This window comes from Schistocerca serialis, chromosome 1 (genome assembly GCF_023864345.2).
Source record: "Schistocerca serialis cubense isolate TAMUIC-IGC-003099 chromosome 1, iqSchSeri2.2, whole genome shotgun sequence".
Lineage (NCBI taxonomy): Eukaryota > Metazoa > Arthropoda > Insecta > Orthoptera > Acrididae > Schistocerca > Schistocerca serialis.
Window position 1 is genome coordinate 866,532,042 of NC_064638.1, and position 563,855 is coordinate 867,095,896.

At 41.9% G+C, this 563,855-nt stretch overlaps 2 protein-coding genes and 1 pseudogene across 3 annotated transcripts; 1 reads left to right on the forward strand and 2 right to left on the reverse strand.

Moving 5' to 3' along the window:
* Positions 1-234,332: 234,332 nt before the first annotated feature.
* LOC126485690 (argininosuccinate lyase) lies at positions 234,333-374,721 on the reverse strand. 2 transcript variants are annotated; one of them, XM_050108894.1, is made up of 13 exons: positions 374,668-374,721; positions 310,268-310,405; positions 308,816-308,929; positions 294,320-294,406; positions 285,379-285,462; positions 275,624-275,755; positions 272,479-272,579; positions 249,735-249,928; positions 243,155-243,354; positions 241,057-241,200; positions 235,467-235,547; positions 235,249-235,355; positions 234,333-234,695 (listed from the first exon to the last, which is right to left on the reverse strand). In XM_050108894.1, exons 1-13 carry the CDS (start codon positions 374,668-374,670, stop codon positions 234,515-234,517), a joined length of 1,566 nt encoding a protein of 521 aa, XP_049964851.1. In that variant the 5' UTR covers positions 374,671-374,721; the 3' UTR covers positions 234,333-234,514. The 2 variants fall into 2 exon arrangements, with proteins under 2 accessions (XP_049964851.1, XP_049964850.1); XM_050108893.1 differs by lacking the exon at positions 374,668-374,721 and adding an exon at positions 311,047-311,083.
* A 4,495-nt stretch (positions 374,722-379,216) lies between these two features.
* On the forward strand, positions 379,217-487,272 carry LOC126485716 (formimidoyltransferase-cyclodeaminase-like). The gene is made up of 10 exons (XM_050108895.1): positions 379,217-379,323; positions 411,003-411,186; positions 411,978-412,195; positions 435,685-435,821; positions 445,834-446,080; positions 449,797-449,909; positions 469,760-469,904; positions 481,818-481,979; positions 482,889-483,071; positions 486,952-487,272. Exons 1-10 carry the CDS (start codon positions 379,270-379,272, stop codon positions 487,138-487,140), a joined length of 1,632 nt encoding a protein of 543 aa, XP_049964852.1. The 5' UTR covers positions 379,217-379,269; the 3' UTR covers positions 487,141-487,272.
* A 10,842-nt stretch (positions 487,273-498,114) lies between these two features.
* Positions 498,115-498,232, reverse strand: LOC126426082 (5S ribosomal RNA; annotated as a pseudogene).
* Between the last annotated feature and the right edge of the window lie 65,623 nt (positions 498,233-563,855).

A 563,855-nucleotide genomic window follows, 5' to 3' on the forward strand; every position in this document is an offset into this window, starting at 1 on the left:
TAGGATCCTACGCAGTGCCGTAGGGGACCGCACCGCCACTTCCCAGCAAATTAGGGACACTGTTGCTCCTGGGGTATCGGCGAGGACCATTCGCAACCGTCTCCATGAAGCTGGGCTACGGTCCCGCACACCGTTAGGCCGTCTTCCGCTCACGCCCCAACATCGTGCAGCCCGCCTCCAGTGGTGTCGCGACAGGCGTGAATGGAGGGACGAATGAAGACGTGTCGTCTTCAGCGATGAGAGTCGCTTCTGCCTTGGTGCCAATGATGGTCGTATGCGTGTTTGGCGCCGTGCAGGCGAGCGCCACAATCAGGACTGCATACGACCGAGGCACACAGGGCCAACACCCGGCATCATGGTGTGGGGAGCGATCTCCTACACTGGCCGTACACCACAGGTGATCGTCGAGGGGACACTGAATAGTGCACGGTACATCCAAACCGTCATCGAACCCATCGTTCTACCATTCCTAGACCGGCAAGGGAACTTGCTGTTCCAACAGGACAATGCACGTCCGCATGTATCCCGTGCCACCCAACGTGCTCTAGAAGGTGTAAGTCAACTACCCTGGCCAGCAAGATCTCCGGACCTGTCGCCCATTGAGCATGTTTGGGACTGGATGAAGCGTCGTCTCACGCGGTCTGCACGTCCAGCACGAACGCTGGTCCAACTGAGGCGCCAGGTGGAAATGGCATGGCAAGCCGTTCCACAGGACTACATCCAGCATCTCTACGATCGTCTCCATGGGAGAATAGCAGCCTGCATTGCTGCGAAAGGTGGATATACACTGTACTAGTGCCGACATTGTGCTTGCTCTGTTGCCTGTGTCTATGTGCCTGTGGTTCTGTCAGTGTGATCATGTGATGTATCTGACCCCAGGAATGTGTCAATAAAGTTTCCCCTTCCTGGGACAATGAATTCACGGTGTTCTTATTTCAATTTCCAGGAGTGTAGTTAGGGAATTCAATCTCCCTAGATCCATAGTGGCAAGAGTGTGCCGAGAATACCAAATTTCAGGCATTAACTCTCACCATGAACAATGTCGTGGCCGACAGCCTTCACTTAACGACCGAATACAGAAGCGTTTGTATAGAGCTGTCAATGCTAACAGACGAGCACTACTGAGTGAAATAACCGCAGATTTCAAAGTGAACGTACAACAAATGCATCCATTAAGACAGTGCGACGAAATTTGGCGTTAATGCAATATGGCAGCAGACGACTGATGAGAGTGCCCTTGCTAACAGCACGACATCGCCTGCAGCGCCCCTCCTGGGCTCATGACCATATCGGTTGGACCCTAGAGGACTGACTAGTAAACCACGGCCTGGTCAGATGAGTCCCGATTTCGGTTGGTAAGAGGTGATGGTAGGGCATGATTGTGTTGCACACCCCACGAAACCATGGTCCCAAGTTGTCAACAAGGCATTGTGCAAGCTGGTGGTGGCTACGTAATGGTGTGGTCCGTATTCACAAGGAATGGACTATGTCCTCTGGTCAAAATGAACCGTTCATTGACTGGAAATGGTTATGTTCGGCTGCTTGCAGACCATTTTCAGCTGTTCATGGACGTCATGTTCTCAAACAACGATAGAATATTTATGGATGACAACGTGCCATTTCATTGGGCCCCTGTTGTTCAAGGTTTGCTTGCAGAACGTTCTGGAGAATTCGAACGAATGATTTGACCACCCAGACAGGACGACATGAATCCCATCGAACATTTATGGGACATAATCGAGAGGTGAGTTCGTAGACAAAGCCGCGAGGAGTGGCCGCTCGGTTTGAGGCACCACGTCACGGACTGCGCGGCCCCTCCCTCCAGAGATTCGAGTCCTCCCTCGGGAATGGATGCGTGTGTTGTTCTTAGCATAAGTTAGTTTAAGTAGTGTGTAAGTGTAGGGACAGATGACCTCAGCAGTTTGGTCCCTTAGGAATTCCCACATATTTGAACATTCGTACACAAACTCCTGCACCGGCAACATTTCCGCAATTATGAACACCTATACAGGCATACATAGCTCAGTATTTCTGAGGGGGCTTGTAACGACTCGTTGAGTCCATACCACTCTGGGCAGGAGGAGGTCCGACACGATAGTAAGGTGTATCTCATGACTTTTGTCCCTCAGTGTATGATACGATATGATATTGCGATATTAGTTATTTAACTTGTGAAAAAATGCTATTGATTCTGTGCCAAGTAATGATCGACCATACTAAAAGCCACCGGACCGTCACCAGCCCTTCGTTACAGCCGCAGTTCCAACCGCATTATCGTAATCAATGACTGCATCATCGTAATTTTCAGACCCTACACTGTGTGATTACAGTTTGTGACGTCATTAATCGATACCGTGTGACCACATGTTATATTCACAAGGTAGCCAACATCGGTGTTTATTTTTGACGTCGTACTGTCATTGAATTCCTTGTTGAAGAGAAAACGTCTGTTCCTGAAACACATGTCAGACTTCAACATTCACATGACGATATGTCTACAGGCGCCTCCAGCAGTATTAGGAAATAAGTGAAATACATCAAAGAGGGGAACATAAGCATCCACCAGAAGTCCCAAAGCGGTCGCCTTCGACCTGCAGCCACAGTACGGACCAAGGAAAGAGCTTAAGGGTTCATTATGTGAGGCAGACGCGTAACTCTGAATGAAATCGTAATAAAACTTGCAATATAACATAGTATACTGCAGGAAATGATTCAGAGTTTGTGGTTTGGAAAAGTTTGAACCCATTGGTTACACGACTATTGATGGATGACCATGAAGATAAAGAAAAACTGTCAACCAGCACCATCTTACTAGTTTTCAAAATGAAGGAGATATTTATCTTTTAAAAACAAGAATAGCGCGATCTTTTGAGCTACATCCACAGGTTTCTGAAGAACCCTCATGCACTGTGCGATAAACTCCCTGGGAAGAACATAGTGTAGCACGATAACATACAATCTCACACTGTTCGTATCACTATAGACAATATTAGGAAGTTTGGTTGGGAAAATCTTCTACACTCTTTCCGACTTGGCACTACCTGACTTCCATCTTTTCTATCCCGTGTAAGATCTGCACCGAGATACACTATGGGAAACTAGAGGACTTAATAAGGGGTGCTTCCAGGTGTTTAGCAGAGTTGTTCTTTCCTTTTTATGTACAGTAAAATGGTTCAAATGGCTCTGAGCACTATGGGACTTAACATCTATGGTCATCAGTTCCCTAGAACTTAGAACTACTTAAACCTAACTAACCTAAGGACATCACACAACACCCAGCCATCACGAGGCAGAGAAAATCCCTGACCCCGCCGGGAATCGAACCCGGGAACCCGGGCGGGGGAAGCGAGAACGCTACCGCACGACCACGAGATGCGGGCTATGTACAGTACTTGGACGACCGACCTAGAGTGTGATCTGTGTACTCGCTGACCGAGCGATGTGGTCAGTGGTTAGAACACTGCACTTGTTCTCGGGAGGACGACGGTTCGAATACCAGTTCAGCAATTAAGACTTACTTCTTCCGTGATATCCCTTCATCGCTTAGGGCAAATTCTGGGATGTTCCTTTGAGAGTGCACGGCCAGTTTGTTCCCCATCATTCTCTAACCCGACCTTGCCCTCCGACTCTAATGACCTAGCTGTCGACAGGACGTTAAACCAAAATTTTCCTTCCTTCTAATCGCTGTCTGGACTCCTTCAAGGTTGCGTGTGCACACAACTCGCAGCACCGAAGAGTAGGCCTGAAAGCCATAAGATTGCGGGATGGAATCCCGGTTATAATGTGAAATTTTCCGTTATGCGGTTACCCAAGCCTTCACCTCTCAGTGATGTAAAGATACGCCTCCAACGACACATGGTTCGGATTCTACGTTAAACTGTAGGTTCAACAATAGGATTTTGTGGTAGATTAGAGGCACCCTAGTCACCGAATTGGAGTCTAATTGGAAGACTTGCACCAGGCGGCAGAACATTCCTCCCAGCCAGCCACGCTATACGACTATTGGCACCTGAAGAAGATGTCTAGGGAGGTGCTCGAAACAGTGAGCTTAAAAGGTAAACAATAACTCGGCTAAACACGAGGAAGCACACCATTAATCAATCACGACGTGAAAATCTGAGAGATCACCGGAGGACATCCAGAAAGTGGCGTGTCAGTATTTCCAAGCACCCACGACGCGCTTCTTCCGCAAGGGAATTATCTGACTTAGTGATCGATGAAAAAATATGTAGAATGAAGTCGATAGTGTAATGGAAACAGACAGAAAGTCTCTACATTTGGACGATGTACACGGTTTGTCCAAATAATAACAATAGGTTGCTCGTGACTTTCAGAGTTATCCTTGTACATGTTACATCCCAGGTTTTACTCAGAGAGTGTTACAGTAAAGTCATTGCGTGAAGTTACACTGATGAGCCAAAACATTACGACCACTGCCCATCGCAAGGTTGAATGCCTCCTAGTGGTGTTGCGGAAACGTGACGTAGTAAGGAAAGAATGTAGGAGGAAGAGAGACGAATAATCAGTCATTATAGCGAAGATAAGGGCCACAATCACGGAAATCCACTGATGTAAGCTGTTTTGACAAAACACACTTTGTTGTGCCGCTGCGGCAGGAAACGAGAATCTCTGAAACGGCGAAGCTGGTTGCCTGTTGGCGTACTACTGTCGTGAGCACCTACGGAAGGTGACGGAAGGATGGTGAAATAACGAGTAAGTCGTATGATATTGGACGACCACGTCTCATCGCAAAACGTAGAGGTCGGAAGATGCCCCACTGTGTAATCCAGGATAGGCAGCGATCTGTGGCAAGTCTGACGACAGAGTACAATGCTGGTGCAGGCACAAGTGTTTCGGAGCACACCGTCCAAAGACCATTGTTGAAAATGGAGCTCAACATTACACGACCCCTACGTGTCCCTGTGTTGATCGAACGACATGGTAAGTTATGATTGCAGCGGGCACAGCATAACTGAGATTTCACCATGAAGCGATAGAAATGTTTCGCCTGTCGAATTAATCGCATTTCTTGTTACACCACGTCGTTGGTTGGCTCCTTCAACGTCGTCATCCAGGCGAAGGGCTGCACGAAACATGCATCGCGCCCAAAATGGAGGCCGGTGTGAGCAGAATTATACTATGGGGGTACACTGAGTTGTTGGGCTTCCATGGGATCTGTGGTAGTAATCGTAGGCATCATGACTGCAGTGCATTACGTGAACATTACTGCGGACCACCTGCACCGCTACATGCTTGAAATCTCCCCCTGAAGCAAAGACATCTTCCAGCGGGATAACTGTCCGTTTTGCAAGGTGAGAATCGTGCTACAATGGTTTGAGAGGCATTACACTGAACTCACATTGCCTGATCTGTAACACTGAAATACAGCTGCGTGCCCGTGAACACCATCTCGTAACTTGAGGGAACTGCTGGACCTGGGGGGGGGGGGGGACATTTGGTGCCACATACTTCTGGAATCCTGCCAAGGACTCGTAGAATCCTTGCCAAGCAGATTCTCTGTGGTACTGTGTCCGAAAAATGGAACAACACGCTATTAAACATGTCGTCATATTGTTTTGTCTTTTCGGCGTATGTTGTGAGTGTCGGACGACTAAGACCTGTGCCGTGAAACTGAAGCACTTACATAGTAGACAAAAAAGTCTGTACTTGTGAGGAGTGAATCTATGAGAGCGCGCGCGCGTGTGTGTGTATGTGTGCGGAAAGGGGGCTGGGAACGGGGGGGGGGGGGGGGGCAGCGCCGAGGGGGGATGGGAAGGCGGAATATTAATAGCTGGGTTGGGAGTTTGGTGGGATCGAGAAAGTAAGTCAGTAATATCAGCAGTGGAAACGACATTGAATGAAGATGTAAGTATAACCGAAAAGTACCAGAGGTTTCCAAGCCATATGTTAACTGAAAAGTTCGGACCACACACAGCAAATGAGTCGTAAACAAGAACCCGAACGAGCAGGACAAATGGCGCCGCTGAGATCATGCAGATATGAAACACGGTGGTTCGTTTTGAAAGAAAAATACGGTTGTACGTGTCATTATGTTAGAGTGTTCCAAGCTTGTCTTATCAAGGTGTGCACGAAGCAGCAGCAAGACGCTGCCCGCTTGCATGCAATTGTCCAGTAAACATCATATTTATCTTCGTCGCTGCTGTGATCCGCTATGCTCACTACGTGCCTGCTCTTTGTAAATTCAAACCTGCGCCGCCACGCCAGTGGAACGGCCTGGAAGACATAAGTTCAGGAATGCACCTGCCTCCGAAAATAAAGTAGACACGGAAAGGCTGGAAATTTTAAAAGTACGACTGTGGTCTAATGTGCGAATCAGGAACACTGAGAGTTTTAAATCATCAATATGTTGTACATCTTCTGTTGCACTCCTAAGAGGAGTTCGTTGGAAGAATTTCCTGATGTCTTAAAGCATAAACTTTAAATGACTTACCAGCCCTTTTACCGGTTACGAACTCAACTCAGATATTTTTCATCATCATCGATTTTTTCTTCTCCCTGTCCTATTTCTTCCTCTTACTTCTTCTTCTGCTTCTTTTTTTTTACATAAGGAATCAACACTTCTCCGGAAATATGTTATTACTTTTGTTTCAAAGGTGGCGTGAAAAATAAATGTGGTTGGATTAAGTAGTTTATCTATTGACACAAAATGATTACAAAAGTCCTAGGAAAAACGACGATTGGCTGAGAAGGCCGCACTGCTTGGTTTCGTGGACGCGTGTAACATACCACGACGCACACATAATTAGGCGGATTTCGAAAGGGACGTAAGGAATTTCTTCTTATGCGAATTTATTATATTCTCTGCTGAGCACACTTTTATGTGGGCTAGAAATGTCACGTCAGCGGCGTGCATTTTGTACGACTTACGTCAAGGAACGGAAATCATATAAATATGGTGCTGACGACAGAAGCCGGCCGGTGTGGCCGTGCGGTTTCGACGCTTGTCTGGAACCGCGTGACCGCTACGGTCGCAGGTTCGAATCCTGCCTCGGGCATGGATGTGTGTGATGTCCTTAGGTTAGTTAGATTTAATTAGTTCTAAGTTCTAGGCGACTGATGACCTCAGCAGTTAAGTCGCATAGTGCTCAGAACCATTTGAACCATTTTGATTTGACGACAGAAACTGCAGCTGGACAAGGTTACATGACTAAGTGCTGGGAGGAATGGATCATCTGATTGAAGGTTTTTTCACTTCTTGAACTACTTCAGCCAATTAAGATCAAATTCATGTTTCGACCTTCCATTTTAGGAGCATTTGCACAAAGCCCTTTGGATCCATTTAAAGGTGGACGGAATTCTCTTTCTTATAAACTTAAAACAATTGTGGGTTCCAGAACCTACAACTGCTATGGATCCACGAAATAAATGCGCCGGATAATTCTGCAGGAAAATGTGTGTTATTCGATTCTTGATATTGTCCTTCGCTGCAGAATTGCGCGGCAGTGTGTGGTTCTGGCGAACTGACAGAGTAAAACTACGCAGTTCTATGTTAATGGCTGCGGAAAGGCATTTACTGGCACATCCAGTGTGCAGCATGTCTGCCGAACGTGAGGCCGGTAGCAAGTGATGCTCGTGAGTGTTGCAGACATTTTGCTGCGACGATATGGGCAAACAGCAATAAGTATTTGCTGTTATCAGTCCCAGGTTACGATGTTAATTTCACATTGCAATATTAGTTGCTTCATGCAAATACAATGACGGAAAGAATCGCAATACCAAAAGATAATTAACGTAGAGCAGTGAAAGATCTGGAATACATTTATCTAGATAATATATTTAAGCGATTAACATTGCATGACCACTCACAGCGTAATGTAAGTGGGAAATAAGCCACTGGAAATGTGAAATTAATAACCGATTGAACCACCAGGATGTTGAATGCAATGACTCAGCCGGTCGCGGTGGCCGAGCGGTTCTAGGCTCTTCAGTCTGGAACCGCGCGACCGCTACGGTCGCAGGTTCGAATCCTGCCTCGGGTATGGATGTGTGTGATGTCCTTAGGTTAGTTAGGTTTAAGTACACTCCTGGAAATTGAAATAAGAACACCGTGAATTCATTGTCCCAGGAAGGGGAAACTTTATTGACACATTCCTGGGGTCAGATACATCACATGATCACACTGACAGAACCACAGGCACATAGACACAGGCAACAGAGCATGCACAATGTCGGCACTAGTACAGTGTATATCCACCTTTCGCAGCAATGCAGGCCGCTATTCTCCCATGGAGACGATCGTAGAGATGCTGGATGTAGTCCTGTGGAACGGCTTGCCACGCCATTTCCCCCTGGCGCCTCAGTTGGACCAGCGTTCGTGCTGGACGAGCAGACCGCGTGAGACGACGCTTCATCCAGCCCCAAACTTGCTCAATGGGGGACAGATCCGGAGATCTTGCTGGCCAGGGTAGTTGACTTACACCTTCTAGAGCACGTTGGGTGGCACGGGATACATGCGGACGTGCATTGTCCTGTTGGAACAGCAAGTTCCCTTGCCGGTCTAGGAATGGTAGAACGATGGGTTCGATGACGGTTTGGATGTACCGTGCACTATTCAGTGTCCCCTCGACGATCACCAGTGGTGTACGGCCAGTGTAGGAGATCGCTCCCCACACCATGATGCCGGGTATTGGCCCTGTGTGCCTCGGTCGTATGCAGTCCTGATTGTGGCGCTCACCTGCACGGCGCCAAACACGCATACGACCATCATTGGCACCAAGGCAGAAGCGACTCTCATCGCTGAAGACGACAAGTGTTCATTCGTCCCTCCATTCACGCCTGTCGCGACACCACTGGAGGCGGGCTGCACGATGTTGGGGCGTGAGCGTAAGACGGCCTAACGGTGTGCGGGACCGTAGCCCAGCTTCATGGAGACGGTTGGGAATGGTCCTCGCCGATACCCCAGGAGCAACAGTGTCCCTAATTTGCTGGGAAGTGGCGGTGCGGTCCCCTACGGCACTGCGTAGGATCCTACGGTCTTGGCGTGCATCCGTGCGTCGCTGCGGTCCGGTCCCAGGTCGACGGGCACGTGCACCTTCCGCCGACCACTGGCGACAACATCGATGTACTGTGGAGACCTCACGCCCCACGTGTTGAGCAATTCGGCGGTACGTCCACCCGGCCTCCCGCATGCCCACTATACGCCCTCGCTCAAAGTCCGTCAACTGCACATACGGTTCACGTCCACGCTGTCGCGGCATGCTACCAGTGTTAAAGACTGCGATGGAGCTCCGTATGCCACGGCAAACTGGCTGACAGTGACGGTGGAGGTGCACAAATGCTGCGCAGCTAGCGTCATTCGACGGCCAACACCGCGGTTCCTGGTGTGCCCGCTGTGCCGTGCGTGTGATCATTGCTTGTACAGCCCTCTCGCAGTGTCCGGAGCAAGTATGGAGGGTCTGACACACCGGTGTCAATGTGTTCTTTTTTCCATTTCCAGGAGTGTAGTTCTAAGTTCTAGGGGACTGATGACCTCAGATGTTAAGTCCCATAGTGCTCAGAGCCATTTGAACTTTTTTGCAAGGACTCAAACATGCATGCAATGTGTTGTTCCGGTGCCGGAAGCCAATTTCAGGGATGGAGTTCCACGTCTGTTCCACTTGGTCGGTCGGTACAGGGACGGTTAATGCTGTTTGTGGATGACTCTGGAGTTGTCGTCCGATGATGTCCCATACGTGATCGATTGAAGACAGATCTAGTGGTCGAGCAGGCCAAGGCAACATGTTGACACTAAGCAAAGCATGTTGGGTTACAATAGCGGTATGTGAGCGAGCTGTTGAATACGCTCCTTAGAGAGCTGTTCGTGAATGGCAGCGCAAAAGGTTGTAAGTAGGCTGTTTAGGTTTTTATAAATTTTGCGATCAGGGTGCGTGGGATAACCCCGAGAGTGTTCTTGCTGTCATACGATGTTGCAGCCCTGACCATAACTCCAGGTGTAGGTCCATCGTGTCTAGCACATGGGCAAGTTGTTTGCAGACTCTCAACTACCCTCCTTCTAACCAACACCCTGCCATCACTGGCACCGAAGCAGAACCAGCTTTTATAAGAAATCACAACAGAACTCCTCCGCGCCCTCCAATGAGCTCTAACTTGGTTCAAATGGTTCAAATGGCTCTGAGCACTATGGGACTTAACATCTATGGTCATCAGTCCCCTAGAACTTAGAACTACTTAAACCTAACTAACCTAAGGACATCACACAACACCCAGCCATCACGAGGCAGAGAAAATCCCTGACCCCGCCGGGAATCGAACCCGGGAACCCGGGCGTGGGAAGCGAGAACGCTACCGCACGACCACGAGATGCGGGCAGCTCTAACTTGACACCACTGAAGTCGAAAATGGCGATGGTCTGGGGTCAGTGGAATGTACGCTACAGGGCGCCTGTCTCGGAGCTGTACTTGAAATAACCGATTTTAAGCAGTTCGTTATGCCACTGCGGTGCCTGCTCCTGCTCAAATTGCTGCTGCAGATGCTGTCTGATGAACGAGAGCCATAGCCGAACACGACGGTCTTCCCTCTCAGTAGTGCCATGCGGCACAACGGGAGCCCGGTCTTTTGCGACTGTACATTCTTTTGAGCACTGCTGTCAGCAATCACATACAATGGCTACATTCCTGCCAAGCCTTACTGCAGTACTGCAGAAAGAACATCCAGCTTCTCGTGGCCTGTTACACGTCCTCGTTCAAACTCAGTTTCATCAGCATGTCACTGAGTTTCAACGAGGACGTGTAATGGCGTCTTTGTTGCCTTAAAGGGATTCTTGGCTAAAATCTACTCGTCTCTAAGGTAACTATTGCTCACAAACGTCACAGCGTGTATTTAAAGGAAACCTGATTTCCGTCCTCAAATTGGTGCTTCTAGCGCCACTCTAATGCGACTGGCGCCCAATTTCAACAGACATCGTCTTCCAGATATAGAAACACACCTACCGACTTTATTTTGTGCTGCACAACTCCTTCTTGGTGTTACGATTTTCTTCCGTCAGTTTATATCGGTGATAATCGTAGTTGTTAAATGGTTACCATAGAATTGTAACTGACGTAAGCCGGGACGAACGTGAGACGAAATATAGTCATCTCACTAAAACTGGTTCAAAATATTCTCGCGGTTTATTCCCAGAATATGTCTATCCTCAGAGGTTCAGTTGACACCCATAGCACTGCTCACAGCATGTCACAAATTAATACTTTTCAGTGCATAACGACGAAAAACGTTCACAGATAATAAAATTTTGTCTGTATACGATATTAGTTTCAAAGTACTAAACATGAGCGCTATAGCAGTAAAATGACATAGAGCTGATACGGCTTTGGTGTTAATATTACGTTTGGAGATTACCACCCAGTGACTAATGTTGAGTTCGTGCTGTTGCGTTTGAACAGTGATTACAGCATCTGGTTGCTTAAAATGACTTTTGAATCTAAAATTAACATTTGTAAGCGTAGGTGTCCTTTGTGTTGATTCTCTGAGTGTATGGCAGGCTCATGAATAGCGAACTGGCTTATATTGATGTCTGGTGATGTCTCATAGTGAATTACTTATAGCAATCATAACTTTCAACACCATGTGTTTTTACTCTTCTAAGACATAGGTAGTATGCCATAAACTTCTTCCACCAGCTATCTGTATCACACGACGTTAATACATTCATTCTCATAACAAAAGGTGCAGTGCAGCTTAAAAAACGTTTATATTTAACCTGCTCTACACAGCTCTTAACTACAGTACAAATCAAATCAGCTAGCTTGAAGACTAAACCTTTTAGTCTTATAGGAAGTGGGATTCTACAGCTGTAGTGTCACCGATAGAGACGACACATCGTGATCACGAGAATCCCACCGGATGAGGCATGAAGGACAGGAGTTAAAAAATTATATATATTGTCCATCAAAAATTTTTTATTTACAGAATAAACAGAATAATACTCAAATGTTATTGCTATTTTACAAAATCAAACTTGAAAATATCTCCCAAGTGACGGCCGTTTTGAGCGATGTACATACATCAAAAAAGTTTTGCATCACTTCTGTTCCGAGAGTTCCGGAACTTGTTCAGAAGATTGGAATAGAGATCAACATAAACATCATTTCCGACCTTCTTACTGCTCATGAAAACCACACATTGCATGTTGTACCACCATACAGCAGAACCTTCAGAGGTAGTGGTCCAGATTGGTGTACACACCGATACCTCTAATACACAGTAGCACGTCCTCTTGCGTTGATGCATGCCTGTATTCGTCGTGGTATACTATCCACAAGTTCATCAACGGACTGTTGGACCAGATTGTCCCATTCCTCAACGGCGATTCGGTGTAGATCCCTCAGAGTGGTTGGTGAGTGACGTCGACCATAGACAGCCCTTTTCAGTCTATCCCAGGCATGTTCGATAGGGATCATGGCTGGAGAACATGCTGGCCACTCTTGTCGAGCGATGTCGTTATCCAGAAAGAATTCATTCACAAGACGTGCACGACAGGGCGCGAATTGTCCATGAAGACGGATGCCCCGCCAATATGCTGCCTATATGTTTGCACTATCGGTCGGAGGATGACATTCACGTATCGTACAGCCGTTACGGCGCCTTCCATGACCACCAGCGGCGTACGTCGGTCCCGCATAATGCTACCCCAAGACAGCAGAGAACCTTCACCTTGCTGTACTCGTTGAACAGTGTGTCTAAGGCTTTCAGCCATACTGGGTCGACTGCAGACACATCTCCGACGATTGTCTGGTTGAAGGCATGTGCGACACTCATCGGCGAAGAGAAAATGTTGCTGTTAGCTAAGGCTCTCACGTCGGTCGTCTGCTGCCATAGCCCACTAACGCCACCATCGCAGCACTGTCCTAACGGATGCGTTCGTCGTAGTCTCTCATTGATATACACTACTGGCCATTAAAATTGCTACACCCAGAAGAAATGCAGATGATAAACTGGTATTCATTGGACAAATATATTATGCTAGAACTGACATGTAATTACATTTTCACGCAATTTGGGTGCATAGATCCTGAGAAATCAGTACCCAGAACAACCACGACTGGCCGTAATAACGGCCTTGGTACGCCTGGGCATTGAGTCAAACAGAGCTTGGATGGCGTGTACATGTACAGCTGCCCATGCAGCTTCAACTCGATACCCCTGTTCATCAAGAGTAGTGACTGGCGTATTGTGACAAGCCAGTTGCTCGGCCACCACTGACCAGACGTATTCAATTGGTGACAGATTTGGAGAATGTGCTCGTCAGGGCAGCAGTCGAACATTTTTTGTATCCAGAAAGGCCCGTAAAGGACCTGCAACATGCGGTCGTGCATTATCCTGCTGAAATGTAGGGATTCGCAGGGATCGAATGAAGAGTAGAGCCACGGATCGTAACACATCTGAAATGTAACGTCCACTGTTCAAAGTGCCGTCAGTGCGAACAAGAGGTGACCGAGACGTGTAACCAATGGCACCCCATACCATCGCGCCGGGTGACACGCCAGTATGGCGATGACGAATACACGCTTCCAATGTGCGTTCACCTCGATGTCGCCAAACACAGATGCGACCATCATGATGCTGTAAACAGAACCTGGATTCATCCGAAAAAATGACGTTTTTCCATTGGTGCACCCAGGTTCGTCGTTGAGTACACCATCGCAGGGGCTCCTGTCTGTGATGCAGCGTCAAGGGTAACCGCAGCCATTGTCTCCGAGCTCATAGTTCATGCTGCTGCAAACGTCGTCGAACTGTTCGTGGAGATGGTTGTTGTCTTGCAAATTTCCCCATCTGTTGACTCAGGGATCGAGACGTGGCTGCACGATCCGTTACAGCCATGCGGATAAGATGCCTGTCATCTCGACTGCTAGTGATACGAGGCCGTTGAGATCCAACACGCCGTTCCGTACTACCCTCCTGAACCGACCGATTTCATATTCTGCTAACAGTCATTGGATCTCGACCAACGCGAGCAGCAATGTCGCGATACGATAAACCGCAATAGCGATAGGCTACAATCCGACCTTTATCAAAGTCGGAAACGTGATGGTACGTATTTCTCTTCCTTACACGAGGCATCACAACAACGTTTCACAAGGCAACGCCGGTCAACTGCTGTTTGTGTATGAGAAATCGGTTGCAAACTTTCCTCATGTCAGCACGTTGTAGGTGTCACCACCTTCTGTGAATGCTCTCAAAAGCTAATCATTTGCATATCACAGCATCTTCTTCCCGTCGGTTAAATTTCGCGTCTGTAGCACGTCATCTTTGTGGTGTAGCAATTTTAGTGGCCAGTAGTGTATGTGGTTATTTCACGTAGTGTTGCGTGTCAGTCAGCACTGTCAACTCACGGTAAACGCCGCTGCTCTCGGTCGTTATGTGAAGGTCGTCGGCCATTGCGTTGTCCGTGGTGAGAGGTTGTTGTTGTTGTGGTCTTCAGTCCTGAGACTGGTTTGGTGCAGCTCTCCATGCTACTCTATCCTGTGCAAGCCTCTTCATCTCCCAGTACCTACTGCAACCTACATCCTTCTGAATCTGCTTAGTGTATTCATCTCTTGGTCTCCCCCTATGATTTTTACCCTCCACGCTGCCCTCCAATGCTAAATTGGTGATCCCTTGATGCCTCAGAACATGTCCTACCAACCGATCCCTTCTTCTGGTCAAGTTGTGCCACAAACTTCTCTTCTCCGCAATCCTGTTCAATACTTCATCATTAGTTATGTGATCTACCCATCTAATCTTCAACATTCTTCTGTAGCACCACATTTCAAAAGCTTCTATTCTCTTCTTGTCCAAACTATTTACCGTCCATGTTTCACTTCCATACATGGCTACACTCCATACAAATACTTTCAGAAAGAACTTCCTGACACTTAAATCTATACTCGATGTTAACAAATTTCTCTTCTTCAGAAACGCTTTCCTTGCCATTGCCAGTCTACATTTTATATCCTCTCTACTTCGTCCATCATCAGTTATTTTGCTCCCCAAATAGCAAAACTCCTTTACTACTTTAAGTGTCTCATTTCCCAATCTAGGTAGTGCCTGAAATTTGATATTCTCGGCCCGCTCTTGACTCTGTGGATTTCGGGAAATTGAATTCCCTAACGATTTCCGAAATGGAATGTACTTGCGTCTAGCTCCGGCTACCGATCCGTAATTAAACACCAATACAGATAAAAAGTTGCTAATATCATCGCCAAAAACGCTTAGTTGGGGCTCCCTCGATACACTGATAATTTATATATATTTGCATCACTAGTCACAACACACGAGATCTTTTTCTGAAATAAAAATATCGTTTCTTGTGCACAAAACTGTCGTGGAGGTACTTAGTTTCATCTCAAACATCACTGCGAACTTAGTTTCGCCATTTACTTCCCCTGAAGAACAACTGTTCCTATTTTACAGGAGCAGCTGACAAAGATGACCTGGAATCAAAGAAGCGCCGGAGCAACATGGTTCTCGTGAATTGCGAAGGGAAGTGAGATAGAAATACGAAAGAGCTGAAGAATTATTTCTATTTATTTTTAATTTGTAAGTTTTGTCAAAAACAAGCTTGAACACAAACAGTTATGTTACCAACTTCAGGTGCTAACGATTCACTCGAAACTGTGCATACAAGCATAATAGTAGAGCACAATTTTTAAATAATGTGCGTTCATATACATATAACAGAGCTATAGTATTTTATATCTTATTTATTTGTAAGGCGGAAATGATTCATGACAAATTCATTTGACTAATATGATTATTAAACTATTCTGCTACACGTTTACGAACATCTGTAGCAATATGCAGTGTCTTATCTCTGACAGGAAGCACGCTACTAATGGCTAGATAAGACAGATGACTTATTTAACCGTATCATCTACAACATATTGGTTATTATTTCCGTATTACAAATGATCGGTCCTCTCAGTTCTTTCGCTTATGCCTATTTTATTAAAATCCTGACACTGACACTAGAAGGGAAGGATAAGTGTGTAAGACCAAGGAAGTGCAACACAGTCATATTTCCTCGGCCATGGATACAAGTCACATAACAGAGAGATGATAGGAACAGGAAATAGGGAAAATTAGTGTAAATAACTTACATCTACATCTACGTGGATACTCTGCAAATCACATTTAAGTGCCTGGTAGAGCTTAAAACATGCCACAAAGATGAGACAGCAATAGCAATGCCATACTGTCCTACAGGATGAGAAATATGGTTTCATACAAAAAGATCGATGGTGTGATTAGATAGTTGGTCAATCAGTTCAAGAATTTTTTGCAAAGATCTCAGTTCTATATACGTCCAGACAGGCAAATGCTGATCAGTTTTGTGTGATCCTGTTTCCGTTGAGAAGAAATGTTGGAATTATATAACGACTGTGTTGATGGCATTTCACACAAAGCTCTGAAGCAAATTCAGAACCTTACCTGCAGAACTGCTTCAGACTAAATTGAATATTAAATGCAACAATCTCAATTTCCTAAATACATTGTATCCAATTACAGTAACGTAGTGTAGGTAACATACTATCTGCTCCAGCAGAATAAGTATCACTAAAAAAACTCTGAAACAAAAGTCACAAATCAGTACTACCATATAAAACGGGTCAGTTCTGTTTGATTATTAGAGTTTTATTACGTTTTATATCTTTTGATGGCGCCTGTCTTGGCTAATAAGTCTTTTATATACACAGTATGCTAACGATGACCTCACACTACAAGTCAACTGTGTCTCTTTGTCACTGTTTTATTGTGTTTTTTCGCAACATTGGTTGGTGCCTATCTTGACTACAAGTTTTTGATGTTGTGTGAAATATACAACGACAGAAATATTTGATTATAGTCGTATAGGTCGAAACCGGTCATAAAATAAATAAAAAAAGATTGTGATCAAAAACTGTTTTATATTCTACAAGTTTTATATTGCGGGTTGCTGTGCTTTCGCTGTTATGTCACATTTTATCAAAATTTTCAAGTTATTAATTATTTTTCTACTTTTTATGCACAGTATACAGAGATTTCAAGTTCCAATTTTGCATTAATATGCTCGCAATTGGTCGATGTTTCTACATTTTCAATACCGATTAACTAATCACGGTAAAAATTAATTATATTCAGTATTCAGCAGAATCCGTGTAGATTATGTAGTTGTTGAGTTTGCCTTACAGTTTTTAAATTGTAATGTGTTGTAAATAATAGGACTTAATGATGTGGTGTGGCTTTTGACTATTTTATCAAATACTTCAGCCACTATCCACATCTGCGTTATGCTTTCACAGAACTCAAGCTTTCATATAAAGTGTTCAAAAAAATCTTTTCGTTTTATTTTGAAAGATGTTCAAAAAAATCTTTTCGTTTTATTTTGAAAGGTGGAGTGATAACTTTTGAAGAGCCTTACTCCCTAAAAGATTCTCTTCCAGTAGAAAATTATTAGTCCATTGCAAATTCCAAAAACAATGATCAGTTTTAATAATGGAAATGTGTGATACTATTAGCTATATTACTGCTAATTTTCAGGGTAACTAGTATTTATATAGCAGCCATCTTCTTTTCATATTGTGATATGTTACGCAGATAAAACGTATTAATCTTCCATCAAGAATCACATATATTCGTACATCGAGTTGTGATGTCTTAATACAATGTGATGTCTTAGCTTCGCTTTAAAAATCTTGCGCAAAGTGAAAAGTGATTGAAAACAGTGTTCAAAGCCGCAACATAAACGAGGAATGATGCTTGATCGCGTCAGCAGTCGGTAGACTTACTTGTAGTAAGCCACCAGCTTAGTGTGCCATAAATATTTACATAATAGCACGTCTCTTATCACGAAATATATCATGTATGTTTAGCTCTGGACCTAATGAGAACCATGGCATCTCAGGTAGTTGGTGATAATACAGTTAACAGTATTAGTGGCATAAATGATGTTTAAGTGATATGTATGTCTCGATTCTTGGTAAGGAGCACTAGTGGCTCGAAACGCGTCGTTAATGTATTAATGTCATAACCTTAATAATCTTGAATATTGCGACCGTTTGAGCTACAGACATATATACTTTACTACAATACATCCGTCTGTCGACAAGGCTAATGATTATCATGTTCAGTTTTGATGAATAAAGTATAGCTGCAGACGTGTGGTGTCTGTGAATAAGATGCAACTGAAGACAAAAAATACGAGATACCGCCATCAGTGCGGCAATAATTCTTCTCAGCACTGCTGAGTTCCGACATAGTCCTTCGTGTCGCTTCAGGCTAGGCAGGGTGTAGCAGCAGATACTGCTGGCAACAGTCTTACATAGGCCAGGCAGACGCCGTGGTATCAGACCTCGCGGTCGTAGAGTATCGGCGGAATGACGATACGATGACGACAGCGCAGTGCATCAGAAGGAGGCGCCAGCAGGCAGAGGCACGCCGTCAGGTAGTTGCGTAGTAGAGATGCGAAAGCGTGGTTAAATAGCAGGCAGCAACGTGCAAGGAGAATGGTGGCCCCGTGGCTGCGCTAGACACACTCAAGCGCGGCGGGGCTAACGGTTCAGGGCAGCCCGGCGGTAGAAATAGAGGCGCAGCGTCATGTAGTACACCAGCTCCACCAGACTCAGGATGCTGCAGCCCATGAAGAAGCTCGCCGCGCCACCGAACGACACTGAAAACAAAAATCAGTTACACTTCGGTAGACTCTAAAACAAGGCAAACTTACATATTTGGTGTTATTGTTGTTTTGACCATCAGTCCGAATGGGTTTGATGCAGCACTCCACTATAGCCTATCCTATTCAACCCTCTTCATCTCTAAATTCTGCATTCTGCATCCATCTGAAACTGCACACTGCAGTCAAAAGTTGGTCACTCTTGTAAGTAGCCTGTTTATATGTTTGTATGTTGGCAGCGCTATAGACTGTATTAATATCGCTGACAGCGCTCTGCGTCCTCGCTAAGAGACTCTCTGGTTGGGCAGACTAGCAGTTAGCATTTAGCGAGAGGACGGCTTGGACACGTGTCCTTCGTGGAGACTCAATGCTGGTAGGACATGCACTGTAAAATGAGGATGAATGTAGTTGGTAATGTTTGGGTAGTGGAATTATTGACAACTACGAGGGTAATCCCAAAAGTAAGGTCTCCTATTTTTTTTTTTTTTTTTAAGGACAGAACTCGGTTTGTGTGGCAGTTGGTCACACTGTGTGTAAACATGCGCACGCCGAGCTGAGGCGCTCAGTCTTGGCTTGGCAGCCATTGAGAATGGAGCTCCCGTTGGATGTTACCGCCAAATGCGAATTGCGCGCAGCTATTCGGTTTTCGAACGCAAAGGGCACTGCGCCGATTGAAATCCATCGCCAAGTGACGGAAGTGTATGGTGAGTCGTGCATGGATGTCAAAAATGTTCGTAAGTGGTGTAGAGAGTTTGCAGCTGGTCGGACCGAAATTCACGACGAACAAAGGGGCGGGAGACCGTCAATTTCTGAGGAGACAGCGTTGAAGGTTGAGCAAAGCATGCTTGAAGATTGGCGGGTCACCCTGGATGATCTCTGCACGTTGGTTCCTGAGGTTTCCCGAAGCACCGCTCACAGAATTTTAACGGAAACATTGAACTACCGGAACATGTGCGCAAGATGAGTGCTACGCATGCTGACTGAGGACAAGATGCGGCAACAAGTTTATGCTTCCGGCGCATTTCTTCACCGCCTTGCTGCTTTCTGGACTCAACTGTCACGGGTGACGAAACCTGGGCATACCACTTTACACCTGAGACCAAGCAACAATCACGCCAGTGGCGGCATTCTTCTTCGCCAAAGCCGCGGAAATTCAAACAAACACAGTCTGCCGGTAAAATCATGACAACCGTTTTTTGGGATCGCAAAGGGGTATTGTTGGTCGACTTTATGCCCACTGCGACCACAATTAACGCTGACAGGTACTGTGAGACTCTGAAAAAACTCAAACGGGCAATTCAGAACCAGAGAAGAGGAATGTTGAGCACGGGCGTACACATTATCCATGACAACGGTCGTCCACACATCGCTCGGCAAACCGTTGCTGTCCTGCAACAGTTTCAGTGGAACTTAATCACCCACTCTATAGTCCTGACTTAGCACACAGTGACTATCACCTGTTCCCTAGCCGGCCGCGGTGGTCTCGCGGTTCTAGGCGCTCAGTCCGGAACCGCGCGACTGCTACAGTCGCAGGTTCGAATCCTGCCTCGGGCATGGATGTGTGTGATGTCCTTAGGTTAGTTAGGTTTAAGTAGTTCTAAGTTCTAGGGGACTGATGACCTAAGATGTTAAGTCCCATAGTGCTCAGAGCCATTTGAACCTGTTCCCTAGGTTAAAGCCGGCCGAAGTGGTCGTGCGGTTAAAGGCGCTGCAGTCTGGAACCGGAAGACCGCTACGGTCGCAGGTTCGAATCCTGCCTCGGGCATGGATGTTTGTGATGTCCTTAGGTTAGTTAGGTTTAACTAGTTCTAAGTTCTAGGGGACTAATGACCTCAGCAGTTGAGTCCCATAGTGCTCAGAGCCATTTGAGCCATTTGAACCCTAGGTTAAAAGAACATGTGGGCGGAAAGCGATTCAGCTCCGACGAGGTGGAAGAAGAGGTTCATAACTTTCTGAACAGCATGGTGGCGAGCTGGTATGACATGGGCATACAAAAACTGCCATAGCGTCTACAAAAATGCATCGACAGAAATGGTGAGTATGTCGAAAAATAGCTAAATGTTCAACTGTAAACTGATGTAAACCATTGTAGAAATAAACAGGTCTATGTACTTATAAAAAATAGGAGACCTTACTTTTTGGATGACCCTCGTACATAATTTTTGGAACTGGATGTCACATGAACAAGTTAAAATCTGCTAAATACATTGTTTGCTGTTCAACAAAATCTTTCTTTTGCTAACCATATGCTTCCTAGTAGCTAGAGCCTATACTAGTTAGAATCCCTTTATTTAGCTGGCTGTAGTTGATGCTTGCTGTATTTCGTGTTATGATGATTTTCTGTGAAGTCCGTGACTTATGAAAAGTATGGGTATTGTTAGGATTTCTTCCAGTTCAGGGCCATGCTTTTATGTTCATTATTTGAAGCAATGTTGTTATTGTGTAGTAGTCATTTTGCGTTGGGCTTGTATATTGTGAGTAATAAATGAATAGGTTAAGTTTGAGTTGTCTTTGTCAGGGAAAATTCTGTAGGTCAGTTTTTGAAATGATAAAAACAAATAAACACTAAGAAGTTTCACCCTCTACAATTCTTACCCCGTATACTTCCTTCCAATACCAAACTGACAATTCCTTGATGCCTCGTTGTGTGTTCTATAAACTGATTGTTTCTTCTAGTAGAGTAATGCCACAAATTTCTTTCTCCTCCATTCGACTCACTACCTCCGCATTAGTTGTCTGATATACCCATCTAATTTCAGGCACTCTCCTTCATTAATGCTGTCTTGAGCACGACTCGACCTCTTCGAGGAGATGACGTTACAGTTCGATAACTCTCAGCTTTGCTCGAGCTTTTGAAAGCCGCACAATCTAGAGACTTCTGTTGGTACTATCTCTGCGGCGTGTACACATATACGTACATATCGATGATCACGGACCTTGAATATCATGCGTCGATCTTAGAATGTTCCTCGACAGATAGCAATGTTGTGCACTTCGGATCCAGTTCTCATGGACACCCAACTGCTGAAGATCCTTCTGTTGTTCCTTGGTGTTCCAATTGGACGAGTTCTACCAGGTTTTTCCATAAGTACAGATTTGGCGCGGCAAGTTTTTGCTCTCCTAGCAACGTATCCTGCCGGGTTCATTCTCCGTGGTTTCATTTTCCGCACGATATTCGGTTGTTTCATTAGGTCGTATTGTCCCTTGTTCTTTCTAGATCTCCATGTGTTCTCTTCGCGGATTGGTCCAAAGATCTTTCTCATGATTTTCCGCTCAAAGATCATCAAGTTCTCTTCATTTTTTTGTGGTGCTTAATGTTCTGGCCCATATAAAAACACCGCTTTAGGCTTTAAATATGGTCTTAACTGACAGATTTTTTAATGTCATTATCTGTTTCAGACTGAAATAAGTTTAACACCCATTGGCAATACGTAGATTAATTTATTTTTTTAAGGTTATTATGCCTGTTAGGGCAGGTGTCAAGGTATTTAAAATTTTCCACTCTAGTTATATTCTATACAGCGTTGTTAGGGACTTCTCTGGATATTTCTATCGCTTAAGTCTGCTCCATATTAATCCTTTGTCCAACCTTACTGGAATTCTTTACTAAGTCCTCTACGGTGTATGCCCTTCCTTCTTCTGACTCCGCTACGGATGCAATGTCGTCTGCATATCCCAGTACCTATTTTCTTCCATTTAGCTTCATCCCTTAGCCTTCTCTTTTCATTTCCCGATTTACTTTCTACAGGAACAAATCAAAAAGCAATGGTGAAATGACATCGCTTTGTCTCTCACCTGTTACGGTGTTCGTTCCTTGGATATCTCCCAACCAAGCGAAGTGGCGCAGTGTTTAGCACATTGGACTCGCCTTCGGGAGGACGACGGTTCAAACCCTCGTGCGGCCACCCAGATTTAGATTTTCGTTGATGTCCTAAAAATCTCCAGGCAAATGGCGGGATGATTAGTTTGAAAGGGCACGGCCGATTTCCTTCCCCATCCTTGACACAAACCGAGCTTGTGCTACGTCTCTAATGGCCTCGATGTCGACGGGACGTTAGACCCGATCTCCCTTCATTCCTTCCTTCCTTTGGACAGCGGCCCCGGGTATTTCAGTTTAGCTTTTCTCTCTGCTATACACACCTTGACCAAGTTAATTAACTTCCTTGGTATACCAGTCTCCCTCAGTATGTTTTATACACTTAATCTGTATGTACTATCATACGCCTCTGAGAAATGTACAGAGGTTGACAGAAATCGATTGCTGAATTCCCAGCACTTCTCCCAGATTTTTCTCATGGTGAATATTTGATCCATGCTTAGTCTTCCTTCCCGAAAACCTGGTTGGTACTCTCCGACAACATCTTCAGCAAAAGGCAGCATTTTTCAAGAATTATTAATGGTAACACTTTGCATGGTACACTTAGCAGAGAAATACCTCTATAATTACCACAGTTCTTTTATCGCTCTTTCTGTGCACCGCGATAATGCCGTCTGACTTACACTCTTTTAGTACTCCTTTTTTCTCCATACATCACTTGTGATACTGTACATCTCCTTCTGATATGTTTCATCTGCTGCCTACAACATCAATACCGTTATCCTATCTTCTCCTGATGGTTTATTATTTTTCAGTTTCTTGATTGCTCTACGTACATCTCGTTAATTTACACTCCTGGAAATGGAAAAAAGAACACATTGACACCGGTGTGTCAGACCCACCATACTTGCTCCGGACACTGCGAGAGGGCTGTACAAGCAATGATCACACGCACGGCACAGCGGACACACCAGCAACCGCGGTGTTGGCCGTCGAATGGCGCTAGCTGCGCAGCATTTGTGCACCGCCGCCGTCAGTGTCAGCCAGTTTGCCGTGGCATACGGAGCTCCAACGCAGTCTTTAACACTGGTAGCATGCCGCGACAGCGTGGACGTGAACCGTATGTGCAGTTGACGGACTTTGAGCGAGGGCGTATAGTGGGCATGCGGGAGGCCGGGTGGACGAACCGCCGAATTGCTCAACACGTGGGGCGTCAAGTCTCCACAGTACATCGATGTTGTCGCCAGTGGTCGGCGGCAGGTGCACGTGCCCGTCGACCTGGGACCGGACCGCAGCCACGCACGGATGCACGCCAAGACCGTAGGATCCTACGCAGTGCCGTAGGGGACCGCACCGCCGCTTCCCAGCAAATTAGGGACACTGTTGCTCCCGGGGTATCGGCGAGGACCATTCGCAACCGTCTCCATGAAGCTGGGCTACGGTCCCGCATACCGTTAGGCCGTCTTCCGCTCACGCCCCAACATCGTGCAGCCCGCCTCCAGTGGTGTCGCGACAGGCGTGAATGGAGGGACGAATGGAGACGTGTCGTCTTCAGCGATGAGAGTCGCTTCTGCCTTGGTGCCAATGATGGTCGTATGCGTGTTTGGCGCCGTGCAGGTGAGCGCCACAATCAGGACTGCATACGACCGAGGCACACAGGGCCAACACCCGGCATCATGGTGTGGGGAGCGATCTCCTACACTGGCCGTACACCACTGGTGATCGTCGAGGGGACACTGAATAGTGCACGGTACATCCAAACCGTCATCGAACCCATCGTTCTACCATTCCTAGACCGGCAAGGGAACGTGCTGTTCCAACAGGACAATGCACGTCCGCATGTATCCCGTGCCACCCAACGTGCTCTGGAAGGTGTAAGTCAACTACCCTGGCCAGCAAGATCTCCGGATCTGTCCCCCATTGAGCATGTTTGGGACTGGATGAAGCGTCGTCTCACGCGGTCTGCACGTCCAGCACGAACGCTGGTCCAACTGAGGCGCCAGGTGGAAATGGCATGGCAAGCCATTCCACAGGACTACATCCAGCATCTCTACGATCGTCTCCATGGGAGAATAGCAGCCTGCATTGCTGCGAAAGGTGGATATACACTATACTAGTGCCGACATTGTGCATGCTCTGTTGCCTGTGTCTATGTGCCTGTGGTTCTGTCAGTGTGATTATGTGATGTATCTGACCCCAGGAATGTGTCAATAAAGTTTCCCCTTCCTGGGACAATGAATTCACGGTGTTCTTATTTCAATTTCCAGGAGTGTACTTCAAGTCTTTCTTTTTCTACATCACCTGCAAGTCTGCCTTCAGGATCTGCCAAAATAATCCCTCAATCTGTCCAGAATTTTCTGCTTGCCTTTTAGCATATTTTCAGCCTTATCATTAATAACTAACCCCTCATTTCTTTGACCATTCTTCACGTGTGTCAACATTTGAAATATTTTTCCACTGTCAGATATTGTATTCTCCCTCTATGTTTCATTAATCATGTTGGTCATTATTTTTTTCTCTATTCTCAGAATATTGCTTGTTTATCTTTTTACGTTCTTGACTGCATCGTACTCTTCTGCACAATTCCTATCCAGCATAAGTATTTCCCTAGCTCTCTTCCTTGCATTCACTGCTTGTTAACATTTATCATCGAACCATTTTTTCTTGTTAGTTGGCTTTTATTCTCCCAGAATTTCCTTTGCTGCTTAAGTTAGAGTTGTCTTTGTATCTTCCCATTAATCACTGTAACTTGGTGCCAGGAGTTCAGTTTTGTTATACACTCTGATATTAGACAAGTGGCATAATTCTGGATCCTAAAGCTTCTCAACTTCAAACTATCTCTTGACCACGTTGTTGTTCTTTCTTTTATAACACAGCCGTAGTTGTTGTTTGTTGATGATATTTCCATCTGCGAAAGTCCAGGTCCCTTTGTGCATGGGTTTGTGGAGGTAGATCGTCAAGCTCTCCACAAGGTTCTGGCTCAGCGTGAAGCTGATGAGACGCAGTCTATTGTCATTTGCTTTGGCATGTATACTCTCCTTCCTAACTGTTGTCTTCCTGTCTCACTATGGCACTGAAATCTCACAAAATGATCTCAATATTTCTGGCAACAGTTCTTTCCACAGTTCTTTCCTCCTCTTCGTCATTTACGTTTGTTGGTGTGTATGTATTAACAGTACTTAATATACTTGCGCATTGTAATGAGACATGATATCCTCACCCTGTTTGCACTGAAACTCTTGACTTGCCTTAAGAAACGGTCACTCACCAAAAATCCTGTTCCATTTTCGTACCTTCTATTCTCTTCTCAGCCTTCATAAAAGTTTACTGATTCATTCTCATGTAAAATCCCTTTTCCACACCACTTAGTTTCTTGTAATGCAGTGACACTAACTTCATATTTATCCAACTCTGAGATTACAATTTTGGCAACTCCTGGTCTAAGAGGTGCGACAATAAAGTAATGAGACTGATTTTCTTTGCAAGATGTGGCAACCCTGCAGGCTCGCGTACGCACAATTTGTTTGACCTTGGTCTATAAACTGCTTCTAGTCCAAGTGGCACATCGATGCAACTGCTCAGTCGTGAGTTGTGCTGTAATAAGTTAACATGTGTTTGTGTCTCTCGTCACGGAAATGAAACCACATAATACTGCGCAACTGTATGCCATTTCTTTTTGCGTTAAATTGGGTGAAAACTTACAGTAAGCTTCAGAAGTCTTTTGGAGAGAAGGTTATGTCAAGAGCTCAAGTTTTTTGTTGGCATAAGATGTTTAGGGAAGGCAGAACGAGTGTTGAAGACCGCAGTGGACGACCATCAACCTCACGGACGGATGTCAACTTGGCCAGGGTGCGTGAACTCGTACGATCTGATCGAAGATTACCCGTGAAAATGATTGCATAAGAACTGAACATCAATCGAGAAACGGTTCGTCTTATAATAAATGAAAATCTTGGTATGAGAAAGATTTGTGCAAAAATGGTTCCCCAAAATCTCACACCACAACAAGCAGAAACACGAGAAAATGTGACAGCTGATCTGTTGGAGCAAGCGAAATTCAATCCAGAATTGTTGAGCCGTGTTATCACTGTGATGAAAGTTGGTTTTATCAGTACGATCCAGAGACAAAACACCAAAGTTCACAATGGTGCTCAAAGGCATCACCCAGACCAAAAAAGGCTCGCCTGTCGAAGTCAAAAGTGAAATGCATGCTTGTGTACCTTCTTTGATTCCAAGGGAATTGTTCATTAAGAGTGGGTGCCTCCTGGACAAACAGTTAACCAATATTACTACAAATAAATTTTAGAAAGACTTCGTAAAAGAGTTCTTCGTGTCCGTGCCAACATTGCTTATAATTGGATTCTGCATCACGATAATTCGCCATCCCATACTGCTCTGTCAGTACAGCATTTTTAACCTCAAAGCGGTGGCCGTGCGGTTCTAGGCGCTACAGTCCGGAACCGCGGGACTGCTACGGTCGCAGGTTCGAATCCTGCCTCGGGCATGGATGTGTGTGATGTCCTTAGGTTAGTTAGGTTTAAGTAGTTCTAAGTTCTAGGGGACTGATGACCTAAGATGTTAAGTCCCATAGTGTTCAGAGCCATTTGAACCATTTTTAACCTCAAAACAAATTTCAGTGCTACCACAGCCACCTTATTCACCAGATATCACTCCATGCGACTTTTTTTATTTCCAAGTGTCAAAACGGCGGTCAAGGGACACTATTTTCAAACAACACAAGATGTCCAAAAAGCTGTGAGGAGGGTCTTGGAGGATATTACAGAAGATGAGTTCCAGAAATGTTACCATCAATGGCAGAAGCGCTAGAAAAAGTGTGTGTAATCAGAAGGGAACTACTTTTTTTTGAAGAGACAACACTAAACTTGACTAAAACGGCAAGCAACATTTTTTTTTTCATATGAGTCTCATTACTTTATTGTCGCACCTCGTATATAGACTTCTAACACTCCATGTGCCGACTCGTAAACCTGTCTATCTAGCCTATTTCATCTTATGGGGTTCCATCCTTTTCGAGGCACACTTGTAAGGTTTTTGGTAACGATAAATGTGCCATGGCCACGTTATAGGCGTTGCACAGGATTCACCGAGTTATGGGGCTGCCTCTTTCCTGTTCCTGAGCTAGCAGGGTTTGTCCGTAGGGTTTTCTCCCCTAGGCGAATAGGTTTCACTTCACCACAAGAGCTCCCCCAGCACTACGGAACATACACATACCGGACATGTAAGGAATAGAAAAACGGGCAAGATGGATCTTTGTGAGGCTCAAACCTTTCCGGCTAGGTTGGACCTCCTGTAGCTATGCTACCAGCGACATTGCTCTCCGCTTCCTCGGAGCGCACAAACTCTCCCGTCCGCACGGACAGTACAGTAATAAAGTGGAGCTGCCTGAGTCCGGTGACGTGTCAGAGCATTAATAATATATTACGGTTTTAAACACAAAAATAGAGAGCAGGTCACTTTTTAAGCAGAGCTACTAATACAGAAATAAATGATCACAATCACGATGGAATCTAATGCTCGAGCTTTAGCTCAACCTGCGATCTATTGACGTCTGTTTGTACTATCTGTACAACTGGTCTTGCCACTGTTATTTATTCTCGTGATCGTAATTTCAGTCTATTTAATTTATTCTATTGGGAATTAAATCACCGATTAATTTTCTTTTTTGTTTCATCTGAGTATCACCATTTTGTTTTAAGGCTGATTACCATTTTTACACGTTATTATAGTATCTGAACAGGAATCGAAATGTTCATTGGAGACTCCTCAGACGTTAGAGATAGAAAAGGAAAAATGGAACACACCTCCAAGACCTAGGTACCTAATACCTTTGGGGTCCGAAAAAATAGCAGTTGCCCAAGGGATGTCGATAGGAAGGAAAACAGAAGAAGCCCCACACAAGTAGGTGGAAGTAACGTCAAACTTAGCTAAGGACCCATGCGGCTGCCACTCACATACTCCCAAGAAGGGAGCCCCCTAGGTTGACTGCTCATTGTCTGGTTATAACCACCCACTACACTTCCGGTTAATTACTACTTAAATAGACCGTGTGCCCAAAGTTCCCTGTTGCGCTGGAAAGGCATCGTCTCGACGAACGTAGGTGCAGTTATAACTGAATTCAGACAAATTTTATATTCATTTAACCTTAACAGAGTTCTGCAGTTAGTTAAATTTGGAAAATGTTAGAATTTTAGTTAATGATTTAAAGAAAATTAACGGTCGCCAGGTCAGTACGTGAGTAATATTACTGTCATTATAACGATTGTCTGTTAACGGTGAAAAACTTATGTAAGAATGCTTGGTTTTGTTGCAAGGCGAAAACTGGTAATAATGATAGCTCTAGCGTGATTTCAAATGGATATGTCACACTGAACCAACATCTTTCAGTTAAGTAGCAGCTCATTGAAAACAATTGGTAATAATCAAATAACAACAAAATCTCATCACTGGCAAACAGTTATGCAAATGAAAAATTGCTTATTATCTTTAATTTCACTCAAAAAGCTATTTATGTTTACTCACTACTAAATGCTGTCATTTAGGTTAAAATTTATCGTAATGACATAGCATTCTTCAATAATCACTTCCCTGTGAGTTACAGATAAGTAATTTGCAAAGTCAAAATTTGGGTTGCAAAAGAATGGCAAAGCTCGTGGTATGATTTTACTGACATTGGTTTCTGCTAACTTCAGTTTTTATTACTATTCATTAACAATTGCTGCTAATAACTTTGTGCATTTATTACTATTGTTGGGTCAAAACATGAACACTCATTTCTGACTGTTTGCAGTTGCACTAAATTAAAACTTATTTATCCATGAAAATATACACAAAAAATATTTTTTACTGAATTTTACTGTCTTAAGCACTGTCTCTGAAACTACTGATAATTAGATTTGAGGATTTTTGTTAGTTGTAGTCTTAGAAGACTTTTAATTGCTGTTATTACTTTCATAAAACACTGAAATAGTTTTTCAGTCATTACGGCTTCTCGGATCATCGATAATGAATAGGTTCCTACTTATGTATTCTCCATTAGGTAAAACCGTTAGTCAGTGCTTGGAAATAATTGGTATTACTCAAACTCGATAAGAACTACGACGCTGCCAAGCTGTATACAAGTCTGACCAAGTAACTAGTTGACTCTTGCTTCAGGTTGAGATGTCAGTACAATGTAAGGCATTGTTCGTTGGCAATATCCGTCACAGGCTCTTCTTCTTGTAGTTCCGTAACAAATTGAGCCCACTGTACTCTTCGTGTCAATTAGCACCCTCTTACAGTAGTTACACTGTGCCCACGTAATGCTCTGTATTTCGACGGACCACGCCAGATGCTCGCTGAGCCATTATGTACTTTAGCACCAAAACTTCGCAACAAAAGAGCCGCTGTGCGACTCGACTCGACTGTCTGCACCAACACCCTACTGCGTTCTTCTCTACACTGTACTCAGCTGTTAGCGCGCTTACGCGCGCAGCGATAATGCAGCTATCAGTTCACAATACTTTCCGACGATATCGCATATCCTGACTAACGTGCCTACTTACAACTAGATTGCAAATAACAATAACAACAAACTAGCAGATAATATCATTTATCGTGGTAATGGAAACCCGCTAAGTAAAAGGTGGAATAGTGTTTTATCATATATGAGGAAACAACGACATCCGGATCGGCCGGCTATGAATAATCATTTGTAACGATATATCGTTTTCAACAGCATTCAGCACCGGAGGCGCTGCAACTCTTTTTGCGCCAGGGGGCAAAAGGAATGATTGAGCGCGTGCGCACTGTATCTAGCGCATCCGCTGTTGTACTTCCGATGCATACCTGTATAAAGGTGCAGTCATTTGCGAGTGGAATCCCTCCCTACGTGGCCCTCTTCGGCACGCCCCTGCCCATCTCCCCCCCCCCCCCTCCCCCCTCTCTGCCCCACCGACCCTTCTAACTTTCTCCCTCATCTCCTCGCTCCTGGCAGGTCCTCCGTTTTGATCATCGTCAGTGTGCCACGTCAGTGTTGTGTTTAGTGCTGTTCTCCTGTGCGTCGAGAGGTGTGATTTTAATTGTGTGCTGGACTTGTACTTCGTGTTTTTGTCAGTGATTGATATGTGCTAGGCCATCCGTTGATACTTTATTCTCCGGTCATAGTTCGCCTTGTGTTCTTTCAATTGTCCCAGTGTGTGGTTTCTTTGTGTGCGCTACTGTTTTACGGTTTTTATCTCCATTTTACAGCCGCCCCTTTTTTGTCTATTGTCTTCCATGATGTTCCTCCTTTTTATATCTATGTACACCATGTTTTCTCCGTTATGTTATTTTTAAATATCTTCTATTGTCTGTTCTATGTCTTTCGGCTGAAGAGCAGCGCATATGCTGCTGCCAGCCTGCCCCGATGGGGAATTGAAGAACAATAAAGGAAAAAAAAGCGAGTGGAATCAGTTATCAGCGAGAGTAGCGTGGCCTTTCTCACCCGATAATGGCGGCCAGGTGGACCGTTGAAATATTGTGTTCAGATGACAGTCTGATCCGGCTGGAAACCCGACAAGGATTTGAAACATTTGTTTAACTTTACAATGTGAAAATATTTCTTGTCATCAAATAAACATTAATACACTTACTTACAAACTTTGGTTCATAGAAAAATACGTCGAGAAGAAAAACAGCAAGGAAAGTTTTGGAAGGCCACAGAGTTGTTGCATTAGATCGCCTCTAACCTACTGACCACTCGAGCGTGGGTGACCCTTCCGAGACCATAGCTCCCACCAGCAAAGCTCAGGGTATCTTTGAGACATGCAAACGTGAACGGATAAATTTCTTTTTGAAACCCAAGGAAACTAACTCGCTCGTTGGTAGCGAACCAGCGTGTGCATCGAACCTTCAAGGAGGCTATAACCCACTGGAGATGTCTTCCGTAGATGTAGACGAAACTTTGGATTGCAACAAGAAATACATCCGAGCACGCCATAATAGCCCAGAATATTTTAATAAGTGGGACATTTCTGACCCTAGAAGTTTGCGTTTTACGAATGATCGTTAGTTATTTTTCGCTACAATTCACTTCTGTGTAAAGGAGGCTTAATGGAAATAACGCACAACATGTGAAAGTAATTCTGCAATGATGAACAAACTCAGATGCAAGAGAGGATAAGGATATATATCTCTACATATCTCTGAAAGGTTTGAAGCCATAGTAGGTAATAAAGGGCTTACATGCATAAAAAACGACCGATATTAGTGTCAAACCCCCAATTTTCTAGGCTTCCACGGCGGTTGCAATATTTCTGAGCTCAGTCGAATAGAACGTTCTGAAAGTATTTAGAACGTTATATAAGGAACAGAAACGGAAGACGTTTTCTAACCATTATGTTCTGATACAACATTCATCTTCTTATTCACCTATAAAAATATTAACTGGAAACCATTTCCACAGAATTACTCGTATATTATCTTCAACTTGCCTAGGAACACCTCAGGAATTAATCTTCAGTTTGTCAAGTGAGAGCGATTACAAAAAATTAGCAGCATTTAACTGACAGTGTACCTCACAATTTTGACGGTGAAGTTGGTGTGATCGCTTTGGAGCTGGGGTGCCAAGTGGTTGGCGGATGTGCAGAACGAGTGCATAAGTACTACCTGGCTGGCAGCCTATACTGTCCGTGCCCACCCGCGGGCGAACTGACCTGTGGCTGACTGCAGACGTGCTTCATGGACCAGCATTGCAACAGCATACTCTACGCCATCTCTTTCACAAAGATAAGAAGGTTGAAGATACACACAGCGCACAGTATTCTCAATCAGGGTTAGTGTCTCTTTGAGAATTGATTTTTCTCATTAACAAGTTGGTGACTTACCTAAAAGGTCAACGAAAGTGAAGAGGACGTCTTTCCTCAGGTTGACCCGTGGGAACTGTTTGACACTCCAACGATAGAGGGCGGCACCGCCACCATTGTCGCTGTAACAAGCAAACCTCTGTACCAACTTCTTCGAAATAATGCCATTTGCGTTATTTGCAAAACCCAGCTAATCCACCCACCTTGCAAGCCCTTACAGTTGCTAGCTCCGTTACATATAATAGGAAGAGTTTGTAGCAGCATTTACAACGAAGTCTTGCCCTTTGCATTTAGTGCATTTGCGATCTCCTCTTAGAACAGTTTAGGAGCAGATCAGAGCGAGTGTTATACCACTATTCTCTTCCCTTCATCTCCTTTGACTACCAATAAAACAGAATATACTATCTTTTTAAGAAACAGTTGTTGCTGTCCCTCGCTAATTATTAGGTTGGTGCATAAGTTCTTAACGTTTTTGTTTTTCATGTTGATATCCTGGTTGTTATAGGTTTATTCATCGATTTCAATTTTTTATTCGTATTTCGCTCTTGCTATTTGAGCTTACGTATCGTCGTTTTCTCATAGTGAGTGATCCTGTGCACGCTAGAAAATGGCGTGCGGCTTGGAGAAATCGGAACATTTCCGACATCTTCTTCTGTTTCAATCCAATAGAGGGGTGACAGCAGCGAAGACGGCCAGAACCAATTGCGCCGTGTATGTGTATAATGTTATTGGACAGGACACGACATCGAAATGGTTTTCCAGTTTTAACATTAGTGATTGTACACCTTCAACAAGACCTTCGGGGTTTGATGAAGATCGTTTACATGCATTAATCCACAAAGATCCACGTCAGTGTACTCTAGAACAGAAAAAAGTGTTGAACTTTTGTCATTCCACCATAGTGCGACATTTGCACGTAAGGGGGATAGTTCAAAAATTGGGTATTTGGGCACTGCATGTTGTGAACGAAAAATCGCAAAATTCAGCGGATGGCCACATGTGTGTCTCTTCCTGCTCATCATCGGCTGGCTCGTGAACAACACCGACCACGCCTATCCTGCATCGTTATTGCTGACGAGAAATGGTGTCTTTATGCTGACAGAAGCCGACCTCGGGGAAGATCAGTTTGGATTCTGTAGAAATGTTGGAACACGCGAGGCAATACTGACCCTACTATTTATCTTAGAAGAAAGATTAAGAAAAGTCAAACCTACGTTTCTAGCATTTGTAGACTTAGAGAAAGCTTATGACAATGTTGATTGGAATACTCTCTTTCAAATTCTGAAGGTGGCAGGGGTAAACTACAGTGAGCGAAAGGCTATTTACAAATTTGTACAGAAAGCAGATGGCAGTTATAAGAGTGGAGCGGTATGAAAGGGAAGCAGTGGTTGGGAAGGAAGTGAGACAGGGTTGTAGCCTCTCCCTGATGTTATTCAGTCTGTATATTGAGTAAGCAATAAAGAAAACAAAAGAAAAGTTCGGAGTAGGTATTAAAATCCATGGAGAAGAAATAAAAACTTTGAGGTTCGCCGATGACATTGTAATTCTGTCAGAGACAGCAAAGGATTTGGAAGAGCAGCTGAACGGAATGGACAGTGTCTTGAAAGGAGGATATAAGATGAACATTAACAAAAGCAAAACGAGTATAATGGAATGTAGTCGAATTAAGTCGGGTGATGCTGAGGGAATTAGATTGTACGGTAGCGTTCTCGCTTCCCGCGCCCGGGTTCCCGGGTTCGATTGCCGGTGGGGTCAGGGATTTTCTCTGCCTCGTGATGACTGGGTGTTGTGTGATGTCCTTAGGTTAGTTAGGTTTACGTAGTTCTAAGTTCTAGGGGACTGATGACCATAGATGTTAAGTCCCATAGTGCTCAGAGCCATTTGAACCATTTCATTTTTGGAATTAGATTAGGAAATGAGACACTTAAAGTAGTAAAGGAGTTTTGCTATTTGGGGAGCAAAATAACTGATGATGGTCGAAGTAGAAAGGATATAAAATGTGGACTGGCAATGGCAAGGAAAGCGTTTCTGAAGAAGAAAAATTTGTTAACATCGAGTATGGATTTAAGTGTCAGGAAGTCGTTTCTGAAAGTATTAGTATGGATGTAGCCATGTATGGAAGTGAAACGTGGACGATAAATATTATAGACAAGAAGAGAATAGAAGCTTTCGAAATGTGGTGCTACAGAAGAATGCTGAAGATTAGATGGGTATATCACATAACTAATGAAGAGGTATTGAATAGAATTGGGGAGAAGAGGAGCTTGTGGCACAACTTGACTAAAAGAAGGGATCGTTTGGTATGACATGTTCTGAGACATCGAGGGATCACCAATTTAGTATTGGAGGGCACGTGGAGGGTAAAAATCGTAGAGGGAGACCAAGAGATGAATACACTAAGCAGATTCTGAAGGATGTAGGCTGCAGTAGGTACTTGGAGATGAAGAAGCTTGCACAGGGTGGAGAAGCATGGAGAGCTGCATCAAACCAGTCTCAGAACTGAAGACCACAACAACAACAACAACAACAACAACATGCTAACATAAGAAAATGAAAGGAATGGCTGAGCCCAAACAAAGCAGCAACTCCCCTTACAAAGACCTGCGCGCATCCACAAAAGACGTTCAGAATCTGGTGGAACAGCGACGGTGTGGTCTACTATGAATTATTTCCCTGAGGTGTGAACATCACTGCTGACACTTATTGTCAACAACTGAGACAACTTTCAGACGCAATCGAAGAACAACGACCAAGCAAACTGCGTAAAGTGATGCTAATCCACGTATCGACCCCCCCCCCCACCCCCACCCCCACCCCTCCCTCCCCCATTCTGCTAGACTGTCAAAACAATCTATACAGGAGTTGTTGCGTGGGGAAGTAATTCCGCACTCATCTTATTCATTTAATTGTGCGCCCTCAGAGTTTCATCCTTTTCCGCCCTCATCGAACTCTCTTTGTGAATGAATATCCGCTCCGAACATAGTTAGTCGAGTTGTTCGCCTCGAAACCACGTGATTTATACAGTCGTCGAATCGAAAAGCTACTGCTGCGCTGCCAGACTGTTCTAAATAGTGAAGAATAATATATTATTGATGACTGAACCCGCCCTAACGTGTATGTGTTGTGTTTCTTAAAACTTACGGAAAACGCTACGAACTTAAGCACCAACTCAGTATTATCAAGAACGTTGAAAAGCGAAGACACAGCAATTGGAGAAATGAAAAATGGAGAACAACTTTAAATTTGATGGATATTACACGGTTACGAGCATTCACTGTATTGTAAAACATTGGCCACTTTGTATCTTATGTCTCTTTGAAAACCGTCTTTGGTACTTCCTGAGAATATTTTGTGTTAACACATCAGATGATAGTCCTATATTTAAGTCAGTTCCGCTTTTATTTCCAAATCGACCAGGAAATTTTTACTGTCAAGTAATTTATAGCCGTATAATACAGAGAACTGTAAACAAAAATGAAGAGGATCAGACAGATATGATAAAGTGTAGGCTAGATCTCTATGGGCATGTTAAAAGAATGGAGACAATCAGATTAACCAGACAGGTTGCGGAAATCTGTGAAACTTGCAATAATGCTAAACATGTGCTGTAAATATCAAAACGGAAACCACACCAGGGATGGTCACGGTGAGCCTTCTAGACAGCACTGCTGTTGATCCGAATCCTGTACTAAATCTTTGAAATCTTTGAAAATGGCAGGCACTTGCACAGGCGAAACGCCAGGTAAAGTGTTAAATATCTATTGGGCTATCGTTCAGGTCAGCAGGCAGAGCATCAGGAAAGACTACCAAACCATCAAAGATCTTATTCAAAAATTACAAAGCTGACTATGCCACTATTAAGAGTACATGCTAAGGCGGTGAAGCGATTGCAAAGCACCAAGAGCAGTCACGAACAGACATCTGGTAGCGGTGCGGTAACTTATTTGTATGCAGCGTGTATTCGCAGTGACTTACTTGTCTAACAGTTTGTAATCCAGCGGGTAGTAATGCCTCTCGGAGCAGCGTGGCAGGCAGTCGCAGTCAGCCAGCCCTTCTGGTAACGTCACCATTTCCTCTGCAACAAGTAAGGCATTAGGTGTTCTTTTCTGTCTCTCACATGGCTGCCAGCTGTCTAGGCAGCAAAAGCAATGGAGCCGGCATATTTGTCACAGGTATCTGAAATGGGTTAAGCACCAACCAATGAAATTTTTATACAGGGTGATTCTTATTAACATTTAAAAACCTCCGAAGCGACATACACACATCAAAAAAAGTTTTGCATCACCCTGGTTCCCAGAATTCCTGAAGATTGCCGTTGACTGTGGATATTGTATCACAGACACTGTCCATTCGATTGTTCAGAGATGTCACTCAACCGGCCCAAAGATGTAAACAACCATGCATGAGCAGCGCCTATTAGACGGAGGAGGTCCGACAGCTGATCAGTTCAAGTCATTCCACCAGGAAGGAGATAGTTCAACCATGCCTAGACGGTCAATACCGCGGTTCGATCGCATCCGCATTGTTACTTTGTGCTAGGAAGGGCTCTCAACAGGGGAAGTATCCAGGCGTCTCGGACTGAACCAAAGCGATGTTGTTCGGACATGGAGGAGACACACAGAGACAGAAACCGTCGATGACATGCCTCGCTCAGGCCGCCCAAGGGCCACTACTGCAGTGGATGACCGCTACCTACGGATTATGGCTGGGAGGAACCCTGACAGCAACGACACCATGTTGAATAACGCTTTTCGTGCAGCCACAGGACGTCTCGTTACGACTCAAACTGTGCGCAATACGCTCCATGACGCGCAACAGCACTCCAGACGTCCATGGCGAGGTCCATCTTTGCAACCACGATACCATGTAGCGTGGTACAGATGGGCCCAACAACATGCCCAATGGACCGCTCAGGATTGGCATCACGTTCTCTTCTTCGATGAGTGTCGCATTTGCCTCCAACCAGACAAACGTCGGAGACGTGTTTGGAGGTAACCCGGGCAGGCTGAACGCCTCAGACACACTGTCCAGTGAGTGCAGCAAGGTGGAGGTTCCCTGCTACTTTGGGGTAGTCATGGAAGGCGCCGTAACAGTTGTACGAAACGTGAATGCCATCCTCCGACCGATAGTGCAACCATATCGGCAGCATACTAGCGAGTCATTCGTCTCCATGGACGACAATTCGTGCCCCCATCGTGCACATCTTGTGAATGATTTCCTTCAGGATAACGACATCGCTCTACAAGAGTGGCCAGCACGTTCTCCAGACGTGAACCCTATCGAACACGCCTGGGGTAGATTGAAAAGGGCTGTTTATGGAGGACGTGACCCAACAACCACTCTCAGGGATCTACGCCAAATCACCATCGAGGAGTGGGACAGTCTGGACCAACAGCGCCTTGTGACCTTCTGGATAGTATTCCACCACGAATACAGGCATGCATCAATGCAAGAGGACGTGCTACTCGATACTAGAAGTACCGGTGTGTACAGCAATCTGGACCACCACTTCTGACGGTCTCGCTTTATGGTGGTACAACACGTAATGTATGGTATTCATGAGCAATAAAAAGGGCGGAAATGATGTTTATGTTGATCTCTATTCCAATTTTCCGTACAGATCCCGGAACTCTCGGAACCGAGGTGATGCAAAACTTTTTTTGATGTGTGTAGATGAGGCCGAGACAAGTAATTTAATATAAGACACATGGGACCGCAAACGTCGGGAAATACCGTAAAAGTGGATGACAAATGTTGAAGACGTGACGTCATAATATGACATACCTGCAGCGTTGAGTCTATTAGTCTGTCGCAATTGATAATCCTAACCCAAGTCATGTATTCATACCGGTGTGGTTCCGGGCCCATGTGCGCGACTTCAGTGCGTGGGGCTTAGGGTTCGAGTCTTGCGTCTGTCAGGCAGCACTTTTTTTCATTCAGGTAGACAGTTATGTATTTACTTTGAGGTATAATTTATTATCCTGTTTATCTCCCTCGCGGTCTCCATTGGTTTAGAGCAAAGTACTCTACAACAGAAACATAGCACATTGCGTCACAAGTAGAGGAGTATAAGCTTAAGTCTCGCATCGTTTCTAGTAAATGACCTACGTTTTCTTTACTAAAAAATGGCTGTAAACAAAAACAGGAGGGACAAAAGGAAAGAAACACAAAATAAGATCAGATTTTATTTGGTAACGCGAGGACATTAATTTTGTAACTTCAGCGTTTACAATAGATCACATTTACAAATGGCGTTCGAAATTTGCACCGTTTGCTCGAATGCAAGTATTGCATCGCTCAATCATCCCTCCAGTCCCAAGTCCGGACGCTGCACGTGCGGCGAGGTACAGGTGACGTCATATGTTCAACATTTCTCATCTACTTTTGTGGTATTTCCTGACATTTGCGGCGCCATCTGTCTTGTTATTACTTCTCTCAGCGTCACCTACGTCGCTTCGGGGGTTTTAAACGTTAATAAGAGTCACCTTGCGTGTTGCCACGTGCCATCCCTAAAAAGGCAACAGTAAATTAAAAAACAATGACGATTAAGTTCTACATGTTGGTGAATGGATGAACAAAAGTTTTGTGTACCGTACTTATATTGTGCGAAAATGTTGTGCTGAATAAATCTGTATTATTTGCTAAGAGAGACACGAAATAGTTATTTCTGTTTTTAAAAAAAGTAGGGGAAGTGCGTAAGAAAACTCATGACTGTATCAAGTCCTTACATGCTGGGAAACGAGACACTTAGTGCAAAAGACACTAAGTACAGTATTTCTCTCGACAGAGCAGTATATTACGACTTTTCAGCGGCATTATCAGCACTTCTATATACTATATGTGAACTATTTTCGCTACAAAATACTTGTACGTGGTGGCAGGAATTGGATCTCGGAAATAATGTTGCGAATGCTTGTCTACTGCTTGTAGAATAAACATAACAAGGATACAAACCACCTCTTCGAATGTCTCACTTCACAAGAGGAAGTAACATCCATCATAGAAATTGCAGTATCAAAATATTCTAAAGGTTGTGATAAAAGTCTGCTCTAGTTAATTAAAGAGTCTCCCTGGCAGTTTAGTAACAGATAATTTAAGTAACCAGTCATTTATCCCTGAATCTTTGCCCAGTTGTGTGAATATGCTGAAGTTAAGCCTATGTACAGGTAAGTGTATAAGAAACAATATGAAGCTTCTGAGCAATTTTTATTTTTGGCAGCATTTTCCAAAATTTTACAGGATGTTTTATATAAATGGCTTCTTCACCCTTCGCCAAAAATAATGTATTCCCCTACTTTCAGTTGGTCTTTGTAACGGATTCAATGCTTAGAAAGCTTACATAAAACGATAATATACTCATTTCATTAGAGAATAACTTACAAGCTACTGGTATTTTCTGTGATGTGTCAAGACTGATGACCTCAGTAGTTAAGTCCCATAGTGCTCAGAGCCATTTTGTGATGTGTCAAAGATAGCTGACTTCGTGAATCGTATAATCGTTTTCAAGTGATTAAAACGTTATGTCTTTGCAGACAGTGTCCCAACACGGAAATCCTATGGATAAGCTATGAGACGTTGTCCATTTAATAAATAATTACTTGTGATGGAGCTCATGTTCCTGTCTTATGGTCACTGCTTTTTCTTGTGTGCATTAATAACCTTCCATTAGTTACAATGCGACTTACTAAGTCTGTTTTGTTTTCAGGTGATATAAATATTACAATAAATTGCGTATCTTTAGAAGGTGGAAATTAACAATTGCTTGTAACCAATTCATTGTCATTTAATTCAGAACCGACTTACAACAAGCAGTTTAGACCCTGCAAGAGATTTATATCTAGAATATGGACTAAATATAAGTTTGTGGAGACAGAAGAAGCTCACGTCCTTAAGTGTTGACCCTTTTAAAAAAAAATCAGTATCTGTAATGCAGGTGTTTTCAGTTTTAGGTGGCATAAAAACAACAGGTTGACATACTTTCCTTACTTTAATATTAATTTCCATGCTACTTTGTTAATGAAGATGTTTTTAAATTTGTTTACTTGTTTCTCATCTATGAGTATCATTTCAGTAATTACAACTGAATTGAGCATTATATTTGAGCATTTATCGTTATTCTCGGTTTTATCCAGCTTTCCAAACTATCTGACCTGCTCATGCCTCTTCATTTTTGTATAACTACTGCGATATATTTTCAGCTGGAGGTTCTTTCTGTAGTCACGCCTTGTTTCACCTCTACAATTTTTTACTCCTCTCACTTCCCTCCATTACCAAATTGACAAATCCTTGATATCGCAGGACGTGTCCTATAAACAAATACCCATCTGATCTTTAGTATCAGCCTCTTCTGCAGCAACACATTTAAAGAGCTTCTATTTGCTCCTTGCTGTACTGTTTATTCTGCACGTTTCACTTCGTACCAGACTACACTCCACGCAGAAACTTTCAGAAACATTTCCTAACACTTACCTTTATGTTAAAATACATCTCTTTTGCAGAATCACTTTTCTTATATTCCAGTCCGCAATTTATACACTCTATTTTTAAGGTGTCGTGAGTTATTTTGCTGCCCAAACAGCGGAACTTATTCACTACTTGTAGTACCTCATTTCCTCATCTAATTCCCTCGCAGTCGCCTAATTTAATTCAACTACACGCCATTTCGTTTGCTTTACTTTTGCTGATGTTCAGCTTATAATGGCAAACCTCTTTTCAAGGCAATTTCCACATTTCCAAGGTATTTGCTGTCTCTGACAAAATTTCGGTATCATCATCAAACCTTAAAGTTTTTATTTACGCTCCTAAAACTTTAACTAGCTTTCCAAATTTGTCTTTAGTTTCCTTTACTTCTTGATCAATGTACAGATAGAATAACACGGAGAAAAAACTGCCGACCAGTTTCACTTCTTTCTCAACTACTGCTCCTTTTCATGACATTCAAATCTTGTAACTTCGATCTGGTTTTCGTACAAGTTGCAGACAGCCGTTCGCTCCCTGTGTTTTATTTCTCCTACGTTAATAATTGCAAAGAGTATGTTCACTCATTATTATGAGAAGCTTAATTTTCCTGTAACATATGAATCCTGTTGTAATATTACTTTTTAGTTATTTGACATCTACTGGGATTTCCTCACTTTAAATGTGTGGGATAAACTGCATACATAATCTATCGTGAAAATTAAGTCAATAAAAGATAATTTCCTCGCATTATGATCACATTGTATGTCGTAATTGAGTACAAGACAAATGAATCGACTGAGAAAACATACCTACAATTTTCATAACTTCATTTTTATAACTCAATTTTCGCCTTTTACAAAACAACAGAAAGTACTTTATAAATATTGGAAACCAAAATCAAACACAAAATTTTTTAAACAGTCCTGTATGTGTCACATGAAGGTGACGAGCAATTGGCTCCTGGTATCTGAAACAACAATGAGTACAGAAATTTGCAAAGACGACTGAGAACAATTCATAGCCTCAGATCAAACAGAAGCTGATCGTAATGTTGAATGAGCTGGCTATCAATGCGAGACATGCAGCAGATTCCTCTAATAAGTTGATAATTATCGGTCAGAATCGCAGCTTTTAGTACTGACGTTCTTCTACATACTCTAAATACCAGGCACTCTGCAAAGATATATTTTGTACTGAGCAATCGATCTATGAAAGCATGACTGACAAATTCAGTAGGAGATTACGAGGAAGGACTTTAGAGAGCTATTGCGGTGGGTAAACGAGACGTGAACGAACTTGGTTTACTGGGAGTTCTAGTTGGACGCTGGCGCTGGCGCTACGCTGAGATGCTGCTTTGATTGAGTAAGAGTACTGAAATCTGTTTCTATTGTTCATTCACAAATTGTGTTACATGCTTGCCTATTTTCCGGCTCGCATTACAAGGCTTGGTGTAGTGTTATTTACAGCATTCCACAACCTTAGAGAGCACTTACTATATGCGCAAACCAAGTTGACACTGCACAGTGGCTGATAAGAGCGACTGTAAATAGGACATGACTTTGCTGTTGTTTCCAGCAGCCGCCGCTTAGTTTGAGCGTATAGTACCCACACTAATCAGCCTGAACATCGTGACCACCGACCCACTCTCGATATAAACCCGTTCATGCGATAGCGGCGTTACATGGCGAGGAATGACTGTCAGTCAGACAGACGCGCGGTACATGTTGTATCAGCGAGCGTGCTGTCCGTTTGTATAATGGGGAAGGCGCGTTATCTGTCTGAGATTGACCGAGGGCAGACTGTGATGACCCGGAGGCTCGGCACGAGCATTTCGGAAACTGCACGACTTGTCGGGCGTTCGAGGAGTGCTGTGGTTAGTGCCTTCAACACGTGTGAAACCAAGGTGAAACCACGTCCATATGCCGTAGGTTTGAGGGGTGATCCCTCATTACAGGTGTCGGACGTCGTAGGCTGAGCAGCCTAGTAAAACAGAACAGGTGGCGAACTGCGGTGGAACTAACGTCAGCCTCCGAGTATGTTGATACATTAGCTCCGTACTTAACAATCATATACACCCGTTCGCTCGACGAAAGATCCGTACCCAAAGACTGGAAAGTTGCACAGGTCACACCAATATTCAAGAAAGGTAGTAGGAGTAATCCACTAAATTACAGGACCATATCGTTAACGTCGATATGCAGCAGGATTTTGGAACATATATTGTGTTCGAACATTATGAATTACCTCGAAGAAAACTGTCTATTGACCCACAGTCAACATGGGTCTAGAAAACATCGTTCCTGTGAGACACAACTAGCTCTTTATTCATACGAAGTGTTGAGTGCTATTGACAAGGGATTTCAGATAGAGTCCGTATTTCTGAATTTCCGGAAGGCTTTTGACACTGTACCACACAAGCGGCTCGTAGTGAAATTGCGTGCTTATGGAATATCGTCTCAGTTATGTGACTGGATTTGTGACTTCCTGCCAGATAGGTGACAGTTTGTAGTAACTGCCGGAAAGTCATCGAGTAAAACAGAATTGATTTCTGGCGTTCCCCAAGGTAGTGTTATAGGCCCCTACTGTTCCGTATCTATATAAACGATTTGGGAGACAATCTGAGCAGCCGTCTTCGGTTGTTTGCAGTTGACGCTGTCGTTTATCGACTAATAAAGTCATCAGAAGACAAAAAAAACTACAAAACGATTTAGAAAAAATATCTGAATGGAGCGAAAAGTGGCAGTTGACGCTACATAACGAAAAGTGTGAGGTCATCCACATGAGTGCTAAAAGGAACTCGTTAAACTTCGGTTACACGATAAATCAGTCTAATCTATTCTCCTAAATACGTAGGTATTACAAGTACGAGCAACTTAAATTGGAAGGAACACATAGAAAATGTTGTGGGGAAGGCTAACCAAAGACTGCGTTTTATTAGCAGGACACTTGCAAGGGAACCTCCCCATCGTACCCCCCTCAGATTTAGTTATAAGTTGGCATAGTGGATAGGCCTTGAAAAACTGAACACACATCAATCGAGAAAACAGGAAGAAGTTGTGTGGAACTATGAAAAAATAAACAAAATATACAAACTGAGTAGTCCATGTGCAAGATAGGCAACATCAAGAGAGAGGGGAGTCAGGAGCGCCCTGGTCCGGTGTTTAGCGTGAGCAGCTGCGGAACGAGAGGTCCTCCGTTCAAGACTTGTGAAAACTGTAATTTTTTATTTTCAGTCTGTGACAAACTCTTACGTTTTCATCGCTTTTTGGGAGTGATTGCCACATCCACAAGAAAATCTAAATCGGCCAAGTTAGAAGAATTTTTTTACCCATTGGCCAAGTGTACAAGTTAGGTGGGTCGACAACATATTCCTGTCATGTGACGCACATGCTGTCACCAGTGTCGTATAGAATATATCAGACGTGTTTTCCTGTGGAGGAATCGGTTGACTTATGACCTAGCGATCAAATGTTTCCGGTTCCCATTGGAGAGGCACGTCCTTTCGTCTACTAATCGCACGGTTTTGCGGTGCGGTCGCAAAACACACTAACCTTATTGCAATGAACAGAGACGTCAATCAACGAACAGACAGATCATAACTTTGCGAAAATAGAGAAATTAAAATTTCCACACGAGGGAGGACTTGAACCAAGGACCTCTTGTTCCACTGCTGCTGACGCTAACCACCGGACCAGGGCGCTCCTGACTCCCTGCTCTCTTGATGTTGCCTATCTTGCGCATGGACTACTCAGTTTGTATATTTTGTTTATTTTTTCATAGTTCCACACAACTTCTTCCTGTTTTCTCGACTGATCTGTGTTCAGTTTTTCAAGGCCTATCCACTGTGCCAACTTATAACTAAATCTGAGGGGGGTGCGATGGGGAGGTTCCCTTGTGAGAAAAAGTAACGGACGTACTAAGGAGACTGCCTACGCTACGCTTGTCGGTCCTCTTTTAGAATACTGCTGCGCAGTGTGGGCTCCTTACCAGATAGGACTGGCGGAGTACATCGAAAAAGTTCAAAGAAAGGCAGCACGCTTTGTGTTATCGCGAAATATGGGAGAGAGTGTCACAGAAATGATACAGGATTTGGGCTGGAAATCAATAAAAGAAAGGCGTTTTTCGTTGCGATGGAATCTTCTCACGAAATTCCAATCACCAACTTTCTCCTCCGAATGAGAAAATATTTTGTTGACACCGACCTACATAGGAAGGAACGATCACAACGATAAAATAATGGAAATAAGAGCTCGTACGGAAAGATACAAGTGTTCATTCTTTCGCGTGCTATACGAGATTGGAATAATAGAGAATTGTGAAGGTGGTTCGATGAACCCTCTGCCAGCCACTTAAATTTGATTTGCAGAGTATCCATGTAGATGTAGATGTAAAACTCTCGGCAGAGTACAAGTGTGTCTGAACTCACAGCGTACTGAACACGCCTAAGGATGGGCCTCCGCAGCCGACAACTCATGCATGTGCCAATGTTAACACCACAAGATTGGCAGCTACGAGTGAAACGGGCACGTGACCATCGGCACTTGACGTTGGCCCAGTGGCAGAGCGTTGCATTGTCTGATGGCTACCGCTACCTTCTTCATCATGCCGATGGGAGGGTGCGAATCCGTCGTCTTCCAGGGGAACAGCCACTTGACACCTCTACTGCGGAACAGCGACAGACTGGTGGCAGCTCCATAATGCTCTGAACATTCACGTGGGATCCATGGGTCCAGCGGAGCTCGTGCAAGCACTATGATGGGCAAGGAGTATCGTACTCTGGTTGCAGGCAACGTTCACCTCTTCGAGACGATCATGTTTCCTGATGGAAGTGGCATTTTTCAGCAAGACAAAGCGCCATGTCACAAGGCCAGGAGTGTGATGGAGTGGTTCGAGGAACACAGTGGCCAGTTCCAATTGGTGAGTTGGCCCCCCACTTCGCCAGATCTGAAGCCGATAGAACACGTCTGATTGAACATGGCGTCAGAACTCATAGACCGTTCCCCGAAACGTAGGTGATTTAGGTGACCTGTATGTAGGTGTAGTGGCAGCTCCTCCCAGCGACCTGCCAAGACAGCATTGCTTCCATGCCACGCTGCGTCGTCGCTGTCATCCGTGTCAAATGTGGTCTGCCGACTATTACGTGTGTGGTCATAATGTTCTGGCTGATCATATTGAAACGATACATTATTTGTTTGGTGACATGCGTAATTGTCGAAGCACAGCACAGAAGCGGACTTACATTAGTTCATCCGAATATTAGGACAGCTTAATTGATCAAATCCTTGTTTAATGAGCTTTTTCAAAAATGGCTCTGAGCACTATGGGACTTAACATCTGAGGTCATCAGTTCCCTAGAACTTAGAACTACTTAAATCTAACTAACCTAAGGACATCACACACATCCATGCCCGAGGCAAGATTCGAACCTGCGACCGTAGCAGTCGCACGGTTCCAGACTGAAGCGCCTAGAACCGCTCGGCCACATCGGCCGGCTGAGCTTTTTCGTTACGTTCTTATGCACATACAATTGATTTTATTTAAATATTTCACTAATTTTGTTTAATACACTACATGTTCCACGCAGAGATGTATGCCATAATTGTGCTCTAAGGTCAATTACATACTTTCTTAATCAAAGACTCTGCAGTTTATTCGTGGAAAAATGGAAATGAGCGTTTGGCGTCATTGGCCGGGAGGCCCCTCACGGGGCAGGTCCGGCCGCCTTGGTGCAGGTCTTATTTTATTACATTCGACGCCACATTGGGCGACCTGCACGCCGGCTGGGGATGAAATAATGATGAAGACAACACAACACCCAGTCCCTGAGCGGAGAAAATCCCCCACCCAGCTGGAATCGAACCGGGGCCCCTTCGGACGGCAGTCCGTCATGCTGACCGTTTTTTCCCCTCATTTTGTTCGATATAGTTCGTTGCGTTTGGGCTGGGCGGACGTCACAAGACATTCGTTCAAGTTGATCGTTGATTCCTTGACTCAGTTTTTTTATTACAGAGAGCACGCAGCCCTCTGACCGATCACGCTGAGCTACCGTGCCGGCCACCATTCAGCTATCGGGGCGGACAGTTTATTGAGGAATCAGGAATCAGTTTATTCATGATTCCTTGCCAACGCTACGAAATTATAAAAACCTTATGGCTGAAAGCAAACACTGCCATCGGCATCAGGCTATCTCATATAATGTTGCAGACTTTCTGCCTTCAGTAGAGATACCAATTTTTCTGAACCATTATTACAACCCATACATTTCTCAGTACTGCAGGCAGTAATATGCTTTGTCTATTTTACTTGTATGTTTACCGGTGAACAGTTTGAGTCACAGAGAGAGCTGGCAGTTCATCACTTTGTATACGACATGATTCCCTTGTGCCTCTGTATTTCAGATACCTAAGCGAAAAAACTAGGTTAATAGATTGGGTCAAACATGCTCACTGCATGTAACTTGGCTACAAGCTGGGAATTTTCGCATTACTGTTAGACCATGTGCTTATCTAAAATTTGTACGTTCGTAGAATTTAGCCAAGCGCACGTTTTTGCTCATTATTGTTACATTGCACAAAGTGAGCTACTCCTTTTGATCTCTTGTTTTATTCCTTTAAAAAGTTTTAGTGAGGCCGCGTTGTCATAACGTTACATGGGAATAAACTTTGTATAGGAAAGAGCTTTATTCAGGGCATGTTTCAGGTTACATATTTGCATGTAATCCGAATTTGGCCGGCCTGTGTGGCCGAGCGGTTCTAGGCGCTTCAGTCTGGAATCGTGCGACCGCTAAATCGCAGGTTCGAGTCCTGCCTCGGGCATGGATATGTGAGTGATGTCCTTAGGTTAGTTAGGTTTAAGTAGTTCAAAGTTCTAGGGAACTGATGATCTCAGAAGTAAAGTCCCATAGTGCTCAGAGCCATTTTTAATCCGAATTTGGACGAGAACAGGTTGCTTATATCCGTCGATTTCCTGCCAGGACATGAATTTCGGTTTTTCTGATGACTCGATGGCTAGTGAAACTCTCATCAAATCCTATCAAATTTCTGAATTCTGGCGGCACTGATACTGCCTGTGTTAGAACATTATTCAATGAAACTCGGGTTCTGCAATCGTTACACGTTTATCACGTTCAGGTGACTAGTGTATCAGGAATTCTTGGTTGTGAATCTTCGCTTAACTGCAGTTTGTGTTCTTTCATATTTTTCAGGTCAGTGTAGGAAACATAATTACATATGTGTGCGAACACTATAGAGTTACTTCAGGGACAGTGACTATTTTACTCCTTGTCTTGCTATCTGCTTGCGTCGCATTTGCTGACTGTATATTGAAACAAATTCTGTTTATTTTGTTTGTGGCTGATTGCAAGCATAATAATATTCTGTTTTAGACATCTGTTATATTTCTTACTGATTAATGTGTGAACTATTCAGTCTAAGCAAAGATCTGAAATCGTTTCATCTTTTCAGTTAGTAATGAAAGAGCTACATTCTTGCTCATCAGCGTTTTAAAAGATGATCGGAAGCAAATGTTAGTTTTTACTTATGCGAGGAAAAAGTGATGAATTTGAGGGACTTACATTACATGTGCCAAATACGTAATACTCTTTTCTGTGGTATATTAGTTGGAGATTGGAGCTGTTTCCATGAGCTGCCATTACTGTTGTTTGAATCACATTTTTGAGTTGGTCTGTATTAACAACACATAATTTATATACTTTGAAACTATACTCCATTGAGCAAATATTTCATTTATTTGTCTTAGTTCTGTCTTTACACAATATCTGATATGAATGATCGTTTCTTGGCTTTGGTATTCAATAATTCCTGCCGACACATTTCTTGATACACATATCTGTCTTACTTATAGTATTTGCGAGCGCACATATTATATTGCTGATTATTCGTTGATGTCCTTTCAGAGAAGCACTGACACTTCATATGAAGAGGAAGCACTGTTTCTGAGTGCTTCCACGTTAGTATGTTGGAGTGATTCCAAGAAACTGGGGTTGTGGATAGCAATATTGTAGTGGTAAAAGTGTACTGAAATATGGTCTTGTTTTCGTCTAGTGTTCATTTGGGACTGATAGATTTCATGTTTATAACCGTAAAGGGAAACCAATGTTGTAGTGAGTAGTAAGGAGTGGGTTGCAGATTCTGTGATTCATGTTTTAACGAGAACTAAAATACTTATGACTGTTTGATAGGAGAGTAAAACCTTGGAATAGTGGACAGTTCGAAGGATTTGTCAGCGTTTGCCACGATAATTATATGTGAACATGTGTGCTGAGGAATGATGAGCCTGTAGTGGAGATTTTCCTTCTGGGTGATCCTGCTGACATTTAGCCACATTTTCATGTGGAATGAACCAGCTCAGTGCACAGTGAAACAGCACCTTTTTTTTAATTTTATAACTGAGAGGAGAATTTAATATTGGGACGTACAGTATGGTAAATCACAAAGAAGTTCCGAATGCTTATTTTTTGTCTATGTGTATGAAATACGTTATGTTGATTAGATGTCCCTAACAGTGTGGCGCTCAGGCTTAAAGGTTTCATTGCCTGTTGGTTGGAGTTGTGCCTGTACAGTTCAGTACTCATCTCGTTTTGCTGTTTATCTATTGACAGTTAGTAGTACTGGAGTCTTTAATGAAGATTCATTAGTGTGGATCCTGTGCCCTGTTACAAAAGGTAGTTTAATTAGAGTGGGATAATAGTACTAAACTAGTTTGTCAGTTCTAGACATTTCTTAAAATTAGTACTGGTGGGAATTTGTGACCTGCCAGAGTGGAGGGTGGACCCACCGCCCTTTCCTTCGACCCTCTCTCCCCTATGCTCATCTTAACTGTGATTTGGGTACAATTGAGTGTTTAAACTTTTCACATACCTTAAGGGCGCTACATATATTGCACTATATTATTTTGATGTCCTTAATAAATTTATTTACTCAGGGGAAGTGTATACTGGACTCTAACAAATTTTGTTACATGAACACATGAGAGGTATTGTTGAGCATTGATTATTGAGATTTTGTGTTTAATCCTACTAGTATTAATTGTCTCATACTTGTGTTTAATGTCAAGACCTTGATGGTTGACTGTTTTGTTCTTTATATGAGTCTGAGGAGGACTTCCTTTTTTGTAGGCCTGTCTTAATTTATTTTTCGTTCTTGGGAACAATGCTGAATTCTGTTGCTTTATGTTTTTAATCTTGTGGTACTATACAGAGATTTTGGTGGAACAGTGGAAGATTATTTCTTTATTGTCAGCTGTTTCAGTTGTACTTATTGCACTTGCGTGTGGTTCAGCGTGACATTCGTAGGGAACAGTGTCTGAATTCTTACTACACTCATTAGAAAATGGAGAGAAGTATTGGATATCTGACAAGGTACCTTGGGTTAGGAAGTAGCATGGATAGGAATGAAAACTCTAGGTAGATGCTGCAGTCCGGTTCTAATGATATGCTGCTCCCTTTTGCTGTTCCGCCGACCGGTGTGGCCGAGCGGTTCTAGACGCTACAGTATGGAACAGCGCGACCGCTACGGTCGCAGGTTCGAATCCTGCCTCGGGCATGGATGTGTGTGATGTCCTTAGGTTAGTTAGGTTTAAGTAGTTCTAAGTTCTAGGGGACTGATGACCACAGCAGTTAAGCCTCATAGTGCTCAGAGCCATTTGAACCAATTTTTTTGCTGCTCCGTATGATGAACATGTATTATCTGCTGATTAATATTGCTTTCTGTGCAATTATTTTGCTTTTTTTCCCTTCCTGTCCGTATTTTGCAAATTCTTGTTGTACATATTAATCCACATATTTTTATTATTACTGTCTGTCTTTATTTTACTGAATTTTCTCTGTATCTTATTCTTTGTATGTATTTAACTGCTGTGCATATGTTGTTAATACCCCACCATACTAAACAGCTTCATGCCCCAGATATATGAAACAAATAAATAAATGGATGAAACTTTTGATGAAGTAATGTTTGTGTTATGGAAAACGTTGTGACATTAGGTATAGCTAGTCAACTACCAGTTGCGTGTGTGCTGAATATATGGTTGGGTAGTTTGTGGTCTATAAGTTATGTTGAGGTAGTTGGGCTACATAAGTCAGCCTTGGTTCTGGCCAGCGTCACCAGGTGGTCACAGAAAGCTGTGAGTGGCCAGATGGGAGCACTGTCCAGCAGAAATCGGCGAGCATGGAAATACCAAGAGGAAGGAGTAGCGAGGATGCAGCAGTGTGCTTATCGAAGCGAGCTAAAATGGCCCTCGTGACTTAGAATCTAGAGTAAAAGCTGGAAAAATCACTGAAAATACTTAAAAGGCCTTACAGACGTAGGCCTACTGCAAAAAACTAAATATAGCTTATGATTCATGGTGATGAGATAAGCTCATTAGGAACTAAACAATGCTTGTAAATTTATTATTTACAGACTTAATTAATAACTTTCATAATTATTATGGTTGAAAAAATTCATAAAAACTTAAGCAGATGCACAAAGTATATATATGAGATGCTGTTTATGAGCTCATGAGACCAGCAATGAAGGTAATGTGTCAGAAATTTATTAATAGCTATAAATAATTTATTGAATACGGGGCTAAAAAATCTAAACTATAATTTCCCTAAATGAACACACTTAATCAATACCTGCAGAAGAATCCAGTTTAAGATCCCACTGATTCCTGTGTTTGTTTGACGATACGCAATGTGTTAATGTATGTGAAGCTGTTGTGAATAGCGCAAGGCTGCAGCGCCAATATGTTAAAGTTGACGTTTTGAATAGTTATAATGTAGCGCCAGATGTAGCGAATAAATCACATGAAATTAGTTATTAACGAACATTTGTATGTCGTAATATGAAGACACAAGTTGAGCGAGAATATTTACTGTGCGTTATTCGATGTAGAAATGTTAAGTTTTTGTGTAATATTCACAAATAGTGGTCACGCTGTAAGAAAGTCATTGAATAGCATAATATTCATGAAACCAAGTTTTGTAAACAGGCAAGTAGAACATAGCTCAGTGTCTTTTGTTTATTGTGCTAAACTTTGGTAATGACAGTGAAATATTGTACAACTAGACTGCCCGTTGAGCTTTGGACTGTGCTAATGGGACTTAAAATATTTCAGTGGTAGAGATTAGAAAATGTAGATAATCTTCAGGATTCTGAAATCTGTTGGGATTTAAAATTTTCAGGTCGCTTTCGGTGATCGATTATTTTATAACCATGATATCTTTGCTGCTGTTTAACTGTCTGTGACAGCTGTGAACTATGGTGATTCAACTGCATTGTGTAATTTCAGTTTCGTAATGAACTTGTGCTTTTTAGTCATGATAACAATGATAATGAACTTTATATTTTCTACTAAATGTTAGCGAGACTCTGCAGTGTCAAACACTCTACTTGGCTACACGTTTTCGTGTTCCCGAGTCACCTCTGACCGCATTAAGCCACCAACAGGATCTGCGTTTCAGCAGCGCCATTCCTTCCACACCAAAACTCCTTCCTATACAGCCCAGCTACTCATAGACGACGCAACTGCAATGACAATAACTCCCTTTCCCAATATACTGAAGGTCTTACGAAGGCCTTCACAGACAGGCGCTACCTCCCAGACCTAGTCTGCATGCTGATCTCCCATGTCATCTTCTCACACACCGCCAATCCCCTCACCAAGAATCAGCTACAAAGGAGCATCCACCTCAGCACACAATATCACCTGGGAGTGGAACAGCTCAACCATATCCCTTGTCAAGGCTTTGATTATTGTTCATCATGCCCTTAAATGAGGGACACCCTACCAAAGAACCTTCCCACACACTTACACTGGTGTTCCATCACCCACTCAACCTCCACAACATACTACTCCATCCTTATGCCACTTTCACTCCCAAACACACGCCACAGGGATGACTAAGGTGCAGTGGTGCAGTGGTATTCACAGCATTTTCAGTAGTTTAGCGATTACTTATCTATGTTGAAACAATAAATTGTTTGTTAATGAGGTAGGTAATTCTTTGAGCATGGTACAGAATCGGTTTAAGTTACCCCATCTGAATATCAGGGCAGCTGAACTCTTCACACCTTTGCTTAGTGAGTTTTTTAAATATTTTATTAAGCACATCGAACTCCTTTTTTTAAATCTTTCACTGACAGTGATTTATTGTACTACATGTTCCACACACAGATGTTGTATGCGTCAAGTGGCCTAAATTATGCTTTAAATGCTGTGTTTCCTTAATAAAAGACTCTGCGGTTCATTTGTGATTTTTTATGAACTATAATAACTTTATTGTTCAATCTGTACTTTGCGTCGGTATCAAATTACTTCATATAATGCTGTAGAGTCACTTGCCTCAGCAGAGATACCAAGTCTTTTGAACCTTTATCACAAGCAGCCTATATATTTCGGAAAACTACACTCAGTAGCGCATGTGAAGTCACAGCTGCAAAATATGAACAAGTGTCCTTTACAGAAGAATGGAAAAACTGGTATAAGGTGACTTCTGGAATGATCAGTTTAGATTCCAGGGAAATGTAGGAACACACAAGGCAATACTGACCATACGACTCCTCATAGAAGATAGGTTAAGGAAAGACAAACCTACGTTTAGAGCATTTGTAGACTTAGAGAAAACTTTTGACATTGTTGACTGGAATACTCTCTTTCAAATTCTAAAGGTGTCAGGAGTAACATACAGGGAGTGAAAGGCTATTTACAATTTGTACATAAACCACATGGGAGTTGTAAAGTCGAGGAGCACGAAAGGGAAGCGGTGGTTGAGAAGAAAGTGAGACAGGGTTGTAGCCTATCCGCGATGTTATTCAATTTGCATGTTGAGCAAGCAGTAAAGGAAACAAAACAAAAATAGAGTAGGAATTAAAGTCCACTGCAGAAGAAATAAAAACTTTGAGATTTGTCGATGAAGTTGTGATTCTGTCAGAGGTAACAAAGGACTTGGAAAAGCAGCTGAACGGAATGGACAGTGTTTTGAAAGGAGGATATAAGATGAAAACCAGCAAAAGCAAAACGAGGATAGTAGTAGTCGAATTAGATCAGGTGATGTTGATGGAATTAGATTAGGGACTGAGACACTTAAAGTAGTAGATGAGTCTTGCTATTTGGGAAGCAAAATAACTGATGATGGTCGAAGTAGAGAGGATATATGTAGACTGGCAATCGCAAGAAAAGCGGTTCTGAAGAAGGGAAATTTGTTAACATCGAGTATAGATTTAAGTGTCCGGAAGTCATTTCTGAAAGTATTTGTATCTAGTATAGCCACATATGGAAGTGAATTATGGACGACAAACAGCTAGGACAAGAATAGAATAAAAGCTTTTGAAATGTGTGCTATAGAAGAATGCTGAAGATTAAATGGTTAGTTCACGTAACTAATGTGGAGGTACTGAATAGAACTGGGCAGAAGAGAAATCTGTGGCACAACCAGATTAAGAAAGGGGATCCGTTGGTAGAACACATCCTGGGGCATCAAGGGATGACCAATTTAATACAGGAGGGAAGCGTGAGGGGGGGGGGGGGTAAAAATCATAGAGGGAGCCAAGGAATGAATACTTCGAGCAGATTCAGAAGGATGTAGGTTGCAGTGATTACTCGGAGATGAAGAAACTTCCACAGGATAGAGTAGCATGGAGAGTTACATCAAACTAGTCTTTGGACTGAAGACCACAACAACAACAACACTCAGTAGTATACTTCATCTATTTTCTCTGCGTATTTTTACAGGCCAGAAGGTAAGTTGGCAGTTGAATTTGCAGGGAGAGCTGGCAGTTCATTGCTTTACATATGATCTGGTTGCTTTATGAATTTCAGGTTTCTAAATTGAAACGCTAGGTTAACAAATTGAGTCACGCATGCCCACTGTACATAACTTGGGTAAAATCTCTTTCATGTTATTAATGTCAGGCCATGTACTTGTCTCAACTCGTAAGCTCATAAATTCAGTCAAGTACCTATATAGACACGTTATTATTACGTTTCACAACGTAAGCTACTCCTCTTCTTCTCTTCTTCTATGCCTTTAAAAAACTTTAGTCTGATGGTGTTATTATATCACTTTGTGCGTCTAAATTCTGTGTAGAAAAAGTAATTTATTTAGAGTGTGTTTCAGGATATATATTTGCCTGTAACCTAAATTTAATCGAGGCTTACAAAGTCATCTCTGACAGAGAGAAGACATCAATACTGCCATGTTCTAGCAGTTGGGAGTAGTTATTCTGAAATTTCCCAAGTGTCTAGACCCGCAGAAAATCTCAATTACTGATGATGTGAAAGGAAAATGCTCGCAGAGAAAGATACAGGAAAATGCAGCAAATTCATAAAGCTGTTCCAATGCTTACGTACAGCAGGAGAAGTAACACTTATTCCTATTAGGACTTTTTTAATAATTGAACTTCAAATAGCAACTCCTATCCGCTGAGAGTGACACAATCTTCCCGGCAATGTGACATTCAGAAAGCTTAATAACAACACAAAGATCTAATTTCTTCTCACACTTAGAACGCAGTTGCATCAATGAATTTTACTCTGTGAACCTGGCAACAATAAATAGCGTGATTTCATGAAGCACCGTGAGTATTGTATCCCTGTGGTTGATAGAGTTGAACCTTATTTTATGAACCCTTGTTCGCTATTTGTCTGCATGTGAACAGATTCCATGTACCTTCAATGAGGCAAAAATTATTTGATATTAAATCAATGGTCGCATCACACTATATGTACATATAAATTGAGGAAGATGCGTAAAAGGGAGTGGAAAGTTGTGAAGTTCAGTCTGATTCTGCATCTCAGAACTATAGACAATATTATTCGAGTGCCATGATGAACATTTATATATACTGAGAAAAATACACGTTTTGTTGTTGCACTAAGATATTGGTTGTATTCAACAGTATGATTTGACATCCCTTTAAATTGATTGAAAATTCGCAGCTGGTTATCATATACTCGACAAGCTTATTTTAAATATGCAGTGGAAATAAACTATTAGATCAGCTGCTGAATTATGCAATTAGATGAATATCTCTGTAAATGTGTGCACATACCTAGGATACTGCTAAAGAATTATTCTCACCTTCATGGTCATGAAGACACAGCATTCCCTTTATGTCGCATTCTTTCTGTCCCGCTAACATGAGAATCAATAAAACAAGGCATCAGTGGACTGCTTGCAATAAACCTACTATATAAATACACAAAATGTGAATTATTGTTTATGGAAATAGTAACAGTAATAATAAGTGGATTTAGAAGTAGAAACCTCTTAGTGGTTGTATAGTCATTGACTTGCAGTCAGATGAGAGCATTAATGAACAATACAACTTACAATTTTCACCTGGTGTCACAAATGTGGGACATATGTAATATTGTACTAGTGAATAATATTTTGAAGAAAATCAGTTATTTCTAAAAGACTGAATTTATTTGGTCTATGTTTGATTTACCTTTTGACTTAAGAAAAACAAAAGTTCAGTGTATATGAAATCAAACAAGAATAAAACTTAAACTAACAGCAATATAAGTTTTTAGTAACAACAGCTTTAAGACCTGGAGAAACCAAAGACACTGCACCCGAAAAAAAGTAATTGAGCTTTTTATATTAGAACTGAATTTATATTTGTGGCAAGCAACAAAATTTATTTGGTTTTCCATAGAGCAAACACAGTTATAAGTAAAAGTAGCTATTTTCTCTCTGTTGCTTCATCATAATTAACAAGAAGTGAAATATGAGTATTCAGGCATTTCATTTTTACTAAAAAAACAGATGTCCTGCAAAAGTATCAAAAATGAATATTAGAAGTTTTCTAATTAGAATGAGCCTTAAAACAAGTATTACCAATCACTATTAGATTTTTGCAGTGTAGTATAAATTCAACACTAAATTTTCGCAAGTAGAATTTTCCAGAATTTGAAGTCACATTCTGATTCTGATATAAACAAATCCTGGTGATACAATTGTCAGATACAGCATCAACACATTGCAAATAAAAACCAATTTACACATAAATACCAAAGGTAGCTGAAGGCTATTGTTACACCTAATGAAGTGCAACTACAGAAAATGACATTGTAATGAGTTAAATGTAGCAATTAATGTCTTTCAAATATTTGTTACAGAAATGAATCATATAATGTATTTATTTATTTATATATTTTTGTCCCCTTTCAAGATTAGGGTTTTCCAGCTCTTACCTACCTCTAACCAGACTTCTGCAGTGAGCCAACATTACAATTTGTGTAGAAAATGAGTAATTCATGATACTAATAGTGACAACAACAACAATAATAATAACAGCAATAATAATAATAATAATGTTAATAGTAATATGTATAGTAATGAATATTTAGAAGTCAAGAAGTGCCTGTCTTATTAACATTATATCAAGCAATTTCCTTAATATGTTTTTGTGTAGAATATGAAAAAGGCATCTGATAAAAACGTGTGGTGTGCCAAGTGTGCTAAAGGAATCGATGTAGAGAAGAAGTTAACTGGTCAGACGGAGAGGGTGAAATAATATGGTCAGATTAGGAGGTGAAATGGAAGAAAGAAACCAGAGGTAGCGAGGGATGACGAAAGGGAAAGTACCCAAATGATAAAAGATGAAGCTTTAATCTCATCTTGAATGCAGAGTGGTTTTGGATGAGAAGCGGGTTACAGCGTAATTTTTTCCGCGGTCCTGTGGCTGATATTCAAATCAAACTTAATATTCTTCTTCTGTAAGATGAAGATCTTCTAGGTCCACAAAATAGTATGAGGTATGCAGATAAAGTGCGTCCTAAAAGGTACCCCAAAAATATTATGATACATGACAAAATTATATAGATGCAGATTACTCCCAAAAATAAGCCAGGAGACGAGCCTGGTACTTGTTGTCTGTGTTACCTCTCACACTAGCGGCATATGTAGCGCAGCACAATGTTTTGCCTTTGCAGAGCAATTCAGAAGGCGAAACACCTCCTCTTTCTGTGGATTGAGTCATCTAGCGTTGCTACTGGTAATGCATCCCATTGCTGAACAAGATCCCTCCAGGGACCTACAACGGTCCATGAAGGCAGAATTAGGACAGCAGTCATTAGCCCTACAGTGCCCAGTGTATATTGGATGGGATCTAATTTTTGGGAATGAGCTAACCTCTCAAGATGCACGAAGTCTTCATAAGCAGATACTCATCGCCCAGGTCATCCCTATGCTGTCAAGCATTATCAATAATAACATGAGCCATGAGAAACGTACCAATATGTTTAAGGATGTTGATACTACCGGTCACAGACGTCACAGTACTGCTGGGAAACATCTGTAATGCCGTAAGTGCCCCTAAGACAAAATTACCTGAGCAGATAACACTAAAGCCACCAATTTAATCCCTAATTACAACACTGATAGGCTTGTAATGGGTTTTAGAGCGCATGAATGCCAGATTAACAGACTGCGAGAATTCCGATTCATCCATTCATTGTTCTGCCGTACTGTTCTTGGAACCACTCACTGCATCCGCCAAGTCACACGATGCTATTGTGAAAGGGAAAAGGGGGAAGAGGTGTTGCTGAGCATAAAGATCATTCTCTCCAAGCGGTTAATAAACAGTCCGATGGGAGGTGTTGTGATGCAGAAGATGTAGCTACGTATCTAGTGTGGAGAGGTGGGGAGAGGATATGCTGTACTAGATGGACTCTTCGGTCATTTGAAGCAAGATGCCGTTCCTGGTATTATACTGTAGCATTTTCCGTTCCTTCCACTGGATTGTAGCATAAAGTCGGCTTCCCCAACACTATCAATGAGTGTTTACCACCTCCTGGAATGATACCCACTACAGTGACCACGCCATTGGCGACACTGAAGTCTCAGTATACCTTGAGTTGACTATTTCAAGTTTCTAAAAATCTACCAGTCATCTGGCCTCAAGGAATACCTGTGTGACGTGCTTGCTGTGTCACACGCTTCCCTCGGATTCGAAAAGTATATGCTAAACAAACGTACACTGTTAAACCGAAACATTATGAACCCTACCAACCATGAAACTCAATGTTGCCTGATGGCGTTGTGGGCACATTACGCACTAACGAAAGGCAGTCACCTATACCACTTACAGATCAGAAGCAACAACCCTCTCTGTTGGGGTTGGTATACATAAATGCCTCATCCTGCAGGAAGGCAGCAATTCCTCCATTACTCACAGTCAGCGGGAAAAAAACAGATTGGTACGGCAACTGTGATGTTAGCTCCAGAGGTACTCAGGACGAGTTTAATAGTTGCAGTCCTGTGATGTACAAATCACATTATTTTTCCGTGGTACATACGGTTCTTTACTGTAAACGTCACTTTGGTCTCCTGGGTAAAATATTTTGGAAGTAAATAGTCTTCCACTCGGATTTGTGTGCACTGTCTACACGAAATAAACTATTACACAAAATGATAATGCAATAGAGTGTACTAGAGTCCAACTAGTTAGGATGGGGAGTGACCAAGCCTATTCGGTGATTCATTATACAACATTATTTACGAGACAAATTTCATAAACAGAACTTCAACAAATTTAAAAACTCAAATAATTTAACAACTGCTTCCTAAAAACCAGTAAATCAAACATCAACTACGTAGAAAACATGAGCCTCAATAATAACAACCAAATTTTAAGGTTAGCAGTACCTGTGGTGCCCATAAATGTAACTTGTGCTATAAAAGATCTTGTAGGAACATCACAAAACAAGACATAAAATGTGGGTCAAAGTCAATTATAAAAACATTGTGCGAATGACAGGTAGCATCAGCCAATCTACAGAACCGCAGTAGTACCTGACAAGCAAGAGGCGAAATACACTGGCCCAGGAACGACCCGCATGCACTCCACGTTCCTGTCCACATCTAGGTCCACTGCATGCACCAGCCATCTACTGTGTCGCTGTTGCTTACTCAGACCAGACCATGAGGGACGCCCACTACCAAGTTGCTCTTGCCACTGCCAGAAAGATACAGCTCCTCTCGCCAGCTCGCCACTGTCCACTCCTCAAGAGATAGGCAGCGCCCACTCCGCAGCTTACAGGTGCCGCCTTACTAGACGATGTGTAAAGGTAGATTTGATGTGCCGATGTCTGCACCCTTACATCCCCTTAATAAATGATTCCAACACGCACAAGAATTCAGGATTTTTGGAAACAAAAGAAAAGTCCCCTAATTTAATGAAAAAAGAAGGAGAAGAAAAACAAAGTTGCCCGAATGTAATGGAAATATCCTAGAAATAGAATTATAATCACGGATTGCATTGGCTCCCTCGTTTTCACATTAATCATCTGAATGTCAATACCTTAAAAGAGCACACACATCGCAATGACTTAAACCTTTTTATATTTTCAGGATTTTCACAGACATGTCGCCTTCCACTTAGGCACTCTTCAAGCAACACTGCATTTGGATGCTTCAATTCTATGATTTTGTACAATCCTTTATATACATGATGGAACTTCTTTATCTGAATGTTCATCCTTTTTAGATTGAACAAGTGTTAACATCAACATCTGGTCACTAACCCCATATACTATCATACAGTTTGCTGTGTACCTTGGCCTTTCTAATAAGGGTTTGTAAGTGATCCTCACACTTCTCACTAAATATCAAAATGTCTTCCAGTTACATCAAAATCTTCTTTAGTAATTCTTCCCCTAAAAGTCGGTTTAGCATCGTAATGAAGACCAACACAGACACATTTAAGCCAAAAGGCAACATCCCATATTAATAACATCTTCCATCACACAAAAAGGCGGTTTATCGTCTTGATTTTGGGTTTGGTGGCATCCTGATGTTAAACCGAGACTTGAAAAGATTCCCGCTCCTCTAAACTTTTGTATGCCTTTTTCCATATTTTCTGGGTGATCGGTTTCAGATTCAAATACCTTGTTAGCTTTTCACACACACACACACACACACACACACACACATATATATATATATATATATATATATATATATATATATATATATATATACATATATATATATATATAACGTTTTTCTTGAATAACTCGAATATTGTGGCCTCCAACAAAAACGTATCCCAGTAAAAATTTTAACTACATTAAATTTCCTGCAAAAAGGTCTTGTTCATCTTTTCTGTAGGATTAATAGCTCACCCAGCCATGTGAGAACTCTCAAAGGCTAACACTGTTAAGGTGTATAGGATGTAAGCGTCTGGAAAACTCATTACAGCTGTCCGGTGTGCAAATAACACTGTTAAAGATCAGTTACAGCTTAAACAAGTGCACCTATAAATGCGTCAGTGTGGGAATAATGGCAGATCGTGAGTTTTATCCAGTAACAGTATTCGAAAATCCACAGTATAATGACTACAGAGTAATATTATCGTTAGATGACTGGAATCGTCTGAATTTCTCAACGCAGATTTTTGCTTTATTCCTTGGAACCACTCACTTCCTCTCAGTGATACCAGATGATCACACTATCACAGTAGGAGACCGCCAACAGAAAAGTTAAAGTACTTAATGAGGGAGAGTGCACTCACCTACAGCAGCACTTCTTAAAAACAAAATGTATTCCAGTCACAGAATCCAGTATACTCCTGACTGTCAACAAAACTGTCAACCATATATTTATTGATTCTGTGAGAGAATGTGGAGCTAACTGTTGCACATGGCGTGCAAAACTCCTCGCTCATCAGAAGAAACCATCGCTCAACTCTACAACTAATGTTGTGCATGAATAAAAGGAGAAGAAGAAATATGTGAGCCATAGATCTATGACCTTATTTCAGTAGCTACATACACCCTGATACACATTTATGACTTTGTAAACAAACAAGTGTAATGTTTCTTCTGTCTATATAAGCCACCTGCATGCTGATGTAATCATATAGTCATCACTATGATACAGTGGACCCCTATCACAAGACCGAGTGAGGTGGTGCAGTGATTAGCACACTGGACTTGCATTCGGGAGGACAGCAGTTCAATCCCGTGTACGGCCATCCTGATTTAGGTTTTCCGTGCTTTCCCTACATCATCTCAGGCAAATGCTGGGATGGTTTCTTTGAAAGGGTATGGCCGACTTCCTTCCCCATCCTTCCCTATCTGATGAGATCGATGACCTCACAGTTTGATCTCCTCCCCCCAAATCAATCCAACCCCCCAACCCCTATCACAAGAGTCCTGTAGTAACTGACAGGACCTGTGGTGATACCAGAAACTGGGAGAAGAAGATAAAGAATGGTTCACTACTCCCAATATATACTATGACTGTGGGACCATCAGAATTGTTCTGTCATTGTTAACACATCTTGAGGGGAGTCGCTTTGAGCATGTATATACACTTTCAAACCCTATTGCAGCCCAAATAAAAAGGTGTTATCAGAGATTTTGCACAGCATTCATGGAATAACTTACTAGATATTTAATGAAAGCAATGATATTCCACCACCTGAAGAAAGTAAAGCCAGACAGTTTACTCATATTTGATGACCTTGTAGTGGAAAACCAGGATCACATATGCAAATATTTTACTGTAGGCTGCCATAATCACATGAAAGCTGGTGTTATCTATTTGCGGCAGACATATTTCAGGACTCCAAAGCACTTGGTAAGGGATAGTGTAAAACCTATTATCACATTCAAACAGGACAATAAGAACTTAAAACATATTTGCCAAGCACAAGTAGGAACCGACATTAGGTTTAATGAATTTGTGACCCTATCACGAGATTACTGGAATCACATGCAGTATGGCTTCTGGTCATTGGTAGAATAAGTTAATCGAATTATGGTCGATATAGACGAATCCTCCAGGCCAGGAGTTTTTGCCTAAAAGGTAGTGTATCAATATGCAACAGTATCATTATACTGTAGGCAAATTTACACATGTGTCACACACTCGGTCCGAGGATGCAAAGCACAGACCAAACATATATCTATATGTCGATAGAAAAATCGAAACAATCAATACAAAATTTCCGGAACTATAAATTCTTATCAATCCAGTGGCTAGGAAAGGTGGGATGTTGAGTAATAAAACTGAAGAAGTCAACAGAAGACTAATAGGTATGTCCAGCTTTATCAAGGCAATAGGTATGGAAGTTTCATACCATAACCACCAGTAGTCTCAGAGCATGCTATCTCAAAAATGGTTTAATATACGACAGCATGTCTACAAAACATTAAGTTATCGAGGCACAAAAGTGTATCCGCTAGAAATTACGATTGCTAAAATTAGGACAGCTGGAACGAGGACAGCCTCTCTAAGAAATGTTTAAACCAGTAACTGAAAGTCTGAAAAAGCTCTCACAAACTACCAAAGAAGGCAAAACAGCAGAATAAGAAGAAGAAGTAGAGGAGGATAAAGACAGAGCAGAAGAAGCCACCGAGTCCATTAACCACCATAGTGATAGCGAGTTAGACAGAACGTATGGATTCGGCATGGGTCAACAATATAGGCTGGGTAAATACCCTATAAATTTTACGGAGGATGCGATACAGGTTGGCAGTAAGGAATTTGCAAGATCGTCTGGTTCATTGGGTCTAATATTCTTAAAAACTTCGAACTCTACCAAGTATTTACCGAAAGAGATACAAACGTATGCCAAAACGTTATGTATGGCTAATGTGCATAGGTGAAACAACACCCAAAATGAGCGAGCCCAAAAAGTAATAAATACAAGAATAGCATTGAACCCACTTTAGCTGGCGAAAACAGCATGGGCAAAGGCACTGACATTCAGCACAGAAGACTGAGCACGCTACCTCGGAGTATATTTAAAAAGAAACAATGATCTGAACGAAATCATAGAACAACTAGAACTACTCACAGCGTTGGCCACAGCATTGAATACAGTTCATATGAATGAAATTATATCAACCATTTCAGACCTTTGAGAAATACGTATTATTTAGTAATTACGGATGCAGTCGTTCATGTGCTTTACAAACCAGCACACAAAACATTCCTGTACAGATGTCTCATAATATGAAGTTTATATTATGTACGGCAGGCTGATCTCATATATATGAGATTCACATGCCAATTGTCCTTTAAAAATGAAGGTTCCCAGGTTTGTACGTTGCACTTTGGAAACTGTGAATACCTCCATTGACCACTTCTCTAGATAAAACATCTAAAATGCGGTATTGTATTTCGAAACGCGTACGAAATCACCTACATTAAAATCTGCTTGTCGGATCCACCATCTTGATACCATATTTAGAAGTCCATCACTATGTACATCAATAGATTCCATTTTAATTGTATGATGTCTAGTTTGATTATACTCCTCAATTATTTGTGTAAGAATGTCTAACCATTTGTATGACCCTCAAAGATTAAATTTCGTGTACATACAGTTGTTTATCGTCCTGTTGAATAACTCTACAATACCTCAATTCATGTGAGAAAAGATCGATTAGTGGTTTACCCTGTGTTGTTACTTTCAGTGATGAACCACCATGTCTAAAGTGGTTCATCAAAGAACGAAACATGTCAAGCTAACGTAAACAGATATGCTATTCTACGTGTTACTGTATATTATGTTTTTAAGAGTTAACAAAACATCTGTGAACGCGACATATGTAGACATGGCGACGTGCACAAGATGCTTTTTGATACCAGACATTTTATTTCTGACAAACCTTTACATAATGCATTACATTTTACCCGCTAATATGACAAGGTGTGAGTTTCCAACTCGCAATGAACACAGAAAATGACAGCAAAGCCAGTCGAAACGAGTTGTCAATAATGAATAAGTATTTATGAACATTGATCCATAGATAGAATTTTACCAAGTGAAACAGGACACTCCTCATTTTTCAACATGAGAAATTTCAATCACAACGCTGAAGAAATTTCTGGAAGTTTTGCAGAGAGGAACTAAAGGTGTTTCTCTTAGAGCTTGTTATAAGACGTCAAGCGAACAGGGCTTTAATTAAGTGGCTTGGCATCCCATGGTATATAAATATGGCAAATAAACGTCAAACCACACGGTAGCATGAAATGAGTGCTGGAAGCACATCAGAGGGGGTAGTGGTATTCTCGATAAGTTACCAGTGAAATTGCATATCCCTGGATACAACTTCTGTGGACTTGTAACGAAGCTGAGTAAAGGTCTAGCTCATGAGGTTAAGGGAATTAATATGTTAGATGACACCTAATGTCACTGAGACAAACAATAAAATACACCTACAAAATGGTAAATTTGTGGAAATATCTCCTCGTTCATACGAAATTGTCAATTTGAATGTGTATTTAAAACGTTTTGTATAAGGCTTTGAGTTACGTGTAAACGTTAATACCTTTAAATCAGAGATAAAAACAACAAAAGAGACAATAGATTTCAGTCACAAAGGTTCTTAGGATCCCTAATAGTTTTTCCAAGCAGCCAAGTGTTAAAGAATTATAGTGTTAAAATTTATGAGTCGATTCTACAAGTGGATATTCTACTGTTATTACGGTCTGTGTTGAGCGTAAAAGAGCAACAAATTCATAGTATAAACACGCTACACACAGCCATCAGAACACCAACTTGCAGATGAACAAGAACCCAATAACATGTGAAAATTATGAGGTTCTAGAATCGGTGGGACTGAAACCTTACAATGACGTCAATCAGTATGACAACTCCAGTTTAGTATAACGATCGGACGATACATCAGGAATATTTCTCCAATTTGTTTCGATGATCTTTAATAATAATGATAAGAATTCTCATGCAACACCAACATGAGTTAACACTTCCATGCAACAGTTCCCTGTATTTGGAAATACAACAACGTCATCATTGCTTACACATAATGCATTCCCCTTTCTGTTTCAAAAAATAAGATACGAACTTAATGGTATCCAGCTCAAGCACAAAAGAAATGTTGGAATCACATCAACCTTCAAAACGTACGTCTCTGCATGAACGTCTGACTGAACGCACTACAAAATACAGAATGATTCATAGACAGATTGATAGGGGAATCTGGAAAAAGATTTGAGTGTATTTGATAACTGTAAACTAATCAGTGCTAGAGTGTATATAAATTCCGAGTATTTTCCATACGACAGCTTACAGTGTGACAGGGACAATAAAAATATAAGTCTATTGTATGCATGCTCTGTCCTCAGAAGTTCAAAGAATTATCACCCATAGCGGTGACAGACAGCTGGAAGCATAACGAGGCCATCAAAACTGTAATTGTAGATATAAATATCGAATTTTAATCATGACAAAACTTCACCCCAGGCACCGCAGCTACATGATCGCCTCGTAAGTTGTTCCCCTCTTACACGAATCATACAGTGTGCAGTGTAAATGTAGAGGCATTGTGCCACATGCAATATATTTCACAATGATGTCTCAGAGAGAGTAAACATCGTTATGAATACACAGGGGTCTTAAGACGAGTGTGGAAAGTTGTGTTTACAACTTACATACATGCAGACAGATTGCAGTTGCTGTCATTTTGTGATGGATTAAAAATTTACTCGAAATAGTGGCAACCGTCGAAAACTGCTCAATTTTTAAATGGGTATTATTTTCATTATGGGAGGCATACTGATGCAGTGAAAACTGATTTTTAGAATATAAGTTCCGTGTGGATATAAACGCTATATTTTATCTTGTTTACTGGTAATGGTCTCAGAGAGGTTGGGAACCACTGCTCTAGTGTTTATGAACTGTCACTGAGCTGTCCTTTAAATCGTTCCTCTTCCACAGGATCTTTCATTCCTCACCACAATATCACATTACTTTCTTCTGATTATTTCTGATGCTGCCTTTCAGTTGTGGTTTTGAGTAAAAGTTGGTTCCTTCATTACTGCATGCGCTTAACTGTTTTTATACCAGTCACTCAATCATTTCCTCTGGTCAATCTGGTTGTCTGGCGTCCAGTGGTAGCTGTCAAACCAAAAATAACACAGATCTTATTTTATATTTTCACGAATTTGACCATGTTCGTTATTACCTCTCATTATCTCTTCTCACTAGGAACGTACCGTTTTTCTAGTGGCACAGTTTTCTAGTCTTTGGTTCGCGACAGAATTGTGAAGACAAGAAAGTCTATAACACACTAAGGATTTGTACAAATATTTTTTCCCGTGTGACTGCCATTGAGGTAACCAGGCGTTAATAAATTTAGCACATTACTGAAACACCGTCAGTCTTCACGTTTTCACGGCGTAGTGCTTGTTCAACAAAATTACAGGAACGCTTCTGTATCCAGTTGGTCTCCTCTGCTGATATTTCCGCTGGAAACAGGCCAGCCGTCTTCTGAGCCTGCAGACTGTCGGTGCGGCCCTTCAACCCACCTACTCAACATGTCGCTCACGCCATTACACATCTGGACACAGACGACTGCAGCCACAGTAATTTCAGTCAGGCGACAAAGAGGCACATTACTCGCACGCTATCTAAAATGGACATAGTATCACATATAAACGATAAGCATTACCGGCAGTGGTACTATACCATTATCTCTGAGAACTGACTGTTTCGAGAGCCAGATTCTTCAGTTTATCGAAGACAGAACTGCTATCTGTATTAAGTAAAACTTTTGTCAGTCTGATTTAGATGGTTTCCTTAATTACCGAAATCCATAAGCGGTGAACAATGAAATGAGTGCATAAATGTTTGCAGCTTAATTACTTTTTGCTGAGTATAGTTACACTACTGGCCATTAAAATTGCTGCACGACGAAGATGACGTGCTACAGACGCGAAATTTAACCGACAGGAAGAAGATACTGTGATACGCAAATGATTAACTTTTCAGAGCATTCACACAAGGTTGGCGCCGGTGGCGACACCTACAAGACAACAACCACCTGCACGAACAGTTCGACAACGTTTGCAGCAGCATGGACTATCAGCTTGGAGACCATGGCTGCGGTTACCCTTGATGCTGCATCACAGACAGGAGCGCCTGCGATGGTGTACTCAACGACCAACATGGTTGCACGAATGGCAAAACGTCATTTTTTCGGATGAATCCAGGTTCTGTTTACAGCATCATGATGGTCGTATCCGTGTTTGGCGACATCGCGGTGAACGCACATTGGAAACGCGTATTCGTCATCGCCATACTGGCGTATCACCCGGCGTAATGGTATGGGGTGCCATTGGTTACACGTCTCGGTCACCTCTTGTCCGCATTGACGGCACTTTGAACAGTGGACGTTACATTTCAGATGTGTTACGACCCATGGCTCTACCCTTCATTGGATCCCTGCGAAACCCTACATTTCAGCAGGATAATGCACGACCGCATGTTGCAGGTCCTGTACGGGCCTTTCTGGATACAGAAAATGTTCGACTGGTGCCCTGGCCAGCACATTCTCCAGATCTCTCACCAAGTGAAAACGTCTGGTCAATGGTGGCCGAGCAACTGGCTCGTCACAACACGCCAGTCACTACTCTTGATGAACTGTGGTATCGTGTTGAAGCTGCATGGGCAGCTGTACCTGTACACGCCACCCAAGCTCTGTTCGACTCAATGCCCAGGCGTATCAAAGCCGTTATTACGGCCAGAGGTGGTTGTTCTGGGTGCTGATTTCTCAGGCTCTATGCAACAAATTGCGTGAAAATATAATCACATGTCAGTCCTAGTATAATATATTTGTCCAATGAATACCCGTTTATCATCTGCATTTCTACTTGGTGGAGCAATTGTAAAGTCCAGTAGTGCATAAAGCCTAATAAGCTATTGGTTTTTGTCTATGTAGTTACTTTCTTATTCGTCTGTGCTTACCTTGTCGTGGATAGAAGTAGGGCACGCAACCGCACAGCTTGGTAGCGAGGTCTATGCGGCACTGGAGGCGACATAAGCCGTAGGTGTAATAGTCGGGACTGATGCCGAGTGGAGACTCGTGCGCTTGCCGGCAGCGGCGCTGCTCCACTCTCAGAGAAAGAAGTGCTTCCGTGGCGGACATGGGCAGTACCCCAACGAACATTTCCAGTTGTGATAGCTGCATCGCGGAATGGCCAGCTGACATCATGTTCGGTATCTCGTCTGGTGACGACACGAACAGCTGCAATGTTGCGTGCTCTCTTAGCCACTGATTGTACAATCCAAAGAGATTAACTTCATGTTCCAGCTACTGTGTAACTTCATGTTCCAGCTACTGTGACTCTCCAGCTCTGCTATTGTGCAAAAGTAAGAGACCAGACAATTTACGAGGCAGTATCTAATAGTTCACATACTGCTGGAAATTTGCACACAAATGTTTACGAATACAATGAAATACCGACAGAATCCTCCCCAGACACCCTTCTTGTATCAGTAAGCAAGTGGCCGCGAACTGTAGTGTTTGGTAAGTTTCTGGTGAACATATTTCGGCCGGCCGCTGTGGGCGAGCTGTTCTAGCCTCTTTAGTCCGGAATCGCGCTCCTGCTACGGTCGCAGGTTCGAATCCTGCCTCGGGCATGGATGTGTGTGATGTCCTTAGGTTAGTTAGGTTTAAGTAAGGGACTGTTGACCTCAGCTGTTAAGTCCCATAGTGCTTAGAGCCATTTTTTGAACATATTTCGATTGTTGTGTTTCCATGAGCTTAAGGTTTGCAACAGCCGGTCTGAAAGAGAAGCGTTTTATGTAAAACGCATCGATTATTGAAGTACGGTTTCTGAGATAACATTTCAGGTGAGACACAGACTTACGGCTTTTGTAATCATTTCTCAAAGGGACAAGCATCTGTTGATGATAAATGCTCTGATCGTTGCTCAACTGGCCTCATACCAGACAATCTTCAGAATATGAGAGATCTTATTCTGCAAGATCATAGGCAGACCATCCAAGACCCTTGCAAGACCTTGGGAAACGTTATAGGATGTGTGAAGGTATTCTGAAGATGAATTAATAATGGCATTGATTATCGAAGTTGGCACCACTACTGCTTCGAAACCATCAGAAGCAGTATCGCAAGGAAGTCTGCAGAGAAGTTAAACTGCTTTAAAATGATCCAAACTCTCTTTCAGAAATCGTCACTAGTGGTAAAAGTGAGTTTGTGACTATGATCCTAAATCTAAGCAGCTGTCGTTGCAATATGAGAGAAATTTACCTCGACCAAAGAAAAAAAAAGTCGACAAGTCAAAAGCAATGGAACAAGCCTAGATAAGAGCGTTCGGTGCAATGAAATGGACATTTGCTGCAGTATTATGGAGTAGTATTGCACCATAGAACCTGCAAGATGCCGCCGCCCATTTGCCAATGAGTGCCTGGCTAGTAACCAAAACCAGGAACACTTTGGCATGGACATACATGACGTTTGCGGCAGCAACAACACAACAAACCAGCTTTAGCGTGCACTAATACTGTCCATCTTGGCAGAAAGGCGAGTCATCAAGTCCACATCCATCACAGTGTCGGCTCACACCACAAGGTCACTATCATTCCACTCTCATCCTTACATAGCTTGGCCACTGGCCAAGAACGTTAATCATGCAGATCAAGTGAAGATATTTTTACTTTTACTGGTAATTTACTGGCAGCTGCTAAATTTGGGAGAGGGTAGAAGGATAAAATGACAAGCACTTACTATATATGACTTGGTTGAAGTTGACGTGGGATGCTATGGTATAAATAATGTTCCACAAAAAATTTTATAACGCTCAGTTTTTTCAAGAGCTGCAGGAGGGGCTTGGTGGAATAGTATAGATGGAAAAACGAGGTTTTTACCACGAATAAAAATACTTTTGACCTAAAGAATGACGTCGATGCCAACAGGGTCATTCTGCACGAAGCAGACCAGAATGTGCTTGTTGGGTCTACCGGCTGAAATTTCACACAAAGAACTAGTGTTGGTGGAAATAGATGCAATGACGAGGATCAGTGAGAAGGATATCATCTTTAATTTAGAAATCGTTTGCTATCTTTGTGGCCAGCCTGGTAAAAGGTGACAGAGTTTTAGGAAACCTTAGAGTGGGAGGTGCAAGAAACCTGGACACTCTGAATGGGATTAGCCCTGCAGGTTTCCACAAGCACAGGGAAGGTGCTCAATGGTTAGACCTCACACCCCAGCTTTAAAAGAAAAAGGGTATGATGCAGCCACTGTGCAGCATTCCTAGCGAATGTGAGCACAGGATTCTGTATGCTGGATCATTGGTAGACCACGGTTTAACCAGCTGGTAGGATGAAGGGTACATAAATTTGTACCAGGTACAGATCATGGATATCCATAGTAAGTCAAAGTATACTTGCCTGAACGAGCTGAACATGCCTCATTGTACATTAAATGTAATAGGTGAGTATATTATTCGTTTTATCATTTTGTCATGAATGAACTTCCAAGTAATGGAGAAAGACTTCTAGGCTAGTGTGGAGGTACTTCCTCAGGTTGGCAAAAGCTACAGTGACGTACTTGGACTGGATTTCGCACACCAAAGTCAATCTGGAATGACATATAGTAGAGCTGGATGGGACATCGTTCCATTTAGGTTTTACTCCCATAAAAGCCATAACGCCACAAGGTACACACCAGATGACAGAGAAGTCAACTAAACTGAATGCACTGTACCTTTGACTTGTCTCACAGGATAAGATTCCCAAAAGGTGTCAGGAAACTATTCGGTGGATGCAGGAGTCGTTTGGCAGTTAACACATTACATATAGTTGAATCTTTGACGGGCAACGAGGAATTGCACGCAGCACAGAGATTTTGACGCCATAATTTTTTCGTATGTGGAAGAGATTGATTGAAGCTGCAAAGGGTCTGTCAGCATAAAGAATTCTCGATCAATGAAATTGGATCTATCATAAGTAGCACTGATATCCCCTTAAAGTAGTAGATGAAGAAATAGTGGACGGAGGCAACCATGTTGTTGTTGTTGTTGTGATCTTCAGTCCTGAGACTGGTTTGATGCAGCTCTCCATGCTACTCTATCCTGTGCAAGCTTCTTCATCTCCCAGTACCTACTGCAGCCTACATCCTTCTGAATCTGCTTAGTGTATTCATCTATTGGTCTCCCTCTACGATTTTTACCCTCCACGCTGCCCTCCAATGCTAAATTTGTGATCCCTTGATGCCTCAGAACATGTCCTACCAACCGATACACCCATGTTAAGTGTTGTGAAATACAAGGAATTATTCAGTTCGCCCATACCATTGCCAGCTACACCAATAAAGCAATTTGAGATTCCCACTAGGAACTGCTGGTGTATAGCAGCCCGTTAAAACCAACTCTTTGACAGATTAAGGGAAGAAAGTATCAACTGTGGGGTGCCCGTAGTTATGGTACCAAAAGCTGCTCAGATTGTGTTGTGGCTATTGATATTGGAGTTACTATACAATCACAGATGCATACCTTATGCCAGGCATTACAGAACCTTGTATGACCTGGGGCAATGTTGTTATTTTGAGGCTATGGCTTTGTGAATAGTACATCACGAGCTGGAGTTAGCGCTGGAGGAGATACCTAAGACCTCATTTACAGCTCCATCTGTCGATCTGGTCATTACCAGTTATAGCGAGTGCCATTTAGAAAGAACAACAAGCAACATTCCAACATTTATTAGACATGTTATTACAAGTCCAAAATAAACAAAAACAATGTATCGTGTGCTTATATAATATTATAACATTCTCTAAGGACATCTAGCAACATGAGGTACATTTACAAGATAGCTTTAGTAGATTGTGAGTGACACAACTAATACTTAGGTTACAGAAGTGTCATTTTGTATTGAAAGAGTTTCGCTATTTTGCCATGTTATCAGCCAGGATAGTGTGTCAAAAGACATTTGGCTTATACAAGCCATGCTGTTATTCTTTACCACTGTTACAAAAAAAGAGCTTCAGTTCTTTTTAGATTTGGCTAATTACTATTGGAAGCTTATACCAAATTTAGGAGGAGTGCGAAGGCCATTTAGCACAACTGTCAAAAAAGGGAGTAAAGTTTCAGTGGACTGCAGACTATGAACAACACTTTGAGCAGTTGAAGAACCTATGGATCTTTGATCCTGTCCTCGCTTATCCATATTGTCAAAAAGTTTATACTACTTTGTGATGCTAGTAATCAAGCCTTAGGGTGCATTTACTGCCTAAACATGCACCAGTAAATAGATGGGAAAGTGCACTCAATAGCCTCTGTTTTATAAAGGGAAAAATAATTACCTATGCGATGCTCACCCTGATTTATAGTATCACATATTTCCACTGGTACCTGTATGGTAGGCTTTCCAAAGTCATAAAAGTTCATGCAACACCCAAATACAGGTGTATGTATGTGTGCGCAATTCAGTATCAATTTTATGTAACTAACAAATATCTTTGGTCTTCACATCATTTTAATATTACACCAGAGGTATGTAAGTGTACATAATTTTACTTACACCATTTTTGTGGATCATCTTAATATTTCACCAGAGATATGTAAAACATCTTTTGGAATTAATGAAACTTGACACCATATTTATGCCAGAGGTAAATATCTTGTGGAAATAATGAAACTTCATACCATTTTTATATCAGAACAAAGCATGTGTAGAGAAATAATGTAACTTGACGCAATTTTTACATCACAGATAGGTATGTGTACACTAATATTTTTGACTTTCACAGAAATAATGCATATTTATGACTTTCAAGTGGATGTTATGTAATTTTTACTGGATTTCTAGCACAGTTTTATCGCCTCATTTTAATACTACACTCTGATTGGTCCGAAAGAAGACGGGAGGGGGTGTGAGGTACAAAACACTATTGAAGTATTTCCAACAGTTTCAATTTTTGATTAGCGGGAGACAAGGGAGAGGATAACAGCGCCACTTTTACATATCATTTTCAGACTTTACTGTGATTGGTTGAAAAGTAGAAGAGAGGTAGGGCAACTTTAAATTTCACACTAGAACAATTGAGTTACTCCTGCACAGTTTGGAATCTTTGACTAGTTATTTAATTTTCAGCACTTCAGTGTGACTGAAGATAAGGAGAGGAGAGGAAGGGAGGAGTTAAAGGAGGTGGGAGAGAGTGAGGATGGCGCAGGGAGGGGAAAGGGTTGTGGCTTCACGATGTCACTGTTAAGAAGGCCAAGCCTTCATGAAATCATGCATTCTACATCTACATCTACATGGATACTCTGCAAATCACATTTAAGTGCCTGGCAGAGGGTTCATCGAACCAACTCACAGTTTTCTGTTACTCCAATATCGTAAAGCGCGCGGAAAGAACGAAAAACTGTATCTTTCCGTACGAGCTCTGATTTCCCTTATTTTATCATGGAGATCGTTTCTTCCTATGTAGATCGGCGTTAACAAAATATTTTCGCATCCGGAAGAGAAGGTTGGTGACTGGAATTTCCTGAGAAGATTCCTTCGCAACGAAAAACGCCTTTGTTTTAATGACGTCCACCCCAAACCCTTCATTTCAGTGACACTCTCTCCCCTATTTCGCGATAATACAGAACGTGCTGCCCTTCTTTAAACTTTTTCGATGTACTCCGTCAATCTGAAACGTCCCCCTAGAAAAATTGTACAAGACTGTGCTTAAACTGACACACAATATTTTTGGCGCAACACAATCTGACTTTCAGTAATCCCTACAAAAGAATGGCCCTGACTAACATTAACCTATACGTTTCACAAATCACTTACCTCACAAAAATCTTCGTTACTCGAACTACTGCAAAAAAGCAGATTATCTCTCAATAAACGGTTTTACGTGTGAAATGTGGTACAATCCTTTACTCTTCCTAGAACACAGAGTTTCAACTTCAACGCAATTATCATGTTGTATACGTCGATAAGAAATGCTAAAATTTTTCTCAAGGTTAGCATCTATGTTATTTTTCGCTGAGCCAGCCGGCGCACGTCTCTGCCTGCAGTGCGAGTCATTGTCTGTCTTTTTGTTGGCGCGCCCGTCGTTATTGGGATTTGGAGATCTAACTTCTAGAAATTCACCTTGTCGAGAGGGCCCTGCCCTGTTTGAATCCCGCCAGTTCTGATGAAATTCAGGTCTCTCGTTTTGTCGGTAGTTAACATAGTTTCTTTTTTGCCGGTCACGTGGTGGAGAATTTCTCCCTGAATAGTAACTGCGCGCTGAACTGTTGCGCCTGAAGTTATTCTGTCTCCCTTGATAATAAATGTTTTGGTTCCCATATCGTTTGTTTCTATGGTTATCTCTGTCATATTCATTACTACGGAAATGCGATCTTACTCCGTAACTATTATTCTGCCAACAGTTGTCATACGGGTGGTGTCTGTTTTGGTCACGATTTGTGTTGTGAGAATAGCCTTGTGTCCAATTACTATTTCTTTCATCGCGGAATTGCGACGGATGTGACCTGTAATTGTTGTGTTCCTGTTTTCGCGTTCCGCGATTGTCAGTGTCAATTTCTAATTCTTGTAAGAGTCCCTGAAAAGCTTCAATGACGTCTTTGCAACGTCCTGCCAAAATAATATGTCGTAAATGTTCAGGTAATTTGATTAAGCAAATGCGGATGAGTTCTGTATGGGTTTGACAGGTACTGATTCTTGTGCAACATGTCTTCAAAATATTTCACAAGACTGGAAAATTCAGATTGTTCAAAATGTTTCATCATTATGATGCTATGTTTTACTCAGTCTTGCGTAGCTTGAGACCAATATGCTGAGAGGAAGGCATGGTAAAATTCCCCTTCACTGTGGTAATCGTGAATGACCGATCGCATTCTTATGGCTGGTATATTCTCTAAATAGCCACACATAAATTCTAATCTGTGCTCTAATGACCAGTTGGGGGGGGGGGGGGTGGGGGGGAAACAATGAGAGAATTGTTGAAGCCACGCTTGTGGATGAATGTCGTTGCCAGAATTCTTAAATGTTTTGAATTTGCGTGTAGTAATGAACAGCTTATAGTCAAAATCATCGTGTCGGCGAGTCGCATGTCGGTCACTGTTACGTCGTTTCGGCGGTTCCATTTCAAAATTCGGTGCACCTTGCCAATTTCTTTCATAATTTCCGAAATGCGCTGTGTTATTATTTAGTGGCTGTTCCGTATTTCTATGTCCCTCTTCCCGTATTGGAGCGCGAGTGTCCTCTAAAATATGTAATTCTTGTATTACCTGTGTCAACTGATCTTGTACTTCCCGGATTTCTCTTTGGTGTTACGTATTAATTTGATTCTGATTTTGTTTGAACTTCCTAATTTGTTCGCACTCTTCTGTGTCATTAAAGACTACCGGTTTTGTGTCATTTAGATTATCATCTACCATCGTAGATAAATTATTTAGCTGATCCGAAAGTTCAACTACTTTCTCTGATAATGAACTAATTTCCTCCATGTGTCTTTCTGAACCAATTTTTAGAGTATCTACTGTGTCCTTTCAATTTTCCTGAGTTTTTGCAAGTTGCGTAACCGAATCGGTAGATGCAACTGAGTCAATTTTAGCTTGCAAGGTGTCGTGATTTTCATGAACAATAGTTTGCAGTTCCTTTATGGCTGCTTCGTGATTCTGTAATAGATTTTCATGATGCGAAAAAATAGGTTGGAAATGCTCACAAATTTGTGTTTTTACGTCATTACAGACTTTTTGACATTTCGCTTCGATTTTATGTAACTCAGTAATTAAATCTTCACGTGTTTGTTCAAGCGTGGTGTCTAACTTCCGAAGATTTTGTTCCATTGTGTCTAACTTTTGAAGTTTTTGCTGTGTTTGTCTCTGATTTTGTTTCATTGTGTGTAACTTTTGAAGCTTTTGTTGTGTTTGTCTCTGATTTTGTTCCATTGTGTCTGACTTTTGAAGATTTTGTTCCATTGTGTCTAACTGTTGCTGTGTTTGTCTCTGATTTTGTTTCATTTGCTGCATCAATTGCAATAATAATGTATTAGTGTCTGGAATCTGTTCCTCTATGCTTTTCGGCAGTGCATTTGCACCGGCAACATTCACATTTTGATGAGCAGAAAATGTGTCTTGACTTATCTGAGAAAACGGTGAGGACCCAAAACCTGAGTCTACAGTATTTGCAATATTGTGTTCTGTCATTTCGGATTCCTGAGGCGAGCTGTTGCCGACCGATCGATCGATAATGCTTCCCTGTTCACTACTTGTTTCACTGTCTACACCATTATTTGCCGCCCGCTCCATTTCCCTATGCACAATTACCAAATTACTAGTTTGAACATTAGTTAATTCATTACACGGTGGCGCTAAAACACTGCTTTCGCCTTCACTGTCATTTCTCAGTTTACTTTGGAGCCTAGTATTACGTTTTTCACACGCCATTATTGCCACAATACTTCACACGACAACACATAAAAGCACAATTTGAAGAGCAAAATAAGAAAACACATTAACATAGCATTGAAAATAATATCTCGTTAATTGCAAGCGCAGCTGCGCAATACTTGGTGCAAATCTACATGCATGCCACAAGTGTTTTACTGTACAACAATGAAAAACTAAAACTACAAAGGAAATTCTCTCTATAATTACGCGCTAGCAATAAACAATAGCTACACTAATTACACAAACTACAAGAAAAAATCAGAAGATTCCAGTGAGGTATCCTCGGTTAAGGGTCGACATACGAAACGTCCCCTTAGAAAAATTGTACAAGACTGTGCTTAAACTGACACACAATATTTTTGGCGCAACGCAATCTGACTTTCAGTAATCCCTACAAAAGAATGGCCCCGACTAACATTAACCTATACGTTTCACAAATCACTTACCTCACAAAAATCTTCGTTACTCGAACTACTGCAATACAGCGAGCGCCACTACTGCCAGCTAAATAAAAGATTCAAACTACTGAAGGCACTAACTACTGATAGGCATAGTTAGTAAACGAAAGATTTTGATAGAGAACAAACAATGTATTTACCTCAATAGTGTTCAGAAATGATAATATATATACAGCAGTTCATGACATCCATTCTTATAAATTTACTGTTTCTGATGGACACACGTCCAGATCATCCGCACTCAAAAATGCGCCATCTCACTTCCCCACATCCACCACTGCTGGCGGCTCACCTCCAACTGCGCAACGCTACGCGCTGTTAACAGCCAACAGCCCAACACTACAATAGCCAACAACAATGCAAACCAGCCACAGACTGCACACACCACAGCCAGTGATTTTCATACAGAGCGCTACGTGGCGTTACCAATATAAAAATCTAAACAGCCTACTTACAAATCCTATCTGGTAAGAATCCCACACCGTGTAGTGGTATTCTACAGGGTGTTTCAAAAATGACCGGTATATTTGAAACGGCAATAAAAACTAAACGAGCAGCGATAGAAATACACCGTTTGTTGCAATATGCTTGGGACAACAGTACATTTTCAGGCAGACAAACTTTCGAAATTACAGTAGTTACAATTTTCAACAACAGATGGCGGTGCAGTCTGGGAAACTCTATAGTACGATATTTTCCATATATCCACCATGCGTAGCAATAATATGGCGTAGTCTCTGAATGAAATTACCCGAAACCTTTGACAACGTGTCTGGCGGAATGGCTTCACATGCAGATGAGATGTACTGCTTCAGCTGTTCAATTGTTTCTGGATTCTGGCGGTACACCTGGTCTTTCAAGTGTCCCCACAGAAAGAAGTCACAGGGGTTCATGTCTGGCGAATAGGGAGGCCAATCCACGCCGCCTCCTGTATGTTTCGGATAGCCCAAAGCAATCACACGATCATCGAAATATTCATTCAGGAAGTTAAAGGCGTCGACCGTGCGATGTGGCCGGGCACCATCTTGCATAAACCGCGAGGTGTTCGCAGTGTCGTCTAAGGCAGTTTGTACCGCCACAAATTCACGAAGAATGTCCAGATAGCGTGATGCAGTAATCGTTTCGGATCTGAAAAATGGGCCAATGATTCCTTTGGAAGAAATGGCGGCCCAGACCAATACTTTTTGAGGATGCAGGGACGATGGGACTGCAACATGGGGCTTTTCGGTTCCCCATGTGCGCCAGTTCTGTTTATTGACGAAGCCGTCCAGGTAAAAATAAGCTTCGTCAGTAAACCAAATGCTGCCCACATGCATATCGCCGTCATCAATCCTGTGCACTATATCGTTAGCGAATGTCTCTCGTGCAGCAATGGTAGCAGCGCTGAGGGGTTGAATTTTGTATGGATAGAGGTGTAAACTCTGGCGCATGAGACGATACGTGGACGTTGGCGTCATTTAGGCCACAGCTGCAACACAGCGAACGGAAACCCGAGGCTGCTGTTGGATTACCTGCTGCACTAGCTGCGCGTTGCCCTCTGTGGTTGCCGTACGCGGTCGCCCTACCTTTCCAGCACGTTCATCCGTCACGTTCCCAGTCCGTTGAAATTTTTCAAACAGATCCTTTATTGCATCGCTTTTCGGTCTTTTGGTTACATTAAACCTCCGTTGAAAACTTCGTCTTGTTGCAACAACACTGTGTTCTAGGCGGTGGAATTCCAACACCAGAAAAATCCTCTGTTCTAAGGAATAAACCATGTTGTCTACAGCACACTTGCACGTTGTGAACAGCACACGCTTACAGCAGAAAGACGACGTACAGAATGGCGCACCCACAGACTGCGTTGTCTTCTATATCTTTCACATCACTTGCAGCGCCATCTGTTGTTGAAAATTGTAACTACTGTAATTTCGAAAGTTTGTCCGCCTGAAAATGTACTGTTGTCCCAAGCATATTGCAACAAACGGTGTATTTCTATCGCTGCTCGTTTAGTTTTTATTGCCGTTTCAAATATACCGGTCATTTTCGAAACACCCCGTAAAAGAGAACGGACAAGCGTAGTGTAGGCAGCATCCTTAGCAGATCTGTTACTTTTCCTAAGGGTCCTCCCAATAAAACGCAGTCTTTGGTTAGTCTTTCCCACAACATTTTCTATGTGTTCCTTCCAATTTAAGTTATTCATTATTGTTACTCCTAGGTATTTAGCTGAATATACGGCCTTTAGATTTGACGGATTTATCGTGTAAGCGAAGTTTAACGGGTTCCTTTTAGCACTCGTGTGGATGACCTCACACTTTTCGTTATTCGGCGTCAATTGCCAATTTTCGCACCATACATACATCTTTTTCAAACCATTTTGCAATTTGTTTTGATCTTCTGATGTCTTTATTAGTTGATAAACGATTGCGTCATCTGCAAACAACCTAAGATGGCTGCTCAGATTGTCTCGCAGATCGTTTATATAGATAAGGAACAGCAAAGGGCCTATAACACTGCCTTGGCGAATGCCAGAAATCACTTCTGTTTTACTCGATGACTTTCCATTAATTACTACGAACTGTGACCTCTCTGACAGGCAAAAACGAATCCAGTCACATAACAGAGACGATATTCCATAGGCACGCAATTTCACTACAAGCCACTTGTGTGGTACAGTGTCAAAAGCCTTCCGGAAATCTAGAAATACGGAATCGTTTTGAAATGCCTTGTCGATAGCACTCAGCACTTCGTGCGAGTAAAGAGCTTGTGTTTCACAAGAACGATGTCTTCTGAATCCGTGTTGACTGTGTGTCTATAGACCGTTTCCTTCGAGGTAATTCATAATGTTCGAACACAATATATGTTCCAAAATCCTGCTGCATACGAAGTTAATGATATCGGCCGGTAATTTAGTGGATCACTTCTACTACCTTTCTTGAATATTGTCTTTGGGTACGGATGTTTCGTAGAGTGAACGGCTGTATATGATTGTTAAGTATGGCGCTATTGCATCAGCATACTCTGAAAGGAACCTATTTGGTACACAGTCTGGACCAGAGGATTTCCTTTTATTGGGTGATTTAAGTTGCTTCACTACTCCGAGGATCTCTACTTCAATGTTATTCGGTTGGCAGGTGTTCACGATTCGAATTCTGGAACATTTACTTCGTTTTCTTTTGTGAAGGCATTTCGGAAGGCTGTGTTTAGCAACTCTGCCTTGGCAGCACTGTCTTTGATAGTATCTTTATTGCTATCGCGCAGAGAAGGCATTGATTGTGTCTTGTCGCTAGCATACTTCATATACGACCAGAATCTCTTTGGATTTTCTGCCAGGTTTAGTGACAAAATTTCGTTGTGGAAACTATTGGAGGCATTTCGCATTGAATTCCGCGCTAAATTTTGAGCTTCTGTAAAGGATCTCCAATCTTGGAGATTTTGCGTCTGTTTAAATCTGGCATGTTTTTTTCGTTGTTTCTGCAACAGTGTTCTGACTCGTTTTGTGCACCAAGGAGGATCAGCTACGTCCTTTGTTAATTTATTTGGAATAAATCTCTCAATTGCTGTCGATCCTATTTCTTTGAATTCCAGCCACATCTGGTCTACACTTATATTATTAATTTGGAATGAGTGGAGATTGTCTCTCAGGAAGGCGTCAAGTGAATTTTTATCTGGTTTTTTGAATAGGTATATTTTTTGTTTATTTTTGGAGGATTTGGGATTTACAATATTCATTTTCGCTACGACAACCCTGTACTCACTAATCCCTGCATCTGTTTCGATGCTCGTTATTAACTCAGGATTATTTGCTGCTAAGAGGTCAAGTGTGTTTTCTCAACCGCTTACTATTCGCGTGGGCTCATGAACTAACTGCTCGAAATAATTTGCAGAGATTGCGTTTAGCATAATTTCGAATGATGTTTTATGCGTGCCTTCGGAATGGTTCAAATGGCTCTGAGCACTATGGGACTCAACTGCTGCGGTCATTAGTCCCCTAGAACTTAGAACTAGTTAAACCTAACTAACCTAAGGACATCACAAACATCCATGCCCGAGGCAGGATTCGAACCTGCGACCGTAGCGGTCTTGCGGTTCCAGACTGCAGCGCCTTTAACCGCACGGCCCTTCGGAATGAAACATGTATTTTCGCTAAGATATCGAGGATGAATTAAAGTCACCACCAACTATAATTGTACGTATCGGATATGTGTTTGAAATCAAACTCAAGTTTTCTTTGTGCCTTTCAGCAATTGTATCAACTCAGCTGGGAGGTCGGTAAAAATATCCAATTATTATCTTATTCCGGTTGCCAACAATGACATCTGGCCATGCTAACTCACAGGAGCTATCTACTGCAATTTCGCGACAATATAAGTTACTTCCAAGAGCAACAAACAGGCCACCGCCAACTGTGTTTAGTCTATCGAGGTACATGCTCCTGCATGTAAGCAAACTTGCACTTACTAAGTTATTTAACTGTAGAGTGTTCTGCAATGGCTATAGATACATGAGGACATGCTGAAAAGTAAGACATCCTAATTTTTTTGTGAAAATTCTTAACGCTTTTGAAGTCAAACCAACTTATTTAACATTCTACAGCACATCTTTCTTCTCGGTGTCTACATATTTCTTTCGCAGCGTGGTCACTCAAGGGATGAACACATTTCTCCCATCAAAAGACCAGTTGGCTGATGCTGTCACTATAGAGCGTTTGACTTAGTTGACAAAGCCACATCCTCACCTCCGCTTGCATCGCTACATCACTATCAAAGTGAAATCCTTACAGATGTTCTTTAAGTTTTGGAAACAGATGGGGCCAAGTCAGGACTGTGTGGACGATGATCGATGACAGTGAACCCTAGTCATCGTATTGTTGTATGTGTGGACGAACTCTTCAAATTCGTGCTTTCAGTTTCATGAGGGTCCCACAGTGCCATTCAGAATTTGTGGTGGTGCCTTTAGGCATGAATTCCTAATACACCACATCTTGAACATCTCAGAACACTGTGAGCAGGACTATTCCTGCTAGCGGCACTGTCTTGAACGTTTTTGGCATTGGTGATCCTTTGCGTCGAAACTCCATTGACGCTCTCTTGTTTCCAGGGTCAAAATTGTGAACCTATCTTTCATCACCTACCACAATGTTTTTAAGGAACCCATCACCATCATTCTCAAAACGCAAAAGAAATTGTTGACAGATGTCCAATATATGCTGTTTAATTTCAGGAGTGAGCATTTGAGGTATACACTGACTGTATCACAGTTCTGCGATGATGGTCTGTACACGCTCTCGTGATATACCATATTTATCTGAGAGCTGTACCTGTGTTATTCGACGATTTGCACTGGCAAGTTCATCAACCTAGTTCCTGTGAGTTTCGGTTGTCGAACATGGTATCTCTTCTGAGCTCACTGAGGTTACCACCACCGTTTCCTTCATTCCAAGCATGAACAATCCAACGTCGGGCATTACTGATGTCGATACAGTCATTACCGTGCACAGGTTTCACCATTCCATGTATTTGAACTGGAGACATGTTTTCTTTGATTAGAAACTCTCTTACAGCAAATTGTTTCTCACACACTGACGTAGAAACTGTACAAATCGGCATGTTACACATTACAGTTCGAATCTCTCTGGCGGCAGAGAGCTGAAAATTGTGCCAGTGAAGTGAGAGAAAGTAGACTGAGTAATACCTCGACGGCTATTGAGAACCGAATAAAAAAATTCGCGGGCATTACTTTTCAACACGCGTTCGTACTAATAATATAGCCCCATAGTATGTTCTTTTCAGCTTGTCAGTCCTTTATCTCACTGTAATTACATTCAGTTCTCGCCATCATGAGTGCATAAATATTTTTCGCACAGAGTTGCTGCAGACACTCGCGGTTGGTGTACGCTTAGCTGCAATACAAAATGTATTGGGGGATATGTCTGTACACCAGTGGGATCCCAGCAGTGTTGATTGCGCTGTCGAACTACTCGATGGCAGAGCTTCAATGAAACGCTGGATAAGGCAATAAAAAGTTTTAAGAGTGGCATTAAAATTCAGTGTGTAAGGTTAGGAATGATCAGATTCGCTGTTGACATTGCTATCCTCAGTGAAAGTGGAAAAGAACTGCAGGATTCTCTAAATGGAAGGAACGGCCTATTGAGTGCAGAATATGGACTGAGAATAAATCTGAAAAAGACAAAAGTAGTGAGAAGTAGCAGAAATATGAACAGCGTGAAACTTAATAGCGAAGTTGGTGATGATGAAGTGGACGAAGTTAAGGAATTCTGCTACCCTGAAAGAAAAATAACCCATAACGGACGAAGCGAGGAGGACGTAAAAAGCAGATTAGCAGAGACGAAGAGTGCATTCCTGGGCAAGAAAAGGGCAAGAAAAGGCTACTCGTGTCAAAGATAGGCCTTAATTTGAGGAATAAATTTCTGAAAATGTAGTTTTGGAGCACATCATTGTTTGGTAGTGAATAATGGTTTGTAGGAAAACAGAAACAGAAGATAATCGAAGCTTTTGAGATGTGGTGACACAGAAGAATGTCGAAAATTAGGTGGACTGATGACATGAGGAATTAGAAGGTTCTCCGCAGAATCAGTGAAGAAAGCATGTATGGAAAACACCGACAGTAAGGATAGGACGATTGGACATGTGTTAAGGCATCAGGGAATAACCTCCATGATACTAGAGAGAGCTGTAGAGGGTAAAAACTGTAGAGGAAGACAGATGCTGGAATAATTGAGGACGTAGTGTGCAGGTGCTGCCCTGAGATGAAGAGGTTATTGCAGGACATGAATTCGAGGTGGGCTACAGCATCAAACCAGTCGGACGAAAGATGACTAAAAAAGAAAAAAGTTAGCAGTGGACTTATATCTGGGATCCCTTATGCATATGTTTGATAAGAAGACCATACAGATGTTTCACAGCAGGAAAGTCCCCGACATATAGGTTGTAGAGTGAGTGTTTTAAAATCGGACCTTGAAGATGTGTCCACGAAGAACGAACCAGCTGAGTGCCCTGTGAATGCTTGTTACTATGAGTTCAGGTATTGGTAGGACTTGAGCCAGGCATTGCACCTTACCAATGAATGAAATTTATGTAACTTGAACCTTTTATAGTAGGTTCATAGCTCTGGCTTTAAGTATTTGCAGTGTGGCTCGAGTCCAGTACTGCAAGTCTCCCCAGTGCTTAGTAATCATGCGGAGGGGATTAGCATCCCATCATACAACAAGAGAGCGATGTAATTGTCCAGTCCTTCACAAACTCCTGTGGGACGTATCTTCTATGCCTATTCCAACATGAAGTAGTGTCATTCTCTTCTTGTTCATTTGGGATACTGGTAGCAGTGATATATTCCTTTAGCTCGCCCTCTAGCTTTCTGAGATAATACATATTTGATACAGTAAAACACAGGTCATCGGCACATACCATGGTTCATAGTCTGGCAATTTCCGTCGTTATACCTGTAATCAATTGTTCAATTATAAGCGGGCAATAGCGTTTTAGGCCATTGATAACGGGCAACCCTGTCGTATTGATTGATGAATGTCAAGAGATTTCGTAAGATGACCATTTAGTAACATCCTGAACGATTCATCCGTTATAATGTTGTCGAGGATGTTAATAAAACGCTCTCCAAAGACCATCTGGCGTAGCGTTTGCAGCAGATATTCGTGGCCTACCCTATAGAAGGCCTATGAAAAATCAGTAAGAAGAAGCGTCCTGGTTGTGTCATTGGCTGTAGACTAGGAATTAAGGTCCCTTGGGTAACATGCGGCAGATATCATGCTGCGATGGGAGCGGGGCAACGTCGGTAGGTCTCCAGAAATTTTCCGTAGCGATTTCTGTTGCTCCTGCTACTACCTTAAAGGTATCTATTATCTCTAACACCCTACCAAGATCTTGACGCTAAGTGACTGCAATTGTTATATCGTCGGTGCAGGCGTTAACAGTGGATCTTTGAGCACCCACATGTATTCGAGTGCTTTCGTTGGTCACTGAGCGGATCATTGCCTTGAAGGAAATTATAAAAAATATCATGGATAAAGGACATCCCTGCTGAGATGAATGTTGAATTGAAAATTTGTAAATTCTCTCGTGAAGTGACAGTTTTTTTGTGTTTTTGAGACCAATGTATTCGGTCTGTTAGTAGTAGATCTGTTGTGGCATGTTGGAATTTATAGCATTCCAACACCATGCTGAGATATTGGTGACAGTCTTTGTCACAGGCATTTTCTAGGTCAATGTTTAATAATCATATCGTTCCGTTTTAGTATATCCATGAGAGGAAAGTCATATAGCTCAGTGAGCAAAATCCATTTACGGTCTTCCTGTTGGGAACACTGCACATTTGTCCAGGATCAGTGACATCTGGAAGAGTCTCTCTTAGTCTTGCTGCTATTATGCGAGCCACTATTTTTGAGCCTGCACAGAATCAAGTTACTGCCCTGTAGTCAGTTATTATTTTTTAATTCGATGTTGTGAGAACAAGGACTAAAATTCCTGCTTCTTTTCCTGAATAAATTTAACCGAACCAAACAGCTTCTGAATTCTGTTTTTATAATCAACTGGGAGAATTTGTAAAAACATATTGTATGTTGTCAATACACACCCCTTATTTATTAGTAAGCACTGTCTAATATCATCAGTTTATTTTTCTGTCATGTGGTGTACCAACGTACGAACATTTTCGCTAGTGAGGTAACCATACAATATTGTTGCAAGCTTTTTGTGTTGCCAGAATCTCCTATCTCGTCGTCCTTGGATTTTCTTTACACTTCTTTGCTTGTTTCTCTATGTGTCACATTTAGATTATGTTCGACTTTCACAACACGTCGACGTTGCTGGTTGCTGACATTTCCATCCGTTACACTTACATTGTGCTTCGCTGATTGTGTGGTGATAGTGAAAGGTTTTTCCTACGAGCTCCCACTTCACTTCACTGTTTGCAGGTTTCAGTAACAGTTGTAGTTTCACTCAGCTGTTCCTGTGTTGTTCCCTAGGATCGTTCTTCCATTATGGGTTGATGTTTACATTTCTATTGTGAACGGCTCAGAGAGATCGCTACGTCCGGTTTTCGTAATTGGGGAACAACTATTTCTCCGTGATTTTCTCTTTCCTGCTCTGATGCAAAATAAGGAAGGAAGAAATATTAGGGTTTAACGATCTGCCGATATCGATGTCATGAGAGAAGGAGCAAAAACACTGATTGTGTCGAAGATGAGGAAGTAGATCGGCCGTGCCCTTACGAAGGAACCATCTCGGGGTTTGCTTAGAGCACCCTAAACCAGGATGGCCGTACTCGTATTAGCTCAGGTCCAAACTGTAGCATTGTAACGTTCTCGGTTTTCTGTTTCTTTGGAATGGCTCTGAGCACTATGGGTCTGTTTCTTTGGAATCTGGGCCGATTTCTCTGCTGCGTCTTCTTCGGAGCTTGCACTTCCTTTTCCCAGCCACCGTTTCTTGTTCTTTTTTCGAGCATTGCCTAATTACTCCCGTAGTTCCCGTGGTTCCCTCATTCAAAGATAGGAATTTGTCTTCAAATAAAATAAGATATTATACAGTGGATTCAGTGGATAGGAGTGTTATCGGTGTTTCCTGCTGCATTAGTGTGTGGGCCAATTTTTTTCTATTTTTTTTGCCACTAGTCTTGTCCGTTGACGTAGTTTATTTCGTGGTATGAACGACCACCGCGGGCACTTTTTTCGAAGGTGGCCTGGCACATTGCACACGTGACATGAGTAGGGGGGCAACCTATGTGCCAGTGCACGTTGCATTGTTGCCAAATTTATTGAAGACGGCGGCGAAGACGTCAACCAATATGGCGGCATGTAAACTTGGCAACAGTGCATAACGTCATCCAAGATGGAGGCTTTTGGCGGGAAAATAGTCCAATTGTGCTACGTCCACCAACATAAGCCTCCAGAAGAAAAAAAATGATGTGAAGTTTGAATTCCAACAGGATAATGCATGCAAAACCGTACTTCTCTTTATTATTATTATTCATTATTATTGATTATGATTTATTAACATTCATTATCATTTATTATTATTTATTATCAATTATTATTATTTATTATCATTTATTATTATTGACCTGCCTCCACTAGCAAATTCCCTCCAAATTCAAATTCCAACATGATAATGGCTGCAAAACCTTACTTTTGTTTATTATTATTGATTATCATTTATTAACATTCATTATCATTCATTGTCATTTATTATCATTCATTATCATTTATTATCATTCTTTACCATTTATTATTATAGGCCTACCTCCACTAGAAAATTGCGTCGAATTCAAATTCCAACACGATATTCTGTCGAAAACTGTACTTCTATGTATTATTATCATTTATTATTTATTCAAGATGTCCAATTTACAGGGAGAAAGCCATTCTCCGTACAGCGCTCCAACTGAATTAGTTCAAATCCTCGCCACCCCCTGGCCAGCGCGCAGAGACACTGGCTACGCCCGACACGTGAGGCGGCTGGCCACTAGCGCGGGGGGCGAGCCCAGCGATCGCTCCCATGTCGTACACATGTTTTCGCTGAACACGGTGGAACTTGTCGAGTTTGACGTCACAGCGGCCCCTTGTCCGCTCACCACGTGTATTCGTCGCCTCCACACTTTCCCCGCCAAAATTGTCGCCCTCGGAGCTGAATCGCACAACGGTCGGCCGTTTCCCTGCAACACTTTTGGCGCCGCGTTCAAACCTGTCGATGCCGACCTCACACAGCCGTTCGCCACGTGTCCCTGTGCGAGCGAGAACGCAGTGCTACAGTTTTGGCGGCAAAGTTTGCTCAACAGTGGAATCCGCCATGACTATATAACAGCACCTTAAGACTGCACTAGTCTCTCTCGCGCGCGTTTAACTGTACAATGGCTGTGCTGTACTCTTTATTTCAGACATTACGGTCATGCAGGTGTGTCCCAACTGTCTTCTCCATGCTCACACAGCAAAATTCCAGAGCGCAGCTGACGTACACGCGGCAGGCTGAGCCCGCTCCCTGGCCCACTGACGTCAAGCACGCCCCCACGGCCAGCGCGCCAGGTAGGCGCCTGAGGGTCCCGCCACAAACGGTCGGCCGCGCCCGCGAGCACTTAACGCCGGACACGATGGAACCTGTCGACCGCGTGCCAGAGTCTGACCGACAGTGGAATCCACCATGACCGTATAACAGCGCGTTTGCTCGTCGCGAGAACACTCGCTATTTCACTCTCACCATCCCGCTATATTAAATTATTTCATATACATATTCGAATGTGTTCAACTCCCTAATTTCAACTACTTTTCGAGGACCAGACCGCCACCTCCTTCTCCTCCTAGGAACCAGCGCCAAGTCTGAAATCTGCCAGTAAACAAAGCTCACTTGCGCTTCCGCCACCAACCTAAGAAAATTGTTTCAAACTAAGCCACGAGCACTCACCTCTCCCTACACGTTTCTGGCAAAACGAACTCACCCTGCACTACGTCCATGGATGGAGGAACTAATTTACTTTATTTAGGTATGGAGTATATGTATCACACCGACATGTCCCACATCATACAGACCTGCAAAACACTCCTACATAACTCATTTATAATGTTCTAGACACACGTTTGCTAATTGTAAACAGTTAAAAATAACTCATAGCACAGCCTACAGGCATGGGAACCACTCGTAAACAATGCAAAACATTTACCTCCAAATAGCCAAACAACTGCTAATTTTCGGAAATAATTTCAGTGTATAGGCTGATGGAAGGAGGAACGAGTGTACTTAATTTATTTGCGATGTATCTTTTTGAAACTTTTACTTCTCATAGGTTTCGATATGTAACGCTCACATAAGGCAGTTTCTGAACTCCAGTAGTGCACTACACTCGGCAACACAACCACACCCATCAAGATATTCATTCCAATCCAGACCTGTAACTCCTCTACAGATAAATTTGTCCAGTTATTTGTCTACTGACTCACATTCTGAGGCCCGCATCTCGTGGTCGTGCGGTAGCGTTCTCGCTTCCCACGCCCGGGTTCCCGGGTTCGATTCCCGGCGGGGTCAGGGATTTTCTCTGCCTCGTGATGGCTGGGTGTTGTGTGCTGTCCTTAGGTTAGTTAGGTTTAGGTAGTTCTAAGTTCTAGGGGCCTGATGACCATGGATGTTAAGTCCCATAGTGCTCAGAGCCATGTGAACCATTTTTTTCACATTCTGACCAGATTGCCGTTATTGCGCAAAAACAGCTCAGACGGGGCTGTGCTGCTCGGGGAAGCAAGGAAGGGCTGCACTCTATTTATTTGGAGCCCCTTTTATTTAGTATTTGGAGTATATTTGTCACAATATCAGCAGGCGAGCTCTGTACTCTTAAACTCTCCAAACAAAGCACCGCACAGTACACAGACATGCTCGCAAAATAGTGTAACAGACGTGCCCAAACACCCTCAGCTGCCAAACCGACCAAAAGTCTCTGCTCGGCATACCCCAAACATGACCTCAACACAGCCTCATTCGCACCTAACACCGGAGAAATTGATATCGCCTATGCGCCTTAGATTACACTCCAAGGCAGGTAGCGAGCGCGTGCGGTCGGCGGGGAAGGGAGTTCCAGAGTCTCCAGCCAAGTTCAGCTTCCGAGCGCTCGTGACAGCCGACACGTGTGAAAGCTGCATTCATGTATACCGCCGGCGTCTCAGGTCTGGACCTGCCTTCACGTCTATTGTCAGAATAGCTCATGGCTCGTTGACACACACGATTAACGCGGCCGGGAAAACATTTACTACTCGCATGCAACCGAGATGGTGACGGGAAAACCAATCACTCTGATCAGCGCTGCAGGCGCGTGTAATCATCGAGAACACTGTATTTATTTTTTCGAACAATTTATTTAACCATACAGTGTATCTACCATGCTATCACAAAACGCCAATCCCAGATGTGCCCTGGGCCATGTCGCACAGCCCACAGACACGCACCCAATCATAATTTCAGTACACACTATAGCAAACTACTACTAAATAATACGCTCAGTACTCGTAAACTATCCTAATAACGCATAGCAGAGCCTGCAGATCCGCTCGCAAAATGACTCAGCAGACGTGTGCAGGTAACCCCACTCTGCGCCCTGCCCACAGGATCGTGAAGTCACCCATCCGTCTGATTTCAGACTTCGCACATCCCCTGCTCGGGTTCCGCAAGCGTGAGTTGGCGCGGTCAACGCACTCGTCAGCGGTCAAAGCACACTCATACGTCCATCCAGGACCGCAGTCCATCACAACCCCGAGCCGCTACCACCGAACGTGGGTGAAAGTCAACTTTGTATTAACGTAGCATAATTATCAAAGCGCAGCCTCCATACGCTAGATACATCATAGCAGCACATGTCTTTACCTCCTATGACCCTGTAGCACACTGCGCATTGCTCCTCACACGACATAACACGACCCTTTAATTAAACATAACTACACATCACTGCTCTCGTCTCGTAGCGTGACCAGCCATCTAAAACCTTCTCAATATTATTCTTACTTTACAACATTTTTTTTTTAAAAAAAAGATCTAATTTACACCTCCCACCGCACCTAACCTCACACCCGTCCCACAATCAACATACGCAAACGTCCTCAACCCTATCTTGACACTCATATATCACCCCACAGACCATGTCCATCAATCAATTTACCATTCTCATCCCCTCTTTTCGAATTACAAACGTAGCCTCTATCTAAACACCAATCAACTCATCTTTCTCGCACTTTCAACAGTAAAATTAATTTTGCACACACCCAGAAATACCAAACGCAATTAAAGAGTCAAACTTTTACACAGAGCATCAAGCACATACGACACTCACACCAATATTCAAAGCCTAGTCCATATTTACCACCTCCACCTTCAATTAAATGTTATTACCTTTGCCGCAACGTTCTGCCAGCGCTCGATTTGTACCTATTTTTTCCGCTCTTAACTGTTGTCACTAGCGGTCGAATATCACTATCTATACATTACATAAATTTCTAGAAAAAAACAAATCTCGCCCCGCCGTTTAGAGAATCCTATATCCGAACACATAGAATCATTCAACTATAACTTGCTCTTAACTAATAACTCATTCATCAGGTCTGGGGACAAGGTCACCCCTTTCTTTCTTTCTTTCTTCCTTTCTTTCAGTCTTTCTTTCTTTCTTTCAGCAGCAGACATCTATTTTTTTTTTTTTTACAGTGGTAGTTAGATCAACTTAACTTCACCATTCGCGAAACATATCTTCAAATATGTAAACACACTTACTCAATTACACAGCACTCTCACTGAGGACATGACCTTCAGCATTACAGTTCTTAATCCAATAACCACCGAAACAAGTACTAAATGCTCAAACTAATCCCATAGCGCCTTACAAAGCGAGTGTCCGAGCGCCGGCGGCGGCATGTCAAAGCCACATACCTGTCCATCTAAACAGCCGTCCACTCAGCCCCAGGACCAGAATGCTGAAGTGGGCTCTCCCTATACCTGCTCTCCAGCTATTGTCTAACGACATACAGTGCACAAATGGATTCCTGAATAGCGCAGATCTCTACCTCCCCCTTGCATCTCCAACAGGACATGTAAACAGTGTCTCCCCCAGCCAGCGAACCCGACGTCATTCACCTTTCGCTGACAATTTCCACTCACAAATCTTTAACATTCTCACATATAAAACCATATTCACTCCTGCCAAAACTCACTTAATAATGAAAAAGGATTCTCCCTTTCTAAGCATAGATGAGTATGCATTTATCTTCATCCATCTGATCTCTGCAATTTAAGTCGGAGAAAGACATATCTATTACCTCCTGCAACCTGTCTATAAACAGAACGATCTCAGTTAATAGAACAGGACATTGTTTTGACCATTCGCCGGAAATGCGCGCAGTGTTGTACGTCTCAAACTAGGTACAAGTACAACAGATCCTCAACACCCTATCATCTTTATCCTCTACCATCAAACAGCGAAAAAGTCACGAAGGCACCAATGCGATCCACCTCCAGCGCAGACAAACGGAATTCACAATACTCCCTCGAATAACTCAGAGTGCGACCATCCAAGAATTCCTAACAGCTCGACAAGTCCGACACCTCAAACTACAGATGCCTATATGAACAAGATCATATTAAATATACACACGCTGCAGAGACCCCTTTAAAGTTTGATCACCCATACTCTAAGCGAATGAGAAGCTGCCTCTCGCCCTTGTTCAAACAGTGTTTTCTAACACGCTTTTGCACACTGCCGAGCATTTCGTCTTTCTGCCGCGACTTAGAAGCCATTGTCTGATTCTAAACAGACATTAACACGGACTGATGCACGGCCTCTCACAGGAAACTATACCTTGCACATTGTAAATCATAGTCTTACAGTCGATAGCATAACGATGTAGCGACTTCCCTCGAGAGTGATTGACCACCTCTACATTTAAACTCATATGTCGCAGTGACCGAATAGTTTATAACTCTGCGTTCCATTTCTAGTGATTGGTCATTTTTGCACACAAGTACGGGATCACCGTTTTCGGTGCTAGCAACCCTGGAAGTTGCGGTCCATCAACCAAAATTTCTCCCCCAACTCAAGAAAGCATTGTCAGTCAATCATTATGTGACACCCAATGCACAAATGCGATGGATAAGACACCACCGATCTACTGTAATATTATCCATCACAGCTGATATCGTGAAAAGTTTTACAGTAAGTCCAACACTGGCCAATCATGTGACCGCTTGTTTTCTTAATTTCAGTAACATAGCTAAACCATACTTCCACTACTTTGCAAGTATCATTGCGAACATTCATAGATGACTGCTCAGCACGTCCATTCACACTTAATGCTCGAACACATAAAGACGATCAAACTATACCAGACAGCGCTATACATATTTCTAAGACCTCGCGCATAGTACTCGATCAATCTCTATGCGTATAGCGGTCAAAGAGCTATCTAGTCCTCTTACGTTAAAAGATCATCCTCACCTCTGCATTGACCAACCTACTCCGCAACATCGCCACCTAATAAATCCTCAACCGAACAGACGAATACAGCTACACTCCACCTCTCTTGACTGAATAGAGCTTTCCTAGTCCTAACCCCTGCACCACATTTCTCGAAATGTAACCAAGTCTTGGAGCTTAGCACACCATATCGATCTATAGTAACAGATCTCAAAGTGCCTTAATTTAATAGCATACAGTTAAGAAGAACAAGACCGGAGCGATATTTATACACAACGTAGTTCGATACATTTGTAAGTAAATCATCCAATGTATCATGTGTAAAGTATTGTTCTAGAGTCCACGATCGGTGCATCGAAGGTTCCGGTAGGAGAGAGAGAGAGAGAGAACATAAACACACACACTTATACACTCCTAAGACTATAACGTTCAGCACTTAAAAACGGCCAATAACCTTAGATCGCTTACTTTTCCGTCCTGTCTGACATACATCATTCTCCCCGGTCACCCTACGCTGAACTATCTCTACCCCAATCGTAAAACTTTTCCTTTCTATGATACGAGCCCAATATAGCCCTGCGGACACGTCTAGTGCCCAATGATCACACCAGATCACGAGTCAGAAATAATACTATTACTCCATCAGGTCTATATGAAAATGATAGTTATTAGCAGCCGGTACATCCTACAAGCAAACAGATACGCATAACAGCAGCTTCCAACATGTGAAAATTACAAATCATCCCGTCACCAACTCTGTAAACACCCGTCTGTCGGGTAAGTGTGTACACAATGATTATAGCCCCTCACAAATACGCACAGCTAACTTAGTTATGACGCTGAAGTCTTGATTTTACACCAAGCATGCGACAGGGTGGGGATCGCGTAAATCAAAGTGCGTTTGGAGGAATGTGTCAACTTTCATCACACATGAGATGGAAGTCCTCTGATGACCGACGTGTTCACCGTTAACGATCGCAAGTAGACAGCGGTTTAATCCACATACCGAACACCTAGCCGCATACGACGAGAACGCCGGCTATATCACGTGACTAAAGCATCGAAATAGAATACTGGAAAAAAATCTACCTTAGCAACTTGTCCTTCTCTAGAATAAATGAGTCAACGTTTGAATCGTACCTAGTTGCAGCTCTATCTCAATCGATCATCCCGTACACCCTCTGTTATCATTTAACACAGATGTAAGTTTAGACGTGAATGATTCTCTGTCCTCCTGAAAAGCATAAAATACAGTATTCAACTCGCGTGTATCACTGCTACCTCAGTAGACATACACTATAATACGAACTCAGCGAGACAAAATCGACTGCCTTCCTTATTCAACTCGCTTCGATGTCATGGTTTTCCTGCATTCCTCTTGTTGCCGCAAACTTGACTCCATGTACAAATGCCCCCCTGCGAACCAGAAGATAAGCAAGTACGTTCTCATTTTCACCGCATTTCAGTTTATATTAGGTTAGTTTATATCTATGCGCTAATCAGTTTTCGTATTTCTTTCGATTTTATATCAGATCCATCCATGCGACCGCGACATAAGTTATCGTTCTGTGTTCTAAAATTGCCTCTAAATGTAACCAAGGCGTATCCAGTTACCTCGACATTCGGAGAGCGCTTGCTCTGTTTTCTGTATCTCTAAGTACATGCACGCCTCGCGGAAGGCTCCCAGGACCGGCGGTAGGGTAGGGTTAACTGCTTAGCCATTTTGCACTTCCTAACGATCTCATTTTTGAGACGTTTGCATTCCTTTTTGCCTGCTTCATTTACTGTATTTTTATATTTTCTCCTTTCATCAATTAAATTCAATATTTCTTCTGTTACCCAAGGATTTCTACTAGCCCTCGTCTTTTTACCTACTTGATCCTCTGCTGCCTTCGCTACTTCGTCCCTCAAAGCTACCCATTCTTCTTCTACTGTATTTCTTTCCCCCATTCCTGTCAATTGTTCCCTTATGCTCTCCCTGAAACCCTGTACAACCTCTGGTTCTTTCAGTTTATCCAGGTCCCATCTCCTTAAATGCCCACCTTTTTGCAGTTTCTTCAGTTTTAATCTACAGGTCATAACCAATAGATTGTGGTCAGAGTCAACATCTGCCCCTGCAAATGTCTTACAATTTAAAACCTAGTTCCTAAATCTCTGTCTTACCATTATACAATCTATCTGACGCCTTTTAGTATCTCCAGGGTTCTTCCATGTATACTCCTTTCGTGATTCTTAAATCAAGTGTTAGCTAAAATTAAGTTGTGCTCTGTGCAAAATTCTACCAGGCGGCTTCCTCTTTCATTTCTTAGCCCCAATCCATATTCACCTACTACGTTTCCTTCTCTCCCTTTTCCTACACTCGAATTCCAGTCACCCATGACTATTAAATTTTCGTCTCCCTTCACTATCTGAATAATTTCTTTCATTTCATCATACATTTCTTCAATTTCTTCGTCATCTGCAGAGCTAGTTGGCATATCAACTTGTACTACTGTAGTAGGTGTGGGTTTCTTATCTATCTTGGCCACAATAATGCGTTCACTATGTTGTTTGTAGTAGCTTACCCGCATTCCTATTTTCCTATTCATTATTAAACCTACTCCTGCATTACCCCTATTTGACTTTGTGTTTATAACCCTGTAGTCACCTGACCAGAAGTCTTGTTCCTCCTGCCACCGAACTTCACTAATTCCCACTATATCTAACTTTAACCTATCCATTTCCCTTTTTAAATTTTCTAACCTACCTGCCCGATTAAGGGATCTGACATTCCACGCTCCGATCCGTAGAACGCCAGTTTTCTTTCTCCTGATAACGACATCCTCTTGAGAAGTCCCCGCCCGGAGATCCGAATGGGGGACTATTTTACCTCCAGAATATTTTACCCAAGAGGACGCCATCATCATTTAATCATACAGTAAAGCTGCATGCCCTCGGGAAAAATTACGGTCGTAGTTTCCCCTTGCTTTCAGCCGTTCGCAGTACCAGCACAGCAAGGCCGTTTTGGTTATTGTTACAAGGCCAGATCAGTCAATCATCCAGACTGTTGCCCTTGCAACTACTGAAAAGGCTGCTGCCCCTCTTCTAGAACCACATGTTTGTCTGGCCTCTCAACAGATACCCCTCCGTTGTGGTTGTACCTACTGTACGGCTATCTGTATCGCTGAGGCACGCAAGCCTCCCCACCAACGGCAGGTTCCATGGTTCATGGAGGGGGGTTATTGGATTAAGAACTGTAATATTGAAGGTCATGTCCTCAGCGAGACCGCTGTGTAATTGAGTAAGTGTGTTTATGTATTTGCAGATATGTTTCGCGAATGGTGATGTTAAGTTGATGGCGCAATTTAGCTACCACTGTAAAAAAAAAAAAAAAAAAAAAAAAAAAAAAAAAAAATAGATGTCTGCTGCTGAAATATATCAGCAGACGAGCTCTGTACTATTAAACTCTCCAAATAAAGCACCGCACAGTACTGCATTATTTAAGAGCTGTTTGCTATTGTGTGGTGAAATTAGGAGTTGTTTACGTGTTTGTGGCCTGTGTCAGATGACCACAGTCGGATCAGTGCGAGTGTTTTGTGACAAATATGCTCCAAATACTTAATAAAAGGGGCTCCAAATAAATAGAGTGCAGCCCTTCCTTACTTCCCCGAGCAGCACAGCGACGTCTGAGCTGTTTTTGCGCAATAACGGCAATCTGGTCAGAATGTGAGTGAGTAGACAAATAACTGGACAAATTTATCTGTAGAGGAGTTACAGGTCTGGATTGGAATGAATATCTTGATGGGTGTGGTTGTGTTGCCGAGTGTAGTGCACTACTGGAGTTCAGAAATTGCCTTATGTGAGCGTTACATATCGAAACCTATGAGAAGTAAAAGTTTCAAAAAGATACATCGCAAATAAATAAAGTACACTAGTTACTCCTTCCATCAGCCTATGCACTGAAATTATTTACGAAAATTAGCAGCTGTTTGGCTATTTGGAGGTAAATGTTTTGAATTACTTACGAGAGGTTCGCATGTTTGTAGGCTGTGCTGTGAGTTATTTTTAACTGTTTACAATTAGCAAGCGTGTGTCTAGAACATTATAAATGAGTTATGTAGGAGTGTTTTGCAGGTCTGTATGATGTGGGACATGTCGGTGTGATACATATACTCCATACCTAAATGAAGTAAATTAGTTCCTCCAGCCATGGACGTAGTGCAGGGTGAGTCCGTTTTACCAGAAACGTGTAGGGAGAGGTTGAGTGCTGGTGGCTTAGTTTGAAACAATTTTCTTAGGTTGGTGGCGGAAGCGCAAGTGAGCTTTGTTTACTGGCAGATTTCAGACTTGGCGCTGGTTCCTAGGAGGAGGAGGAGGTGGCGGTCTGGTCCTCGAAAAGTAGTTGAAATTAGGGAGTTGAACACATTCGAATATGTATATGAAATAATTTAATATAGCGGGATGGTGAGAGTGAATTAGCGAGTGTTCTCGCGACGAGCAAACGCGCTGTTATACGGTCATGGTGGATTCCACTGTCAGTCAAACTCTGGCACGCGGTCGACAGGTTCCATCGTGTCCGGCGTTAAGTGCTCGCGGGCGCGGCCGACCGTTTGTGGCGGGACCCTCAGGCGCCTACCTGGCGCGCTGGCCGTGGGGGCGTGCTTGACGTCAGTGGGCCAGGGAGCGGGCTCAGCCTGCCGCGTGTACGTCAGCTGCGCTCTGGAATTTCGCTGTGTGAGCATGAGAAGTCAGTTGGGACACACCTGCATGGCCGTAATGTCTGAAATAAAGAGTACAGCACAGCCATTGTACAGTTAAACGCGCGCGAGAGAGACTAGTGCAGTCTTAAGGTGCTGTTATATAGTCATGGCGGATTCCACTGTTGAGCAAACTTTGCCGCCAAAACTGTAGCACTGCATTCTCGCTCGCACAGGGACACATGGCGAACGGCTGTGTGAGGTCGGCATCGACAGGTTTGAACGCGGCGCCGTAAGTGTTGCAGGGAAACGGCCGACCGTTGTACGATTCAGCTCCGAGGAAGACAATTTTGGCGGGGAAAGTGGGGAGGCGACGAATACACGTGGTGAGCGGAGAAGGGGCCGCTGTCACGTCAAACTCGACAAGTTCCAGCGTGTCCAGCGAAAACATGTTTACGACCTGGGAGCGATCGCTGGGCTCGCCCCCCGCGCTAGTGGCTGGCCGCCTCACATGACAGGCGTAGGCAGTGTCTCTGCGCGCTGGCCAGAGGGTGGCGAGGATTTGAACTAATTCGGTTGGAGCGCAGACGTCGTGGTGACTGCTCTGTGATATCAAAGATGTGTGTGCTGACTGTGTTGGAGAACACCGTACTGCTTGAAATAAAGTCTACAGTCCCTTCCCCCTTGCAAAATCAAAGGACGTGAATTACGTTACTATAAGTGCAGTTTATTATTTGACGCGTTTATGATAGGCTACCAGTGAAAAAAGATAAGTGACGGAGAAAGCTCGTACATGTGATCAATTATGGTGTTGGGGATTTGAACTTGTGATAGATTTTTGTTATGGCTGTAAGGAGAATGGCTTTCTCACTGTGAAAATCGGACATCTTGAATATATAATAAATGATAATAATACATAGAAGTACAGTTTTCGAGAGAATATCGTGTTGGAGTTGAATTTGGCGCAATTTTCTAGTGGAGGTAGGCCTATAATTGATAATGAATGATAATAAATGATAATGAATGATAATAAATGACAATGAATGATAATGAATGTTAATAAATGATGATCAATAATAATAAAGGAAAGTAAGGTTTTGCATCCATTATCGTGTAGGAATTTGAATTTGGAGGGAATTTTTTAGTGGGGGCAGGTCAATAATAATAAATGATAATAATTAATAATAAATGATAATAAAAGATAATGAATGATAATGAATGAAAATAAATGACAATGAATGATAATGAATGTTAGTAAATGATAATGAATTATAATGAATAATAAACAAAAGTAAGGTTTTGCAGCCATTATCATGTTGGAATTTGAATTTGGAAGGAATTTTCTAGTGGAGGCAGGTCAATAATAATAAATAATAATAAATGATAATAAATAATAATAAATGATAATAAATAATAATAAATGATAATGAATGTTAATAAATGATAATCAATAATAATAATAAAAAGAAGTACAGTTTTGCATGCATTATCCTTTTGGAATTCAAACTTCACGCCATTTTTGTTCTTCTGGAGGCTTAGGTTAGTTGACGTAGCACAATTGGACTATTTTCCCGCCAAAATTCAAACTTCCCGCCACTTTTTCTTGAGGATAGGTTAGTGGACATAGCACAATTGACCTATTTTCCCGCCAAAAGCCACCATCTTGGATGTTGTCATGCGCTGTTGCCAAGTCTACATGCTGCCATCTTGGATGACGTATCACCGCCATCTTGAATAAATTTGGCAACAATGCAACGTGCGCTGGCACATAGGTTGACCCCCTACTGACGTGGGGGTCAGCGCACGTAATTATGTTACGCGTTCCTTGCAGTTGCCTACTAGAAAGTGGGATAGGATATCGGATGAAACAAACATTCATACAGATCTAAATCCTTTGTAGCCCTGAATTTTGTATGTGTTAGGCCACTTACGAATTCGATATTTCTTATCTATCCATTTTTTGAAAGCATCTGTATTAGGTCCTGTCTAACTCTGGAGGAATATTTAGCACCCTGGCAGTTCTAAGTTCGCTATTGGCGTTACTAATAACAACGGTACTGAAAGACTCACCCTGGGTTTTCAGTAATATTCTTTCTAACATAACACAACATGCAATTTAGCAAAAACACAGTGTTTCTTATTATACGTACATTTGAATAAACTCAGCTTTGTCAAAAGGAATACCGAAAATTATCATGCAGCCAGTCACAAAATTTGAACGCTGTACTTTGCACATGCCTTGTATTCTCGTCAAAACTGAACCTCAGAGTACTTTTTTCCTGATCGAATCCAAGGACATGCCATACGCATACGGAGTGAAACCTTCGCCTCTCAAACGAATCATAGTAGGGGATGAACAAGAAGAGTTAATTACTTACAGGTCAGTTGGCTTCACAAGGAACACGATATACACTAATGAGATATATACACTTGTGATTACTGCCCACCGCGAGGTTGTATGCTGCCTGGTGGCGCTGAGGGCACGTGACGTGGTAAGAGAAGTGATCATGATGGGTTCCCATACTCCGAGGAGAAGGGAACGATGTGGGAGACCCGCACCACCGTAAGGTCCTAGCGGAGGTTGTTTGCCATCGCCTTCCTCTGACCGCAATGAGGATGAATGATGATGATGAAGACAACACAACAACACCCAGTCATCTCTGACTCCGCCGGGAATCGAACACGGGACCCCTTGCGCGGGAAGCGAGAATGCTACCGCAAGACCACCACCTGCGGACCGTAAGAGAAGTACAGGATGATTATAATTAAAGTTAAACTTTCAAAACGCTGTAGAAACAACACCACTGCTCAGAGTGACGACAAACTGCAGCGGAATGTTATCGGAGAAGGGGGAAACGTACAGCAGAAGAAAAAAATAGTGTGACAATTGATCAACAGAAGACGCGGTATGTGTCAGAATACGTAAATGAAAACACCTGTCATGCGCAAGACCCATTGAAGTTGGTATAAACACGCCGGGTACACGGCTTTTACTCCTTTCACATCTGCGACGTTCGCCGTGACTGTCTCAATGCAGGATCGCGCTCTGCTTGTAAAGCTGTATTACAAGAATGATGATTGTGCACCCGTCGCTCTACAAAAGTTCCGCACACTGAAGGGTTTGAAAAAAGGCCTTTGGACAGATGACTGCCTTGGGTTTGGAGAAAATTATTCGTAAATTCGAAAAGACGGGTTCTTTTGGTGTGCAACCTGGTAGAGGGAGGAAACGAATTGATTCGACATCAGTGGACGCAGTGACCACAGTAATGCAGGAGGAGACGAGTGGTGGTCTGGAAACGTGTAATGCATGGAGAATTGCCCAAACATTGGACATACCCGTGAGCTCGGTGCGTAATCTCCTACGAAACATCCTTCTTTGCTATCCATTCTAAATTATCCATGTGCACTAGTTGTTTCCTGTTGACCTGCCAGCAAGAGCGACATTGCTTTAGAACTTCTTGCTCTCATTGAAGTGGGCAATGATTGGTCGTGGAAGATTTTGTGGACAGACGAAGCCCACGTCCATCTGACAGGATATGTCAGTACACAGAATTGTCGAATATGGGCAACGGAAAACCCACACGCAAATCAACTAGTACCACTTTATCTGAAAGATGTTGTGTTCAGTGTTCCGATAGCAAACATAGCTGAATTGAAGGCACGCACTGCGCAACACATTCTGATCGTGACTCAGGAAACACTTTGATCAGTTGTGGAACATGCTGTTTCTGAACAGTTGTGGAACATGCTGTTTCTCAGTTTCAATTTGTCGCAGAAAACTCTCGTGAGCGTCTGTGGAAATTGGTTGAAGAACGCCGAAACCACGAGTGGGCGACAAGAAGTTGGCCGTCCGTACGTCGTCACAGAACACAGGGATCGGAGGCTTGCCCATTCTGTAAAGCAAAATAGGCGGCGATCTCTGGCAGATCTGACGGCAGAGGGCAGTCCTGGCCTAGGCTCTAGCGCTTTGGTGCGCACTGTCGGAGCTGAGTGTTGAACACGGTATTCCGCAGCAGAGGACCCAACAACATCGTTAGCTATGATTACAGTGGGCACGGGATCATCGAGACTGGATCACGTATCAATGGGGTCGTGTCGCCTGGTAGGATGGATCCCGTTTATTCTTGAACCAGGTCGATGACCGTGTCTAGATACGGTGTCATCCAAGCAAATGGCTGCTCGAAACATGCTACACGCCACAGACGCAGGCCGATGGGAGCAGTATTATGTTATTGGGGGACATTCACCTGGGCTTCCGAGGTACCTGCAGTAGTAGTCGAAGGCACCATGACGGCTGTGGACTACGTCAATATTATTGGGGACCACCTGTAACCCCCCTTAAGCTTGATGTCTTCCCCATCTTCCAGCAGGACAACTGTGCGCATCACAAGGTCAGAATCGTGCTGCAGTGGTTTGAGGAGCATGACAGCGAACTCACGTTGATTTCTTGGCCATCAATTTCGGATTGTCTGAATGCGATGAAACCGAACTGGGCCGCTATCGGGCGCCAGCTCCGCGCCCGCACACCAACCGCCCGTAAATTACGGAAAGTGTAGGCATCAGGTGCCACAAACCTGAGGAAACCCGTCAGGTACTTGTCGAACCCATGGCACGCAGAATCACTGCTGATTTGCGTTCGCTCATCAGCGTACATGTTCAATAATACTTGTAGATGTTAGCAAGCAGTACATCACAGAGAGCCGCACACCACGTTCTCACAGGCTGAGTGCTCGGTCGTGACTATGAAACTGACAACGCAGTTAAAAGTCGCCACCAGCAATCACAGCCGCCCGGGTTCGATTCCCAGCCGCGTCGGAGATTTTCTCCCCTTGGAGAGTGGATGCCCTCAGCCCATACGTTCGCACCGTCATAGTTGAGATTCCACTATTGACATGGCTGTATAGGCACGTCCCGAATGCCAATAAATTAAAGAAAATCGCAGTGTCCGAATTACACTCCTGGAAATGGAAAAAAGAACACATTGACACCGGTGTGTCAGACCCACCATACTTGCTCCGGACACTGCGAGAGGGCTGTACAAGCAATGATCACACGCACGGCACAGCGGACACACCAGGAACCGCGGTGTTGGCCGTCGAATGGCGCTAGCTGCGCAGCATTTGTGCACCGCCGCCGTCAGTGTCAGCCAGTTTGCCGTGGCATACGGAGCTCCATCGCAGTCTTTAACACTGGTAGCATGCCGCGACAGCGTGGACGTGAACCGTATATGCAGTTGACGGACTTTGAGCGAGGGCGTATAGTGGGCATGAGGGAGGCCGGGGGGACGTACCGCCGAGTTGCTCAACACGTGGGGCGTGAGGTCTCCACAGTACATCGATGTCGCCAGTGGTCGGCGGAAGGTGCACGTGCCCGTCGACCTGGGACCGGACCGCAGCGACGCACGGATGCACGCCAAGACCGTAGGATCCTACGCAGTGCCGTAGGGGACCGCACCGCCACTTCCCAGCAAATTAGGGACACTGTTGCTCCTGGGGTATCGGCGAGGACCATTCGCAACCGTCTCCATGAAGCTGGGCTACGGTCCCGCACACCATTAGGCCGTCTTCCGCTCACGCCCCAACATCGTGCAGCCCGCCTCCAGTGGTGTGGCGACAGGCGTGAATGGAGGGACGAATGGAGACGTGTCGTCTTCAGCGATGAGAGTCGCTTCTGCCTTGGTGCCAATGATGGTCGTATGCGTGTTTGGCGCCGTGCAGGTGAGCGCCAAACCGTCATCGAACCCATCGTTGTACCATTCCTAGACCGGCAAGGGAACTTGCTGTTCCAACAGGACAATGCACGTCCGCATGTATCCCGTGCCACCCAACGTGCTCTAGAAGGTGTAAGTCAACTACCCTGGCCAGCAAGATCTCCGGATCTGTCCCCCATTGAGCATGTTTGGGACTGGATGAAGCGTCGTCTCACGCGGTCTGCACATCCAGCACGAACGCTGGTCCAACTGAGGCGCCAGGTGGAAATGGCATGGCAAGCCGTTCCACAGGACTACATCCAGCATCTCTACGATCGTCTCCATGGGAGAATAGCAGCCTGCATTGCTGCGAAAGGTGGATATACACTGTACTAGTGCCGACATTGTGCATGCTCTGTTGCCTGTGTCTATGTGCCTGTGGTTCTGTCAGTGCGATCATGTGATGTATCTGACCCCAGGAATGTGTCAATAAAGTTTCCCCTTCCTGGGACAATGAATTCACGGTGTTCTTATTTCAATTTCCAGGAGTGTATTTCTAGTGATCACGGGAATTTCGTTCTTGAAGATGAGAGATCGTTGTCGTCTCTCGGTGCAACCAAAGGGGACATATAGTTTATTATTTGAGCATTATTGGCTCTGCAAGAGATGGTTCTCCCATTGAGTGTGCGTTAGGCACTGGTGAGCGGTACGCTCAGCGTAGTGCAGCAATTGGAAGTAGCATGGATGCAGCATGGCGCTGCAATTCCCCTGCAGAAATACTGAGCCACGCTGCCTCTACAGCCACTCACAATTACGAAAGTATTGCGGGTACAGGCTGTCGTGCACGAACTCACCTCTCGATTATGTCCCATAAATTTTCAATGGGATTTAAGTCGGGTGATCTGCGTGGCCAAATCATCCGCTCGAACTGTCCAGTATGTTTTTCAAACCAGTCGCAAACAGTTGTGGGCCACTGACATGGTGCATTGCCATTCATAGACATTCGTAAACATTCCATAAACATGAAATCCACGAATGGCTGCAAACGGTCTCCATGTAGCCGAACATAAGCATTTGCAGTTAATGATCAGTTTAGTTTGACCAGAGGACTCGGCCCATTCCATGTTAACACAGCCCGCACTATTATGGAGCCACCACCATCTCACAAATTGCCTTGTTGACAACTAAGGTTCATGGCTTCGTAGGATTGCGCCACATTCGAACCCTAGCATCAGCTCTTGGCAACTGAAATCTGGACTCATCTGACCAAGCCACGGTTTTCGAGACGTCTAGGGTCCAATCGCACGGTAATAGGCGCAGGAGATGTGGTGCAGGCGATGTCATGCTGTTAGCAAAGGCACTCGCGTCGGTCGCCTGCTGCCATAAGCCTTTAACGCCAAATTTCGCAGCATTGTCCTAACGGATACATTCGATGTATATTCCACACTGATTTTTGTCTATTTTTCACGCAGTGTTGCTTGTCTGTTAGTACTGACAACTCTAGCAAACGCCGCTCCTTTCGGTCATTAAGCGAAGGCCTGAAATTTTGTATTCTCGGCACACTCTTGACACGGTGGATCTCGGATTATTGAATTCCCTAACGATTTCCGGAATTAAATATTCAATGAGTCTAGCTCCAACTACGATTCCGCGTTCACAGTCTGTTAATTCCCGTCGCGGGGTCATAATAACGTCGGAAACCTTTACACATGAATCACCTGAATACAAATGACAGCTCCGTCAATGCACTTTCCTTTTACACCATCTGAACGTGATAATACTGCCATCTGTATATGTGAATTTCGTTAGCATTATTCGTTTAAATATGCCCAGGAGGGTAATGAAAGATAAACGACTTTTCTAGAAGTTAAGCTAAACCTCTATAAACACAGAAGTCAGAAGGCCTGAAGAATACAGCGATGTAATTGTTTATTTTCTATATTAAAATTCATAAGACTGTTAGATAAAGTTTACAAAAAAGTCAATTTTTACAATTTGTAAGTGCTCGACTAAGCCGTTGGCGTAATAAGGCCACTCGAGAAGACTAAAAAAGTTCGAATGTGGGAAATAATTCGTGCAGTCGTAAATTTTTGTACAGTTGTAGGAGAGAGTGCCATGAACAACATACTAGAAATCCTGACCTGAGGGGGAGGGGTGTGGGAATGGGGTGCGTCTGAAGATCACTTTTGTACGTTTTTGTTGCATAACTCGAAAACTACGGCCTCTAACGAAAACGGACACAATACAAAATTTAAATATATTAAAATTCCTACGTAAAGCCCCTGCCAATTTTTTTCTGTAGAACTAATATTTCGCGAATAGTGAGCGAGAGAGTAAGAAAATCTCGTGCTTGGTTTGTGAAAGCCAGATATAACATTGCAGGTTGCATAAAACGACATCGGTAGGAGCAGCTGAGTCACCCTGTATATTCCATAATGGCATTTGTTGTTGACAAAGAAACTAAGAGTCAGTCAATGAACACTAGACCGAAAAAAGATATACACTTGGATAACACTTCGCCGGCCGTTGTGGCCGAGCGATTCTAGGCGCTTCAGTCTGGAACCGCGCGGCCGCTACGGTCGCAGGTTCGAATCCTGCCTCGGGCATGGATGTGTGTGATGTCCTTAGGTTAGTTAGGTTCAAGTAGTTCTAAGTTCTAGGGGGCTGATGACCTCAGATGTTAAGTCCCATAGTACTCAGAACCATTTGAACCATTTGGATAACACTTCCTTAAGCATCATACAGAAATGTCTGCACCAGTGATTGTCACACAGTTTTGCTCAAGAGCCAATACTGACACTGAGTGGTGCCAGATAGGGCCGCATATGTACCGATCTTATTATGTTATGAGCCTCCAACAGACTAGCTGTAGTAAGGGCACGATAAGCTGACACCCGGCCCCAAGTACTGATCGTCAAAACTCAGCAAAATTCGGAACACTGTTCTCCGTTTCAGTGTGCCGCCACATTCAGCGACACCAAAGTTGCGACACTGTAATTGGTAACTGCCTGGCGAAGTATTTTGTTGCCTGTGTATGGATGCTTAATTTATTAATAACAGTAATTGTTCCTATACTTAAATGCATTATCCAAAATGAGAGACGATCACAAATGTTTACTAAATGTTTTAATGTCATTTTTCTTCTATTTATTGTGTAGTATTACAACATTCTTAATTTAATTTCATATTCTTTGCTATAAATAAGAACCGCATTTCAAGTTGTCTATCTCTACAACGTGCACTCACAAATCCATTTTATTTCTATTTGAAATTTATACCATAGCCGCTAACTGGAAAGAGACACACAGGCCCAAAACTCATATACACGATCTAGCCACATTAATGTGAGCGCCGCTTATGTTCGACGTCAACGTGCGACAACCGTTCAGAGACGGCAGCACTGTAAAGGCCGGTTCCCACTAGGGCTGCCGCGCGTCAAAACGGCGCGTCAGCGGCGTGGTTGCCATGGAAATGGCGTCAGCGGCAAGGCGCGGCGGGCTCTGCGTCGCGGTTTGACCGTGTCGAACCGCTTCCGCTGCCGCGTGCCGCGCTCCAGGTGCGCGCCGCCAATCACAGAACGCGCTGAGCGTGACGTCAGGTACGGACTCCCGGGCCACACGAACTTTCGCCGAACCGCTGGCGCGGACGCGGCGGCAGCTATGAAATACTTATCATCCGATTCCAAGGAAACTATTCGGTAGAAAAATTTGATTCTTGGGCATGTTACAGCCTGATATCTTCTCTCGATAAAGGACCGAATTTCTTTTCGTTATTCGTCGTGGTTACTTGCTGTATCGCATTTACGTAAACCTTTACACGAAATTTTAATGAGTGTGCAGAGGTAAAAACGCATTGCGTGGACTTTGCGTACAGTTCATTTTAGGTAATACATTATTGCGTATGAAATTTAGTCAACATATCGAAATTGTTTTTAAAGCTGAGAGCAGATCGATAGCTATCACCGTTCTCGAGATATTGTCTGATATGTCGGCGGACGGGCTATGCCGTGACCGCGCGCGGGTTGCTCGGCGACGCGACCGGTACTTCGTCCTGCTCGTCGTAAACCATGTGGTTGTATCAACCGCAAATTTCGTAAACGGTTCAAGAAATCGAAATGGTTTTTTTTTTTTTTTTTGCAAACGATAACTTGTGAAAAGTCATGTATTTCGTCGCATGATAAATATCCTAAATCTGTTTATCTACCAAGATATGAAAGTAACTACAGTTTTTCAGAAGGGATAGATGAATTTTTTTAAATGGCATTAATAGCATGTCGAATGAGAAGTTAAACCGAAACTAATTTGCTGGTATGTCATAAGATGTAATTTACTGAATATGTAGAGCTATTGATTATTTCCTTTCTTTTTTCTTTATCCAGTGTACTTTACTGATTCAAGACGCGTTTCGCCTTTTACTTTAAGGCATCTTCGGTGGAATCTAGAATGACTCAGTTTTGTTTTGATCTGTGATACTTGGAGATTATAAAACAGTTCACATCTTTTTTTATGTGAATGACAGATTACTTACAGTGAATTGAGTTTTTGGCGGACATATACGTTTCCCCTCACCTGCTCACATGCTGGAGGTTGAACTAAAACTTAGATTATGGAACATAAGCACATTTTCATGTTCGCTCTTTTTTCTTCTGTCACTAGCAGTAGACGTTTTACCGAAAACTCTGATTTAAAGTCGTAACTACAGTGTGTTTACCTCATGTCCCTTCCTGTCTGGTTTGTTTATGTACATGTTGCCAACCTGCAGAATTATATGCTGAAAACTAATGTTTGTTTATTTTTGTTCTCCTTATATCTGTATGTGTGTGTGGCTAGCCAGTGATAGTTATAGAAAGTTGAAAGTGAATCCAGTAGTTGTCAGACAGTGGTTGAAAGATTTGGTGTTCAGCTGATTTCAGTTTTGGTTTAAATGTTTTAAGGAGTGCATGGAAGAGTAAATTCACTGCTTACATTAATAGATAAAATAGTAGAATAGTATTTCAACAGATGATTATTATCAGAATACTATCACCCAACCCCTTTGTCCTCACTCTTTGACGCCCCACAATACGCCCTGTCAACTAACCCCTATTGTCGTCAAAGTTGTACCGTAATTTCCTCTTCCTCCTCTATTTAATTCCGTACCTCTTCTTTAGTCACACGATCCTCGTATCTAAAGTTCAGCATTCTTATGAATCACCACGTTTTGAAAGCGTCCATTGTCTTCTTGACAGAAGTGTTCATCGTCCACGTTTCACTTACATACGAGGCTGCACTCCACACAAATACCTTTGTAAAATAGTATCCAACCATTAGCATTTATATTCGGTGTGAACAAGGTGCTGGCGATGATTACATTATGCTCTGTGGGAAATTCTATCAGGTGGCTTCCACTTTCATCCCTTCCACCTAGCCTTTGTGTTCTTACTGTTTTCGTGTACCTGCTACCGTATCACATTTTAAATTTTTGTCTCGCTTAACTATCTGAATAATCTCTTTTGTCGTACATTGTTTCAATGTGTTAGGAGATAATGAACAATCGTGAACGGTAGTCATGAAATCTGTTTATGGTGAAATGAGAAAACATGAATAATGAAATATGTGAAAGAGTACATTGTACAGAAAATGAAAAATTGGTATGTCTTCACCCAACTTCGTCTTTCCTTCATGTAGGTGTAAGATATAGCTAATCAAACGCACCGCGCGTTTCAGTGGGTCCTGCCCCGTACCTCAGTGGCTGTCCGTCATTGGCTACCGCTAGCGTCTGCCGCTTCCAGATGGGAACGCCAATTCCGCGAGCCGCCGCGTCAAAGCGGAAAACGCTTGCCGCTGCCGCTGCCGCACGACGCGCTGCCGCGCTCTAGTGGGAACCGGCCTTGAGTGGTGGAGCGTTTAGAAAGTGTGCCGGAGGGGGGGGGGGGGGAACGGAAAACTTGTTGTCGTAATGCAGAAATGGAGCGATTTATTTGACGTCCAAAAGGGTATGATCATTGACTTTCGGGCCTAGAGTGGAAGCATTCCAGAAACGGCTAAGTTTGTAAAATATTCGCGTGTGCCGTGGTTAAAGTATACCGTGCATGGCAAAATGACGCTAACAAAAACCGCCGTGGTGAAACACCGGCCACAGATGACAGGGGTGAATGACGGCTGCGGAGATGTGTACCGGTGAACAGACGTGCAACTGTTGAGCAACTGACCGCCCAGATGAACTAAGGGGCTACCAACAGCGCCCTCTCAACGACCGTTCAACGAACGCTGCTGCATATGGGTCTCCGCAGCAGGTGCCTGGTTCATGCACGCATGTTGACTGCTGTTCATCGGCGACGAAAGGTGCAACGTGCACACCAATGGCACAATGCCGCAACTGCACGTCCACTGAGTGGCGATAGGTGGTCTTTTCAGAGGAATCATGTTTTATACTCCATCGGACAAATGGCCATTGTCGTGTACGGTGTGAAATGCCTGAAAGCAAACATCCTGCAGCGAGGACAGAGCGTTATGGTCTGGGGAATGTTTTCGTGGCGTTCCCTTAGTGATCTTGTCTTTCTCGAAGACACAATGGACCAATACAAGTATGCATCTACTCTTGGGGACCATGACCATCGCCACATGCAGTATGTTTTTCCGTGGCACGACGGCATCCAGCAGCAGGGTTCAAATGGTTCAAATGGCTCTGAGCACTATGCGACTTAACTTCTGAGGTCATCAGTCGCCTAGAACTGAGAACTAATTAAACCTAACTAACCTAAGGACATCACACACATACATGCCCGAGGCAGGATTCGAACCTGCGACCGTAGCGGTCGCTCGGTTCCAGACTGTAGCGCTTAGAACCGCACGGCCACTCCGGCCGGCTCTAGCAGCAGGGCAATGCACCGTGTCACACAGGTCCGAGCGTACTTGCATGGTTCGAAGAGCACCTAGATGAATTTGCCGTTCTCTCCTAGCCACCAAATTCCCCGGATTTAAACCCAGTCCAGAATCTGTGGGACCACCTCGATCGAACTCTTCGCGCCAGGGCCGGCCGGAGTGGCCGAGCGGTTCTGGGCGCTGCAGTCTGGAACCGCGCGACCGCTATGGTCACAGGATCGAATCCTGCCTCGGGCATGGATGTGTGTGATGTCCTTAGGTTAGTTATGTTTAAGTAGTTCTAAGTTCTAGGGGACTGATGACCTGAGAAGTTAAGCCCCATAGTGCTCAGAGCCATTTTTTTATCTTCGCGCCAGGGATCCTCAACCGAGAGACCTAGTGCAGGTGGCCACAGCACTTGAGTCGGCATCGCCCCACGTCCCTGTCTGTACTTCCCAGAATGTCACTGACTCTCCTCCTGCGCGTCTCGCGATGCAAAAGGTGGTTATTCAGGCTTTTGACATACGGTCACATTAATTTGACTGGACTATGCATGAAAGAGACCGCGTGTACAACACAAGTGTGACCTCTTCTTGAGTACTGCTGTAGTCTTTGGGACCCCCACCAGACTGGTTTAAAGCAAGACATCAAAGCAATTCAGAAGCGTGCTGCTGGAATTGTTGCTTCGATCAACATGCAAGTATTACGGAAATGCTTCGCAACTCAAATGTGAATCCCTAAAGGGAAGACCACTATCTTTTTGCAAAACACTATTGAGAAAATTTAGAGAACCGGCGTTTAAAGCTGAATGCCTCTAACATACATTTCACGTAAAGAAAGGATAAGAGATGGAATAGGGAAGGAAAAGGCTAGTAGTTGTATAAAGAACTCTCCGCAATGCACCGTATTCTGGCTTGCGGAATATCAATGTACAGTGGTGTGCAAAACTTACGGACGGATGTAACTATCTTATGATGTGTCATTGTCGATTAAAATAGCTAGATGAAGCTTGGGCCAAACATACATAGAACTGCTACGATATAGCACAGTAGGCCAGTGACGAAAAAACGTAATGAGACAAACAGAAATGCCACTTTTATTCAAAAACATTAATTACAACACTACTTATGACGCCCCAGGACATTACAGAGGGCGACGTGGTTCTTAATAGGGTGTGTGATCACCAGGCACGGCAATGTATGCTCTGCGACCTGATTCCATTTGACCACAAGGTTTGTAAGGAGTTCTTGTGGCAGAGCGTTCCATTTCTTCAACAGCGGGTTGTTGGTGCCTGAGGGCGTGCTGCGATACGTCTTCCCAACGCATCCCACACGTGCTCGATGAGGTTTAAGTCGGGAGGGAAAGGTAGGCCAATCCAATCGTCAAATATCCTCTCTTTCCAAGAGGTCCTCCACCTGTGCAGTTCAAACGGTTGCGCTTGTCATCCATAAAAATGAACTCAGGGCCGAATGCACCCCTGAAAAGAAGAGCATGAGGAAGCGGTACAGTGTCGGAATAACGTTGACCGGTAAGTATAGTGTGTTCAAAGATTTGGAGGTCAGAACGCCCATGCAGCTTACGCCTTCCCACACCACACCTGGACTGCAAAAACAATCGCGTTCAACAGTGTGGGACTTACCCTTATGTGGCGAGGGGTGGTGCACGTAATGCACCAGGAACCGTGCCAAAATTACTGTGCAGTTGCTCCCAGTGATCACGCACGCTTATGGTATTGATATCCTCGAATAAAGAGAAGAAGGATTTTAAATTGCCACACACCAGATTGACAATAATTAGATTTTCAGGAACGCATCCACGGGAGTCGAGTGCTGCCACACGCCATTTTGACAACAATTAGACTTTTATTGTGTCAAGGGAGTTGAGAGTTGGTGGTGACTGGAAGAGTCATTGTGAAAGCAACGGCCAACGACTGGATTTACCACAGACAGAATTTCGCAAAATTACCACCATCATGTTTACGATTGTAGAAACTAACATTGAGTACTGATGAATAATTTTCAGTAAATTAAAGGAAAGAACGCAGCGAGCCTGTGAAATAGAGTCTACTGCAGCTCATCCCCGAGAAATTAAAAGTTCACCTGTCGTGCATTGGTTTATAATGTCTAATGTCAGTCAGCACATGCATTGTATCCATGTTATAGAGGTTGCAATGACCATCACTATTCTGAAGTATGCAAGAGGAGATTTCTTTGGGGCTCCTCAACGCACTCATCAAAAAAAAGTTTTGCATCACCTCGGTTCCGAGAGTTACGGAACCTGCACGGAAAATTGGAATACAGATAAACACAAACATCATTTCCGCCCTTTTTAGTGCTCATAAAAACCACACATTGCGTGTTGTAACATCATACAGCGAGACCTTCAGAGGTGGTTTTCCAGATTGCTATACACACCGGTACTTCCAATACCCAGCACCACGCCCTCTTGCCTTGATGCGTCCTGTATTCGTCGTGGCACACCATCCAAATGTTCATCAAGGCACTGTTGGTCCAGATTGTCCCACTCCTCAACGGCGATTCGGCGTAGATCCCTCAGAGTGGTTGGTCGGTCACTTCATCCATAAACAACCCTTTTCAATCTATCCCAGGCATGTTCGTTAGAGTTCATATCTAGAGAACACGCTGGCCACTCTAGTCGAGCTTTATCGTTATCCTGAGGGAAGTCATTCACAAGATGTGCACGATGGGGGCGCGCGGTCGGAGGATGGCATTCACGTATCGTACAGCTGTTACGGCGCCTTCCATGACCACCAGTGGCGTATGTCGGCCCCACACAATGCCACCCCAAAATATGAGGGAACCTCCACCTTGCTGCACTCGCTGGACAGTGTGTCTGAGGCGTTCAGCCTGACCGGTTGCCTCCAAACATGCCTCCGACGATTGCCTGGTTGAAGGCATATGCGACACTCATCTGTGAACAGAACGTGATGCCAATCCTAAGAGGTCCATTCGGCATGTTGTTGGGCCCAACTGTACCGCACTGCATGGTGTCGTGGTTGCAAAGGTGGACCTCGCCATGGACGTTGGGAGTGACGTTACGCATCAAGCAGCCTGTTGCGCACAGTTTGAGTCGTATTACGACGTCCTATGGCTGCACGAAAAGCATTATTCAACACGGTGGCGTTGCTGCCAGGGTTCCTCCGAGCCATAATCCGTAGGTAGCGGTCGTGCACTGCAGTAGTAGCCCTTGGGCGGCCTGAGCGAGGCATGTCATCGACAGTTCCTGTCTCTCTGTATCTCCTCCATGTCCGAACAACATCGCTTTGGTTCACTCCGAGACGCCTGGACACTTCTCTTGTTGGGTCCACTTCCTGGCACAAAGTAACAATGCGGACGCGATCATACCGCGGTACTGACCGTCTAGGCATGGTTGAACTATAGACAACACGAGTCCTATACCTCCTTCCTGGTGGAATGACTGGAACTGATCTGCTGTCGGACCCCCTCCGTCTCATATGCGCTTCTCATGCATGGTTGTTTACATCTTTGGGCGGGTTTAGTGACATCTCTGAAGAGTCAAAGAGACTTTGTCTGTGATCCACGGTCAACGTCTAACTTCAGGAGTTCTGGGAACCGCGCTGATGCAAAACTTTTTTTGATGTTCGTATTTTCGACGAGTTTGATAATTATCGACTGCGCCTTTAGATGCATGCAAGCTCTCGATAACATACAGCAAAGTTAATGTCTTCAGTCTGTACCTTCTCAACTGCATATTGATTTCCCGAGGGCCCTGCTTGGAATCGAGCGTTTGCGAAATGTAGCGGACAAGCCGGCTAGTGTGACGTCACAAGATCGTTTGCAAGACCGTATATCTCGTGGGCACCGAGTTCCGCGCAGTGACATCACCAGTTCTTCGTCCGCGACACACGAGATGGACGGACCCGGAAAGAAGCTTGTGACGTCAGACTAGTGGGCTTCCCCGCCACACTTTGCGAACGCTCGGCTCCATGCAGGACCCACGGGACATCAATATGCAATTGAAAAGGTACTCACTAAAGCCCTTAACTTTGCCGTGTGCTACCGAGAGCTTGCATGCATCTAGACGCTCAGTCAAAAATTATCAAACTTATTTAAAATAGGTACTCGCTCCTCATGGAGTGGGCAGCTGGCACATGTAAGGTCTGCAGCGTGAGGAGCCGCCGACTGTCGTTCTCGTGGGCCTCGCTCTACGTCCAAGTGCGTTTCACGTACCGTTAGAGGATGACGACTTAGGAGAAGTCATGTTACTTCCGTGTCAAAATTTATACTATAGCAGGTGATTGGTACAAGTCACACTCGCCGATGAGTTTTCACTACTGGAAGGCAGTCAATAAGACTCCACCTCACATCCTCCAACCCTGCAGTGGATGTGCTACTTATTCTCTGCCACTGAGGTAAGCGGTCACATTCACTTAGTTCACAGTCGAATTCAACAACGTCTGCTAAAATTAAGCACATCTTATAATACTGCCTCTGTAGCCATTTTTGTTTATTCCTGAACAGGAAAACTACACTCTTGGGTATTTGTTAACTGTAGTTGAGATTTTTGGTTGGTTGGTTGGTTTGGGGGATTAAAGGGACCAGACTGCTACGGTCATCGGTCCTGAGATTTTTGGATACAGCTGTTAGGTCCCAGATGCACATTATTATAACTATGGCTGAGAACCGTGTGCCGCACTAAGACTTACTCCACTCCACATTCGGCCCGACGTCTCACAGTTTGACGAGTACTGATGTATACTATTCAGCAGATATCATTTTCAATAGGATTCCAGCAGAACTGAAAAAACTGAATGACAAGTATTCAAACCCTAGTTGAAAGCTTACCTTGTCGCATACTCCCATTCTATGCTGGAGATCCTCACAGAAGTACAGAACTCTTCTTTGTAATGTGTTATTTATTAGTATACTCTCTGTTTCTTATGTTTTATTAATACATTAATTTCTTGTTTATGTATTTTCTAATCAGCATTCCGTATAAAATATATGAACTCATTCCCTGACCGAGTAGCTTTGCTCACGTTGTGCCATGGAAGCTAATGTATAAATAAATGAACAAAATAACTGCTGTGTGACTTACCCTGTACCCTGTGTTCATGTAAGACAGCGAGCCAGTTATGTCTACGTGGTCGACTGATGTGACGTATTTACTCGCCGTGACTCCAGACTCTTCTTCCCTGCACACAGACCACAACACACAGAATGTCGTCAAAATTTATGTAAGTTGTCTTTAAAGTACCACAATTATAGAAGATAATATTTTTGCTAATGATTTCTAGTGACTTTTAAGATGGTGGAACATAGCCTGAATAAGCAACGTTCTCATGTACTGCAAAGACAGACATCGGCTGAAATAAAATGAATTAGACAAGTTGTTTCATTTACAAAGCTGACTTACTGCCAGCAGGGGCAATACTATTTACTTGTTATTTCCACTGCCACTACAATATACACACACATAAAAAAAAAATTGCATCACCCCGGTTCCCAGAACTCCTGAAGATGGATGTTGACTGTGGATATTGTATCACAGACACAGTCCCTTTGACTCTTCAGAAATGTCACTAAACCCGCCCGAAGATGTAAACAACCATGCATGAGAAGCACATATTAGACGGAGGGGGTCCGACAGCCGACCAATTCCAGTCATTCCACCAGGAAGGAGGTATACGACTCGTCTGTAGTTCAACCATCCCTAGACGGTCAATACCGCGGTCCGATCGCGTCCACATCGTTACCTTGTGCCAGGAAGGGCTCTCAACAAGGGAAGTGTCCAGGCGTCTCGGAGTGAACCAAAGCGATGTTGTTCGGATATGGAGGAGATACAGAAAGACAGGAACTGTCGAAGACATGCCTCGCTTATGCCGCCCAAGGGCTACCACTGCAGTGGATGACCGCTACCTGCGGATTATGGCTCGGAGGAACCCTGGCAGCTGGTCCTGGCGGAGGTTCGAGTCCTCCCTCGGGCATGGGTGTGTGTGTTTGTCCTTAGGATAATTTAGGTTAAGTAATGTGTAAGTCCCATAAGATTTCACACACATTTTGAACCCTGGCAGCAACCCACGATACCATGCAGCGCGGTACAGATGGGCCCAACAACATTGGCATCACGTTCTCTTCACCGATGAGTGTCCCATATGCTTTTAACCAAACAATCGTCGGAGACGTGTTTGGAGGCAAACCGATCAGGATGAATGCCTCCGACACACTGCCCTCAAGTGCAGCAAGGTTGAGGTTCCCTACTGTTTTGGGGTGGCATTATGTGGGTCCCACGTACGCCGCTGGTGGTCATGGAAGGCGCCGTAATGGCTGTACGATACGTAAATGCCATCCTCCGACCGATAGTGAAACCATATCGGCAGCATATTGGCGAGGCATTCGTCTTCATGAACGAAAATTCGCGCCCCTGTCGTGCACATCTTGTGAACGACTTCCCTCAGGATAAAGACATCGCTCGACTATAGTGGCCAGCATGTTCTCCAGACACGAACCCTATCGGACATGCCTTTGATTGAGTGAAAAGGGCTGTTTATGCACTATGTGATCCACCAACCACTCTGAGGGCCTTACGCCGTATCGCGGTTGAGGATTGGGACAATCTGGACCAACAGTGCGTTGATTAACTTGTGATAGTATGTCACGACGACGAGTACAGACTTGCGTCAATGCAAGAGGACGTGCTACTAGGTATTAGAGGTACCTGTGTGTACAGCAATCTGGACCACCACCTCTGAAGGTCTCGCTGTTTGGTGGTACAATGTAACATGCAATGTGTGGTTTTCATGAACAGTAAAAAGGGCGGAAATGATGTTTGTGTTGATCTCTATTCCAATTTTACTGCGCAGGTTCCTGAACTCACGGAACCGACGTGACGCGAAACTTTTTTTGATATGTGTATCATTGTAAGACTTATCTAATTAGAACATCCATCATTGTATTATAATATTTGAGTATTTTTATGAACCATTTTATTCTTCTAAGGCTGGCCTGTGAAAGTGAGGAAGCATTATAGGATGTATTGAACAGAATGAACAGTCTACTGAATACACAGTACTGACTAAGACTAGACAGAAGAAAGATGCAGGTAATGAAGAATAGCAGAAATAACCTTAGTAGTAAACTTAACAACAAAATTGGGGACTATGAAATAGGCGAAGTCACGCACAGCTAAGAACTGTTGTCTCCTCAGGAAGATGGGGAATTGGGGGAAACTGCGAACTCACTGCATTATCCAGGGTGATTCCGCGATGATTTTGCAAACTTTCAGGGATAATGGAGGATGGTAAATGTATCAATTGTATAGGTACACAAGGAGAAGCCCCGACACGCTACGATAAAAGTTATTACCCTTGACTATAAACACTAGCGCGGCCACTGTAAGCGTCGGCAAAGAGATAATTTGCTCCGCCGGAAGGCGAAAGACAAATGATGGAAACTTTTTCCATTTTTTTTACAACTATTAGAGAGACTCTGTCTTTAGTTCACGTGGCGAGAAGGCGTATTTCTTGTGATACAGTATGTTGTCTGAATAACAGTTTTATGAAAATATGGAGTCTGAGAGTTCGTTTTTGTGCAAAACCAAGAAAGTTTTCTTTTCTTCCGCGTATTACCTCAATGTTATGTCACTGTAGCTGCCTGCATCAGAAGAAGAAGTCCGATTAAGAATCAATATTGTACACACGGTCAAGAGTGGGAACTAATTATGCGGAAGTAGAACCATTTAACCAACTTGTGTAAATCTTAACAGCATAACGAATACAGGAATCGAGGTAAGTTAAAAGTGGAGGACACTGCATTCCCTTAAAAATCTATAAGAAATCAAAATGATAAAAGTGCGAAAAAATCAATTTGTTCAATTAATTATATTATTTTTTATGTATAAATTTGCACACAACTTGAGATAAGGGACCGTGATCCGGAGACGACAGAGTTGTAAGTTGTAAGCGAAAATCGTTCTGATACAGTGGGATAGATTTACTGGTACTGTTGTAGCTAATATTGTAGGGAAAACGACTTTCAGAGGTGGTGGTGGACCAAAACAAGAAAATGCTTCTGGTCAACATGAGCTCTAAAACGCATAGCTTGAGAACCATAGCTCTTTAGGTGAGCATTTTAGAGCCCATATTTATCGGTCATCGTATGTCTTTTTAGTGCAATTTCAGCTTTAACACTGGTTCAAAGTTATCGTGTCATCCGGGTTAACTTAACAGCAGATTTAAAAACAGTATTTTTCCTATGTCTACTGCTCTCGGTTACTTACCACCAGTGAATAGGAAATTAGGTGTTAATAAGAAGTAAAACCAAACTGTTAATTCAGTAATGAAGATTTACTTTGAAATAACAAGTTATTTGTATCGACCTGGCATTGTTCAATTTCAGCCAAAATCGTCAGATGCCCCACCACAGCCAACACATTTAAAGAATAATTACAAGCATAAAAGCTTGTGGGATGGTGGAAAGACAACTAAAATGCAAAAAAAAAAAAAAAAAAAAAATCACAGAGATAATAAAACTGTTACTCTTAGTACAAAATAATGCAAGTGGGTAGAATTCCACCGATTTGAAACAAAAGTGATAAGCGGTGCAAAGATACCCTGACTGGAAAAACGTTACCCTGACGGACTTACTCTTTATTTATTTATTTGTTATTTTCTTTTAGTCTGCTGCTATATAAAAGAACAGACCGAAGCTTGCACGTGAATTGGGGTGAATAAAGTATAAAGATGATTTCAAATATATTAGTAATAATTTATTTATTTATTTATGCATTTATTTTATCTGGCAAGATTAGGGCCTTCAGGCCCTCTCTTACACCTAACCAGGCATACTCAGGTTTCTACAGAACATTAAGGACATATAACGTGTTGTACAGTATTAATGTTAAAGAAGAAAATAGAGATTATAACAGTAGTACAACGATAATTATAACAATCAAAAAATAATTATAACAATCAAGAATAATAATAATAATAATAATAATAATAACCCTATGCCCGCCCACAATGGTAACGACACTGCTAGCCAACTGGAAAATGATTTAAATCCAAATAGAGGTGTTTTGCAGGATATGCTTCCTGCAACCACCGTAGAAGGAAAACAAAGACAGAGGATGAGATGGTCAGATGAAGCTAATCGACACCTCATGTTCTGTTATTACCAAGCAACAAACCTAGGAACCAACACAACTGGATACAGATCACAAGTATACACAACATTTATTACCAGATACCCGGAATTAAAATTTTTAACAGAACAACGACTAGCTGATCACATCCGTGTAATAATAAAAAATAACAGGATACCCCAGTCAGAATTAGAAAACATCAAACAACAAGTACAACAAATACTGGAACAAAATAATGTGGAATCAGAAGAAGAAGAAAATACAGTAATCGACTCAAACATCCCAGAGCAAACAAACAAAGACCAACACGCATCAATTAAACAATCAGAGGAAAACGAAATCTCAAGACAGCCACCAGAACAAGCACAAATAGAACACGAAGAGACACACGTGTTAGATATAGAAGAGAAATTTCAGTTGACATATATAGAATACAAAGACACAAATACAGACATCAGACCATTCTTGCATAGACCGCCAAATATTCCACAAGTCGAAACAACAATAAAAACTATCAACACAATCATACACAACAAAATAAATGAAAATACAACTATGGAAGAGTTACACCTACTGGTTTATATAGGAGCACTCACTACACTAAATATACACACTAGGCAGAGATCAGAACCAACCAACACACAGAAGAAACCCACAAAACCAGCATGGCAACACAGGCTACAGATAAGAATAGAAAAACTGAGAAAGGACATCGGACAGCTAACACAATTTATAAGAAATGAAATATCAGACAAAAACAAGAAGCAATAGAGCAATTAGATGAAAAGAAGCAGAAATTACAAGCATTGGCCAAATGACTTAGAAGATACAAAAAAAGTGAAAATAGAAGGAAACAAAACCAAACATTCAACACAAACCAAAAGAGATTTTACCAAACAATAGATAACACACACATTAAAATAAACAATCCACCAAACATAACAGACATGGAACACTTCTGGAGCAACATATGGTCAAACCCGGTACAACATAACAGGCATGTACGGTGGATACAAGCAGAAACAGACACATACAAGATGATACCACAAATGCCTGAAGTGATAATTTTGCAACATGAAGTCACCCGAGCAATTAATTCTGCACACAATTGGAAAGCCCCTGGAAATGATAAAATAGCAAATTACTGGCTAAAGAAGTTCACCTCAACACACTCACATCTAACTAAATTATTTAACAGTTACATTGCAGACCCATACACATTCCCTGATACACCTGCACATGGAATAACCTATCTGAAACCTAAAGATCAAGCAGACACAGCAAACCCAGCTAAATATCGCCCCATAACATGCCTACCAACAATCTACAAAATATTAACTTCAGTCATTACACAGAAATTAATGACACATACAACACAGAACAAAATTATAAATGAAGAACAAAAAGGCTGCTGCAAAGGAGCACGAGGATGTAAAGAGCAACTGATAATAGATACAGAGGTGACATATCAAGCTAAAACTAAACAAAGGTCGCTACACTACGCATACATTGATTACCAAAAAGCCTTTGACAGTGTACCCCACTCATGGTTACTACAGATATTGGAAATATACAAAGTAGATCCTAAACTGATACAGTTTCTAAACATAGTAATGAAAAACTGGAAAACCACACTTAATATCCAAACAAATTCAGATAACATCACATCACAGCCAATACAGATTAAGCGTGGAATATACCAAGGAGACTCATTAAGTCCTTTCTGGTTCTGTCTTGCTCTGAACCCACTATCCAACATGCTAAATAATACAAATTATGGATATAATATTACTGGGACATACCCACACAAAATCACACATTTGCTATACATGGATGATCTAAAACTACTGGCAGCAACCAATCAACAACTCAACCAATTACTAAAGATAACAGAAGTATTCAGCAATGATATAAATATGGCTTTTGGAACAGACAAATGTAAGAAAAATAGCATAGTCAAGGGAAAACACACTAAACAAGAAGATTACATATTGAATAACCACAGTGACTCCATAGAAGCGATGGAAAAAACAGATGCCTATAAATATCTAGGATACAGACAAAAAATAGGAATAGATAATGCAAATATTAAAGAAGAACTAAAAGAAAAATATAGACAAAGGCTAACAAAAATACTGAAAACAGAATTGACAGCAAGTAACAAGACAAAAGCTATAAATACTTATGCTATACCAATATTGACCTACTCATTTGGAGTAGTGAAATGGAGTAACACAGACCTAGAAGCACTCAATACACTTACACGTTCACAATGCCACAAATATAGAATACATCACATACATTCAGCAACAGAAAGATTCACATTAAGCAGAAAGGAAGGAGGAAGGGGATTCATCGACATAAAAAACCTACATTATGGACAGGTAGACAATTTAAGAAAATTCTTTATAGAACGAGCAGAAACTAGCAAAATACACAAAGCAATCACTCATATAAATACATCGGCTACATCACTGCAATTTCATAACCACCTCTACAACCCTTTAGATCATGTAACATCAACAGATACGAAGAAAGTAAATTGGAAAAAGAAAACACTACATGGCAAGCACCCGTATCATCTAACACAGCCACACATCGATCAAGACGCATCCAACACATGGCTAAGAAAAGGCAATATATACAGTGAGACGGAAGGATTCATGATTGCAATACAGGATCAAACAATAAACACCAGATATTACAGCAAGCATATTATTAAACATCCCAATACCACAACAGATAAATGCAGACTTTGCAAACAACAAATAGAATCAGTAGATCATATCACAAGTGGATGTACAATACTAGCAAATACAGAATACCCCAGAAGACATGACAATGCAGCAAAAATAATACATCAACAGCTTGCCTTACAACATAAACTTATAAAACAACACGTTCCCACATACAAGTATGCACCACAAAATGTACTGGAGAATGACGAATACAAATTATACTGGAACAGAACCATTATAACAGATAAAACAACACCACATAACAAACCTGACATCATACTCACCAATAAAAAGAGGAAATTAGCACAACTAATCGAAATATCCATACCCAATACAACAAATATACAAAAGAAAACAGGAGAAAAAGTTGAAAAATACATCCAACTGGCTGAGGAAGTCAAGGACATGTGGCATCAGGATAAAGTTGACATTATACCAATTATACTATCAACTACAGGAGTCATACCATACAATATCCACCAGTACATCAATACAATACAGCTACACCCAAACTTATATATACAATTACAGAAATCCGTAATTATTGATACATGTTCAATTACCCGAAAGTTCCTAAATGCAATATAACATATACCGTACAGTTAAAAGGAAGTGACGCTTGATCAAGGTCCGCGTCACTTCCCATTTTTAACCAGACTTAACGTCTGAGAAAGTAAAGAAATAATAATAATAATAATAATAATAATAGTAATGACTATGTATATGTAAACATATTTTTCTTTTATGAATGTCAGTCCTATTGCTAGTTGGGAATTTTCTCGTTCTTGCAGCTTGTGAGTTATTCTCATCGAGCAGAGACATAAGACGATAGAATGGGGTGAAAGAGATATAGAAGAGGTAGAAGGTTAGAGGAAAAGAAATAGAACGGTAGAACTCGAAGATATGATGGAGAAGAGAAAGAAAGAGATGAGAGGGGCATAACAATGGTGACTATACCGTCCCTAATATATAAGTTCTGAGTTCCCTCTTGAATGTTAAGTGGTTCGGGATAAGACGCAGATCACAGGGGAGCGCGTTCCATAGACGTATGGCTGAGATGGAGAATGACACGGAGAAAGATTTTGTGTTATGTAAAGGTACAGCCAAGATGCTAGACGTATCCGATCTGGTATTGCGGTTGTGGAATGATGATAGGTGTTTCATGTGAGAAGATAAGTATTGGGGGCACCAGTGGCTAAGAAATCGATGAAGTAAGCACATCGTGTGGAGATCGCGTGCCTTATGCTATTTAATGGGGGCGGGGGGAATCTACACAAAGTAACTACATTAAAACAAGTTAATAGTAATAAAAATAATAATAATAAGAAGTAAAAAAGCCTGAATACTACAATTTGGTCATCTGGTGCACAGATATCTGCTCATCTGGAATCTAGAAGACACACACTACTGGCTTGTTTCACTATGCAGCATTAGTATAGCACAAATTTTGTAATTTATAATTTCAGTATGAGTTTGAAGAGAGCCACAACGACAAGGGTGGGAAAATCGTCGGCATCTGGTTAGTGGCAGAGAGTGCACCGCTGAAGACTAGTGGATGACAGCAGGAGAGCGTACTTACGGCAGAGGCGACGCGAGGAGCGCTACCCGGGCGTTGGAGTAGTAGCATACGCCTTCCTCCAGCAGCGTCATCCGTAAGGGCGGCACATTTGCCGCCCTGTGTGAGAAGTTGAACTTCACCTGCAAATAATAATAATGCTGTCCTATTAATATTACCACTACGTTGCACGTGATAGCATTCAACAAAGTCATATAAGTAGAGCTCAGGAGCAAGCTGAAAACAAACATTTATCGACACAAAAGGGTGTGGTACCGCGTCATAATGTATATAACTACTGCTGGAGGGAAACCAACGTTTCGTCCACGGTTGCAGCGGTCTTCTTCTGTGTCTACTGGTGCGTCCAGGCTGTGCAGTATCCCTTATATTTTGTTGTTACTGTTCACTGCGCATGACATTACGTCACAATTTAAAAGATAGTTCGTTTCATTGGTCACTTAAGGAAGAAGGAGAGGGAACTTTATTTTAATAGGCCGAGACGAAAGGGCAGCTATGAAGGAACTGAAGACGAAATTGTGATATTAACAGTAGACAAAGGCAATGCAACTGTCATCTTAACCGTTTCGTGAGCCGTGGGAAACATGCTTCCCACTACAATGAACTCGCTCCTAGTCCCGTGGGATTCATAGTTCCCACCTCTGTATGGTGCTACCATCTAGTGAACAGTATAGGGTACTGCTTCCAATCGGAAGTTCCCGCCGTTTTTGCTGTACCTTCGCGCAGAGGCATTGTATAGCTGAGTGTTGCTCTGTAGAGGAGCTTTTCAGTGCTGTTCGCGTGACATTTTGTGATTTTTTCCCTCAAAGCTATGGTATAAGGTAAATACTTTTGATTTACCAAAATTTTTGAAGGAAAATGTAAACCTGGAACGAGGAGAATTCCAGTTTGAAACAATAGAAGCCACATCTGTCCTCAATTCATGAGCCATGAGAAACAGCCACAGTGAAAAGGAAAAACAAGGGTGGTACTAGTACAGAGATTTCTTGTCCTGAAGTTGTGGCAGAATACAACAAAATAATGGGTGGTGTCGATAAGTTTGATCAATTACGAGAAAGGTATGCTATTGGCAGACGTTCTGTAAAATGGTGGCACAGAATATTTTATTTCCTGGTCGACGTTGCTGCAGTGAACAGCTTTATCCTGTGGAAAATAAGTAAAAGAGAAAGTGGACAGCATGATCAGCTTATATACAGGATCCATCTAGCCATACAATTGATCGCTGGCTTCTCATCCCAAAAAAGGCGTGGACAAAAACCTGTCTTTCTGGCAAAAAGGGGTAAAGTACCTGAAGATTTTCGTCATGTGGCTGTAGGGGAGCATCAACCCAGTTTAGAAGAAACCTACTGGACATGCCGTCATTGTAGTACCAAAGCTGCGGAAAAGAGCACTCTCTGTGTTTGTATATATTGCCAAATACCACTTTGCATAGACCCATGTTTCAGAAAATTTCATGGCAAGTATTTGTGAACAATAATTGTAACAAGAGAAGTAAATTTATCAAATAAATATGGCATATATTGAAAAAGTTGTTTTTGTCATTTAACTCCAAGGAAGGGCAGTGGGAAGAATACTTCCCACCTTGTTGTGTGACCTCACTTTCACAGTTGGAGCAAATTTCATATTCTGTATGATAAATATACCTATCTGTTAACTACTATCTGCTCTCCATTCATTGCAAAAAACTGCTCACTAATTTTGCCCACGAAAGGATTAAAACACCGTGCAGTGTAAAGACAAAATGAAAGAATTATTAAATGGTTCCATCTACAAAGAACTGAGGGCGGACCCTACAGCGAAGACAATTCGAAAGACGCAGTCCTCGATTAAGGACTCGAGAATTGACAGTGACACAGCCAAGGGTCTTATTCTCAGAATACCAGTCTCTCCTAGAATTTACGGTGTTTCAAAGATACACAAGGAAAGTTATCCTTTGAGGCCAATAGTGAATGGGATCAGTTCGCCTACCTACAATCTGTCAGAGTATCTAGGCTGCAAATTAAGACGTCTATTTGGCAAGACGGACTCTTATGTTAAGAACTGGACGCACTTTATAGAACGGCTTAAGGGAGAAACAATTTTACCTACGGACATCATGGTCAGCTTTGACGTGAAGTCACGATTTACGAACGTGCCAGTGGATGAAACTATCCGCATCCTTCAGGAGCATGTTCCGCCAGTCACATGCGACCTGGTTGAGTTGTGCCTCATTTCAACGTACTTCAAATGGCAACGAAAATACTACGAGGAGACAGACGGCGTAGCAATGGGGTCTCCCCTATCTCCGCTGGCAGCTGACATATTCATGGAAGCCTTTGAAGCAACGTCCCTCGGTTCAGCTCCTTTACGCCCACGTTGCTGGTTCAGATACGTGGACGACACGTTCGTATATGGCCTCATGGTGAAACGGAGCTACACCAGTTTCACGAATATTTGAACAACATGCACGGGAAGATACAGTTCACGCTCGAAGTAGAGAAGAATGGAGCAATTCCATTTCTAGACGTCGAAGTATACAGGACAACGGAGGGCACACTGGTGCACAGAGTATATCGGAAGCCTACACATGCAGACAGGTATCTGCACGTCCAATCCTACCACCACCCAGCGCAGAAGAACTCTGTCATCCGCTCTTTGGCAATCCGTGGACAGCGCCTAAGTGATGTTCAAATCCTAATAACTGAGCTTAAAAGTCTACGCACAACGTTTCTAGCCGATGGCTACAGCCATTAGTCGATCCACACAGCCTTGTCGACGGACACAAGAAAGAAAGATATGCAAGAAATACACAAACTGCAGCCAACAGTGCGCTTACCCTATGCGAAAAATTGTTACTGAACGAACAGGCAAACACCTTCGCCGGATTGGGGTGCAGCCTGTCTTCTATAGTGGTCGTAGGATTTAGGACGCGCTCGGCTCCACTAAGAACAAGGTGGGTGCATTACACACTGCAGGCGTGTACAAAGTGGAATGCGAATGTGGAGAGGCATACATCGGCGAGACTGGCAGGCCAATAGCAACGCGCGTCCGGGAACACGAGCGCTATATTCGTCTAGGGCAACACAACAAATCTGCAGTGGCAGAACATCAGCAAGAATGCGGAAAAGAAATCAGCGAAGCCTGTGTGCTGGCCAAGCAGCCACTTTTGACGAAACGCAAAATCAGAGAGGCCATCGAAGTACTTAAACACCCTAATAACATGAATAGGAAAGATGGAGTCAGGCTTGCCCCATCTTGGTTGCCAGCAGTCAGAGCCCAACAGGCCGCACAGTCAACACGAGGCACGAGCACTACCGGCGAGTAACTGCCAAAAAAAAAATGGTTCAAATGGCTCTGAGCACTATGGAACTTAACATCTGAGGTCATCAGTCCCTCAGACTTAGAGCTACTTAAACCTAACTAACCTAAGGACATTACACACATCCATGCCCGAGGCAAGATTCGAACCTGCGACAGTACCAGGCGCATGGTTCCGGACTGAAGCGCCTAGAACCTCTCGGCCACAACGTCCAGCTTCTTACGATCTATGCAGAGGTGATGCCATTTTGTTTACGTGTTGTTTCTTATTTGTGATCGGGTTTAGCAAATTGTTAACTCATTCACCAAACGTTTTTGCGTTTATGTGTTCTTTTTTTCCGATACATTTCATGCAGCATGTAAGAGGTCCATGATTAAGGAACTTGTTGTTAGCGCACTTGAGCAGATGTAATTTCGATGTATTGCTCACGCGCTGCCTGCGATATGTTAAGGTATAAGAGAATCTCAGACCAAAGAGTGGTGTTGAGTGCAGTAGGAACTGTGTGTTAGTAGCAGTAAGTAGTTGCTAGCGAGCAGTCTGGTGTATCGTGTTGGCTGGGCCGGTCGTGTGCAGCGATGGCGGAGCCTCAGCATTGTTGTGTAAGGTAAAAGCAGCCTCGCGCATATGTAGTATTGTTATCTCAAGTCCCATAAATGCTTTAAAAAAATCTCTTAATAATAATCTTTCTCATAAAAAGTAACTTTTGACGAGCATTCATTTCAATTTAAAGAATTTACTAATTTCTCCAATCCTTGGTCACCCCGATTATTGAAAAGAAAAATCAGTTGTTTCCTTTTATAAATGACAAATCTATCGGCCAGCATTGCACAGGGCTGTGCCAGAATAATTTCTTGCAGGAGCAGATATATATGCGTTATCCGGCGACCTAATTAAGGTAAGATTTTTCAATTTATTCAGAATGAGTTTTCAGGGCCATGACGCAGCACTGCTGACGTCCAAAATTTACCAGTTTAAATTCACAGTCAGTTATTGAAAGGTTATAAGTGAGCCACAATTTTTTATTGAGAGAATAGTCACATTTTATTATTGATAGGTTACGCAACTTTCCTGTTGGTAGATTATACTGAATGTGAACGACATAATTATATTTTTTACTGTTGGGAGGCTTCGGAACTTTTCTGTTGGGAGGTTACACTTGTCGACAACCGGCCAGGGTCATATTTTTGTGAATTTCTGAGAAGTAGTCATATATCTGCTGTTATTTACACTATTGTTAAAGGTAGTTTGCATCTGGCGCAACGCCTTTACTATTTTGTCACTCCTTTATTCACAGATCATCAGCAATTTATTGCTCTTTGTTGTAATTGTATTTGTTCCATTTTTGCTTTATCTTTGTTTCATTTTTGTGCTTAACTTTGGTTTGTGAAAATGCCGCGAAAAACTGCTAACAGTACATCGCGATGTGCAATGAGTGAAAAAGCCGACTCGAATAATTTGACCGATAATACTAGCGACACTCAGTGTAATAGCGATAATCCTCTAATTACTGATAATCAGTGCGTGCCGATCACTAGTAATGATTTTGATCCTAATGATGAACAAACAAATTCAATTATGTCCACAGTAAATGTAACAATTGATGACGCGGCACGTTCCGTTACAATGAACGCTGTCCAGTTTGAAACGCCCGATTTGCAAAATTTACGTAGCGAACAGATAATTATTTCTAACGAAGGTGAACAATGTACACAAAACACGTCAAGTTTATTTGATTCCGATGTAGTGACCAACAGTGCACATCCGATTGGCAAACCTTTTTGTGAATCAGACAATGACCAAATGGTTACCGGTACACAAAACGTGACAAATGCAGATACATCATCACACAGCACAGAGAATACGGCAGCTAATTTTGGCATTATTGGTACGACTTAATGAAAAACGAGATAACCGTAATGAATCGAACAAACAACTTAATGAAAATGTCAAACAGTCAAATGATAAACAAGACAACAATTTCAAACAACTTAGTGAACAGATTGCAGCCGTTGCCGTGCAATGTCATGATACTAAAGAACAATTACTCGAGGAAATTAAGGCTTGTGCTAGGAATAATAGTGAAGAAATTAGATCTGTTGCACAAGAATTAAGTAATACACATGCAGCCACAACGAAATTACTTAGAGATGAAATTAGTGCAGTCGCTAAACAATGTTCTGAAAACGCAACACAGTTACGCGACGAGTTTAAATTAATGTCATCAGAACTTTCACGCACACTGGATGCGAAAGTAGAGACGAAATTTGAACAATAAAACAGCCAAATTGACGAACGTTTTAATCACCACCTACAAAACAGTGAAACGGGTCACCGTAAATTTATACAGGAACAGACCAAAGTAAAGAAACAAGTCATGGAAACAATTACTGCACAGAGACAGGAAGATAAGCGTAAATTGTTTACGAAAGCAAAAACATACGTAGACAACAACATTGCTACAGTATCAGACGAAATTAATACTATCAAACAGTTGAACACTGAATTGCATGATGAAATCTCTACTCTTAAAACAAAAGCAGACACTCACATAGTAGACTTTCAGACAATGACCAGCAGACTTGAACAGTTGGAATTAATACAGGATCCCGATGCTATTAAAGCAGACGTTAAGAAATTGAACAAAACCACCCGTAAAATCAAAAAACAAATTAATGCTTGTGACACTAAAAATGTTGATCAGGTTAAAGCATTGACTGAAAAATTTGATGAATTGGCCAGTCGTACTGAGGTTATCGAAAATAACAACGACACTAAATCAGACGATACGTCACCAATTTCGTTCAATCAAACACCCGAATTCCAAAACTTACAGCAGACAATTAGTGAGATAGGTTCGTCCAATAATACATTACGTAGAAAATTGTCATCTTTACAGCAAGAAGTGACAGAGATGAAAAATGTTTCAGCCTTTAACACGGCACAGCATACGCCACATTCCGAACATTTCTCACACTCACACAGCCAGTATAATTTAGGTAATTTACAGAGAGTACGTGACTCAGATTCCGAACAGTCACAGACAAACAGATTATCATTCAATCCTGAACGTGTTCAGACATACAGAGACGATAATTTTGATTATAAGCACTTTCTATCCATTAGGAAATTTAAGGTATTTAAAAATGACAGAACACAGACTCACCCTTTGGATTGGATACAACAATTTAGCTTTGCTTTTCCACCAACTTGGCCCGTAACACACAAACTTGAATTTATTTGCAGTTTTTTGGAAGGCGAACCGGCAACTCGTATGAGACCGATCGCGAGACAATGCTACTCGGTAGAAGAATTTCAGAATGCTTTTCTGTCAGCGTATTGGTCGAAGACGACACAGCGCGGAATCAAGGATCAACTAATTAGTTTACCGAATTATGAGAACTCAAATTTTCCCACTGTCACGCAATTTTTTGAACACATGGTCCAACAAAACCAGTATTTAAGTGAGCCATACAGTGAATCTGCACTTATCCAATTGTGTATTTCTAAATTACCACGATCGTTAAGAGTATCACTTTTAACAGGTCAGCAGAAAGAAAATATTTCGACATTCAGAGATCTGTTACAGCTTTTGGAAGTTCAGCAATCAGACTATTCCTTCATTAACAAAAATTTTTCACATCATAACCAAGGCAAACAAGCATACGGAAATTACGATCAGCCACGCTATTTTAATAGCAAAGGTGATAGACGGTCCAGGAATAACAACCACCAGAATTTTAATAACAGACAAAATTTTAATTATCAGTATCCTCATACTTATCAGCAACAGCAAAGACAATGTGGCAACAATAGAGGCTTTTCCCCACAACAGCAACAAAACCAGTCGGTTAGCATACCTAACCAACAATGAAGTCTTCAAGGTCAACCAAGCTTTAATGTTTCGCCGCCTACACGTATAGCGTCGGCTCCACCAAATAGTAATGCACAGCAACAAGGAAATCACTACGTACAGAAAACACACCATTACAACTCATATCGCAATGCGCCGTATAGCAACGATTATTACGACAGACGTAAAAGTAAAGAGCACAATTTGCAGCGTAACAGTCGGTCTTACCAGCAGCAGAATCATCCACAACAGATTATTATGAATGAACCAGACAGTCGGTGTCATCCCGAACCTAATACATCAGGAAGAAATAACAGAACAGTACAAATAGTCGAGATGCCACAGCATTCTCCCGCAAATAACAGCACGTCAGAAAGAATTCGACTAGATACAGTACAGGTTGCAGCTTCCAGCAACGCAAGCAATACTTTTGACACAGAGAATCTTGTTCACGAAAATGTTATTACTTTTGACGACATCCGAGACACTCTTTTGCAGGAAAAACCAGTTATTCAAAAAACCATTTCCCACCCTGTCATTGAACTAAAGATTGGATCATCCAAATTTTCAGCAGTAATCGATTCTGGATCACCTATGTCAGTTATAAATGAAGAAACCTTCAACGAATGTAACAAAGAGAATATTTATTCTACGTTACCATTAGGCAGAACTAAAGTAAAAGGAGCAGTATCTGGTAAAGAAGTAGATGTAAAATTACAGACACTCTTATCGTTTTGTATTGCAGGTCATACGTTCAACTCAAATTTTTGGATTGTTCCCTTATTGACAACAGACGTTATTTTAGGTACGAATTTTCTGGTACAACACGACGCAATTATTGACTTTCAACATTCCTATTTAAGGTTAAAGGATGAAAATGTACAACTGGCATTAGAATTTCAGCACTCTTTATCTGCAGAAGAACAAACAATTAAGCGGACAGAGGTCATTTCTGCATCACGTAACATAAACTGTCATTCCACATTGTTCACAGATACGTATATTCACAACTACAATACACCAGACGAAGCCGACTATGACGTTATGCAAATGATTTCTGATAAAGTTAAACAGAGCAGTGCAAATACAGACGACGAACGTACGCAACTACGCAAAATTCTTTTACAGCAAGCTCCAGTTTTTGACAACGTCCCTGGTAGTATGTTCGGTTTTATGTATGAATTTCAAGTTAAACAGCACGACACATTTGAAGCTAAACATTATCCCATTCCTTATATCCACAGAGAACAAGTTAAGAAAGAATTACAAGCTATGCTAGACCAAGGAATTATTGAACCGGCAGTTAGTCCGTACATAAAACCGCTCCATATTGTTAAGAAAAAGGATGGATCACTTCGCCTCGTACTTGATTCGCGTCACATCAATGACATAATTATTAATGAAACAGATCGGCCACAGACACTAGAAGAACTTCTACAGAAATTTCATGGTACTGCTGTTTATTCCACGTTAGATTTGAAATCGGGATTTTGGCAAATTCAGCTCCATCCGAACTGCAGAAAGTACACAGCATTTCTCTGTTTTGGTGACTGTTATCAATTTTGTAAATTACCGATCGGTTTAACAATTTCTTCAGCAGCGTTTATTCGCGGTTTGAATACTATACTTCCGACAGAATTAAAAGACAGAATCACAACGTATGTAGACGACATTCTTATTGCAGAAGCTAACTGGTCTGAACATAATCTGATTCTGGAACAACTGTTGCAAACTTTTCGTGCACAAGGACTCACAGTTAATCTTAGCAAATCACACTTTGGCAAAACTTCCATAAAATTTCTTGGACATGTAATTTCAGCAGTAGGCATTGCGCCTGACCAGGAAAAACTTCAAGCTTTACGTGACATTACTGTTCCAACAACGAAGAAACAACTACGCAGCTTTTTGGGATTAATTAACTTTTTCCGTAAATTTATTCATTACTCTGCTTTAGACACCCCTAGATTATGCCAATTGAGGGGAAAAAACGCTATTTGGTCCTGGGATAGCCAAGCACAGTCTGAGTTTGTTAATTTGAAACATGCCTTGTTGAATGCACCACTTTTATCACACCCAGATCCTACCAGAAATTTTTCCATTGCCACCAACAGTTCTAACACCGCTTTAGGCGTACACATTTTTCAGGAAATTGAAGAAGATGGTACTACAGTAATTAAAAACATCGCCTTTACAAGTCGCATTCTATCACCTGCTGAACGTAATTATTCTGTCACAGAACTAGAAACATTATGTGTTGTATGGGCATTTATGAGATTTAGGCATTTTCTTTAAGGAAGACATACTACCGTTTACACAGACCATAGAGCTATACAGTTTTTACTTTCCGCTAAATTTACACATGACAGGTTAAGCAGATGGAAACTTAATTTACAGGAATTCAATTTTACAGTTGTTCACATTCCCGGTACACAAAATGTTGTAGCAGACGCACTGTCCCGTTCTCTCAGCAACAATCAGCAAGACATCGCAACCAACTTCTGCCAAGCAAATTTTAGCGTCATGTATATTCAACAAGTTGCATTCGAAAATTTTATTTCGTCATCATTACGAGACATAGCACAAGAACAGAACAAAGACAACGTGTGGAAAGAAATTAAACACCTTTGGCAAGATAGGAATAATGTTACCATTAGAAACCATTACACTGTACGCAATAACATTCTGTCTCGCCGCTCTCACCCTGACAGCAACAATTGGTTATTATGTATTCCTGACGAGCTTGTTAACAAATTAATTTGGTATACTCATTTAAGTTACGCACATTATGGAGCCAGAAAATGTTTTCTTATACTGAGACAGAACTGTTATTTTGCTAACATGGAGAAACGTATTCGACGAGTTTTAGCGTCATGTAAAATCTGCCAGAAAGCTAAATCAGACACGACTTCACATATTCCTCCGTTACATCCTATTGTACCCGTTAAATTGAGACACATGGCCGCTGTAGACATTTTTGGTCCAATTCCCAGAACTAATAGAGGTTTTTGCTACATCTTTGTCGCTGTTGAACTCACTTCGAAATTTGTTACCTTCACTCCGTTACGCAAAGCTACTGCTAAAACTATTTCGAATGCATTTGTAAAAGATTTTTTATTTTATGTAGGGCATGTATTGAAAGTAATTTCCGACAATGGACCACAATTTCGATCTGCAATATGGACCCGTATGTTACGAGCTAGAAACATTTCTCCGATATATATTTCCAAGTATCACGCTTCTTCGAACCCTTGTGAACGACTAATGAAAGAAATTGGTAAACTATGTAGAATATACTGCCATAAAAGACATATTGATTGGGATACACACATACTCTCATTCCAGGATGTAATTAACTCCATACCAAATGAATCTACTATGCTACCTCCAACTGTTATATTGAAAAATGTTGAACCACCTAACAAAATTAAAGAATTACTATCTTTTCCTACATCTCGTCGACTACGCCACCATGAAATAATTGACATTGCGCTGAACAACATCAAACGTGCCGCAGAGCGCCGGAGAAGACAGCAAAAACAGGTTTGTACACGCCGTGACTTTCACATTGGACAGAAGATGTTAGTACGTACACACTATTTATCGAACAGAGGAAAGAGTAGATGCAGTAAATTTGAGCTTCTATACGCAGGTCCATACAGAATTCGCAGCATTCCTCACCCCAATGTAGTACACGTCGAAACTTTGAGAACCAGAAAAAGCAAAGGCAATCACCATGTCTCCAATATTAAACCCTTTATTGAGTGAACATACTTTACGATTTATCAGACTGTAATGACATTTCCTGATATATATATGACCACTTATGCAATTATATTTATGTGAATTCTTACTGATAATGATCGTATTTTTTCTTGGCAAGTGCCCAGCAAGGTAAGGTTAGCAGGTCGCTTTTCTTGTCGTTAGACATCAGACTGTGCACATTTTCCATTTTTGCGTATGTATGATTGTTTTCCTATCGAAAGTAGAATTTTTGTCTGTATGCACTATGTAATCTTTAAGATATAACAAACACCAGTTGACTTTGACATTTTGCCTTATGATATCTCAACAACGTGACTATTTTACATTCTTTGCTACTACATTATGATACTGTGTGTACATTTTTTCACTTGAAAACTGTCTATGTTTTTGACCTAATACGTTTTCTGTCATGCTATGTTGTATGCTTAGTTATATCACTAGAAACAAGTTTTCATTTAATGAGTATGTGATTTAAATGCAAGATATTAATTCTTATTCGTCATTTTCAGAAAGCAATAATGTGTATAAGAAATAAATTAAAAAACCACAGTGGTTTACTGTGAAATGGAAATTTTACCATCGGAATGAACGAAAGAAAATGCAATACCTTGTCATGAAGAGTAAATGGATCAGAATTAACAAGCATTAACCAGAATATACTATACACATCGTACGATAGCAGTCTTGACTAATTATTTTTCTTTCAGAATACGAGGCGATTGATGCAGGCTGTCAGACAGAACTACAGATGTTAATTTTAGTGATGATATATGCTAGAAGTAAGAAACTCTATACTATGTGAAGTAATGAATGATAATGAATAGTTGTATGAAGTAAATGGTAATATGAATATGCATAATTAAGTGTCTATTTTTTGCAGATGATAATAAATAATGATGAATAGTTGTATGAAGAATATGGTAATATGAATAATGAAGTTTTTCTTTGCAGGTGAGAATAATGATGAAGTTTATATATTTACTATTAGTTAACAGATGCTATGTAGTTATTTAAGTATTTGTTGCAGTTCCTTTTGACAGCATGTCTTATGTCGCATAGTATAATGACTGAATGTTTTGGGAAAGACAGCTAGAGTACATACATATTGAGTACACGTTTCATTACCTGTTAATTCGAAGTTCACTACTTTTCAGCATAACATGCGTTTTTTCTTTCAGCTCAATAATCCACTTTGTATTTCTTCCAGGAGAAGCTTTTCATGATACTAATATGCTATAAGCGCTTAATTATTAAATCTGTTCTAGTACTTGCATTTTTTTACCCAGTTGTGTCTATCATTTATGAATGTGATCACATATACTACTTGTTTCATAACCTTGCTACAGCTGGCTCATGACGAATGACGTTATTAATCCTTATTTCCAGCAATAAGTCAAAAGCATATATTTTCATGCCCCAGCAATTATCGATCCCAACGCAATGCATTGCTAGCACAAAAAAAACTTATTACCAGTCCCAACTATTACCAGTATACAACCAAATAATGCTACCAGTTTAAGATATATTTCTAGTCCTAAATATAATGCAAATTTCTCAGATGTATTGAATCCATTATATATATGTATTATTGGACCACAGACCTTGAGTAATAGTGACAGTGTGTTACATTTTAAATATGTCCTATGTCACTTGAATGATGAGTTCTGAGTAATACTGAATGATGTTTTGTAATAATGCATAAATGCTATGCCAATAATTTCTGTAAATAATGTTTTGTTATACTCTATAAACGCTATGCCATTAATTAACTCTTGTTGTGAATGATGACTTGTGAATAAGACTGAATAATGTTTTGTAAAACTATATGAATACTTTGTAACTGGCCAATGAGTGCCAATAATTACTGCAATCAGATGAGTTATGAATAGTGTTTTGTAATGCTCAATACTTGCTACATGTTTAGTAACTGGCCAATGAATGCCACTGTTTACTGTAATATGATGACTTATGCATAAATGCTATGCCATTAATTAACTCTTGCTTTGAATGATGACTTCTGAATAATGCATAAAAATGGTTTGTAACTGGCCAGTGAGTGCCAATAATTACTGTAATTAGATGACTTATGAATAATGTTCTGTAATAATTACTGTAATAAGATGACTTATGAATACTGTTCTGTAATACGCCATACATAGTACAGAAATGTTTAGTAACTAACCAATGAGTGCCAATAATTATTCAAATCGGTTGATACACTAATGTAATTCTGAATGATGACTAGCATAAGACTTAATGTCCTTCACCTTCTGACCTATTTACCAGCAGTTACTGCAATATCCATATGTCCTGTCCATCCTCATGATCATGGAGCACTATATTTGGTTTATGCACTAATTCTCTGTTGATGTGAGAGTATGGATTCTACAAGAATGTGGTGTTGACATATCAAGCTGTCCACCATCTTGAACGATGGAGATGTTATTATGGTCCTACTGTTTGGTGTACCTAATGTACTACCAAAATGATAACATTGAATATTAATACAACATTTCAGTGTCTTGGGTATACTGATAAATACTTCTGGGAAGAGAAGTTCAGATTGTCTCACTTGGTGTTGTGCTTCTGTAGAAAGATATGGACTTTCGGTGCAGCTACGTGCAACCTACTGTGCTACAACCATGATGGAATCCTTCCCATTCCTTTCCTAGTTCTTGTAAAATGGTAAAGACTTATGCAGTGCGTTTAAATTCTTGTAAAATGATAAAGACATATACATTGCGTGTGCACTTCATTTCATTTGTTAATAAGATCAGTTGTCCTAAATATGCTAAAGACTTCTACAGTGCGTGTGCACTTTATTTCACTCCTTGATATGTTTAATTGTTGTAAAAATGCTAAAGAGTTTTACAGTGTGTGTGCACTTTATGTCATTTGTTAATATATTTTGTACTCAGTGCGTGTGCACTTTATTTCACCCCTTCATATGTATAATTCATGTAAAAATGCTACAGACTTTTACAGTGCGTGTACACTTTATTTATTTAGTTCTTGTAAAAAAATGCTAATGACTTATACAGTGCGTGTGCACTTTATTTCATTTGTTAATATGATTAGTTGTCCCAAATATGCCAAAGACTTTTATAATGTGTGTGCACTTTATGTAATTTGTTAATATATTTTGTATTCATTGCGTATACATTTTGTAATTTCTTGATATGTTCTGTACTCAGTGCGTGTGCACTATATTTCATTTCTTAATGTGTTCTGCACTTATATATATGTAAATACTCTGTGACTGTAGACTTAGTAAACTAAATAGATTATAGAAAAATATGTTGCTCATGGCAAGTCCAATTGACTCACCATAGCTGCCAAATTTTTGCCCCCCCCCCCCCCCCCCAGTGGAGGGTTATGTAAGAGGTCCATGAATAAGGAATTTGTTGTTAGCGCACTCGAGCAGATGTAATTTCGATGTATTGCTCACGCGCTGTCTGCGATATGTAAGGTATAAGAGAATCTCAGACCAAAGAGCGGTGTTGATTGCAGTAGGAAATGTGTGTTAGTAGCAGTAAGTAGTTGCTAGCGAGCAGTCTGGTGTATCGTGTTGGCTGGGCTGGTCGTGTGCAGCGATGGCGGAGCCTCAGCGTTGTAGTATAAGGTAAAAGCAGCCTCGCGCATATATAGTATTGTTATCTCAAGTCCCATGTAAATGTTTTAAAAAGAAATCTCTTCATAATAATCTTTCTCATAAAAAGTAACTTTGGACGAGCATTCATTTCAATTTAAAGAATTTACTAAATTCTCCAATCCTTGGTCACCCAGATTATTGAAAAGAAAAATCAGTTGTTGCCTTTTATAAATGACAAATCTATCGGCCAGCATTGCATAGGGCTGTGCCAGAATAATTTCTTATAGGAGTAGATATATATGCGTTATCCGGCGACCTAATTAAGGTAAGATCTTTCAATTTATTCAGAATGAGTTTTCAGGACCATGACACAGCACTGCTGACGTCCAAAATTTACCAGTTTAAATTCACAGTCAGTTATTGAAAGGTATTAAGTGAGCCACAATTTTTTATTGAGAGAATAGTCACATTTTATTATTGATAGGTTACGCAATTTTCCTGTTGGTAGATTATCGAGCGAGGTGGCGCAGTGGTAGCACACTGGACTCGCATTCGGGAGGACGACGGTTCAATCCCGCGTCCGGCCATCCTGATTTAGGTTTTCCGTGATTTCCTACATCGGTCCAGGCAAATGCCGGGATGGTTCCTTTGAAAGGGCACGGCCGACTTCCTTCCCCATCCTTCCCTTATCCGATGAGACCGATGACCTCGCTGTTTGGTCTCTTCCCCCAAACAACCCAGCCCTGTTGGTAGATTATACTGAATGTGAACGACATAATTATATTTTTAATGTTGGGAGGTTTCGGAACTTTTCTGTTGGGAGGTTACAAGTAGGTCGTTTTACAATTGAGTTGAGAGCACAACGTAAAACACGCATCATTAATCAGATTCTTCTGTGTAGAATCCTCGTGTTTTTTGGGAGCAAATAATAACCCTGAAGTTAAAAGAAAATTCCATGTCTCTATTTCGCTCCGTAAACCAAATTAATGAAGAACTGTTAAATTATTTTTGCTAGACTGTGGCACTGAATAGTCACAAGTCATGCACTGCTGCCTTGTGCAGAGGTAATTACAGAACTACTGTTGTGTTTTAATTCGATCGATTGTTCTATTGGTACTACTTCTGCTCTGAACAATTTATTCAAATATCAAGCAAGCATTTCTTCGCATTAGTAAATTATTTTCAGATGATGGACGGTAAGTTTGCCTCGAGAGTTTCTGGGCAGCAACTGTTTCGTCACCTCGTTAATGTGCTATGCATCAACGTTACATTACTAGATCCCTATAATCAATAGTACAGTAGATCATTTCGGACGCCAAGAGAATTTTCGTTCCGTTGCGTGTGTGAGTCTCTGATTAATTGTTCCCGAGGATGGTTTGATCGTAATAAAATTATTTCTTCTGAGCCTTGTTCACTTGTAAGTCCGCCTCCGTAGCTGGGTGGTTAGCGTTAAATGGCTGCCATTCGGAGAACGCGGGTTCGATTCTCGGTACTGCTGAAATTTTTCCTTGGTGCGAGGACTGGTACGGAGTGCACTCAGCCTCGTGATGCCAATTGAGGAGGAGCTACTTGACCGAGTAGTCCACGGTCTGGAAAGTCCGCAAAACGACCGGAAGAGCGCTGTGCTGAACACTTGCCCCTCCATGGCGCATCGGCAGAGGATGACACGGCAGCCGGTAGGCATCCCGCAGGACTTTACAGCTTGCAGGAGGATCTCTTTCTTTTATTCACTTGTAAAAAAGGGCATCTTTAACCAGGATAGTTTCAACTGGAACTTTAATGTCCACTGCTACTAGCGAACTCATAGCCAATTGAACAACAGCATACTAAATTTACATTCGATGTTACCAAATTGCTCTTTTTCGGAAGTGATTTTCTCGCTGTAACCAGCGATAATATAGAGGGTGTTCTGAAATTCCCGTACAAACTTCTGTGACTTGTAGAGGGGTGTGGGTACATAATATTTTGAATAGGAAATCGTGTCCTGAAACGTACCGTTTCCGTGCTACAGCCGTTTGAAAATATGTTTGTCATGTGAGTTTGTAACAGGGTAGTCGTGATGGGTACTTATATCGCACTGGCTGATTCATTTGTCGTCAATCCTACCTCTCTGACATGGTTCATGTGTCTTTGAGTGTTAGAGGAAAATAGTTGGGTACACATTTACAGAATACACCGACATACTTCTACAGGGTGGAGCTCACAGTAATGAAAGAGCTGCTCGTCGCCTTTATCAAAATCATCACGCACAACGCCCGACTCCATCGCATATCTTTTTCGCCACAATTACCTAACGGCTTCGAGAAAGGGTACCTTCACCGTCAGCAGGCGTGACTATGGTGCTCCAAAGGACACGCCACACTCCCGAATTGTAAAACGTGGAATGCATGATGTTGAACAGAACCCGTCAACATTGCCGAGCGGTCTAAGGCGCTGCAGTCATGGACTGTGCGGCTGGTCCCGGCGGAGGTTCGAGTCCTCCCTCGGGCATGGGTGTGTGTGTTTGTCCTTAGGATAATTTAGGTTAAGTAGTGTGTAAGCTTATGGACTGATGACCTTAGCATCATAATCCCATAAGATTAAAAAAAAAAAAGAAGTCAACAAGCACACAAGCAATTGCGCATGCAACAGATGTTGCTTCCAGGATCTTCTGGTATGTTATGTATGAGCAACAACTACATCCATATTACCTCCAACACTCCATACGTCCTCCTCACAGACACGTGAATGAGGCTCGAAGTAGGTGAGGGAGGTAGGATAAACGTCAAACGACATCAGTCAATCCGACGTAGGCACCCCCACCACGTCTATCCTGTTGCGAACCTACCTAGCAAACATGTTTTCAAACGGCTGTAGCACGGAAACAGTACGTTTCTGCACGTGGGTTCCTGCTCGAAATATTACGTACTCGTTCCCCTCTACAAGGCCTAGAAGTTTGGTACGGGTATTTCCAAACACCCTCTATATCATTTCTGCTTCGGTAATCGTCTCTTTCTCTGCTGTGCAAATAACAAAACTCATCTACCCCTTTTAGTGTCTAATTTACTAATCTTATTCCTTTAGCAACGTCTGATTTCATTCGACTGCATTTCATTACCCTTGTTTTACTTTTGTTGATATTCATCTTTGAACCTATTTGCAACACACCACCCGTTTCGTTCAGTCGGTCTTCCGAGTCCTTCGCCGTCTCTGACAATTAGTATGTCATGGCAAACCTCAAAGCTCTGCATTCTTTGTGCACGAGTTGTGAATGACCTTTCACACCAAGCACTTCATCCCTGCTACCTTCATAATTTCAAAGAGAACATTCCAGTCAACATTATCATTCCCTTTATTCAAGCTGTCTTCTAAGATAAGTCGTAGGGTCAGTATTGTCTTGCGTGTTCCTACTTTTTTTCCATTCCTCTGTAAATAATTCACGTGTGTTTTGCAACCATGGATTATGAAATTGTTGGTTCAGTAATAGTCATCTCTGCTGACATCTGACTTTTTTGTAAGAGAAGTATTTACGTCCTTCTTGTTGCATGAGAATATTTCGCCTCTGTCATGTACCTTGTATACGAGCTTGAAGTACACATATGATAAGTAAAACAGTATATACGACTGCCATTGCACTTGTGGAGCAACCAGTCTGTTTCACGTGACACCTCTACAACGCTTACATCGGACGATGATACCATCCCGGCGCCAACAAGACCAACCGCACCAACGGAGTTAGCTCAGCGCGCTATACTGTACGTGTTCCCAAGCCTCGAAAACATCCGCCCTCTGGTGGAATACTCGCCAAAAGAAAAAAACTTTTGGTAGTAAGCTCCTATGGGACCAAACTGCCGAGGCTATCGATCCCTAGGCTAACACACTACTTAATCTAACGACACTAACTTACGCTAAGGACAACGCACACACCCATGCCCGAGGGAGGACTCGAACCTCCATCGGGGGCAGCCGCGCGAATCGGGGCATGGCACCTAAGGCATGTGCGGTCATTCCGCACGGCACTGACAAAAGAGGCACGCTCCTGCTGCACGACCGTACAACTAGTCTTCGAGGCGTGAACTGACAAATTCTCTCCTATTCTAATTTTAAGCTTCTATGTTCTTCGATTTCGTCTTTGTAGCTGTTGTGTTTTAAACATGCTAATGTGCATGCCGCGACACCCTCGTAAGTCCTGCCATTGTATTCAACATATCTGCGTTAATGACTTAGGAACGCTGCTTATAGCACATGAAGATGATTGTTTGCTCTGCAACATTTATTCATCATGTACACTCCTGGAAATGGAAAAAAGAAAACATTGACACTGGTGTGTCAGACCCACCATACTAGCTCCGGACACTGCGAGAGGGCTGTACAAGCAATGATCACACGCACGGCACAGCGGACACACCAGGAACCGCGGTGTTGGCCGTCGAATGGCGCTAGCTGCGCAGCATTTGTGCACCGCCGCCGTCAGTGTCAGCCAGTTTGCGGTGGCATACGGAGTTCCATCGCAGTCTTTAACACTGGTAGCATGCCGCGACAGCGTGGACGTGAACCGTATGTGCAGTTGACGGACTTTGAGCGAGGGCGTATAGTGGGCATGCGGGAGGCCGGGTGGACGCACCGCCGAATTGCTCAACACGTGGGGCGTGAGATCTCCACAGTACATCGATGTTGTCGCCAGTGGTCGGCGGAAGGTGCACGTGCCCGTCGACCTGGGACCGGACCGCAGCGACGCACGGATGCACGCCAAGACCGTAGGATCCTACACAGTGCCGTAGGGGACCGCACCGCCACTTCCCAGCAAATTAGGGACACTGTTGCTCCTGGGGTATCGGCGAGGACCATTCGCAACCGTCTCCATGAAGCTGGGCTACGGTCCCGCACACCGTTAGGCCGTCTTCCGCTCACGCCTCAACATCGTGCAGCCCGCCTCCAGTGGTGTCGCGACAGGCGTGAATGGAGGGACGAATGGAGACGTGTCGTCTTCAGCGATGAGAGTCGCTTCTGCCTTGGTGCCAATGATGGTCGTATGCGTGTTTGGCGCCGTGCAGGTGAGCGCCACAATCAGGACTGCATACGACCGAGGCACACAGGGCCAACACCCGGCATCATGGTGTGGGGAGCGATCTCCTACACTGGCCGTACACCACTGGTGATCGTCGAGAGGACACTGAATAGTGCACGGTACATCCAAACCGTCATCGAACCCATCGTTCTACCATTCCTAGACCGGCAAGGGAACTTGCTGTTCCAACAGGACAATGCACGTCCGCATGTATCCCGTGCCACCCAACGTGCTCTGGAAGGTGTAAGTCAACTACCCTGGCCAGCAAGATCTCCGGATCTGTCCCCCATTGAGCATGTTTGGGACTGGATGAAGCGTCGTCTCACGCGGTCTGCACGTCCAGCACGAACGCTGGTCCAACTGAGGCGCCAGGTGGAAATGGCATGGCAAGCCGTTCCACAGGACTACATCCAGCATCTCTACGATCGTCTCCATGGGAGAATAGCAGCCTGCATTGCTGCGAAAGGTGGATATACACTGTACTAGTGGCGACATTGTGCATGCTCTGTTGCCTGTGTCCATGTGCCTGTGGTTCTGTCAGTGTGATCATGTGATGTATCTGACCCCAGGAATGTGTCAATAAAGTTTCCCCTGCCTGGGACAATGAATACACGGTGTTCTTATTTCAATTTCCAGGAGTGTATGTTTTACATTATTGAAAGAGAACCTAACTTAGCATGTCTTTTCTTTGTTTCAACAGATCTGAAAATGGTCAGATAATAACGAAACTGGTGATCAATACAAAAATTTGTGCGACAGTAAACTGCATTATAAGACGATTTCATGACGTATCATTGCACTCAGAACCTTGACCAGCAAGATACACATTTCTATGTGTGATAGCTAGAATTCACAAAGTACCAATATGCTGAGTTGAACGATTTAATTATTCGGCTCAATCCCATTTATTTCTGACGAAATATATTTGTGGCGGATAACTAATAGTTCTAAAAACAAACAATCACGGTTGTCCCCTGTAGAGAGAAACGTCGCTTTTTCTGCTAAGTAGTCACCCTGTCTGACTTGTTCGTACTTCATATCCTTTTGAAGGTTCACTCCAATATATTTTCGCTTTTCTTCTAGCAATAGTTTATCGTCGATAGCTAGAACAATGAAACCGTCCAAGCGTTTGGAGAAAGGCGTAGGTTAAGATGAGTTGTCGGACAGAAGCGCTGACGTCAATCTGTTGTAGACTTCTGGAAAACGTTTGATGCTCGTGTCTTATGACTTCTACCGAGACCAAAATTGGTTCTGCAAACTGTGACCTTACGAAACTAAGAGCGCTCTGATCATCCGTGGATCGAGTAGCAAGTTAGTACTGGCTGGTACAGCGCCATCCCATATACTATCAGGTAATACTGCTATTCCTACACATTGCTTAATCCTTGCCATGTGGGAGCCAGAGTATAACCATTATATTGCGTCCCAGTCTCATTTGAGAACAAATTACCAAATTTTTACTATTCTTTTACCTTTCATCACAGTCTGAATGAAGCACGACATATTATTACGATGTATTAGCAGTCTCTATGTGATTAGAAACTACCTTTACTTAAAATCATCAGATGAGCCACTCAAGTAATAATACATTTATTTACTGTTGGTTTGCATATAAGTCTGCTGTCTATAGACTGGACCAAACTGTAACTTTTAGCTGTGTACAATAACTATTTCTCATAATTTTACTAGGTAACTCCTTGAAAGAGATAACACTTTTCAGCTAATTCATTAATTAATAAGACAACACTATCTGCTAAATAAATTTGTTAACATATTTATAGCCCTAAAGCAATGTCATTTGCCATCTGCATGAGATAAATAACTGTTGCGTACCGTCAACTGGTAACCTCTGCTGTGTTCCTAAGGACATCACATACATCCATGCCCGAGGCAGGATTCGAACCTGCGACCGTAACGGTCGCGCGGTTCCAGACTGAAGCGCCTAGAACCGCTCGGGCACAACGGCCGGCCAAGTGCTGTGTTCATCTATCGCCTACACAAGAACAAATGGACACACAAAAAGGATAGGAAATATAAAAAACCGCTGATGATACCTAATGTGAATAGGTGAAACATGTTTGGTTAAATCAAAATAAACACTTATTTGAAAAATTTGGATTTTGCTTGTGCTTATCTGCATATAAACATAAGCACTTACTTATTAAGAGCTCAGTTCTCGTAACTGCCCTTATTTCAAAAATTGATACCACTAGGTTTACGGCCGAGAGCGCTAGCGTAATGTTGATGGAATCCGATAGTTCACGACCAGACCATATGGTTCAGATCATGTAACTTCCGCAGTTCCTTAAAATTTACACTGATGCGTGTGCCATTTGGTGCCACTACTCCCACCGTACGTCCTCTGGCTACGAAGCTGCTTCCGTGACTCCAGTGAGGACATGTGCTACAACAACGGAGGCTGTCCAGTCTTCTAGTCTCCTCTGGACTACTGCCTCGAGGTCTATACAAGTAACTCCTGGTTACGCTTATCTCCCCTCTATATGCAGCTCAATACACGTCTACCTCACGATCGTCTCGTACAATTATTCATTTGTGGTGAATGAGTCTTATCCCTGTCTTATCTTAAAAGATGACTCTGCAACTCTCTTCTATGACGAAGTGTTGACTGTAATGTGTATGCCAAACTCAAATCAAAATGGTTGGTTCAAATGGAGCTGAGCACTATGGGACTCAACAGCTGGGGTCATCAGTCCCCTAGAACTTAGAACTACTTAAACCTAACTAACCTAAGGACATCACACACATCCATGCCAGAGGCAGGATGCGAACCTGCAACCGTAGCAGTCGCGCGGTTTCGGACTGAAGCGCCTAGAACCGCTCGGCCACTCCGACCGGCTCAAATCAAAATAAAACTGCCGGATGCATGAGCTCTTAGTGTGCTGCACGTAGCCGGTACAGCAACCGCCTGCCATTGGCAACTGTCAACAACAAATTAAGTTAACCAACCTAAAAAACACTCTGCGTGACAGTCAATGACAGGTACGAGATCGGCGTTTGCTATGCGTCTCTCATGTGCCGGCCGCTGTCTACGGCCTGTTAAAACGTTCTGACTTGCTTCGTAGTGCCTTTGACATGTTATTTACGTGTTCATATGCACTATGGTAGGCACATTAGGTCTCTTATCCCATGCCACACGAAGCTTCTCCATAAAACGCTGTTACTGTTAGCATGAATTGTACCTTGCTTTTCGGTGATGACATTGTAGAGGTCGGGTTTTGTACGACTGCTACCGAAGGGGTGGAAAGTATTCTTCTGTTGGCGAGGATGTGCCATGTCCTGCTTGTGCTGTCTGGCTTCTGCGTCTAGATGGCGAGGCGTTTCTCTGCGTCGCGGGGCTACGCCGCAGTGCCTAACACGGTCGGCAGCGCTGGATTGGTGCTGCCAGCGACTCACACAGCTCCACCACAGAGTAGGAATATCTCGGGAGTGTGCTCTGCGATCTGCGCATGTTGTCAACATTAAACTGCGACGCTGCTTGCTTCTGTTTGCGACAGAGCTCAAAACATATAATATTACACATACTCTTTACATTTTCACCGTTTGTTTATTTGTAACAGCAATGGACAATTGCTGTAGTTGCTACAAGTGCATATAAAAATACATGAAAGGTGAAAAAGTTGGTGCTCTATGAACACTTTGACGTACCCATACCGTACTGCGGTGTTTTGGGTGCACTTTGAATAAATGTTTTAAATGTATTATTATGTGTGCAAAATATGTATGAGCAAAGTCTTTGGTCATCTGAAGCAGTCATTTCTTGGTATTCCTACACATAAGAGATGAGAAATCCACAGCTCGAAAAATTGCCTTCACTTTGGGCGCTGATGAATCTCAAAAAAAGATGTGTAACAGTTAGGCCTTTTTTTCCTTTTTATACTTTTCTGATAGCTCACACCTGCGTAATTTATGGTCATTTTTTTAAACTGAAATATGCTTCCCATATGGTACTATGTAAAATGAAGGAACAGTTTCGTGTATTATCCAAAATCAAAATCTTCGTGGAACAGTCCGCTCTTTGTTGGATTAGATGTTTAGCAGCATAGTGTGTGTGTGTGTGTGTGTGTGTGTGTGTGTGTGTGTGTGTGTGTATGTGTTTGTGTGTGTGCGTGTGAGTGAGTTAGTGACAGAGAGAGAGAGAGAGAGAATGAGAGAGAACTGAAAGTGAACAGGAAGTCAAATACACACTAATAGAAGTGTGAAATGGAGATCTGTGAAATACATGAAAGCTGGAAAATATGACATGCTGTTACTTGATCTGCACCTCAACAGATTACACAGAGGATCTGAAATAAATGTTATGGAGGCAACAGTACTGTAAGCTCATGCAGTCGTCAGTGTGTTGAGGAGGAGTGATATGCGTCATATGAATTTTTTAATATTTGGGATACAATGGCTTTGTAGTGCATTTAACCAGCAATCGCATTTTTTTTTTTCAGTTCTACTCAGTCTGTAAGGGAGTGGGAGTGTGTACCTTAAATACGCTAAATAAATACGTCAGAGTGTTACCAGTAAGCAAAACTATGCTGTAGCCTGAGGAAAATGAATACACAAAAACTGGAGAAAAAACGACGAATAAGCAGGTAGAATAACCGCTAATCCGCGCAAATTCATTACTTTTTGGAGCAGTTTCAAAGGCGCTGGTTTGCTATTAAGCCATTTTGCAACGCTATGACGGCAAAAATTTAACACAACAGACTCGGCAATACGATAAAGACCCGTATAAAACCCAAAGAAAGTTGTGGGTGTCCCCGATACCAAAAAAATGAGTGCATCTGGGTAGTGACACTTGTCACCAAGAAGGAAAAATGTCTCTTCATTTTTCTCTTCAAATATAAAGAGCCCGATTTATTCCACGTATCAAATGCAAATTGTTATGATGTTTACAAAGCGTCTGTATCAAATTAAACGGCGCCATTTTTTGTACTAGCGATGTAATGACATTTTAAATGTGCAAGGCGTTTTACGGACAAACCTACGGCGTCTCGAGATCAAGTGACGGTGTTAGTTGACAACACAAAATCGGATCTGTGCATCAGAATGCTCACTCCAGAGATGTTTCTACTCTATGAGCTATACCACAGGCGCCAGCTGCTCTGACTCGACATCAGCTGTTCGTTAGGCCTCGTTGCTTGTGGCGGCAAGGCAGTGCTGCCTGCGACCGGTCAGTTGGTGCGGCTAGGGCGGCTCCCAAAACTTTGGTCCTCGCCGTACGAATGGCGGTTGACGATCAAACCGTGGCAGACCAGCCGATGCTGAATGGATGGATGATCCTGCAGCACAGGGGCCGGACGGCTCGACCGAACGATGCTTGCCTCGGTTGCTGGATGGGCACGTATAAATAACGCCTTGGTGACTGCTGTGCTGCTGCTGGCAGCGCCGCTAGTCACCGGCTGTTGCTGCAATCCGGATTCAGCGTCCTGCACTATGTGATCAAAAGTATCCGAACACCTGGCTGAAAATGACTTACAAGTTCGTGGCGACCTACATCGGTAATGCTGGAATTCAGTATGGTATTGGCTCACCCTTAGCCTTGATGACAGCTTCCACTCTCCCAGGCATACGTTCGGTCCGGTGCAGGAAGGTTTCTTGGGGAATGGCAGCCCATTCTTCACAGATTGCTGCACTGAGGAGAGGTATCGATGTCAATGGATGAGGCCTGGCACGAAGTCGGCGTTCCAAAACATCCCAAAGGTGTTATATAGGATTGAGTCAGTACTGTGTATTGGCCAGACCATTACAGGGATGTTATTGTGTGTAACCACTCCGCCACAGGCTGTGCGTTATGAACAGGTCCTCGATCTTGTTGAAAGACACAGTCGCCATCCCCGAATACCTCTTCAACACTGGGAAGCAAGAAGGTGCTTAAAACATCATTGTTGGCCTGTGCTGTGATAGTGTCACGCAAAATAACAAGGGGTGCAAGGCCCCTACATTAAAAACACGACCACACCATAACAACACCGCCTCCGAATTCTACTGTTGGCACTACACACGCTGGCAGATGAAGTTCACCGGGCATTCGCTATACCCACACCCTGCCATAGGATCGCCATATTATGTACCGTGATTCGTCACTCCATACAACGTTTTTCCACTGTTCAATCGTCGAATGTTTATGCTCCTTACACCAAGGGAGGCGTCGTTTGGCATCTACCGGAGTGATGTGTGGCTTATAAGCAGCCGCTCGACCATGAAATCCAAGTTTCCTCACCTCCCACCTAACTGTCATAGTTCTTGCAGTGGATCCTGATGCAGTCTGAAATTCCTGTGTGATGGTCTGGACAGATGTCTACCTATTACACATTACGACCCTCTTCAACTGATGGCGGTCTCTGTCGGTCAACAGACGAGGTCGGCCTGTATTCTTTTGTGCTGTAGTGTCCCTTCACGTTTCCATTTCGCTATCACATCGGAAACACTGGGCCTAGAAGTGTTCAGGAGTGTGGAAATCTCGCGTACGGACGTAAGACACAATTGACACCCAACACCTGACACCTGACTGAGGTCTCTGATATAGAGTATCTGGCAATAGGTGGCAGCTCAATACACCTAATATGAAAAAGTGTGTTTTTGGGTGTGTCCGGATATTTTTGATCACATAGTGTATGTGTCCAATTGCTGCTGTGCCATCGTAATGCGGACTGCAGTCTGTGCTCCGGTGATGTCGTCAGCTGTGAGGGAACTTCAGTAACATGCTCGAAAAGCACACTATTTCATCAAAAGTGTCAGGACATACCTACATGATGTGAATTTGACCACAAGATGTCACAAGAGCCAGACCTCCCGCCACAAAAGGAGGAGGGAAGTGTTGTCCTGTCGGTAGAGAAGCAGTAACAGCAAAATGGTTCGTTCAGGAGAGCTTGGTGGCTTTCATCGCGGACTAGTCATCGAATGTCACCTGAGTAGCGCATCCATCAGGGCCATTCAACCATGATAAGGCTATTCAATTCACCTGTTTGTGATGTGACTGTGAAGTGGAAAGGAAACGCGAAGGGACAACTACAACAGGCAGACCTCATGTACTGATGAGAAAGGTGGTTGTAAAAATCGCATGAAATCAGCAGAAGGAATCACTCGTGAGTTCCAAAGTGCTACTAACGGTCTAGCTAGCACAACTACGAAGGTGGTCCCATAAATACCCGACCCAACAAGGAAAATGCAAAAATTTTGAAAAAAATGTACTTATTTTTCAGTATAATCTCCTTTCAGCTCTATACACTTCTCCCAGCGATGTTCAATAAGTTCGATACCCTTTTTAAAATGAGAACTGTCTAACTCTTCAAAACAGCCATTAACTGCCGACACTACGTCTTCATTTGTTGAAAATCTTCGATCACCGAATCATTTTTTCAAGTCTGGGAACAGAAAATAATCTGGCGAAGGTGCATGAGGTAGCAATTCAAACTTTAATTCATTAATTTTGGCCATTGCAATAACGGACGTGTGAGCTGGTGCATTGTCCTGAAGAAACAACACCTTCTTCTTGGACAAATGCGGCCGTTCGTGCTTGATTTCTTCGCCCAAATGTTGCAATAAGTTCGCACAATACTCGCGGTTGATAGTTCTTCCTTTTTGAATGTAGTCAATGAAAATTATCCCATGCACATCCCAAAAAACCGTCGCCATGACCTTGCCTGCAGACGAAACGGTCGTCGCCTTCTTTGGAGTCGGTTCTCCAACTTGTGTCCTTGTTTTGATCTTATGTCTCGGGAGTGAATTGGTGGACCCATGTTTCATCCATGGTTATGAAACGACGCAAAAAATCAACTTTATTGCTACGAAACGTCGCTAAACACTCAATTGAAACATCTTAACGACACTGCTTTTGCTCGAGTGTGAGCAAACGCGGCACAAACCTTGCACACAGTTGTCTCATGTCCAAATTTTCAGATAATATGCGATGTACCGCACTTTTTGAAATACGTACTATGTCTGCTAGCTCGCACACTTTCAGTCGACGATCATCCAGTACCGTTTTGTGGATTTCCTTCACCACTTCTGGAGTCGTCACCTCATTTGGTCGACCACTGCGTGCCCGTCTTGGCAGCTCGTGCGGCCTCGTTTAAACTCAGATACTCAATATTTTACTGTTGTCAACGAAGGAGCAGACTCTCCCAAAGTACAATGTAGCTCAGCTTTAATATTGGTTGTTCTGAGGACTTTCAAAAAAAGTATTTTATCACATAACGATGACAAATTTACTCCATTTTCACAAGTTCACTAACAACGTTCATTATTGATGGCTGCCTAACAAATACAATGTGGCGTCTTCAAACTTGAAACATGTACTTCACACATCACATACTTTCTAATCCAGAGATATTTTTCAACAAAGACTGCCATCTCTCGGTTAGGTCGGGTACTTGTTCTGAGTTAATATTGGCGTACAATGTTCGAGCAGCTCATCATAAGGCCCGCGTTTCTGTAGTCAATGTTAAGCGACGCTTCAAGTGGTGGACAGTGGGTGACTGAAAATGAGTGATTCGGGGTGATGAATCACGCTAGACCCTATGGCAATCATATGGAATGTTTCTGGTTTAGTGAATGCCTGCAGAGTGTTACCTGCCATCACGTGTAGTGACAATAGTGAAGCACGGGGGAGATGGTGTTACGGTATGGGGATTTATTTCGTGATTACTGTCCGGCCCCTTAATTGCACTTAAGAAAACGCTAAATGTGGAAGAATGTGAATAAAGTTTACAGCAGGAACAGTTCGAAGACGACGACTGTTTGTATTAGCATGACCCCCTGTCATAAAGCGGCATCTGTGCAGCAGTATTTTGTGGACAACAACATTCTTGAAATGGACTGGTCTTCCCGGAGTCCGGACCTGAACACCTTTGAGGTGAATTTTAATGTCGTCTTCGCTCCAAATCCAAGTGTCCAAAATAACTTCCTTCTATGGTTTCTGCTGTTGAGGAAGAATCCGGTGACATTCCTCCACAAACATTCAGACACCTTATTGAAAGTGTCCCCAGCAGAGTTCAGGGCGTCATAAAGGCGAACGGTGGACACAACACACATTCTGTCATCGGCGCGTACTAATTCATCCTGCGATGACTTACTTCGAGAAAGTCATATGCTAGGTTGCTCTCCACCGGCGTCAAATTTACTCGAGGATTTACAGAAAATAAATGCGTGGTGTAATGACTCTCAATATTAGTAAGTGTAGCCTACTGCGTATAACAAGGCGAAAATTCCCATTAATGTACGAGTTCAAAATAAATGCCCAGTCTTTGGAAGCGGTAAAATCCATCAAGTATCTGGGCGTGACTATTCGAAATGATCTCAAATGGAAGATCAGATTACACAAGTAACGGGTAAGGCAAACTATAGATTGCGGTTTATTGGCAGAATCCTCAAGCGATGCAGTCCTTCAACAAAGGAAATAGCTCACAATACGTTAGTTCGTCCAGTCTTCGAGTATTGTTCGTCCATATGGGACCCTTACCAGTTGGGTCTGATTCAAGAGACTGAGAAGGTCCAAAGAAGAACGGCAAGATTCGTGACTGGTACATTTAGCCATCGCGAGAGCGTTACAAATCTCATAGAAAGTTTGAAGTGGGACACACTTGCAGATAGACGGCGCGCTAAACGGAAGGGGCTGCTCACTAAATTCCGAGGATGTAGAGCATATGTTATCACCACCAGGTTTCAAATCGCGCAATGATCACCATACAGAGATAAGGGAAATCAAGAGCTCGTACTGAGGCGTTCAGAAAGTCGTTTTTCCCTCGCGCGATCCGCAAGTGGAACATAAGGGGCGGGGGGGGGGGGGGGGGGGATATGACTTTGGCGCGAATTGTGCCATCCGCCACACACCGCTTGTGGCTATCGGAGTATATAAGCAAATGTAGAGGCCAATGGACCATACCGTAAATTTTCCAGTTGGCTCATTCCTCTTGAAATGAGTACCATCTTACAGGTTCTGTGCCGAACTGTGATATCAAGTCGTGATTTTACCCACTGCGGGTACATATATAATACAGGGTGTTACAAAAAGGTACGGCCAGACTTTCAGGAAACATTCCTCACACACAAATAAAGAAAAGATGTTATGTGTACATGTGTGCAGAAACGCTTAATTTCCATGTTAGAGCTCATTTTAGTTTCGTCAGTATGTACTGTACTTCCTCGATTCACCTCCATGACTTCATACGGGATACTCTACCTGTGCTGCTAGAACATGTGCCTTTACGGCACAACATGTGGTTCATGCACGATGGAGCTCCTGCACATTTCACTCGAAGTGTTCGTACGCTTCTCAACAACAGATTCGGTAACCGATGGATTGGTAGAAGCGGACCAATTCCATGGCCTCCACGCTCTCCTGACCTCAACCCTCTTGACTTTCATTTATTGGGGTATTTGAAAGCTCTTGTCTACGCAACCCCGGTACCAAACGTGGAGACTCTTCGTGCTCGTATTGTGGACGGCTGTGATAGAATACGCCATTCTCCAGGGCTGCATCAGCACATCAGGGATTCCATGCGACGGAGGGTGGATGCATGTATCCTCGCTAGCGGAGGACATTTTGAACATTTCCTGTAACAAAGTGTTTGAAGTCACGCTGGTACGTTCTATTGCTGTGTGTTTCCATTCCATGATTAACGTGATTTGAAGAGAAGTAATATCCGGACACATGTCCACATAACATATTTTCTTTCTTTGTGTGTGAGGAATGTTTCCTGAAAGTTTGGCCGTACCTTTTTGTAACACCCTGTATACCTTCCGCGAAAGGTCTGCTTGAATTTCTCATTTGTATTAAATACCTGCTTTTCGCATTGTTGAAGCGTCTGTGTATGTGTGTATGTGTGTGTGTAGATTCAGGGTGCTCAGCTGGTGCAGCGTTGAAGCATAAGTGGCTGCTGCTTCGCACTGTTTACGCAGAGGTGCCTTAGTGCAACCAGTTGTTATACAGCGTATCTTTTCTTGGTGTCCCATACAGGGAGAGTATATTCATTTGTTGTTTTGTGAACTGGAGCATTTGTATCCATTTTGCTGCACACCAGTTTTCTAAGGATATTATTTCTTGCTGCTAACTTTGTTAGTTGTTGCTAAGTTTGTTAGTAGCAGACTCACAATGGTTCTTGAAGCCATCGTCCTGACAACCACTACATCCTAGTATCTAGGTGCAACGCATGCTTTAGCGGCTGGCCTTTGCATCACACTTCATCCCAACGTTTTTTCCGTGATGTACAAAACAAAATCCTCCGTCAACATTATTACAGCATCGAAAAAGAAGTTACAGCAGGCAGGCCCTTTCTTTGTCTCATACTTCCAAATACTGATTGCTGAATGCTAATCCTTTCATCACCTGAAAAACAATAGATGACTTGGCCGTTGCCAGTGCGGTGAGTTCTTACTGGCTGTACAATAACTGTAAGACCCCACTGTCACTGTCATTCCTTCGCCTTGCAATTTATAACCAGCTGGTAAAATCAGATCCTATAATGTTAGCTTCAGTATATTCTGTACCGTCTGCAAGCTGAACCGTAAAGTGTTGTACATAAGGTCGACCATTCACTTAGATCTGATTTGGCATTTTCTGTTTTTCGTTTTATTTTAATTTTTATACGATTGTATAAATGAGAGAAAGTCGAAAAGAATCTGCGCAATATGGGTTTTCCAATAGCCTCAGAAAAAAGTAAGTTTCTGTTTATCATCAAGCGACGTATGTATCATTTCCTTCATTGCTTCATCGGAATCGACGGCCCGTGAAACCATCTCTAAATGGACGAAATAAATGGGAATCCGACGGAAGATATCATCGCTGTGAACAGGACAGTCTAACAATTCTAAACGCAAGTATTTAAGTCTGAGTCGTGTGAGCATCGACATGTGTACGCGCGTCGACATGGAAAAGAAGAAGGCCGTTTGACAATAGACTTCTGTGTTTGTTTCGAATTACAAGCTTCAGGTCACCGCACACTCACTGTATTGATGACTGTTTACCCCTTCTCCAGATTATGCTCCAGAATTGGGCCATGTGTGTCCCAAAAAAGTGTATCACTTTTCCTGTAGAAGGTTGACCTTCAATTTCGTTTTGGCTGGATATTATGGGTGGTTCGTTTCCATGCTCTGGCGTTTGCTCTCTGCTTAAGTAATGAATTCGCGTTTCATCTCCTGTGATGATTCGTTTCGAAAACATGTTCATCTTCGTGAGAATGACGGTCCGGTAGCTGCTACAGATTCTCTCAGGATCGGGCGTGTACTCTTCGTTAAGTTATTTTGGGAATCATCTTCAGACTTCACAAATGTTGAGCCATGTGTGGACGACTACAAACGAACGAACATTTGCATTTTTGGTTTTTCACTGCAACAACAGATACTCGTCTGTTATTCAAAATCAGGTCACTTACTTCTTCGATCCAGCATCATTAGTTGATGTGACTGGGCACCCTACTCTTTCCTTGCCCTCATGTTTGATTTGCCTGCGCCGGCCACTGTGGCCGAACTGTTATAGGCGCTTCAGTCTGGAACCGCGCTGCTGCTACGTCGCAGGTTCGAATCCTGCCTCGGGCATGGATGTGTGTGATGTCCTTAGGTTGGTTAGGTTTAAGTAGTTGTAAGTCTAGGGAACTGATGACTTCAGATGTTAAGTCCCATAATGCTTAGAGCCATTTGAACCATTTGATTTGCCAGTTTTGAACTGTTCGGTACCCTTATAAAAACTTCGCCACGGTTAAACATTGCCCCTCGTACTGTACGGAAAGTCGTCTACGGACGTTTTCAAACAACAATAAACGAGTTACAGAACATCGTTCTTCATTGGCGCAAACGGAGAGTGGAACAGCCATATTAGTTCGCATGATATGATAACGCTGAAACCGAGGCCCACGAGAAAGACAGGCCGTGGCGCGTACGTCACGAAGGTAGGCCATAGCTCGCTCGCTCAACTCAGCAGAGAAAATGCGTAAACAGACCTGTTAACTCGCAACTGGGTGTGTACGTACTAACCAGAACTGCATCTTCTTCTGGAATCTACTATTATGAAGTCCTACAACAATATTTAAGGCCAACTCTCAACATAAATGGTATAACGGCTTGATTATAGCATTTGCTCTCTTCTGCGTAACAGTGCTGCCTTATGCAACAGATAATCATTTTGGTATGAGTTTAATTTTATTTTACCCAAGCACTGCCGCAACAAATTATTAATAGGCCTTCCTATCTTTGTAGGACTAATAACAGTAAGACTCCATAATAGTGGATTCCAGTAGAAGATGAAATGCTCGTATGTTCATGCACACGCAGTTACGAGTTAACAGGCGCAGAAATGCTGTTTGTCCGTTGAATTGAGCGAGCTCGGCCTACCTTCGTGACGTACGCGCCGAGGCCTGTCTTTCTCGTAGGCCTCGGCTGAAACTCGCCCCAGGTGAAGCAAACGGTGCCGCCTAACGACTGACGAGCGCGCTAAGCCCTACTGCCACCTACAGGCGATTAGAACTGGTATGCAGGTTATTAAGAGGGTCGTTCAAAAAGTAATGGCCCACATTTTTTAAAAAGTCATTAATATACATAGACAAACATCCTTGTTGATGCTTCACATTTGTTCTGTGCGCCGGCGAATTTCCGAATCGTTCTGGGAGATGGCAGAGCCGTAGTACAGCGTCAAATGGCGTCTACATACGGCTCACATTGCAAGCAAGGTGCTGTTAATGAATTCTTCAGTGCAGAAATAGAAACCGTGGTGAATATCCATAAACATTTGTGTGCAGTGTATGCCGATGCTGTAGTTGATAGGAGTACAGTTGGGCGATGGGGAAAGAAAGTTACAGCCTCAGGAAATGCAGATGGGCGATGGGGAAAGAAAGTTACAGCCTCAGGAAATGCAGAAACAGAGCTTCATGATCAGCCACACTCGGGACTTCCTGTCACAGCCACTGCTCCAGAGATGCTGAATCGTGCCGACATTATTCATGCCGACCGGCGCATCACAACTCGACAATTGGCTGTAGAGTTGTCGGTCAGCATTGGAAGTGCGTCTGCAGTGATCAAGACTCGCGGATATTCAAAGAGGTGCTCACGATGGGTTCCACGAATGCTCACAGCGGACCACAAAATTCAAAGAAAGGCCATTTCATCTGAATTGTTGGAACGTTTTCAGACAAACGGAGAGGCGCTTCTGTAACGGATCGTTACGGAAGGCGAAAACTTGGTGCACCACTTTTCCCCGGAAACAAAAAGGCAGTCCATGGAGTGGCATCATCCTCATTCACCACAAAAGAAGAAATTCAAGTCAACCCCATCTGCCGGATTCCGGGATTGTGATGGTGTTATTCTCGTGGATGTGATGCCAAGAGGGTCAATTATCAATTCAGAGGCATACGTGAGGACTCTGAATAAACTCAATAACCGTTCCCGATGTGTTCGATCGGACAAAAATCCAGCAGAAATCTTGCTCCAACACGATAATGAACGTCCATACTCAAGTCTGAGAGCACGGGAACACATCGCCAAATTGGGTTGGACATCATTGCCCCAGACCTGTCACCCTCGGACTTCATCTCTTTGGGCCGCTTTAAGATTCTCTACGGGGTACACACTTTGAAGATGACGAGAGTGGTGTCAGTCATGCAGTGAAAACGTCTGCAGGACAAGAGCTTTTACCAGCAGGAAATACAAGCTCTTCTACAACGTTGGCGTACGGTCATAGAACGTGAGGGAGACTACGTAGAAAAATAATACATGGACAAGACATGCTGATGTATATTGTCATCAAATACTGACTCTTAACAATAAATATGTTCCGAGAAAAAGATGTGGGGCGTTACTTCTAGAACGACCCTCGTAGCTTATCGTCGTACGGATCGATACTAATAGATATATGGTTACGTACATGTATAAGTACCAAGTTTTAATCACTATGATATTGTTATTTGTTTCATTTTGTAGACACTGAGCCGTAGAGGATGATTCTTATTAACCACCCGAAGTGAAGAAACTGACGCTGAGACGGGTAATTTAATATAAGAAACATGAGGTTGCAAATGCAGGGAAATTCCACAAAAATGGGTCAGAAATGTTGAACATGTGACGTCACCAGATGACGCACCTCGCCACCCGTGCAAAGGTTGGGTGTGAACATGGGCGTGAAGGGTTGATGGAGCGATCCAATACTTGCATTCGAGGAAAAGGTGCAAATTTCGAACACCTTTTGTAAATGTGATCTGTCGTAAAATCAGAAGCTACCAAATTATTGTCCTCGCTGTAACCAAGTAAAATCTGTTCTTCTTTTGTGTTCCTTTTCTTTTTTTCCTTTCCTTTTTGTTTACAAATATTCTTTAGTAAAGAAAACGTGGGCCATTTACTGGTGACGACTCATTTCGGAAACTTAATTCATATAATTGTGGCGCAATACGGAAGGTTTTTGTTGTACTGTACTTTGCTGTAAATCAGTGGACACCTCGAAACCGGTAAATAAAATAATGGATCTTTCCTCAATGTAAACACGTGATTGTCTAAAGCAATGAAATAAATACTGCCTACCAGACATAAGACTCGAACACTAAAGTCGAGCACCTGGATCCAAATCCACCCCGACGTGAAAACTTGGCTGGGATGGTCAGGTGGGACAGAGACCAGTAGGTTCAACCAGTGCACGTGCGGAGCGGTACGTCTTCTGTTGACGTCTAATGTTCAACAATCGTCATCCACTTTTGGAATATATCTCGACATTTGCGATCCCATGTGTCTTATATTAAACGTCTTGTCTCGGCGTCATCTATGTCGCTTCGGAGGTTTTTTAAACGTAAATAATCATGTTGGTTCAGACTTGGTATGTACATACACTACTGGCCATTAAAATTGCTACACCACGAAGATGACGTGTTACAGACGCGAAATTTAACCGACAGGAAAAAGATGCTGTGATATGCAAATGATTAGCTTTTCAGAACATTCACACAAGGTTGGCGCCGGTGGCGGCACCTACAACGTGTTGACATGAGGAAAGTTTCCAACCGATTTCTGATACACAAACAGCAGTTGACCGGCGTTGCCTGGTGAAACGTTGTTGTGATGCCTCGTGTAAGGAGGAGAAATGCATACCATCACGTTTCCGACTTTGATACAGGTCGGATTGTAGCCTATCGCGATTGCTGTTTATCGTATCGCGACGTTGGTGCTCGCATTGGTCGAGATCCAATCACTGTTAGCAGAATATGGAATCAGTGGGTTCAGGAGGGTAATACGGAACGCCGTCTGGATCCCAACGGCCTCATATCACTAGCAGTCGAGATGACAGGCATCTTATCTGCATGACTGTAACGGATCGTGCAGCCACGTATCGATCCCTGAGTCAACAGACGGGGACTTTGCAAGACAACAACCACCTGCACGAACAGTTCGACGACGTTTGCAGCAGCATGGACTATCAGCTCGGAGACCATGGCTGCGGTTACCCTTGACGTTGCATCACAGACAGGAGCGCCGGCGATGATGTACTCAACGACGAACCTGGCTGCAGGAATGGCAAAATGTCATTTTTTCGGATAAATCCAGGTTCTGTTTACAGCATCATGATGGTCGCATCCGTGTTTGGCGACATCGCGGTGAACGCACATTGGAAGCGTGTATTCGTCGTCACCGGAGTGATGGGATGGGGTGCCATTGGTTGCACGTCTCGGTCACCTCTTGTTCGCATTGACGGCACTTTGAACAGTGGACGTTACGTTTCACATGTGTTACGACCTGTGGCTCTACCCTTCATTCGATCCCTGCGAATCCCTACATTTCAGCAGGATAATGCACGACCGCATGTTGCAGGTCCTGTACGGGCCTTTCTGGATACGGAAAATGTTCGACTGCTGCCCCGGCCACCACATTCTCCAGATCTCTCACCAATTGAAAACGTCTGGTCAATGGTGGCCGAGCAACTGGCTCGTCACAATACGCCAGTCACTACTCTTGATGAACTGTGGTATCGTGTTGAAGCTGCATAGGCAGCTGTACCTGTACACGCCATCCAAGCTCTGTTTGACTCAATGCCCAGGCGTATCAAGCCCGTTATTACGGCCAGAGGTGGTTGTTCTGGGTACTGATTTCTCAGGATCTATGCACCCAAATTGCGTGAAAATGCAAACACATGTTAGTTCCAGTATAATATATTTGTCCAATGAATACCCGTTTATCATCTGCATTTGTTCTTGGTGTAGCAATTTTAATGGCCAGTAGTGTATTTCTTCTTTTCCGTATGCCAACATATGTCTCTTATTTTTACTAGGGCACTGGATAATGACTATTTGATCAAAAGCGGCCGATAGAAAATACTGGCCAAATGTCATAACCTCAGTGGAACCATGTCGCCTTTTGACCAATGTCTGAGGACTGCGGAAAGGAAAACTACAAGAGCGTTTGCAGGCGTGAAAGACGTGGAGTTTCTGCAAGACGGCAAGACGTTGAGCACGCTCACCTCGAGCACGAGCTGCAGCAGGTCGGACTGGGGCAGGCTGCGGTCGCCCGCGAAGCGGCGCAGGGCCCCCAGGCGGCGCAGCGAGGCGTTCGCCACCGCCCGCAGGTAGTCGCCCATCCGCTGCTGCCTCTCCTCGGACGCGTTCTCCCCGGCCAGCCTGTGCACGTCACACCGACGACACTGACAACGTACATCGAACAAAACCTGTTATTCCCTATATATCAACATGGACCATCTTCTGCGTATTTATTTAGAATTAGCAACATTTGAGGAAAAGTTAGCAGATGTTGCGTTTAAACTTCTATAAGACTGTTATTCTACCAGCACTATTATATGGAACTGAAATGTGGGTGATAAACAGGAAGTAAGAAAAGCATATCCAGTGTGAGGAGGTGAAATGAAGCTAGCGTACAGCATTGATAGCCGGGAATCCCCGCCTGGGAAGTTCGGCCGCCGAGTGGCAAGTTCTTTCAGGTGACGCCACAGTGGGCATGGTATATGTCGATGATGATGATGAAATGATGATGAGGACAACACTCAGTTCCAGAGCGCAGAAAATCTCCGACCCGGCTAGGAATCGAAGCCACGCCCGCTGCATGGTAGTCAGACGTATTGACCACTCAGGTAAGGGGGCAGACAACGTAAGGAGGTGAGTTTTCTAAGAAGTGTCGGACACGGTCGATTTAACGTCGTGTGCGTCCTTTAGCACTGTTCAACTGCGGGGTCCATGTGCATCAATATACACTCATATATTTTAAAGGCACTGTTTTATTCCCATGTGAGATATGAGAATAACGTCAAATAAAATTTTATTTCGTCATGTTATGCCATGAGAAGTACTCACAATATGCAGTAGCTTGGGAACAATGATCCTTTCTATAACGTACATGAATAAAATGTTTGTACCACTACATACTAAATTACGTACACACTGGCCCTGAGCAGCTGATCTGCGTGGTGTAACTCATGTTTTCAGCAGACAGAAGAGAGTAAGGTCACCACTGTGCAAGGGCTACAGAATTGCTCCATGTACCGGAAAGCAGCATTGACAGTTTACCACCACTGCAGGAGCTGGCTTAAACAGGCTGATTTGCTCAAATGAATTTCGGTTATCTGGCTGTTTTGCTAAGCGACCTAAGTCATTTTATATATGGAGATGGTATCTGTTCTTTCGGACATGTCCGATAGAATCGATACAATTGGTGACCATGCAGCGCTCTAGAAGGAAATGATAATTAAATCAAGGCCCTACGCTGTTAACAGGCGATGATATACATCAACGGGAACAGTTCAAAATGTGTACCCCCACCGGAACTCGAACCTGGGATCTCCTGCATATATGGTAGACGCACTAGCCCTCTGAGCCACCGAGGGCACAGAGGATAGTGCGACTGCAGGGTTTTATCCCTTGCACGCTCCCCGTGACACCCACATTCCCAACATAATGTTCACACACTACATTCGTAGTGCCCCTGCCCATTACACTCATTACTCGTGGCAGACCATCTGACAAAGTCCGAAATATCAGATACCATCTCCATATATATAGTTAAGGCTAACCGGCCATTGACCTCCTTCTTCTGTGCGGGTGCACACGCATTGCCCGAGCTCTTACGGAACTCAGTCATTTTGTCTGCACGAGCAATGAGTGTAGTGGGCAGGGGCACTATGAATTTAGCGTGTGGACATTAAGTTGGGAATGTGGGTCTCATGGGGAGCCTGCAAGGGATAAATCCCTGCAGTCGCACTATCCTCTGTGCCCTCGCTGGCTCAGAGGGCTAGAGCGTCTACCATATAAGCAGGAGATCCCAGGTTCGAGTCCCGGTCGGGGCACACATTTTCTACTGTTCCCGTTGATGTATATCAACGCCTGTCAGCAGCGTAGGGTCTTGACTTAATTATCATTTCTTTAAGTCATTTTATGCGAGGGTGTGTCAACAAATGATTTTTAGGCTACTTTTGTTAACAATGTAAAACAGACAGTCTCAAACAAAAATACTGTGACCCTAGTTTAACGTACAGCAGATACCGATGGAAATGAAGATGTAAGTAAAATATTTTAGCCGATTTGTGATACATAAAATATGGTTTAATAAATTTATAGCAACTGTATTCTCAAGAGATTCATAAACATACACAGTTAGATGCCTGACGAAAAAATTGGAGCATGCAGAATACATCGCCAGATGTCAATGTAAGACTATCAGCGGGTACGTAAACGATTACAGCTGCAAGTCTCTGTGGCAGGTAGAATGGCCGCGAGAGTACGTTAGTGCTCCTCGTCTTTTGGCGTTGTTACTAGGCCTGGAAGGGTATATGTTCAAATCTGTGTTAAATCTTATGGGACTTAACTGCTAAGGTCACCAGTCCCTAAGCTTACACACTACTTAAATTATCCTAAGGACAAACACACACACCCATGCCCGAGGGAGGACCAGCCGCACAGTCCATGACTGCAGCGCCCTAGACCGCGCGGCTGGAAGGGTATATAAGGAGCTTGAACGAACATTGATGTCAAAAGTTGAGTCATCACTTTGAAGGATGCGGAGATGCCGCCTAAGAAGTCTCTAAAAAATAGTCTCCATTTCTCCAGCTCGTCGAATGGTGCAGTATCCAGGTTTGTGTGGTATTCCGATGTGGCAGTTGCCCAATGTGTCACGGCGTGAAGTCAAGCGCCGGAACGCCAATTGGAAACGACAGCGCAGAGAGGGCTGAGAAGAAGACGTCAGCCCTTTCCTAACTACACTCAACAATCTTCGCATCCAGTTTTTCCGGAACCTTCCTAATAATCTTGAAGATTCGCAAATGGCCACCACATGGGGACGAATGCAGGAAATGAAATACAGTGGGGACCAGTTCGCGGGGAAGCCAAATTTTGAGTTCTCCATCACATTTTGTGCGATAGCATACTATCCCTTTATTTAAAAAACAACCTGAAACGTCCAGCTCCTGACTCAAATGTTGAATATCAGCAGTCCTGGCATCCTGATCCTGTTTCTTCCCGATATTGTGGAACAGAGCAGATATCTCAATCAACAAAGCACTTAAAAACTCAGGGTCCCATTCTGCCTGTAATGTGTCTTCTTCTGCTTTAAAACCCGGTTTAATGCGTCTGCTAACTGGTTCTCTCTTCTCCGTAGGTCCAGTTTAGACAGGACGAGCTAACACCCAACTTAGGTCTTGACTATCCTTCTAATTGAAAGCTACTGTGTTCCATCTACAATAAAACAGCCAAGGTCTCGACTTCATATAGAGAGAGAATTTCAACTCGTCAGCAGACAGAACTCTAGAAACATAAGCAAGTGGCCTACTGTTTCATCGATCGTCTTGTTTCAGAACTGGAAACGTCACTCTGTAAAATGTACGCTGAAAATCGGCAATTTCGGGCGCAGGAGCATTACTTAGAGTTCTTTTTAGGGCATCATAGACGACTTGTTGACTATATTCCCAAACAAAGGTTTCCCCTTTACGACTGAGTTGATTAAAGGGTGCCACACTCTGGGCAAAGCCGGAAGTAAATTTTCTAAAGACACTTACGACTCCAGTGAATCTTGGTACACCTTTCTCATTAATGGGACAAGGAAAATCATGAATAGCTTTAGTCCACTCACGATCAATCTTAATCCCTCCTGCTCAAACAAGCTGATCTGAGAAGGATGTTTCCGCCAATTCCAGATTGACCGTACTAGGTTTAACAGTAAGTCTTGCCTTCCTAAGACAAACCAATACCTAACGAAGATGTTACAGATGCTGGGTAAGAGATTCATTGTAAATCACTACATCGTCTAAATAGTTATACACACATTTATACTTGAGTATCAGAACATTGTCCAGTAAACGAGACAAAATGGTAGCACCAATTGACAGTTTGAAGGGGCCACATTATATTCGAACAAATTGCACTGAAGCGCCGAAGAAAGTGGTATTCAAGTACAGAGATGTGTAAACAGTCAGAATATGGCGCTGCGGTCGGCAACGTCTATATCAGACAACAAGTGTCTGGCGCAGTTGTTAGATAGGCTACTGATGCTACAATGGCATGTTATCAAGATTTAAGTGAGTTTGAACGTGGTGTTGTAGTCGGCGCACGAGCGATGGGGCACAGCATCGAGGTGGCAATGAAGGGGGATTTTCCCCTACGACCTTTCCACGAGTGTACTGTTGATATCAAGAATCTGGTAAAACATCAAATCTCCGACATCGTTGCGGCCGGATAAAGATCCTGCCAAAGCGGTAGCGTTCTCGCTTCCCACGCCCGGGTTCCCGGGTTCGATTCCCGGCGGGGTCAGGGATTTTCTCTACCTTGTGATGGCTGGGTGTTGTGTGATGTCCTTAGGTTCGTTAGGTTTAAGTAGTTCTAAGTTCTAGGGGACTGATGACCATAGATGTTAAGTCCCATAGTGCTCAGAGCCATTTGAACCATTAGATCCTGCCAAAACGGGACCAACGACGACTGAAGAGAATCATTCAACGTCATAGAAATGCAATCCTTCGGCAAATTGCTGCAGATTTCATTGCTGGGCCATCAACAAGTGTCAGCGTGCGAACCACTCAACGAACGTCATCGATATGGACTTTCGGAGCCGAAGTCCCACTCGTGTACCCGTGGTGACTGCACGACACAGAGCTTTACACCTCGCCTGGGCCCGTCAACACCGACGTTGGACTGTTGATTACTGGAAACATGTTGCCTGTATGAGTCTCGTTTCAACTTGCATCGATCGGATGGGCGTATGGAGACAACCTCATGAATCCATGCACCTGCATGTCAGCAGAGGACTGTTCAAGTTTGTAGAGGTTCTGTAAGGGTATGGAGCGTATGCAGTTGGACTGTTGGAGTGATATGGGACCCCTGATACGTCTAGATACGACTCTGGCAAGTGACACGCACGTAAGCATCCTGTCTGATCACCTGCATCCACTCATGTACACTGTGAATTCCGACGGACTTGGGAAATTCCACCAGGACAATGCGACACCCCACACGTCCAGAATTGCTACAGAGTGGCTCCAGGAAAACTCTTCTGAGTTTAAACACTTCCGCTGGCCGAAAGACTCCCCAGACATGAACATTATTGAGTATATCTGTGATGCCTCGTACTTTTAAGGATTTATGGACAGCCCTGCAGGATTCATGGTGTCAATTCCCTCCAGCACTACTTCAGACTTTAGTCGAGTCCATGCCACGTCGTGTTGCGGCACTTCTGCGTGCTTGCGGCGGTCCTCCACGATATTAGGCAAGTGTACCAGTTTCTTTGGCTCTTCAGTGTATAATCTGTACAGAAGGTAATCAGGTATTTAGATTTTCTGCTAAAGCTATATGATGGTATGCCTGATATCATCTTCACTACATGATATATCGACAGTCCATCTGATCGCCATCTCCAGGTGGGATCGCTGAGTACACAATCATGATGGAACTGCAAGAAAATCGATTTTTTTTTTTTGATGGACTTGTAGTCCGGGGTGATATGTTACAATACAGTATCACCGGTCTATTGCGGTCTTACTGTGTTGGTGAGGCAGTAAATTTCCACAGGGCAGTGACTGCGTCACTGCAAATCACTTTGGAGGTGTGGCGGTGGGACTTGTAGGCCCATACCACCCTCTGACGGTGATAGTACTACATGAGTCAGGCAGAAAAATTTTGCCTAACATGGGCAAGAAAAACGGCAGACCCTTTATATCCCGGGTCCAGGCCACTGCGCCTGCGCGAGAATCGGAAGAGATGCCCCATGTGAAGCGAAAAATTGCAGCGCCGCCGAGGTAAATGTTCCACGTGAAATGGGGACTCACTCACTATTCAATTACTAACTTGAAGTTTAATAGACGTACTTCAACAACATCAGCAGCGACAATAAATTACCTAAAGCAGATACAGCGCAAAAATGGTAATAATAATAATTTTTTTGAAAATACCTGTTAATACCTGCTTAAATGAGTTTTCATGAAATGCAAAACAGCTGATTTCAGGACTAATTTATCACAGTAGGTACTGCTAAGTAAAACAGCTAAATCGCTCAATATGACATAGCAACAAAATGCCAATAACAGATTTCTAATAATTTTTTAACTTCATTAAATATAAACCATTAAATCCATACCAATGACCTTACTGTGTACAGCTACATATGGGCAAATGTTGACTAGATAATGCCATAGCTGCTTGGTATAAGAATTAAAAAGAACCAATACATAAATACAGACCAATAGCCCCTTACTGGTTTACGTACATTCATTACATCTGCAGAAGGCGACCTCCATGGAGTCTTAATCAGCACACCTCAAAACAAGTGCAGTCCTAAGTCGTTTAACACCGGGCCTCACTGATTCTGTATGGGCAACGAAGGTCTGCCAATTCAAATTAGCTTAGGATCATTCCTCGCTGAAGTACAGATCCCTTCCATTTCAGCGGCAGGTACTCCATTCCATATGCACACGCCATGCGGCCCTTGCTTCCACGTTCACGCCGCACCGCCAGTTCGAGGAAAAAGGCCCAACTCACTGTAGTGCTCTCGTCATACCTCTCTCGCGGCGGCGATCCACCTTCAAAAACACTGCTAGCCTTGCCCCCTTTCGGCAGACCAGAGAAATTCCCTATATCTATGGGCAAATATAACCGAGCGTTAACAGATCGAGATACAGATACGCACGGCTCCGTAATGACAAATGCAAACTGGTGCTACCACTGACTGTCTGGGTCTGTTGAGCGCTGTTGGCAAGCGGGGTGCACTCACAAGGGGAGGCCACAACGTTTGGATCGCGGATTTACTTCAAACTTCGTACAGTCGTAGTACTGCACGAAGTCTACAAAATGTGTAAGCAGTAGCGCGTACTTCTCAAGCGTTATTGAGAAAATCGCAAGATAATTTCGGTCGTCAAATATATACCAGTGCTTGACCATTTGTACCATGAAGCAGCAACAGCCGAGTGGTTAGCGTCCAAGCCCCGTAATCACTGGATGGAGTCCCCTTCGTCTGTTTTTTCTTTTTTATTTTCAACACAGTTATTTTCTTTACTATTTATATTACAATTAATATAATGGGAAAAATGCGTGTAATCGGATAAACTTTTATTAAATTTACAATGTTATTTGTCGGTTTACTAATTTTTACTATCGCAAATAATATAATATTCATAACTATCGACTAGTAAACGACCAAACGCATAAAGTGATACTGCAAATGTATGCTTGTCCGTGATTTGAGAAATGCCTTATACCTGGAAGGAGCGCGAAACGACTTGTTACCTCCAAGTTTTGACCAGCACAGACGGCTTTCGAAAGATGTACAATTAATCGTCGCTTTCGACATTACGAGTACAAGTTGCAGGATGGTATTTTGCGGAAAAACATGGAAAACATAAAGTTAAACGGCAATAGCTGCATTGAATAAATGCTATGTTTGCGCATACGCAAGGTCTTTTGAGGTTTTCCATGGAATTACAAAACTCGTTAACATTTTCAAAAACCTCTCTTTCAGACGATAATTTGGAAGCGAACCATGCATAACGCAGTATTTCCTTAAAAATCGGTGCTGATAATTGGTTATGCAGTATCGAGTGTATTTTAATAGCGTCTTCCGAGAAGCAATTTCTCGTTCTCTTTCGATTAAATACGAACAGTTTTGAAGACAGGAACAAGCATACATTTTCAGTATCACTTTATGCGTTTCGTCGTTTACTAGTCGATAGTTATGAATATTATGTTATTTGTGATAATAAAAATTAGTAGACTGCCAAATAACATTGTAAATTTAATAAAAGTTCATTCGATTACACGTATTTTTCCCATTATATCAATTGTAATTCAAATAGTAAAGAAAATGACTGTGTTGAAAATAAAAATAAAACTGACGAAGGGAACTCAATCCAGTGATTAGGGGGCTTAAACGCCAACCCCTTTTTTTTAATTTCATTTTGTTCTATATTGTTCTTGAATTTGTTCATGGCGGACGTCCGGTGACACCCGTCACATTGTTCATTGATCCGTTCGCTCAGTTTTTTTATTACAAAAGGTAGCTCACGCTCTGACCGAAGACGCTGAGCTACCGTCCCGGCACCACTCGGTTGCTGCCGCTTCATAGTAAAAATGGCCATGCACAGATATATATTTGACGACCGAAATTATCTTGCGATTCTCTCAGTAACGCTTGAGAAGTACGCGCTACTGCTTACACATTTTGTTGTCCTCATGCAATACTACGAGTGTACGAAGTTTGAAGTAAATCTGCGTGCCAAACGTTGTGGCCTCCCCTTGTCAGTCCTTGTGAGACGAATTGAGGAGCTACCTGACTTAGTAGCTGCTCCAGTCTCATAAACTGACAGCTGGGAGTGCAACGTGCTGACCACATGCCCCTCCATATCCGCATCCAGCGACACTATGGGCTGAGGATGACATCGCCATCGATTGGTACTACTGGGCCCCTCAAGGCCTCTTCGGATGGAGTTTCCCTTTTAGAATTCCTATGGCTGAGTAGTAGCGTGCTAACCGGCAATAAAAACAGAGATTTCAACTTTTTTTAAAATTATTTATCTTGCTGTTACATGCCCCCTACTGAGGGAGGGCTGCAAGCTGCTATTTGCTCTTCAGCAACTGAAATATAAAAAAATTACAATTATTAAACAAAAAAATTCGAAAGGTGACATAGGTAATGATGACTGTCTATATTTCCTTTTTATGTGCATGGGGACTTACGGTAACAATTGGTAGGCATTAGGATGTGGGTGCTGTCGGGGATTATATTATGCTGAAAATGGTGTCGAATGTTTATGTGTGAAAGAACTGATATGTGAGAGTTGAGAGTTAGGATATGAATGGGGTGCAAGCTGGCCAAGGAGAAGGTGAGTTGTGGCCTTCATTCGGAATGGGGTAGTTGATAGGTTATCGTTGGAAGGCAAGATCGATCTCAGGCATGAATCCAGAGTCTGGGAGGGCAAGGCTATTGAAATTACACTGGGAAAGGAAGTGGAAGGTGAAAGTGAAGGGAAGGAGGGGCCTGTTGATGGAGGCGTGGCGGGCGGCCAAGGTTCTCAAGGACCAGTGCGGCTCTCGCAGCCGAGCGCAGCAGAAGTGCAGTGTGTGGTCTCCGCCGTCAGCGAGGGCCCGCGCGCCTTGTTTACTTTCTTCGGCCGACACTAACATGGCGCCGTAGCGCTACAAGACCATGGCAAACCAATACAGAAGATCAATCTTGAAATTCACATTTCGGAACGACTTTACCCGACCAAAGGCGCTCGAAGTCGAACGCTTTTTAAAAGAGGAAGCCAAGATCCCTGCTGCCGAGATTGTCGGCATTCACTTTTCGATCGTCAGTAGCACGGTCCATGTAAAGCTCATAAACGAAACTACATGCGACAAGGTGCTTCGTGAGATGAATCAAGAACTCCGCTTCTGCCACGCAGATGGAAATGTTGGCAACGTCGAGGTCGGCCATGCCGCAATGGGACTGCGAACTATACGCATATTCGAACTTCCATTTGAACTCCCGGCGGCAGAAGTTGTAGTGGCGCTCCGTCCCTACGGCACGGTACACGAACACGGGGCTGAAACATGGACCCTGTTTAAGACGTATCCAGTACTCAATGGAGTACGCCAAGTGCGCATTGATCTCCAACGACACGTGCCATCCTATCTACAGATAGGAGGATGCCGGGCCATAGTTATTTATGACGGCCAGCCGAAGACGTGTTCCGGATGCGGCAAGGAAGGTCACCTTCGTTCCGAGTGCCTCCAGCGTCGGATCACACAACTCCCACCGAAGGACTTTGCACCACCAGCGACGCAGACTATTCTACCCATGACTTACACGGCGGCGCTCACGAAGTTCTCCACACAACAGACACAGCCGATCGCTTCAGCGGTACAGGAATCACTTTCCACGGACAAAAACCTGGACGATCCGCCGACCTGACCAGTGGTGGAAAATAGTACTACGACTCTGGAGCTACCGAACGTGACAGACATTGACGCCAGCAAGATGGCAATTGATTCCCTTAGTGTACCGACCGAAGTGTTTGTTCCAGCGGAGCGTGAGTCAGTGCCGTCTTCTGACAACAAAGGCCATGTACGGAAATAGCGATCACCGAATCGCCGAAAGCGCCGTCGTCGGACCGTGTCGGAACACAGTGGTTCGCATTCGGCCGGGGAAGAACAACTGACCACTCAAGAAGCCAGCCGCGAAGCTGAGGTTCTTTCCACTCACTCCAACCTTGCAGAACAGACAGAAAAACATGCAGCTTTCGACCATCAGCCGATTGACAGAAACAGTGAGCAGCGGGAAGGTGCCAGTGCAGGCAGCGAAGTCGCACGGTCCCTTACTATCAAACATTTCGAGGCTATGGAACATGAACAGACATCCGCGCCCGCTTCGTGGGCCGAGGACGTCGAGACACAAGATCCCGATCCGCGGCCAGCTAAGGCGCCGCCGGCGGGGGGTGACATCACTTCCGATGTTCGCTTCTCTCCAACATCAGCATGGATAACCTCGCCCAAACAACGCCCTGCCAGGCTTACCGCCTGGCGACAATGAGTATCAACATGATCAGTTCTCCTGTCAAGATCCAACTTTTGAAAGAAACAATACGAGCCATGGGAGTTGACTTTGCTTTCCTACAAGAAGTGAAAACGACTGCACTCCCGAACTTTTACGGTTACGCCACACATGTGACGCCCGGTAGCCCTGCAGACACCGGAGTGGCAATATTAGTGCGTGATGGTATTGAAGTTACCGACGTCACGTTTCTTCCCTCCGCGCGAGGAATTGCATTTACGGCACTCAACACCCGATTCATTAATGTTTACGCGCCGTCGGGTACCACAAGACGTCACGACCGCGCCAGATTCTACTTCACAGATGTCGCTCCCCTTTTCCTTGGACGATACGACCACAGCGTCTTCGCCGGCGATTTTAATTGCGTACTTCACCCCAAGGACCAAATCCCACATTACTTGCCCTGTCCGGAACTGGATGCGATGATCCAAGAACTTCACTTGTGCGACACGTGGGAAAAAGTCCACGGTAACCGCTCTGGCCACACTCATCTTACCAGTCATTCGGCCAGCCGCCTTGATCGCGTATATGTGTCACAAGATCTCACACAAGATGTGGTGGACGCCGAACTATGGCCTCAAGCCTATTCCGATCATAGTGCCTATATCTACACTATACACCTACGCCCCCAACAAGTCTGGCGCAGCAATGGCTTTTGGAAGCTCAACATAACTCATCTCCAGGACCTGGATTGCCGTAGGCAAGTTGCAGCAACGTGGACTGACTGTGAACGCCGCCACCCACGATACACCTCGACCCTGGAGTGGTGGCTCCTCTGAGCCAAACCAGCAATCCGTAGGACACTTATGCAATATGGCAAGGACGTGACTTACGTGGCATCGACAGACCCTCGATTTTTACCACGCGGCACTCAGGGACCTCGACGCCTTACCCCCTTCCCCGGAGAGACAACATGACCAAAGCAGAATCAAGACTCACATACTATCATTGACGAAGCGCCGACTAGAAGGTGCAGTAGTCCGCTCGCGACGGCACGACCGAACGGTTGCAGAGGAAACCACTACGCACCACGTTGTGGCGGATAAGCGCCGACAACGCCAACATTTAATCACACAACTCAGGGCACACGACGGTCGCTTATGTACGACCCAAGCAACCATAGTAAAGGCGGTGGAGGATCATTTTCGTCATCTTTACAAGGAAAGAATCGTCGATGACGAGGCCACTACTGAAGTGTTACAGCAGGTAACACGTACTATCGACGAGGCTACCGTGAATGCTCTAACAGAGGAAATCTCACTCGAAGAAGTCGAAGACGCCGTGGACAAAGGTGCGGCCAATAAGTCTCCTGGACCTGATGGATTGCCCATCGAATTCTACCGGACTTTCCGTGACATCATGATGCCTCGCTGGGTTATAATGTTCCGCGAACTTATGTCTCCAGACTGTGTTGTGCCACCAGCGTTTGTAGAAGGACTTCTCATACCGGTACACAAGCCAGGTGGAGGGCTATCGATTAACGACTATCGGCCGCTTACAATGCTGAACGCCGATTACAAGATTTTCGCCAGGATTATGGCGAGCCGTATTAAGAAGACTTTGCCGATGATCCTCGCTCCAGAACAGACGTCGCAGGGGGGAGAAGCCAACATACACATGGGCACCGGTGACTGCAGGGACTTAATAGCGATCGCTTCTGAGTGCCGTCTGAGAGCGGCGATCGTCTCCGTCGATTGCACCCGCGCCTTTGATAGAGTGCACCACAACTTCCTCCTACGAGTGATGGACTGTATGGGATTCCCCCCGGTCCTCATCGACACCCTACGGCGTCTTTGGACCGCAGCCAGCTCACACGTCCAGGTCAATGGAAGGACGGTAGGACCAGTACCCATTAAGAGGTCTCTACGACAGGGTTGTCCCCTTTCTACCAACCTTTATGCAATCGCACTCGAGCCACTCCTAGGGGGCCTTAACCACCGCCTATCTGGCATCACGCTGCGGGACGTCACCTTTCGCTACAGGACATACGCTGACGACCTGCTACTGCTGGTTCGTTCCAATGACGAAGCTCAAAGCGTACTGACCTGGATTGAGCGATATGGACAGGCCGCAGGCAGTTTTCTGAACATCAACAAATCGGCGGCGTTGGATATTGGGCGTGGTCTCGGACCGGAAGCCCTCGCTCCCCTCCCACCAGTTTCTGATCTGCGATATTTGGGAATCACGTTCAAGAAAGATGTACGTAAAACAGCTGCAGCAAACTACCAACGGTTATTACAGATCATACGCGCAATGGTGCGACAGAACCTGCTCCGGGACTTGAATCAGCTACAACATGTTGGATACCTGAACTTCTACGTGGCATCAAAACTCAACCACGTGGCACAGGTCCTCCTACCGCTGCAGATAGGTCGCCGGCTTCAGGCGGCCTTCAGTTACTACGTTTCCGCAGGTCATATATTTAAAGTACGAGACGACACTCTTACCCTCCCAGTGCACAAAGGAGGGCTGGGATTGGTCAACGTCAGGTCGAGAGCAGCTGCCCTTTACATGAGAAACATGAGGAAACGATGGAAAAGTCAATATAGCTCTCTCATGGGTCGTTTACTACAGGTTCTGATGCCAGTCTCCCACGTCCCGCCGGTGTCGGTGGCGCACGTCGCACCACAGCTCTCCCATGTGTCGACCTTCATTCTTGATTACAGCTATATCAGCTCGAACCTCTCCGCCACACGTCCACCAAAGGCGAAAGATTTTTATACCAACCTTCTGCGGGCTGTTCCCCATAACGTGATGGAAAACAAGTACCCTACGGTTCACCGGCCAAGAGTGTGGAAAACGATACACCACAACTTTATGTCATCCACGGTGCGTTCGAAGTGGTATCAGATCGCCAACAAAAAATATGCCACACGACAGCGACTTTACACTATTGGACTGGCAGACTCACCTTATTGCCCAGATTGTCACCTCTTGGACACCGATGAACATCGTTTTACTTGCGCATCATCGTCCGGAGTTTGGCGACTAACACAGAAGATATTGGCTTGTTACCTCCGGGTCACACCTGATATGATTGACCCTCAGATCCTACTCTGTCCAGATGAAACTTACTTTCCGGCCGCAAAATATCATGCGCTTACATGGTTCAAAGGACTTACCGTCGCCTATATCTTTAGCGACGGAGAGAAAGAGCACCTTGATTACTGGTTGTTCCTACAAAATGCTCACAAAGCCCTCGAACGCACACCGAAATACCGTACGCTCTTCGCAAATTATTTACGCAGCGTTTTCGTTAACCCCCTACTCAGCTGGAGAGTGCCAAGCTGCGGTTAATGTCCTGTGCCGCATCACACTAACGGCTGAACGTTCTGCCTTGTCAGCCATGAGCGACGGAAGAGACAGGCTGCTGCAAGGATGCTGTTTTCCTTGAGGCACTAGCGAAGCAGAGTGCCTCCGTTGCAGATGCCCTTCAAAGGCGCTGTTGGAGATATCAGAGAACGATGGCGAAGCACCAAGTGGAATCAGTTACATTTATTGAAGAACCTTTTAGTTGGAATTGCATCAGTGATTTACATTATTATTTTTTTGATTACTCTTTTATGCCACCTTTGTTGTTGTAACATTTATTTGTAACACTGAGTTCCTAGAATTCTCATCTGTACACGTTTCCTAAATGTATTCATGTAACAAAATAAATAAATACATAAAAAAATGAGGTAATCTTGAAAAAAAGTGGTAATCGTAAAAAAAATTAAAAAAAGCCCCGTAATCACTGGATGGAGTCCCCTTCGTCTGTTTTTTTTTTATTTTCAACACAGTTATTTTCTTTACTATTTATATTACAATTGATATAATGGGAAAATCCGTGTAATCGGATGGACTTTTATTAAATTTGCAATGTTATTTGTCGGTCTACTAATTTTTATTATCGCAAATAATGTAATATTCATAACTATCGACTAGTAAACGACCAAACGCATAAAGTGATACTGCAAATGTATGCTTGTCCGTGATTTGAGAAATCCCTTACACCTGGAAGGAGCGCGAAACGACTTGTTACCTCCAAGTTTTGACCAGCACAGACGGCTTTCGAAAGATGTACAATTAATCGTCGCTTTCGACATTACAAGTACAAGTTGCAGGATGGTATTTTTCGGAAAAACATGGAAAACATAAAGTTAAACGGCAATAGCTGCATTGAATAAATGCTATGTTAGCGCATACGCAAGGTCTTTTGAGGTTTTCCATGGAAATACAAAACTCGTTAACATTTTTCAAAAACCTCTCTTTCAGACGATAATTTGGAAGCGAACCATGCATAACGCAGTATTTCCTTAAAAATCGGTGCTGATAATTGGTTATGCAGTATCGAGTGTATTTTAATAGCGTCTTCCGAGAAGCAATTTCTCGTTCTCTTTCGATTAAATATGAACAGTTTTGAAGACAGGGACAAGCATACATTTTCAGTATCACTTTATGCGTTTCGTCGTTTACTAGTCGATAGTTATGAATATTGTGCTAGCCCGCATCTCGTGGTCGTGCGGTAGCGTTCTCGCTTCCCACGCCCGGGTTCCCGGGTTCGATTCCCGGCGGGGTCAGGGATTTTTCTCTGCCCCGTGATGGCTGGGTGTTGTGTGCTGTCCTTACGTTAGTTAGGTTTAAGTAGTTCTAAGTTCTAGGGGACTTATGACCACAGCAGTTGAGTCTCATAGTGCTCAGAGCCAATATTATGTTATTTGTGATAATAAAAATTAGTAGACTGCCAAATAACATTGTAAATTTAATAAAAGTTCATCCGATTACACGTATTTTTCCCATTATATCAATTGTAATTCAAATAGTAAAGAAAATGACTGTGCTGAAAATAAAAATAAAATTGACGAAGGGCACACGATCCAGTGATTAGGGGGCTTAAACGCCAACCCCCTATTTTTTATTTCATTTTGTTCTATATTGTTCGTTGGATTTGTTCAGGGCGGACGTCCGGTGACACCCGTCACATTGTTCGTTGATCCGTTCGCTCAGTTTTTTTATTACAAAATGTAGCTCACGCTCTGACCGAAGACGCTGAGCTACCGTCCCGACACCACTCGGTTGCTGCCGCTTCATAGTAAAAATGGGCACGCACAGATATATATTTGACGACCGAAATTATCTTGCGATTCTCTCAGTAACGCTTGAGAAGTACGCGCTACTGCTTACACATTTTGTTGTCCTCATGCAATACTACGAGTGTACGAAGTTTGAAGTAAATCTGCGTGCCAAACGTTGTGGCCTCCCCTTGTCAGTCCTTGTGAGACGAATTGAGGAGCTACCTGACTTAGTAGCTGCTCCAGTCTCATAAACTGACAGCTGGGAGTGCAATATGCTGACCACATGCCCCTCCATATCCGCATCCAGCGACACTATGGGCTGAGGATGACATCGCCATCGATCGGTACTACTGGGCCCCTCAAGGCCTCTTCGGATGGAGTTTCCCTTTTAGAATTCCTATGGCTGAGTAGTAGCGTGCTAACCGGCAATAAAAACAGAGCTTTCAACTTTTTTAAAATTATTTATCTTGCTGTTACATTCCCTCTACTGAGGGAGGGCTGCAAGCTGCTATTTGCCGCTCTTCAGCAATTGAAATATAAAAAAATTACAATTATTAAACAAAAAAATTCGAAAGGTGACATAGGTAATGATGACTGTCTATATTTCCTTTTTATGTGCATGGGGACTTACGGTAACAATTGGTAGGCATTAGGATGTGGGCGCTGTCGGGGATTATATTATGCCGAAAAGGGTGTCGAATGTTTATGTGTGAAAGAACTGATATGTGAGAGTTGAGAGTTAGGATATGAATGGGGTGCAAGCTGGCCAAGGAGAAGGTGAGTTGTGGCCTTCATTCGGAATGGGTTATCGTTGGAAGGCAAGATCGATCTCAGGCATGAATCCAGAGTCTGGAAGGGCAAGGCTATTGAAATTACACTGGGAAAGAAGTGGAAGGTTCAAAGTGAAGGGAAGGAGGGGCCTGTTGATGGAGGCGTGGCGGGCGGCCAAGGTTCTCAAGGACTGGCTGTACCCAGGACGCATTGGAAAGCCCATTTTCTTTCTATGTAGGGACGCGTATACAAAGCAGACACATTTACATGGGGAAACAGTGAGTCAAGTATATACCAAAATTGATAGAAATTCCTCCATGTGTTACTGAGTCATCACCTCTTTTCACGTCCGCCTTCACCCACATGGATGCTAGGGATGTCTGTCACAGTAATTTTTTTCAGTTGTACATCTACCAGATTTGGAAGAAAATGCTTCAGTCGCCTGGACATTCCCACTTCTAGGGGTGTAAATTTATTGGGACTGTCGCCAATGAGCCATACAATCCCAAAGACTATGTGTTAAATAGAAATGTCGCTCGCTATCGAATATTTTTACATGACGCAGCTTTTCAGCCCCACATCCACCCCTAGGGGTAATAGGAGCATAGTACCCCTGAAGATGTTATACAGGGTGATTTTTTTCCATCGTGTACAAACTCCGGGGATTGATCGATGAGAGAATGCGGAACAAAAAAGGTCTAATGAACTTACGCCTGGAAATGCATGGTTTCCGTACTAGAGACAATTTATTCAGTCATAGATTGTTAGGGAGACTGCGGTCTAATACGCGCTGTACCATGCAGCCACAGTTACAGGATGTGCTGAAAATGGTTTCCATGTGCCTCAACGTATGCATGTACGCACCGTAGAATGTTCTGTCACATACGTTCGTATCGGCCAGGCTGTATCCGAAGGCAGCGCGAATACTCTGCTCCAATGCCTCCACATCTGAATGGGCTCTGCATACACCACACTTTTGAGATGGCCCCATAACCAGAAGCCCCAGTGAACGAGCAGGCCATGCAACTGGACCCCCTCGTCCCATCCATCGACCACGAAAGACACGACTGAGCTGCGTCCGGACGTTAACGGTGAAGTGGGCTGGAGCACCATCAAATAGCAGCCGAATACCACGCAAACATTTGGGATTACCAGAATGAGATTTTCACTCTGCAGCGGAGTGTGCGCTGATATGAAACTTCCTGGCAGATTAAAACTGTGCGCCCGACCGAGACTCGAACTCGGGACATTTGCCTTTCGCGGGCAAGTGCTCTACCGTCTGGGCGACCCTAGCACGACTCACGACCCATCGTCACAGCTTCAATTCTGCCAGTACCTTAGTAAGTTTCATATCAGTGCACACTCCACAGCGGAGTGAAAATTTCATTCTGAAAACATCCCCCAGGCTGTGGCCACGCCATGTCTCCACAATATCCTTTCTTCCAGGAGTGCTAGCTCTGCAAGGTTCGCAGAAGAGCTTCTGTGAAGTTTGGAAGGTAGGAGACGAGGTACTGGCAGAAATGGAGCTGTGACAACTGGTCGTGAGTCGTGTTTGGGTAGCTCAGACGGTAGAGCACTTGCCCACGAAAGGCAAAGGTCCCGAGTTCGAGTCTCAGTCCGGCACACAGTTTTAATCTGACAGGAAGTTTCGTATTTGGGGTTTCACTTGTCTGGTATGAGCCAGTATCATTTACTTGCATGGAAACTGTATACATTGAAGGACATTAATTATTTGCATGTCGCCAATTGCTTGCGACCAATCTTTGTAAAGACGCCAAGTATTTTCAATGTACTTTATTGTAATAAAAACCATTAATGCGATTTGCTTGAATTGTTGTTCAGAAAGCAGGATCCCACGCAGCCTATATTACACTAGTGGGCAGGATGCCACAGAGTACTCATCAGAACTTAATCTGTTAAGTCACTGCTGAGGTTGCTGAAGTATTATCTCTTTGAACCTGTTATTGCCACTTTGGGACTGTGCTACATTTCAGGCTCAAACTGTAATCGTTCATTATTTGCGTTCATTGGAATTTTATTAATGCCTCAGCGCTAATACCTTAATTTTTAAGCGCAAGTTAATTTTCAACAAACCGTGATGTATCTGTTAGATAAAAGATTATCACTTCCTGGACAATTCCCGCCCCCCAATATCAATCATTATTATTTTTATGAGTACAATGTATTATGTAGTTGCGCCTCCGTAGGAGAGTGGGGGATCTGGGTTCGAGTCCCAGTACTGGTAGGGATTTTTTCATTGGTGGGAGGACTGGAGCTGGGTGCATTAAGCCACGTGGTGCCTCTTGAGGTGCTGCTTGACCTAGTGGTAGCGCCTCCAAGTCTACGAACCACACAACAGCCCGGAGAACAGGTACCTCCAGAGCGAATTTCAATGACCTTATTGGCCGAGGATAACGCGGCGGTCGTTGGCCCCCATTGTGCCGTCAGTGGCCAGAAAAGCAGTATTAACTGCTGTTCCATTACATAGAGTAACACTACATGCTTTGGTTTACTCTTTTACGACTTTTGCCGTAGAAACTGAAAAAGATACAGGGGATAGGCAAAATAATGAGAACAGTGGTAGTAATGGGATGGTAGTGTTTGACTGTCAACAACGCAGGTAAGGCACGTGTCGCACTGGACTGTGCGTCTTCAGTACGGACTAGGCATCAGTGCAGGTTGTTTACAAGTAGTGCACACTTCCTATTTGGATTCAGAGGCCGAGGTCGACGTGTAATGAAAGACGTAACAGCGTTCCAAAGAGGGCAGATTGTGGGGGCCAGATTAGCTAGAGCATCAGGAACCAAGACAGCCAACTTACTGAATGTTTCAAGAGCAACTGTTCCAACATTCATGACAGCCTACTGAAAACATGGAAAGACATCATCGTGTAAAAGTACTCGTAATAGTGGACGCATATAAAAACTAAATGACAGGGGTCGTCGTACGTTAATACGAATTGTGTCAAAACAGTACAAAAATACGGCAGCTAAAGTGACTGCAGAGCTCAATAGCCATCTTCGAGATCCCGTATCTGTCGACACTGCCACCGAGAACTCCATAACGCGAATATTCATGGACGAGATGCTATACCGAAACCATTAGTGACGACAGCCAACGCAAATAAGCGTAAAACATGCTGTCTGGAGCATAAATCCTGAACAGCTGATCAGTGGAAACACATCATATGGTCCGACGAGTCAATGATTTCGTTATTTCCAACACCGGATCGGGTTTACGTCTGGAGAACGTCAAAAGAAGCCTACAATCCCGATTGTTTGATTCCAGCAGTTAAGTTATTAATAAACCGTTTCCAAGTAAGTACAGGTGTTCACATTATTTTGCCTATCCCCTGTATTTCCAATTTGCTTAGTTGCCCTTTAAATGGTTACAGCCTTAAAGTGTAGTACAGAGTTTGTTTTGGAACTGGTGATTGAAATTCACACAGTTAGGTAGGTTATGTGTAACGGCTGTTTAAAGGAAGCTACTTACCGGGCGGACGTGATGTTAAGACTCTCGGGGTCGACCTTGTTAGAGGGACACACGTAGCTGGCCGGGAAGTCAAGTATCCACTCGTTGTAGTCGTGCGTCATGGAGACGGACGTGGGATTGGTGCGGTATCGGTTCCACGTCGACAGGCACGTGGCTACCGTGCAGCCGATGGCGGTCGCCAGAAACAGGGCCCACACCACCCTGTGATCACAAAAAGTTACCTACGTCCCTACTTTAACCATTGTTAGAAGAAAAAAGTAATGCATATTATACACTCCTGGAAATGGAAAAAAGAACACATTGACACCGGTGTGTCAGAGCCACCATACTTGCTCCGGACACTGCAAGAGGGCTGTACAAACAATGATCACACGCACGGCACAGCGGACACACCAGGAACCGCGGTGTTGGCCGTCGAATGGCGCTAGCTGCGCAGCATTTGTGCACCGCCGCCGTCAGTGTCAGCCAGTTTGCCGTGGCATACGGAGCTCCATCGCAGTCTTTAACACTGGTAGCATGCCGCGACAGCGTGGACGTGAACCGTATGTGCAGTTGACGGACTTTGAGCGAGGGCGTATAGTGGGCATGCGGGAGGCCGGGTGGACGTACCGCCGAATTGCTCAACACGTGGGGCGTGAGGTCTCCACAGTACATCGATGTTGTCGTCAGTGGTCGGCGGAAGGTGCACGTGCCCGTCGACCTGGGACCGGACCGCAGCGACGCACGGATGCACGCCAAGACCGTAGGATCCTACGCAGTGCCGTAGGGGACCGCACCGCCACTTCCCAGCAAATTAGGGACACTGTTGCTCCTGGGGTATCGGCGAGGACCATTCGCAACCGTCTCCATGAAGCTGGGCTACGGTCCCGCACACCGTTAGGCCGTCTTCCGCTCACGCCCCAACATCGTGCAGCCCGCCTCCAGTGGTGTCGCGACAGGCGTGAATAGAGGGACGAATGGAGACGTGTCGTCTTCAGCGATGAGAGTCGCTTCTGCCTTGGTGCCAATGATGGTCGTATGCGTGTTTGGCGCCGTGCAGGTGAGCGCCACAATCAGGACTGCATACGACCGAGGCACACAGGGCCAACACCCGGCATTGTGGTGTGGGGAGCGATCTCCTACACTGGCCGTACACCACTGGTGATCGTCGAGGGGACACTGAATAGTGCACGGTACATCCAAACCGTCATCGAACCCATCGTTCTACCATTCCTAGAACGGCAAGGGAACTTGCTGTTCCAACAGGACAATGCACGTCCGCATGTATCCCGTGCCACCTAACGTGCTCTAGAAGGTGTAAGTCAACTACCCTGGTCAGCAAGATCTCCGGATCTGTCCCCCATTGAGCATGTTTGGGACTGGATGAAGCGTCGTCTCACGCGGTCTGCACGTCCAGCACGAACGCTGGTCCAACTGAGGCGCCAGGTGGAAATGGCATGGCAAGCCGTTCCACAGGACAACATCCAGCATCTCTACGATCGTCTCCATGGGAGAATAGCAGCCTGCATTGCTGCGAAAGGTGGATATACACTGTACTAGTGCCGACATTGTGCATGCTCTGTTGCCTGTGTCTATGTGCCTGTGGTTCTGTCAGTGTGATCATGTGATGTATCTGACCCCAGGAATGTGTCAATAAAGTTTCCCCTTCCTGGGACAATGAATTCACGGTGTTCTTATTTCAATTTCCAGGAGTGTAGATAAACGTTCCGTCGACGGCAGTGACACTAGACATGGAGCAGAACTTCGTATTGAAGAAGTAAACCGAGCGCGTCCTTTTCAAAGGAACTATCCCGGTATCAGCGTCAAGTGATTTGGAAGAACTAGAGAAATCTAAATCTGGATGCCTGGACGGGCATTTGAACCGCCGATCTTCCAAATGCAACTCCAGTGTCTTACCATCGAGATTCGATCTCTATTGCTTCAGCAGTTCCTTCTGTTGCAGTTACTAAAGGTGGTAGTGACTCGTACCAATCGTGTTATATTTGCAACACTGGCAGCCTTATCAATTCTAGATAGCTATATCAATCTCTAGATAGCTTTCGCAATATGTCTACTTCGGGTCACGATGTTGATGACTAATAAAATGAGAAGGCATCTTCATGGACCTTGTTGTACAAAATAACAGGTTTTTAAACTGGACCATACTGTGCAGAGTGGAATCATTCCTGGGTACTAAGGAAATGAAATTACTCCCGCTCTGTGGGTGCCAAAGCACCATTCTGCATTCTCTGCCTCGTGATGGCTGGGTGTTGTGTGATGTCCTTAGGTTAGTTAGGTTTAAGTAGTTCTAAGTTCTAGGGGACTGATGAACATAGATGTTAAGCCCCATAGTGCTCAGAGCAATTTTTTGAACCATTCTGCATGCTGAAAAAATTAAGCAAACTCTTCAAAGATGGTTCAAATGGCTCTGAGCACTATGCGACTTAACTTCTGAGGCCATCAGTCCCCTAGAACTCTGAACTACTTAAACCTAACTAACCTCAGGACATCACACACATCCATGCCCGAGGCAGGATTCGAACCTGCGACCGCAGCGGTCGCGCGGTTCCAGACTGTAGCGCCTAGAACCGCTCGGCCACTCCGGCCGGCAGCAAACTCTTCCCTTTATGTAAAACATAGTTTCGTAATACGATTACTCAAACATTTTTACACTGCTGTGATATAGTCGGGTTAATTGCTTTGTATTCATTCCGGAACTAACATAAATATTGGTATGAAAACAGTACATATATACTGAAAGTGATTAGACAGTGCCTAATGTACTGGGTTCAGGTGGCCATTCAGCCATCCACAATTGCGTTTTCTGCAGTTTCGCTAAACTCTTTACGGGAAATGCCGAAATGTTTTCTTTGAAAGAGCTGCGGCAATTTCCTGCCTGGGATCTGCCTATTCCGAGACTATGGCCCATTTCTAATGACCTAGTCTTCGACTGGGCATTCAATTTTAATCTTTCATCCTGTGATGTAATTTGCCTGATTTGTTACACCAACTCAGTTAATACAGCTATCCAGTTATATTTTGCTCTAGCACTCGACGTTGGTCTGGGACACATGGTCATTGTCACTAAAAATTCTAATAAGAATAGTACGAGTATTTCAGTTAAGTAAATAGTTAATATTATGAATAAACAGTACTTTTGGCTACGAAATTTTATTCTTGATAAGCTCTTCGAAATCATATATTAAAATTGGGTGTAACGTTTTTGAAAATAACTTATTTACATAACCAAAAATTACGTAATCTATATCTCAAAAAGAAAATTTCAGACATTGCCCACTCAGCAGTGCTACGGGACCAGGGAGCTTAGGCGTCTGCTTATAAATTTAGGACAGCATCTCTTTCGCTGTGGCTATAGTCACGGGGTAAAATTACTCAAAAATGAGTCATAATGCAGTGTAGACAATTATGTGGTGTCCTGAATATGGTGTGTTTTCCAGGTCCATCCGCACAGTGCGGTGTGCTAGCGGTGAAGCTGTTCGTAGATGATAGTCTGGAAGGGCTCGGTGTCACGATGATGATATTTTGTGTGTGCGTGTGCTTGGGCGTTTGCGTGCGCGTGGGCGTGCGCGCGTGTGCGTGCGAGACACTAACACAAACGTTCATAATCTGCATGATACTGAGAACAATTCGAACGATAGGAAATCAGTTGTTCTTTCTGATTAATCTTGCTATACTATGTGCCCGATCCTGGCCAGTAATTCACGTGGCAGGAATGAGTGACCCAATACCACCCCGACTTCATCGCAAGAGAGGCAGTTCGTCGCAGACAGTTAGGTTAGGGTACGCTTGGTATCATTACACATTGAAAACAAAGGATCTGGCCACACAACGTTGTCGGGTCGATTTTTCCGTCCACATTTTTTTTTTTCAGTTTTCGTGGAGCACTTGGTCCACATTTCTGCATATAGTCGATAAACCACTATCACAGCGGGATTATTTGATGTGTAACTTTCTGGAGAATGAAAACATAGCCGATATAGGAAGACCCAATGACAGACTGGACCATAATTTCAATGAAGGTGAATAGCAGACCGTAAACTAACACCATACATATTCTGTGAAGTGAGGAGGGCCATACTGCAGGTATACCTATGTACACACATCCCTTATCACTTACGAATACATGATCATCATGGATGTGTACATGTAGCAGACGGTTACTATGCTTACTGCCCCTGCTCTTCAGAAATGCTTTTAGACTTAATAAACCTGTTGGCAAATATGTTCATGACCAGTCTAGCACATTTTGTGTGCTCCTATTTATCTGAATTAAATTTCATTCCTTGCATTCATCAGACGCCTTTTGTATGGAAAGGGGATTGATAGTTTTTCGCCCGGGTTCCCAGGTTCGATTCCCGGCGGGTCAGGGATTTTCTCTGCCTCGTGATGACTGGATGTTGTGTGATGTCCTTAGGTTAGTTAGGTTTAAGTAGTTCTAAGTTCTAGGGGACTGATGACCATAGCTGTTAAGTCCTATAGTGCTCAGAGCCATTTGATAGATTTTGATCCTTTGTAAGCTCAACCTCCATGCTCCTAAGCTATCGTGTTTCCTTAACGGAATAGCGTTTTCTTATCTATGAGGTCGTAACACACACACCCTAACACGTATCCACTTCTTATTCCGGTGAAAGAAGTGCTTTATCTCTATATCTATGATATCGAATGAGAGATAGGTTTTCCTCATCACCCGGCCTAGGTCATACCGGCAGCGCCAAACGCATGTCCACGCAGGGCAGACAAATAATTGCACAATAATTTAAAGCGAAATTAAATATTTAAATAATGTTACAAGACTCAGTCAGATTACGCAAAACTTTGCCACTGTACAGAATTTTGAGTTTCAGCATGATCTGCTGATAAGTTTCCTCAAAAATTCACTTTCTATGAAATTTCAGAAGCAGTTAATTTTAAAGGTAGTTATACTTCGAGATTTAACTTTAGTTTTATATAAAAATATTCTGCAGAGGTTGTGATGAAGCTACCTCTCTTACTTTTCAAATTATCAGAAAAAAACTTATTTTAGACCTTAATTGTAACAATAAGTTAAGTTAACTAGCATTTATAATTAAGATACAATGACAGTAGTATATATAATAAATGTAGCGATGCACCGATTTTTTTTCTCAGCCGAAAACAATGCAACGAATGCGAAACGTTACTTATTGAAGTCTCGTAAGTGACCGCGCCAAGTTTCCACCACTTCCGACAGAAAGCGTAGCTGCAGGACAGCTTCAAAATGGCATTTGTAGGTGATGTGCGTTACAAGCAACGTGCGGTCACTGAATTTTTCACCTCAGGGAAAGAAACTGTAGGGAATACTCACAAACGCTTGTGCAAAGTCTATGGAGCATCTTCTACCGACAGAAGTACAGTTAGTCGCTGGGCACGGAGAGTGAGGTCACTAGAAGGCGGTTCGGCGGAGCTCAACGATTTGCAGCGGTCGGGGAGACAATTCACCTAGCGCCCTCGGACTTCCACTTGTTTGGATCATTAAAGGATGCCATTCCTGGAAGACATTTTGAGGATAAAGCACCATTCTTTCGTGTGTTTAATTCTCATTGTGTTCAATAAAGAATTCTTGAAGAAAAAAATGCGGAGCATTACTTTCTGGGCAACCCTCGTAGCTGTACAGATTTTCAAGATAATAGTGTAATTTGATCACGATACAGAACTTACAAAAGAGACAGTTCAGAGGTCACAATCAACCTTTGCTCCACTTGAAAGAAATTGGGAGTCAGAGATTTAGAGTTATTAAACTGAAAATTTGAACACATAACTAGTGTAAACTTTTTATTAGAGAAAAATTGGGAATGTTGTTAGCCTTCAACTTGCAACGATATAAATAATTTTGTTATTAAAAAAAATTCTATGTTGGCACTGCTGCAGACGCTGAAAGCGTTCGGCTGCAGGTGTTCAGTCTGCTGTCTGCACCGAGAGTACATAGAGTGAGTCAAAAAGGACATTACAACTTTGGAATGATATAGAAATTTATTGAGATAACTTACAGAATCGATGGATGTGTCATTTTGTAGCAGACGACCTCAAGTTTCATATGAAAGTGTCGAAGTGTCATTTTGGTTTGGTGTGACTGCCGTTTGTGAGGCGGCAAAAATCCCATCGGTAATCAATTTCTTCCCACACTCGTTGCAGCAGATCGGCCATAACGTGAACAACGACAGTGTAGATTCAAGTTTTAGGTTGGTTAAATTACTTGGTAGGAAAGGAACATATACAGGGTCTTTAATGAAACCCCAAAGAAAGAAATCCAGTGGTGTCTAGTCTAGGGAACGATGTGGCCATGCAATTGGGCCTCCACAGCCAATCCACCGACCTGCCCGAGAAAAAGTGGCGAATATTGCATATATTTTGTTTTTTATGAGGGGGAGGGGTCAAGATTAATGTGAAGATGAGTTAAGTAACTTTAAGTAAACACCCCATGATATTCTGTATCAGTTTTGCTGCTCATCCTCAGAGGATAATTTGCGCTGAAGCCCCTTCTACTTCACCGAGATCAAGCTTTTTTATTGTTGACTCTAAATCATAAAAAATATAGCTATTTTATAAAAAAACTAAATGATGAAAAAATCTCAGTTATTATTGCCTCGTTATGATGGTTGTTTAGCGGCTCGATTTGTTTCCTCTCCGCTTTTATTGTTTTAAGATGAAGACTAGCGTGACAATGTCGAATTCTATAACGTACCGTACATTGTCGTGGTAGTCGGTATCTTTTGATTATAACAGCGTCAAGGAAACAAAGCGAGTCGCTGGAGAACCAGCATAGCGAGGCAATAATATTATATTTTACACATTAGTTAAGATTTTAAGAATGTACCATCTGCAAATACTTATCCAAATTGTTGTTGTTGTTGTGGTCTTCAGTCCTGAGACTGGTTTGATGCAGCTCTCCATGCTACTCTATCCTGTGCTAGCTTCTTCATCTCCCAGTACCTACTGCAATCTACATCCTTCTGAATCTGCTTAGTGTATTCATCTCTTGGTCTCCCTCTACGATTTTTACCCTCCACGCTGCCCTCCAATGCTAAATTTGTGATCCCTTGATGCCTCAAAACATGTCCTACCAACCGATCCCGTCTTCTGGTCAAGTTGTGCCACAAACTTCTCTTCTCCCCAATCCTGTTCAATACTTCCTCATTAGTTATGTGATCTACCCATCTAATCTTCAGCATTCTTCTGTAGCACCACATTTCGAATGCTTCTATTCTCTTCTTGTCCAAACTGGTTATCGTCCATGTTTCACTTCCATACATGGCTACACTCCATACAAATACTTTCAGAAATGACTTCCTGACACTTAAATCTATACTTGATGTTAACAAATTTTTCTTCTTCAGAAACGCTTTCCTTGCCATTGCCAATCTACATTTTATATCCTCTCTACTTAGACCATCATCAGTTATTTTGCTCCCCAAATAGCAAAACTCCTTTACTACTTTAAGTGTCTCATTTCCTAATCTAATTCCCTCAGCATCACCCGACTTAATTCGACTACATTCCATTATCCTCGTTTTGGTTTTGTTGATGTTCATCTTATATCCTCCTTTCAAGACACTGTCCATTCCATTCAACTGCTCTTCCAAGTCCTTTGCTGTCTCTGACAGAATTACAATGTCATCGGCGAACCTCAAAGTTTTTATTTCTTCTCCATGGATTTTAATACCTACTCCGAATTTTTCTTTTGTTTCCTTTACTGCTTGCTCAATATACAGCTTGAACAACATCGGGGACAGGCTACAACCCTGTCTTACTCCCTTCCCAACCATTGCTTCCCTTTCATGTCCCTCGACTCTTATAACTGCCATCTGGTTTCTGTACAAATTGTAAATAGCCTTTCGCTCCCTGTATTTTACCCCTGCCACCTTTAGAATTTGAAAGAGAGTATTCCAGTCAACATTGTCAAAAGCTTTCTCCAAAGCTTTCCCCAAATTAAAAGAGTGAAAACGCGATTGTGCTTACCGTGTTTTGGGAGATTCTAGCTACAACCCGTTCATCATAAGAATAAACCTGATGTAAACATTGCGCCATGTATTCTTCCGCGTTTACTTGAATCTCATTGGATTTCGTTTCACGGAAGCCAAGCTGTGACCAGTACAGTCAAGTAGGATCATAAGGATACGTTTTATACCGTGTTACACGCACATAGACTGAGAGATAATCAGGGACAACAGCTTAACTGGCGCCTTAAACCTGGACATCGTTGGCCACCCAGAGGTCCAAGTAACCTGCAGTGATGTGAGCAGTTGCAGTTCAGACTTAAAAAGAGACGGGCAAAGAAACAATAAAGCTTCGAATGTCATTTCTTTTTAAAGAGAATTAAATACCGGTACTATTCGGAGAAACTCGAGCACTACCGCGCGCTTCTTACATGACCAGACGGAAAGCATGAAATGCACTCGTTCTCACCTGACGTAGTATTCTAATGTCCGCCCCGATAGCTGAGTGGTCAGCGTGACGGATTGCCGTCCTACGGGCCCGGTTTCGATTCCCGGCTGGGTCGGGGATTTTCTCCTCTCAGGGACTGGGTGTTGTGTTGTCTTCATCATCATTTCATCCCCATCCGGCGCCCAGGTCGACCAATGTGGCGTCGAATGTAATAAGACCTGCACCAAGGCGGCCGGACCTGCCGCGTAAGCTGTGTGCGTTAGTTCTAGTACGTTTGGCAGCTTAACAATCTTCTTACTTTTCGGGCCTACCCCGCAACGGGTGGCTTCAGATCAGTTCTGTTGGGTTCATATTGTAATGGTACAATAGCAAATGTAAAAATGCAGCATTTGTATGATGTCCTCGATGCTGTGAAAATGATTGTTTTCCATGTTTCTACGATACTTATCTGTGATATAAAACGCCGGCCGGGGTGGCCGAGTGGTTCTAGGCGCTTCAGTCTGGAACTGCGCGACCTCTGCGGTCGCAGGTTCGAATCCTGCCATGGATGTGTGTGATGTCCTTAGGTTAGTTAGGTTTAAGTAGTTCTAAGTTCATGGGGACTGATGACCTCAAGTTGAGTCCCATAGTGCTCAGAGCCATTTTTTGTGATATAAAACGATGGACACAGTCAAAATAAAGAGGATTTGGTTTTTCATTTTTGCCATAAAAATTAAATTGTTGTTCTTGTTGTGGTCTTCAGTCCTGAGACTGGTTTGATGCAGCTCTCCATGCTACTCTATCCTGTGCAAGCTTCTTCATCTCCCAGTACCTACTGCAACCTACATCCTTCTTAATCTGCTTAGTGTATTCATCTCTTGGTCTCCCTCTACGATTTTTACCCTCCACGCTGCCCTCCAATGCTAAATTTGTGATCCCTTGATGCCTCAAAACATGTCCTACCAACCGATCCCTTCTTCTAGTCAAGTTGTGCCACAAACTTCTCTTCTCCCCAATCCTATTCAATACCTCCTCATTAGTTACGTGATCTACCCACCTTATCTTCAGCATTCTTCTGTAGCACCACATTTCGAAAGCTTCTATTCTCTTCTTGTCCAAACTAGTTATCGTCCATGTTTCACTTCCATACATGGCTACACTCCATACAAATACTTTCAGAAACGACTTCCTGACACTTAAATCTATACTCGATGTTAACAAATTTCTCTTCTTCAGAAACGATTTCCTTGCCATTGCCAGTCTACATTTTATATCCTCTCTACTTCGACCATCATCAGTTATTTTACTCCCTATATAGCAAAACTCCTTTACTACTTTAAGTGTCTCATTTCCTAATCTAATCCCCTCAGCATCACCCGATTTAATTTGACTACATTCCATTATCCTCGTTTTGCTATTGTTGAAGTTCATCTTATATCCTCCTTTCAAGACACTGTTCATTCCGTTCAACTGCTCTTCCAAGTCCTTTGCTGTCTCTGACAGAATTACAATGTCATCCGCGAACCTCAACGTTTTTACTTCTTCTCCATGAATTTTAATACCTACTCCGAATTTTTCTTTTGTTTCCTTTACTGCTTGGTCAATATACAGATTGAATAACATCGGGGAGAGGCTACAACCCTGTCTCACTCCTTTCCCAACCACTGCTTACCTTTCATGTCCCTCGACTCTTATAACTGCCATCTGGTTTCTGTACAAATTGTAAATAGCCTTTCGCTCCCTGTATTTTACCCCTGCCACCTTCAGAATTTGAAAGAGAGTATTCCAGTTAACGTTGTCAAAAGCTTTCTCTAAGTCTACAAATGCTAGAAACGTAGGTTTGCCTTTTCTTAATCTTTCTTCTAAGTTAAGTCGTAAGGTTAGTATTGCCTCACGTGTTCCAACATTTCTACGGAATCCAAACTGATCCTCCCCGAGGTCCGCTTCTACCAGTTTTTCCATTCGTCTGTAAAGAATTCGCGTTAGTAGTTTGCAGCTGTGACTTATTAAACTGATAGTTCTGTAATTTTCACATCTGTCAACACCTGCTTTCTTTGGGATTGGAATTATTATATTCTTCTTGAAGTCTGAGGGTATTTCGCCTGTCTCATACATCTTGCTCACCAGATGGTAGAGTTTTGTCATGACTGGCTCTTCCAAGGCCATCAGTAGTTCTAATGGAATGTTGTCTACTCCCGGGGCCTTGTTTCGACTCAGGTCTTTCAGTACTCTGTCAAACTCTTCACACAGTATCTTATCTCCCATTTCATCTTCATCTACATCCTCTTCCATTTCCATAATATTGTCCGTAAGTACATCGCCCTTGTATAAACCCTCTATATACTCCTTCCACCTTTCTGCCTTCCTTTCTTTGCTTAGAACTGGGTTGCCATCTGAGCTCTTGATATTCATACAAGTGGTTCTCTTCTCTTCAAAGGCCTCTTTAATTTTCCTGTAGGCAGTATCTATCTTACCCCTTGTGAGACAAGCCTCTACATCCTTACATTTGTCCTCTAGCCATCCCTGCTTAGCCATTTTGCACTTCCTGTCAATCTCATTTTTGAGACGTTTGTATTCCTTTTTGCCTGCTTCATTTACTGCATTTTTATATGTTCTCCTTTCATCAATTAAATTCAATATTTCTTCTGTTACCCAAGGATTTCTATTAGCCCTCGTCTTTTTACCTACTTGATCGTCTGCTGCCTTCACTACTTCATCCCTCAGAGCTACCCATTCTTCTTCTACTGTATTTCCTTCCCCCATTCCTGTCAGTTGTTCCCTTATGCTCTCCCTGAAACTCTCTAAAACCTGTGGTTCTTTCAGTTTATCCAGGTCCCACCTCCTTAAATTCCCACCTTTTTGCAGTTTCTTCAGTTTCAATCTGCAGTTCATAACCAATAGATTGTGGTCAGAATCCACATCTGCCCCTGGAAATGTCTTACAATTTAAAACCTGGTTCCAAAATCTCTGTCTTACCATTATGTAATCTATCTGATACCTTTTAGTATCTCCAGGATTCTTTCAGGTATACAACCTTCTTTCATGATTCTTGAACCAAGTGTTAGCTATGATTAAGTTATGCTCTGTGCAAAATTCTACAAGGCGGCTTCCTCTTTCATTTCTTCCCCCCAATCCATATTCACCTACTATGTTTCCTTCTCTCCCTTTTCCTACTGACGAATTCCAGTCACCCATGACTATTAAATTTTCGTCTCCCTTCACTACCTGAATAATTTCTTTTATCCCGTCATACATTTCATCAATTTCTTCATCATCTGCAGAGCTAGTTGGCATATAAACTTGTACTACTGTAGTAGGCATGGGCTTTGTGTCTATCTTGGCCACAACAATGCGTTCAGTATGCTGTTCGTAGTAGCTAACCCGCACTCCAATTTTTTTATTCATTATTAAACCTACTCCTGCATTACCCTTATTAGATTTTGTATTTATAACCCTGTAATCACCTGACCAAAAGTCTTGTTCCTCCTGCCACCGAACTTAAACTGTTATGTTTTCTTAATTAAAGCAACTTTTATGAACAGTCTTTCATAAAACATCGATAATTAATAATTTGTATTTGAAATGAAAACAGGAATTTCGCGTCCAATATGTAATTAGAAACGAGAAGACTTGCATTATTCATAAAAAATGATGATGATTTATATAATTAGCAGATGTGGTTACTTCAAATTGAACGAGGAAAATAAATGATACAAACCATTAATTTTCTTAATTCCGTTACGCTACCGCCTGTGCTACACGTAGGATTTGAGTTTAGAAGGCAACTGTATTACATTCAGTCGCTGAAAAGCTTCAAAACCGATTATCTCCGTAAATTCATGAAAAACATTAATAACAGCCTATTTCACGGCACTTTTTAACGGTATTCCACATGCGTTTTTCACTAGGAACAGAAAGCAGCCTCAGCTATTTTCACACTGCGCATTAACAGCGCAACAATCAGAGTACAACGCTGCAGAGGCTGTGACTGCACACAATTTTGGAAGTAAAAACTACGTAGCTAAAGCGTGATTAAGAAAAACGTTGATGACTGTTTATATATTTGAATTTCTTAAAGTTCCTTTTAAAGTAACTTAGCAATAATGTATCTAACACGTAAGTAGAACCTATTTCCAAGAGCGTAACAACGCTAGTGTGCGTGTGCTATGGCTTCTGACCAATCATTGCATTTGTGTTTGTTTACATCAAGTTTATTCTTATAATGGACGGATTATATAAATATTGGTTTCTGTCATGTAAGTATAAAGTGCCAACGCCCTTTTTTTTCTTTTTATGTATAGACACATGTGTGTTTTACCAACTACAATTCAAAAGACTGTTTTGAGTAGACCTTACAAGAATGTTTATTAAATTGACTGTTTGACAAATGATGAAGCAACAAAATTTGTTTGATTAATCGTTTATCGAACTGACGATAAAAATAATACATAAAATTAAAAAGGACCTTCACTTTTCTTTATTGAACAATATTTAGAAAACAAATTCCAGGTTTCTCGGTACACTTGCAACTTATCAAGAGCCTCATCGTCACTAACTATAACGTCTCTGTGGATAGAAAGTAAAGCAAGTCCGTTAAGCCTACTTTCAGATACGCTGTTCCTTAGGTACGTCTTCAGTCTTCTCAGGCTGGAGACAGTTCGTTCTACTGTTGTGGCAGAAAAGGAAGAACTGCAAGTAATTTCAGTACGGTATAAATGTTGGGGAAGAAAGTCTTGTCACGTTTTTCAAGAGAATTCTTTGCTGTTTTTGAAAGAGTTGAAGGATTTTTCCTAGCTCCACTTTTCTTTTCACAACATAAACTCACTTTGCACAATTCTTTATGAGACAAATCTTCTTCGTACAAATTAAAAGCAGCGTCCAATGAACCGCAATTTTTTGTGATACACAACTGTGGAAAGATGTTCTGTAAGGATGCAGCTATTTCCTTGTGAGATTCAAAGCCTTCTTAAAGTGAGTTACAAAAATCGTCCAGGTATGGCACATAAACAGCTCGTAGATAACATTCTCCTCCTGTGGTGTAACGGACATGCTGACTGAAGGCGGCAAATTCTTGAAATTTCTTCCTTAATGTCAAGTTTGGCAGCGTATGTCTTCACTTCATTATACAAGGCCTTAAAAGAGTCATCTGCATTTGCCATCTTCTTTGACAGAAGGTGTGAGATACACATAACATTAGTCAAGGCCTGTGGAAGATCAGTATTTATGTTTTGAAGCTGCTCAGATAAGTTAGGGTGGTTGGTAGCATCGGGCTCAAAACAAAAAGATTAACAAGAAATGCAAATTGACTAATAGCACTACTTCGAGTGTGTGAGCCTTAGATGCCATGTCACTTAATTCCTCTTCTATTTTGCAAAGGGGGAGAAAGATAGGCTCCAAAATGTCTGAGTTGTGCCTTTCTACCCATCGGGTTTCCCACTGTGAAATAAGTTCTTTTTTTTTGTGCAACATTCAGGAATCACTGATAGAAGGTATTTTGCTCGCATCTGACAAACTCTAATTTAGAGTGTTTGAAGAACAGTGTATATTCAGGGTCAACGGTAATTTTCCTCTGATGCAATATTGTACTCCTCTGAATTGCGTGGCAGCGTACCCTTGGCTTCTCATTTTGTTTAGGTCAAGCCGTAATGTTGACAAGGTCTTCAACATTCTGTTAGCCAAACCCGCTATAGTGACGTCATAAACGGGGACGAAATCCAGAAAATCTTCCCTGATTTTGAAAGTTTCTTCCTATATGTAACGTGCACAGACAGGAAACTGTTCCATTTGACAATATCCATTAAGTCTGTGCTGGTGTTAAAGACGACTGGGTTGACTGTGTTTGGATTGATTTAGTTATCACACAGATTATGTGCAACTGTGTAAAAGTGAACCTGTGAAGATTAATAATTTACTGTGAAGACTATGCTTTGTTTTCAGTGTTTTGCCTTGCTGCTTCTCGTAATCTTATAGAAACACCGTGTGTAGTTTATTCACACTTTTAAGCCTCAATTAACTGTACTTGATTAGCAGTCAGAGTGATAATTAACAACACTTGGAACTTCAAGAGGAAGTCGTCTCTGAACTGTTTCGAGTGCTGAATACGATAAGAAAATTTTAATTAATTACAAAACTATTTCTTGTCTATGTGAACTATTACTAGAACATATTGATTCGTTGAACGACAGCAGACTTTTACTTATCGTCGTAACTGCTGACTCCTCTGAATTATGCATACAGAGTTAGAACATTTTACTTGAGTTTCGGCGAGTTGAGTTGTGGACTTGTGGACTGGAAATTATGGGCAGCACATTCCCCACCGCTTCCTGGCTGTCCACACAAATTATCTTCAGGTACTGGTAAAAGGCAGTGATGTTTAAAAAACCATACAAATAAACCAAACCTAAACTTCTAACAAATATAAAAATAAAGAACGTATAAATTCATTACCTGCCACCCCACAGTCTCAGACAGAATCACATTGTCATCAGTAAACCTTAACGTTATTATTTCTTCTTTCTGAACTGCATTTCGCTTGGCAAAGTTCTCCTTTATTTCCTTTACTGGTTGTCCAGTCTCCAGATTAAATAACATCGATGATCAGCTACAGTTTTAAACTATTGTTTCTCTTTGACGTCCTTCAGCTCCTGTTACTGCCCTGTATTTTATCCCTACTACCTTCAGAACTTGAAAGTGCGTGTTCCAGTGAACCATCTCAAAAGCATTATTCTAAGTCTACAAATACTACAAATGTAGGTTTGACTATTATCTTTTAAGATAAGTCGTGGGATCAGTACCGCCTTGCGTTTTCCTACGTTTCTCCGGAATCCTAAGTTATCTTCCCCGAGGTCACCTGCTACCAGTTTTTCCATTCTTCCGTAAATAATTCGTGCCAGTATTTTGTAATCATGACTTATTAGACAGTTAGTTCGTTAATATACACACCTGTTAGTACCTCTTTTCCTCATTCTTTTGAATTGGCATTATGTTCTTGAAGTCTGAATTCAGTTTCCCTGTCTCATACCTCTTGCACACCGAGTGGAATTGTTTTGTTGTCGCCGGCTTCCTGTAGGATATCAGTTGTTCTGAGGGCATGTTCTCGACTCCAGGGGCCTTGTTTCCATTTTGAGTTTTTCAGTGCTCTGTCAAATTCTTCTCATTGTATCATATCTCCTAACTTCATCTACTTCCTCTCCCCTTTCTATAATATTGTTTTTAAGTTCATTTCCCTTGTGCAGCATCTCTATATACTCCTTCCGTCTTTCAGCTTTTACTGTCATTGCTTATCATCTGAGATCCTGAGGCAGCAGGCAGGAGGCACAAGGTGAAGGGCGTGATTGAATAATATAATTCAGTCATTAATAGTACAGCTGCAAAAAGTGCTAGCTAAAGAAGTGCCATTAACTACTCCCTGTTGCAAGTGTTCAACTAGCAATCTGGTCGGATTATATTAATTTCTAGTTACTCAAACTTATTCTGAAACACTTAGTGAGCATAGGTTTCGTATCACTGCATAACATATCTGATGTAGTCACGAAGCAGAACTTAATGTAACGTATCATACAAGTGCACCAACAAAAGTGCTCAAAAAGTGCAGTACTGTAGCACGTAAGCCATGTTACGTTAACCACAAAATCATCTTGAATTGTGATTTGTTTGTTTTGCAAGAAACTAAAGTTTAGATTTTATTCTCAATCTGCGAATATGACTGAGTCCACATAATAGCTTCGTAATGCTAAATTCTGCACATCGTTAAAGCCTGCCACCCATATAAAGACCACCTCTCACGAAAACAAAGAGTTCAACAAACATGTGTGACGCTCTAAATCCACGTCCATATGGGACTCTCACAAAAATTTCTGACCTGAACGACACAGCATCCACTCAATCGCAGAGTTTCACACGTGACGGAGCAAGCTGGGATAATGTTACTTCCCCTCTTGTTTTCCCACCTGCCTCCTTAAAATTCATTTTTTCACTTTTAACTAATGACCATTAACAGACGTGATTATTATCTGCATGTTCATAAAAGAGTAAGGTTGGCCCTCAGTTATAAAGAATATAACACCAGGTCTAATTTTGTGCTTCGTTTTATGTATGTAATTGATTTTGTAATTTATTTTGACTATTACTAGTTAATATCTTTTGTTATAGGGTGAAATCAGTAATTGTTTCGTAACTTAAATTCTATTGCTGACTCATAAACAAATATAAATTCTGTACTAATTATAAACATTTGGAGGAACAACTAATAGTATTCTTAAAGCATCTATTTGGCTCTATTCGAAAACATGTTAGCAAAGCCAGCTCTTAATTACTTCCAAAGTAATTAACAGTGTTGTCAAAAATATTGTTTGGGTAACGATATCTGTTAATTTCATCAATGAAACAAATAATTCGGCCTGACTCTTGTAGTAGAAGAAATTGTTAAAAAGACGCAGTTTTTCGCTGTATTCAGATAATTTAACGAGTTAAGTTTAAATTGTAATTTCTGTAAATTAAACATCAAATAATGTGTAGTTTCAGTGCCTATTATTGTTAGGATAAATAAGGGCCCGACTTTTGGTCACGAGACAGTCAGTCCACGTCCGAGTTTCAGACAAGAAACCTTTGTTGGTTAGAACAGTAACAATTCATCAACATAACCGTGAAATAAGTGTTACACCAATAGGCCGTGTGTTAAAGCAATGACTGTGTCTGTACAATTTATTGGAATGACTGTGAAATGTATGGTTAGGTTTCTACTGCTCGTAGATGTACAACAGTAAACTATTGTAGCAGTGTTTGGATGTTTACCTGCAAACTATTAATGAGACTTAACGAAAGTTAAACAATAGTGCATTGGCCATATAACTGTGTATCATTGGGGGGGGGGGGGGGGAGGTTGTGAACAGTGAAAGTAAAGAACTGTGAAACGCATCTGTGAAACTGTAGGCTACATCATTTAGGTAGTCAGGTTTTCTTACCCACTTTCCAATGGCTTTATAAAATTTTACAGGTTTCACCTCGTTTATAGAGAATTTTATTAATCGACATTTAATTAAATACTTATTTTCCTTCAGTTCAGCCTTATACCTATAGTCTTTCTACTCGGGGAGGCAATGTGGATTTTTAAATTGTGCTGTCGTCTTATTATAAGGCGTTGTCGTTGAATTTACACATTGCTTACTTTTAATTCGTATTGCAATGTGTAACGACTCCTTATCAGCGACCTCAGTGGTCATTAGACATCTTGAGAGAGCAGAACGGGGCGCTCCACGGAACTCACGGACTTCGAACGTGGTCAGGTGATTGGGTGATTGGGTGCCACTTGTGTCATACGTCTGTACGCGAGATTTCCACACTCCTAAACACAGCTAGATCCACTGCTTCCTATGTGATAGTGAAGTGGAAACGTGAAGGGACACATACAGCACAAAAGCGTACAGGCCGACTGACAGTGACCGCCGACAGTTGTAGAGGGTCGCAACGCGTAATAGGCAGACATCTGTCCAGACCATCACACAGGAATACCAAACTGCATCAGGATCCACTGCTAGTACTACATATGACAGTTAGGAGGGAGGTGAGAAAACTTGGATTTCATGGTCGAGAAGCTGCTCATAAGCCACACATCACGCCGGTAAGTTCTAAACGACGCCTCGCTTGGTGTAAGGAGCGTTAACATTGGACGATTGAGCAGTGGAAAAATGTTGTGTGGAGTGACGAATCACGGTACACAATGTCGCGATCCGATGGCAGGGCGTGGGTATGGCAAATGCCCGGTGAACGTCATCTGCTAGTGTGCGTAGTGCCAACAGTAAAATTCGGAGGCGGCGATGTTACGGTGTGGTTGTGTTTTTCATGAAGGGGGCTTGCACCCCTTGTTGTTTTGCGTGACATTATCACGGCACAGGCCTACATTGATGTATTAAGCACCTTCTTGCTTCCCACTGTTGAAGAGCGATTTGGGGACGGTGATTGCATCTTTCAACATGATCGAGCACCTGTTCAAAATGCACGCCCTGTGATGAAGTGGTTACACGACAATAACATCCCTGTAATGGACTGGCCTGCACAGTCCTGACTTGAATTCTATAGAACACCTTTCGGATATTTTGGAACGCCGACTTCGTGCCAGGCCTCACCGACTGATATCGATACCTCTCCTGAGTGCAGCACTCCGTGAAGAATGAGCTGCCATTCCCCAAGAAACCTTCCAGCACCTCATTGAACGTACGCCTGCGAGAGTGGAAGCTGTCATCAAGGCTGAGAGTGGGCGAATACCATGTTGAATTCCAGGATTAACGATATAGGGCGCCACGAACTTGTAAGTCATTTTCAGCCAGGTGTCCGGATACTTTTAATCACATAGTGTATGTGTGTCGTGCACCTGACTGTTTGACTGTACATTTTACAGTTACATTTCTATCGTTATGAAACTGAAGTGAAAGAATGGGCTACTATGTACTCCGCTCTAATAGTTATGTGAAGACCGTTAAACTTTATGAATCATCATCGATGTTCAGATCACCGTAAATAGTACGAAGTGCCTTCATTTCATCAGAGAGTGGGGACAGATTTGGAATTTTGCTCATTGCATTGTCAAATTTTGCTCGATACTGAGAAATGAATGAAGACTGTAGCGCCAGCTTCCTACATCATTACATAACTTCTTTGCGAAAATACATAAACAGAAGGATATTGTACATATAGGGACAAACCAAACGACATTTCGCTGTTTTAAACAGACTAACACTGTTTTCGTGGGAGAATGGAAGCTGTAATTTCCATCTGGCCATCCCAGTTTTGGTTGTCGATGTTTTCATGAATTATTAAATGTCCAGATGGTTCCTACGATAATGTCACATACAGCTACCTCTCCCGTCCTTGTCAAACCAGACCTATAAGTGTGCAAATGCCTGTATATATGAATAAAATTTTCATTTCTTCGCCTTACCACGAGATGTGCAACATCCTTGCAAAAGTGCTACACGGATAAACAAAACCATTACTAGAATTTACTTATTAGGAATTTAGATAACCGTTGTTTTACCTGCTTACCGAATACACTGCTTGACAAGAAAATGTGAAGCACACGGGGGGGAGGTAAGCGAGCAAATGAAACTCAACGGGTTGAGAGGGCATGTGACCCCATTGCAGTGATTACAATATTTAGTCAAATTTACAAAGATCTTCGCAATATGAGCCATTCAATATTACGAAATTGCACCTCCTCTGGCCTGTCTGAATGCACTGGTTATGTTGGGAAGGGGGTCATAAAGCCGTCGTATCTTCTCCTGAGGCTAGCTGGTTCACAACTGCTGTAACTGTTCCTTGGTATCCTGAATACTAACACCGAAGAGCTGATGTGCGACACACGCTGTATCGGGAACAGATCTCAAAAATGGTTCAAATGGCTCTGAGCACTATGGGACTTAACGTCTGAGGTCATCAGTCCCCTAGAACCTAGAACTACTTAAACCTAACTAACCTAAGGACAGCACACACATCCATGCTCGAGGCAGGATTCGAACCTGCGAGCGTAGCGGTCGCGCGGTTCCAGACTGAAGCGCCTAGAATCGCTCGGTCACAGCGGCCGGTTGGAACAGATCTAGGGATCTTGTTGGCCAAGGGACTACCTCAACGTTAACCAGTTCATAAAAATACGTGTAACGTGTTGGGGAGCATTGTCCTGTTGAAAAATTGCGAAACTGTACTGTCACAAGAGGTAGCACATGGAGAATCAGGACGTCCGTGACGCACCCTTGTGCCGTCGGAGTTCCCTCAGTCGCTACCATCCGTGATCTGAAATTATGTCCGATTGCTCCCCCAACCAAAGCGCCAGAAATAACACTGCTGTGCCTCTTGCCAGATCTCAGCCTTACCCGCTGGCGATGAACATCCAGCGTTGTGCGGAACGGCGATTCATTGCTGGATACAATGCGACGCCATTTATCCGCGGTCCACGCTTCCCTGCCACGACGCCACTCCAGGAGCAGCCGTTTGTGTTGTGGTGTTAACGGGAACCTACGTATGGGACGGTAATTCCTTGGTCCAGCTGCTGCTAATACCTGCCTATTGGTGTGGAATGACACAGAATGTTGTAGGGAGCGCATTATTTGTTCTCGGATGGCAGGTGCAGATGTGAAGGGGTTACAGTAGAACCTTGACGACGAGTATACTTGCCCTCAAGTTTCCATGCAGTTCAACTTCACGGGCCTCTGTCACATCCCAGTACCTCAAGCATCTGGATACTGCACGATTCGACCAGCCTGTCAGCAAATTCTTTCGCCCTTTATATATCCTACCGTAGATTAAAACTTAAGAAACTGCAAAAAGGTAAAAAAAGTGGGAATTTAAGGAGATGAGACATGGATAAACCGAAAGAACCAGAGGTTGTAGAGTTTTAGAGAGAGCATTAGGGAACGACTAACAAATACAGGGGAAAGAAATGCAGTAGAAGAAGAATGGGTAGCTTTGAGAGATGAAATAGTGAAGGCAGCAGAGGATTAAGTACGTAAAAAGACGACAGCTAGTAGAAATCCTTGGGTAACAGAAGAAATATTGAATTTAATTGATGAAAGGAGAAAATATAAAAATGCAGTAAATGAAGCAGGAGAAAAGGAATACAAACGTTTCAAAAATGAGGTCGACAGAAACTGAAAAATGGCTAAGCAAGGATGACTAGAGGACTGATGTAAGGACGTAGAGGCATATATCACTAGGGGTAAGATAGACACTGGCTGCACGAATATTAAAGAGACCTCTGTAGTAAACAGAACCTCCTGTACGAATATCAAAAGCTCAGATGGAGCACCAGTCCTAAGCAAAGAAGGGAAAGCAGAGATTTGGAAGGGGTATGTAGAGGGTCTATACAAGGCCGATGTACTTGGGGGCAATATTACGGACACTGAAGAGGACGTAGATGAAGATGAAATGGGAAATATGATACTGCGTGAAGAGTTTGACATAGCACCGAAAGACCTAAGTAAAAAAAAGGCCCCGCGAGTAGACAACATTCCATCAGAACTACTGATAGCCTTTGGAGAGCCAGCCATGACAAAATTCTACCATCTGGTGAGCGGGTTGTACGAGACAGGCGAAATAACCTCAGACTTCAAGAGGAATATAATAATTCCAATCCCAAAGAAAGCAGGTGTCCAGAGATGTGAATTTTACCGAACTATCAGTTTAATAAGCCACGGCTGCAAAATACTGACACGAATTCTTTTCGGACGAATGGAAAAACTGGTAGAAGCCGACCTCGGGGAGGATCAGTTTGAATTCCATACAGATGTTGGAACACTGGAGGCAATACTGACCCTACGAATTATCTTAGAACGTAGATTAAGGAAAGGTAAACCTACGTTTCTAGCATTTGTAGACTTAGAAAAAGATTTTGACAACGTTGACTGGAATAATCGCTTTCAAATTCTGAAAGGTGACTGATCAAATACAGCGAGCGAAAATGACTATTTACAATTTGTACAGAAACCAGATGGCATTTATAAGAGTCGAGTGGCATGAAAGGGAAACAGTGGTTCGCCGGCCGGGATGGCCGAGCGGTTCTAGGCGCTACAGTCTGGAACCGCGCGACCGCTACGGTCGCAGGTTCGAATCCTGCCTCGGGCATGGATGTGTGTGATGTCCTTAGGTTAGTTAGGTATAAGTAGTTCTAAGTTCGAGGGGACTGATGACCTCAGAAGTTAAGTCCCATAGTGCTCAGAACCATTTTTTGAAAAAATGGTTGAAAAAAGAGTGAGACAGGGTTGTAGCATAACTCCGATGTTATTCAGTCTGTATATTGAGCAAGCACTAAAGGAAACAAAAGAGAAATTTGAAGTAGGAATTAAAATCCATGGTGAAGAAATAAAATCTTTAAGGTATCGACATTGTAATTCTGTCAGACAGCAAAGGACCTGGAAGAGCAGTTGAACGGAATAGACAGTTTCTTCAAAGGAGGATGTAAGATAAACATCAACAAAAGCAAAACGAGGATAGTGGAATGTAGTCGAATTAAATCAGGTGATGCTGAGAGAATTAGATTAGGAAATTAGACACTTAAAGTGGTAGATAAGTTTTGCTGTCTGGGAAGAAAAATAATTGATGAGGGTCCAAGTAGAGAGGATATAAAATGTAGACTGTCGATGGCAAGGAAAGAGTTTCTGAAGAAGAGAAATTTGTTGACATCGAATATAGATTTAAGTGTGAGGAAGTCCTTTCTGAAAGTATTTGTATGGCTGTGAAATATGGACGATAAATAGTTTAGAAAACAAGATACTAGAAGCTTTCGAAAAGCCGTGCTACAGAAGAATGCTGAAGATTAGATGGATAGATCTCGTAACTAATAAGGAGGTACTGGATAGAGTTGGGGAGACGAGGAATTTGTGGCACAGCTTGATTAAAAGAAGGGTTCGGTTGGCAGGACACTTTCTGAGGCATCAAGGGATCACCAGTTTATTATTGGGGGAAAGCGTGGAGGGTAAAAAACTCGCAGTGGGAGACAAAGGTATGAGTACACTAAGCAGATTCAGAAGGATGTAGGTTGCAGTAGTTACTCGGAAATGAAGAAGCTTGCGCAGGTTAGAGTAGCATGGAGAGCTGCATCAAACCAGTCTCTGGACGGATGGCTACAACAACCATATACCCTACCTGGTCTGGTGACAACACTAGCACACTCCGGTGGCCTTTCTACCAGTCGCAGAGAACTGCACCTTTAATCGTTTACCTACCCGCTGGTGGTACATATGTGTACGAAGCTACAATGATAACCGCCCTTGTCTTCTCGGTGCTTCACTATTTATTGGCAAGCAGTGATCACCTGATGAAATTTCTCACCTATCAGGATACGGACTGCCTACGTCCAGGTCAAGCGTCGACACAGTTATTGTATGGTAACCGCTTCGAATGCGGTGGGTTCATAGCTACTGTCTCTTCTGAAGTTATTTTCCAGTTCGCAGTATCTGCACATTTACATATGCATTATCTACGTCTTTGTTTTGTTAGGAGATGCACGTTGTGTTGTATTGAACATCACCTGTCTGCAGTGGACTTGCAGGTGTCTTTACTGATCTAAAAGGATTTTTAATTTGTCAACTGGTATGTAAAATCGACTGCCATTTTATCATATATAATAGGGTTACACCCTAAACCATATTGTCATTGATTTATTACATGCCTTTTTGGGAAAACTGGCGTTAACGACTGAACGATCCGAATGAAAAACACTCCAGTAGTTAACATTCCTTGTTGCTTCACGGTCGTTTCATTACATTTCTACGAGAACTGAGCACAATGTAAACTACATTCCCGAAAGGCGTGTGACGTGAAGTGGCGTGATGGCATATTTACACAGCGGTAGCTGCACGCATCAGCCAGCGTGTGCATAATTACTGACGTCGAAAAACGCCGCAGTATTCGCGGACACACCGCCGTTTGTGTATCCCTGACTCTGACTGCTACACGAAAACGCTCAGTCGGATGAACTGCAATCATTTTTTCGTCCCGAGGACTGATGTTAATATGACCGCCCCACTTGATGCAATATTTATGTTTTACACTATTTTCTTTTAAATATTCTAATTGTAAGGCCTGAAGGTGCAGGAAGATGCTTCTAAAGTTTATAAAACGAAGGCAATATCTATAGAGCACATTAATGTTCAAATCCGACGTTACTTGTCAGTGGGACTACTTCGAGCCAGTTTTATTCTCCGCCGTTCATACCACCCGAGTGGCGCATTGGCAGGAGTCGTACAGCTGTTCTTCAGCCAAATTACGTTATAAATGCTTACACTGGTTTTTAATGTAAGTTATTGTTGTGATATTCAGTCTGAAGCCTGATATGAAGCAGAACTCCACTCTACTTTTGCCAATGGAAGCATATTATCCTTGCATAACTAAAGCACCTGGCATCCATTTGAAACTGCGGACTGTAGTCCACTCTTCCTCTCCCTCTACAGCTTTCAGCTCCTACACTTTCTTCCATTACCGTCCTGACGATTCCTTAGGATGTGGTCTGTCAGCTGTCCACTTTTCTTTAGCCAAATTGTGGCATCATTCTCTTGTAACTCCATTTTCCAAGGCTCCTACTCTCTTCTTGTCTGAACAACCTACTGGCCATATTTTATTTCTGTACAAGGCTACACTCAAGACAAGTACTTTCATAAAAGACTTCTCAACAATTAAGTTTATATTCGGCGTTAAAAGACTTGTTTTCTTACTGTTGCCAGTTCATATTTGATCTGGTCCTAAAGAAGCGTAGATGGTTATAGTATGGCGCTGGTGTAAAGATGTGAACGATAATACTGCTTCTGTCAGTTCCTTCGACGTTAGCTGATGTACGGATCGGTATGTATGGAAGTGGGAGAGGGGAGATGATATTGGGCTGGGAAATGTGACGGATAGCTTAGGACCGGAACAGAAAGGAGCCAAGGTGGATTTATGGTGAGCGGAAGAATGGTAGGGGTATTCAAGCCTCGATCTAAGGAACAGATACGGGGGCTAGGCTGGTAGGATGCGTAGATGTTTCGGGCAATACAGATTGTCTGTTACATAAGCATCGCAAATGGTAGATTAATGTTGTAAGCTAGATCATGAAAAACCTAAGTCCGGGGAAATTCAAAAAAATAGTAGGCATAGCCCAAATGGGTCCAAGCTCGAAGTGTGAGTAGAAAAATGTGCTAGCAGTGAGTAAACTGCCAAGAAATGGCACAGCAGCGGCCTTTTTGTATATTATAAATGTCACTGTACCGCCAAGAACAGTGGAGGGTAAAATTAAGTGGAAATGTGAGGGCAAGTACAATGATGCCTCGTCATCGTCAATGGTAGCATTTTAAGCATGTCAGTTTGAACAGGGCAGAATGATCAGACTATGGAAAATGGTTTGTCACACTGTGACATCTCTGCTCGCACAGGGTGTGCTGCTACAACACTGATGAGTACGTGCAACTAGAACAGATGAGGCGTTTACTGAACCAGACAATGTCATCACAACTTATGACGACCACCATCTACTCGTATCCCCACCACACAGGATGACCACCGTCTTATCCGCACGTGTGTAACAACCCGTAGAGCTTAGCCCACAGTGTTGGCTTAACCCGAAAGAACTTCAGCTGGCTTGGACCTGTCTGCCTCAATGGAACGACTGTGGCGTCAACGTTCAGAAACAAGAAGCGCCTCAGACGGCAATGGAGCCGTCATCATGTCCTGTATTTATTAGGCAACTTGACACTCCATATTTGAGCAGTACAGCATGCAGCCACGTGTGATGATGAATGTGTATGATTTATTCGAAGAACGAGGTGTATCATTTCTTAGGTGTTGCGCACGTTCTCCTTCCACGTTTCCTAACCATCAAGTTTGGTGTATGCTTCTTAGGTAATTGGTTGGTCACCCCCAGCAACACCTACCGATCGCGTTTGCTGATTCTCATTTCAGCCCTGTGGAAGGAAATTCTCCACGAGCACATCCGAGCCACCTCTGATTTCATGACACACCGTTTACACACGCGTAACCTTAATACAATGTTGAATCCTCAAACTCGGCGGTCATGTACAGCACTATAGTGTTAATCATTTGTCTGTTGTTTGTTACATAAGGTTTACTTTAGTTATTTGAGTTCTTTTTCGAGTTTTGGTTTTCAGAAACTTTAGTGGAACACTGAGAGTCTCAATATTTTTCTTAGTACTCTGTTACGGCGTTATAATATTTTTATTGGGGCATATATTATCATTGAATTACTTGTAGCTGTTAATGGACTAAAATCGCTCAACAGAGGAAAGCCAAGGGGATCTGATTGGATACTTATACGATTACACATAGACCACGTAAAAGAACTTGCATATTTTCTAATAGCAGTATACTGCAGTGTTCCTAGTGTTCCTAGTGATTGGTAAAATGCGCATGTCATTCCTATTTTCAAGAAGTATCGTAGAACAGATACACACAATCATGGAATACAATGCTGTGTTCACTCTTGATGCTCTCGTCGGGTATGCAGCCGGAGTTCGTCGTGCTGACGACAGCATATATCAACTGGCCGCCGTCTTCGGTTGAGATTGCAGGTGCACAGTCACGCCATAGCTGAGGTAACATTTTTTTTGTCTTGACTGTATTTCAGTGCCCCAAATGGGGCTGGCTGGCGGCAGCATAGGCGCCGTTCTTCAGCCGAGAGACAGTAAGTACATAGCAGGGATACATTTAAAACAACATAAAGGAGGAAACATGGCGAAACAGACATATAAAAGGGGAAACATAATGGAAGATAGTGTAAAAAGGGGGTGACTGTAAAAATTGTTATAAAGATTTAAAAACTGTATGCAAAAAACCACACACTGAGACGATTAAAAGAAACACAAGACGAAGTACAGCCCGAGCATAAAATTTGGGATGGGCGACGTAGCACATAACAATCACTGATTGTCCAGCACCCAATTAAAAATCACAGCTCTTGATGTCACTGGAGAACAATATCAAACTCAACACCAAAGTAGCACACCGACGATGACGAACAAACTGGATCTGTCTGGGGTACAGAGACGAGGGAGAAGGGAAGAAAGGGGGGATGGGTGGAGTGAGAGGAGGGGAGAGAGGGGGAGACGGGTAGGGGGCGCGCCAAAGGGGGCTGGGGGGGGGGGAGGATGGGGGAAGCAAACAGCCGAGGAGGGGGTGCAGACTCAAGGGCAGAAGGAGGAAGACCAGCTCTGGGAGAAGGAGGGGAGAGGAAAAGGGGGGACCCTGGGGAGGGGCAGAACTAGGCCAGACTACAGTTGGTAGTAAAGGTAGATGTCATGGTGAAGTTCATCATCTGTGAGGGGGAGGTGCTGGAAATTGCCCTGATGAAGGAGATTGAGGGTGTGGTGGTGGCGGTGGAGAGAGTGGAGAGAGGGAGGGATACAGCAATAGAGGCGAAGCAACGGGCATCGGGTAGAGAGGAAGGAGGACACCAGGTGTGGCCGGGGGGGGATCAAGCCTTCAGACAGTGTAAAGGATGCAGATACGTTTGAGGAAAAGGAGGAGATGGGGGAAGGGGATGAAGTCATACAGGAGGCGTGTGGGGGACAGAAGGTGGATACGGAAGGCAAGGTGGAGTGTGTGGCGTTCTACGATTTGGAGGGTCCTATAAAAGTGAGGGGAGGGGAGAGTGGAAATCCAGGCAACCCTGGCATAATAGATGATGAGGGATTTGTAGGTGTGGAGGATGGTGGAAGAATGCAAGCCCCAAGTCCAGCCAGACAAGAGTTTCAGGAGGTGGAAGTGGAAATGGGCTTTCCGCTGGATGGTCAGGAGGTGAGGGGTCCAGGTGAGATGACGGTCGAGGGTGAGGCCAAGGTATCGGAAGTAAGGGGTGTGCTGGATGTGAGAGGTAACATAGGTACAGTGGCACCCTTATATCCCAGGAATGGGCCGCTGCGTGTGCACGAGAAGCGGCAGTGGTGTCTCTGCGAAGTGAAGAATTGCAGCAGCGCCGGCGGTAGAAACTAACAAAAGCGTTGAATCGCAAATTAAGATGCAGCCAATCGAAAACCAGACAGTCGTTGTTTAATGTCTGACAAAACAGAATACCACATCTTGCTTAAAGGAAAACCTTTATCTCTGTTAATAATGTTATTGGATAATCTTATTTCGATGGATTCCTTAAGTGCACAATCCTAGTAATAGAGAGGCGTAGCAGTAATTTGCATATCATTAAATAACATATTATGCTCTTTTTTAATGGAGAGAAAGCTGTTCACGTAAAAGAAATGAAGTGTTCTAGGATCATTCCTACTCACGGTATACACAAATGACCCATCAATTAACGTTAGAAGCCCTCCTAGGCTGTTTGCAAATGATGCTTTGGTACATAGAGAATTCGCAACGCTAGAAAGTTGTGGCAAAACACAGAAACATTTGCAGAGGATCAACTATTAGTGCAGGGCATGGCAATTGACCCACAACATAAACAATAATTTATTCCACACAAATAGACGGAAGACCCATTACTGTACACTCACTAGAAGAAGTCACACCCATTAACTATCTGAGAGTATGTGTACGGAGCGATATGAAGTGGAACTAACATATAAAACTAATCGCGCGTAAGGCACATGGGACATTAATTGCAAGAAACCTCAGGAAGTGTAGTCCATCCACGAAGGAGGCACCTTACGAAAACCTCGTCCGGCCAGTACCTGAAGATTGCTCATCAGTATGGTATCCATACCACATATGACTGATAGAGGAAATAGAGAAGATCCTAAGAAGAGCAGCGCGTTTCGTCAGAGATTCTTTTAGTAAGCGCGAAAGCGTCACGGAGATGCTCATCCAGGTCGACCAGCAGACCTTAAAAGAAAAATTTCGTGCATCACAGCGTGGTTTACTTTTAAAATTCCAAGAGCGTGGACTGCTGGATGAATCAATAACTACATTGTTTCCACCTACGTACATTTCGTGGAAAAATCATGGAGATAAAATTCGTTTTATCACTGAGATTTATCAACAAACGTTTTTCCTGTGCACTATTCACGACTGGAACAGGAATGGAGTGAAGTGATACACAAAGTACCCTCCACCAAACACCATAAGACGGCTTGCAGAGTATAGATGTCGATGTTGCATTGTCGACAGAACTTCATGCTAAAGCCTTCTCAAGAAGAATAAATCTTTTTTTTTTTTTTTTTGGAAAGGCCCGAGGACTCGAACCTCCGACGGGGGGAGCCGCGCGAAACGTGGCAAGGCGCCTTGCTAAGTACTGTGATTCACGTGTTCTTTATTGTGTTCCTCGTTTGCAAATTTTTCCAATATCTATTTCTTATTTCGTATTAACGTCACAGTCTTTGAATTCCTGAATTTCTTTCTACACTTCGCAGCTAATTTCCGAAATTATATAAACTGATGATGAAAAAGATAACAATTAGCATAATAATGATTCTTCTCTCCTTCCTCTTGCAGCGAATGATTTCTTTCGCCCTTTTAAATGAGCGGCCACATGTAATGAGTTACATTTGCAAGTCATCGTATACAGCAGAAACGTTTGCACGATGTACGATAAACTTTCGGCACAGTGTAAGCTGTTATGAGGTTTTTTGACAGATTTTTACAGCATGCAGTCCGCTCAAAAGCCCGTAGTTCATTCCTATGCGGACTGATTCACCAGCTTAATATCAGGATGTACATGAAGTTCGTATAAGATTTTGTTGTTGTTTAAAACATTAAACCATTAACAGACTATTGTTTATGAGAACTACATCCTCATAAATTATTCATCGGGACCATATCACACTTAATTGGCGCATGGCATGACAAACACGAAGAGCAGAAAAACATGTCCTGTGCACATGATAAGTATTCGATGAACCAATATATAGCGTGATTCAGCTGGCACTACCGCCGGTTTTTATGCAACCCACAACGCCTTAAAGTACCACTAGCAAGATTTCCATTCTTTCGCATACTGTGTTTAAACTATTAGACCTACAGAAAATAATCAAGACCTTTTTGTAGGAAATTTAATACAATTACATTTTGTACTGGGATGCGTTCTCCCTACAGGCCGTAGTTTTCGAGTATTTAATAAAAACGTATAAAAGTGCCCTAAAAAGCATGTTTCTTGAATAACTCGAAAAACCAGACGTCGGGCGAAAAGGTATACCAGTATAAAATTTAAATACATTCAATTTCCTACAGAAAAGTCCTGTTTATTTTTTTCTGTAGGCTCATAACCCAGCAGCAGGGGAAGCTGAATCATTCTGTCTATTGTGATAAGAGCTTCCACATCTCGATGAAACAAATTCATCGCCATTAAGAAGTATTTTACGTCAATTTCTAGATAAACACCTCCTTCAGAGTTCCCCAAGCGTTGTGGCCTTTATCTACCAAATGGTTCAAATGGCTCCGAGCACTATGGGACTTAACTTCTGAGGTCATCAGTCCCGTAGAACTTAGAACTAGTTAAACCTAACTAATCTAAGGACATCACACACATCCATGCCCGAGGCAGGATTCGAACCTGCTACCGTAGCGGTCGCGCGGTTCCAGACTGTAGTGCCTAGAACCGCTCGACCACCCTGGCCGGCTTTAGGTACCCACTACGCTCCTACAAATTCTCTAATATCATCTACGTGCCTTTCATTTCGTTGTCAATCCGGTCTATCTGTTAGAATCCAGCAAAGAAGCTTCTTGCTCAATCTACAATCCGTTTCCCAGTTTAGTGCTCTGCTTACCTTCATTTCACCTTCATTATATCCACAACTACGTCTTCTACTCTAGTCTGTTTCCTAATTGATTAATCTGTTTATCTGTCTCTCCAAATGCTCATAGTTCCCAGCATAGTTTTTTCCATAACGACGCACTATGAAGGACTTACACAAACGGGACATAAATACACTACTGGCCTTTAAAATTGCTACATCACGAAGATGACGTGCTATAGACGCGAAATTTAACCGACAGGAAGAAGATGCTGTGATATGCAAATGATTCGCTTTTCAGAGCATTCACACAAGGTTGGCGGTTGTGGCGACACCTGTAACGTGCTTACATGAGGAAAGTTTCCAACCGATTTCTTATACACAAACAACAGTTGACCGGCGTTGCCTGTTGAAACGATGATGTGATGCCTCGTGTAAGGAGGAGAAATGCATACCATCACGTTTCCGACTTTGATAAAGGTCGGATTGTGGCCTATCGCGATTGCGGTTTATCGTATCGGGACATTGCTGCTCGCATTGGTCGAGATCCAATGACTGTTAGCAGAATGTGGAATCAGTGGGTTCAGGAGGGTAATACGAAACACCGTGCTGGATCCCAACGGCCTCGTATCACTAGCAGTCGAGATGACAGGCATCTTATCTGCATGGCTGTAACGGATCGTGCAGCCACGTCTCGATCCCTGAGTCAACAGATGGGGACGTTTGCAAGACAACTACCATCTGCACGAACAGTTCGACGACGTTTGCAGCAGCATGGACTATCAGCTCGGAGACCATGGCTGCGGCTACCCTTGACGCTGCATCACAGACAGGAGCGCCTGTGATGGTGTACTCAACGACGAACCTGGGTGCATGAATGGCAAAACGTCATTTTTTCGGATGAATCCAGGTTCTGTTTACAGCATCGTGATGGTCGCATCCGTGTTTGGCGACATCGCGGTGAACGCACATTGAAATCGTGTATTCGTCATCGCCATACTGGCGTATCACCCGGCGTGATGTTATGGGGTGCCATTGGTTACACGTCTCGGTCACCTCTTGTTCGCATTGACGGCACTTTGAACAGTGGACATTACATTTCTGATGTGTTACGACCCGTGGCTCTACCATTCATGCCCGCCGCTCGTGGTCTCGCGGTAGCGTTCTCGCTTCCCGAGCGCGGGGTCCCGGGTTCGATTCCCGGCGGGGTCAGGGATTTTCACCTGCCTAGAGATGACTGGGTGTTTGTGTTGTCCTCATCATTTCATCATCATCCAGGAAAGTGGCGAAATTGGACTGAGCAAAGATTGGGTAATTGTACGGGCGCTGATAACCACGCAGTTGAGCGCCCCACAAACCAAACATCATCAAAAATGGTTCAAATGGCTCTGAGCACTATGGGACTTAACATCTGTGGTCATCAGTCCCCTAGAACTTAGAACGACTTAAACCTAACTAACCTAAGGACATCACACACATCCATGCCCGAGGCAGGATTCGAACCTGCGACCGTAGCAGTCTCGCGGTTCCGGACTGAGCGCCTAGAACCGCTAGACCACCGCGGCCGGCCCCAAACATCATCATCATCATCATCTACCCTTCATTCGATCCCTACGAAACCCTACATTTCAGCAGGATAATGGACTACCGCATGTTGCATGTTCTGTACGGGCCTTTCTGGATACAGAACATGTTCGACTGCTGCCCTGGCCAGCGCATTCTCCAGATCTCTCATCAATTGAAAATGTCTGGTTAATTGTAGCCGAGCAAGTGGCTCGTCACAATACGCCAGTCGCTACTCTTGATGAACTGTGGTATCGTGTTGAAGCTGCATGGGCAGCTGTACCTGTACACGCCATCCAAGCTCTGTCCGACTCAATGCCCAGGCGTATCAAGGCCGTTATTACGGCCAGAGGTGGTTGTTCAGGGAACCAATTTCTCAGGATCTGTGCACTCAAATTGCATGAAAATGTAATCACATGTCAGTTCTAGTATAATATATTTGTCCAGTGAATATTCTTATATCATCTGCATTTCTTCTTGGTGTAGCAATTTTAATGGCCAGTAGTGTAGATAGATATGATGAACATGTACAGACAAACCAATGATTACAGTTTCAGAGAAAGTGGAAGATTTTTTCGTGAAGGAGGAGCTTCACAAATCGAGCACGTCAATAACGCGTTGGTCCACCTCTAGTCCTTACGCAAGCAGTTTTTCGGCCTGGCATTGATTGATAGAGTTTTGGATGTCCTCCTGAGGGATGTCGTGGCAAATCTGTCCAATTGGCACGTTAGATCGTCAAAATCCAGAACTGGCTGGAAAGCCTTGCGAATAACGCTCCAAATTTTGCTCAGTTGGAGAGAGATCCGGCAACCTGGCTGGCCAAGGTAGAGTTCGGCAAGCACGAAGACAAGCAGGAGAAACTCTCGCCGTGTGTGGGCGGGCATTATCTTGCTGAAATGTAAGCCCAGAAAGGCTTGCCATCTAGGGCAACAAAACGGGACTTAGAGTAACATCGACGTACCACTCTTCTGAAAGAGTACCGCGGATGACAACCAAAGGGATTCTGCTATGAGAAGATATGGCACCCCAGACCACCATTCGCAGTTTCGAGCCGTATGGCGGGTGACAATCAATGTGGTATCCCACCGCAGTTCGGGGCGTCTGCTGCCACGTCTTCACTGGTCATCGGGGCTCAGTTCGACGCAGGGATCACCACTGAAGACATTTATACTCCGGTCTACATCTACATTTATACTTCGCAAGCCACCCAACGGTGTGTGGCGGAGGGCACTTTACGTGCCACTGTCATTACTTCCCTTTCCTGTTCCAGTCGCGTATGGTTCGCGGGAAGAACGACTGCCGGAAAGCCTCCGTGCGCGCTGGAATCTCTCTAATTTTACATTCGTGATCTCCTCGGGAGGTATAAATAGAGGGAAGCAATATATTTGATACCTCATCCAGAAACGCACCCTCTCGAAACTTGGACAGCAAGCTACACCGCGATGCAGAGCGCCTCTCTTGCAGAGTCTGCCACTTGAGTTTGCTAAACATCTCCGTAACGCTATCACGCTTACCAAATAACCCTCTGACGAAACGCGCCGCTCTTCTGTGGATCTTCTCTATCTCTTCTGTCAATCCGATCTGGTACGGATCCCACACTGATGAGCAATACTCAAGTATAGGTCGAACGACTACATTTTCTAAGGACTCTCCCAATGAATCTCAACCTGGTACCCGCCTTACCAACAATTAATTTTATATGATCATTCCACTTCAAATACAATGACATTACAGACCGAAGACATGTCTGGAGGCGCCCCAGACAGCGGTAGTATTCCAACCTGACATCCACCCGCCATACGGCACGACAACCAGGAGTGAAGGTCTGGGGTGCCATTTCATATCACGATACACTTACTGAACAGTGATACGTCGACGATATTCTACGTCCCTTTTTGTTGCCCTTGATAACAAGCCTTTCTGGGCTGACATTTCAGCAAGATAATGCCCGCCCACACACGGCGAGAGTTTCTCCTGCTTTTCTCCGTGCTTATCAAACCGCACCTTGGCCAGCAGTGTTGCCGGAGCTCTCCCCAATTGAGAACAGTTGGAGCATTATTTGCAGGATCCTCCAACCAGTTCTGGATTTTGACAATCAAACGTGCCATTGGATACAATTTGGGAGGATATCCCCCAGGAGGACAACCAACAACACTGTCAATCACTGCCAAGCCGAATAACTGCCTGCATAAGGGCCAGTGGTGGACCAACGCGTTATTGACTTGTTCAGTATTTTTGAAGCTCTTCATCTTGAACAAATTATCCATTTTCTTCTGAAACAGAAATCATTTATTTGTCTTTGCGTGTATATCACATCCACCGATTTCCGTCCCATTCGCTAATTCCTTCGTGTTAAGAGGAATTTAGAACATACTGATGTTCGTCCGGCTGTCCATCGTCTGCAATGTAGCTGATATTTTTGTTCAGTTTGTCATCTGAAAAATTTATGGCAGAATAGTAGAATATTTCGTAAACAGCGACAAAGATGTGTCTGCGAATACAGATTCATAGTCACACAGTAGATGAGTTTTGCTATTTAGGGAGCAAAATAACTAATGATGGACGAAGTAGAGAGGATATAAAATGTAGAGTGGCAATGGCAAGAAAAACATTTCTGAAGAAGAGAAACTTGTTATCATCTAGTATAGATATAAATGTCAGGAAGTCTTTCCAGAAAGTATTTGTATGCAGTGTAGCCACGTATGGATGTGCAACATGGACGATAAATAGTTTAGACAAGAAGAGAATAGAGGCTTTCGAAATGTGGTGCTACAGAAGAATGCTGAAGATTACATGGATAGACAACGTAACCAATGAGGAGTACTGAATAGAATTGGGGAGAAGAGGAATTTGTGGCACAACTTGACTAGAAGAAGAGATCGGTTGGTAGGACATGTTCTGAGGCATCGAGGGATCATCAGTTTAGCATTGGAGGGCAGCGTGGAAGGTAAAAATCGTAGAGGAAGACCAAGAGATGATCCACTAAGCAGATTCAGAAGGATCTACGATGCAGTAGTTACTTGGAGATGAAAAAGCTTGCATAGGGTAGAGTAGCATGGAGAGCTGCATCAAACCAGTCTCTGGACTGAAGACCACAACAACAATTGAGGTATTAAAAAGTCAAAACCACAAATATTGAAGACCACAAACTATTCAAGAAATATCAGTTGTACTACAGACGACAGACAACAATATATATATATATGTGCCAACTTCACCATCTGAGAGCAGCACTTGAAACCTGAGTCCTTAATTTCTCTGTCTTCCTCTACTGTTTTTACCCTCTGGATGTCCCTCTGCTACCAAGGAAGTTATTTCCTGAAGTCTTAACAGATGTCATAATCCTGTCTCTCTTCTTCTCAGTGTTTTCCACATATTCATTTCCTCATCGCTTCTGCGAAGACTCTCGTCATTCCCTAACTTATCAGTCCACTTAATTATGAATATTCTTCTGTTGCACCACATCTCATATGCTTCGAGTTTCTTGTGTTCCAGTTTTCCATGTTTCACTATCATACAATGCTGTGCTCCGATTGTACATTCTCAGACATTTATTCCTCAAATTGCAGCCTATGTTTGATACTAGTAGACTTGTTTTGGCCAGTAATGCCCTTTTTGCCATTGGTAGTCTGCTTTTGATGTCCTACTTGCTCCGTCCATCATTGGTTACTTTGCTGCATAGGTAGCAGAATTCCTTAATTTCGACTTCTTCGTGATCGGTAATTCTGATATTAAGTTTCTCGTTATTCTCATTTCTGATACTTCTCATTACTTTCGTATTTTTTCGATACACTCTCAGTCCAAATTCTGTGCTCATTAGACTGTTCATTGCATTCAACAGATCCTGTAGCACTTCACCATTTTCACTGATAATATTTATGTCATTAGCAAATCTTATCATTGATATCCTTTCACCTCGAATTTTAATCCCACTCTTGAACCTTTCTTTTATTTCTGTCACTGCTCCTTCGATGACAGATTGCAAAGTAGATGCGAAAGACTACATCCCCATCTTACACCCTTTTTAATCCGAGCGCTTGGTTCTTGGTATTCCAGTCTTATAGTTCCCTCTTGGTTCTTGTACATCTCTATAAAAAAAAGGCAATATCCCGACTGACTGAGTCAGTCACTGACTCATCATCGCTCCGCCCCAACCGCCAAAGATGGACACTTGTAATTTGGAGAGGGGATTGATCTTATATGTGGTATCGTTTAAGGAGGGATTTTTAGAAATTCCACCACTAAGATCGTGGATGAGACTCCTTTTTAAAAGATGTAGCTATTTAAGCAATTTTGAAGGAAGAACTATGAAAACTGATACTTGGTTTCTCGCCAGAAATAAAGAAATACAAGTAACAGTTTTTGGAAATTTTGAGTGCCAATTCTTTTTTAAAAAATAGTTAACAATTATTAAAGAACCAGTAAAGCATTTTTAGAGCTACCTCTATGAAAACTAGAACCTAAATTTTCGGTTGGAAGTAAAAAAGGCTTATTTCAGTGATTTTGGAAATTCGACCTCTTAAACGAGTGAAATGGAGGATGAAAGCACTTTCAAAGCCAAATCTATGAAACATGTGTTTGGCTTCCTATGAAATTTGTATTTGGTTTCTCTGTTAAAAATAAAAAAATATGTTTTTCACTGTTTTTGGAAACTCAACCCCTAAGGGACTGAAACAGAGAACGAAAATTTTTAAGAAAATGTTTCGTTACATTAAAAAAAAATTTTAAAGTTAAATCTATTAAATTCACTTCTCAGTTAGATGCAAAGGAATATGTGTTAGGGGATGAAAATTTCTGTGGAAATATCACCAAAAACACGCAAAAGGCATAATCAACAAACACTTAAAGATTCTTGCTACCAGAATCGCTTTTTGATCAGAAGTACAGTTGGAAAAGACCATGCTTCTATGGTCTTAAGGACAGTGAAAAATTTAGAGGCTATTTGTGAACAACGTAAAAATTCGATTAACGAAAAAGAAAAGAGATGTGTGCAGACTATACAGTCTACCGGAGCGAAGCAGCGAGCGCTTAGCTATTTCTGAATATTACCCGTTTTTCCCTGTAGCTTATCCCTATTTTTCTCAGGATTTCGCACATATTTCACTACTTGAGATTGGAACGTTTTGTCCAGGTCGGCAAGTATTACGAACGTATCTTTATTTTTCTTTAGTCTTGCTTGCATTATCAATCAAAATGGTTCAAATGGCTCTGAACACTATGGGACTTAACTTCTGAGGTCATCAGTCCCCTAGAACTTAGAACTACTTAAACCTAACTAACCTAAGGACATCACACACAACCATGCCCAAGGCAGGATTCGAACCTGCGACCGTAGCGGTCGCGCGGTTCCAGACTGTAGCGCCTAGAACCGCTCGGCCACCCCGGCCAACACCGTGGTTCGATTGCGTCCGCATTCTTACTTTGTGCCAGGAAGGGCTCTCAACAAGGGCATGTCCAGGCGTCTCGGAGTGAACCAAAGCGATATTGTTCGGACAAGGAGGAGATATAGAGAGACAGGAACTGTCGATGACATGCCTCGCTTATGCCGCCCTAGGGCTACTACTGCAGTGGGAGACCGCTACCTACGAATTATGGTTCGAAGGAACCCTGACAGCAACGCCACCATGTTGAATAATTCTTTTCATCCAGCCACAGGACGACGTGTTACGACTCAAACTGTGTGCAATACGCTGCATGATGCGCAACTTGACTCCCAACGTCCATGGCGAGATCCATCTTTGCAACCACGACACCATGCAGTCCGGTACAGATGGGTCCATCAACATGCCGAATGGACCTCTCAGGATTGCCATTACGTTATCTTCACCGATAGGTGTCGCATATACTTTCAATCACACAATCTTCGGAGACATGTTTGGAGGCAACCCGGTCAGGCAGAACACCTTAGACACACTGTCCAGCGAGTGCAGCAAGATGGAGGTTCCCTGCTGTTTTGAGGTGGCATTTTGTGGGGCCGACGTACGCCGCTGGTGGTCATGAAAGGCTCCGTAAAGGCTGTACGATACGTGAATGACGTATCGGCAGCATATTGGCGAGGCCTTCGTCTTCATGGACAATTCGCGCCCCCATCGTGCACATCTTGTGAGTGACTTCCGTCATCAGAATATCGACAACGCTCGACCAGAGTGACCAGCATGTTCTCCAGACATGAACCTTATCGAATTTGCCTGGGATACATTCAAAAGGGCTGTTTATGGACGACGTGACCACCAACCACTCTGACGGATCTACACCGAATCGCCGTTGAGGAGTGGGACAATCTGGACCAACAGTGCCTTGATGAAGTTGTGGATAGTATGCACGACGAATACAGGCATGCATCAATGCAAGAGGACGTGCTACTTGGGTATCAGAGATACCGGTGTGTATAGCAATCTGGACCACCACCTCTGAAGGTCCTCGCTGTAAGGTGGTACGACATGCAATGTGTGGTTTTCATGAGCAATAGAAATGGCTGAAATGCTGTTTAGTTGATGTCTGTTCCAATTTTCTGTTCAGGTTCCGGAACTCTCAGAACCGAGGTGATGCAAAACTTTTTTTGGTGTGTGTATTCGGTACTTGTGTGCGCGCGGCAGCTGCCTGATGTGAGCGGTACGCACCTCTCGAGTGGGTGCCTGGTGCGGTATGTGAGGTGCACGCAGCCCTGCACCGTCGTGTGCTGGAGCACCTCTAGCAGGTAGCGCCGGTACAGTCCGCCCATCGTCGCCCACCTCTGCACTGAGCCGCATTCCGTTACGGCCGAGTGTTTGCGCGTGCGGCTGCGGTGTTTAAACTGTGGGTTCTGTCGATTCCGGCAGCGAGCGTGTTTTCCCTACGATAAACGAAACGGGCGTGGATCGTGATTTTATCACGGTACTCCACGTACAGTCACATCGTGAATATATTATAAGGAACACAGCGTTCGATCCACGATTTACACTGTAGCTAGAGTTAGTTTTCCTTTGAATACCTGCCGCAATAATCACGGTAATAAACCTGTGGCAAAATTCTTCAATTTTTATTCTCACGTATTATTTACGGCGAAAGATAAATAAAAACATTGATGTACTAACTAAAAAACAGGAATTTTGCAGCATTCTTGTCACTCGCAATGTTTGTAATTGTAAGTCCATCATAAAAACGTAAGAGTCAGGAACAGCGACTGGTCGACCTCTTGTCTAAATACGAGGGCTGTTCAATAAAGAATGATCATAATTTTTTATGGTCATAATTTCTCGCGCTAAAATTTAATCTTACAATATTCTGTTAGCTTCATGTGCAAAAAACACGCCGTAGTAGTTTCATTGTTGGGACTCCTGTTTCCCGCCTGTGAGAGGCAGGCAAGGTCAGACATGTTCAGTGCCGCCTACCGCTGCAATGGAGGTAACAAGCGAGGAACAATATGCGGCTTTGAAATTCTGCTTTCGTCTCAACAAATCTTCAACTGAGGCCTATACAATGATACAGGAGGCCTATGGAGAGTCTGTTCTTCCCTACAGCATAGCTCGAAGGTGGTTTAAAATGTTTAAAGAGGGGAGACAATCGATTTCAAAGGAAGGTGGACCCGGTGCTCCACTTACTGCTCTTACGGAAGAAAATATCAACACTGATGCTGTCATTGTGAGATAGGATCGACGAATTACCTTAAGATCACTTTCTGAAATACTGAACATTTCATTGGGTGCCACCTACACGTTCGTGACAGAAAAATTACACATGACACGTGTTTGTGGGCGATGGGTTCCAAGACTGTTGATTCCCGAACAAAAGGGCATTCGCGTGCAGATCTGCATGCAGTTAAAGTTGATGTTAGAGGAAGATCCGGAATTTCTTCAAAATGTAATCATTGCTGATGAAACTTGGCCACATCATTTTGATCCTGAGAGCAAACAGCAAAGCTCAGTCTGGAAATCTCCTTCATCACCAATGCCCAAAAAAGCAAAAGTAGTTGCTCCTTCTGGGAAAGTTACGGTCATCTCATTTTTTTATATTCGTAGAATGCTTTATCAGCATGTTGTATCTGCACACACATCAGTAACTGGACAATACTACAGGGATGTCCTGCAAACATTGCAAGTCCACATCAGGCGCAAAAGACCACATTTCCGTGAAGCACACTGGATGGTGCACCACGATAATGCGCGGCCCTATATTGCCAATGTTGTTGCTGAATATCTTGTAAAAATCAATGTGAAGTGCATCCCTCAGCCCCCCTATAGCCAGGATTTAGCCATATATGACTTTTTTCTATTCCCTAACATGAACAAACGCCTTCGTGGGAGGCATTATCAATCATCAGAAGCAGTGTTGAAAGCTGCGGAGGCGGTTTTGAAGGACCTCTCAAAAAATGGTTTCCAGCATGTATTTGAAGATTGGCAGAAACGCCGGGACAAGTGCATCGCATTCATGGGAGACTACTTTGAGAAGGACCATCAAAATTATGAGGACGAGTAAAGGTATGTTGTCAAAAAAATATTGATTATTCTTTATTGAACAGCTCTCATATATACCATCAGCCGTTATTCTTGAAAACTTTATTTAGGGTACTAGTTTCAACGCCTCAGCGGCGTCTTCTTCAGGCCCCAGTACACCGATCGTCCGCAGTATTCCAGTCACATGTGTACATAATACAGGAACCACTGTAGTACTGGATTCCATAGACGTCTTTCGAATAGTGCGTACTCTCCGAACACATAACAGCAGCTGTCAGAAAGAATTGATGTTACATGTCTGGACAGCACACACTGTCCGAAAGACTTTTACAGAAGTTCATTTACTACAGTGGTTCTGCTATTATGTACATATATTAAAGGTCTGGCATTAAGTCACGTAGTAGGCTAGCGACCTTTCTACTAATTATGCGTAGATCCATCGTTAAGGTGGCTAGGTCGCATAAAAAGTAATATAGTAGATGAAAATAACTTTATCGATCAGCAAGTGACGCGTTTCGGAATTATTTCCATCTTCAGAGGTCACGTACAAAGATAGCACAGGGACAATAGCGTTACCAGACGTGTGCGGAACACGAGATGACAGTCATCTCCCGTTACGTACACATCTGGTACCGCTCTTGTACTTGTACTAGGCTTACACACTACTTATTGTAACTTAAACTAACGTACGCTACGGACAACACACACACCCGTGCCCGAGGGAGGACTCGAACCTCCGACGCGAAGCGTGTTAGGCGCCTAAGACCACACGGCTACCCCGCGCCGCTGCTGTTATGTGTGCGGAGAGTACATACTATTTGAAAGACGTCTACGGAATCCATTACTACAGTGGTTCCTGTGACTAGAATACTGTGGACGTTCGATGTACTGGGGCCTGAAGAAGACGCCGCTGAGGCGTTGAAACTAGTACCCTAAATAAAGTTTTCAAAAATAACGGTTGATGGTATAGACTTCTACAATAATGCAAAGTTTTTACTTACACTCTTTTTGTTGAGACCTTCTTCTTAGTAATCATTAGACGGCAAGACATCGCTCCATGCAACCACCCATTTCATCGAGGGAAAAGTAAATCTGTTGAAAAGAAGGGAGATGTTCCCGATAATCTGAAAGAGTGGGCCCAAATTATATAATGATAACACCCCGTAAACATAGCAGAACCACCTTCAACCTGAGCTAAGTTCTCCACCCACTAAAAGCTAAAAGCCTCACTGGGCCGTCGGTGCACTCGACAGTTTAAGCAATTATGAAAGTTTATGAAATGCATTAGTAAATTGCGTATTAAATTGCACAGCGTATAGATACGATTCACTAGTAACGTATGAAAATCTGTGCCGGACTGGGAATCGAATTCGGATTTGCCGCTTTGCACGAGCGGTCGCCTTAACCACCTTCCGAGCTCACCTCCAGTACCGATCCAAACTTCCATATGTCCTAGTGTCTACGTCGCATTGTGCATAGCAGAATGGTGCTATCCAAAACCGGCGCCGAGGAAACCGTCGTACAAACAGCTCAGATTAGTCAAGAATTGCAGTATTAATTATGGCCAATTTATAATCACTCTTGCACTTACTTTGTTACACATCCTTACATTCCTTCAAACAACCAGACTCGCTGTAATAATCACATAAATATTCCAGTTAGATATACAGGGTGTCCCAAGAAAGTCGATATCATTTAGTTGAGCATGAAGGCAAACTGCTCTGTTTTTAAGAAGAAATGCATATCCAGAATTACACGGTTTGGGCACTGGAGAGCTTCAAAGTCTGAGATGGGTGTGCGCTCCACATTATGTCAATAAACCCAACATAGCATATTGCACTGTCTAAATTACAAATGGGCTTCGAACTATGTACCTCTTATGTCAATTGAGAACCTACACTGGCAGTGCTGAGCTTTACGCACATGAGCCAGCATGTGCAGTTGTCCTTGAAGTATTTCAGTCACCCTGTGGACTCGAGCAAAAAGGTCCTCTGCTGATGTTACAGGTGTGCCATCCACCATACCAAATTACCCCACGAAAAATAGTCCCCCTATCCTTCCCACTCCTCCCACAGTGGTATTCCACTGTCCACTAAACCTACACAATATAACTGTCCATCCTTACACAACCTCTGCTTCCAACCCCTTACCTCATATCTCATACCCCTGTAATAGACCTAGATTCAAGACCTGTCCCATACATCCTCCCACCATCACCTACTTCACTCCAAACATCACCTATCCCATCAAAGGCAAGGCTACCTGTGAAATCAGTCATGTGATCCACAAGCTAACCTGCAACCACTGTGCTGCATTCTATGTGGGCATGACAGCCAACAAGCTGTCTGTCCACGTGAGTGGCCACCGACAAACTGTGGCCAAAAAATAAGTGGACTATCCTGTTGCTGAACATGCTGCCAAACATTACATCCTTCATTTCAATGGTAGGTTCACAGCCTGTGCCATATGGAACCTTCCTATGAACACCAGCTTTTCTGAATTGCTCACATGGGAACTTTCCCTGCAATACATCCTGCATACCTGTATCCCTCCTGGCCACAGTTTCATTAGTCACTGTCCTCAGCCATCCAGCCCCCTCCCTGTTCCCATTCCAGCAATATAAAACCATATTTCCACCATCACACTCAGTCTTTTTACTTCTCTCCTTTTCTGCTATTTACCCCCACCCCCTCCCCTCCTTTGCCCTGCCCTCCATCTAACCTGCAGCACTTCACTGTCCGACACCCCTACCAGACTATCCCCACCCCAGCCTCCTCCTTACCCCCAGCCATGCATTGATGTTCCTTCTTGCAGTGTGATTTCAGTTGCCTGAGACTGCAGTTCTGCGTGTGTGTGAGTGTGTGTGTGTGTGTGTGTGTGTCCTCTATTGTTGATGAAGGCCTTAGTGGCCAAAAGCTTTATTTGTGGCAGTCTTTTTGTTGTGCCTATCTGCGACTCAGCATCTCCACTATATCACTATATGGTGAGTAGCTAATTACTTTCCTTTTCATAATATTGTTACATTCCATCCTGGATTTTCCAGTGCTTGATTCAAAGGTTAAATGTAATTTATAAGCCTCTTACAAATGTGGATCTGTTTTGTACTTTGTGATTTTTTTGTTGATTCAGTACAAGTCTTATTGAATCTATGATTCATGCTGTCTAGTGTGAATTGCTCTGTTCTCATTAAGAATATGAAGAGAATTGGAAATTCCACTTTTAAATTCAGAGGTGGTATGAATAGGTGCGAAGAGTACATTGAAGGCCTATATGAAAGGGAGGACTTGTTTGATGATATGTTGGCAGAAGAAATGGAAGTTGATATGGAAGATATATGGGATCCAATGTTACAGTTAGAGATCAGTAGAGCTTTTGAAAACTTGTGACCAGGTAAGGTAGAAGGGATAGATAACATTCCTTTGGAATTTCCAAAATCATTGCTGAATGTGGCTTCCAAATGGCTATCAGGATTAATGTGCAGAATCTATGAAACTAGCAACATACCGTCATATGTTTGGGATAATATTATCTATACAGTCATGAAGATAGCAAGAGCGAGTAAATGCAAGTACCCAACAGTCAGCTTAACAACTTCTGCATGAAATTGCTGACTGGAATAATATACAAAAGAATGGTGAAGAAAATTTAGGTGCTATTAGATGACAACCAGCCTGCCTTTCAAAAAGATAAATGCACAAGAGATGCTGTGCTTAATAATGGATGGTGTAGGGTAAGACAGATGATGCAACAGAACCAAGAAGGAACACTGAGAATGGAAAACCAGAGTGAAGTGCTCAAATTAAAAAAGGTGTAAGACAGAGATGTAGTCTTTGGCCCACTGTCCAGTCTATACTTTTAAGCAGCAATGGTGGAAAGAAGAGGGAGGCTCAAGAGTGGAATTAATATTCTGGGTGAAAGGGTATCAAGGTAAGATTCATTGACGACATTGCTGTCTCCACTGAAAGTGAAGGTGCATTGATGGATGTGTTGAATGGTGTGAACATTCTAATGAGTACAGAATATAGATTGAGAATGAACTAAAAAAAAGGGGGGGGGGAAAGGAAAAAGGAGCAGTAGAAACGAAATTAGTCATAAATTTACCATCGAAACTGGTGTCCGTGAAGAAAACAAAATTAAGGAAGCAAAATAACAAATGATGGGCAAAATAAGGGTACATAAACGTAGACTAGTACAGGCAAAGAAGGCTTTCCTGGCCAAAAGAAGTATATTAGTTTATTTATTTATTTATTTATTTACATTTTCTTTGCATGGAGCCATCATAATGATGGCTTTTGCAAACGTCAGACTTAATACTATGGTTATATTTATACTTATAAAATACACTATATTCTGTAGCTGTTGCTTCTTATGTCTATTTTTTACATTTATCACATTACAACTGATATGCTAATGCCTCATGTTACAGTCACTATCTTAAAATTCATTGAAAGAATATAAACATTTTTCTACTAGAAAAGATTTTAATTTTGTTTTAAAAACATTTCCCGTGTACGTTCTTAGAGAGTTTGGTAGCTTGTTATACCAAATCAAACCACTGATATATGTACTTCTATCAGTCATTTTTAACGTTGTTCTGTTACGAAAATAGTTACACTTTGTTCTAGTGTTGTGATTGTATACATCACTGCCCTTGATAGCTTCTGTTGGTTAACTTACAAAAATTACAACTATTTTGAAGATGTGCAGAGAATATATTGTCAGATATTCGTGCTGCACAAAAACTTCACGACATGAATTTCTATGTCCCATCCCATGTATAAGTCTTATTGCCCTTTTCTGTAGCAGTAGTAGTATTCTTTTTAAATGTACATCAGCTGCACAGCCCCGTAGTTCACTTCCGTAATTGAGAAAGGGGTAAAGTGTTCCATAATATACTAATTTCAGTGCTTGGCTAGGAACTATCTTTGTGAGCTGACTGAGGATATATATGGCACTACTGACTTTTCCGCATATGAAATTAATGTGGTATGTCCATCGCAGATTTTTATCAACATATACACCCAGGAATATACAGTTACCATTTTCTGTTGCAGAGATATTACACACGATATTCATATTGTTGTTATGAGAACTGCCTGTTTTAAATGCCAGTAGTTGAGATTTGGTGACATTCACCCTGAGTCCCTGATCATTGAAGTATTTTGTTACTTCTGTTACACCACTAGTAGCAAGAGATTCTAGCTCTTTAGATTTGACACCGGTGTGTCAGACACACCATACTTGCTCCGGACACTGCGAGAGGGCTGTACAAGCAATGATCACACGCACGGCACAGCGGACACACCAGGAACCGCGGTGTTGGCCGTCGAATGGCGCTAGCTGCGCAGCATTTGTGCACCGCCGCCGTCAGTGTCAGCCAGTTTGCCGTGGCATACGGAGCTCCTTCGCAGTCTTTAACACTGGTAGCATGCCGCGACAGCGTGGACGTGAACCGTATGTGCAGTTGACGGACTTTGAGCGAGGGCGTATAGTGGGCATGCGGGAGGCCGGGTGGACGTACCGCCGAATTGCTCAACACGTGGGGCGTGAGGTCTCCACAGTACATCGATGTTGTCGCCAGTGGTCGGCGGAAGGTGCAGGATCCTACGCAGTGCCGTAGGGGACCGCACCGCCACTTCCCAGCAAATTAGGGACACTGTTGCTCCTGGGGCATCGGCAAGGACCATTCGCAACCGTCTCCATGAAGCTGGGCTACGGTCCCGCACACCGTTAGGCCGTCTTCCGCTCACGCCCCAACATCGTGCAGCCAGCCTCCAGTGGTGTCGCGACAGGTGTGAATGGAGGGACGAATGGAGACGTGTCGTCTTCAGCGATGAGAGTCGCTTCTGCCTTGGTGCCAATGATGGTCGTATGCGTGTTTGGCGCCGTGCAGGTGAGTGCCACAATCAGGACTGCATACGACCGAGGCACACAGGGCCAACACCCGGCATCATGGTGTGGGGAGCGATCTCCTACACTGGCCGTACACCACTGGTGATCATCGAGGGGACACTGAATAGTGCACGGTACATCCAAACCATCATCGAACCCATCATTCTACCATTCCTAGACCGGCAAGGGAACTTGCTGTTCCAACAGGACAATGCACGTCCGCATGTATCCCGTGCCACCCAACGTGCTCTAGAAGGTATAAGTCAACTACCCTGGCCAGCAAGATCTCCGTATCTGTCCCCCATTGAGCATGTTTGGGACTGGATGAAGCGTCGTCTCACGCGGTCTGCATGTCCAGCACGAACGCTGGTCCAAGTGAGGCGCCAGGTGGAAATGGCATGGCAAGCCGTTCCACAGGACTGCATCCAGCATCTCTACGATCGTCTCCATGGGAGAATAGCAGCCTGCATTGCTGCGAAAGCTGGATATACACTGTACTAGTGCCGACATTGTGCATGCTCTGTTGCCTGTGTCTATGTGCCTGTGGTTCTGTCAGTGTGATCATGTGATGTATCTGACCCCAGGAATGTGTCAATAAAGTTTCCCCTTCCTGGAACAATGAATTCACGGTGTTCTTATTTCAATTTCCAGGAGTGTATATATAAGGAGGAGAAAGGGTCCGAGGATTGAGCCCTGTGGTACACCTTGTAATACAGGTTCACTGGTGGACTGGGAGTTCATGATTTTATTATCTAGTTTGTATGACAATTTAGTGCTTTGCTTATGATTCAACAGGTATGTGGTTAGAAGATTCATGGCTTGATCCCCAATACTATAAGATTTTAGCTTTTTAAGAAGTACCCTATGGTTTACCATGTCAAATGCTCTTGTCAGGTCCAAAAATATACCTGCAGTCTGCGTCTTCTGGTCCAACAGACAGTAAACTTCATGGATGAACTGTTAACTGCTGTGGTTGTACTTAGCTCTTTTCTGAAGCCATGCTGCGAATCTACAAGCAGTTTATGTTTTGTGAAAAAGGCACTTAGCTGAGAAAGGATAATGCTTTCGAATATCTTACTAAAAGTGGGAATTAATGATATTGGTCTATAGTTGCAGATTTCTTCCTTACTTCCCTTTTTATACACTGGTTTCACTACACTCATTTTTAGAACCGTTGGATACATGTTTTCTCTAATGCTGCAATTAATCAGGTGAGTAAGAGGTTTAGAAATTTCTTTTAAGCATGCTTTAGTAATAGCACTAGATACGCCATCCCATCCAGATGAAATTTTTTTCTTTAGCATATATATTGCCCTGTGAACCTCCTGTTCATTCACTTCCACAAATTCAAAGTCGGTACACTGGGTGAGATGGCATCGGGTCTCTACCTGCAAATCTATAATATGGCTTGATTGTTCACCAGAAATGTAGTAGTTATTAAAAATATTACGTATAGTATCTGGGTCTTTTATAATGTTACCATCATGTCTTATGCTGAGTGCTTCCATGTTCATCTTGTTGGGTCCTTTTCGATATTTGTGAATCAGCTTCCAAGATGCTTTGCTTACGTTGTCAGACTGTTCTATTGTTTTGCTGTTAATCTGCTTCCTTAGATTGACAATTTCAGTTTTAAAAGTTTGCTTGGCCCTATTGTATTTTTCCTTGAAAACCTGCATAGTAGTAGCTTTATAAAGCTGGTTTGGATCATGTATTTGCTGCCTGAGCCTAATCGGATTTGTTGGGAGTTTTAGTCTAGGATTACTTCCATTTTGACAGTGGATTTCTCTGACTGGGCAACTGTATTCGTAATGATGCAATAGGGTTGAGTAGAATTCATTCCATTTCTCATTTGACCCTTTTACCTGGTACACAGAATCCCATTTCTCATTCGTTAGTTTGACTTTAAGAGCATTAATATTTGAGGTATTCTGCATTCATTTCTGTAGCACAATTTTTGTTATTTTAGGCACAACTGAATTTGTGTATTCTACCACCTGACAGAAGTGGTCAGAATAAAGAAAATCTAAGTTACTGTAATTTACCTTATCTATAACATCTTTGTTGATTACAGCATGATCTATTCTAGTGGAACATGTGTCCGTCACTCTTGTGTCAGAGTTCACTATATTTACAAGGTTGTATCAGGTCAGTACATCACTGAGTTTCAAGTTTACTATGCTATTTGAGTTTGCATCTATATTAAAGTCACCTAATATAGTAAGGTCATTAGAACCAGCCTGACCAGCAACACTACTAAGTTTATCCATAAAGGCATTACATCAGCGTTTGGTGGCCTATACACTCCAATCACTTTATGCTTTGGTAACTTAAGATCATTACTGTGGAGTACAATACCTGTCATTTCAATTGATCCTTCTTTGGTCTGGTGTTCAAGAAAGGAAATTTTTTTAGCTTCTACATCCTTATTAACATAAATTGCCACACCACCACCTTTATGTTTTTGCCTACAATAACTACTTGCTAGTAAGTAACCTTCTAATCTATAGTATATTATTTCACTGCATTTTAGTCCATGTTCCGTTATTACTAGTACATGTGGCAAGTGTTCCTCTATGAATATTTGTAGAATGTCTAGTTTGTTTCTGAGATATTGCACATTTAAGTGCATTAACATTAAGGGTGTTATCCCTTCTTGTTTATTTACCATTTTGCACGAATCAAAATTGTTTGAGCTACACTTTTTACGACATTTTGCATACACTGGTTTTTGGAACTGACTTTCAATGACTGAGCACTTACTTCACAGCCTGGCTTTTCTTTGCACACACAGGACTCAGTCATATCCGAAATACATCCCTGAAAACTATTATTATGGTCCTTTATTCTAAAAAAGTCTCGCTGTTGTAGCCCAGAGCAATTGGATCTTTCCCCACACTGTCTTTCTCGCACCGTTTGCTTATGTAGGAAACTAGCTTGGCCTTCCCTTTCCTGTTTAAGTGGAATCCGTGTTTTGTATGTTCATCATGACTCATCTTACTTAAGTCTATCAAATGTACATGCTTAATTTATCACACAGTATCAAACATAGGCCTTAATCTGTAGAATAAATTCCTGAGGAGTGCCAAAATCAGCCATCTGGAGTATGGAAACTGAGGAAATAAATCTCCAGGATGGTACACATGGTTAACAATATTGTAAATCATAAGAAACTCCTGATATGAAACTTCTTCTGCAAAAGTTATAACCTGAAAAGCAAGGGAATAACAAGGGAAAATGTAGCATAGTAACACTTGCGCAATTACTACACAATGTGTGTGTGTGTGTGTGTGTGTGTGTGTGTGTGTGCGTGTGTCTAAAAACCACTTGCAATTACTACATAATGGCTAGAAACAACTATCACAGCTCCTGTTTTATAGGCTACTAAAGACGCTTCATAAATAAAAGAAGAGAAACACGTATGTCAAAAAACAGAGTGCCTTTCATTTAGTTGCAAAGATGGAACATACCTCCATGGATGTACACTATGTTCATAATGTTTTCTTTTTACAATGTACATGGCTACAAAGAACAATCAAAGACATTTTTATATCACACTAAGCATTTGAATACTTTTCAGTAGTTTTTCCCAGTGCTGGTAAAGTTTAATGAAAGTCATACTCAATAAGATCCCATACTATGTTCTTTTATGATGTCACAACTGAATACTTTATGCACTGACTTTCTCCTAATCAAGTGAGTTTCAATTAAAATTTTATGTACTGCATAGTATGTGTTGTTTTTGTAGTATCTTTCTGATATTGGTTGCACACTGCTAAGAATCTGTGCTGTCAAAAACCATAAATTAAAAGTTCCGTATTGTAGACTATTCTACAATATTAATTTATTTTGTTTACTGGTTTTCAGCTTGCAAGGCCATCATTAGTTAGTGGAATGAATTAGTACTATAAAACAGCCACAATATTGTTCTTCTCATTTATAATTATGAATTTTTTCTATCGAGAAGCGACTAAAGAGTCAGATAGCATTTTCGTAGTCTTCAACTGTAGCTATATATATATATTTTGTAAAGCCTGATGCCATGGTTCTTCCACACAATCCTTGCTTTAATTAAATGACTTCAGCTCCTGTCTCAGGAATGGGGTGAACTTACCGGTTTGACTGAACTTGTAGATGTTTACCTCTTTTGTTAATCCTTCATTCTTTGATTATCATTGTTTCCACAAACATATCATCATAACTTATTATATTGTCCATGTATACACCCTCTGAGTTGTCAGTTATGTTTTCCTTAAACAATACCATAATGATCTATTTCTGAAGTATTTGTTCTGGAGAGACATTACAGAAAGCATAAGTTTCACTGATACTTTTGACATTTGAATTTCTTCAATACAATGCAGGGTTACAAAAATATCATGCCCTCTGTCGTGCCATGATTGGAGAGAGCTAATCCTAGTCAGATGAGGGTTTCCTTTGGGTTAACACTTACTTTTGTGGATGAGATGGTGACTGTCAGAAGGCTCCAATCATAGCTTTTAGTGTTTCCTTGACAGCTAACACTGAATAAACCATTTCTCATACAAATTAAGTTCCTACTACAATGGACCTAAGTTCGTAGTCTGATGATTCCTGCATGAATTGAGAGATGAGTAGCATAGATATTAATGGCAGTAGTGTTGAGAAACAGCTAAATTTAGTGAAACTGAACAATGTCCGGAACCCAGTACAGTCTCAACCAATTTCTACATTGAATGTGTGACTGATTTATCTGCCATAAGAACCATAATATACCATAAACTCCTAAAACTGAAAATTGTGTTCAGTAGCTGAAAGAAAGCACAGGTGACACCAGTCTACATGAAGTAGCAGAAGTGATCTACAAAACTGCAGTCCTCTAACATTTACTTCCATCTGCTATAGAATCTTCGAACATGTTCTCAGCTCAAAAGCAGTGTGGTATTTTGACCAGAATGGTCTCCATTAAGACAACTAGCATTAATTTCGAAAACATGGGTCATGCAAATCACAACTCACACTTTTCTCACACATCTTAAAAAGCAATGGATGTGGAAATTAGGAAGATATAATATTTCTTGGCATAAAAAAATTGAGTCATTACCAATGCCTGTAACTGTGTAATCATATGGGGTCTAAAAACATAAAGAGTCATTGACAAAAGTACTGTATTTTCAGGAGTGCCCTGGGTAAATGCCTTGGTACTATTTCTGTAGCCTATATGTTGTAAATTAGTAATTAACGATGTGGCAGACTGTATTAACAGTAACCTCAGGCTTCTGCAGGTGATGCAGTAATCTGTACCATAATAAAGTCATATCTCAAAAATGGCACAAAAATGATCAGTCACATATTGATAAAATTTAAAAGGGGTGCAAAGACTAGCAACTTGCTTTAAATGTTCAGAAATGTAAAATTGGGTACCTCACATGATGTTTAAACATAGTATCCTGTAACACAATCTCACTGAGCTACAACTGGATGCAGTCAATGCACACAAATACTTAGGTGCAACAACACGTGGAATATGAAATGGAATGATCGTGTAGGCTCAGTCTTGGGCAAGGTAGGTATCAGACTTTGATGCATTGGTAGTATACTGAGAAAATGCTGTCAATCAACAAAGGAGATTGACTACAAAACTCTTGTGTGTCACATCGTAGAATACTGATGAATTGCTGAAGTGTGTACAACTAACAGGGGATAATGAAGATACACAATGAAGAGAATCACAAATGGTGAGAGGTTTGTTTGATCTATGGAAATGCTGAAAAATCAGAACTGATGACATCTGCAGATAGACACCAACAACCCCACTAAAATCTACTTAAAATGCTCCAACCGCAGTTATGAAAGGAATCTAGGATTGTACTAAATCTCCTTACATGTAATTCACATGGGCACTCATTGATTACAGTGTACACAGAGGCATTTAAGCTGTCATTAATCCCAGGATTAGTACACGAATGGAATAAAGTGAGATCCTAGTATATGGTGCAACACTAAGTTACCTCTGCAATGTACTTAACAGTGGTCTGCAGAAAAAGGAAGCAGATCCAGATACTGTAATGTTATCTTTTGTTTGTACTATTTCTTCAGGTGTTAAACAGGCAGTCTGGAGTCATCTGCGGCTGTGCCCATCCTGCCTGCAGATAGTATGTCCTCTCTCTGAAATGATCTCTTGCTCTTGCTTGTAACTGAGTGTGGAGGTTTTAAATTTTTTTGGTAGCATATTTTAATTTACTCTCTGCTGCACCAGACAGAGTAACATTAAATAATGAGTAGCGGAGATCATTTTTATCTGTTATATTAATGCTGTTTCAAATTTATGAATGGATGTTAATGACAACCCTCGTAAGTGAATAAATGTAATGTGAAGCTTTTCTATCATATATTAGTTGTGCAAAAGTTGACGCTCTTTGTCATTCAGTTTTGGTCAAGGTTGGTCATTAAGTTACTGTGATGGGTTTTGTAGGAGTCTTTAGATTGAGATGGATTAATTTAATGCCTAATAACACTGGAGCACTAAATTATGTGAAGAAAGATGGGCAAGAAAGGTGTCAGTTGCTGTATCAGTTTTACGCACTTGCAGTTTAATATGAATATGGATTCTTTCTTGACGTTTAGATGGGACTGGAACACTAAACAACATTTTTTTCTGAATGTAGAACATTCATAGAATGTTATTCAATAGGACATAACTCTGCGATCTCCCTAGAATAAAAATCTCATACAACAGTCTTAGTAATGACTCAGAACACCATAAAATTTTCAGAGAAGCAAATCACACCACATACCTCCAGTGAATGTGTTAATGTTGTCTAATACATAATGAATATCTCTATCTAGTACAAAGATGAGAAACAAAGCCCCATTTGATATGTTCTTATGTTCTTTTCCTCTGTGAATGTCATATCAGGATGTGACTTGTAACTGCCAAGAAATCATATTGATCTATATTAGCATTTTGTTTTCATCAGAACTTTCAGTACTTTCACTACATCTGCATTCATATACAAATCTTGTCACTTCAGAAGGTAGTGACAAATGCTGTTGAATGCAACATAGTAAAGACAGGTTTCTGTTATATGTGAATTGATTGTATTTTTATTCTCATTTGTTCACTTATTAAATACGTAATATATCATTCAGATTAACACAAAAGAAAAGTGTACATGAGACCTTAAAAATAGTAATACAATATCCTTTTTAATGATGTATTTTATAATTATGGCTCACAAATTTATGTCAATGGTGGTTTATACTGGCAATGCCTTAGTTTGAAGAGACAGGCATCTCCATTTTAGAAAACTGCTGTTTTTCCTTCTCTACCCATTCTTTCAATGTTCTAATTTGAAGCAGAATGCTGTCACTGCAGGTTCCACCAGTGCTTCTGTATTGTTCAACACTGTTAGTGTAATCCCATATCTTCTTAATATCATCACTAAATTTAGAGCTGTAACATGGTATTCAGATGTAAATAATAGACTTTAGAATACTAAAATATATGTCACATTTTGAAGAACAAGCACCCATTAATTTTACAGAAATAAAGTAAAACAGAATTTTAGAATATGAGGTTTATGTTTAAATCTGATGGTCAAGTAGAAATAGTACATCCATTCCTGTAGGGCACATTTTTCATATTGGAAGTGAATATTAAGTCATGTTCCTTTAGATTAAGTAAATATCATAAGCAATAAATACATAACGAAAGTGATTTTCTAATGCGCATTTACTACATTTAGATTGAACTTCTGTTTCGAAACTGCAGTACAAAAAATGGAGCTGAAATACAATGCTTACTACTGAGGGAAAGCTTGGAGGCTAAAGCTGAGGAGAGATGATTATGGAAATATTTCAAAGATGCATTGATAAGAAGAAGAGAAGATAATGGGCAGAAAGTAAAGGAAATCAGAAGGAAGTTTTAGAGGATCCTAATATATGTCAGAGTGAGAGATCAACTGATCACTCATCTGTTAATACGTGAACTTGCACATTTTACATACCTTATCAGCTGAAGTTCGTTTACGGTGAGATCCGTTATCTGTTTCTTCTGTTTTTCAGCTGTGGCAACAACTTCACCAACGATATGATGCGCTTCACGGAAAGGAACCTATTAGGCACATCAAATCAGTAAGCCATGTAAGACAAAATTATAACTTGAAGATTGAGGATAGGTTTTTAGTTCCAAGGTCACTTTTTTAGCAGCTACTGGTAGTCTTACCCCTTTCCGCACTAGGTAATATGCAACGTCAGTGGCTAGAAGGTTTGGTGTTAGAGCTGACAGGCAGACTTCTTTATTTACCTGTAATTTATAAGATTTATATATAGCTATCCATTTTCTACTCTTTTATCAGTGATGATATAATTCTGTTTCATTTTTATCAAAGACAAGTGACATCGGGTTCAAAGGGCAACAAAACTGTGAAAGCCTATAAAAAAATTAATAAATTGTCTTACCAAAATACCTGCTGTTGGTAAGTAAATATTACATAAATGTAAAAAAAAGTTAAGCAATTGGCGCAACAATATACCCAGTGATTCTGTTAATAATAATAATGCAAATCAAACAGTTTATTTATTTTTCTGGAGCAATAGGAGCATGCATAGCTCATTGCAATTACTGTTTTGTTATTTCATGCAGTTTTTAAATAAACTATTGGTGCTTCATTTGTTTGTTTTCTAGAGATACCAGCTAAAGCTATAAGTGGCATAAAAACTGCTGTTAATGTACCACACATTACAGTATTTTCGTTTCGTTAAAAACAAGTGAAACAATACAGTTGCACATCTTGATGATTCTTTATATTATATGTAAACAATGTATTTATGTCAGATACTTAAAAAAAGTAATTTTTGTGTAATTACAATTGTAAGGAAGTTCTGGCAGAATGTGAACACTTTAGGAGTACAGGTGACCACTCACCAAAAAGTGGTGGGGTTTTGTTGGATGGGTGTGGGAGAGGAGGAGAGTGGTTGGAGGCAGGAAGAGGGATTGGGATTGGGTAGCTAAAGCCTCAGAGGAGGGTACCTGTTTCGCTGGCAAGGAATGGATGCACGGGTGTGGAAGACAGTGGGGAGCTGCGCACTCTGAAGGTGATGTGGAGATGTGAATTGGGAGGCAGTGATTAGAAATTGAGGCCAGGAGGGCTGTGAGAGCGAAGCATATATTGCAAGGGTAAGTCGCATCTGCTGGTGGTGTAGGGAAGGATCCACATGGTTGAGGTTGTGAAGCAGCCATTGGATAATGGAAAACCACTTCAGGATGGTTGGGAAGAGTGTAGGATAGAATGTTCAGCATTTCAGGGCATGATGATAATCAAAGCCATTACAAAGGATATGGTTCATGTTTTTCACTATACCAGTCTTTTTATGGGCTGTATAGAGCTTCCTAGCCTCTCAAAACACCAAAGTTTTTGTCTGGATGAGGTTCATTGATGATATCTTCATGATCTAGACTCAGGGCCAAAATGCCCTATCCTCATTCCTTCACAACGTCATCACGTTTTCTCCCATCCACTACATCTGCTCCTCCTCATCCCAAATGCCACCTTCCTGGACATTGACCCCAATCTCTCTGATGGCTGCATACAAAACTATGTGCATATTAAACGCACTAGCCACCAAGAGTACCTCTGTTTCGATAGCTGTCACCCCTTCCCAACCAAAAAATCCCTTCCTTACAGCCTATCCCCACATGGTCAGTGTATCTGCAGTGTTGAGAACTCCCTCTTCAGTCCAATTACACAATTGGTCTGAAAGTCCATATGCTCTTACTTTGTTCATTAAACAACTGTGGGGAACCGTATCAAACACCTTGCAGAAGTCAAGAAACACGGCATCTACCTGGGAACCCGTGTCTATGGCCCTCTGAATCTCATGGACGAATAGCATGAGCTGGGTTTCACCTGATTGTCTTTTTTGAAACCCATGCTGATTCCTACAGAGTAGATTCCTAGTCTCCAGAAAAGTCATTATACTCAAACATAATACGTGTTCCAAAATTCTACAACTGATCAACGTTAGAGATATAGGACTATAGTTCTGCACATCTGTTCGATGTCCCTTCTTGAAAATGGGGATGACCTGTGCCCTTTTCCAATCTTTTGGAATGCTATGCTCTTCTAGAGACCTACAGTACACTGCTGCAAGAAGGGGGGCAAGTTCCTTCACGTACTCTGTGTAAAATCGAACTGGTATCCCATCAGATCCATCGGCCTTTCCTCTTTTGAACAATTTTAATTGTTTTTCTATCTGTCTGTCATCTATTTCGATTCATCTGTGTGACAATCTAGAGAAGGAACTACAGTGCAGTCTTCCTCTGTGAAACAGCTTTGGAAAAAGACATTTAGTATTTTGGCCTTTAGTCTGTCATCCTCTGTTTCAGGAACATTTTGATCACAGAATGTCTGGACATTTTGTTTTGATCCACCTACCACTTTGACATAAGCCCAAAACTTCTTAGGATTTTCTACCAAGTCAGTACATAGAACTTTACTTTCGAATTCGTTGAACACCTCTCGCATAGCCCTCCTCAAACTACATTTCGCTTGTTGTAATTTTTGTTTGTCTGCAAGGCTTTGGCTATGTTTATGTATACTGTGAAGTTCTCTTTGCTTCTGTAGCAGTTTCCTAACTCAGTTGTTGCACCACAGCGGCTCTTTTCCATCTCTTACGATCTGGCTTGGCACCTACTCATCTAATGCATATTGTACGATGGTTCTGAACTTTGTCCACTGATCCTCAACACTATCTGTACTTGAGATAAAACTCTTGTGTTGAGCTGTCAAGTACTCTGAAATCTGCATTTTGTCACTTTTTTAATATTTCTATTTATGGCTGAAATCACCGATGCTACAACCGCTTTATGATCGCTGATTCCCTGATCAGCGTTAACTGTTTCAAATAGTTCGGGTCTGTTTGTCACCAGGAGGTCTAATATGTTATCACCAAGAGTTGGTTCTCTGTTTAACTGCTCAAGGTAGTTTTCAGATAATGCACTTAAAAAAAATTCACTGGATTCTTTGTCCTGCCACCCGTTATAACGTTTAAGTCTCCCTGTCTATATCTGGTAAATTAAAATCTCCACCCAAAACTATAACATGGTCAGGAAATCTACTCAAAATATTTTCCACATTTTCCTTCAGGTGCTCTGCCACAACAGCTGCTGAGCCAGGGGTCTATAGAGAGATCCAATTACCATGCTTGAGCCTGCTGTAACCGTGACCTTCACACAAATTATTTCACATTTTGGATCTCCGTCAATTTCCTTCGATACTATTGCACTTTTTATGGCTATAAACACGCCTCCCCCTTCACTGTCCAGCCTTTCTCTGCAGGATACATTCCAATCTGAGTTTAGAATTTCATTACTATTTACATCTGGTTTCAGCCAACTTTTTGTCCATAGTACTATGTGGGCATTGTGACCGTTTATTAATGAAAGCAGTTCTGGAACTTTTCTATAGACGCTCCTGCAGTTTACTATTACCACATTAATATTGTCATTCCCTGTTGCATTGTGCCTACTGCTATCTTGTAGCATCTCCGGAGTCTTGTCGGGCCTAGGGAGGGAATTCTCTAACATAAAAAACCCACATGTGCGTTCCACGAGTACTCTGCTACCCTTGTAACCACTTCCTACATGTGGTGCACGCCTGACCTATTCAGGGGGGCCCTACATTTCTGCACCCGATAGCAGAGGGCGAGAAATTTGTGCCCCAGATCCCGCAGAATCGTCTGAGCCTCTGACTTAAGCCTTCCACTCAGCTCCAAACCAGAGGACTGCGATCAGTTCTGGGAATGACAATACAAATAGTTAGCTCAGATTCCACCCTGTGAGCAAGGCTTTCCACCTTCACCAACTCCACCAACCCCCCATATGAACTGAGGATGACCTCTGAACCCAGACGGCAGGAGTCATTGGTACCAACACGGGCAACAATTTGCAGTCATGTGCACCCAGTACTCTCTATCGCTGCCAGCAAGGCCTCCTCAACATCTCGGATGAGACCCCCCTGGCAAGCAGACAGAGTGAACACTGGCCTTCTTCCCCGACCTTTCTGCTGTTTCCCTAAGGGGCTCCATCACCCACCTAACATTGGAGCTCCCAATCACTAATAAATCCCTCCCCCCGTGTGCCTGCTTGGACCTTGCTGAAGGAGCAGCCACATGTCCACTCACAGGCAGAGTGGGCAATGCCACACGGCCAGCCTCCATACTGACCCTCCACCTCATGCGACACGAACACCGTTGAACCCACCACTCCCCGTGGGGAGAGGGTGGCCCAACCGTGCCTGGTACTTGCGAAGATGTCTCGACAGCAGGGACCATGGGTGAAGCATGTAACAGCTAGGGTGTACCATGCGACACACTAGACTCCCCACTGCTGCTACACTCGGAGGCAGCAGCCTGAAGACGGCTGACCGCAGCCATCAGCACGTTCAGTTATTCACGAACAGTGGCCAGCTCCTCCTGCGTCTGTACACAGCAGTCACACATCCTATCCATCCTAAAAAATCAACAATTTACTATAGAGAGTTAAGCAATCAACTTTTAACTAGACTGCTAATTCACTAAAGGCAGCTGTTAGCTGACTAAACTGTGGTTACTAGACACTTCTTGTTGGAAACAATGAAAATAAGCACTAACTGTCTCTGGATTGTATTCGAAACAAACACGAAATCTATGGAACACTGTTGCTAGTACTCGAAAATTAAAGCTTCCTAAAAGCAAAAATGCACGGAAATAGAAGTGACAGGTAAGAAAAACACAGTTAATACTTAAATTTACGTAGCTTGCTGCACAGGAGATGTGAAGCAGACGGCAGTTATGATGACACTCAGCTGAGGGATGTCCTCTCCAAGATCCTTCCCCACTTGTCTAATGTGGTGTTCCGTCACCTCCTCCCTACTAAACATCCTAGTCAATCTCATGCGACTCCCATTCCCAACCCCTCACCAAAGGGGTCATATAGGCCTACCTGTAGAAGACTCAGGTGCAAGACCTGCCCAATCCACACACCCAGTACTTCCTACACCAGTCCTGCCATAGGCTTATCCTACTCCATCAGAATAAATGACCACAGCTGACCTGTGACCAAGAACAAAGTTCTTGTGGTACAAAATGCAACTGAGGTCAAAATGCTCAATTTCAGTAGATCCTTACAAATTGGGCCATGTGGATCCTTCCCTCTACCACCACCTTTTCTGGTGCAAATATCTCCTTCATTCCCATAATCATGTGGCCTCCATCTCTGTTAACACACTGTCTCCACACCCTCCACCCAACAGTCTTCCCTTCCTTTGTCCTATCACCCCATACCCTCTGCCTAGCAATTCTGTTTCATAACTTTATAAATTAATCTCCTTTTTGTCCCTGTCATTTCTGTCCTTTATTTAATCATACTAATCCAGTTTTAGGTCAGTGTTACATTTTTAACTCAACATATATTCTACTACTGATGTCTGTGGTTATGGTAGGTGTGCATCTGGCAGTTCCTGAATAAAGCAAAGCATTACGAGTCATTAATATTACTTATTGTAGTTTCAGTTGCTACCATGTTACATTAATTTTGATCAATATAATTACGTTAAACACGAGTTAGTACATCTTGTAGCAGTCATGCGAGCAAGGAGTTAAAAATTGACTTCGGACTAAGGTATAGAGAGTGGCATGTTTTTTTACTTGTGGTATAAATTTTTCTCTATTTAAAAAGTAGGGAAGTTAAAGTTTGTTAATAGTCTGTTCTTATATACATACTGTAAGTATAAGACTAACAGAAAAAATAGTCAAATGTTATGATAGCTACATACCTCCATTGTTTCCACAATCCCCTTAGTTATCTTTAAAATCATTTCCATATTGTTATATGTTTCAAACATAGCTCTTTTGTCTTCCTGGAGGTCTTTATTATAGGTTGAAGGCAGACCTTTGAGGACCATCATAAAACCAGAAAACTGAAACGGTATCAGACCAGTAACAAATATGCAGTTATAACATATAAGATGTATCACCAATGTGTATATACATGTTATATTTTCTTTCATAAGTGTATTTCTTATGTAATGCTGTGTAAGTTGCATAACTGTATTACTCGTAGCCTGCTTTGTTAATTTCAGAGTTACATATTTGTCTGAAGATGGTCTTTCAACAACTGAAACCAGTTACCATAATTTGCAACACAGGTTTCAGTATGTGTAGACTCCAGCATAAACTTGTTCTGTACTTCTTGGTTGTGTGTTAATTCAAGAGGGACTGCAAATTTTTGGGTTGGGAGCAGTATTTGTAACCTGGCATAGAGATATTTTAGAAACTACATCTTTGTTTGTAATACTATTAGGTTGAAATTTACTAGAGTTGTATGTGCAAGCAACAATTTGGTTTACATAATAAGTCGTTAGGAAATTGGAAAAGGTTACAGAACTATTTTGCATCTCTACACTGGGTATTAACTATTTATGGGTGCAACTGCCATATATGAAATTATATTGAATCACACAAATTCTTAATTAGTGACTTAATTTCTTAATGAAGTGTGTCACTGAATTGAGGCAACAAAAGTATACTGGCAAATTTGGGAATTAAGTTGGTGTAACAGTGCAGAAGGCAGCAACTATTTTGCATACTTCATTTTGATACTTCAGTACTGATTATTTGCTGACTTGATCAGTTTTAGGAAAATTAAAATATGTTTCTGTAAAGTCTGAAGCCTTAGTGCTCTAATGGTAGGTGTATATATGTCCAAAGCTACTGTATAGCTCAGTCAGAATCTATCATCATACATCGTTATGAGAGGTTCAATTATTCACTGCTTTTATTTAATAATGTTTTGATAAAACTAAACATATTACTGTAATCAGCATCGTGAAAATTATCCTCTGAATAATAAATTTGCATGGAACCTGGTCAGAAAAATATTTTGATAGACTAAGAGCAGATGCAGATATTCAAGCTTCCTCTGTTTTAAAGTGGTGTTCAGTTTTATTGACAGGTTAGTTAGGGTACATAATTAATACAATTGTGATGAACAAAATATGTTTATTTCTGCTTTTGTAAAGTGGGAAATCTGGGTTCAAGTCCTGGTCTTGTGCAAATGTTCACCTTTTGCTATTGATATATTTCAGTGCTCAAATGCTGCTAATGTTATTAAAATATTTCAATGAGAAGTTAGTACTGTTTCTATGGTTTCATGCTAATTACACTTAGGAAAAGTTTTTTGATAGTAAATCAGAGACAAAAAGACCATTACACTTGGTCTGTATCTGTCTGAAAGCAAATCACATGCAGATGCTTTATTGCATTTATCTTCACAATACATACTGTGAGAAATCCATAGAAAATAAGCTATTTCATGTTTCATAAGCTCTTTTGTGCTGACACATAAATTTATCATGCCATATGAATAAGGACTATGTCAGTTTCAGCTCAAAGATTATACCATAGAGTGAGAAGTAAAGCCATTTGTTGAAGGAAATAGAACTGTCATATGGCAAGGATAAGACAAAAGAAAGTGTACACTAAATAGAATCAAAAGAGGAACCTAAGTAGGAAGGAAAGCGAAATAAATATTGAACAGACATTAAGAAATCGTAGCGTAATAGCGCATAATACTCGTATTTTAATAAACTTAACAGTTTTGCCATAAATGTTCACATTTTACAATAATAAATAATTCGCATTTATGTTACAAAATGATAAGTAGCGCTAGTGGTTCCACAGCATTAAAAATCGATTAAAAATGTAATTACACCAAAGTTAAAAGTGGTTTTTATTAATTGTAACTCTCAGCAACAAGACTGTCAATATGCATTTATCCACTAAAAGGCACAATTTCTTCACTGCAAGCATTTACTTTCAACAAATGGGAAGGACTCTATATAACAAATTTTAATACCACATTACTTTACTCACATGTCCAAAAATGCATCCAGATTTCCCTCTAATGAGTTCAAGGCTGTCTGGATTCTTCTTCTGTGGCATTAGACTGCTCCCTGTTGCATAGGCATCACTTAATTTTACAAATGCAAATTCTTCACTGCTGTATATTATGAGATCTTCAGCTAGACGACTTAGATGAATGGCTGTTAATGTTGACCAGAATAAGAATTCAGCTGTTTGAAATGAAAAATAAGAGAAATATATTAATCCCAGATCACTATTGTTTCTTCATATCCTCTTTTATTAAATGAGAAACTTTCTTGGTTCAAAGACCTGTCATTTGCATCCTTTTTTGTATTTGTATCTGTTGCAACTTTTATGCAGAATTTTTTGTCCATATTTCAAATATGTTATTACATCGAATTGATTACTCACAATCACTAGTGCTCATCTTTGTAGTCACCAGATGGAACATATACAGTGAGCTGAATGAGAACTGTGACCTACCAGACAGCTCATATTTTTAAAACAAATAAAATTTAATTTTACATTGAGGAATCCCCATATATCCACAACAAAAAGACACTAAAATAATTTCTACCTTAAAATCTTAAAGCAAAGCCAAATAAAATGTTAAAGGGCTGAAATTCAGAGGGAGAGGGAACCATACAAGCCACAAAATTTTATGAAAATCATTATATCTGTTATGTTATCAAGAAAAATGAGATTATTGTGTAACAGGAGGAAGATGAATAGATGCAGTGCCAGTTACCATTTTTATGAACAGTATTACAACAGCTATGTTATTGGGAAAAATTAGATTATTCTGCTAGAGGCGCAAGATAAGTAGAAGTAGGTTCATTGAATAGAATGCTGATGGAAATGACAAAAATATGTCACTGTTACCATTATGGAGTTATACAGTGTTTACTCATAAAAAACGTATTCATATTCTGTGTGATACCTATTGGTAACAATATTATTCATGGTTGTATACGTATTTGTCCCTGGTGCAACATTTCAGGCCTTTCATCACGAAACAACTGTTGAAAGTGAACAGGTATTTGTTAATAAATAATTTAGATGAAATGGTTATGAAAAGGACAGATTGCTACTCCCTATAAAGATGACAGCTATGTGTTCACTTTAGACAACCAGAGATAGTGGTCATGTGTGACTGAATTGTGCCAGCTTGTGTCAGTATGTGTGTGTTTTCCTTTCTTTTATGAAGAATCCTTTGGCCAAAAGATAAGTGTGTAACCGTCTTTTTGTTATGCCTATCTGCAAGCCAATGTGTCATGTTTATAGTGAGTAGGATCTATCCTTTTCATAATTGTTGATATTCCAGCCTGGACTTTCCATAGTTTAATCTAAACTAAAAGTTTTCTGACCATCCCAGACATATTTCACAACAACTGCAACCATGTGGGTTGTCTGTTGTAACCTCATTAGCTGTCCCAGCCATTTTCCCTGTTAAAATTTGGGTCTAAGATCTCTTGTTGCCCATTATGGTTAAATGACCAAGTTTGAAAACTACATTCCCAGTTACAAAAAAATATGTGCTATCACACTGTCATGGCTGAAAGCAAGGGGAAACTACAGCCGTGATTTTTCCCGAGGGTATGCAGCTATACTGTATGGTTAAATGATGGTGGAGTCCTCTTGGGCAAAATATTGCGGAGGTAAAATAGTCCCCCATTTGGATCTTGGGGTGGGGACTACTCAAGAGGACGTCGTTATCAGGAGAAAGAAAACTGGCGTTCTATGGATCGGAGCTTGGAATGTCAGATCCCTTAATCGGGAAGGTAGGTTACAAAATTTAAAAAGGGAAAGGGATAGGTTAAAGTTAGATATAGTGGGAATTAATGAAGTTCGGTGGCAGGAGGAACAAGACTTTTGGTCAGGTGAATACAGGGTTATAAATATAAAATCAAATAGGGGTAGTCCAGGAGTTGGTTTAATAATGAATAGGAAAATAGGAGTGCGGGTAAGCTACTACAAACAGCATAGTGAACACATTATTGTGGCCAAGATAGACACGAAGCCCACGCCTACTACAGTAGTACAAGTTTATATGCCAACTAGATCTGCAGATGATGAAGAAATTGATGAAATGCATTATGAGATCAAGGAAATTATTCAGGTAGTGAAGAGAGATGAAAATTTAATAGTCATGGGTGACTGGAATTCGAGAGTAGGAAAAGGGAGAGAAGGAAACATAGTAGGTGAATATGGATTGGGGAGAAGGGCGGGGGGGGGGGGGGGGGGGTTAACAAATGAACGAGGAAGCTGTCTGGTAGAATTTTGCACAGAGCATAATTTAATCATAGCTAACACCTGGTTCAAGAATCATAAAAGTAGGTTGTATACATGGAAGAAGCCTGGAGATACTGACAGGTTTCAGATAGATTATATAATGGTAAGACAGAGATTTAGGAACCAGGTTTTAAATTGTAAGACATTTCCAGGGGCACATGTGCACTCTGACCACAATCTATTGGTTATGGACTGTAGATTAAAACTGAAGAAACTGCAAAAAGGTGGAAATTTAAGGAGATGGGACCTGGATAAACTGACTAAACCAGAGGTTGTACAGAGTTTCAGGGAGAGCATAAGGGAACAATTGACAGGAATGGGGGAAAGAAATACAGCAGAAGAAGAATGGGTAGCTCTGAGGGATGAAGTAGTGAGGGCACCAGAGGATCAAGTAGGTAAAAAGATCAGGGCTGGTAGAAATCCTTGGGTAACAGAAGAAATATTGAATTTAATTGATGAAAGGAGAAAATATAAAAATGCAGTAAATGAAGCAGGCAAAAAGGAATACAAACGTCTGAAAAATCAGATCAACAAGAAGTCCAAAATTGCTAAGCAGGGATGGCTAGAGGACAAATGTAAGGATGTAGAGGCTTATCTCACTAGGAGTAAGATAGATACTGCCTACAGGAAAATTAAAGAGACCTTTGGAGAAAAGAGAGCCACTTGTATGAATAACAAGAGCTCAGATGTAAACCCAGTTCTAAGCAAAGAAGGGAAAGCAGAAAGTTGGAAGGAGTATATAGAGGGTCTATACAAGGGCGATGTACTTGAGGACAATATTATGGAAATGGAAGAAGATGTAGATGAAAATGAAATGGGGGATATGATACTGCGTGAAGAGTTTGACAGAGCACTGAAAGACCTGAGTCGAAACAAGGCCCCGGGAATAGACAACATTCCATTAGAACTAGTGACGGCCTTGGGAGAGCTAGTCCTGACAAAACTCTACTGTCTGGTGAGCAAGCTGTATGAGACAGGTGAAATACCCTCAGACTTCAAGAAGAATATCATAATTCCGATCCCAAAGAAAGTAGGTGTTGACAGATGTGAAAATTACCAAACTGTCAGTTTAATAAGTCATAGCTGCAAAATACTAACACGAATTCTTTACAGAGAAATGGAAAAACTGGTAGAAGCTGACCTCGGAGAAGATCAGTTTGGATTCTGTAGAAATGTTGTAACACGTGAGGCAATACTGACCTTAGGACTTACCTTAGAAGGAAGATTAAGGAAAGGCAAACCTACGTTTCTAGCATTTGTAGACTTAGAGAAAGCTTTTCACAATGTTGATTGGAATACTCTCTTTCAAATTCTAAAGGCGGCAGGGGTAGTACACAGGGAGCGAAAGGCTATTTACAATTTGTACAGAACCAGATGGCACTTATAAAAGTCGAGGGGCCTGAAAGGGAAGCAGCAGTTGGGAAGGGAGTGAGACAGAGTTGTAGCCTCTACCTGATGTTATTCAGTCTGTATATTGAGCAAGCAGTAAAGGAAACAAAAGAAAAATTTGGAGTAGGTATTAAAATCCATGGAGGAGAAATAAAAACTTTGAGGTTCGCCGATGACATTATAATTCTGTCAGAGGCAGCAATGGACTTGGAAGAGCAGTTGAACGGAATGGATAGTGTCTTGAAAGGAGGATGTAAGATGAACATCAACAGAAGCAAAATGAGGATAATGGAATGTAGTCAAATGAAATCGGGTGATGCTGACGGAATTAGATTAGGAAATGAGATACTTAAAGTAATAAAGGAGTTTTGCTATTTGGGGAGCAAAATAATTGATGATGATCGAAGTAGAGAGGATATAAAACATAGACTGGCAATGGCAAGGAAAGCGTTTCTGAAGAAGAAAAATTTGTTAACATCGAGTATTGATTTAAGTGTCAGGAAATCGTTACTGAAAGTATTTGTATGGAGTGTAGCCATGTATGGAAGTGAAACATGGACGATAAATAATTTGGACAAGAAGAGAATAGATGCTTTCAAAATGTGGTGCTACAGAAGAATGCTGAAGATTAGATGGGTAGATCACATAACTAATGAGGAGGTATTGAATAGAATTGGGGAGAAGAGGAGTTTGTGGCACAACTTGACAATAAGAAGGGGCCGGTTGGTAGGACATGTTCTGAGGCCTCAAGGGATCACCAATTTAGTATTGGAGGACAGCGTGGAGGGTAAAAATCATAAAGGGAGACCAAGAGATGAATACACTGGGCAGATTCAGAAGGATATAGGTTGCAGTAGGTACTGGGAGATGAAGAAGCTTGCACAGGATAGAGTAGCATGGAGAGCTGCATCACACCAGTCTCAGGACTGAAGACCACAACAACAACAGTGGATGACCTCACACTTTTCGTTATTTAGGGTCAACTGCCACTTTTCACACTATTCAGATATCTTTTCTAAATTGTTTTGCAGTTTGTTTTGATCTTCTGAAGACTTCATTAGTCAATAAATGAGCGTGTCATCTGCAGACAACCAAAGATGGTTGCCCAGATTGTCTCTCAAATCGTTTATATAGATAAGGAACAGCAAAGGGCCTATAACACTACCTTGGGGAACATCAGAAATCACTTCTGTTTTACTCGATGACTTTCCGTCAATTACTGCTAACTGTGACATCTCTGACAGGAAATTCACAAATCCAGTCACATAACTGAGATGGCTATTAGATAAAGTAATCTTACGACTTAATAAAATAAATAAATAAATAAAGATAATCACACATCCTATAGATACTTCATATAACCTATTTATTTCTGTCAAATTTAGTCCATATGGGTATCTGTTGATGATAAAAAAAGTTTTTTCACTTTTATTGTTTTTTGCTGAACTACAACATAGAATACAAAAATAATGTCAAAACGCAAGTGTCTCCTTGACTATGTTGCAGAATTAGGGTTCTGTATTATATTTCAAATCTCTTAAACAGGTTCCCATCTGATACAAAAAGGAAAACAGGAAACCATTAATATCATGAGGAAAATTGAAAAACTAGTTTATTAGGCATGCATTTTACAGATTACCTAATTGTAGTGATTGAAGCATTGAAGGTTTCTCGTAATTGTCTAACAAGTAAAACCATTCATTATAAACAAGCATCTTTGTTGCAGCATGTAGATAAGTCTCTATTTTTTAAATATGAAAATGCCTGTATGAATACTAAGTAAGTATCATTAAGAGAAAAACTAAAGGCCTTTATTCTATTAAATTATGCAAATGCAGCCCTATGAAAAAATCTCTTTTGATGGTTTTTGTTATAACTAAATCATGCATCAGACAGATTTAGTAGAAATGTTGATGAAAGGTACTAAAATGGCAAATCATGTGGGCAGGAGGCCTGCACCACAAGTCTAATGACACAGAAGATAGCTGGATGATTGTCAGATAAAATTTTGAATATTGTTGCAGTTCCATATTTTTATAAAAATCCACAGCATGGCATGGAAACACAAAGATACTGCTATTTAGTACAACTGATAAAACGGCTGATGTCAAAGAATCAATTCTCATGTTAGTCTGGTTATGTTAAATTTAGCCTGTACATGAACTAGTAATATATAGCAGTATAGTTATTTTTATTATCAGTGCAGTTTATATATTTAATTCATAATAGCTGCTCTTCTTTGATAATGTAGGTTTTAACTTCGCCCATATCCTTAATGGTTTTTGCTTGGTGCTACAGTTTACAGAGTAGAGTGATTGACTCTCTGGTATCAGATTCGGGCAGATTATTGAAAAACAATCAGTTGTGAAATTTTTTTGTACTCGTTTTTTCACTTATTTCCCCAGGACATGCAAAAATAATTAGTGAAAACTTGAGGTAAGTCTACAAGCTGTACAGTTGAGTAGACCAAAGCTAATAATTTATTAGTACAGATGGAAAGTACTGTGTCTTTGTTTTAAAAAATGATGCAACTGATCATTAGTTAAATGTAAGTTTTTGGAATACAGAAACCAAAATAAAAGATTACCATCTATCTACTTTTAAATGTGTGTAGAAGAAAGCCTAAAAAGAAAGTTGTGGCTCACATAATTTAAAACTGTGAAAGAGAATCCAGACATTCAGAGTGTGAGATGTAAACACAATGAAAGGTCAGGAACAGCTATTTTCAGAATATTGTGAATGTTACAAAGAAAAAAAGACAATAAATGTTTGGACACTGATGCATTACGTACCGGTAATGCTTATTCAACCTTTTTTTTTCAGGCCTTTCTCATTTCCCTGTTAGGATATCAAACACAGTGTTTATAACATGCTTTACTGACAACTTGAAAGAAAAAGAATTACTTACCAACGAAATCACGATCTGAAACAGCATGCATGCTGTTCTGCGATATTTTCTTAAATCCCAAATTCTTGGCTAATTTTTTGCGATCTATTTCAAAAGGATTTCCTGCTAGGGCACCACTACCCAAGGGCATTACACTTGTGCTTTCAAATAACTGACATAATCTATCATAATCTGATATCAGACTCCAGGTGTGGCTATTATAAGAAAGTAAAAATTCTGTATTACTACAAATTATAAGCAGCTAATTTTAGGAACAAATATTACTCACTATTGTCTGCAACATAAATTGTCACTTATTAATTTTATTTAACATTAAAGAAGTGCATAAATTCTTATGTCAATTGTTCATGTTATATGGAATTTTATGATTCATTTTGAGTTTGACCTGTTTTCAAAGAGTCAGAAAATGCTGACAAGACATATTAGTTTAAAAACACAAGGTCTGTTTATTCTTCTTTGAATGAACTAATGAAACTAATAACTTCTCTAGATGTCATAAATAATAGCATTACAGAGATCATACTTTTTTACAGTATTTTCATACAGCAATCATACATCTAAAACAGAAGAGTTAAGTTCCTACAGTCTTGCATAATCTTGTTCATACGGCAAGTAGTGACCAATATTGCACTAAAGAGCTGTTCAACTTGCTACTTAAAATTCCTTGAATACATGCACATGGTTTGATTTAAAATTTAGGATTTTAGAAAGTTTCAAAACTTGTTATACAGTCTTAAATCTTTAATGTAGGTGTACTGATTTGATCCACTGAGTTTTGGTTCCTACTGTTAATGTGCAACATTTTTTTAATTAATTTACTCCATTTAATTAATTTACTCCATTCATACTAAGTATTTGTTCTGCACAAGGTACACTATGTATAACATAGAGCATAAGACTCATTGCCTTCTCTCCATAGCAGTTATATTGAATTTAGATATGTCTGCTGCCTAAAACCATAACATAATATCATAGTTCAGAGGTATATAAATTGTCCAGCATTAAACACAGCTGATGCTTGACTAAGAACAATGTTGAACGTCTGTCCAGCAAGTAATTCTAATACATAGTACTGGGGTCATAGTGCTCCTCACTGAAGATAACAGGCAGATACTATGGTTTTCCCCCCATGAACCATGGACCTTGCCGTTGGTAGGGAGGCTTGCGTGCCTCGGCGATACAGATAGCCGTACTGTAGGTGCAAGCCCACGCCTACTACAGTAGTACAAGTTTATATGCCAACTAGATCTGCAGATGATGAAGAAATTGAAGAAATGTATGATGAAATAAAAGAAATTATTCAGATAGTGAAGGGAGACAAAAATTTAATAGTCATAGGTGACTGGAATTCGGTAGTAGGAAAAGGGAGAGAAGGAAACGTAGTAGGTGAATATCGATTAGGGGTAAGAAATGAAAGAGGAAGTCGCCTGGTAGAATTTTGTGCAGAGCGTAATTTAATCATAGCTAACACTTGGTTCAAGAATCTTGAAAGAAGGTTGTATACATGGAAGAACCATGGAGTTCCTAAAAGGTATCAGATAGATTATATAATGGTAAAACAAAGATTTAGGAACCAGGTTTTAAATTGTAAGACATTTCCAGGGGCAAGTGTGGACTCTGGCCACAATCTATTGGTTATGAACTGTAGATTAAAACTGAAGAAACTGCAAAAAGGTGGGAATTTAAGGAGATGGGATCTGGATAAACTAACTAAACCAGAGGTTGTACAGAGTTTCAGGGAGAGCATAAGGGAACAATGGACAGGAATGGGGGAAAGAAATACAGTAGAAGAAGAATGGATAGCTTTGAGGAATGAAATAGTGAAGGCAGCAGTGGATCAAGTAGGTAAAAAGACAAGGACTAGTAGAAATCCGTGGGTAACAGAAGAAATATTGAATTTAATTGATGAAAGGAGAAAATATGAATATGCAGTAAATGAAGCAGGCAAAAAGGAATACAAATGCCTCAAAAATGAGATCGACAGGAAGTGCAAAATGGCTAAGCAGGGATGGATAGAGGATAAATGTAAGGATGTAGAGGCTTATCTCACTAGGGGTAAGATAGATACTGCCTACAGGAAAATTAAGGAGACCTTTGGAGAAAAGAGAACCACTTGTATGAAAATCAAGAGCTCAGATGGAAACCCAGTTCTAAGCAAAGAAGGGAAAGCAGAAAGGTGGAAGGAGTATATAGAGGGTCTATACAAGGGTGATGTACTTGAGGACAATATTATGGAAATGGAAGAGGATGTAGATGAAGATGAAATGGGAGATATGATACTGCATGAAGAATTTGACAGAGCACTGAAAGACCTGAGTCGAAACAAGGCCCCCGGAGTAGACAACATTCCAATTGAACTACTGACGGCCTTGGGAGAGCCAGTCCTGACAAAACTTTACCATCTGGTGTGCAAGATGTATGAAATAGGCGAAATACCCACAGACTTCAAGAAGAATATAATAATTCCAATCCCAAAGAAAGCAGGTGTTGACAGATGTGAAAATTACCGAACAATCAGTTTAATAAGTCACAGTTGCAAAATACTAACACGAATTCTTTACAGATGAATGGAAAAACTAGTAGAAGCTGACCTCGGGGAAGATCAGTTTGGATTCCGTAGAAATACTGGAACATGTGAGGCAATACTGACCTTACGACTTATCTTAGAAGAAAGATTAAGGAAAGGCAAACATATGTTTCTAGCATTTGTAGACTCAGAGAAAGCTTTTCACAATGTTGACTGGAATACTCTCTTTCAAATTCTAAAGACGGCAGGGGTAAAATACGGGGAGCTAAAGGCTATTTACAATTTGTACAGAAACCAGATGGCAGTTATAAGAGTAGATTATTCAATCTGTATATTGAGCAAGCAGTGAAGGAAACAAAAGAAAAATTCGGAGTAGGTATTAAAATCCATGGAGAAGAAATAAAAACTTTGAGGTTCGCCAATGACATTGTAATTCTGTCAGAGACAGCAAAGGACTTGGAAGAGCAGTTGAATGGAATGGACAGTGTCTTGAAGGGAGGATGTAAGATGAACATCAACAGAAGCAAAACAAGGATAATGGAATGTAGTCGTACTAAGTTGTGTGATTTTGAGGGTATTAGATTAGGAAATGAGACACTTAAAGTAGTAAAGGAGTTTTGCTATTTGGGGAGCAAAATAACTGATGATGGTTGAAGTAGAGAGGATATAAAATGTAGACTGGCAATGGCAAGGAAAGGGTTTCTGAAGAAGAGAAATTTGTTAACATCGAGTATTGGTTTAAGTGTTAGGAAGTCGTTTCTGAAAGTATTTGTATGGAGTGTAGCCATGTATGGAAGTGAAACATGGATGATAAATAGTTTAGACATGAAGAGAATAGAAGCTTTCAAAATGTGGTACTACAGAAGAATGCCGAAGATTAGATGGGTAGATCACATAACTAATGAGGAGGTGTTGAATAGGATTGGGGAGAAGAGAAGTTTGTGGCACAACTTGACTAGAAGAAGGGATCGGTTGGTAGGACATGTTCTGAGGCATCAAGGGATCACCAATTAGTATCGGAGGGCAGCGTGGCTGGTAAAAATCGTAGAGGGAGACCAAGAGATGAATACACTGAGCAGATTCAGAAGGAGGTAGGTTGCAGTAGGTATTGGGAGATGAAGAAGCTTGCACAGGATAGAGTAGCATGGAGATCTGCATCAAATCAGTCTCAGGAATGAAGACAACAACAACAACAACAACTATGGTTTTGTTAGGTGTGAGTATAAAAATCAATAGGTAAAGCATGGGAACAATGTAACAAATGACTTGTAAATGCTAAATATTTCCTTTATTGGAATGTTAACAGGCATAGTTAATTGCAGAATGCATTTACAAAGGTAAGTTGCCATAAATGTGTCTATGAACAAAAACTCTCAATCTAGTCAGTCCAGTAAACCCAATCACTCACAAAGGAGTTGGGAGTACACAGAAGGGGTGCCCACCATCTACATATGGGGAATCAGTTTATACAGTCTTTAAGGACAAAATGAGAAATGTCGTTAATGTTCTTGAGATATGGCAAATGATGCTAATTTAACACAGTGATCAAGGAAAAATAAAAATAAATGATCTGTAAGTGTATCTAATCCATTGTAGTGATCAAAGAAGAATACAACTGCACATGAATGAACTTGAGGTACTGCACATGAAGCTAATCTAACACGCTTGGAGATTTCAGTCAGTAACACCTGCACATGTGGTGCTGCAATAGTTTGTAAACCTTGCCACACTTTCTATAATGTAATGAATGCTGAAAAGCAGATACTCCATGTTCAGAACATGAGACTGCGAGATAGGTGCGGTATATTTTTTCCCTGAAGTATGGTACCACTTTTGCCTACTAGATCTCCATAGGTGTCATGGGAGCCTGCAATGCTGTTTGCTTTATAGACACAAAAAAAGCAACTCCACATTGATGTCTTCATGGGTCATGCAATTATCTGATAGTGTTACAGCAAGCCATTAAGCTCTGGCAATGAAATACAGCTCAATATCAGTGTGGTACATGCTGTGAATTGGGGCTGCTTCCTTAGCATTCTTTAGTGAAACACCCACCATAGTGGTCAAATAAGTGTGTGGCAGAGAAAACTCTTGTCCTGGGATGCATACAGTTCATGATGAGGTTTTTTGCCAGGCAAAGCGCCATCTGCTACAGCACAAGATCATCTGCTAGAGCAGACAGGTGGCACGCAAGAATGCATAGTCATGCATCATCACAAAGTCCCCCCCCCCCTCTGCAAGAATGAAAGCTCAAGTTTGAGGATGCAGTGCTGCTTCTGGTGTTGATTGGTGGACTGCTGGGGCAGCAGTGGAGTGCTGGTGGGGCCGGGGCCACTGCTGATGGTAGAGGCAGTGAGTGGTGTGTTATGCAGCGGTCTCTGCTAAGGTTGGGGAGGGGGTGGGTGGGGAGGAGGGGGACAGCAGTGCACTGTGGCTGGCAGGTGAAGTCAAGCATGCTGCAGTGTGGGGGTGAGGCCTGCCAAAGGATGTGGTGGGGTGCTGGTGCTTGGACAGGTCACACACAGCAGGCAGTGTACTATGTGCCTCAAAGAGGTGGCATAAAGCACAGTGTCCTGTGCCAGCACTATAAACACCAGTTGCTGCTGCTTCTTGCTCGTTGACCAGGTCACATGTTGTGGTGACAGCGTGTGCCAACTTCGTGGTGGTGAAAACAGAACAGTGTTGACACCTTGTGATTCTGGCAAGGCACCAGATGATGAGCCCAGCATCAGGGATGAGGCATTTGTGTCTTGGGTGGCTCCGCAGGGGTAGACAGTGGTGTGAATGGCAGGGCAGCCTTTGTTCTTGAGTCCCAAGTGCTACTCACTGGATCAGCAGCATCAGCCGGGGTACCATTTTTGTCACTCCATGTCACATTGATTTCAACAACTGGTAGCACACAAGGGCTGGAGAAGTTGAGTGTATGCATCAGCTTCAGTTGATTGATGGATACTTTGATGGTGTCATCATGGAGACATACAGAAAAATGCCTTTTCTGCATGCTTAATCAGAAGGTGAAGGGTTGAGTAGTTTGTGTGGAGTGGTGCCTGGCTGGCACTGACCCCCCTCTCCTCCTCCGCCCTGGAGTATGCACGTATGGAGGTCCTAAGCTCAAAGGATTTGTGCTTGACATGGCAGTGTGGGAATACTGGTGCAGACATATGCCATGCAGTCATGCAGCTGCTGTATGGCTGGCAGGGGCTGCCTGGGATGGTGAGTTGCTGTCCATACATGACTTTGGTGATGCATGCACCAAAGTTGGTTTTGTGGGCCAACTGTAATCCTAGGAGATCTAGCAGCAGGACAGAAGAACAAATTATGAATTGACAGGTAAGTACAGTTTTAGGGTCCTATGGAATCTCTCAACCATGCTGTTGGTGGCAAGGTGGTAACTGGTCATAAAATGGATGAGCATACCAGAACTACTGATTAGTATTTTAAACAGGAAAGATGTGATTCATCAGGCAGTGGTCCATATTCACATGGCAAGGGCACCCAAAAATGCAAGGCTCAGGTGTCCAGGGAAGCCTTGGCCACTGTATCTGGAATTATGTCAGTCAGCAGCACAGCTTCTGGCTACCAAGTGAATCTATTGATGATTGTGAGATGTACTGGTGGCTGTTTGATGATGGAAGGGGTCCTAAAATTTGAATACAGGCATGGGAAAAATGATAGGCCAGCTGGAGGGGGGAAAATCAACAGGGGCTTGCACATGACACCTAACTTGGAGCACTTGCATGGAGTCGTGTGCAGGCCCAGTTGGTGCAGTCCAATTGGATACCAGGACAGACTAAATGCTCCGGCACAAGGACAGCGGAGGCACAGATGCTGGAGTGGGACAGGCCATGAAGGTGTTCAAATGCCACCTTGTGGAAGTCATGGAGGAGGTGAGGGTCAGTGTGCTCTGCGGAGTTGCCTGGGGATTCAGTTTTTTGCAAAAAGTTGCATCGTACATATAAGTCAGTACAGGGAACCGTGTTTGGTATGAAGGTGAGGCTGGTGTTTGACTCACTGTGCAGTCTTAACAGCTTGGTATCTCTGGGTAGAGGCCAGGACAGTCTGACTGAGGGCAGTGATGAGGGGACAGGAGTGGCTGAGGCAGGCAGTGACAATATTCTCAATGCCTGTCATGTGCCATTTGTTGGTTGTGAACTGGGCTATGTGTTACTGCTGATGGAACTGCTTTTGGCAAGTCTCTGTGCCTTCCTCTTAATAAAAGACTGTCATAAGGGGGCAGCAGTCAGTGAAGAGCTCGAAGGGGCATCCTTTGACCTAGGGGTGAGAGTGCTATACCACTTCATACATGGCAAGGAGCTCACAGTCATAAGCTGCCAACCTCTGCTGCAGCATAGAATGGAAAAGAATGCGTGCAGTTGCCAGGAACATTCAACACATTGTTGAAGGACAGCACCTAGGGCAGACTGGGTGGCATCAATGATGATTGCGAATGGGGTTGTTGGATGGGAATGGGTAAGGAGGGGAACATGCAAGAGGTCACATTTCTTTATTCGAAACTCTGTCATTTGCATCCTCCATGGAATGGGCCTGCTGCCTTTTTGTGTAGTTGCCCTGGAGTGTAGCAGTAGGTGGTTCATGCACACTTACAGCGTTTTCAGGTGTTGCTGGAAAATTTGTTCCATCCCAAGGAACTTGTGAGGTTCTTAGACCTTCTTCTCATCCATCAGTTGGGAGTCCATGGATGATATCCTAAGTCCAAGAAAGTCAATCTCCTGAACACTAATGACACACTTCTCCCAGCTGATGATAACTCCTGCCTATTGGATGCAGAAAAACACATCCTGTAGATGTCGGCAGTCCTCCACAAGATCACAAGAGTAAATGAGGATATCATCCAGTTAGGCAGGCAAAACAACCTGAGACAATGTGTAAGACACTGTGAAGAAAGCATTGTCAAGTCTGAATGGTGTTGCAGAGTCTGAAGAGCATAAATCCACTTTTGAAAAGACTGAAGTTGATGATTATTGTCATACAATTTCAATAAATTGCCAGCAACCACCAAAAACTTGGTTTCAGATAAAGTACAGTTTAAACAAAGTTTGAAAGACTTTTTGATAGGTAACTCCTGCTCTATAGATGAATATCTAAACAGGAATGTTAGACAAGCTTAAGTAAAAATGTCTGTTAGTTTCCAGTTTTGACAGCACTTGGTCACAACAGTCAAGATTAGGTATTTTTGCTACGCGCGGTCTGAAGTGTTATGTCACAGTTCGCGCGGTTACCCCGTTGAAGGTTTGAGTCCTCCCTTGAGCATGGGTGTGTGTGTGTGTTGTCTGTAGCATAAGTTTAAGTTAGATTAAGTAGTGAGTAAGCTTATAGACCGATGACCTCAGCAGTTTGGTCCCAAAATACCGTACCACAAGTTTCCTATCAGTTATTTTGTGTATGAAAAATTTATTAAAAGTGTATAACTATGTTTCATTCTGACAGTGTATTAATTCTGTAAATATGAGCAGTTCGAGTTTATTGTAATGTATTCACATATCTTGACAATCTCCTGACAAATGGTCAGGGAAGTGAGTGTTATATTCTGATGTTCTATGTTTTTTATGTTATACTTTCTGACTTCTTCCACACCCATGAGAATCATCTTATTTTTGGCTCTGTGGAATGAATCTAAACTAATCTAATCTTCTCCACATCCTTCAGGGAGACTGGAATCTATGTAAAAGATTTTGCAGAGTCTATCTTGCTGAAGATGGTTGCATCTGACAGATTGCGGCTTACGTGGCAGAAGCTGGTAGAGCTGGTAGAGCGGCAGAAAACTGTGGGGCCCATTATCATTGCAATGTAGTACAATAGTGTATCACCCATGGGGCACTGGAATGGTGGGTAAGTAGAGATAATTCAGCAAGAAGGTCATCAAAGTGGACGAAATATGATAACTGCTTATGGTGAAATGGGTAGCGGTGCAGGATCTACAAGGAATGGACTAATGGGGCATGCTATCAATGATACAGCAATTTGCCAGGTTGAAGAGGCCATAGTGGGTGACAAAGTCAGCATGAAGGATAGGGTCCACAACATTGATAACAGTAAAGGTCTGCCGAGGCTGAGGTTGGCAGACAAGGTATGCGAGCAGTAGGGTGCAATTATGCAGTCATTTGCAATGGAGAGGAGGCTAACAATTTGGGGTCACAGATGATGATATTGGATCCAGTGTGAAGTACCATAGGTAGGATGTCGGAGAGGAGGAGTTCCAGTGATCATGCACAAATAGGTGCTGAGAAATAGCAAGCAGCTGTGTGCACCTACTGCCAGCTGCTGGTGGTGTTTAGAGACCATCACATGGTGCCCAGCAGTTTGCAGCATCACTGCCAAAACACTTGTGACATCAGCAAAAATCACCAGTATCCAAAAGTCCCAGATGCCATTCGGTGGTTGAGGGGGCATTTGCCCATACAGACGTGTGCACATTGGTGGTCATAGGTGTTACGGGACGGGGACGAGCATGGTGCAGAGGTGGAAGGAGAGATGTGCACACTTTAGGATGGAGGTGAGCTTGTGTGGAGGGTTCTTGGGTGCTGATATGGGCTGTAGGTGCAGGAGACTGTGAGAAAGTACACTGTGACACTGAATGGTGGTAGTTATGGTTTGGAGGTTGAGGGACTCAAAGACCCTGTTGATCATGATGGCTAATGCCATGTGGACTGCAGTGGACAGATGTGTGAGCCAATTCGCAAGAAGCAGCATTTCAGGAATGATATTAAGCTCAGAAATTGCAGCTACAAGGGCCACATGTCTGACCATTCTCCTGATGAAAATAGTGAGATAATGCACTGAATGTCTGATGTAACTATCCAGGATACCAGCCTGTATTTCAGGGCACTGAATGTACTGGACTGTAGTGAGCTTTCAATGATGTTGTGCACCTCTGTGGTGCCCAAAGGCTCAAGTTGTGGAAATGTTATGGCAAAATGCATGGAGTCACTGGTAATTGAGGAACATGTGAATATTGCCTCCATGGAAGCAAGCAACAGTCAGTGAAAGGTGGCAAATGGATGGTGGTGCAGGCCAGTTGACAGTGTGGGAGGGAGGGTGTGTATTGAGGCAATGGCAGTCCCTGCAGATTGCATGCAGTGGCTAAGGAAAGCATGATACCCAATCATATGCGCTTGTAGATTTTTTTTCTATTTTTTGTTTGGGGGGGGGGGGGGGAGGGTGCTGGTTACTGGCTGGAGCCAAACTTGAAGGTAGCCGTAAGCCAGGATTGGCTTCACCCTGTGACATGATGCTTCAGCTGCTGTGTTAGTATTGGAACGATGGAATAGTGTGCTGTGCTACATATGCAGTGCAGGTGTACTAGCTAGGTTCTGAAGGAAAATGACAAAAAAATGGTTCTAATGGCTCTGAGCACTATGGGACTTAACTTCTGAGGCCATCAGTCCCCTAGAACTTAGAACTACTTAAACCTAACTAACCTAAGGACTTCACACACATCCATGCCCAAGGCAGGATTCAAACCTGTGACCGTAGCGGTTGCGCGCTTTCAGACTGCAGTGGCTAGAACCGCTCGGCCACCCCGGCTGGCGGAAAATGACATGAGCAGTCACTCATTGCAGCTGACTGAGGTATGGAGCTGAAGTTCACTGGAGTCACCAGTGTGGGAATAGTGTTCCTCACTCACTAAGACAGGAATATACTGTGGGTTTGCTAAATGTGAAGGGTAAAACAGACAGGCAAAGCATGGGAACAATGTAGCAAAAGACATCCAAATACTAAACAGTTCCCTTATTGGAACATTTACAAAGGTAAGTTGCCATAAAAATGTTTATAAACAAAACTTTCATAGAGTCAGTCTTGTAGTCCCCACATTTTGGCAATCAGTTTACACAGTTTTTTTTTTTTTTTTTTTTTTTTTTTAAGACGCCATTAGAAACATTATTAACGTTCTTGAGGTATGGCAAATGGATCAAATCTAACATAAAGATCAAGGAAACACGCAAATACAAATAAATGAACTTGGAGGTACCATAAGTGTTTCTAATTTAACACAATGATGAGAGCAAAATACAATTACAAGTAAATGAACTTTAAGTACCCTAGGTGAAGCTAATCTAACACACTTGGGGATTTCAGTCTTTAAGGGCAACAAGCATGGCACAGCAGTGGTTTGTGGATAGTTTAGAAACAGACATGGATCCTGTGGCATTCACTATGATGGGTGCCATAAAAGTGGCTACTCCAGGACATGAGACTGTGAGGCAAGTGCTGAATGGTGTTTCCCTGAAGTATGGTATTAATTTCACCTGCTGTTTCTCCATAGGCATCGCACAAGCCTGCAATACTGTTTGGTTTATAGACTCACATCACTGATGCCTTCATGGATCATGCACCTAACTGACAACAGTATGGCAAGTCATTAAGATGTAATAATGAAATAAATAGTGTGAACATAAACTTAAGATCAAAGCAACATTAAATCACTGCACTCGTTTTGTGGACAGTTCAGCATTAGCATGGGAAGTTCCATGAGTTGGGGACACTTCCTATAGCATCCTTTAAGGAAAAAATCCACATGCTGTGGCAAAGAGGCACAGGGCAGAGACAGTTCTTGTCCTTGAATGCATACAGTTTGTGATCAGGTTTTCTGCCAGGAGACATGTTGTCTGCTGCAGTGAGAGATCATCTGCTAGAGCAGATGGATGGCAGGCATGAACACATAGTATTGCTTCACCACAGTAGTTTATAGTAATTTGCAGAGTATACATAATGTGGATGTATTAGTCCTTGGCTCTGTAATAATTTAACTATCATTGTAGTGACAAATAAAAATTCATTTCTGTACATTCTAAAGCTAGATGCAATGATTTATGTGTGTAAGCTAAGAGGTCATATAACTTGTGACCCCACCTAAGAATTTTTGTGACTTCCCATGAATGTCACTGTTGGCAAATGGTAGAAATATTCACAAATACAATGAGCAATGACAGCAGGCTATTCCACGCTGTTGACAACCAAATTACCAAACTCTGTGACAACATTAACATTCTGCAGCTTGCTGTGCTGTCAAATATGAACAGGGTGCTCATGCAATACAACAACAATGTTGCAATGCCCACATATCACAGAACAGAGTACATTTTTGCAAAGACGGGAGAATATTTAAAGCCAACGTAAAGACTTTATCTGCTCACATAAATACTCCAGTGTTGGAACCATGTGTAACAACTAGTCTATAACAGAGCCATGACCACAGCTGAAAGCAATGAGATATCTATCTGTCAGTTCCAGTAGTTTGTCCACACCACACCTGCACAGTTGCAATTATGGACACCATACAAATGTAGTTCACAGTAATAGAGAAAATATTATTCCTGCAGGAACTAGTGATCAACAACCACAAAAATCCACCATTTGGACCAACAAACCACATCGTTTGTGTTGGACATTACAGTGCAACTGCTGCCAGATGGAGGTCACAACAAACTGAAGGACAAGCTGATATCCCCGTGTGCAGAGTCTGCCAATCTCAGAGCCAGGCAAGTACTATAACCAGAGAAATGTGATGACAAGACCTCATCAGAGTTCTGGTAACATCTATGTAATTTAGTGAATAGCTCTACTGTCTCCAACAATTTTACTACAAATTTGCTGCAAAACTTCTGACACAAGTATGGATGGCATTGGTGATATATGATAATAAGTCATCCAAAACATTATTGCAGGGCTCTGGTAGACTCTATGAAATGCTCAAGTAATCTGCAACAATTGCCATGACATCAGCGGATTGCTGCCAGCTGAGCTCACCTGGGGCAACAATTCCACACTACACAGAGATCACATCACAATATCTGTTGAGTTTCCAGCTAAATCAAAAGCTTAAGAATCACAGTGGAAGCTCTGACAACACCAATGCATATACAGTGGCAATGAAAAGATGCTAAAAGTCAAACTGTGGACTAGCGGAAGAGCTCCCATGGCTTATGCTGGTACCATAAACATTTTGGCCAACACGGTGTCAAATTATCTCTCACTGTGCATCCACAGTAGTAGTGGACAGTCTAAACACTGTCATTAAAACCCACCTCAACACACACGTTCAACTGTAACAAAATGACTGTATGTGTCAGACAAGCGTACAAACACAATGTTACTCATAGACACTGGCTTAGACATTAGCATGCCTGTCAGCCACATGCAATACAATAAACAAGATGTTCACGCATGGTTAAAGGTAATCAACAACTCTGTGATCAACACTTATGGGCACCAGGTATTTGCCTTTGATTTTGGTTTCTCCAGCCTTTCACCCAATCATGTGTAGCCACTGATGTCTCTGAACCTATTTTAGGCACCAACTTTCTTGCAGATTTTGCTAACAGCTGATGTGCAGGGGACTCAATTGCTAAATTCAGTTGCCAACAGTGGAGTTTCAGGACTAGAGGCCACCCTGCTTAAATCATGTTACAGAGAACTGACAACACATTCATCCCTAATACACACAGCACAACAACAACACAGAAGCCATCTGAGGACCATTTCATGAAACCATCTACAGACTTGTGAGTACAGGTTCACCAAAATGGCATAAGGCAAAATACTGTTCACCACATCTGCTTTACACCTGGACAACCCATCTCATTATCTGCATACAGAACTGCACTTGGAAGATTAACAGAGTTGAAGGCAACTTTTGAGAAAATGTTACAAGGTCTAATTATTCTTCAGTCTGAGTGCTCATGGTCTTTGCCCCTACACCTTGCCAGCAAGAAAGATGGCTCTTGGAGGGCATGTGGTTATACTAGGCCTTAAAAGCAAAAACAGTCCTAGATGGCTATCTGATGCCCAACATACAGGACTTTACTTATAAGCTAGCTGGCGAAAGGGTTTTTAGTGTCATCAACTGTAAAAAAGTGTCTAGCCGGATACCAGTAGTGACTAGTGACATTTTGAAGATTGTGGTAATTATCCAATTTCGTTTATTTGAAGTTATATTCATGCCTTTTGGCCTCAAAAACACTGTTCAGACATTGAAACATTTTGTAAACGAGTTACCCAAATGACTTACATTTTGTTTTGCTCACCTGGATGAGACCTTTGTGTTCTCCTCTGGTGCTCAAGTGCATGAAAAATATCTGTACAAAGTATGCCAACAGCTTGTTGGCCACAGAACAGTACTAAATGAAAACAAATACATCACTGAGAAGACTCAAGTCATCTTCCTGGTCCATGCTGTTTGAGCCAACAGTGTGCAGTCATTGACTGAGAAGTTTCCAATGCTACAATCTCTGCTAGAGCTAGTGGATTACCAGCAGCTAAGAACTTCCTAGATATGGTAAATTTTTAACAATGTCACCTATTGGCAACAGAATCTGTACAGACACTGCTTGTGGATCACCGAATGCAGGTTTGTTAAGAGGGCACCCGGAATGGCATTCCATGACCTCCAGGTGATCTTAAGGAAGGCAGTATTACTCGCACACCCTGTATCTTATGCATAGTTAGGTATAGTCATCAATGCTAGTCATTTGGCATTCAGTGCAGCACTCAACCAACAGTGGGAACCACTCAAGTTTTTCTTTAAGAAGTTGGAACCAGCACAACAGAAGTATAGTGCAAATGAGATACAGCCATTAGCAATCTATAAGGCTGTCAGATAATTCCAACCTCAAATACATGCTCAGCTGGTGACTATTGCTACCCATCACAAACCCATTACTTAAGCAATCAAGAACATTAGCGACAAGTGCTTACCTAGGCAGTCACCACACGAAAGGTGCTGAAAATTTTATGGCCAATTACTTTTCTCATATTATTGGCGTGATGGAGAATATCGACTACAGAGAACTCAAGTTGACACTACAGTGTGACATCTCTTGTAGTAAACCATGCCTATACATTTAGTGTAAGTTCCGCAAGACAGCCTTCACCAGCATCCACTGATTACCATTTCTAGTGGCCAATACTATGGTCAAATTGCTTACAGACCACTTTCTGTGGCCTTCCATGCAGAAAAATGAAAATGTGTGGCTGCAGTCCTGTGCCCTGAGCCAAAACAGAATGTGGGTCACCACATATAAAAGATGAGTCACAAACTATTGCCACCTACAATAACTCTGAAAGTATAATAGGAGCTGAAAAGTTTGTGGGACAAATGTTGCATGGGACAATGAGGGCCATAATATGATGTTGGTTTTTTGTTGCTAGGTTGGATCATGTCAGAGATGTAAAGGTCAACTTGGTTTTCTTAAATGGGATGCTATAGTTTGGTACTTACTTTCTGATAGTGGCTATCAAGACAAATCCTGTGATGTTTAACAGTAAGGTCTCTGAAGGTCAACAAAGGTCAAGAAGGTGGCACGAATGCCCATTTGCAGAAGGTGTTTGAAGTGATGACCATTGGTATAGACGCAGTGCTGCAATATTTTTATCATGGATTGAATGGTATTTCTTATCACTTCAGCACTTATCGAAGCACATGCTCTGATAATTCTCTCTCATATATTGGGCAAATAGTAAATATTTGCCAAATATGGAGTATCCATCTAACGTGCCATTGACATGTAGACACCATTCAATGGTTTTGCAATACAACCCTAACAGGAACGGTAGTACTAGTATTGTCAAATGAAGCAAACGTGAATGATGTATTCTGTCAATATGCTTCTCATTTACGGAGAATGCCAACGAAATTCAGTGAGTACTAGAGACTAATACACTGAAAGATATCCTCAATGTACTCACCCTACACACTGTACATTTAAATTTTAAATATGTGTTTGATAAATTGAGAACACCTGAATCTTTAATGCATCGGAAAAATATACAGCAAAGGAAAGTTACTGACAAGGAAACAGAAATTGGTACTCTTGTCACTGTGGTTCGAGATCCTTGTGTTAGTTCACATCAAACTGGGAATCTGGCATGAACCAGTGTAGTGTTGTTCATGTTCTGCATCACTATAAATATCATCCTTACCATATCAGTCTCCACCAAGAATTAACTGGTACAGATTGTATGCATCCCATTGAATTCTGCCGATGGGCTCAACATCAGATTCAGAGGGATGACACATTTATTAATTTGATTTTATTTACTGATGAGGCTACCATCACGAACCAGGGAAATGTTAATTTGCATAACACGCATTATTGGGCAACTGAAAATCCATGTTGGCTCTGGAAAGTTGCACACACCAAAAACCATGGTCGGTGAATGTATGGTATGGGATTCTGGAGGATGGAATTATAGGTTGCTATTTCATCGAAGGAAATGTTAATGGTAGGAAGTGCACCACATCCCTGCAAGAAACATTAGGTCTGTTATTGGAAGAAATACCTTTAGGAACAAGAAACAGAATGTGGAGTCAATACACTGGATGTCCAGCACATTTTTCTCTGATGGCTAGAAATAAGTTGTAGAGACAATTCCCAAATCGTTGGATTGGACGCAGAGGACATGGTGTCGTGGCCAGCTCATTTATCAGACTTGATGCCCTGGATTTTTTCTTGTGGGGATTGGTAAAAGACATTGTTTATAAAGACATTCCAACTACACCTGAAGATATGGGAGAGAGAATTGTCAGAGCATGTGCTTCAATAAGTGCCGATGTGATAAGGAGTACCACTAAATCCATGATAAGAAGAGTGCAGAACTGCACTGATACCAATGGTCATCACTTCAAAAACCTTCTGTTAATGGATGTTCATGCCACCTTTGTGACCTTCGTTGATCTTCAAAGACCTTACTGTTACACATCATTGGATTCGTCTCGATAGCCGCTACCAGAAAATAATTACCAAACTATAGCATCCCATTTAAAAAGCAAAGTTGACTTTCATACCTCTGAAGCTACCGCACCTAGCAACAAAAAACCAATGTCATATGATGGCACCTGTTGTCCAATGCAACTTTTGTCCCACAAACTTTTCAGCTCTTATCATACTTTCAGAGTTATTCTTGGTGGCAATTGTTAGTGACTCACCCTGTATAATGACGTTGGTAACTTACAAGGTACACCAACTATATTCATCAAAATTCACATCGATCTGGTCAACCCTCTTTCATTGTTGGATGGATACAGATACTTGTTCACTGCCATAGACACATGGAGAAAATGGGCAGAAGAAACACCAATAGCTGACTTCTCAAGCCAAAAGTATGCTAAAAATGCTTAAGTGAACATGGATTACACATTTCAGCTGCCATCTCCACATTAAAACTGATCAATGCCACCAGTATGAATCCACTCTTTTCCAGGAACTATTCAAACTGTGCAGCTTTCAGTGACACCCCACAACTGGTTACTACCCATGGTAGAATAGTGACCCAGAACCTTAAAGGCATTGTTAATTTATCATCTAGAATAGTGGACAGAGGCACTTCTGTTAGTTCTCTTAGGCCTCCAAATGGCATACAAACCTGAAATTGGTATGTCCAGGGCTGAAATTATTAATTGTGGGCCTCTATGCATTCCAGCAGACTACTTGGCACCAGTATCTGACATGGTGGAACTTCTACAGTTAGTGCAGCAGTTAAAACACCAGTGCACCAATATCTGCTGCCTGCCCACTTCTTACCATGGCAATCATCAGGTGTTTGTGCACAAAGACTTGCACGGCTATTTAGATATGATGCTGCATATGGACTCAGTGAGATCACCAATACAGCTGTCATAGACTGGCTCTTTCCTAGCACTAAGTAAGGGGGATCACACCATGGGCATTCTATATAATAGTACACCCTTGAAAGTATTCATTGAAAGTGTCAAAGCATCATGGATTTTACCCCCAATGGTTCCAGATACCTGACCAACATATAATGCCACAATTGGTCTAGGGACTTTGTATCATAATTCCTGGACACAACCAGCCCTGCCTCATAACTTGTGGACACATCTGTGATGCAGGTGACAGTATCACAGCCACTGCCACTGCAACGTCTGACCCACACAAGTGCCTGTTGGCAAATCAAGTTGAAGTACTAGAACTATCCAGGTGCTCCACACTACTGGAGGGAGATAGGGGTGGGGGCAGGGGTGTGTGGTAAGTGATATATTTGTGTACTTACATGTCAGGAGGATATAAAGATGTACATGTGAACATTCTGATATGCTTAGTTTTGTTATCTTTGCGATAATAATTGAAGTTCAGTGCATAAATCAACAATAATTGAAGTTCAGTGCATAAATCAGTTTTAGAATAATATGATAACATTCAGATGAAGCATAAAATGATATAAGTGCCAGTGAATATTTACTTCCTCACTGGATATATCTTATACAACACAGTCACCTCAATTATCAAAAATGAATTAATCTTGTAGATGTGATGCAATTCATGGCCAACCATCTTTTCCACTTATTATCTCCAAATCAAATAAGGAATCAGATAAATGATACTGGACTCAGCGACTATTAACCATCTCTGTGCAGCGCTGCAAGACAAGCTATTAAGTAAGAAAACAAAAACTGGCAGTTACGGAAAGTTTGAAAAGTCTGAATGTGACAGTATAATGGTATGTTAAACAAACCTTCTAGATATGCTTACACTTTATATACCTGAATATAAGGTGATCCAAAAATAAGACCATTCCCCTTTTTTAACATATTGTGACTCATCAGAATTAAAAATTCTTTTATTGACATAAGATATCTGCCTAATAGTGCATTGTACAAGGTCAGTTCAAAAAACTCCAGAACATGTGTAATTTTGTGCCAATGATGTGTTGGAGCAAAATGAGGTTGGCATTCCTGCGCATGATTTTAAGTGTAACTGCCAGAAGTTTCGTTGTTGTATCTTTGTTAGTTATTGTTCAGTGCTGTATTGAGTAGAATGTTGTGTTGCATAGTCTGCAAATATTGAGATGGCACATTAGAGGAGCAGCACATCTGCATTAAATTTTGTGTGAAAATCAAGAAAACCTTTACAGAGACACACCAAATGATGCAGAAAGCCTACAGTGATGAATGCTTAAGCCATACTCTGTGGTACAAATGGTTCACATGATTTAAAAACAGCCATAAGGAAGTTAAAGATGACCCTCATTTAGGATGCCCTTTGACATCTATCGACGATTCTAATGTCAGGAATGTCAACAAAATTGTGCATGCCAATTGAAGACCAACTGTCTGAGAGATTTCAGAAGAATATAACATTTCAGTTGGGTCATGTCCTGAAATCCTGACACAGTATCTTGGAATGCATTGTGCTGCTGCCAAGTTCATCCCACAGGTCAAGACCAGAAAGACCTTTGCTTCGCAATCTGTGAAGAGCTTTTGGATCATGGACTTGGTCCCTGTGGCCTTATTTTTACTTCCAAAGTTGAAAACCTTATTGAAACCACCAAGATTTGCAACGACAGACAAGATAAATGAAAATTTGCAATGACACTTTGTACAAGCAATTAAGAGGCATACCAAGACTGCTTTCTGAAGTGGAAATGGCATTGGGTGCATTGTATCAATTGTGGAGGAGAGTATTTTGAAGAAGACCATACACAATAAGTAAAAGGGAAGTGTAGAAAAATTTTGCGGACAAAGTTTTGGAATTTTGTGAACAGGCCTCATACCTATTCTAAATTTGGACCATCTATTGGTTGCCTACATTTTTATGATAGAAGGAGAAATAAAATAAACAAAAAGAAATGATTTACATTAATTTTTATCTTCACTGCCTTTTTTGCTTACTAAGTATATAATCTGAAGTGTCACTATTTTTAATCACGACCATCATTCCAGTAACAAAGCTGTGAAATTTATATCTTAATTGTCGCAAATATTTGTTCGTCCTTCAGAATACGTTGTGATTTTCAAGGTTGTGGTTACAATGGGAGCCAAGAACACAGCTATTTTTTTGCTGAATATGTATCAGAGTTCACTTTTATACTGTCATGAAAATGTTACAATGTTTCTTGAACAGTGACTGAATTTCTCATTTTCAACCCACTTCATTAATCGCTACAGTCTCTCATAACCAAACAAAATATTGACTTGTGTTCAGATATGAGTAATGTTTTTTGAAGGACAACATTTATGCCTTTACTTAAAAAGCACCATAAATGTTTTGTACGGTATCCATATATGTATGAGAACTTTTACTGCCAATCTGTTCAAATACAACAAGAAATTATAAGATAATAACATTTAATGCTATGTGCTCTAGTGTTTCACAAAATTGCCTAGCTTTAAGTAGAGCAATAGATGGTAGTGATGGCTAGTTCATAGTTTCTCACGTATCTCTCACACTACAGCAGTACGAGTTAAATGTCATGTGATTGTTTGGACAAGGTGATTCTGTATAAAGTGCTTCAACATATTGAGAAATCTTGAGCATGTTCAAGTGTGACTATCATTTGCCCAACCTACCTTTCAGAATTCTTCAAAATACATTTGCACATAACATCAGTGTCCAAAGCTTCATCTGAAAATGTGAAAAGGCCTACACATCAATTTACATATAAAAATATGATCTCAGCAGAAATTGTTTAATCTGTGAATATAAGATGACCCTGTATTTTTTTATTGATGAACTTGGGAAAAAATCTCAACTTATAGTTGAATAAATACAGTAAATTCTATAAAAGCAAACTATAATGATAGTTAAATAATTACAGAACCAAGGATACATACAAGAGTGTTCTATAAAGAAAACTAAAAGGAAACACACTGAACTTAAATTATTGCAGCAAAGATAAGAAAACTAAGCATGACAGTGTGTTCACATGTATGCCTTGATATTCTCGTGACATCTGTCTTGATATTCTCATACATCCAAGTACAAAACTGTGTCACTGTTACAAACTTTTTCCATCACATTAACTATCTAGCTTTTCCTGTTCACTTAAAAAAGAAATCTAGATAATGCTTCTTTTATTGTATGAACTGTGGTACCAGTTTACCCAAAACCCCATGTCTTCAATTATGAGCACAACTAGAAAAAAAAAGAGGAATGAAGGCAGGAGAAGTTACAAAGATAGAATGTAAAGGAAAATGACAGGAGAGGAAATTGTGGGGACAAGGGAGTGGGAAGGATCCATCCAAGTAGATCTCTACATACTATACCAGTCTAATTCTTGTTGTATCCTGAAATGGGGGCTATCCTCACAATAATCTTACTTCCATCCATGAAGGTGATAGATTTTTACCCACCTTACATATGCAGTATCTTGCTGCATCCTTCTACCACATCACATGGGTCATTACCCCTGTGAATGACATGGGTTGAAGGCCTATCCTATACATTCACCAAGCACTCACAGTTCGGTTCAGTCATAGGACTTTCACATGTTATAAAAGATAGCCATAAAGTATACTAGCTGTGATGCGATTACTGGAGCAACAATCAGCCAATCCACAGGAATGTTCACAGATGAAGAATGGGAAACTACAATCTCAACTACCCTGTTGTTGAATATGCTGCACACCACAGCACGGTGAGGTCAAGCACTGCTTCAGTACCCATGTTATATGGGTTTCCTGCTGTCCAGAAGCACTTCCTTTGAATTATGCATGTGGGAACTGTCTTTATTTTCATTACATATTACATTTCTCTTTACTATTTCCATTATATAGGAAGCTCTGTAATCACCACATAGTTCTCTTTCCTATATCCATTGGATAGAAAGCACTGTATTTAAAGATTGGAGACTTGAACGTACCTACAGGAGAAGCTCATGGAGACCAAGCATATGACGAATACCAGGTAAGATTATTAAGCCCAACACTTGTGTGAAGATGATGCCAATGAAAATATGGTAACCATTAAATAATTTTGCATTATACCTTCATGGAACTGAACATACTTTCTACTTTCAGTATGAAAAATGTGGACTTCAGACTTTAGGGAGACTGTAAGAAGTTTACAAGCAATACAAAAGTTATAAGAGAGAACACTACTCTCATTCTTTTTGCTGTTTTCATGGATGATTTACCTTTAAATCTTATTTTACATGTAGTCAAATATTTATAAGATAAGTTGATAGAATTTACACTGAAGTGTCAAAGAAGCTGGTATAAGAATGCATATGCAAATACAGAGATATGTAAACAGGCAGAGCACGGCGCTGCAGTCAGCAACACCTATGTAAGATGAGAAGTGTATGGGACAGACCTTAGATCGATTTCTGCTGCTATAATGGCAGGTTATCAAGATTTAAGTGAGTCTGAATGTGGAGATATAGTCAGCACATGAGCAATGTGACACAACATCTCCAAGGTAGCGATGAAGTGGGGACTTTCCCAAATAACCATTTCACAAGTGTACCATGAATATTAGGAATCCAGTGAAATATCAAATCTTCAACATTGCTGCAGCTGTAAAAAGATCCTGTAAGAATGGGACCAACAACGACTGAAGAGAATCATTCAACATGACAGAAGTGCAACCCTTCCACAAATTGCTGCAGCTTTCAGTGCTGGGCCATCAACAAATGTCAGTGTGTGAACCATTCAATGAAACATCATCGATATGGGCTTTCAGAGTCAAAGACCCACTCTTGTACCCTTGATAACTGCACGGCACAAAGCTTTACACCTCGCTTGGGCCCGTCGACACCGACATTGGACTGTTGATGACTAGAAACATGTTGCCTGGACAGACGAGTCTCATTTCAAATTGTATCAAGCAGATAGACGTGCATGGGCATGGAGACAACCTCATGAATCCATGCACCCTACATGTCAGCAGAGGACTGTTCAAGCTGGTGGAGGCTCTGTAATAGTGTGGGGTGTGTTCAGTTGGAGTAATATGGGACCTCTGATAGGTCTAGGTATGACTCTGACAGGTGACATGTATGTAAGCATCCTGTCTGATCACCTGCATCCATTCATGTCCATTGTGTATTCTGATGGACTTGGGCAATTCCAGCAGGACAATGCAACACTCGTCACATCCAGAATTACCACAGAGTGGCTCCAGGAACACTCTTCTGAGTTAAAACACGTCCACTGGCCACCAAACTCCTCAGATATTAACATTATTGAGCATATCTGGGCTGCCTTGCAACATGCTGTTCAGAGGAGATCTCCACCCCCTCATACTCATACAGATTCATGGACAGCCCTGCAGGATTCATGGTGTCAGTTCCCTCCAGTACTACTTCAGATATTAGTCGAGTCCATGCCACATCATGTTGTGGCACTTCTGTGTGCTCGCGGGGGCCCAAAAGATATTAGACATGTGTAGCAGTTTCTTTGGCTCTTCAGTGTATTTTGTATTGCTAATGCCATAAATGGAAGCTGGAGGTAAATTACCTTACCTTAGTAACCAATGACTCCAACGAATTGTTTGAGCTCTTTGGAGATGAGTATATCCTGGCATAATAACATTAATATTATCTTGTGCTTTTTTAGTAAAAGTCTGAAACATAATTACACAAGTAGTTCCAATAAAAATAATTGTTGACTTACTAATGGTGATTTCTGATATTTTGAAAGCTAAACTTTGAGTAAGTTATTGTAAGCAGCCTAAGTGCACCAACACTTTAAGGTCTGTTTGATAGGCAAGTAGACAACTGAAATGAATCTGAGTGAATAACATGTAGGCCCTGCTTACAGATCAGTTTCACTTTTATCAACATCTCTTATTAAGAATTATGGATTGTCAGAATAAATTTTCTCTCTATAGTGGAACATGCATAGATGTGAAATCTACTGGTAGATTAAAACTGTGTGCTGGACTGGGACTCAAAAATGGGACCTTTGCCTTCCATAGTGGAGTGCTTTGCAAACTGAGCTATCCAATCACAACTCAGAATCTGCTCTCACAGCTTCACTTCTGCTCATATCTCATCTGGTGAAGTTTTGTAGGTAGAAGATGAGTCAATAGGAGAAGTAAAGTTGTAAAGGCAGGTCATGGGTTGTGCTTGCTCACAAAAGCCAAAGGCCCACAGTTCAAATCCAGGACCAGCACATACTTTGAATTTGCCAGGAAGTTTCAAAACAGTGCACACTCAGCAGCACAGTGAAAATTATTTCTGGAAGCAGTCCCCCAGACCATGGTTAAGCCATGTCTCCACAATATCCTTTCTTCCAGCAGTGTTAATCCCACAAGGTATACAGGATAACTCCTGTAAAGTTTGGAAGCTAAAAGATGTACTGGTGGAAATAAAGCTGTGAGGGCAGTTCATGAGTCATGCTTGGAAAGCTCAGTCAGTAGAGTACTTGAAAGGCAAAGGCCCCAGGTTCAAGTCCTAGACCAATGCACAATTTTAGTTCATAGATTAAAGATGTAGATGTAGATGTATAAGTAGATAAAAGTGGAAGAACATTGAATAGATGAATAAAAATTTGAGTAACCTATGGGTTGTTACTTTGCAGAATCTAACAACCTACATATATATGAACAATTACTAACGAAGGCTGGTCATTTTCATTTCCATGTTCATTTAAAATATATTTTCATAGTCTGTTGGCATTGTCAAACAGCTCTGGAGGCTTTCAGAAATTAAAAGAAAGCTATTGTGGCAGCAATGATAGATGATAGTCATCTAAGCTACTATTCAAAATACTGAGAGCACTAACGTTGTCATGGATTAATGATATGGAGATTTTAGTGTGCATTAAAAATAATGTATAAATTGAAAAAAGAAATTATATGGGAAAGACATGTAATATATTCAGTCAAAATATTAGACTATGGCTGAATTTGCTTTAGAGACCAGCTACTACATCAGTAAAGTGAATTTCATATGGGAATGAAATTGTACAAAGCATTCCCAGAAAATAATACATACAATGTATCTTAATACACTCCTGGAAATTGAAATAAGAACACCGTGAATTCATTGTCCCAGGAAGGGGAAACTTTATTGACACATTCCAGGGGTCAGATACTTCACATGATCACACTGACAGAACCACAGGCACATAGACACAGGCAACAGAGCATGCACAATGTCGGCACTAGTACAGTGTATATCCACCTTTCGCAGCAATGCAGGCTGCTATTCTCCCATGGAGACGATCGTAGAGATGCTGGATGTAGTCCTGTGGAACGGCTTGCCATGCCATTTCCACCTGGCGCCTCAGTTGGACCAGCGTTCGTGCTGGACGTGCAGACCGCGTGAGACGACGCTTCATCCAGTCCCAAACATGCTCAATGGGGGACAGATCTGGAGAACTTGCTGGCCAGGGTAGTTGACTTACACCTTCTAGAGCATGTTGGGTGGCACGGGATACATGCGGACGTGCATTGTCCTGTTGGAACAGCAAGTTACCTTGCCGGTCTAGGAATGGTAGAACGATGGGTTCGATGACGGTTTGGATGTACCGTGCACTATTCAGTGTCCCCTCGACGATCACCAGTGGTGTACGGCCAGTGTAGGAGATCGCTCCCCACACCATGATGCCGGGTGTTGGCCCTGTGTGCCTCGGTCGTATGCAGTCCTGATTGTGGCGCTCACCTGCACGGCGCCAAACACGCATACGACCATCATTGGCACCAAGGCAGAAGCGACTCTCATCGCTGAACACGACACGTCTCCATTCGTCCCTCCATTCACGCCTGTCGCGACACCACTGCAGGCGGGCTGCACGATGTTGGGGCGTGAGCGGAAGACGGCCTAACGGTGCGCGGGACCGTAGCCCAGCTTCATGGAGACGGTTGCGAATGGTCCTCGCCGATACTCCAGGAGCAACAGCGTCCCTAATTTGCTGGGAAGTGGCGGTGCGGTCCCCTACGGCACTGTGTAGGATCCTACGGTCTTGGCGTGCATCCGTGCGTCGCTGCGGTCCGGTCCCAGGTCGACGGGCACGTGCACTGGCGACAACATCGATGTACTGTGGAGACCTCACACCCCACGTGTTGAGCAATTCGGCGGTACGTCCACCCAGCCTCCCGCATGCCCACTATACACCCTCGCTCAAAGTCCGTCAACTGCACATACGGTTCACGCCCACGCTGTCGCGGCATGCTACCAGTGTTAAAGACTGCGACGGAGCTCCGTATGCCACGGCAAACTGGCTGACACTGACGGCGGCGGTGCACAAATGCTGCGCAGCTAGCGCCATTCGACGGCCAACACCGCGGTTCCTGGTGTGTCCGCTGTGCCGTGCGTGTGATCATTGCTTGTACAGCCCTCTCGCAGTGTCCGGAGCAAGTATGGTGGGTCTGACACACCGGTGTCAATGTGTTCTTTTTTCTATTTCCAGGAGTGTAAATACAAAAGAAATTGTAGATTAGTCACAGTATATGTTCAACACACTAAAACTATCCTGTTAGTGACTAAACTATATATTTGAGTCAACAGTCCAGTATTATGCAATAAAATGTACTACATTTAATTCAATAAGCAAAACAAATAAATAAAATAATAATCTTTCTGTCATTATGAACTGCAATAAGATTAATGGGAGGTACTTATAAAGAACAATCATAACAAAGCAAGGCACATCCAAACTTACCTCTACAAGTTCATAAAATATTTGCTGGAGGTTTTGAATATGAGACAGAAGCCAGAGTTTCATGTCTGTGGCTACTTGATCATTTCGGCTTCTTCCAGTGTGGAGTTTGGATGCAGGTTCACCAATAAGTTCCTGAATGTTAAACAGCATTTGTTACAAAGGCATCAATAATTGTAGTATCCATCTCATAGTCTACACAGATGTGGAAGATTTTAACAAGAACAGATTAATATTCATGTTGGCACATTAGGTAGACACAATAAGTAACTATTCATGAAATGGCCTCTCATCAAAAATAAGTAGTTGTGATGTGGAAGTATGAGCAATGACAGCTAAATGACAAACTCTTCCATAAGACCCACCATAACATTCAAGAAAGGATGACCTGCAGTGCAACAGAAAAAACAGGAATAAATGACATTCAAAGAGATATGACCTTTGGTGCAGCAGAAGAGGACAGGAAGGAAACGTTAGGTGTCAGTTATCCTCACAACTTTTTGTGGATTGTTCGGAGTTTGGAAAAGACAGGACAGAATGGAAGATTCTGTGAGTGAAAATAAAAGACTATAAAAGCAGAGCAGAATGTTTTACATCAGTCAGCAGGACCAATGCAACACCAAAATACACAACACTCTAGTTCTTGACAACTATTCATAGATGACAATGCTAAAACACGCAAAAACTGTGGTCAGAGATACAAACTTGTAGGCAACTGGAAAATTACAGTTGGTGTGTTTCTCTTTCTGAGCTATTGCATTTATTGCAGTTCTGTATGTCTGTAATTTTTTGTGCCTAAGGAGTCAAACATGACAGCTTGTGTTCAGAAAACTGGGGCCCATGGTTCTCTCACAAGACAATGTCAAGGAGATAAATTTAGGTAATTATGAAATTTATTCAATATGAGAGAGTAGCCAAGATCTTAATAAGAATTAGGAATTTTTTCATGGAAATAACAATTAATGAACTGCTCTTTCACATTAAGGCTAAATGCAGATCAAAACAGTATGGGATTACATGGCTAGTAACTAAGTAACTCCAAAATCAGACCCAGAGGACCAAATAGTGCCAACTGCCCAGTGTCATCCTCTAACATTTGGTATCATTTGGATTTGATTTGGATGAGTATGGAGTCAGAGCACTATTCTAATAGCCTTTGTCATCTTTCTGGACACTTGAGTCACAGTTTCTCATTCTATTATCTCCTCCTCAGTACACCTTGAAAGCCTGAATGCACCTTGTTCCAGTCCTCCCACCAGAGAAAAATCCTTAACAGGGCTGGAATTAAACTTGGGTCCTTCTAATGGCAGTTGGACATACTGATCACTCATGTTCAGAGACAGAGCTATAGCTAGTAAGTCAAAAATGTGTGGCACCAGATCTTATTTAGCACTGGATGTACACAACAGATTTCCATAAATGGGAAAGAATGAACATCAATCACAGACTCAAACACCTTTTGAACATGCAATCATGAAGCCTATGACACCATTCCACACAGACAAAAGGAATGCGACACCAGATAATTTTCTCACATTCTTGTCCCTGCCCAAAATATTAAAGAGTAAAGATATAAACCTAGAGGATACAGTAAACCATTTGTGAAGAGATATACCAATGTCACTAATAATGTCAAAGGCACCACCACTTGTTTGGCTGTTAGTGGGTATAAATGTTTTGCTACCATTGTGAGGTAGTAATAATTGAATTCGGTGGCCAATGATAAAAGCTTCATCATTTCTGCCAGAGCTGTTAGGTTAGTGGATAAGTTTGTAGTCATTTTGTTTTGCATGTTGATATGCCAGTTGCTATGAGTTTATTTATCAATTGTAATTTTTTTTATTTTTAGTTCACTGTTGCTGTTTGAGTTTACATATTGTCTTTTTGTCATTTGAAGATACTGTGTGGAGCTGAATTCAATAGAGGGGTGACAGCAACAGAAGTGGACAGAAAAATTTGTGCAGTGTATGAGGATAATGCCAAAGGACAGAGCATGGCAAGAAAAGAGTTTTCTCATTTTAAGGGGGATAATTTCGACATTAGTGACTCTCAACATTTAGAAAGACTTTTGGAGTTTGATGAAGATTGTTTGGACATATTAATCCACAATGATCCACATCAGTATACATGAGAACTGGCAAATGTGATGAACTGTGATCATTCCATCATTATGTGACATTTTAATGCAAAGGCCAAGGCTCAAAAACTAGGTGTATGGGTATTGCACACTCTAAGCCAAAATCAGCAGATGGCCATATGTGAATCTCTGCTCGTCAACTGGCTCATGACCAACAGTGCTCATTCCTATCCTGTATCATTACTGCTAATGAGAAATGGTGTCTTTATGCTAACAAAAGGAAAAGAAAGGAATGGTTGAACCCAGACAAAGCAGCAGCCTTCTCCACACAAAGACCATTACATGCCCACAAGAGATAATGTTATTAAACATATAACATGTCAGCCTCAGTTGCAAATAGAAACCAGTCTTTACCTAGGTTTCAGCCAAAATAATTTGGCCTTCTTCAGAAGCTATTGACACTAAACTATTGCATGCCAAAATTTGGCCATGTCAAGTATAAAACTATAGCACAATATTACCTAGTCATAAATCTATATTACTTAGCTGAAGAGAAATAGCAGGGCCCACTGCACAGACGTGGTTGGTATGCCGCGAGAGCTGTGCCGGAACTAATTGCAGCAAACAGCTATGTACCAAGCACAGCAGATGGTCATGCACATGCGAGTGTAGAAATATAGATACATAAACAGTAGCTATCTTTATGTTAGGAATTGGATTAATATAACCATGTAAACTGTTGATGGCGTAATCTGTAACTGAACTTACTTCTGAGGAGAACGAGAATGCTATAAATGGATTCGGAGCCCGTAAGAAAGACTAGCTATTACTCGGCTAAATTATTCCTCAATTTTGAATACATTACTATTCGACTAAAGAAAGTGGATTCAGGCATTGGCAACTACAAAGGCACCGTAACATCAGGGCCGGTGAAGCAAAGGTTGAAAACCTTTGAAAAAGTTCTAATTTCTCAGTTGTAACTGGTCATTAAGTAGGTTTTCTTTATCAAGCAGCAGGTGTTTAAAGATTTGCAACTCCTCAAGGAAGTCAAGCTTAGTACCTTTAACCTCATAATTTAATAGCTCTGTGTTATTTGTTGGATTGGAAGCATGGGCCAATTGAACAAGGTGCTCTGCAAAAGTTGAGCCACGTGTGCCATCTTCACTTTTTGTGGCTATATGTTCTTTATATTTAGCTGAAAGGGCTCTCCCTGTCTGGCCGATGTAATAACTCAGGCAATCACTACAGGTAATGTATTCAAAATTGAGCAATAATTTTGCCGAGTAATAGCTAGTCTTTCTTATGGGCTCCGAATCCATTTATAGGGTTCTCGTTCTCTTCAGAAGTAAGTTTGGTTACAGATTACATCATTAACGGTTTATATGGTCATATTAATTCATAAAGGTAGCTACTGTTTATGCATCTATATTTGCACGCGTGCATGTGCATGACCATCTGTGGTGCATGGTGCATAGCTGTTCACTGTGATTAGTTCCGGCGCAGCTCTCGCGGCCTACTGACCTCGTCTGCACAGTGGGGCCTGCTGTTTCTCTTCAGCTAAGTAATGTAGATTTATGACTGGGTGCTACTGTGCTATAGTTTTATACTTGACATGGCCAAACTTTGGCATACATTAGTTAATGCCAATAGCTTCTGAAGAAGGCCAAATTATTTTGGCCAAAACCTAGGTAAAGAGTGGTTTCTATTTGCAACTGAGGGTGACGTGTTATATGTTTCATTATCACAGTTGCTGATGGGGCTGCATGATGTTAAAAGATGTTGGAACAATTATGGTGTGGTGTACTACGAATTACTTCCCCGAGGTGTAACGATCACTTCTGACACTTACTGTCAAAAACTGAGACATCTTGCAGATGCAATGCAAGAACAACAACCAGGAAGACTGTGAAGTGATGCTACTCCACAATAATGCCTACCTGCATCCTGCTAGACTGACAAAAAACAGACATGTATGAGTTGGGTTAGGAAGTGATTCCACATCTACTTTACTTAGTTGATCATTCACCCTCGTATTTTCACCTTACTCGCTGTCTATCAAACAGTCTTCGAGGAACTTCCTTTCAGGATGAAAATGCACTCCAAATATGGCTTGATGATTTTTTCGCCTCAAAACTAAGTGATTTCTATACTTGCTGAATCAAAGAGTTACTTACCCCAGCATTGTCATACTGTCATAAATGGTGAAGAATATATTATTGATGACTTAAGTCTCTGTTATGTGTACCTATTGTGTTTATTAATATGGATAAAGGCTGTTAACTTATGCACCAACCAAGTGTTTTCTGGGAGCTCTATTTTGTTTTGGCTGATGCTTTTGTTTGTTCCTTGCTTAATGTTCTTATTATTTTTGCCTATTCTCAGAATAGTTTTTATGTTTATGTTTATGTGTTCCATTTTTTAGTAACAACTTGGAGGATTTTGCAAAATTTGATGGCAATGGATTACAGTTTGTTGTCTGGATTAAGTGGAGAACATTATTTCTAGCACTATTACTTAAATCCCAGGAGCCATCCATCCCTTATCCTTGCATCTTTTCAATACTACCCTCTTATGTTATAGGGGGGAAATGTACAAGTGCCTTAGAAATACATTTAAGAACAAGTTAAATTTTTACTCGTTACTGTCTGCCTTATAAAAATACTTTTTTCTTGTGATCCACACAGTTTGCCATATCTACATCTACATCTACATTTATACTCCGCAAGCCACCCAACGGTGTGTGGCGGAGGGCACTTTACGTGCCACTGTCATTACCTCCCTTTCCTGTTCCAGTCACGTATGGTTCGCGGGAAGAACGACTGTCTGAAAGCCTCCGTGCGCGCTCTAATCTCTCTAATTTTACATTCGTGATCTCCTCGGGAGGTATAAGTAGGGGGAAGCAATATATTCGATACCTCATCCAGAAACGCACCCTCTCGAAACCTGGCGAGCAAGCTACACCGCGATGCAGAGCGCCTCTCTTGCAGAGTCTGCCACTTGAGTTTATTAAACATCTCCGTAACGCTGTGACGAAACGCACCGCTCTTCTTTGGATCTTCTCTATCTCCTCCGTCAGACCGATCTGGTACGGATCCCACACTGATGAGCAATACTCAAGTATAGGTCGAACGAGTGTTTTGTAAGCCACCTCCTTTGTTGATGGACTACATTTTCTAAGCACTCTCCCAATGAATCTCAACCTGGTACCCGCCTTACCAACAATTAATTTTATATGATCATTCCACTTCAAATTGTTCCGCACGCATACTCCCAGATATTTTACAGAAGTAACTGCTACCAGTGTTTGTTCCGCTATCATATAATCATACAATAAAGGATCCTTCTTTCTATGTATTCGCAATACATTACATTTGTCTATGTTAAGGGTCAGTTGCCACTCCCTGCACCAAGTGCCTATCCGCTGCAGATCTTCCTGCATTTCGCTACAATTTTCTAATGCTGCAACTTCTCTGTATACTACAGCATCATCCGCGAAAAGCCGCATGGAACTTCCGACACTATCTACTAGGTCATTTATATATATTGTGAAAAGCAATGGTCCCATAACACTCCCCTGTGGCACGCCAGAGGTTACTTTAACGTCTGTAGACGTCTCTCCATTGATAACAACATGCTGTGTTCTGTTTGCTGAAAACTCTTCAATCCAGCCACACAGATGGTCTGATATTCCGTAGGCTCTTACTTTGTTTATCAGGCGACAGTGCGGAACTGTATCGAACGCCTTCCGGAAGTCAAGAAAAATAGCATCTACCTGGGAGCCTGTATCTAATATTTTCTGGGTCTCATGAACAAATAAAGTGAGTTGGGTCTCACACGATCGCTGTTTCCGGAATCCATGTTGATTCCTACATAGTAGATTCTGGGTTTCCAAAAACGACATGATACTCGAGCAAAAAACATGTTCTAAAATTCTACAACAGATCGACGTCAGAGATATAGGTCTATAGTTTTGCACATCTGCTCGACGACCCTTCTTGAAGACTGGGACTATCTGTGCTCTTTTCCAATCATTTGGAACCCTCCGTTCCTCTAGAGACTTGCGGTACATGGCTGTTAGAAGGGGGGCAAGTTCTTTCGCGTACTCTGTGTAGAATCGAATTGGTATCCCGTCAGGTCCAGTGGACTTTCCTCTATTGAGTGATTCCAGTTGCTTTTCTATTCATTGGACACTTATTTCGATGTCAGCCATTTTTTCGTTTGTGCAAGGATTTAGAGAAGGAACTGCAGTGCGGTCTTCCTCTGTGAAACAGCTTTGGAAAAAGGTGTTTAGTATTTCAGCTTTACGCGTGTCATCCTCTGTTTCAATGCCATCATCATCCCGGAGTGTCTGGATATGCTGTTTCGAGCCACTTACTGATTTAACGTAAGACCAGAACTTCCTAGGATTTTCTGTCAAGTCGGTACATAGAATTTTACTTTCGAATTCACTGAACGCTTCACGCATAGCCCTCCTTACGCTAACTTTGACATCGTTTAGCTTCTGTTTGTCTGAGAGGTTTTGGCTGTGTTTAAACTTGGAGTGGAGCTCTCTTTGCTTTCGCAGTAGTTTCCTAACTTTGTTGTTGTACCACGGTGGGTTTTTCCCGTCCTTCACAGTTTTACTCGGCACGTACCTGTCTAAAACGCATTTTACGATTGCCTTGAACTTTTTCCATAAACACTCAACATTGTCAGTGTCGGAACAGAAATTTTCGTTCTGATCTGTTAGGTAGTCTGAAATCTGCCTTCTATTACTCTTGCTAAACAGATAAACCTTCCTCCCTTTTTTTATATTCCTATTAACTTCCATATTCAGGGATGCTGCAACGGCCTTATGATCACTGATTCCCTGTTCTGTACATACAGAGTCGAAAAGTTCGGGTCTGTTTGTTATCAGTAGGTCCAAGATGTTATCTCCACGAGTCGGTTCTCTGTTTAATTGCTCGAGGTAATTTTCGGATAGTGCACTCAGTATAATGTCACTCGATGCTCTGTCCCTACCACCCGTCCTAAACATCTGAGTGTCCCAGTCTATATCTGGTAAATTGAAATCTCCACCTAAGACTATAACATGCTGAGAAAATTTATGTGAAATGTATTCCAAATTTTCTCTCAGTTGTTCTGCCACTAATGCTGCTGAGTTGGGAGGTCGGTAAAAGGAGCCAATTATTAACCTAGTTCGGTTGTTGAGTGTAACCTCCACCCATAATAATTCACAGGAACTATCCAATTCTATTTCACTACAGGATAAACTACTACTAACAGCGACGAACACTCCACCACCGGTTGCATGCAATCTATCCTTTCTAAACACCGTCTGTACCTTTGTAAAAATTTCGGCAGAATTTATCTCTGGCTTAAGCCAGCTTTCTGTACCTATAACAATTTCAGTTTCGGTGCTTTCTATCAGCGCTTGAAGTTCTGGTACTTTACCAACGCAGCTTTGACAGTTGACAATTACAATACCGATTGCTGCTTGGTCCCCGCATGTCCTGACTTTGCCTCGCACCCGTTGAGGCTGTTGCCCTTTCTGTACTTGCCCAAGGCCATCTAACCTAAAAAACCGCCCAGCCCACGCCACACAACCCCTGCTACCCGTGTAGCCGCTTGTTGCGTGTAGTGGACTCCTGACCTATCCAGCGGAACCCGAAATCCCACCACCCTATGGCGCAAGTCGAGGAATCTGCAGCCCACACGGTCGCAGAACCGTCTCAGCCTCTGATTCAGACCCTCCACTCGGCTCTGTACCAAAGGTCCGCAGTCAGTCCTGTCGACGATGCTGCAGATGGTGAGCTCCGCTTCCATCCCGCTAGCGAGACTGGCAGTCTTCACCAAATCAGATAGCCGCCGGAAGCCAGAGAGCATTTCCTCCGATCCATAGCGACACACATCATTGGTGCCGACATGAGCGACCACCTGCAGATGGGTGCACCCCGTACCCTTCATGGCATCCGGAAGGACGCTTTCCACATCTGGAATGACTCCCCCCGGTATGCACACGGAGTGCACATTGGTTTTCTTCCCCTCTCTTGCTGCCATTTCCCTGAGGGGCCCCATTACGCTCCTGACGTTGGAGCTCCCAACTACCAGTAAGCCCACCCTCTGCGACTGCCCGGATCCTGCAGACTGAGGGGCAACCTCTGGAACAGGACAAGCAGCCATGTCAGGCTGAAGATCAGTATCAGCCTGAGACAGAGCCTGAAACCGGTTCATCAGACAAACTGGAGAGGCTTTCCGTTCAGCCCTCCGGAATGTCTTTCGCCCCCTGCCACACCTTGAGACGACCTCCCACTCTACCACAGGTGAGGGATCAGCCTCAATGCGGGCAGTATCTTGGCAACCACAGTCGTAGTCCGATCAGGGGATGCGTGGGACGAGCTGGCCGTCCCCGACAAACCCCCATCCGGACCCCCACAGTGATGCCCATTGGCAACAGCCTCAAGCTGTGTGACCGAAGCCAACACTGCCTGAAGCTGGGAGCGAAGGGATGCCAACTCAGCCTGCATCCGAACACAGCAGTTGCAGTCCCTATCCATGCTAAAATCTGTTTTGCAAAGAATGTCTGAACTAATCTACAGAGAGCGCAAACAAATCAACAAAATTTAAACGGTTATTAAAATACAAGATTGCCTAGTAAATGCAATAATGCTGCTACTTGCGCACTGCTGACACTGCTCGGCGGCGGAAGGAGACTACGCAAATTTACACTATTCAGGTACTAAAACGCGATGCTACACTCTCAAATACTATAATACGCCCGAAATTTATGAATTAAACAATGCAAGTACCAAAAACACGCAAAGAAATTAAGAATTAAACTATGTAACAAATGAGTGAGCTAGGAGTATACGACTTGCTGCTCAGCTGCTTATCCAACGGCGGCAGGAAGCATTGTAGTGTTAACATTTTACTATCATTGTCAGTTAAACCATTTACTGTTGGTTTTACAGCTAAATAACTGTAGGTCCTTGGATCTAAAAATCAATTGTGAATGGCTCTTACACTATGTCCTTAATCCCTGTTAGGAAATTTCATCATGGGAAGTAATCCAAAACTGGGCATCAACAACTTGAAGTGCTCTCTATCAGTGTTATCTTACAGAAAAGCAACATTAAAGTCTTCACAAACAACCATTCTCTGTTTCAGTCTCAATAATCTTATTAAAATAATCTCTAGCTACTTTATAAAACTTCAGACACTTCCAGCTGGTGGGCTGTAAATTGTCAGTACTTAAGCTTGTGTGTTTTCCATTCCATTATTGCAGCCCAGCTTTCAAATAACTGTTCAACACAATATTCGTTTACCTGAAGAGCTTGGCACTTAACTACATATTCTGCATATAACTTTTTTTGCATATAATAACTCTAGCTTTATTCATACTAGATAAACAACAATATGATATCCATCAAGATATGTATCCATCAAGATAAATTTGTTCAGTTTCAGTTGTTCTGGCTCAAAGTTCTGATATGCACACAAAGTTTCCTGACATTAGATCTGTCATTCTGTTTTCCTTTATGGATATGAGACATTCATCCTGTTTTGGTGGAAGACTGAAAATGTTAATTTGCCTGTCTTACAATTTAAACTTTTCACTTTTTACCATTTTTTCTACTTAGTTGAGAGTATTCTGCACTTAGTTTTACATGAATATAAACTACTTTAAACCTGATAATCTTACCTTCAGCCTCCTTTCAATAGCTGTATGAATGTCTTCATCTGAGCTCTTTATTGTAAACCTACTTTCTTGCCATTCTTTACATATCTGTAAGGAAAAGTATAAATAGAAACATAATTCAAGTGGAGTACTGGAAGTAAAAACCTGTACATGAAATGAAACTGGAGATATCATTCTGTAATTAGTATAAGAGTCATATTGTTTTATATTTTATGTTTTTTCATACACAAAATCAATTACATCAATCAAAATATTACACTACCTTGAAATTCTCTTATGCACCAAAGTAGTAAGTACTTTCCAGTGGAGAATACTATACAGAATGTCTTCCATTAAGAACAACATTTACATTTTGTCTTCTCCAACTGCATTTTGATCTTAGACTATTGATAATGAGGCCCTGCTCCATATCAAGTAATAAGTTAAGAGGACCCAACTCAAAGTGTTATACATAACCACTGCTTGCCCCATGATTATCATCATGTTAGAGTCATCCATTGTTCCTATATATATCAGTAAATAATATCAGTAATTATAGTTCTAGTAATCCAAAATAATGTGTTACACTAAACTGATATCTTATGTTACAGTCACACTATTTCCATAAACTGTCTGCTTCTCTGTTTATGTGCAGCTATCTGTCTGGTCTTCCACACTGTTACATACAGTTTTATGTTGTGTCACATTCTCTGCAAACATTCATCTAATTGTATGTAAATGTCTGCTGCACAACATTGCCTTTCTTGCTCGAACAGTCCACAGGTGTACTGCCAGTCCATAGTGTCCAACGGGCACAATATTTCGGTGATCAGACATGTTGCCATCATCAGGTGCACTCACAAACTAAGCTCCTGAGGGCGAGTGGCCATATTAAATCCCCTACCCTCGCAAGGCATTATCTCTGCGGTCCGCACCCGCGTGTCGGCAGTCGCTGAGATGCTGGCATCAGCATCTGTAATGGCGCGGTGTAATTGCATCATCTTTTTAAAAAGATGCTCAGCAAAGGAAATGAACAGGTGACTAGGGCAGACGAGTCAATTACACCGATGCCACCATGGACGCCAATGCCAGCACCTCAGCAACTGCTGACGCTCAGGGCGCGGACCGCAGAGAGAATACCTCATGAGGGGAGGGAATTTAATATGGCTGCCGGCCCTCAGGAGCGCAGTTCATCAGTGCACCTGTCGATGGTGACATGTCTGATCACCGAAATATTGTGCCCACTGGACACTATGGACCGGCAGTACACCCATGGACTGTTCAAGCAAGAAATACGCCGGGAGGAACTGAGGAATCACATTATCTTTCTTAATTGCTGTCCATGCTGTTCACTGACTCATACAGACTTACCCACATATCTGTTCACAGTTATAACATCAAAGCAAATCTTCATACATTTGCAAAAGATCAGGAAATGTATTAACAAAGAGGAGCTGAAACAACTTCTCTGGTCTGTGATAACCACCAAAGTCTTTTTCTTGTCCTGTCTTATTTATTTATTGTTAATGTACTGCTATCTACAACTATGACATGCAGAAATATGCGAGACATGTTTAGTAGAAATTATTTTTTCTGATGTATATGAGCCTCTTACAGTCACATATGTCATATTGTTTGCTCACATGAAAACATTCTCACCACACCAAAGACAGTTTAACAATTAAAAAAAGAAAGTGATATAACATGCCCTCTTATACAAGTGCAGAAAACTGAATTTTGTGAATCTTGTCATTTATTTCTTTACGCTCTGTGCATGGAATAATACTGCAACTTGTCAAGGAAAAGGTTTCTCTATAAATGCAAAGTTAAGAATCCATAAGAAAGTTTTGGTATTGTAAGGCACTAGGCAGCACAAAGTGAATACTTTCCAAATCAGTAGTAAATTATCAATATCAATGAAGTACTATCTGAAAGAATCTGCATAAATATTCAGTAATATCTTAATAAAATTTAAAAGTGGTACAGAGATTGGAAACATGCTTTACATACTCAGAAATATAAAATTGTGCCCTTCACAAAATGAGAAAACATAGTATCCTATGATTATAATATCAGTGAGTCACAGTTGTAATTGGCCAACTCTTGCAAATATCTGGAAGTAACACTTTGCAGGGATATGAAATGGAATGATCACATAGGTTCAGTTTTGGGGGCAAAGCCGGTGGCAGACTTAGATTTACTGGTATAATACTGGGGAAGTGCAATCAGTCTACAAAGGAAATTGCTTACAGACTACTTGTGGAATGGTTCTTGAATATTGCTCAAATGTGTTGGACCCATACCAAATAGGATTAACAGAGGATATTGAACGTATATGGAAAAGCGCAGCACATGGTCACAGGTTTGTTTGATTCATGGGGGAGTGTCATAGAGATATTGAAGGAACTGAACTGTAAGACTATTGAAGATAGACATAAACTATCCTGAGGAATTCTGTTAACAAAATTTTGGTATCCAGCTTTAAAAATGCCATCCACCTCATGGTGGTTTGCGGAGTATAGATGTAGATATATATACAGGGCTTCCCACATAAAACCAATATGCCTCATTTACCAGTTCATCACCTTTAATCGAATCACTTGCCAAGTGGCCTGGATGGCCATGAACACCACTTCCAGCATCTCTTATAAACAGGTAATTACATTTTTTTAACATTACTATCATCTATTCTTTTTTAATTAGTTCATATCAGGTGTGAGATACACGGTTTTATATGGGATATCCACATAAAACTGGTGTGTGTGTGTGTGTGTGTGTGTGTGTGTGTGTGTGTGTGTGTGTGAGAACGCACGTGAGCATACCTGTTGAAATTGATGTGTGGCTTTTATACAATATGCAATGCTGGTCATTGCAACACCATTAAGATGGCTTGTAACAAATGTCAAATTGGCACAAAGTGTACTATGATCATGGATATGTAAATGATTAGTATTTCATTGCAACAGCATAAATAAAGTAGGAGTAATTCCATCAACATTCTGTGTAGGAGAAAAGATAGTTCAAACAGGGGAAAAACTCAGATTGAATAATGACAGAATTATGAAAAGGCCAGATTGGTACTTGACATATAGAGGGGATGCTGACTCACAGACGGGCACAACAAAAAGACTGCTAAACATGTGATCATTTGGCCAAATGGCCTTCTTCTAACATAGAAAACACATATGTATTCATGCAAGCACAGCTCACACACACGACTGTTGTCTCTGACCACCAATGCAAAACTACAAACTTGCAGTCTTTTTGTTGTCCCTGTCTGTGAGTCAGCATCTCCTCTGTATGCCAAATAGCAATCTGGCCTTTTCATAATATTGTTATTTGTGAGAATATTGTGTCATGCCTCATGCATGAAGGAGAAATTTCTGTCATCATGTATCAGAATTTGGCAGCATCAGGACTGTTGTTTACTGAAACTGCTGTTTGTCATCCAAATGACAACAAATCACAGCACAATCATCTCTGGTTCACATAGCTGGTAATTTCTATAGCAGGCATTACATTTCTGACGTGATAAGACTGAGGGTTACCCAATCTTCAAGACTGTCGTGATGCTATCTTTCAACAGGATAATGCAAGACTGCATATTTCCAATGTTATCACAAGTTTCCACAGCACAGCAAGTGTTCGACCCTTGCCCTGGCCTGCACATTATCCAGGTTGCTTACACACTGAAAATGTCCGGTCATGGGTTGCCAAGCGATTGGCATATCACAGCTTACCAGTCACTATGATTGATGAACCCTGGCATAGATTTGAAGCAGCATGGAATGATGTACCCAAATCCATCATTCCAGGTCAGTTTACCTCAGTTCCCAGTTTTGTTAGAGCCACTGCTGCAGAGGTGGCAGCATGGTGTACCAAATTTTACACCTACAAATTTAATCAAGCATTCTTCCTACTACACTGTGTATTCACGTTAAGTAAAATTTAGTTATTTGCTAAACTGTCTGGTGTAGCAATTTTGATGGCCAGCAGTATATACTCAAAGATCTTAGCAGTTAATCATTTCTTCAAATTTTTCCATTGCAGTTAGAGGTGAGATTGTGTATGTCATAGAATAAGTGAAAAGTTTAACTCTTAGGGCAAAATTAAATATTTCACTAAGTTAGTAATCACTTGAACATGAAGATGTAACAAATTTCTGAAAGCTCAAGTTTATACTCTAATCTGACTAATTCTAAATATGAGATATGTCAATTTACAATTTTTATGATTCTGCATTCTGCATCTTGTATATACTGCCACCTCTGGCAGCGGTGGCTCTATTTATCTCTGATAAGTGTATTTTGTTGTAAATGATCAGATAAAGATTCTTAATATTTGATAAGCATGGAAGTAAATGAATATTTCTTGATATAAAGTTATTTCCTACATGTTATTAGAGAGGGTTGTATAGCTAACAGCATTATTCTGTAGAGAGATGATGACTACAAAGATTTTCTTCTTCATATTTTGTTCCTGCTTGTCCTTTGTATTTCTTGCTAGTACTTTCTTTCTTTCTTTCTTTTCAACACTCTCTCTGTCTCTTTTCTCTGGTCGCATACCCACATGTCATAAATACAATCTATCTCAGAAGAATCTAAATTGCTCACATTGTCCGCTTCCTTATCATAGCAGTAGTGTTATTGCATACCACGTAGGGTGCCCAGGTTTGATTCCCAGCAGGGTACTGGGTGTTGTGTGTCCTTCATCACCATTTTCATCAGCATTGACTTTCAATTCACCAATGTGGCGTCAACTAAAGAACTAAAGAGGACTTGCAATACAGCGGCCAAACTCCCCTGAATGGGGCCTCCCAGTCAACAATGCCATACAATCACTTCATTTGTTTGAGAAACTATTTGTTTGGCATATTAGTGTGCAACTGTCTTTTTATCTTGAATTGGTTCCTTGCCATCTGAATGGTTTCAGCTGAGCTGTCAACTTAGATGCAGTGGATCAGCAGTTTACTGTAGATCTGTTCTTGCACTCCACCAGAAGGCAAAATGAGCTCAGGTCCTATACAGCCTCACATACAGTAACAAACAGAAATTTCCTGAGGGGTGGAAAGAATAAAACCAAATATGTGCAGTCTCAAACATGCCCAACTTTGAAAGAAACCACTATTAATACTGCATACTTGGTAAATGCACAAATTTGTAGGGCCAATCTTGTTTCTGATGTGTCAAATCTCCTACAAACATTTTTATGGCAGAGCCCAAGAATACGTCTGTAGCAGACTGCAAATTCACCATCCTTGAGTTGATGGAATTTGATGAATCTGTACGAGAAGACTGACTCTTATTGTTTGTGGTTTGCTTTGAGCGTTTCCTGGGAGATGAGTATTTCATTCCGATGCACCAATGCAGCTTTACTGTATCCGATGGACCTTCACATTGACGATGAAACACAGAATTAGCATCGGGATTTAATTCTAATGGCACAATGCCAACTTAAGTACAAGAAGACTGACTCTTCTCATTGTTTGTGGTTTGCTTTGGGCGTTTCCTGGAGACCAGTATTAGACTCCGATGCACCAATGCAGCTTTACTGTGTCCGATGCACCTTCACATTGACAATTTTTGTTTCACTAGACACGGAAGCATCAGAGGGTCAGCTTCAAAAGATGCCAGGAAAAGCGTAAATGTTAACTGGGATGTAGTCAATAAAGCTATTAAGTACATAACTGGAAAGAAAAGTGAACAAGGTGTGATAAAATCAGAAGTAACAGGGACACTCCAAGAGCTTACATTGAAGATAATACAATCATGGCTACAAAGTGGAGTAGTATTTCGGAAGGTTTGAATGGAATAGAAAAGGATCTGAAAAACTGGACTTTGAGAACGTGAAAAATGTGTCTGTCAGCATCGGAATCTAATACTGGTTTCCCAGGAGCCGCTCAAAGCACTAACTCTTAGAAGATACACTCACAGCATTTTTGTCCTGCTCAACATGACAAATCCACGTTCTGGTCCGCAGGTTACTTGTGTACAAGTTAATTAAAAAATGGTTCAAATGGCTCTGAGCACTATGGGACTCAACTGCTGAGGTCATAAGTCCCCTAGAACTTAGAACTACTTAAACCTAACTAACCTAAGGACATCACACGCATCCATGCCCGAATTGTCTTCGATGGTGTGCCGAAGGTGGAGTGGACGAAGTCGCCAATAGCTAGTTGCTTAGAAGCAACTGGCCTCGGTCTATCACCAGCCCGACCATTCGGACTACCGCACGTCAACTCAGAATGCAGTACAGTCAGTACGCCTCCTCCAGCGGGCTAATGTGAATAGCGCAGAGGGTACACGAGTGGGCCTTTGGCTCTGAAAACCCATATCGATGTTGTTTCGTTGAATGGTTCACACACTGACACTTGTTGATGGCCCAGCATTGAAATCTGCAGCAATTTGCGGAAGTGCTGCACTTCTGTCTTTTGAATGATTCTCTTCACTTGTCCGTTCTTGCAGGGTCTTTGCCCAGCCGCAGTGACGTCGGAGACTTAATGTTTTACCGTAATCCTGATATTCACTGTTCGCTTGTGAAATAGTGGTACAGGAAAATCCCCACTTCATCGCTACCTCGAAGATGCTGCCGTCCTCGTGCACCGACTATAACACACGATGAAAATCACTTAAATCTTGATAACTTGTCATTGTAGCAGCAGTAACCGATCTAACAACTGCGCCAGACACTTGTTGTCTTATACAGGTGTTGCCGGTCGCAGCGTCATATTCTGCCTGTTTACGTATCTCTGTATTTGAATATGCATACCTATACCAGTTTCTCTGTCGCTTCAGTGTAGTACATCTATACTTGTTATAGTTATGATGAATTTCAGGAATAAATTTCAGTATTTGAAACTGTAGATCATCATCACATACAAGTACACATGCTCTGAAGTTACTTATATGGAGTGCTGCCTCGTACTGAATTCAAATATGGACAATGAGCAGTTCAGACAAGAAGAGAATAGAAGGTTTTGAAATGATATACTACCGGAGAATGCTGAATGTTAGATGAATAGTTTTTATTAAAAGTGAAATTCTTCCAGCTGTACTTAAGATTTATATTTACTTCGCTACTAGTTCGGACATTGCGTTAATGCCCGCCATCCATGTGGAGCACGTGTTGGTTTCACCGCGGACTGCTAGATTGAGCCACACACAACTGATTTCATCAAAGTGTACGGGCCTGATGATGGCGTCGACGCAACGTCGAAACTAGTAGCAAAGTAAATATAAAATCTTAAGTGCAGCTGGAGGAATTTCATTTTTAATAAAAATTATACCAGCATTATTTCACAACTTCAAACAAACTGAATGATTTATTGAAATGAATGAGTTTCACAAACGGAGCAAGCAAGTGGTCCACCTCTGACCGCAATGCAAGCAGTTACTCGGTTTGGTATTGATTGATACAGTTGGATTTCCTCCTGAGGGATATAGTGCCGAACTCTGTCCAACTGGTGCGTTGCACCGTCATAATCCCGAGCTGGTTAAAAGGCCCTGCCCAGATTGCTCAAATCGTTCTGAGTTGGGGAGAGATCCTAGGACCTTGATGGCGAAAGTAGGGTTTGGCAAGCACATACAGTAACAAACAGAAATTTCCTGAGGGGTGGAAAGAATAAAACCAAATATGTGCAGTCTCAAACATGCCCAACTTTGAAAGAAACCACTATTAATACAGCATACTTGGTAAATGCACAAATTTGTAGGGCCAATCTTGTTTCTGATGTGTCAAATCTCCTACAAACATTTTTATGACAGAGCTCAAGAATACGTCTGTAGCAGACTGCAAATTCACCATCCTTGAGTTGATGGAATTTGATGAATCTGATCACAATGCAATGGCCGAGTCTAAGGGCAGAAAAGAGGCATGCACTAATAGGCCACACAGATACTTCCTTAAGGTTCATTTACACCTTGCAACTAGTTGCCTTGCAGCTGTAGCTTTCCCCACATGGAAGTAGTGGCATCCAGTGTGAACACAGGTATCAGTGGAATCATTCACACCCAAATACCTACACCTACACGTGTGCCTCTACTTGTGTAAGGGCAAGAACAGTGACATTGTGACCAGGCACTAGACACACAGGTGTAACCACAGCTTTAGTAATGGAATCAGTCTTATTTGTTTTGTGTGAAGGTAGCAGATATCCATACATAACTTTGCTGAGGGCTATTAATATTTAATAGGAATCAACAAAAAAACTCTGAGTTATCCACTAAATACCTCCATACATCCCATTAAAAATTCTGAATCTGTGAACCACTGCATCGTTATGAAAGAAATCACCACATGTTTCCAAACTTCTCTTAAATCACAGGGAACAGAAATATTTTGATAAAACAGTTTGAGTATAAAAGATAGTTTTCAAATGGCACCTCAGTACTAAATCACATTTTCATAGACACATAGTAAGTGTCTCAAAGGAAGGGGTGCATGTCTACACCATTTTTTAATCTGATACCTTCAGTCAGTAGAAGTTTTAGCTCTGTAATGATGATGATGATGAACAATAATAATAATAATAATAATAATGAAACAAAAGTTAATTTCAACATACTTACAAATTAAAAAACGTTATGTGCCTAATTTAAAAATAAATAAACAAAACGATAATCTCTCAGAAACAATCACCACAATAATATACTGCTTCATATTTTAATCACCTGAAACAATATAACAATTTAAAATGGTACTGGTAAGTATTTAACACTATGTTAAACAGTGCACTAGGAGAAAAATATGAAAATTTTAGTAGTTAACATAAATTATGTACAGGATGATGTGACAAGGAAACAAATATAGTTACAGCTGAAATTAATTCCAGGCTAATGTACAAATATTTGCACCTACTCACTAAAATCTCTAAACTGAGATAAAAAGAATAAAAACAGAATAAAGCAAGTTTAAATGATAATTATTTTATGCCTGACTAAATGGTAATAGTAAATTAATTGGTTACCTCTTGCAGTCCTTTTTTAATCTGGACTTCTTCATCAGCAGATATTAACCCTGCATGTTTTAATGCTTCTGCATATGCCATGCTTCCCTGTAATAAATTGTATTTTATTGATATTCTTCATTTTAAAAATTGTAATAATTTTCCATTACACTTCAAATACTTGATTTACTTTTTCACAATTAAGTGAGCTAAATCACATAAAAGGCTATGACTTACATACTCACATTCCTTTGACAAAAATACAGATGATTGCAGATGAAAGAGGAACAGAGGAAGGAGATGTGAATGAGATATAATACCAAATTCAAACATTTCTTTGTCACAAATGTTGGGATAGGCTGTGAAAGTACAAATACTGTATTTTGTAATGAACCATGTTATAGCAGATGAATATAAATTATTTGCAAATATTATAGTAAGTTCTTTTAACTATTTTATGTAGCAAATAAAGTGAATGTACAGTGTTGGAAACTAGGTTCAACATTGATGACAGAGTTACCTTATTATTTATTTATACTCTACCAAAGACTTTCCTTACCAAGCTTAGATCACCAGATGGCTTCCTTCCATCCTATTCTTTGTGTCATCTGTTCTTTGTTGCTGAGTAATGTTTCAGATATGGTTTTATCATTCTTATTGCCTATTGAAATTTTTCCTTGTGTTTTCCATTTCACTTTTGTCCTTACAACACAATCCTCAAACCTATTATCCTCCTGGCCAGGCTCTGCTAGCCTCTGCCCCACACCCACATCCACAATGCCTCATGACCCTAAATTCACTCATTCCACACTCACACCCTTGTCTCCACAGTCTTATCCTTTCTCTTTAATTGCCAAACCTCCCTATCCAGTCCTCCTCATCACTGTGTACTGTATACAACTATCCTTGCCTGTGGACAGCATAAGTTAACCAATGTCACATTCCTGTGCCTTGCACCTGTTATATGTTCCTCCCAGCACCCAGCCAACCTTTCTAAACACTTACTCCTACTCACTGCCTCCTTACACACATAATCCACTCCATCTGACGAAATCTCTCACCTCATTCGAGCTGCAGTGCTGGTGAAATGTAGTCACTTATTTACAAATGGCTGTGCAAGTATGTATGTTTACATTGTTACATGTCTGTATGCCTAACAGCACTGAAGATGGATTTGCTTGAAAGTTGGTGAACTGGACACTGTTTTCTTAACTGAAGTTATTCATTTCCCTTTGAGTAACATTACAGAGTATCTTGCCATTTGTTTCAAAATTTGAAAAAATACGTACCTTTTTCTATGCATTTAGCAGCTTTAATTGTAGCTTTTACAGGTTTGTAACATTGTGCAGTTTTGCTTATCTTCATCACTTTTATGAGGCTTATTCAGAATAATGAGCAGCCTTATAAATTTGTTTCAGTGTGGAGAGCATCATTTGTTAATGAGAGACACTTTATGTGTATTATTACTGCAACCTATTTTGATAACACTCAGGAATATTTCTCTGCCATATGCAATAGCCATATCAACTGGGAAAATACATCAATATTCAGCAACTGTTTTATCATCATCCAGTGTATGAAACCAAACCTTTACTTTAAATCAGTCCTCCTTTTTTGTGTTAGTCACAACTAGCATTCTGTTTATATCTAATCTAACTGAGATTTCTTTCACAAGCAATAGTTTTGGTTGATCAACTTCAGGAGTTGCTCAACAGCATAAGATGATCACATAGGGATGTGACTGATGCACCATGTCTCACATGGTTGGACAACATGTTGGATACTTCCTGGCAGATTAAAACTGTGTGCCCGACCGAGACTCGAACTCGGGACCTTTGCCTTTCGCGGGCAAGTGCTCTACCATCTGAGCTTTGGACTTAGAAATTTTCAGCGTCCCTTATATTTACTTGACCAGTGTTGCAGAATAATTCACTTCCGGTCTGTGTTATTCTTATGGGATTTAGCGCTTTTATCATTTTTTTAAATCAAAATTAACTTCCGGCTTTTAATGAGCACTGATAAAGACTTTCTGCGTGCTGCTCGCCGCTTACAGTCACTCGTCCAGCAGCAGTCGAGGATGCAACACAACACGGGTCCTAGTATTACGAGACCCGTGTTGCAGAATAGTTCGTTTTCAGTCGTTTATTGGTATCTGTACTGTGGGTTGCAGGGGTTACGTCCCCTGGGGAGGTGGGTGGGTTGTCTATTTGTTTTTCTTCTCTAATTTTTTGGTTTTGTTGTGTATTAGAGTTGTCCTTTATAAAATATTCTTATCTTTAAAGTTTGATTGTGGTGGTTATTGGTCGCGCCATACCGCTCGTGAGGATTTTTTTTTTTTTTTAATGAATTAAAAGAAGTTGACGTATTGTTCATTTTTAGGTTAAGATGTTGTAACCTCAATAGAATAAAAACCTCAAAGTCCTGCTCAGACACACAGCCGAAGGCCATCCTATGAAATGGCCTCACGGTAAGTGAGGTCTCCTTCTCAGGGTGATTAATATTAGTTTATATATTATACAATTGTCTGTTGGGAGGTCTACTGTGTGTAGGAGTGAGGATGGTGGGTGGGTTTTGCGTGTTATGATGCTACTGCATTTGTAGAATACGTTATTGGTTTGTGTACGTTTCTTTCAGGAGTGCTAGTTCTGCAAGGTTCGCAGGAGAGCTTCTGTAAAGTTTGGAAGGTAGGAGACGAGGTACTGGCAGAAGTAAAGCTGTGAGTACCGGGCGTGAGTCGTGCTTCGGTAGCTCAGATGGTAGAGCACTTGCCCGCAAAAGGCAAAGGTCCCGAGTTCGAGTCTCGGTCGGGCACACAGTTTTAATCTGCCAGGAAGTTTCTTATCAGCGCACACTCCGCTGCAGAGTGAATATCTCATTCTGGAAACATCCCCCAGGCTGTGGCTAAGCCATGTCTCCGCAATATCCTTTCTTTCTGGAGTGCTAGTTCTGCAAGGTTCGCAGGAGAGCTTCTGTAAAGTTTGGAAGGTAGGAGACAAGGTAATGGCAGAAGTAAAGCTGTGAGTACCGGGCGTGAGTCGTGCTTTGGTAGCTCAGATGGTAGAGCACTTGCCCACGAAAGGCAAAACTCCCGAGTTCGAGTCTCAGTCGGGCACACAGTTTTAATCTGCCAGGAAGTTTCTTATCAGCGTACACTCCGCTGCAGAGTGAATATCTCATTCTGGAACATGTTGGATGACCTACATCTAAATGTCTTGCACAAATAATTTCTATAAGCATTCAATGTGACAGGTGCACTGTCCATTAAATCTCTGCAATATCACTTTGTCTATGCATAACAGAACATCATTTCAAAGTAACATAAATAGATAGATTTAGATGTAGACAATTATTGTAAGCATAATATTGTTTAGATGATATAAACAATGTGTGTGTGTGTGTGTGTGTGTGTGTGTGTGTGTGTGTGTGTACAAAAATTGAAATAAAGTCCCAGGCTATATAGGTCAAGGAGTACTACACTGAAAATCTCTCTAAGTGCTGTACTTCAATAATAGACTTGCAAACATACAAGACAGTACCTATAACAGTATACATGCACCCAATGGTAGATGCTTTAACAGTCATTGTAAGCAGTTAAAAAGGGACTAACAACAGTTAAAATAATGGAAAATAACAGTATGGAAAGGATTAATTGCTACTCATCACATACAGGAGATGTTGACTCAACACCTCCTTTATGTGGTGAGTAGCAATCTGTCATTTACATATTGTTGTAGAAATAGTAGAAATAACTGGGAAGTCATTGCATGTAGGGAGTTCAATATTGATTTCATCGTGACATAGTAGTGGTCAAGATCACCTAAAGGTCCTGATGTCTAGCTTTGGTTTGTTCCCCACAGTAATATCCTCTGCAAGAATAGGAGGACACAGGACAGCAGCAAGTGATCATCTGTTTCTAAATCCAACAGTCTTTCATGAAATAAATATGAGCCCTGTAATAAAAGGTTTATCAGCCCAGATTGGCGAAATGGCAACAATAAATGTTTGGTTTAAATGTTCATTTATTGGCCTTTCAGCATGTTTACCATGCAATTGGCTCTGTCCATTGAAGTTATACATGCACACGTACTTTTAAATTAAATACCTGCAGATTTTAAGGCATTTACAAATTGATGTTTTACATTAGAAAACTTACATTTTGCATAACTCATTACATATGTCATATTTTCGTATATCTAATTACATAACTACACAATTATATATAAATAAAAACACTATCTGTCCTATTATACATCTTCATGTACAAGGTGTGCAAGAAAAGTAATGAGACTGACAATGCTGCGAGAGATCTGGCAGTTTTAATGGGACACCCTCCTCTAACATTACCTTTTTTTATAGAAATAGTTCATACCAGGAATATTTTTGAATCTTGTATAGGTGGACATTTTCTCAGCTGTTTAGCTAAATGAATTTCATATCATTTTGTATACGATGTATTATATTTCAGGCTAAAATGTATAAAAAGAAATTTTGTTAAAATCAATTTGTACTAACTCTGTATGTACTGTTAAAATTACTCTTCTTTTAGAAATATTTGAAATTATGAAATACTTGGCATACTTAAAATTCATGTTATTAATTGCACAATCTAATGCTAATTATTAAATTTATTTCTGGATTCATTTACAAAATAAGGATATGGGTGAAGATGAGGACTGTAATGAAGAAGTTAACAGTGAACCACATGGAGATAAACTGGACTGTGCAAAAGAGATAGGACTAAAACAACAAAGTATTACACTGTGGAAAGAAAATGAATAAAAAGTGATTGAACAGTAAAAATCTGCCCAACTCAAGCAAACAAATTGGGACATCGATGTCTCTCATAGAAAAAACAATCAAGGGTACTAGTTCAAAAGAAGGCACAGCAGTCCACAATAGTATTTTTGAAACATGAGAACTTCCCTTAACAAGTGCAGTTAAAATTGGTCTATTTACGAGGATGAGGAATAGCCACCGAATTAGGTAATAGATGTACTGACAAAATCATTGTCATTGTGAAACCATGTGCCAGTTTCCAAGCTGTGACTGCAGTAAGCCATGAAAAAGTATTGGAATTGAGCACAAATGGCTTCTCTGTTTTCCTCACTGGAACATATGAAATAGCAACGAACAATACAAAGGAGCTCACAATTTCTCTTAAGCAAAAATTGCTTGAGTTCAGAAACACAAATGTGATCTTTTTTCAGTGGCACATTGTCATAACCTACCAAACTGGTCCTGTGTAAATAAAGAGGTACAAAAAGCAAACAAAGCGTCATTATCATTTAATCATACAGTAAAGCTGCATGCCCTCGGGAAAAATATAGTATATATAGTTTCCCCTTGCTTTCAGCCGTTCGCAGTACCAGAACAGCAAGGCCATTTTGGTTAATGTTACAAGGCCAGATCAGTCAATCATCCAGACTGTTGCTCCTGCAACTACTGAAAAGGCTGCTGCCCCTCTTCAGGAACCATACGTTTGTCTGGCCTCTCAACAGATACCCCTCCGTTGTGGTTGCACCTATGGTATGGCTATCTGTATCATTGAGGCACGCAAGCCTCCCCACCAACGGCAAGGTCCATGGTTCATGGGGAAGAGGAAATAAAAATGATAAGGCAAATTTCATTCAGCTCCCTGATGACAGCAGCAGTGGGATTATGTTAAATTCAAATCAGTAGCCACTATGTTCTTCCCACCAGTAGCTGAAACCACAGGGAGAAAAAAAAGTCAACTGGAAGCATATCTGTTAGAATTACTTAGACACTTGTTACATATTCAACCTGCAGAAATAATTTTTTACAAATCAAATGTCAAAGATATATCAAATTCACAAGGTCCCTGAAAACAAGCAATTCTTCTGGTTATGATTTAATCAGCAAAGATACTACCTCACTTCATTATCCATTAAATGCCTAGGAACTTCGCCCCTAGAACCTCACTGGAAACTCTTTCAGTGTGTGTCAAATTGAGTGTACTTTATTTTTCAAAATCTCTCTCCCCCTGTGATCACTTTCACTCAGTACTGTCCTATGCATAATCTTCTGGAAATATGCAGCTAGGGTCAAAAAACATTTATACCACAGAAGTATGCTGTAGAAATATTATATGATGTTGATAACCAAACATCTGCCAGAAGCCTCTTCAGGTATCTTGGGATTCTTAGACTTACATGCCAATATATGTGCTCCCTCATAATGTTAGTGATTAATATCAAAAGTGGTCTTGAGGTGAACTGAGAAATTCATAACAGTAAGACCAGAAACAAAAATATTCCATATTAACTAGGCTTGCCTATTTACACTTCAGACAGCAGTTTTATACTCTGTTGCAGAGTGATGGTGGTGTTTCTTCATTAACAGTTTATTTTTGTTTAACCAGTTGCCAGTTTGGAGTTTGTATTTAGTGATTATGTTATGGATTTCATTAGCACATTGATTTGAACACATTAGGTTATACCGGTGTAACAGAAAAAATTACTGGTAGACCTGCCTGAATGTTTTGGGGCAGATCACTGACAAATATAACAAACAAAAGTGGACTAAGTGTGGAACCTTATGGAATCCTTGGTTTTATGACTTGCTCCTATGACTGTATGCTCCAAACACTTCTTGAAGTGATTACAGTTATTTGCACTATTTCAGAGAGATATGATCTGTTGATTAAAACTCTTTGTACTATGTCTGAGAGATATTATCCAGACTATTTCATTTTTACCTAACTCTATACTCCAATAATTTCTCCATAAGTAATTCATGGTTGATGAGACTGCAGGCCTTTGTGAGGTGAAAGAATACTGCTATTATATGGTTTGTCACTGAGAACAAAATGAATACAGGGTACCATTTATTGATCTCCCTTTTAGAAAGGCAAATTGGTCAGGGCTCAATAGACTGTTGCTTTCCAGGAACGTAATAATATGGTCATATACTGCTTTCTCAAGAACCTTAGAATGCTTGATGGAATTGAAATGAGTCTGCAGTTATTACATCACTCATTTCACATTTTTTAACTATAGGAATCACTTGTGTGATCTTGAAAACCTTTAAGGACTGGCTCAACAGCAAGGAGCAGTTTACTATATCCGTTAGGAGGTAAAACAAATAATGGCAGTATTTGTATGAGAAGGTAACTGGATACATCACCACAGCTGCTTGAGTATATGTTTGATTTCTCCATTATAGTACTGCAGATTTCACCTAGTGTGACTGGTTCAAGAAACAGTTTTTTAATACATAACTTTAGGTATGATCAGAGAGAGGCCACAGGACCACCAGTTACAGAAAAAAATTTTTTATTGATGTTTATAATGTGGTTATTAAATATTTCACATATTTATTTTGGGTCAGAGATAACACAATCTCCATTCTTAATGTAACTTGGTGAATGACTCTTGCTTTTCTTCCCATTTGTCTCATTGGTAATTTCCCAAATGGCTTTATATTTATTCCTTGAAATGGTTATAAATTGCTTTTTGTGTACTTTCTTCAATTCACAAATAACCTTACAGACAATTTCTTGATTTAGTCTGAAACAGGCATAAAATAACATATCAACTGTAGTTCTACAAACAGTTTTTTTGTTTTGTTATTTTTTTGACGATTTATATTCCTAAAGTTGAACATTTGTTACTATATTTTTTGCATTGGTGCTGCATAGGTGTAAACCAGATTGGAAAAGCTACATCTTAACACTATCACAGAGACCCATCGATGTATCTGCCTTACTGTCAACACCACAAGCACTCCAGTCAGCATTTTGTACCAAGTCTGTGAAAGTTGCTACACTATTTTTGTTGCCCACTGATGCTTGTTTGCATACATTTTGTAATGTTTCTGCTTGCTTATGTGTGTTTGGCACAGCCATATTCAATATGAAACAGTTATTATTAGATAAAAATATTGTTTAATGTGCACAATGATGATATGTTGGTTTAACACACACACAAAAAATCATTCAGTAGCAGATGAATTTGTAGGTATTATTCTTGTAAGTGTGTGGTTCATGTTTTCTGTGTAATAGTATTTTAACACATTCACTAGTTCCTGGCAAGTTGGTGCCTCTTTTAAAATGTCTGTTTTAATGCCTCTAAATAGCAAAATACAAGGTTATTTTGAGCTGTAGTGTTTTCCTTATATCTTTGTTAATGTCACCTACAATTTTAATTTTTTTTTAAATTTAGAGAACTGCACTACCAATGCATTAAGTTCTATAACTATTATTTCAGTAGTGTTTTGAATGTTATCAACTCAAACAATAGCAATTATGGTTTGTGAATCTGTCTTTTTGAGGCAAATTCTGTTGATGACCAGGACTGGATAATGAAAATGTAGGTTATTTTTAAATGTAAATTGGTATTGCACTAAATGTGATGTTTTGTTCTGCAGTATCTATCAGCTAAAATGAACATAAAGTCACTTCAGAGGCTTTCACACAAAATGCTGCAAATTTCAGTGTACTTGATATGGAAAAAGATACATTTTAGAGGTAAAAATTCTACACTCGGTCCATAAGGTGCAGAAACTTATTGGTGTAAACAAACTTTCTGCACAACTTTTAAATTACTCAATGCTAAAATGCCCACCCGCAGACTAATTTAGTTTACCAGTCTAGAATACACTGTCATCTGTGTTAGTATATATTAATTAATGTTCTGCTACTGCTGCAATATCAATACATGTAATGTAGACAGCAGCATATACTGCTTTGGTTACTATCCTTCTGCTTTTGTACACCTCAAAGTGCTGAAATAGCATTATTTGTAATGTTGTTGTACTAGAAAATAGAGTTCCAACCAAAAACTTAATTTGTAGGAGCATGTATAAATGTTAAACATTAAAAATATTGAAGAAATATTGAATTAAAAGTCAATTAGTAAATGACAAGCAGAAAATCTTCATTAAAACAAAAGCTATCTCAAGTCTGAAGATTGCTTTGAACAACATAGTACTTTTCTAGACAAGATTTGATTGATCATATGCCCTTCTCTTTATCTATATCTACACTTACACTCTGTGAACCAACATGAAATTAAGGTATCTTCTGGTTCCAATCACATATAGGTCATGGGAAAAAAGACTGGTTAAATGGTCTTGCACATGCTGTAATTAGTCTAATTTTGTCTTTGTGATCCCTGCAGGAATGATACTTAGGAGGATGTGGTATACTCCTAGGTTACTACTTAAAACTGGTTCTTGGAGCTTTGTAAGTAGGCTTTCACAGAATAGTTTACATCTGTCTAAAAGTGTCTGCCAGTTCAGTTTTTCAGCATCTCCATGATGTTCTGCCATGGGTCAAACAAACCTGCAACAGTCATACTGCCATTCCTTGTATCTATTCAGTAAACTGTGTTAGTGATTCCCCTTACAGGTGCCACATATTTTAGGATGGGTTGCACGAATTTTCGTAAGATATCTCACTTAAGTGCCAATTGTATTTCCCTAGTATCCTAGCAATGAACAAAGTCTATCACCAACTTTAATTATGGTTGAGTTTACATGATTGTTCTATTTCATTTTCCTACAAATTGTTACACCAAGGTATTTGTATTAGCTCATCATCATCATTTTAGACTGATTATACCTTTCAGCGTTCAGTCTGGAGCATAGCCTCCCTTATAAAATTCCTCCATGATCCCCTATTCAGTGCTAACATTGGTGCCTCTTCTGATGTTAAACCTATTACTTCAAAATCATTCTTAACCGAATCCAGGTACCTTCTCCTTGGTCTGCCCCGACTCCTCCTACCCTCTATTGCTGAACCCATGAGTCTCTTGGGTAACCTTGCTTCTCCCATGCGTGTAACATGACCCCACCATCTAAGCCTGTTCGCCCTCACTGCTACATCTATAGAGTTCGTTCCCAGTTTTTCTTTGATTTCCTCATTGTGGACACCCTCCTGCCATTGTTCCCATCTACTAGTACCTGCAATCATCCTAGCTACTTTCATATCCGTAACCTCAACCTTATTGATAAGGTAACCTGAATCCACCCAGCTTTCGCTCCCATACAACAAAGTTGGTCGAAAGATTGAACGGCGCACAGATAACTTAGTCTTGGTACTGACTTCCTTCTTGCAGAAGAGAGCAGATCGTAGCTGAGCGCTCACTGCATTAGCCTTGCTACACCTCGCTTCCAGTTCTTTCACTATGTTGCCATCCTGTGAGAATATGCATCCTAAGTACTTGAAACCGTTCACCTGTTCTAACTTTGTTCCTCCTATTTGGCACTCAATCCGTTTATATTTCTTCTTTCGTTTTGGAGATGCTAATCTTCATACCATAGTCCTTACATTTCTGATCTAGCTCTGAAATATTACTCTGCAAACTTTCAATCGAATCTGCCATCACAACTAAGTCATCCGCATATGCAAGACTGCTTATTTTGTGTTCACATATCTTAATCTCACCCAGCCAGTCTATTGTTTTCAACATATGATCCATAAATAATATGAACAACAGTGGAGACAGGTTGCAGTCTTGTCTTACCCCTGAAACTACTCTGAACCATGAACTCAGTTTACCGTCAACTCTAACTGCTGCCTGACTATCCATGTAAAGACCTTTAATTGCTTGCAAAAGTTTGCCTCCTATTCCATAATCTCGTAGAACAGACAATAGCTTCCTCCTAGGAACCCGGTCATATGCCTTTTCTAGATCTATAAAGCATAGATACAATTCCCTGTTCCACTCATAACACTTCTCCATTATTTGTCGTAAGCTAAAGATCTGGTCCTGACAACCTCTAAGAGGCCTAAACCCACACTGATTTTCATCCAATTGCTCCTCAACTAATACTCGCACTTTCTTTTCAACAATACCTGAGAAGATTTTACCCACAACGCTGATTAAAGAGATACCTCTGTAGTTGTTACAATCTTTTCTGTTTCCATGTTTAAAGATTGGTGTGATTACTGCTTTTGTCCAGTCTGATGGAACCTGTCCCGACTCCCAGGCCATTTCAATTATCCTGTGTAGCCATTTAAGACCTGACATTCCACTGTACTTGATGAGTTCCGACTTAATTTCATCCACCCCAGCTGCTTTATTGCACTGCAATCTATTGACCATTTTCTCCACTTCCTCAAACGTGATCCTATTTCCATCATCATTCCTATCCCATCCTACCTCGAAATCTGAAACATTACTGATCGTATTTTCACCTACATTGAGCAACTCTTCAAAATATTCCCTCCATCTGCCCAAGGCATCCACAGGATTCACCAGCAGTTTTCCTGACCTGTCCAAAATACTTGTCATTTCCTTCTTACCTCCCTTTCGAAGACTGCTAATTACACTCCAGAATGGTTTTCCAGCAGCTTGACCCAATGTCTCCAACCTGTTTCCAAAGTCTTCCCAAGATTTCTTCTCGGTTGGCTTTGTTTCTTTCTTCAACATAACTTTCTCTGTCTACCTGAGTTCTAGTATGTAGCCATTTTTTATACGCCTTCTTTTTCCTTTTACAGGCTGCCTTGACTGTGTCATTCCACCAAGCTGTTTGCTTCCTCCTACTTTTACACACTACTGTTCCAAGACATCCTTTAGCCACTTCTAGTACTGTGTCCCTGTACCTTGTCCATTCCTTTTCCAATGACTGTAATTGACTACATTCAACTAACTGGTACCTTTCTGAGATCGCTGTTATGTACTTGTGCCTGATTTCCTTATCCTGAAGTTTCTCCACTGTTATCCTCCTACATATGGATCTGACCTCCTGCACTTTCCGCCTTGCAATCCCAATTTCACTGCAGATTAAATAATGATCAGTGTCATCAAAGAATCCCCTGAATACACGTGTGTCCCTCACAGCCTTCCTGAATTCCTGATCTGTTATTATATAGTCAATGACAGATCTGGTTCCCCTGCTTTCCCAAGTATACCGGTGAATGTTCTTATGTTTAAAAAAAGGAGTTTGTGATTACTAAGCCCATACTGGCACAGAAATCCAAGAGTTGCTGCCCGTTCCTGTTGGCCTCCATAACCTCTCCAAATTAACCTTTTCATACCCTTCTGTTCGATTTCCAATCCTGGCGTTAAAATCACCCATGAGCAGAACACTGTCCTTGTCCTTTACTCTAACAACTACATCACTGAGTGCCTCATAAAAACTATCCATCTTATCTTGATCAGTCCCTTCACAATGCGAATATACTGACACAATCCTAATTTTCTTGCTAGACACTGTCAAATCTATCCACATCAGTCGTTCGTTTACACACCTTATTGCAACTACGCTGGGTTCCATTTCTTTCCTGATGTAAAGCCCTACACCGCATTGTGCTATTCCTGCTTTGACTCCTGACAAGTAGACCTTGTATTCTCCCACTTCTTCTTCTTTCTCACCCCTTACCCGAATGTCACTAACAGCTAAAACATCCAGCCCCATCTTACTTGCACCCTCTGCCAGCTCTACCTTCTTCCAAGAGTAGCCCCCATTGATATTAATAGCTCCCCATCTCATTACCATTTGTTTGCCAAGTCGTGTCTTAGGAGTCCCTGGTTTGCCAGTTAGAGGTGGGACTCCGTCACCTCAAAAGGTCCGAGGCATTTTGCTCTGATTGTTGCCAGCATCATATTTAAAGTACCAGGGAAGCAGGTTTCTAGCCTTACTTGCCCCGAGTCCCATTGGGTTTTACCCTTAACGGCTGAGGGACTAACCGGTGGATTTGGTAGTCTTTGCCGTATGAGCACAAAGGTGACCACGACTCAGAATATGTCCGAGATGCCCAGCCTTATTCCAAAGTAACTGGTATCCCGACTGTCGGGACCACTTACTTGGCCACTCATACGTTGCCCGTGGTTCATGAACTAGGACATGACTACAGGAACCCACACAATTAAAATTGTGGCTCATTTATATTTAGGTTGTAGGATACAACTTTTTCCATTTTACATGTTTGGATATTTAAAGGAAGCTGGAAATCCTTGCACCACTTTAAAATCTTGTCATAATCTGTACCAATACTGCGCAGCTTCTCTTAGAACTTACTTCATTATAGATAACTGCAGTACATTGTCTTCCTGTCACATGACAGTCAGCACAATCAGCCAATTATTGAGGGACTTGCCCTTTCAAGAAGAATCTATTTCATGGTGTAATTTATTTTTACTCATAAAAAACATCAGTATACACAAATCCAATATTAACTGTCAGAACATTTCTAGGACTTATCATGCATCACAGATTTATAGCCTGACACCCATGGAACCAGTAACTGTTATGCTCCAGAGGCAGCATCTTTGATATTAATCAAAATGACTTGAATCATTTCCCAATCACTCTTTAAGGTCTGAATAAAATTGTCAGGAATGGTAGCCAAAGATTTCGAATGTAATGAATTGCCCTGATTCTGTGAATCGTCTTGTCAAGAAGGCAGAGGAGGAAATAAAAGTTTTGTGATACTATTTTGGACTTGGGTTGGAAAGTTGCCCCTAAAGGTGGAAGAATCAGCAACGGTCAACAGAATGATAATTCATTGCAGGAAAGAGATATCATTTGTTTCCACAGAAAAGTGACCTGAAACCAGAAAAATCATGAGATGCCACATGAAACTGATCAGGAGAGTCACAATTAACCTCCCCCCTCCCAGAATAAAATGGAATTAAGAAATAAATTCAAAAATTTGCATGTGTTTTACATTCAAGGCATCATTGAATCAGGTCTGTTAATTGAGAGCTCAAAGTGACTTAGGCTACCGTCCAATTACCAAATTTAACTTTTTGCCCTTTTGTCAATGTGTTCCTTAATTTCAGAAACAAAAAGTAGTGATCACAAAACCAATAGAACTTGTCCTTTTTTTAAAACAACAAGAGAAAGAAAATCTTTTCGGTTTCTTACAGATGTCCCCAATGATATGGTGCAATGGCAAAAAATCCTAGCCAGTCATCCAGATTTAGATTCTCCATGATTTCTATAAACCACCAAATAGAAAAATCATGTAAGTTCAATTGTAGTTAACGCGGGGGACAGGCTCGGTTCATTGGTAGGGTACTAGGAAAATATTGTTGGTCCACAAAGGAGATACATTACATGAGTCTTTTGCAGCCCATTCTAAAATATGTGGCACCTGTAACAAGTGCCATTAACAAGATATATTGAATGTATACAAGGGATGACTATGCCTGTCACAGGTTTGTTTGATCCAAGGCAAAGCATCATGGAAATGCTGAAAAACTGAACTGGCAGATGCCTATAGATAGATGCAAACTATCCCACAAAAGCATACTTGCAATGTCTCACAAACCAGTTGACAGAAGTATTTCTCTTGAAGGACATTGATTTTCTTCCTCAATCTGAGATGGTGCTCTGCCTCTAGTGATAGGCATTAAACACAAATCTTCCTCTCATGAACATACACATCCCAATACCACATGATACCCCACTTATAATACACAAGATTATGTTGATGATATAGGCTGAAACTGCCCGAGAGCTATAATCACACAACCAGTGGTGTATCTTTCTGAATCTTAGAATTCAGACAAGATTTCTGTTCTCTGTTAATTACACTTTCTAACTTACTCTAATATCTTCATGCCACATTTTCTGGTCACAATCAATGGATGTATTTAGTTTTTCAAGAAGAGGGTCTGCTGGCCTTGAGAACCTTCCTCCCCAAAGCTTCACTGTAACATCCTGAAATGAATATATCATAATTTATCATTTTTCTTATATGCACAAGATTTTAAGGTGCATACTGTACAATAATATATATACTTATGTGTATACCTAAAAAAGCTTGTGGGGACTAACTGTTGGTTCAGTTAATCAAAAAACATTTCCATAACATATATTTACTGGTTCACATGCATTTTAAAATAGTGTTAGACCAAAGATTAATAGAAAAATAATCATCTACATTAAACATGTGATGTTAGTTTGGTTTAGGGTACATAACAGTGTGGCCAAAGGAAAGAATCACTTATGAACTATGATATTCCATATGAACTAAGAGACTTGAAGCTAAAATTACATTAAATAATGTACACAATATGCAATCCATTAATTAAACTGATTGAACAGTGGGCCTCACAAAAATTTCTGAACTGGCTACTAAATGTACAACAATTTGTAAATTAGTTACAAAATTATATAGTTTATGAATTTATACAGTTAATTTAAGTTTAGCACACAAAATGAATTAAAACTGTATCATTTACCACATTATGACCCCTTTTAAAAGTTAATTGAAAATCAATAACAGCAATAACACTAACAATAGGATGATAAACTAACAATTCCAAATATTCACCACTTTCAGATGCTAGTGTTCTTATGGTCTAAGGAATAAAATTAACAAAACAACATTATAAGAACAGAGATAAAGAATCATATCTATTCTAAATATGAGAGTCAGCTCTGTACAATGCTGCATAAGGTATGGTCAAACAGAGAAAATTGACTGTAAGAATAAGTTTAATAATATGACACATACATCAAGGTACAACAAGTTAACTTCATTGTTGTATTTCTCAGTTACAAGATGTGGAGAACAAAAGTTTGCTGACTTGCGTTACAAAATCAGATCTGACAAGTGCACAATAATATATGAAAAACAACACGCAAAGTCAAAACCAGTACCAGTATCTGCAGCAAGGAACTCAGGATAATGATTTAAATCAAATCATTCATTCTTTTCAATTTGATTTTATGACCTAGAATAAGCAGTGCATCGCCAATTGTAATTCCCATCATGGTGCTGTTTTTTAGTTGGTCAAACAATCCATGTTCCAGCACCATCTTAATATTTCCAACATAAAGTACTGAGAAAATAGTACAGTAAGAAGATTTGATTGTAAACTCATCACAGTTTTCAAATGGCATGTAATCTTTATAAAATGTTGTGGTTTTTTCTGTTTCTTATGTTTCACCAAAATTAATTATATTTTAATTGTATTTTCCATGCATGTTTTTGTTTTAGAACAGAAATCTTAGACTTTGATACTCAGTAACATTAGTGCTGTCTCCACCCACCTGCTTCTCCATTTTGACAAGACTGTGGACTGCAGCTTCTTGTGTCTCTGGTAGTTGAATGAATGTTACGTAATATATGTGCTGACATGGATGGTGACCTTTGTGATATCCACCCTGCCTCAGTAAATATACATAGTCCTGCAACATCTGAGTTTCTAAGTGTGAACCAGGAAGAGCTCTTTTCTTGCCATTAGCGTAATATAAAATAAAAATGTCAACAAAAATACAAGAGTGCACAAAATTCTTTTCTCTTTTAGATGTGGTACAGAAAATTTTATATCATTTACTCAATCTCTACCTCAGCATGTTTTTTGTGTTCATTGTAGTACATATAATTTAAATGTGATAGCACATGAAAGATTAATATGCCAAAGAACTGAATGGAACACCATTAAAAGGCCACTTTGAACAATATGCAAGACAAATATTGGTTACTGAGATGCAAGTCTGGCTCTATTTTTTAATCCATTCACAGATGATGAATAATTTTTAAAATTTCTTTCTAATGATGTTATTCCAACTACCTACCTATTGTTCAAAATTAACTGCCTTTGTAAACTACATTGCAAAATTTAACAAATATGACAGGATATAACAACAGATTGTTAGTTAATATTAATTTTGGGACAGCTGTGGAGTCTCTCTTGGACCTCACAATAAATTTTTGTTCTTGAAATTACACAAGTATTTTGTTGCTTTCATTCAATCACATGTTGTACTCTGTACATCAGATTATCAGAAAGTACTTGATGAATGATAAAGGTGACTTCTATACCTACATCTGGCATCTGGCTCTACACTCTGGAGAGATACTGCTGGGACCACCATTATCTCCCCCCCCCCCCTCTCCCCACACCTGTACTTCACCCACTTTGACTGAAAATGTTAGCTAGAGCCATATAACAGACATTATGGCTTTTCACTCAATCACGCTTGACAAACAATATTTTTCCTTTCATCATTCCATTATGTGAATCCCATTATGAAAAAGAAACTTCAATTATGAAGAACAAGTGAAGCATAACTTAACAAAATGAATCATTTGTAAGAAACTTCATTAATAATTAATAATTATTGCACAGTTATAAACTATTTGAGCATTCTCTGATTAAATTTAACATAGAAAAAATATCAGGAATATTGTGCTTTGGAAAAAGATGTTTCCTCAGTATGGATTTTCAAGAGACAGGATCACCACTAATTTCAATGAGTATGGAGAAAATATGCGAGGAAAGAAAAGATATTATTACTGTTCTTGATATAGAAATGTATTTGATACTCTATAAAGTTGAAAACTGTGAGAATAATATGAGAAAGTTGTGTACCAAGGACTCTAATTAGTAAAATCCAAATCCCTTACATATACTCCAAATGCTGTATCCAAACAAGTGTATTCAAAGCAGTTCAAGAGAAAACAATGTGAACAATTAGGCAGCACGTGGTCCAAACTTTTATTCAATTCAGCCATAGATTAAGTAATGTAGAGATTTAATAGACTCAACAGTTTTGAGTTTAAAGCTGTCTCCTTAGCAAGTATACAGTGATAATGAGTGAAAATAAAAATAGAGTTAAACAGAAACTTAATGTGTGCACTGATGTGGACATACATTTTGATTTAAAGGTAAACTACTAAAAATGGTTTTCTGACCAATAAATTGGTGGGATGTGAATAGTAAGATGACATTATAAGGATAAAGCCTTAGGCAAATGCATTACTTCCAATATCTTCATAGAGCAGCAACAAAAACTATACTTGCCAGAAGAATACCTGTTAGAGTCCAAGAATATTGCAGTTTTAACATAATGCATGAAGATTTCCTTTTGTAAATGCGACATTCCTCAAAATCTAAACAAGTTTTCTACCGGAGATTCTCTGTTCCGATCATAGTGAACACCATAAAATGTGCACAAGAACCAGTTGATTAATCTCCATAGCTCGAGAGGAAAAGAGTGACTAAAATAGTGATAGCTAGTTGTATAAAGTGGCCAAAATATAAGTGATAACATAAATAAAAATAGTTCTCTAAACAAGAAATGTATATTTCAACCTAGAACATATTTCAAATATTGACTATGAATGCATTGCTTTTCTGTGCCTTTCGTAAAGCTAGTGTAGACATACTCATAGCAATAATCCAATGGAATGAATTCATAAATAACAGTACCACAAGCAACGCAAGGAGAATGATTGTTCTTAGCACCAAAGTATGTTGGTAGTTGAGATGGGGTCTGTAACTTCCACAGGAAATGAATATTATTATTCCTGCAAGTTATGAAAAGAGTAACTATCCTGTCTAAGAAAAACGGGCAGAAGGAGAGGACAGACTGCAACCAAAGTTCAATATAACAGATGACATTCAAAGGAAGTTCCAGCGATTTAAAAAACACAGTGAGTATGGCAGACTGAAGATGAATACAGTGAACCTGCATAACATAATTTTTAAATAACAAAATCCATTTATGACAGTTCAGTGCCATATTCACTTCCAGCCTTGATTGTAAAAAGCATTAAACAGTAACTGTTTTATTCTTAAAAATCTTTAGTATATTTATTTTATGTATTTCACTAATGTATGCCAGAAAACTTTGTGTAATCAAAAAAGTGATATCTGCTAAGCTATATTTAAGTCACTGACTGCCTGTTATGGTTCCCACATTTTTCTCAGTCTTCCAGACCCTTCTATTCCTTTTGATTCCTGTTTATTTATTTTTATTGATGGTCATTCAATATCCATTCTTATTTTAAACAGCTGTACACACGAAGGAGAATGCACATTTTTGTAATCTCAGTGATTCAATAGATTACTATATAGTAGCACTCTGTTCATTTACTGAAATTATGAAACAGTCACCAGCTTTGAAACACTGCAATATTATGTATTACAACACTTTTATGATAAACAGGATGTAACAGTATCATAAGTAACTATTCTTATTTGATATTGAGGACTGTGCTGCATACACTGTGTCAATGAAAAGCAAATGCAAATTTTTCTTTTATCTCATCCCTTGCAGCAGTAACTAAAATTGGTTGCCTGTGTGTAGCAATTAAATTAATAATAAAATTATTATTTTGCCTATGCTTTCATTAAATATTATACACATATGTATAATTCTAATGCAAAATAATAATGGATATGCTCAAACTGTAATTTGCACTGTAGATGAAATTGTAAATGTTTAGCAAAGTATCCAATGTCACTCTGAACACTTATCAAAGGATGAATGAATAAATAAACAAATCATTTTAAAACCCATGTTACACCAGGTAAGCACTTAACCACACAAATGTAAATAGATGCATTTGCTAATTGTAAGTGTGTTAGTGAAATTCGTCAGTAGGAAAAAGGAGAGAAGGAAACATAGTAGGTGAATATGGATTGGGGGGAAGAAATGAAAGAGGAAGGCGCCTTGTAGAATTTTGCACAGAGCATAGCTTAATCATAGCTAACACCTGGTTCAAGAATCATGAAAGAAGGTTGTATACCTGGAAGAATCCTGGAGATACTAAAAGGTATCAGATAGATTACATAATGGTAAGACAGAGATTTAGGAACCAGGTTTTAAATTGTAAGACATTTCCAGGGGCAGATATGGATTCTGACCACAATCTATTGGTTATGAACTGCAGATTGAAACTGAAGAAACTGCAAAAAGGCGGGAATTTAAGGAGATGGGACCTGGATAAACTGAAAGAACCAGAGGTTGTACAGAGTTTCAGGGAGAGCATAAGGGAACAATTGACAGGAATGGGGGAAAGAAATACAGTAGAAGAAGAATGGGTAGCTCTGAGGGATGAAGTAGTGAAGGAAGGAGAGGATCAAGTAGGTAAAAAGACGAGGGCTAATAGAAATCCTTGGGTAACAGAAGAAATATTGAATTTAATTGATGAAAGGAGAAAATATAAAAATGCAGTAAATGAAGCAGGCAAAAAGGAATACAAACGTCTCAAAAATGAGATCGACAGGAAGTTCAAAATGGCTAAGCAGGGATGGCTAGAGGACAAATGTAAGGATGTAGAGGCTTGTCTCACTAGGGGTAAGATAGATACTGCCTACAGGAAAATTAAAGAGACCTTTGGAGAGAAGAGAACCACTTGTATGAATATCAAGAGCTCAGATGGCAACCCAGTTCTAAGCAAAGATGGGAAGGCAGAAAGGTGGAAGGAGTATATAGAGGTTTTATACAAGGGCGATGTACTTGAGGACAATATTATGGAAATGGAAGAGGATGTAGATGAAGATGAAATGGGAGATAAGATACTGCGTGAAGAGTTTGACAGAGCACTGAAAGACCTGAGTCGAAACAAGGCCCTGGGAGTAGACAACATTCCATTAGAACTACTGATGGCCTTGGGAGAGCCAGTCCTGACAAAACTCTACCATATGGCGAAATACCCACAGACTTCAAGAAGAATATAATAATTCCAATCCCAAAGAAAGCAGGTGTTGACAGATGTGAAAATTACCGAACTATCAGTTTAATAAGTCACAGCTGCAAAATACTAACGTGAATTCTTTACAGACGAATGGAAAAACTGGTAGAAGCGGACCTCGGGGAAGATCAGTTTGGATTCCGTAGAAATGTTGGAACACGTGAGGCAATACTAACCTTACGACTTATCTTAGAAGAAAGATTAAGAAAAGGCAAACCTACGTTTCTAGCATTTGTAGACTTAGAGAAAGCTTTTGACAATGTTGACTGGAATACTCTCTTTCACATTCTAAAGGTGGCAGGGGTAAAATACAGGGAGCGAAAGGCTATTTACAATTTGTACAGAAACCAGATGGCAGTTATAAGAGTCGAGGGGCAGGAAAGGGAAGCAGTGGTTGGGAAAGGAGTGAGACAGGGTTGTAGCCTCTCCCCGATGTTATTCAATCGGTATATTGAGCAAGCAGTAAAGGAAACAAAAGAAAAATTCGGAGTAGGTATTAAAATCCATGGAGAAGAAATAAAAACTTTGAGGTTCGCCAATGACATTGTAATTCTGTCAGAGACAGCAAAGGACTTGGAAGAGCAGTTGAACGGAATGGACAGTGTCTTGAAAGGAGGATATAAGATGAACATCAACAAAAGCAAAATGAGGATAATGGAATGCAGTCAAATTAAATTGGGTGATGCTGAGGGTATTAGATTAGGAAATGAGACACTTAAAGTAGTAAAGGAGTTTTGCTATTTAGGGAGTAAAATAACTGATGATGGTCGAAGTAGAGAGGATATAAAATGTAGACTGGCAATGGTAAGGAAATCGTTTCTGAAGAAGAGAAATTTGTTAACATTGAGTATAGATTTAAGTGTCAGGAAGTCGTTTCTGAAAGTATTTGTATGGAGTGTAGCCACGTATGGAAGTGAAACATGGACGATAACCAGTTTGGACAAGAAGAGAATAGAAGCTTTCGAAATGTGATGCTACAGAAGAATGCTGAAGATAAGGTGGGTAGATCACGTAACTAATGAGGAGGTATTGAATAGGATTGGGGAGAAGAGAAGTTTGTGGCACAACTTGACTAGAAGAAGGGATCGGTTGGTAGGACATGTTTTGAGGCATCGAGGGATCACAAATTTAGCATTGGAGGGCAGCGTGGAGGGTAAAAATCGTAGAGGGAGACCAAGAGATCAATACACTAAGCAGATTGAGAAGGATGTAGGTTGCAGTAGGTACTGGGAGATGAAGAAGCTTGCACAGGATAGAGTAGCATGGAAAGCTGCATCAAACCAGTCTCAGGACTGAAGACCACAACAACAACAACAACAACAAATACAACTTTTGTTCATCTACTTGTACATATAAATCCATATTGTGAAAACCACTGTGAAGCACATGACAGAGGATACTTCACATTGTACATCATATTAGCATTTCTTACCACTCCGTTTGTGTATGGAGCATCAGAAGAATGGCTGTTTAAATGTCTCTCTGCTTTCTATAATTAATGTAATCTTCTCTTTGCTGTCCATGTGGGAGTGACACTTCGGGAACTGTAGTATAGTCTTATATTTCTCGCTTAATATTGATGCTTGAAACTTTGTAAATAAGCTTCCGTGAAATTCTTGATGTCTGTCATCTAGGGTCTGCCACTTCAGATTTTTCTACATTTATGTGAGCTCATGACCAATCATATTGCCCTGATTTGTATACATTTAGTATTCTCTGTTAGTCCTATTTGTTAAAGGACTTAAACAGTTAGGCAATAATCTTGTAGACCAACTGCATTTTCCTAGTATACCACCAATTAACTGAAATTTGCTACCTGGCTTACTTAGAAATGAGCCTATTTAATCATTCCATTTCATATCCCCACAATTTGTGACACTCATGTCTTTCCATAAGTTGAGTGATTCCATTGATACTGTTTTCACAGGATACTATGTGTTTGGATTTTGTGAAGTTCACTCTCGCACATTTCTGAACATTTAAAGCAAGTTGCCAATCCATCCACAACTTTGAAATCTTATCAGATATTATTTCATCACAGATAACTGAATCATCTACAAAACATTATAGGTTTCTGTTAGTAATGTTTGCCAGATCATTAGTACACAACATAAACAGCAAGGATCCCAACACACTTACCCGAATGTACCTGAATTTACCGATACGTCTACCAATGGCTCTCCATCCTAGGTAACAAACATACTTTTTTCTTCTTATCAAGAAATCTTCAGTCCAGTCACAAACTTAGTTTGATATCATTATAGCCATTCTTTTGTGACAGTGTTGGTGTAGTTCTCAGTCAAATGCTTTTTGAAAGTCAATAAATACTACATTCATTTAAATGCCTTAATTGATGTCATTCAACATGTCATGTAAGAAAAGGATACGTTGAGTTTCACATCATTGTTGTTGGCTCCACACTGATGGGCATGGAGGATATCACTCTCTTAGAGGCATCCCATTGTGTTTGATCTCAAAATATTTTTCTAAGATAGAATAACAGATGGATGTTACTAATACTGGATGGCAATTTCATGGATTAATTCTGCTACACATATTGCAGACAAGTGTGACTTGTGCTTTCTTTTAGCAACTAGCCACTATTGTTGTGGTTGAGGGAGGGGCTAACTAAGTTGTAAATTCTGTAAAAAATTTGGCAGGAATTCCATCAGGCAGTAGGGCCTTGTTTAATGTTAGTGATTTCAGCTGTTCCTGAGTGCCAATGTCACGAATATCTATATCACTCAATTCTGCAGCAGTGTGGTACCTTGAACCTACCTTTGTTAACAGAATACAGCATTTCTGCTTTTGGTGTACTTCACCTAATGTCAGTATCTGTGTCATCAGTGAGTGTCTGGAAACTATTATATCTTTTGGGTGTTATGGAAGCTGTTTCAAAAAGATTCTCCTTCAGCAGATATTGAAGGCTTCACACATTACCATTTTGACAGCCAAGTATATTTTATTTAACAGTTGTTTACCTTTAACTTTATGCTTTAATTTGTACCTATGGTGCAGTAGATGCCACTTTCTTATAATCTTCTTTTATAGAGACTATCAACCACACAGGGTCCTTCCCACCATGAACAGCTCTTCTAGGTACATTTCTACCCAGCAATTAGTCAGCTAGTAGTAGTGTTTAGTTGTAGTACTCTTCTAAGTTTTAGCTACAATTCCTCTACATCCTCCTCCACTGAGCTAAATGTTCCAAGCTCCTCCTTCAGATATTACACTACCACCTCTTTATCTAGTTTACAGCACATGTAAATCTTTCTAGTTTTCTTTCCACTCCATCATTGGCTGATTGATATGGCAACAAGTTTCCATTGTTATATTAAAAATAATACAGTCATGGTTTCAAAGTTATTATTATTTAAAAATTTTCAGAGCATCTAAAAGCTAGTGGCCATCAGCTGCTGATGCTAAGCAATTTAAAAGTATTCCATTCAGCCAAAAAGGCAAAAAAGTTGAACATATTAGAAGACGTGGGAACTGTATACACCTGTGTGAACATAGTGGGACTCTTCTTAATGATCAGTTGGTTGGCAAGAATCAGACATTTTATGATTTAATGATATCTGTCATAATGTACCTCCATTCACTCAGCACTATTATTCCAATAATTTATTCTATTGTTGTATTCTTGTTTTCCCATCTAAGACCTATCCAGCATGTATTATTGGTCCTGGAATTTCCACTTTCCATCTTTTTGTACACTGTATGATGTGTTTTAATCCCAAGACCACCATGTAGGCACTTAAATGTTAGGTCTTTATTGTGCTGTATGGACATTCACTATAACTGAGTGTATGTTTAACAGTGTAGTGTCATAGCATTAGTTTTATTGGAATTTTACAATTGATTTATTTATTTAATTATTTACAAATGTTGCTCTTGTAGCCATGCTAGCTGGATAACTTTTAATACCACCCCCCCCCTCCCCAATTCTATTTATGTAGTATGTACAGTAAACATCTTTGTATTGCATGTGATCTGGATGGTCAACATTACCTGTTCAATAATTTTAATTTTAATCTAATTTATTTCTTCTTATTAAGTATAGGTTAATCAGTTCCATATTAGCCTTCTCATCCCTTGTTTAGTAAGACTAGTGCTGCTGTTGGTTTGACAGCTCAGCTGTTTGGCATCCGTGCCAACATGTACGTGTGGCTCTTTGGCTCTATGCTGTGCTTTACATGTTGTTATAAGAGTTTAAAGATATTTGTAATTCTTCATTTGTTTTCTTTATTAGTTTGTCAGACATCATTTCCCTTGTGGCTATGTTCCTACAGTTTCCTTCAGTTACTCTGTCAACCACATTTTCATCCAGACAGTATTATGTGTATGTGGTGATATAGAGCTTCGGTAGCCAGTGGAATTAACTTCATTTGATGGCACTATGTGAGTGTTGTTTGCAGTTTTAATTAAATTTTTGGTGTAGCTTATAGCCATCCCTTATAATGTTTGTAGGATAGTTATTCAATTATACTTCTTTCTCATTTTGGTAATCTGATGATGCATAACCACAGTCAAATGCATTATTTTTAAATGAAAATAACTTTGCAAATGTGACTGTTTTATTTTTAATATAATGTAGATCTTCCTGCTCTTTTTATTTTCTCTTTCTGTTTTGGTACCAGTTGTTCTTACAACTGCATTGTGGTCACGGATACTGTCTCGATATAGAGAGAGATCAAGTCTGTTTGTTGCCATTAAACCTAATGTATGTCCACCCTGAGTAGTTTTCAGAGAATGTATTTAGTATTGCCTAATTGGATGTCTTATCACACTCATATCTTATAAAACTGGAATTATCAAACATTTGAAAATCCAGGATGGAATGTAACAATATCATAAGAAGGAAAGTTGCCACTCACCATATAGTGGAAATGCTGTGTCACAGATAGGCACAACAAAAAGATTTTCACACTTAAAGCTTTCAGCCATTGGCCTTTGTCAACAATAGACACACATATGAACACACACACACACACACACAAATGCAACTCACACACATGACTGCAATGTGCGTACGTGTGTCTATTGTTGACAAAAGCCATTGGCCGAAAGCTTTAAGTGTGAAAATCTTTTTGTTGTGCCTATCTGTGACTTAGCATCTTCAATATATGGTGAGTAGCAACTTTCCTTCCCATAAAACTGGAATTATGCCATTTATTATTGATTGATTGAATTCTCATACAAAGATGAGAGCATTATCATTATTGTGGAATATAATTTTGTATTAGTGGGCTGAAGTTACCTCTAAAGTTTTTGGTAACATTTGGGATGAGTCCAGTGATCAATAGAAATCATGAGTTTATACCTACTGTCGATACTACGACTTGCCCAAACAATCTCAAATGCAGCTGTTGCAATGAATATACCATCTCTGTTGCTCTGTTGCCCATTAGCATATCCTTTTGATAAACAGTAACACTGACTACAAAAACTTCACTGATTTCAATTTTAAGTTTTAACCAGCTATCTGTAACAGGTTCCACTGCTTTTTAGGAGTGCTTTAGACTCTAACAGTTTATTTGGAATGCTTCAGCATTTTATCACTAGACTTTTAGTTGTCTCATACTTGGTTCACATTTCTGCAGGTCTGCAACAGTGATGTTGCAGTATGGCCCCTACTAGAAGGTTGGGGAGCTATGCTTCCAGTTGTCAGGATGATGCAGTTACTCTCTTGTCCGAGTGCTGTGGTTTCACTGGTGGTCAGCAAGGTTGGGAACCAGACAGCAAGACACTATTAGCTGAAGAATGCTCTTTATTTAACACCAAATTCCCAAATATATTACCAAATATGGATGTGCACTCCCTTTCTGCTGGTGCATTAAGACATTGAACTCCAGTTTATACAAAAGAGGATCATGTATCACACATGGTCTAGACGCAGCACAGTAGCTTGGTACAGCTGGTGCATCCAGGCACTGAGATGGGGGCTGGTCCTCACTATCCCCACAGCTCTGATGGTGCTTCTAGTGGCAGGGCAGTACAGCCAGCCATGAAATCTGGATTTTGGCCTTCAAGTAGTGGACTATGATGAACAGTGGCCATTCAGTGGATGCTAGAGGGTCAAGCAACTGTCTGGTTATGGTCACTGTCTGCAACATACTTGGCAGCTGTATGAATGTATATGTATATAGTTCCTAAGTGATGGTTTGTTTAACTGCTAGTGATGGTAGAGTCATGCAATAAAGTCATTCAGTACCACCCTGCATATTTTATTGTGCGGGGCTGCCATGTTGCAGCTGATGAGCTGCTCTGGCATTGTCATTAGCTATGAAGTATGCCGTAATTTCATGCCACAACAGGCCTTATACAAAAACTTTAAGAATCCACACAGATGTCACTATCTGGATTGGATTGAGAGATGTATACACTAGGTATTCCCTGTGTACACCCCTACAACCCAAAAACAGTCAGCTACCTTAGTATCAGCCTCTGATGAGTAGTGCACCCCCAACTCACTTAGGGGGATCATCCAGTGGGGTGATTATACATCATCCAGTTATCCTTGCTGCACATTTTGATAGCTCCATTTAGAGCATTCTGCAGCGTAAGTATTTAGGGGAGTGGTCACTTTGAGTTTAAATTGTCAACCAGTTGGCACTGACTGGTAACAGCAGAGGCAATATTGACACATCAGTTGCAGAGGTTGTCTCCATTGCAATGATGAATTATTAGAAGGGATAAATGTTCAACAGCTTGACTTTGGGATCAGGCAATGGGAAAACTCCATAGTATCCATTATGAGCATTGAAGTCTTGAGAAAGAAGAGAGGATGTGGTAGTTGTGTAATAGGGTCAGTAAGAGAATCTTGATGGAAAAAGTAATAAGGAAGAAAATACAGAAAACACACAGTTGCCCAATATGGCAGACACTCTGTTACAAAAACTCCAATATGGGCTGGAGTGCACATGACCATACTCTCACTGAATCTGAGTGAGTTCTGTCTTTATGTAGGGTGCAGCAACTGGACATTAGCCCAGTTCCTCACTTTCGAACAGGTTATTTTTCTGAATAGAACTCCCTTTTTCTGTGAGACATTTTCCATTTTGTAACCATTCACTGATTGTAATGTTTCTGCTATGTCTTCCAATACCTTCTGTTTATAAAAGGAAGACACTTTTTCAAGAGTGCCATCTTTTCATTTTATAAAAATAAATATATTTTTAAAAGTGATCTGTACTCTGCTACTACTCTTACTTGCCTCTTGTCTTAGGATATATGGCTGATATTTGTTTCATGATTTTTATGACTTTTTGCCAACACTAGTGGCTGGTGCTGTCAAAGGTTCATTCTCCATTGCTGGTAGTAGATTGAAGTCAGGGCTACTGCCAGAGATTATATGGACCTGTCACATAGTCTGAGGGCTTTTCCCTAGTCATTACCAGCATGGTTCTCCCAGTGCTAACTGAAATGGTAATTTGCAACAGCAACGGAATCCAGGATCCATTTACTTTGATGCTTTCTTCTTTCTTACTGAAACTATTGTCATCTTCATGAATTTCTACTGCTTCCCAAAACAAGTGAGCATGGTAGCTCTTCTCCAGAGAGAGAACCTGATTCATCAACCACTCTGAAAATGATGTTTTTCATATTTCAGACTTTTCACAAAATTTCAACATCACTTGCTATTCTTTTCAGAAGTTGTTTATGATTTTGCTTTACTATCTACAAATAGTGCCTTTTCATAAGTTTTTAGTCTGATAATTTTACAAAGGCATATATGGCTTTGCTTTTAATGAAGGAGCTGAAACTGGGCATCACGGTTCCAGTTACCAGTGTTCATGTTGACCAACATCAATTGTTTTTTTATTGCACAACCTCTCAGCTTTTTTGTAAAAGACTGCAGCAGTCTCTTGAAATTGTGGTCACAGCCACAACATGGAATTCCTCACTGGGGGAGTCCAATGGTAAATGGAGTGCCCATTTAAGGAGTCTGCTTTGAATCCTTCATAGTTGCTGCAGTTTGGTAGGTGTGGTGTTCCCCCATATGACTGCCACCTCTTCCAGTACTGGCCATGTGAGTGTCTTCAGGAACATGATTTCCATGTATTCTGTTATTGAGGACTCAGCACTGTATATAAAAACCAAGAAGCTCCATGTAGGCTATTTTTTTATGTGGTCAGTTTATGCAGCAAGTGCTCTGCCACAGATGATTTCTCCACCTGTCCTAACCTGTAATACTGTTTATATTTCGTGATCTGGATATTGATGGATAGTCAACTTATGACAAGATTAGATTAGATTAGATTAGTACTTGTGCCATAGATCATGAATACGACGTTTTGTAATGATGTGGAACATGTCAGGTTAATAAAAGGTGTCTATACAAGATATTACATTACACAAAATATTACATGACACTTAATTTTTTAATTTTTTTATTTTGTGGGGGTTGGGGAAATTACCCACTTATTATGTCCAAACATTCATCTAATGAGTAGAAGGAGTTGCCATTAAGAAATTCTTTTAATTTGCTTTTAAATGCTATATGGCTATCCGTCAGACTTTTGATGCTATTAGGTAAGTGACTAAAGACTTTTGTGGCAGCATAATTTACCCCCTTCTGAGCCAAAGTTAGATTTAACCTTGAGTAGTGAAGATCATCCTTTCTCCTAGTGTTGTAGCCATGTACACTGCTGTTACTTTTGAATTCGTTCGGATTGTTAATAACAAATTTCATAAGTGAATATATATATATTGTGAGGCTACAGTGAAGGTCTCTAGCTCTTTAAATAAGTGCTTTTCTGCATGTACATGGTAAGTAGATATTCCTGACATTGCAAGTGGACCCATTTGTCCTTTGCCAATCTAAGACACCCTTTGATCCTCCTGGTAGGGTTTCAAATAGTTGTTCGTACAATATATGGCCAATTCTGTATTTCTTCTTCTTTTCCAGCGCTGCAGCCAATGAAGGATCTGTACTTTGTTGACCATCTGTCTCCTCCAGTCGTCTCTTGACTCCACCAGCCTTTTCCTGTTTAGGGCTCCTAACCTTCTCAGATTTGTCTTTAAATCATCCACCACAACACTCCTGGCCTCCCTGCCAACAACTACCCTCTGGCTTTGCAATTAGCGCCTTCTTTGGCACTAACTGTTCTTCCATTCTCTGTACATGCCCCAGCCGCTAAAACCTTCATGCCTTTACATCTATGGTGATTGGCCAATGTTCTACATTGAGGAGGTTGGATGTTAGATATATATACTATCGAGTAAGCTGGTGTAGTGACTCTTGATGTATGTATGTCCTGGACAGTCACCATATACTGCTCTCCAAGTACTGACAAGATGAAGGTGGTGGACCAGGAAACAAAGTTTCAAGCAAGTGGTGAAATGTAGATGTCTACTCCTGATAACACAACTGAAATTCCTGCTCATGATGAGGTGATCATCTCTGCTGAGAAATAAAGCCATGGTATTTTATGTGAAGAACTGGAGCTGATCGCTCCATTTATCCATATCCAGAGGGGCACAAAAAATTTATGATTCTGGTTCCCTCAACTGTCAGGCTCATCCCTTGTGCCTTTGGTAGATACGTAACATCAGAAACCACAATTCCTTCTCAGAGGAGGGTTGGCATACATATCGTATCCATAAAACGTGGACCAGTTCCTGTAGCATGACAATGTTGATGTCTGTGATCTTAGAGGTCATCATAGAAAGATTCCTCATTTTAGTCAGACTGCTTAGCTGGGTGGTACCGTGCTTGCCTCCCGTGCAAGTGGGTCTGGGTTTGATTCCCAGCCAGATTGGAGATTTTCTCCACTCATGGACTGGGTGTTGTGTTGTCCTGATCACCATTTCATCCTCATCACCTGCGCGCAAGTTGCCCAACGTGGCGTCAAATGAAATAAGACTTGCACTTGGTGGCCTCCCGGCCAACAATGCCATATGCTCATCTCTCTCTCCCCATTTTAGTGTTGGTCTAGTGGAGGAATAGAACTCATTTCTGCATCACATGAAGGAAAGAAATCCCTTTCATTCAACCACGAAAATGACCCATCAGTTTCAACATCAGCAACAGGTGGTAGTACTGGCTGAGTCAGCTCAACTACTTTGGTGATGTAAGGCATGCTATGGCTTCTGAGCATGGATATTGCTAACAGTATCTGATGGATGACTTACAGTCTTGTGGAGAATGTAGCTCCATGGCAGCAGGAAATGATTCATCATGTATGTCATCAGATTTGTGCGCCACCTCTTCATTGTGCAAAGATGGCTCAGTGGCCAATTCTGATGTCTTGTGTTTGGGTGACTTCTGCTTCTGGCAATGTTCATCAGTGTCTGAGGAAGGAAGAGACTCATGTCGTTCTGGTACAAAAGCCGTGGCTGGTATAATGCGGTCATCAATCTCCATAAGACTCTTGTGAGTATCCTTGTGAGCTTAGAGTGTAGGTGCGCCTGGTTCGAAGTAAAGTGCACAAGTGGCAGCGCTGGTGGCAAGGCCAGTTGTGTTTTTCTTGGAAGATAATTATGAACTGTGTCTTGTGAAGACTTAATATGCAGTTTCATCAAGTAGATGATTGGGAATGCAGTTGTGGTTCGGTCAGTGTTCTTGTTGTCGTGCTGTAGTTGTGTTATGTGGCATTGCTGCAGGGATTCATTATGGATATGGCCTTTTTTGCCACAACTGGAACATGTTCGAGGTTGTCTGTTGTAAATCACCACTAATAGATACGTGACTGCAAAAATATATTATGGAACATGGCACTTGAGGTCTGTCTGACACAAGTGAGCACCTGGTATGTTGTATAATGCACCCATGTTTTGGCTACATGACTATGGGCTTTTCCATATGACCTTAGCGCTGTGATAACTTTGTCTTCCTGTTCTTTGAAAGGCAGTTTGAATACACAGATTGTTCGAAAGCCAAATACAGTGCAGCTGGTATTGCCATCAGAGTGTCGAAATTTGAATCTGCGTAGCATTTGTTGGATACTCTCATTGCAGGCAGCATTTGAAGTCATCTTAACACAAACAATGCTGCTGAAAACCGATGGGTGAATGACAATGAGACTGTCGTGGGAGTCTCGACATAATCACATAAAAAGTGCTTGAGAGCCAATGCTTTGTGTCGCGCAGTCATTCAAAAAGGTGAAACTTGAGAGAGTTCGTCCTGTGAGAATTGGCCATGATTGTTCGTTCAGCTTAGAAGTGCAGTGATGTGGAAGTAAATAAACACTATTCAAGTGCAGCAGAGAGGACATCTAAGCATGGGTTGCACCGTGAAACTGGCACAGGCAGACTGTTGCACACTAAAGATGTAGCAACACCCGTGCATCGTACTTATTGCTGGCCAGCATTCACTGGAGTCCCACAACAGTTCAGTAGAGAGAGTGTGCATGTGTATGCATTCGCACTAAAGAGATCTTATGGGTGTCACTCTGCATATACATTTATTCATTCATGACCCTGCTTCTCTACATATAAATGATGAAATGAAATTAAACAGTTTCTGACTCATCTGCAAATTAGGCAGTAATGGATTATTAGAGTTGTGATTAAATAAACGAGGTAAATAAATTACTGGTAAACAACTGTCATCAGAAAAGTTCATCCATATCACTTCAAAATGACAAATCACACTCCTGTAGCATCATATCTACATCTATATCTGTACTCCTATATCCGCTTTGAAGTGCATGGTAGATGGTACATTTCCATGCAGCAGTTATTAGAGTTTTTGGTCCTAGAAACCTTCTAAGTCTGCTTTCACCAGATAATCTATGTCTGTATTCAAGTGTGTGCCATTTCAATTTCTCCAGTGTCTTCGTGACTTTCTTTCAAGGGACAAACAAGCCTGTGACCATTCATACTACCACTCTTTGTATCCATTCAATATCCCCTGTTAGTCCTATTTGGTACAGGTCCTACACATTTTATCAGTATTCTAAGATGGGCGACTCAAATGTTTTTATGCAGTCTCTTTTGTGGATTGCATTTCCCTAGTATTCCAGCAATAAACCGCTGCCTGCCATCTGTGTTACCTACAACTTAGCCTAGGTGATCATTCAATTTTGTATCCCTACAAGTTGTTACACCCAAGTACTTGCGTGGGTTGCCCAATTCCAGCTGTGACTCATTAATATTGTAGTCATAGGACAATATGTTCTTTTCATTCTGTGAAACGGACAGTTTACATTTCCGAACGTTAAATCAAGTTGCCAATCTTTGCACCATTTATAAATCTTATCAAGAGGTGACTTAATGTTTGTGCAGTTTTATTCAGACAGTATTTCATTATAGGCAAATGCAGCATCTGCGGTAAGTCTGATGTTATTGTTACTGTTGTCAGCAAAGTCATTAGTATACGATCAACAGTATATCAACAGTAAGGGTCTCAATACAGTTCCCTAAGATAAAACATGAGTTTCTTTTATATCTGTCGTTGTCTCTCCATACAAGATAATATGCTGTGTCCTCCCCACCAAGAAATCATGAATCGTCAAAAATTACGCTTGATACTCAATATAAACGTAGTTTCAATAATAAAAGTATATGTGATACTGAGTCAAATACGTTTTTGAAGGCAAGAAATAAAAAAAATAAAACCTGATTGGCTAGATACAGAGCTTTCAGGGTGTAATGTGAGAAAACCACGAGTTGAGTTTCACGTGATTGATGTTTTCGGAATCAATGCAGATTGGCATGGAGGACGTCAGACTGTTGGAGACACTTCATCACATTTGAATTCTCAATATATGCTAAGATGTTACAACAAATATATGTCAAGGATATGAGACGGTGGATCACTTCTGCTACTCTTCTCATAGACAGTTGTGACCTGTACTTTCTTCTAACTACCAAAGTCAGTTTTTCACTCGAGGGAACTATGGGAAAAAGAAAAGTTAACTCAGTTGTAAAGTCGGTGTAGAATCTCTACAGCCCTGTGCCTAGTTTTACACCTATTACGCTGTCATCTCTGTTTCCTTAGATGTTTCTTTATCACGACTATATACATTATAGAGAGATCCTTCCACCATGAACTGCTCTGCTAGATAGATATCTACCCAGTGCGTGGTCAACAATTCTCTTAAACTTGAGCCATAGTTCCTCTAAATGCCCCTGTCCTGAGCTAAAAGTTTAAAGTTCCTCATTGAGCTATGATACTGCTTCTTCTTTATCTACGCTGCTGACAAAAAAAGTGAAGTAACCAAAATACATGGTCGGATGTAAATGTAACTTTACACATGTACACACCATTGGTGGGTATGTAAATTTTACTCGTCGTCAAGGTTATGGTGCCGGCCGAAGTGGCCATGCGGTTAAAGGCGCTGCAGTCTGGAACCGCAAGACCGCTACGGTCGCAGGTTCGAATCCTGTCTCGGGCATGGAAGTGTGTGATGTCCTTAAGTTAGTTAGGTTTAACTAGTTCTAAGTTCTAGGGGACTAATGACCTCAGCAGTTGAGTCCCATAGTGCTCAGAGCCATTTGAAGGTTCTGGTTGACTACATTTCACCAAGTACATCACAGTCGCTTCACATCTGCACCTACCATCTGAAAACAAGTAAATGGACTCCCTGCGACATTTTGTGTCCTCCTGCAATACTGGTCAGAGACCAGCAGCAGCTGGATTAGAGCATTATCCTTCTATGTGTTACTCACCATTAACGCCATAAAGCAAACGGCTGCATTTGAGGCGTGCCATGTCATGGAAGCACGGATTGCTGAAGAAGGGCATCACGTTGTGTTCAAAGATGAATCACGGTTCTACACTACCCACAAGGACCATTGTCAGCAAGTATCGTGTCTACCTGTGGTAAGGTCCCATTCTTCCAATGTTTTGGAGAAGTGTTCCCGACATCATCGATCAGGTATGACTTCAGGTTAAGCCTGGTGGTGATTGAGGGAACTCTGACAGCACAATGTTATGTCATGGACATTCTGTGTCCTTATGTGATGTGAGACACTATCATAGTGCCATTTTTCAATGGGACAATGGTCGTTTATACATGGCACATGTGGCAAGAAAGATCCCAAAATCTGTTTCTGATAGAACATCTGTGGGACCAGCCTGGATGTCAACTCTGTTCCAGTGCCATATCCAGGATGTCAAGAGCTATTTACAACAGTTGTAGGCCAGCTTGTCTCAGGAGAGGATACAGCGTCTTTATGACACCCCTCCCAACTAGGCCAGAAGGGGTGCAATGTCATACTGATTAGTGGGCTCATAGTGCCAAGTTATATGTATATTTGCCCCGATTTTGTAATCACTGGAATTACGTCACATACCCCCTCAACCTGTGAAGTTTCATTTACTCACAGTTCCCTCCTCTCCTCTGGGGTGCTTCACTTTTTTGTCTGGCAGTGTAATTTACTGATTATATACCTCTTTCTGCTTGTTTTAACTGCTGTTTGTACTTAAGTAATCACTGTTACTACAACTTCCTGGTAGTCACTGATAGCAGGTTCATATGGATATTTTCAAAGGTGTCAGATTTACTTGTTGCCATTAGAGCCAATATTAAGGGTGTTCCAGAAGGAATGGTCAGCATTCGGAATATATTACAGGAATGATCATCTGAAGCAAAAGAGTCTAGGCAACAGTGGCTCTGAAATGCATACCTTAACAGCTGTAACCAGTTGTTATCTACGATACTGTGAAAGGAACTTTGAGGTATGAGAAGTGAAGTTGTCATGATGTCAAAAACTTGAAACCTACGTACGCCGTATCAGTTGACCCTAACATTAGCTTCTGGTGAATGCATTTTGACGAAAAATGCCAATTTATGTCATTTAGGCCTACGGGAGTATTAACCTTCTATTATAGTCTAATGGGGAAAAAATCACATTTCATTCATGCGAAATTTTCTTTTTATGTAGGCTCTACAGGACTTTTGTTTCCTCTGTTTACTTTTTTACATTTTCTGTCAGTCCAACTTGGAAAGCTCTCTGGTTGAATGCTGTGAGAAGGAAAGATCGATAACCGAACAAATATAGCAAAATATGTTCTCAGAATTTTTTCCTCTTAAGGTAAATGCTGCATTACGATAGCAGCTTTTCATACCACATACTTCGGTTCTTGGTTATTCGAAACATATAACAAATACAAAGTTACATTAACGATGGGAAATGCGTTGTAAGCCCTATCAATAGACCAGTTTGCGTTTAAGACCATAAAAAAGTCTGAAAATAACTTCCTGAAGCTGTGTTATTTGCGAAAGCACTGTAACTTTTTTTTTTATTTGAGTGCATACGATAGAAATTGAGAACATGAACCATGTGCACAGTAGTGTGGTGTGCTAATGTTTTGGCGCATATAAAATGGCGGCTCCGGCTTCAAAGCAACGAACAGCGTAAAGGGGTGTGTCAACTAACAAGTACACTACCTCATGGCGCTGTCAGAAGTAGTTTCCGCAACTCTATGGATACGTGCGACTTGTAGCAACTACTCGCCGAACTTGTCAGTTGCTGGAAGCTTTACTTCAGCTTGCGGAAGTTTTGTTCAAATTGTTCAAATGGCTCTGAGCACTAAGGGACTTAACTTCTGAGGTCATCAGTCCCCTAGAACTTAAAACTACTTAAACCTAACCAACCTATGGACATCACACACATCCATGCCCGAGGCAGGATTCGAACCTGCGGCGTAGCGGTCGCGGGGTTCCAGACTGAAGCGCCTAGAACTGCGGCCGGAAGCTTTGTGTTGTGATCAGATACGAAAATGTTAGTATCGGTGACAAAATGCAGTTAATAATCCAAAAAGTGAAGTGCTTCCTAGAATTGTTGGAGATAAAGCACGAGGACTTTAATACCAGAACGAAAAATACAGATCGCTCTCGTAAATATTGCGGAAGATTTCTTAACGACAGACGCCAAAAATTTCATACTTTGCGCACACGATTAATGACAAAACGCGAACAAAATGAGAAAAGGAAAAAGTTGGCAGAGTGTGAATGATATGCACACAGATAAATGAGAGTACTTCGATTCATTGAAATTTGTGTTTCGCTCCCGTACCCCCAAAGAAATTTACGCATATGTATAGTGAGAAACATAATAGATTATGCTATTTATTTCATGTAGCAAAGAAAATAAATTTGACACAAGCAGGCCTACTATTTTAGAGGAAAAGTGTGTGGAAACAGAAGGCAAAAGGAAGCCTTGCAAAAAGAAGAAACTGACACAGATAGTGACGCTATTTTTTAAAAAATGCCTTGGAAATGATACAGAAACCAGTTGATCAATTTCAAGCATTGTAGCAAGAGATAAATAAAAAAATTTAAAACGTAGACATTGGAAATTATGGCAGAGAATGATGCTTGCTACGTTTGGATATATGGCGATAAATATTTTATTTCTACAATGTACGAGTACACTCAATCTGATGATGCTATTTAAACTGATGCCGCCGAAGTGGGTCATTTTTGTTTTTTAAGTGTTCCGCTTAAGCGAATTACACTCCTGGAAATGGAAAAAAGAACACATTGACACCGGTGTGTCAGACCCACCATACTTGCTCCGGACACTGCGAGAGGGCTGTACAAGCAATGATCACACGCACGGCACAGCGGACACACCAGGAACCGCGGTGTTGGCCGTCGAATGGCGCTAGCTGCGCAGCATTTGTGCACCGCCGCCGTCAGTGTCAGCCGGTTTGCCATAGCATACGGAGCTCCATCGCAGTCTTTAACACTGGTAGCATGCCGCGACAGCGTGGACGTGAACCGTATGTGCAGTTGACGGACTTTGAGCGAGGGCGTATAGTGGGCATGCGGGAGGCCGGGTGGACGTACCGCCGAATTGCTCAACACGTGGGGCGTGAGGTCTCCACAGTACATCGATGTTGTCGCCAGTGGTCGGCGGATGGTGCACGTGCCCGTCGACCTGGGACCGGACCGCAGCGACGCACGGATGCACGCCAAGACCGTAGGATCCTACGCAGTGCCGTAGGGGACCACACCGCCACTTCCCAGCAAATTAGGGACACTGTTGCTCCTGGGGTATCGGCGAGGACCATTCGCAACCGTCTCCATGAAGCTGGGCTACGGTCCCGCACACCGTTAGGCCGTCTTCCGCTCACGCCCCAACATCGTGCAGCCCGCCTCCAGTGGTGTCGCGACAGGCGTGAATGGAGGGACGAATGGAGACGTGTCGTCTTCAGCGATGAGAGTCGCTTCTGCCTTGGTGCCAATGATGGTCGTATGCGTGTTTGGCGCCGTGCAGGTGAGCGCCACAATCAGGACTGCATACGACCGAGGCACACAGGGCCAACACCCGGCATCATGGTGTGGGGAGCGATCTCCTACACAGGCCGTACACCACTGGTGATCGTCGAGGGGACACTGAATAGTGCACGGTACATCCAAACCGTCATCGAACCCATCGTTCTACCATTCCTAGACCGGCAAGGGAACTTGCTGTTCCAACAGGACAATGCACGTCCGCATGTATCCCGTGCCACCCAACGTGCTCTAGAAGGTGTAAGTCAACTACCCTGGCCAGCAAGATCTCCGGATCTGTCCCCCATTGAGCATGTTTGGGACTGGATGAAGCGTCGTCTCACGCGGTCTGCACGTCCAGCACGAACGCTGGTCCAACTGAGGCGCCAGGTGGAAATGGCATGGAAAGCCGTTCCACAGGACTACATCCAGCATCTCTACGATCGTCTCCATGGGAGAATAGCAGCCTGCATTGCTGCGAAAGGTGGATATACACTGTACTAGTGCCGACATTGTGCATGCTCTGTTGCCTGTGTCTATGTGCCTGTGGTTCTGTCAGTGTGATCATGTGATGTATCTGACCCCAGGAATGTGTCAATAAAGTTTCCCCTTCCTGGGACAATGAATTCACGGTGTTCTTATTTCAATTTCCAGGAGTGTATTTGAATGAGCTTATGAAATATCTAAGTACTAACTTTAAACACTCGCTTTTCAAACATTCATACACAGCCTCTTAGCAGTCTAGAACGATAGAAGAAATCGTGCAAACAGGGACACGAAAAAGATGGACTGCGGGAGCGTGTGGAAGGGATGTCGTGAAATTGTAAAAAATAAGTAAGTGTTGATGTAGTAGCTCTCAATAAATACTTCGTTTATTTTACATTTAAGTGTTTTACTCTCCTAGCGGCTGCTAAAAATCGAATGGTAATTGAAAAACCACCTCTTGGTGAAAAGGCTTGACTTTTTTTTCCGTGGCAAGTACTTGCAGAAATTGTTTGTCAGTGGACGCTTGTGGACACACGCCTTAAGGCCGTAGAGTAATCTGCCCCTCTCGTGGTCGTGCGGTAGCGTTCTCGCTTCTCGCACCCGGGTTCCCGGGTTCGATTCCCGGCGGGGTCTGGGATTTTCTCTGCCTCGTGATGACTGGGTGTTATGTGATGTCCTTAGGTTAGTTAGGTTTAAGTAGTTCCAAGTTCTAGGGGACTGATGACGATAGACGTCAAGTCCCATAGTGCTCAGAGCCATTTGAACCATTTAATCTGCTCCTGTTGTACCCCCACAGAAACAAATCTAGATTCTACTGCAAGGTCTTTCCTTTCCATATTTGAGACGTTGTATGGACCAAAACAAGGAAAAATTGTCTGGTAAATACAGCAAATGCATACATTAGGAGCTACGAACACTTATTCAGTAGAAGGCATAGGTTCCACAGAAGCGCATATAAACAATTCCTTATAGCTCTTAAGGTATGCACTTTAGAGGCCATGTTTACGTTACATTTTTTACTTGTTTTGGTCCACATTATCAGCTCTCAAAATACGAAAAGCAAAGATCCTGGAGTGGAAGAGATGTGTTTCACAGTACCAAAGTGATTTGCTTACAGCTCATAAGGTATTTAATATGCATTTTAGAGCCAGTGTTTACTAGATGTTTTTCCTTTCTGTGATCGTTCCTGTCATATCCCTGAATATTGGTCTTTCGTCTTGGGACACCCTGTGTTTCCATTATGAGAAGGCTTCTGAAATCTGCTCTAGTTTTTAAGTAGGTTTCAGAGTTTATAGTCCGCTTAAAAATGGTTCAAATGGCTCTGAGCACTATGGGACTTAACGTCTACGGTTATCAGTCTATAGTCTGCTTAAAATTACTTGATAGTTGACATCTGTCACTTGCCACTACAGTTGTGTTACATCGGCTGCCAGCTACCGCTCGGTTATAGGTGACACATAAACATGGCGGGTCACATCACAAATGTTGTTAATGTGTAACACGGCGCTAAGTTGGAAGTGGCTGTTTAAGTGACCAATGACTGAACTGCGACAGACGACGCGTTTTTAAGCACCGAATTCAAACTCATGTCCTAAGCTAACCACAACATTGTGACGTGCAATGTATCCGAAAAAACGGCGGTCAGCAGTCTGTGACAGAACTCAAATCACGATCCCTTTGTTCACGGCCGATTAAGGCTAACCCCTACGAGCAAATTCAAGACAGAAAAAAAATCAGTTTTAGTGCAAAAAGCAAAGATTAAAGAAAAAATAATAATTCGCAACATTTGAGGAGAATCGAACTGCGACCTTCTGCATGTCAAGATTACATGCTAACCATTGTCTTTATTTTTCGTTGTATTTGATCTGGGTGGATGTCACGTTCATCGGTGAGTCCTATACTGACTGTCAGTTTTTTTATTACAGCCCTCCGACGAAACACGATGAGATACCGTGCCAGCAACCATTGTGCTACCGCATAACGCTGGATTCAGTGCTTGTACTTATGACGCAGTCGCAACGACGAATTGCAGCCTTTAAAAATTCTGCTTCACACAATGTCAAGCAAAGCTTATCTAATGTATGCCGATCTTTGCTATTAAGATAGTTGTTTATGTGACACTGAATCGCGTCTTGTGTGGAAGTATGCAGTAGTGCTGTGTATGAAACGTGTATTTCATTAAAATCGTTGTGTTCGTATGTTGTTTTTATTGTGAACTGTGGTTATCATGTGTGATGAAATGCTAAATAAAAGTGCCAGACCCGTGATTCTGGATCCAGACACATCGAAAAATAATGCCGGACAAGAAATTCAAAGTGAACTGGTCGATTGTTGTGTTATTTTGGCAACAGCGAACGGTTTGAGCATGGCGTTGAGCGCTCTGATTGGAGGAAACCAGTTCCAGTGCGTGAAGTTTCAACCATCAAGTAATTTTAATCAAACTGCAGTAATGTTGCACAGGATGCAGTACCGTCTCTACCTTAGGGGCATGTGTGTGACAAACCAACGGTCCCCAGCACGATGGGGGCTCCAGAATTCCGAAATTCAGTTCCTCTTTTCATGAGCAATTGCTTCTTTTTGTAAGTGAAATTTTGGAATTGAAGAATAAATAATTACTATTTATTTCAAAGTTTACAAGCCTTTCTCACGCTTTCAAAACGTTAGTTTCAAACTTTATAGGTTCCACACACTAAACGAGAAAGCAGGAAAGAGCCCATGACCCTCATCGGAGGACTCGCTGGTTTTTAGATTTTCGTCCCTTGTGTAAACCTTAAATTACTTAGGGTATTTTCGTAAGTAAAAAAAGTCAGCTTGTCCATCAAAAAATACGTCTGTACCTACTTCTCAGTGATTAGGTCGCAATTTCGAGTACTATGTAAACGCACTTATTTGCAATAAGTTTAACCGCAGTACCTGGCTTAACGGACATAATTCGTTTCTGAATCTTACTAGTAATACCAATCATTCGTTAAGCGAAAAAAAATTTCGAAAGAAATCCTTGTAAAGTGGGATGACGCATTATGTCCCGTAAATAACATTCAAAGAGATTTGTAATAGGCTACACTACCTGTAACGTAATTTTTTATTTATAGTGCAGTGCATCCCTCTTCATACAGGGAGGTAGTTTACAGATATTTGTTTATGCTAATACTTCAAAAAAAGTGATGTGGCATTACCGTAAACTAAATTTGTAGCGTACATAGCAACTGTCTAAAAGGCGTCTTCATTCGAGTTAGCTAACGACGGTAAGTTAGATTGGCATTCATGATGAGAAACTGCAAGGCAATAAATCGAAGAACGTAAAAACGTGTAACATCGTTGCAGAGAGTTTGGAGCATCGCCTGAACGCCAGTACGCTGGTCCGGAGTTAACAATATGGCGTGAGGCGCATTGCTACAGTCCAACTGAATTCGGTATTGTTGGGAATACTTGTGAAGCGACTTATGGTTGTACAGGATTCGCTTTCTTGACTGAGCTATTTGTTTGAGAGTGACTTAAAGTCTGTGTATCTGTGTAATTTTGTAGACTGGTTTAATAATGTCGAAAAGAATATACTTAAGTGGTTCAGAAAAAAGGAAAAAAAGTTGCAATTCAAAAGCAAAGTATCAGCAGACTACCTAAATTATCTTCATTTTTTACAGTTGAAGAAACTAACAGGCAGAGTGATCGATCCACCTCATCATCTTAAGATATCTGTGATGTAAGCGGTAAAACAAAAACCAGAAATTAACTAGGAGTATTTTCTCTCGCGTGTTGACAAATGGTGAGTGTTTGGAAATCTTAGAAACATAGAGGATGACATTTGTGTTTCGAGCTCTTACGTTCACGTTATGAAGACAGCTGCTCTCATATCACAGCGTGGATCTTCCAGCTCAAGCTACTGCGACTCACCAAAATAGCGCTGAGATGAAATTTCAACGGAAGAAGTATGCGATATTTGGATTTTCAAAGGACCAGAGTTTTTCAAAATGAAAATAATGACTTCTCCGAAACTTCTACACGTTTTTCTGATGTAAGCGATAAAACAAAAACCATAAAGTTAACTATGAGTGTTTTCACTCCCAAACTGACGAATGGTGAGTGTGTGTCGAAGAAATCCACGTATGTTGTTATTGCCCTCTATTTAATAATACTTTGGGCAATAATTTGAGTTCTTCCAGTGGACACAAAGATTGGAAGCATATAAATAACTTATTAAGGGAGCATGAGAACAGCTTACAGCAAAGAGAACCAGTGACGAATTATGTCGCAAGAAGCAAAACTGCTGGAAAAATGGATAGTGTATCGCTTTCCCAATTTAATGCTCAGGTCAACTATTAGAAAAGCACACCGGAAGGAACTGTTGCAGTTGTGAAATTTTTGGCTTCAGGGGTACTTGGGCTTCATGCAGATGACAACATTTTGGAGCCTCACAATAAGGGAAATTATTCTGGATGCATAGAATACGCGTGGTTGACCCTTTTTGTACTGATAACACACAAAACTACGGCAATCGCGGCAAAGGAAATACATCATATTTGTCTGTGAATATTTGCAATGAATTTATTAATATAGTCTAACAAAGTCTCAGGTCCGATTGTAAACGAACTAAAAGCAGCCAAATACTATTCAATGAGCGTAGATTCTTCAGCACAGCTCTTCCATGTTGACCAGCTGACTTTGTATTGTATTGTATTTATTGGTCCAGTAAATCTTACATGTACAGTACAGCACATCAGATATTGGACAGGTCAAAGTATATCTAACAATTAAAGCACTTTAGAAACTAGAAAATTATGTTCACAAAATTTTACAGCACTTCATATACTGGGCAAGTCAATGTGTAAGTTATAATTAAACCACATTAGAAACTTAAAGTTTACAACTGAATACATGTATAAGCCAATATTAACGATTAAAGTATTTGCATGATCCTCACTTAAGCTCTAAGGATTTTTGAGGAACTCTTCTACACTATGAACTGACATGTACACTAGAGAATTACATTCACAGAATTTTACTTCATATACTGGGCAAGTCGGTATACAACTTATACTTGAACCCCATTAGAAACTTCAGAATTACATCTGAATGTATTTATAGGCCAATATTAATGGTTACAGTATTTGCATAATCATCACTTAGACTCTCGAGGATTTTGGAGGAACTCTTCCACACTATAAAAGCAATGTGTCAACAGATATTCTTTTAATGCTGCTTTAAAATTTTTTACATCAGTCTTTACTTTAATTTCTCTTGGCAATTTATTGTAGATAATTTTTCCATGGTGTAATGTTCCTTTTTGGCACATACTGGTTTTTGTATGGAGTACATGAAAGTCAGTTTTCTGTCTTGTATTATGATGATGAACATTTTCATTTTTGGGGAGGATACTAGGATTTGTTATTGTATATTTCTTTATAAACATTGCACTTTCAAATAGGAAAATACATGGAAGAGGAAGATTCCCCATCCTTTTAAATAATGGTCTGCATGGTTTGTTCCTTTTTATTCCAGCCATGATTCTCACTATTCTTTTTTGCATCCTGAAGAGTTTTAGGCAGGATGGCGAGTTACCCCAAAAAGTGATCCCATATTTTAGGACAGAATGTATATTAGAATAGTAAACTGTCATTAGACAGTCCTTATGACAGCAGTTTTCTAGCACTCTCATTAAATAACACATGATACTTAGCTTGTTTAATATGTTGTCAATGTGAGTTTCCCATCTAAGATTATCCTGTAGCCAGACCCCCAGAAATTTTGTATTAGGCACACTTGCAATATCCGCGTCTGACATCTGAATTTTTATATCCTCTTCAATGTTTCTCTTGACATTATGAAAATTTAATGCTACTGTTTTGCTTTTATTCATTATTAGTTTGTTTTGGTTGAACCAGTTTACAACATTTGTTAATGCCTCAGACAGTCTTGTCTGTAGTATCTCTGCAGTCTTTCTGCTGACTAATATGCTTGTGTCATCTGCAAACTGGATAGTGCTATGGTACTGGTTGGTTGATGTTAGTTCATTTATATATATCAAAAATAGGATGGGGCCCAGTACCGAGCCCTGCGGTACTCCATATTTTACTGCTTTATAATCAGAATAGTGTCTTGTTCGGTACGTAAAAGAGGGTCAACCTGTTGAGAGATTTTTGAGATATATGCCTATGTAGGAGCAGGGGCTCAAAATATAGCGGATATGTTTTTAATTTTTTCGATAGCCTTGACATTTCAATAAAAGATTGTCATAGACAGAACTATTATAATGTAGCAAATTTGGCTGGAAAGTACTCTGATCTTCGGGCAAGAATAAAATCAAAATATGAATTTGCTACTCTTGTCCCGTGTGGCTCATATTCACTGAATTTAGTAGGTGTTCAGGCTGTTGGATATTTCAGAAGCAGTAGCATACTTCCAGTTTGTCCACGTTTTTTTTCGGGTTCGAACGACTGATGGGAAATTTTGACAGAATTTTAAATGCAAATAAAGTTCTGGAGTCCCTCTCTGAAAGTAGACGGTATGCAGGCGTCTATGCTATTAATGCTTTGCATAATGGCTACCATCATATTTTTGAAGCTTTAAAGTCAATTATTAGAAACACCGATCAACTAGGGGAAACAAGAAACGAAGCTCAAAGCCTTGCCAACAAAATGGAAAAGCTGGAGGCCATTCTCCTAACGGAGACATGGAATGAACTCAGAATTATCAATAAGAAAAGCATAAGCTTACAAGCATAATTATAATGGACGTTGCAATAAAGTGTTTTGCAACTCCTGCCGATTTTATCAGAAGAGCCCACAGTAAAACCCCAAGCGCTGACTATAAAGTAATCCCCGAAGGAAAAGAATTCGCAGCGTGCGTATCACTTTTTGGAAGAATCAACAGCGATTGTGCAGTTGAATGAGAAAGAAAATTTCATGCAAAAATTTTTCTGCCTGTAATCGACACATTGGATGCTCATTTACATCAACGTTCGGAATCATACAAGGGGGTTATCAAACGTTTCAGTTTCGTTTCTGAGTTAAAACGAATCGATTCTGATCGGTTGAGAAATAGCTGCAAAGAATTTGCAGAATTCTATCACGAAGATATTAATGCTAATGGGCTCATATCAGAATGTTACCATTTAAGGCAGTACTTCAAAAACATTACAAATGAATCTCCGGAATTGTGTATTTCAGCCCTAGATTCCCAAATAAAGGTAGATAAAACAGAATAAACTTTCCCAAATGTAGAAATTGCTAACAGGATATTTCTTTGGCTAATGCAATTATTGCAGCGGAGAGCGTTCGTTTTCACAGCTGAAGAGTATAAAAAATGAGTTAAGAACGACTGTGTTACAGGAACGACTTACTTATTTGTTAGTCATGTGCATAGAATGTGACAACCTTCAATATTTGAACTTTGAGTACGTAATGGAAGATTCTGCACTTTGTAAAACTCAAAAGAACCGTTAACATCAACGTATGCCAAGTTTGCAGAACAGCAATCATTTGCGCTTGATTTGTATAATGCTAACTGTAGCAATCGATAAAGTCAGTAAAATAATGTACATTCTGATGTGTTCACTCAAAATAAACTTTTTTATTGCTGGGCTCCACACTACATGTACCAGTCATGCGCATGGAAAGTGACATCCTTCAGAAACTGGACGCTGAGGACATAATGAAAATTTTGCATTTCGGTAATCTCTAAAGAAACCATTGATTTGAATGTAAGTCCAATTTGCGGAACGAATCACTGATATTTGATTTGTTTAGTGCTGACTGATAAAGTCACTATGCAAATTCATATCATTCTGATGTCAATCAATTTATTTTCTTCTAAAGAGCCCCATACCATGTGTAGCCAGGAGTTTCACTCTGTCTTCGTGGCTTAAGATGTCTCGCCACACTCACCTTTAACTAAACACATTACCCCAGTTGATTGACAGATTGTTAATATCTCCTTCGATGATTACAACATTATTGGAGAACTTACATATTAACAAACTGAAATTTTCTCTAAAGTTTTCGGCTGCACCTGTCGGTGAGTGGTGGGTGATAGAAGTAGTCAGTTTTAATTTCTATTTCGGTGGCTTTGAGTTCCTTGTCTGCACTATCTCCAATTCTCATTAGCCAATCCTTTGGATATAGGCCTACGTTTAAATCTGTAAACAAAGTTTTATAAAACTTCCAGTGACTGCACTTACACTTTTCACGTCCGTCAGCGTTAGCACAGTATAGTATGGAGCACTACGTGTGAAGTGGAGAGCACGAGGCAAGGTCAGAATGCTGTCTCTTCTACAATTTAGCTTTTACCTTCCTTTTTCTCCTTCATTGTACTTCAGTGTTTCGTTATTATTGGGAAAGGGTGGGTCGGAGGTTTATACATTTGCCGCACTGTGAGCCAGTACAAACGTCTGGCGCATTGTTGAGCGCATTAGCGGCTTCTTTCGTGGCCGCAAACAGCAGTGTTTTTTGATATTATGCTGTTGGGGAGGCAAAACGCCTAACAACGTAAACACACAACAAAAGTGGCTGTTTCGGTGCCTTGCGTGAGTGCCTAGTTTGCCTATAGCTGTGGTTACCAATCATTCTGAGAAAGTAAATGACATAAATCTTGAACGAGAACAGGTGACGGCCAGTTCCCTCCAACAATTTTTGGCACCTAGACTGAACTGCAAAAAGATTATTACTGTTTCCAAAATGACAAAGAGTAAACGATATTCAGTAACATCCAAACAATAAAACTAACACCATTTTGTAGGTTTTTTTAAAATTAAGGAATTAATAGTTCAGTGAGGCGTTTTACACTAGCTGTTACTAAAAATACTTTTTTATTTTCGGTTTGGTGCCCGCCAACGGACATCGAAAGACATCTTCGAAGGTCACTCGGCTTCTCACTTTTGCTTTAGCTGCTACCACACCGGTAGTCGAAAGTCTGCTTTCACGGCTGTAAGTTTTGGCGAATGCAATCGGTACGGCAATAATGCGCAGTGTGGCTCAGTGAGTTGAGAGATAGTCAGCCATAAATATCTTTGAGCACCCACCCAGTGACGTAAAGAATCCAATAGAGAATAAAGTTAGCTTTAAACACAAACTGAAATCGTATGTGCTTGACAACTTCTTCTACTCATAAGAAGAATTTCTGATTGTGCAGTGGTATGAGCACACGCATTTAAGACATTTATCCCTTACGGAGACAAGGCGATCAATTCCTGTTCAGTAGCCGGCCGAGGTGACCGAGCGGTTCTAGGCGCAGGTTCGAATCCTGCCTCGGGCATGGTTGCGTGTGATGTCCTTAGGTTAGTTAGTTTAGGTAGTTCTAAGTTCTAGGGGACTGATGACCTCAGAAGTTAAGTTCCATAGTGCTCGGAGCCATCTGAACCATTTGAACCTGTTCAGTAGACTGCTGTCGAGCGCTGACGAACCGACAACCTCATCCACTCGTGCACTTCCTCGTCCGACTGAAACCCTGTCCACGCAAGGCCTTCTTCAGGCCGACAAAAATGTGAAAACCACTAGGTGAAAGATCTGGGTTGTACGGAGGCTGTTGCAGTGTTTCCCAACCAAACTGCTGCAGCGTAGCATTTATCCGATTGGTAGTGTGCGGGCGGGAGTTATCGTGAAACTTACGGAACTTTTGTGAGCAGTCGTCGATTTCTTTGGAGAAGGAGATGTCGGATTTTCCCCTGTTGACTTTGCCGTTTAGCCTCGGACTCAGAATGGTAGCACCACATAAGGTCATAATGACCTCCTTCTTTGATGCAGGGGCCCTATGCTCGTCGAGTTCCTCGAGAGGGGAACCACAATCAATCTGCAGCGCTATGAAGACTCTTTGCAGAAACCGCTACGAGCCACAAAGTCAAAACGCCCGGGAATGCTGTCGGACGGAATCATCCTGTTGGACAATAACGCCTCACGCACACTGCCAATCCAACAAGGGCTGCGCTTTAGCGATTTGTTTGGGAAGCACAGCAACATCCTCGGTATAGCCCTGATATTTCACCGTGTGATTTCCATACCTCTGGCGACCTGAAAAAAGACTGGGGGCGGTTGTGGACCTGTCAGCGGCCGACCGCGTTCTACAAAACGGGAATTGAACGTGTCATCTCCCTGCGGGATAAATGTCTTAACACGTGTTGTGATTACTTTTGAATGAAACCGTTCCATGGTCCCGTTGTGGCAGGTGTTCAGTTTTTATTTGACTGCGCCTCATATTTACAGTAAATCTCTCTCCCAGTGTAAAGTCCCAAGCGGCTGGGAATAAACGCAGGTTTTTCCTGTATTTAAGTAGGATAATAGAACGTACCCAAGATTACAGACCAATATCCTTAACATTGGTGTGTTAGAGAATTGTTGAGCTCAAAAATGGCCTGCATTTGTTTCGTATGCAAGTGCCGCTCTTATAGTTAGAAGCTGTTAACTGTGTTCAGCCATATATACGATCTCTCTCTCTCTCTCTCTCTCTCTCTCACACACACACAAACTAAATCTATGTACACATTCTGCGAGCCACCAAATGGGAAATGGCTGAGGCTACCTTTCACCATTACTAGTCACTTCCTATCCTGTTCCTTTAGCAAATAGAGCGAGGGCAAAATAACTATCTATCTGCCTGTGTAAGAGCCCTAACTTTTCTTGTCTCAACTTCGCGACCCTTACGCGAAATTTAAGTTGGTGGAAGCAGAATCGTTCTGCATTTAACTTAAAATGCCGGTTATCTAAATTATTTCAACAGCATTCCGCGAAAAGAAATTCGTCTTCCCTCCACCGATTCCCAATTGAGCTCACGAGCATTGTAATATAGTGTGTATCAAAAAGAATCATTCGATTTGGCACGTCTATATTTCTGAAACTAATAAACATATACAATGAATTTTGTTTTTTGATGAACAGGAAGCTCAAAAAGTTTTTTTCGTACCTTTTCATAGGTGTTCAATACGCCCCCCTTGAGATGCACAGCATATGTCAATGCGGTATTCTAAATGTTTCCACAGTACAGCGAGCATGTCTTGAGTTACTCCTTCCACAGCAGCTGTTATGAGATGTTTGTGTTCATTCATTGCTGTTGGTAACGGAGGCACATAAACAGAATGTTATATAAGCCCCCACAAGAAATAATCACATACAGTCAGGTCCGGTGATCTTGGAGGTCAGTAATGTAAGGCTGAATCGTTTGGTCCAGTGCGACAGATCCATCGTTAAGCGCAATCTTTTTATTTAATAATTCCCGCACTTCCAGATGCCCCATCTTGTTGGTAAATGAAGTCCTTCGAATTAGTCACCAACTGTGGGAAAAGAAAGTTCTCAAGCACATCGAGATATATGCTTCCTGTAATAGTGTTCTCGGCAAAGAAAAATGGACCATACGCCTTTTCCCGTGAAACTGCACAAAACATATTAAATTTTGGACAGTCCTTTTCAGGCTGTAAAACTTCATGTGGTTGGTCTGTACCCTATATTCTCACATTATGGCTGTTCACGTTTCCATGTTGCCTGATCACTAAACACTAAGCATAGAAGAAAACTGTCATCCTCCATCTTGCCAAGAATGCAATTACAGAACTCCAGACGTTGTTATTTGTCACCTACACGAAAATCTTGCAGCAGCTGAATTTTGTATGGTTTCATGTGTAAACGCCGACGCAACACACGCCAGACGGAGATGGGGGCAACTGAGCTGTCGACTGCACGGCGAACGGATTTCTGCGGACTCCTTGTGAACGTATAGCGGATGGGTTCGACGTATGTGTCAGACACTAGGGGAAGGCCCAGCGATTTGCCTTTACACAAACAACCTGTTTCTCGGAATTGTTCATGCCATTGTCCAATGATCTAGGTTGTAGGAGGATCCACACTATACCTAGTACGGAAGTCACGCTGAACTGTTATTACTGACCCGCACTGCACAAAATGTAGTACACAAAACGCTTTCTGTTGTCTCGACACCGTTTTTACAAGAACTGAAGTGGCCGCACACTGCTGCTACCTAGCGGGGACCATGTAAAAACTCGAGAGTCTGCGCCGGCCGCTGTGGCCGAGAGGTTCTAGGCGCTTCAGCCTGGAACCTCGCGACCGCTACGGCCACAGGTTCGAATCCTGCCTCGGGCATGGATGTTTGTGATGTCCTTAGGTTAGTTAGGTTTAAGTAGTTCTAAGTCTAGGGGACTGATGACCTCAGATGTTAAGTCCCATAGTGCTCAGAGCCATTTGCACCATTTTTTTTTTTTTAGAGTTTTCTCTTTCCAACAGTATGTTGTCCACGTACATATCTCACGTGCTGATCGAAACTACCGGTAAAAATTCTAGCAGTCCGCCTCTGAACTGATTTGATGTCTTCCTTTAATTTGACCTGTGGGGATCTCAAACATTCGGGCAGTACTCAAGAATCGGTCGCAGTAGCGTTCTATACGTGGTCTACTTTACAGTTGAAACACACTTTTCTGAAGTTCTCCCAGGAAACCTAAGTCGACCGTTGGCCTTCCCTGTTACCGTCTTTACGTGCCCGTTCCATTTCATATCGATTTGCAACGTCACGTCTAGACATTTAACTGACGTGACTGTGTCAAGTAACACACTACTAATGCTGTATTCGAACGTTACATGAGCCTTATTATTACTAACATTTTTTTTTTTACATTCATAGCAAACTTTCATTCATCACACCAACAAGAAATGTTGTTGAAGTCGGCTTGCATCCTCTTACAGTCGTTCAACGGCGACACACTACACTACAGCAAACAGCCGCAGATTGTTGCTCACCCTGTCCGTCTAATCATTTACGTATATGGAGAACAAGGACGGTTCTATTACAATCCTAACGACACCGTTGTCTTTGATGAACATCTGCTGTCGCTCTGAAACGGCCAGCAGGTTCGGTTCATATTTGGCAGGTCGCTAGAGCGCAACATAAAATGAAAGACTGAGATATTTTGGCTCAACAATCCCACATTTTTTAACTGACCATCCCTACGTTTACTGACACGCAACAGACTCAGAACTGAGAATATCGGGGATCGATAGATAACTGGAAACCCACCTTTTACAGCGACATATGAGGCGTCCACAAACGCATATTTTTCTAGAAGTCGACGAAATAATGTTTGACAACCGCTTATGTGCCCAATAAGGTAAGAACAGTTCAATGATAGTATCGCTGGTACAGCGACCAAGGCGTCTGGCTACGGAGCTGAGAACCAGTGTTCGATTTCCAGTCGTATTCTGCAGTTCTTTCTATCTGTATTTTTTTCCGTTTCGAAATTGGCAGCCGCGCGGGATTAGCCGAGCGGTCTTAGGAGCTGCAGTCATGGGCTGTGCGGCTGGTCCCGGCGGAGGTTCGAGTCCTCCCTCGGGCATGGGTGTTGTGTGTGTGTTTGTCCTTAGGATAATTTAGGTTAAGTAGTGTGTAAGCTTAGGGACTGATGACCTTAGGAGTTAAGTCTCATAAGATTTCACACACATTTGAACTTTTTTTTTTTTTTTTTTGACTGGCAGAGACGTTGGAGGGTTACAAGGGTAAGTAAATAAATAGAGAATAATAATAAAGTAGGTGAATAAATTTCTCAAACGACTTGCCCTAGCAAGGAATTAAAGATTTAATCTTGGTCGATTTACAAAGTCTCTTTCATTCACTCTGTTACATGTGCTCAATTTCGTTCGAACAGCTAGATTGATGGTATTTGTTATGTCGCATCTAGAGCGTTCCTTCCGAAGATTCAGAGGAAAACAAACTTGGTTTACATTTTAAAATATTTCTTTTTCGGGAATTATTTTGATGACTACCGTGCGTAGGATGACATTGTCTGAAGTATCAGTGATGAAGTTATCATGAATTATGCAGTGTATCGTTACTGCACCCGCTTGGTTGCGCAATTCCGGCAGGATTTCCAGAAGCAGATTATAATTTTGAAACGATGAAACAGAGTTTTTAACTTGACGATAAAAATAAACAACACATGGCCAGCACGCAAGTGTGCACTTTGGCGGTATTACTTCTACCGTGTAAATTGGTTGATTCATAGCCGGCCGCTGTGACCGAGAGGTTCTAGGCGCTTCAGTCTGGAACCGCGCTGCTGCTACGGTCGCAGTTCGAATCCTGCCTCGGGCATGGATGAGTGTGATGTCCTTAGGTTAGTTAGGTTAAAGTAGTTCCAAGTTCTAGGGGATTGATGACCTCAGATGTTGAGTCCCATAGTGTTTAGAGCCAGTTGAACCATTTGATTTGATTCTCATCATAACCATGGTATCACACGTGACGGTGTTTATTTGTCGACCCCTGAAGTCCAGTATCAGACAAAATTTGTTATCAGCAACATATGGTTTTAAAATGTTCACAAGATATTTTTATAAAGTGAATTCGTCGATTTCATAGGTTTGGAGCTAGTGACATAGAAATTTTTGGCGAGTCGATTAAACTATTGGCCTCTTCTATACCCAGAGGAACAAATTAATCATTACTTTCTTATAAGCACGGGAAAACTTTAGGCATCAATATTCCAGACGCAGTGATGGGATAGTGCACCGTTTACGAATGCGTTATTTTGTGTACACCACCACCTGCGACAAGTCCTTGTTTTTTTTTCCCTTATTCGATAAGGTGTGTCGAATGCTTGTCTGGGCAGCCATCTTACTCGAAGTTGCTTTCATATAACGAGGCTTAAAATTTTAATTCTTTATTAATCCAAGTCGATTGAGAAATCTGCCTACTGTATTATGATTCCTTATTGATTTGCTTAAGCCTCCTATTCCTACTAGTTTCGATGCAGAAAAAATTAAAATGAAAAAAAATTGCAGGATGCAACAGGGAATCGAATGCAGATTCTGTGCTTCCTAACCTGATGCCTCAGTCGCTACGCCTGTGGTATTTTTGTATAGCAGCGCCTTCATTACGGGTAAGCTAGCGTCAGTCGAAAAGATTTATGTCTTCGGTTTTAAGGAAAATATGTCTTTGCGGACAGGATATATGTTGATGAGAAATGCTCAATTTTCGATTGACTATCGTATCGATCCCGTCGAATCTGATTCGACTGCGTGTTATGAACTTGAGGGGCAGTTTTCTCAAAACCACAGGATACTGAGTCAAATTAGTAGAGTCTTTCATGTTGGGTTGTAAACACCTGCCAAACGTGAGCAGAGCTGGTTGGCAGTGTCTAATGCCTTTCTCTTGTGAGTGCAGCTGTTGTCAGACCACTGTGTGCCGGCCGTTGTGGCAGAGCGGTTCTAGGCGCTTCAGTCTGTAACTGCACGACCGCCACGGTCGCAGTTTCGAATCCTGCCTCGGGCATGGATGTGTGTGATGTCCTTAGGTTAGTTAGGTTTAAGTAGTTCTGAATTCTAGGGGACTGATGACCTCAGATGTTAAGTCCCATAGTGCTCAGAGCCATTTGAACCAGACAACTGTGTGTCTAGACGGGGAAGGCCGGCCAGGGAACAAGCCGTTTATCATCTGCTGGGCCTACAAGGGGAAGGCTCCGTAGCGTCTAGCGGTCAGACACTATCTTGTTGACCTAATGGCAGCAGCAGGAAAGTATTCACAGAACATGAGCGATATCGGCCGGACAACTTCCTCCTTAAGATAAAAGTTGCTGTTGACAGCGGCGGTTCAGGCAACTGAACACTGCCTGTGACGTGCAGCCTTGCCGCTGCCGTTGTCGCTGTATTTTACTTCGTACTTTGCAATCCGTAGCACCGTGTGGCGGAATGTGCACAGTTTATCACTGCAATCTCCTCCATGTATCTATATCCACTTCCATCAGAGGAGCGTGAGCGGGAAGAAAGACTGGCCGTATGCTTCCGATAATACGAAGTTGTGTAATTTGACCATCAAGGTCATTACGCTGTATGTGTATAGCATGAACTTCGAAACATTCGCTCTCGGAATGTTAAGAGTAGAGCTTTTCGTGATGAAGAACGGCTGCCTTGTATCATAAGAGCTTTGGTGTTAAATTTAAATGAAGACACGTTTGACAGAAATGCCATCTATGTGGACCGTATATAGCACATATCTATACTTCTCTGTCTCTTCTTTGTTTCGTTAAAATCAAATCGCAAAAAAAAAAAAAAAAAAAAAAAAAAAAAAAAAAAAAAAAAAAAAAAAAAAAAAAGTTCGTAGTTGAATCGAAAACTCGAAACAGCGTGTAGGCTTCTAAGCTGAGAACTAGTAAAAACATACTGGTAGCTAAAAGTTTCCAGAAAATGTACATTATATAACCCGAGAAAATTCTTCTCCTGTGTAAAATCGCTAAGGCTTTCCATGCAATCACTCGTTGACCAGTCTGGTGTCGCAGTAGAGCCAAATTTTTCAAATTCAGGTTTATGAAATCGTTCACGCAGGAGAATTGTACAAACGTACCGTCATCTGACTGTCGTACAGAGTCCCGTGTGGATGACGTAATACTTAACATCCCTGGCTTAGAGAAATAGCTGAAACAGTTGAAAACAAATAAGACGCCAAGTCCAGACCCAATCCCAGTTCGGTTCTACAAACAGTACTCTGCACCATTGGCCCCTTACTTAGATTGCATTTATCACGAATCTTTCGCCCAGCACAAAATCCGCTTTTCTCGCGTAATAACCTGTGAACTATGAATGAAGGGCTACAGGCAGATACTATATTCCTAGATTTCCGAAAAGCATTTGACACGTTGCTTCACCGCATAGTGTTAACGAAGGTACGAGCATCTGGATTAGGTTGCCAGATATGTAAGTGGCTCCAAGACTTCCTAAGTAATAGAAGCCAGTATGTTGTCATCGACGGCGAGTGTTCATCAGAGACAAGGATACCGACACGAGTGCCACAGGGAAGGGTGTCATGTCATGTGGCTAGGGTCTCCCGTCGGTTCAAAATGGTTCAAATGGCTCTGAGCACTATGGGACTAACCTAACTAACCTAAGGACATCACACACATCCATGCCCGAGGCAGGATTCGAACCTGCTACCGTAGCGGTCGCTCGGTTCCAGAATGTAGCGCCTAGAACCCCACGGCCACATCGGCCGGCGGTCTCCCGTCGGGTAGACCGTTGGCCGGGTGCAGGTGTTTCGAGTTGACGCCACTTTGGCGACCTGCGCGTCGATGGGGATGAAATGATGATGATTAGGACACCAGAACACCCAGTCCCTGAGCGGAGAAAATCTCCTACCCAGCAGGGAACCGAACCCGGGCCCTTAGGATTGACATTCTATCGCGCTGACCACTCACATACGTGGAGCGGATACAGGGAAGGGTGATAGGATAGCAGTTATTTTCTATACACGTAAATGACCTGGCGGACAAGGTGGGTACCAGTCTGCGGTTGTTTGCTGTTAATGCTGTGATGTAGGGAATGGCGTCGAAGTTGAGTGTCTATAGGGTAATACAGGATGACTTAGATAAAATTTGTTGAAAATGGTTCAAATGGCTCTGAGCACTATGGGACTTATCATCTGAGGTCATCAGCACCTAGAACTTACTACTTAAACCTAACTAACGTAAGAACATCACACACGTCCATGCCCGAGGCAGGATTCGAACCTGCGACCGTAGCAGTCGCGTGGTTCCGGACTGAAGCGCCTAGAACAGCTCGGCCACCGCGGCCGGCGGATAAAATTTGTAATTGGTGTGATGAATGACAACTGGCTCTAAATGTAGAGTAGTGTCAGTTAGTGTGGATGAGTAGGAAAAGCAAACCCCTATGTTCGGATACAGCATTAGTGGTTTCCCTCTTGACTCTTTTACGTCGTTTAAATATCTGGGCGTAACGCGGTAAGTGGTATGAAATGGAACGAGCGTGTAAAGATTGTGATATGGAATGTTAATGGTCGTGTTTTCTACATCTACATGGTTACTCTGCCATTCACACTTAAGTGCCTGGAAGAGAGTTCATCGAACCATTTTCATACTACTTCTCTACCATTCCACTCTCGAATAGCGCGTGGGAAAAGCATGGCTCTGAGCACTATGCGACTCAACTTCTGAGGTTATCAGTCGCCTAGAACTTAGAACTAATTAAACCTTACTAACCTAAGGTCATCACACACATCCATGCCCGAGGCAGGATTCGAACCTGCGACCGTAGCGGTCGCTCGGCTCCAGACTGTAGCGCCTAGAACCGCACGGCCACTTCGGCCGGCTCGCGCGTGGGAAAAAGGAACATCTAAATCTTTTCGTTCGAGCTCTGATTTCTCTTATTTTATTATGATGATCATTTCTCCCTACGTAGGTGGATGTCAACAAAATATTTACGCATTCGGAAGGGAAAGTTGGTGATTGAAATTTCGTAAACAGATCTCGCCGCAAAGAAAACCGCCTTTGTTTCAGTGAGTGGCACCCCAACTCGCGTATCATATCAGTGACACTCTCACCCCTATTGCGCAATAATACGAAACGAGCTGCCCTTCTTTGCACTTTTTCGATGTCCTCCGTCAATCCTTCCTGGTAAGGATCCCATACCGCGCAGCAATATTCCAGCAGAGGACGGACAAATGTAATGCAGGCTGTCTCTTTAGTGGGTTTGTCGCATCTTCTAAGTGTTCTGCCAACAAAGCGCAGTCTTTGTTTCGCCTTCCTCACAATATTATCGATGTGGTCTTTCCAATTTATGTTACTCGACATTGCAATTGCTAGGTATTTAGTCGAATTGACAGCCCTTAGATTTGTGCCTATACCCAAAATTTATCGGATTTCTTTTAGTACCCATGTTGATGAGCTAGCGCTTTTCTTTGTTTAGTGCCAATTGCCACTTTCCGCACCGTACAGAAATTTTCTCTAGATCATTTTGTAATTGGAATTGATCGTCTGATGATTTTACTAGACGGTAAATTAAAGCATCATCTGCAAACAATCTTAGGGGGTTGTTCAGATTATCACCTAGATCATTTATGTAAATCAGAAACAGCAGAGGCCTATGACACTATCTTGCGGAACGCCAGATATAACTTCTGTTCTACTCGATGATTTACCGTCCATCACTACGACCTGTGACCTCTCTGAGAGGAAATCACGAATCCAGTTACACAACTGAGACGATACTCGATATGCACGCAGTTTGATTAATAGCTGCTTGTGAGGAACGGTATCAAAAGCCTTCTGGAAATCTAGGAATATGGAATTGATCTGAGATCCTTTGTCGACAGCACTCATTACTTCATGGGAATAAAGAGCTAGCTGTGTTGCACAAGAACGAAATTTTCTGAATCCGTGTCGGTTATGTGTCAATAAGTCATTTTCTTCGACGTGACTCATAACGTTGGAGCACAGTATATGCTCCAAAATCCTACTGCAAATTTAGGTCAGTGATATGGGTCTGTATTTCAATTGGTTATTCCCATTTCCTTTCTTGAATATTGGTGTGACCTGTGCTACTTTCCAGTATTTAAGAAACTTTAGGAAAGTGTGCGTTACCTGTGAAGGAGAGCGCATATAGAACGCTAGTGCGACCTACAATATCCTCGAATATTGCTCCAGCGTTTGGGATCCGCATCCGGTCAGGTTAAAGGAAGACATCGGAGCTTTCCAGAGGTGGGCTGCTAGATTTGTCACCTGTAGGTTCGAACAAATCCCGATTATTACGGAGATGCTCCGGAAACGCAAACGGGAATCCCTGAAGGGAAGATAACATTCTTCTCGAAGAACGCTACTGAAAAAATATAGAAACTGGCATGAAGGTGAAGGCAGAACGATTCTACTGCTGTCAATATAAATTCAGTGTAAGGACCGCGAAGTAAGTAAGTCTCGTTTGAAGGAATACAGACAATCGTTTTTCCCTCGCTGTATATTTGCGAGTGGAACAGGAAAGGTGACGACTAGTAATGGTAGGGGAACGCTCCGCTGTGCACCGTGCGGTGGCTTGCTGGTGTGTATGTAGATGTAGGTCTGCTTGTGTATCCTATATCTAGCGTGTTAGCTTCCGATACAGTAAAGTAACCAAGCGTCCGTTCGTTAAACTATGACTGAAATGTATCTGATTGGTATATCAACTGCTTAGCGACTGTGTGACATTTCGGCCTCACCACACATGCGTTTATTTAATCTACATAACGGGTAAAAGTAAATTATGAAAAGCTTTAATGTGAACCAGTAGACGTAAATGCATTAGCCCAGCCAAACGAGCGTTCTCAAAGCGGAAGATTTCACCAGCTGGGCAGGACCATTGGACGTCTAATATAGGGTGCCCGATTCCTACATACGACATGAAAATCTGGCATCTAAGAACAAAGACCGTAACAGTCCTACATTCGAATGCAAAATCATTCATATATCCAGAATTTGCGCTCTGGAGCGGAGCGTGCACAGACTTGAAACTTCCTGGGAGATTAAAATTGCGTGCCAGACCAGGACTCGAACTCTGGACTTCGGTGAAGTACTAGCCCTCGAAGGGCAAAGTCCCATGCGTTAGCACTGTCTACGCAATATCTTTCCTACTAGGAGTGGTAGTCCTGCAAGGTATGCAGGAGAGATTCTGCCAAGTTTGGATGAGGCACTAATAGAAACAACGAAAGAAAGCATGTCAGCTTTAAAAGCACGCAAAATCCCCAAGAATGGTGAAGTTTTAGAGAAGTACGAAATTCAGCACGATCTTCAATGTCAGAAGCTATTCACAGTTTCCACAACGAAACTGTGTCTCGAAATCTGCAGAAAATCCAACGAGATTTTGGTCATATAGCATATTAATGACAAGACTCCGTCAGTACCTTCACATACTCATAACAATGGTAATGTTACTATGCCACTAAAGCAGAGTGACTAAGCACGATTTTCCAAAATTTCTTCACCAAAGAAGTCGAAATAAATATTCCAGAATTAGAATCAAGAACAACTGCCAACATGAGTAACTTAGACGTTGATATTCTCGGTCCGGCGAAGCAGCTTAAATCTGTTAATAAATGTGTGTGTGTGAAATCTTATGGGACTTAACTGCTAAGGTCATCAGGCTCTAAGCTTATACACTACTTAACCTAAATTATCCTAAGGACAAACACACACACCTAGGCCCGAGGGACGACTCGAACCTCCGCTAGGTCCAGCCGCACAGTCCATGACTGCAGCGCCCTAGACCGCTCGGCTAATCCCGCGCGGCAGATATCTTAATAAAGGCAAGGCCTCCATTTCAGGTTACGTTCTTGTCATAGTATGCTAATATCATATCTCCATATTTAGCAGCCTTATATAACATCCGGCTAGTCAAAAGACCATACCTAGAGACTGCAAAGTTGCACAGGACAGACCAACACTCGAGAGAGGAAATAAGAGTAATCCGCTGAATTACGGGTCCATAGCACTAACGCCGATCTGCAGAAGGATTTTGGCACATATGCTGTGTTCGAACATTATGACTTACGTCGGAGAAAACAATTTTTTTACAAACAGTCAGCACGGACTCAGGAAATATCGTCCTTGTTAAACACAACTAGCTCTTTATTCACATGAAGTAATGACTTCACAATACCTGGCGGAAATCTATCCAGTAAAACAGAAGTAATTTCTGGCGTTCCCCAAAGAAATGTTATAGGCCCTTTACTGCTCCTGGTCTGCAGATTATGGTGCCATTTACCGTGTTGTAAAGTCATCAGGTAATCAAAACCAACTGCAAAATTATTTAGAAAAGATATCTATATGACGCGAAAAGTTGCAGTTGACTTTAAATAATGAAAAGTGTTAAGCCATCCACATGAGTACTAACAGGAATCCGCTAAATTTCAGTTACACGATAAATCACACATATCTAAAGGCTGTGAATTCACCTAAGTACTTAGGGATTGTAATTACGAATAACTTGAACTGGAACGATCACACAGATGATGTTGTGGGGAAAGCGAACTAAAGACTGCGATTTATTGGGAGAACACTTAGCAAATGCAACAAGTCTACTAAAGAGACTGTGCACACTGTGCTTGTTCGTCCTCTTCTGGAGTATTGCTGCGCATTGTGGATCCACATCACATAGGACTGACGGAGGAATTATCGCCAAACAGGGGAGAGAATGCAACGGATATGGCACGCGAACTGGAGTGGCAGTCGTTAAAAAAAGGCGTTTTTCGACGAGGCAGTAACTCCTCATGAAACTTCAATCATCAAATTTCCCCTGCCAGTACGAAAATTTTCTGTTGCCGCCCACCTACATAGGGAGAAACGATCACCGAGAATAAAATAAGAGAAATCAGAGCTCGCACAGAAAGATGTGAATGCTCGTTATTCCCGCACGCCCTTCGAGAAATAGCTTGAATGTGGTTCGATGAACCGTCCACCAGACACTTAACTGTGAATTGCAGAGTAATCATGTAGAAGTAAAGCTGTGAGGGTGGTTCGTGAGTTATGCTTGGATAGTCGGTAGAGCATGTTAGTAAGAAAAAATTATAATTTACGAGGACCTGAAGGAAGAACTAATGAGCTAACTGGATATCTTTACAGCACAAACTGAGTAAGTCGACAACGCGTTGCCCCGCCTCTGGTTCTAATGCAACCTGTTATTCGGCTTGGTATTGATTGACAGAGTTGGTTGTCCTCCTGAGGGACAACGTGAAAAATTCTGTCTAATTAGCGCGTTAAATCCTCAAAATCCCGAGATCGTCTAAGAGCACTGCCTATAATGCCCCAGACGTCCTCAGTTGGGGATAGATCTGGCGACATTCCTAGCCAAGCTATGGTTGGACAAGCACGAAGACAAGCAGCAGAAGGTCTCACCGTGCCCAGGTGTGCATTAGCTTGCTAAAATGTAAGCCCAGGATGGCTTGCCGTGAAGAGCGACAAAACTGAGTGTAGAATATCGTTGATGTATCGCTGTGCTGTAAGGGTGCTGCAGATGACAACCAAAAGCGGTCCTGTAATAAAAATTACGACGGGCGTTTGGAAAGTCCGTGCAAAGTCCGAGAGATGGCTCCACAGGCGCGTATCGAGGTCATGTTTAATTAGTAGCATCTTTGGTCGCACACCAAGTTTCAGCCATATTGGTCTGTTTCTTTGTGTTTGGCATTCGTGTGAATCAAGGAAGTCGAGTGATTGTCAAAAAATTGACGGAAAAGAATTTCGTGTGGTGATTAAACATTACTTTATGAATGGCAAAACGCCTTGGAGACTAAATAGAAGCTTGATAAACATCACAGTGACTCTGCACCTTCGATTAGGACAGTTTATAAATGGTTTCAAAATTTTCGGAGTGACCATATTGCCACAAGTGATGCTGAACGTTCTGGACGTCCTGTGGAGGTTATGACTCCAGAAATCATTGATAAAATCCGTGATATGGTGATGGATGACAGAAGAGTTAAGGTACGTGAGGTTGTTAGTGCTGTGGGCATCTCGAATGGGTACATAATATTTTAAATAAACTTTTGGACATGAGAAAGCAATCCGCAAGATGGGTTCTGCGATTGCTCACTCTTGACCAAAAACGGAATCGTGTGAGGTGTTGCAAGGATGGTTTACAGCTGTTCGGGAAGAATCTGCAGGACTTTAAGCGTCGTCTCGTCACTGTGGATGAAACATGGATACATTACTATACTCCTGAGACCAAACAACAAGCTAAACAATGGGTTACCAAGGGAGAATCTGCACCAAAAAAGGCGAAGACCATGCCTTCGGCCAGAAAGGCGACTGTCTTCTGGGATTCGCAAGGGATAATCCTCGTCGACTATCTGGAAAAGGATAAAACTATTACAGGAGCATATTATTCATCATTATTGGACCGTTTGAAAATCGAGTTGCAAGAAAAACGCCGGCGACTGGACCGCAAAAAAGTCTTTTTCCATCACGACAATGCACCAGCACACACCTGAGCAGTTGTGGTCGCAATATTATTGGAAATAGGTTTCCAAGTCGTTTCACATCCCCCCTTTTCTCCAGACTTGGCTCCCTCGGACTACTATTTGTTCCCCAATTTGAAGAAATGGCTGGTGGGGCAATGATTTTATTCAAACGAGGAGTTGATTGCAGGACCTAATAGCTATTTTGCAAACTTGGACAATTCCTATTATTCGGAAGGGATCAACAAATTACAGCAGCATTGGACGAAGTGTACAAGTCTAAAAGGAGACTACGTCGAAAAATGAAAAAGGTTTACCCCAAACACGTAAGTAGTTTTTATTTTTGTACGGACTTTTCAAACGCCCCTCGTAAGGCGCCCCCGGGTCATCACACCTGGTTGCCGGGTCGTATGGCGGGCGACCGTCGGGTTGACACTCCAATACTGTCCAGGGAGTTTGCAGACGTTTTTGATGTTCGCTGGAGCTCAGTTCGAAGCGGTAATCATCACGGAAGACCATTCCATTCCATTCAATGAGATTCCAGGCCGAAGACGCCCCGGATAGTGGTCGGATGCCAACCTGGTCGTAATCGGCTCGATAACCAGGAGTTATGGTCTGGGCACCTTTTGCTTTTTATAGCACGAACCGTTTGATTGTCACGTGCAGCATCTTACAGCCTTGTGGTACGTCGACGATATTCTACGCCCCGTTTTGTTGCCCTTTATGGGCTATGCTGGGCTTACATTTCAGCAAGGTAATGCCCACCCACACACGGCAAGAGTGTCTACTGCTTGTATTCGTGCTTGCCAAACGCTGCTCTGGATCTCTCACCAACTAAGAACGTTTGGAGCATTATGGGCATGTCTCTCCGATCTACTCGGGATTTTGACGATCTAACGCACCAATTGGTCGGAATTTGGTACGATATCCCTCAGGAGGACATCTAACTACTTTATCAATCAATGCTAAGCCGAGTAACTTCTTATATAAAGGTCAGAAGTGGACCAACGCGTTACTGACTTGCTCGATTTCTGGAGGTCTTTCTCTTAAAGAATTCATCCTATTTTTCTGAAATCATTTGTTTGTCTGTACATGTTCATCACGTCTACAGATTTACGTCCCATTCAGATTTCGGATAAAACCTTCGCGTTGCGTCGTTTTCTTTTTTTTTTTCTAGTAAGGAGTACATTAACAGCTTCAAAAGGCATTTCTAAAACAAAGTCAAAATTAGCAGTCTTCTCACATCAGGCTTTGCAGGATTAGTTAATGGAGTCCAGCCTCATAAAATCTATTACGTCAGTGGAAATAAGAGTTGGTTCTCATTTCCAGCACCTGTTAGTAACGCTGGGGATAATCTCTAGACGATAAACCAAGTAGGAAAACTTGAAGCACACGAACAAAACTGATAAAGTAACTGTAAGTAAAAGGATCGATATGAAATGGGACGGATAATTTCAAGAAGTTTTGTGTAGAGGCTGAAAGTGTCACTTATGTTACATCAGAACTAACTTTTACTATATAGAATTTAGTACGGCGAGACCGTTACGGTCGCAGATTCGACTCCTGCCTCGGGCATGGATGTGTGTGATGTCCTTGGATTAGTTAGGTTTAAGTAGTTCTAAGTTCTAGGAGACTGATGGCCTCAGAACTTAAGTCCCATAGTGCTCAGAGCCATTTTTTTTTTTTTAGAATTTAAGCTGCGACGAACAAAGCAGTTTTCATTTAAACCAGTCAATTAAGAATACGTCGATCGGTCGCAATTGATTTCTCGCTCACGAAAGGCACGGCGAGTTGAGCAGAATTACGCTGCCTGCTAAAATAGGTGAAGGACCCAGGAGGCATGATCAGAGGTGAATGTAACTCAGTACACACACATACTGTTAGTGGGTATGTAAATGAATAGAATTGTAATTCTGTGGATGGCTCTAAGCACTATGGAACTTAACATCTGAGGTCATCAGTCCCCTAGACTTAGAACTACTTAAACCTAACTTAACCTAAGGACATCACACACATCCATGCCCAAGGCAGGATTCGAACCTGCGACCGCAGCAGCAGCGCGGTTCCGGACTGAAGCGCCTAGAACCGCTCGGCCACAGTGGCCGGCTGTAATTCTGTGTGACAGGTAAAATGATCACCAGAGTGCATTAGAGTCACTTGTGAAAAGTGCTGTTACCAGTCCTGGTACGATATATAACCGACTTGAAAAGCGCCAGATGTTGAGTGATCAGTGTGAAGGACACAGAGACGATGTGTACTCTTTTTAAGACAGCGTTATTAGACCCTGGCTGTGTTTCAGACGGGCCACACTGTGGGTATCCATTTGGCTGGCTGCTCCAATGGTGGGCTACCAAATTTGTCGGGCGTTCGGATGTGACAGCGCCCCGATGTTGGACTGCATGGGAACATGAGGCCAGGCAAAATTCTCATCGAGGTTCCGATCGACCACGTCCGACCACCACAATGGAAATTCGCCACATTGTGCACCAAGCGTATACTAACCCCTCCACATTTGCACCTGCCATCCGACAACAAGGCACAAGCTACGGACAACCTACAACATTCTGTGCCATTCCACGCCATAGCATTAGCCGGTCAATGGATTTACCATCCCACGCGTAGGATGTCGTTAACACCACAACACAAATGGCTGCCTTTGTACTTGTGCCCTGTGCGGAACACTTGTCCGTCCCGATAGCTGAGTGGTCAGCATGACGGATTGCCGTCCTACGGGCCCGGGTTCGATTCCCGGCTGGGTCGGGGATTTTCTCCGCTCAGGGACTGGGTGTTGTGCTGTCTTCATCATCATTTCATCCTCATCCTGCACGCAGGTCGCCCAATATGACGTCAAATGTAATAAGGCCTGCAACAAGGCGGTAGGACCTGTCCTGCAAGGGGCGTCCCGGCCAATAACGCTGTAATCGGCCAAATGCAAATACCTGGGTGTAACACTTTGTGGTAATATGAAATGCAATGATCACATAGATTCAGTTGTGGGTAAAGCAGGTGATAGTGTTCGGTTTATTGGTAGAATACTGGGGAAGTGCCAACTATTTACAAAGGAGATTGCTTACAAATCACTCGTGCGACCGGTTCTAGAATACTGCTCAAGTATGTGGGACCCGTACCAGATAGGACTGACAGGTTATATTGAAAATATACAGAGAAGGGCAGCATGAATGGTCACAGATTTGTTTAATCCGTGGGAGAATGTCACAGAGAAACTGAAAGAACTGAACTGGAAGACTTGAAGATAGATGTAAAACTACCCTGAGAAAATTCATTAACAAAGTTTCAAGAATCGGCTTTAAATGATTACTCTAGGAATATTACAACCCAATAAGTATCGGTCACATAGGAATCGTGAGGATAAGATTAGAATAATTACTGCAAGCACAGAGGCATTCAAAAAATAATTCTTCCCGCGCTCCATACGTGAATGAAACAGGAAGAAACCCTAATTACTGTTACAGTGGGCTGTACCCTTTTCACTCACAGAGACACAATATTGAGATACCTGTTATGACAACCGATTTGTGCATCACACGATACACAATAGCACCAACATTAAAAAAATATATTAAGAGAATACCTTTTCGAGCGTACGTCCTTATTTACAAGGATAATTCAAAACTGAAAATGTCCTGTGTTGATGTCTCATCATTCAAGACAAAATTTAACTCTAAGACAATCAAGAATTTAAAAAATAATAGGAAATTGTGCTTAAAACTTTGTTCCCAGTGAGCTTTATAAAGTAGGCAAAAGTACAACAATAATAATAGGGTGTACTTAAAACTACACTCCTGGAAATTGAAATAAGAACACCGTGAATTCATTGTCCCAGGAAGGGGAAACTTTATTGACACATTCCTGGGGTCAGATACATCACATGATCACACTGACAGAACCACAGGCACATAGACACAGGCAACAGAGCATGCACAATGTCGGCACTAGTACAGTGTATATCCATCTTTCGCAGCAATGCAGGCTGCTATTCTCCCATGGAGACGATCGTAGAGATGCTGGATGTAGTCCTGTGGAACGGCTTGCCATGCCATTTCCACCTGGCGCCTCAGTTGGACCAGCGTTCGTGCTGGACGTGCAGACCGCGTGAGACGACGCTTCATCCAGTCCCAAACATGCTCAATGGGGGACAGATCCGAAGATCTTGCTGGCCAGGGTAGTTGACTTACACCTTCTAGAGCACGTTGGGTGGCACGGGATACATGCGGACGTGCATTCTCCTGTTGGAACAGCAAGTTCCCTTGCCGGCCTAGGAATGGTAGAACGATGGGTTCGATGACGGTTTGGATGTACCGTGCACTATTCAGTGTCCCCTCGACGATCACCAGCGGTGTACGGCCTGTGTAGGAGATCGCTCCCCACACCATGATGCCGGGTGTTCGCCCTTTGTGCCTCGGTCGTATGCAGTCCTGATTGTGGCGCTCACCTGCACGGCGCCAAACACGCATACGACCATCATTGGCACCAAGGCAGAAGCGACTCTCATCGCTGAAGACGACACGTCTCCATTCGTCCCTCCATTCACGCCTGTCGCGACACCACTGGAGGCGGGCTGCACGATGTTGGGGCGTGAGCGGAAGACGGCCTAACGGTGTGCGGGACCGTAGCCCAGCTTCATGGAGACGGTTGCGAATGGTCCTCGCCGATACCCCAGGAGCAACAGTGTCCCTAATTTGCTGGGAAGTGGCGGTGCGGTCCCCTACGGCACTGCGTAGGATCCTACGGTCTTGGCGTGCATCCGTGCGTCGCTGCGGTCCGGTCCCAGGTCGACGGGCACGTGCACCTTCCGCCGACCACTGGCGACAACATCGATGTACTGTGGAGACCTTACGCCCCACGTGTTGAGCAATTCGGCGGTACGTCCACCCGGCCTCCCGCGTGCCCACTATACGCCCTCGCTCAAAGTCCGTCAACTGCACATACGGTTCACGTCCACGCTGTCGCGGCATGCTACCAGTGTTAAAGACTGCGATGGAGCTCCGTATGCCACGGAAAACTGGCTGACACTGACGGCGGCGGTGCACAAATGCTGCGCAGCTAGCGCCATTCGACGGCCAACACCGCGGTTCCTGGTGTGTCCGCTGTGCCGTGCGTGTGATCATTGCTTGTACAGCCCTCTCGCAGTGTCCGGAGCAAGTATGGTGGGTCTGACACACCGGTGTCAATGTGTTCTTTTTTCCATTTCCAGGAGTGTATGTGCCTAGTAAGCTTTATAAAACAGGCAAAAAATACAAAATATTCCCTTAAATGAGCAATAACTAATCATGATAAAAGGAAATTCCTGGACAGAGTGTCCCAGAAGTTTAGGTAAGAGCTTTATGTACTTGAAACATCATGAAATTTTATGAAATTTCGACAAAACAAATACCAATGTCCTATAATTAAAGGCTTAACTAGTCCGGAGGACAGTCAATTCTATGACAACAACAACATCTCATTTTCACATAGGGGTAAGGAATGTGATCACATTTCGGTTTGGATATATACAGCACAAAGAAGGTGACACACATCATTTCACACCACATTGCCTAATTAGTTCTAAGTACTTTTCTTACTTCTAAAACACTCAGAACGACCGTCCCACTAACCATTCTACCTTGGACATACAATGAAAAACATAAAACTACCACAACTTCATGTCCTAGTACACTGAACAGATTAGAAAATCGCAAAACCATTATTGGCTGTCAATACCACCATCTTTATGACACTCGTCATCCTCTGGTACCTAGCCTACGACAGCAACCGGCTTCCTTTGTACAGATGCTGCCGCTAATCTGTTAGTGGTAAAGACACAAGCCACGTTACAGGAACACTGTGTCGATGGACACAGCCGCGCATTAGTTCTGCAACCTCTCCTAGAACACGTACAGCAACTGCCCAAAACAAGCACACAAGAAAAACTCATTAGTCAGATACAACAAGGTAGCAAATATCTTCCTCGAAATCAGCTTGATTACTTTAACTAAGAAACATGAACACTACTTCAGTTTGGTTGGCTATCTCAACTGTGCTGCCGCTACGGTCGCAGGTTCGAATCCTGCCTCGGGCATGGATGTGTGTGATGTCCTTAGGTTAGTTATGTTTAAGTAGTTCTAAGTTCTGGGGGACTGATGACCTCAGATGTTAAGTCCCATAGTGCTCAGAGGCATTTGAACCATTTCAACTGTGCTATTCCGAAATGTCCATAGGACATCAAAAGTAATGGTTCTTGACCGCTTATTAGCAAGACGTTTGACATCGAACCAGAACATATAAATACTGTTCTCCTTACACAGATCGCCGTATTCTACTGGCGTCTTGTATCCTCGATGCACAGCTTGTCAAGTGAGCTCTTCAGCGCCAGTGTGCTGAGGTGTGCCAGGTGGTGTACTTGCCACCAACTACTGAAATACCGCTTGGAAACTCGACATTGAAACATTGAATACATTAAAGATCCGAACGATATTCGTCCACAACCATTTACATGAGAAATACACTGATTACTAGAGGCTAATACACTGACAAGAGAAAAAAATAATACTTTAACAATTGAAAATATAAGCTGATCCGATGCTAACATGTAGGGAGGAAGTATTTTATCCCTAATTAATTGCATCATATTGCACTCAACTTGTCCATCCTTACTCAATGAAAGGTTTCACGTTTGAGACGTGGTGCAACCTTTCGCTTGTCTTGTACGGATTGTGTCGATTTCAACAAAATTCCGGTGTGGGACGCGCGTTACTTCTATACGGACCATTGAAGAGGTTAAAGAACTTCTTGCACACACCTGCCCGCTTGTTTGACACCTTGTGAGCTCCCACTAAGACCTGCGAAATCAATTTCTCGGACTCTCTTTTTGTATGCCTTCACTTGGGCCTGCTGTCCTTATGTTTTGTAATGCAATGTTAATAATCGCGCGATACCACATTTTCGGCTCTGCTGGTCGAGGCACAACCTCCTTAATCTTGCTTGGTGGTTCCTTCTGATCCAGAACGTTTCATCGGCAATCACAGAAGTTGGAAAGTAAAACATAGGAGCAAAGAAGGTAACTGCGAAGAAACCATGGATAACAGATGAAATACTTCAGTTGATCGATGAAAGAGGAAATGTTCAGGAAAATTCAGGAATACAGAAATACAAGTCGTTGAGGAATAAAATGAATAGGAAGTGAAGGAAAGCTAAGGCGAAATGGCTGCATGAAAAATGTTAAGAAACCGAAAAAGATATGATTGTCGGAAGGACTGACTCATTCTATAGGTAAGTTAAAACATCCTTCGGTGAAATTAGAAGTTAGGGTCGTAACATTAAGAGCGCAACGGGAATTCCAGTGAGAGTGGGTAGAAGGAAAGAGTACATTGAAAGCTTCTATAAGGTGGAAGATTAATCTGAATTGGTACAAGAAGAATCAGGAGTCAATTTAGAAGAGATAGGGGATCCAGTATTAGAAGCAGAATTTAAGAGAGCTTTGGAGAGTTAAGATCAAACAGGGCAGAAGGGATAGATAAAATTCCATCAGAATTTCAAAAATCATTGTGGGAAGGGGCAACAAACGATCAGTCACGTTGGCGTGTAGAGTGTAAGAGTGTGACGACAAACCATCTGACTTTCGGAAAAATATCATCCACACAATTCCGAAGACTACAAGAGCTGACAAGTGCGTGAATCATCGCACAATCGGTTTAACAGCTCACGCATCCAAGTTGCTTACAAGAATAATATACGGAAGAATGGAAAAGAAGATTGAGGAGGTGTTAGAGGACGATCAGTTCGGCTTTAGGAAAAGCATAGTGGCCAGTGAGGCAGTTGTGACGTTGCGATTGATAATGGAAGCAAGACTAAAGAACAATCAACACACGTTCAAAGGATTTGTCGACCGGGAAAAGCGTCTGATAATTTATTTATTTATTTATTTCATTCGCAATACAGAGTAAACCACCGCCTTGAAATGTAAGGTGGGTCGGATGCTTCTGAATCTAATAGCAAAGACTTCTCATTGTTACAGTCTTATTGGTATACAGTTGTTACGCTTTTTTTAAAATAATATAAAGAACATAATATATAAAGATTTCTCTGAGGTTACAGCGAATTGAGTACTTAACAATTGTTAAAATGGTTCCATATAATTTGTTACTACCTAGTTGATGAGAATATAATTTATATAATGAAAATGTCAAAGAAAAATAAAATAAATAAAATGTAACACAATGAGCGTGGTTAAGAATAATTTGTAATATATAGAGGGAAGTGATAAGCTGTATTTGGATGAGTAATACAGTCTAAGTAGCGTGTTGATTAATAATGGTCTATTTCTACCTATTTCAGATGAGAAGGTCTCGGTACGACCTCGAGCTATTCTCATCTTAAATGGTTTGCGCTAATGTATGTTTACGCAGATTATACAGATTAAATACCGATTGAGCACTTCATACATGGAATACATTAATTTTAGCTTCGCATGAGAAAACACTTATGTTTGTAACTTGTTAGTTGAAATAGAATATAGTTATTTACTACTTGAATGCATTATTCTTTAAATAACTTAATACATTTCTATATATAAAATTCATTGATTATAGCTTGGAATAGAGAAGAGAATATACTTCTTTCTGCACACAGTAAGACGAGCAATACATTAATGCTTGTGCGCAGTATACTTTAAACACTATGCAGGATGTCATTGGGGAGGAGGAGCCTCGGAATAAAAGTTCTTCGAACCTTCTCCTCCCGTGCGACATTACCTCATTACTACAGTTTTAGTATGTCGTGCCAGTGTTAATTTGTTTTATGATTGTTGTGTTGTTTGTGACTGTGCTGTGGCATGCAGTGTCATGCATTGTTGGTTTTGGTCCTTTACATGTTGATCCCTTCTAAGTCTTGTTCACTTAGTGTTCCTTCCTCGGATTTGGAATCTGTGGTCGTGTTTGTGTCCTCCCATGTGGTTTGTCTACGCCTCCTTCCATATGGGCTTTGACGCTTGTTTTCTTCGTGCAGAGCGTTCAATACAATATCGGCTACGGTATTTATTGTGTTACAGTCATCGGGACTACGTATTATTCCGGCGATGTCATTGTCATTCTGTATAGATCTCACTTGTGCTAGCGTGTTGCACAGCAGTGTGACACGTTCTGGTGTCCCAGTTTCTCCGCATACGCATTCTTCATCGTTAGTTAGATCCATACGGTTAAAATGTACCGGATAATGGCCCGTGGCCTGTCAGGAAATGGACCATCTCCCGGCTTGGGTCGACATGTTTCAGTTGTAGTCTTTCGTGTACATAAGGAAAGAAAGAGTGAACTCGGCGACCCTTGTCGGATGCATCCTACTCTCTCTGCCATGTTTGAATCCGCCACTGTTTCATTTGTGTTTTGTTGATAATGTTAGTTCCCGTAATTTCGGTGACTTTGTCGACCCTGTCCCTCTTAAGCCAGTAAAGCGTAGCTCGGTAACGTATTGTTATGTCTATAGCGCAGGTCCCCGTCACAACGCAAAGTGCCTCTAGTGACGTGGTGTTGAAGGCTCCGCTCATTCTCAGGAGTACACTATGTTGACCTCGTCTTGCAATTGTCAAATGGTGCAAGATGTTCGAAATTCTGAGGAAAATTGGGGTAAGCGGTAGGGATAGACGGGTAATATACAACATATACAAGAGCCAAGAGGGAATAATAAGATTGGAAGACCAAGGCCAAAGTGCTCGGTTAAAAAGGGTGCTAGATGGCATGTAATCTTTCGCCTCTACTGTTCAGTCTGTACATCGAAGCAGCAGTGACAGAAATAAAAGAAAGGTTCAGGAGTGGAATTAAAGTTCAAGGTGAAAGGATATTAATGATACGATTCGCTGATGACATTACTATCATGAGTGCAAGTGAAGAAGAACTACAGAATCTACTGAATGGAGTGGTCAAATGAGTGCAGAATATGGTCTGAGAATAAATCGAAGAAAGACGAAAGTAATGATAAGTAGTAGAAATGAGTACAACAAGAAACTTAACATCAGGATTGATGGTCACGAAGTAGATGAAGTTAAGGAATTCTGCTACCTAAGCAGCAAAATAACCAGTCATAGATGAAGCAAGGAGGACATCAAAAGCAGACTAGCAATGGCAAAAAAGAGAAGTCTACGAGTATCAAACATAGCCTTAATTTGAGGAAGAAATTTCCCGGAATGTACGTTTGGAGCACAGCATTGTATGGTATTGGGAGATGGACTGCGTTAAAACCGGAACAGCAGAGAATCGAAGCCTTTGAGATGTGGTGGTACAGACAAATGTTGAAAATTAGGTGGACTGATAAGGTAAGGAATGAGGAGGTCTGTGCAGAATCGGAGAGGAAAGGAGTGTACGGAAACCACTGACAAGGGGAGGAGACAGGATGATAGGGCATCTTTTAAGACATCAAGAAATGGCTTCCATGGTATTAGACATGTACAGGGTAAAAACTCTAGAGGAAGACATAGATTGGAATACATCCAGCAAATAATTGAGGACGTAGATTGCAAGCGCTACTCTGAGATGGAAAGGTTGACAGAGGGGAGGAATTCGTGGAGGGCGGCATCAAACCAGTCAGATGACTCAAGAAAAGAGAAATGTTTACCATCACAGGATCACTTCTGTGATGGTAACAGTGTCATTAAGTAGAAAGGTAAAACCAATTAACTTACCTTCAGAATGGAAATTGTTGTACAGAAAAGAGATCACTTGAACGCTGATAAAGGCTAATATATGCTAATTAGATCTGACAACTCTATGAAGAATTCGAATATCACATCGCCAGTCGAGGTGATCGCTTAAGTATTTCATTTGTGATGATGTAATAAAAGCTAAAGTAGAGCAGCGCAGTGATTGCAGATACTCAGTCTATAAATTTTCAAAAAACACCCACATACAGAGTTGGGAAAATGTATAAAATATAGTGCTTAGGACTCAGCAAAGTTCATTAAAGCGAATACCAATGTACACTTCTGACATTAAAACTGCAGTACTACATATAAAGTAAGTGGAAGTAATGATTATATTACATATACACGTATCACTCCATTGGAGCACGTGGCCAGCTCTCAAAGTCGCTTGCACAGATCTGAGTAAAGTTTTGTCAATTGCACTGGAGGAACACCATATCCTACAGACTATCAATCACAAGTGAGAGTTCCCGTATTATTACTTCATAACCAATCTAATACATTGTGTTTTCGGCTGTAGCACATCCAAGCAGTATACAACGATAGCTATGTACACAATCCTACAGTTTGTTTTTCTAAAACGACTTTGAGGTCTAAGTCAGCTGCTAAACCGATATTAACACATTTTGATATTTTGGCTGCCACAAGAAGCTGAACATCGCTTGGTGTAAACTATGCAGCTCCCACAAAACACAAGTTGACAGAAATAAAACACAGAGATGATGTTTCTTATTGACAAAACTGTGGGACAAATCGCAACATATGTAAACTGGAAGAGTTTTCCGCATTGTAGAGCGTTTCTAACAGCTATCTGAAGGTGATGACCTATGCAGTTAACCTCATCTTCCATAGCGACAGGATAGCGGATGTCTCGGCGTTACATTTTGAGGAACATTGTTTCCTCATTTTGCAGTCATGTACATTATTACCGTTCCGGTGTTGACCATTGCCGGAAGGTGCCATTCACAACATGCTCACGGTAGTAGAAATAAAAAGTGGTACTGTTATCTTATTGGTGAAAAATAAAATAAAAACATATTGAGTGCAGTGGAGCATATGGAAGTAGGACGAGTCTGCAGCATTGAGGAGTGCCTCCAAATAACTGGCTGAAAGTGATGACCTCTACATTTAATCCGATGATTCACAGTGACAAGTAGTAGTTATCCAGTGTTCCGCCAAGGCTCCCTCTATCTCATTCAAGTGGTGTCAGTCAATCATTAAGTGGTAATGAACAGCATACTCCTGGATGGACAGGATGGGAAAGACACTGTTGGAGTGGGGGCAATGTGCAGTAATACTCACCGCAGTTGATAGGGCGATTAATTTTAGCAATTTACCAGTTGTTCTGTAATTTCAACGCCAGATAGTGACACAGCAGAATGCTTCCCGATTTCTGCATGATCGCTAAGTCACCCCTCCACAACTTTACAAGTACCATATAACAGAGTGCAAATGCAGATTAGATGACGGTGCAGTATATCCATTCGGTCATATACATCAAAGTATACCACCTGTTCCGCTGCATCATCGCTAAATCACCCCTCCACTACCTTGCAAGAGGTAGTGGAGGGGTGAGGTATACAATGTTGCGAATGCGGGTAGATAATTGTGCTGTACATCTATTTTTATAATTTTTAATAGGGTGGTGTGTAGGACATGCAAATATCTTCATATAAAATCAAATAACGCATGAGTATGCCAGCAATATGACCATATACATGCGGAAAAATATCAAAAAACGTGAAAAAATGATATAAAATCCGTAAAAATCGAGGGAAATCTGCTATAATAACGACAAATTGATGGGAAATATTTAAAATTGAGGGAATTACGGCGAAATATGTAAAATCGCGAAAAAATTTGCAAATTTAGTTAAACTGACTGAGAATAAATAAAATTAGAGAAAAAAGTAGCGCGAAATGCGTGGAATTGAGATGGGTTGCGAGTACCCACACACTAGAGACCGAGGAAAGTTTAAAAATTATGTTCTGGCTGCATTCACTTTTAACCCACCCCTTCCCCTGTAGGAGAGTTTTCGTAACACATACTCCAACAAAGGCGACGTAAGTATTACACAAAGGAGCTATGTTAAAGCAGGTGAAACATATGTATCTCACTCCATAACTGTATTCTCACACATCCAGTCGAATATGTATGTTACCGAATTATGGCCGGTTCTCACAAACAATGTTATTCCTTAAGTATTAAGGAGAAGAATCAATGTGTTTATCATACTTAAGCCATTCCCTAGAGTGCTCTGTGTCTAGTATATTTTGGTGTATATGGTCGAATGGACATACTGCACAGTCATCTGTCTGCATTCGCAATCTAGTATATTGTAGCTGCAGTGTAGTGGAGGGATGATTTAGCAATTATACAGAAACTGGGAAGCATTCTGCTGATTCACTGGCTGGCGCTGAAATTTCGGAACAACTGGTAAAATTGCTAAAGTTAATTGTGCTATCAACTGAAGTATGTATTACCGTACATCACCCCCATATCAACAGTGTCTATCCCATCCCATGTATCCAGTGGTGTACTGTTGATTACAGCATAATGATTGACTGACACAACCTGGTTGAGATGGAGAGAGCATTGGTGGAATGCTGGATATCTACTACTTGTCATTGTGGAGCATAGGTTTAAATGTAGCCAGCTGTTTGGAGGCGTTCCTCAATGCTGCAGACTTGTCCTATTTCCATATGCTGCACTGCTCTCCATATGTTTTTATTTTTCACCAATAAGATAACAGTACCTCATTTTCTTTCTGCTGCCTCACTTGTGTTATGAATGACACCTTCTAGCGATGGCCAGCATCAAAACGGAAATCATGTACAAGACTGAAAAATGAGGAGACAATATTCCTCAAAACAGAACATCAACAAATCTGCTACCCTGTCGCTGTGGAAGATGAGGTTAAGTGTACAGGTCATCACCTTCGGATAGCTGTTAGAAACGCTCTACAACGCCAAAAACTCTTCTAGTTTATATATGTTGCGATGTGTCCCACAGTTTTATCAATAATCACCTCTGTCTTTTATTTCTATCAACTTGTGTTTTGTGGGAGTTGCATAGTTTACACCAAGCGATATTCAGCTTCTTATGAGAGCCAAACTATCAAAATGTGTTAATATAGTTTTAGCAGCTGACGTAGACCTCAAAGTCGTTTTATAAAAACAAACTGTGGGGCTGTGTACATAGCTGCAGTTGTACACTGTTTGGATGTGTTACAGCCAAAGGACCAATACAGGAACACATTCTTGTGATTGATAGTCTGTTGGATATGGTGTCCCTCCAGTACAGTTGACAAAATCTTACACAGATCTGTGCAAGCGACTTCGAGCACTGGCCATGTGCTTGCATGGAGAGATAAGTGTATATGTAATATGCTCAATGTCAATACGCAGACGGTATTTGCTTTTCGATAGTTGGAAGAGAGAGATGTGGTAAAATCTTAGAGGAAGTTCTATTACAGGGAGTGATATAACTATTTAAAGTTTGGATACAGATGGTTCTCTCAATACTACACCCGTTTCGCTCATAAAACTAATAGAAAACGGCTGTATCTATTCTAGTGGAATCATGACTGTTTTTATTATTATCATCATGACTGTGTTTAAAAAACAGGTGTTACCACAAATCCTGTGTTATTTAATGCTTAATAACCTCTATTTATAATGTAGACACCACTTAAATTATAGCTCGTTTTCGAACAAAGAAATGATAGTGACTTTTTCCCCGACATGTGATTAGATTGCGCGAAACAGGTTGTGATGATCAAATTGCTTAAAAAGCTAGAACACAAGAATCTGTTGCATGATAGAGACTTGACAGACATGTTGGTAGAGGGGTGTTAGGGAGCAAAAATGTCAAATGTAAGTACACAGATGGTATTTGGTTTCATTGCAATGGAGGAGAGAGAAAAGCAGTAAAATCTTATAGGAGGATCTATTACAAGACAGGCTCTCTCCAGGCATTTCATAAACGCAGATGTGATATGGCTTCACACTAGTAAAACAGGACTTGCCGTAGTGTACAAAGCATCAGTGTCCTCTCGAATTATAGCTTCTTGTTGTTGCACGTAAAATGATTATGTTTTTTCCAGACACGTGAGCCAATGGCGTGAAAGATATTATTTCACATCTCTGAAATGGTTGTAATACTGATGTGCATGACAGTTTATTTACAGACACTAATTTGAACGTAAGAGACGCTCTCGGGTCATGTAATTTGTCCATCAATCTGAAAGAAATTGCTTAACACAATGACTTTTCTTCAGAGTTTACATTCTCACTTTTTCTTTACTCCAACGGCAGTTTCGAAATAATGACATTCTGCGGCGATCAGTAGTTTTCGCAGAAAAATAGTGGAAGATTTTTTCCCAGTTTTACACATGGTGGATGTGTGCAGCGGGTGTGTAGTCTGATCATTTGTATTTGCTAATGGTGCACTTCGTTGGGTGTCGCAAAATACTGAGATGCGAATTGTATCTTGCAGTCAAATGTAAAGATAAAAAAAAATGGACTGCATCTATTTTCGTGCAAAGAGGACCTTTATTATTGCCGTGGTTGAGTTCTCCTTTTTGATAGATGCTCGTTTGTAAGAGATGTGTTGATGTTAAATAGAAGTGTTCTGTACGACAGAATGGGGGTCGCTTGCAAGGGGTGATGTGAGGGATGGACCAGCGTGTGTGTGAGTGGCCGCACTAGGCAGCTGTGTCCTGACCACGGCGCGGCCTGTGAGGTGGTGCTGTGCTGTAAACTTCCCCTTTTGTGTTGGCGAAGGACCATCGCCTCAAGGAGATCGCAAGCTCGTGCCACGCTCTGCAGGCTGTTCCCGCTGCAGCTGACGAAGACTGTGTTCCCAGATATGGTGGTGTCTGTGGTCCCTTCAGGCAGAGGGCGTCCTGTTTTCCAAATCGTTGTTGTTCCATGGAGATCCAGTATTTCAGAGAAAAACGTTTAAGAGATTGCATGAAGCGTCTTGTTCTTGTCCTCTGTCTACCTGTGACTGATTTCCGGTGACTGGAGGTAGTATATCAATGCCGCCAGAAGGATCTCATTGTGGATCACCAGCGGCAAGACAGAAAAAGCCTCTATTGCTACCTACGGTTAGAAGAGGAAGGGAAGGAGGGGAGGATGATGGGTGGAATGGGGATGTAAGACTGCATCCAAGTTGGTTAGTTCGTGAACGCCCATCAAGGAGGACACAGCTGCAACTGCAGCCCCTCTGCAATCTTTTGGGGTCGGTTTTTGCGGTAGTTCTGTTGTTACGATGATTTATTCCCAGTCCCCACTACATGTGTTGCATTATGACCTATTGACTACAAGTGCTGGTTTTTTTTCACGAGAATTTCGATGTGTAATTAGAACAATGACTCATTTTCCACCAGTTGTGTTAACGTGTATTGGCTACGATTACCTGGGCTGCAGGGTGATTGTCGAGCAGGGGTCTGTAGCGAACTCTGACGCCAAACAGCGATAGATACCGTCCTCAGCTGTTTGCTTATAGGTAATACACTTCTTAAACTCCTCTCTGTCCAACTCTAGCACCCAGCAGGATAACATCTGTTCTATGGCGTCATCAATTTTAGAGTTGTATTGCGATTTTAGGCAGTCCTTGTGTAGCACTACGCATGTAGTTGTGTAATTAGACACAATCTTTATGACTAATTACGTAATTATGACCGATCTTTACTTCAAAATAAACAATGTATACTAACCTAACCTTCCTCTCCTGCATCTGGGCGGTTTCCATGTGTTTGAAGGTGTACTTGGGCTTTCTTCCAGAACGACTAAGGTTCGAGTCCCGGAAAGGGTACCGTTATTTTTAATTTGACAACAGTTCCCGGTTGGCGGGGTGGGGTGGGGACGTCAGTACAGCCCTGGGACAAAGAAATTCCCGCCAAAATTCGAAATTCCCCCAAAATTCGAAGTTCCCGCCAATAGGGTAGGGAAGGAGGGGAGGGGAGGTGGAGGGGCTGGGACTCATGTGCAGGCTAAGAAAAACACACGACATCATCCAGATTTGGGGGTGGGCATGGATGGAGGAGGTGATTAATTAATCAATTTAATTAATTTGTATATCAATTTGATATGAAAAGTATCCCAGCGCCCCCAGTACCCTATTACTCATCGGACATAGGAGTGACACCATTTTGTCTTTCCTGTGTACTGTATCATAATTTGCATATCTGTATGTGGAGACTCCGACGGAAATAAATGTTGCTATATTGCATTTGTTATCGTCATATGGGTCCAGCACACAGCATAAGGGTATGAGATACCAGTCAGCGCAAAACCTATTACCTGCGGTTCGAGTAACTTATAATCTGAACATCAGCCATTGCATCTGTGATTTGTTAAAACTGGTGGCAGTGTCCTATCTGGAGGTCCCTGTGCCATCATTTTTCAACAAGTTGACGGAAGACCACATGTTGCACTTGGTCGATGCAGAGCTTGTTCTACTGTTACCGTGACCAGCACGTTCTCCAGATCCCTCGCCATTTGAAATCGTTCGGTCATGGGTTACCGGGAGATGGCACTCCACCACTTGCTAGCTATTACGAATATAAATTCTGGCATAAAGCTTAAACAGCATGGAACTATGTATCCATTCCTGTCACCCGAGCTCAGTTAGATTTGTTACCCCTTTGGGTTAGAGCTACTGATGCTTTCAAAGGTGTCACCTCTGTGTGCCAGTTTTTGCGCCCAAATCACCTACAAATTTTATCAGGTATTCTTCCTACTGTATTGTAAACGCAGAATAAGTAAAACTTAGTTACGTGTGTGTGTATGAGAATATGCACAGTGGTATTTTATTATTATCTCCGTTTGCCAATGCCATAATGGTAAACACTTCAGTTACGGTTCGCGCGACTACCCCGTCGAAGGTTCGAGTCCTCCCTCGGGCATGGGTGTGTGTGTTGTTCTTAGCCTAAGTTAGTTTAAGTTCGATTAAGTAGTGTGTAAGTCTAGGAACCGATGACCTTCGCAGTCTGGTCTCATAGGAACTTACCACAAATTTCCAAAATTTTGAGCACTTCATTTGTGGTGATCAAAATCGTGCTATTATACTCATGTAAGGAACCTCATGAAAGTTGAACTACAGTTGAAAGGAGGAAGTTCACGTTATGATCTTTGGCGATCGGTTATTAAAGGGGTGTGGAATAACTGACGATAAAGGTATATCCAGAAAAATTGTATAGTATGTTTTGCATGGAGAACTGTCTATGTAAAGAAGGTTTTGCAAGATGGGAGCCACAGTTTTGTTGAATGTTGCCCAAAAGCGAATGGGGAGCTGAACTTCTCAGTAATATTTCTTTTTAAAAAATAAGTCCAACTAGCAATGTGCGTCGTCTTGCTAATGTGGCTGAAATATGGTCGAGGGAAGGTTAGTAGGGAAGCAAGATTAGGGTTTGATGCCCACTCGACATAAAATTGTAGAGGATGGGGAAGCAGGTCCGCCGTCTCATTTTCTAAGAAACCACCTCTACATTCGCCTTGAGCGATTTAGGGAAACCACGTAGACCCGAAATCAAGATTCCCAGACCTCTGAATTGAAACGCAATGGTCCCAAATGCAAGCCCAGTGCCCATTTACCTCCTATAAAAATGTAACAGCAATCAAAGCAATAGGTGCAGGCGAGAGGCCCTACCACCATCTCATGTTTCTATTCTCTCACGCTAGTGTGTGGAATGCATCACGCTGCAAGCATAACAGCTTCCTTTTTATTGTGACGTAGTACAACAATGCTCAAAGAAGTGAATTACCTTTTTACTAAGTGACGAAATAAAGCCTTTATTTCAAAATAAAAGTATAACTTATGAAAGAAAATTATTTCCTTTATTGAATCAGAATAAGCTAAGTTGATTTCATTTGCCACGAACTTTATGACCAGTGTTTTCTGAGATGCATGCAGCATTATTCTGATGGCTTACCATGAACGGGTAGACCAGTGACTGGGGTACATGATGCTCAACTTCTGCGCCATCTGGACAAATATTTTTGCGTGAGAAGTGGCCTGAAATGGAAAAAAAGTTGAAGGTGTTCTCACAATGAGAAAACTGAGAAATTTAAAGTACATTTTTTTAACAACTGTGTCAGTCTTTTACTTCCACGTATCACCTCATGTGACAAAATTTGTGGATAGGAAACATTTTGAGGCTAGTTAATAGCTTATGGTAATCCTAGACTGATATTTTGCAGACCTTTCAGGGTTGCAGTTAAGAAACTGAATCTGCTCTGTGGAAATCTTCCGACATTTTGCGTTGTTCTAAAAGTTTTTCAATGATTGGCCAGAGACTTTCCACTCTTCCTCTCGTAACTTTTTGGAAAGGATTGAAGTTTTCTCTTTTTAGATATTGTTCTTTACTTCAAAAGCAAACTTCCACACAGAATACACACCATTTGATCAGTATCCTGACATCCGATTGTAACGTGGAATTGAGTACTAGATGTCACGAGGCTCGGACCCGCCAGTATTAAAGGCGGCGGGGAGCCTTGCGTTGTCAGTAGAGAAGCAGTAACAGCAAATGCGTTGGTCATGAGGGTTTAGTGACTTCGGATGTGGACTAATCATTGGATTTCACGTGATTAACACACCCATCGCGACATTTCATTTTTCTAAAGACGGCCAGGTCGGCTGTTGGTGACGTGATCGTGAAATAGGAATGACCACATCTACGCCAGGACCAGGTAGAACTTACGTACCGACTGACAGGGACCGTTCAATATTGCGAGGGGGGGGGGGGGGGCATAAAACAACACGAAATCAACAGAAAGAATCACTCGCGAGCTCCAAAATGCTACCAGCGGTCTAGCTGGGACCAATGTCTCTGCGTAGGGAGTTAAAAAGAATAGGATGCAACGGTCGAGCAGCTCCTCATTAGCTACACATTTCTGTAGCCAGTGGCTGGGGGCGCTTCGGATAATATCTCCAAGGTAGTGTTATAGGCCCTTTGCTGTTCCTTATCTACACTCCTGGAAATGGAAAAAAGAACACATTGACACCGGTGAGTCAGACTCACCATACTTGCTCCGGACACTGCGAGAGGGCTGTACAAGCAATGATCACACGCACGGCACAGCGGACACACCAGGAACCGCGGTGTTGGCCGTCGAATAGCGCTAGCTGCGCAGCATTTGTGCACCGCCGCCGTCAGTGTCAGCCAGTTTGCCGTGGCATACGGAGCTCCATCGCAGTCTTTAACACTGGTAGCATGCCGCGACAGCGTGGACGTGAACCGTATGTGCAGTTGACGGACTTTGAGCGAGAGCGTATAGTGGGCATGCGGAAGGCCGGGTGGACGTACCGCCGAATTGCTCAACACGTGGTGCGTGAGGTCTCCACAGTACATTGATGTTGTCGCCAGTGGTCGGCGGAAGGTGCACGTGCCCGTCGACCTGGGACCGGACCGCAGCGACGCACGGATGCACGCCAAGACCGTAGGATCCTACGCAGTGCCGTAGGGGACCGCACCGCCACTTCCCAACAAATTAGGGACACTGTTGCTCCTGGGGTATCGGCGAGGACCATTCGCAACCGTCTCCATGAAGCTGGGCTACGGTCCCGCACACCGTTAGGCCGTCTTCCGCTCACGCCCCAACATCGTGCAGCCCGCCTCCAGTGGTGTCGCGACAGGCGTGAATGGAGGGACGAATGGAGACGTGTCGTCTTCAGCGATGAGAGTCGCTTCTGCCTTGGTGCCAATGATGGTCGTATGCGTGTTTGGCGCCGTGCAGGTGAGCGCCACAATCAGGACTGCATACGACCGAGGCACACAGGGCGAACACCCGGCATCATGGTGTGGGGAGCGATCTCCTACACAGGCCGTACACCACTGGTGATCGTCGAGGGGACACTGAATAGTGCACGGTACATCCAAACCGTCATCGAACCCATCGTTCTACCATTCCTAGACCGGCAAGGGAACTTGCTGTTCCAACAGGACAATGCACGTCCGCATGTATCCCGTGCCATCCAACGTGCTCTAGAAGGTGTAAGTCAACTACCCTGGCCAGCAAGATCTCCGGATCTGTCCCCCATTGAGCATGTTTGGGACTGGATGAAGCGTCGTCTCACGCGGTCTGCACGTCCAGCACGAACGCTGGTCCAACTGAGGCGCCAGGTGGAAATGGCATGGCAAGCCGTTCCACAGGACTACATCCAGCATCTCTACGATCGTCTCCATGGAAGAATAGCAGCCTGCATTGCTGCGAAAGGTGGATATACACTGTACTTGTGCCGACATTGTGCATGCTCTGTTGCCTGTGTCTATGTGCCTGTGGTTCTGTCAGTGTGATTATGTGATGTATCTGACCCCAGGAATGTGTCAATAAAGTTTCCCCTTCCTGGGACAATGAATTCATGGTGTTCTTATTTCAATTTCCAGGAGTGTATATAAACGACGTAGAAGACAATTTGAGCAGCCGTCTTATGTTGTTTTCAGATGATGCTGTCGTTTGTCGACTAGTTAAGTCATCAGAAGATCAAAACAAATCGCAAAACGATTTAGAAAAGATTTCTGTATGGTGCAAAAATAGGCAATTGACTCCAAATACCCCTCCCGCTGGAGGTTCGAGTCCTCCCTCAGGCACGGGTGTGTGTGTTGTTCTTAGCATAAGTTAGTTTAAGTAGTGTGTAAGTCTATGGAACGATGACCACAGCAGTTTGGTCCCTTAGGAATTCACACACATTTTTGTCTCCAAATAACGAGAAGTGTGAGGTCATCCACATGAGTGCTGAAAGGAATCCGTTAAACCTCGGTTACAACGCAAATCAGTCAAATACAAAGGCCTTGAATTCAACTAAATACCTAGGAATTACAATTACGACCAAGTTAAATTGGAAGGAACACATAGAAAATACTGTGGCGAAGGCTGACCAAAGACTGCTGGTTCAAATGGTTCAAATGGCTCTGAGCACTATGGGACTCAACTGCTGAGGTCATTAGTCCCCTAGAACTTAGAACTAGTTAAACCTAACTAACCTAAGGACATCACAAACATCCATGCCCGAGGCAGGATTCGAACCTGCGACCGTAGCGGTCCTGCGGTTCCAGACTGCAGCGCCTTTAACCGCACGGCCACTTCGGCCGGCTCCAAAGACTGCGTTTTATTGGCAGGGCACTTAGAAAATGTAACAGATCTACGAAAGAGACTGCCTACACAACGCTTGTCCGTTCTCTTTTAGAATACTGCTGCGCGGCGTGGGATCCTTATCAGATAGGACTGACGGAGTACATCGGGAAAGTTCAAAGAAGGGCAGCACGTTTTGTATCATCATTAAAACAAAGGCGTTTTTCGTTGCCCAGAATCTTCTCACGAAATTTCAACCACCAATTTTCACCTCCGAATGCGAAGTTATATCGTTGATGCCGACCTACATAGGGAGAACCGATCATCATAATAAAGAAAGGGAAGTCAGAGCTCGCACGGAAAGATATAGGTATTCGTTTTTGCCGCGCGCTGTACGAGATTGGAATAATAGAGAATTATTGTGAAGGTGGTCCGATGAACCCTCCGCCAGGCACTTGAATGTGATTCGCAGAGAATCCATGTGATGACTTGAAACGAGTGATTCTGGTGATCAATCACGCTGTATCCTATGGCAGTTCGATGGAATGTTTTGGATTTGGAGTATGCCTGAAGGACGTTACCTACCATCATGTTGTGTCAACAGTGAAGTATGGAGGAAGTGGTGTTATGGTATGGGGATGTTTTTCGTGGTTAGGGTGTGATTCTGCTCAAGGAAACGCTAAATGTGGAAGGATGCGAACTCATTTCACAGCATTGTGCGCTGCGTACAGTAGAGTAAGAGTTCGAAGACGAAGACTGTTCATATCAACATGACAATGCACCATATAATAAATCAGCGTCACTGAGACAATGGTTAGTGGATAGTAACATTCTTGAAATGTACTGGCCTGCCCAGAGTCCGGACCTGAACCCAATGGAACACATATGGGTTGAGTTAGAACATCGACTTCAATTCACACCCCAGCATTCACCATCACTGCGTTCTCTGATTTCGCCTCTTGAGGATAAATGGACTCCCATTTCTGCACAGACATTCAGAAACCTCTCTCAAAGAGTTTCCAGCCGCCAAAAAGGCGGAGCATTAACACACCTCATACAACGTTCAGTAATAGGTGTACAGATTCTTGTGACCAGATAGTGTACTCACTCATTAGTTAGAGGCGAAGAAATGAAACACTTACCAATGTTTTGGAAACGTTTCCGAAGAATGTGAAATAGAACTGAGGACCGTTAGTAAATACAAAGGCAACTGATATTTAATCATTGCTCTGTATGTCATTCTGTAGGTAAAAGGTGAAGGGTGAGAAAGTATTTCATGAAGGCCCTAAAAGTAGGAGCTGGCTCCGAGCTCGGCTGCGCCAAGAGGAGACGTTCACAACAAACAGAACCCGTTCCGAGTGAGAATTATGTAATGTGGCTGGTGCGGAGACATTTATTGGCCGCGCGCTATCTGGCCTTCGCAGTCGCCACACCTGCCTGCTAGTGCAGCCGCCGCACGCACTATGGACAGGCTCGTGCTCTGCGTCCCCAACTTCTCGGAGGGTCGCGACGCTAAGGTAAGCACTCCCTGTCCACCCAACGAGACCGTCAGCAACCGTGATGCAGGAGGGTCTCAGCTTGCAGTAAATGGAGTCCTGCCGGCACAGTTTGGTAGTCTGACAGGTCTATTTTTCCAAAGTACGTCGACCCAAAAAGATTCTGAGGCCTTTTTTATAGCTCTTCACAGCCCCCAAAATCTTTTCACGTTCATGGGATGCTGTGCCAGTCTATTACGCTTAAACGTCTGGTTTATATCCAAGAAAGAAGAAAAGTGTAATGACGGTTGTCACCTGAAAATGGCCTAGGAAGCCGAAAGCCGGTTTGTGACCAAATAAATATAATTTTACAGAACGTTAGAATGTGTTTAGCTATTTAATATTATTATCATGTTCAATCAAGCACCGACAGAAAGTTCAGTTAATGTTATAACGTGTGCTAAGGAAGTGCAGTTAACCGTCATGTAGAGGAGATTATGAAAACAGAAGCTAACGGCCACACAACCTATTTGTTCAGCGGTAAATGTTTATATCGGAATGTCACTTAAAAATACGTAACAGTAATCTTTGTATCTTCTGCACAAATAATATCTGTGTAAACAGCGCATCATTTTTATCTGCATTGCAACATTCAGTTGTCACTTGAAGATGGCCGAAGAAGCCGCCAGCCGGTTCGTAGCCAAAGTTTTCAGAATGATGGGAAGTGTCCTCTTATTTAATATTCTGTAAACTGCTGAAGCCTGTTCCGTACATCGCAGCTCTGAGGGTAGGCTGGCGCAATGTTTTATCTGCCGAAGTTCGTACATTTGTATTTAATTCTTTATTGTAACTTAATGGATGGATCTATGTGAAAGTCAGTCATAAACAAAAAATTAATAAAATTAACAAAAAAGCAAAAAAAGCTCCACATAAGTTGGGAAAATCTTACCCTTACTTAAAGAGAAGGAATAGAATCGAATTGATGGAGAAGATCTTTAACCCTTTCGATGAAAAACCAAATCCTTTTAATATTTATTGCAAAGACGAACTCTAGGCACTAAACCTGAAGTTGCCCCAGAATCTCGACTCCAAAATGTAGTGGCAATTGGGATAAACAAAGACCGACAAACAACAAGCCGAGACGAACGTAGACAGTGGGGTAGACTGCGCAACATCAGTCAGTTATGGACACAAAAGAAAGTTGATTGAACTGCCAGATCCAGTGACATCGCAAACATGGCCTTAGTTGACGCCAATGAAATAACATAATGACATGAAATTTTCTTCTATACTAAAAGAATTTGTTCATACTAAGGTTGTATAAATATTTGCTATTTCGACTGAAGTGTAAGGAAATATCTGTTATTTCGACTTTCATACTTCACTTTCATTTACCGTTATGACATGTCTTAACGAAATACTTTAAAGATATTTCTGTCACATTCGTTTCAGTCTGAGCCACTGTATTCGGGCTTTCACGTCTGTCATTTCATGAACATGAAATCCGATATAATCTCTGCCACGGTACTACGTACTTAGACACAAAACCTACTGATAAAAAAGAAATGATATTAGAATTTTGTGGCCTAGAACATATACCTCACTTTTTTTCGCTTGTGTGGCTATTTTCTTTTTCTTTTCTTTTTGATGCTTAGCTACCATAGCAGTCAAGTTAATCCGGTACATCCCACGTCTTTTCTTTTTTTTTCACTGTAAACAAACACTCATGATATACTGTTACAAGGTAAAAAATTCAAAATCAATTAAATTTAAGAAATAACTATTTTAGTAAACATTTCACCATTTGTCTGAGACCAGGGTGTTTCCCAGCAATCGTTCGTTGGACTGAAAAGTTGTATCCATTGTGGAGAATTCTGTGTCTCTGCGTCGAAGAATTGTGAGAATATCAATTTTCTTGACGGGCCAAAATTTGAAACTGAACCCATGCTCCTTCAAGCGCCACACTACGAGACTCGTAGCCACAAACTTCCCTGAGGCTCTGCGAGCGCTGTAGAACCTTACGTCTCGCGACACATATTTGGTTAACGGAAACTAAAAATTTAGCGAACAAAGTGCTATTTCACAACAGCAAGATTACGTGTATCTGTTCTGCTGTGAAATGCACCCACTGCAGTGAGATTTTATAGCTGAACAGTGCCGAGCGGTTCTAGGCGCTACAGTCTGGAACCGCGCGACTGCTACGGTCGCAGGTTCGAATCCTGCCTCGGGCATGGGTGTGTGTGATGTCCTTAGGTTAGTTAGGTTTAAGTAGTTCTAACTTCTAGGGGATTGATGACCTCAGAAGTTAAGTCACATAGTGCTCAGACCCATTTGAACCATTTGAGCTGAACAGTGTTAGAGAATTTACACAGATGGCAATTAAAATAGCAACACCATGATGGCGGATGCAATGAACATCGAATTGACTTGCAGTGTACCACACGCTTGGATAGCGAGATAATTAACATTGGAGCGTCACAGCACGACGTAGGTAGGAGTAATGCTATTTACATTCAGTGTGTAAGGAAAGATTAGACACAAGGGTTTCTCATTCCCAAATCACATTTTAATGTTGTTTGTTTGTGTAGATACCGCGTTATGCCTCGTGAAAGAAGGAGAATCTTCAAGAGTTATGCCTCGGAATTCGACAGCGGCAGGATCTTGGTTTGTCGAGGCAGTGGCCCTGCGATATTGCTGATCGTATTGGTCGTGATCCCAAGAGTGTCATGCGAATATGAAATCGATGGATTAAGGATAGCCGTAAAGGACGTCATGCATAATCTCAAGTGCCACAATTGACAAGTGCTCGAGTGGACAGATCGTTAGCACGGGCATGAAGCACCGTACAGACACGTCTCGTCCGTTGAGTCGGCAAATGGGCTCGTTTTCAGCGAAACAGGTATCCATACAGACACTACAACCACGTCTGGAGCACGACGAACTGCCTGAACGGTAACCGCAGCCAGTGCTAATGGTGTATCCAAGTCGACACTGGAAACGATAGTGGCACCACGTCGTCTTTTTAGACGAGTCCTGTATCTGCTTACAGCATCACATTGGACGTATCCTAGTGTGGAGGATAGTAAGAGAAAGAATATTACCAGACTGCTTCCGATAACGTCATATGGACCGCGCACTTGATGGCATGGGGCGCCACTGAGTACTTGCCTCAGTTTCGGATAGCCGGTGATTTGGACAGCAGACTTTACACTTCTGACATGTTAAGGACATTGCCTGCGTCCTATCTTTGAGGTCTCTGTGATGTTATCTTTCAACAAGATAGCGCAAGACCATTCAGTGGATTATCATTGTTGGCCTGGCAAGCACGTTCGCCAGATTTCCCCACCCACTGAAAACATCTGGACATGGCTCAGTGAAAGACTGTAGCGTCACGACGCGCTAGCTCAAACGACTGATGACCTCTGACATGGAGCTGAATCTGCGTGGAATGGCGTGCCCGTATCTGTCATTCAAGATCTTTTCGACTCGATGCGTAGCCATTATTGCTGCAAGAGTTGGCAGCTCTGGGTACTCAGTTTCTCACCCTCTAAACACCCACATCACCTACAAATTTGATCAACAATTATTCCCACTATACTTTAAAAGCACAATAAACAAACTATGTTGTCTGATATCCACCTGCTGTTGTAATTTTACTGTGTAGCAGTGTATGTCACGATATCGGATGAGACCGAGAGCGTAGCGCAGCAGTTAGCACACTGGACTCGCATTCGGGAGGACTACTGTTCAAATTGGCTTCCGGCCATCCTGATTTAGGTTTTTCGTGTTTTTCCTAAATCTCTTAAGCAAAATACCAGGATGGTTCCGTTGAAATAGCGCGACCGCTGTCCTTCTCCTCTTTCCTTAATCCGAGCTTGTGCTCCATCTCTAATGATCTCGCTGTCGACGGGAAGATGAAAATTAATGTCCTCCTCCTCCTCGATTTTGGCTGACTCCTATGTTAGTTGGAGTACCTTTAAGAAGTACAGTCTCCAGACAGATGCTTGCCTGTCTGCTTATGTACGGAGATGGTGCAAGGTTGGGGGCTGGGCGACATATAACCAGAACGCTTTGTCAACCTGCTGTCCGTATATACAAAGGGTACCAGGAAAGTTTTGCAGTACAGCTTTATTTATTTAATTTTTTCGATGTAATTTCCGCCACATTTAATGCACCTCTCCATCCTTCGAAACCAATCCCTAAACCAGTTCTCTCAAGTTTCTATAGGGAGTAAGGAACATCCGTTGTCCCAAGCCCTCAGGAGGTCCTCATCACTTGAAAACTATACTCCTTTCAGCTTCACTTTGACAAGCGTGCACCGTATAAAGTCACAAGGAGTAAGGTCTGGACTGTGAGGAGGGTGTTCAAGAAGTTTCAGTCCCGTACCCCGCAAATATTCGGTGCACCCTTGGCGCGGTGAGCTGGAGCGTTGTCGTGCTGGAGAGACCTAGTTTCCATTCCTGACTTCGGTAGCAGTTTCTACAAAAATTGGATGACTTTGGGCAGGCACTGCTCAGTGTACCCCTTAGCTGTGACTGTCTTCTGTGAGTCCAAAACAACACGATTCACAGCTCCACTCGATTTGAAAAAGAAAAAGCAGCTAACATTTTCTTCTTTGCTGATCGGGATTTTCTGACAGCTACGGTTGTGTCGTCATCTTCAAAGACTCACATCTCGTTTTGAGTCTTTGCCGGCACATCCTAATAGTGCAGACAAGTCTCATCACCTGTAACGAAGTTATTGACATATTGAGATTGTCCCTTAGAAAACTTTTTTAACATCTCCCGGCACCAAGTCACACGCCGTATCGTCTGCTCTCCCGTCAGTCTATGCAGCACATAGAGACAATAAAGTTTCTTTACTTGCAAATGGTCATGCTGTATCTAACGACTTGCTGGTGCATTTATCCCTAAGATATCCTCTGTCTGCTTATAGGTCACTCGCCTGTCTTCGTCTAGCATTTTCCTCTCAGCATCAATGTTTTCCTCCTTAACTGATGATCATGTTCTTCCCGTCCTCTCACCGTCCTCCAGAGCAAAATTTCCTCTTTAGAATTCTCTGTACCACCTGAAAATCGTTGTACGATGTGCACACACATCATCGAGTGCAAGAGCCATTTCTTCAAGGCACTGGTCTATGTTTAAACCCCGCGCGAAGTTGTACCGCAAAACTGCCCGAATCTCACTTCGTGACCACGATGTCATAGCAGGCACTTCGAACTAACCCTGTCAATGAACGAATGCGCCCACAGATTTGGCACAGCGGCTACAATGCAAGTATGAAGTATGAAGTATTCTTATGACATAGCAGCATTCAGCCTCCTGCGACTTATTGTTGCGTCGTATTGCAAAACTTTCGTAATACCGTTTGTAAGCTGATGAACGAAAACATAGTGATCTCTTCCTACAGCGAGACCGAATGTCGCCTGGTAACGCTGCGCGCACGTGAAACAGTAAGGAAAATATATATACAGAGCAGAGGCGAATGAGGAATCATACCAGCGACGACACGCAGCACAAATTCACGACATAAGCGACTTTGACAAACGGCAGATTCTTATTATCTGACGCCTGGGATCGAACATCTGTAAATCGCAAAAGTGTTCGTCTCCTCGCTTGTTGCTATCTTGAGCATTTGTGGAAACTCGAAAGTGATTGAAGAACGATGAAATCACAAGCAGGCAACAAGGTATTGGACGTCCAGGTCTCATCGCAGATCATGGAGGTCGGACGCTCGCCCACTCTTTAAAGCAGAATAGGTGGCGATATTTGTTAGATCTGACGACAGAGCACACCATTCAGCGCATCATTAAATACCGGCCTTCGCAGCAGACGAAAGCTGCGTATTCCCATGTTGAACCAATGACATTATCAGTTACGATTACAGTGGGCACGGGATCATCGAGATTGGACCGTAATCTACACAAACGTGCCGCCTGTTGAGAAGAATCGCGTCTGTTGTTGTACCATATAGATGGTCGTGTCCGGATACGCTGTCATGCAGGCAAACGGCTGCTTGAAACATAAACCGCCCTTGGACTGTGCTGTCAGAGAAATTCACCTGGGCTTAGGTGGGACCTGTCGTAGTAATAGTATCAGGGTAGCTGTAAACTTCGTGAGTATCACTGAAAACACCTTCATCCCTTCTTGCGTGATGTCTTTCCCGAAGGTGACGGCATCTTCCAGCAGATTAACTGCCGACGTCACAAGGCCATAATCGCACTGAAGTGGTTTTCAGAGCATGAAACTGAACTCACGTTCATGTCTTGGCCACCAGGTTCGCCAGATTTAAAACCGATGGAAAATCACTCGCCCTAATTTATGGGAACTGCGAGACAAGTGCATAGACATCTCGTGCCACTTACCTTTGGAAACCTACAAAGGACTCTTCAAATCCATGCCACGCAGAATCGTTGCTGTAGTGCGCTCTAAATGTGGATTAACACACTATTAAGCAGGCAGTCAAAAACATCCTCAGTGATGGTTCAAATGGCTCTGAGCACTATGGGACTTAACATCTGAGGTCATCAGTCCCCTAGAACTTAGAACTACTTAAACCTAACTAACCTAAGGACATCACACACAACCATGCCCGAAGCAGGATTCGAACCTGCGACCGTAGCGACCGCGCGGTTACAGACTGAAGCGCCTAGATCCGCTCGGCCACACCGGCCGGCCATCCTCAGTGAGTGTGAATAGCAGCAGTATTTGTGAATGGCAGCCAGATTCAGGCTAAGATAAGAAAAGTACGACATCGAAGTATCAACTATTGAAATCGTGTTCAGGCACGGTTGTCAGGTACATATTCAAATGCATCAGGCTGGAGTCAGTTTCATGTTTCATTCTCCCTTTTACTCAGCACACTTAATCCATTGATAAGATAGGTCTGGGAGTGGATGATGATTGTAAACAATTTCCTTTAACTTCTCTCAATTCTGAAGTGCATACTGAATTCATTCTGGTAGTTAGGGGAGCAGTGAAAAATGGCCCTTACAGCTTCCGCTCGCTTTGGCCTGCCTTTCAGTGGAGGAGGCGGCGACGCCAGCCACCTGAGCCAGTTGGCAAATGTGGATGCACAGGTTTCTCCAAATGACAGACCATCCACGAAAATGGCGTGTCCCATGCGAGAACATCACAGTATTGTGCAGTAGCCACGGGGCACCTCATACGCGAGTCTTTCGTCTATGACCGATGGGCAGCTGACGCCTTGAGTGTAAACGTTGAGAAGACGAAGTTACAATAAGTTTTCGGGGGGACGCCTTTTTATAGGTCGGAACTCAGAATCTTTGGCAAAGGCAATGTACCATAGGCCGGCAATCACAAATTACTGGAAAGAATAGTTTGGATAGGCTGACACACAGAATCTTCCAAAAAATCGACGCCGAACCTTCCAAAACGTAACTGTTACGAAGTTTCGGATTGGTGAAATAACCCACCTGCAACCTCATCACGCCTCGTCTAGCTCAAATGATAGAAGTGTCGCAGCAACAATGTACAAAATTCGTACATGATGATAGGTGTATTGGTCCGGATTGATCAATCAGATACTGTGTGGTGACCTTTCGGCCATTATTTTGCTCTTTGGGGTTCTACTTCTCTGTACTCACTAACCTTGCGATGCAATCATCACCAACACTTCAATTTCGCGATTAGCACTCAGTTAACACGATTTATTCTGCGTTCAGTCTATTTTATGATATCTTTTTCAGTGATTTCCCTCTGATGATCCACAATCATCACATTTTCAGATGTGCATATGCACTCATTCTCGCGTGATATTTGATCCTTGGTTGTTCTGAGCAATCACTGAAGTCATAACAACAAATGTACGTGATCTTGTTTCATTACAGTAGCTGGTAGTCCCCATCACTACTTAGTAAATATTAAAGTTTAATCGGGGCTCAAAACTACAACCTACGTGTTAGAGCCAACTCTTCCCTTGCAGTTCCGCGGGCACAATTCCTTTACATACACCTGGATCGTAGTGGGGGAACTGCACCTTGAGAGGCAAAATTCATTGCATGCCAGTGGGAAAACAGACTGTCTGGAGCCTTATAATTTGATGGCTTTCGATTTATTTTGATGGGTACTTATATACTCCCTTTGAACCCAATAAGTGAATTTACTGAGCCAAGTGCGGTGGCAGAGACCACTGGTGTCAGAGTCAGCAGCAGTGTTAGGGCTGTACCAAACGTTCCTGCTGTGGAGTTGATCTCACAGTTCCTTTACATACACTTGGACCGTAGTGGGGGAATTGCATCTTGAGAGAGTTCCGTACAGACTTAATTGTGTATATAAGTAGTTCGTCTATAGGATTTGACGACAGTTTGCGAGTATCAAAATACTGAATGCATTGACTTAGAAGCTTAAATTTTTTACACTGCTGTTATACCGTAGACCTTAGTATTAAATTTCAAATTGACACCTCTATCCGTTCCTGAGAAAAAGGGGTCTAACAGACGGACAAACAGACAACGAATGGCACAAAAATATTTTTTATGTGATATTATTACAAATTAACAATTTTCGGATTTTGTCTTTTACTCGTACTGCGATATCCTGCTTCTAGCCAAATTTCGTGATTCTGTTTCAACTGGAAGTACCCTACAGGTTCTGATGACTGAGTTTCCGAGTATGAAAATATGTGCCATCAATGGTCGTATCTTTTGATTGCATTCCATTAGAGGATTAGATGTTTTCTACATCTTCACAGATACTTCTAAAGGTGCGTGGCGGAGAGTATCCTCTACCACCGCTAATAATTTCCTTTCCTGTTCCACTCGCAGATAGAGCGAGGGTAAAACAATTGTCTATATGCCTGTGTATGAGCCATAATTTTTCGTACCTTATCTTCGTGGTTCTTACGCACAATGTATGTTGGCGGCAGTAGAATCGTTTGGCAGTCAGCTTCAAATGCCAGTTGTCTAAATTTTCTCAATAGTGTTTCTCGAAAAGAACGTTCCCATTTGAGTTCCCTAAGTATCTCCATAACACTTACGTGTTGTTCGAACCTATCGGTAACAAATCTAGCAGCCCGCCTCTGAATTGCTCCGATATCTTCCTTCAATTCGACCTGGTGCGGATCCCAAACACTCGAGCAGTACTCAAGAATACGTCGCGCCAGTGTCCTATATGCGGTCTCCTTTACAGGGGAACCACTCTTTCCTAAAATACTCCCAATAAGCCGAAGTCGGCCCTTCGCCTTCCCTACCACAGTTCTCGTTTCATTTCTTATCGCTTTGCGACGTTACGCCCAAATATTTAAACGACTTGACTATGTCAAGCAGGACACTAGTACTACTGTATCCGAACATTACAGGTTTGTTCTTCCTGCTCATCCGCATTAACTTACGTTTGCTACATTGAGAGCTAGCTGTCATTCATCACACCAACTGGAAATTTTGTCTAAGTCGTGTTGTATCTTCCTCAGTCACTCAACTTCGACAGCTTACTGTACAGCACAGCATCATCAGTAAACATCCGCAATTAATTTCTCATCCTGTCAGCCAAATAACTTATGTACATAGAGAACAACAGCGGTCCTATCACACCTCCCTGGGGCACTGCTGACGATATCTGCGTTTCTGACGAAAACTCGCCGTCGAGGGCAACATGCTGAGTTCTGTTACTTAAGAAGTCTTTTAGCCACTCACATATCTGTGAACTTATTCCATATGCTCGTACCTTCGTTAACAGCCTGCAATGGGGCGCTGCGTCAAATACTTTCCGGAAATGTAGAAATGTGGAATCTCCCTGTTGCCCTTGATCCATTCACTGTATATCACGTGAGAAAAGGGCAAGCTAAGTTCGGCACGATCGATGCTTTCTGAAGCCATGCTGATTCATGGACATAAGCTTCTGAGGCTAAAGAAAGTTTAATATATTCGAACTGAGAATATGTTCAAGGATTCTGCAGCAAACCGAAGTCTGGCCTGTAATTTTGCGGGTCCGTTCTTTTACTCTTCTGCGTTTTTTTGCAGTCGCTTTGGACTATGTGCTGGGCGAGAGATTCATGATAAAATGCAGTCTAGGTAAGGGGCCAATGCCGTAGAGTACTCTTTGCAAAACCGAACTGGGATTCTATCCGGACTTGGAGATTTAACTTCTTTCAAATCTTTCAGTTGTTTCTCTACGCCAGGGATGCTTATTACTGTGTCGTCTATAGGGGAGTCTGCCCGACAGTCAAATGACGGTATGTTTGTACGATTCTCCTACGTGAACGATTTCTTGAATGTGAAATTTTAAACTTCCTTCAACCGCCACACCAGTCTGGTCAACAAAGGACTGAATGGAAGCCTTAGCCCCGCTTAGCGATCTTGTATAGGAGACCGCCAAGGGCCGTAGACTTTAGTATTTGACATAAATTTCAGCTTGTTATCTCCAGCCGTTCCTGAAAAAATGAGTTTTAACACACGGACCACAAAATGAACACACAAGGTTTCCGTTTTTTCCGATTGATGTACGGAACCCTAAAAATAATAAAAAATGTATGCGAGCAACGTCGAATAATTACAGATCTGCCACTAGGAGAGTCAACACACTGCAATAGTTACAATGCCGAAACAGCAAAAATGTTTAAAATAAGGAATATGCTACAGCTATTGATTTTTTCTTTTGCTTGCTATCTGAAGCTATCCTCAGAAAAAAATTATCAATTGTAACAGTACAGTAGGTACGTGATAATTACTCCTCCTCCTTGCTCATCACAGAGCTTCACATGGAACAGCTGATACCCGGCAACAACTGAACAGATACGCTTTGAGAAATGTCACGGGATTCATCACATCGCACTTAAACAACGTTCTGTTACTGTATACACAGTGCCTCTAAACATCAACGGACTCGTCAGTGTATGACTCCAGGAAACAATAAGCTGCACGTACGCTATCTAATTTCGCACTTAGTGTTTTATAAATAAGTAAGATGGTATTTACTCATATTACACAGATGATCTACTATCGTACTCTGCAAACCAGTCTGATGTACACGGTAAAGCGTACTTCCCAACGTACTAGGTATTAAGATTTCTTCCCGCTCTATTTACGAATGGACCGCGGTGAGAATGACTACTGAAATGCCATGTGCATGCTGCAAATAATCTAATCCTGTCCCTGCACTGCAATGGATAAGAGTATGTAGTAATGTCCTTATTCAATGTTGCTTCTTGGCACTTTGTAAATAGGCTTTTACGGAATTGTTAACGCCTATCTTCACCCGCCACCAGTTCAAGTTTTTCAGAAATTCCGTGATACTCTCCTATGTGTCCAAGATGCATGTGCTCATTCGTGCTGTCCGCCGCTCGTGGTCTCGCGGTAGCGTTCTCGCTTCCCGAGCACGGGGTCCCGGGTTCGATTCCCGGCGGGGTCAGGGATTTTCACCTGCCTCGAGATGACTGGGTGTTTGTGTTGTCCTCATCATTTCATCATCATCCAGGAAAGTGGTGAAATTGGACTGAGCAAAGATTGGATAATTGTACGGGCGCTGATAACCACGCCGTTGAGCGCCCCACAACCCCAACATCATCATCATCATCATCATCATCCATCTCATTCGTGCTACTACGCTTCGTATCATCCGTTAGTCCAATTTTCTACGGGTCCGACGTACTTGAGCAATGTTCTATGATGGATCGCGAGAGTGTTTTGTAAGCAATGTCCCTTCCACAGTTATTGAAGTTTCCCTGTATGCTACCAATGAACAGGAGTTTGCCCCCTACTATATCTACTCTCGACCGCAAGTGATCACTCCATTTTAAATTCCCATGAATTTTTACACCTGACTAGGTAGATATCACAGCTAGCTATCTCAGGTTATTTACATGAAGCAGGATTGTGTGTATACCAGTCACATAGTTGGAGTATCGATAAATGTAAGAAGACCTGTAAATCATAAAACTGGGAAAACAAGGCGTTTTTCGTTGTGGATGAATCTTCTCACGAAATTTTAATCATCAACTTTCTCCTCCGAATGCGATAATATTTTATTGACGCCGGTCTGAGTAGGGAGAAACCATTATTACAACAAACTAAGGGAAACCAGAGGTCGCACCGAAAGATATACATGTTCGTTTTTTCCGCACGCTGTACGAGATTGGAATAATAGAGAATTATTGTGAAGATGGTTCGATGAACCCTCTGCCAGGAACTTAAATGTAATTTGCAGATTATCCGTGTAGATGTGGATGTAGATGTAGAAAACTTGGTGAAAAAACTGGCAGTTGACTGTCAACATAAGCAAACGTAATGTATTGCGGATAAATTGGGAACGGTATTTAACGAACGTCGGCTGGACCTACACCTGGAGTTATGGTCTGGGGTGCGATTTCGTATGACAGCAGGAGCGCTTTCGTGGTTATCTTATGCACCCTGACTAAATTTGTGCGTCAGTCTGGTGATTCGACCTGTTGTGCTCCCATTCATGAATAACATTGCAGCGGATGTTTTTCAACAGGATAACACTCGCCCACATACCACTGTTGCAACCCAACATCCTGTACAGTTTCGATATATTGCCTTGGACTGCCCGACCACCAGATCCGTCTTCAATCGAGCGCATATTCTACATCATCGGACTACAACTCCGGCGTCACCCACAAACAGCATTAACTGTTGTTTTATTGACCAGACAAGTGCAACAGACATGGAAGTCCGACCAACAAACTGACATCAGGCACCTGTACAACACAACAAATTCATATCTGCATGCTTGCATTCTTCAACATTCTGGCGGATACACCCGTGATTAATGTACTAGCGTTTCACATTTGCAATGGCTTATTTCGCAGTTACAGTAACCGTGATATTGCAATGCTTATCACTTAAATATTTTACCTAGACAAATGTATTCCCGAAATCTCATTACTCCATATTAATTATTTTTTGGTGTATAAAGGTATCGACCGGGAGCTATTTTAAAGTGGAGTGACCACGTAAGACTAGTTGTGGAATGGCTGCTACCAGACAGACGTGAGATTCATGGAAAGAACTCGCTTTCGAAACTGTCGTCCGATCGACGCTGGACAAGTGTCTGTCAGTTTGCGATCTTTCTTACGTTGAATTAACTGGCGAGACATAGAAGATTCAAATTAGAAGTGCGTAGTTCATCACTTGATCGATCAGTCATCGCGACAGCGTCACAAAAATGCTAACGGAAAGTGACCCTAGAAACAAATTGTGTGTAGACATAATAAAAACAGAAATATGCACTAGTTGAAAGCTGTAACTGGTAATAATAAATATAATTTTTAATGAGAACTGTTTTATCGTGCTCACCCTCAACCCTCAGCTCTGCAGATCCTTTCGCCATGCCAGTGTTCGGTAATTTTGTGAACTTAATCTGGCAACCGTAGGGGCCACTGATACTGCTATACAAGAGACCCTCCGTCATATATCGTAAGGATGCACGTAGACTACGGACGTAGACGTACATTTGACGATAAACTACTGCGTTAGTCAAACAAACAAAATCAAATCAACCAGTACATATTTCCGGCAAACTAAGTTATAATTCTTAGGTTCACACTAACTCCTTTTGTCTCTTCCTTATCGCCCAAATTAATCGTCCACTAATATTTCACAAAGTTAACTGTGACTAAACGCCTGTCCTCTTATTAGCACTGCGGTCATAAAAGTAACCGAGAAAATTCGCCACGTAAAACAAAATCTTCGTCATTATTCCTTGTATAGATCAAACAATGGCTAAAATATTGGCGTTCAAGAAAATTTTAGAAAGATCGTTAAATCTGAGACGAAAATGTCTGGAGCCTGTTTGTAGCAGCTGGAGATGGGAAACTGCAAAACATGTAGAACCAGTGGCGTGCTGTCTGCGCTCCAGCGGTTTGCCTTGAGCAGGGAGCACACCAGTGCCAAGTGGGACTTCTTCCAAGTCTTGGTGTACACTAAACTATAGCAATCATGAAAACATTCCTTAAAGCTACGAAGACATCCGAACGGGCAAGGCATATCATGGCACGTCATGGCATACAGGACGAAGGAAAACAACCTGATAATAAGGCCAGAGCAGTGCACGAGAAGTCGAACGTAGCAAAATTGCCCAGATAGCCGCAGGTCGGAAATGTACGGTTGTGGAGATACGGCCACAAAACGATAGCCAGTCAACGACAAGTGCGTTGAAGGTTGTACGGTATGCGAACGTGTTTTGATGTGTCTAGCAGTGTGACTACCTTACTGAAGTACAGGTTATTACATTAACTAACTAATGTCATTACGATACTTTTAGCGTAGTTGATTCAATAGCCAAGTTCTACCCAATAAATTTCGCAGTAAATTTTGTGTAGCGTAACCAGCAATGGGTAAGAATTTAAATCTTCCTAACTTTGTCTGTTCAGGTGAAACCATTACTTTCAGCTAACATAATCAATAACCTCGCTATTTAAGTTAGCCGTATTATTTGAGGCAAGTCATTTTGAATGCACACACCTCTGCACGCTCGGTGTATTTCCGACGTATGGTTATTGGAAACTTTTGCTCGATCCGGTGTCGCCTATCACGCTCAGAACTTATCAGGTTGTTTTTGTCCACCCTGTGCGCGTTATGGAGGAATAGTGCACAATGACAGACTCCCATTGTTGAGAAGAGAAGGCTGTTCTACAATACACGCTCTCTGTGACGTTCAGTTGCCCTGTTTGTGGCTTGGCGTGTGAGTGACGTTTACAGGCTAAAGTGAACACAGGTGTTTGAATCGCCTTACAAAAATCGAATCATGAAAAAAATTACAAATTCTTTTATGAGATCAAGATCTCACGAACCAGATATCACAAAATAAGTCTTTCCAGTCCAAGTAAGCCACGCCAGTCATCGATTACGAGCAAAAATAAGCTGGACGAATGTCTAAGAATCGGCAGAAAATATAGAATATAGGCTACCGCTGACTGATAACGGTACTGTAAATATAGTGAGCTGGCCGGTGTGGCAGAGCGGTTCTAGGCGCTTCAGTCTGGTACCGCGCGACCGCTACGGTCGCAGGTTCGAATTCTGCCTCGGGCATGGATGTGTGTGATGTCCTTTGGTTAGTTATGTTTAAGTAGTTCTTAGTTCTACGGGACTGATGACCTCAGATGTTAAGTCACATAGTGCTGAGAGCCATTTCAACCATTTCGTAAATATAGTGTGTATCATAATTAATAGGAAAAGTTACGTGTATGAAAGTTTACGACAATACAAGAAACAACGTCCAATAAACGTGGGTACACAAGTGAGCTGTCCGAGAGATAATTGCCAATATATGGTTACAAGCCGCCAGTGACTTAGATACAAAACACTGTCCTAGAGAATATACTCTAAGACAAAAAACGACGCACTGCGAAGGAATTATCCGAGTGGAACGGAAATTGATAGATGTGACGTACATGTGCAGACAAAAAAATGATTACAGTTTCAGAAAAAATTGATGGTTTATTCAAGAGAAAAAGCTTAACAAATTGTCAATAACATTGGTCCACCTCTGGCCCTTATGCAAGCAGTTATTCGGCTCTTATTGGACGTCCTCCTGGGGGATATCGTGTTAAATTCTGTCCAATCCAACTGGTATGTCAGACCGTCAAAACCCGAACTTGCTAATGCTACAAAAACCTCTCAACTGGGGAGAGATCTGGCGATCTTGTTGCCCAAGATAGGGTGTGGCAAGCATAAAGACAAGCAGTAGAAACTCTCGTCGTGTGCGAAATGTAAGCCCAAGATGGCTTGCTATGAAGGGCAACAAAAGAGGACGTAGAATATAGTTGACGTACTGCTGTGTTGTAAGGATGCCGTAGATGACAACCAAAGGGGTCTTGCTAAGAAACAAAATGTCACCCCGGACTATCACTCCTGATTTCGGACAGTATGGCGGGCGACAGATTGTATCCCATCGGTGTCCAGGGCATCTTCAGAGACGTCTTTGCTGGTCATCGCGGCTCAGTTCTAAGCGAGGCCTCATCACTGAAGACAGTTCTACTCCAATCGATGAGATTTCAGGCCCCAATGACCAGCGAAGACATATTTGCAGACGCCCTGGACAACGGTTGGATACCGACCTGACTATCAGCTGATATACGGTCCGACAACCAGAAGTCATGGTCTATGGTGCCGTTTCATTTCGTAGCAGCAGCCCTTTGTCATCCAGGGCAACCTTACAACTCAATAGTACGTTGACGACATTCTACGCCCCGTTTTGTTGCTCTCCATGGCAAGTCATCCTGGGCTTACATGTCGCACACAGAAAGAGTTTCCAGTGCTTGTCTTTGTGCTTGCCAAACCCTACCTTCACCAGCAAGATCGCCGGATCTTTCTCCAGTTGAGAAGTTTTGAAGCAATATGGGCAGGGTTCTCCAACTAACTATAGATTTTCACGATCTAACGTGCCAGTTGTACAGAACTTGGCACGATATCGCTCAGGAGGATATCCAAAAACTCTATTAGTCAATGCGAAGCCGACTAATTGCTTGCATAAGGGCCAGAGGAAGACCAATGTGTTATTTTACTGCTCAAATTGTGAAATTTTTTTTCTTGAATAAACTTTCAGTTTTTCTGAGCTTGTAATCATTTGTTTGTCTGTACCTGTCATTCACACCAACCGATTTCCGTCTCATTTGAATAATGTCTTCGTGTTTTTCTTCTTTTTTTTAAGGTATACGTTTCGCTTAAGTCCCCACCTAAATGGGCTCAAATTTAACGCATGACACTGTTACGGAAAGATGCATGATGGAGCTCCGGCACATTTTGCTACTGATGTAAGTCGACATCTAACGCGCCAGTTTGGGTACAAGATGGATTGGTGGAACTGGGACTTGGATTTTCCTATCTAGGTTCATATTACAAGTGAGTGTACAGCACTCCCGTTGATACAGTTAAAGAACTGAAACAGTGATGTGCATAGTCTTGTCAAGCTTTGGAAACTGATCCGCGGGTGTTTGAAAGACCTCACAACTCATTGCAGAGATGAGTGCAATATTGCATCCAAATGCGAGAACAGCATGTGCAACACCTCCTTCAACAGGTACCAGTGTACATTAAATTTTATCATGTAACCCACTGAAGCAGTATTGTACTTCGTGGCGATGGGTGAAATCTGAGTCTAGTTAAGTGTGGACTGAATCGCAAAGCTTACAATTCACCGATTAGCACGTTTCAGACTGAAGCCTGTGATGGCTCGTAATCACAAATTCGTAATTATCTCCTAATTACTGGAAAGGTTTTTTCCTTTGCAATTTTTTGCTATTAATTGTAGTATGTTCTGAAAATAAACTGATGATGCTCTTCTCGGATATGCAGCCAGATAATATAGTCATCTCGGCACAATATTTCAACGGACCAACTGGCCGCAATCTTCAGGTGAGTATGCTGATGCACAGTCTCGCCGGAACTGAGTTTTCAACAGAATTGGTCGAGGTGTATAAAGGAGCTGCCGATTCTGTTGGAAATTCATTTCCAGTATACTCACCTGAAGATGATGATCAGTTGACTCACTGAAGTATTGTGTCAAGATGAGTATATTAGCCGTATGAATATCCAAGAAGAGTATCATTAGTCATTATGTCGGAAAAGTCTTCGTAATCACGTGAAAACACTTTGTTTGACAGTTGTTAAGGAACAAAGAGCGAGCCACATCTGCAGCTGCAGTGTCTAATGGTGAGTGTGTTGGGAAGGTACATTGTCTTGGAGACATATGCGGTGGTGCCTCTGAAGCCCAGTTATCACAATAAATCTCTAATATTTTGTCTGTACTTTGTCAACCCAAGAGACTATCGAATATGTAAGCAGTCCATCGTAGCACACTACTCTTACTTGAATAATCCTGTAGGAATTCGGTTAAAGGACGCCATGTTTGAGGTTACGATTGTTAATGGACAGTCAAAGTGATACAAGTGATATTTGTGCATTGTCACAACTAAAGAAAGTCACTGTTATCAATTGATCAGCTGTGTCTCTGTATATGGTGGGTCGTGGAGAACGTGTAACGAACACAAAAGGCTGCTACACAACGTACTTGATGAAAATAGTAGGTCTACTTATCACAGGGATACGCAGATAAAAAAATACCTGGACACCTATCAGGGGCATTAGTATGATGTATCTCCACATTTCGCCTTTATGAAGACTTCACCTCCAGTGGGGACACTTTCAAGTCTAAATGTCTGTGGAGGAATGGGCACTCATTCTTCCTCAAGAGGCTAAACCAGAGAAGATAGATATGATAGACACTGGGGCCTGGAGCGAAAATGACGTTCTAACTTGTCCCAAAGGTGTTATTTGGGTCCAGGTCGGAACTGTGGCCAGAGCAGTCCATTTCAGGAATGTTATTGTCCACAAAGCTCAGCCTCACAGATGCTGCTTTATGGCACTGTGCATTGCCAAGCTGATACAAATAGTCATCATCTCCAAACAGTTCCTTTATTGTACGCAGTACACTATGCTGTACAATAGCTTTGAACCTTTCTGCATTTAATGTTAGGTGAAATACGGGAACCACACTCTATCCACGAAAACACCCCTATACCCTGACACCACCGCCTCAGTACTTCACTGTAGCACTATGCGTGATAGCAAGTTACATTCTCCAGGCATTTGCAAAAACTAAAACTTTGCATCGCATTGCCACAGGCTACAGCGCGATTTCCAGTCATCCACTGATCAACAGTGTCGCTCCTTACACCGCCTCAAGCCTTGCTTAGCACTGACTACATAAACGTGTGGCTTATGAGGATCTGCTCGACCATTGTAGCATATTCTTTTTAACTCCCTACGCACAGTCATTATGCTAGCTGGACCGCTGATAGCACTCTGGAACTGACGAGTGATTCGTTCCGCTTAATTTATGTGAGTTTTTACAACCACCCTTGCCGATGCCTTATTGTCCATCAGTACTTGGGGTCTGGCTGGTCTTGGTTTAGCTGTGATTATGCCTTTGCATTTCCACTTCACAATCACATCACCAGCAGTCGACTTGGGCAGCTTCAGAAGGGTTCAAACGAACCTGATGTGTTTGTTACTGAGGTGACATACGGGGATTAGTCCATGTTCGAAGTCACTGACCGACCTCTCCTGACCGATCCATTGTGCTGTTACAGGTCCTCTGTTAACATCACAACACTCCCTGGCTCCTTTTAGACTGGCAGCTTCACCTCTAGTGGTCAATTACACATTACATAGGTGTGTCTGTGTACTTCAGATCAGATAGTGTATATCTCCTGACAATCTCTTGCTCTAGGCACCTAACCCAATCGATAACATGGCTACTGAATTGAATCGGACTACATTAATATCTCCATTTTGCTGCCACAAATTTAATTGCGAGAGCAGAAAGTCAGCATTCCTATGCAATTACTAACTCGTGGTTATTGTCCCATAAAGATTCTCTGTGGCCCACAGTGACATGTTATCCACAATATTCAAATAAGAGTGTCACATATTCCTACTGGCGCTTTGCCAAAACTGGAGGAGAAATTCCTATTATTGTATGGCTTGAACCAATTCCTGTTGAGATACTGACCACTTTACCTCTGACGAGTAGTTGTGTAGTATTTGCAGGATTCTACAGAAATGGCATAGTAAATTACCACAATATGCATGTGTGGGCAGATACAAATTCTCTATCAGTCACAGAGGCATTAGTATAGTTTCAGTATCAATGTATGGTCAGGAACTGTCGTTGACTGACTCATGCGACCTATGAGACCTATATACACTTTACGAAACAGATTAACAGTTGCTGTGTATCATTGATTTCTGCACGATGAATTACCATTAGTGTTGGAGGACATTGCCCTGCAGTAAGACAGCAACTGTGTTTCACGTATGACGGGGCACCAGCCCATTTTCTACGAACCGTGCAACAGTTCCTCACCCGCAATGATGTTTCGTGGGTGACAGATTAGCCAAAGAGGTCCAGGAGCAGAGCCTCCCCGTTCACCAAACCTAAATCCATTGCATTTATGGCTCTGGGGACATTTAAGGGCATTGGTGTTTGTCCAACCCATTGACAATCCACGGATGTCACAGGAGCACCTCACCAATGCATGTGACACAATCTGAAATGATTCAGGTGTATTTGAAAGTGTTCAAATGGCTCTGAGCGCTATGGGACTTAACATCTGTGGTCATCAGTCCCCTAGAACTTAGAACTACTTAAACCTAACTAACCTAAGGACATCACACACATCCATGCCCGAGGCAGGATTCGAACCTGCGACCGTAGCAGTCGCGCGGTTCCGGACTGCGCGCCTAGAACCGCTAGACCACCGCGGCCGGCTTTGAAAGTGTGTGTGATTCACTGTGAAGAAAGGCTGAATGATGTGTCAGGACGTATGATAACCACATACAACACTGCCTATAATATCTACTTTTAGGTAACAGGCAATTGGGAATGAGAGGACAGATTGGCCCATACAGGTATCTCAGCTTGGTTTGGTTTCCGGACATAACATTATGATAACTTTTCTTCTAGGTTTGACCAGTACTACCTCCTATAGGAATATGTGACAGTTTTTTTAAAGAATACCTTTGGCTAGTGTGCACTGATGTTAATGCACGTAGATGCTCAAAATACGAGACTGACCAGGTGTCAGCCCCATCAGACACAACTACGCATGGTATCCCAAATTAAAAGTTAATAGAGAATCCGAAGCTGAGCATTTCGAGATAAGGAGCAACTAGTTGGTAATGAATATTTCAGATATCTACATCTGGATCTACTTACATACTCTGCAAACCACATTACGGCACATAGCGGGCGTTACCCCTTGCCACTACTAGTCATTTCTTTGCTGTTACACTCATAATCAGAGGAAGGGAAAAATGACTGTATGTCTCCGTACGAGACGTAATTTCTTGTGTGTATCTTACATTCGTTGGCCTTTTGCAGAATATATGTTGGCAGCATTAGAATAGTCCTACAGTCAGCTTCAAATGCAGGGTCTCTACATTTTCTCAACAGTATTCATTGAAAAGGATATTGCCCTCCCTCCGAGAGTCACCAAACATCTCTGTAATACTTGCATGTCGTTTAAACCTATTGGTAACAAATTTAAAAGCCTGCCTCTGAACTGCTTCAATGTCTTCCTTTAATCCGACCTGGCGTGGATCCCAAACACTCGAACACTATTCAAGAACAGGTGACACTAGCATCCTATATGCGGTGTCCTTTACAGATGAACCGCAGTTTCCTAAAATTCTCCCAACAAACTGCGTCCACCATTGGCGTTCCCTGCCACAATTCTCACATATTCATTCCGTTCATAGCGCTTTGCAATGTTACATCCAATTTTTTAAACGACATGACTGGGTCAAACAGTACATGACTAATGCTGTGTTCGAACGTCAAGGGTTTGTTTCTCCCTATCGTACGCATTAACTTACCTTTTTTTACATTTAGGATTAGTCGCCATTTGTCACACAACTAGAAATTTTTCCTAAGTCATCTGGTGTCCTCCTAGTCACTCAGCTTCGACAGCTTCCCGTACACAAGAGCATCATCAGCAACACACTCACTGATTGATGCCCAACCTGCCAGAAAATAATAGTGGTCCTATCACACTTCTGTGTGGCACTCCTCACTAAGCCCCTGTCTCTGATGAATGGTACCAAGTCATAAGTTATTCATATGACGCACATGTTTGTAAACCGCTTACGTTTCATAACGACCAGCTGCCTGTCGCATTAGTGTTGCTGGCGCCTGCTCGAAAACATATACAGCCGCGTATGCTGTCAGCTTTCACAACGACAATATGTCATTTCAGTAATTATTTGGTAGAAGTGCTTGAGTGCACGTGGGAAAGTATTCCAGCTCATCAGTAGCAACTCCTCAGCTGACAGCAATCTGAATTCACCTCTCTAAGTAGAAGTTGTGTTGAACATCCACTCAGAGGATATAAAGGAACGCTGGATGTAGCTGTTAGGTAGCCAGTAGAACGTCTTATTACGGATTCCTTCTGATATTTTGAGACGTTCTTGACATCATATGATAGTACTTTAAATCAAGCTTCATGATGAAGACTTAATGCTGCTCCATATAATTAAAGGTAGCATATTCTCTAGATCCTCCCCCATGAACCATAGACCTTGCCGTTGGTGGGGAGGCTTGTGTGCCTCAGCGATACAGATAGCCGTACCATAGGTGCAACCACAACGGAGGGGTATCTCTTGAGAGGCCAGACAAACATGTCGTTCCTGAAGAGGGGCAGCAGCCTTTTCAGTTGTTGCAGGGGCAACAGTCTGGATGATTGACTGATCTAGCCTTGTAACACTAACCAAAACGGCCTGCTGTGCTGGTACTGCGAACGGCTGAAAGCAAGGGGAAACGACAGCCGTAATTTTTGCCGAGGACATGCAGCTTTACTGTATGATTAAATGATAATGGCGTCCTCTTGGGTAAAATATTCTGGAAGCAAGATAGTCCCCCATTCGGATCTCCGGGCAGAGACTACTCAGGAGGATGTTGTTATCAGGAGAAAGAAAACTGCTGTTCTACAGATCGGAGCGTGGAATGTCAGGTCCCTTAATCGGGCAGGTAGGTTAGAAAAATTAAAAAGGGAAATAGATAGGTTAAAGTTAGATATAGTGGAAATTAGTGAAGTTCGGTGGCAGGAGGAACAAGACTTTTGGTCAGGCGAATACAGGATTATAAATACCAAATCAAATAGGGGTAATGCTGGAGTAGGTTTAATAATGAATAACAAAATAGGAGAGTGGGTAAGCTGCTACTAACAGCATAGTGTACGCATTATTGTGGCCAAGATAGACATGAAGCCCTCGCCTACCATGGTAGTACAAGATTATACAGGGCTATTACAAATGATTGAAGCGATTTCATAAATTCACTGTAGCTCCATTCATTGACATATGGTCACGACACACTACAGATACGTAGAAAAACTCATAAAGTTTTGTTTGGCTGAAGCCGCACTTCAGGTTTCTGCCGCCAGAGCACTCGAGAGCGCAGTGAGACAAAATGGCGACAGGAGCCGAGAAATCATATGTCGCGCTTGAAATGCACTCACATCAGTCAGTCATAACAGTGCAACGACACTTCATGACGAAGTTCAACAAAGATCCACCAACTGCTAACTCCATTCGGCGATGGTATGCGCAGTTTAAAGCTTCTGGATGCCTCTGTAAGAGGAAATCAACAGGTCGGCCTGCAGTGAGCGAAGAAACGGTTGAACGCGTGCGGGCAAGTTTTATGCGTAGCCCGCGGAAGTCGACGAATAAAGCAAGCAGGGAGCTAAACGTACCACAGCCGATGGTTTGGAAAATCTTACGGAAAAGGCTAAATCAGAAGCCTTACCGTTTACAATTGCTACAAGCCCTGACACCCGCTGACAAAGTCAAACGCTTTGAATTTTCGGCGCAGTTGCAACAGCTCATGGAAGAGGATGCGTTCAGTGCGAAACTTGTTTTCAGTAATGAAGCAACATTTTTTCTTAATGGTGAAGTGAACCGACACAATCTGCGAATCTGGGCGGTAGAGAATCCTCACGTATTCGTGCAGCAAATTCCCAATTCACCAAAAGTTAACGTATTTTGTGCAATCTCACGGTTTAAAGTTTACGGCCCCTTTTTCTTCTGCGAAAAAAAACGTTACAGGACACCTGTATCTGGACATGCTGGAAAATTGGCTCATGCCACAACTGGAGACTGACAGCGCCGACTTCATCTTTCAACAGGATGGTGCTCCACTGCACTTCCATCATGAAGTTCGGCATTTCTTAAACAGGAGATTGGAAAACCGATGGATCGGTCTTGGTGGAGATCATGATCAGCAATTCATGTCATGGCCTCCAAGCTCTCCCAACTTAACCCCATGCGATTTCTTTCTGTGGGATTATGTGAAAGATTCAGTGTTTAAACCTCCTCTACCAAGAAACGTGCCAGAACTGCGAGCTCGCATCAACGATGCTTTCGAACTCATTGATGGGGACATGCTGTGCCAAGTGTGGGAGGAACTTGATTATCGGCATGATGTCTGCCGAATCACTAAAGGGGGACATATCGAACATTTGTGAATGCCTAAAAAAACTTTTTGAGTTTTTGTATGTGTGTGCAAAGCATTGTGAAAATATCTCAAATAATAAAGTTATTATAGAGCTGTGAAATCACTTCAATCATTTGTAATAACCCTGTATTCCAACTAGATCTGCAGATGACGAAGAGATTGATGAAATGTGTGCTGAGATAAAATAAATTATTCAGATAGTGAAGGGAGACGAAAATTTAATAGTCATGGGGGAATGGAATTCGATAGTAGGAAAAGGAAGAGAAGGAAATGCAGAAGGTGAATGTGTGAATAATGAAGCTAACACTTGGTTCAAGACTCATGAAAGAAGGTTGTATACATGGAAGAGGCCAGGAGATACTGGACAGTTTCAGATAGATTATATAATGGTAAGACAGGGATTTAGGAACCAAGTTTTAAACTGTAAGACATTTCCAGGGGCAGATGTGGACTCTGACCACAATCTATTGGTTATGAACTGCAGATTAAAACTGAAGAAACTGCAAAAAGGTGAGAATTTAAGGAGATGGGACCTGGATAAACTGACACATCCAAAGGTTGTAGGGAGTTAAGGGAAAGCATAAGCGAACGATTAACAAGAATGGGGGAAAGAAATACAGTAGAAGAAATAGTGAAGGCAGCAGAGGATCAAGTAGGTAAAAAGGCAAGGGCTAGTAGAAATCCTTGGGCAACAGAAGAAATATTGAATTTAGGTGATGAAAGGAGAAAATATAAAAATGCAGTAAATGAAGCAGGCAAAAAGGAATACAAACGTCTCAGAAATGAGATCAACACAAAGTGCAAAATGGCTAAGCAGGGATGGCTAGAGGACCAATGTAAGGTTGTAGAGGCTTATCTCACTAGGGGTCAGATAGATACTGCCTACAGGAAAATTAGAGAGACCTTTGGAGAAAAGAGAACCACTTGTATGAATATCAATAGCTCAGATGGAAACCCAGTTCTAAGCAGAGGAGGGAAAGTAGAAAGGTGGAAGGAGTATGTAGAGAGTCTATACAAGAGCAATGTACTTGAGGACAATATTATGGAAATGGAAGAGGATGTAGATGAAGATGAAATGGGAGATATGATACTGGGTGAAGAGTTCGACAGAGCACTGAAAGACCTAAGTCAAAACAAGGCCCCAGGAGTAGACAACATTCCATTAGAACTACTGACAGCCTTGGGAGAGCTAGCCCTGACAAAACTCTACCATCTGGCGAGCAAGATGTATGAGACAGGTGAAATACCCTCAGAATTCAAGAAGAATATAATAATTCCAATCCCAAAGAAAGCACATGTTGACAGATGTGAAAATTACCGAACTATCAGTTTAATAAGTCACAGCTGCAAAATACTAACGCAAATTCTTTACAGATGAATGGAAAAACTGGTAGAAGCCGAACTCGGGGAAGATCAGTTTCGATTCCGTAGAAATATTGGAACATGTGAGGCAATACTGACTCTACAACTTATCTTAGAAGATAGATTAAGGAAAGACAAACCTACGTTTCTAGCATTTGTAGACTTACAGAAAGCTTTTAACAATGTTGACTGGAATACTCTCTTTCAAATTCTGAAGGTGGCAGGGGTAAAATACAGGGAGCAAAAGGCTATTTACATTTTGTACAGAAACCAGATGGCAGTTATAAGAGTTGCTCTTGGAATGATAAAATATTCTATTCTCAGTCCTACCTGCTGCTTTTTCTGTGTATCTGTCCTACAGAATAATGTAAGAAAAATGATCTCTGATCAAAGGTGCCATTTTTCTACAAAAAAGAAAGGAAAAGCCACACTTTACTTTTCCTCTCTACACTCCAGGTATGATATGTCTATTCAAAAATCTCATTCCAAACATACACTTCACAAATCTATCAGCTCAGATGCAACAAACTCAAATGCAAGGTAGACAGAGCATTATAGTTTGCTATACATTACCGCAAAAATGCTACAGCTGTGTGACTGCTGAATACACATCTTCTCTAGATGTCAGATAATAGGCAACTTTCTCAACTTTTAATTAGGTCAAATTGGACAATGCTTTGCACTCTAATGACAATGCAGTTAATTATTACATCATCTGAATAATGGCCCAGTTGTGACCAAGTTCATTTTATGGTTTAATACATATTCTCATCCACCTTTGTTGCTTTCTGTAGTCACAGTGGCTGTTTACTTTACTGTCATTCCAACAATATACCACATCCTCTGAAGCTGACAAGCTTGTAACTTCAATCACAGCCACAAGCTATTATCCCAAATGCCAATTAAATATGGAACAGATAACATACACCATATGAAACAGATAACATACAAACACATAATTACTTTAAGCAGTATTCGCTGTTTGTGAATGTACACTGTTATGTGCACTACTTCTGGTGCGGACTGATTTCGTGGAAGTTATCCTCCCAAGAAATGCTACATTAAAATAGTAGGACGTGTTAAGATTATTTATTTAAAACAGACTACAAAGTGCATAAGATTTATAAAAACGTGGTTCCTCACAGATACACTGTTACACACACACGCACACAATAGGTTCAGTTTTGTGACAAAGGCAAGTACCCTCAGTTCTACTTTCCAAAGATTCAGGTGCACACATGTGACAAAGATATGAAAAACTATCATTACACAGACATTACATTACAGTTAATTTTTCTTTCAATATTTACACTCCCTTCAAAGAAAAACAGAAGGTGAGAAATGAATTTCACATGTATTTAATCTTCTACACTCCAAATCTTTCATGCAGCATCTCAAGTAGAACCCTTTCCCGTGACTTGGTAAGTTGATCAGCTAACTGGTTGGTCCCATCAATGTGTTCTAATTCAAGACCCCCATTCAGGAATCTTTCCCTGATGTGTGACAGACTTCTATGTGCTTTGATTTTCAATTATATGTTGAGTTTCTGGACAGTTTTACTGTACTTGCATTGTCAACCTACAGTGTAGGTGAGTTTTCTTATTTTAAGCTGCAATCAATTCATATAGCAACCTTTTTAACCAGATCAGCTCCTTTGCTCCTTCACTGGCTGATATTATTTCTGCTTCCAAAGTAGATGCTGCCACTGTCTGTTGTAACTGACTGGTTGATGATACATATCCATGACTCATAGTTGTGACAACACCTGTCAAACATCTCGTGTCCTTGTCACCAGCATAATCAGCATCACTGTAAATTTTCAACCTCGCTTTGTTGTTGTACTTAATTCCATAGTCCACCATGTTCTTCAAGTACCTAAACATTCATTTTACTTAATACCAGTCTTGAACTGTGAGATCTTCCATCGCTCTAGCTGTTTTGTTCACTACAAAAGCAATGTCCAGACATGAGAATGTAGCCAAATATGTCAGACAACCCACTGCCTCTAAAATTGGAACTTTGGCTATGATCTTCCCTTTGACATTATTTTCGTCATGTCCAATTGAAGTAGAAACTCCATTAGACTCATCCATTCCAAATCTTTTCAGTATTTTTCCTTTGTGTAGTCTTCTTGGTTCAAAGCTATTGACCTGACTTAATTTTGCTGTATCTTCATACCCAAAAAGTTGTTAGAGACCATCTAATTGTATGAAACTCCAGCTTCAACATTTTAATGAACTCTTCAATATCTGCTATGTTGCTGTCCACAACTAAACCATAATCAACATAGATTGCTCCAACAGTAGAAGAGACATGGATCAGCATCACTGTTTTTAAATCCAGCCTCCATCATGAAGTCTAGAAAACGTTTGTTTCAACAATGTGGTGACTGTTTGAGACTATACAGACTTTTCTTCAGCAAACAAACATGCCCAGTATCATCTTCAAAACCTTCAGGTTGTTCCACGTATATACCTTCTTCGTGTACACCATTTAGAAAAGCTGTTTTGATATCAAACTGGTCGAGCTTCAATTTCACAGCAGCAACCACTGCCAACAGAGTTCGAATTGTATCATAATGCATGACAGGGCTGAATGTTTCTTCATAATCAGTTACTTGTCTTTGTACATGTACTTTGGCCACAAGGACCCTTAAAGTGAACTTTCCCATTTTCTGCAGTTTTCTTCTGTAAGACCCATCGATTTTGCAAAATTTGTGCACAACTTGGATGCTCAACTAATATCCAAGAATTAATCTCTTTCAGGGACTTTAATTCTTCATGAATGGCCTCCAGCCACTGATTTTTATAGCTAGACTGCAAAGCTTCTGCATCTGAGCTTGGATCCTCATCCCTGATGATAGGAGTTCCAGCCATGTACACATAATCTCCACTGGTCATCCATTCTGGTTTCTTCTTCTCACATGGAGTACTTCATTTATCACTCAAAATTTTGCTTTCTCCAGAACTTGATACCATATACAAATCTTCCTCCTCCTTATTACTTCCTCCAGAACTCGATGTCGTCTCAAAGTCTTCTTCCACTTTACTTACCCTTTCTGTTCTCTCATCATCGCTGACAGCTTCTGATTCCTTTTTCTCATCAGAAGTTTGATTAGGCTGACTCTGTTGAACAGTGTCTTCACCAAAAACTTCAAATTCAGCAGCACTGGTGCACAGATTGCATACAGCTTCAGTCTTGAATTTTACATCGTGACTTAGCACAACTTTTATTTGAGATGTAATCCAGACCCTATAGCTGTCTCTGTCATTTATGTACCCTGCCAGATGTCCAAGCACAGCTTTGTTGTCAAATTTTGAATGAAGATTCTAATTCACATGCACATAACATTGTGTTTCAAAGATTCTCAGATGATCCAGTGTGCTTACTGGTCGTCCATAGCACAGTTCATATGGAAATTTGTTTTCAGTAGAGGGCTTCCCAGTGTGATTTAAAAGTTATGCAGAAGTATTGCATCCTTCTGCCCACAGTTCCTTTGACAGTTTACTAGGGTTCAACATAGAATGTGCACACTCCACAGTAGTGCAGTTTTCTCTTTCTGCAACACTGTTTTGCTGTGGTGTGTAAAGTAGAGTGATGCAATGCTCTATGCCTCTGCTTGCCAGCAATTCTGAGACTTCCTTGTTATTGAACTCTCTTCCTCCATCACACCTGAACTGTTTAACAACATGACCAAATTGTCTTGGCATCATTGAAGAAGTGTTACAACACTGTGCTGACTTCACTTTTCTGCTTAAGAAAGAAAATTTTACAAAACTTGTTAAAATCATCTTTGAAACATTTGTAATACAGAGTTTTTCTGAGAGACTCTGGAGACATAGATCCATTTATGTCAGCATGGATTTGTTCACCTGTAACCATTCGTTGATTCATTCTATTCATGAATAGCAGTGCATACATTTTTCCGAGTGTACGTCCATTCTTCTTTGCACCCACCCACATTGATGTTCATCTGCTTCAAGATCCATTTCATGTGCTGTTTGTGTTGATGTCCAAATAACTCATGGTAAACTTGCAGCATATCTGACAATGTCACTGAATTCACTAGAACTGGCTGTACTGGTTTAACAACATGCATGTCAAGAACATAGAGACCATGGCTGACATGACAGTCAGCATTGTTTGCCCAGTCATTTTGTCTTCAATTTCGACACTTTTGTCATCAAGTCTAGTATAAAAACCTCTTCGCACAGCTGCTTTGATGGAAAAAAAGTGAGTACTCACTTCAGGAACATAAAGTACATCTTTCAATTCACCAATTTTTCTGGCACTATGCAACTGCATTTGAATTTTCACAGTTCCCTGTCCGTGAGCCAACATTCTCACACATCTTTTCCCAATAGAAATCATTTCAGTGATGGCAAATTTTGTATATGATATGAAATATTGTTTATTTGAAGCGATATGATTTGTGGCACCACTGTCACAGTAACAACTGTCAATTCCAACACAGTTTTCGACTGAAGCACTGAAAACGTGTGACAAAAAAGCAACATTCTTTTCCATGTTCTTTTCAGAATGATTGATGCAAAGATGTTATCTGTCTCTTTTGTTGGACACTCTGCTGCCCGTGGCCTGCCTGCCCACATTTGTGACAAGGAAATCTTTGTTTTGCGCATTGAATATTCATTTTTGATTTTTCACAACCGACATTGTCACTTTCATTTCACTGAATTTTCTTTTTAGGGCAACTGTGTGTATCAAATGCAGCTGTTTCAACCATACTTTGACCACACAATTCATTTGTGCACTATTTTTCAATCAAAAAGTTCATGCTTTGATTTTTAGATGGAACTGTGTCCCACAGGTCCTTGAAATTGTCATATTCTTTGCCTAGTGTGGAGAGAATTCAGCCATTTAAAAATCTTTCAGACAAAACATTTTTATTGTGCTTTTGCAGTTTGTGACTCAAATAGATGGAAAGCTTCAGCAGTTTTGTGACATGTGTGCTAATGTCCTCTTTGGTGTCACAATGAATACGAAAAAAATGCTTCTACCAACATGTTCAGATGTTGTGTACTGCACTGTTTGAATTGTGCATGTAATTTCTCCCAAATTTAACTTGCATGGGAGAATGTTAAAATGAGCTCAGCAACAGATTTTTCTAACACACTTGCTGTAAATTTCCTGCTTTCGCATCATCTTTCAGCCACTGCTGATGTGCCACCTTTTCCTCCATAGTCACATCGTGCAGCAGTTCAGGGCACTTGTATGTAACGTTTACGATGTCTTCAAGCACATACACTCGCAACAGCATCGACACATGCCATTTCCACTTTGCCCAGTCTTCAGGTGTTTCGAGTTTTTTCCACTGGTATTTTCTTATCACCAACACCAGCTGCCATTTTCATTGAACACACAAACAACAAGCAAATTCATGTTATCTTAGTCACAAGCAAAACCAATTACTTTGCAGCTGTTCACAAGCAGTCTGGGCCCAAGATGAGCACCTTTGGTTCTGCTCTCAAAGATTCAATTGTATACACATTACAAAGATATGACAAACTCACATTACACAGATATTACAATACATTTCATTTTTCCTTACAAATGCATAACCCTTTATGGTCAGCTGATCCTCCTGAATGGGAGTCCAACGTCTTTCCACCACCCAGCTCATGTGGAATATGGTCTAATAATTCTTTTACCTAAATTGAACCCTTAGATACTGAACAGGCATTCAAACTACAGGTGCATTAATGTATACAGACAAAATTCAATAACAAACCAAAAAGTTTCCATTAAAGTTATGAAGCATATTCAGATTTTACAGTCGGTAATGAGATATTATGATGAATGTCAATCAACAAAGAATGTTGTACACATACAGAAATAGCTGCTACTTAAATTTGCATTTTAATCATGTCATCAATACTAATGAAGCTGCAGAATAAGAATTCATATTTCTTGGCAACTTGTCATTGTCAGTTTTAAAACTGAACCATTTGTTTTCAAACACTGACAAGGAATGAAAAACGGTCTCATCTTTTTGAATGATAATTGATTTCTTTGGCTTGAATAATTCGTTGATCAATGTACAGATCATTGCTTGCAGTATTATATGGAGTGCAATTTATGACTTTTGGTACGACATATTTCATAAAAAGTTAAGACACATTTTATTATATTTCTTTTGTGTGTCTGCTACCATCAACTAGGCATAAAGGTTCTTTTTTGCATCTCTGAGTTCTTAATATTGAATTTTTCTGTTTCTGTTTTATTATTGTTTTCTTTTAGCAGATATTCAAAAGGCTGCAGACATTATTAGTAATGAAAATCAATGTCATTATCAATAGTACTTTGATAAAAGTGAATGAAGTTATTCATACAAAAATACTGCATGCTTTTCAGACAATTGAAGCAATATCTGTAGCCATCAAATCAACAGTGGGTTGCACATTGTTGGAAGTGGAACCTGGAATTTCTACAAACAGAACAGTTGTAAGTTTTGTTGGACCACCAGATGCTGTTGTGGATGGAGCTGTTAATGCTGCTAAGGCTGCAGCGCAGCACATAGACATGGCCTTTCACACAGGTACAGAAACAGTAGATTTCTTTGATCATCGTGAGTTTTGGTACTAAGAGTGCAGAGACAGTGCATTTCATAAGATAACATTGGCATAAATATAATTGTTTCACACAGATTAATGCAGAGCACAATGGTTAGACTGCTAATCTCCATGGTGTCTGAGTTTTACAGTTGATTTGTTGAACAACAAATGACTGAAGAGTAATATCACTTACACCCAAGGGATATGAAGCCTTGCAAACAAAACTACTTTTGACAGTTGAATTAGTTTGACATCAGTGTAATGTGGCATATTTTTTTAGTATTCCAACTTGTTCTGTAGAATTAAACTTACCACACTGAAACTCCAGGTTAGAATATCAATAATTAAGGAAAAGGTAAACTGCTGCTTACAGTAAAGATGACATGTTAAGTTGCAAACAGGCACAACTAAAAGACACTTACACATAAGCTTTTGGCCACACCCCACATCAGAAAAAGAAAGAGAAATACACATCATTCATTCACAGAAGGAAGCAAACCACATGCACACATGACCACCAACTCCAGCAGCTTGGACCAGTCTGAGCTGTCAGAGTTGATGGTTATGTGCTTGAGGTGTGCTTGCTTGTGTCAATGAATGATGGCAGTTTCTCTTTCTTTTTCTGATGAATGCTGTGGCCAAAAGTTTATGTGCAAGTATCTTTTAATTGTGCCTGTCTGCAACCGAACATCTCATCTTCATGGTAAGTAGCACCCTATCTTTTCATACACTTTTGATACTTGGCACATTGATTTATTCAAAGTTTTATCCAAAGGTTCACATCCAAGGCTTGGAGCTATGGATGTATGTCCACTGGTGCCCGTGAAAGGTATTACTGAGGAAGAGTGTTGCTCATATGCTGAACGCTTGGCATTGACTTTATCAGTAGTGTTAAACATCCCTGTATATCTATATGGTGCTGCATCATCACAAGATTACCGGAAAACTGTACCTCAGATCCGAGCTGGTGAATATGAAGGTCTGGAAGAAAAGGTAATCTTAGATTTATATTTAAACAAGTGATCAGTTAACCTTTGTTGCACTTATTTAATAATGATTAAAAACAGTAAATTATTTTGTAGTTATAAATGTAAAAATTTTTGAAAAATACTTAACAGGTCTCATATAACTAAATAAACATAGAATTGCAAATTAGAAAACCTTACACCTTACAAATCACTTGGTGAGTGGGGCAAGCACAGCTGTGTAAATCCATCTGAATAAGTAAATACCTGCAACAGCTGCTATGAGAAGATTTATAGATCTCCTATTGGTTCACAGCTAGTCTCATGACTTTAAAGTCACATCCTCAGGTGCCCAACAATTGACCTAAAGCATTAGGAGAACTTACATATTTTTTATTAATATGTTTTCTGTATCAAAGTTTTATTGAACAGATGTCCCCCAAATCTTCATTTCTGTCAAGTATTTTTAATTTTAATTTAGATAATATTGGCACTGTACCATGTCTTATTACTATCGTGGCACGTCTTTACTAACCAGCATGTATGTTTCTGCACGTGCACAACAGGGCGGTTTTCTGTATATTAGTTTCTTGTTGTCAGTATATGCAACACTAGGGCTGGGCTGCTCTGCACACATCCTCTCAGAGCTGCTTGTGTAAGCACTTATTATTAGAGGTTCTTAGAATTGATTCTAAATTTCTTTTGAGCAATCTTTATTTATCACTGGGATTCCTTTACATTTTCATTGGGTGCTTAGTATCCTTGTTTGCTGTAGGGCGCATCTCACATGTAGTCCACTGTCAAGTTTTAGACAGTTGTGCTTTTTACATTATGATCAGCATAAGAATAGGAGACATCTATGTTTATTCAGGGACAACTTCCATGTCTAAAAAAAAAAAAAGTCTGTGGTCTTGCTTCTTTGTTTCTTTATTCAAATGGATGTCATACACTCTGTGCTTGCATAAGTGTGTGTGTGTGTGTGTGTGTGTGTGTGTGTGTGTGTGTGTGTGTGTGTGTGTGTGTGTGTGTACACTCCTGGAAATGGAAAAAAGAACACATTGACACCGGTGTGTCAGACCCACCATACTTGCTCCGGACACTGCGAGAGGGCTGAACAAGCAATGATCACACGCACGGCACAGCGGACACACCAGGAACCGCGGTGTTGGCCGTCGAATGGCGCTAGCTGCGCAGCATTTGCGCACCGCCGCCGTCAGTGTCAGCCAGTTTGCCGTGGCATACGGAGCTCCATCGCAGTCTTTAACACTGGTAGCACGCCGCGACAGCGTGGACGTGAACCGTATGTGCAGTTGACGGACTTTGAGCGAGGGCGTATAGTGGGCATGCGGGAGGCCGGGTGGACGTACCGCCGAATTGCTCAACACGTGGGGCGTGAGGTCTCCACAGTACATCGATGTTGTCGCCAGTGGTCGGCGGAAGGTGCACGTGCCCGTCGACCTGGGACCGGACCGCAGCGACGCACGGATGCACGCCAAGACCCTAGGATCCTACGCAGTGCCGTAGGGGACCGCACTGCCACTTCCCAGCAAATAATGGACACTGTTGATCCTGGGGTATCGGCGAGGACCATTCGCAACCGTCTCCATGAAGCTGGGCTACGGTCCCGCACACCGTTAGGCCGTCTTCCGCTCATGCCCCAACATCGTGCAGCCCGCCTCCAGTGGTGTCGCGACAGGCGTGAATGGAGGGACGAATGGAGACGTGTCGTCTTCAGCGATGAGAGTCGCTTCTGCCTTGGTGCCAATGATGGTCGTATGCGTGTTTGGCGCCGTGCAGGTGAGCGCCACAATCAGGACTGCATACGACCGAGGCACACAGGGCCAACACCCGGCATCATGGTGTGGGGAGTGATCTCCTACACTGGCCGTACACAACTGGAGATCGTCGAGGGGACACTGAATAGTGCACGGTACATCCAAACCGTCATCGAACCCATCGTTCTACCATTCCTAGACCGGCAAGGGAACTTGCTGTTCCAACAGGAGAATGCACGTCCGCATGTATCCCGTGCCACCCAACGTGCTCTAGAAGGTGTAAGTCAACTACCCTGGCCAGCAAGATCTCCGGATCTGTCCCCCATTGAGCATGTTTGGGACTGGATGAAGCGTCGTCTCACGCGGTCTGCACGTCCAGCACGAACGCTGGTCCAACTGAGGCGCCAGGTGGAAATGGCATGGCAAGCTGTTCCACAGGACTACATCCAGCATCTCTACGATCGTCTCCATGGGAGAATAGCAGCCTGCATTGCTGCGAAAGGTGAATATACACTGTACTAGTGCCGACATTGTGCATGCTCTGTTGCCTGTGTCTATGTGCCTGTGGTTCTGTCAGTGTGATCATGTGATGTATCTGACCCCAGGAATGTGTCAATAAAGTTTCCCCTTCCTGGGACAATGAATTCACGGTGTTCTTATTTCAATTTCCAGGAGTGTATGTGTGTGTGCGTTATCTGTTGTCTATTTCTGACAAAAAGGCCATGTTGGCCAGAAGCTTATTTTGTGACAGTCTTTTTGTTGTGCCTCTCTGCGACTCAACATCTCCACTATATGGTGAGTGGCAACCATCCTTCTCATAATATTATTATCTTACACTTTAGTTTGTCACTTTATTACCAATGTTTAAATGGTTGAAATTAGAATTTTTGTCATAACCTATGCGTACAGTAAGTCCTCTTCAACGTGTTGTGTGGGAAATAGCTGTGATAAAAACAAAAAAAAGTTAACTTCAAAGCCATACAAACATGTTTGCCCTGAGTAAAAATAAACAGAAGAATAAGACATGAAACAAACATTCAAAAGTATTGGTAAACTACTATAAAATTAAAGCAACATTTAGAACTGTTACTAATATCACAGTTCCATCAGAGCTTTCTGTTCAGAGAACTTAATCATGCAACAGCCCTTGCTGAGGCACTTATGAACTAATTCCATTGCCTCTGAAATCTTACTCTTGAGAGTTTCCTAAAATTGGGTTTTACTGTCTGCTTTATTCCCCTACTATCACAGACTAGACTGCAATTGTTAAAGAATTCTTTGCTTCTTATATGCCTGATTCTGGTGTTGTTGAGTCTCATATCGCTTTTTTTTTTTTTTTTTTTTTTTTTTTTTTTTTTTTTTTTTTTTTTTTTTTTTTTTTTTTGGAAAGGGAATTAAAGTTTAGGGAGAGAAAATAAAAACTTTCCACCTTGCTGATGACATTATAATTCTTTCAGAGACAGCAAAGGACTTGGAAGATCAGTTGATCTGAATGTATAATGCCTTAAAAAGAGATTATAAGTTAAGAATCAAGGAAATTATTATGAAAATAATGGAATGGAGTAAAATTAGTCAGGTGATCCTAAGGAAATTAGATTATACACTGATGAGTCAAAACAATATGACCACCTCCTCAATAGCTTGTTTGTCTGTCTTTGGATCAAAATACGATACTGATTCTGTGTATCATGGGTCTGACAGTTTGTTGATAGATTTTTGGAGGTATGCAGGATTAGATGTCTGTGCACAGGTCATGTAATTTGTGTAAATAACAGACCGCTGATTTGCATACACAATGATGGTGCATGATGGCGATCCAGATGGGTTCCATAGGATTTACATCAAGTGAATTTGGTTGCCAAGATAACAATGGGAGTTCACTAGAATGCACCTCAAACCACTGTAGCACAGTTCTGGCTCTGAGACATGGACAATAATACTGCTGAAAGATGACATCACCATTGAGGAAAACATCAAGCATGAAGGGGTGCAGGTGGTTCGCAGCTGTCAGCATGTCTTCAATTACTACCACACTACCAATGCAAGCACAGAGAAATGCCTCCAGCAGCATAACATAGCTCCCATCAGCCTGTGTCTGTAGTGCATTGCACATTTCAAGCCTCTGTTCACCACAATCGACCTAGTGTAGCAAAAATGTTACTAACACAAAGAGTCAACAGATTTTCATTGGTCAACGGTCGAGTCCCAATGGTCCTGTGCCCACTACAGTCATAATTGATGATGTCATTGGGTCAACATGTGAACAAGTAAGTGTGGTCTGCTGTGGAGCTCCATGTTCAACAAAGTACAATGAACAGTGTGCTCCAAAACACTTGTGCATGCACCAGCATTGTGCTCTTTCAGCAGAGATGCCACAGATCACCGTCTATCCTCCTTTAAAGAGCAGACAAGCCTCTGAACCCCATGTTCTGTGAAGAGTCATGGATTTCCAACCATTTACCACCTAGTGGTGGTTTTACTGTCCTGTCTCTTTCCATAGATGCTCATGACAGTAGCAAGTGAACATTTGACCAGCTTTGCTGCTTTTGAGATAATTGTTTGCAGGCTTCGATAATAAAAATCTATCCTTTGACAAAGATTTCTCCATTTGCAGTCCCTGTCTTCGCTAGGGTGATCCACCAGCCATTCTGCTGAGCTTACATATGGTTTAGGGAAAGGGGTGCAGTTTAGAAAAGTCACCCAGAACCCTGTGTCATGGGAGACTTGCCAGATGAGATGAGAAGGAAATATATATTTTGATATTCTCAACCATCACCTGGCTTACAAAGAAGTTTATTGAGGCAGAACCTCTTCCTTGATGTCTCTGTATATTCCTGATACATTTGCTTTAAGGCAGATGTGTTTTTCATGGTCAGTAATTACAGTTGTGTCATTTGCAGAGTAGATCACAGAATGAGGAACATGATGTTACAAATCATTGATTACTATTATGAAACAGAATGCTCCAAGAAATGAGCCCTGAGGTGCATCTGTCTCAACAATCAAGAATGTCTCTTTTATACAGTGAAAAAATGTTTTCTATTACTTACATATGAGTCAGTTACTTTTACTAAGGTCTTCTGTAGGCACAGGTTTTGCTAACAAAACCATCTAGCACTGATTCATAACCTTTCCTCATAGCTTAAATTCTACTATATTCTCTTACTTTGAATATCCCACACATGTTATCCTTACTCTTGGTTGAAGTAGCACTCTTGAATGGAAGTGAAGTGAAACACATGGGTAATAGCACTTGCTTGCCAATCATGCAGTGAGCTGGCTTCACTGCTGCACTCAGGTATTATGTTTAGGATGTAGGTTACGGTGACAGTGCAGTGAGGGAATTTGACAAAATACACATTTGTCAAAAACAATTTATTCTACTCAAAAGATAAAATGAATGACTGACAAAAACAAACTCTAATTACAGTGTCTATTAGCTGACAATTGTGGTAATGGTGTTGCACTGTAATTCCACTCAGACAAATTCCTCATTGATGAGTGCATTGTCTGATCATGTGACCATGGCAGAACAATGGATGCATGTCCAGAATAAAGTTTAGTACTATGTATTTTGCAGACATGATGAAATGAAAGTGAAAATAAATGGAGATCGCAAAACAAACTTCTACATCCATCAGTAGGGCGCTCACATTAAGCTCGACCCAAGAGGTCTGCAGATTGCAGTTTCAGACTCTGGAAAAATGTGTCTATACCATACGGTGGCTCAGCTAGCACTGCCGTTGATTTTCACTAACCTGCACTATTGCACACCACATGTAGCCAGAATTTTGCCTATTGCTAAGTATGCACACCAGTGGATACCTGATGCAGCTAGCTTGTGCCAGCTGTGAAAAGCTCTGGTCCATTCACGAATTTTTGGAGTGTGGGTGCCACAAAAGAATATCGTAGATATGTGGCTTCGACACAGCATGGGCAGAAGTTTTCATAATGAATCTTTCACTCTGAAGTGCAGTATGTATTATTCTGAATTGACTGACTGATCTATCTGAGCTCAACCCTGTGACTCGTCTTCACAGCTTTAATCCTACCAATACCTCTGGGTCCTTGATTAATACACTTGTGTCAGGAGCAAATACTACTACTTTTAAATAACCCTCTAAGCCACTGGAAAGTCGCATGTGCAAATCAGAAACAGGATCAGACCCATGTTGAACCTTCTGGGATTCAACATTTTGCATTCTTCCATTGGAAGTTAAATTTTATTCTTTTGGGGTAGTTTGGCAGCATGAGTATCTGCATATGTTAATGAAGTGGAAACTCTATTTATGCTAAAGGTATGCCATAATATCATAAATTGATAGTTTCCCAACAGACTTGCATGGGATACGTAATAAAAGGTAGGTAGGATTACAATATATAAAAACTGGACTATTTTCTTTGTTTATATTTGCAGGACTTTGTGAGATCATATAATAAACTCTCTGGACAGAATCTCTTACAAAAGGCTAGTCAGGAGGTTATTATCGTGTTATGCTGTGAAAATGAAACTGAATTCTACTGTGGGACATTTTGTCAAAAGTTTTTTACAAGACTTTAGGTAGTAAATTGTGTCTTCGGCATTAGTGATTTCTTATCACCATTTTCAAATATGTGTGTCACTACTGCCTACTTAAATATGCAAGAAAACATGCCTTAGTATTCTGTCTTATTACAAAGATAGGTCAAGAGTATTCCCATTAAGTCAGCACAAAGAATTCTTTGTTAGAAGCATTATCCTCTGTCAGAAGGATTGCCACTTCTTAGGGATGTATTAGTTTTTTCAATCTCTTCCAGGATTGTATCTTTTAAGCTGTTGCCATTTGTGGCAAAAATAATGTCTGCTAGAGTAAGTGCAATGCTGTTAGTATAGGTTATCTGTCTTGAGCTGACTGCAATCTAATTAAGAAGAATTACACCAGATGCATTTCACTTTTGTTTATAAAGCATATTCTGTCGTTATTTGTGTTTGTTAACATATTCTGCTCCTTCCCTCCTTGCTAGCAGTGGTTCGTGCTGAAAGGCTTCATTTCACATGTGCACTTGGCAGTTTTCTCATTCTGCAGTATTTCCTGTGCTGCACTATTTACAGTTCATTTCTTAAACTGTTTCTCATTCGAATTTGTTTTAAAGGATACTATCACTTGAAGTGTAAATCACCTAATCTATTTCTATCTTAAGAACAGGTTGTCAATGGCTGTTGCTTTAGGCTTATAATGAATCCTTGTTGAGAAGTTTATCATGTGAAATACCATACACTGCATCCAAGATGACTCCAAATGCAAGGTGACCCCCCATTGTTCAACGATTACCAAACAACATGCATACTCATACTGGGTTTACTTAGAAATCTGACAGATTGTTACCTTATTACAAGTAACTGAAGAAGAAAATAAATGCAACAGTATATAGCAAATAACATTAAATAAAGATCTCTCTTATAGACACAGATGTGACTTACAAGGGAACTTTCCCAAGTGTCAATAAATAATGTTGAAGAAACTTGAAGAAAAAAAACATTAAAAGACACTTACATAAAGTTTTGGGCCAAAGTCTTAATCAGTAAAAGAGAAACACACATCATTCATACACACAAGCAAGTATACTTTACAAACACATGACCACCCACTCCAACATCTTGGACCAGAATGCTAGTTGTGCCTGTCTGCAACTTGACATGTCTTCTTTGCAGTAAATAGCAATCTGTCTTTTCCTACATTATTCATATTCTCACCTGGAATTTCCATTGTTTGATTTTATAATAATTTGAAATTTTACAAAATATTCCACCACCATTAATTAATTTTTAAAAAATGAAAACTTTTATTACAATGTAAGTTAAAGAAGCTTTCAAGCTACATATGTCAATGTGTAATAAAGATGATTTCTGAAATACCATTTTTGAAAAGTAATCTGTATACAACATGTTGTCAGAGTATTTTCAACATACCTAATTAAATTATCTAAACATTCAATATTAGTCTAGTTATTTATTTTACTTATATTTGTTTTCTGTCTTAAATTGTTGTATGAAAAACATCTTCAATATCATTGTTTCAAAGATATTCCCTCCAGACCTAAAACGCAAAATTACCTTTTGGGGGTATGTTTTACCCTTTAAAAATGAAATTGGGCATGAACAAAAAAAAAAAAAAAAAAATACATATTGAATAATTTTGTTCCCTCTACATGCCCGCCATGACTCATCATGATCATTTATTGACACGTGGGGATGTTCCCTTGTTGGCCCTCCTCACTGGAATGGTCCACAGAATCTGCAGTGTCACTGCCACTGTCATGGTTATCTCGCATTTCATCCCACAGCAGATCGTCTCCACTACTGCCTAATGTATTTGTTACACAGCACTTCTTAAAACTACTCACAACTGATGCACTGGATATACGTGTCCAAACAGTCTGGATCTGTTCCACAATTAGAGATACTGAAGGCTTCATCAGCTTCCCAACAGGGATCAGGGCTTGTCCAACATGAAGTAAACAACTGCTGTACATCTACTTCAGATGGTGCTTAAATGGCTTATTCACCGCCACATCTAACAATTGTAACAATTGTAGTTGTGAAGTCATGCCTCCTGCACTGACAAGGTCAGGGTTTAATTTTAGGATTCCTGCCTATATTGCTGGTGTTATATGTCCCTTGAAAGTATCAATGATCAACATCCCATGGTTCTTTAGAAGAGCACCTGGCCTCCTGCTCCAGGCTGTATAGAACCCATCTATAACCAACTCATTAGTCACCCATCTTTCACCATTGTAATGAAATATGACACCAGGCAGCAGCTTTTTCTTTGGCATAGTTTTAAGACTGATGACATGTGGCCACATCTGTATTCCATTAGCAAGCACACACAACATCACAGTGATTCACGATTTCTCATTGTCTGTAGTATCAACCAATACACTTCTAAAATGAGTGAGAAACAGTCTCAATTGCACAGTCATTTATTGCAAATATGATCAGCTGTGGTCTCTAGTAGGAGGTCATCTACAGATAATGTACCATCTGGCTGACACTGATGATGTCTGGAATGGCTGTGCTGACCCCCAGTCACTAAACTGCCAGCTGTTCAAAGCGTCATCACCATCAGCCTGATGGTGCATTATCAGAAGGTAGCCTACTACTAGAGACCGAAATCGGTCATATTTTTAATAAATGGTTGTGCAACTGAGACTGATTACCATTAATTTTGTGGTGTCACCACCAGACACCACACTTGCTAGGTGGTAGCCTTTAAATCGGCCGCGGTCCGTTAGTATACGTCGGACCCACGTGTCGCCACTATCAGTGATTGCAGACCTAACGCCGCCACACGGCAGGTCTAGAGAGACTCCCTAGCACTCGCCCCAGTTGTACAGCCGACTTTGCTAGCGATGGTTCACTGTCTACAGATGCTCTCATTTGCAGAGACGATAGTTTAGCATAGCCATCAGCTACGTCATTTTCTATGACCTAGCAAGGCGCCATATTCAGTTACTATTGATATTGATATTGTGAATCATGTACTGTCAAGAGCGACGTTCATCATTAAATGGATTAAAGTTAAGTATCAAACTACTTCTGTCCACTTTCTGAATTCTAATTCCTTGTCATGTTCCAGACCTCACGTCAATATAGTTCTTCCCTCCTCACACCAGTCTGTGTGAGCTAAAACACATGCATTTCGGCCTCCTCTAGTAACTCGGTGTTGGCTCTTCTGCCAACACTACAAATTTTACTTAACTGACAGAACACTGTTTCACAATAAAATTATCTAAAATTAGCAATACACTTTTGACACCTTTCTCTTCAACTGTTGTACTGGACTGCATGTTGAAGTAATCAGGGTTCTTCTTAGCATTTCTGATTTGCCCTAATAGGTAAGCATATCATTTTCTCGGTGTTATGATGTATAGATAATACTCAACTCAATCATATAATGCTGGAAGATGCTGACCAAAGGATCTTTGACATCACAGCACAAGTCCATTGTACTGCATCATCCTTGTACACCACCCAGATCTGGTCTTAAATTGGACACCATGTTCCTGTGCTTTATTTTCTACAATATCACAAGAAGCTGCCATTACTTCACTATGTTTCTCACAGACAAATGCCACTACTTCCACTTCAGTACTTTTGAAATTTACGCTCTGTGGGCCACTGAAAGCTTTCCTAGTCAGTTTTGCATTTTTCAGAAGTCCTTTGTCCTTTTGCCACTTCAAAGCACTGGCTTCTGTGACTCTATATTCCCTCAAAGCTGCACAATTGTTTGTTGCCTCTGCACACCAAACAACCATGATTTTGAAATGTGTTCATAGTGATACCTGCATACCGCTGAAAAATTTGACATTGAACCACATTGTTCCACATCATGATCCATTACACACTCTGCTATGCAGTTTAGACATGGGATCTCTGAAGTCAAACAACTAATAAAAAAATTTGTTACAACAACCACTTCACAAAGTTCAAATTGCATGCATAGATTCAAGGTTAAATGGCAGGCAAGGCAGAGAGTTGATTTACAGCTTAATGGGAAAAAAAAACTGTAAAAAATCTTGTCTTCGATTTGGAGGTGCACAGGAATACCCGTTTGACCATCAATGCTTTTAGGTGTCCTTAGTACTATCAAACAGGAAATCAGTATTGAAGTCTCCACAATAATAAGTCCCCAGTTCATCTGGGATAACATTATTAATATTCTCTCTTCTAACTGCTTGATTAAACATGATATTTCCTGCTGATGACCTGCATACTGTCGGTACCAGTAGCTTTTGTGACTCCAGACCCACTATTAAGGTACAGCATTCAAATACCTATCCATCACAATATTCACTAACCCATTACTATGGGACTGAAAAATGCAGGTGTGCAGCTGATATCCACTTAAAAAGAATACTGCTGTCACAGAAATGAATGATAAGTGTCATACATGGGATAGGCCATAGAGAATTACATTCTGAAGTGTTTGATAAGCTCAGAGAGTTAAGAATATATTCCTTAGACATACTTAAATTAGTTACATTTCTTACGACTCAACTAGCTGATATAATAAACTGCACTGATATACATGATCACAGCACCAGAACAAAATACAACCATCTAAGGAAAAGAATAAAATTAAAAATGACAGTTTGAAGCCCATATATCAATAGTTTTTGTTTTGTTTAACAAACTACAAATTCCTTAACAACATGTGAGTGTACTGATTTTAACACAAAAATAAATCTTTTCCAATTCAAAAATATTAACATTTCTTCAATGAATTTTAAGAAACTGCTAGTGACATGAACCACTAGAATATGAGCTGTAAAGTAATAAATATATGAAATAGATAAAGATGCAACAATTATAGTATGCAACATACACTCCTGGAAATGGAAAAAAGAACACATTGACACCGGTGTGTCAGACCCACCATACTTGCTCCGGACACTGCGAGAGGGCTGTACAAGCAATGATCACACGCACGGCACAGCGGACACACCAGGAACTGCGGTGTTGGCCGTCGAATGGCGCTAGCTGCGCAGCATTTGTGCACCGCCGCCATCAGTGTCAGCCAGTTTGCCGTGGCATACGGAGCTCCATCGCAGTCTTTAACACTGGTAGCATGCCGCGACAGCGTGGACGTGAACCGTATGTGCAGTTGACGGACTTTGAGCGAGGGCGTATAGTGGGCATGCGGGAGGCCGGGTGGACGTACCGCCGAATTGCTCAACACGTGGGGCGTGAGGTCTCCACAGTACATCGATGTTGTCGCCAGTGGTCGGCGGAAGGTGCACGTGCCCGTCGACCTGGGACCGGACCGCAGCGACGCACGGATGCACGCCAAGACCGTAGGATCCTACGCAGTGCCGTAGGGGACCGCACTGCCACTTCCCAGCAAATTAGGGACACTGTTGCTCATGGGGTATCGGCGAGGACCATTCGCAACCGTCTCCCTGAAGCTGGGCTACAGTCCCGCACACCGTTAGGCTGTCTTCCGCTCACGCCCCAACATCGTGCAGCCCGCCTCCAGTGGTGTCTCGACAGGCGTGAATGGAGGGACGAATGGAGACGTGTCGTCTTCAGCGATGAGAGTCGCTTCTGCCTTGGTGCCAATGATGGTCGTATGCGTGTTTGGCGCCGTGCAGGTGAGCGCCACAATCAGGACTGCATATGACCGAGGCACACAGGGCCAACACCTGGCATCATGGTGAGGGGAGCGATCTCCTACACTGGTCGTACACCACTGGTGATCGTCGAGAGGACACTGAATAGTGCACGGTACATCCAAACCGTCATCGAACCCATCGTTCTACCATTCCTAGACCGGCAAGGGAACTTGCTGTTCCAACAGGACAATGCACGTCCGCATGTATCCCGTGCCACCCAACGTGCTCTAGAAGGTGTAAGTCAACTACCCTGGCCAGCAAGATCTCCGGATCTGTCCCCCATTGAGCATGTTTGGGACTGGATGAAGCGTCGTCTCACGCGGTCTGCACGTCCAGCACGAACGCTGGTCCAACTGAGGCGCCAGGTGGAAATGGCATGGCAAGCCGTTCCACAGGACTACATCCAGCATCTCTACGATCGTCTCCATGGGAGAATAGCAGCCTGCATTGCTGCAAAAGGTGGATATACGCTGTACTAGTGCCGACATTGTGCATGCTCTGTTGCCTGTGTCTATGTGCCTGTGGTTCTGTCAGTGTGATCATGTGATGTATCTGACCCCAGGAATGTGTCAATAAAGTTTCCCCTTCCTGGGACAATGAATTCACGGTGTTCTTATTTCAATTTCCAGGAGTGTATTTTGGAAGTGTAATTATTGTTATACTATTATTTTTTATATTTGCAAAAGCCATCATTGTAATGGCTCCATGCAAAGAAAATGTAAATAAATATATAAATAAATACATCCAAATTCATTTTCACATGAAGGCTTAAAAATTGTTACATATTCTTGTAGGAGACAGTATTGGTCACAATGAGAAAAAGCCATCCCATAAATATTTGCCTAGAAAGAAACAGCTGTTGAGATAAGGGCCTTTCTATCTTATAGTAGTCCTTTGTCTGCTCACACTACAATAAATCCTCAACATATGTACAACTCATTCTTATACATGCTTCAGTATGTCCCTCAGCCCTCCTTCTAAAAAATCACTGACATCTTGAAATGTCCTCATAGTGAGACACCTTAAGGGATTAAGGTCAGGTGAATAATATGGTCATGCTATTGGATTTCCTCTGCCAATCCGCTGTTCATTTATAATTTGTGTTGTTTGAGTTATAACAAATGGGGTTGTGGATGGTGCTCAGTTGTGCAAACATCACATCCATTGTTCTTCTATAAGAGTAGCATTATTCCACAGTTTAGGTAATCTGTTGGGTAGGAACTGGTGATAAACAGCACCCGTCAATTTGTCTGGTTAAGTATACAGCCTTATGAGTGTGACACCTGCACTTGTTGCAGACACAATGATTCTGAGACAAGCCTGATGATTTGATTCCATGATTGCTTGAGGATTTGCATCAGCACACATGCAGTTATTGTGATACTTGACACATTCATAATGATTAGCACTATAATTTTATTGTGTTCAAAGGAACTATTTACTGAACAAAAGAATACAGAATATATTATAGGTATTCCTCACCAATGTCTATGCCATCATTCTGGCAGCTTCTGTATTTGTGTAGCAAACCATTCTTTGGTTCCTATCCCAGTGCCACTGTTGGACAACTGCACGAACTTCATCACTGGTGGTGAACTTATCATCCTTTATGACCTCTGCCATTACATGGCTACTAGGTGTCAGATACGGTGAATATAAAGGATGTGGCTACATGGTGCCCCAGTTATCGCACGGTGGCAATTGTCTAGTGATTGGCGTGTGGCCATGTATTGTCATGTTTGAGCAGAATGCTATGGCCCTATTTTTCATAGTGGCATTGTTGAAAGCATCAGCACAGTTAGTGCAGTGAACTGCAGTGCTGGCCACTGTTGAGGGTCATATTGAGAGGGAGCCAGTCCACTGGCAGCATTCTTCATTGGTCCCAGAACATAGTGATCATTTGTTTCATCATGAATAGTCCTGGCTGTAACTTCTTGGGACAATGGCTCCCAGTATGTTTCCACTCCACTGACTGACGTTTCTTTTCTGGAGTCTTGTGGAAGAGTCAAGACTCATCAAAAGTGACAAGACACTCACAGAACTATGTTGGATCTACTGCCTTCTGATAAATCGCCACATATTTCTGTTTCTGCACAATGGTGAGAGAAAGGGTACCAATTGTGTTTTCAGGACAGCCCCTGCCATCTCTGAACTCTGATAACCAACTAAACATGGAGCTGTGATTTAGTGCTGTTTCCCAACATATGGCTACTAACCTCTTGTTGACGTCTGAAGCAGTCACTCCTTCCCTCCGTAGAAACCAGACTGTCCACTGTTGCCCATGCTTGTCCACTTACATGTTGTCTTATCAATGCCCACCTTTGTACTTGCAAGCCAGAACAAGTGCTGCTGCAGAGTGCCACCTATGGGAAGCAGCAACACTACAGTCTTCATTTATACATGACACACATTTCAAGATTTGGGAGGGGAGGGAGGGGGGCCAATCGATCTTGAATAAACTAAGTAATTTATTATCCCAATCCTTGTGGTACCATCCTCACTCATAAATAAAATCCAAATTAACTCCTTTGCAGAGCTGCAGTCTGGCATGGTGGTCTTGTGGTCTGAGAGCTTGCACACCTTGTTAAGTGTTATGAATAAAGTAACTGCTCCTGCATAATTAATCACACATTATTATTTAGCGTTTGCCTGCCACAGAGTCTAAGCCTGAGTCGTTCACTTAAGGTGGCCAATAAAACTGACTGCCCCTGACAAGTCCGGCCATCTGCACAATCTGGCGACACTGTAAGATGCGGAAGTGTTACGAGGAAGTGTTGTCTACTTCCGAGATGTTGTTGGATTATGTGAGCCCCTGATCTAGTAGTAAGCGTCGTGCATTCTAAACTTATAGTCGCCTGTTTGCGTCCCTCTATAATTTTTTTTTTTTTTTTTTTTTTTTTTTTTTTTTTTTTTTTTTTTTTTTTTTTTTACCACATTTAGGCCCTCGTCTAAAGTTATGAGTCTGATTGAACATCAAAGATAATTCACTTCACTTCTACCCCCCAGCAATAACGAGTACTTCCAGAAACAATTCCACAGGACAGCTCGTGGCTGCGTCGTGATCATAACAGCTTACGCTCGAGCGTTTCTTCGCGCTGCAGCGGCTACCGGCCACCGGCCAGACGTCACCCGCCGCCTAAAATCCGGTGCCGCCCATGTGAAAGTGGCGTGATGCTGTCAGTGTATGTATCAACTGTCATTTTTGAATTTGAAGTTCTAGTTATCATCTTGCAGTTAAGCATTGGATTTGCATGCCTGAAAATCATGAACTACAGTTAAGGATTGTAAAATTGAGTCGCAAGTGGAAAAAGGTGTAACATCTGCAACACAATATTTACTTATGGTATAACAGATGGGTGAATGCAGAGGAGGCAGCTAGAAAGGTTTGAACTGTGTGTGGAGAGAGTGCTTTTAGGAAAAACACGCCAGAAAAATATATACTTGTTTCAACAGAGATCGTTCTGGCATGAATGATTTTCCACATTAAGGCAATCTCGACTACTGATATATGTGATGAATTACCATTTAGCCATCAGCAACATTTGCATTCAACAGCCAAAGTTCAGAAGTCTGGTGCAGGAGTACTGCATGCTCTAATTCTAAACAACAAAAATCAACGGAGTGACTATTATTGAACATCATCAGGTCGCTCATTGAGCATTCCCATGCAGTACTGTTACTGGTCACATGTTATGATGCCTTTATCATTACCTTCCTAAGAAGAAATGAAAGGCTGAGCCCTACCAAAAGGCATAAACTCGAGCAAAGAGTAGTGTGAACATAATATTTTACGTCTGATAGCTCCAAAAGTGTGTTTTGGGCTATGAATTCTGCCCCAAGGGATGTGTGCATCACAGCTGGAATTTGTTGACAACAACTGAGACACCTTTCGGTCGCAGTGTAAGAAAACCGAGCAACAAACTACATCACCTGTGCTACTGCATGATAACGCACTCTATTGATTTGAGAAATAAACTATCCAGGAGACTGATAGGAAAGTCTTCTCTCAGGCACTTGTATTGGTAGGGAAGTCCTCTCTCAAGCACTTGTCCCTCTCGACATATACCAGTAAAAAAAAATGTTCAAGTGTATGTGAAATCTTATGGGACTAAACTGCTAAGGTCTTCAGTCCCTAAGCTTACACACTACTTTAACCTAAATTATCCTAAGGACAAACACACACACTAATGCCCGAGGGAGGACTCGAACCTCCGCCAGGGCCCCGCACAGTCCACGACTGCAGCGCCTGAGACCGCTCTGCTAATCCCGCGCGGCTATGCTCTTAAAATTTAGCTTTCCCACTCTTGATCAATCAACCATCAAGGCAATTCATTTCTAGATGAAAATACTCTTCAAACTCCACTGGTTTAATGACATTGTTAGAACCAGTAGGTTTCTACAGGCATAGAATTTGTAAACAACTTTAGCATTGTCAGATTGTTTTAGATATCATGAAAGAAAATTCTGATGCTGATTAATTTCTCTTTGATGATTACTGTTGCGTTCAGTAAACTAATGGAAAACGCAATTAAAATATTCACTGTACTAATACAAATTAAATTTAGCTTACTACAGAAACTTCACGACAGCAATCTATCTTAATAAAGCATTAAGTATCTGTAAGCCGATTGAGCCTATTTTAACACGAATTAGTAGGATATTACCGGCTTTTGACTTCAAAAAAATCTGTGTTTACTTCATTTCCTGTATCATTCGCAAGTATTATGCAAATGTGGCAGTTCATAGATAAAATTACGTATTCACAACAACAACAAATATGTCGGTAGAAAACGAAAGTGGCTCCGATCCGTAGAATGCCAGTTTTCTTTCTCCTGATAACGACATCCTCTTGAATTGCCCCCGCCCGGAGATCCGAATGGGGGACTATTTTACCTCTGGAATATTTTACCCAAGAGGACGCCACCATCATTTAATCATACAGTAAAGCTGCATCCCCTCAGGAAAAATTACGGCTTTAGTTTCCCCTTGCTTTCAGCCATTCGCAGTACCAGAACAGAAAGGCCATTTTGGTTAGTGTTACAAGGCCACATCAGTCAGTCATCCAGACTGTTGCACCTGCAACTTTTGAAAAGGCTGCTGCCCCTCTTCAGGTACCACATGTTTGTCTGGCCTCTCAACAGATACCCCCTCCATTGTGGTTGCACCTATGGTCCATGGTTCATGGGGGGGGGGGGGGGGGGGGGGGGGGAGGAGATGATAACTAGAACTTCAAATTCGAAACTGACAGTTGATACATACACTGACAGTGTCGCGCCGCGTTCATAGGGGCGGCGCCGGATTTTAGGCGGCGGGTGGCGTCTGGCCAGTGGCTGGTAGCCTCCACAGCACGAGGAAACGCTCGAGCGTAATCTGTTATGATCGCGATGCAGCCACGAGCTGTCCTGTGGAATTGTTTCTGGAAGTACTCGTTATTGCTGGTGGGTAGAATGTGAAGCAAATTATCTTCGATGTTCAATCATACTCGTAACTTTAGACGAGGGCCGAAATGTGGTAAAAAACAAAAAAAATACAGTTGGATGCGAACAGACGACTATAAGTTTAGAATGCACGACGCTTACCACATTTTTTTTTTTTTTTCTTATATTGATCGTTGCGTTTGGTCTGGGCAGACGTCACAAGACATCTGTTCAAGTTGATCGTTGATTCCTTTACTCAGTTTTTTTATTACAGAGGGCGAGCAGCCCGCTGACCGAACACGCTGAGTTACCGTGCCAGCAAAGTTTAGAATGCACGATGCTTACCACTAGACTAGGGGCTCACACAATCCAACAACATCTCGGAAGTAGAAAACACTTCCTCATAACACTTTCGCATCTTACAGTGTTGCCAGATTGTGCAGATGGCCGGACTTAGAGTTGTCAGGGGCGGTCAGTTTTATTGGCCACCTTAAGTGAATGACTCAGACTTAGTCTCTGTAGTGGCCGGCCAGCAGTCAGTTTTTATGTCTAAGACTGTATATATTGACACACAAGAAACTTAAGTTTCTCTTTACAACTGAATATCCAGTCCTCCAATCCAGTGCACTACATCTGGAGTTGCTCTTCAGCCCAAATCCTGCATTCACTGACAATGTGGTGAACTGTTTGGTATGGAGCCCCACAGTCACTGGCTGGATTAGGCAGCTTCTTCCACTTAAAGACAGCATCCCTGCATTGGCCATGGCCAGTATGAATTCTGTTGAGAGTAGTCCAGGTCTTGCGTGGTAGGTCGAATCCACTAGGAAGTTTAGCACCTGAGAAGATGTTATGCGGGCACAAATCTGTCACTGCTTCTCACTGACCTTTCCATTCTTCAAGAGGTTTGAAATCCTTAGCAACCATGTCAGCAGCATTGTACAGAGTTGGAGGGTGTGACTACAGTCTCTTACGATTTAAGTGGCAAATCACTATGCACGAGTAGGTTAGAATTCCTAGAGATCTTGTGAAACTCTGTCACAAGGGCAGTACATCTGCATAGATCAGGAAGCATTATACCGGTTAACAGTGGAAGCCAATAAACTGGAGTAGATCTGATTGTGCCAGATATTATGCGCATTGTTGTATTCAGCTGGGTGTCAACAAGCCTTGTATGATGACTGTTCATCCAAACAGGTGCACAATACTCAGCACTTGAGTACACCAAGCCCAGAGCTAAAGATCACAGGGTGGTTGCTGAAGATCCCCAGGTAGTTCCGCATAGCTTATGGAGGATATGGTTTTGAGTCCTCAACTTTTGAGCTAAGTTAAGAAGGTGTTGTTTGAAGCATAGTGTATGGTCCAGGATGACACCATATACTTCCAATTATGATGAAGAATTCTGCCCCTGAAACTTACTTCCAGTTTTACGTATGCCAACCGATTATTTAGATGGAAGCAACACACTTCTGTTTAACTCACACTGAGTTGGAGTCTCCAGATTTAGAAGTAATTATCTAATGCAGACAGGTGACTGGTTAGAATCTCTTCTGTTGTCTTCATTTCCTGGTGTTGTACAGCTAGAGCCAGGTCATCGGCATAGCAGTAGTTTCTGGACGAAGCGTCAGGTAGATCAGATAGATATAGGTTGAACAGTTATGGTGAGAGAACTGATCCTTGAGGCAATCTGTTGTTCAGCTTCCTCTCCTTACTTATGTTGCTTCCAGTGATTACCTGGAACTTCCGATCACTTAGCATGCTGTTAATCAGTCAAGCCATTGTTCTGCAGGGTATGATACAGAGAAATTTTTAGATAAGGCCTTCCCTCCATACAGTGTCGAAGGCAGCGGTTAGATCAACAAACGTCCATAGGTTTAACCTTAAAACACCCTACAAATGCCTGTATGTGGTGAGTAGGAAACTATCCTTTCAACTGTGCTGTACTGAATCTTCTTCATAGACCTGCCTTTCAGAAGAATTTTAAAAAAGGCCTAATGGAAAGACTACATATCACTGGAACAGAATGATCAACATTGCTTTGATCAAACTGGATGCCGCTTGCAATTGCCTTTGCAAGCAACCTTTTATCAGATGCATTTAATTGAAGAAGATGCTATCTACACTGCCAATTGAGTGAGCCATTTGTGAATGGCCTTCTCTCCTGAATAATTCTCTAAGCTCTGCATTAGCATATTTCACAAGACACTTTATTCATGACTTGCCATACAACTCCAAGAATAGCACAATCTTCACACTACTGTGAGTATTCTCTACATTGCACCCAATGTCATCCTAAATTATGTTATTCAGACTTCAGTCCAAACTGTTGCTTGAACACCTTATGACAAAGCAGGCAGATTCTTCCCATCTGTTATGTTTTTCTACTCCCAAAAGTAACCAAATTTTTTCACAGTGTTTTATCTTATGTTCAATATGTTTACAAAGTAGTATGTAGCACTTACTTAAAAACTTCGAGTGCTTTATTAAGCTAAATTTCACTGGAATTTGTTCTTTAGATTCTAATTTCAAGTGTTCTTATTCAATTTGTGTAATTAGTTTTCATTAGGGCACTGCAAATTAAAAGTTGCAATTAATTAAAGATAGACAATAGTTTGACAGGTGTGAGCTAATCACAGTGGTGAACTAAGCAAATTTGTGAAAAGTTACCCATACCATTTAAAAATTAAGCCTTCCAACTTTCCTGTAAAGTGTTTTAAATGACTGAAAACTAATGATATTCCACAAGAATTAAAGTTGATGTTCTGGACCAGTATCATTTTCCATCACAGAATTTGTCAAAACCACTGTTAGATTCCTGACTTTGACTACTTACTTCTGTTACCTATTTTTGTGTAGAAAATGACATACAGCATTGATTAATTAATTGATTAATTAACTCACTAAATAATAAACTCACGTACTTCAGCATAATTTGAAATATTGCACTCATTCAGGTAAACTAGAGGATTTACACTGTAGAAGGAAAAGTAGTAGGCAAGTATTTTTCTAAATTTTTAACTTACAACATTCATCAAAAACAGTAAATTCCAAGCTAGCCATTTTTCAAAATATTATATAGTTTTCAAAATAACAGTGTGTTTCTACACCAGTCTTTGTAAGATCACCTGATTCATGAAATATTCAATCCACAGTTTGAAATCTAATGAGTAACATCTACATTGAGTGCACTTACCACAATAATTAATACTCTGCATGTAAGAATACATACAATTGTTTAATTACTTTTGATTGACTTCAGTATGTAATATGTGTGAAATGAACTGTGTAGTAATAAGCAACTGTGTATAAGGTTATTGTCAACCAAGAGATAGAGTGTTGACCAAGGTATATTTCATTAAGGACTAACTTATTGGATAGACCACAGTGTAATATTCTTCAATGTACTGATCTAGGACTGTGCTAAAATTTAACTGTGTCATTTTTAGATAAATGTGAACTGATTATTTTGTGCCACTATTCAAAACTTCACCACTGTGGTTATATGTGTTGGCCTAGAGAAGTGCCCTAATAATTTGTTCATAGAGTAAAAAGTGGTCATCATAATTAATAACTGGACTTCACATGAATAAAATATGTGTGCTAATACCATCAATAATATTGTGCATTTATTTCAGTGCACAAACACTTAGTTAAATTTTCAGCGTTTTGGTGATCAGATTGGTGCTGTTGCGGGGAGACTACAAAATTGATATCAGTTCTGCTACATGCTCACTTTATAGTTCTGTGATAGCATTTAGTAAAGTATTTTTCCAAAGTGCTTAAATCACAGTTAATGTCAATGAACCCCAGACTTCACGTAATAATACTAGTTATCCTGTAACAGTCTCCCAAAGTTGCATTCTGATTCTAAGATTCCTCGCCCTTGAATGTGAATTAGCAATAAAATCTCCTTAGCCTTTTCCATTCTTTTCCGTTGCTTCCACATGTACTGCCAGACTACTTCTCAACTCGTTAGAATGTCATAATCTTTCTATCCATAGTCTCCAAAAACTGAAGCTTTTGAAAATATCTACACTGAATATACTGACTTTCATATGTCCTTGATATTTTCACTGATTTGCTTGGTTATACTGCAATCCATTTTCTGGTTTAGTCTTAACATTACTGCAGGAAACTGCAAATTACAATTGTGCTTAACTATTCTTGTGCAGTTACCTATTAAGTTCAAAGTTTACAGTTTACCTGCCCTTTTTCTACTATGTGAAATAATAATGTCAATCACTGTATCACTCAAGAAGGCCAGCATTCCTCAACAGATTGCCACACATGAAAACAACACTGACATTCCTTGCATCAGTTTTCATTCGTGATAATTCTGTAGCAGCTTCCACACTTATTTGCTCTGGAAATAAGAACTTGCATGAATTATTCTATTAAATATGTTTTTACAAAACCTAATGACTGCAAAATTTCTGTATATTACAATCATACCAAAATAGTTCATAATGAGAATCATTAACTGACAATAGTGTTATGTAATTTTAAGTAATCATTTTGTGACAAGATATTTCAAATAATGAAATCCGTTTATGAAATATAATGAAATTTGTTTAAGAAAAATAAAAATATTTTTGAAAAATAATACTGAAGCTTTTGGTACTGTCAGTCTGTTCTGACAAAATGCATTGGTTTTGAGGATTGTTTGACATGTGATTATATCACTCCCATATAAATGTAGAGTTTGTACGTCCAACATGTAAACACAGTAATTTGCCAGATAAATTACACAGAAATAATAATATTGCTGTCTGCAGGTGTGTGTCTGCAGTTGTGTTGACTTACAGGTCATTAGTGCTGAATGTGTTTGTTACTAAGTAATATATATTACATCAAACCATTTTCTGACATTGTACAAACAGTTTAAGTGGTTTGCATTGGATTCCATTTTCTACTTGTGAAAATGCTGGGACTTGTACAGCCCCTTTCTTTGTGTAGTATATTTCATGGCATAAAGAAATCTGCTCACTGCTTAAGTTCAACACTTTTCAGCTTATAATGATTGCAAGTTTTATCCATTACCGCATTTCATCAGGTGCATTGATCTTTCTTAAATGTTTAGTATTAAGAACAGTATCTACCAATATGAAATGTTAAATCTGAATGTGACTTTATGATAATTTTGTTCTTGCAATAGTCTATATATTATGTGAGAAAATAAGTAGCCAAATAATAATAAATTATGAAATAAAAACCACAAATTAAATTCCTTCATTACTTTGCTTCCTGCACATTAGTTATGATGCAAAAGCAAAAAGAAATCAGTGGTTTCTCTCTAATGTGTATTGAGCCAGTGTGCTAATTGAGAGGTCACAAATATTTGTATAGTGTAGTGATTAAAAGGGAGTGGTAGTGTAATGGAAACTAGAGTAACTGACCCCAATGAAAATATATTACTGCAATCAAAAAAACTTTAAATATATTGAAATGATTATCAGTATGAAATTGTTTCTCCAATTAACAGAAACATTATAGGCTATGACACAGCCTCATGACATCATGTCTCTACTGGGTAGTCACACAAACATGTGGAGAACACACGTTCTAAAGACTACAGAAGAATGCAAAAGAATGGGACATATTGTTTCACTAATGAACACACTGATTATCGACAAATTGAATAACCTTTTAGCAAATTAAGAAATATTTGATCTATGCAGTTTGCACAGTAAATTCTATACCTATTTCTAGGATTATAATATGATATAGGCATGGATGTGATATGTCCACTAAGTGAATGATCACTGTTCACACTACCCAGATGGAAAACTGAGTTTTGCCCGTTTTATCCACACATTGAATAGTATGCTAGGTTGGTTTGTCACTTTTGTATGAGGCACAAAATTCAGTCAACTCCTCCCCCCCCCCCCTCCCCCCTTCTCCCTCCACCACACAGCCTTCATTCCAAACTCTCTTTCAACTCATGTAACTAGTACCATCAGAAAGGAGATCTGTCCATTGAAAGGAGTGTGGAACTATAAGATGTAAACCCAACAGGGGCTCCTGTGTGACAAAGGAAGTAAAAGCACAGAGAATGATGAAGACAAGGACAGATATTTTAAATTTTTAAGGTATTATTGCTAATAAGTACATAGCAAACACATATGGACTGTTAGATGTTTGAAAACTTATTGTACTACCTCTCTCCATTTCAGTTGAATGATCCACAGTGGAAACCTGACTATGGACCAGTTGAATTCTGTCCCAAATGGGGAGCTACTATGGTTGGTGTAAGAAAATTTCTGCTTGCCTATAACATCAACATTCTTGGGACTAAAGAACAGGCACATAGGTAATTAAACAAAACCAACTCCAAAGAATGTGGTTTGTTCTATGAATTAGAGAAACTACAGATTAAATTTTCTTTCTCCTTTAAATTATATTCCCATCTTACTTAAATTAACAGTATTATTTAAAAAACAGTCTGCTACTCACCATAAAGATGACATGTTGAGTTGCAGACAGGCACAATGAAAAGCATTTTACATATAAGCTTTCAGCCAAAGCCTTCTTTAAAAATGAAAAATGCACACACATTCACATACGCAAGCACATCTCACATACACATGACCACTATCTCTGGTCACACAGGCCAGAATCCAACTGAAACACATTGAATGGGAACAACAATCTGAACAATCTGGAGTGGGGCAGGGAAGAGTGAGGGATAGATGGGCATGGGTAGGCAAAGAGGAATCAGCCCTGCCTGGTGGAGCATGCAGGGACTAGAGGTGGCAGGACAGAACCATCAGGCACAGTGTCAGCAGGTTGTATGGCAGGGAGAGTAGGGAAAAACAGGTGACAGAAAGGAGAGGAGCAGAGAAGGGGAAAAGACCTGTGGGTGTGTCAGCAGAAAGCAGCACACAGTGAGGGTGAGGGGACATGAATTATGAAGAGGTAGCAGGACAGAAAGTCAGAAAGTGCAGATATTGTTGGATGGAGGATGTGGGGACAGTAGGTTGAAGATGGGATGATTTCAGTAATGGGAATGTGCTGTAAGGACAACTCCCACCTGCGCACTCATAAAAGCTGGTAGTGAAGGGGAGAATCCAGATGTCCTGGATTGTGAAGCAGCCATTGAAATCAAGCATGTTACATTCAGCTGCATATTGTGCCACATTATGTTCAACTTTGCTTTAGCCACATTATGTTCAACTTTGCTTTAGCAGTGGCCATTCATCCTGGTGGACAGCTGGTTGGCATCCATACCAATAAAACAAAATCTGAGCTATGATTGCAGCATGGTTGGTGCATGACATGGCTGCTTTCACAAGTGGCCAGGTCTCTGATGGGGTAGGATAAGCCTGTGACTTCACTGGAATAGGAGGCACTGGGTTGGTGGATTGGACAGATCTTGCACCTGAGTCTTGCACAGGGATATGGTCCCTGTGGCAAGGGGCTGGGATTGTCATAGGGATGGACTACGATGTTTTGGAGGTTGGATGGGTGATGAAACAGCACTTTAGGAGTGGTGGAAGAATCTTGGGTATGATTTCCCTAATTTCAGGGCATGATGATAGATAATCAAAGCCCTGACAAAAGATGTAGTTCAGTAGTTCCAGTTTGGGGTGGTACTGGGTGTCAAAGGGGTGCTCCTTTATATCTGGATCTTGCGGATGGTGGGAGGATTGGGAGTGTGTGGTAATATGGCATGGGAAATATGTTTTTGGATTAGGTCTCAAGGGAGCTCCAGTCACTGCAGATGTGCCATCCCTGGGTGGATAGGCTGTATGGGGTGGATTTTTTGGTATGGAAGGGATGGCAGCTGTCAAAATGCAGTTACTGTTGTTGGTTGGTGGGTTTGATGTGGACGGAGTTGTGGATGGATCCATCAGAGAGGAGGAAGTCAATGTCCAGGAAGGTTGCATGCTGGGTTGAGGAGGACCAACTGAACCATATGGGAGAGAAGTTATTGAGGTTGTGAGGGAATGAGGATAAGGTGTCCTCACACTGAGTCCAAATCATGAAGGTATTATCAATGAACCTGAACCACACCAGGGGTTTGGGATTTTGGGAGGCTCAGATTTCCTCTAGATGGCCCACAAACAGGTTGGCATAGGAGGGTGTCCATGGCTGTGCCAGATTTTTTGTGTACCTTCCTCTCAAAGGAGAAGTAGTTGTGTGTGAGAATACAATTAGTAAAATGTATGAGAAATGTGATAGTAAGTTTATCATCTGAAGGATGATGGGAGAGGTAATGTTCAACAATGGCAATGCCATGGTCATTAGGGATCTTGATTTATAGGAAAGTAGCCTCAACAATGACAAGCAAGGATCTAGGAGGTAAAAGGGTGGGGATGGTGGGGAGATATTGAAGGAAGTGGTTGGTATCTTTGGTGTGGGTGGCTGGATTTTGAGCAATAGGTCGGAGGTGTTGGTCAATGGGAACTGAAATTCTTTGAGTGGGAGCACAATAACCAGCTACAATGGGGCAGCTGGGATTGTTCGATTTGTGGATTTTGGGGTGCATGTAGAATATGGGTGTGTGGGGTTTCATAGGGGTGAGAAGGAAAATGGATTCAGGGGAGAGATTCAGGCAGAATGATTAGGTCAAGATCTGTTTAGAGGCTGTGTATGGCTGTACTTCCTTCTGCTGATAGGTTGGTGTTCTCAGGAAGGGACGTAGGGAAGGATGATGAGACAAAGTTGAGATGACCAAGTGTGGTTAGGTGGGAGGGGTGGAGGATCAAGGTTGTATGGTGGCAGGTATTGGAAAAGGCAGGGTTCAATTTGGGGTATAAGTTGACTTTGGTTGGAGGGATTGTTATCAAAGAAATGTTTCCACTGTACAGATCGGGAGAAGGAGAGTAGCTCTTTGATGAGTCCAACGCTGCTAATTTTGTGTGCAGAGCTGAAGGTGAGGCCTTTGGTAGAACAAACTCCTGTGAGGCTGAGGATTTTTGTTGAAAGATTAACAACATTGTTATGGGACTGTTTCAGCTATGGATTTAGTGAGGTGTTGGAAGGCAGTTTTGGAGGCAGTGGCAAGTTGAAAAGGTCAGCTAGGAAGCATCAGGGTGGTATGAAGAGTTGACAAGTATGAAAACTCCAAGATGGTAGTAGGATGTCAGCAGGCTGGATAACATAAGGAAGTGTTGTCTGGAATGCTGTTCCAGGTGCTGGAGTGCAAGGGATTCATTTGAATTGGTTATGTGTGTATGAATGTGCGTACTTTTACTAGATGAAAAGCATGAGCTTGAGAGCTAGTGTAATACTGTTTTCTGTTACATGTTTTTGTGTGCCACACATCAATCAGCTGTAGGTGAATAGTTGCCTTTCCTTTATTTTGTATATCATTCCATCCAAGAATTTCCATTGTTGTTGTAAATTAAGATCAGTATATTTTGTCATTAAACAACAACCAAAAATCCTATAAACATGTAATACAGTAACATCATAAAGACAAGTTGATAGCATAAAAAGTCTACTGTCCACTTCTGTTGCACCAGAAATCACCACTAACTAAGATACATATAGTACTGCCTCAAAACAGAACCTCAACATTCAAAAATAAAGTTATTACAAAATTTACCATGGACACTACAGGATAATAAAGGTAAGAAGGTATTTTCAAAGGTGCTCAAAGATAATTTAACACGAGAAAAACATTATAATATTGTAATTTTATGCAATGATTATCAGTTACAACTTCATCTAGTAGTTATACTATTTAGTTACATTATATTTACTGAAGTAAAATTGTAGAGTTTTCAATTCTCCTCTAGGGCTTCTATAAATAGATTGTCTGTATGTAACATAATTCATGAAGATCAAATAAAATCAGTTAGACAAATTTGTGAGATTGGGGTGTCATTTAGTGATTTTCATTGCCTAAAATACATTGTTCTTGTTACTTGTGAACAGCTAAAGCAATCCAATAGTTTATAATCAATGTGACTAATACCTGGAATCATTCTTGCTGGCTTTCTTAGTATACATTTGATATTCCCTTTTAGTCTCACACATTTCACCAATATTCTATAGTGGGTTGCTTGAGTGTTTACTGCAATTTGCATTGTGATTATTGAATTTTTCTAATATCCTACCACTGAATCAAAGTTTGTCATATACTTTACCTACATCTGAGCCTATGTGATCATTCCAGTTCATATTCCTACACATTGCTACACCCAGAAATTTGTTGATTTCACATACTGTCATAAATGAATTTTAAAGGCCAAATAGTGAAGTTTATTCTATATTCGTATGCTGCAAACTACTGTAAAGTGCATGGCAGACAATATTTCCCACTACATTATCATATGGAGCATGGGAAGAATGACTCTGTGTGTGCTCTAATCAGTCTATCCTTATCTTTGTATCCCAATGGGAGTAATAGGAAGCCAAGGTATGTTCCTCCACACCTCATTAAATACTGGTTCTTGAAAAATGGAAAGCAGGCTTTTGAGGGATAACCAACATTTATCTACAAACATCTGCCAGCTGGGGTTTTTCAGCATTTGTGTGAAGCTCTACCATGAGTCAAACAAATATATGGCCATAACGCTACCTTTCATTGTATGTATTCAATGCCCCTCTCCCATACACTTAATCAGTATGTTAGGACGGTTTGCACAAGTATTTTGTAAGAAATATCCTTTATATCTTGTGTCTCTATTTTCCCAATATTTTATCAACTTTACCTATGACTGCCTATGTAATGATTTCATTTTGTATATCCACAAATTGCTACATGCAAACATTTGTCTGATTTCAGCTGCGAACCACTGATATTATAGTCATGGGACACAACACTTTTTAATGTGTTTTTGAAGTGTCTGGTTCATCAGTCCTCTGACTAGTTTGATGTATCCTACCACAACTTCTCTCCTACACCAACCTCTTCAACTCAAGCAACCACTTGCACACAGTGTCCTCAGTTATTTGTTGGATGTGTTCAGTGACAGATCTTACTCTCTAAAGCTTCCTCTAGGACCATAGAAATTATTCCCTGGTGTCTGAATGTAACAAATTACATATCATTCTGTTCCTCCTTCTAGTCAGTATTCTCTGTATGAAGAGTGGAAATGGAAATTATTCGAAGTACCATTTTTTCAAAAAGCAAATTTTCAGTGCTTTTGTGTTCTGATACTCTGTTGCATGCCCCTAAACTTTCAAATATGCATTAATAGATGGCACATGATCTTTGTACATATTTGGGCTTTCCTCTGAAGTTTTAAAAATGTAATTTATTCAGACAAATAAAGACTAATCTTCAGATAGCTGTTCATGTTAAAATTTTGTTTTTTGTTGTTTACATTAATTGGTGGGGAAAAACAGCCAACTAATGCAAACAACAACATCATCATCATCACCTTTGTATCCTTCCAGCAAGTCAGATAGGGTGTTTATGAATGATTTTCCAACATCTTGCACTATCTTGATATACTTCTTGCTTGCTATTGTTCCCCAATTTTCTTCTCTAGTCTTCAGATCTTCCTTAATCTGATCTGACCATTTTTTTCTGAGTTGTCCTATTGGTTTTTTCCCCTGCACATTTCTATCGAAGTATTGTTTTGACAGGCAGTTACCATTCATCCTCTCCAAATGGCCAAACCTCTTGAGCTGTGCAGCACTTAGTCTCTCAGTCAATGACAGATCACTTACATCTCACCTATGACATCTTCATCCTTAATTTTATCTTTTCTAGACTTCTGCAAGGCTGATTCCAGAAACTTTATTTTGTATGCACGTAACTTGCTCAAATCTGACTTGTTAGTCACACAGCAAGTCGCAGTCATAATTGGCAGGAGATACACTTTAACACTGTCTTTCTGCCTCTTGCAGGAATTACCTTGACTCTCACATGTTGTTGTTGTTATGGTCTTCAGTCCAGAGACTGGTTTGATGCAGCTCTCCATGCTACTCTACTCAGTGCAAGCTTCTTCATCTCCCAGTACCTACTGTAACCTACATCCTTCTGAATCTGCTTAGTGTATTCATCTCTTGGTCTCCCTCTATGGTTTTTACCCTTCACACTGCCCTCCAATACTAAATTGGTGATCCCTTCATGCCTCAGAACATGTCCTACCAACTGATCCCTTCTTCTAGTCAAGTTGTGCCACAAATTTTTCTTCTCCCCAATTCTATTCAATATCTCCTCATTAGTTATGTGGTCTACCCATCTAATCTTCAGCATTCTTCTGTAGCACAACATTTTGAAAGCTTCTAATCTCTTCTTGTCTATCATATTTATCATCTATGTTTCACTTCTACACATGGCTACACTCCACACAAATACTTTCACAAACGACTTCCTGACATTTAAATCTATACTTGATGTATCTTCTAAGATAAGTTGTAGGCTGAGTAGTGCCTCACGTGTTCCAACATTTCTAAGGAATACAAAATGATTGACCCTGAGGTCGGCTTCTACCAGTTTTTCCATTCATCTGTAAAGAATTTGTGTTAGTATTTTGCAGCCATGACTTATTAAACTGATAGTTTGGTAATTTTCACGTTTGTCTTTGGAATTGAAATCATTATATTCTTCTTGAAGTCTGATGGTATTTTGCCTGTTGCATACATCTTGCTCACCAGATGGTATAGTTTTTTCAGAGCTGGCTCTCCCAAGACTATCAGTAGTTCTAATGGAATATTGTCTACTCCCGGGGCCTTGTTTTGACTTAGATCTTTCACTGCTCTGTCGAACTCTTCTCACAGTATATCTCCCATTTCATCTTCATCTACATCCTCTTCCATTTCCATAATATTGTCCTCAAGTACATTGTCCTTGTATAGACCCTCTATATACTCCTTCCACCTTTCAGCTTTCCTGGCCGCATCTCGTGGTCGTGCGGTAGCGTTCTCGCTTCCCACGCCCGGGTTCCCGGGTTCGATTCCCGGCGGGGTCAGGGATTTTCTCTGCCTCGTGATGGCTGGGTGTTGTGTGCTGTCCTTAGGTTAGTTAGGTTTAATTAGTTCTAAGTTCTAGGCGACTGATGACCTCAGCAGTTGAGTCGCATAGTGCTCAGAGCCATTTTTTTTTTTTTTTCAGCTTTCCCGTCTTTGCTTAGAACTGGGTTTCCATCTGAGCTCTTGATATTCATACAAGTGGTTTTCTTTCCTCCAAAGGTCTCTTTAATTTTCCTGTAGGCAGTATCTATCTTACCCCTAGTGATATATGCCTCTACATCCTTACATTTGTCGTCTAGCCATCCCTGCTTAACCATTTTGGACTTCCTGTCGATCTCATTTTTGAGACGTTTGCATTCCTTTTTGCCTGCTTCATTTGCTGTAATTTTATATTTTATCCTTTCGTCAGTTAAATTCAATATTTCTTCTGTTACCCAAGGATTTCTACTAGCCCTCATCTTTTTACCTACTTGATTCTCTGCTGCCTTTAATATTTCATCTCTCAAAGCTACCCTTTCTTCATCTACTGTATTTCTTTCCCCCATTCTTGTCAGTTGTTCCCTAATGCTTTCCCTTAACTCTCTACAACCTCTGGTTCTGTCAGTTTATCCAAGTCTCATCTCCTTGAATTCCCACCTTTATGCAGTCTCTTCAGTTTTAATCTACAGTTCATAACCAATAGATTGTGGTCAGAATCCACATCTGCCCCTGGAAATGTCTTACAATTTAAAACCTGGTTCCTAAATCTCTGTGTTACCATTATATAATCTATCTGAAACCTTCCAGTATCTCCAGGCCTCTCTCAGATATAAATGTAATATAAACAAGAACAGCTATCTGAAGATGAACTTGGCAGTTCAGAACTGGTAAAGACACCATTTTTATAAATAAATAGCATTATTACCAGTGGCTGGTTGTGTTTTCTTCTTTGCAAGAATAAACTTTCTTATTGACAGCTAGACCCAGTCAGTTATCTGATGTGGCACTTTGAATGCTCTTTCCAATGTGTCACATTATTTTTGTGATGATGTGGTCAGCAGCATAATTTTGTTGTATCATAATACTGTCTCCATTTTCTGGATACAAATCAGTTATGTACAGAGAGAGATACATTGTTTTTTCATTCTCCTGAAGAATGTGAGATTTGGTGCTTAGAACCTTTTCATGTCTCACTCTTCATATGTTCCTTAAAACTTCATCTATTCTGTATAAAATCACCTCATTTCTTTTCTTATAAGACTGGATTCCATTTATGAAGATTTAAAGCAAGTGGCCAGTCTTTGCAACACTTTGAAATATTATCTGGATCTGCCTTCAGTGATCAAAATTATGGATAATTGTTAGCCATGACTAATTACTGTGGCAAGCAAAGTTTCCAGAACTAACCCAACCTCCCAAAGTCCTAAAAGGTCTCACATTCTCTAGCAGTGTGTCCTTCTGAAGTTTAAGTAGGCTTCAGCTTCACAAGTGAGTGTCTTGAGCTTCCGTGAAAAAATGACTATAGCTCCTCTGCCTAAGGAGTTTATGCCACAGAACAGTATTAAATAAAAGTATGCATCATGTGATACAAATGATAATATAACTGGTTTCAAAATCTTATAAAGTTATCATCAGGATGTATGATTTGATTGTCATTTGTTAATGTTCATTCCAAATACCTTGTTGATGCAGTCTACAGAATGTGATGAAAGAATGAATGTATGCTGAAGAATATGCTTTATTAAATGTTATAGTATAGTGGCTTACAGTGCTGTATTCGAGCATCATCTTGCAAGTCACCCACTATTACATCATTATATTTCCATATCCTATATGATAAGTAAAAGCTCTCTATGGACAATATCTACTGAACAAATGACAACAATGACATGAAGAGTGATGAGAAAATATCAAAAGTTTACTGTATCATAATGAAAATTACTAGATGGAAACAGCACTCAAAATATTAGGACAGGCCATAAATCACTTGTCTTGGTGTCCAAATGTGGGTGTCTCCACTTCATTTGAAAGAAAAGTAAAAGCTAAAATACACATCAGTGTCTAAATGTTCCGATGCAGCACTTTTTATTCACCAGCAGGTGAATAGTTGCTTGTTCTCATTTTTAATTTTTTAATATCAATAAAAGATGTGATACTGAGCACTAGGTTGCTCTAAAATTTATATTTTTATATGCAGAAGAGCATTTTCTCTTTTTACAAGCTGTGACTTCATCACAAATAAAAACAGGGATCCATGGAATAAGGAATTTCTTTTTTTTATTCCAGTCTATGATCACAAAAATAGTCTGGTGACAATTTCACATCTGTCAGCATGAGCCTTCTGTGAAGCTGGAACTGTTATTTTCTTAAGACTAAGAGTATTTTTCTTATCTCATATACTAGTATCTTGTGTACTAGGTAGAATAGGTTTTTTATGGTATGGGGTGCCAAGGATCTGGATAATTCTAAGGGAATGTCATCTACTTCAGGTGTTTTGTTCCAACTTAAATCTTTCAGACCTCAGTCAGATTGTTCTTGCAGTGTCTACAATATTGTCTTCAAGTTTGTTTCCCTTGTATAGCTCTCCCATATAAACATTTCTTCGACCTTTCAGCCTTCCCTTCTTTACCTAGTACTGTTTTGTCATCTGAGTTCTTAATATTTATTCAGGTGCTTATTCTCTCTCCGGGGTCTCCTTAATATTCCTATAGGTGGCATCTCTATTTCCCCTAGTCAGATGTGCTTCTACAGCCTTGCATTTCTCCTCTAGCCATTCCTGCTCCATACCTACAACACTAATGGAAAAAGTGACCCTTATTATTCATTATTAAAGCTGTCAGTGGATCAGAAAATAATTCAATATGCAGTAACAAAATTTACTTAATGTAAAAGCCTGGCACATAGCAAAGCACATTTTAAATATAACCTAAAGTCATTTATTCTGGACTACTGCTTCTATTCCATGGACGAATTTTTATTTAAAAACCAGTTACCTTTATAAAAATCCTAGTTTTGAAGTGTAGTCAATGAGGAGGAATCAAAAGTAATATGCTCATATGCCCACTAAAAGGTATCCGGTAAACTGACTCATTCCACATCATTTTGATAAAAAACCACTCTGTTTACCATTTTGCACTTTCTGTCAATCTCTTTCCTGTAAACTTCATTTACTGTGGAAACCATAATTGACTTAATGTAGTATACATGAGCTAGACATGACTGTTAACTACAAAAATACATCTTTTCTAAATATGATCCACTTCATACAACACAATTAGATAATTCAACTTGTACCCTTTGAACACACACTGCCTTCAAGCTATTCTTGATACAAAGTGTACTATGGAACTCTGATTCATTTTGATCTTGGCAGTTTTGTTTAGTTACAGTGCTAGAATATGATTAACAAGTAATTATTCAATAATGAATCTGTTAACTAATCTATGAAGATAAGTTTATCTGTTATTCAGAATAGCACTGAATGTAAGAACAACTGGTCGAGGTACTGAGCAACCAGGAAGTCTTAAGGAAGTTCAGGGCATTGGATGGTGGCTTGAGGAGGAAAACCTAGCACAAGTGTCACTCAACATAACAGACTTTGACGTAACTCCACTTCATATAGCCTATGAAGAAGTGTGCAAAGATGCAGCAGCTCTACGTGTGTCAGTCGTGGGATCAGAATTGTTGGGAGTTGTTCCACTGAAAGCAATTCTGCAGGTAATGTCAGGGTGACAAATAAATATGAGCAATGTACAAGCTTATGTCATGTTTGGATTATTTTTGTACCAGTAACTCATTAATGACTGAAACAGATAAGTTGAAAATGTATTTGTTGAACCTGCCCTTTTTGAGAAGACTTATCAACTAGTAACAGTGACAAATTAAATTTCAGTCTTTAATACAAAAAAGTATACCCACTTCTTTCAATAGCAGAATATGTCATTCCAGTTCTTTTTTTAAATTTATTATATGATGGTCAGACAAAAAATAATACTTACTGTTTTTACTGGTAAGCCAAAAATTTGAATGTCATACCATTCTGCAAAACCTCTTCTCCATTTCATTACAGTAGCAACGTTCTGCATGAAAGGATGCCAGTATTGCAATCACTTGCAAAATGGCCAACATTGATTTTCATATACGTGTATTAAGATTGCATTCATTGATAGAATTCTTATAATCAGAAAGTGAAATGCCTATTTGCATTCATGAAAGACTGAAAAATGACATGTGTACAGTCATGCAACAGTGGATACCAGCACTGTTGGATTACTGGGTTTGTGACTGTAATGAAGCTGAGGGGCGAATATCATTGGCCAATGAAGCAGGGAGCAGCAGGCCAGTCACTACATAGACTCCCCACAATATTCAGCTAGTCAGTGACATCATTTATCGTGACTGCCAGGTAATTGCTGATGATTTTTGTCATATTACCTCTCTCAGTAAAGGCTGTGTAATGAAAATTGTTCAGCAGCTGAGATACTCAAAATTTTGTGCAACTTGGGTACCAAGAATGTTACTCACTCCAAATAAAGAGATAAGAAACACAATTACCGCAGAACTCTTGCAGCACTTCCATTTGGAGGGAGAGGAGTTCCTGAAAAAAACTGTGGCTGAACATGAAACATTGGTTCATTTTTCTGAACCAGAATCAATGAGTCGGTCAAGGCATCATAGAAACTCATTGAAGAAGAAGTAGTTCAAAATTGTGCAGTTGAAAGGGGAAGTTATGGCTAAAATATTCTGGGATGCTGAGGGTTTGATTATGGTTGATTTTTTGAAGCATGGATGCACAATAAATTCTCTCCAATATGTCATAACCCTCAAACATCTTAAAGCACATCTTCAGCAAGTTTGTCCAACAGAAGCTATTGTGCATGTTGTTCTTTTTTGTGACAATGCAAAACCACATCACACTATTGAAGGTATTGTGAAAATGAATGGGAAGTCTCACCTCATCCCCCATACAGCCCTCACCTAACACCATTAGACTTTCATCTGTACTGGCTGCTGAAAGAAGTTCATTGTGTGATTTACTTCAAATAATAATAATAATAATAATAATAATAATAATAATAATTTTATTGTCATTCAGCTGATTACAGCAATAGACAAAGTCAAGAGCATATATTTCTACATAAACTACTATATTGAAGTGAATTGGTTTACATAAAATAGGTACACGTTAGAATACAGTATTTTCATCTTCAAAGAATTCATCAATGGAGATTGTTCACTAGTAGCTTATATAATTTAGCTTTAAAGATATTTACAGGCAGTTCTTTAAAGTCAGCACTTAGTCTATTAAACATCCTTAGTCCAAGAACTAGGTAAGAGTTATGCGATTTTGATAATCTATGATATGGTACGTCTACACATGTTCTGTTTCTAGTATTATGGCTATGAATATCACTTCTCAACACAAAATTAGACACATTGTTTCTAATGTACATTAAAACATTGTAGATGAATATGTTTACTACTATAAGACACTGCAATTTAATAAACAGAGGTTTACAATGTTCTGTTTTATCAGAATCTGTTATTATTCTTATTACTTTCTTCTGTAAAAGTAAAATGTCATTTACATGACAGCTACTACCCCACAGTAAAATTCCATAAGAGATGATGCTTTGGAAGAAGGCAAAATATGCTGATCTCACATAGTCATTGGGAACATGTCTTTTTAAATTTCTTATTAGATAAATCACTCTTGAAAGCCTAGCCAATATATTTTTAATGTGTGGTTCCCACGTTAATTTATTGTCAATAGTAACACCTAAAAATTTAACAGTTTCTAATTCCTGGTAGTTAGGAATCTCTCTGAGGCTAAAGTAAAGTGTCTGGGTTTTGTTTTCATTTAGCAAGAAGCCATTAGCTTTGAACCATAATGAGGACTGAGCAAGGGTATTTTCGGTCAGTGTTTTCTGTGTACCTAGATCAGAGCTTTTATGTAGAAAAGTTGTGTCATCAGCATACGATATTGTATGAGATTTTATGAATAAGGGCAGGTCATTAATCATTAGTATAAACAGTAAAGGTCCAAGCACCGACCCTTGAGGCACTCCGTACCTAACATTAACCAAATTTGATTTCTCCCTACCAATGCACACAACTTGTTGACGGTTCTCTAGAAAAGACCTGAACATATTTATACTGTACTAGTAAACTAGCTTATTCAGCACAGTGTCATGCTCTACACAGTCAAAGGCTCTGCTCAGGTCACAAAATGTAGCCTGGGCATAGTCCCTGGCCTCGAACACATCTAGGACTAATTTTACGAGGGAGTTCATTGCATCTGTTGTGGATTTACCTTTCCTAAATCCAAACTGTTTATCACTAATTATATTTAGTTTACCCAAGTAGGCACTAACTTACTCATACATAATCGTTTCTAAAATTTTTGAAAAAACTGGGGTCATGGATATAGGTCTGTAGCTAGCGGGACAGTTCTTTTCCCCTTTTTTGTATATGGGCACAACTCTAGAAATTTTTAGTATGCCGGAGAACTTACTTTCAACTAGGCATTTGTTAACACAAAAGGTTAGAGGATAAATCACACAATCAATAACATCTTTCAACAAATTACATGACATATCATAGTAATCAACACTAACTGAAGGTTTGAAATTTTTCACTATTTTTAGGATATTATTTGGGCTCACTTCTGTGAAAGTGAAGGTGCTTGGGGGAAGCTTTTCAAAGCAGCTGTCCATAATACTAAGTGCATTTTCAGGTGGTTTGATTATTGAACTACTAATTTCTTCAATGGACTGAATGCAATATTTATTAAATTCTTCTGGGGTAATGGCAATTTCCTCTTTGTGTTTAGTGTGTGCAATGGAGTTTATTACACTCCAGGCCTTCTTGCATTTATTGTTAGATTTTTCAATGTTTACTATGTTATGCAGTTTCTTTGCTTCATTTATTGCCTTCCTGTACTTGCATTTAGCTTTAGCATACAGGTCTTTATACAGTTCTGATTTACTGGTTTTGTACAGACTAGAATACAGATGAGGAGGCCATGAAAATGTCCATGTGTCAATGGCTTCGGAAGCAGGACCATGTGTTTTATCACACTGGAGTACATGTCCTTGTTAAAAGATGGATCAAAACTGTGGGAATTGATAAAGATTATATTGAAAAGTTATAAATTAATCATCAGTGCTGTGGTTTTCAATCTATGTTTTTGCATTTGAAATTCTTGACAAGTAAAATAAAAAAAAACAACATAGGAGCCAGTACTTTTTGACTGAACCTCATAACTACTCTGCTTGGAAAATAAAAATATAAGTAGAAAATTCAGATTTATTTTACCAAATCCTAATTCTAATTTTGTTTAGCTATGCAGAGAATCTTCCAGAAATAAAAACATATTCATCTTTGAAATGTTGTTACATGTACAGTAATACCAAGAAATTATTTCCTTACAGGTTGCAGAATATTATATAGACAAGGAAAATCTGTTTGTACTAACAGAAGATCAAAAAGTTCGACTTGCTATTAACAAACTTGGTCTTTCAGAACTACATACCTTCAATCCAAGGTAAGTACCATTACCAAAACACCTAATATAATGGACTAATATGTCTTACATGCAGAGAATATCATGCCAAAAAGGAAAAACATCCTGACAGTTGAGCTGTCATTAAAAATATGTAAATATTCAGCATAATAACAGTGACATATGAAATATACTGCAGGTAAATGAAATAAAACATATATTTTTTGTCAACATAAAATAAAAGACTTTCTCCAATCTGCTCTGAGCCCATTTAATCATCCCATCAATGATGGAGTTTATGAGCTGATGCATGCTTCTGGTAAAGAGTATAGGTGAAACAATGAGGACCCTCAAAAGGGTGTAAATCAGTACAAACAACACACATTCTTAAGACAAAGTGTGAAATCAGCTGTGGCAGACCACTGAAAGGACCTTATCAAAGTTATCAATTGCAACATCACACAAATGCCAGCTGATGAATGCATCCATCTGGGAAGTAGCTGATAAGACACAATTTGTGAGAAACATAAATAGCTCTCAGAAGCACCTCTGGAACAATAAGAAATAAAAATATTTTGCCCTCCATCTCACTTGAAAACACTCTTCCTCCTTTATCTTTTGCTTGCCAGAGCTTTGCCAATATTGATGGCGCATCAAAGAGAGCCGGATGAATATCACCTTTGGTAGAAATCACACTAAGAGGCAGTAGCAATGTACCAGTAATGAGACAAGAATGATGATATAGAAACATAATTTACTGACAAGCACAATACAAGCAGCATATCCATTCGCAGATATAGCTCAAAACCCACTGCTGTCTTTGGTCAAGTTGCAGACATTACAGTCCTTACTTGCTAGTGGTGGTTATAAGTATCAATATCCCCACATAGCACCCCCACCCCCCACCCACCTCCACCCCCCCCCCCCCATCCCCTCCACCCCTGGCCCCACATCATACTATCAAACACTGAAGGGAGGACATTTGTGGAGACAATGACTGATGGAGCTTTTGGCATGGAGGTGGTTGGAGTACGAAGTTCTGCAATGCTGGTGTACATGTCAACCATGCAGACTGTATCTCAGTGGTAGTTTGCATAATTACACGTGACCAACTGTGCCGTGGCTGGGACTGGTGCAAGGCACAGTCCGACTCTTTCTCAATGGATGGTGTCATGAAGCAGAGTGCGGTGCTTACGTCAAATAGATGATATGGCTGCAAATGTTGAGGGGGTCATCAGATGCACACTTACCTAGGTGTTGGTGGGTACCTGGGAGGCAAAGGAGATGTTGGGGCGAGTAGTCTTCCCTGCTGATGCATCCAATGTATTGCATGGTGTGGATGGGTTGCTTGTTTGTGGACTATTGATCCAAGGGCATGTAATGATGAGGTCACCATTTTTTGATCCTTCAGATGAGATGGCAGTGGAATCAGTGTCATCTGAAAGGGAATAAGTTGTTCCAGTCATCAGAAACATGCAGCATTGCTTGGAGATGGATCGTTGTTAAGGAGATTATAGTTAAGCCATTATCTAAGAGTTAGGTGGAATCATAATTAGTGTTGAATGTGGCAACATTGAGCTGGATGACAAAAGATGGTGTTGCTTTGGATATGGTTGTCTGCAAGATAGTTATAAGTGAGTAGCACTTGGTGCTATTGGAATCCTCGTGCCGAAATACTTGAAATACTCACACCGGTTTCAGTTGACTGACAGTGACAGTGGTGACTTTATCACTGATAATGATATCAAAAGTGTGCACATTTCATTTGATGATTTTGTATGAGCCTCAGGAAGGTGGTTGGAGCACAGGTTGACTTGTATCATCATGCAACACATTTGCAGTATGAAAGGGCTTTGTGTACAAATACTCATGGTGCTGTGTGAGGACTGCGTGGCAGTACATGGGAGTGTCAGATGTGTTCTTTGACACATTGTACAAGTGCTTGGTGGGTTGGATATTCATTGTTTTGTGTTGGTAATACGAACTCCACCAGGAGGACCAGAGATTCACTGTATAAGATTTTAGCCAGCGATACTTGCAGGTCTTCTTTGTACGTTATGCACAGTCCAAGAAGGACCCACAGCAGAGCCTCCATCCAAGATCTGCTGTGGCACATGATAGCAGCCTTAAGGACCCTGTGCCACATTTTGACCAGGCCATTGCTCTGCAGGTGGTAGGTGGTTGTGCAGGTATGTTTAATACTGCACAGGTTGCAAAGTACTGCAGAGTGCTTATTGAAATTGATGGCCCTGATCTATAGTGATGGTCTGAATGTGCCAAAGCATGATATCCAAGTGTCAACAAAATCATGTGCTGTTGTTTCAGTTGTAATGTCCTTCCACTTGCCATGAAGCTGTGCTCATGATGGAGAGAAGAAACTTGTAACCTTTTGACTCAAGAAGGGGCCCCATTAACTAGCTTTGGAGGTGATGGAAATGAGCTGGGGGTATCACAAATTGACCTTTTGCAGTTGGGCATATTCACACATCTTGGACCAGGTGTGGCAGTCTCTCTTAATTTTGGGCCACACAAAGCATTTGTTGATGAGGCAGACTGTAGGGCATATGCCAGGATGTGAAAGGTTGTGCAATTGGTTAAGCATTTCACGTCGCATTTTAGTGGTACCAGCTGTCAAATTTTGTTGAGAAAGATTTCACACAGGATCGATGTTCCATTGGCTGTGATTGTGCATCTTTCAATTTTGAGGCTGGTTTCATTGCTGAATAGTAGTTCGTCAATGCTAGGGTCAGTTTGTTGGGTGGCAACCCGGTGTTCATAGTTGAAGTGAAGGGATATGGTATTAACCCTTGACATGTAATCAGCAATGAAGTCTGCACTGTGTAAGTGTCATATGTCTGTAGAGTACTGCAAGATGAAAGTCAGGTGTGGAAAAAATTATGCACTTACCTCCTTTGATGGATGTTTTATAGTGTCGACAGGTGACTTGTGATCCATGAGTAGAATGACATTCTGATCTTCAGTGTCTTTGTGGAAGTACTTAACTACCTCACAAAGAATGAGGAGTCCCTGTTGAATGCCATTTGGATTGGGAAGCTGTCAGTTTGCAAGAGGAAAACCAGAGAGGTTGGGTTTCACTGCCCAGCAAACAGTTGTAGTACCGCACCTCGCATCAGTGGTAACTATCAGTTGAGCATCTGGGATGGGACATGTGACTGTGACTGCATTAACGAGACTAATTTTTCTGCTATCAAAAGCATTTCATGTGTCTTCAGTCCATTCAACTTTCCTTTTTTTCATTTTTGTTGCTACCTGATGAAGCATTTATAAGCAAGACTTGTAAGGCAGCTGCTTGTGGCATGTGACATCGGTAGAAATTTAGAATTCCAAGGAAACATCAAGTTTGTGGTAAATTAGTGGTAGTGAAAACTGTCATACAGTTTCTACCCTTTTTAATGTTAGTTTGATGCCTGTGGCATTGATTAAGTGTCCTAGTAAATTGACTTCTTCTTGACATAGTTGATATTTGTCATGACTGATTGACACACTTTGACACACTACTGTCTTGTAAGGTTTAGAAAACTAACTTGAGGTGTACCTCATGTTCTTCAGTGGTGGCAGAAAAATAAGGATTTTGTTGAGGCATGAATAGCAATGACTGAGGTGAAAGAGGATTTCAATAAATTGTTTCCACATTTATGCAGCATTTTTAAACCCATAAGGCATGAAAAGGTACTTGTACAGATCTAAGGGTTTGACGATTGCCATTTTTGTGGTACTGTCAGTGTGCATCGTGATTTGCAAATACACGTTTTTACAGTCAAGTATGCTTTAGTGGATGTGCCTGCCAGTGCATGAATAAAGTCTTGTATATTTGGTACTGGGAAACTGCAAGGATTGTATTGGTGTTGAGGACTCTGTAATCGCTGCAGAGGTGAAGAGTGCCATCATCTTTTGGTATTAATTTGATAACAAATCCCCATGGGCTACCGGACAAATGAACAATACCAGCTTGCACCATTTCGTCAGTCACTGCTTTAGTAGCACGCAGGTTAGTTGACCAGACTGGCTTTGGCAGCCAGACTGTGATCATGTATGTTGTGAGTTGCATTTGCATGAGTATGTGTGTTGACTGTTTTGATGAAGGTCTGTGTGGCCAAAAGCTTTGTTTGAGTCTTTTTGTTGTGCCTAACTGTGACTCAGCATCTCCCGTATGTGGTGATTAGCAACTATCCTTTTCACAATATTTTTGCTACTGTGTGTGATGTCTATGTGCTGGACTTAGTACATGTGACCTTTAGCTAAAAGATATAAAATGAAACATTGAAGGCTTAGTGTCTGTGTGAGTATAACACAATGACTTCAAATATTTGAGGTTGAATTAGTCTTTCATTCTATGACTTTTGCGTAACTGCACATGACTTCCACCTCTAATACATGTTCACAAACATGAAAAAATGAAACTTCACCATTGTTTGGGCTATGTCCCTCTATAACTGGCTGAACGAGTTGGTTCCATTGTTGATAGAGAAGAACAGCATACTACCACCAACAGAATCATGTCTGTTAAAGCACTGTAATGTTCAAATAATGTTTCAGACTGATGATGTGCTTTACTTTACTTCCTTTTACTGTACAATGCATTCATTTCATGTTCCAAAATAAATTTTGAAGCAGTCTCTTGTATTTTGTATAGCCTAGCACTTTATCTATCAATAAAAACGAAGTTTCCAGTCTTAGAGCCTCAATGTGGCTTTCTTTTAGCACAGTGGGGTACAGATTGGGTTCTATTAGTTTCAGTTTGTGACCGAATGGAAAGGAAGTTAAATACTAACCAATGAACTTTGGAGGCAACATGGAATTTCTTTCTTTTTTTGAAAGGTCTTATCAAACTAGGTCTATTGTTGGCATATTCCAGCCGGAGATTAATGTGTCAAACCTATAGCAGTACTGAGTTCTTGGATATAGGCAGTTTATGTCGGTAGAGGCGAGTGTGCAATTACTGGAAGTGAAACTATAACACTTAATGCTGACTGATAACCTAGGTTTTTGGGACATTCTAAGATGAACATCAATTTCAATGTACCTGCACATAAAACCAACAACATGAGCATGCAGCAGTCAGACCACCACTAGCTGACAGCTATACCTTATTATAAGACTCAGCACTGAGGATTCAAATTTAACCTAGCCCATCTCGGCACAGCCTGAAAATGTACACTGCCAATTGTCAACCAGACAATGGTGATGACTGTTACTTCCAACATCAATATTTATGAGGGCTACACATGCTTTATTTTGGTTTCTGCTTTTAGTTGAGTCCTTGCCTCCAGTAAGTTAGTAAGAGAAAAGATTTCATTCATTTCTGTGATGCAGATATTCCCTCCTAAGTCCATTCTCCTGAATACAAATAGTTCCTCAGGATATTATGAACTCTCTTATGCTTTGGGTTCAAAATATTTCAATAAAAAGTGTGTCAACAAAACTCAGCAGGTGCTGACTGAAATTATTGCTGTCTCAAAAAACTACAGGTACCTCTATTTTGACTGCTTCAGAGGTGGGAATCTTCCTACATGTTTGTCAGAAGATGTGAAGATAATGTAACATATAGCTCAGATTGGTTGCTCAATAAAATAACAAATTGGAAATTTAGGTGGTTGAAAGGTGTTTTCATTTGATGTTTTGTACTGAACAGCCAAAGTCCCATAGCCATCTGTAGAAAGATGAACATACAGAGAAAAGTGGAATTCGTGATCTTGATACATGTGAAGCAATGCCACCTGGGAACTGAAATAGCTTGGAGTATGAAAAGTTATCAAGGCGAATTTAAAAATAAAGTAGTTCATAGATCATATTGGGATATATTATGAAGTATGAATGATAGTGTAGTTAGATAACAGCATCAGGGAAAATTCAGTTGAGAAAATTAATGAATTATGAGACAGAATTCCTGGGCAGCACTTACTTACAGGAGAAAAAATGTGTAAAACTGCCGATAGACAAACATAAAATGACACTCTACCTAGCTTTCATAACTTGAAGATCCTTCCTTGGGGAGAAGAGAGGGATAAATTGGTGAAGGTTAAAAGGAAGGGCAGGTCATTCCAAATCCAGGATGAGATGACCACTTATAGTGAGGCTGAGGAGCCACCTTTGCATGTTAACATATGGTAATGCTATAACTTTTTGTTAACAAATCCTTTTATGTAATGAATTACATGACAGTCTGGTTGGACACTTACACACTAATGATCAAATGCATTATGACGACCTGCTTAATAGGGTGTTAGTCCATATTAGCACAATATGGGAGCTGTTATGCATATCATGCATACAACAAATCCTTGGTAGGTTTTCAAAGGTATATGACACCAGATGTCTACACACAGGCCATGCATTTCCTGTAAATTACAGACTGGGGGTTTGAGGGCGCAGAGCTGGTGCCTGATAGCATTCCACATAATAGTGTAAAATGCGTGGGCATTTATAAGTTGGCAAAAATGTCCAGCATAAAATGCCTGAACAAATCTGCAAAATTCATAAATTCCTAGGCATTTATGCGTTTTAAAGATTAATTGATAAGTGGCACTAATAAAAAATTTTAATCTAATATTTTGCATTAGAAAAAGTGTTTTACAACACTACTTCTTCTGTGGTTAGATAACTAAGCTGATAAAATTGCTTGAGAGTTAGGGGAGAGTAATTAAGGAAAATAAATTGGACTATAAACATAACTTTTTACATCTTTAATTAGGTCAATTCTTAGGGTAGTGCACAACGAAAAAGAAAACAACACTCAAGTTTAAAATTAATTTTTGAAATGAAGTATAGTTTGTATTTAGTAGCTAGTTTGTAGGTAGTATTTTTACTTATACTATAACACTGCAAAAATTTTTTAAAAATGTCAGTGACTTTCTTGATCTTCATAAGATGAAGAAGGAAAATGAAGTTCCGACTCTGCCTCAAATTCTCCTGAATGTGATTCCTCACTGACCACTGGATTCTTCTCCATTTTGTCTTGGATTGGACTGTTCAGTATGAGTTTTTCCTTGGGGTCAACAGGCTTATGACTTATACCTGCTCCATTCATCAATGTCCAGTTGTAGGAGAGATAGTTTAATTTTACAGCCCTCTGATGTGAGTCTTTTGCTTTTTTACTGTGGATCCATCCAAAAGTGCTGAAGGAATGTTCTTTAGTAGCAGATGTAACAGGTGTACCCAGAATTTTTATGGCAACTTCTGACAGTTTACAAGTTCCTCTGAAATCTTGCCACCACAATGGAGGATTTATGCAATGATTTTTATCTACCTGAGAGTGAGGACTCATCCCTTCCTACACAGATTGTCTGGATCATATTCCTTGTTTGTCCCTATAATCAGCTAAGTTCTCTCTAACTTGAATGATATTTAGTCCAGTGTTCTTGGCTGTGCCACAAACTAAGCTTATTATATCAGGCACCTTGACAGGCTTTAGGTTACTACCTTCTACTACTGTATCAAGAAGAGTAGCTGCCAGGTGGGCATTGATTCTTTGTTTTTAAATATATGTTAGTGTTCTCATTTTATCTTCACAGCAGTGTAGTCATACGAGAGTAGATAAAGAAAGGAGCAGAATAGAAAACTATAATCTATCTCAAGAGTCACTACATCTGACAACAAAGCCCTTTTTATGTTTTTTCAATGAAAACAGTTTAACATTTAAGAATACATTTATCATCAAGAAACACATGTCAGTTGTTTAATACATTCGGTGATCTATGCCAGGAGGCATCGCCTTACCATAGCACTGTCTGTGCAGGTGGGAGAGTTTGTGTACTCCAGTGAAGCTGGGAGCTATGCAGGCGGTAGCATAGCTACTGGCAGGTCCAACCTAGCCAGACGGATCTCAGCAGAGGAGCGAGATCAAGTGTGTCTTCCAATGTCCCTTCTTTCTTTCCTTTCCTCAACCATCTTCCTTCTTTCCACCACAACCTGTCCCAGGGGCCCAAAACGCCTCAGCAGTTTTTGTGTCTTCAGTCATCAGTCACTATGCCCCTGGACCAAGATTACAAAGCTGTCGGGGACAGTGTGATTGTTGTTGTGCAGGAACTTTTACATGTTAAAAAAATATAAGCACAGGCATATTTTGGAGGACAGTACTATCAGTCCAATACAGAAAAGCCCTGCAGAGATCAGCAAGTTGCAATGGGAGCAGGACTGTGTAATCTGGAAGCTCTTAGTGACAAACCGGCATTTAGGCGGCAGGCGTGTGATCGCCATTTTACTCGAGGAGGCTGTAGAGTATCTCGTGTGCTGCACCTGTGACTGAGCATGCCTATTCAGAATCCACTCTGCTCATCCTGCATGGGGAGGGGGCTTGGAAAGGTGCCCTAAATACAGTCATCCTAACCAACCAACTACTTGACTGGATGGCCATGTCCACAGGATACACCATATGTGGTCAAAACAAAAGGAAGAAACGAAACTTAAGTATTGCTACCTGGAATTATCGAACTCTCATTGACTCAGACAAAAGCAACCAACCACAACAAAGAACAGCTATTGTGGCACATGAACTAAAAAGATGCAACATCGATACTGTTGCCCTCAGTGAAACAAGACTTGTGGGCGAGGGTCAAATAACAGAACAAGCTGGAGGTTACACTTTCTGCTGGAAAGGGAAAGATGAAAATGAGCCTTGTATTGATGTGGAGGGTTTGCTGTGAGGAATCAACTTATCAATGATCTAGAAAAACTAAATGAAAGACTTATGACCCTCTGTCTCAAACTCATGAACACCAAAAAGCCACTATAATTAGTGCATATGCACCAACCCTAGACTCAGAGGATGATAAGAAGGAAGAGCTCTACACCCAGCTAAACTGACTCTTATCAACCATACCTCAGTCAAATAAAATTATTCTACTAGGTGATTTCAATGCATGAGTTGGCAGAGACTATTCCCTATCGAAAGGTATTATTGGTAAGGAGGGTATTGACAATGGCAGCTCCAGTGGAACTCTTCTTCTGAATAAATGCTCAGAACACAATCTTGTCATTACAAACACTCTCTTTTGACAGAAAAATAAGTTTAAAACCACATGGCAACATCCCAGATCAAAACACTGGCATCTCATAGATTATGTGATTGGGCAGTCTATAGATCGACGTGATGTGGAGATCACAAGAACTGTAGCTCAGGCTGATGACTGATGGACAGATCATTTAATGGTCTGTTCAGTAACGGCTCTACAAGTGCCACCCAAATGGTGGAAGCAAAAGAAACAAGCAAAACATCTGCTAAATACTGAATGACTAAAAGATTAAAAAGTCCAAAAGAATTTCCAGAACATTGTGAAGCAAAAGTTGCCTGCTGAGTATCCTGACAAAGTTGAAGTACACTGGTCAATACTGAAAACCATACCTCCTTGCTTTTGGCTTGCCAAGAATCAACTGAATTCATCGAAAGAAAACATCAAGGCTGGTTTCACGAAAATGATGATGAAATTCAAAGCATATTAGATAAAAAAAGGAAAGGCCTACAATGCCTGGCAAATTGATCCAGCATCAGTCTAAAAAAAAAAAAAAAAAAAAAAAAAAAAAAAAAAAAAAAACCAGAGCTCCCAAAAATCAATGGTGGACTATAAAATCAATTAAAATGGAAAATTTAGCAGCAACCAACAACTCCAGAGCCTTCTTCACTGCCACAAAAGCGATCTGTGGCCCCCTCAAAAAGGCCTAAACCCGATTTGATATAGAAATGGTACACAACTTTTTAAAGACTCAGTATCAATTGGCTCTTGGTGGAATGAGCACTTTGAAGAACTTCTCAACAGAGATTCAGAGGTGCACGAGGATGTTTTTACAAAAATACCATAAAAACCCATTCAAGACCATATGGGTGATGTCCCTTCCATTCAAGAGGTTGAGGAAGCTATCCACCAACTGGGGAATGACAAAGCCCATGGACTGGATGGAATCTTGACTGCATATTTAAAAATGGCAGCACCGAATTAATCAAAAACTTTCACATCCTTATTACCAAGATATGAAACACTGAGACAATACCTGCTGACCTGTGTGACACCACTATTATTACTATACTCAAAAAAAGGCAATAAGACCCATTGTGGAAACTACCAAGGAATATCATTACTCTCAATAGCTGGAAAGATTCTTGCTGGGATTATCTCCAATCGACTTATTCCTGTGGCTGAAAAAACCCTACCTGAAACTCAGAGTGGCTTTAGACCTAATTGAGGCATGTTGGATATGATTTTCAGTGCAAGGCAAATGCAAGAAAAATCTAAACAACAGGACCAACCCCAGTACATGGTATTCATAGACCCTGTTGAAGCTTTTGACTCTGTTAATTGAGAAGCACTCTGGAAAATTCTGATGTAATGGATGTCCTGAAAAATACATCAAAATACTTTGGCTTCTACATGATGACATGAATGCTGCTGTCCTTGCCGCAATGGACCCCGAGAAATGTTTATGATCACCACAGGAGTCAAGCAGGGATGTATTATTGCACCCAGCCTATTCTCAATATTTGTGGGAACCATTCTTCGCCTTGTTAAGAAAAACCTACTGGTGGGTGTTGAAATAGCTTATAGGGCTGATGGTAAGCTATTCCACCTTAGCAGACTCTGAGCTAAAAGCAAAATAACCACAACAGCTGTCATCGAGCTTCAGTACATTGATGATAACATTATCCTGGCAGATACAGAGGAAGATTTACAAACTATCATAAATGCATCATAAATGCATTGGTCTTGAGCTTAGCACGGACAAAATGAAAGTCCTCTATCAGCCAGCCCCAAATGCCACTGCAGCAGCTCCAGTTATCACAGTTGATGGAACACTTCTAGAGATTGTAGAGTATTTTTCATGCCTCGGAAGCCATCTTTCTGCAAATTCTAACATAGATGCAGAAATTCAACACTAACTAAACTTTACAAATGCTGTATATGGTTGTCTTTTGAGAGGAGTGTTTGATAACCACGATTTGAGTGCTAAATCTAAGCTTACAGTCTACAATGCCATTATCATGCCTGCATTGATGTGAAACCTGGAACACCTTCAGAAATCACTTAAAGTCCTTAGAAAAATACCACCAATGATGTCTAAGGAGAATATTGAAAGTAAAGTGGCATAATCAGCGAACAAACAACAGCATTTTGGAAGAAACTAACTCCACCAGCATTGAAGCAAAAATTGTCATACATAAGCATTGCTGGGCTGGTCATATCATCTGCATGCCAAACTCCCAGTTCCCTGAGCAAATCTTGTTCTCCCAATTGAAGAATGGCCAACGCAAGGGAGGGCAAAGAAAATGATATAAAGATGTCCTCAAGTCAAATGGTGAATAAACACAAACGATTGGGAAACTGCTACACTAGATAGATCCAAATGGTGACAAATTGTTCAACAAGGAACACTTAATTTTGAAAATCAAAGACAACTGCAGGAGAACAGGAAGAGAGATCACAGAAGAGAACAAGAGCTCTTGAGAGGGACAAACCTATTACACCATTCAGTCAACAAGAACTGGGTATGCCATTATTGCAGGATAATCTGTAGCTCCAGAATAGGATGATTTAGCCACCAAAGAATCTACCAAAAGACATTTCATACTCATCAGTGAGTAAATCCCTATGATACGACATTCAGTAATAATTTTTCTATCAATAATCATTCTTCAATATTATTCAGAGATTTAACATGGATTATAAAGTGTGTTATGTTACAAAGCGATGACTTAAGGACAATGTGTGTATATATATATATAAACAAAGATGATGTGACTTACAAAACGAAAGCGCTGGCAGGTCGATAGACACACAAACAAACACAAACATACACACAAAATTCAAGCTTTTGCAACAAACTGCTGCCTCATCAGGAAAGAGGGAAGGAGAGGGAAAGATGAAAGGAAGGGAGAGGGTAAGGAGTCATTCCAATCCCGGGAGCGGAAAGACTTACCTTAGGGGGAAAAAAGGACAGGTATACACTCGCACACACACACATATCCATCCACACATATACAGACACAAGCAGACATATTTAAATATTAAACTCTTTGTCTTTAAATATGTCTGCTTGTGTCTGTATAGGTGTGGATGGATATGTGTGTGTGTGCGAGTGTATACCCATCCTTTTTTCCCCCTAAGGTAAGTCTTTCCGCTCCCGGGATTGGAATGACTCCTTACCCTCTCCCTTAAAGCCCACATCCTTTCGTCTTTCCCTCTCCTTCCCTCTTTCCTGATGAGGCAACAGTTTGTTGCGAAAGCTTGAATTTTGTGTGTATGTTTGTGTTTGTTTGTGTGTCTATCAACCTGCCAGCACTTTCGTTTGGTAAGTCACATCATCTTTGTTTTTAGATATATTTTTCCCACGTGGAATGTTTCCCTCTATATATATATATATATATATATATATATATATATATATATCACTGCACTGTTGTTCCAATGCAATGTCTCTCTCTCTCTCTCTCTCTCTCTCTCTGTGTGTGTGTGTGTGTGAGTGTGCGTGTGTGTGTGTGTGTGTGTTTGACAGAGAGAAACCAAGAGTGAAGAACAGAACTGGCAACATTATAAATGATAAGCTGCTGTCAGCAACATGTGCCCTTCCTTGCTGCAGTAAGTTGGAATGCTAGTGAAAAAAAAGCTTCCCTCTTCTTTCCTTTTGTTCTTAGAAGCAAAGGTAATGAATGAGATGTGTAGATTTACGTGAAAACATTTAATAACTTTTAATATCAGGAGTATCATCCAATCCCTTATTTTAAATGGGAAATTATACATTCTGGCAATAAAAACTTTACAAAGTACTTTTTTTAAATGTCTGGATTTTGGGCATTTCAAACTACTTTAGCCAAATTCCTCAGAAAATTCACATTTATAAATGTCTTGCCCACTGGGCATTTGCCCAGCCCACATCACTAGTCCCATATGTGTTCCATCAAATTCACATCAGGTGTATTTGGTTGAAAAGACATCAAAATGAGTTCACTATCACACTCCGCAGGCCACTGTAGCATGATTCTTGTCTTCAAGGGCAGTTATCCCACTGAAAGATGCCGTTGCCATCAAGGAAGTTATCAAGTATGAAGGGATGCAGGTGGTCTCCAAACTGTTCACTTAGTCCACAGCTTTCACTATGTGTTTGATCACTGCCACAGGTCCTATGGAAGCCCAGGTCAGTGTACCCCATAGGATAATGCTGTCCCAACTGGTGTTTGTCTGTGGCACAACGCACGTTTTGAGAAGCCATTTGCCTCCATGGTGGCGTATCTGGATTTGCTGTCAACCTGGTGTCACAAAAAATGGTATTGCCTGGCCAGACAACATGTTTCCATGGATCTGTGCTTAACCTTAATGATCCTGTGCCCAGTGCAATTGTAACTCACGATATTGTTGGATCAACACAGGAAGGCATAGCTGTTATCAGTTGCAGTGCTCCATGTTTCACCAAGTATGCTAAACAATGTGCTCTAAAACATTTGTTCCTACACCAGAATGTACTCTGTCATCAGATCTGCCACAAATTTCCATTTATCCTGCTTTACAGAGTGGGTAAGTCACCAAGCTATACAATCTATGATGAGGTGTGGATTACCAGCCGCTTGTCTCCTGATCATGGTTTCACCATCCTTCAACTACTTTCCATAGACGCAGTAATATGTAAACAGCATACCAGCTTCTGAGATGATCGTACCCAGATATCAGGCCATAACAATCTTCCTTTTGTCAAGGTCTATTATGTTAGTGGATTTTCCTATTTGTGACCCTTATTGTCACCAGAACGACACCCTATTCATCTCTGCTTTGCATGTGTATTTTCCTTTGCTGTGTCTGTGGTTAGAGCACCACCAGGTAGCATTCAGTCTCGCTATAGGTTGTAGTAACAATATTTTGTCTTGTCAGTATATGTTGTATTACCGGTTCAAAGATGTGGGCATTGAATATTACTTAAAAATTCGGATTTATTTTTTTCTGGCACATAAACCCAGTTAATTATGTAGTCTAGGGCCTGTATGAAAAACAACAATTTTCATTGTGGTGCAGATCCCATATTAAACTGTGGTCAAGTGCATTTACAGAAATGATCTGTGGGGGAGGGGGAGCGGGGGGAGGGGGGTTGAAAGACTCTAAAAGGGGGGGGGGGGGGGGAGAGCAGGCTCTGAAAATTGTATATCCCAGAGTTACCCACAAACTGTATAAATGAAAGCTCTGTGCATCAGATTATAGGGAGGTAGGGAGGTGGATGTTCGGAGGGAGCAAATGCATCCTTTGCCACCCCCCCCCCTCCCCTCACTCCTCTCCCCCTAGCTAACGTCTATGACTGACAATGAGTCTCGCAACAACTGGCTGGATAATAGATAGTTTTAGAATTGGAACACACCAAACGATGTACCACCATCAATAAGACCATGTCTAGTACAATTTTATGGTTCTCAAACTATGGTACTTCGTGTGATCTTGTTAATGCATCGACAAATGTCTGTAATTTTCGTTTCATGGAACATCATTCTATAATACAAAATATAATTCACATTCCTTACGATATTTACTGACTATCTATGATCACATTCTATTTCGCTTGTAACCATTTTCGTCAGTCGTACCCATTAAGCGATTTTATATCACTTCTCTCCAAAAAAATTAAAGTTGTCTCTATCCTTAAAAAAAAAGAACCATTCCAACCAAACTGAGGTCGACAGAATCTTTTTATTAGCTCTTGATTCAAAGATAGGGCTATACCCCTATGTATGGAACTTCTCCCTGTGGTCTTTTACCTACTTAATTATTTACTTGAGTGTTTTTTCTTTTTTTAATATATCCTTTATTTTTAGCTCGTTGATTTCACAAGAAATTTTAAGCAGCATCTTGGAAGGCTTCCCAAACTGCTTTCCCTCTCCCTTGACTGACCGTTTCAAATGTTCCATCTCGAATTTGTGCCCAATGAGATTCCCTTAGGCAGTCTCTCACGACATTCCAATAATAATCTGAAAACACAGATGTCCCCTAATACCTTCTTTCATTGTTGAAATGTTTTGATGGAAGCACTCTCCGTGCTCGTCACTCACAGCGACACCATTACTTGGAAAGAAGTCGAGATGTGAGTCCAAAGAGTGGATCCTGAGCATGGCCGGTGGCAAGGGAGGGGGGGCGGCCATTGGGTCTATAGTGCCCCCCCCCTTCCCAACAGACTATCATATTACACTGGATAAAATGACTTCAGATATCAGCAAATATATTACTTCAGCTGATACAATCATTTATTTTTATAATTATGTAACAATATAGGTTGCAATGTATTTCAGACACATTTAACAAAGGAATAAGAGCGGCAAATAGCTTACTATCTAAACCAATAAATATCATTTAACTTAAAATGGGCGTCTTATTACTGATTAATATACATTGGATGTATATTAATGTACGAGTGCCACTTACAATAATCAAGAAAGCTAAATAAGCCGGGTATGCCTATCAACATTTAATCTCCTGACCCCAGACAAAAACTTCTAAATCGCTGGACATCTTGGTCAAATCGAATTATTTTCCCGGGCACACACATTCTGTAGACACATTTTTACCCTGAACTCCGAAACAGTTACCAAAAACTACTTTAAGCAACACCAGGTTTTACCAATTAGTCGGTGGAGGACCCCACCCCTCCTTTTGTTAAACGATATTCCATTCCCCCAAACCCCATGCCCCCCCACTCCCCTCACCCTCCCCCAACCCGCCGCCATCAGCTACCCCCTTGACCGACTTCTACAATCGCCCCTGATCCCGAGCGACATATTGCAACCTAGCTCTTGGTATGTCCTCAGGGGTTCATTGAAAGCTAGAATGTAATTGTTAGCTCGTTGATTTCACAAGATATTTTAAACAACATTTTGGAAGGCTTCCCAAACTGCTTTCCCTCTCCCTTGACTGACCGATTCAAATGTTCCATCTCGAATTTGTGTCCAATGAGATTCCCTTTTTTAACTTAGCAACCTGAACTGCGGGAATGTTTTCTTTAAATACTTGAAAGCTTCTCTTTCGTGATTCCTTGATTTTTGACAGAGCCAGAACATGAATTGAACCGTTAAGCTTTTCTTGAGAAATTTTATGTAGCCTTCAGCGCGAGATCGATTCCGGCGTAAAATCTGGATCTTCCTGTAAAGACTCAGGCTGTTGTTTGCATTCAACCACCACCTTTTCTTCAGATTCTAGAACAAAATCTTCTAGAAAGATAGGAACAGGCAGACCTTCTCCATGTGTTACAGGTCGTATAGCTGATGAAGTTGGATATGTGGTGATCCACTTTTACTTTCCCGATATTCCAGGTTTAAGAGGGGGCATAATGCAAAAATAAAAATCACTGATGTGATTTGAAGATTCTCGCCATGTCATGAGAACTGAGAATACTACCGAATTTACTGTTTTGTTTAACAAACAACGGAGATTTAATGCACGTGAATTACAACAAATATCTTGCCAAACTTTTATCCTCATTTATTTTACAGTCTAAGTAATCGTAATATGCTGTTTCTATTAACGAAATCGATTCACGTTTCTGAGAAGCGGAAGTCACTTCACTGCACAGACAGCAAAATTTATTCACATTGTTAACTCTTTTACAGCTAACAATTTATAGTAATCTGAAATGTAAACAAAATAAATTAGCTTAGAAAATATGGATTATGCTTATGTCTTTTGCGCTTCATTTCCTATTTACCTGTGAAAATTTGCCTTCGAAAACAGAAAATTACTGAGAAAGATGAGGATATAGGTTTTCTAAGCACAACAAAGGACATTTATGTAGACACAATGGCTTCTCTAGGAACGAAATACGACATACTCAGTTTTGACAGCCATTATTTGCAACAATTAAAGTGTTACCAACGTTGCAAAATTTTCATCTATCGTAAAATTAATTCCTGTTTTTCCGAGGGAATGAGAACTAAGCAAACATTTGAAACATCATCTTTGTTTATTTCGCACCGAAATGTGTAGGAATTAACCACTTTTAACTGGGGTAGATTTTGAGTGTAGACTAGTGAAAATCGAGACTCTGTGATCAGTGTCCATCTCGTTGTTACATAGCGTTTATGATAATGAATATTCTTTATCGTGAATGTGTTGATACATACCGTGTACTAAACGGCTCTTAACAACTGAGAAAAGTATTTGGGAAAAGTCAAAATTCAGTGGCATTTCCACAGATTTTTTCGCGGTTTCTCTGTCATCACTTATCAGCAGCCCAGTTGACAAAATGGCTGTGTGTATGGAGTTAAAAAGAATGGGGTAGTGGTCAATCAGCTCGTCATAAGCCACGCATTTCTATAGTCTGCGCTATGCGAGGCTTGTGGTGATGTAAAGAGCAACACCATTGGACAGTGGATGACTGAAAACGAATGATTTGGAGTGACGAATCACCCCGTGGAAATACGATGAAGGGCATTGGTTTATGTGAATACTTGGAGAACATTACCTGTCGTCATGTGTAGTGTCGACAGTGAAGTATAGTGGAGGTGGTGTTATGGTATGCGAGAGCTCTTTGTAGTTAGGGTGTGACCCCTTATTGCGCTTCAGGAAACGCAATATCTGGAAGAATATGAACACGTTTAGAGCACTGTGTACTGCACAGGAACAGTTCGGAGACGATGATAGTTTGTATTGGAATGATAATCGACACATTCTTGAAGCATCTGCGAGGTAATGATTTTTGGACAATAACATTCTTGAAGTGGACTGACTCCAAACACCAGCGTCCATCTTCTCTATCTTCTTTAGGTTTCGGCTCTTGAGGAAGAATGGGCTGTCATTTCTTCACAGACATTCAGACACATCGGAAGTGTCGTGAACAGAATTTAAGCTGTGATAAAGATGAAGAGTGGGGACAACCCCTATTAATGTCCACTAATAGATCTCCAGAACTTTTGATAAAAAATGAAATGTCGTGTGGCTAGGGCCTTCCGTCGGGTAGACCGTTCGCCTGGTGCAGGTCTTTCGATTTGATCAGATAGTGTATTTGCTCACCCTGTCAGTATACTAAACAGAAAGCGTGATAGATACAAGCTGACCGAAAATGATCTTCGTCGTGCTACTTTAATGTACTTATAGAAACGGTGACATACAATGCTCTTCATACAATGTGTTGAAGTCACTTCTTACACAACAAAACGGACTCTTCTCTGGACTGTTAACGTAGTTGTCGTCAGTGGCTTCACTGTTAACCTAACACGTGCGTCGTATTGGGGTGAAATTCTATCGCGCGGAAGTGCAGCGCAGATACACAACCGCCGGCTGCCTCCTCGTGTCTCGCATACGGTCAGCAACATTATCCGTAACGCCCGTCCGCCCTCATCTTATCGGAATACGAAGATAAACAGCAATAGTGCGCTGTAGTAAATTTTCACTAGGTTAGTTCACACGTCTGAAGTTGTAACTGTTGACTTAAAAATTTTAAGATATTTCCAAGAGTGTAGTCAGGACCTAAGCTGTAGGGGGCGTGCAATTCACAGTAGTTTCACGGTGCATGGCGAAATAGAATTGGGGTTTCACAACAAACAGCTCGTTTATTTCTTCAGACTGATATCAAATTGATACCTCTGCCTGAGTGGCGGAGCAGGACTCGAGGATTCTAGTTCGATTTGTGAAGAATTATTTGCTCTGTAAACGGTTATGGATGTTTCTGAGATAGGCCCTAGTACAGTGTAAAGTGCGTATCACACTGGAAAGTACAGATGGTGTGTGCCATTTTGTTTTGAATGATCTAGCGGCATGCTACGATACTGCGGTGAGGGCCGGGCGGGGTGGTCGAGCGGTTCTAGGCACTACAGTCTGGAACCGCGCGACCGCTACGGTTGCAGGTTCGAATCCTGCCTCGGTCATGGATGTGTTTGATGTCCTTAGGTTAGTTAGGTTTAAGTAGTTCTAAGTTCTAGGGGACTGATGACCTCAGAAGTTAAGTCCCATAGTGCTCAGAGCCATTTGAACCATTTGCGATGAGGAAATTTCAGTGTGAGCCGGGTCTACAGACATGTACTCGCATATAAACTAAAAATTAAGTAAGTTTATCTTTTCGATGCGATAACTAAAACTTTATGGCTACGCCTCTTGAACTTTGTTCTGTATGTTATCGATTTTAATTGTTTGTGTATTCCGATTTGTGATTCGTAAATTAGATAGTAGCCTTACGTTTTGCTAAACGAACGCGAAAATCACCTAAAAACGACACTCAGGCTGGCTGATGTACCAAACCAATGGTCGATCTGTGTCCAGCTCAGTTTCTTGCCCCGCAAGCTCTGGCGCTTTCCGTTCAGCTATACAAGCAAGTCAAGTTTGATACTGATAGTGATATTCATAAACACGATTCTTGAAGGAAAAGTTATTTGCACTATCCTCCACTATATAGAATTCGTAAAGAAGATGGTGAAATACGCACCAATAGAACTCTTTGCTATACGGTGAGAAACTAAATATCTTACTACTTTTGCATAGCGATTACAGTTGGTTTTCTCTGCAAGCACCTTCCGCAGTATGCAGTAATAACTAAGTAGCCAATTAGAAACCTGAAAATGATAGCATGAAGCAAATGATTGCAAATAAACGTTTATCGTGAATACAGTGGGTGAAACATACAACTGATATCGAAACAGTGTCGCTACAGAAGCATCAGACACGATTTATGAAACGTATTGCCGCTTACTCCGAAAACTGATTTGACAGACACGTAGCTTTCATGCATAGGTCTATGACGTTGTGGCCGTAGATTCGGTTCCTGTTTTCAGAAAGGCGACGAGAAACGATCACCAAAAGAGGGACATTGCAAAGGACGATATGTGTTCCACATCATCTATTTTTCTTTATTCTTCACTCTGTTGTGTTTACGCTTTTTGCTTGTCTAAGCAAAATGTTGCACTTCTTTTTTCATTCTTGGTTTTTCAGGGAAAGAATACTGGAATACCGGCTAAAAGACACACAGAATTCTGGAAATCTGTCGAAGCTGACGTTAACGGAATTTGTGAATTCAGTGTCGGCCAGAACTCCAGCACCGGGTGGTGGTTCAGTATCGGCCCTGCTGGCAGCTCTGGTAAGCCCACAACACCCTCAGTCTTGGCTCTTTCTCTCGACGTGTGATGTAATTCTACTTACTCCGCCGCTCTTTTCATAAATCAGAGATCGACTACGCCTAGTCGATGTATTCCTAATCGACTGCTTCAGAGGAAAACTCTTGTATAAAGTGTAAAGTAAAATTTTATGTAATAAAAGTTGGTTCTGATGTAACACTTTAGTCACTTTGAGCTGCTACACAAAACTGCATGATATTACCCGTCCCTTCCATATCGATTACTTTCCTTCTACTTACTTAATCAACTTTCTTCATGTGGTCCAACTTTTCGTATTTAGCTTCTCTTTTAAAAATTACACCCAGCTTCACTAACATATATTCCAAGTCAGAAGCACCTCTTATTTGCAATTACGTTATAGGTTTTGTGGGGGTACCTCTCATGAACTAAACCTGCAATGTTTGATTGAGAGCTTGTTGTATCCTATTGATATTCTATTATATTTTAGTTAATAATAGCGGTATATTTATCCCACACTGACTGTTTGCAAAGTCTTACCAATTGGACAGCTAGTAATTGTTCCGAAGATTATGCTGCGGGTCCGTTCCTCCTTAATTAACGCTGGTGTGCGAGGATGGGAACTATTCAATACCTCTCTCGACTATTCAATACGTCTCTCGCAACAACGTATGTCGTACATGTTATTGTACGCCACAACGAAAAATCTATAACAAAATACTTAAACAGAAAACGGATTAGCAACAGTAGGTTCCAAATTACTAAATTATTAATAAGTGAAGATTTTTAGATTACTTTATTTATTAATAAGTATTTATCGTCGGGCAGTGGCTTCCGTCACCAAGGTCGAAGTCAACAGTCCAACCAGAAATATGGCAAATGTGCAATTACGAGAGCAGCCAAAACATATTGCTCGTTCTTTCATTAACAAAATCTAGTGATAAAACAAGCGGTGGGAAACAGATTCGCACCAGTGATTTAATATTTTCGTCGCCAAGGATTGTATTCACTATTTCAGAGGCGAAGTAATAAAGCAAAAACTACACAAACTTACATCGAGATTGTAACGGATACACTTAGAAGAAGCAATTGATACGTGTATGTTGTTTATAATATCGCATAATGTGAATACTGCTTACTCCCTGATTTCTGTAGAAATTTTGTGCAGCGATGGTATCATTATAAATAAGTTTTGTAAAATGTTTGTATTTTTTTTTGACGATGCGTCTTGCAATAGCCTACGAATTATCATATGCACCTAAGGATATTGAACACTTTAAATTGGATGACAAGTTTTACGTCCCTTTAAATGTAAAAGTGCTTCATTTTTTTCTTTTTTTTACCGATTCCACATCCACAAGGGCAATTGCATTTGGGATCTCTGGCAGGTGCATTAGCATATCTGTTCTTATTCTGTAAATATTTAGTCATAGGTTCCACATTCCACAATGATCCCCTCACTAAGAAACAACTGGAATGAAAAGTACATCTAATCTAATCTACATGTGCTGCTCATCTTAATTTCGATTCTTTTTTTAGAAAAACCTTTTCGTGCAATAAAGGCTATTCAATAGAAGCAAGAGATCAAATATTCTGATTCTGATAACAAGTTTTGCGTAAAAAACGAGGTTTTGGTTGCTATTAATTTATTGAAACACCACTAAAGGTAAATAGACAATTTACTTAATATTCTGACTAAGCGAAATCCAGTTTCAGTTTCACAATTATCTTAGGAAATGGAATCGTTTGATACACATAACAACAACATTCCGTTTCACTTTTTTACGACATGGTATTTTTCTAGCGATTATTGTTATTCTGATATTTCTAGCTCTCTCTCTCTTTCCCCTCCCCTCCCCTCACCCTGCACACACACGCACCCTTCTTCCTCAATTCAGACTGATTCAATCGTTATATTGTAAACATGATTTGCATGCAAACAGAAGCAGTAATTTGTAAGAGACTCCGAAGGTCATTTACATAGATGCTCTGAATAATTCCTGCAATAGGCCATCAGTTAAGTTAAAATTAGGTGAAACTTATTTGATTCACAAAATGTGTCTTTAATCTTGACTTGGAGGTTGTTTGTCGCTATGGAAGTGATGTCACAACGCACCAGAAGATAGGAGGCAGTGTCAACTGGAGGTTGGGATTTATGTGGAGAATTCTGGAGTCTGCTGGGCTTGACTTAGCTAGGCCTGTGACTGTGATTTTCCGATTTTATTAGTTAATATGTTGGCAACGCTGACTAAGCCAGGAGCAGAATGTTCTAGTTTTTGAACAGAACAATACTGAACGAACACTATTCAACGTTTCTGTTTGTTATTTATAAAGCCAAGATCGTCGGAATGATACAACAGATCTTCGGACCTGTAACTCGGGACAACCAACGACCACAGGATAAGTATATCAACGGGAGCTGTGGATTTTAATATCTGTTAATTGGGACTCGGTGTTTATAAATAAAATAAACGATACATTTAGATCTCCATGTGCGTACTTTCAACTGGTGAAACATAAATATGTTAAACTTCAGTGCAATACCCCCATTAAGGCGGGAATGAAGGAATGGAGACTATAAAAAATTATCTTAACTCAACTTTATAGGAATTCGAAGACGTTATCATTTGTGGGAGCAGAATGCCACGCACGATGATGTTACAATAGATGAATGTGTGTTTCATAATACTGGAACTGGCAGTGACAGTGGGAAATGAATTACTTTCTTTGTCACGTTATCTCTGTGTGAGATTAGATGTGGTAAGTACTCCAAGCTATTGTCCGCAGCAAACTGATGTCTATGTTCCTCTCTTTTCAAACGTGACAGTTGGCATTGCGCCTCTTTATTTATGAGCACACAATTACATGGTACAAACATGTAAATATCATCAATTTTAAATGTCCTAGTGATATTTCTTCGCCATTCTATTTACATTTATAGTGCTTACGTTCGAAGTACACACACACACACACACACACACACACACATACACACAGCAACAGCTCATCCACCTCCACGCCGCAGGAGGGGCCAGAATGCGCTGTATGTCCGTCTGTATCACACCTCTAAGCCTTTTCTCTTCTCTTCACAGCTCCTCAGGAAACAATTTCATGTAACCAAAGTTTCATATTCATTACCTTCTCTCGTAATACACCTCGCTATTTTTTGTCGTTTCGTGCGTCCTGTATTTTGTCATATAGTGCTCCTGCCAGTTCTACCACTGCTATTAGCGTGCTTTCGACATTAATCGTCAAGTACCAAATATAACCCTATTTAAGCTTTGTTTGTATGTACATAAATACTCTACAAGCCTTTGTACTTGGTGGAGGGTACTTCTTACGACTACTGTCATTGCCTATCAGGTACATTTGAGAGAGGACTGTGGAGAGAGTGGTCGCGTATCTCCAAGCACATGCCAGTCATCCTTAAGCTGTCGCTGTAGTTCTCACATAAGATACAGAACGATAACTGAAGAAAGGTTTTACAGTCTGTCTTAAGTACTGGTCCTCAAACGTTGCCCGACACATGACAATAAATGTAGGTGGTTCTGCGCTGTTATGAGCAGAACCTAGACTACCGCTCGTGTTGTTTACTTACTACTTGCTCTCACTCTCCTGTGCTCAGTTTTTCAAGAACCCGCAAATCCTCTTGTAATCTTGCAGACATTGCTGAATTTCGTGCGGCAATATCATAGATATCAATCTCACTGTGGAGTGGTTACACTTGATATGAGACTTTTTTGCCTATGGGTAACGTGTCCTTCATTACAGAATTTAAATAAAATCTTGAAATGATACTGCAGAGCACTCATCACTGCTGAGACTGCGCTCAGTGTATGGCATTTTTCAAGTAGTCTGAGGATTCTGCCCTTCAAAACCAGGAGCAAATTGCCTCTTTAAGGCATTAAATTGCGAACATCACCCAGAGACTGTACTCCACTAACAACGAAAATGCAAACACAACTGAAACACAATTCATTTAATGCACTAAATTTCATTATCTTTGAATAACATGCCTTTATGAAGCAGATAATACCCTTCTTTAAACAGGCAGCGCAATTCCTGACTTCAGAAAAACCTGGACGATCATTTGAGCTGATAGCTCACTTTTTCACCATCAACTTTCCTCTCCTACCGATATGTTTATTTTGGACACTATCGCTGTTATTTTCAGTCATATCCATTTGTATCCACCCATGGACTATGGACCTTGCCGTTGGTGACGAGGTTTATGTGCTTCAGCGATACAGATAGCCGTATCGTAGGTGCAACCACAACGGAAGGGTATCTGTTGACCGGCCAGACAAACGTGTGTTTCCTGCAGAGAGGCAGCAGCCTTTTCTTTAGTTGCAGGGTCAACAGTCTGGTTGACTGACTGATCTGGCCATTTAACTTCAACCAATACGACCCTGCCGTGCTAGTACTGCAAACGGATGGCCACGCGGATTAGCCGAGCGGTCTTAGGCGCTGCAGTCATGACTGTACGGCTGATCCCGGCGGAGGTTCGAGTCCTCCCTCGGGCATGGGTGTGTGTGTTTGTCCTTAGGATAGTTTAGGTTAAGTAGTGTGTAAGCTTAGGGACTGATGCCCTTAGCAGTTAAGTCCCATAAGATTTCACACACATATGAAAGGGATGAAAGGAACGGGAAACTACTCCCGTAACTTTTCCCGAGGATATGCAGCTCCACGGTATGGTTAAATGACGATGACATCCTCTTGCGTTAAATATTCCGGAGGTAAAATAGTCCCCCATTCGGATCTCCAGGGAGGGACTACTCAGGAGGATTTTGTTACCAGAAGAAACGAAACTGACGTTATGTGGATCGGAGCTTGGTATGTTAGATCCCTTAATCGGGCAGGTAGGTTAGGAAATTTACAAAAAGGAAATGGATAGGTTAACGTTAGGTATAGTGGGATATAGCGAAGTTCGTCGGCAGGATGAACAGGACTTCTGGTCAGGTGAATACAGGGTTGTAAATACAAAACCAAATAGCGGTAATGCAGGAGTAGGTTTCACAATGAATGAGAAAAGTTAGTATGAACAGCGTAGTGCACGCATTATTGTAGCCAAGATAGACACAAATCCCACATCCACCACAGTAGTACAAATTAATATGACAACTAGCTCCGCAGACGATGAAGAGATTGAAGAAATGTATGATGAGATAAAAAAAATATTCAGATAGTCAATTTAATAGTGGTGGAAAACTAGAAATCGATAGTAGGGGTGGGAAGAGAAGGAAAAATAGTATCTGAACATGGACTGGGGGAAAGTAATTAAAGAGGAAGCAGCCTGGTAGAATTTTACACAGAGCATAATTTAATCATCCCACATACTTGGTTTAAGAATCATGAAAGAAGATATAGTACGTGGAAGGGACATAAAGACACTGGAAGGTTTCAGACTGATTAAATAATGGTAAGACAGAGATTTTGGAACCAGACTTTAAATTGTAAGACATTTCCAGAGGCAGATGTGGACTCTGACCGCAATGTATTGGTTATGAACTGTAGATACAAACTGAAGAAATTGCAAGAAAGTAAGAAATTTAAGAGATGGGATCTGGATAAGTGGAAGGAACCATAGGTTGTTGAGAGTTTCAGAGGGGCATTAGGTAACAATTGACAAGAACAGGTGAAAGGAATACGGTAGAAGAAGAATGGGTAGCTTGGAGAGATGAAATAGTGTAAGCAGCAGAGGCTCAAATAGGGAAACAGACGGGGCTTAGTAAAAAAATCCTTGCGTAGCAAAAAATATATTCATTTTAGCTGATGAAAGGAGAAAATATAAAAATGCAACAAATGAAGCAGGCAAAAAGGAAAACAAACGTCTAAAAAATATTAACAGGAAGTGCAAAATGGCTACCAGGAATGACTTGAGGAAAAAACTAAGAATTTAGAAGCATATATCATTAGAGGAAAAATAGCTACTACCTACAGGAAAATTAAAAAGGCCTTCGGAGGTACAAGAAGCAACTGTATGAATATCAAGCGCTCGATGGAAAACCAGTCTTTAATAAAGAAGGGAAAGCTGAAAGATGAAAGGAGCATATAGAGGGTTTATAAATGGAGATATACTGTAGGGCAATATTATAGAAATGGAAGGGAACGTAGATTAGATGAGATTAGATTTGCTTTCATTCCAATTGATCCACAGCAAGTACGTCCTCCAGGATGTGGAACATGTCAGAAAAAAATAATATATGACAAATATTTACAACTGAAACAAATAAGCTAATGTACCTTCCACAGGTCCCAAGTGGAATGATCGACATTTTTTTTAATGAACACAATATGAAAGAATCATTTCACAAACATTAATGCACAGAATTTAAAATAAAAAAGTTTTTTTATTAATGAGGTAATAAACATGTAATAGAACTACTACAATACTCATTTACAATGAACACATTACTGAACTGAAATGGTGCAGAAGTTATATTATATATATTTATATATATATATGAATCTGTTGGTCCTACTGAGAAATTCATCAATGGAGTAGAAGGAGTTGGCTGTCAATAAATCCTTTAGGCTTTTCTTAAACTGAATTTCATTGGTTGTTAAGCTTTTTATGGCTGCTGGCAAGTTATTGAAAATGTGTGTTCCTGAATAATGCACACCTTCTTCTACAAGAGGAGCAAGAGACTTTAAATCCTTGTGAAGATTATTCTTATTTCTAGTATTGATTCCATGACTTGAGCTGTTGGTTTGAAAAAGTCATATATTTTAAATGACAAATTTCATTGAGGAATAAATATATTGGGAAGCAGTAGTTAGTATCCCTAGTTCCCTAAACAGGCTTCTGTAGGATGTTTTTGAGTTCACACCACAGATATCTCTTGTTGCACGTTTTTGTGTCCTGAAAACTTTAGCTTGGCTTGATGAATTACCCCCAAAAATAATCCCATATGACATTATGAAATGAAAGTAAGCATAGTATGCCAGCTTTTTCATTTTTATATCCCCTATGTCTGACAGAATTCGCATTGCAAATAGAGATTTGTTAAGACACTTCAGCAGTTCTGTGGTGTGGTCCTCCCAGTTGAATTTATTATCAAGCTGTAATCCCAAGAATTTAACACTGTCCACTTCTTCTATGTGCTTGTTATTGTATGTTAGGCATATACTCGTGGGACACTCCTTAAAAGTTCTGAAGTGCATGTAGTGTGTTTTTTCAAAGTTTAGTCACAAAGAATTGACTAGGAACCAGTGATTAATGTCCACAAATATTTTATTAGCCGATCTTTCTAAAACTACACTTGATTTGCTATTTATTGCAATGTTTGTATCATCAGCAAACAAAACGAACTTGGCATCTGATAATGTTACTGATGAAAGGTCATTGATATACATAAGAAAAAGTAAGGGCCCTAAAAGGGAAGCTTGTGGGACTCCACATGTAATTAGTTCCCAGTTGGATTATGCCTGATAGCTTAATACATGTCCTTTTCCTAATAACACCCTTTGTTTCCTGATGAAGATGAGATGGGAGATATGATACTGCGAAAAAATTTGAAAGAGCGCTGAAAGACTAAATCGAAACAAGGCCCCAGAGTAGAGAACATTCCGTTAGAACTGCTGATAGACTTGGGAAAGACAGACATGACAAAACTCTTTCATCTGGTGAACAAGATACATGAGACAGGCGAAATAACCTCAAACTTCAAGAAGAATATAATACACCCAATTCGAAAGAAATCATGTGCCAATAGATGTGAATATTAACGAATTATCAGTTTAATAAGTAAAGGTTGCAAAATAATTCTTTACAGAAGAATGGAAAAACTTGAAGAAGCCACCCTTGGGCAAGACCAGTTTCGATTCGAGAAATGTAGGAACATGCGAGTCAATACTGACCCGACGACTTCTCTCATAAGACAGGTTAAGAAAAGTCAAACCTACGTTTACAGCATTTGTAGATTTAGAGAAAACTTTTGACAATGTTGATTGGAATAGTCTCTTTGAAATTCTGAGGGTTGCAGGAGTAAAATACAAGGATCGAAAGGCTATTTACAACTTGTGCAGAAACCAGACGGCAGTTGTGAGAGTCGAGGGCTATGGAAGTTGTTGAGAAGGGAGTGCGACAAGGTTTAGCCAATCCTTGTGGTATTCAATCTGTGCAATGAGCAAGCAATAAAGGAAACAAAAGAAAAATTTGGAGTAGGAATTAAAGTTCACGGAGAAGAAATATGAACTTTGAGGTTTTTTGATGACTGAATTAAATCAGTTAGTAGATGGGTTTTGCTATTTGCACAGCAAAATAATTGATGATGTACACTGGCAACGGCAATAAAATCGTTCCTGAAGAAGAGAAAATTGTTAGCGTCGAGTATAGATTTAAGAGTCAGAAAGTCTTTTCTGAAAAAATTTGTATGGAGTGTAACCATATACGAAAGTGAAACATGGACGCCGGCCGCTGTGCCCGAGCGGTTCTAGGCGCTTCATTCCGGAACCGCGCTGCTGCTACAGTCACAGTTTCGAATCCTGCCTCTGGCATGGATGCGTGTGATGTCCTTAGGTTAGTTAGGTTTAAGTAGTTCTAAGTCTAGGAGACTGATGACCTTAGATGTTAGGTCCCATAGCGCTTAGAACCATTTGAACTATTTGAAACATGGACGATAAACAGTTTCGACAAGAAGAAAATAGAAGCTTTTGAAATGTGGTGCTACAGAAGAATTCTAACGATTACATGGCTAGATCACGTAACTAATCAGGACGTACTGAACCGACCTGGGGAACAAAGAAATTTGTGGCACAACCTGACTAGAAGAATGGAGCGGTTGGTAGGACCCATCTAAGACATCGAAGGGTCACTAATTTAGTACTGGAGGGGAGTGTGGGGATAAAAATCGTAGAGTAAGAGCAAGAGATGAATATAGTAAGCAGATTCAGAAGGATGTAGGCTGCAGTAGTTACTCGGAGATGAAGGGGGTTGCGCAGGATAGAGAAGCATGGAGAGCTGCATCAAACCAGTCTTCGGGCTTATGACCACAACAACCTAATCCATTTGTAAAAGCTGGAGCGATAAATTACTGCGATCCTTATTTATGGTAATAGTTGCATTTTTTTAGATTTCTTATATTTAGCTTGTACAAGAATTGTGGACTCTTCCTCTCTTCAGAGCCAATGACTGTAATGATTATGGTCAACATAAATGCCCTAAAAACGAAGACTTGACCCGCTGGTTGCGCGCGCTAGCACGCCGTTTCCGGGGTTCGGGGAGGGGCACCTATCTGGCTTTATGTGGCTTTTAGGCGGCCTCCCACATTCGACTAGGTGAATACCAGGCTGGTACACATGTCTCGCTTCAGTTGTATGGTACGCAAATGATTAAAAATCGTCCATAGGATAACACCAGACGCTGACAGTGGGGGTACGCCAATTCTGGTAGAGGGGAGAGAGAAGAGGTCGCGACTGGAGGGGTAGGCCGTCACCCTCTGCCACTAACACTGCCAAATACCGAAGTTAATATGCCGACCCCGTGAGTACAGGCCAAAGCCCAGGAAAAGGATTGCAATCTTTTCAAGGAAGCACAAAATATTCATAATATCACATACTTCTAAAAGATCATTTGCTCCTCTATACTTTGCCAGACCTCTCCTGAAAGGCGAGCTATTGCAACATTAACGATTTAGGTTATTTTGAAATTCTGTTATTTCTGCGGTTAATCAGTATATCAATATATACGAATAAAAGGCAAGCGTGTGCATGTAAAGACACACTTTTCTCCATGACCACTCACTTTCACCCTCTCGCTGTTGTGGTGATGGTAGACAGCTCTTGCCCTCCTGCTATTAGGAAGGGAGTTACGTCGTGGTGGGTGGAAATGGGTGACTCTGGGTGGCAAATGTCGTTTTCTCACACTCGTGTTTATCTGTAGCGCCGAAAATAACATTATTATCAATAATTATTAATAACCATAACTATCAAAAACACCTATGAATAGAATTATATAGCTAAATTAGAAGGAACACACATAAAATGTTGTGGGAAAGGCTAACCAAAGACTGCGTTTTATTGGCAGGACACTTAGAAAATGCAACAGATCTACTAAGGAGACTGCCTTCACTACACTTGTCCGTCCTCTTTTAGAACACTGCTGCGCGGTGTGGGATCCTTACCAGATAGGATTGACAGGGTACATCGAGAAAGTTCAAAGAAGGGCAGCACATTTTGTATTATTGCGAAATAGGGGAGAGAATATTTAAATGATACAGGATTTGGGGTGGACATAATTAAAAGAAAGGCGTTTTTCGTTGCGACGGAATCTTCTCACGAAATTCCAATCACCAACTTTCTCCTCCGACCTACATAGGGAGAAACGATCCCCGTGATAGAATAAGGGATATCAAAGCTCGTACGGAAAGATATAGGTGTTCGTTCTTTCCGCGCACTTTACGAGATTGGAATAATAGAGAATTGTGAAGGTGGTTCGATGAACCCTCTGCCTGGCACTCAAATGTGATTTGTAGAGTATCCATGTAGATGCAGATGTAGAAATATTTAAAAGTTACAGCTTAAATCTTTCACAATTTTTTAAATTCTTTTAGAATTTTCTAGAAAGTTCCAAAATTTAATCTCACAGAAAATTCTAAAATATTCAAAAAAATTAGATATCCATTCTCGAATATGCATAAGGCTAAATTCTCGAGAAATTTCTTCAATTTCCGGACTCGAATACACTTGAATGTTATACAATATCTAAACAGAATATACCAAATTTCGATCGGCGATATAAATCTCAGTTCAGCGGGTTTTCGTCGATCACATTTTAACAGCGATCAAGAGAAGATCAAAGAGAAAAATAACAAAAAGTAAAAAGTTAATATTAAAATAGTAAAGCGTTTCGAAAAAAAATATTTTGAATGTTCAAAAGCTAAAGTGTGTCGACAAAAGTGTTTACACAATCTTATGTGAATTCACAAAGAAGAAAAGATGCACGTAGAAACAAAACAGAAGAAGAAATGGAAAGACGATTTATGAAAATTCTAGGAGTCCAACAAATACTGTAAGAAGGAGTTCAACAAATACTGTAATAGAAAGGCGAAGTGACGAACAAATAGCGAACATTAAGGAAGAGGTGCGAATTATACTAAGTTCACTTACAAACCGTGAACCAGCTAATCACCGTCAAATGCGAAATAAACAAGACAGAGCAAGAATGACCACTCTGCGCGAAAATCAATGATTTACGGTACATACAAATTACCGTTATGAACTTCAGGCATTCCGTTAAGATTCTATGAAAAAATACAATGAACATCCAAATTTCGTCATCGGAAAAATGGAAAAGACTTGCAAATACCGCTGCGCAAAAGAAATTTAAAGGTGAAGCTCTAGACATGTGCTGTATCAGGGATATAGCATTACAAGCACCACCAGCAGAACTGTTCAGTTATATGATCGGAATGGCACCAGATATGACTGATTATATGTGATTGTTTTTCACAGGGCTTCTTGTACGTCACGTGCTCATGAGTTGGATCACCTCAAATGTTGTTCATTTATAGCCTCAACAATAAAAGTACAAATATAGTATATAAGCAAGTGTAAAAAAATGAAAATATAAATACGTGTATTAATAAAAAAATTACATTTCTTATTAAATCAAGTAACTTTTGGCTCTGAGCTGCTTTATTTAAATAATATTTTTTTGCATCGTTGATTAATTATTTTAGTATACACCACATAGATCATATGTTTAATGAAATATACATCGGTATATAAATGACAGGGAGAATGGTTTTCATGCCATCAATTGTGCTGTCTATTCTGACCTGCGCAACACTATGTTTTGCAGCTAGTAGGACCTAATTGTAAAAAGAAAAAAAATCTTAAGATGAAATATTGAAGTATACAATTTAGATTAGAAAATGTTTTTTAATTTTTAGTATTCTCATATTTTTATCACACAGGCTGCTGGCTTAGGAACTATGGTTGGTCAACTAACATATGGAAAGCGACAATTTGAAGCTGTAGATGCAGAAATAAGGAAGATTGTTCCAACAATACATGCATCCATTGAAGGATTTGTTACCCTTATTGACAAGGACAGCCAGGCTTTTGACACCTACATGGTAATGTAAATGTACCCATGCAGATATGCATGACACATTATTAAACAATGAATTTGAATACAACCAACATCAGTGTTCATGTCACTTATTGCATGTTATACATAACACACTTTCCAATAGACACCAAACTCTCATGTAGAATCTATGTCATATTCTGCAACTATGACACAGTAGTTGCATACTTCGAGCAGCAAGGAAATTCTTAATTGCAGAAATTACATCATGTAACATCATAGGCTGCTATTCTATTTTTCTTTAATGTAATTGGAGCGTAATTTAAAAGCAGCTTACTGTATTATATGGTGGCTGTTCTACAATTTATCAAAGCTATGGGACACAATCAGCAAAAAATAGTTTTATATTCTTCTAGTTAATATGTCAGAACAATAAATATTACACTCCTAATTTCATATAGTGTTACTCTGCATATTTTGTAGGCTAATGTTTGGCATTATACGTAATCAATTTGTTACAGAGTAAAGTAAAATCTTTTCTTTGGTTATTTTCAAAGGCATTTGCACTTTATTTTGCTTTAAAGAGCTGTGTATTATTTTTTAGTTAGATGTAGACCTATAGTTAACTGTCACAATATACACTTCACCTTGAAAAAAGCTGTTTTTTCTCACTTACATTGGAAACATGTACAATCCTTTTACTGGTATCAGTAACTTAATATTTACTTGAATATGTTGATGCTTTTTAAAGAAAATTGTTACCAACAAATTTCCTGCTAGGTACAATGAAATAAAACTTTGCAGGGATGTTAATAATTTGCAGTATTGGATAAATTAGCTGCAAATATCTGTCTCTTAACATCACCAAAAAGTAAATGTATTGCCTATAATATTCATGTATATTGTGAAGACTTAGATTCTTTACACACATTAATAGAGAACATTTGTTTTCCAGGAGGCTTTAAAAATGCCTAAGAGAACGGAAGAGGAAGCTCAAGCAAGAACAGCAGCTATGCAAAAAGGGCTAATGAAAGCCATTGAAATTCCTCAGATATTAATACAAAATGCTAACAGCCTGTGGACTTCATTTGCAGACTTGGCTGAAGTTGGAAACTCTACGACAATATCAGACTTACAGGTGAACCTAAGACTTACATTGTTAAGTTCCAGTATTTAAATGTTACTGATAAACTTCGTTGCTGCAGAATACGAGGGCGTCCTGAAAAGTAAAGTCTCTGAACTTTTTACGTGAAAACTCTTAAAGCTTTTTAAATAAAATAAACTTTATTAACATTCTACATCTTCATTCTTCAAATATACCTATTTATTTCACAACGTAGTCGTTCTGGCGACGAACACGTTGCTCCCAACGAAAGACCAGTTTGTTGATTCCGTCATTGCAGAATGTTTGACTTTTTCGACGGAGCCACAACCTCACACGAGGTTGCATCGCTTCATCATTACGAAAGTGAAGTCCTCGAAGGTGTTCTTTAAGTTGTGGAAACAGACGAAAATCTGATGGAGCGTGTCGGAATTGTATGGAAGGTGATCGATGACATTGGACCCAAGGCGTCGGAATGTTGCAGATGTCACAGTGTTCGAGTGTAGTCTGGCACTGTTATATAGAAGAAGAGGGTGCTCCGTGTGCAGACGAACTCTTCTGTGGTTAGAAATTTGGTTACAGCTAGCTGTTCCTCACGCACCGACATAGTTACGTTACACACCGCCATGTTACACGCTAGAATTCTGAGCCCTCTAGCGACAGAGGGTTGCAACTTGCATCAGCGAAGAGCGAAAGTCGACGGAGTGATATGCTCGACATGTAATACCTCAATCGATATAGAGCACAGAATAAAAAATTCGGAAGTATTACTCTTAAAATTCGGAAGTATTACTCTTCAGCACGCCCTAGCACCAGTAGTTATTGCTGTGCGTGTTGTTGTACAAGGCACTGAAGAGAAAATGTTGACATGGGTCCTATTACTATATAAAAATAAATTAGTAGTAATTATCTTTCTTGTTGGGATCTTTGCCAAACAACTGACAACACGGACAGGAAAGGTTGTTTGTTTCGTGAGAAGTGGAATGCCGCAGGTACACTTAACAAAGGCCTGTATGAGATTTAGAGAACACATATTGTACCACAAGAACGAACTATCTTAAAGCTTCGAAGACCATGACTCGAAAATTTAATTGCCGTGACTACTGGTGGATGACTTCCGCAGCATGTATGACCCTATGTTCCGAAGGCCAATTTTCACATTTTTACAGGAGTTACTGCAGTGAGAAACAGCGAAACTGTAGTAGGTGTTAAACAAAGCATAGGACTAAAATAGATGTGAATGAAATGCATACGGATGTCAGGAGGGCAATCCATGATGTCTTCAACGATTATCGTAACAGAATAGTATCGACGGATCCCGTGCAAAGCCCAAAGAAATTCTGGTAGTGTGTAAAGACTGTCAGTGCCAGGAAAAGTTAATTTCTAGACGCTCATGGACGAAATAGGAGCTGAAATGAGATGTAAAGCAAAAGCAGAAATGCTGGACGCCGTGTTCAAATGCTCCTTTACAAAAGAAAAATCAGGAATATTGGTCCTATTTAATTCTCGCAGCACATGCAAAAAGGAGTGATATGTAGCTAAAATCGCCAAAACTGAACGGAATCCCAGGACTCAATGGAATTTCCATTAGACTTATACAAAATCTCCTTTAGTCATAATATTCCGTAGATCCCTCGAACAAACAACCGTGTCCAGTAGCAGAACAAAACACAGGTCACACTTGTCTATAAGAAGGGTAGCAGAAGTGATCCACATAACTACCGTCCAGTACGCTAGACACCCGTTTGTTGCAGAATCTTGAAACAAGTTCTGAGCCGAAACATAATGAGGTGATTCAAACAGAATGACCTTCTCGCGCCAACGAGCGTGGATTCCGAAAAACTCGATTATATGAATCCCAACCAGCACTTTTCTCATGTGGCATACTGAAAACGTTGGATCAAGTCAATCAAACAGATGCAGCATACCGCTAATTCCGAAAAGTATTTGACTTAATAACGCATCTACGCTTATTATCAACAATATGATCAAAGGGGGCAAAAAGACAGGGAGGACACAGCTTGTTATCCTGGATAGAGATTCAGCGAATATGTAGAAGTGAACTTGCGGAACAATATGAATAGTTATCTCAAAATTTTAGCAGATGATGCAGCTATCTATAACGAAGTACTGTCTATAAAAAGGCGCAAATATATTCATTTGGATCTGGATAAGCTTTCAAAGTGGTGCAAAGTTTGGCATCTTGCTTTGAAATATTCACAAATGTAAAACTGTGCATGTCACAAACGAAAAATAAAAATTAGTATTCCTTGAATACAATATTAGTAAGTTGCAGTTGGAACCTACCAACTTATAATCACCTGATTAACAGTTTATGGAGATATGAAATGGAGCGCTTACATAGACTCAGTCGTAGATAAAGCAGAATGCAGTCAGTCTACAAAGGAGATTGATAAGGTAACACTCGTGCGACACATCCCAGAATAGTACTCAAATGCGTAGGACCCATACCAGACAGAACTAACGGGGGATATGGAACGTACATAAAAAAGAGCTGCACGAATGGTTAGAGGTTTGTTTGGACCATGGAAGAATGTCACTGAAATTCTGAGAAAACTGAAATGGCAGATTCTTGAAAACGGACGTAAACTATACCGAGAAAGGCTACTACCAAAATTCGAAGAACTGACTTTGAGGGATAAACACAGGAGTGTACTACAACCCCTACACATCGCTGCCGCCAGGATCGTGAGGATGAGAGTAATTACAGCGCGGACAGAGGCGTTTAAACAATCATTCACTCCGTGATCCGTACGTGAATGGAACTGGAAGAAGCCCTAATAACGGGTAGAGTTGTATGAAACCTCCGCCACGCACTTGTCACTGGCTTGGAGAATATGGGTGTAGGGAAACTATGTGCGTGCAGCCATTACAGTTTCCAGAGGGTTGCAGTATAGTGCAGAATTAGCCAAGATTACCTTGAGCGCCTAAGGTACCACATCTAAGTGCTGTGTGGAGCCAACAAGAGACATGTAACCTCTAGACACGAAACGGCACCATCTTTCATTAAAACACGCACTGATGATATATCCAGTATTTTGATTGTCTCTTCTCTTCTCACCATTTGACAGCTTCTCGTCAAACATGAAAAAGGGAGGGGAGGGGGGGGGAGTCGGCCCCTTTGGCCGAACGCTTCTAGGCACTTCAATCCGGAACCGCGCGACTGCTACGGTCGCACGTTCGAATCCTGCCTCAGGCATGGATGTGTGTGATGTCCTTAATTATGTTTAAGTAGTTCTAAGTTCAAGGGGACTGATGACCTCAGATGTAAAGTCCCATAGTGCTCAGAGCTATTTGAACCATTTTGAAAAGGGGGGAAGTATGAGGTCTCTGTGTATGATGTAATGACAGACCTCCCCTTTCTGCCACCTAAATATGGTATGCAAATTTGATTGTTTCGTATTTAATGATGTATTGATTAAATTACATGCATCTTTGCTGCTCTCATCCGATAAAATTGTCAATCCGCAGTATATCCCCCACTGGTAACAGTGCAACATGGGAAAATTTAAAGATAAGTTTTTGAACTTTTAACTATCCTTTCATTACAAAATCGAAGCACATCACTCTTTACTTGCTTTGTGTGACTCACATGAATATGATCGTTGCTAACACTGTAATCGCAAATACCATCACTTTCCAGGTTATTACACATTGTTCTAGACATCTCTCTCTCTGCCTCTCTCTCTCTCTCTCTGTCTCTCTCTCTCTCTGTCTCTCTCTCTCTCTCTCTCTCTCTGATACCTACCCACCTCAAGTTAAATTCCTTTTCCTTTTATAAGTCTCTGTTATCGTCTAACTATTGTATACTGCTCTTTGAATCATCTAACCTAGTTAGTCAGTACTGTATGTTGCTCTTTTAGCGAAAAAGTTACAAATGTTTTTATCGCAACAGGTTGGAGCGCAGTGCTTGAGAACAGCTGTAATAGGAGCCAGCTATAACGTAACTATTAATCTGAAGAACATAGAGGACAAAAGCTTCAAAACGAAGACACTGGAATCTATCAAGTCTGCCATCTCTGAAGCAGAATTAGGCTGCCAGAAGGTTCTTGAAATCCTGCAGCGCAGACTGAATAAAGAGTAATTCACAAAAAATGTAAAGCATGCGGAATGTTGATAATATTTTGTATTGTCTGTTTTTCATTACTGCTACCCAGTGTAGCTGCATGTACATGTAGAGACAATAAAACGTTTTCACATAACAAATATAACCTCATATCAGTCAGCCTCCTTCTTTGGTAAGAGTAACAACTCATTAAAAGATTTTATGGATTAAAGGTGTTTGCCAGTAATGAAAAATTACACACTTACTTACACAACATTTGTAAGGGCATAAATACTAGCAAGAATCTGAGTATTTCTATAATGTAATACATCTTTACGGGATAATGCTGAACTAGATGCAGTGTAGATAAAATTTAACGATACTGCTCGTATTAAGGAAACACGAGACTATATAATTCAAGCTAAGGAGTACAGACTCTCCTTTGTAGTTTTATTTTTATTTACCCCTGTCATCAATGCCTGTGGCCACATGAAGTATGGTACTTTTAAAGGTTTATTACATACGTTCCAATTACTTTTATTTCTAAAGCATCTTCAGTAGCCTGTAAGTAATGCAACACCTTTTTTCCTGAAAGCATATTGGTTTCATTCAGGATTCCAGTACACCATATTATTTCCCGCTCTTTTGGCTACAGAATCCTATTTTTCAACATAAACTCCGTTCCATGCGACGGCCTTACGCCACGTTACAGGGAGGGCCTTTATGGCTCCATGCTACCACTCTGTTGGTCGATGTCGGAGCCAACGTCTTGCTGCATCAATAATCTCCCCATCATCCATGTAAGGCGCAAGCAACTCCGCACAGATGGTCCCTCGTTTCTCTTTATGGTCTTCTGTTAGGCAACGAAAAACCCAGCGGCCACACAGCTTTGAGTACACTAAGTGTTAACGTTACCACCAGAGGTGTCCAATTGAGCAGCGACGTGTTTGAACGTGATCCGTCATCCGCCTGAAATGAGAGTGTCCGCACGTTCCTACAGAACAGCTGTTTGTGGCCAGCCAGCACGCGCGAGATCGGACAGGTTTGCGCGACATTGTTGCGTGTCTCACAACGACTCACCGTGCTTTCGTTCACTGTCAGGTCTCCGTAGACATTCTTAAAGCGCCTATAAATATCTGCGATGCCCTGATTTTCTGCCAAAAGAGACTCAATGAAAGCTCTCTGCTGGGAACGCACCTCAGTTACAGACCCCATTTTGAAGGCTACTTATTGAGCCGTCACCGATAGAAATTTCATGAAACTATTGAGGCTGAAGTGTGAGTATTCTATGATGTCCTTCAAAAAATTCTGCATTTTTTAATCGAAACTGGCGGAGAAAAAATTGTGTTACATTACTTATTGAACGCCCCTCATATGTGATTCGATTTCAATATGTACATAGTACATACACTATGAGCCAAACATTATGACCACTTGCTTGATAGCGAGTTGTCCCACCTCCGGAACGCAGAATAGCAGCGATTTGCATGGCGAGTAGTAGACAAGTTTTTGGCAGGAGTTCGGAAGTATGTGGCACGAGATGTCTGGCATACGTCAGGCAATACCCCATAAGTTACTCGTCGGTGGTTTGCGGGCGCATAGATGACCGCCAACAGTAATCCAGATGTGTGCCGCTGGGTTCAGATCAGACGAATTTGGTGCCCAACACATCCACATGAGTCCACTGTTACACTGTTATGCCCCTCAAATAACTGTAAGACGATTCTGGCATTGTGATGGGAACAATTATCCTGGTGGCAGATGCTATCACTGTCAGGGAAGACATGAAGCATGTAGGATTCAGTTCGTCTGCAGTGACGTTCGTGTAATTCGCAGCTGCCGTGGAACCTTCAGTTACTACCATATATCTCCTGCAAACCCTCTTAGCACTGCCCCCATTGGCCTGTGCCTTCTAGCAGCTGTTCACAGCAGGTACGGACACGACCATCGACCTGATGTAACAGTAAACGCGATTCATCCGGCCAGGTGACACGTTTCGAGTGATCCACGTTCAATTTCGCTCATCCCGTGCCTGCTGAAGCCGTCATTGATCATTTCATTCGGTCAACACAGGAACACATAAGGGTTGTCCTCTGCGGAGCCTCATGTTCAAAGATGTGGGCTGAACGTATGCTTCGAAACACTTGTGCCTGCACGAGCATTGCACACTGCCATTAGATCTGCCACAGATCTCCGCCAATGCGACCTTACTGAGCCGGCAACTCTCCAACGTCCACAGTCTTTGATAAGACTTGGATGTCCAACACCTCATCGCCCGCTCGGGGTTCCACCATCCTTCAACCACTTTTCATAGATACTCATGACACTATTACGCAAACAGACGACTAGTTTCGCTATTTCCGAGATGCTCGTTCTCGTGCTCACCGAATGACATGATCAATGACGACTTCAGCAGGCACATGGTCAGCGGTGGAATACTGAACTGACTGTCGTTCGCCATACTGTACGACAGCCAGTAGTGATGGTCTTGGGTGCCATTTAATTTCGTAGCAGGACTCCTCTGGTTTTCATCCACGGCACCCTTACAGCTCGAGGGTACGGCGACGATATTCTACACCCCGTTTTGTCGCCCTTCATGGTAAGCCCTCCTGAGCTACATTTCAGCACACAGCGAGAGTCCCTCCTGCTTTCTTTCGCGCTTTCCGAGCACTACCTTGGTCAGTGAGGTGGCTGGATCCCTCTCCAGTTACGAAGGTTTGGAGCATTATGGACAGAGCCTCAAACCAGCTCGAGATTTTGTCGCTCTATCCCACCAATTAGACAGAATGTGCCACGATATCCCTCAGGAGCACATCCAGTAACTGTACCAACCAGTGTCAAGGCGAAAAACTGCTTACATAAGAGCCAGATGTGGGCCAAAGTGTTATTGACTTGCTTAATTTGTGAAGCTCTTTCTCGTGAACAGATCACCCAATTTTTCTGAAATTTTAATCATTTGTCTGTCTCTATACGCACATCACATCTACCGGTTTCCGTCCCATTCAAGTAATTTCTTCGTGTTTTATAGTATATCTAAAAGCTGAAAAATTAATGTGCCAGAATTTGTCTATAGCTTGGAAGCTGAGTTCACAGCAAGACCCCTGCCTAAAAATCGTTCAAATTTATGTTTTCAAATAAAGTGATGAGCCAAGACGTTATGACGTCTGACCTCGGCGAGACTGAATGACGCCAGAAGGCGTTGCGGATTCCCGACGCGGCCAGGAAACTATATAAATGGAAGAGAGACGAAAGGAAATAATTTTAGCAACGATAGCTAGTGAGGAAAGCCACTGAGACAAGCGACCTTGGCAAAAGACAGGTGACACCATTCGAGTGATCTACGTCCAATCTCGCTGACCCTGTGCCTGCTAAAGTCGTCATTGATCATGTCATTCGGTGAGCACGAGAACGAGCATCTCGGAAATAGCGAAACTAGTCGTCTGTTTGCGTAATAGTGTCATGAGTATCTATGAAAAGTGGTTGAAGGATGGTGGAACCCCGAGCGGGCGATGAGGTGCTGGACATCCAAGTCTTATCAAAGACTGTGGACGTTGGAGCGTTGCAGGCTCAGTAAGGTCGCATTGGCGGAGATCTGTGGCAGATCTGATGGCAGTGTGCAATGCTCGTGCAGGCACAAGTGTTTCGAAGCATACGTTCAGCCCACATCTTTGAACATGAGGCTCCGCAGAGGACAACCCTTACGTGTTCCTGTGGCTCATTCCAAAGGGAGACACATCACTGAAGACAGTTCTTCTCTATTCAACGAAATTCAGGCCGAAGACGTATCTGGAGACGTCCCAAACAGCGTTGTGATACCAGCCTGACTGTGGCCCGCCATAAGGCCCGACAACTAGGAGTGATGCTCTCGGATGGCATTTCTTTTGTAGCAGGTTCCCTTTGGTTGTCATCTGCGGAACCCTTACGGCACAGTACCCCAGTACGTGGACGAAATTATGCGCCCCGTTTTGTTGACCTTCGTGCCAAGCTCTCCTGGGCTTACGTTTCAGCAAGCTAATGCCCAAGGCGAAAGCTTATACTGCTTGTCTCCGTGCTTGCCAAACGCTCCCTTGGCCAGCAAGGTCGCCGGATCTGTTACCAATTGAAAACGTTTGGAGTATTACGTGCAGGGCCCTCCAACCAGCTCGGATTTTGACGATCTAACGCGCCAATTGGACAGAATTTGACATGTTATCCCTCAGGAAACATCCAACAATTCTATCAATCAATGGCAAGCTGAATAACCGCTGGCATAAAGGCCAGAGGTGGGCCAACACGTTATTGATTTGCTCGATTTATGAAGCTCTTTCTCGTGAATAAATCATCCAACTTTTATGAACTTGTAATCATTTGTTTGTCTGTACATGCACATCACATCTATCGATTCCCGTCCCATTCGGATAATTCCTCCATTGCGTATACTTTTTTCTTAGAGCATGTAATTAGTTTTGTATATTAGCAAACTAGTTCTTCAGCCTCTTAATTTTTCCATGCGGCTTAAAAATGTATTTGAAAAATCGTGAGTTATGTTGTCATAAACTACGGGCAGAACATAATTTCAAAGGGCAGACGTAAAAACTTCTTAATTACACTACTGGCCATTAAAATTGCTACACCACGAAGATGATGTGCTACAGAAGCGAAATTTAACCGACGGGAAGAAGATGCTGTGATATGCAAGTGATTAGATTTTCAGAGCATTCACACAAGGTTGGCGCCGGTGGCGACACCTACAACGTGCTGACATGAGGAAAGTTTCCAACCAATTACTCATACACAAACAGCAGTTGACCGGCGTTGCCTGGTGAAACGTTACTGTGATGTCTCGTGTAAGGAGGAGAAATGCGTACCATCACGTTTCCGACTTTGATAAAGGTCGAATTGTAGCCAATCGCGATTGCGGTTTATCGTATCGCGACATTGCTGCTCGCGTTGGTCAAGATCCAATTACTGTTAGCAGAATATGGAATCGGTGGTTTCAGGAGGGTAATAGGGAACGCCGTGCTGGATCCCAACGGCCTCGTATCACTAGCAGTCGAGATGACAGGCATCTTATCCACATGGCTGTAACGGATCGTGCAGCACGTCTCGATCCTTGAGTCGACAGATGGGGACGTATGCAAGACAACAACCATCTGCACGAACAGTTCGACGACGTTTGCAGCAGCATGGACTATCAGCTCGGAGACCGTGGCTGCGGTTACCCTTGACGCTGCATCGCAGACAGGAGCGCCCGCGATGGTGTACTCAACGACGAACCTGGGTGCACGAATGGCAAAATGTCATTTTTTTCGGATGAATCCAGGTTCTGTTTACAGCATCATGATGGTCGCATCCGTGTTTGGCGACACCGCGGTGAACGCACATTGGAAGCGTGTGTTCGTCATCGCCATACTGGCGTATCACCCGGCGTGATGGTATGAGGTGCCATTGGTTACACGTCTCGGTCACCTCTTGTTCGCATTCACGGCACTTTGAACAGTAGGCGTTACATTTCAGATGTTTTACGACCCGTGGCTCTACCCTTCATTCTATCCCTGTGAAACGCTACATTTCAGCAGGATAATGCACGACCGCATTTTGCAGGTCCTGTTCGGGCCTTTCTGGGTACAGAAAATGTTCGACTGCTGCCCTGGCCAGCAGATTCTCCAGAACTCTCACCAATTGAAAACGTCTGGTCAATGGTGGCCGAGCAACTGGCTCGTCACTATACGCCAGTCACTACTTTTGATGAACTGTGGTATCGTGTTGAAGCTGCATGGGCAGCTGTACCTGTACACGCCATCCAAGCTCTGTTTGACTCTATGCCCAGGCGTATCAAGGCCGTTATTACGGCCAGAGGTGGTTGTTCTGGGTACTGATTTCTCAGGATCTATGCACCCAAATTGCGTGAAAATGTAATCACATGTCAGTTCTAGTATAATATATTTGTCCAATGAATACCCGTTTATCAACTCCATTTCTTACTGGTGTAGCAATTTTAATGAGCAGTAGTGTATGTACTGTATGAGATTTTTTTTTTTAATGCGAGCGCGATAGGTCCGTTTTGTGGTCATAAAGTTATCGTCGTTTCTAACAGTAGTCGAGTTAGTCTCATATGTCATTTTGTCTCCACACGAAAATATACTTATGCACGATCCACACTCGCGCTTGCGTACTGGAAGCTAACGACTTAATGATTCCCGCTGACGTCTTCACTGCAGCTGGACTGACGCAACCCGTCGTCCTTGCAGCGAGCGGTCAGCGGCCACTGGCTCCGTGTCTGCTGGAATTTGCTGCGAGGCTGCACGCTTGGCGGCAGAAATGCGCAAGCCCATCATGAATGAGTTCTAGTTATTCGCGACCTTTGTGTTCAGTTACACAACTTTAGTTCAATACTGAGCATTCCAAACAAATTCAACTGATTTTACGAGACTACCTTATATATGAATGAAGGCAAAAACTTGGAGTAAATTTTAAGTCGAACATCAACACTAACAAATCAGCTTATGCTCTAGATGTAAGTTGCTGGGTCATGTTGTTGCCGGTGAAGGTCTACCTGGTGCAGCCGCCTCATGCTTTTATTAGCCAGTGTTCGTCGAGTCGAGGTGGCGGTAACACAGCAAGAAAAGGGGTGTTGCACTCTCCGTTTCTACAGGTGCAATTCAGTTACAACTATGCTGTGTACTTCTCGTCGAGAGTTGCGATATTGCACAGCCTACACCGAAGGAACGTTTGGCTCTCGTATTGCACCATTGATCTCCAAAGTCCCTTGATCTGCACATCTTTATTGGTGCTCTAAATGATTTTTTTACAAAGCATGCAATGCACATGGTGACGCACAATAGGTGCATTATGATATCGAATCAATCATAGTTCGATTTGATTGTTTATAACATGAGGTTAAGTCATGAAACTAATATGATTTCACGTGAATATCTGCAGTAACATCTGCCCCTACTTTGGGCACTTTCAGGTGAACTGTGACGCCCCATATCACCTTCTTCCTCTTCCCTAGCGTTTATCCCCGTGCTGGCGAGGTCGGCTGCTTTGGCTCCCTGTAGCTATTTTATCCGATATTGTGGCTGATCAGTGTGCAGGTCTGAGATCTTCGTGCAGGATGTCAAGCCTTCGCGGCCTACGTCATCCTGTTGCCCGTTCGTCGTTTACCTTCGAACTACAACCACTTTTTGCTGCTGTTGTTGCGGCTTGCCCGCACCATCGTAGGCGGCTTTCTCACATCCTGCCTACTACTGGTGCTACTACATATGACTTACGAATGTCGTCATAAGTGACTTGACCATGCAGTGTTAATCCAGATATCCACCTGAGCATCTTTGTTTCCATGACAGCAAGTTTATGTTCCACTTTTATTTTACTGAAGGCCAGCATTCAGCACGATACAGTGGAATAGAACGGAGAACAGATCGGTATACTTTCGATCTGAGTCTCTCTGGAATCTTCTCGTCACAGACTACACCAGTCACAGACCTTGTCGTGCGGTAGCGTTCTCGCTTCCCACGCTCGGGTTCCCGGGTTCGATTCCCGGCGGGGTCAGGGATTTTCTCTGCCTCGTGATGACTAGGTGTTGTGTGATGTCCTTAGGTTAGTTAGGTTTAAGTAGTTCTAAGTTCTAGGGGACTGATGACCATAGATGTTAAGTTCCATAGTGCTCAGAGCCATTTGAACCATCACAGACCTTTAGAGCTCAGGCGGCTAGAGAGTTCTGCACGTACATTTCCATCAGCAGCAATTACTGAGCTTAGGTACTTCAAAGCCCTTGCTGTTGCGGGGTCTTGATTATTGTTTCTGAATGTATCCTAGTCATTTATATCGGTGATGAGATACTACGTTTTCCTTGTTTTGAGTCGTAGACAACTTCTACAAGGAGGTCGATCCACACTTGGACCTGACGTTGCAGGTCAGTCTTATCTTCAGAGGCCAATAGCACATCATCAGCTTAAAGTAACGCCCAGCGTGCTGTATTCCGCAGATCTCCGGTGATAGGCCGCGATGGGTGGCCGCGCGGCTTGAGGCGCCATGTCACGGATTGCGCGGCCCTTCCCGCCGGAGCTTCGAGTCCTCCCTCCGGCATGGGTGTGTGTGTCTGTGTGTTGTTCTTACCATAAAACAGTTTAAGTAGTGTGTAAGTCTATGGGACGATGACCTCAGCAGTTTGGTCCCTTAGGAATTCACACACTTTTGAACATTTTTTTTTTCTTGTGATAGCAGTACCACTAGCAGTAAACACAGTACCTCCGAATATGCTCTCAAAAGTATTGGCCGAGTTTGACTATGGTGTGGATGTTCGTCCTGCGTCCTGAGGACGACGCATTCAGCACTTGTGAAAGGTAAATGAAAACATTGATCCTAAACGTACACGTAGTAGTTGAAAGTACCCTAAGGCTGTATGCTAATGCATGCTAGTCAAATCGGATCGTTCTTTGGGAGATAAAAATTCATAGCCCTATGTGTAAGTCAAATTTCACCACAAGTGTATGTCTCCATTCTTGTAGAGGATGCAAACCTGTGAAATCAGATCCTGTATTTTAATCATAAAGGCAAATGAAAGGTATTCAGAAGACAGTATGATCTCCCAATATGTTGTCCTCATACTAGACCAAGTATCTATAACTAGTAGTGTTGTTCTTGTTGAAAATGCTCTTTACGAGAGTGTGATAGATGGGCGGTGCGACATGGATCCCTATTTTTTGTCACCCAGTGCTCTCCTAAATCAGCTATGCGAGCAGGCTTCGTGGGCCAACATATCACTGCAGTCTACTCCTTTCCTACAATCCCTGAGCCTACCTACATCCATACAGATTATAAAAATGGATAGACGTGAATATGTATGTGCATAAGTATGTATGTATGTTCCATATCTCCTCCTAAACCACTGGATTTATTTCAATCAAACTTGGTACACATGTCACTTACTGTCTGGAAAGAATCCCTGTGGGGGTAAGAACCACCTGTCTAAGAAAGTGGTGGGGATGAAAATTAAGTGTATCCCACGAAGGGCAAATACCGAGATTTTATTCGTCCAGTATTAGAGAATATGAACACTAATGTGTTCACGACTTGCAACAAAGTTTACACATAATTTCAAACCTTTAAGAAACTTTTTCTCGCTGACAGTCGCCACAAACGATGAATGAAAAAAACGTGTATCGCTTACTACATTTATTCTGTTCATGTGGTAAAACTTCTGCATCAGGCATGGCATTATAATTTATTACGTCTTTACCACTAATTTTATTCACGACATATTTTGCAGACAGTATTCATGTATACTACAGAATGTAAATGCAAAATTATATCATTGTAAAATGCATATTTCAGGAGATATAACGCTATAAACACTGAGATGAGTGGAAACGAAACTGCAGGACGAAATTTGCTAGAGATACATGAGAAATATGTGTTCAATACATAAATAAAGTGGAATCCATTGGATGCCTGTGTGCATAGCGATTACCTGTATGACTCTTCTGAAAAGGTATCGATGATGACTATGTTAAGGTCGCAAACTAGATCTGCAATAAATAACAGTTTTTCCGATTAATTGCTGTCCTTAGTTAAATTTGTTAAACACATGTGAATATATAAGACTGTGTATGACCTGCATACGTGACCAAACCCATTGGTAAAATGTTCCTCGTAAACTATGGATTCATTTCAACCAAATTGGGTACACATACTACTTACTAACTGGAAAGAAATGCTGTAGGGGTAAGAATCAGTGAACTCCTATTGGGCTAGGGTTGATAACTTAGAGAGAGAAGCAGGAGATGGACACAGGTAGGGGGAGGGGGAAATTAACAGAAAGGGAAGAGGAGAAGATCGACAGAGAGAGGGAAGATTAAGAGGTGGACAGAGAAAGGAAAGAGGAGAAGATCAACAGAGAGAGGAAGTAAGTAGAGATGGAAAGAGTGGGGGAAGGAGAAGACGGATAGAGAGGAGGGAGCAAATGGACAGAGAAAGGAAATAGGAGGACTTATACATAGATAGGAAAGAGCAGGAGATGGACAGAGGGAGGGAGAATGCCGCAATGGATAGCGAGAGGGGAGGAGAAGATGGACAGAGAGGGGTAGGAAGAGAGGGACAGAGGGAAGGAGAAAGGAGAGATGGACAGAATGAAGGAGAGAACTAAATGAACAGGGAAAGGGATGAGGAGGAGGTAGAGAGAGAGGAGGAGATGGACAGAGAAAGGAAAGAGGAGATGGATAGAGAGAGGAGGACGAAGAGACGGACACAGAGGGAGTTCAAATGGCTCTGAGCACTATGGGACTTAACATCTCAGGTCATCGGTCCCATAGAACTTAGAACTACTTAAACCTAACTAACCTAAAGACATCACACACATCCATGCCCGAGGTAGGATTCGAACCTGCGACCGTAGCGGTCGCGCGGTTCTAGACTGAAGCACCTAGAACCGCTCAGCCACCAGCAGCTGGCACACAGAGGGGGGAAGAGGAGATGGACAAAGGGAGGGGGAGGAGGAGGTGGACAAAGAGAGGGAGGAGGAGGTGAATTTAGAGGGGGTGAAGTGGCGATACATGGAGAGGAGGAGATTGACTTAGAAGGGGGAGGAGGTGATGGACAGAAGGGGAAAGAGCAGAAGGATGGAGAAGGGAGGAGAAGATCAACAGGGAGAAGAGTGGAGGAGGAAATTGATAGAGGGGGGGGGGAGGAGGAAATGGACAAAGAGGAAAGGGGAAGGAGGAGATGGACTAATAGAAGATTGGAATAAATACATCTCTGGGCAACGCCAGGTACTCAGGTAGCTGTCTTACAACGTTACAGCACTTTGGATCCCTGCAAGAAAGGATTTAAGCACTCCGTCTTCAGGCCACGAGTGGCCTACCGGGACCATCCGACCGCCGTGTCATCCTCGGTGGAGGATGCGGATAGGACGGGTGTGGGGTCAGCACACTACTCTCCCGGTCATAAGATGGTATTCTTGACCGAAGCCGCTACTATTCGCTCGAGTAGCTCCTCAATTGGCATCACGAGGCTGAGTGCACCCCGAAAAAATGGCAACAGCGCATGGGTGCCTGGATGGTCACCCATCCAAGTGCCGACCACGCCCGACAGTGCTTAACTTCGGTGATCTGAAGGGAACCAGTGTATCCACTGCGGCAAGGCCGTTGCCCCTGCACGAAAGCATACAGCAATAAATAATCTTGCTGAAGTCTAATGCAGCTTCTCACATCGCTGTAATGCACGAACTATTCGCTGTATGATAGGTGTGGTGTTATTTTTTACACGCATTACCTCGCCAATCGTGAACACAACCGAACAGTTTGAGCCTATGTCCTTACGTTGCCAAACTACGGTCGTGACTGTACCCGCTGCCGACTGAGGTGGACAACATGAAGAATGTGATGGCCAATATGTGGTTGGCTGGTGAAAATATATACAGTCAGAGCCCTGTTAGAACTGTATCCTCGATGACGAGAACTTGTCAGAAACAAAGAGAGCGTCGGGGGTTCTCCAAATTAGCATCGGAATTCTGTTTTTGTTCTCAGTATGCCCAAGTTTCAGGAGTGAATGGACGTTTGTGGGGAGCTAATAGTATGGACCACTCTGAATGGAGAATATCATATATGCATGTACTCTACACTCAACGTTTCCTAAATGCGGCTGTTTGAAACAGGTAGGAATGAGGAAAGTACACTTGATCAATCTTACAGTTCAAACCCAAAACTACAATAAACTGTCTTCCTCGGCGCGCTCTGCGCATCGTGTAGATTCATCCTGTGTCGCAAACAGCAGCAGATACACAGATTCTTCTTTAACGCTCGCACAAGTATTCAAAGAACAAGGAACTAATTCCTCCCTCGTCTGCACGTTTCCCTGGTAGATCTATTCTTCTAACCAACAGCACAAATAGTAATCTAACGGAGAAATTCAAGTGACCAACATGGTAAACATCGTTAGTTCTTAACAGCTGCACGCTGGGTATTACCGAGCGCGTGATTATATAATAGTCTATACTATCACCTCGTAACGTGTGTCTGTTTCCCCATTATACACTGTACAGAAAAGACCAGTGGAAATAGTGTTGCAGAGTGACTCAACGTGTCTGCTGAAAACCCTTTTGTGGAGGTCTATAGGAAGTTTCGTCATTGAACAACTGTCACGAAACCCTGGACGTCTTAGGTAATACATCGAGACATAGCGGTGTCAGCCTTCTTTAAATGTCGATAAATGCAAGACAGTGGGTATGGGTAGTAGACATCGGTTACGTTCTGAATATAGTATTAGTGGCACGTCGTTTAATTCGGAATTACCTCTTACACCTTCGATGTCACACAGACAATGTAGAATACAACGAAAAAATCCAGGTAACATCTGATGCACTGTAACAATTTATAAAGACAGAGCCAATGATTCCTGCTGCGTCAGCACACAATTCAGTGCTATTGAAACGTCCCCTTTGAAAAATTATAAATTACTGTGCTGATAAACCTCTTACGTTATTTGATTTTAATACAGCTGAGCAAAACTGAACGGACTCAGACATTTCTCTCTTTACTTATTCTGATCAACACCACACTGACACACAATATTTTTAGCGCAACGCAATCTGACTTTCAATAATCAAATGGTTCAAATGGCTCTGAGCACTAAGGGACTTAACTTCTAAGGTCATCAGTCGCCTAGAACTTAGAAATACTTAAACCTAACTAGCCTAAGGACATCACACACATCCATGCCCGAGGCAGGATTCGAACCTGCGACCGTAGCGGTCGCGCGGTTCCAGACTGAAGCGCCTACAACCGCTCGGCCACCCCAGCCGGCTTTCAAAAATGCCCACAAAGGAATGGCCCTGACTAACAATAATCTATACCTTTCATGAATCACTTACCTCAAAAAAATCTTCGTTACTCGAACTACTGCAATACAGCGAGCGCCAATACTGCCAGCTAAATAAAAGATTCTAACTACTGAAGTCACTAACTACTGATAGGCATAGTTAGCAAATGAAAGATTTTGATAGAGAACAAACAATGTATTTACCTTAATAGTGTTCAAAAGCCATAATACATATAACAGTTCATGACATAAACTCTACGCGCTGTTCACATCCAACTGCCCAACACTACAATAGCAAATATTCCAACAATGCCAATCAAACACATTGCACACAGCACAGTCACTGATTTTCAAACAGAGCGCTACGTGGCGTTGCCAACATAAAAACCTAAACAGCCTACTTACGCTATTACATAGACTCATCAGTGTTATGTGGTATGGGGTGTTCTGTATCGATTGTGCATAGCAGAAGGTGTTTCGTACCAGTGTCGCATCTTAGAGGATGCTTATACCAATGGGGTGCGCTTCTTATCAATATCGAGGTCATCCTAGTTTCATGGCAAAGAGCGCCTGGTAGTGAAGTTACACTGGGAAATGCAGAAAAAGGAAAAAGGTCAAACAGAAAATGTAACACGCGCTGGCCTGGCGCTGGAGTCGTACAGCCGGCAATTGTCCGCAGCTCGCACCGAAACTGTTATCGTAACCCTACACAGTGGCCTATAAATAACACTACCGCTACACCAGACAAGGCGTCCTACCGTAGGTACTCAGTGTTACCCGTGTGAAGCATATGTAGGTAGCTAAACATTTATAAAATAGTTTCATACACAAACATTTTAAGCTTTACCGTCAATGTTACTGATATCGGATGAAACAACAACTTTACCGTTACCACCCACTGTTTAATTCGTTTCCGAAACGCGTTTCAAAGGTTTAAACCCCCATCACTATGTGTATTTATTTGTGTTAATGTGACATTTGTATGTTGTGTTACGGCGTTGGGGTAACCTGGGGCACTGTCTGTGGTCACAGGCTCCTTTCTTCATCGTAATACATCACATATAAACGGTCGATCGCTACGGTCGCAGGTTCGAATCCTGCCTCGGGCATGGATGTGTGTGTTGTCCTTAGGTTAGTTAGGTTTAAGTAGTTCTAAGTTCTAGGGGACTGATGAACTCAGAAGTTAAGTCCCATAGTGCTCAGAGTCATATGAACCACATCAATGGTCACACTTTGTCAACAAAGATGGTGAAAAATGGCTCTGAGCACTATGGGACTCAACTTCGGAGGTCATTAGTCCCCTAGAACTTAGAACTAGTTAAACCTAACTAACCTAAGGACATCACACACATCCACGCCCGAGGCAGGATTCGAACCTGCGACCTTTGCGGTCTCGCGGTTCCAGACTGCAGCGCCTAGAACCGCACGGCCACTTCGGCCGGCAAAGATGGTGAAGATATCATGTGTGCCTATGGCAGAGTTCCAGCGATCACAGTCTCCTTTCTCTGTCGTAATACATAAAATGCGTGTATAAAATGTCACAGTTTGTGTACAAAGATGGCGAAGACGCCAACTTTGTTCCCAAAGTGTGTCAGTTTACACGGGACGTAGTACGACAGAGAAAGGAGCCTGTGACCACTGGGGAAAGTGCCACAGGTTAGCTCAAGGTCGAAAATACCACACACGTCATATTAAAACAAATAAATCCAGCTGACGATTGAGGCTTAAACTTTCGAAACGCGTTATGGTAATAAATTAAATGGTAACTGGTAACTGTAAACTTGTTGTTTCACTCGATACAGGCAAGGTTTAAAAAATAACGGAAATGAAAAACATGTGCACGTTTCTTTAAAGTATTAAAAACGATGATTATGCAGGTGACGATGTTAAATAAAATAATTTTCTCTTGTAAAATACAAAACTTGATGCTACCCTTTGTAATAAAAACGGAATATTTCATTTCACTGCACTATATTCTACAACATGAGCAGTAGGTGGCGTTCTTTGTGAAAGACTGTTTTGGAAAAGGTAAGAGAATGGAAGGAGGATCCAGTGCAAAACTCAGTGAAAGGAAGGGTGAGAAATGAGAGGTAGAACGGTCATGATATTGACAGGAAAAGGAGTGTTGCGTTAAAGATCTCTGGGTGCGATTCGTGGACAGGCAGGGCGAGGTGGTTAAAGATTCGTTGGGAGAGGGATCAGAGAGTGTGTAGGTGTAAGGTTGAGCGAAGTCTTAGCACAAGCGCGCTATTTTATGAAGGTTGATGATTAGGGATGAGACGATAGGGTGGCTGGTGATCAGTGTGCGGAAAGTGTAGGAAATTCGAAGGTGCTCATTATGCGAGAAGTTCTAGGCGCTACAGTCTGGAACCGCGCGACCGCTACGGTCGCAGGTTCGAATCTTGCCTCGGACATGCTTGTGTGTGATGTCCTTAGTTTAGTTAGGTTTAAGTAGTGAGTTCTAGGGTATCTCAGAAGTCCCATAGTGCTCAGAGCCATTATACGAGAGGACAGGGAATCAGCGAAGTGCAAACTATCCAGTTCGTGCTGCATCGTTCATGGGACGTAGATTGCGAAATGTTGCCCACGTGACGCTCTAAGCTCAGTCTCACTGGCGACGAGGAGAGTCCTGTGGTAGTGCCTTCTGGAGTTGTGCAGCTTCCATTTGTTACTCATATGTCATACAAATGTCCAAAAACAGACCAACGTCGGTTGGGTGTCTCTGTGTGACGTTATGGAGTGGTACGAAGTGGAGCGAAAACATGGCTTTAGTTACTGGGAAGCAAATGGGCGAATTGGATTCATTGGGTAAATTCTGCAAAAAAGAAAAGCACCCGCTAAGAAGATCTCGAAGAAGATCCTTCGGTGGTTTGTACTTCAATACTCATCAGCTATTTGGGAACATGACCATGTAAGACTGTGAAAGAATACTGAAAGAATTCGACAGTCTGCTGCTAGATTTGTAGCTGGGCAGTTAAGACATTGCGAGACTGCTACTGAGAAATCTTAAGAGGAACACTTCTGTAGTTATATGTTGTTTTTGTGAAATAATGTTGGTACAAAATTAAAGAAAAAAGCTTCCGACGGACGGTAAAACAACAGTACAAAAATCGAAACTTCCTGGCAGATTAAAGCTGTGTGCTGCACGAGGACTCGAACCAGGTACGTTTCTACCAGGAGTGCTAGTTCCGCAAGGCATGCAGAAGGACTTCTGTGAATTTTGGAAGGCAGGAGACGAGGTACGGGAAACCTGTGAGAGGGGGGGTCATCATCCGTGCTTGGATAGCTTAGTCGGTAGAAAGGGAAGTGTCCCAGGCTCTGGCTCCAGTCGAGGAAGCAGTTACAGTGTGCCAGGATGTTTCAAGTCAGTTCACATTCCGCTGCAGAATGAAATTTCATTCTGAAATCTGGCAAACATTCTATACTATGAGTAACAACCGTTTCAGTATGCGCGATTATAGCCCGTACTGGCGCATACAGGAAGTTTTTATGCACTGATGAGCTTAATGTTGAGTTTTCTGAAACGCAAAACAAACGTAAGTTTTCCTATACTCTACTTCTAGGGAAACGGGAAGGCGGGACAAATGAAAATAAGGAGTATCCTTTCCTATACAGTCTAGAATGACCTGTGGAGTACACATGTACATGTAATCACACGTCATGGAGCAAACCAATATCAGTGCTTGCCTCATAGTCACTTCTACAAGCACCACGGAGACTGCATACTCGCTTCCTTATGTTTCACAAGAAGTACATTTCTCTCTCTCTCTCTCTCTCTCTCTCTCTCTCTCTCTCTCTCTGTCTCTCTCGTTCTCTTCTCCATTAGTTAAGAACGTAAGAGATAGAAAGTGTGGTGCAAGAGAGTTGCTACTTCTCAGAAGTCTTCATTTCTTTGAATAACGTTATTCGCGATGCTATACTGTAATGCACTGTTCTCTATTCTGTGGAATACGTATGTGAATCATGTTGTAGCGCAATTAAGAAGTGTTACTTGTCGTTTCCGCAACATAGCAGAAGCCTTTGGTGCAGTGCATTAGCAGACAGTGTTATTACTCGGCTGTCACGAGCTGCAGGCACCAGCAGACGACTGCTGTCAGCAAGCTGAACACACACACACACACACAAACATACATACACACACACACACACACACACACAAACACACACACACACACACACACACACACACACACACACACACACACACAGTGCTTGCCTGCCTGGCGGCATGTGATGCTGTCATTGAGTGTATCCAGACCCGTTGATAGGTGTGTTACAGCTCTAGGTAGAACCGAAAAATGACGCCACCTATTTTTTACTGCCATCTCTCACCCCGATATACCCGCCGCACTCCACCACCACCAAAATCCAACGGCACAACAATGTTAATCTCCTCTTACACTTTTCATGATTAAATTAACCATACGTCTTAATTTTTCGGGGACAGTCGTCAGTCTTCATGCTTTACCTCAATTCCTTTAAAACTGACAGGGGCAATAAATATCCTCAATTTCTAATTTTTTATTCTTAAGTTTTTTAAATTTCCCGAAACAATTAAAATAGAAAGAATGTGCTGGAAAACTAGAACTCAAATGAACACACAAGTGCAATTAAATGCTATTTAATTGGAAGAAAATGCACTAATAAAGGTATGGAGCAATTTCCTGGTGCGAATTAATTTTTCCTTTAATTTAGAAATTATGCTGTACTGATGGGAGACATGTCGAAACATCAAAATAAGCCATCTGGATAATAGAGGTGTTATTTCGTTTCTGATTTAAGTGAAATATTTTAACAGTGGGAGGCAAATCTCATCTTTTTCAGCATCCACTTTCGTGAGAGTACGTAAAGACCTACTAAATAACTGCTCCATATGCTTTTGAAAACAATTCGGTGTTTTATTTCTTTTCTTTTTCACCTTACGCCTAATTTGCTCAGCTTTTTTCACTGTTTGATTTGAAAATAATTTTTTACGCTCTTTGCCGCACCTAAAATTTTCCGCCCTAGACGGTCACCTCGTCTTCACTAAAGGTAGAAACGCCCTTCAATGTAACAATAGCACTCACTGAACATGAGAAGAATTTCGTAATATCTCGTGTTTACCGTTTTTACCGAGGTATTATCAAACTACACTCATTTTCGATACAGCGCCTAGATTGCTGATTCCAAAAGTCTTTTATTATTTATATGCGATCCTGTGTAACGCAGCAAGCCTAGACTTAGTTCAGGAGGAAGTCGAGTGGCTACTTCAGCACATAGAATATTAGTTCATTTTACCATACTGATTAATATAAAATACTGAACCACAATGCTGTCCATTTACACTTGAATGACAACTAATATTTATTACTGTCGCTGAGTATAAGAATACTGCTTATCTACATCTACATTTATACTCCGCAAGCCACCCAACGGTGTGTGGCGGAGGGCACTTTACGTGCCACTGTCATAACCTCCCTTCTCTGTTCCAGTCGCGTATGGTTCGCGGGAAGAACGACTGTCGGAAAGCCTCCGTGCGCGCTCGAATCTCTCTAATTTTACATTCGTGATCTCCTCGGGAGGTATAAGTAGGGGGAAGCAATATATTCGATACCTCATCCAAAAACGCACCCTCTCGAAACCTGGCGAGCAAGCTACACTGCGATGCAGAGCGCCTCTCTTGCGGAGTCTGCCACTTGAGTTTGCTAAACACCTCCGTAACGCTATCACGGTTACCAAATAACCCTGTGACGAAACGCGCCGCTCTTCTGTGGATCTTCTCTATCTCCTCCGTCTACCCGATCTGGTACGGATCCCACACTGATGAGCAATACTCAAGTATAGGTCGAACGAGTGTTTTGTAAGCCAACTCCTTTGTTGATGGACTACATTTTCTAAGGACTCTCCCAATGAATCTCAGCCTGGTACCCGCCTCACCAACAATTAATTTTATATGATCATTCCACTTCAAATCGTTCCGTACGCATACTCCCAGATATTTTACAGAAGTAACTGCTACCAGTGTTTGCTCCGCTATCATATGATCATACAATAAAGGATCCTTCTTTCTATGTATTCGCAATACATTACATTTGTCTATATTAAGGGTCAGTTGCCACTCCCTGCACCAAGTGCCTATCTGCTGCAGATCTTCCTGCATTTCGCTACAATTTTCTAATGCTGCAACTTCTCTGTATACTACAGCATCATCCGCGAAAAGCCGCATGGAACTTCCGACACTATCTACTAGGTCATTTATATATATTGTGAAAAGTAATGGTCCCATAACACTCCCCTGTGGCACACCAGAGGTTACTTTAACGTCTGTAGACGTCTCTCCATTGATAACAACATGCTGTGTTCTGCTTACTAAAAATTCTTCAATCCAGCCACACAGCTGGTCTGATATTCCGTAGGCTCTTACTTTGTTTATCAGGCGACAGTGCGGAACTGTATCGAACGCCTTCCGGAAGTCAAGGAAAACAGCATCTACCTGGGAGCCTGTATCTAATATTTTCTGGGTCTCATGAAGAAATAAAGCGAGGTGGGTCTCACACGATCGCTGTTTCCGGAATCCATGTTGACTCCACAAACTAGATTCTGGGTTTTCCAAAAACGACATGATACGCGAGCAAAAAAACATGTTCTAAAATTCTACAACAGATCGACGTCAGAGATATAGGTCTATAGTTTTGCGCAACTGCTCGACAACCCTTTTTGAAGACTGGGACTACCTGTGCTCTTTTCCAATCATTTGGAACCTTCCGTTCCTCTAGAGACTTGCGGTACACGGCTGTTAGAAGGGGGGCAAGTTCCTTCGCGTACTCTGTGTAGAATCGAATTGGTATCCCGTTAGGTCCAGTGGACTTTCCTCTGTTGAGTGATTCCAGTTGCTTTTCTATTCCTTGGACACTTATTTCGATGCCAGCCATTTTTTCGTTTGTGCGAGGATTTAGAGAAGGAACTGCAGTGCGGTCTTATACTTGAGTAGTATCGAAGAACAGTCACAAATCACTGTACATTTATCTTTAAACTTTGATACACAGCTCCGCCGTATCTGACCAAGGTAGACGTTGCTGTCTTAATTGACTATCACAGAGTGGGGCGAGCAGCGCCGCGCTCACGTAAGGGGTCTTCCAGCAGCGGCGGCTTATGGAACCTCCATGCTGGCGAGGTATTTGTCTTCATGGGCGACAATTCGCGCCCCCATCGTGCACATCTTGTGAATACTTCCTTCAGGATAACGACATCGCTCGACTAGAGGCCAGCATGTTCTCCAGACATCAACCCTATCGAACATGCCTGGGATAAATTGAAAAGAGCTCTTTATGGACGACGGGTCCCACCAACCACTCTGAGGGATCTACGCCGAATCGGCGTCGAGGCGTGGGACAATCAGGACCAAAAGTACCTTGATGAACTTGTGATACTATGCCACAACGAATACACGCATGCATCAATGCAAGAGGACGTGCTACTGGGTATTAGAGGTACCGGTGTGTACAGCAATCCTGACCACCCCCTCTGAAGGTCTCGCCGTATTGTGGTATAATATGCAATGTGTTTTTTTCATGAGCAACAAAAAGGGTGGAAATGATGTTTATGTCGATCTCTATTCCAGTTTCCTGCACAGGCTCCGGAACTCTCGGAACCGAGGTGACGCAAAACCTTTTTTGATGTGTGTATAATCCAAATAATTTCTTCTGATCAACTCCGTCAGATCTGTAGACCAATATTAAACATGGGTAGCTTACGTAGCATAGCAGATAAAGAAATTCACTTTGTTGTTAAATTTGTGTTTCATTTTCAACATGAGAAGTAACAAAGCGCATAATATTAATTTTTTTTAAATTTAAGCCGCTATGTTACTTACGAATCTGCGAATGGTTTGTATGCTGTCATACAAACAAACAAGTCACCTAAACGTGGCATGTGAGCAGTCTACGTTCACATCATCTCGACAGAAATCTTAAACATGACCTAAGGAAAATGTAACTAATTAGTTGTCACCGGTTTTGACTTGTCACGGTGAGACGTCAATCCGAAAATCATTCAAAAACTGCGTGTTGCTCACCGAATAATGGAAAGATTTATGTTGTGAATTACTAGCAGACAGAGGAAAACAAATGAATCAGCGAACAGAGGAATGAAACGCGTAATTATGACTGTAAGGAAAATGAGTTAGACCCCAGGCGCGGAGTACATTCAGTTAAAAGGGCAGAAGACGAATCAAGAAACGTCTCTGCTGGATTCCAGCAGACAAGAAAAGACAGCCGGCCGCGGTGGCCGAGCGGTTCTAGGGGCTTCAGTCCGGAACCGCGTGACTACTACGGTCGCAGGTTCGAATCCTGCCTCGGGCATGGATGTGTGTGGTGTCCTTAGGTTAGTTAGGTTTAAGTAGTTCTAAGTTCTAGGGACTGATGACCTCAGATGTTAAGTCCCATAGTACTCAGAGCCATTTGAACCATTTGAACAAAAGACAGGGTGACAACCAAATGGAAGGTGGCTAGGCCATAATAGTATTAGAGAGGAGCAATATGGATGAGTTTAGCCGGAAACCGTAATGTACTGAAGTAATCATAGAACGTGGCCTCTGTGAAAACACTACGCTCTTGGATGTTGCAGGTTTTCACTGTACTATCGATTGTGGAACAGGGGTTTGGGTTTCTTCGTGCAGTATTAGTCGGTCTCGGATCAGGTCAGGAGATTTGATTTATAGGGGATCTGACCCTCAGGGTGTATCACCCGCACAAGAGCTCCCGCCTGATAGCAGGAGAGGTGGGATATCGCGATGCAACAAAGAGCGTGGAAATGTCCAAGGGTAAAAGTTAGTAGAAATCCGTTCGTTTACAAAAAGAACTATGCGTGAAGCGTACAACTTCCACCGCCATATCTTAGCGGAAGATGTTGCCGAGAAACCGAGATAATTCTGATCATACGTAAAATCACTAAGTTCTCCACCCACTCATCAACCAGTCTGCTGTGGCAATAGAAGACACCAAAAGAAAGCTGAAATTTTCAATTTCACGTTTAAAAAATCATTCATGCAGCGCGAAAGCACAGACGTAGCATCGTCTGATCCTCGCACAGTCTCCGGTGTGGAGGACATAGTAATAGGCGTCGCTGGCGTTCAGAAGCAGCTGAAGGAGTTGAATACAAGTAAGTCGCCAGGTCCAGAAAAACTCCCAACTCGGTTTTACAGAAATTATTTTTGGCATTAGCCCTTTACTTAGATTGCATTTATCGCGAATTTAACGCCCACCGTGAAGTCGTAAGTGACTGGGTAAAACCCCAGTTGACTTCTGTATATAAGAAGGGTAAAAGAAAGAAGCCACAGAATTACAGACCAATACCCTTAACATCAGTCTGTTGCAGAATTTTTGAGCATACTGTAAGTTCTAATGTAAGAAACTTCCTTGACACAGAAGAGCTTATGTCAGTAAATCATCACGGATTTAGTAAGCATCGTATGTGCTACACTCGGCTTGCCCTTTTCTCACGTGATATACTGCAGGTCATGGATGAAGGGTAACAGGCGTATTTCATACGGCTAGATTTCCGGTAAGTGTTTCACACAGTGCCTCATTGCAGACTGTTAACGAAGGTACGGTCATGCTGAATAGGTACCCAAATGTGTGACTAGTTTGAAGTCTTCTTAAGTAATAGAACCCAGTATGTTGCCCGCAAAGGCGAGTCTTCATCGAAGACAACGGTATGTGAGGAGTGTCCCAGGGAAGAGGGATAGGGCCGCTCTTGTTCTCCGCATACGTAAATGAAGTGACAGACAGGGTGACCAGCAATCGACGGCTGTATGCTGATGATGATGCTCGGTGCAGGGGAAGGCGTCGTCGTTGAGTGATAGTAGAGATATAAAATGACTTAGACAAATGCTACACTCCTGGAAATTGAAATAAGAACACCGTGAATTCATTGTCCCAGGAAGGGGAAACTTTATTGACACATTCCTGGGGTCAGATACATCACATGATCACACTGACAGAACCACAGGCACATAGACACAGGCAACAGAGCATGCACAATGTCGGCACTAGTACAATGTATATCCACCTTTCGCAGCAATGCAGGCTGCTATTCTCCCATGGAGACGATCGTAGAGATGCTGGATGTAGTCCTGTAAAACGGCTTGCCATGCCATTTCCACCTGGCGCCTCAGTTGGACCAGCGTTCGTGCTGGACGTGCAGACCGCGTGAGACGACGCTTCATCCAGTCCCAAACATGCTCAATGGGGGACAGATCCGGAGATCTTGCTGGCCAGGGTAGTTGACTTACACCTTGTAGAGCACGTTGGGTGGCACGGGATACATGCGGACGTGCATTGTCCTGTTGGAACAGCAAGTTCCCTTGCCGGTCTAGGAATGGTAGAACGATGGGTTCGATGACGGTTTGGATGTACCGTGCACTATTCAGTGTCCCCTCGACGATCACCAGTGGTGTACGACCAGTGTAGGAGATCGCTCCCCACACCATGATGCCGGGTGTTGGCCCTGTGTGCCTCGGTCGTATGCAGTCCTGATTGTGGCGCTCACCTGCACGGCGCCAAACACGCATACGACCATCATTGGCACCAAGGCAGAAGCGACTCTCATCGCTGAAGACGACACGTCTCCATTCGTCCCTCCATTCACGCCTGTCGCGACACCACTGGAGGCGGGCTGCACGATGTTGGGGCGTGAGCGGAAGACGGCCTAACGGTGTGCGGGACCGTAGCCCAGCTTCATGGAGACGGTTGCGAATGGTCCTCGCCGATACTCCAGGAGCAACAGTGTCCCTAATTTGCTGGGAAGTGGCGGTGCGGTCCCCTACGGCACTGCGTAGGATCCTACGGTCTTGGCGTGCATCCGTGCGTCGCTGCGGTCCGGTCCCAGGTCGACGGGCACGTGCACCTTCCGCCGACCACTGGCGACAACATCGATGTACTGTGGAGACCTCACGCCCCACGTGTTGAGCAATTCGGCGGTACGTCCACCCGGCCTCCCGCATGCCCACTATACGCCCTCGCTCAAAGTCCGTCAACTGCACATACGGTTCACGTCCACGCTGTTGCGGCATGCTACCAGTGTTAAAGACTGCGATGGAGCTCCGTATGCCACGGCAAACTGGCTGACACTGACGGCGGCGGTGCACAAATGCTGCGCAGCTAGCGCCATTCGACGGCCAACACCGCGGTTCCTCGTGTGTCCGCTGTGCCGTGCGTGTGATCGTTGCTTGTACAGCCCTCTCGCAGTGTCCGGAGCAAGTATGGTGGGTCTGACACACCGGTGTCAATGTGTTCTTTTTTCCATTTCCAGGAGTGTAGTTGGTGTGATGAATGGTACCTAGCTCTAAATGTAGAAAAGTGTAAGTTAATGCAGATGAGTAGGAAAAACAACCAATGTTCGAATACAGCGACAGTAGTGCACTGCCTGATACAGTCACGTCAATTAAATATGCAATATTGCAAATCGATATGAAGTGGAACGAGCAGATAAGGATGGTAGTAGGATAGGCGAATGATCGAATACGGTTTATTGGGGTAATTGTAGGAAAGTGTAGCTCATCTATAGAGGATACCAGGTATAGAACACTAGCGCCATCCATTCTTGAGTACTGCTCGAGTGTTTAGGATCCCCACCAGGTTAGATTAAAGAAAGACACAGAAACAACTCAGGGGCGGGCTGCTAGATTCGTTACCGGTAGATTCGATCAACAGGCGGAGATGATTCGTGAACTCAGAACGGAATCGCTGGAGGGAAGGCGACGCTCTTTTCGAGAATTACTATCGACAAAATTTAGAGCACCAGCATTTGCGGCAGTCTGTAGTACGATTCTACTGCTAGCAACGCACATATCGCATAAGAACTGCGATGACAAGATAAGGGAAATTTTGGCTTGTGCGGAGGCATATCGACATATTCGCCTCGCTCCATTTGAAAGTGAAATAGGAGGGGGGATGACAAGTAGTGGTACAAAGTACGCTCCCACGTGCACCGATTGTTGGCTTGCGGAGTGTTGTGTAGATGTAGACGTTACAATATAGCCTCTGACAATGCTGCTGAATATACAGGGTCTAGAATCTTGCATGGTAGTGGAAACATATCGCCGATTCTTTTCCTACTTTGTCACGTAGAACACATCAGCTCACACCGCACCCCTAGTCCTCCCTTACACAACGCAGTAGGAGTGATCCGCGGCACACTTGTCAGGAAAGATGTTACGGTGCTTTCCCTGGCGTACGTCACTGTGGAGGCACGTCCTTGTAGCTGTTTTCGCTGCGCCAGCCCACACCCGCCTGACACACGCCCGGTCTAACGGTGCCGCCCACATCCGCTACGACTGTCTCGGCGCGACGTCTGCTAGTGTTGGAATGTATGTGCAGTTTTTACTGCTCTTCCTTCAGGTATATATTGCTCAAATGGTTCAAATGGCTCTGAGGTCATCAGTTCCCTAGAACTTAGAACTACTTAAACCTAACTAACCTAAGGACATCACACACATCCATGCCCGAGGCAGGATTCGAACCTACGACCGTAGCGGTCGCGAGGTTCCAGAATGAAGCGCCTAGAACCGCTCGGCCACACCGGCCGGCTGTATATATTCGCATCGTTGCTGAGTTGCAGAGTTCAGTCTCGCTGCATGCAATATTTGTTGTGCATTTGTTGTGCAGTGATTCCCAAAGTGGACTAACTGATCCTCTGGGGTCAACTGCAACCCGCCAAGCGTCCACGTCAACGAAAAACAAAACTGAGGGTGCATTAGATGTGGATGTAGGTCCACGAGAGAGGATTCCATTTAGGCAGGTCGAAAAAAGCTTTCAACAATTTCGCTATGATACTATCCAAGCTGGAAGATCATCTGAGAGGTTGTCATCCTGATACAACAGGTAAAGATTTGAAATACTTCCAACTGCTTAAAAGAATCACTTCAAAAGAGACCGGCCGGCCGTTGTGGCCGAACGATTCTAGGAGCTTCAGTCTGGAACCGCGCGACCGCTACGGTCGCAGGTTCGAATCCTGCCTCGGGTATGGATGTGTGTGATGTCCTTAGGTTAGTTAGGTTTAAGTAGTTCTTAGTTCTAGGGAATGATGATCTCAGATGATACGTCCCATAGTGCTCAGAGCCATTTGAACCATTTGCATCAAAAGAGACCAACGGTGGACAGTACGTTCGCTTCGACGTCACAAAGAAATGATGATGGTTTGTAAGCATCTTACAATACTTCCCCACTTGCAGCAAAATCTAGGAAACGGCGTACTATTGGGGAACAGTTAATTTTGCCAGCCATTGAACCTATTGTAAAAACTGTTCTACATAAACCAGCTTATGATTTTCTCAACAGAATTCCTCTGAACAACAACACAGTTCAGAGACGTGTCGATGAAATGAGTTATGACGCTGTGCAGTTAGGCGCAAACGGCGCATTTCTCTATACAACTGGACCAGTCAGCTTTACCTGAAAATGAAGCATTATTATTGGCATATGTTCCTTTTGTTATGGACCAAGAAATCTATGAAGAATTGGTCTTTGTGATAACTGCAATAACAGACGCTAAACGTGATCAGTACTTAATGTTTTGAAAGATTATTTCATGGAGAAAGTGATCCCCTTATGAAGTACAGGCCTAATATCAGTGGCTGTAGATGAACCGCCTGCCATGTTTGGACCCTACGGTGTATTTAAAAGCCACTTAGAAAAATATACTCGTAATGTTTGCATCCATCGACAACATTTATCGGCTAAAACTCTGAGTGGCAGATTGCATTACCCCCTTCAATTTGTCGTTAACGCAGTAAAGAAAACTCAAAAGCAATGCGTTGAATTCTAGGTTATTTGTGCAGTTATGCGAAGAAAACGACGAGAGCTTCGATTGTTTACGCCTCCAAACTGAAGCACGCTGGTTGTCAAAAAGCTTACGTTCGTCAAGCTTTTTCTCTCTTTTTGAGACTGTTTTAGAGTTTTTGGATACTAATGACCTAATTTTGAAAGATAATTTATAAAATTTGAAACACAACAGTGCTTATTTAACGCACTTTTTGTAAATTTAATGAAGTTAACTTGCGATTTCGTGGTGACTGTCGAAATTTGAGAAAAACAAAGTCCTTCTTCCAGTCCATATGTGGCATAACAGCAAGCAAACCAGTGCTTAACAGTATTGGTTAAAAACAGTCTTGGTTGCAATTTTAGTTCTTTTATTTTTCAACGACGCGTTTCGCCTTTATTTAGGCATCTTCAGGTTATCTTTTCTAAATGGACGCGAGAGGCACAAAGATCTGCATAACGTGTTCCCGTTCACAGGAGTGAGTAACAGTAAGATGGGGGCTCAAGTAGCCACAGCGCATTAATGTTACTCACTCCTCTGAACGGGAACGCGTTATGCAGATCTTGGTGCCTCTCGTGTCCATCTAGAAAAGATAACCTGAAGATGCCTAAATAAAGGCGAAAGGCGTCGTTGAAAAATAAAAAAAAATAAAATTGCAACAAAGACTGTTTTTAACCAATAAAAACAAAGTCCATTATTAAAATTCTTTTTCCAGAATTAGGCTAATGAAGCAGAACGTTGGACGGCGCCAATTTGCCCATTGCCCCAATTTGTTACATTAAAACTGCCAGAACGGTGGCATTTCCATATAGACTCAAGTATTAAATGTCCTTCACACAGGTTTTCAATCTACGTTTGAGAATGTTGTAACTACAGAAATACCACAGCGGATTATCAGTCCATACAGTGACAATGAAACGGATATCATATTACAAGAAGATCTCATTTCAATATTTACTAACAAAATTTAGAAACAAGGAAGGAAGGAAGACTGAGTTTTAAGTCCCGTCAACATCGAGATCATTAGAGCACAAGCTCGGATTGTGTTAAAAAAGGGGAAGAAAATCGGCCGTGCCCTTTCAAAGAAATCATCCCGGCATTTGCCTGGAGAGACTTCGGGAATCCTCGGAAAACCTAAATCTGGACCGCCGGACGCTGGTCTGAACCGTCGTCCTCCCGAATGCGAGTCCAGTGTGCTAGCCACTGCACCATCTCGTGCTGTTACAGTTTAGAAAAGGATGTCAGCAATTGTGGCTTGGGAGGGATACACTTGGTACTTATCCTGTATTATGGGCTAACGCGGGAAAGTTTTGGATAGGTTTTCTATCTCCAAACCTCGGGAAAAGGGATTTCGGCGCGACTGCCAATCTTCTTAATACCTTTTCGGTCTTGATATTCATAAATTTTACCTCTTGTCGAGAGCAGAAATTTATATTTTTTTTGCATATTTGGGCTCGCAGATGAAGTACAGGTGAATACACGTACAGTATACCGCAATCGTGTTCTTCATACTCCACTACAATCGCTCTACCGTGCAAAACTGAATGAAGTCTCAGCAGGTCTTGAGGGGTTAAACGGAAACTTACTGTGCCCGAACGAGGCGACGGCTCTTATGAGATTTCGGGACGGGTGTCGGGCAGGCATAATGCAGCCATATTCGTACACTGTTAGGTGTTCAAATTGTCTCAACTGAGTAGTTCGTTAGGTGCAGTAGAAGAAAGCCGACAGGGAAGGGGTAGTGTACTCAGTTTCGGCCATGTTTTGTAAAGACACAAATCCCCCAAGATTGTCAAACAACGCCGAAAACGTCACGATGACAAACAACCGCTACAGTTTCTCATGAGCAACCTAACAATCAAATATGCATTACAATCATGCTCATAAATTAAGGATAATTCCAGTATGTGATGCCTCACAACGTGGCACTACAAAAAACTGTCGCTAGTAGCATGGGCACATAGGGAACACACACGGCACAGATCTGTAATTCCACGGTTTGGTGATGTTGAGAAAACCGTCCCGGAACACATGTACAACAAAACCCCACTGTTTCCTGGGCATGTACCCCGACATCAATATGAGGTATGATCACCATGCACACGTACACAGGCCGCACAACGGGTTGGCATACTCTGGATCAGGTGGTCGAGCAGCTGCTGGGGTGTAGCCTCCCATTCTTGCACCAGTGCCTGTCGGAGCTCCTGAAGTGTCCTAGGGGTTTGAAGACGTGCAGAGATACGTCGACCGAGAGCATCCCAGACGTGCTCGATGGGTTTTAGGTCTGGAGAACAGGCAGGCCACTCCATTTGCTGATATCTTCTGTTTCAAGGTACTCCTAAACGATGGCAGCTCGGTGGGTCCGTGCGTTATCATCCATCAAGAGGAAGGTGGGACCCACTGCATCCCTGAAAAGGCGGACATACTGGTGCAAAATGACGTCCCGATACACCTGACCTGTTACAGTTCCTCTGTCAAAGACATGCAGGGGTGTACGTGCACCAATCATAATCCCACCCACACCATCAAACCACGACCTTCATACAGGTCCCTTTCAAGGACATTAAGGGGTTGGTATTTGGTTCATGGTTCACGACAGATGAAAATCCGACGAGAATCACTGTTCAGACTATACCTGGACTCGTCCGTGAACATAACGTGGGACCACTGTTCCAATGACCATGTACTGTGTTCTTGACACCAGGCTTTACGGGCTCTCCTGCGACCAGGGGTCAGTGGAATGCACCTTATAGATCTCCGGGCGAATAAACCATGTCTGTTCAGTCGTCTGTAGACTGTGTGTCTGGAGACAAATGTTGCAGTGGCTGCGGCAAGGTCCCGAGCAAGGCTACCTGCAGTACTCCGTGGCCGCCTGCGGGCACTGATGGTGAGATATCGGTCTTCTTGTAGTGTTGTACACTGTGGACGTCCCGTACTGTAGCGCCTGCACGCGTTTCCTGTCTGCTGGAATCGTTGCCATAATCGTGCTACGACCTGCTGTGTTTGACCAGACTCCAGTCGCCCTAGTATTCAACCCCTCATAGTGTCATGCATATGTGTTCTTTGAGCCATTTTCAACACACAGTCACCATTAGCAAATCTGAAAAAGCATGCACACTTACTCGCTGCACCATACTCTGACATGCACCAACACACCTCTGCGTGTCTGAACTGCTGCCAGCGCCACCGTGCGACGACAGCAGGTTAAATGCACCGGATGGTCATACCCCGAGGTGATTTAAACCAGCAAAATGCCCACCACAGCGTTGTTTCACCATGTATCAGCATTATCCTTAGTTTATGAGCATGAGTGTATTTACTAAAGCCACTGTGTTATCCCTTGCATGCAGCGGACGCCTATGTTAATGTGTCGGCATCTGTGGTGTAGCTGGAGACGAGCACCAACGTTTCGTTTACCGAAGTTATGCAAAGGTGCTTACGTTTTGTGGAACAGTGTGCTTCACAGACCAGTGGTACGCACTCTACTTGTTCTCTGACTAGAACAACGAGACATAATAGTATAGAAAAGGGAAAGTTCGGAATGCGTCAATACAAGTTGTGTAATTAAGTACCGTCTTTCCCAAATGTATAGAAAGTCTTATTAAGAGGAAAGGCGTTTCGCTGTATACTAAAGCATCTTCAGAAGCCACTGTAATACCATTGCTTTTACAATTTTCTTTGCTTGAATCACAAACGCCTCACATGCTTTAAATTACTACCACAAGCAGTATTAATTCACATCGTCACAAAAAACCGCAAGTAGCAATAAGAACTAATGCTGCTTATCCAGAATGAGATTTTCACTCTGTAGTGGAGTGTGCGCTGTACGAATATGGGTACATTATGCCTGCCCGACAACCGTCCCGAAATCTCGTTAGAGCCGTCACCTCGTTTGGGCACAGTAAGTTTTCGTTTAACCCCTCAAGACCTGCTGAGACTTCATTCAGTTTTGCACGGTAGAGCGATTGTAGTGGAGTATGAAGAACACGACTGCGGTATACTTCACTTCATCTGCGAGCCCAAATATGAAAAAAAAAAATACAAATTTCTGCTCTCGACGAGAGGTAAAAATTATGAATATCAAGACCTAAAAGGTGTCTGGAACTTCTTAAACTGTACTGACGGAGAAAAAATGTCGCAACACCAAAAAATAATTAATGCAGACTTATATAATTTCAGGAATGTACTTCCCTGGGTAACATATTGAAGCGATTAACATTGCGAGATCACAGGTTAACGTAATCGCGAGATAAGCCATTGTAAATGTGAATTGCTGGTACATTAATAACCGGTGTAACCGCCAGAATGTTGAAGAATGCAAGCACGCACACGTGCATGCATTGTGGTGTACAGGTGCCGTATGTTAGTTTGTGGGACGTAGTTCCATGCCTGTTGCACTTGGTCGGTCAATACAGAGACGGTTAATGCTGTTTGTGAATAACGCTACAATTATCGTCCGATGATTTCCCATATGTGCTGGATTGGAAACTGATCTGGAGATCGAGCAGGCTAAAGCAACAGGTCGATACTCCGTAGAGCTACTTGGGTTACAACAGCCAGATGTAAGGGAGCGTTATACTATTGGAAAACACCCCCTGAAATGCTGTTCATGAATGGCAGCACAACAGTTCGAATCACCGGACTCACGTACAGATCTGCAGTCACAGTGCTTGGGATAACCACGAGAGTGCTCCTGCTATCATACGAAGGCGCACCCCAGACCACAGTAGGGGACTGGCTCCGAGCTGTCCTTGAAGTAACTGATTTGTAACAGTTCGTTGTGTCATTGTCGTGACAACTGCTACACAAATGGCTGCTGCAGACTCAGTACGATGCCCCAGAGCCGTACGCCGAACACGATGGTCGTCTCTCTCGGTAATGCCACGCGGCCGTCCGGAGCCCGGGTTTCTTGCGATCGTAAATTATCAAGACCACTGCTGCCAGCAGCAAACTGCCTGGAGGATTAAAACTGTGAGCCGGACCGAGACTCGAACTCGGGACCTTTGCCTTTCGCGGGCAAGTGCTCTGCCAGGAAGTTTCATATCAGCGCACGCTCCGCTGCAGAGTGAAAATCTCATTTTGGAAACATCCCCCAGGCTGTGGCTAAGCCATGTCTCCGCAATTATCCTTTCTTCCAGGAGTGCTAGTTCTGCAAGGATCGCAGAAGAGCTTCTGTGAAGTTTAGAAGGTAGGAGACGAGGTACTGGCGGAATTAAAGCTGTGAGGACGGGTCCTGAGTCGTGCATGGGTAGATCAGTTGGTAGAGCACTTGCCCGCGAAAGGCAAAGGTCCCGAGTTCGAGTCTCGGTCCGGGAGTCAGTTTTAATCTGCGGAAGTTTCAGTGCTGCTTACAGTAGTAAGTTAAAGTATGCGAATTGTTTACGATGCCAGCAAACAAAATTGTAAAAGAAAAAAAAACACATTGTTACAATGAGCAGTAAAGATGCTTTAGAATAAAACGAAGCGCGTTTGCTCCTAATAAAAATTTCATTACATTTTCGAAAGACGGTATTTAAACCTGTACAACTACTATATCTGCAACTGCAGAAAAGAAGAGGCCGAAAAACAAAGAAGACAACATGCATCAGTATACATTCTAAGATCAAAAAAACTACACAGCGCCTGGAATTTCCTTGACTGGATTGGAAGTGTCTTCGGTGATGAGTTCCGCTTCGAACGGAACCCCGATGACCAGCAGAGACCTGTCTGAAGACGTCCCGGACAGCGATGGGATGCCAAGCTGATTGTCACCCTCCATACGGCCCTTCAACCAGGAGTGATGGTCTTGAGTGAAATTTCATTTCATTGCAGGACTCCCTTGGACGTCATCCGCGGTACCCTTCCACCACAGCGTTACGTCGACAATATTCGACGCCCCGTTTTGTTACCATTCCTGGACTTACATTTCAGCAAGATAACTCCCTTCTGCACGCGGAGAGAGTTCCTGCTCCTTGGCTTCATGCTTGCCAAACCCTGTTTGGCCAGCGAGATCGCCAGATCTCTCCCCAATTGAGAACGTTTGGAGCATGATGCCCAGAACCCTCCATCCAGCTCGGGGTTTTGATGATCTAACGCGCCATTTGGGCAGAATTTGGCACCGTATCCCTCAGGACGACATCAAACAAATTTGTCTATCAGTGCCAAGCTGAATAACTGCTTGCATAAGGTCCACATGTGGACTATCGCGTTACTCACTTGCTCAGTTTGTCAAGCTCTTTCTCTTGAACAAATCGGCAAAGTTTTGCGAAACTGTAATCTTGTACGGCACATCTGCCGATTTCCGTCCCATCGGAATAATTCCTTCGAGGTGCGTCGTTTCTTTTTTTTTTATTAGTGTATCTGAGTATAATTCAGCGAGATTGTTAGGCTGTGTAGTAGTCCTCTGAATCCGTCTTAATTTACCGAAAATCTCAGTATTCTACGGTTTCGGGTTTCCCAGGTTTTCATCTATCAGTATCAAAAATGGTTCAAATGGCTCTGAGCACTATGGGACTTAACATCTCAGGTCATCAGTCCCCTAGAACTTAGAACTACTTAAACCTAACTAACCTAAGGACATCGCACACATCCATGCCCGAGGCAGGATTCGAACCTGCGACAGTAGCGGTCGCGCGGTTCCAGACTGAAGCGCCTAGAAGCGCTCGGCCACTCAGGCCGGCTCTATCAGTATCGATTATTGAGGCTTCACACATATGTCCTAGTCAAAGTTCATGGCTCTGACTCCTAACGTAAAAATTATTTGAATGGAATTCACCTAGCAAAGCGGAACAATGGATATGTTACAGTCAAAACCCGTTTATAGTTAGAACGCGTTCTTACTAGATAAAACTAGTTTTTACTGGGCCACTTCGTCAAAACGCGTTTTGCCTAGTTAAAACTAGTTTTAACTGACTTTCGCTTTTGACCAGCAGTAAATTCTAGTTGTAACTATGGTTATCAGTATCAACTAGTTTCAACTAGAAAAAGAATGAAGATGGCTTCAGATTAAATACACGCCACTGTAGAAATCAGTGACAATATAATTATTCCGATTCCTGTTGTGGACAGAGCAAAAGCAGATCTCCCCAATATTATTGGAGCTGTTCTTCAGGAAGATGAACAGGGCTTGCACAAGATTGAAACGAAATATGGGATACTCGACAAATTGTATTGCAGTTATGTATTTCTGAATTGATTTCAATAATTAAGGACAAATGTCAGACATATTCATTACTTCATTGATCTAATGCTCTGAAAATGTTGCTAACTATTCAAGTATATAATTAATATTTTAAATTATAATACATAAGTTGTAATATATTTTATAATATGTATTAAGTACCTAATCGCCTTTCAAACAAGTTAATTAAAAGTTCTCTTCCAGATAGTACGTCAAAAAGTCAGTTAAAACTGACTTTCGCTTATGACCAGCAGTAAATTCTAGTTGTAACTAAAGCTATCAGTATCAACTAGTTTCAACTAGTAAGAACGCGATCTAACTAAACTAGACAGAACTAGTTTTCACCAAATTTATTAAGGGGCAAATACTAAAATTAAGAGCAACTAAGTGTTGATTGAAATAAAAAACAGCATTTTTGTATTGTGCAATGCAATATTTATTGAGAATATTGATCACACATCTAAGTCATTAATATTAACTACAGCAATACAAAAATAACCATACACTGAAGAAACATTTTAAGGAACATCACAGAGCCATATTAACAGTATTAGTTACGAAAATGGAAAATAGTCATACAGTAGAAGTATACTAATTACTCATACATTTGACAAAAGTTGCTACAGTCTTAATAAAAGAGAAACGTACCAAAAAATTTAACAATTGAATTTTGATTATTTGTTATTGCAATGCAAACGGTTGTGAGATTTTGAGTTACAAAGGTTTCCTTTTTTCCTACAAAAGCACCTTTTTGAAGTAGATGCCTTCTTACACATACAGCGAACAAATCCTTGTCGTGATTCTAAGGCTGCCATATTGGCAGCAGTTCTTAATGAAACCTTTGTCTCTGGCGCATCTTCCAGCAGCAAGAATTTCTCTTTGGACACGAACTAGTTTTAATCAGTAAGAACGCGTTCTAACTAAAAACGGCTTGAACTGTAACAGATACACCACTAGTTGTTCTTACAGGTTTCGAGCGCTTGACACTTTAATAAACCGAATAAAAGTATTTTTAACAGAATAAAAATTTGCCATGAATTTTCAGCATCTGTGGTTTAAAAACTGTCGTATTTATTTGTTGCCTAAACGTTCATGCTGCTCTAGATGAGTTTGGTTGCATGCTATCCCATTAGTAGATTGTGAGCACTTCATTACGTAAAAGAGAATTTCGTGCTGCTAAGCAGTAAATGAAAGCTGGATGTATTGATTACAGTATGAAGTGTGATGGCTGGTAGTTTTAAATTACACTATCGTTTATCATCAGCAGCGTCTCGACAAACATTCAAGCAGATGTTTATCTTGAAGAAACGGATCATAATCACAATGTCGCAAAAGCCTCCAGCTTTCATCACAATTGCTTTCAAGCCATGGATAGATAATCAGTTATTCTCAATAATGTAGCGAGACGCTAACACTCTTCTTATCTGCAGACATGAATCGACGTGGGCAGTCATCACCCTGACTTTTTTGCATCAAGATAATACATGTGAAGTAACTTCCCGAAGCTTCTTGCAATTACTTCCGCTCGCGACATCTGGCGCCACTTCCAGAATAATACAGGGTATTACAAAAAGGTACGGCCAAACTTTCAGGAAACATTCCTCACACACAAATAGAGAAAAGATGTTATGTGGACATGTGTCCGGAAACGCTTAATTTCCATGTTAGAGCTCATTTTAGCTTCGTCCACCTACGCTCAATGGAGCACGTTATCATGATTTCATACGGGATACTCTACTTGTGCTGCTAGAACATGTGCCTTTACAAGTACGACACAACATGTGGTTCATGCACGATGGAGCTCCTGCACATTTCAGTCGAAGTGTTCGTACGCTTCACAACAACAGATTCGGTGACCGATGGATTGGTAGAGGCGGACCTATTCCATGGCCTCCACGCTCTCCTGACTTCAACCCTCTTGACTTTCATTTATGGGAGCATTTGAAAGCTCTTGTCTACGCAACCCCGGTACCAAATGTAGAGACTCTTCGTGCTCTTATTGTGGACGGCTGTGATACAATACGCCATTCTCCAGGGCTGCATCAGCGCATCAGGGATGCCATGCAACGGAGGGTGGATGCATGTATCCTCGCTAACGGAGGACATTTTGAACATTTCCTGTAACAAAGTGTTTGAAGTCACGCTGGTACGTTCTGTTGCTGTGTGTTTCCATTCCATGATTAATGTGATTTGAAGAGAAGTAATAAAATGAGCTCTAACATGGAAAGTAAGCGTTTCCGGACACATGTCCACATAACATATTTTCTTTCTTTGTGTGTGAGGAGTGTTTCCTGAATGTTTGGCCGTACCTTTTTGTAACACCCTGTATATCTACGCCTAATTGAACGCCATATTTTTTCGTGATATGAGTTTTCAGTATTCTGTACCAAAAGAACTGCTGAAATAGATGTACTTTTCGTACCGAGTTGCCTGCCACAACTACAAGGACACACAGTTTCAGTTTCGATTACGTGAAATATATGATCTTCAGTCAGGTCTGTAGACCAGTTTCAAACCGAAACTGCCCCGTACGAAAGAGGAAACAAGTTGAAAGTAATTTTACTTTTCTCGCCGTTCGGGCTAAGATATATTAGCAAACTGCTTAGCCGAGGTGTTAATACGCCGTACTGTTAACTGCACATTTAAGGCACTGTGAAATACGAGGAGATTTGAAATTATCCAATAGAGTGTTTCCCGTCTACAATTTCTATGATTTACCTTGTTCATACCGTCATTTTCTGCGAACTAATATCTCTGGTAAACATAAACAGGAGCAAGGAAAAATGAAATGAAATGATCGTATGGCGTTGTTGACCGTGAGGCCCCATTCGGCCGCCAAGTGCAAGTCTTGTTTCAGTCGACGCCACATTGGGCGACTTGCGTGCCGGTGATGAGGACAACACAACACCCAGTCCTCGAGCTGAGAAAATCTCCAACCCGGCCGGGAATCGAACCCAGGCCCGCTGCATGGCAGGCAAGTACGTTAGCACTACCACCCAGTACGCAGGCGGACGGAGCAAGGAAAGCAGACTGACACACACACACACACACACACGCACGCACACATTATATAAATATTAAACGTCTCTAGAACGCGTTTGCCGAGCAAGTGTTCCCACAGAAAAGCTAGACCTGTGTCTCCGTGTCACCGAATGGATAAATATTTCTTTCTGTCTGCCAGAGGGGACCATGTCACCCTCCGCACCACGCAACTGCTGGATAAATTTATGCGTCGTCACTGTTGCAAGAAACCTTGCAATAACTCGGCTAATGTTTCTTGCTTTATAAATCCCATTGTTTTACACTACTGGCCATTAAAATTGCTACACCAAGAAGAAATGCAGGTGATAAACGGGTATTCATTGGACAAATATACTAGACTAGAACTGACATGTGATTACATTTTCACGCAATTTGGGTGCATAGATCCTGAGAAATCAGTACCCAGAACAGCCACCTCTGGCCGTAATAACGGCCTTGATACGCCTGGGCATTGAGTCAAACAGAGCTTGGATGGCGTGTACAGGTGCAGCTGCCCTTGCAGCTTCAACACGATACCTTAATTCACCAAGAGTAGTGACTGGCGTACTGTGACGAGCCAGTTGCTCGGCCACCATTGACCAGACGTTTTCAATTGGTGAGAGATCTGGAGAATGTGCTGGCCAGGGCAGCAGTCGAACATTTTCCGTATCCAGAAAGGCCCTTACAGGACCTGCAACATGCGGTCATGCATTATCCTGCTGAAATGTAGGGTTTCACATGGATCGAATGAAAGGTAGAGCCATGGGTCGTAACACATCTGAAATGTAACGTCCGCTGTTCGAAATGCCGTCAATGTGAACAGGAGGTGACCGAGACGCGTAACCAATGGCACCCCATACCATCACGCTGGGTGATGCACCAATATGGCGATGACGAATACACGCTTCCAATTTGCGTTCACCGCGATGTCGCCAAACACGGATGCGACCATCATGATGCTGTAAGCAGAACATGGATTCATCCGAAAAAATGACGTTTTGCCATTCGTGCACCCAGGTTCGCCGTTGAGTACACCATCGCAGGCGCTCCTGTCTGTGATGCAGCATCAAGGGTAACCGCAGCCATGGTCTCCGAGCTGATAGTCCATGCTGCTGCAAACGTCGTCGAAATATTCTGCTGTCATTGGATCTCGACCAACGCGAACAGCAATGTCGCTATACGATAAACCGCAACGCGATAGGCTACAATCCGACCTTTATCAAAGTCGGAAACGCGATGGTACGCATTTCTCCTCCTTACACGAGGCATCACAACAACGTTTCACCAGGCAACGCCGGTCAACTGCTGTTAGTGTATCAGAAATCGGTTGGAAACTTTCCTCGTGTCAGCACGTTGTAGGTGTCGCCACCGGCCCCAACCTTGTGTGAATGCTCTGAAAAGCTAATCATTTGCGTATCACAGCATCTTCTCCCTGTCGGTCAAATTTCGCGTCTGTAGCACGTCATCTTCGTGGTGTAGCAGTTTTAATGGCCAGTAGTGTACTTTTCATTCTACTTATTTGTGCAAAAATGTTCGCCGGCCGGCGTGGCTGAGCGGTTCTAGGCGCTTCAGTCTGGAAACGCCCGACCGCTACGGTCACAGGTTCGAATCCTGCCTCGGGCATGGATGTGTGTGATGTCCTTAGGTTAGCTAGGTTTAATTGGGTCTAAGTTCTAGGGGACTGATGACCTCAACTGTTAAGTCCCATAGCGCTGAGAGCCATTTGAACCATTTCATTTTTGCAAAAATGTTCAAGTATGATGTTATTGGGGGTGATATCGTATTCTTTTTATTTAAATCTATCTAGTACGTAATAGAAGCAAAGGCCTCTAAACAATATCTCAAAGATAGTCGATGGGATTCACCTTAGGATGCGAGTGAATCATTACGTATGCTGAATTCATTGCTATCGCAAATACTCGTACAGCACACTCACAGATGGTCGTCTTGCACCAACATCATAAGTATTTTACAGTGAAAGTGTGTCCTACTTTCGCAGCTGCAGTTCCATGCCGAAAGACGTGGATATCTGTGAGTCTACCTGAAAATTATCGCTCCGCAAAAAAGCACGGCGCACAAAGGCACGGCGTTCTCAGAAGGCTTTTGCAATGTGTGATGGATGGTAACGTATTCCGACTTCCTGGCGAATCAGTACACGTGTGTCCCCTTTTGCATGTTAAAGCAGTGCTCATCCGTCAGGAGAACGGGACTCTATTGATTTGTAATCAAGTGTGTGCGTTGTCGTGACCGCTCCACGAGCAGCACCGAGCGCCACGGAGTGGCTCAACGCCTCGCATAGAAACCACCTTCAGGAACTCTTCCGCACACAGTCTTCAATACCTCTCTTACGGTAGCTCCAGAATAAGCAGAAGGATTCCTTTCTTGAATAACACTAAATACAGCAACTGACGGGTGTCTCAGTCCTCGGCTATCCTGCACGAAAACTTCAGTATACAGAACCTGTGGTTGGAAATAGTTGCAACAATCAAAGACAAGACGAGCAGTTAACCACCTGGTCAACTCTGCTTGAGTTTGATTTGCCTCCAATCTGCCACAACACTTCTTCATAGTTTGTCATTTGAACAAGTTCTCCGTCCGATTTTAGAACATGTATTGTGTTCGAACGTTATGAATTACCTCGAAGGAAACGGTCTATAGACACACAGTCAACATGGGTTTAGAAAACATCGTCCCTGTGAAACACAACTAGCTCTTTATTCACATGAAGTGCTGAGTGCTATTGACAAGGGATTTCAGATCGATTCCGTATTCCTGGATTTCCGGAAGGCTTTTGACACTGTACCACAGAAGCGGCTCGTAGTAAAATTGCGTGCTTGTGGAATATCGTCTGTTATGTGACTGCATTTGCGATTTCCTGTCAGAGAGGTCACAGTTCGTAGTAATTGACGGAAAGTCAGCGAGTAAAACAGAAGCGATTTTTGGCGTTCCCCAAGGTAGTGTTATAGGTCCTTTGCTGTTCCTTATCTATATAAACGATTTGGGAGACAATCCGAGCAGCTGTCTTCGGTTGTTTGCAGATAGATGACGCTGTCGTTTATCGACTAATAAAGTCAATAGATCAAAACAAACTGCAAAACGATTTAGAAAAAAATATCTGAATAGTGCGAAAAGTGGCAGTTGACCCTAAATAACGAAAAGTGTGAGGTCATCCACATGAGTGCTAAAAGGGACTCGTTAAAATTCGGTTACACGATAAATCAGTCAGATCTAAAGCCCTTAAATTCAACTAAATACCTAGGAATAATAATTACAAACAACTTAAATTGGAAGTAACACATACAAAATGCTGTGGGGGCAGGCTAACCAAGACTGCGTTTTATGGCAGGACACTTAGAAAATGTAACAGACCTACTAAGGAGACTGCCTACACTACGCTTGTCCGTCCTCTTTTAGAATACTGCTACGCGGTGTGGGACCCTTACCAGATAGGACTGATGGAGTACATCGAAAAAGTTCAAAGACATGCAGCACGTTTTGTATTATGGCGAAATATGGGAGAGAGTGTCACCGAAATGATTCAGGATTTGGGCTGGAAATCATTAAAAGAAAGGCGTTTTTCGTTGCGGCGGAATCTTCTCACGAAATTCCAATCACCAACTTTCTCCTCCGAATGCTGGGTTCAAATGGCTCTGAGCACTATGGGACTCAACTACTGAGGTCATTAGTCCCCTAGAACTTAGAACTAGTTAAACCTAACTAACCTAAGGACATCACACACATCCATGCCCGAGGCAGGATTCGAACCTGCGACCGTAGCGGTCTCGCGGTTCCAGACCGCAGCGCCAGAACCGCGCGGCCACTTCGGCCGGCCCTCCGAATGCGAAAATATTTTGTTGACCTACATAGGGCGGAACGATCACCACGATAAAATAAGCGAAATCAGAACTCGTAGGGAAAGATATAGGTGTTCATTCTTTCCTCGTGCTATACGAGATTGGAATAATAGAGAATTGTGAAGGTGGTTCGATGAACCCTCTGCCAGGCACTTAAATGTGATTTGCAGAGTATCTATGTAGATGTAGAACTGTCTTCCGCCACTCTCGAAGGCAAACTGCAGTCCTATACACTAACATATTAGGGTTTTTGTTTGGTATCCCGGCTGGTATGGATTTATTTATTTGTCGTTTGGAGATAATGAGTGGAGCTATGGACTCTGGGCAGTAGAGTGATAAGTGGACAAATCGGAACACTTCCGACATATTCTTCTATTTGAATTCCATAGAGAAGTGACAGCAGGGGAGGCAGACAGATACATTTGCGCCCTGTATGGGGATAATGCCATTGGACAGAGGACGGCAGGAAAACAGTTTTTAAGTAGACTGTTTAGATTTTTATGCTGGTAACGCCACGTAGTGCTCTGTATGAAAATCACTGACTGTCCTGTGTGCAGTCTGTGACTGGTTGGACACATTGTTGGAATATTCGCTTGTATAGTGTTCGGCAGCTGGATGTGAACAGGGCAGTTGGATGTGAACAGCGCGTAGCGTTGGGCAGTTGGAGGTGAGCCGCCAGCAGTGGTGGATGTGGAGAGAGAGATGCCAGAGTTTTGAGAGGTTACTATAAGCGGACGATCTGGACGTGTGTCCGCCAGAGAAAGGGAATTTATAGAGATGGATGTCATGAATTGATAGGTATATATATATATATATATGATGACTTTTGAACATTATGAAGATAAATACATTGTCTGTTCTCTATCAAAATCTTTCATTTGCTAACTATGCCTATCAGTAGTTAGTGCCTTCAGTAGTTAGAATCTTTTATTTAGCTGGCAGTATTGGCGCTCACTGTATTGCAGTAGTTCGAATAACGAAGATTTTTGTGAGGTAAGTGATTCATGAAAGGTACAGATTATTGTTAGTCAGGGCCATTCTTTTGTAGGGATTATTGAAGGTCAGATTGCGTTGCGCTAAAAAAATATTGTGTGTCAGTTTAGTGATGATCAGAATAAGTAAACAGAGAACTGTGTGAGTACGTCCAGTTTTACTCAGCTGTCTTTGTATCAAATAACGTAGAAGTTTACTAGCACAGACATTCATAATTTTTCTAAGGGGACGTTTCATAGGTTTTCTCGTGTTAAGGTGGGTCGCTTTGACGTTAGCGACCCTCCGCGTTCAGGAAGATCGTCGGGGTTTGATGAAGATCGTTAATCCACAATGATCCAAGGTAGTGTACTCGAGAACAGGCAAATGTGATGAACCGTAATCATTCCACTACCGTGCGACATTCGCATGCAATGGAGAAGGTCCAAAAATCGAGTACGTGGGTACCACAGTCTCTAAGCCACAAATCACAAAAATCAGCGGGTGGTCACATCTGCATCTCTGCATGTTCACCATCAATTGGCTCGTGAACAACATCGACCATTCCTGCTGTCTTGTATCGTTACTGTCGACGAGAAATGTGTCTTTATGCTAGCATAAGAAAAAGAAAGCAGCAACTCCCCTACAAAGACCTGCGAGTATCCATAAAAGATAATGTTATGCATCTGGTGAACAGTGACGGTGTGGTGTGCTACGAATTGCTTCCGCGAGGTGTAACCATCGCTGCTGACATTTATTGTCAACAGCTGACACGTCTTGCAGGCGGAATTCAAGAACAACGACAGGAAAGATTGCGTGAAGTAATGCTACTTCACAATAAAGTTAGCACGCATTCTGCTCGACTGACAAAAATACTATACGGGACTTGGGTTGGAAAGTCATTCCGCACCAAGCTTACTCAGCTGTTCTTGCGCCCTCATATTTTCACTTTTTTCGCTCTCTGTCGAATTATCTCCAAGGAACTTCCTTTCTGGATGAAAATGCACTCCGAACATGACTGGATGAGTTCTTCGCCTCAAAACTACGTGGTTTCTACAGTTGCGGAATAGAAAAATTTCCATAGCTTTGGCATACTTTTGTAAACAGTGAAGGACTAAAGTCTCTGTTCTATGTATCTGTTGTGTTTATTAAACTTATTGAGAAAAACTACGAACTTGTGCATCAACCTAATGTTTTGTCACCATGAACATAGTGGAATGATTGTGGCTTGTATGGGGCAGTTTTGTGTAGCAGTACCGTAGTATTAACATTATCAACTTTGGTGGCAAACGCTAGACATCTTCTGTCAAAACGTCAAGGCTTAGAGGCCATAGTCTATACATAAAATTAGTCACTAGAGTTACATCCCAGTCGGCCGGTGAAGTCTTCAGAGATAAAACTTTCGGTACTGCGTAGGAAGCTTAAGATATGCATTTATAACGAGTGGATAACTTAAGACACCGTACGTCCAAAACGTTCCGCTTGAATTGGTTCAAATGGCTCTGAGCACTATGGGACTTAACATCTGAGGTCATCAGTCCCCTAGATCTTAGAACTACTTAAACCTAACTAACCTAACGACATCACACACATCCGTGCCCGAGGCAGGATTCGAACCTGCGACCGTAGCAGTCGCGCGGTTCTGGACTGAAGCGCCTAGAACCGCTCGGTGCCGGCCGGAGTGGCCGAGCGGTTCTAGGCGCTGTCTGGAACCGCGCGACCGATACGGTCGCAGGTTCGAATCCTGCCTCGGGCACGGATGCGTGTGATGTCCTTAGGCTAGTTAGGTTTAAGTAGTTCTAAGTTCTAGGGGACTGATGACCTCAGAAGTTAAGTCCCATGGTGTTCAGAGCCATTTGAACCATTTTTGAACCGCTCGGCCACCGTGGCCGGCCCGCTTGAACTAATAGCTGTAAACAACATATGTGCATTTGACCAGCCAGTAGTGTTACGATGTGGACGTGCGACCGTAATGTGTCAACGTTGCTGTGTCACAACTCGCAATGGAGCAATGTCTCTAAACCACGTGTTCAAGACATTCTCCATAATGTTTTCAGTGCAAAGTTCCCCCGCACGCCTTGACTCCCGAACAAAAATAACAACGCGTGGATGCCTGGCGCAACTTCGTTGACGTGCAAACCGCAGACAATACGTTTTTGGAAAAAGTCGTCAAGGGTGTCGAGACTTCGTTCTGTCAATACGATTCGAGCCACTGTCACACGTGTGTTAAACAACTCCAAAGAAGAACTTTTTCTACGGTTTCACCTATCTGTATGAACGTTGTGTGTCTTGTGCTCAAATTTAATGTTTCAGATGGGGCGGAGTAGCCATTTAGGACACCTGAAACATTAAAACCACCATCTTAAAGTTTCTCTATTTTGTATTAATGAATTCTAAAAACTTCGTGGACTGACGGGGCATCTACATCTACATCTACATGAGTACTCTGCAATTCACATTTAAGTGCTTGGCAGAGGGTTCATCGAACCACAATCATACTATCTCTCTACACCTTTCTGTTCGAGCTCTGATTTTTCTTATCTTATTTTGATGATCATTCCTACCTATGTAGGTTGGGCTCAACAAAATATTTTCGCATTTGGAAGAGAAAGTTGGTGATTGAAATTTCGTAAATAGATCTCGCAGCGACGAAAAACGTGTTTGCTTTAATGACTTCCATCCCAACTCGCGTATCATATCTGCCACACTCTCTCCCCTATTACGTCATAATACAAAACGAGCTGCCAGTTTTTGCACCCTTTCGATGTCCTCCGTCAATCCCACCTAGTAAGGATCCCACACCGCCCAGCAATATTCTAACAGAGGACGAACGAGTGTAGTGTAAGCTGTCTCTTTAGTGGACTTGTTGCATCTTCTAAGTGTCCTGCCAATGAAACGCAACCTTTGGCTCGCCTTCCCCACAATATTATCTATGTGGTCTTTCCAACTGAAGTTGTTCGTGATTTTAACACCCAATTACTTAGTTGAATGGACAGCCTTGAGAAATGTGCTATTTATCGAGTAATCGAATTCCAACGGATTTCTTTTGGAACTCATGTGGATCACCTCACACTTTTCGTTATTTAGCGTCAACTGCCACCTGCCACACCATACAGCAATCTTTTCTAAATCGCTTTGCAACTGATACTGGTCTTCGGATGACCTTACTAGACGGTAAATTACAGCATCATCTGCGAACAACCTAAGACAAGTGCTCAGATTGTCACCCAGGTCATTTATATAGATCAGGAACAGCAGAGGTCCCAGGACGCTTCCCTGGGGAACACCTGATATCACTTCAGTTTTACTCGATGATTTGCCGTCTATTACTACGAACTGCGACCTTCCTGACAGGAAATCACGAATCCAGTCGCACAACTGAGACGATACCCCGTAGGCCCCCAGCTTGATTAGAAGTCGCTTGTGAGGAACGGTGTCAAAAGCTTTCCGGAAATCTAGAAATACGGAATGAACTTGAGATCCCCTGTCGATAGCGGCCATTACTTCGTGCGAATAAAGAGCTAGCTGCGTTGCACAAGAACGATGTTTTCTGAAACCATGCTGATTACGTATCAATAGATCGTTCCCTTCGAGGTGATTCATAATGTTTGAATACAGTATATGCTCCAAAACCCTACTGCAAACCGACGTCAATGATATAGGTCTGTAGTTCGAGGAATTACTCCTACTACCCTTCTAAAACACCGGTGCGACCTGCGCAATTTTCCAATCTGTAGGTACAGATCTATCGGTGAGCGAGCGGTTGTATATGATTGCTAAGTAGGGAGCTATTGTATCAGCGTAATTTATTTATTTATTTATTTATTGTTCCGTGGGACCAAATTAAGGAGAAGTCTCCATGGTCATGGAACGAGTCAATACATGACATTATGACACGATATTAGAAACAGATAAAATGAAATATAAAAAAACATATTCAGGCGACAAGTCGTAAGTTTAAATGAAGAAAATCAACAATGTAACACTGGAATTTGCTTAATTTTTTAGCTCTTCTAGGAGCTCCTCGACAGAATAGAAGGAGTGAGCCATGAGGAAACTCTTCAGTTTAGACTTAAAAGAGTTTGGGCTACTGCTAAGATTTTGGAGTTCTTGTGGTAGCTTATTGAATATGGATGCAGCAGAATACTGCACTCCTTTCTGCACAAGAGTCAAGGAAGTGCATTCTACATGCAGATTTGAGTTCTGCCTAGTATTAACTGAGTGAAAGCTGCTAACTCTTGGGAATAGGCTAATATTAACGACATTAAAGAAAATATATACTGTGAGGACAATGTCAGAATTCCCAGATTTTTGAATAGGGGTTGACAAGACGTTCTCGAACTTACACCATATATAGCTCGAACAGCCCGTTTTTAAGCCAAAAATACCCTTTTTGAATCAGAAGAATTACCCCAAAAAATAATACCATACGACATAAGCGTATGAAAATATGCGAAGTAGACTACTTTTCGTGTTGAAGTGTCACTTATTTCAGATACTGTTCTAATGGTAAATAAAGCAGCATTTAGCTTCTGAACAAGATCCTGGACATGGGCTTTCCACAACAGCTTACTATCTATCCGAACGCCTAGGAACTTGAACTGTTCCGTCTCGCTTATAATATGCCTATTCTGTCTGATCAAAATATCGGTTCTTGTTGGATTGTGAGTTAGAAACTGTAAAAACTGAGTCTTACTGTGATTTAGCATCAAATTATTTTCAACAAGCCACGAACCTATTTCATGAACTACATTGTTTGTTACTGTTTCAATATTACACACAAGATCCTTCACTATCAAGCTGGTGTCATCAGCAAACAGATTTTTGCACTCCTGAATCTGAAAGGAACCTAATCGGTATACAATCTGGACCTGAAGACTTGCCCGTATCCAGCGATTTGAGTTGCTTCGCAGCCCCTGAGGTATCTACTTCTAAGAAACTCATGCTAGCAGCTGTTCGTGTTTCAAATTCTGGAATATTCCATTCGTCTTCCCTGGTGAAGGAATTTCGGAAAACTGCGTTCAATAACCCCGCTTTAGCGGCACAGTCGTCGGCAACAGTACCATCGGCACTGCGCAGCGAAGGTATTGACTGCGTCTTGCCGCTTGTGTACTTTACATACGACCAGAATTTCTTCGGATTTTCTACCAAATTTCGAGACAATGTTTCGTTGTGGAACCTATTAAAGGCATCTCGCATTTAAGTCCGTGCCAAATTTCGCGCGTCTGTAAATTTTAGCCAATCTTCGGGATTTCGCGTTCTTCTGAACTTCGCATGCTTTTTCCGTTGCCTCTGCAACAGCGTTCGGTCCTGTTTTGTGTACCACGGGGGATCAATTTCATCTCTTACCAATTTATGAGGTCTGAATCTCTCAATTGCTGTTGCTACTACATCTTTGAATTTGAGCCACATCTCGTCTACATTTACATAGACAGTTCGGAAGGAATGGAGATTGTCCCTTAGGAAGGCTTCTAGTGACACTTTATCCTCTTTTTTAAATAAAATTATTTTGCGTTTGTTTCTGGTGGATTTGGAAGAAACGGTATTGATCCTAGCTACAACGACCTTGTGATCACTAATCACTGTATCAGTCATGATGCTCTCTATTAGCTCTGGATTGTTTGTGGCTAAGAGGTCGACTACCGGCCTCTCAGTCGGAACGTTTAAACAAAATTAAACACAGATTGTAGAGACCGCCATTGTATTTCTACACGTCATTTTGAGTTACTGTTATTATTGTGACATTTTTCGTAATTCACGAAAAAAGGTTGTACGCCCCTACAACGACAGCTATGACCGCTGCTTAGCTCATGAAAACATTAGCTTCTCTCTGATTCCAAACATTTACATGTTATAACTTGCTTTGAGTGTCATACAAGTTTCAATTTCTATCCACTTCATCACTTCCTTTCACTTTTCACATATGGTATCCTGGACCAAATGAAATTATTTACTAAAATACGCTTTCTATTCTCGTCACTCTCCGACTGATCTGTGAGAAAACCTTAAATTCAAATATACTTTCCGTTCTTACCATTCTCCAACCGCCTTAGTCCTAAATATGAGTTGCAGGGAGACATTCGATTATGTTGTTGTTGTTGTTGTGGTCTTCAGTCCTGAGACTGGTTTGATGCAGCCCTCCATGCTACTCTATCCTGTGAAAGCTTCTTCATCTCCCAGTACCTACTGCAACCTACATCCTTCTGAATCTGCTTAGTGTATTCATCTCTTGGTCTCCCTCTACGATTTTTACCCTCCACGCTGCCCTCCAGTACTAAATTGGTGATCCCTTGATGCCTCAGAACATGTCCTACCAACCGATCCCTTCCTCTAGACAAGTTGTGCCACAAACTTCACTTCTCCCCAATTCTATTCAATACCTCCTCATTAGTTATGTGATCTACCCATCTAATCTTCAGCATTCTTCTGTAGCAACACATTTCGAAAGCTTCTATTCTCTTCTTGTCCAAACTATTTATCGTCCATGTTTCACTTCCATACATGGCTACACTCCATACAAAAGACTTTCAGAAATGACCTCCTGACACTTAAATTTATATTCGACGTTAACAAATTTCTCTTCTTCAGAAACGCTTTCCTTGCCATTGCCAGTCTACATTTTATATCCTCTCTACTTCGACCATCATAAGTTATTTAACTCCCCAAATAGCAAAATTCCTTTACTACTTTAAGTGTCTCATTTCCTAATCTAATTCCCTCAGCATCACCCGTCTTAATTCGACTATCTTATGTCCTCCTTGCAAGACACTATCCATTCCGTTCAACTGCTCTTCCAAGTCCTTTGCTGTCTCTGACAGAATTACAATGTCATCAGCAAACCTCAAAGTTTTTATTACTTCTCCGTGGATTTTAATACCTACTCCGAATTTTTCTTTTGTTTCCTTCACTGCTTACTCAATATACAGATTGAATAACCTTCAGAATTTGAAAGAGAGTATTCCAGTCAACATTGTCAAAAGCTTTCTCTAAGTCTACAAATGCTAGAAACGTAGGTTTGCCTTTCCTTACTCTAGCTTCTAAGATAAGTCGTAAAGTCAGTATTGCCTCATGTGTTCCAATATTTTTACGGAATCCAAACTGATTTTCCCCGAGGTCGGCTTCTAGTTTTTCCATTCGTCTGTAAAGAATTCGCGTTAGTATTTTCCAGCCGTGACTTATTAAACCGATAGTTCGGTAATTTTCACATCTGTCAACACCCGCTTTCTTTGGGATTGGAATTATTATATTCTTCTTGAAGTCTGAGGGTTATTCGCCTGTCTCATACATCTTGCTCACCCGATGGTAGAGTTTTGTCAGGACTGGCTCTCCCGAGGCTGTCAGTAGTTCTAATGGAAAGTTGTCTACTCCCGGGGCCTTGTTTCAACTCAGGTCTTTCAGTGCTCTGTCAAACTCTTCACGCAGTATGATATCTCCCATTTCATCTTCATCTATATCCTCTTCCATTTCTATAACATTGCCCTCAAGTACATCGCCCTTGTATAGACCCTCTATATACTCCTTCCACCTTTCTGCTTTCCCTTCTTTGCTTAGAACTGGGTTTCCATCTGAGCTCTTGATATTCATACAAGTCGTTCTCTTATCTCCAAAGGTCTCTTTAATTTTCCTATAGGCAGTATCTATCTTACCCCTAGTGAGATAAGCCTCTACATCCTTACATTTGTCCTCTAGCCATCCCTGCTTAGCCATTTTGTACTTCCTGTCCATCTCATTTTTGAGACGTTTGTATTCCTTTTTGCCTGCTCCATTTCCTGCATTTTTATATTTTCTCCTTTCATCAATTAAATTCAATATTTCTTCTGTTACCCAAGGATTTCTACTAGCCCTCGTCTTTTTACCTACTTGATCCTCTGCTGCCTTCACTACTTCATCCCTCAAAGCTACCCATTCTTCTTCTACAGTATTTCTTTCCCCCATTCCTGTCAGTTGTTCCCTTATGCTCTCCCTGAAACTCTTTACAACCTCTGGTTCTTTCAGTTTATCCAGGTACCATCTCCTTAAATTCCCACCTTTTTACACTTTCTTTAGTTTTAATCTACAGTTCATAACTAATAGATTGTGGTCAGAGTCCACATCTGCCCCTGGAAATGTCTTACAATTTAAAACCTGGTTCCCAAATCTCTGTCTTACCATTATGTAATCTATCTGAAACCTGTCAGTATCTCCAGGCTTCTTCCATGTATACAACCTTCTTTCATGATTTTTGAACCAAGTGTTAGCTATGATTAAGTTGTGCTCTGAGCAAAATTCTACCAGGCGGCTTCCTCTTTCATTCCTTACCCCCAATCCATAGTCACCTACTACGTTTCCTTCTCTCCCTTTTCCTACTACCGAATTCCAGTCACCCATGACTATTAAATTTTCGTCTCCCTTCACTACCTGAATAATTTCTTTTATCTCATCATACATTTCATCAATTTCTTCATCATCTGCAGAGCTAGTTGGCATATAAACTTGTACTACTGTAGTAGGCGTGGGCTTCGTGTCTAACCTGACCACAATAATGCGTTCACTATGCTGTTTGTAGTAGCTTCCCGCACTCCTATTTTTTTATTCATTATTAAACCTACTCCTAAATTACCCCTATTTGATTTTGTATTTATAACCCTGTAATCACCTGACCAAAAGTCTTGTTCCTCCCGCCACCGAACTTCACTAATTCCCACTATATCTAACTTTAACCTATCCATTTCCCTTTTTAAATTTTCTAACCTACCTGCCCGATTAAGGGATCTGACATTCCACACTCCGATCCGTAGAACGCCAGTTTTCTTTCTCCTGATAACGACTTCCTCTTGAGTAGTCCCCGCCCGCAGATCCGAATGGGGGACTATTTTACCTCCGGAATATTTTACCCATGAGGACGCCATCATCATTTAACCATACAGTAGCTGCATGCCCTCGGGAAAAATTACGGCTGTAGTTTCCCCTTGCTTTCAACCGTTCGCAGTACCAGCAGAGCAAGGCCGTTTTGGCTAGTGTTACAAGGCCAGATCAGTCAATCATCCAGACTGTTGCCCCTGCAACTACTGAAAAGGCTGCTGCCCCTCTTCAGGAACCACACGTTTGTCTGGCCTCTCAACAGATACCCCTCCGTTGTGGTTGCACCTACGGTACGGCTATCTGTATCGCTGAGGCACGCAAGCCTCCCCACCAACGGTAAGGTCCATGGTTCACGGTGGGGGATGGAGGGGGGGGGGGGTGTTCACATAGGTAGCGCTAAGTGAAATATAAATATGATGGGTGCACACTTTGATTTGTTTTCGTACAAATTATGAGGTTGCCAAAGTTGAGTCCTTGTTGCTATTTAATAAATTGCAATACTACTCCTCACATATTCTGAGCGGTGCTTTTCGAATGCTTTATTTCTCTTAATTGGAATTTCTCAGAAGTTATGCTAAGCGATATACTCTGACACGCAGAAGTTAAGGACGAAAGTAACTTTCGCATGATGTGTCACTGCCAAATAAAATATCGCTTTGAAACTTGGACCATATGAAGAAAAAACTACGACAGTATTGTATAGAATAATATAAAAGGTAACTAAAAGAAATACGCAATTACAAGAACAGAAGAGACACTTTTATTCAAAGGTAGTAATTACTCTGAAGTCACCGTGATTCATAAAGCTCCTCTGGACGCTACAAACGGCCGTACTTTTTCCTGAACAGGACGTGTGTTCACCACGAACATCTGTACATGCTCTACAACGTGCTCCTTCGCCAGCCACAAGGCTGGTCAGGATTTCTTGTGGTAGGGACTTCCATTCCTCCACCAGGGCGGTTTACAACTGCTGGGTGTTTGCTGGTGCGTGTGGATGTGTTGCAGTACGTCTCCCAAACACATCCTATACGATCTAGATGGTATTTCAGTCGGGGGAACGGCAAGGCAGACCATTCGCCGAATATCCTCTCCTTCCATGAGTTCCTTCACCTGCGCTGCTCCATGCGGTCGCGCATTGTCTTCCATAAAAATGAAATTACGGTCGAATTCACACCTGAAATGATGCACATTTGGAAGGAGTACAGTGTTACAATAGTGTTGACCAGTGAGTGTTCCGTGGTCAAAGATTAGGAGCTCTGTACACCCATGCGACGTAATGTCTCCCATCACCATAACACCTGGACCACCAAACCTATCAGGTACTACAGAACGTTCCTCGATGCATTAACTGTTCCTACCTCTTCTCATATAAGCGTATGTGCAACATTGTATAGCATGCTTGTTTTGATGATCCAGATGTCACGATTCTGGAGGCGTAATGTTGCACTGTAGTACAGACCTACAAATCTTTAAACATACACTACTGGCCATTAAAATTGTTACACCACGAAGATGACGTGCTACAGAAGCGAAATTTAGCCGACAGGAAGAAGATGTTGTGATATGCAAATGATTAGCTTTTCAGAGCATTCACACAAGGTTGGCGTCGGTGGTGACACCTACAACGTGCTGACATGAGGAAAGTTTCCAACCGATTTCTCATACACAAACAGCAGTTGACCGGTGTTGCCTGGTGAAACGTTGTTGTGATGCCTCGTGTAAGGAGGAGAAATGCGTACCATCACGTTTCTGACTTTGATAAAGGTCGGATTGTAGCCTATCGCGTTGCGGTTTATCGTATAGCGACATTGCTGCCCGCGTTGGCCGAGATCCAATGACTGTTAGCAGAATATGGAATCGGTGGGCTCAGGAGGGTAATACGGAACGCCGTGCTGGATCCCAACGGCCTCGTATCACCAGCAGTCGAGATGACAGGCATCTTATCCGCATGGCTGTAACGGATCGTGCAGCCACGTCTCGATCCCTGAGTCAACAGATGGGGACATTTGCAAGACAACAACCATCTGCACCAACAGTTCGACGACGTTTGCAGCAGCATGGACCATCAGCTCGGAGACCATGGCTGCGGTTACCCTTGACGCTGCAACACAGACAGGAGCGCCTGCGATGCTGTACTCGACGACGAACCTGGGTGCACGAATGGCAAAACGTCGTTTTTTCGGATGAATCCAGGTTCTGTTTACAGCATCATGATGGTCGCATCCGTGTTTGGCGACATCACGGTGAACGCACATTGGAAGCGTGTGTTAATCATCGCTGTACTGGCGTATCACCTGGCGTGATGGTATGGGGTGCCATTGGTTACACGTCTCGGTCACCTCTTGATCGCATTGACGGCACTTTGAACAGTGGACGTTACATTTCAGATGTGTTACCACCCGTGGCTCTACCCTTGATTCGATCCATTGGAAACCCTACATTTCAGCAGGATGATGCACCACCGCGTGTTGCAGGTCCCTGGATACAGAAGATGTTCGACTGCTGCCCTGGCCAGCACAATCTCCAGATCTCTAACCTAATGAAAACGTCTGGTCAATGGTGGCAGAGCAACTGGCTCTTCACAATACGCCAGTGACTACTCTTGATGAACTGTGGTATCGTGTTGAAGGTGCATGGGCAGCTGTACCTGTACACGCCATCCAAGCTCTATTTGACTCAATGCCCAGGCGTATCAAGGCAGTTATTACGGCCATAGGTGTTTGTTCTGGGTACTGATTTCTCAGGATCTATGCACTCAAATTGCGTGAAAATGTAATCGCATGTCAGTTCTAGTATTATATATTTGTCCAATGAATACCCATTTATCATCTGCATTTCTTCTTGGTGTAGCAATTTTAATGGCCAGTAGTGTACAAAACTAACCGGTTAAAGTTTTTGTAACACTGTACTCCTTCTCCATGCTTTTATTTTTGAGATGCATTCGATCCTAGCGTCAGTTTTATGGATGACAATGAGCGACCGCTTCGAACGGCGCAAGTGTAGGAGCTCTTGGAACGATAGGATATTCGGTGAATGGACTGACCTGCCCGTTTCTCCAGCTTAAATCCCATCGAGCGGATGTTGAATGCTTTGGGGAGGAGTACTGCAACATGTCCATATGCACCAGCGACCATCTAGCAGTTGTCAGCCGCCCTAGTGGAGGAATGGTACGCTCTACCACAACAACTCCTTAAGAATCTTGTGGCCAGTATGGGAGCACGGTGCAGAGCATCCATTGTTGTCCGTGGTGAACACACACCGCATTAAGAACGATGTCCTGCCTTTTTAATGTCCAGATGCCATCATAAATTGTGGTGACTTCAGTGTAGGCATTGGCTTTGAATAAAAGTGTAATTTCTGTTCGTCTCACTGCGTTCTTTCTTTCAGTTATCTTCTGTACTGTACTATACAGAGGCAGTCCCTTCTATGTATGATACAAGTTTCATCGAGCTATGTTACGTAGCAGTGACACATGTGAAAGTTACTTTGCTGTTAAGTTCTGGACAGCACTGTACTTCCTTCCGTATGGTTCCGCGTGCAGTCAGCTGACTTAAAAGTGTTCTGGCTATGTTGCTGCGTCATATTGTAAAATTAGTGTCAGTGGATAAAATCGACGTGTCAGCCACGGGTACAGTGGCCTCCTTCTCACCCAGAAGAAGGCCACTATAATCGTGTCTGAAACTTCGGTTTTATCCAGTGACAGTTATTTTACAATAGGACGCAACACCATACCTACAAAACTTTTATGTCAACGGTATTCTAAAGCGATGTACTAACTATATATACGAGGGCCGTAACTTTAATAATGGTAACTATTTATTTACAACTACTGCAAAATAGGTACGTGCTTCAAAGTTTTACTGAACTTCGAAGTAGTCACCGGGATTGTGTATAACCCGTTGCCAGCAATGTGGAAGTGGTAGGATACTCTTAGCAGCGCCAGTTATGTTGACAGTTCGGTCTTTTGCCTGACGAATTTGTAGCAGTTCTCCTTCAGTTTAGAAATCGAGTTGAACTCACGAGGACTGTCAACACAACTGGCACTGCTAAGAGTATCCTACAAGTTCCACATCGCTTGCAATGGGTTATACACAATGCCGGCGACTACCTTGAAGGTCAGTACAACTTTGAAACACCTATCTATTTTGTACGAGCTGTAAATAAATAGTTGTCACTATTAAAGTTCCAACCGTCGTATATACAGGGTGGTCCATTGATCGTCACAGGGTCAAATATCTCACGAAATAGGCGTCAAACGAAAAAACTACAAAGAACGAAACTTGTCTAGCTTGAAGGGGAAAACCAGATGGCGCTATGGTTGGCCCACTAGATGGCGCTACCATAGGTCAAACGGATATCAACTGCGTTTTTTTAAAAATAGGAACCCCCATTTCTTATTACACATTCGTGTAGTACGTAAAGAAATATGAATGTTTTAGTTGGACCACTTTTTTCGCTTTGTGATAGATGGCGCTGTAATAGTCACAAACATATGGCTCACAATTTTAGACGAACAGTTGGTAACAGGTAGGTTTCTTAAATTAAAATACAGGACGTAGGTACGTTTGAACATTTTATTTCGGTTGTTCCAGTGTGATACATGTACCTTTGTGAACTTATCATTTCTGAGAATGCATGCTGTTACAGCGTGATTACCTGTAAATACCACGTTAATGTAATAAATGCTCAAAATTATGTCCGTCAACCTCAGTTCATTTGGCAATACGTGTAACGACATTCCTCTCAACAGCGAGTAGTTAGCCTTCCGTAATGTTCACACATGCGTTGACAATGCGCTGACGCATGTTGTCAGGCGTTGTCGGTGGATCACGAAAGCAAATATCCTTCAACTTTCCCCACAGAAAGAAATCCAGGGACGTCAGATCTGGTGAACGTCCGGGCCATGGTATGGTGCTTCGACGACCAATCCACCTGTCATGAAATATGCTATTAAATACCGTTTCAACCGCACGCGAGCTATGTGCCGGACATCCATCATGTTGGAAGTACATCGTCATTCTGTCATGCAGTGAAACATCTTGTAGTAACATTACGTAGGAAATCAGCATACATTGCACCATTAAGATTGCCATCGATAAAATGGGGGCCAATTATCCTTCCTCCCATAATGACGCACCATAAATTAACCCGCCAAGGCCGCTGATGTTCCACTTTTCGCAGCCATCGTGGATTTTCATTTGCCCAATACTGCATATTATCCCGGTTTACGTTACCGCTGTTGGTGAATGACGCTTCGTCGCTAAATAGAACGCGTGCAAAAAATCTGTCATCGTCCCGTAATTTCTCTTGTGCCCAGTGGCAGAACTGTACACGACGTTCCAAGTCGTCGCCATGCAATTCCTGGTGTATATAAATATGGTACCGGTGCAATCGATGTTGATGTAGCATTCTCAACACCGACGTTTTTGAGATTCCTGATTCTCGCGCAGTTTGTCTGCTACTGATGTGCGGATTATCCGCGACAGCAGCTAAAACACCTACTTGGGCATCATCATTTGTTGCAGGTCGTGGTTGACGTTTCACATGTGGCTGAACACTTCCTGTTTCCTTAAATAACGTAACTATCCGGCGAACGGTCCGGACACTTGGATGATGTCGTCCAGGATACCGAAGAGGATACATAGCACACGGCCGTTGGGCATTTTGATCACAATAGCCATACATCAACACGATATCGACCTTTTGCGTAAATTGGTAAACGGTCCATTTTACACGGGTAATGTACCACGAATCAAATACCGTCCGCACTGCCGGCATGTTACGTAATACCACGTTTGTGACTATTACAGCTCCATTCATCACAAAGCGAAAAAAGTGGTCCAACTAAAACATTCATATTTCTTTACGTACTACACGAATATGTTATAAAAAATGAGGATCCTACTTAAAAAACGCAGTTTAAATCCGTTTGACCTATGGTAGCGCCATCTAGCGGGCCAACCATAGCGCCATCTGGTTTTCCCCTTCAAGCTAGACAAGTTTCGTTCTTTGTAGTTTTTTCGTTTGATGCTTACTTCGTGAGATATTTGGCCCGGTCACTATCAATGGACCACCCTGTATAAAGTTGAAGGCATGTGTATCACGTTAATAGTAGGCGTGAAGAAAAGTTAGAAAAGTTTGTGAGGAAAGGAGGGGAGGGAGGGGGTGTAGTAACAAACTGCAACGGCCAGAACCGAACCCAGCACCCACGCCTTTCCTGCACAGGGTAGCCAAGAGGGATTGCCAGATTGTCGGTAACGTTCAGTATTGATTGTGGGCTAATTTTCACTTACGTTTCAGTGTCTTCTCCAAAGCACAACGTGAACAGTTCTTCTCCCATACAGTGGCTTACTCTGTCAAGTTGTAGATGAAGTATCGCTTCGTGTACACGCTGCCAGTTCTCGCCGTCGTAAGCGGAACAGCAGAGAAATGGGAGCGCGGCTGAGTCACGGCGCAGCTCTCGCTGGTCCTGGGAACGGAGTGGGCGTGGGCGCACCGCGTCTCGTCAGGAAGCTCCGCATCCGGCGCTTTCGCCCGGCCAGAGGTCATTGCCGCCGTGACGTCACTCCTCTTGCCGCACGCTCCGTCTGGCGCGCTGTTCACCGCTGCTGCCGGCGACCACTTAGCGAGGCACGGAGGACCGAGTATTTGTCTTTCAACGGCAGCGACCGAGTTCGTTCAACCCTGGGTTAAGCATTCGCGATGCGTGTTTGAATAGGGTAATACCAGCACTTGAACCGTACGGGACGATGTTTGCGTTTTTAAAGAGATATAAAAGTTTCAAGTTCTGTTTGGACTTAACTACCGTTTCGATCTGCGAGGGCAATGTTTGTTTGTTTCCAACCTCCGATCGGTCGCGAAATGGAAAACACACTTAAAATAAAAAACGTTTCATTCGCAGAATTAAGGTATATCTTCCAGCTACATCTCTACTTAGTCACCGTTCGAACTTAGACATTTCTCGTAGCGTGGTACCGACTTCCCGGTTCTCTCGTCATAAAAGACAGCCCCCTGTGATTGCTGCCAACTCCTTACGCTATTCTGTAGCTCGTTGTCTGTGCAAAAATGTTGTTCTCACAGCCAGCGGTTCATGTGAGCGAAGAGATGAAAATGAGAAGGAGAGAAGTCCAGGCTGTATGGTGGGTGATCAAACACGAGCCATCGAAAACGTTGCAGAAGTGTCTTCGTTGCACCTGCAGTGTACGGCCTAGAATTGAAGACATCGGTGCTAGAAGGGGATAACTCCATTTTTTCCGTAAACCAATTTTTAACGCTGTTTAAAGGAAAAAAATTGCGTTTCTTTCTTTTGCGCCTACAAAATAACCTTTAGACCCCTACTCAAACTGTATAAATGATAGTATGTAATAGGCCGGCCGTTGTGGACGAGCGGTTCTAGGCGCTTCAGTCCGAAACCACGTGGCTGCTACGGTCGCAGGTTCGAATCCTGCCTCGGGCATGGATATGTGTGATGTCCTTAGGTTAGTTAGGTTTACGTAGTTCTAAGTCTGATGACCTCCAATGTTAAGTCCCATAGTGCTTAGAGCCATGTGAACCGCTTTTGATAGCGTGAAATACCATCTCTAGATTTTTCACGTTACTTTATTGTGCCTCCTGAAAAATGCGACTTATCCCCTTTTTGCACCGAGGGCTTCAATCGTCATGAAGAAGCAAACGCATGACAGTTGCCTTATGTGGGCTGCATGAAATAGGTCTAAACCTCAACAGGCATTTTACACCTGGCTGAAGACACTGTTGTTGTAGGCATCTTCACCTGCTCACTGGCTCATTGTGCTCCCAGAATTTAAAAGAGCGAAGCGACAATATAGTTAGGCATACTAGAGACAGTCCGCAACACGTCCGTGCAAAGTTTCGCCGGATTTCCACTATGCTTTTAATTTCGCGACCGATCGGAAGTTTAAAAAAAGAGTAGTCCTCTTAGTACACAGGCACAGACGCTGAACACTACACGTCTCTCAATAACTTTAAAACAGAAAATTAGCAGATTCACTACAAATGTACATAATATCTTTATGAAATTAGCACAGCTACCTGCTGCTATTATTCACATTAACAAAACAGAGCCATTGCTTGTTTCGATCCTGAACGATTAATCATCACCCTGCGGTCGACATTTTATAATTTTTTGAAATAGTGACAACGTCGCTGTACTATAGCGATCACATTACTATAAATAAAACCAAAAAGTTCTATCTCGGTCACAAAGCATTTTTGCTAACGTGTGACTGGTTTCAATGACCCACGCACCATCATTAAAGTTCTTGGCTACGAATAGCACGTCGGTGTGAGCTGCAGCAGTAACATTAGCAGCGGACTACATATCATTATTGACAGTTGTATGTAGCCCCACACAACCAGTTTCGTGCACCTATAGTCAAAATTCCAGTATGAAGATATAAGCAACTGTCAGTAGTGAAACGTAGAATATATTCTACAAAAGTCTACGTCACTTTGAAGATAAATCTTTCATGTTCAAAACATTTTAAATAGAATAAACAGTATTGGCAGCTACCATATTTTCTGTAAGAATTTATTTGTATTTGCTCGTAGCTACTATGCAGACGAAGCTGTGGCTTGTGTTGTTTGAAAAGTCCCAAGAGCTCTGCCTTCCGCATGTCATCTTGAGGAGACTTTGTAGTATTAATCTATCAGTAGCTTCCCCTTTTTTCACTGTCATTGTCAGAGCTCTATCTTTAATAACCGAATGATATGGGTGTTACTGCATGACAGTTACAGAGATCCATTCAAGTTATCTGTTAGTTGTCCGCTGAACCAAAAAATAGTCGGTTGCTTTCTTCGTCTTTTAACGCAGGAGAAAATTCGAAACAAAATTGTAGTAAGTTGCAGAGCGCAAGACAATAATTTTCGCTCTTTCTCACAGGACCAACAGTACTTCCAAGTCTACTGACATCTGCTCAGTCTATTTTGAAGGAATCATAGTCATTTATCTGTGTCCCATACAAACATGCGATGCCTACAGGCTGTACCTATTAAAAGCAGACAGCGCCATGCAACGATTTCAGTTCGATCTCCAGTAATTCTCGGTTCGTTAAAGTAACTCATTGTGTTAGCGAGAGCTTTTCTCACTGTTAACAAAAACGTTTTGCAGTTTCTTCTTGTTTACTGATGGATGTTCTGTTAATTCGCTATATGCATACGTGCGACTACGAACTCGATCTACTGAAAACGTGTCCATCCACATTACTTACTAGCATATTTCTTTTTACTGGAAGTTCGTAGCTTAGATGAGACAGTCGCTTCTTGTTCTATACAACGTTCTTCTTTGCAAACTGCCACATCAGTGTTGTTGCACATGTGTACGTTATTTACAGCTCTTTCAGTTACTCTCCTCACGTGTAGTAAAGTCACGCCATTATTTTCATTGGTCGGCTGTCCACGTTTTATGATTTACTCGTTGCTGAACTTTCTTGTTTGCATTCACATGGTTTGCAAAACATTTAAAAATAGCAGTCTGAAATTATTTGTTTAGTAGTTTCCATATCACTAATATAGTTAAAATTGTTATTTCTAGATGCATGTTACGAAGAGGGGTCACTTTCATTACAATGGTGTTCTTATGTATGCATAACAGTCATCTCTAACGGTGCACTCTCTATAACTCAGTTAGTATCTCTTCTACTACAGTGTTCAACAGACGAAGTTAACGTATGGACTTGCATGCCGCCGCCATGCCAAACACCACTGGTGGAAATGTGGCTGGTGCCACAGATGGGGTAACTCAGCGGACGCTGTCAGTTGGCTCTCGCTATGAGGTCCGATACGACGACAAAGCAACAAAAGACCACAGAGATTAAAGACTAATTGGCAGTCCAAAAGGCAACAATATAGCATTAACGACTGAGCAGGAAAACAAAGTTCAGGAATAAAGTATTTGTGTCAGATCGTACATAAAATCTCCCCAGTACCTGTAGAGCACGTACACAACCTACTCAACTGTTTTATATTTAATGAAAACAAACTCAAAAATAGTAACAGTTTACAGTAATAGTTTCTTCTTGTTTACTAATGGATGTTCTGTTAATTCGCAATATGCATACGTGCGACTACGAACCCGATCTACTGAAAACGTGTCCATCCACATTACTTACTAGTATATTTCTTTTTACTGGAAGTTCGTAGCTTAGATTATGGTGGCTACAGATTATGCAATATGTTGCCTCTTTAACTTTAAGGAAAATCTAGAGAGTTTTTCTAGAAGTCTGCATGTTGCTTGGTTATAAACGGCAAAGACGAAGTGTACAAAGGCGCAGTGTATAAAAAGGCATGGGAGGGTTATTATCATCACCTGGACCAACAAGACCCCCTTGCACTATTGGAGCAGAAGCACCGCTGAAGTATGGGTCTGCGCATCCGAGGAATTTGAAAGATCGGGGTATCGCGGGTCGCCAAGAGCGAAAATCGACATGCACATCGCACATGAGCCCTAGGACCGGGGGATTTTCCTCTGTAGCTAGTGGAGCTCAGGAGAAAATTGTCCAGAAGAAGACTGCATCCTAAACACAACTCGACGACGATTCCTTCTCAACGTCCTCTGCAGTATCCACGTAGACGGCAGTGAACCTATGAACTGGGGGTGACTTTAAGGGATCTATGGTGCAAAAATGATTAAATAGACGGCTTTCTGTAGCTACATATCATGATAATGTAGCACAGATAATAATGGAGAAGGTATATGTAGTAGTAGTAATATGTTGGTAGTTTTTACACTGTTAATACTGATGGCGAAAACAATAATATTTGCTGCATTTTTAACCTTCGAGTCGTTATTTTATTTATAGTGAGTGTAGAAATGGTTCAAATGGCTCTGAGCACTATGGGACTTAACATCTGAGGTCATTAGTCCCCTAGAACATAGAACTACTTAAACCTAACTAACTGAAGCGCCTAGAACCGCTTGGCCACATCGGTCGGATAGTGTAGAAATAAAACTAGAACAGGAAATACGTCCTGTAGTTGAATATTGGGCAACAGATTGTAATGCAGAGTAAATATATAAAAAGGGAAACTTACTTTGCGAATTGATATTATTGATTCTACCCAGATAATCAGACGAATGGAGGACACAGTGTTCATGACAATTGGGTCCAAACTACACGAGGTCTTGCCGGCGACTTTTCTCGACTGTAGTAAGATAAAAGAGCTTAGCTAGTCTCTCTGAGACGCTGATCTTCCTCTAAACCCACTGATGCCAAGGGCAGAATACATAACAAGTAAACAAGGAAACAGATAAGCTAGTTGGCAACACGATCCGGGCCAGGCCAAGGAAAAATTCAACAGACTGATAACTATGACAACAGTACCTTTTGTCATGTACAGCAGTTCAGACAAAATTAGATGCAGCCGTGGGAGCAAAAACAAGCATCTGTGTATACTGGTAACAACTTTAGTTCATAGCTTTCGCCGTTTTAGATTCAACATCTTTTCGCTAAATGTTTTGCAGTTAGAAGGCCTTCCTGAGAAAATATCGTCACTCTCTCGTGTATACCGGCTTGAGGATAAAGGAGAGTATACACAACACGTCAGTTAAGTATAATTTTTAAGCTGTCTTCCGTATCATTTTCGTGCGCTCATGACCCGAGGCCTTAAATCAGGTTTAACTATTCGTCGAGTTAATGCTACTGTCTCTTGCACAACTTAAATTGATGATGTATTTTTACGATAGCGGACTACCGCCTTTTACATCCAAAAGAGCTGAGAATATCGCCAAACATTACCGTGTCTGACCAGTTTCATGACACACTGCATGTTAAATGGACATACAGCATGAACTACGCGGTGTATTTCCATACATACTCTACGCAAATACAGTGATTAGTTCTTGTAATGAAAGGACTGAAAAACTGATGGTATTCTTCATGAAGTGACAGAAAAACCCTGAGTATCAATCAAAACGTCCTTACAAATAACAATCCAAGCTAACTGTACCAGATCTGAAGAAGAGTTAACAAACACATGCAATTTTTCAATGTAAAACTACCACAGAAAGTTAATTACACGTTAACTGTAATTGCAGAGTAGTGATGGTTAGGAAGTAGAAAGCAAAACACGTGTGTTGTAACTATAAAGGGTGGAGAAAATTCTACATCCATATTACTACTCTGCAAATCACAATTAAGTTACTAGTAGAGGGTTCATGTAGCCACCTCGAAGCTATTTCTGTAACGTTTCACTCTCAAAAAGTGCGCGGAAAAAGGAACACTTAAATCTCTCATTGTGAGCCCTGATTTCTCTTATTTTATTACGATGGTAATTTCTCCGTACGAAGGTGGGCACCAGCAAAATATTTTCGCATTCTAATGATGAAAGTTGGTATTTGAAATTTCGTGAAAAGATCCTGCCGCAACGAAAAACGCCTTTATATTAGAACAAATAAGCCCTCGGTCACAAATATTAAGTCAAAATTGACCAGGTTTCGACGCTACTATGAGCGTCGTCTTCAGAATTAGACTAACTGTTCTAAAAACATATTAGGTATATAATACAATAATAAAATTAAAGTTTGTACTGACTGGAAAAAGATGCACTACTTACAAGTCACATATTAAAAAAGATCTAAGCCGGAAAGGCGACGTGATGAATAGTTGTGAGATGGTGAGCCGCTAAGGGCTGCTCGTACTGTGGACAAGGGTTGCAACCCCAGAAGAGGACGGACAAGCGTACTGTAGGTAGTCTCTTTCGTAGACCTGTTGCATATTCTCGGCGTTCTGACAATAAAACAATCTTTAATTTACTTTCCCAACAACATTATCAATGTGATCGTTCCTGTTTAAGTTATTCGTAATTGTAATCCTTAGGTATTTAGATGCACACGTTAGATCTGTGGCAGCGCGGGGTAGCCGTGCGGTCTTGGGCGTCTTGCCACGGTTCGCGCGGAACCCCGGTCGGAGGTTCGAATCCTCCCTGGGGCATGGGTGTGTGTGTTGTCGTTAGTGTACGTTAGTTTAAGTTACATTAAGTATTGTGTAAGCCTAGGGACCGATGACCTTAGCGGTTTGGTCCCATAGAAACTTTCTACAAATTTCCAAATTTACTAGATTTATGTACTTTGTTTGTCGTGTAACCGAAATTTAGCGGAGTGCTTTTAGTACTCATGCTGATGACCACACAATTTTCATTATGTAGAGTCAATTTCCACTTTTCGCAACATGCAGATATATTGTCTTAATCATTTTGCAGTTGGTTTTGATCTTCTGGTGACTTTACGAGACATTAAATGGCAGCCTAAGAGGGCTGATCAGATTGTCTCCTAATCGTTTACTTAAAATACGAACAACATATGGCCTGTAACACTTCCTTGGGAAATACCAGATATCACTTCTGTTTTACTCGATGACTTGCCATCTATTACTACAGATTGTGACATTCCTAATAGGACATCACAAAGTCACTCGCACAAGTGAGATGATACTGCGTAAGCATTCAGTTGGATTAAAAGTCGGTTGTGATGAACTATGTCAATAGCTTTCTGTAAATCTAGAGATATGGAATCAATTTGAGATACCCGGTCAATAGCACTCATTCATTAGAATAAAGAGCTAGTTGTGTTTCACAAGAATAGTATTTTCTGAATCCGTGCTGATTATTTGTCAATAAGCCGTTTTCTACGAGGTAATTCCTAATGTTCGAACACAGTATTTGTTCCAAAATCCCACTGCAAATCGATGTCAGTGATGTAGGTCTGTAATACAGCGAATTATTCCTATATCCTTTCTTGAGTATGGCCTGTGCAACTTTACAGTCCTTAAGCACAAATCTCTCGTCGGACGAGCGGTTGTATATGATTGCTGAGTATGGAACTATTTCATCGACATATTCCGCAAGGAACCTAGCTGGCATACAATCTGGGCCGGAGGATCTGTCTTTATTGATTTGAGTCACTACGCTACATCGAGAGTATCTATTTCTAATAACATGCCTTAGTAAGTAAAAAAATGAATAACTTTACAGTGAGGCCAGAACAGGATAGGGGACTCGAACCGGACATTTCTCACACAATCACAGGCCGAAAACGCACCGTAGTGGAGCTGCGGCCATGAAATGACATCCGGTCAGCGACGAGCGCGCTGAACTGTGTGCATAACATGTCCCACCTAATACTTGTTATGCTAAATGGCGCAGTTTCTGTTTAAATTAACTGAAGACAGTAGTTTCAGCTGAACACTCAAAAGCTAAGCACACTTTACATTTCTGTCCTCGGCTTGTTACGTTAGACGCGAATATTGGTTCAGATGGCTCTAAGCACTATGAGACTTAATATCTGAGGTCATAAGTCGCCTAGACTTGTTGTTGTTGTGGTCTTCAGTCCTGAGACTAGTTTGATGCAGCTCTCCATGCTAATCTATCCTGTGCAAGCTCCTTCATCTCCCAGTACCTACTGCAACCTTCATCCTTCTGAATCTGCTTAGTGTATTCATCTCTTGGTCTCCCTCTACGATTTTTACCCTCCACGCTGCCCTCCAATACTAAATTGGTGATCCCTCGATGTCTCAGAACATGTCCTACCAACCGATCTCTTCTTCTAGTCAAGTTGTGCCACAAACTTCTCTTCTCCCCAATCCTATTCAATACCTCCTCATTAGTTACGTGATCTACCCACCTAATCTTCAACATTCTTCTGTAGCACCACATTTCGAAAGCTTCTATTCTCTTCTTGTCCAAACTATTTATTGTCCACGTTTCACTTCCATACATGGCTATACTCCATACAAATACTTTCAGAAACGACTTCCTGACACTTAAATCTATGCTCGATGTTAACAAATTTCTCTTCTTCAGAAACGCTTTCCTTGTCATTGCCAGTCTACATTTTATATCCTCTCTACTTCGACCATCATCAGTTATTTTGCTCCCCAAATAGCAAAACTCCTTTACTACTTTAAGTGTCTCATTTCCTAATCTAATTCCCTCAGCATCACCTGACTTAATTTGACTACATTCCATTATCCTCGTTTTGCTTTTGTTGATGTTCATCTTATATCCTCCCTTCAAGACACTATACATTCCGTTCAACTGCTCTTCCAAGTCCTTTGCTGTCTCTGACAGAATTACAATGTCATCGGCGAACCTCAAAGTTTTTATTTCTTCTCCATGGATTTTAATTCCTACTCCGAATTTTTCTTTCGTTTCCTTTACTGCTTGCTCAATATACAGATTCAATAATATCGGGGAGAGGCTACAACCCTGTCTCACTCCCTTCCCAACCACTGCTTCCCTTTCATGTCCCTCGACTCTTATAACTGCCATCTGGTTTCTGTACAAATTGTAAATAGCCTTTCGCTCCCTATATTTTACCCCTGCCACCATTAGAATTTGAAAGAGAGTATTCCAGTCAACATTGTCAAAAGCTTTCTCTAAGTCAACAAATGCTAGAAATGTAGGTTTCCCTTTTCTTAATCTTTCTTCTAAGATAAGTCGTAAGGTCAGTATTGCCTCACGTGTTCCAACATTTCTACGGAATCTAAACTGATCTTCCCCGAGGTCGGCTTCTAACAGTTTTTCCATTCGTCTGTAAATAATTCGCGTTAGTATTTTGCAGCTGTGACTTATTAAATTGATAGTTCGGTAATTTTCACATCTGTCAACACCTGCTTTCTTTGGGATTGGAATTATTATATTCTTCTTGAAGTCTGAGGGTATTTCACCTGTCTCATACATCTTGCTCACCAGATGGTAGAGTTTTGTCAGGACTGGCTCTCCCAAGGCCGTCAGTAGTTCTAATGGAATGTTGTCTACTCCCGGGGCCTTGTTTCGAGTCAGGTCTTTCAGTGCTCTGTCAAACTCTTCACTCTAGACTTAGAACTACTTAAACCTAACTAACCTAAGGACATCACACACATCCATGCTCTAGGCAGGATTCGAACCTGCGACCGTAGCAGCAGCGCGGTTCCGGACTGAAGCGCCTAGAACCGCTCGGCCACAACGGCCGGCTGACGCGAATATTCTGTGGTATTTATTGGTTAAAGCTGATAATTGAACTACTCTAAAAGTACCGTAATATTCTTCATCTGTTATGAGAGTAAGCTATACTGCAGAAACGGCACTGCAGTAAGATATCCAGCATGTGGTGATAGGAGGTGAAATGTTACAAATAATGAAATCTAAAGGCGACATATTTTAAAGTTTATTAATATACAGAGAGCTTGAATGAACCCTCATCGTAAAGAGTACAGTAGATTAATAACTGTAATCTAAACAATGGTGAAAAAAGAAACTAGACATTAAATTTGAAACACTTTTATACTCGTGTCATGTATTTCACAACAAAAGCTCCTAACTCGTGCCTCCAACATCGCCATTAGGCTGATAACCACAGTATAACACAGCTGCCGCTTAGTCGGGCAAAACGGCACTGCTAGACACACTCGAATAACATTCGCTTACCGGACAAACTTCCGCACATTTGTCGTTGATGGGCTGTCGTCTGCTGGCCAATGCTCCACAACGGTGCCTTTTCCACCTATGGTTATCCGGAAAATTTTGCTGGATTAGATCTCCACTCTCCTACTTGGTCTTACCATTGGGTTGTCTTTCTCCACCCTGTACCACGTGACTGAGAGAGACGATAAAACGAACTGAAGAATTATTCTCCCCACAGTTGGCTTCTATTTTATGTTCGGGTTGTTCTTTGAGATTTAATGAGGAAAAAGCAAATTGTTCACCAAAAATAATATGCAAAGCAGCATAATAATTACACTCCACACGACCAGTGGAACAGGTGGTAAGCGAGTGCACACTAAACCAGTGTCCACTCCTGGGATGAAAGCTGTGCTTCAGGGAAGGACAAGTATCCCATAAGACGTATATGTTTTTTCGACCGCTGAACTTTCTGAACAATGTATTAAAGAGGCTTTTATGTTGAAGACTAGCGAGAAGAATGCAACTGCCTCGAAGTGTCGTACAATTACTTAAGAAAACGAACCACCACAGCCGTATCATCAAAGAAATTTATCTCAGACGACTAGTTTCGGCGCCAGAACTCATGTAATACTGGTTGTCTTGGACTGCATACAACTAGTATTATATGGTTTCTAAGACACGTGGGCTAAGGAATGAAAGTACTCTTTTGGTTTATAGTGAACCTGAAGATAGCATAATTGTTGCGCCGAAACTGGTTGTCTGAAATAAATTTCTTGGGTCATAATGGCTGTGGTGTTTCGTTATCTTTATTTATATCATCAGCCGCTGACCCACTTCCACAACAGTGATGGATTTCCACAATTTAAATTACTTCAAAGGCCGTTTCATAGTGGACAAGGAACGCTAATGTGTCTACGATGTCAGTTAACGAAGCATATCAGGAAACGCTAGTCCCGGGACTAATTTATGATCTAAATTTTTGGAATCAACATGAAGATTGCACTACAGAAATTACGTAATTGCTGAAAGGTATTAGTTTAGTGACATATTCAGATGATGTGCTATGCAAAGTGACTCAGGATGGTATATTAAACTGTCGTCAGGCTGTGATTAGTGAGTTAGAGGAATAGTTTCCAACTGATAAGGTGGTTTTATCATCGCAGACGACATTCACATATTGCTGAGAAGCAGACTAACCTGAAATCACGAAATAAGTTCACAGGCAGTATGCAGGTAGAGTAGTAACCTTATAGCTAGATGCACTGCTGGCCAAACACAAACTTCACGCTTCATATAAAAGAAGCAGGCGAAAGACGAACAAATGTAATATGGAAAATTATCAACGTCGCAGAGAGGCCATTTCGACAGTTTTTTTGGAACATATCACCAGTTAAGGCTTTCCGTGTTGCAGAAAATTGTGTGAGCTTATAGACGCATAAATTGCACTTAGCATAGCTAGTTTTAGCCCTCAGTAGAGTAGAATGAGAACGTTGTTAAGATTAAGCTCTACTTTCTCGTTTACATCAAGTTGCACCTACTGATCGTTTTGGGACCGTTGTCGGCTGGACTTGGAGCTTTCTAAATATACAAGTATCTAAATCATTACGCATGCCAAGAGGGCTCTACTACTAGTTCTTTGTGAGCATATGTACCGAAAAGGACAAACTGACGTCGGACATTTTTCCCGAAAAGCCAGAGGTCTGCAGTACGTTAACGTCGGTGAACGATGGAACTGTTACTTCTGTATCTGCGATCTTCTATGAGATGTTAACATGGGAAGCAGTATCGAGACAGCAAGAAAATATGGCTGGCTGAAAAATCTCTATCTCCAGTTCTGCAGTCGAATGGCCTTGAGCAGCGCTGATCGCTCGGGCCTCTATTTCATTCTGGCTCTGGTATCGCACTGGCATACTCCTATCTTATTTTTCAGGTGCAACGATAAGATCTATTACGCAACGTGAATTTCGGTCATTCCCAACTAATCTCTGAGATAAAAGCTGCTCTTGAGTGTGATGACATCTAAGTGTTTCAGTATCAATTGCAAAACACACTTCATTTATCTGCCGTTCTCCCTCACTCCCTCGCTTTCATACAGAGTGTATAAAAAACGCACTGACAGCGGATAAGTGCACGGAGACATCTAACGAAGATTCGTTGAAACGTTCCTCGTGCAAATCCTGAGGGCTGCGCCGCTGATCTTTCGAGGCGTACTTATGTCGTCACAGCATGACGGTGCGCCGACCTTCTAGTACGCAGTGAACGGCCCAGCTTCATGGACCCACTGTGAGCGACAAATTAGGTCACGGTGCTCTTGTTGCGCGGCCAGAGTGGTCAGTAGGCACCAGTAGACTGGCACGGTCAATATATACAAGATTTGGAGACTCCAGGCGTTACTCACCTGGATATGGTTGTCTGGGTTGTCGCATCCGCTGAAGTTGCGCTCGAATCTCCTGGATGCCAGAGGGTGTTCAACAGTCCGTGAGCCGCTCTTCTATCGATTTCCGTGATAGACTTTAAAAAACTACTTCGACGACACAGTGTTGTGCAATAACAGAAGAGAGGTCGAACAGTATTATATCAAAAGTTTGTTTTCTTGACAATTGACGAATTACTCGTGTAATGTGTTTTGCCTGCCTGCAATATCATTATTGCGAGTAGTTGACTACTTCATACGTATGATTACAGGGTCTCAGGAGCCCTCATACGAAACATGTCTAGCACCATAGCATTAATTCATTCACTTTCCTTCATCCATTCATTCATTCGTACATTGATTGTATTCTGTAGATTCCATCAAAAAGGAGAATATCCGGAGCACATAATAACAAAAAGGAAGTAATTTTCAGAAACTTAATCTGTACACTGTATTAACAGTAAGAGGCAGTGTTCTACTTCATACCGCATGTGCTTATTGCAATTAAGTTTAACCCAGTAAGTCAGCACAAAGCTGCCACTTGGATAATACCTGCTGCTTCTTCAGATTTATTCAATAGCTATTGTTTATCATCTAATGGTAGCTTAGTATTTACAAGGAAACATTTGCACTGTTTTCGAAAAAACAACAGGGGCCTGTTTACAATAATTACTTGCCGTGGAGCAATACAATGCACATTTATGCTTCCATCCAATTACCGAGCGAGGTGACGCAGTGGTTAATACACTAGACTCTCATTCGGGAGGACGACAGTTCAAAACCTCGTCCGCCCATCCATATTTAGGTTTTCCGTGATTTCCTTAAATCTCTCCAGGCAAATGCCGGGATGGTTCCTTTGAAAGGGCATCGTACGTTTCCTTCCCATTCCTGACACCATTCGACCTTGTTTTCTGTCTGTAATGACCTCGATGTCGGCGGGACGTTACACACAATCTTTCTTTTTCTTTCTTGCCATCCGATTTAACAGAACTTTTTAAAACCAGTCTACATAACTTGTAGAAGACTTGGCTAATAAAGTGAGTTTCTGATTTTCTTTTGAAATGGTAGTGGGTCTTAATTTATTGTTTTCTTTAGGATGGAAGCTCGTTGAAGATTTCTGCACTAAAAAATGGTTCAAATGGCTCTAAGCACTATGGGACTTAACATCTGAGGTCATCAGTCCCCTAGACGTAGAACTACTTAGACTTAACTAACGTAAGGACATCACACACACCCATGCCCGAGGCAGGATTCGAACCTGCGACAGTAGCAGCCGCGTGGTTCCGGACAGTAGCGCCTAGAACCGCTCAGTCACAACGGCCGGCAGCTTCTGCACGAGAAAGCCGGAATACGTTAGCTCAACGCTGAGCAGCAGACTGTCTTGTACTGTGATTGTGCAAATGACAGTTCACCCGAAACTCGTTTTTGTTATCAACAATAGATACCATTAAGGACCAAACGTACTGCGAAGTGAGTTTAAGAGTTGCAAGGTGTTAAAAGACGCCTTTGCAGGACGTGTTATTTTAGACAGCATCAGAGTAGTCGCTAAAAACGTACTGAAGACCACATGTGCTTTATATAAATCCACATAGCAAACATATCTGAATAACATATCAAGTTGCTTGTCTCAGAGTCCTCTACAGTGCTACGAAGATATTTGACCGTTAGTCAAGAACACATTGTCAGCCTCTGTTGACGGCTATTCTCTCTTGTAAGCTTAGAAACTGGCGACCTAAAAGCCAGACTCTTTTAAGCGCCCCTACGGCAGCGTGCGCTGGCAACTGGAACAGTGCGGGACCCAGCACCGTCGCGCTGTCAGCGGTGATAGTGCAGCTGATAGCCCTGCTGTAGCTCAGCGCCGCTCTCCCTGCAACATAACAGCAACGGCCTCCACGAGCCACGCGAACAACGCGTCTTCATCATACCGCAGCAGTGTCAAGAAAATTCCTTATAGTCCAGACCGGAGGCGTCAAAAGCAGCGTCTACTTATTTTCTAGCCTTCGTCAAGCATACTGATAACAAGTAACCTATTGATAGACTCTAATATGGGGTGTGTCCAGTCTTAACTTTTGTGATGTGTTGAACTGTTGTTGTTGTTGTGGTCTTCAGTCCTGAGACTGGTTTGATGCAGCTCTCCATGCTACTCTATCCTGTGCAAGCTTCTTCATCTCCCAGTACCTACTGCAACCTACATGCTTCTGAATCAGTTTAGTGTATTCATCTCTTGGTCTCCCTCTACGATTTTTACCCTCCGTGCTGCCCTCCAATACTAAACTGGTGATCCATTGATGCCTCAGAACATGTCCTACCAACCGATCCCTTCTTCTAGTCAAGTTGTGCCTCTTCTCCCCAATTCTATTCAATACCTCCTTATTAGTTATGTGATCTACCCATCTAATCTTCAGCATTCTTCTGTAGCACCACATTTGAACTATGGTGAAAAAACTTACCGTGATGTGTCTGAACGCCTGAAGCATTGGCAACAAATTCCCACTTAAGAGCCGAAACCAGAGCTGGTAGTGATGTTGGATGCTGTGGTCTGGACTGAAGTCAGCGTTCTGAGTCATCCAAAGGTTCTCCATAGGATTAAGGTGGGACTCTGGGCAAATCAGTCCATTCCATGAATGTTACCGGTCACAAACTATTGACTCACAGACGGAGCTATGTGACAGGGCGCACTCTAATGTTGATAGAATCATCGTCTGCGAACCGTTCCTCTGCTGCACGCAGCACACAACGGTGCGAAAATATGTACATATACTTCAATATATAGCTTTTTCTTAACCACAATAAGGGAACCACGCCGTAACCCCGAAGAAAACTCCAGTGCCACAACACCACCTCCTCTGTACTTTACTGTTAACACTACACACAATGGCTGGTAATACTCTCCAAGTGTTCGCCAGATCCCGACCCTTCCATCGGATTCCCACAAGGAACAGTGTGATTCATCACTCCAGACACTCATTTCCAGTCATCCACAGTCACGTGGCGATGCTCTTTACACCACTTCAGGCATCGCTTAGCATTGCCCAGAGAAACGTGTGGCTTGCAAGAACCTGCTCCACCACTGTATCCCATTCAACTCCCTACGCTCAATCATTGCGATATCTATACTGCTGGTAGCACTCTGCAACTCACGAGTGATTCCTTAGACAGATTTCATGCGTTTTTACAACCACCTCCCGCAATGTTCGACTGTTTCTGCCTATCAGTACATGAGGACTGGCTGGTCTTTGTTTAGCTGTGTTTGTTCTATCGCGTTTCCACTCCATAATCACATCAGCAATAGTCGACTTGGTCGGCCACGGTGGCCGAACGGTTCTAGGCGCTTCAGTCCGGAACTGCGCGATGCTACGGTCGCAGGTTCGAATCGTGCCTCGGGCATGGATGCGTGTGATGTCCTTAGGTTAGTTAGGTTTAAGTAGTTCTAAGTTCTAGGGACTAGCGGGAGCACAGGTATTGTCCATCTGTTGATGTGTACTAACGATGAGAGCGAGTGCTACCTTCGCTACAAAGAGTTGGGTCTCTGTGTTTAGGGAAAATACATTCTACACAGTAACGCTCATCAAGGCTATGTCGTACGCACACACGACCTTCCATAAATGGCGTACACACAGAAGCCATACTATCTGATCGAAAGTATCCAGACACATATTGTATTGTATGTATTGTATGTTAACTAGAGACCTAGAAACGACGGAGAGGCTCCGTCGCCACCGCAGTCGCAGTGGTCCACAACCCCACGACGACTACCACAGCCGGCCGCGGCGGTCTAGCGGTTCTAGGCGCGCAGTCCGGAACCGCGCGACTGCTACGGTCGCAGGTTTGAATCCTGCCTCGGGCATGGATGTGTGTGATGTCCTTAGGTTAGTTAGGTTTAAGTAGCCCTAAGTTCTAGGGGACTGATGACCATAGATGTTAAGTCCCATAGTGCTCAGAGCCATTTGAACCATTTGACTACCACAGTCCACTTCACCCCTCCACCGCCCCACACCGAACACAGGGTTGTTGTGTGGTTCGGCACCCGGCGGACCCCCCCCCCCCCCCCCCCCCCAGGGAACGTCTCACACCAGACGAGTGTAACCCCTATGTCTGCTTGGTAGAGTAATGGTGGTGTACGTAGAGAACTTGTTTGCGCAGCAATAGCCGACATAGTGTAACTGAGGTGGAATAAGGGGAATCAGCCCGCATTCGCCGAGGCAGATGGAAAACCGCCTAAAAACCATCTACAGACTGGCCAGTTCACCGGACCTCGACACAAATCCGCCGGGCGTATTCGTGCCGGGGACCAGGCGCTCCTTCCCACCCGGAAAGCCGTGCGTTCGGCCAACCGGGCGGGCTAGACACATATTAGTTGACGTTAATATGGGGTGCATCCACTAGTCGCCTTTATGACGGCTTTAAATCTGCTAGAGACACTTTCAATGAGGTGTGTGATTGTCTGTGGAGGAATGGCAGCCCATTCCTCCTTAAGAACTAAAACCAGGGAAGGAAGGCCGGGCGGAGTGGCCGAGCGGTTCTAGGCGCTTCAGTCTGGAACCGCACGACTGCTACGTTCGCAGGTTCGAATCCTGCCTCGGGCATGGATGTGTGTGATGTCCTTAGGTTAGTTAGGTTTAAGTAGTTCTAAGTTCTAGGGGACTGGTGACCTCAGATGTTTAGTCCCATAGTGCTCAGAGCCAAGGAAGATAGTGATGTTGGACGCGTGAGTCTGAAGTCGCCGTTCTAACTCGCCCAAACGTACACCATTGGTTTCAGTTCCGAACTCTGGACAGGTTAGTCAATTACAGGAATGTTGTTGTCCACCATTGCCTCACAGATGCAGCTTTATGACAGAGTGCATTATCGTGCTGATATAAACAATCATCGTCTGCGAACCGATCCTCTACTGTATGCAGTAAACAATACTGTAAAATGTGTTAGTATCCTTTCGAATTTAGGGTTGTCTTAAGCGTAATGAGTGGACCATACCCCAACCACCTCCTCCCTATTTCACTCATAACAATACACATGGTGGCAGTAACGTTCTCCAAACACTTCCATCGGATTACCACAGGGTATAGCATGATTCGTCACTCCATGCCCTTGTTTCCAGTCAGCCACTGCCCACTGGCTTCCCTCTCTATACCACCTCAAGCGTCACTTGACATTGGCCACAGAAACGTTTGGCTTACGAAGAGCTGCTCGGCTATTGTACCTCATTCTTATTAATGCCCTACACACAGTCACTGTGCTATCAGGCCAGCTGGTAGCACTTCTGAACTCACCAGTAGACTTTTGTACTGACTTCGTGTATATCTTACAACCACCTTCCGCAACACTGTCGGTTACTGTCCATTACAACTTGGGGCTTGCCTGGTCTTCGTATAGCGGTGTTTGTTCCATCGCGTTTCCACTTCACAGTCACATCACCAACAGTCAACTTGGGCAGTTTTAAAAGGATTTAATCGAACCTGGTGGAGCTGTCACTCTGATGACATCCAGTGACAGAGTCCACATTCGAAGTCACTGAACAGCCCTGACCGACCCTCTCTGCTTCTCTACTGACAACACGATTCTCCTCGCCTCCTTTATACAGTGGCCTCTCGTGGCGACTACTGGTCAATCCCGCATTACGTAGGGTGTTCGGATACTCTTGATCAGATAGTGTACTTCAACACTGAAGACAGCCGCACCGTTCTATTTTCCAATAGACTACTTCCTAATAACAGAGTGTTGTGGTGTGAGAGCCAGCCTATCCAGATCTCTTGTCATAGAGGTACTGTAGGCAGCAGACGTGGTCATTGTTGACAGATAAATGTACCCAGAACTCTTCCCTAATGCTGTTAAGATGGCAACCGTTCCTCATGCTGGTCCATCTACACTCATGCTCATAAATTAAGGATAATGCTGATACATGGTGAAACAACGCTCTGGTGGGCGCTTTGCGGGTTTAAATCACCTCAGGGTATGATCATGCGGTGCATTTGACCTGCGGTCGTCCACAGTGGCGCTGGCAAAAGTCCACATACGCAGAGGTGTGTTGGTGCATGTCAGAGTACGGTGCAGCCAGTAAGTATGTAGACGTTTGCAGACGTTCTAATTGTGTGTTGAAAATGGCTCAAAGAACACATATTGATGAAGTTAAGAGGGGTAGAATCCTAGGGCGACTGGAGGCTGGTCAAACACAGCAGGTCGTAGCATGGGTCCTCCGTGTGCCACAAAGTGTGATCTCAAGATTATGGCAACGATTCCAGCCGACAGGAAACTTGTCCAGGCGCTGCAGTACGGGACGTCCACAGTGTACAACACCACAAGAAGACCGATATCTCACTATCAGTGCCCTCAGACGGCCACGGAGTACTGCAGGTAGCCTTGCTCGGCACCTTACCGCAGCCACAGTAGTCTCCAGACACACAGTCTACAGACGACTTAACAGACATGGTTTATTCTCCCGGAGAAGGTGCAGCCCAGTAACCCCTGGTCACAGGTGAGCCCATAAAGCCTGGTGTCAAGAACACAGTACATGGTCATTGGAACAGTGGTCCCAGGTTATGTTCACAGACGAGTCCAGGTATAGTCTGAACAGTGATTCTCGCCGGGTTTTCATCTGGTGTGAACCAGCAACCAGATACCAACACCTTAATGTCCTTGAAAGGGACCTGTATGGAGGTCGTGGTTTGATGATGTGGGGTGGGACTATGATTGGCGCACGTACACCCCTGCATGTCTTTAACAGAGGAACTGTAACAGGTCAGGTGCATCGGGACGTCATTTTGCACCATTATGTCCGCCTTTTCAGAGGTGCAGTGGGTCCCAACTTTCTCCTGATGGATGATAACGCATGGCCCCACCGAGCTGTCACCGTGGAGGAGTAAAAAAATGGTTCAAATGGCTCTGAGCACTATGGAGCTTAACTTCTGAGGTCATGAGTCCCCTAGAACGTAGAACTACTTAAACCTAACTAACCTAAGGACATCACACACATCCATGCCCGAGGCAGGTTTCAAACCTTCGACCGTAGCGGTCGCGCGGTTCCAGACTGTGGTGCCTAGAACCGCTCGGCCACTCCGGCCGGCGTGGAGGAGTACCTTAAAACAGAAGACATCAGGCGAATGGAGTGACCTGCATGTTCTCCAGACCTAAACCCCATCGAGCACGTCTGGGATGTTCTCGGTCGACATATCGCTGCACGTCTTCAAACCCCTACGACACTTCAGGAGTTCCGACAGGCACTAGCAGCTGCTCGACCATCTGATTCAGAGTATACCAACCCGCTGTGCGGCCTGTGTACGTGTGCATGGTGATCATATCCCACATTGATGTCGGGGTACATCCGCAGGAAACAGTGACGTTTTGTAGCACATGTGTTTCGGGACGGTTTTATCAACTTATCACCAATACCGTGGGCTTACAGGTCTGTGTCGCGTGTATTCCCTATGTGCCTATGCTATTAGCGCCAGTTTTGTGTAGTGCCACGTTGTGTGGCACCACATTCTGCAGGTATCCTTAATTTATGAGCATGAGT

Excerpts from the sequence above, each read along its gene's own strand:
- LOC126485690 (XM_050108893.1), bottom strand. Across the intron at positions 275,756-285,378 it reads CTATTGAAAGGAGGCTGAAG|GAACTTATTGGTGAACCTGC; the intron begins GTAAGATTATCA and ends TTTAACATTCAG. Across the intron at positions 235,548-241,056 it reads GGATTGTGGAAACAATGGAG|GTAAATAAAGAAGTCTGCCT; the intron begins GTATGTAGCTAT and ends TATAAATTACAG.
- LOC126485716 (XM_050108895.1), top strand. The coding sequence starts at position 379,270 with ATGGACAGGCTCGTGCTCTGCGTCCCCAACTTCTCGGAGGGTCGCGAC. Across the intron at positions 435,822-445,833 it reads ACTAAAGAACAGGCACATAG|AATAGCACTGAATGTAAGAA; the intron begins GTAATTAAACAA and ends TCTGTTATTCAG. Across the intron at positions 449,910-469,759 it reads CTACATACCTTCAATCCAAG|GGAAAGAATACTGGAATACC; the intron begins GTAAGTACCATT and ends TTGGTTTTTCAG.